The sequence below is a fragment of the Lissotriton helveticus genome, chromosome 4_1 (assembly GCF_964261635.1).
Source record: "Lissotriton helveticus chromosome 4_1, aLisHel1.1, whole genome shotgun sequence".
In the NCBI taxonomy this organism is placed as follows: domain Eukaryota; kingdom Metazoa; phylum Chordata; class Amphibia; order Caudata; family Salamandridae; genus Lissotriton; species Lissotriton helveticus.
Genome location: NC_136063.1, coordinates 799,566,135 through 800,142,850, shown reverse-complemented (window position 1 = coordinate 800,142,850; position 576,716 = coordinate 799,566,135). Strand labels below are relative to the sequence as shown.

The 576,716-nt window shown below is 48.0% G+C and overlaps 1 protein-coding gene across 2 annotated transcripts; it reads left to right on the top strand.

The window, feature by feature from the left end:
- Positions 1-143,778: 143,778 nt before the first annotated feature.
- Positions 143,779-478,001, top strand: THOC1 (THO complex subunit 1). Of its 2 annotated transcripts, none has more exons than XM_078687449.1 (21): positions 143,779-144,000; positions 164,491-164,564; positions 164,653-164,713; positions 185,921-185,987; positions 217,298-217,416; positions 235,550-235,598; positions 266,075-266,170; positions 270,622-270,704; positions 273,331-273,407; positions 292,166-292,274; positions 301,688-301,819; positions 333,774-333,874; positions 334,083-334,149; positions 334,523-334,573; positions 334,657-334,727; positions 350,569-350,664; positions 372,430-372,495; positions 389,505-389,588; positions 423,091-423,238; positions 455,787-455,862; positions 477,585-478,001. In XM_078687449.1, the coding sequence occupies exons 1-21, from the start codon at positions 143,953-143,955 to the stop codon at positions 477,878-477,880; spliced, it is 1,971 nt and encodes a 656-aa protein (XP_078543575.1). In that variant the 5' UTR covers positions 143,779-143,952; the 3' UTR covers positions 477,881-478,001. The 2 variants fall into 2 exon arrangements, with proteins under 2 accessions (XP_078543575.1, XP_078543574.1); XM_078687448.1 differs by having other exon boundaries at positions 143,781-144,000; positions 455,787-455,937.
- Positions 478,002-576,716: the final 98,715 nt, after the last annotated feature.

Sequence of the window (576,716 nt, the reverse complement as noted above, 5' to 3'; positions counted from 1 at the left end):
TGATCTTTGGACTGGGTAAGAGTGGTCTGCTTAATTCAGACACTCTGTTCATCACCACCCCCTTTTCTGAATCATTTTGTCCACCATAAGCGTGGAAGGGTATACTCAGACATGAGTCCCTTGCTCACTGCTCCATCAGGATTCAAGCAAGCCGGGCCGACGACGCCTGAAATGGCAGAAACCGGTCCCCGGAAGCTTGTCTCCTTTCTGGTGAAGAATTGGCTTGGTAGTTTGGTCTGCCCTGTTCCCATGATGCACTGGGCCAGGGACAGACTAATTTGCATATAGCCAGGTTCTGAGCTGGGATGGGGCAGTGAGCTAAATAACGGTGATGGATCAAGCCCTGATCTTTGGACTGGGTAAGAGTGGTCTGCTTAATTCAGACACTCTGTTCATCACCACCCCCTTTTCTGAATCATTTTGTCCACCATAAGCGTGGAAGGGTATACTCAGACATGAGTCCCTTGCTCACTGCTCCATCAGGATTCCAGCAAGCCGGGCCGACGACGCCTGAAATGGCAGAAACCGGTCCCCGGAAGCTTGTCTCCTTTCTGGTGAAGAATTGGCTTGGTAGTTTGGTCTGCCCTGTTCCCATGATGCACTGGGCCAGGGACAGACTAATTTGCATATAGCCAGGTTCTGAGCTGGGATGGGGCAGTGAGCTAAATAACGGTGATGGATCAAGCCCTGATCTTTGGACTGGGTAAGAGTGGTCTGCTTAATTCAGACACTCTGTTCATCACCACCCCCTTTTCTGAATCATTTTGTCCACCATAAGCGTGGAAGGGTATACTCAGACATGAGTCCCTTGCTCACTGCTCCATCAGGATTCAAGCAAGCCGGGCCGACGACGCCTGAAATGGCAGAAACCGGTCCCCGGAAGCTTGTCTCCTTTCTGGTGAAGAATTGGCTTGGTAGTTTGGTCTGCCCTGTTCCCATGATGCACTGGGCCAGGGACAGACTAATTTGCATATAGCCAGGTTCTGAGCTGGGATGGGGCAGTGAGCTAAATAACGGTGATGGATCAAGCCCTGATCTTTGGACTGGGTAAGAGTGGTCTGCTTAATTCAGACACTCTGTTCATCACCACCCCCTTTTCTGAATCATTTTGTCCACCATAAGCGTGGAAGGGTATACTCAGACATGAGTCCCTTGCTCACTGCTCCATCAGGATTCAAGCAAGCCGGGCCGACGACGCCTGAAATGGCAGAAACCAGTCCCCGGAAGCTTGTCTCCTTTCTGGTGAAGAATTGGCTTGGTAGTTTGGTCTGCCCTGTTCCCATGATGCACTGGGCCAGGGACAGACTAATTTGCATATACCCAGGTTCTGAGCTGGGATGGGGCAGTGAGCTAAATAACGGTGATGGATCAAGCCCTGATCTTTGGACTGGGTAAGAGTGGTCTGCTTAATTCAGACACTCTGTTCATCACCACCCCCTTTTCTGAATCATTTTGTCCACCATAAGCGTGGAAGGGTATACTCAGACATGAGTCCCTTGCTCACTGCTCCATCAGGATTCAAGCAAGCCGGGCCGACGACGCCTGAAATGGCAGAAACCGGTCCCCGGAAGCTTGTCTCCTTTCTGGTGAAGAATTGGCTTGGTAGTTTGGTCTGCCCTGTTCCCATGATGCACTGGGCCAGGGACAGACTAATTTGCATATAGCCAGGTTCTGAGCTGGGATGGGGCAGTGAGCTAAATAACGGTGATGGATCAAGCCCTGATCTTTGGACTGGGTAAGAGTGGTCTGCTTAATTCAGACACTCTGTTCATCACCACCCCCTTTTCTGAATCATTTTGTCCACCATAAGCGTGGAAGGGTATACTCAGACATGAGTCCCTTGCTCACTGCTCCATCAGGATTCAAGCAAGCCGGGCCGACGACGCCTGAAATGGCAGAAACCGGTCCCCGGAAGCTTGTCTCCTTTCTGGTGAAGAATTGGCTTGGTAGTTTGGTCTGCCCTGTTCCCATGATGCACTGGGCCAGGGACAGACTAATTTGCATATAGCCAGGTTCTGAGCTGGGATGGGGCAGTGAGCTAAATAACGGTGATGGATCAAGCCCTGATCTTTGGACTGGGTAAGAGTGGTCTGCTTAATTCAGACACTCTGTTCATCACCACCCCCTTTTCTGAATCATTTTGTCCACCATAAGCGTGGAAGGGTATACTCAGACATGAGTCCCTTGCTCACTGCTCCATCAGGATTCAAGCAAGCCGGGCCGACGACGCCTGAAATGGCAGAAACCGGTCCCCGGAAGCTTGTCTCCTTTCTGGTGAAGAATTGGCTTGGTAGTTTGGTCTGCCCTGTTCCCATGATGCACTGGGCCAGGGACAGACTAATTTGCATATAGCCAGGTTCTGAGCTGGGATGGGGCAGTGAGCTAAATAACGGTGATGGATCAAGCCCTGATCTTTGGACTGGGTAAGAGTGGTCTGCTTAATTCAGACACTCTGTTCATCACCACCCCCTTTTCTGAATCACTGAAACTTCAGGTCCCACTGCAGAGCCCGCATCCGCCACCGGGCGTGATGCGCCAGAAGGATGCAGGAGGCCATCAGCCCCAGAAGCCGCAGCGTCAACCTGACCGAGACTCGGGAGAACGGCGGAAAGATCGGTTTACCCTCCCGAACCCGCTGTTCGGGAGGGTAAACCCTAAACTGCGCCGAGTCTAGAACCGCTCCGATGAACAGGAGCTTCTGAGAAGGACACAGGTGTGACTTCGGCACATTGATAGAGAACCCCAGCAGGTGCAGGAGGTCGGCCGTAGTCTGGAGGTGGCTGACGACTGTCTGGGGCGAGCCCGCCTTCAACAACCAGTCGTCGAGGTAGGGGAAGACTGAAACCCCTATCCTGCGCAGATGAGCTGCGACCACCACCATCACTTTCGTGAACACCCGTGGGGCGCTGGTAAGGCCGAAGGGGAGCACGGTAAACTGAAAGTGCTCGTGGCCTACCGTGAACTGCAGGTAACGCCGGTGGGCCGGCAGGACGGGGATGTGAAAATAAGCGTCCTGCAAGTCCAACGCTACCATCCAGTCTCCCGGGTCCAGGGCAGCTAAGACCTGAGCCAGTGTCAGCATCTTGAACTTCTCCTTCTGGAGGAAGCCGTTGACGTTCCGTAGGTCCAAGATAGGGCGCAGGCACCCTTTGCCCTTCTTGTGTACCAGAAAGTAGTGGGAGTAACAACCACACCCTACTTCTGGCCCAGGAACGCGCTCGATGGCCCCCTTGGCCAAGAGGGCCATAACTTCCTCTTGTAGAAGCTTCAAGTGATCCCCCGACACGCGGTGGTACCGCGGTGGCATGGCTGGAGGGGACGCCTCGAAGGGGAGGGAGTAGCCCCTTCAGACGATTTGCAGCACCCACCTGTCCGATGTGACAGTGCGCCAGTGGAGGTGGTGATGGCGAACCCTGCCCCCCACTGGCGTCACATGGGCCTGAAAGCTCAGACTAGGAGGGTTTTAAGGCGGATGCTGCAGGGGGCCACGCCGTTGTCCCCGACCGCCACCACGGCGGTTTCCACGTCTGCCACAGCGCTGGATGGAAGTCTGCGGCCCATGGCTGGCAGGACGTGTGGGGGCGTCCCTTTCTTGGCCACGAAAGGGGTGAAAAGCAGCCGTTTGCTGGCGCGGGGCCGAGAGGCCCAAGGACTTGGCCGTAGCCCTGGAGTCTTTAAAGCGCTCAAGCGCATGGTCTGCCTTGTCGCCAAAGAGGCGACGGCCATCAAACGGCATGTCCATAAGAGTATTTTGGACATCAGCCAAAAAGTTGGCGGACCTCAACCAGGCGTGGTGACGAATCGTCACCGTCGTTGCCATCGCTCTGCCCAGTGAAATCCGTGGTATCCAGCCCACACCGGATGTAATACCTGCTGCATCTCGACCCTCCACAAGGGCTTGGGCGAGTTTAGTCCGGGCCCCCTCCGGACATTGTGGCAGCACGTCCGCGTCCCACAGAGAGTGGGTGTAACGGCCCAAGAGGAATGCGGTGTTGACTGATCGCAACCCCAAACTCAGGGAGGAGAATACCTTTTTTCCATATTGCTCATACCTCTTGGATTCCCGATCGGGGGGAGCCGTCGGGAATGCGGTCTGGGAGTTAGAGGCCTGGATGACCAGGCTCTCGGGTGAGGGGTGGGTGGACAGGAAGCAAGGGTCGCCCGGAGCCGGGCGGTGGTGCCTGGCCACGTTCCTATCTACAGGCTGACCTGTAGCGGGCTTGGACCAAGAGCCCAGAAGAACGTCTGACAAGGCCTCATTAAAAGGCAGCAGAGGCTCGGCCGAGCTTGCCTGCGGTTTAAGGACCTCAGTGACAAGGTTAGTCCTCACGGCCGCGACGGGGAGCTCAAGGCCCAAGGCCTTGGCATCCCGCGTCAGCACCACACTATAGGCAGCCCCCTCCTCCATAGCCATGGTAGGAATGAAGTGTCCAGACCACTGGCCTCCCCAAGCTCACCTGCCCAGTCCTGAGAAGACTGACACTCACGTGCCAGAGGGTCCTAGGACCCCTCCCAATCCTCCTCGTCACCCATCACCTGGTACTCAGGTTCAAAGGATGGGTCTGGGTCATAGAAGTAAAAGTCTCCCATCGGCGTCGAGAGCGTCGCCGAGCAGAGCCTCTCCAACGCCGGACCTGAATTGAGGGTAGGACCAGGGACGGTGTCGTCCTGGGACGGCGCCGGGGGCGACACCCTAGGGGCCGGCGCCGGCGAGGTCATGAGGCCGACCGGCGACGACCCGGATCCGGATCCGGCGGGGCCCTGCGGCATCGGGACCGAAGTCGCCGACGGCGTCAGGGCCAAAGCACCCGGCCCGCGTGGGGATCCAGTCGGGCCGCTTGGCCCGAAGGCACCGCGGAACCCGACGGAGGAGCGAGCGACCTCATGGCCATGAGGAAGGACTCGATCTCCTCCGGCGTCGCGTTCTGCCAAGGGACCGACGGGTATGGAGCAGGCCGCGACGTCTGCGGCTCCGGCGGAGCCGCAGGGGTGGTGTCGCCCAAACCCCCGGCTGCATCACGCGAGCGTCGGGGTGAGTCAGAAGAGCGATGGCGCCTGTTCGATTTCTTGTGCCTCTTACCTGAGGACTTCGAGCCCGAAAACTGATGACAACTCCCGGAACTGTGGTGACTCCGGCCCCGCGACCGGTCCTTCGACCTCCTTCCGGACAGGGACCTCGAGCGGCGCGGGGCTGACTGCCGGAGCTCGAGCCACTTGCGGGACCGCTCCCGTCTAGTTTTGGACGTCAGGGCCCGGCAGTCAGAGCAGGACTTGTCGTCTTGGTCGGGGCCAAGACAGTGATGGCACCGGCGATGAGGGTCGGTAACCGACATCAGTCGGCTGCAATCGACGCGGGGTTTGAACCCGGGCATCCCTACCGGCACCATCGGAGTCGAGAGACTTCGAAAGATGATCAAAAAGGATCGAAAAAGTTAGCCAAAAATTGACTAGGGTATAACTTTTTCCAGATCGGCGCTTGCTGGCGCGGAAAATAGAAGAAATTACGTCAGTGCGTGAGGGCGGCGTCTAAGTACTCCGGCGACGTCATCCCGGTGCCAACGACGCCGACGACGGACGCGAAGCCGCAGACGACGCCTACCGACACGCAAGGGTAACTGCTACGCAAAAGTTTCCGGATCCAGTCTGGCGCCTGGTAAGGAATCTAATACGAACCTGTTTCTTTCAGATTCTGCTAGTCGGGCCATTTGTAACCTCAAAAAAGCTTTGTACATCTGGCCCTAGGTTAGAAGATAACATCTTTGACTATGCCATAGGTACCAGGAGGTTGATCTCAGATTAATTTAGTGACTTTAAGGGTTCATCCAGACAAGGGTTGTGATTGTACCTTAAGGTGGGTAGTCACCCACCTCAAATAATAATTCAATTTCCTGCAGTTCCTTATTATTCTAAGGAAATCAAATACAATAAGTAACATAAGAATCTGCATAAGTACTTTTCACATCTGATATGAGTGGTGCAACATATTTGGTCAGTACGCTTCTCTTTTCTGACGGGACTCTGTGCTAATCTCGCTGTTTGTGCTGCTAGTTCCTATATCGTGGGTATGGCAGTCTAGATAGGGTAAGGATGCCCCTGTGCTGGATACACTAAATGCCTGTATGGCTCCTGCTATTACCTTTCAAGATAAGCAAATGAAGACTCAGCAGCTGCTTCAAGTCACTTTGAGAACATCTGTCTTCCATGCATATAACCTTGGTCCCGGAGTAGGCCAGGGTACAATAAGTAAAAGCTCTAACAGGGCTCCAGTAAATAAGTTGATTGGTAACTGCCTAGGGCTAAAAAAAGGATGTGATCTCTGATTATGTGTGGAATGGAAAGAGGCCTGGAATATCTAATACAAACAAACATCCAAGAGAGGGACTCTGACATCTGGGCATTCAAAGATACTACCGGCTATCATTTCTGTGTGTAATCTTTGAATGGTCCCTGCAAAAACCTCATTGGCCAGGCATTATATAGATTAAGGGCATCATTACGAGTGATCCAGAACATGGGTCTGATTTTTCTCACACTGCAATTATTGATCGGGTGAGGATTTCCCAGGCCATTTAAGCTGGACCCTGAGTGTCTGCTGAACAATGAGGAATATCCAGTGATTCAATAATTCCAGGGTGCAGTTCCCCTCTAATTCCTTATTTTGCCTCATTCTTTTGCATGGAAATGTTAGCTGCTTTCAGCAGCTGAAATCTGTGTGAAAGTAAAAAATGTATAATTTATTGGGGTCAGTAACTGCTGTTAACTGCTCCAACATCATAATTAAGAGCCCATTCATTATGTGGGTCTAAATCATAGTATTTAATGGAGTTTAGTGGACTTTTCTATGGTAACTTAATGTGAGTTTGCAGAGTATCCGTACACCAACCTCATTACCAGGACACGTCTTAAAATCTGGGATGCTGGTGCAGTAATAGAGGGTGCCCAGAGTTTTCCTCTCCATTTACTCACTTTACTCTGATTCTTGCTGTTGCATGGAAAATGTAGCAAAAACAAAGATGAGGCCGCAAGTGTTGATACACTCTGGTCAGCTTTCAAATGAACTGATTTGGGTAGCCACTTATAGGCTTTCAAAGCTAACTGATTTGGGTCAGCGATCTGACTGTCAACAAAATAGTGACACAGGAGAGTTGGACAAACACTCACATTTCTCCACCTGCCTACCTTTACACAGACATTCAAATTATTAGTAGCACGGTGATCCAACACTCCTGTGTGTCATATGACAACTTCTCAGTTTCTTCAAAATTTGAATACTTTTGGGTAGGTGCCAGATACATCTCCTAAGCAAAGTTTCTTGCATATTGACATTTATTACCTACTGGCGGTTGCTAGTAGGCAGTTATAGTTAGGACCTAGTTTCCATAGGAAAAGCGTTTATTGACTTGCATATAACTTTGGCACAGTTTGACTAATCTTCACGAAATTTTCCCAAAACAGTGACTTCCCTGCAACTTTGTGCATGGAAAGTTTCGGGGTGATCCATCAAGCGGGCCAAGAAAAAGGGAGGGCTCAAAAAAAGTGTGTTTCCCATGTTAATTCCTATTAAGATTTTAGACACGACTACAGACCGAATCACTGAACGGAATTACACCAAATTTGGTAGAAAGGTAGATCTTGACCCAGAAAGAGACCGTTTTGTAATTTGGTGTAAATCCGTACAGTAGTTTTTGACATATTGAAGGAACAACAAATTCGTATATCTGGGCAGAGCCTAAGCACAGATCTCATCGTGAGATCTGATTGGCTGTCAGCACTCCCAACAGGAAGTGCTGGCAGTCATATTGGGACCAATTTACATGATATCACCCTATTGAAATGCATTATAGTGAATGGCAGGTTTTGAGGGGTCACAAAAAGGTGAACGTACAAAGGGTGATAATTTTAGTTAAAAAATAAATCATTTGTTGAAGATACCATCCTAATTTAAGAAACTGCGGTGTGTTCTAAGGTGATCTCAATCAATCAATAGTTTATTCATGCATAGTTAGTTAAAACCATTATATGTACATAGAAGCATGTTAAAATAATACCATGACAATACAATATAGACACAACAACAGCATGGTTAACAAAAATAGCAAGTCAGTGCATGGTATCACATTTTACGTTGAACTATTGAAGCCTACACAGTAATAATTTAATACAATCAAATAGTATCACAATCTAGTAATACACAAAGTATGTAATTTAACTTTTTTAGTACATTAGCATACATGTTTAACACTCATAAACATTTAGAAAACACTCACAATCACTGGATGTAGTAATCAATGATGTCATTTGAGATGACATCAGTGATGTATTGAGTGATGTCACTGACCATGTCATGAGTGATATAATATGTGATGTCATAAGCAGAGCATTGCGGGCGTAAGTTAGAGTTAGCTCAGATAACTATAGTTGCAGAATGTTACTGCTTGTGTACGAGTGAAATCTGAGCCTAACTATAATGTTCCTGTAACCTTTTATATATGTATAAACTACGTGGTCGTCTTCCAAGACCGTTGTATGGCAGCACAAACTCCTTGAATATCATCATATCATCTGTGAGTTGTAAACTTTTTTCTTTATTATTCTGATCCATCACCTATCCATATGTTCCCAACAGGTAACAATAATTCTTTAAAGTGCAATAAAAACAGCAAATTGCATCAATCCCCAGGTTGAAGAATTTCAGCTACTACCTATATATATATGTGGTATTTTTAGACCAAGAATCTAATAAAAATCCAGTAGAGCACTGTACAGGGAAAATGCAAAAGCTACTGTAAACAAGTGATTGTAGAAATATCTAGGCTCCATTAGCGGATGGGGACTGATACCGCATCTCAATGTAATATTCATTAAAGAGGTGTCATTGGCTGTTTCCTAAATTGGAGCAGGGTTGGGTGTTTCTGATAGATATGGGAATGTAGATCCAGATAATGTGTGCATAAATGAAAGCCTGTTGCCTAGGTTTTCTTTATTTTATGCACTTCCTCTCCAGTCCGATGCTGCCTTGCTGTGGGTGCTAGAGCAAACCAGAAATGCTTGTTTTGAAGATTGTGCAGACTGGCATAAGAAGCCAGTGGAGTTCCACTGGGAGGGGGCATGATGTGTTCATATTTTTTAAAGGTCTTGATGAGGGGCAGTATGGAGCCAGGAAGGCTACAGAGCAGTCCATTGCCACCATCCAGAAGCTACAGTGGGGGAGTTTGAACAGCACTTCTGAAAGTCCTCTCTAGGGGGAGTGGTTTCAATTTTTTGCAGTAGAGAGAGCTGGTACCTTGGCATCTTGGCATCTTGGTATTCTTGGCAATGTTTATCTTGAGGTTGAAGTCGGTGTGTGGGGTCAATCTGAATGACTTGGCTTTAGGTTAAAGTTGGGGTACAAATCCGTCCAATTTTATGTGATTGAACCAGGTTTGGACTACTGTTGCTTGTCATTCTTGGAGAACAGCAGGAATTCTGTTTCCATAAGGTTCAGCTTAACATGGGTACTATATGGATGAGCTGAGGTGCAGGGCGTTTTTTGGGGGGTTGATTATGTTCCAGTCCAGAAAGGACCTGGCTTGGCAGTTTGGGATGGATGGTTCCTATTGGAGCAGGGTCAAGACTGATTTGCATATAGCTGGGTCTAATCCGAGGTGGCTTGGTAGGCAAAAGAACAATGAGTTGGAATGATACCCTCCCATCACATTCATGTGTTTGTGGAAAGGGATTACCCATTCTTCTGAGTGAAGATCTCTCGAATCAAGGGACGCCTATTGTGACCAGCCATTGCAGTGATCTCACTTCCTGTAGAAAAAAGGTGCTGGGGAATTCAATGATGTCACTTTCTGCACAGATGAATGCATGGAAAAGAATCACCCCTCCAGTTGGAGGTTTTTCCAAACATTTATTTCTATAGGATGATCTCACGGTTTGCTCGTTCACCCGCATCCAGTTCCATGCTCCCTGGAAATCCTAAGAGACAATCAGCTAAGTAAACATGCTAGTCTCGTGAAAAAACAACAAATAACTGTGGGTCTCAAATGAAACTATGTGTGTGAAAACTAGCCGTCTCTCTGCTACAAGAAGACAGACTACTGGACAGGAAACCACTGTGAAAAATGTCCATCAGTTACACGATACGTACCGCCCAGTACATCATTTGGTCTACTTCACAGTAGGTAGCCCAATGTCTATCTCCAAATATAGTTAAAGGAGACAAATGACTGGTGGATGTTGTTATTGTTGTAACTGTAAGCAGTGCATAAGTGATTTAGTGAAAAATAGTGAAAAAGTGTTCAGAGTAAAATTGGATAGGGCATGCAATGTAAACTTTATTCTGGAGCCATGCCCTTCCAAATATAAAACCAATAAGGTGCAATGTAGTCAGATGTTTCAAACAAATACCTTCTGACTGGGTTATCTGGTCGACATGTTTCTGCGGACTTACACGGTCAATGATAGTACCTGCCGCTTCCTCAGGACCCAAAGACTAAATTGCTACTGCTTATGTGTAAAAGAAATAAATGTGAAATGAAAATTAAATTATCAATAGGACATCCGTGAACAGTAATGCTAAAAGTCACTTGTTCACTTACAGTTTTCCTCCTTTGGTATAGAAGTCCATTAATAAATTCGCCAGGATATCCACACATAGATAAAAATAAACAAAATGCAATAACACAATCGTTAGTAAAGGTTATGATTTTAGACATTGCTATCATGTAAATATTCGCATAAAAGGTATATTGACCTAAGTATGCCCTCCAATGTTCATACATAACATAGGACTCACCTCAATTTATGAGGGGAAAGGCCTCGCCTCACCTGGCAAACAGCTCAGGGACATGAAGCACCGCTCTGCGTTGTAGAAAATATATTTTAGAGTTTAGGAAGAACACACGTGACTATTCAAAGGCGCACAACTCACTCTCAATAGAATGTATATTACTTGTTTTTATTTTATGTATCCAAAGTTGTGCCATTGCTCATTTGCTTAAGTTGCTATCATTACAAAGCGTTCCGTTAGCTGACCACATCGGCGCATTAGTCGAACAGGTCTATAAAGAGTAACACTCGTAACTTGATCTTTTAAATCAGTGCTTCCTCTCGTTTAGCAGACCTACCCTGTCTCATCCCGGACATGGTTACGCCCCGGTTACACAATCCGAGCGGCATATTTAGCACGACCGCCTTTCATGTACTTGTACCACGCTTGCATTTTTTAGGGGGGTAAAATAAGTATATCTTATCGCCACACACCCTTACCTGTCCGTCGGTACTTCTAACAGCCAGCCGTGCTGTTCGGGGAGGTACCGCGGATCAGGTCGGGTGCTTCCTTATTGTTTTGCATGCTGGCCCGATTGGTCCCCTGCGCTGTTATCGAACTACCCAGAAACCTGGGAAATGTAGTCTCTCCTCAGGACTAAATTGGTATACTTCACATACAAACTCTTCCAAAGACAACCATACCAGCACATCTTTGCCCACAAAGTACACTTCTACCAAATCTTTAGGATCCGGCGGTGGATTTTCAGATGTGGGTGCAGATACAGGAACTGCAGGAGATTGGCAAACTATTAGGGCCTCAATCTTCAGTCTCTCTAACTCAAGCACACAGGCTTTATTAACCCTTTATTCATTGTTCTCTGTGCACTTATCCTTAAGGAACACCTTCTCCGTCTCTGCCCATGCTAATTTGGCCACCTCAACCTCCATTGATGTCATCGGAAGGGAGGTCACATCTGGTCTTGACGGCGGTTGGGCACACAGCTTCATCAGTTTCTACTGACTGGCCTATATTTAAAGTACGATATAATGCAAAAATAATAGATTCCCGAAGGTCCAGACTCAGATTTAAATCACTCTTCTTCAATGCCAGGCGAATACCTAATTCTCACTGTCACAGGGACAACCTACCAACATCAAAGGTGAGATTGCAAGTGTTTTGCACGAATACGGACACTAGGTATTCAGTCTGCAGTGGGAAGTTATACTCTCTGAGAGCTCACTGGAGCAGTCAGAAGACCCTCTGTTTTACAGGCGAAACATTGACTTGATATCAACCACTTGTTCATCCATTGGAAGGACCTCCAATATTGTGGAATTAAGTGAATTTGCTTTCGCTTGCACACAATACCTATACCTATGTCCTGATGGATGAATACTTTTGAATCTTGTATATATTTCTTTGAGTGTTGTACATTGTACGTATTTTATCACTTTATCTCACTTGGTTACCTTTGCACTGCACAGTCACATTTAGCCCCTACATTATTTATTGAGATTGTCATATGAGGAGTTTTAAACATGATTAATCCAACCTTTAAATCAGAATTTGCATTGGTTCCTATATGTGCTGCAAAATACCCCATTTGTGGTACCTAAGAGATACTTCAAGGTGATAAAGGTGGAAATTCGGTCACTGCTATGGGATGGGGCCCAGCGAGGATCATCCTAACCAAGCTGACTAGGAATTTGTGGGATGGAAGCACAGCCCTGCCATAAATCCAGGAGTGTTATTGGGTAACCTAGCTGGTAGTGGTCAATGACTCGGCCTTCATTGCCCAGATTGAACTGGCATTACAAATGGACAGACGCGATGGGCTACAGGGGATACCCTGCGACGCTATATGGGGGAAAAATGGTGATTAAACTCCGGAAAGAGGTGTTGAGCTATCTAGGATGGAGGAAAAAACTCACGCAGATGGCCCCGCTGTAGGATGCAGCGATGTTGGGGGCCCTGGGAAGACTGCAGAGATTCAACAAATTGGACTTAACATGTACCTCCACAGTCGGGGACCTTTGGGTAGGGGGAGATGAGGTGCACCTGTTGGAGCTGATGCAAGATCATAACTTGGCAACCAAAGAGACCTACCGATCCCAGCAGGTCAGACATGCCCTACAAGCAATCATACCAAAAGGTGCCGAACTGGTGGAGTCCTCCCCTTTGGAAGACAGATTGTTGGAAGGCCCTATGCCCAAAAAAGCCATGTCCCTGACATATGTAAAGATCCAAAATCACTCACCTGACACCCTACACATGCGTAGGGGACAATGCGAGGTGGAAATATGGGAAATTGACAAAGTGGAGTGGGACGAGGCACTCAGGGCCCCGAGAGAGTGTGCGATAAATTCAGGGTTTTGACTGGTTTAGCCCCCAAATACTGTGTTGAATATTAGATTGCAAAGTGAACATTACCTGCGCCATCTTGTCCCACTTAGGCCCTTTTTGCGAGCGCGTAAATGGCAGCCATTTTAAGACTGTGGCCACTCTCGTAACATTGCCGATCGCCTGCACGTCTCCCCGACCTTGCGGTCATCCCCCGCGCGCTGGCAACCCCCAAGCACATGTTAGAGTCATAAAAAGATCCTCAGCGCGACCCAGCCCCGGAGCCACATCCCGTACTGAACCCACATACCTTTTCATCTCTTTCACGCAAATGGGTCCTTTGATAACCCCCCCATTCTCCCATGTCCGATTGTTCGAGCGGATCCCAGGCCATCAGCTAGCCCTGCGGATACAGTTTATTGCCCCCTACAGTAGAAACTCGCCTCTCTTCAAAGGGGGCTAAGATTAATCAATGTCTTCACATTACAAGATCCGATCGATCGCACATATTTCTGTTCCCAACGGAATGTCCAGCTGCGCGATAGCCATCACCTGCTGAGATTGGGGTGGGGACTTCTACTGTAGATACTTGTGGGAATGGGCCTGAAGCGGGGATTCCGAGGATGTCTTTCCGAACATCAAAGTATTGCCAAAAATGTGTTGTATGCAATAAAGCAATAAACCTGTGTATAAGAGGCCAGGCCACAGAGATGCGAGGAGAGCACCTCGAGACGATACCCTGTTTGTCCGATCTGACGTGTTCTACTCCGGAGAGAATTAAAACCTGTTTCCTGCTTTCCAATTTCCAGCGCCTGCCTCTTTATTTGATAATCATCGAATGGTTTAGAGGCGACTAACGCCAAGCAGTGTTAGAAAAGGTCATCCAAAGAAGCTGCTTTTCCACAATTGACGTCCCAAACGTGGGGCCCATCAACGACACGCGGATCCAACGGGAGAGGTCCTGACGACAAAGTGAACGACTGCAACGATCAGGAAGAGCTCACGCCCGATAGACCCTCGTCTGGCGGCTGATCATCCGAACTTCACTGGTTCCGAACAGACCTCTCTCGAGTGATCTACGGTCCTGACTGGGAACCCTCAAGAGTGCCGCGGCGATAACGGAGAATAGAGGACGATAGGGCGCTGGAAGTGGAAGACGAGAAACTGTCCAAACGGTCCGGGTAAGGTCGTGCAGCACGACTCTTTTTGTTTGATTGTTTGAAAATACTAGTTAAATTGTTTTGAATCGCTTAACCTCGGTTGTTAAACGAGATTGGTTCTTTTTGAGACATTCTCTGCCTACAAACGGTGAAGAATAGGAATATTCTCTCCCTTTGCAGATAGTGAAGGATAGGTAGCGCAGACTTTTTGTCCATATCGGTAAGGGCTGATAATACGCCGCGCCTATCTTCTCCCCACTGATTGTTTGGTTCTATTGGTTCTTTTGAGATATTCCCTGTTTGCAAATAACGAAGAATAGAAATATTCTGTCTAGTCTTTGCAAGTAGCGAAGGCTAGGTAGTGCGGACCTTTGTCCACCATTGTTTGAAATACTTTTTATTTGTTATACGTCATGCCTATCTTCTCCCCACTAATTGGTAGTTGGTTTAGCCCGGACCGTTTATTAGAGGTAGATCATCCAGCTCCACTGGAGGGCACCCCTAATAAGGACATGTTCACTAAATATGGACTAGTCGCTGTAGCCTATAGTAAGCTATGGCATAAAAATACCAAGAAAGATCGAGAAAGTCAGTGGCCACTGATAGGATCTTTTGATATAAAGAAAATAGAAGCACTAGAAACAGCCCTTCGTAAACATAAAAACAACCCCAACCATGCTCGATAGCCTCGGCATGTGGCGAAAAGAAGCAATACAACGTAAAAAGAGAGACGAAGCAAAAACAGAGAAAGAACTACGAAAAGCAGTCCACCTGGCTGGTCAAAAGCTAGAAGAGGAGATCAAGGAAAGAGAGAGAATAAAGAAAGAACGAGAGTCCGAAACATCGGGCCAATGCCCTGTTAGAACACCCTCTGTGCTCTACCCCGAGCTACCCTCAAAGCAAAAGGCAAACGATGATTTACTCTTAGGCCCCCAATCATCAATATGCCCCCTCCATGCGCCCCTTCCCATCCTATAGCACAGCAACAACAACCCCCGATCCATATTGAAGGTAATGCCAGGGCCTCGGTACCCATGGCCTCCACGCCGACCGAGCCTCTCGTACTGAATACCGCATCAACGGAAGCTTCAAACAAGCCTGAAACCATAGGAAAAGAGATTACGAGGGCGAACCGCTTGAACAGCCATGAACGAGTGGGTATTGACAAAATCGTAAAAACGCTAATAGAACGAAAAGAAGCAGAGGAATATATTTCGGACATGTGCAACTCATATACCAGCAGCCATAGACGACACTTTGTTGTACGTTTTTGCTACCATACCCTCACAGCCTATGAGGAGAGATACCAAAACAAGAGACCTGAACGCCTTACAGACTTGTACAGGAAGGTAGACATAGGAGATGAGAGCGAGTGTGATGTGACGGAACTCTTCTCGCATACGCTGGAAGTCTTCCGCCACCTCACTGAACAAGAACCGGTAACTAGGAACACAACTCCTGTAACGACCGAACCCCCAAGGGTGAAAGTTGACACCATGATGCCAATAAAGGAAGCCGCTCCCTACTGGGTCCCCCCACGAGGTCAGGGCACTAATGATGACATTAACCATCAAGACGCAAAGGGAAGGGTGGTTTATAACTGGGCATACCAACCCTGGGATCGACAAGACATCCTGACATTCCGAAAATCCTTACCGGACTTGCGGAAGAACCACACAGCCTTTTATACAGAATTAGGTACGGCCCTAGGTTCAACAATCATGACCTTAGCAGACATCGACTTATTTTTCGGGTTATGTCTACCAGCTGATGTGTGGAAGCAAATCCGGAAAGTCGACCACCTTGAGCTGTTCGGACATACCTGGGTACAACTCGATGGCATAGATAAACAGCGAGATCCCGGACAGAAACCCTTAAAGGCTATTTTAGAACTTCCAGACAAAATCGTTCAAAAATTAAAGACACTAATCCCTGAGAAAAAGGTAGGCTGGTCGATTGTAACGGCTTGCCGTCAGAAACCCCAAGAAGATGTCTCCGAATACTTTTCTCGATTCGAGACGGTGTTTTCTGACTATAGGCCCAGTACTATGAACATCAAAAGAACGAAAATGATAGAGCATCAGAGAAAAAGAAGAAAGACCTCAAAGAAAGGGTTATGATTGCACAGTTGCAGGGAGTGACTATAGGAAAAGAACCCTACAAAGGAAACTACCAACCGAATGCCCCTAGACACCCGCCTCCTAGAGATAATGCACCCACATCCTACGCTGGACGTAGTGATTTGAGTGAAAACCAGTGTGCGTTCTGTAAAGGACTCGGACATTGGAAATTCCAATGCCCGATTCTGCTAGAGATGATCAGAAACAAGGAAACGAGAGACTCAGTGAACGGGCCAAGAAATAGAGGACGTGGACGAGGGTACATGAACGACACTAGCGATGAAAAGCCCGGTAAAATGAACACATTTGACCGTCCTCGACAGAACCAGTGCCAACAGTCTGATTACGACAACGCGTATGACTTTGCATAGGACTGCCAAAGGCAAGGGAGGGATCCAGTCGAGCTCTATGTTGACCAGCAAGGCCCTTATGTCACCGCTAAGGTCCTAGGCACGAAGTCTCCATTTTTGGTAGACACAGGAGCAACACGTAGTGCTTTATCTAAATGACTGATTCCAAGGGCACCCTTGTCTGGCTCACATGTAACATCGATAGGTTTTGATGGAACGCCCTCCACTAATCCCTTGTCCACACCAATCCCTTTCGCCTTGGAAAACAACACCACTGACACAACATTTCTACTTTCCTCCAACACCCCTGATGCCATTATGGGTCTTGACCTGTTGAAACATTTCCGAGCCACCATCAGATGCTCCCCGGACGGAGTCCGAGTCATTTTATACGACAACCCCAATCTGCTCAGACCTTGTCCCACGCGACACATGTTCTCTGTGACTGACGCCAACATACATTTGCTCGACACCTTACCCCGTACTTATGGGCACAGACTGACTCAGACGTAGGACGGATGATGATCGATCCTGTGCATATAACTGTACGACAAGACGCTACACTCCCAAAACTCCCACAATATAGGATATCACCCGAAGGCGAAAAGGCATTGGTAGAGATCATTCAATCCTTAGTAGATGCAGGAGTGGTAGAAGAGGTGGTCAGCAACGTTTGTAACAGCCCTATCTTACCGATTATCAAGAAACAAGGAGAGAGAGATGAGAAAGCGTACCGCTTCATCATCGACCTGCAGGAGGTTAATAAAGTAGTTGTGCCACAATACCCCGTGGTCTCCGACATCACCACCATTCTGACCCTGATCCCGTCCACTGCCACCACTTTCACTGTCATTGATCTCAAAAACACCTTCTTCTCTATCCCTATCCACCCAGACAGCCGCTACCTTTTCGGATTTACCCTGAAATCCCGCTCGTACAGATTTTGTCGAGCACCCCAAGGCTACACTGAAAGTCCCAGCATCTATAGCCAGGCCCTCAAGAGACAGCTAGACACAGTCCAGTTGCCGGATGGAGTGGTGTTGATACAGTATGTAGATGACATCCTCCTGGCAGCCGACACCACTCCGCTTGCAGTCACAGCCACCATCCAGCTCCTATATTTCCTTGCAGAGAATAGTCACAAGGTCTCCAGGAAGAAATTACAGTTCTGCCAACCCCAGGTAACATACCTAGGCCACCTCTTGCCTAAAGAAGGGAGGAAACTTACGCCCGATAGAATTCAAACCATTTTGGAAACTCCCGTCCCCAAAACCCAGAAGCAAGTCTGCTCTCTGGTAGGCCTCACCTCATTCTGTCGACAGTGGTTGCCAAACTTCAGCCTCATTGTTAAACCATTACTTTCCCTCCTGGCCAAAGATGTCCCCTTCCCGCTCCCTTGGACCCCCAAATGCCAATCTTCCTTCAAAGAATTGCGAGATGCCCTTTGTTCAGCTCCCGTTCTAGGAACCCCAGACTATTCCAAGCCCTTTTCCCATTATACCCACGAAAGGGAGGGATGCGCTTTATCTGTCCTAACACAATCCATTGGCTTCAAACAACACCCTTGTGCCTACTTCTCTGCCACTCTTGACCCTGTAGCCAAAGCTTTGCCTGCCTGCCTTCGAGCCGTAGCTGCCGCTGCTGTCTCCATACGACAGAGTGAAGGAATTGTACTTTCTAATTCCCTCACAGTGCTAGTGCCCCATTCCATTGACACCCTTATGAACCAAACCAAAACTCAACATCTGACTAGCGCTCGACTGACTGGGTACGAACTGACTCTACTGGCACCCCACATAACTTTGAAACGATGCACCACTCTGAACCCGGCTACCTTGCTGCCCCTACCCGAAAAAGACCCCAAATGCCGCTCCTCTACATGATTGTGTAACCCTCACTGACGAACAGACTAGGAGCAGAGTAGACCTCCAAGACACTGCCTTCCCAGAACCTGATGGAGAACTTTGGGTAGATGGTTCTTGCATTAAACTCCCAGACGGCACCACCTCAGCCGCATATGCCGTCACCACAGCCCGAACTGTTGTTGAGACTGCTGTTATCACCCAGCGATCTGCACAAGCAGCAGAACTGATTGCCCTCACACGAGCATGCATCCTAGCAGCAGGGACGACAGCCAACATATATACGGACAGCCAGTATGCCTTCGGGGTCGTTCATCATTTTGGGCTCCTTTGGAAGGAGAGGGGATTCCTGACCTCACATGGCACACCAATCCTACACGGAGATCTAGTCTCTGCCCTGACCGAAGTAGTCCTCCTCCCCAAACAGCTAGCTGTAATCAAGTGCCAGGCACACAAGAAAGTGACGGACATTGTAGGACAAGGAAATGCACTAGCCGACATCACTGCCCGAACCACAGCTGAAAATAGGACGACAACCCGCATATACATAACCAGGTCTCAAGCAGAAAAATGGAAAGACGCTAGAGAGACTATAAAGGACATTCAAATGACTAGCACACCACAGGAACTGACTGAATGGGCACGGGTGGGACTAAAAGATGATGAAGGCTGCTGGCGGACGAAAGACACAAACAAATGGCTGTTACCCACTTCCTATCTGATCCCTATACTGACCATGGCACACTCCCCTGCACACATAGGATCTGCCATCATGACTGAGCTTGTTTCTAGAGGATGGCACCATGACAAAATAGCTAAGCATGGGCGGATTTTGCGAATTGGCAATCCGCGAACTTGCGTATTTACGGATTCGCAATCCGCAAAATCCGCGAACTCTCGCGAATTCTTTTTTTTTTTTGTGTTCACAAGGGTTTCTGCCAGTTCGCGAGGGTTGTGTACCAGTTCGCAATTGCGAACTTACTTGTCGGCTCGCAACGGCCGCGACTATGTTGTTTCTACATCTGGTTCATCATCACAGGTTCACAGCACCCTCTGTTTCACCACTGCCACCCTCTGATACACCCATGCCACCCTCTGGTACATCACTGCCACCCTCTGGTTGGTTTATCACTGTAGATTATGGGGGTGAAAAAAAGCAAGCACACCTGCCCTGCTTCAACTGACATGAATTAATTTGAGGTTGATTAATGTGTCACTGAATTTAAACTTCCAGTCTGGCTGGCACCTGCTTCCTTATCTGTAATTTGCTTTCTGTTGCAGTGCAATTTTTTTTCACAGGACCTTTGTGTCCTACTTGTAGCTATTCTCTGAGCCTGCTGTGAGGGTCAGAGCAGGGTCATAGAATAGTTGCAAGTAGGCGCCTGAACTCTGAAGTGGCCCCTCAGGAGGCACTACAGGGAAAGGTTACTAATGATAAGATTGAACTTTTGCACCTGCTGAGTGCTTTCAGTTTTGCAAAAATCCAAATATCCAGCAGCATCCACAAAAAGTAACCCTTCCAGGTCAAGATCCAAATCAAAGTGACCAGCACATGAAGAAAGCACTGGGAGGAGCCTGATGGACAGGAACAGGAAGTTGGAGACTGTGGGGCACATCCTTCCTCCCACCCCCCCCCCCAAATGGGCTCCTTGCAAAGAAGAAGTGCAGGCAAATGTCAACCTGAGGAGTTATTCTGATAAAAATCATAATTTTCAAGGTTTATGCTGCCCCTGCTGGTGGATTTCTTGTGCGAAATTGCAAATTTTGCAATCTCGCAATTGCGAGATTGTCGCTGCCCGCCGCATCTACGTGTTCGCAAGTGTTTACTCCTGCGAAATTGTATAGTATTCTAGTTGGCAAGTGCGACCAAGCAAAAAATCCGCTTCGCACGGATTTTACGAATTTTCGGCAAGTTCGCGAGAGTTCGCGGATTGCGAATTTGCCGAAAATCCGCGAGCGGAACGGATTTTACGCCCATGCTTAAAAATAGCAGACGCAGCGAAGTGCCTGGTTTAACAATGCCTGATATGCCTGCAACACAACCCAGGGAAAGGGACTGTAGTACCCCGGGGAGGGTTCCCTTCGAAGTCCTTCAAATGGAGTACATTCAGCTAGAAAGGTGCCATGGTCTGAAATACGTACTTGTCATTGTGTGTGCATTCAGCAAATGGGTGGAAGCCTACCCCACTCGAGACAACACCGCCATCACTACTGCCAAGGTGTTGTTGAAGGAATTTTTCCCACGCTACGGCCTTTGTCGAATTTTATGGAGCGACAACGGCCCCCACTTCGTAGCCGAAGTTATCCAACTCATATTGAAAGGGTTGGGTGTAAAACAAAAATTCCACGCGGTCTTCCACCCCCAATCTGCAGGCCTAGTGGAACGACATAACGCCACACTGAAACTCAAGCTAGCAAAAATAGTTGCCACCACAGGACTGAAATGGCCAGACGCCCTCCCACTGGCATTACTATTGATGCGCTCCACTCCTACCAAGCACCACCTAACCCCTTATGAGGTCGTTTTTGGCCGACCCATGAATATCTGGGCCGCACCGAAGCCAGCATCCATCCATGATGTCCCAGACATCCTAATGTCTGATTACCTGCATAACTTAACGAAAACACTAACTGTTGTTCACCAACAGGTGCAGCAAGCCATCCCAGACGCATCCAGGGGCCCCGGACACTACATCCAACCCGGCGAGTTCGTCTTAATCCGCAACTGTCAAAGGATGAAGAGTCTGGAACCCAGGTAGACGGGCCCCTGGCAAGTCTTGATCACCACCCGAACTGCACTCCGGGTGGGAGGAAAACGAAACTGGCTGCATGCACATCACTGCAAGAAAATATCACCGACCCTGACAACAAATGAAGACGTGGACACCCAAGAAGAGCTCCTGAGCAAAGACAGACCAGCCCTGAGTTGCTACCCTGACACAGAGACACTCGAATTGGCCAAGTTTCCCGATCCCACTGTGCCATCCAGGGAAGGGTACAACTTGCGACGAAAGGAGAAGGCCTTGGCAAAGCAGGCCACTAACTGAGTCAACTGTCTCAGAGCGGTAGCTAGCCTACAAAGGCTACCAGGAGAGACGCCAGACAAAGTGTGTGGTTCTGCCCGCTACCGGGCCCTCTTGAAGGTGATGGAAGCCCCCGGCATGAAGATGATGGAAGCAACAGAACGACCGAAGATCCACTGTAAAAGTCCCAAGATCGAAACGCTGCATAAAACAAAGACAATTGCCCTCTTCATTTCTTTTCTCTTCTGCCTCCTTCTCATGGCCACCTTCTGGATCATGGAAGAAAGTGTACCTGCCCATAAGACTTTGATACCCACTGTGCAACCCACCACCAAAAGAGAACACTGTCTCATTTCACTTTCACCCCAGCTCCGAGAAAGACGCAAGGAGTTCTGGAACAATTCCTTTGTACAATTGCTACACCAACACAACCTCGCTGCCAATGCCACCAACTGCTGGATCTGTGGACTGCTGCCACATGCAACTGAACATTCTATCCCCTTCATCCCCTCGCCTTTCTCCGTTCATGGGTCCTGCCTTGCCTGGCTGATACTCTTGCAAGAGAGTTACAAGGACAATGCAACTTCCGGCGAAACCATTTCACACTTCTATAATGGGTTCTGGCTGGGGAAAACCAGAAAAACTTCCACTCCCTTTTGCCCTCAGACCTCAAACACAACGCTTCAAATGGACATTCCGGAGAAAGAACTGCTCGAGATACAGGTATTCAACAATCCAGACAGACCCACTTTTTCATACCTACGCAAACGGACTGCTGCAACTCTGACTGTGGCCCTGTCTGTGGTAAATGTCTCCGGCCTTATTTGCATCGAGGGCCATGGGACAAAAATCGTGGGCCACTGCTCCTGCTCCATAAAAAGGACTTTGAATGCTGCTGACCCCCCTTCATTTGTAGCATCTCCCAACATGTATTTCGTCTGCGGCACTAAAGCCTACACCTGGCTCCCTAAAGGCTGGGGAGGCACTTGCTACATCTCCTTTGTCCTCCCCCCCACCTATGTGGCACCGGCAGCATACCACAGGCAGAAGCGCTCAATGGACACAGAACAAGCGGATTCCACCTCTTCGCAGTTCCTCGATGCTGCGAAGGGACTCATTCCTTTCTGGGGCCCGATGTCAAACAGTCGAGCCATCCGTCATCTAACCCAAGCAGTCGAAACAGCATTGAACATCACGGCCGGCATCCTTGCTAACAATACAGCCGAGCTGCAGGCGGTCCGCCTTGTGGCTTTGCAGAACCGCCTTGTGCTCGACGTGGTACTGGCGGATCGCAGAGGAGCATGCCGCATCATCGGTGCCAGCTGTTGCACCTTTGTCCCGGACTATTCACCTTCTGTCTACAAAGCAATAGAACACCTCCACAGACTATCTTCGGAAATCCACCAGGAACAAGACGGCTGGACACTCGGAGGCTGGTTCTGGACTACTTTGAAAGACTGGGGCTGGAAATTGTTGATAATAGTATTGGTGCCAGTTTTTGTATTATGTGGGTGTTGCCTGGGAATACAATGCATACCGCCCTTGTGCACTCTTTTTGCGAATACGATATGCCCTAAGACTTTGGACAATAAGTTTGAACACATGAAAGCATTGTACGAGACAGAGATCCACCACATAATGAACATTGACATAAACTAGCAAGATGTCGGGGTATGTTCAAAGAGCACACTGTTGAATATTAGATTGCGAAGTGAACATTACTGGCGCCATCTTGTCCCACTTAGGCCCTTTTTGCGAGCGCGTAAATGGCAGCCATTTTAAGACTGTGGCCACTCTCGTAACATTGCCGATCGCCTGCACGTCTCCCCGACCTTGCGATCATCCCCCCACGCGCTGGCAACCCCCAAGCACATGTTAGAGTCATAAAAACATCCTCAGCGCGACCCAGCCCCGGAGCCACATCCCGTACTGAACCCACATACCTTTTCATCTCTTTCACACAAACGGGTCCTTTGATAACCCCCACTTCCCTCAAGCCAGATTGTCCGAGCTGATCCCAGGCCATCAGCTAGCCCTGCGGATACAGTTTATTGCCCCCTACAGTAGAAACTCGCCTCTTTTCAAAGGGGGCTAAGATTAATCAATGTCTTCACACCACAAGATCTGATCGATCGCACATATTTCTGTTCCCAACGGAATGTTCAGCTGCGCGATAGCCATCACCTGCTGAGATTGGGGTGGGGACTTCTACTGTAGATACTTGTGGGAACGGGCCTGAAGCGGGTATTCCGAGGATGTCTTTCCGAACATCAAAGTATTGCCAAGAATGTGTTGTATGCAATAAAGCAATAAACCTGTGTATAAGAGGCCAGGCCACAGAGATGCGAGGAGAGCACCTCGAGACGGTACCCTGTTTGTCCGATCTGACGTGTTCTACTCCGGAGAGAATTAAAACCAGTTTCCTGCTTTCCAATTTCCAGCGCCTGCCTCTTTATTTGATAATCATCGAATGGTTTAGAGGCGACTAACGCCAAGCAGTGTTAGAAAAGGTCATCCAAAGAAGCTGCTTTTCCACAACTGTACTTCTCCTATTATTCTAGCTAGAACAACATTATAAAAAAATTGGAAGAGCCACAACCTGTGCATGAGGGGATGTGGGCAGGAAGGAACCTTTTTTCATATCCTGTAAGCCTACCCAGTGGTCCAGACATTATCAATACTCAGGGAATGTATGGAACATGCTGGGGAGGGGAAGTAGGCTTGACTAGAGAGGCAAAACGATGTCTTAAATGTATGGTAATGCATGGAGGCCCCAAGATATCAGAAAATATGGACAATTTTCAGTCTACATATAGCAATGAGAAATATCTTATCGGACACTGAAACCTGGAAAAGAGATGCGTATTGGTGCATGCTCACTGAAAAAACGTGATATATGAAAGTAGAGGCTGACCCAAAAAAATGGAAGAAAATCTGGCATGGATTGGGCGGACTGGTGTATAGCCATGGAGGATAATGAATCAGCACACTGTGTCAACACCTGAGCTCCCACCGTGGAAATGGGTTACTAATGCTGGGGGAGGATAGATATGGGAGGATGAGGTTTAGGGGGCTATGCAAGTTTGGTTATTGATCACCCCTTGATGTACGAGGCAATGAAAAGTTGCATTCATTGTTTTTAATAAAGAGAGGTTTAAAAAAATAAAAACAAAAAATAAAAACATTCTCGGGGACAATGTACTTTTTAAACCGCAATGCAGCAGGCATAATACGAGCCACAATCACACATCAGATCTGGGGAGCCACAAGCTTCAGGAGTAAGGGACAGTACAGTCATGGAACCTGCTGGGTGCAGTCAGTTTATCTTGCATCCAAGGTCAAAAACATGTGGGTATTTTTTATTTAATTTTTGTAACTTTATTTCTCATTTTGCAACAATAAAAACAAATTGTCTATGATACAGCATATAGGGTCATACCTTCGTTTTTAGGTGGAGGACCGTAGGCTGCGCTTGCGCAGTCTCCGGGAGGAGATTTAATGTTTTGGAGTATGGGGGCTTGAACCCGCCTCTCTCCTCCATTCTCCTCCATTGGCTGGTTTCCTAAACGGAGGCCTGCCATTGGAGGAGAAGGGGGTCACTCCAATAAAGCCCCGTCTCTTTAGTATTCGGGGGCGTGTTTTTTTGCGTTCTTTCGACTGTGTCGTCATCCGTCACTCAGAACGCCAAAAACACGCCCCCCGAATCCGAAATTTTCAGAGTTGCGGCCGCCATTTTACTGCTGCTCGGTAAAACCAGGAGAGCAGCGTGAGGTAACTATCACTTGTTTAACTGTCCGTTTGAGCTCACAACTGGCGAGGATCCAAGTGTCCGACCCGACCCGAACATCCCTGGATTCTGCCGCATATTTCCTGTTTGCTTGTCATGTTTGGACTGCGGTTTTATATTCCGTTTCACTTTTCCCCACAGAGTGCATTAATGTTGGACGTGTTGCTTTGCAGCTGTTCTGTTTACTCAAAGCGCATCTCTTAAACCGCACAAAGGATCGTGGGAGCCGCAGCCAAGGAGGTGTAAGAGAGGCAGGGCGGATGGGCTTCCTTCCATGGAGGAAGCACGGATGAGGCGTGTGCATTACAGGGTTATTCCCGTACAGGAAGCCGGTCAGGATGCGAGCAGGGGGTGTACACAGCTTTACTTTTTCAATGCAGGCAGAAGCGGTCTCTGAAAGAAAGCTGGCTGTGTGTTTGTTTACATTGGCAACACCTCTCTGACATTGGATGAGTCACATCAATAAAGTATTTTTGGCTCGCCTGCATGGTTTTAGCAGTGCGCGCGGCAAATTACGAGATAAAACCTGCAGTAAGTAAGGCGAGGGGGGGTCGGCCGTTCTCTCCCGCACGGTGGATAGTACTTCAGGGACTGTGTGCAAACTGTCCCTGCCTCGCAGGAAGCACGGAAGTGACTCCGTGTTCCCTACTGTTCCGCCCCTAGCTTTGCAGGAAGTACGCTAGAAGTGCTGGGGCTCCTCATCCAGCTGTGCAGGGAGTCCAGTGAGGAGCCCAGCCCAGCATTCGATTCCACAGCCATGCAGAAGACTGCAAACAAACAGAGGTTGCAGAGCGGAGAGCACAGTAGGGGACGCTAGGCATTGCCACCCCAAGTTCTGCATGGAAATCAGCGGGATCCATGACCCTGCATGAAACCCACAGAGCTGCCCCAATGCACTATGGGAGAGGAGAAGGGCTGTGAAGAATGCACCAGGCTCTGCTCACAGTTATTTTTACATATAGCGCGATCTCGATCCGAAAGTATTGGGGTGCTTTACGTTAACACCAGTTACGTTACTTATGACACATTCGTTTTTGGAAGGCAGGAGGGAGATGAAGTGATTTGCCTGGAATCACAGGGTGTTGAGCCGACGCCAAGACTCGAACCCAGTTCCCCGGTGCCAAAGTGGGCAGCTCTGGCCGCTACGCCGCATCCTCTCCACCTCACAGCGCTCCCCAGTCACACAATGACACTGGGACTTCGGCTATTCCTCTCCAGCCCTGCAGGGGGTGCAGGAGGTGCAACAGGGACTGCAGCTGCTCCTATGGTCCTTTGAGTAACAATAGCAGGGGCAGCCAACTGAGGTTGTGCCCCATGCTGAATGATGCGAAAGAGTCAATCTCTCCAGCGTCCTAGATTGGCACCCCACGTCATGAAGCACTTGCCAAGTGACGTCAGATCCGCGGCAGCGTACAAGGGAAAGCCTAGCTACGGGTAAACCATGACGATGCTGGCCTCGGTGCCGCAGCCCAGCCCTGCGTCCAGATAAGCAGCGGGCCGCAGTCACTTCTTCCAGCCCTGCAGGGCCATGTAAGGAACGCAGAGCTCTCTCCGTCGGGAACTTTCCACAGCCCTCTCTCTCTCTCTTGCTTGACTCCGATGCCACTGGCCGACTCCGAGGAAAGGAGGCTGCTGGACGCTCTTCCTGTGTTTGTGCCTCAGTCTCAGGCCTCCTGTCAGGCTCGTCTCTCTTCTGTTCCCGTAACTCTCTTCCCTTGTTGTGCTCTCATAAGCACATCCTTCTCCTCCCGTTGCCTTTCGTGCTCTTCCTTCGTGCAATGCCCTCGGTCTCCGCAGTGAGCAGCTCTTGCGTGTCCTGCTCCCGTTCACCAGTAGGTCATGATTCTCTTTTTCCACCCATCTCAAACTTCAGTGCCTTCTTTTCCCATTTGCCAGTCTCTAAACTTGAATTTTTCGCCCTGCCCTCGGGAGAGGCTGCTGGGGACACTGCCTCCCTGCTGGACGTGGCCTGGCAGACCTGAACCAGCACAGCCCCGGCCCGGCGTGGGGAGGGCAGCCCGGCGGACAGATGCGACCTCCCCATGATCGGCGCAGGGCACCGAGAAGGACTCAACACCAAGCATAGCAGGGACCGGAGCGACACGGAGATGCCCCAGAAGAAGCACAAGTGCCCCAACCCAGGCTGCGGCAAGGTGTACGGCAAATCCTCACACCTGAAAGCTCATCTGAGGATGCACACAGGTCAGTCCGGGCACAGCCCCCTGGATGTGCTTGCTTCCCTGCCCCCTCGCTGTGCTTGCTTCCCTGCCCCCTCGCTGTGTTTGCTTCCCTGGGTGTGTGTGGGGGCTCTGGGTGTGTGTGTGGGGCTCTGGGTGTGTGTGTGTGGGTCTCTGGGTGTGTATGTGGGGCTCTAGGTGTGTGTGTGTGGGGCCCTGGGTGTGTGTGGGGCTCTGTGTCTGGGGGGGGGGCTCTGTGTGTGTGGCTCTGTGTGGATAGCTTTTTTTTGTAGGTGGCTCTATGTGTGGATAGCTATTTTTGTAGGTGGCTCTATGTGTGGGTGGCTCTGTCCGTGTGAGGGTGGCTCTGTGTAGGTGGCTCTGTGTGAATGACTCTGTGTGGGTGGCTCTGTGTGAGTGGCTCTGTGTGTGTGGGTGGCTTTGTGTGGGTGGCTCTGTGTGGGTGTAAATGCAATAGGTCATGCATTTGCGAGCGATTAAGCTATTGGCATTGTAAATGACAATGCCATTTATTTAACGATTAAGCTATTGGCAATGTAAATGACAATGCCATTTATTTATGATTTAAAAAAAAAAAGTCATGAACAATGCCAATAGCTCTATCTTTAACCCCTTCAATGCTCATGACGAGCTCAGCTCGGCATGCAGCACAGTGCTCGTGTGCTTATGACGAGCTGAGCTCGTCATGACCACACCCGTTTTTATTGCTGTCCAGCACAGCAGGGGAAACTCTCAAGCAGCGATGAGGTTAATAATGCCGAGACCATTGCATTGTAAATGCTTGTTGTTGTTGATACTTGGTACAGGTGGCAGCTTTGGAGATAGACAATCACAATAGGGGTGCATAATCATCATTGTATATAACACAGTGAGGATTGGAACAAGCATGGCATAAACCAAATACATATAGGATGTACACTTCTAGCATTAATTCTTCCGGCCTCCATTATCAAGTTGGGGTATTTTCTGTTTAATGAGGATGCTGTCCATTTTTTTACATGTTTTTTCCTATAAAGATAGCAAACATATGTACAATATTCTTCACAATTACATTCAGTGCCAGTTCCCTTAGGATTACCCTTAGATGATCACGGCCATCTTTTTACTGTGAAATAGTTACTTAAAAATGGAGGCATGGCTGCTACGGACACAGAAACAACAGTAACGTTGGTGAGCTCCTTCTTTCCCTCAACCCCACTGTGTCTGCCCAATAGTGCCCTTGAGGTATTCAAGTTCATTCGGCTCATTTCCAGAGGCCGGAAGTCATCGTGGAGTTGCAAGTGCAGCTGAAGAAACTTGACAGCACAGGCCGAACCAAAATCTGTGGCGTGACTGACAAGATATTGCCCTCTACGTTCTCAGAGTGGTTACTGGGAAGGACTTCACGTGGACGCCTCCCAGAATGCAATGCGGGCAACCTTGCCTACCTGACACCTTACAATCGCAAATCCAAAACTCTTGCTTTTGTGGGACACCTTGTGTATTTCCCTCAAATAGAACCTGGAGACAAAGGAAGTAGGAAAGAATGAAACTGTGAGGGGAGGGAGGAACAACACTGTAGATGCAAAGCGTGCCCTTCCCCGCCTGGGGTTCTGCAACGCAGATGATAGCTGTTGCGTACAATCCACTGGCACAGCTGCCAGGCTTCATGGGGCAATGGGCTGGATTCTACTTTTCCTGACAGCTTTCTGCTTCTGTAGAGCATCTTAGATGCCGCTCATCACCCATTGCTGGACTTTCTCCCTAAAGAGCAGAGACAACAGCATCTCTAGCAAAATTCCAATATTCTCCACTCTCTGTCTGACTTGGCAAGGAGGCTGGCTGTCTAGGACCCGAGCACTGGAGCTCACGTACACTGGAGCTGCACTTCTGTTCTGGTCATGAGTATCCTGGCATAAAGTCACTAAGTTTGTAACAGGGGCTCGTCTTGTAGGTAGGATCCATATACTTCTTGGGTTATACAGATAAAGCCTACATTATTCCTCCGCCTTGAACCCTTGAAAAGGCATAAGGTGGATCCTGGATGAAATAGGGGAAGGAGCATGTGTATAATAATCTGGTTCCTTGAGAAAAAGACTGAGGGTAGGAATAGAATGCAGGCAAACAGGCAAAAAAGCTGGGATTCACGAAGAAAAGAGAGTTACAAACAAGAAACAGAGTGAGCGACAAGCGGCAAACAAACAAAGTTGTGACACACCGAGCTGTAGCAAGGAGCTCACTTTGAAGTCCAGAGTAAGGAATAACATGGATGGAATTTTCAGGAAGTAAAAGGTGTAATGTGACATTGGTTGTATCCATAAGAATTGGGGAGAAAAAAGGTAAGTTCTTCAAAGAAAGACCTTTCTTCTGAATTTAAAAGAATGCTAAACTGACAAAGGCTAACAGAGGGGGCTGAGACATTGGTGGCCTATGGAACCCTTCCTCCTTGTTGGCCACCGTCATTAGCATGAAACAACTGATAAGTTGGTGATTAAGCAAGTGACTACAAAGACGTCATCCTTTCTGAGATAATGTATTAACAACCAGCTGCTCCATGGTCGCAGAGCACAGAATTATGGAGAAGATGCTTCTACGCTGGTCTGATAATGGTTGAGTCTGGCGCGATGAGACACTGAAGTACATACCACAGTGAGAGGGAGTGGAGTTACTCCAGCAAAGGAATCTTGTAGAATGCCTAACTCCATGAGTGAGTGGGTCCTGCAACCGTGGTCAACCACAGAGCTCAAAATGGCTTGTTTGGATTTTCAATGTAACATTTTGTGCCCACTATTTATGCCTGGCTAACACTAAGGAAGGGTGAGTCCAGTGCCCTGATCTTTTTTTGAGTACTTATAGAGTTGAGGTTATAGGACAACTTCCCATGGAATGAAAAAGCCATACACTTTGATCTATAGAATCAGGAGGAAGAAGAGGTGGAGATGGTCAAATGAGAAGGACAAAGGCCACACAAAAGATATGGATCACACTCTGGTACTTACTACACACATCTATCTATGTGACAATGCTGGGGCACTGAAGCAGGAGGATGTGAATGGGGAACATTCTCGCACAGCAATGAGCGTTTTTCTCTATTCCCCCAGTTACAGAATTCTAGTGCACTTCAAGGGATGGAGGCTGAGGAATTTCCAGACTCCCATCAACACACAAAGTATCTAACTACACCCCTCTCTAACTGCACTTTACAGGCCAAAATATTTCCAATATGAATTCCTGTCCCCAAATAGTGAATGCACTTTAAACGCTTCACTCTCACCACAAAGCATACATGCAAAGCAAACAGACATCCTCCAGCCATGTTCCACATGGATGCAGTGAAGGACCTGCTGTGAGGAAGAGCAGTCAGACCTTGCACGAGTAGAGTACAGTAAACAACTCCCACTGAAGGCAACAGGCAAAGGTCCTGTCCCTTACACTATAACCACCTGCTGCCACCACTGCTCCTCCCTCTCAGCCCAGCAAGAAGACACTACTAATTCCTGAAAGAAGGGGTGAACTAACATGCTATATAACGAATCAGTATGTACACATAATTCATAGGATTTATACTGAATGTTGCGTTATTCTACTTTGTTTATAGAAATATCCCCTGGAAGAAGGCAGTTGATATGCCAAAATGCATTGGGAGAGCTAAAATGTTTGTTGGGAAAAACTGAAATGTTCATTCATGAACGAAAGTGAATAATTATGAACTTCACATCCATGTGACGAAAACATGAGGAAATAAAACGCCAATTTTCAAACTGAAATTATTGTTGCATGAATTTATTAAACCTTCCGTAGAGGAGGGTCATTTGGAGCCCGAGGGACATACCCCATATCCATGGGGGTGCAACCCAAAGAGTAATTTCTTAACACCTTGTATCAGAGAGTGATACCTCGGAGCACCATACAACCATAACAACTTCTATGAATCACGTAGTATGCCCCTATCAACCCATTGCTACTTCTACTACCCCTGTCATTCAGGTAAATCAATGTCTGCGCCACCTGCTGCACATGATTGGGACAAGAAGATGAAGTTCATTGACAGCATTGCAGTTCTGCGACTCCCCTGTGGACCACAATTCCCACTGCAGCTCTGCAATTCTGCCACACTTCAAAGCCAGAGGGGTCTCCGGCTATAGACCCTAAGCCAGCAGTGGGTGAGCTCACAGCTGAGCCATGCTCATGAATTTCCTTGCAGATGGGCCATGGTCTGAGCTTAATACTTTAATAATATTAATAGAAAAAGAATGACATAAATTAAGAAAAGCTCTCCCTCAAGGCCCTGAATGCCTTATTCATTCATCTTTATTTCCATGTGTATGACCATCAGTGCAGCTGTTCCATCTCTGCCAATATTTTTCCCGAGGTTGTCCTGTATCTGTTCCCCTTTTGGTAGAGTGATCCGAATCCCCCTGGAAAATCTCAACTGCAAATCTTTTGCTCCTTAGGGGCAATATTAGATTGTCCTAAGAAGCGTAACCCCCAATCAGTCACTCCAATTCTCAAGGGTTTAGCCCCAATGTCTCCGCTGCCGGTGGGAGAGCCCGGCGCTGCAGCGGGGGTGGCGCGCTGACGCCTTGAATGTCTACAGTAAGGAATTCAAGCGGCCCTGTTGCTGGTGGAGACGCTGGGAGGCTTCGGCGCGCTGTCGCCACTGCGGTCCCGACGGCCTGGGAATCGGACAGAGCGTCGGTGGACACGTGGCGAGGGCCTGGAGCAATCTAGCGGCGATTGGTTATTGTAGGCCACACGGAGGTCAGTGTGAGTGTCGCTACCGCCCGTGAGGCGCCCGTGCTACCGCCCAGAGGTGCACACGTCCGGTGCGACGAAGCGGCCTTGACAATGCCTAAGGATCCCCGCGCACTGACATCTGGCCGGATAGCGGTAGATCTGCGCAGACGCATGCATATCCCCACACGCAGTGCCTGCACGAGCCTGCCGATCTCTACTTCCTGGAGAGGCCCACAGTAGCGCGGCTGGAGACTCCTGCTGGACACTGACCGTGACTTTCCCAGTCTTAAGAGGCGGCGATTGCCGACACCACGAAATCAAGACTCCTGCGAGCGGGGCATTTAGCTGCGGCCCCAGGCATCAGCGAGCCCTGTTCTGGCGTCAGGTCATACCACCTACCTATCGGTCAGCCCTGCTGCACACGGAACATTAGCGTCTCTCGCACGCGCCGCCTACACAACGACTACCTCGCTGCTCATGTCTGGAGGCACCAGGACAAGACCGGGTGCTGGCGGCACGCTCACTAAGGGGAAGATGGAGAAGGCGACGAAATCGGCAGACTTGGACCAGACAGCATCCAAGCTGGACACCATGCTAGCAGCTATGGAGCGCCTGGAGGAGTCGGTACAGCTCACCCGCACCTCTCTTGAGACGAAGATAGATGGCGTCGCCATCGATCTTACGCACTTGCGAGCTGACCATAAAAAACTGGCGGAACGCACCTCCATCCTAGAGAACACTATGGAAGATATAACGCCCCGAGTCACGCAAGCAGACAAACAAATACAAGACCTTCTTACCAGAGTGGAGTTTTGGGAAGACCGTGCTGAGGATGCAGAAGGAAGGGCACGGAGGAACAACGTGCGACTAGTGGGTGTGCCGGAGCGCTGGGAGGGAAGGGATCCTGCAACTCATATGGAAACCTGGCTACGGAATCTTCTGCCACCTGGCACACTGTCGCCGCACTTCGGGGTAGAACGGGCGCACCGTGTGCCGACCAGACCACCCCCAGCGGGCTCTAACCCTCGACCAATGCTCCTTAGAATTCTGAATTATCGAGATCGAGATTCCGTTTTGAGGGAAGCCAGAAAACTACAAGACATCCGAATTGAGAACACCAAGATCAGGTTCTTCCCTGACTATACTATACAAGTCCAGCGCCAAAGACATTCATTCCTAGCGGTCAAGCGGCGGCTCCGTCAGCAGGGCTTGCAGTACTCCCTTCTTTTCCCTTCGCGCTTACGAGTGGTGGCGCAGGAGAAAACCCACTTCTTTGCCACGCCGGAGGAAGTTGAGTCCTGGCTGGATGCCGGGATGGCTGCGAACTCCCGGACAACGCAGTCATCATCGCCTCCGCCAAGAGTCAGGGGCTCCCGGCGCCGCCGCAGGAATAGGACGTCACCGACGCGGAGGCCACACATTGAGGCAGAGATGGGCCCACCAGCGGACCTTGTCCAAAGTGAGCAGCAAGATGCCCTCCGACTGGTGGCGGAGCTCAGTGGCTCCCCATTAACGGATGCGGAATTGGAGGCCAGCCCACGTGCGCAACTTAGCGACGATGAAAATATTTATGGACTACCGGACTCGCAAATGTACACGGAGCCCCCTGATGTCACCCCACAAACGGCTGATTTGCTCCATTGACTATGTACCTGCCTGTTTCTAAGTGCTCCTTTGATGGGGAGCGATTATTAGCGCCGCTGCTGGACTGGGCCTCTGAGGGACGTTCCAGTGTAGTGGAGGCCGGAGAACGACAGCAGGACTGGCAGACTTGGTTTCTCCTTTGACATGAGAGGTGAGGTGGGGGGTGCTACATTCTCCAGTAAGACCCGAACACTGAGAATTGTGCTCTATGGGATCTGGGTTCTAAATCAGTAACACCACACACATTTCCCTTGGCCGTCTTGCACTGCCTGAGTGATGGGACGCTCTTGAGGCGCAGGGAACTGCCGGGCCAGCGACGATTGCGCCAAGTGCACGGCAACCCCCCTGAATTTTGATGTTCATTGCCTCAATAGAGAGTTTGGACGATGGCATGTTTCGCTGTTGTCCTTTTGGTATTACATGTTTATTTCTTGTTTGGCCCCATGTATTGGGTGATTTGTTTTTTCCCTTTTCTTATTTTGTGCCAATCCAGATGGTGCTCGCTAATCTATTTCCTGCAACATTAAAAGTGTGGCCTGTGGGGGCGCTGCGATGGTTGCCTGAAGCGGAGGGGTGGGGGGGGGGAGATGAGGTGATCCTTCAACAACGTCATGTCTGGGACTAAGATTTGTACATGGAATGTGCGCGGCATGCACACGCCAGCGCATAGGTACCAGATCTACTCTTACCTTAGGCGACATTGCATCCAAATAGCTCTATTACAAGAGACACATCTGGCTGGTGCGGAAATACAGCGGCTGCATCGCAGGTGGCGGGGGCAGCTATTTGCGACTGGATACTCGGCATATGCCTGCGGGGCGCTAATTTGGGTGCGGCCAGGGACCCCATTTGCAATCACACACTCCGGGTGGACCCTGAAGGCAGATATGTGGTAATACAGGGTCAGTTGGATGGACAGCTGATTTTCCTTGCATCATTGTACGCCCCGAACACTGATCAGGGGAGTTTCTTTACACAACTGTCCACGGTACTGGCGCCCTGGCACGGCATCCCCCTGGTACTGGGAGGCGAATACAACTGTATCCTCGACATTGGCCCGGATTGCTCCTCCCACCCCCCCCACCCCCCGCTGGAGCGCCCATACATGGGGCCATGAGGGCGTTAAAGGTTTGGGCAGCGCAATGGGACCTACATGACGTTTGGCGGAGTCGTAATCCACAAGCTAAAGTATACTCTTATTACTCAGGTGCCCACACACTGCATGTTAGGTTAGATAGATACATGTTGTCGAGTGCTCTACTTCCACATGTTATGGACACCTACTACATTGGTCGCACCCACTCTGACCAGAACCCTCATATCCTAGATTTGGCTTGGGAACGTCCACACCCGCCAATACCCACCTGGAGGCTGCAACCTGACCTGTTGCTGGACGCCCCATTCCGTGGCTCACTGTCATCTTGCATTACACAGTACTTGGAGGACAACACATGTACAGCGTCTACCCCCCAAATTGAATGGGACGCTCTTAAAGTGGTCGCTAGGGGTCATTGTTTAGGCACACAGGCAGGTATTGATAGGTTTCATTTTCCGATGCCCCGCCCACTTACATTTACATTTATGAGTTAGCATAATGTGTCTAACTAATGATATATTCATTTATGCATTTACGTTTATACTCTCCATTTCATTATTCATTTATGCGTGTGATGTTGTTCAGTTTTCTTAGCTTAGCCTGTGTGCCACCATTTTGGGTTGCTTCTCTCTGCATGCGAGTCACACTCGCTCACTCCCCCTCCCGTAGGAATAGGAAAAACCCTGAACGCAGCAGTTCTTGTTTCTTAGCTAACTGTGATCGAAACTAATACAGAAACCCTAATCAATAATGTTCTCATGCGCTGGAGATGCTGAGGCTCGGCTCCGTGGCCTTGGGCAGAGATAACCAAATGTTGCTATTGCAGGTGCAGATGCCTCTTGTATGAGGCCATTGTTCGCCCTCTCTGGGGTCCAGTACTTTTCCAGTATGGGCGTGTTTTACTTTGCTGTACCATGTTATAATGTATTGCTGTGATTAGATGAGTCAGTCCTCTCGGCGCACTCTTAGGGGTGAGGTCGGACAGGGCCCTCTCATATGGGAGATTGTGGCCTAATAAAATACTTTGTTTATTCTTCTCCACTGTCCGGCTGACTTCTTACTTGGTGATTATAGGTGAGTGCGGTAAGTCACTCGGGTGGATTTGAGCCACGCTTATCAGATGGCCCCCGAACAGGGACCCCGCGATAAGGATCTTTCTCACCCGTAAGTGGGTAGCAGAAGGCCGGGGACCCTCTGGTCGGCACGGTGGGTCCGGGTACCCACTTGATGCCGAGCTTGGTTCTCGCAGCGCTGCCCCACCCTGCTGATCGGGAGAGGTCCCGGTTCATGATCCTGCGCCGGGGTCCAGAAGGCGGAACTTTGGAGCTGACCGTGTTGGTCCCAGCAGCCGGCGGTGGAGAAGGGTAGAGCTCGGTACCGCGTATAGAAGGTGAGTGGTCCGACTGTTGGTTGAGGAGCTGGGACGCTCCAAGAGACTGGTGTGTCTCCGAGACCGGCGTGTCTCTAGTGGTTGGAGGAGCCCGAGTGCTTCTGGGGCTAGTGTGCTCCGGGGAACTCAGAGTGCGAGTGGTGCTCTGACAGACTTGGCGGAGGTTGGGTGGACGTTTGTTTATGGTCATCCGACCAGATGGTACTGCGGTCGAGGCGTGGCTCATTGCGGATGGATTCTGGGACTCACCCGAACCCCTAGTGTGTGTGGTTCGCTGGGAGCGGGTCCCGGGTCTCCCGTGGTAAAGTGCGCAGCGATCTGTAGTGCCGCCCGGGTGGCGGATGTGTTCCCCAATCTCGGAACAGTGAGTGTACTGTTCGGTCTGTGGTAGGGTCCAGGTTCCCCAGGACTTGGTCAACGGGCCTTGTCCCATTTTGGTAACATGTGTTTGGCAGGGATTTGACGCATAGGAAGCGTGAATATATGTGTGTGTGTGTGGTCTAGGTGTTGGTGAGAGGGTGAGTGTGACATTTTGTGTTGGGGTGTGATTGAGTGGGTGAAGATGCCGTGTTTCAGTAAGCTACGGTGCCTCGGGTGCTGCTGCGGCGCCTCGAACACTAGATTGGCTGAGAGCCAACCTGCCCCAGTGGAGGGCTCTCCTAATTTCGAGGTGTATGTTAAACATGGATTGACTCCGATTTTGTTCAATACTTTGTTGCACAAGTATACCAAGGGTAATGTAGATTTGCAATGGCCGTTGACTGGTTCTTTTGATGTGGCAAAACTGGATTATCTGCAGGACAGATTGTTTGCTAAGCGTAGCCGTCAGAGTATGTTCGATTCCTTGAGGATGTGGCAAAAAGAAGTAAGGGAACGACAGATGAGAGAGGAGAAGGTGGCTCAGAAGAGAGCAGCGCAGACGATGGCACAAAAGGCGAGAGAACATACTAAGAAAGAGAATGAGAAACAGATTGAGCGCGCAGACAGACTTCATAGGTTACAGACGGATAAAATCTATGTAGTAAGAGAAGAAGAGCAAGATGAGATGGAGGACATTTTGAATGTTCGGCCCCCTCCCCCGTATGCTCCGCAATCATTGTACCCCGTGTTGACAGGTTCTACTTCCCCTGCGGCGGTTTCAGTTCCACAAACGGTTGTTCCTCCCTTGTCCGGCACCCCAACTTCCTCTGTTTCGGCCCCTACTTTGTTGAGAGATGTTGAACAAGCATTGTCTTCTGTCACTTCCTCCGTGACTGCGCCCTTGGTTTATCTCTTTGCGGCAAGCTCACCTGTCCCCTCTGTGATCTCCTATGCAATTCCCACTGTTTCTGCTAGCGCTACCCCCCAAGGTGAGTTGACGACCCCGACTCGAGGTGCTGGAAGTGAGCTATTTTCCCAAGTACGTAAATTGCTTACACGTTCTACTGTTGGGTTGGATGAAAAAAACGATAGTGGCTAATCAGGCTTGTCAGTGGGCTAGGAGTCCTATTTATACACTGGAAGACATCTGGTCCACAATGAAGGATTATGAGCCTCTGATGCAGCAGCATGCTTTATGGCATATGTCAATGGCGCTGATAGCGTTGTGGGAACAGGGTTATGGTGTAACGGCGCCCCAGGTTCTTTATGACATTAAGGACAGAGCGTATAGGGCTAATACTAGTATGAGGGATGTGTTACAGAGTGTGCAGAATTTGCTCGAATATAGAAATGAATTGCTGTCAGCAGGAGGGCCCTATTTTTCTGGAGTGCATCCAATGCGTGAAGTCCACCCTATTTTCCATCCTGAAGTGCCTGAAGTGACAGACCCATTAACTAATACTGTGACCAGAGCTCGTGTGGAGGCTCGTTTCCAGGAACAGTGGGTCTACACGCCTTGGAAACGGAGCGAGGTGTTGGCGCTGAAGGCGCAGTTGCCCGACTCTAGAAAAAACCCGACTGCTTATTATAAAGAATTGACGGAAGCAGCTTCCTCGACGGTTATGACTTTAGCTGACATAGAACTGTTCTTTGGATTACTGGTTCCGGTGGATGTGTGGAGACAGGTGAAGGATACCGATCATGCGGAGGAATTGGGAGGTACTTGGGAGGAATTTAAGGACTGGGACAAGGAACGGAAGCCGGGGAAAAACCAAAACCTGAGATCTTAGCATTACCGGGGCGAATAATAAAATTTATGCACTCTCTTATTCCTCCAAAGAAGATGGATTGGGATAAGTTGACTGCATGTAGACAAAAGAAGGACGAAGCGGTTTCGGATTTCTTCACTCGTTTCGAGGAAGCCTTTATGGATTTTAGTGGTCAGGATCTCTCTCAGGATGGGGGCTTGCGACTTTTCGTGAATAGGTTCGTAACTAACTTGTTACCAGAAATATCGGCTAGATTGCAGGCATCGGAGAGCACGTGGACGACGTCCACCCCCTCTAGTATTCTGAGTATGGCTCAGTATTATGAACATAGAGAGAACGAGAACAAAGACAGGCAGAAAAAGAAAGCCAAAGATTTGAAGACAAGGGTGCTGCTGCAGCAGGTGTCGAAGGGTCGGGGACGTGGAGCCCCACCTATGGTAGCGGGTCGAGGTGGAAGTAGTTATGGAAGAGGAGAGAAGAGAGAGCGTTTGGGGCCGAATCAGTGTGCGAACTGCAAAAAGGAGGGGCACTGGTGGAGAGATTGCCCGGAGCTTCAGTCCAATGCTGGACCAGGCAGAGGTAGAGGTCGTGATGAATTTCGTAGGGATGACAGACAGTTTGATGAAGGAAGGCGACCAGGGAGAAATTGCTTTGACGGAGAGAGGGATCGACAACATTTTCAAACTGAGGGAGGCCAGGACAGAAATACACAGTACTACCACGACACATATGCATTGGATGACATGACTGGCTTCTCCCATAACTAGGACAGCGTAGGACAGAGCATGGGACCAGTTTCTGTGGATGTTGATCAACGAGGACCCTACGTGACTGCGGATTTGTTGGGGTCTCCTCAGAAATTTTTGGTGGACACAGGTGCTATGAAAAGTTCTGTAGCACGTTCTCTGTCTCTGTTCTCTGTCTGGCAAGAATAATGTTTCCGTTGGGTTCTCAGGTACTCCGGTAATTAGCCCCATCTCTAAACCTCTTACACTTACGATTGGTCCTTTCACCGTTGACTCTCCTTTCCTTTTGACTTCCAATTGTGGCGAGAATTTACTGGGTTTGGATTTGTTGAAGAGACTGTATTCCACTATTTACTGTTCTCCGGATGGTGTGTGCATCACTTTGGGTCCTACTGTCGCGCGTGCGCAACAGTGCTTCTCAAAAGACAAGCCTCTTCCGGCTGGGTTTGAGGGGGTTCCCGGAGACTTTGTGGGCCAGTGGTGATACTGATGTGGGAAAGGTGGATATTGACCCCGTGTCCATCAAGGTTAAGGTGGGAGCCCGATTGCCCCAAATACCGCAGTATAAAATATCTAAGGATGGTGAGAAGGCTTTGCTACAAATAATACAGGATTTGATACGGTCGGATGTAGTGGAGGAGACGGCCTCTAACATTTGCAATAGCCCCATTCTCCTGATTCTTAAGAGACCCTCTGCTGATGCAGGTGATGGTGCACCTGATGTTTATCGTTTCGTGATTGATTTACGCCACATTAATAAGGTGGTTGAACCCCAATATCCGGTGGTCTCTGACATTACGACGATTTTGACGATGATCCCTCCCACCGCCAAATATTTCTCTGTTTTGGATTTGAAAAATGCTTTCTTTAGTATCCCGGTACACCCGGATAGCCGTCATCTTTTCGGATTCTCATTGGCTGGGCGCAGCTTCAGATTTTGTAGAATTCCCCAGGGCTACACAGAGAGCCCCAGCATTTATAGTCAGGCTTTGAAGGCTCAATTGGATGATTTGGAACTCCCCAAGGGCAATGTTTTATTGCAATATGTAGATGATCTTTTAATCGCATCTGACACCGAAGATGGGTGTCGAGATGCTACGGTTAAATTGTTGCACCATTTGGCTCGAAATGGACACAAAGTGTCCCTTCTTAAATTTCAATACTGTCGACAGGAGGTTACCTACTTAGGTCATCTCCTATCGAAGGAGGGGAGGAGGTTGACACCGGAGCGCATCAAGGCGATAACTAACATGGCTGTACCTAACACGCAGCGAGAGGTGCGTGCGTTTTTGGGCATAACCTCGTATTGTCGCCAGTGGATACTTAATTATGCCTTACTAACCAAACCCCTTCTGTATCTGACTACTAAGGAGGTGCGCGAACCCCTACCCTGGACTCCAGCATGCCAAGAAGCTTTTGAGTCACTATCAACTGCTTTGTGTTCTGCACCTGTTTTGGGAACTCCTGATTACCAGAAGCCGTTTGTGCTTTATGTACATGAGGCGGAAGGTTGTGCGTTGTCTGTCCTAACTCAATGTTTTGGAGGGAAACAGAGACCGTGTGCTTATTTTTCTGCTATGCTTGACAATGTGGCGAGAGCGTTGCCGACCTGTGTAAGGGCTACAGCGGCTGCTGCGGTCTCAATTAGACAATTGGCGGGGCTCGTGCTGGGTTCTGATCTCACAGTGATGGTACCGCATGCTGTGGACATTTTATTGAATAGAACGCAGACGCAGCATTTAACTAGTGCTCGTCTTACTGGTTATGAGATCACATTATTCGCATCCCATGTTACGATTAAAAGATGTGCCACTTTGAACCCGGCTACGTTGCTACCCATCCCTTCAGATGAAAAGGATGATGAAGTCCATGATTGTTTGTTTCGGACAGAGGAGACGGAGGGAAGGATAGATTTAACGGACACCCCCCCTAGATGATCCCGACGGGGAGCTGTATGTTGATGGTTCCTGTTTTAAACTTGCGGATGGTACCTCAACTGCAGCATACGCAGTCACAACATTGAAAACAGTGGTGGAGACTTCTAGGGTCCCGTACCACTCAGCCCAAGCTGCAGAAATAATAGCATTGATGCGAGCGTGTGAATTGAGTGAAGGACTGGACGTGAATATTTACACTGACAGCCAATACGCCTTCGGCGTGGCTCATAGTTATGGGCGACTGTGGGCAGAAAGAGGGTTTTTGACATCACACGGACAAAGTCCCCGGTTAAATGTCAAGCAACAAGAAAAGAGAGAAGTCTGAACTGGTCAAGCCCACGGCTACCAGAAACGTGGAGCAAAAAGATAAGCGAAATATTATTGATCACAGTCACTCTAGTTGAGGTGGATCACAGTCACTCTATTTGAGTAGGAAAGCCCTCACACACCGACCTAGTCAGTGTCATGCTTCATCATCGGGCCCCACCGAAGAGACCGAGTGTCTCTTCGGTGTGCTGCGACGCCAGAAAGACTGCGGAGCTGGTTGTGTGGGGAGGGTGTGTTGTGAAGATTCTCAAATTAAAAAGTGACTAACAGGGTATCAAAAAAAGTTTTAATAAGTGATCCCTAAGACACGTGTAAGTGGTATATGTGTCTGAATTTAATAGCCAAGGTTATTAGGATCTAGTTTAAATTCAGCTAAATACCACAAATTTATTAAAATCAGTCAACATGTTTCTGCCTTCAATGTGGTATGTATTCACCATGGCATTCTTCAGGACTATAACCCCGGCGGTATGGACACTCTAATAGTCCACCCTGACCTGGGGGCGTGAAAGTGAAAAGGAAAGGTGAAAAAAGTGCTTAAAATGGGAGAGCAATTTGCTCAATCCAAAAAACCCCAAAATTAGGGGTGTATCAGCACCTGTAGGAAAAGATATACAGACAAACATATAAAGACATACATACAATTAGTACAGCTATCTCAACAGCTAAGATGTTGATCAAGGAATATTTCTCACGCTACGGATTGCCCCGGGTGATCTGGAGTGACAACGGCACATCTTTTAATGCCGAATTGATGAAACAGATATGTAAGGGACTACAGATCTCACAGAAATTTCATGCAGCCCGACACCCCCAGGCTGCGGGTTTGGTAGAGAGGTTCAATGGGACTCTGAAGCTAAAGATGGCCAAGATACAAGAGAGTACAGGGTTACGTTGGCCAGACGCACTCCCCCTGGCTTTGTTTTCCACTAGAGTGACAGTCAATTCTAAGACAGGTGTCTCACCCCATGAGGTCATTTTCGGCCGTCCGGCCAACGTGTGGGGTGTTCCTAGACCTAACTGTTTCTCGGAAATAGAATACCCTTTGTTGATAGATTACCTGTATGCTTTGACTAAAGATCTTCGTTCTGTTCATCAGCAGGTAGCAGACACTATGAAGTCGCTGCCGGAGGGGAAAGGACACACTATACAACCCGGGGGCAGGGTTGTCGTCAAGAAGTACCAGCGGAAGTCCTGCTTGGATCCAAGGTGGTCGGAGCCGAGGCAAGTTCTCCTCACCACCCGAACCGCACTCCGGATCCAGGGCCGCAAGGCGTGGACACATGCATCCCACGTGAAACGTGTCCCACTGCCATATGACGAATGGGTGAGAAACGGCGTCGCTGATGACGAATGTGAAGTAGTTCCTCGGTACATACCCTTCTCGGATGCTTTGTTAAGGGGTGAGGAGCTGGATCAAAGAGAGAGGAGGCCGGCTCTGATTGCAAGTGGTGAGGCCTCATCTGATCACAGTGAGCAAACATCAGCGGATAAGTCCACTGCCATTGACCCCCCCATTCTGTTCACAGATCCAGAGGTGCGAGGGAGCACTCGTTATAATCTGCGGCCCAGGAAGGGAAAGAAGGAGAACTGAGCACTGGAAGAAGGGCTGAGATAGGGAATAGAAGAGAACAGTGCTGAAGAATAGTTAAGTGTTAGGGACGGACTGCTGGTAAGAGCCCTGGTGCACTGTCGAGACATTATCAGATGAGACATTAGGATTGCGCCTGGGCCCGGATTAAGTGCTCCTGAGTTGCAACAGCTGTGCGACTCTGTCGTGGGATTAGGGAACGAACAATAGAAGCCTGCCTGTGAGGCTTTAACGGACACAGGGAGAAGATCCCTTCTGAGGGAGAAGACTCCCCCCTGGCCGGCTTCGGTGTGACTGTGACTGTTTGATTACCTTTTTAGTTTAGCTTTGGACTTTTAGTTAGGGAACATGTACCCCTTTGGCCGTCCCATCCCTGAGGAGGAGCAGCCTTTTGCAGCTCCTCGTAGACCAGAACCCGACTCTCCATGGCTCGCTCTGTCACGAAAAGGAAAAATTGTGGCCATTGTGATACTCATCATTGTATTTCTAATAATTCTTGGAATACTCTTTTTCCTAGATGAAGCCTATCCTGGTCATATGTTTATCCCTACCCCTTCTGCCCTTCCCGAGCACCATATGGTTACTGTTGATTATGGTGAACAATGTTTGCGAAAAGGTTACCGTGATAATGTTTTTATCAAGACTTTACATCATGCCCATGCTGTGTATAATGTGACAGATTGTTGGGTTTGTGGGTTGCTACCTTCTGCTGCCTATAAAAAGGATAGATTGCTGGCACTCCCTTTAACTCCTGTGAATAGTTGTGTGGGATGGTACACTTTAATTGGCATGGTGAAATTCTTTCAACAACCAGATTTTCTAGATCCTCGATTACCTAGTAAGGGATCTACTTTGACAATGCGAGTACGTCCTATGCCCACCTCTTCTCTTGGACAATTGTTTACTGATGGACGTTTCGATCAGACATTTCTGGAAACATGCTCGAAGAAAGTGGGGCGATTCGTGACTCCTAATGACACTGACAAAGTCAGGGAGAGTTTTCTACAGTTGAACTCTTCTCTGGCTTATAGACACCCCCCCCCTGCGACAAATGGTAGTCATCATTCTTTGGTGCCCCTGGCAGTTGTTGGGCCCTCACCATTCTTCTGTATCATGTGGAGGGGCCCTGTAAAGGTTGGGAACAGTTCTTGCAATGTGACTGCCTCGATTTGCTTGCCCTTTAGTCCTTCTTTGGTCACTCCCCCCCAATATTTACTTTGTTTGTGGAGATAATGGATACCTGTGGTTGCCTGAGGGTTGGGGGGGGGGGTCTGCTATCTGGCTTATCTGCTTCCTCCTGTGTATGTAGCACCCTGTACACTCATCGTCGGTTCGCTATAATGCCGGGACAGCGTAAAAGGAGGGCACTCCAAGTTGAGGACGTAGATCAGAGTGATACTTCTTTGCAGCAATGGACAGATTTCTCTAAGGGTTTATTGCCATTCTGGGGTCCCATATTTAATAGTAGGGCTATTCGGAGACTGTCAAGGGTGATGGAGAAAGTAGTGAATACTGAGGCAGACATTGCAGCTAATATGTCCGTTGAGATGCAGGCTATGAGATTATTTACGATTCAGAATAGGATGGTGCTTGACCGCATTCTTGCTGATAGGGGTGGAGCCTGTCGCGTCATCGAGACGTCTTGCTGTGTGTACATTCCTGACTCGGCCCCCACTGTTAACTTAGCTGTACAGAAACTTCATAGATTAGCGACTGAACTTCATAAGGACACTGGTACTTGGTCACTACAGAAATGGCTGTGGGGTGTTTTCTCCTCTTGGGGCTGGAAGATTTTGATGGGCGTTGTAGGAGTAGTGGGGATATTGCTGACTTGTTGCTTATGTGTTTATTGCCTTCCCCCTTGTTGCTCCATGTGTGCCAGTAATTTGCAAAATACTAAAAGACCGACCCGCCAGTATCCTGTTTCTAATGACATGGAGCTCAATGATGTTCACTGGTTGATGCTTATTGATGCTTATGTTTTTGATTGATATGTTTCCCCCGTCACTAGCATGATGTGTAAAGACTTTATCTTTTAGCTAATAAAGGCTACGCCCATGTTAGCCACATAATGCTAAAAGGAGGGTCTGATTGGTTTCATTTTCCGATGCCCCGCCCACTTACATTTACATTTATGAGTTAGCATAATGTGTCTAACTAATGATGTATTCATTTATGCATTTACGTTGATACTCTCCATTTCATTATTCATTTATGCGTGTGATGTTGTTCAGTTTTCTTAGCTTAGCCTGTGTGCCACCATTTTGGGTTGCTTCTCTCTGCGTGCGAGTCACACTCGCTCACTCCCCCTCCCGTAGGAATAGGAAAAACCCTGAACGCAGCAGTTCTTGTTTCTTAGCTAACTGTGATCGAAACTAATAACAGAAACCCTAATCAGTAATGTTCTCATGCGCTGGAGATGCTGAGGCTCGGCTCCGTGGCCTTGGGCGGAGATAACCAAATGTTGCTATTGCAGGTGCAGATGCCTCTTGTATGAGGCCATTGTTCGCCCTCTCCGGGGTCCAGTACTTTTCCAGTATGGGCGTGTTTTACTTTGCTGTACCATGTTATAATGTATTGCAGTGATGAGATGAGTCAGTCCTCTCGGCGCACTCTTAGGGGTGAGGTCGGACAGGACCCTCTCATATGGGAGTTTGTGGCCTAATAAAATACTTTGTTTATTCTTCTCCACTGTCCGGCTGACTTCTTACTTGGTGATTATAGGTGAGTGCGGTAAGTCACTCGTGTGGATTTGAGCCACGCTTATCAGAATGCAGAGACAGATAGATAAGGAGCTGACGCGCATTGAGGCCGATCTACTTAGGAAGGAGCAGGAGGCGGAGGCGGTCGACGATGAGTCGCTGTCGGACACCCACGCAGAGCATACGCGCTTACTAGACAGTTTGAAATGTCTGAATTATGCAGCCCACTCAGCACGCACCCATCATCTTGGGGATAAACCAGGCAAATTACTGACGTTTCTGATCAAACAAGACGCTATGACAACGCCGGTGACCTCTATAACTACTGTGCAGGGTGCCACAGTATACCCTCAGCGCGACATACACGGGGCCTTTGTGGAGCATTACAAGGCTCTATACCGCACTCAGCTACAGGTTCCCATTGCCAACATAGCTGATTACCTCACCGAAGTTACCCTGCCCACGTTAACTGATGCGCAGCGAGACGAGTTGGGGATTCCGCTTACACCTGACGAGCTATGCGCGGTCATTTTCTCCCTTTCTAACGGTAAATCCCTGGGCCCAGACGGGCTACCAGCAGAGTTCTACAAGGCTTACTCTATAATCCTAATCCTGGAGCTCCTGCGGGTATATGCAGCGGCCATTGATGACTCTTCCCTCCCACCCATGCTCAATGAGGCTACTCTGATTTCTCTCCTGAAACCCGGTAGAGACGGCACGCACTTGGGCTCTTACCGCCCACTGGCCCTCTTAAATACGGATTACAAAATCCTAGCCTCGGCGCTGGCTCAACGCTTGGCTCCCCTGGTGCCGGATCTCGTCCATAGCGATCAGAAAGGCTTTGTTCCTACCCGTAGCACCTCATTCAATATCAGGCGCCTATTTAGAGTGCAGAGCTACTCCACGAAACAATGGCCTTATTTGGGATGTCTGATACTCGATTTAGAGAAAGCTTTTGACTCTGTGGAGTGGCCTTACCTCGTGGCAGTGCTGCAGAAATTTGACCTAGGTGACGACTATATTCAATTGGTGGAACTACTGTATCAGAAGCCCACTGTACGGGTTCGTACTGGTAAACTATTGTCTGATGCCATACGTGTTCGAAGGGGGACCAGACAGGGATGTCCCCTATCCCCCCTGCTCTTTTCCTTGATGATGGAGCCATTGGCGGCTAGACTACGGGAGTGTGGTGTGGATTGGGGTATCCCCTTAGCGGATGGTCTGCACATGGTGTCCCTGTACGCCCACGACCTACTGCTCTATGTCAGAGACCTAACCCACTTGCCGTCAGCTTTATCTGACATCTTCCGCACTTTTGAGTCAATGTCGGGGCTTAAGGTCAACTGGACCAAATCTGGAGTGTATGCCTTCAACGCGGATGTGCCCGAGTGTGCCGTCACAGTAAACGGCGTACATTTCATCTGGCACCCCGCGACGTTCCGTTATCTTGGAATATACATCTATAGAAATCTCACGGATGTGTTGGAGGGCAACCTAGTGCGGGCGATCTCTTCCCTACGAGCGCAAATGACCTTTTGGAGGTCCCTCCCCTTAAATGTGCCCAGCCGGATCACGTTAACAAAAATGATAGTGCTACCTAGGTTGTTGTACTATTATGCCAATCTCCCAGTCTACGTCCCCGTTAGCATTTTCCGTGAGCTGGAATCGATCATTAGAAATCTCATCTGGAACGTAGGGAGACCCCAAGTGGCGCTGAGGACGTTATATGCGTCCACAGAGGCAGGAGGCCTGGCAGTTCCCAACCAGGAACTCTACTACTGAGCTGCGCAATTGCAGTGGGTGGCCAGCTGGCTAAGTGGGAAAAACTTGGGAGATACCGCTACGGACACCGTGACCCTGACGCTGACGCAGATCCACACACTGTTTCACCGCTGACCAAAACTCCTTGTCTGATGCAGTTGCACTTAGCGGTAGCGCGCCAATGCTTTGTACGTAGCCTGAAGATCACTAATACGGTGATACCATATGCGCCGGTGCTCCCGCTGCTGGGCATGCCCAAAGAGCGGGAAGTGATCACAGAGACGGCGCTAGAGCATTGGGCGAGAGTAGGGGTGGATACTGTGGGAGATTTGTATGCGGAGGGATCGCTGGTCCCCTTTGGTACGCTAGCAGGTGACACGGGCCTCCCTGCAGGGCAATCCCTCCTACATGCTGCACTTGTATGCACACTGACGCGAGCCTGGGGAGACCTATCCGAGGAATTGCCGGTACACCTACTGGTACAGTACTTACATGTTATGGGGAATGGTTCCCATGTGGTACACTGGCTTGCACAGGCACTCCTCATGCATACGCAGTTCTCTTCTCAGACTCTGCGGGACAAGTGGACGGCAGATAGAGGACGAGCGTGGACGGATAAGGAGTGGGCAATGGTGATGGCTGGTGCCACGAATATCCCGCGCAATTCCCGCTTCAAGCTCATACAATTCTACATAATCCACCGCGCGTATTTGTCACCTGACAAGATAAACCATTATTTCAAACTCACAACATCTGCATGTCCACGATGCATGCTTGTAGCTGCAGACCTTTTACACATGGTATGGTCATGCCCCATGTTGCAAACATACTGGCACACAGTGACGGATACCCTGGCGGAGGGTGTCGGTGTGGGGTTGCAACACACATGGGAGGTATGCATATTAGGCATATATAAACGAACGAAACAGTTGAAGGTCCCTGCTAGATTCTGGGACCTAGGGCTTATTACGGCAAAAAGATGAATCACTAAGCGCTGGAAGTGCAGCGAACCCCCCCAGGCGACGCACTGGCATAGATCCTTTGATAACTGGGCAAGAGCGGAAAGTACGATCCTGCACAGGGAGGAGACAGCGGGATTGCAGAAATACCCCATAGCGCAGTCCTGGGATGACACTCTGAAGGCATTTCACCACGCATGCCAACGATGCAATATTCCACAGACATAACATGGCTGACCCTGCGGAAGGGTGAGAGGACACTGGCAGTGATTATCCACGGGAGGCCCCTCCATGACCCATGTTCGCCCACGCGCAGCCATTATCAGGGAATACCGCAGTGACATTTCTTCGAATCTGCTCCCGCTAGGCCATGGATGTGGTGCTAATACTGCACATACCGCTGACCCTTCCGCCTCCCATGCTGGCCCCATCCGCGCGGCGAACACATACTTTTTGGCTCCCACGCAGCACATACCCCACAAACGAAATATTGCACTGGTGAAGGCACATGGTTGGTTCTTTATTATTGACTCGCTTTTCCTTTCATATTTTTTTATCTTCCTTTTATAGTTTGGTGTTCCGTTGTTGCTTAAGTTGTGAAAAAGGCCCTAAAGATATGGATATCGAAATGCACATATGCTATTTCATGATTTCTCTTGATTGATGTTGATGCATATTACTAGTCAACCGTCTTATAATTGTTTATTGGTATAACTTACCGGAGACGTATGAGCGGGGCCCATCTTTTGATATGTTTTGGCCCAATGCTGCGGTGGATGGAAGACTCATTTATGTTGTTATATCGCCACTATTGACCGACTGTTTATACATGGTTACGTGATGCAATGTTATAATTTCATTACAGATGTTATGATGTGCATTATATGTAACATTCAAAAAAGCAATAAAAGATATTAAAACAAAAAAAAACATTACATTTCCACATGTCCTACTTTGAAATACTTTGCACCTTGCCCTGTGGGCTATAAGGCTTACATTGGGGTGAATTATAAACATTTAAAGCAAGGTTTTGACCTGTCAAAAAGGATTATTTTGGCAGTTCAAATTCCAGTGTTTACACTGCTACAGACAGGCTACACTGGTAGGCCTGTAGCCATGTTTGCACTGTCACTATAGTTTAAAAAAAATGTATCTTTATTGCATTTTTTAAACTTTTTCCAGAGTCATTGTGAACTGCATACATATATATGTTAGGGGACATTTCACTTCACACTACAAGATAATGATTTACATTTACACCGCATACATATGTCATATTGAATCCAATGTTGGTTCTATATATCAGGAGAAACACCACTGGCTCTATGTCGCATATCAATGTCCAAATTATTGCTTCTCTATGTCTTTCAGCATATCATGATGCTTATCTCGTCTGCTTCGGTATTATCCTTTACCCTTACGCCCTATGAGGGGTACGCGTTAATGTCTACTTCTGAACATGCAATTGGAGCCAAAGGAGAATGCAAAACAAGATATCATTTCTAAACAAACAAACTAACTAAATGCGCCATCATCAACTCACCACCCCTGGGTCAATGTGTGTACAGCATATGTGTTTCGTTCCCAGTGCCTCCCTTGCAGATTTGCTATTCCTTCCAGGCCATTAGAGACTCATCTTGACAGATAATTTGGCTTCTTCTGTGGCATTCCTTTCATTCTGTAGATGCGGGTTGTGCTCTAGTGTTAGTCTTCAATCTTATCCTGAATTCGGAGTATTATGTATCTGTATATCTGTATCCTCACCTCCCATATCATTTTCCTGTGAGGGATTGTTTCTTTCTTCCCTGTCCATATGTGTTAATTCCGTGAGTTTGGTGTCCCAGTACTGTGCTATTGGATATTTGCGTAGCCCAGCAATTTCCTCTCTGTGCAGTGATGTACTTTCTGCTTGTGCCTACACTAAAAGTGACTTTTTCCAACTGACAACAACAGTGGGGTCAGTGTGCTTCCATCTCTTGTTGCACTGTCACAATAGTGGATGGCACAATATGTGCTGCAGTTCACTAGTGACATTTAGCTTCCAGGACTCTGGGTACATTTTGCACCATATACTAGCGATTTATAGGCAAGTAAAATATACAAATTAAAGGTATGTGTCGTAAATGGTAAAAGGGAGCAGCTCGTAGACTTCATCAAGTAAAGACAGAACCTTTATTCTAAGACACAGCTGAGTGATCACTTCACCATCTGACAAGACCAACAACTGACATCTGTGGAACATTCAGTGTACACAACCTAGACTACTCGCAGGTATTCTGGAAGGGATGGGGAGTAGGGAACACAAAGAAAGGCTTCATGACAGCAAGGAACCATGTTGCGAGGAGTATGAGTGTACAACACATCTTCCTCCTTTACAGAGAAAAGAAAAGGCAAAAAAACCAAAAGGAAACTTCATGCAATATCAACAATAGTAATCATTTAAATAGGCAGGAGGTCTGTGAGACCTCAAACTCCTGGTTCCCAGTGGTAGAGGAGCGTTCTGAGAAACAAGAGTATTGTGAGGAACATTACCTAGATCGCAGCCATCGCCACCACCTACCCCCCTTAGACTGACAACCACAGGAAGGGCAATGACATCCTCCATTTCAAACAGCATGGAACCACTATTGCTCTGAGAAAGGTCAACGCCATGATCAACTACATCAAGAGAATGTGGAGATGTGTTTTTGTGATATAGAGTTACACGGCGAAGATTCCATTTCTCGCCATTCGTCAGAACAACATAATGAGGAAAAACGTCCTTGACGGTAAAAGGCTCCTTGAATTTGGTAAGGCCCTTAGACACCCTACCAGGCTTGACCTTGACTAAATCAGGGTGGCCCTGCCTGCTGTATTGGACGCAACGCTGGTGCCCTAGCTGAGATCCCTGACCGGTGGCCGACTTGGAGCTCCTGCGGGTGAGGTGCCCGAGACCCAGGAGTGCCCGGGGGCAGTAGCAGTGGTGCCGCAGTAAGATACGTGAGTGCCTCGGGCCCCCCGGGTGTGCGTACAAGGGGCTGCAGGGCCGCGGCGGCCGGCTGGTGTGGAGTCTAGACGGTGAAGTGAGGGGACCCCTGCTGTGTGAGACTTGAGGCCGGCCGGGAGGGGGTCTGGAGTAGTACCCTGAGGTCCCTTGAGGAGCCTGAACGCGGCCGGACACATAATACTTTGGACATGACCAGGGGCGGAGGGTGCAGTGGATCCGCCAAACAGGGGCCCATAGACAAATTCACTGGGCCGAGTGGAGGTGCCGGAGCTTCTGGAGGGGGCCAGGGCGCGGGGCCGGACAACGCAGCGCTTATGGCGGCAATAACCCAATCCAGGGACATGCTTGACGCCAAGATAGGAGCGGTTGGGGCTGATGTGACTTTGCTGCGCCAGGACCTTTGCAATGCCGTGACTCGCATCACGCAGGCAGAATCCAGACTCTCGTGTGTGGAAGACGATGTGGGGACCTTAAAGCAGAAAGTGGCCGCGATGGAGAAAATTCAGAGGGGCCTTGCGCTCCGGGTGGAGGATGCCGAAGGGCGGGCGCGCAGGAATAACCTCGTGGGATTTCCCGAAGGATGCGAGGAGGGGAATATGGAACACTTCTTGTCCCAGTGGCTGGTGGACTGGCTTCCCCCGGACGCACTGTCCCGGTGCTTTGTGATAGTGCGTGCCCATAGAGCCCTGACGCAAAAACCGCACGCCGGGGAGTGGCCCCGACCGGTGATTGCTAGGATTTTGAACTTCCATGACAGAGACACCATCTTACGTGAGGCAAGGGCAAAAGGCTCTATCATGTTCGAAAACCAGAAAATCATGATCTTTCCGGATTATACGAAGATGGTGCAGCAGCAACGACATTCGTTCATAGCGGCCAAGGCGAAACTGCGTGGCTTGAAGCTCCAATATTCTTTACTTTATCCGGCTCGCCTGCGGGTGATTTTCCAGTCATGGACACACTTATTCGATACCCCGGAGGAGGTCTTCAAGTGGACTGATGAGACGGTGAGGGTCCGGCCGCATGCTCAACCGGGTCTGAACCCGGGTTCCTCCAGGGGTTCCTCTCAGGAACGGGGCGACCAAAGTGTCCGGGGTAAGAGACACAGGAGATCTAGGTCGCGGAAGCGCTCCTCTTCTCGCAGCGAGGCACAAGACGGGGCGCCTGCAGACTCGGACCACTCCGGTAAGGAACATTGAAAGACATTGGAGTGCGAGGCGGCCTACTGATGTCGTGGACTCCGGCTGTGAGTGGTCGGTTGGTTATGCCCTGCTGCTCGGATGGATTGGGACCGAGTAACTGGACACTGTTCGCTCTACACATTGGTGACTGTGTGGGGCTGCGGGGTGGGGTTCGGGGAGCTTGTCTACAGGGGCTATTTGCCTCCTGAGTGGGTGGGTGTTGGAAGGGGGGTGGTTTCGTGGTTGAGTGGGTAGTTGGGATCCATTGGTATGGTTGGTCTTGGGCGCTCTGTTTTGGGCCAGAGGTCGCCCATGCCGCGACAGATACTTCTATGTTCTAGGAGGTATAGGGGGGGGGGGGGTTGGGGGACGGGAAGTTGAGGGGGGTGTTCTGGGGGGGTACAGGTGGGGGGGTGGAGGGAGGCTGGTGGGATGTGCTCGTGATTTCTAATGCCATGCTAGTACTAGTGTTGTGTATTCAGGCCTGCTGCTGGGTGCTCTTGCTTTGTGTTCCCTGGGATCATGGTTGACGCATTAACTCCAGGGACCCCAGGGGCGTCTATGCGCATATTGAGCTGCAATGTTAGGGGAATGTTGGATAAAATTAAGAGGGGTGCCGTCCTGCGGTGGGCGAAGAGCGATAGGGCAGATGTACTGCTACTACAAGAGATGCATATGATGGGGACGAAAGTACTTAGTCTGCAGCGATTTGGCTATCAGCAGGTTTTTCATGCTGGCTTTTCAAGGGGCTCCAGGGGGGTCGCCATCTTGGTCCATCGACGGTTGGCTTACGTTCATGAGAGGCAGTGGCTGGACCCGCAGGGGCGATATATCTTTGTGAAGGGGATGGTGGGTATGGAACCTGTTGTGTTTGGGAGTGGTCCCTAGCTGAGAGGCTGTTTGCGGTGTGGGCGGAAATCCCGGAATCCCTGGCAGTGATGGGAGGAGATTGGAATGATGTGCTGGATGTGAGTGTGGACCGCCGGAGGCTGCAGGAGACACTAACGGTTGCTACCCCCACCCGGTTGAGTGCGATGGTGGACGGGTTGGGCTGGGTTGATGCTTGGCGACACTTGCATGCTGCGGCCAGAGAGTATACCTATGTTTCAGCTGTGCATGGCTCCTTTTCGCGGCTGGATTGTGTGTTTGTGCCCCGTGCGTATTTGAGCAGAGTGCGAAGGGCGGATATCCTGCCTAGGGGGTTGTCCGACCATTCCCCGGTGGCCGTAGATATTGAATTGTACAAGAGGAGGCAGCCGTTTCGGTGGCGAATGTCCTCATGGCATCTCCAACAGGCCGATTATACACATCATATGAGGGGGGCGATAGCCCACTATTGGCAGGAGAATCTTGGCGCGGATGCGGATGTGACGGTCGTCTGGGAGGCCATGAATCCCACGTTGCGGGGAGTGGACATAGCGTGGTGTGCAGCGGCTCGTCGTCGACACAGGATGGCCATAGTTGCAGCAGCGGCGCGCGTGGAGGCCCTTGAGCGGCGGTGTCAGGGGGAAGGGGACGGCGGGGCGGTGCGGTTACTCCTACAGGCGCAACAGTCCTATGCGTCTGTACTAATGGATGAGGCCCGACAGGCATGGCTAGCCACGCGCAGTAGGATTTACCAATGGGGAGACAAGTCATGCACTATGCTCCATAGACTGTGTCAGAATACCCTGCAGCCGATTACACTGCCGGGACTCATAGATAGTGCTGGTGTTACGGTGACGGATCCGGTGGAGCTGGCAGCTAGCTTTGCGCGATATTATACGGAACAATATGCGCCGCAGGATTGCCTCCCGGTCAACGCGGTAGACAAGTTTATTGTTGACCTGCCCCCGAGGGCCGTCTCCGGCGAGCGTGCGGCATTGGACCTCCCCATTACAGTGGAGGAGCTGGGGGATGCGCTGGCACAGCTTAACACCGGAAAGGCACCCGGGCCGAGTGGCTTCCCATGCGAATTCTACAAGAAATTCCAGCTCCAATTGGGGACCCACTACAGGGCTGTGTTGGAGGCAGCGCGGGAGCTGGGTCGGTTGCCAGCAGACTGGCGACACGCAGAGGTGGTGGTGTTCCAGAAACCCGGTAGGCCGCCTACTCGACATGATTCGTATCGCCTCATATCGTTGCTTAACATTGAGGCTAAGCTACTGGCAAAGGTGTTGGCGAACCGGCTTCTCCCATACGTGGCTGATCTGGTTTATCCGGACCAGGCCGGCTTCATGCCGCATAGGGCGACGCGGCACAACATCAGACGGGCACAGACAGCTGTGGATGCGATGGGGGCCACGGGTGAATGGGCTGCCCTGCTCCTGGCAGATATAGATAGGGCGTTTGACTCCGTGAGCTGGGCCTACTTGTTTGCGCTTCTGCCCCGTCTTAACCTGGGTCCTGTGTTTATCTCATATGTTAAGCTGCTGTACACCGACATCACGGCGGCCGTGCGGGTCTCCAGGGCGGTTTCCGGGAGGTTTCCAATCGGTCGTGGGACCCGCCAGGGCTGCCCGCTGTCCCCGTACTTATTTGCGCTAGTTATGGAACCCCTGGCCTCCTGGGTGCGAATTGATGCGCAGCTACGGGGCTTCAGGTGGGACGGGGGACTCACCGACAGGATCGCACTGTATGCGGACGACGTCCTCTTCTTCCTTACGGACCTAGATAGATCGGGCCGGCGGGTATTGGAAATCATGCGCATATTCGGCGAGGCTTCGGGTTTGTACCTTAACCCGCGTAAGTCCACCTTGTGGGTGCTGGGAGATGGGGCGTACGCGGGTTCCTGGGCGTCGGTCTTACAGGTGGCGGTCGGAAGCTTGTTGTACCTCGGTGTGTTCCTGTCCGAGTCTGCGACGATCTCTTGGGAGAGCAATGTTGTACCAGTCTGGGAGAGAGTTCATTCGGACATTAGAACGTGGTCCCGGATGCCTCTTACTATATTCGGTAGGTCTGCAATTTTTAAAATGGTTGCGCTCCCATGCCTTTTGTATCAGCTGCAGAACCACCCACACCCTGTCGCACCCCAGTGGTTCCGGCCGGTTAATTCGGTATTGGGACGCTTCTTGTGGGCTGGGGGTGCTGCCAGGGTGGCGCTGCGTACATGTTTCCTGTCCACATACTGTGGTGGTCTTGCGACAGCAGACGTACTGTCATACTATCAAGCCTCCCACTTGTTAGTGCTGAATGAATGGTGGTATGGAGATAGAGGAGACCCGGCCTACGCCTTGGAGCGCTCGCTGATGGGGGTTCACACCTTGCATACGATCTTGTATTCGGCCGGACTACGGCGGCGGTTGCCCCGAGCCACGCAGGTGGTGTTTACGGTATGGCGACAGGCGCTGCGTCGCATGGGCTTGTGGGGCAGACTGACAGCGGAGACTCCTTTGTGGAATAACGGGCGACTCCCCGCATTAGCCTCGCTGCCGGGGTTCGGCGGATGGGATTCTATAGGGATCTCTTCGCTAGGAGATGTCGTATCCGGCGTAGTCCTCAAATCGTTCCAGGAGCTTAAAGACGAGTTCCATATGCCCAACACTCAATTTTTTAACCCCTTCGCTGCTAGGCCTTTTCCCCCTCCTGTGCTAAGGCTTTTTTTGGTGTTTTGGGGTAGTGCGCGCTTAGGCCCTTGTAACTTTTTGACCACATAAGGGATCCGCGCCAAATTTGCGTCCTTTTCTTCCAACATCATGGGGATTCTAAAGGCGCCCAGGGTTTGTGGATTCCCTTGGAGGGGTCCCAGAAATTAACCAAAATATAGTGTTTTTTTTGTTTTTTTCAGAAAAATGGGAAAAACGGGCTGCAAATGAAAGCCTCTGGCTTTTTCCCTGTATATGGTATCAAAAAAGGGTTTGTGGGGCTGAATTCTCCATTTTCTCAGCTTTTAGGGAATGACAGTGTTTTGTCAGAGAACCGAAATTTTTCACTCAGTTTTGGCATTTTTCTGGGACATAGCCTATTTTTGCTATTTTTAGAGCTTTCCACCTCCTTCCAGTTAATGGTAGAAATGAGTTTGAAAGCAATAATGGATCCTGGAAAGCTTTACATTTCCGAAAAATAGACAAAATTCTGAATTCAGAAAGGGGTCATTTGTCTAAATCCATGAAGGGTTCGTTATAGAAACTAACAGTTAGATATTGGAATATTTGAAAATTTGTTGAAAACAACGGCCTTTTGTCTCAACGTTTTCACCTATAACTTTCTCTAATTTTGACAGCTCTTGGAAAGCAATATACCGTTACATCCGTTAGACCTTCCTGGTTGTGGGGATATATGGGACTTGTAGTTTCACCAAGAACCCGACGAACCCAGATCCAAAAACTGAGCAGCAACTTGCAATGGTATTTTTTCATTTACTGGGTATAGTGCACTTTGTCTTGGAAAATGTACACATGGAATAATCTGCATGAAAGACACCTATGTATGTATGAATTGGGTACAAATTATAGAGTTCAGAAACAGTATATAATTGCACATTTTCAAAGTTGGGAATACTCATACTAGCATGAGAATTATTGGTCATTTTTCATAAAGTTTTTTTTTCTACACAATATCTTTCATTCAAAGGCAGAAATGCAAGAAAGCTCAATTGGTAATAACAGTTGATTTACAAATCTGAATTACCCCAAGTGTCCCGATAAAAACGGTACCTCACTTGTGTGGGTCGGCCTTGTGCCTGCGACAGGAAACGGCGCAAAATGCAACGTGGTCACACCTAAATTTTGCAGTTACAAATTGACCCTTTTTTGGCAAAGTGCCTACCTGTAGTTTTTGCACCCTAGTTCTCCCGGCACCTAGGGAAACCTAGCAAACCTATACATTTTTGAAAAGTAGACACCCAGGGGAATTCAGGATGGGATGACTCGACTGCCTACCACCAGGTTTTGTTACCCAGAATCCCTTGCAAAGCTCAGATTTTGACAAAAAAAACACATTTTCCTCACATTTCTGTGGTGGAAAGTTCTGGAATCTGCGTGGATCAACAAATTTCCACCCACCCAGCGTGCCCCCAGGTCTCCCGAAACAAATGGTACCTCACTTGTGTGGGTCGGCCTTGTGCCTACCACGGGAAACGGCACAAAATGCAACGTGGTCGCTCCTCAATTTCCCAGTGAAATCTTAAGCTCTTTGGACAAAGAGACTACCTTTTGTTTTTGAGCCGTAGCTCAACCAGCACCTAGGGAAACCTAGCAAACCTATACATTTTTGAAAACTAGACACCCAGGGCAATTCAGGATGGGGTGACTCGTCTGCCTACCCCCAGGTTTTGTTACCCAGAATCCCTTGCAAACATAAATATTTGACCAAAAAAACACATTTTCCTCACATTTCTGTGGTGGAAAGTTCTGGAATCTGCGTGGATCAACAAATTTCCACCCACCCAGCGTGCCCCTAGGTCTCCCGAAAAAAATGGTACCTCACTTGCGTGGGTAGGCATAGTGGCTGCGACATGAAACCGCGCAAAACGCAGCATGGTCGCATCTCAATTTCCCAGTGAAATTTAGCACGATTCGGACAAAAAGACTACCTTTTGTTTTTGCGCCGTAGCTCTGCCAGCACCTAGGGAAACCTAGCAACCCTATACATTTTTGAAAACTAGACAACCAGGGCAATTCAGGATGGGGTGACTCGTCTGCCTACCCCCAGGTTTTGTTACCCAGAATCCCTTTCAAACAAAAAAATTTGACCAAAAAAACACATTTTCCTCACATTTCTGTGGGGGAAAGTTCTGGAATCTGCGTGGATCAACAAATTTCCACCCACCCAGCGTGCCCCCAGGTCTCCCGAAAAAAATGGTACCCCACTTGCGTGGGTAGGCATAGTGGCTGCGACATGAAACAGCGCAAAACGCAGCATGGTCGCACCTCAATTTCCCAGTGAAATTTAGCACGATTCAGACAAAAAGACTACCTTTTGTTTTTGCGCCGTAGCTCTGCCAGCACCTAGGGAAACCTAGCAAACCTATACATTTCTGAAAACTAGACACCCAGGGCAATTCAGGATGGGGTGACTCGTCTGCCTACCCCCAGGTTTTGTTACCCAGAATCCCTTTCAAACAAAACAATTTAACCAAAAAAACACATTTTCCTCACATTTCTGTGGTGGAAAGTTCTGGAATCTGCGTGGATCAACAAATTTCCATCCACCCAGTGTGCCCCCAGGTCTCCCGAAAAAAATGGTACCTCACTTGCGTGGGTAGGCATAGTGGCTGCGACATGAAACAGCGCAAAACGCAGCATGGTCGCACCTCAATTTCCCAGTGAAATTTTGCACGATTCGGACAAAAAGACTACCTTTTGTTTTTGCGCCGTAGCTCTGCCAGCACCTAGGGAAACCTAGCAAACCTATACATTTCTGAAAGGTAGACACCCAGGGCAATTCAGGATGGGGTGACTCGTCTGCCTACCCCCAGGTTTTGTTACCCAGAATCCCTTTCAAACAAAAAAATTTGACCAAAAAAACACATTTTCCTCACATTTCTGTGGTGGAAAGTTCTGGAATCTGCGTGGATCAACAAATTTCCATCCACCCAGTGTGCCCCCAGGTCTCCCGAAAAAAATGGTACCTAACTTGCGTGGGTAGGCATAGTGGCTGCGACATGAAACAGCGCAAAACGCAGCATGGTCGCACCTCAATTTCCCAGTGAAATTTTGCACGATTCGGACAAAAAGACTACCTTTTGTTTTTGCGCCGTAGCTCTGCCAGCACCTAGGGAAACCTAGCAAACCTATACATTTCTGAAAACTACACACCCAGGGCAATTCAGGATGGGGTGACTCGTCTGCCTACCCCCAGGTTTTGTTACCCAGAATCCCTTTCAAACAAAAATATTTGACCAAAAAAACACATTTTCCTCACATTTCTGTGGTGGAAAGTTCTGGAATCTGCGTGGATCATCAAATTTCCATGCACCCAGTGTGCCCCCAGGTCTCCCGAAAAAAATGGTACCTCACTTGCGTGGGTAGGCATAGTGGCTGCGAAATGAAACAGCGCAAAACGCAGCATGGTCGCACCTCAATTTCCCAGTGAAATTTAGCACGATTCGGACAAAAAGACTACCTTTTGTTTTTGCGCCGTAGCTCTGCCAGCACCTAGGGAAACCTAGCAAACCTATACATTTCTGAAAACTAGACACCCAGGGCAATTCAGGATGGGGTGACTCGTCTGCCTACCCCCAGGTTTTGTTACCCAGAATCCCTTTCAAACAAAAAGATTTGACCAAAAAAACACATTTTCCTCACATTTCTGTGGTGGAAAGTTCTGGAATCTGCGTGGATCAACAAATTTCCATCCACCCAGTGTGCCCCCAGGTCTCCCGAAAAAAATGGTACCTCACTTGCGTGGGTAGGCATAGTGGCTGCGACATGAAACAGCGCAAAACGCAGCATGGTCGCACCTCAATTTCCCAGTGAAATTTTGCACGATTCGGACAAAAAGACAACCTTTTGTTTTTGCGCCGTAGCTCTGCCAGCACCTAGGGAAACCTAGCAAACCTATACATTTCTGAAAACTACACACCCAGGGCAATTCAGGATGGGGTGACTCGTCTGCCTACCCCCAGGTTTTGTTACCCAGAATCCCTTTCAAACAAAAATATTTGACCAAAAAAACACATTTTCCTCACATTTCTGTGGTGGAAAGTTCTGGAATCTGCGTGGATCATCAAATTTCCATGCACCCAGTGTGCCCCCAGGTCTCACGAAAAAAATGGTACCTCACTTGCGTGGGTAGGCATAGTGGCTGCGAAATGAAACAGCGCAAAACGCAGCATGGTCGCACCTCAATTTCCCAGTGAAATTTAGCACGATTCGGACAAAAAGACTACCTTTTGTTTTTACGCCGTAGCTCTGCCAGCACCTAGGGAAACCTAGCAAACCTATACATTTCTGAAAACTAGACACCCAGGGCAATTCAGGATGGGGTGACTCGTCTGCCTACCCCCAGGTTTTGTTACCCAGAATCCCTTTCAAACAAAAAAATTTGACCAAAAAAACACATTTTCCTCACATTTCTGTGGTGGAAAGTTCTGGAATCTGCGTGGATCAACAAATTTCCATCCATCCAGTGTGCCCCCAGGTCTCCCGAAAAAAATGGTACCTCACTTGCGTGGGTAGGCATAGTGGCTGCGACATGACACAGCGCAAAACGCAGCATGATCGCACCTCAATTTCCCAGTGAAATTTAGCACGATTCAGACAAAAAGACTACCTTTTGTTTTTGCGCCGTAGCTCTGCCAGCACCTAGGGAAACCTAGCAAACCTATACATTTCTGAAAACTAGACACCCAGGGCAATTCAGGATGGGGTGACTCGTCTGCCTACCCCTAGGTTTTGTTACCCAGAATCCCTTACAAACATAAAAATTTGACCAAAAAAACACATTTTCCTCACATTTCTGTGGTGGAAAGTTCTGGAATCTGCGTGGATCAACAAATTTCCACCCACCCAGCGTGCCCCCAGGTCTCCCAAAAAAAATGGTACCTCACTTGCGTGGGTAGGCATAGTGGCTGCGACATGAAACCGCGCAAAACGCAGCATGGTCGCACCTCAATTTCCCAGTGAAATTTAGCACGATTCGGACAAAAAGACTACCTTTTGTTTTTACGCCATAGCTCTGCCAGCACCTAGGGAAAACTAGCAAACCTATACATTTCTGAAAACTAGACACCCAGGGCAATTCAGGATGGGGTGACTCGTCTGCCTACCCCCAGGTTTTGTTACCCAGAATCCCTTACAAACATAAAAATTTGACCAAAAAAACACATTTTCCTCACATTTCTGTGGTGGAAAGTTCTGGAATCTGCGTGGATCAACAAATTTCCACCCACCCAGCGTGCCCCCAGGTCTCCCGAAAAAAATGGTACCTCACTTGCGTGGGTAGGCATAGTGGCTGCGACATGAAACAGCGCAAAACGCAGCATGGTCGCACCTCAATTTCCCAGTGAAATTTTGCACAATTCGGACAAAAAGACTACCTTTTGTTTTTGCGCCGTAGCTCTGCCAGCACCTAGGGAAAACTAGCAAACCTATACATTTCTGAAAACTAGACACCCAGGGCAATTCAGGATGGGGTGACTCGTCTGCCTACCCCCAGGTTTTGTTACCCAGAATCCCTTACAAACATAACAATGTGACCAAAAAAACACATTTTCCTCACATTTCTGTGGTGGAAAGTTCTGGAATCTGCGTGGATCAACAAATTTCCACCCACCCAGCGTGCCCCCAGGTCTCCCGAAAAAAATGGTACCTCACTTTCGTGGGTAGGCATAGAGGCTGCGACATGAAACAGCGCAAAACGCAGCATGGTCGCACCTCAATTTCCCAGTGAAATTTTGCACGATTCGGACAAAAAGACTACCTTTTGTTTTTGCGCCGTAGCTCTGCCAGCACCTAAGGAAACCTAGCAAACCTATACATTTTTGAAAACTAGACACCCAGGGCAATTCAGGATGGGGTGACTCGTCTGCCTACCCCCAGGTTTTGTTACCCAGAATCCCTTGAAAACATAAATATTTGACCAAAAAAACACATTTTCCTCACATTTCTGTGGTGGAAAGTTCTGGAATCTGCGTGGATCAACAAATTTCCACCCACCCAGCGTGCCCCCAGGTCTCCCGAAAAAAATGGTACCTCACTTGCGTGGGTAGGCATAGTGGCTGCGACATGAAACAGCGCAAAACGCAGCATGGTCGCACCTCAATTTCCCAGTGAAATTTTGCACGATTCGGACAAAAAGACTACCTTTTGTTTTTGCGCCGTAGCTCTGCCAGCACCTAAGGAAACCTAGCAAACCTATACATTTTTGAAAACTAGACACCCAGGGGAATTCAGGATGGGGTGACTCGTCTGCCTACCCCCAGGTTTTGTTACCCAGAATCCCTTGAAAACATAAATATTTGACCAAAAAAACACATTTTCCTCACATTTCTGTGGTGGAAAGTTCTGGAATCTGCGTGGATCAACAAATTTCCACTCACCCAGCGTGCCCCCAGGTCTCCCGAAAAAAACGGTACCTCACTTGCGTGGGTAGACATAGTGGCTGAAACAGGAAACGGTTCAAATCGTACGGTGGTGAATTTACATTACCTTATTGCAAAACTACCTTGATTTTGGGGGGGGGATCTGAATTTGTGGCCCGGGGCTCGGTGGTATTCTTTGCAAAGTAGCAAACCTAAACAGTTCTGAAAACTAGACACCCGGGGGAGTCCAGGGAGGTATGGCATGCATGGGTCCCCCAATGTTTTCCTACCCAGAACTCTCTGCAAACCTTAAAATTAGGTAAAAATTGCACTTTTCCAAACTTTTTGGCGTGGGATCGCCGTGCCGGCAAAAAAGTCGTACCACCCTGCGTTCCCCTTGTTCTCCCGAGTAAAAGGATACCTCACTTGTGTGGGTGCCCCAAAGCAGAACACCCCAAAAATGAATTTTGAAAAAAGTAGTTTTTACTCATATTTACGTTTTACAAATTAAGCACCCCAGCCTAAGTCACTTGCCTTTGGCCCACCCACACAAGTGAGGTATCATTTTACTCGGGAGAACAAGGGAAACGCTGGGTGGTAGGACATTTGTTCCGGCAGCGAGATCCCACCCAAAAAAGTATGGAAAAGTTGGTTTTTGGACCAAAATTTCAGGTTTGCAGGGGTTTCTGGGTAGGAAAACATTGGGGGACCCACGCATGCCATACCACCCTGGACTCCCCCGGGTGTCTAGTTCTCAGAACTGTTTGGGTTTGGTAGTTTCCAAAGATGCCTGCCAAGCCCCGGGCCAAAAGCTCAGGTGACCCCCTCAAAAAATAAGATTATTTGGCTAAAGGTAATGTTTTCGTCTCCACAGTATGAATTGGGCCTTTTCCTAAAGCAGCCGCTATGCCTACCCACGCAAGTGAGGTACCATTTTTATCGGGAGACCTTGGGGAACGCTGGGTGGGAGGTAATTTGTGTGAGCCCAGTGATGCCACGCTTTCCCACACTAAAACGTGTGGAAAAAAAAGATTTTTTCCAAGCAAAAAATGAGGTTTGCAAGGGATTCTGGGTAAAGGAACGTTGGAGGATCCACGCAAGCCATACCTCCTTGGAAGCCCCCGGGTGTCTACTTTTCAGAAATGTGTGGGTTTGGTAGGTTTCCCTAGATGGCTGTCTCGCACGGGGCCAAAAACCCGGGTAACCCCTCTTGCAAAAGCTGGTGGACATGAATTCTCCAGCTTTTGCAAGAGGGGTTACCTGGGTTTCTGGCCCCGTGCGAGACAGCCATCTAGGGAAACCTACCAAACCCACACATTTCTGAAAAGTAGACACCCGGGGGAGTCCAGGGAGGTATGGCATGCGTGGGTCCCCCAATGTTTTCCTACCCAGAACTCCTTGAAAACATAAAAATGTGACCAAAAAAACACATTTTCCTCACATTTCTGTGGTGGAAAGTTCTGGAATCTGCGTGGATCAACAAATTTCCACCCACCCAGCGTGCCCCCAGGTCTCCCGAAAAAAACGGTACCTCACTTGCGTGGGTAGACATAGTGGCTGCAACAGGAAACGGTTCAAATCGTACGGTGGTGAATTTACATTACCTTATTGCAAAACTACCTTGATTTTGGGGGGGGGGGGGATCTGAATTTGTGGCCCGGGGCTCGGTGGTATTCTTTGCAAAGTAGCAAACCCAAACAGTTCTGAAAACTAGACACCCGGGGGAGTCCAGGGAGGTATGGCATGCATGGGTCCCCCAATGTTTTCGTACCCAGAACTCTCTGCAAACCTTAAAATTAGGTAAAAATTGCACTTTTCCAAACTTTTTGGCGTGGGATCGCCGTGCCGGCAAAAAAGTCGTACCACCCTGCGTTCCCCTTGTTCTCCCGAGTAAAAGGATACCTCACTTGTGTGGGTGCCCCAAAGTAGAACACCCCAAAAATGAATTTTGAAAAAGGTAGTTTTTACTCATATTTACGTTTTACAAATTAAGCACCCCAGCCTAAGTCACTTGCCTTTGGCCCACCCACACAAGTGAGGTATCATTTTACTCGGGAGAACAAGGGAAACGCTGGGTGGTAGGACATTTGTTCCGGCAGCGAGATCCCACCCAAAAAAGTATGGAAAAGTTGGTTTTTGGACCAAAATTTCAGGTTTGCAGGGGTTTCTGGGTAGGAAAACATTGGGGGACCCACGCATGCCATACCACCCTGGACTCCCCCGGGTGTCTAGTTCTCAGAACTGTTTGGGTTTGGTAGTTTCCAAAGATGCCTGCCAAGCCCCGGGCCAAAAGCTCAGGTGACCCCCTCAAAAAATAAGATTATTTAGCTAAAGGTAATGTTTTTGTCTCCACAGTATGAATTGGGCCTTTTCCTAAAGCAGCCGCTATGCCTACCCACGCAAGTGAGGTACCATTTTTATCGAGAGACCTTGGGGAACGCTGGGTGGGAGGTAATTTGTGTGAGCCCAGTGATGCCACGCTTTCCCACACTAAAACGTGTGAAAAAAAATGATTATTTCCAAGCAAAAAATGAGGTTTGCAAGGGATTCTGGGTAAAGGAACGTTGGAGGATCCACGCAAGCCATACCTCCTTGGAAGCCCCCGGGTGTCTACTTTTCAGAAATGTGTGGGTTTGGTAGGTTTCCCTAGATGGCTGTCTCGCACGGGGCCAAAAACCCGGGTAACCCCTCTTGCAAAAGCTGGTGGACATGAATTCTCCAGCTTTTGCAAGAGGGGTTACCTGGGTTTCTGGCCCCGTGCGAGACAGCCATCTAGGGAAACCTACCAAACCCACACATTTCTGAAAAGTAGACACCCGGGGGAGTCCAGGGAGGTATGGCATGCGTGGGTCCCCCAATGTTTTCCTAGCCAGAACTCCTTGCAAACCTTAATTAGGTAAAAATAGCACTTTTACAAAAATTTTGCCGTGGGATCGCCGTGCCGGCAAAAATGTCCTACCACCCAGCGTTCCCCTTGTTCTCCCGAGTAAAAGGGTACCTCACCTTAACAGAGTTACTCAAAAGACAAACATTCAAGCACGGCTATCTATTCCTCAAAGACACACACATACAGGTTGGATTTGGCACGAGGGCGAGTGATGGTTCAGTATATAAAATTTTATTAACAAGATATTTCAAAAAAATGAAATGCTCTGTCAATAAATAAATGCATAAAAACCGAACCAGTGACTCGCAACTCGTGAGCTGTAAAGCCACGACAAGGCACCAACCGTTTTACAGGCCATTCACGCACCTTTCATACCTGATACAAACAAGACCACTGACACCATCTGGAATAAAAGCAACACATTACAACAATCACAATAAGGGACAAGGTACACCCTAATGCAGAAAGAGAAAAAAAACAATTATTACTGCACACCCATCTAATCCGCAAGCACACACACATACTGGTTGGATTTGGCACGAGGGTGAGTGATGATTCAGTACATACAATTGTATACGCAAGTAATTTCACAAAAATGAAATACACTGTGTATAATTGCAAGTATGATAAACTGAACCACTGACTCACAGCTCGTGAGCTGTAAAGCCACGTCAAGGCACCAACCTCTTTACAGGCCATTCATACACCTTTCGTACGTGTGACACATTCAAAACATTCACACCGCCAGCCGCGGACCCATCACATTTCAACACTCACACCAGCAAACAGCGCCATTCAAGGGCCCATCACTTTCACACGCCCACATTTCTGACACTGGAACTACACAAATTGATGGACTGCGTGGAGTGTCACTCAACAAGCAGTGTGTGCAGTGACCAACAGAAAGTAACTACTCACACACCGCCAGCCGAGCGCCAGTCCACCCACACCACCAGCCAAGCACCAGACCATGCACACCGCCAGCCAAACACTCAGCGCACACCACCAGCCAAGCGCCTCTCCACGCACACCGCCAGCCAAGCACCACTCCGTGCACAGACAGCTAAACACCGCTCCACGCACACCCTCCAGCCAAGTACCACTCCGCAAACACCACCAGCCAAGCGCCACTCCACACACACTGCCAGCCAAGCACCATTCCACACACACTGCCAGCCAAGCACCATTCCACACACACTGCCAGCCAAGCACCACTCCACACACACCGCCAGCCAAGCAGCACTCCACACACACCGCCAGCCAAGCACCACTCCACACACACCGCCAGCCAAGCACCACTCCACACACACCGCCAGCCAAGCACCACTCCACACACACCGCCAGCCAAGCACCAGTCCACACACACCGCCAGCCAAGCACCACTCCACACACACCATCAGCCAAACACCACTCCATGCACAGACAGCCAAGTACCACTCCACGAACACCACCAGCCAAGCGCCACTCCACACACACCGCCAGCAAAGCACCACTCCGTGCACAGACAGCCAAGCACCACTCCACACACACCGCCAGCCAAGCACCACTCCACACACACCGCCAGCCAAGCACCACTCCACACACACCGCCAGCCAAGCGCAACTCCACACACACCGCCAGCCAAGCACCAGCCGGCACACACCACAAACACATTTAGAATTCTTTTTTTGAAAATGACACTAAACAAATGGAAATACCTACAAATCAGGTAACACAAATTCTTAAAATAAAAACTTTGCACTAATGCCAATCCTTGAAACAAACTAAAAATGTTTTACAGAATGCAGACCAAGCAATTCACTTTACAGCTCAATCAAACTCCCAATAGTTCTTTTGCGTGTGGTACGATTTAAAACAAGCTGACATACACAATGCAGGCTTAGAAGGACAGTCAGGACAGTATATACGAGACTCCTTCCGCACGCCTCTTCGCCAACAGACTCTGCATCTTCTAGTCGGAAAGTCTCTAGCAGTAGTGGAAGGAATAGATTCAGGAAAGTGGCGATCTTGCAATCTAGCCACTTCCTCCACCACTCCAAATCTAGGAACACTTGCCTGCTGCACAAGTACAAGGCTGCCTATTATAGACTCCTGAAACTTAAGAAAAGTCATCTTCGTCCCAGGACAAGACTTCTGGTACACAACGAAAGCATTAAATGATGCCAAGTGGAACAGATGGATAGCCAACTTCTTGTACCAAACGTAAGCCTTTCGAAGAGCAGCATAAGGTTCCAACCTCTGATCTACTCTGTCAACACCACCCATGAACTTATTGTAAGCTAGAATGCACACAGGTTTGCGCACTTCAGCACCCTGACCCCAAACAGGCACAGGTACAGTACTTTCATCGTGGATAGTAGTCAGCATGGACACATCTCTCTTGTCTGAATACTTCACAGCTAAAAGCTCCCCACATCGCAATGCCGTAGACTGTCCCCGCACAAGCCTTTTGCAAACAAGTTCCTTTGGGAAACCTTTACGGTTACTGCGCATTGTGCCACAAGCAACAGTGCCCACTTTGGCCAACTCCTTGAACAACTGCACACCAGTGTAGAAGTTATCTACATATAAATGATGGCCTTTGTTAAATAATCCTCTACCTAGTTCCCACACAATTTTCTCAGTTACTCCAAAAGTAGAAGGACAACCAGGAGGGTTAATGCGGGACTCCTTACCAGTGTACACCCTGAAATTGTAGACATATCCAGTCTCACTGTCACACAGCATATACAGTTTGATTCCATAGCGTGACCTCTTACTAGGAATGTATTGCCTAAAAACCAAGCGGCCCTTGAACAACACCAAAGACTCATCCACTGCAATTTCTTTACCAGGGACAAAAATCTCAGAAAAACGATCAACAAAGTGATCAAGGACAGGCCGAATTTTAAACAAACGGTCACAATCAGGGTGATCGCGTGACAACGCTAAACTATTATCAGCAAAATGCATCATCCGAAGAAGAAGCGTATACCGATCACGACTTATGACTGCTGGAAATACAGCTGTTACCATCAAGGGACTAGTGGACCAATATGAAGTAATTGATGACTTCCTTATCAAGCCCATCAAAAAAGTTAATCCCAGAAACTTCTTCATCTCTTCAACATTGGTGGGAGTCCACCGGATTGCTCTACAATAGGGCTTAAGGCTGGCACTGTTGGCCCTCAAATATTGTTCTGCATATAAATTGGTTTGCTCAACAATCTTTTGCAAAAACACATCGTCAAAAAACAACTGAAAAAAATTAATTGGCAGAAAATTCTCTGTATTCACTCTACACCCAGGAACACCAGTGAACTCTGGCAATGCCGGCTGCACCAAGCCAGGGGGAACCCAGAGGCCATCCCTATCAACGGGGGGAGCAGCCACCCCAGCCTGCAGCACCGAAACATCTTGCTGCTGTTCTCCAACGGGAAGCCTAACAGCCACAGATACTTCTGGCTGCACAACACCAACAGAAGACGTAGCATCCCCAGAGGGCTCTTCCTGCACTACACCAACGGGAAGCCCAGCAGCCTGAGATGCTTCTTGCTGCACTACACCACCGGGAAACCCAGCAGGCCCAGATGCCTCTTGCCGCTCTACACCAATGGGAAGCCTAACAGCCCCAGATGCCTCTTGCTGCACTACACGAGCAGGAAGACGAAAAGCACCAGATGCCCCTTTGCGCACCACAGCAATGTGAAGCCTTTTGGGTGCAGGCTCCAGCCCACATGCCTCTTGCCGACGTAAAAAGAAAGGAAACCTTGCGGCCCTAGGCAGCAGCACAGGTACCTCTTGGCCCACTACCGGCAACACAATGTCCTCCTGTACCATAGGCCCTTCATCAGCACTAGAAGAAGAGTCATCATCCGATGATGATGATTCCATGCGAAGAGAAAACTCACTGCCTGAATCTTCTGCCACTTCCTGGGAGTCCGAATCGGACTCAGACTCTGAACCATGGTCCGAGGAAGACTCAAAAAGCAAACCAAGAACCTGCTGAGCAGTAATCCTGCGACTAGCCATTATCCTTACAAAGCAAGAAGACTGCACACACAAGTGAACAACAACCTACACTGTGCAAAGTAAGAAGTAAACAAGGTAAGGCTTTCACTAAAAGATAAATACAATCCAAAACAATTTCACTCTTACAAAATATAGCTACACTCACCAGCACCTACTCTGTTGAGACACAGCGAAAAGAAATGAAATCCCACTAGAAAGAAAAAAAGAAATGACATTAGAAAACAAAGTGCACATCAAACACTAATCCTGAAAAAAAAAACACAGAGCCACACAAACTGCTAGAAGTACAACCTTTTTCAAAAAGACAAACATCAAGGAGAAGTAGTACAAAATACATTCACTTACCAAGCACAAGCAACTACACAAGCTGCAAACAGACACGCAACCTACAACAATCCAAACAGCAAAAGCCTGGAACAAGACAAAAATAGAGAAGAAAAAAAAATTACTACCACATTTCACAAACAATATAACAATTAAAAAAACAACACACAAATTTGCCCCCCAAATTAAAATTCGGCCAGATGGGCCATCAATTAGGGCTTAGACCAAATGAGATTAGATGAGTTTTAACATCAAGACACTGGATAATTTTTTGAATTTTTGTAAAGTGCCTGACCACTTTGGTGCCAGTCAGTCTTTTGCTACTACCAGTACCCATATCACACAGGGGCAGTAAGGACATTCATACACCTTTTGTACGTGTGACACATACAAAACATTCACACCGCCAGCCGCCCATCACTTTCACACGCCCACATATCTGACATAGCAACTACAGAAAATGATGGACTGCGTAGAGTGTCACTCAACTAGCAGTGTGTGTAGTGACCAACAGAAAGTAACTACTCACACACCGCCAGCAGAGTTCCAGTCCACCCACACCACCATCCAAGCACCAGACCATGCACACCGCCAGCCAAACCCCACTCAGCGCACACCGACAGCCAAGTACCACTCCACGCACACCATCCAGCCAAGTACCACTCCCCACACACCGCCAGCCAAACACCACTCCCCACACACCGCCAGCCAAACACCACTCCACACACACCGCCAGCCAAGCAGCACTCCGTGCACAGACAGCAAAGTAGCACTCCAGCACACCACCAGCCAAGCGCCACTCCACACACACCGCCAGCCAAGCAGCACTCCGTGCACAGACAGCAAAGTAGCACTCCACGCACACCACCAGCCAAGCGCCACTCCACACACACCGCCAGCCAAGCAGCACTCCGTGCACAGACAGCAAAGTAGCACTCCACGCACGCCACCAGCCAAGCGCCACTCAACACACACCTCCAGCCAAGCAGCACTCCACGCACACCACCAGCCAAGCGCCACTCAACACACACCTCCAGCCAAGCAGCACTCCGTGCACAGACAGCAAAGTAGCACTCCACGCACACCACCAGCCAAGCGCCACTCCACACACACCGCCAGCCAAGCAGCACTCCGTGCACAGACAGCAAAGTAGCACTCCACGCACACCACCAGCCAAGCGCCACTCCACACACACCGCCAGCCAAGCAGCACTCCACACACACCGCCAGCCAAGCAGCACTCCGTGCAGACAGCAAAGTAGCACTCCACGCACACCACCAGCCAAGCGCCACTCCACACACACCGCCAGCCAAGCAGCACTCCGTGCACAGACAGCAAAGTAGCACTCCACGCACACCACCAGCCAAGCGCCACTCCACACACACCGCCAGCCAAGCAGCACTCCGTGCACAGACAGCAAAGTAGCACTCCACGCACACCACCAGCCAAGCGCCACTCCACACACACCGCCAGCCAAGCAGCACTCCGTGCACAGACAGCAAAGTAGCACTCCACGCACACTAACAGCCAAGCGCCACTCCACACACACCGCCAGCCAAGCACCACTCCGTGCACAGACAGCAAAGTAGCACTCCACGCACACCACCTGCCAGGCGCCACTCCACAAGCACCACCAGCCAAGCACCACTCACCGCCAGCCAAGCACCATCCAGCCAAGCGCCACTCCACACACACCGCCAGCCAAGCAGCACTCCGTGCACAGACAGCAAAGTAGCACTCCACGCACACCACCAGCCAAGCGCCACTCCACACACACCGCCAGCCAAGCAGCACTCCGTGCACAGACAGCAAAGTAGCACTCCACGCACACCACCAGCCAAGCGCCACTCCACACACACCGCCAGCCAAGCAGCACTCCGTGCACAGACAGCAAAGTAGCACTCCACGCACACCACCAGCCAAGCGCCACTCCACACACACCGCCAGCCAAGCAGCACTCCGTGCACAGACAGCAAAGTAGCACTCCACGCACACCACCAGCCAAGCGCCACTCCACACACACCGCCAGCCAAGCAGCACTCCGTGCACAGACAGCAAAGTAGCACTCCACGCACACTAACAGCCAAGCGCCACTCCACACACACCGCCAGCAAAGCACCACTCCGTGCACAGACAGCAAAGTAGCACTCCACGCACACCACCTGCCAAGCGCCACTCCACAAGCACCACCAGCCAAGCACCACTCACCGCCAGCCAAGCACCATCCAGCCAAGCGCCACTCCACACACACCGCCAGCCAAGCGCCACTCCACACACACCGCCAGCCAAGCAGCACTCCGTGCACAGACAGCAAAGTAGCACTCCACGCACACCACCAGCCAAGCGCCACTCCACACACACCGCCAGCCAAGCAGCACTCCGTGCACAGACAGCAAAGTAGCACTCCACGCACACCACCAGCCAAGCGCCACTCCACACACACCGCCAGCCAAGCAGCACTCCGTGCACAGACAGCAAAGTAGCACTCCACGCACAACACCAGCCAAGCGCCACTCCACACACACCACCAGCCAAGCAGCACTCCGTGCACAGACAGCAAAGTAGCACTCCACGCACACCACCAGCCAAGCGCCACTCCACACACACCACCAGCCAAGCAGCACTCCGTGCACAGACAGCAAAGTAGCACTCCACGCACACCACCAGCCAAGCGCCACTCCACACACACTGCCAGCCAAGCACCACTCCGTGCACAGACAGCCAAGTACCACTCTACACACACCACCAGCCAAGCGCCACTCCACACACACCGCCAGCCAAGCACCACTCTGTGCATAGATAGCCAAGTACCCCTCCACGCACACCGCCAGCCAAACACCACTCAGCGCACACCGACAGCCAAGTACCACTCCACACACACCGCCAGCCAAGCACCGCTCCACGCACACCATCCAGCCAAGTACCACTCCCCACACACACCACCAGCAAACATGCCCAAGGGGTCGCTTCCTAAAAACTTTGTGTTAGTGGGCATTTTCCGCCCCCCCTGGGGGCAAAACGGCAAAAAAAACAGGCCGATTTGCCCCCAGGGTGGACAGAAAAACAAAAACACAATCATGTCCACCTGGAAGCGACCCTTACCCAAGGGGTCGCTTCCCAAAACAAACACATTGCCCCAACAAAAATCCCTGGTTCTAGTGGGTAATTTCTGCCCCCCCTGGGGGCAAAACGGCAGAAAAACGGGCCGATTTCCCCCCAGGGGGGGCAGAAAAACGAAAACATACTCAGACCCCACCTGGAAGCGACCCTTGCCCAAGGGGTCGCTTCCTAAAAACTAAAATTACATCCCTGGTGTCTAGTGGGCATTTTCTGTCCCCCCTGGGGGCAAAACGGCAAAAAAAAACGGGCCGATTTGCCCCCAGGGGGGACAGAAAAACGTAAACAAAATCAATGGCCGCCATCTTTGTAGAAATCTATATCCCTGGTGCTAGTGGGGAATTTCTGCCCCCCCTGGGGGCAAAACGGCCGAAAAAACGGGCCGATTTCCCCCCAGGGGGGGCAGAAAAACGAAAACATATTGCCAGCCAGCCTGGAAGTGACCCTTGCCCAAGGGGTCACTTCCTAAAAACTAAAAGTATATCCCTGGTGTCTAGTGGGGGCATTTCCGCCGCACAATCGCGACGCTGTGCGCGATCGTGAGGCAGAAATGCCCTGCAAAGAGACATCAGGGGAAAGGAAAATCTCTTTCCTCTCCCCTGATGCCTCTTCGCTGCCCCCAAACCCCCGCCAGCCACGAGAAACCTACCTTACTCCTCGGCGCTCAGGAAGCAAATGGCTTCCCGAGCGCTGGGAATCCCTGATGATGTCAGCGCGCGCTGTGCGCGCTGACGTCATCAGGGATTACCATGGGGGGGGCGGGGGCGGCAGCGGAAGCTCTTCCACTGCCGCCCCCAGCAAAACAATGACGATCTGAGAGCCTCGGGGGGAGCGCCAGCGCTTCCCCCGAGGGTGGGGCTGATGACGAGCTGGCCTTGTCATCCGCGCAGGACAGGTAAGCGCGATGACGAGCCCAGCTCGTCATTAGCCCCGAAGGGGTTAAATACCTACAGCTCCCCCACGCGCTTGGACCCAGCTTGGTGGGTTTGGAGTCGCTGCCGGAGTTCAGCCCTCTGGAGGCAAAGGTTTTCATGGGAGACCTTGGAGACAAGAAGGTGTCCCGTATTTATCAAACCCTAGTCACCCATTGTTCCTCCTCCCTACTTAAGTTGAAGGAAGCCTGGGAACGGGACATTGGCCCATTGGATGAAGACGATTGGAGAGAGGCTTTGGAGTCCCCGCGTGGGACTGCAATCGCGGTGGTCCAATTCAAATATCTACATAGGGCCTACTATACGCTAGAGCGACTGTGGAAAGCGGGCTTGATTGGGTCCCCAGAGTGTTTGCGATGTGGAGCTGAGATGGGTACTCTGCTGCATACTGTGTGGTCTTGTGCTGGTCTGACCCGGTTCTGGCGGGGTGTATGGAGCTGTTTATCGGAGGTACTGGGATGGGATCTTCCCCAGACCCATCGTCTGGCCCTCCTCCATGTGCTGGAGGGTGTTGGGGGAAACATCTACAAGCGTCACCTGTTACTGCTGGGCCTTGTCGTGGCCAAGCGGGACTTGGCGCAGGCATGGAAGAGTGATCGAGCCCCCCCGCTGAGCGTTTGGAAGGCAGGGATGGATTATTACATGGGGTTAGAGCACCCGGTGTTTGAGGCAAGAGGGTGCCCCCGAAAACATTTCAAGATATGGAAGAGGTGGGCGGAATATAGGGGTTTGACCTTGGATCCTCCAGTGGAACCTGATGAAGAGGTGGTTTTGATAGATGGGCTCCAGGCCTGAGGAGACGCTAGTTTCCTTGCTCGATACAAACTGTTGCTGGAGGCTGGCTGTAATTACGTGCACTGGGTTAGGGAGGGATAAGGGGTGGGTAGAGGGATCGTTGGGTGGTCGTGGGTGGTGGTGGGGATGGGTGGGGTTGTTTCTGATTGGGTTTGTACTGTGCTCATACATGCTTTGATGTTTCGGCAGGGCTCTCCTGACTGTGGAGGACTGCATATATGCTTTACCTGATCAATAAAATAAAAATTTTGTTGTGAAAAAAAGGGAGACGTGTGAATTGGAATGTACCTTCTGTCATTATGAACGCTGTAAGGTGTTTTGAGCTACCATGCAATTTTATCTGGTGATATGTCCTCTTCAGATCTAATTTCGAGAAGAACTTCGCCCCCTTCAATGTAGACACTAATTCACCGATATTGGGCAAGGGAAAAGTGTCTGCAATCACACACTCATTTAGTGACCTCAAGTCCATGCAAAACCTGATTTTTCCAACACCCTTCTTGGTAATAACAACTGGAGATACCCAAGTGGACCCCTCAACCGGTTCAATCACCCCACCTTGAAGCATCTTGTCTATTAAAGACCTGACCTCATCCCTGCCTACTAAGGGGACTCTTCTGAGCTTGTGCTGGACAGGTAATGTGTTTTTTTCAATTGAATCTTATGAGCATACCCTTTTAATTCACCTAGTTCGTTCCTGAACACAGTGTTAACCTCTTGAAAAATATCATCCAAAGTGTGATCATCCACAACCATGACCTGAGAAGGAGCCCTGGGGTTGACAATAATATGGAGATCATATTGATGAATCCAACCTAAGATAGGAGGTCCATCAACTGTTACATAGATCTTACCCTTAGTAGACATGTTGGAGGAGGAAATATCTGCTTCAAAGTAATCTAAAAGGTCTATGGTGTCGCCTTGGTATCCTGCAGGGGATATGTCACTATGCTGTAAGGTTTTACTAACCCATACTTTATCTAGCATAGATCTGGGAATAAGGGTGTCCCTGAAACCTGTGTCCCCCATAAGGGACACTTGCTGACCATCAATAGGAAATAAAGCTTTTGGCCTATTGTCTCTCTTTTGATTTTCCATGGCAACATTGCCATTGTCAAGCACTAACAACCTCTCTTTCTCTTTTTTGGTTTCTGTATAGAATTCTTGAACAACTGCTACTTTGGGACAGTTTTTGGTTTTTCTCATTCTTGAGAAATGGCAGAGGCGACCACATTTCAAACACTCTTTGTTTGACGAGAAACAGAATTTTGACTCGGACGTGGGCCCATTGCCACCATATCTCGAACAAAACTTGCAGGTGTCCTTAGAAATGCGTTTTTACTGTTGAAGGGTCTATTCTTGTTCCTTACTAAGGCTACGGATTCGTCATCACCCAAATCATTCTCTTCCCCCAGAGTCTTTTCAGAAACTTCAGACACTTCTTGGTGTATGCTACTTTTCTGTAGGTCCTTCATGCAATTTTCAGCCTGTTCAATCACTTTTGCTAGGTCAATAGTAACTTTTAACGTGGGATTCTTTGCCGCCCGCTGTCTCTCATGTATTTTACGATTATTACATTGGACGATCAACTGGTCCCCAATTTAAAAATTGAGGTGATAACGCAGCAACAATGTGTTGTGTAGACATAACAATAAAACAATTGTGGGTAAATACACAATTAATTAAAACATTTGCATATGCAAAACAAACAGATTTCAATATTGTTGATACAATAATAATTCAACTTGCGGGTGTGAGCATCACTGTGTGACATGCACTTGTGGGAAATAACACAGTACCTGTGGGTTGAGTGTAGAGGGCTGGCAGTATCAGGTGTTGCAGCGCAGAGGCAATTGCTTAACTAGAGACAGGAAAAGAAAGAAATGCTCACGCTAATTATGACATGGCTGAGGGTGTGCGTGTCACGAGAAGTATTATAGGTGTGCGCATCACCGAAGCGTAAATGCGGTGGTTACTCCAGGTGACACGCTTGTTGGGAGCAGTGTTATGTGGAAGCTGTAATGAGTACACTGTTTTACAATCAAAATGGCCGATGGACGTAATTACGTTGTTGTGTAGCAATGCGCTGGCTAGCAGATGAAGAAACAGCACTTATAGATGGCCGCTCTGCGTTGCGTGATGGCGGGCGGTGAGGAGGCTGGCAGGCGGCTTGTTGACTTCTTAGCAACACAGCTTCTAGGCTTCCTAGCAATGAAGCTTCTTAGCAATGCGCTGTGTGCGTGAGGGCGGCGCAGACACAGGCAAACCAGCAACTATCTCATGGTTAGGAGCAGTGACGTCAGAGGTACTTGCGATTCGTTTTTTCTCTTTCCTCTGCCAAAATCGGGATCTTGACCACCGGAAGGTCGCAGTTAGGTGGACCGCTGTGGGTTCTTGGTCTGAAGTGTTCCCCAAGGCTGTGGAGGGGACAAGCTGGAAGGGGATGCAGGTCTAGAATGACGTCCCGAGCTCATCTTCTCTGGTCTGGTCAGCAATGCTCCGCAGGATCGTCGCCAAATTGTCGTAAATGGTGAAAGGTAGCAGCTCGTAGACTTCATCAGGTAAAGACAGTAGCTTTATTCTAAGATACAGCTCATTGAACACTTCACCAGCTGATCAGACCAACAACTGACATATGTGGAACATTCAGTGTACACAAGCTAGAATACTTGCAGGTATTCTGGAAGGGATGGGGAGTAGAGAACACAAAGAAAGGCTTCATGACAGCAAGGGACCATGTTGTGAGGAGTGTGAATGTACATCAGTATGCCAAATCAACTATGTTTTGAGTGGCAGCACACGCAGTTTACTCCTGGAAGCAGGTATAAAGTGAACAGAGTTATAAAGTCTGCAAAAATATAGGGTCTAGCAAAATGCGAAAAATACGAGGTGACCACACAGAAAAGCAAGATTTCCTACTCAGGCCCCCCTGGCCATAAGCTAGGGTAGACTATTCACTTCCTTGATGGACTTCCCTGCTCAGGCGATAGAAAGTGAACAACTTGCCACTTCTGCAGTGCCCCTCTGAACCTACTTGCCAACATCTGCCCTAGTAACTAACCCTGTACATGGAGAATAATTTCCTTCACCAACGTACTCCACCTGTGCAGTGGTAGCTAGTGACTTTTGAAAGTGATGAGCGTAAAGGTTGGGGGTAAGTGTTGTGCCTCGAGCGAGCCCGACTATCATAAGGGGAGTTTGTAGGGGGTTCTCACCACAGCAAAATGTTGAAAAAAGAATGTGCAAATGATGCATTTTAAAGCTAATTTATTAAAGCAAGAAGATTTATAAAGCAATTGTGAAAGTGCAGACTGGAAATATTTAAACACAAAAATTTCGCCATATGTTACAGAATTAAAATTGTTCAACTGTTACTGTAGTGTGCAAATTGTAGTGTGCAACAAGCAAAGTTTTGAATCATCTTACCTGCACATAGGGTTGTCTCTGCACGGCACCTGGTTGCTAAAGCTGAAAATATTCATAAAAAAACACCTTGAGGTTAGTGTACCACAGTATTTTATTAATCTCTGATTCTGACTTGTGAGAGGGAAGTATACAGGGCCGGCTGCTAGCCAAGTGGGGGCCCACAGCCAGGCCTTGGAGCTTGTTGTCAGCTGCTAATATAGCCCACCGAATAAACCATGACCCATGGGAGTAAGAAAGGTGTCTTGCCTGCTATGGGGGCACAAAACCAGTGCTCCCCAAGAGGGCCTCTGACTCCTTGGAGTGCACTGCCTAAGCAGCCCCTTTGAAAGCACTACTGTTTAGCCGTGAAGCTGCAGGGACAGAAGTGTAACTCGGTCCCTTGTAGTGCCAGCCCCCCCCCCCCCCCATTGCCCCCAACACTTCAAGGGTCCCCCCACACTCCATCTTGTGACATACCGTCGCAGGAAGGATTCTGCCATTGTTAAAAGGTTAACTTTCAGTCACTGCTTTCAACCTCTTGTCTTCAGGCAGGACAGGGAAGGCATGCTTCCCTCAATTGAATTTAGAGACAAAATGCCTCCAAAATCAGAAAATAATACAATAATACATGCAACAACTTCAATAATACAATTTAGTAAGCACAGTCCGGTGTTCAAACCACAGTCACTACTCCTGAATGGCAGGCGCAGGGAGTCCAGCGTCAGAGAGATTACAGAACTATTAAGTAGTATAAGGATAGAGGGAGTTTCACTGTCAAAAGACTGAATGACAGGGGATGGGATGGCCTGGTTGGGGGACACTGCAGTAGCTCTGCCTCTTTGGTGCAGGCGCCGATTGCTGCACACACAAGCCTCGCCTGACTCCCTTTTTGGTTGCGCATGTGTCGTCGGAGCCACCAACTGATGATGGTTCAGTCTTCAGTCACAGTTTGTATGTCAGCCTGTCAATGCACGCGGCCTCTGACATGGGCTGTCGTCCCGGTGAATGCTAGCTTTCTGTTGGAAAGTCTGTGGAAAAGATAATGCGTTTCTTTTGTTATGGCTAGTTGGCATGATTGTTGAAGGCTTGAAAGTCACCACCCATAAAAACGACACCATGTTCATTAGCGCAGTCACAGCTTTTCAAATAGGCCCAAACTTCTACTGAGAGTCGGAAGCCGTACAAGTAGTCTTCACAGGAATGGTCAGGCATACCAGGCTGTAGCCAATCCAGACGCTGCCCCTGCTGTTACAGCAGTGCCTGGATTGGCTAGGGCAAGGGTCCGCAATGCTCTTTACTGAGACTGGGGGATGTGTCACCCCGGGATCCAGAATATGCAGTGGGAAGACTCTGAACCGGCCTCTAGTGTGCATGTCAGGCTTCCCAGAGAGAACCAGACGTCCAACCCGACATGCACACTTGGGCCCCTCTGACGGTATCTCCTGTCTGTCCATAACATTGTTATGTATGTTATATATGTTATATTGTGATTTGTAATGCGCACAACTACTCTTGAGTATTCTGGCGTGAAGCAGTCTTGAACAGATGGCGAGAGAAAGTGAATTAATAGGCCTGTTTGAAAAGGTGGGTTTTGAGTAATTTTTTAAAACATCTTAGGTCCTGAGTGTGGCGCAGCGCTATCGGGAGGGCATTCCAAAGGATGACTGCTTTAACCGAAAGAGACTGGCCGCCCATCCTAGCTCGACGGAAATAGGGAATTGCCATCAGTCGCTGGGCAGCCGACCTAAGGGAACGTCGGGGAATGTAAAAGGCCACTCTCTTCTTGATGTAGGAGGGGCCGGAGTCATGTAAGGCTCTGTGTGTTAGGATCAGAGCCTTAAATTGTACCCTCTGGATCACCGGCAGCCAGTGGAGTGTGCACATTTGTGCTCTTATGCTGGTCTGTTTAGAGACGCCTAGAAGGAGTCTCGCCGCAGCGTTCTGAATAAGTTGTAGCTTGTTGACCAAGTATGCCGGAATGCCAAGAAAGAGTGCATTGGCATAGTCCAGACGGGACAAGATGAGTGCCCGGGCGACCATCTCCTTGGCCGGTTGCGGCAGCAGAGGGAGGAATCTGCCTAAGGATTTGAGGGTCCCGAAGCAGATGCCTGTGAGTCTTTTTATATGCTCTGTAAATCTAAGGTCTGCTCCAAACCAAATGCCTAGATTCTTGGCTGGGCCACCCTCCGATAGAGGACGGGGAAAATCGGGGGGCCACAGGGCTTCTGTGAACTGAGGGGGAAATTGGCCATAAAGTATGATTTCTGATTTCTCCTCGTTGCATTTTAATTTCGCCTGGGCAAGCCAGGTGAACACGGCGGCTAAGCATCTTTGCGCCGCTTCTGTACTGACGATCGGGTCATCCCAGGTGAACAGAAGCTGGGTGTCGTCGGCGTAGGCCATAATCTTGGCGCCCAATTTTTTGGCCAGGAAGATCAGTGGGGTCATATAGATGTTGAAAAGAAGCGGGCTCAACGTCAAGCCGTGCGGGACACCCGTCTGAACCTCTCTGGCCGCTGAGGAGTAGGGGGGCTTCCAGATTTGCTGGGAGCGAGAGGTCAAAAAGGATTCCAACCATGACCACACCGACCCGGAGAGGCCGATAGCGGATAGGCGCGTCAGGAGAAGCTGGTGAGGTACCGTGTCAAAGGCGGCAGAGAGATCTAATAGAATCAGCGCCGCTCTGCCGCCCTTATCCAGACATTCCCTGATTGCCTCCGTCACCTCCACCAGAGCAGTCTCCGTACTATAGGAGGATTCAAAGCCTGACTACGCTGGATGGAGGGCCCCTGAGTTTTCACCAAAGGCATTCAGTTGGCGAAAGGCCACCTTCTCACAGACTTTGGCCAGAGCTGGTAGCAGGGAGATTGGCCTATAGTTTGCCGTAACAAGTGGATCAGCCGATGGTTTTTTTAATAGTGGAAGGAGCTTAGCCTGCTTCCATTGTCTCGGCATCATCGCAGACTGCAGCGACCTATTAACAATCGCTGTGGCTTCCGTGCCTATAATATCAGCCACTCCGACCAGAACTCTGGCCGGGCAGGGATCTGAGGGAGATCCTGATTTTAGTGATTTAAGGATGGAGAGGATATCTGGCAGTTCTACCAGATCGAACTGGGAGAGACACTTGTTGTGGGGAGAACAGAGTGTCGGGTCAGGTAGGGGGTGTGAGGGGGTGGCAGACACAGCTAAGCCTTCCTCAATAAGTTTGATCTTATTGATGAAAAAGGACGAAAGCTCTTCACACCAACCTGTGGAGATGGGAATGGGCTTTAGTTCTGCTTGAGGTGACATAAAGCTTTGTACAATGGCAAAGATCTCTTTGCTGTTGTTATCCGCCTTCAGTATTCTGGACGCTTAGTACTCGCTTTTAGCATTCCTCACCGCAGTGTAATAGATTCTCTGCGAGGAGCGAAGCTTGGATTTAGCAAGCGGGCAGTATGCCGCCCTCCAAAGTCGTTCCAACTTCTTACATTTAAGCTTCAGATCTTTTAGCGAAGGTGAGTACCAGGGTTGCGAAGGCGACTCACGCTGATGGGCTCTGGACATGGGTTTGCACGTGGCTTCGACCCCATGGCTAACCCAAGCATTGAATTGGTCGATTTGCCCTTCCAAATCATCTGCTGGGGTTGCCTGTGAGTGAGACAGGGCCTCCACCAGCCCAGGAATGCTGATCTTGCGGGCTAGAGGCCCCGAAGGAAAAGGGGGTTGTCGGGACGGCTTACTCATGGCTCATGAAAAAGAGATCAGAGCATGGTCTTGGGCAAGGGAAAAGTGTCTGCAATCACACACTCATTTAGTGACCTCAAGTCCATGCAAAACCTGATTTTTCCAACACCCTTCTTGGTAATAACAACTGGAGATACCCAAGTGGACCCCTCAACCGGTTCAATCACCCCACCTTGAAGCATCTTGTCTATTAAAGACCTGACCTCATCCCTGCCTACTAAGGGGACTCTTCTGAGCTTGTGCTGGACAGGTAATGTGTTTTTTTCAATTGAATCTTATGAGCATACCCTTTTAATTCACCTAGTTCGTTCCTGAACACAGTGTTAACCTCTTGAAAAATATCATCCAAAGTGTGATCATCCACAACCATGACCTGAGAAGGAGCCCTGGGGTTGACAATAATATGGAGATCATATTGATGAATCCAACCTAAGATAGGAGGTCCATCAACTGTTACATAGATCTTACCCTTAGTAGACATGTTGGCGGAGGAAATATCTGCTTCAAAGTAATCTAAAAGGTCTATGGTGTCGCCTTGGTATCCTGCAGGGGATATGTCACTATGCTGTAAGGTTTTACTAACCCATACTTTATCTAGCATAGATCTGGGAATAAGGGTGTCCCTGAAACCTGTGTCCCCCATAAGGGACACTTGCTGACCATCAATAGGAAATAAAGCTTTTGGCCTATTGTCTCTCTTTTGATTTTCCATGGCAACATTGTCATTGTCAAGCACTAACAACCTCTCTTTCTCTTTTTTGGTTTCTGTATAGAATTCTTGAACAACTGCTACTTTGGGACAGTTTTTAGTTTTTCTCATTCTTGATAAATGGCAGAGGCGACCACATTTCAAACACTCTTTGTTTGACGAGAAACAGAATTTTGACTCGGACGTGGGCCCATTGCCACCATATCTCGAACAAAACTTGCAGGTGTCCTTAGAAATGCGTTTTTACTGTTGAAGGGTCTATTCTTGTTCCTTACTAAGGCTACGGATTCGTCATCACCCAAATCATTCTCTTCCCCCAGAGTCTTTTCAGAAACTTCAGACACTTCTTGGTGTATGCTACTTTTCTGTAGGTCCTTCATGCAATTTTCAGCCTGTTCAATCACTTTTGCTAGGTCAATAGTAACTTTTAACGTGGGATTCTTTGACGCCCGCTGTCTCTCATGTATTTTACGATTATTACATTGGACGATCAACTGGTCCCCAATTTAAAAATTGAGGTGATAACGCAGCAACAATGTGTTGTGTAGACATGACAATAAAACAATTGTGGGTAAATACACAATTAATTAAAACATTTGCATATGCAAAACAAACAGATTTCAATATTGTTGATACAATAATAATTCAACTTGCGGGTGTGAGCATCACTGTGTGACATGCACTTGTGGGAAATAACACAGTACCTGTGGGTTGAGTGTAGAGGGCTGGCAGTATCAGGTGTTGCAGCGCAGAGGCAATTGCTTAACTAGAGACAGGAAAAGAAAGAAATGCTCACGCTAATTATGACATGGCTGAGGGTGTGCGTGTCACGAGAAGTATTATAGGTGTGCGCATCACCGAAGCGTAAATACGGTGGTTACTCCAGGTGACACGCTTGTTGGGAGCAGTGTTATGTGGAAGCTGTAATGAGTACACTGTTTTACAATCAAAATGGCCGATGGACGTAATTACGTTGTTGTGTAGCAATGCGCTGGCTAGCAGATGAAGAAACAGCACTTATAGATGGCCGCTCTGCGTTGCGTGATGGCGGGTGGTGAGGAGGCTGGCAGGCGGCTTGTTGACTTCCTAGCAACACAGCTTCTAGGCTTCCTAGCAATGAAGCTTCTTAGCAATGCGCTGTGTGCGTGAGGGCGGCGCAGACACAGGCAAACCAGCAACTAACTCATGGTTAGGAGCAGTGACGTCAGAGGTACTTGCGATTCGTTTTTTCTCTTTCCTCTGCCAAAATCGGGATCTTGACCACCGGAAGGTCGCAGTTAGGTGGACCGCTGTGGGTTCTTGGTCTGAAGTGTTCCCCAAGGCTGTGGAGGGGACAAGCTGGAATGGGATGCAGGTCTAGAATGACGTCCCGAGCTCATCTTCTCTGGTCTGGTCAGCAATGCTCCGCAGGATCGTCGCCAAATTGTCGTAAATGGTGAAAGGTAGCAGCTCGTAGACTTCATCAGGTAAAGACAGTAGCTTTATTCTAAGATACAGCTCATTGAACACTTCACCAGCTGATCAGACCAACAACTGACATATGTGGAACATTCAGTGTACACAAGCTAGAATACTTGCAGGTATTCTGGAAGGGATGGGGAGTAGAGAACACAAAGAAAGGCTTCATGACAGCAAGGGACCATGTTGTGAGGAGTGTGAATGTACATCAGTATGCCAAATCAACTATGTTTTGAGTGGCAGCACACGCAGTTTACTCCTGGAAGCAGGTATAAAGTGAACAGAGTTATAAAGTCTGCAAAAATATAGGGTCTAGCAAAATGCGAAAAATACGAGGTGACCACACAGAAAAGCAAGATTTCCTACTCAGGCCCCCCTGGCCATAAGCTAGGGTAGACTATTCACTTCCTTGATGGACTTCCCTGCTCAGGCGATAGAAAGTGAACAACTTGCCACTTCTGCAGTGCCCCTCTGAACCTACTTGTACCCCGCTGCCAACATCTGCCCTAGTAACTAACCCTGTACATGGAGAATAATTTCCTTCACCAACGTACTCCACCTGTGCAGTGGTAGCTAGTGACTTTTGAAAGTGATGAGCGTAAAGGTTGGGGGTAAGTGTTGTGCCTCGAGCGAGCCCGACTATCATAAGGGGAGTTTGTAGGGGGTTCTCACCACAGCAAAATGTTGAAAAAAGAATGTGCAAATGATGCATTTTAAAGCTAATTTATTAAAGCAAGAAGATTTATAAAGCAATTGTGAAAGTGCAGACTGGAAATATTTAAACACAAAAATTTCGCCATATGTTACAGAATTAAAATTGTTCAACTGTTACTGTAGTGTGCAAATTGTAGTGTGCAACAAGCAAAGTTTTGAATCATCTTACCTGCACATAGGGTTGTCTCTGCACGGCACCTGGTTGCTAAAGCTGAAAATATTCATAAAAAAACACCTTGAGGTTAGTGTACCACAGTATTTTATTAATCTCTGATTCTGATTTGTGAGAGGGAAGTATGCAGGGCCGGCTGCTAGCCAAGTGGGGGCCCACAGCCAGGCCTTGGAGCTTGTTGTCAGCTGCTAATATAGCCCACCGAATAAACCATGACCCATGGGAGTAAGAAAGGTGTCTTGCCTGCTATGGGGGCACAAAACCAGTGCTCCCCAAGAGGCCCTTTGACTCCTTGGAGTGCACTGCCTAAGCAGCCCCTTTGAAAGCACTACTGTTTAGCCGTGAAACTGCAGGGACAGAAGTGTAACTCGGTCCCTTGTAGTGCCAGCCCCCCCCCCCCATTGCCCCCAACACTTCAAGGGTCCCCCCACACTCCATCTTGTGACATACCGTCGCAGGAAGGATTCTGCCATTGTTAAAAGGTTAACTTTCAGTCACTGCTTTCAACCTCTTGTCTTCAGACAGGACAGGGAAGGCATGCTTCCCTCAATTGAATTTAGAGACAAAATGCCTCCAAAATCAGAAAATAATACAATAATACATGCAACAACTTCAATAATACAATTTAGTAAGCACAGTCCGGTGTTCAAACCACAGTCACTACTCCTGAATGGCAGGCGCAGGGAGTCCAGCGTCAGAGAGATTACAGAACTATTAAGTAGTATAAGGATAGAGGGAGTTTCGCTGTCAAAAGACTGAATGACAGGGGATGGGATGGCCTGGTTGGGGGACACTGCAGTAGCTCTGCCTCTTTGGTGCAGGCGCCGATTGCTGCACACACAAGCCTCGCCTGACTCCCTTTTTGGTGGCGCACGTGTCGTCGGAGCCACCAACTGATGATGGTTCAGCCTTCAGTCACAGTTTGTATGTCAGCCTGTCAATGCACGCGGCCTCTGACATGGGCTGTCGTCCCGGTGAATGCTAGCTTTCTGTTGGAAAGTCTGTGGAAAAGATAATGCGTTTCTTTTGTTATGGCTAGTTGGCATGATTGTTGAAGGCTTGAAAGTCACCACCCATAAAAACGACACCATGTTCATTAGCGCAGTCACAGCTTTTCAAATAGGCCCAAACTTCTACTGAGAGTCGGAAGCCGTACAAGTAGTCTTCACAGGAATGGTCAGGCATACCAGGCTGTAGCCAATCCAGACGCTGCCCCTGCTGTTACAGCAGTGCCTGGATTGGCTAGGGCAAGGGTCCGCAATGCTCTTTACTGAGCCTGGGGGATGTGTCACCCCGGGCTCCAGAATATGCAGTGGGAAGACTCTGAACCGGCCTCTAGTGTGCATGTCAGGCTTCCCAGAGAGAACCAGACGTCCAACCCGACATGCACACTTGGGCCCTTCGGACGGTATCTCCTGTCTGTCCATAACATTGTTATGTATGTTATATATGTGATATTGTGATTTGTAATGCGCACAACTACTCTTGAGTATTCTGGCGTGAAGCAGTCTTGAACAGATGGCGAGAGAAAGTGAATTAATAGGCCTGTTTGAAAAGGTGGGTTTTGAGTAATTTTTTAAAACATCTCAGGTCCTGAGTGTGGCGCAGCGCTATCGGGAGGGCATTCCAAAGGATGACTGCTTTAACCGAAAGAGACTGGCCGCCCATCCTAGCTCGACGGAAATAGGGAATTGCCATCAGTCGCTGGGCAGCCGACCTAAGGGAACGTCGGGGAATGTAAAAGGCCACTCTCTTCTTGATGTAGGAGGGGCCGGAGTCATGTAAGGCTCTGTGTGTTAGGATCAGAGCCTTAAATTGTACCCTCTGGATCACCGGCAGCCAGTGGAGTGTGCACATTTGTGCTCTTATGCTGGTCTGTTTAGAGACGCCTAGAAGGAGTCTCGCCGCAGCGTTCTGAATAAGTTGTAGCTTGTTGACCAAGTATGCCGGAATGCCAAGAAAGAGTGCATTGGCATAGTCCAGACGGGACAAGATGAGTGCCCGGGCGACCATCTCCTTGGCCGGTTGCGGCAGCAGAGGGAGGAATCTGCCTAAGGATTTGAGGGTCCCGAAGCAGATGCCTGTGAGTCTTTTTATATGCTCTGTAAATCTAAGGTCTGCTCCAAACCAAATGCCTAGATTCTTGGCTGGGCCACCCTCCGATAGAGGACGGGGAAAATCGGGGGGCCACAGAGCTTCTGTGAACTGAGGGGGAAATTGGCCATAAAGTATGATTTCTGATTTCTCCTCGTTGCATTTTAATTTCGCCTGGGCAAGCCAGGTGAACACGGCGGCTAAGCATCTTTGCGCCACTTCTGTACTGACGATCGGGTCATCCCAGGTGAACAGAAGCTGGGTGTCGTCGGCGTAGGCCATAATCTTGGCGCCCAATTTTTTGGCCAGGAAGATCAGTGGGGTCATATAGATGTTGAAAAGAAGCGGGCTCAACGTCAAGCCGTGCGGGACACCCGTCTGAACCTCTCTGGCCGCTGAGGAGTAGGGGGGCTTCCAGATTTGCTGGGAGCGAGAGGTCAAAAAGGATTCCAACCATGACCACACCGACCCGGAGAGGCCGATAGCGGATAGGCGCGTCAGGAGAAGCTGGTGAGGTACCGTGTCAAAGGCGGCAGAGAGATCTAATAGAATCAGCGCCGCTCTGCCGCCCTTATCCAGACATTCCCTGATTGCCTCCGTCACCTCCACCAGAGCAGTCTCCGTACTATAGGAGGATTCAAAGCCTGACTACGCTGGATGGAGGGCCCCTGAGTTTTCACCAAAGGCATTCAGTTGGCGAAAGGCCACCTTCTCACAGACTTTGGCCAGAGCTGGTAGCAGGGAGATTGGCCTATAGTTTGCCGTAACAAGTGGATCAGCCGATGTTTTTTTTAATAGTGGAAGGAGCTTAGCCTGCTTCCATTGTCTCGGCATCATCGCAGACTGCAGCGACCTATTAACAATCGCTGTGGCTTCCGTGCCTATAATATCAGCCACTCCGGCCAGAACCGGGCAGGGATCTGAGGGAGATCCTGATTTTAGTGATTTAAGGATGGAGAGGATATCTGGCAGTTCTACCAGATCGAACTGGGAGAGACACTTGTTGTGGGGAGAACAGAGTGTCGGGTCAGGTAGGGGGTGTGAGGGGGGGGCAGACACAGCTAAGCCTTCCTCAATAAGTTTGATCTTATTGATGAAAAAGGACGAAAGCTCTTCACACCAACCTGTGGAGATGGGAATGGGCTTTAGTTCTGCTTGAGGTGACATAAAGCTTTGTACAATGGCAAAGATCTCTTTGCTGTTGTTATCCGCCTTCAGTATTCTGGACGCTTAGTACTCGCTTTTAGCATTCCTCACCGCAGTGTAATAGATTCTCTGCGAGGAGCGAAGCTTGGATTTAGCAAGCGGGCAGTATGCCGCCCTCCAAAGTCGTTCCAACTTCTTACATTTAAGCTTCAGATCTTTTAGCGAAGGTGAGTACCAGGGTTGCGAAGGCGACTCACGCTGATGGGCTCTGGACATGGGTTTGCACGTGGCTTCGACCCCATGGCTAACCCAAGCATTGAATTGGTCGATTTGCCCTTCCAAATCATCTGCTGGGGTTGCCTGTGAGTGAGACAGGGCCTCCACCAGCCCAGGAATGCTGATCTTGCGGGCTAGAGGCCCCGAAGGAAAAGGGGGTTGTCGGGACGGCTTACTCATGGCTCATGAAAAAGAGATCAGAGCATGGTCTGTCCAAGTCACCGGCTGGGGATCATCAACATCTAGTGGAAAGTTGGAGCATACCAGATCTAACATGTGGCCCTGTGTGTGAGTGGGTTTAGAGACCCACTGGGTCAGTTGGGTCAAACCCAAGAGATCCAGAAGGGCCAGAGTGTCAGGGGCCTCAGGGGAATCCAAATGGATATTAAAGTCTCTAAGGAGTAGAAATCTGGGAAAACGAAGAACTCGTTCCGCCAGGGATTCGCCTAAAGATTTTATAAATGACCCAATCTGCCCAGGAGGGCGGTAGATCAGAGTTCTCCCTAATGTAAAATGGGGCGTTAGGATAAAGGAGAAGTCAAATGCTTCCCCCTCCACTACGTTCGAAGATTTTTCACATACAAATGTCCATGCTTCCCTAAACACCACAGCAGTTCCTCTCCCTCTCCCCGAACTGCGGTCGGCACGAGCTAGGCGATAGCCTCGGGGGACGGCCAGCTCGACCACCGGTGCGCAGGACTCCCTAAGCCATGTTTCCGTGATAAACAGAATGTCCAGTTTGTTATCAGTTATAAGCTCGTAGATATTCACTGCGAGTTTCACCATAGAACGGGCATTAATCAGGGCTGCCTGCACAGTCGACACTTGCTGGACTGTCCGGTGGGCTCTGGTCTGGAGAGAGGGCAGATGAAAGTTACAGTCAGGGCATCCCCACACACTGTCAATGGTCAGATTGCAACATTTCTGACCTGTATGAGGGCCCTGATTCCAGGATAATAGATCTGCTTGGCTATAAGGGCGCTGGCTGGCATCTCCTGGTTCGGGACTGACAGTGTGACTGGCCCTCGGCCCGGTCCCGGCGCGGACGGGCGCAGACGGGCTTGCCTTAGACGCGCCTTCGGCGCGCCCGCGGTGCGCCCGCTGAGCGTCCTGCCCAGCATGGCCCTAAATAGTCGCGCCTGGCGACTGGAACGCTAACCTCACCGGAAGAAGGCTCCCGGAGGTGAGGCGCACTGAGGTCTTCCCTCCGCAACAATCGGCAAAGCCGTGGCGGACCGGGGAAGCCTCAGACAAAGTAAATATGCAAACACTCAAACAACAGTAGTTAAAAAGGTATTCCCATTTGCATTAAAAACCCAAATCGGTTTAAAACTAGGAGCATATGAGCATTGTGCAAAAGAGCAAAGGCAGCTTTGTATTAAAATTATTTTTAAATCAACGGTGTGCAAATTCAGCTTTACTCGCCAGCAGTGTATGACCGCAGAGTGCCCAGCCCAGCACGCCTCTAAATAGTCGCGCCTGGCGACGGGAACGCTAACCTTACCGGAAGAAGGCTTCCGGAAGTGAGGCGCACTGAGGTCTTCCCTCCGCAACAATCGGAAAAGCCGTGGCGGACCGGGGAAGCCTCAGACAAAGTAAATATGCAAACACTCAAACAACAGTAGTTAAAAAGGTATTCGCATTTGCATTAAAAACCCAAATCGGTTTAAAACTAGGAGCATATGAGCATTGTGCAAAAGAGAAAAGGCAGCTTTGTATTAAAATCATTTTTAAATCAACGGTGTGCAAATTCAGCTTTACTCGCCAGCAGTGTATGACCGGACGGTTAAGCCCCAACCCCTCAGGCCCGTACTGGATTCTCAAGGGACCTGCCCCTTCATGTTCAAAACTACAACGGCCCGTGGCAGAAATTCCTAAAATGTCCTAAATTATTTTGGACTTTACTTGGATTTAATAGGGGGCAACGCCCCCAACGCCCTAAGCGCCCCTGCACCTGTGAGGCGACCAACCCTAGCTTACTCACAGATGCATCCCAGTAGACAGATAGTACCACCATGGCCAAAAGGGTGATGTGTCCCATTCTGCCCACTAGATCAGACTTCTGTCCCAACCTCAGGACAAGCTCTGCCCAAAAGGCTAACAACCAAAAGCAGCCACTGTGACAGCTGTCAGTGTCAGGAATCAGGACCTTGGCTATCGACTGCCAGTTGGAGGCTCTATTCTGGGGGGCCTGGGAAGGACTCGATTCCAGTCGTGGGGCTAACAAGAAGTCCACCACATGCTTCTGAGGTCCATTTGGCCTGTTAGAATCATTTGTTGTTTGGTTTTCTACAAAGGACAGCTAGATCACCAGAGTGAAAATAGCTTTTTAGGCCTTGTCACTGTAGGGACACAGTAATATTAATTTTCTACATGTCTCACTTTTAAAACCATGTACAATGGTTTGGCGGAGTGGTTCAATAAGACACTGAACATCATAAATAGAACTCTGTCAAAGAACCTAAGGAGAAAGTGGTATGCCATGTGTTCACTTACCTCGAGGTTCCAAAGAAAGGGGTAGGATTCAGCCACTTCGAGTTACTATATGGACACCCTGATCGGGGGCCACTCATTTTCATCAGAGAAGGGTGGAAAGAAACCTCAGTGTCTCCACAGAAGGATGAAGTGGACAATGTGATTGGCCTACACTGGTGAAGGTAGAGGGCTATTGCAATTACTTGGAAATAAGTGACACAAGCATACCATATAAGTGGCAGCATACCTGTTTTTTGTTCAGTGGAATTAGTAATGTGAACAGGCCTTTTACCTGTGTCAATGGAGTGGGGCCTATTGGCCCACTCATGTAATGTTCTGCAGCTGTCTACTTAACTCAACCAAGACATGGCATCGCTGTTAGATATTCCAGTGGATTATGATTTTACTAGCGGCCTTAGACCAGTATCCAAGTTTACACCGCAGGGTCCTCAGTATGCTGCAATTGATTTATTTGTTAAAAAACCATGGAATATCTACATAGACTCGGGGACCAGGGTAGATTGAGGAGGAGAAATTATGGATGTAATGAGAACTTGGCCAAAGATGAACAATTGGCAATTACTAGCCTAAAAAATGACGAAAGTATAGTAATACGCAAAGCCGACAAAGGCGGTAATATTGTACTTATGAAAAGGGAGGATTATGGTAATGAGGTGAGGAGACAACTTGGTGACACGGGGTGTTACAGGAGATTGAGTTACAATCCAACCAAGGAAGCCGATAGGATTATAACTGAAAGGTCATTTACCTGGAAGGAACCAGGTTTATTGGATGAGCCGGAATATAAATATTTAAATGTTACGAATCCCACCTTTCCATTTATATATATTTTGTCCAAAATACATAAGTCTCTGCACAATCCACCAGGAAGACCCATTGCTTCCAGTATGGGGAGTCTAACTGAGCATATTTTAGAATTTGGGGATTTATTTTTAAAACTACTGGTTATTAATGTACCCTCTTATATAAGGGACACCTGAATGAAATCAAGGGAGCTTTAGCGAAAATAGCCCCCGGGAAAGCACGGGTTTAGATAAAATCCCGGGGGATCTTTTTCGCAATGAACCCTCTGTATGGGCTCCATATTTCTGGGTTCTATTCAATGCGATATTACAGGGTATGAAGATCCCTCAGAGTTGGGCAGGAGCGGAAATAATTCCGATCTATAAAAAAGGCTCCCCACTCCTGCCAAATAACTATAGGCCAATTAGCTTGATTGATATCTCACAAAAGTTTTTTGCGTGTGTAGTGCTCCTTATACTCCAATCCTGGATGGAGGAACAGAATATACTAACCTCCCTCCAGGCAGGGTTTAGGAAATGTCCACTATTGACCAAATACTTAGGCTCCAGATGTTACACTGGAAGACTGTGTCCTTGGAGGGTGGCAGCCTCTATTTAATATTTGTTGACCTCCGGTCAGCCTTCGATTTGGTCCCTAGGGAAAAACTGTGGACAGTCCTCTATGAGATGGGGGGCCCTGTATATCTAATTCATCTCATTAAGTTGTTATATGAGGAAAACTTTGCGCAAATCAGGTGCGGCAAGGACGGAAAGTTTACTGCACCGATACCAATCAAGCGCGGTGTGCGTCAGGGCTGTGTGCTTGCCCCCACTTTGTTCAGCCTCTATATTAATGGTTTGATAGATTTTTTGTTAACAGAAAAAGATCTTGATGCCCCTAAACTAGCCTCGCGTCCTATATCTGCAATGATGTTTACGGATGATACTTTATTAGTATCAAAATCTCCCATGGGGATCCAGAGGGTACTTGATAAATTTGAACTTTTCTGTAGCCAAGGAGGTCTGGAAATTAATCTACAGAAAAGTAAATTTATGGTGTTTAATAGCCCTAAGAGTACAAGATCTAACCCCACATTAAATGGTAAACCCCTCGAAAGAGTTACCTCATTCGATTATTTAGGGATAACAATTGCAGAAACAATGGATTGGGGGGCTCAAGTTTAAAAATCAACTCTTAAACTAGCACAATCTTCAGGAGGCATCATGAAGGTCTTCCGCAAATCCAGTCAGAAACTATTGAGCCAGGCTATCGAAATGTATAAAGTACAAGCTCGGGGAGGGGCACTATATGGTGCAGAACTTTGGGGGCATGCAAACCAAGAGAACCTTACCCAAGCAGAGAATAGTTTCCTTGGACAGCTAGTAAATCTCCCACGGAGTACTCCTCTTATCCCCTTACAATTAGATTTGGGTCTTATGGCGATGGCGGATATAACACATTTGAAACCTTTACTTTACTGGCCTCGCCTTGGGTTACCCCCGAACTTTTACCATACAGGGAGGAATTAATGGAAATATTGAATCTGCGAGGAGCTGCCAAACTCCCGTGGCCTGCCCATATTAAATACTGGCTAGTTCGTCTTGGTTTGGATGAGCTTTGGGACTACCCAGAGACCGCTTGTGTCACTCAGCCCAGAAATTTAATGAAGGCTCATTATGAGGAGTACAAATTATCCCAACTCCATAGTTGTCCCCGAAATGGTAGATTAACTATAGCTTTTCTAGAAATCAAAGATAGGTTTAGCTTCGAGATGGTTTTAGATTAAATCAAACCGGCAGGGGCTAAAAAGCTCTATCTCCAGTTCAGGTATGGAACCTCCCTCTTTGAGGTTTTATTTATAAATGGGGGATATGCAAAGCGCAAATTGTCCGGCATGTGATTGCACTGAAGAGACAATACCTCATCTTCTGTTTATCTTCCCCGGCTATCAAAAGGCAAGGAAACGATGGCTGGTGCAGATTTGCAGGAACCTAGGAACCAGATGCTGTTCTGAGGCTTTCAGGACACTGAAGTATGATACTAGTGCCCCGATAGTGTACTCAGTCACTGGGTTCCTATTTTCTATGTGGTGCACACGCCGGACATACTTGAAAGCGTCAAGTTAGGATCCACAGGGTCTTTTTTGGCAGATATGAATCAATCTATTATATTAATTAATTAGTATCTGGAAAACAACTACAGTACCTAATCCTGCCAGTTTCAAAATCAGGCCCTGATATTTATTAGAACAACTCAAGTTTGCTGTTGGCCCTCCAGCTATGTTTTAAGGAATTGGTGAATTTTTATTTTTAACTTATCTATTGCTGTAGACCCAACCTCTAGTATAGAGAGCTTTGAATCCTAGGTTACACTTATGTAGGATGATAGTGTATAGGTCACCCTTTTTTGCAAACCCGCTAGGTAAATGTTTTTAGGTAATTTATTTATTTATTAAGCAATTTGCACTTCCCGAGTATGGAGTATTAAAGGCTGCCATGAACTAACATTTGCCTTTTGCACTCTTCCATGATAAACTAGTTTGATGTGTATTCCTCTTTTTAGAATGTGTTGTATAGATATTCCTAAATGATCAAATGTGTTTATTATTCTCTCATTGTTGTAATTTTAAATGCATCCGCTTGTTTTGTGATTGTACTTTTGAGGTCATGTTGACCGAAATAAAGTCTTTTTTTATTTATTTATTTATTTTAGGAAATGTATTAAGCGCACAAATACCCAAGGGTGTCTCGGCGCTGAGTGTCCACTATACTTATCCATGAGTAGTTATTGATTGTACAGCCAGGTTATCTTGTACATGAGTAGTTATTGTTTAAACAACCATGTCTTTATCTGTTTACGAAAAGAAAGAAGGGAAGTACAGGTTTTGATGTAGCTAGGAAGACTGTTCCATAGTTTGGTAGTGGTCACTATAAAGGACCAGTCTCCCCAAGAAACCTTCTTAGTCCTGGGAACCTGCATAAGACCGGCAGTAGAAGATCGAAGAGATCTGACAGGGTTGTAGGGGCAGAGTGCATCCTGTAAAAAGGCAGGGCCTTGAGAGGGAATTCCCTTATACGCAATTGAAAGTGCTTTGAATTTAGTTCTCTTCTTCACAGGCAACCAATGAAGCTGTTCAATAGTGCCGGAGATGGAAGCATACTTGGGGGTGGCCGTGATCAATCTGGCCGCAGCATTGCGTAAAAGTAAGTTTAGTATCCAGCAAAACTCCCAGATTTCTTGCCTTGGTCACCGGGGGGGGAGGTGGGCCCAGGGCGGCAGGCCACCAGGTAGGTGACCAGGCTGGAGAGAGATTGCCGAACACCATCACCTCCGTTTTATCGGAGTTAAGCTTCAAGCAGTTTGTGGACATCCAGTCACTTATAGCTAACATTCCCTGATTCAAATTGGAAGCCACTTCATCTCCATTTTTGTTAATGGCTAAGACAATCTGGGTGTCATCAGCGTAGGATGTCACCGCCAGGTGATGGATTTTTATGATCCTCGCCAAGTCCGACACATAGATGTTAAATAGTGTCGGACTTAGCGAGGATCCCTGGGGGACACCACAGGGAAGAGTGAAAGGAGGTGAATTGAAACTACCGAAGGCGACTGAATGAACACGATCAGTGAGAAAAGAAGAAATAAGATCTTTAGCACCACCTGTGATTCCTGCCGCTGCGACACGGTCGATCAGAATAGAGTGATCGACCGTGTCAAAAGCAGCCGACAGGTCCAGCAGAATGAGCACTGCTGTTCCTCCGCCATCAAGTGTCATCCTGATTTCATCTGTAGCTTTAATGAGCGCGGTTTCCGTTCTGTGTCCCTTCCGGAAACCAAATTGTGAATTTTCTAGACAGTTGTTCTGATCTATGAAATCTGAGATTTGGGTGTTCATAATCTTTTCCACAATTTTTGCGGGGAAAGGGAGACAAGCTATAGGGCGGTAGTTAGTGACTACAGAAGGGTCTAAGGAACTCTTCTTAAATTGAATTGCTGAATAAGTTACAGGATGTGGTCTGGGAGGATGGTATGAGTTCTGTGACTCTTGATGTAGTAGGATTATATACCTGTATAGAGAATGAGGAAGGAGAGCAAGCATTGAATAATTTTTTAGGAAACAGGAGTGCAAGCCTTTTAGATCATTCAACAATGATTGCTGAAATGATTACTTTGATACTAAGGAATAACTTCTTCCTATTTGAAGCAGAATGGTTTCACCAAATAAGAGGTACGGCAATGGGTTCCAGGTGTGCTCCCTCTTATGCCAACCATTTCATGGGTTGGTTCAAGAGGGAGCATGCCTGGGGCAGGAGGGTAGCTAGGTAGATGGACTCCATTTTGTTTTAGGCCCATTTTATTGATGATGTTTTGGTTATATGGAGAGGGACAGATGGGGAGTTATCAGAGTAATTTGAATTTCTGAATAGCAATTATTTTAATGTTACTTTCACTTTGTGTCACAATAAATAAAATATTGCATTTTTGGATGTGGAACTGTTTATAGTTGAGAATAGAGTGCAAAGCGAGATATTCCGTAAAAAAAAAGCTATGAATTAATTCTATTTTAAGAGCTGATAGTTCACACCCACCTGCAGTTATAAAAGGCATCCCATGTGGAGAGATGCTACGGATAAGGTGTAACTGCAGTCAGGAGAAAGATTTTGAAACAGGACTAGAAGAATTACAGACTAGACTATTAGGAAGAGGATATTCGCGTGATTGTTTGGAGAAAGCAAAAAGAAGGGTGAAGTTGGTGAAAAGAGAGTCTACTTTAGTGCAGAAAGAGAGAAATCAAGCGAAGGAAAGAGTAGCTTTCATTTCAACATATAGTATGCATCAAAATCTAAAATATAAGATTTTGAATAAGAATTGGAATTTGTTAAAAGGTGTACCAGGACTATTGGATGTAATTTCAGATAAGCCTAAGGTCACTTACAGGAACTGTCCTACCATTGGTAGTTTAATCACTAGGAACTTTCTGGAACCTCCACGCGTACAGGGAGGAAACTGGCTCCCTGCTCCACCGAAAGGGTTTTTCACATGGGGCGCATGTAATATGTGCGACTTAAGTTTTAATCGCATTAAGGAATTTAGCTACAATACAAAGAAAAAATACCATATTTATGAATTCATTAATTGTAATAGTTACGGAGTAGTGTATGTAATTCAGTGTTAAAGTTTGAAGATCTACATAGGGAGAACAAAGCGCACCTTGAAACTTAAGATACAAGAACATAGGAGAGAATAGTTAATAAAGACGTAAGATCCCCTAAATATCAACATATTAGGGAGAATCATGAGGATAGAGAGAGGATCAAGTTTTATGGTATTCAAAGAATTGTTCCGAAAACAAGGGAGGTGATTGGGAGTTACAATTAACACAGCAAGAAGCCATATGGATCAGCAGATGTAGGTCGGTGACTCAGGGCTTAAACAGTGATAATGAATTACATCATTTCTTAAATTACTCATTTTCTGAGCCACTATCTATAAATTTGAGTCAGTGGAAATAGTAGTTGTCATTGTACTGTAGTAGATTGTTGACGTTAGTGCTCTATTAATATAACTACAACCCAAGGGATGAGCGCGGCTAGCAGGTAGCGTAAGCTAACCAATCAATTAAATTACAGGGCACAAACAGGATAGGAATTGGGCGTAATCACTTAGAAGAGGAAGTTGGAACATGGAGATGGATGTTGGGAGTACATTTAGAAAAAGGAGATTTGAGCATGAGATGAGCGCGTGGGCAGGTTGTAATATTACTTGATTATAAACAGGAATTGAATCACATAGAAAGAAGATGTTATTTGTGTAAGCTAACCAATAAAATAGCTTGGTTGTAAACAGGAAATGAATCGGGTGAAACTACGTGGAAAGAGGAAGTTGTTACATGGAGGTGGGTGTTAGCAGCAATTGATATGATTGGTTAAGAAAGGTGGTGGACCACAGAGGAACCCATATGAATAGTTAATATGGAGGCTTGAAAAGAAATTAATTTGATTGGTTGTGAGGACAAACATAGCTGGAATGTGATTGGTTAAGATTGGTGGCGGACCACAGAGGAAACCATATGAATAGTTAACATGGAGGCTTCAAAAGAAATGGATTTGATTGGTTGTGAGGACGAACATGGCTGGAATTTGATTGGTTAAGAACAGTAGCGGACCACAGAGGAAACCATATGAATAGTTAACATGGAGGCTTCAAAATAAACTAATTTGTTGGTTGTGAGGACAAACATGGCGGGATTTATCGGACCGGCTGCTCATGGGAATGACTTACAGAAGTAGAGAAGGTGGGAAAAATACATGCTGGGGGCCTGATTTTGGATAACGGAGGAAGGAAAAGAAGAAATATAGATTTGGAGTGAGGTTTAACTGATTATGGCCTAATCTACAGTGGGGATATGAGTTGATGGTGGATATTAATTGTGTTTATACTTAAGAATTCTGACTTTAGACAACTATGTTGGGTATACGTATGTAGGGTGGGGCAGAGGTAGCTCCCTGATTAGGACAATAATTAGGACAATAATGCATTAATTATGCCTATGTCAGCAGATTGTCATAACAGGATGACATTGGTGTAAATATATTTTACGCAGAATACAGCACTTGTGATTGTGAAGGAGAGGAATATTGAATAAGGAAGATCGTGAGGAATGAGCAAAACTGTTGATGTGAAACAATGTACGGTGTATCTATAAATATAAACTAAAATAAATTCCAGTTGGAGGGGGAGTTTAAATATAGACAGCGTTAATTGTAGGGGTAGTACCCTGATTGGGAAATAAGCATTATCTATGCTTTTTGCCAGTTGATTGGCACTAGAGTATAATATGGGTGTAAATATATTTTTATACAGAACACAGTATTCGTGAATGAGATAGTGTAAAAATCAGGACGTCAATTACAGATTGATCGTGAAGACTGCATAAGAAATTGGTTGCATGAAATAAAGGTATGATGTTTTTCTAAAAAATAGCAAGAGTTGAAGGGATCCATTTTACAATCAAAGTGGTAATTGCAGATGTTTGAACTTTCACAGAGGTTATTCATGGGAGCGCTTAAAAAAGATGCACGTTTGACTTGTGATATGAAGAATTGAACAAGGTACTTTTTTCAAAGATTATTTAAGCGTAATAGGACGGTGCATAAATAGGCTTTAAATTAAAAAAAACTGCACAGTCGGCCTCTGGGTAAATTTCGAAAATTTTGGGAGAATTTCTGACTCTTCCTTAATGAGCAGTTAACAAGAGAGTCTTTTGATAATTTTAAAGCTTTACTAATGAAGTATATTATTAATGAAAATTGGACTAATTGAAATCCCATCCTGTGTGTATGTTTGTTAGAATGGAGATAGGCAGGCATCTAAAAGTTTATGTAGTATTGTGGGTTTGATTTTTGTGAATAGTGCTTTTGTACCAGTATAATGTATAACATAATAATGAATCACATTGTATGTAATTGATTGGTGTATAAATTCTTTTTTTCAGCCCTGATGAAGTCCGGTTGACGACGAAAACGCGTAGGCTGAAAAGATTTGATGAAACTGTCTGAAAAGATTTGATGAAATTGAATGAATTACATTATATGATATTCTTTCTTTAATAAATTTGGAACACAAATTCTCTGGAACTGAAAAAATGGCCTGTGGACTGGACTTTCTTTGAGAAATTCAATAATTGATCCATAACATTGAAAGAAGGGGATGCGCTCCTTTCCTATTGGTATTAACTCAACCTAGGCCTGTATGGGATGCGTGTAATGCCAGACAGCATATGATACTTGCATGTGCGTACTGGGTTGCATACATGTGCCTGTGAACATGGATGCTTATTGGTTCCATTAAGCCATAGAGAAGCTGGAGAGGTGAGGAGTGCAACCCCTAGATCACTGTGTATTACTGACATTCCTGAGGGCTTGGGTGGGACATGCATACTGATGGAAGAGGAGCAGAGCAACCTCTGGGCACCTGAAAGGGCTCTTTGATTTCAGAAAGAGTTACGGGTCAATGGGGCCTGGGCTCATTGTCAAGGAGATTGTGGTACCTATAAGGTTGGCACTACCAGGGAATCTGATAAATCAATCAATCAATCAATAACATTTATAAAGCGCGCTGCTCACCCGCTAGGGTCCCAAGGCGCTGGGGGGGGCGGGGGGTACTGCTACTGCTCGAAGAGCCGGGTCTTGAGTTGGTTCCTGAAGGAGAGATGGTCCTGGATCAGCCATAGGTGGGTGGGGAAGGAGTTCCATGTCTTGGCCGCCAGGTAGGAGAAAGATCTTCCTCCGGTGGTGGTTCTGCGAATACGTGGGACGGTGGCGAGGGCGAGGCTGGCGGAACGGAGCCGGCGGGTGGGCGTGTAGAACGTGAGGCGGTTGTTGAGGTATTTCGGGCCCATGTCGTGAAGAGCCTTGTCTGCGTGGGTGAAGAGCCTGAACGCGATCCTCTTGCTGACGGGGAGCCAGTGCAGGTCTATCAGGTGGGCGGAGATGTGGCTGTGACGGGGATGTCTAGGATGAGTCATGCCGAAGCGTTCTGTATGCGTTGGAGTCTTTTTTGTGGTTTGGCGGTGGTTCCAGCGTAGAGGGCGTTCCCGTAGTCCAGTCGGCTGGTGACGAGGGCTTGGTTGACCGCCTTTCTGGTGTCGGTGGGGATCCACCGGAAGATCTTTCGGAGCATGCGCAGGGTGTTAAAACATGATGACGAGACGGCGTTGACTTGCTTGGTCATCGTGAGGGCGGAGTCCAGGATGAATCCCAGGTTGCGTGTGTGGTCCGTGGGAATGGGGGCGGTACCCAGCGCAGGGGGCCACCAGGAGTCGTCCTAGACGGAGGGGGATGGACCGAGGATGAGGACTTCTGTCTTGTCCGAGTTCAGCTTCAGACGGCTGAGCTTCATCCATTCCGCGACGTCTCTCATACCGTCCTGGAGGCTGGCTCTGGCGGTGGTGGGGTCGTTGGTGAGGGAGAGAATCAGCTGGGTGTCGTCAGCGTAGGAGATGATGTTTAGGTTGTGTTGGCGTGCAATGGCTGCGAGGGGGCTCATGTAGATGTTGAAGAGGGTGGGGCAGAGCGAGGAGCCTTGGGGAACACCGCAGATGATCTTGGTGGCCGCTGAGCGGAAGGGAGGGAGGCGGACTCTCTGATTTCTGCCGGAGAGGAAGGAGGTGATCCACTCCAGAGCTTTTCCTTGGATCCCGGCGTGGTGGAGGCGGGTTGTTAGGGTGCGATGGCAGACTGTGTCGAATGAGGCCGATAGGTCGAGGAGGATGAGGGCAGCAGTTTCCCCGTTGTCGAGTAGGGACCTGATGACGTCGGTGGCTGCGATGAGGGCGGTCTCAGTGCTGTGGTTGGCTCGGAAGCCGGACTGCGATGGGTCGAGGGTGCCGTTTGTCTCGAGGAAGGCGGTCAGTTGTTTGTTGACGGTCTTCTCGATGACCTTAGCGGGGAAAGGGAGGAGCGAGATGGGGCGGAAGTTCTTGAGGTCCGTGGGGTCTGCGGTGGGTTTCTTCAGGAGGGCGCTGATCTCTGCATGCTTCCAGCTTTCAGGAAAGGTGGCAGATGCGAAGGAGTTGTTAATGATGTTCCGGAGTTGGGGGGCGATGATGGAGTCGGCTTTGTTGAAGATGTGGTGAGGACATGGGTCGGCTGGGAAGCCGGTGTGGATGGTGTTCATTACGTGGGTGGTGTCTTCAGTGCTGACAGAGTTCCAGGCGTAGAGGATGGTGGTGGGGGGCGTTGGTTCGGTGGTTGGGTGCGCGGTCTGGATGCCGAAGCTGTTGTGTATGTCGGCGATCTTGTGGTGGAAGCGGGGCCGGACTGGGAACTGAAAGCAGCCCTGGCAAATTTTTCAAGACCAGCCCCCGGCTGGCGCATAGCGAGCGAGCGCACCGAGCGAGCCTGACACCTATTAGGGGGGTTTGGGGGGGTTCTCCCCCCAAGAAAATTTTGAAAAACGACAGACCAAAAGAGTGAATTTTTCATTACATATTCAATTGTATCAACTTTCAAAGCACAGTAAATAGTAGATGATGACCTTAAAGAGCACCAGGTTACCCACCCAGTCATATGTACCCATAGACATTCTTTCAGAGAAAACCAAAAATAGACACAAGTAGTGCATCAGAGAGAACAAAGTAAAAGTGAGACCAGCCCCCACATGGTGTGTAGCGAGCAAGCGCAGTGAGCAACCACTACTAGGGGGAGTTTGGTGGGTTGAACTTGTCCCCCCCCCAAAGAAAATTTGGAAGACAGAAAGGCCAAAACAAAGCATTTTTCAACACATTTTACATTACATACTAGATTGTATTCACTTTTAAAGCATAGTAAATCATTACCTAATTCAGCCTCGACTATATCGGGACACATAAAACTTAAAAGCATATGCCAAACTATTTAAATACTCTGCATACTGCACCCTGCCTTATGGAAAGGGCTTGCGCTAGTTTTGACATCCTGCTGACATATGTAGTAAAAGGGCATATTTTTAGGCCTGGCAAAAGGTTCCTTTTGCCAGGTCAAAATGGCAGTTTTACAACTGCACAGGCAGACTACAATGACAGGGCCTGGCCTTGACACATGTTTGAATAGGCCACTTAAGTAGGTGGCACAATAAGTGTTGCAGGCCCACTAACAGCATTTAATTTACAGTCCCTGGGTACACGTAGAACCACAATTTTAGGGACTTACAAGTAAATCAAATTTGCCAATTTGACCATGTTCAAAGGAAAGAGCGCAAGCACTTTAGCACTGGTTAGCGGTGGTAAAGTGCACTGAGCCCTAAAAGGCAACAAAAATGGATTTTGATGTAATAAAGCAGAATAAAAACTGCATTTAATTTGGAGAAATCTTAGGCCAACAAGGACTTATCCAACCATGTTTCAGCAGTCAGTATGAACAATAATATATCTAAAAAACACTTCACAAGGGAAGCCTGTGGAAGACTAGTTCTACAGCTCACCATCCTTGAAGAGCATCTCCCCATGAAGTCCCAGTATCATTTTGAATGTTTAACACAGGAGAGAGTTTATGGATGCATATTCTTTAAAGATAGTTTCAAGTATTCTGAATGTTATGTGAAGCTTAGCAGATCCGTATGCCCATTTACTTTGAGGAGTTAATAATGGGCATATCCCACTTCCATTGTATCAGCAGCAAATAGTTACAGACCCCACCAACCATTTAGATTAACTGTGAACGTGAAGCATAGGTTGTCCTCAAGGGCACGCCACTTATGTGACAATTCACTTGTGTGACAACTTGTAGGACCCTTTGTGAAAGGCATGTGCTTTACATGTGCATCGCATGTGCACAGCCTTTTGAATCTCAATAGAACCTGGAGGGGACTACGGAGAGTAATCGCACGGCCTATGCACACATTTGTGCCAAGCAAGGAAAATCCTCCATGTTCATTACACCATCAGTGAGCTCATTATCAGACGTGGAAAGGCCGCGCTGTGCTCATTCAGTTAGCACTGTGAGGTTTCGAGCTGGGGCCATGCAAAACCCCTACTAACCACAGACCATCAAACCAACCAATGGTAGAACAGGTCTGGTTGGCAAGAGGGGATTGCTTGTTTTACAGTCTAGGAAAAACCATGTCCTCAGTTGTGCTCCTTGTGAAGATAATGACTGTTTCCAAGGATATCAGAAAAAGCTGTGGGCTCGGTAGAAACGTGGACAGGCTTCCAACACCACAGGCACATCTGTGTTTCTTATTTAAGTCTGGCCTAGAGACAGCTTTAATTGACTCTGTGTTAAGATATGGAAGGAAAGAGGCACATCAAGGACAGGCAAGAATGCACTTGCACAGGGCAGTAGGCTGAGATGGCCTTGGGTAGCCACAAAGGTCATGTACAACTGTACAGTCAGCAAGCCACGATGCATACTAGTAAGTAGTGGGGTAAACCTCAAAACAGCTGGCATACTGCAGGTCGGAAGGAACTCATGCTATATTACAGGTATGATACAGTAGAGACTGCTTCTATTTGGAAGACATTATGCACAGGCAGTAAGTACCAAGTGAGGTAAATCTGGTGCATGCATGCATTGGGAAGAAAAAGGTATTCTACTAAATGCTGGGCAAGAAAAACACTTCACGGATAAATAAAACAGAATAAACCGTCCTAACAAGATACATTGATATTTTTAATTTGGAACACAATATGTGATAGATGGAAAGAGTAACTTTTCCAAATTGAGGGAAAGAGCCCAGAGAAAGCGGTTTTACACTTTTGCGAAACATGTTTTGGCTGTTGTCTTAAATGCCATGAACTTGTACAATGAGAATTTCATAGTATGAATTTGACATTTTTTAACAATTTCATTACCAATGTTCTGATTACCATGCGTTAGAAAGTATACATTTTATTTTCTGTTTGCATTTCAATAAATACACTGGAGGTGGCATCCAGAGTCTCAATGAGGAGCACCAGTTATAACAAGACCACCATCTCCCTCAACTGCAAGATTAACTCAGATATAATAGGATGTTCTGACTGCACTACTTTGGCTATTAAACACATTTCCTATATAGGAGATGCCCCTGGCTTCTTCACATTCACTCCTGTTCAAGTACTTTCAGCCAGATTCAATAATCTTTCATCTAGCTGTTTATCATGTTTTTTTTAAACGTGTTCTTCCCCAGAAAGAAGGGCATTCTCCCAGTTACCTTTCTTTCCCTTGCTACTCTTTTTCCTAATCCTGCCTTCTACACTTTTTACTCAGATGTCAAATTCTCCATTCTTAAACCTTTTTTGCCATTTGATTTTACTCTCTTTTACCCCTGCTCTCTTATCCTTTCAGTTCTTATCCTCCTTGTCTCTCCTTTTTTCTAAACCATGTTCTAAATATAATCTCCCCTCTCATTCCATTGTGTTCCGTTCTTTTCCCTACCATTTCTCCATGATCACCTAAGATTCTTTACTTAATTCCTATCCTGGTTAATGCTCTCTCATTCCTCCCTCCTTTACCCTTGTTCTTCCTTCCTTTCACCCTATTACTTGATTCCATTCCTTCTCTCACTTATTCTTCTTGTCTCCTCTTCCTTCTACTCTCTTTTCCAATTCCCATCCTTAATGACCCACTGTTGTAGGGTAGACTGCGGCACATATGCAGAACGTGCAAATGTTCACGGGCGTCAGCGTAAACGTAGCCATCACCCCTCCGAGGCCTAGGCCCTTGCACCTTAGGCCCCTTTTACTTTCCCAGGTTCAGTAATTCAGGAGGATGGGTCATAAAACGAGGAGTGCCACATCCGTGTGAAATGTGTTTCTAGTAAAGGGAATATCTACATGCTAATTCCAATAGTGTTGTTTAATTAGATGGAGGCAAAATGGAGGCGGTGATTAAAAACTTTGCTTTGCTGGGCCTGACAAACGTGTCCACTCTCTCACAATGGAAGAACTGAAGGCAGAATGCTGAAGCAAATTAATCATGTTTTTGCATTTAATCAGTCAGCTTTAATTCATCTATTTTGTAGATTTATATCTATTTTGGAGATTTTTTTAAATTTAATTTAGACCTATTTTGAAGATTTTTTTTAATGGTAATTTAGGTTTTCCCAGAACTGCCTAAAACAAAGTCCATAGATATTTAACCACATACAGTGCACTGTATTTTCACAGGCTCGTCTCCCCTCCCCGCCACCAACGCAATTTTTCTGCGGATGCAGGTGGAATCAAGAAGGAACACCCGCACATTAAATACAGATCACCTGTTCGCCGATTAGTATGTAAAATTTAGAGTAAAAATAAAGACAATGTGGTACTCTGCTTACATTGTTTCAGCAAAGTCAGCAGCATGACCCAAACCGGATAGTTCTCATTTTGTTTAATCTTAACTCTGACCTGCGAGCCTTTCAAAAAGCAGCGTCATTCATGTCTATCTCCACAAATTTACTTTCATCCCAATCTACTCTGGTAACAGTAAATCATGTGCAAATGAGCATCATTAGAGAGAAGTCACGAGGAACAGCAATTTTCAATGTTAGCGATGTCAAGTTCTGCTGGTACTGGAAGACGGGGATAATTCTATGTAACGGCGAGGCTGAAACCGTGAAGGACACGTACAGCGTTACCAGCTCCATACACGGACAACCCAACCTAAGGATATTACACCAGAATTAGGGGCACTTCAGGCGCTTCTGCCAACAGAACCATCAGGTCTGATAACCCTCCTTTTGCCAAAGCTCCAATCACTCACGTCACAACAATGCCCCAGCACAATGCACCCTTACTTCGACAGGAAAACAGAGCCAGCACGCGGTGTTTCAACATGAGAGCAGCCATGATAATTCAACTTCTGGGCCGCCCGCCCAGGTCGCAACAGCTAGTGTCACTGTGGCACCCACTGTCTGTTGAGACTCACAACAGCCAGTGCCACAGAACTTGCAACCGTGCCAGGCCCAGAAAGAAGAAAAAAAACCCTAAGGAGCAAGGGCCTAGGCCCCGGCATCCATCAATGATCAGGCCAGAAGCAGGAGGATTATTGCATTAAATTTCAACGACTGGACGGCATCTGGTCCAGTCGCAAATAGACTCACCTGCGGGCGACAGACAGGGGGAATAAAATTATGGGGTGCCGACTTTCCCGGTCCCTGGCCTGGCCTTTGAGATGCGTAAGATGCTGCATAGCGTACTTTCACCTTGGCCGCTGGATCTGCAGCAGTTGTTGTCATGACATCACATCTCTTAAAAGATGACGTGCACAAAGACTGCATTTTGGGACAGTGATATTTTAGAACCAAGGCACTATTTTCTGAGAGTATTTGCCAAACCAATTATGGAAAATTATATTGCAGTTTAAAGAAATCGAAGGCAGCCCACCCTACTATCACTTTCCAAGTTAAATGTCTAAACTTCGCTGAAACAGATGCGGAGCTCTGTGCTGTAGGATTCTGAAGACACACCTGCCAACCGAAAGTGAAAGTGACCAATTGTCAACTGCATGTAGTTTCATGTATTTCAGCTTCCTTTGATCCACTGGAGTTCATTTCCTAAGACTAGTGAAAAACAAGCTTTTCTTTCAGTATAAGGTGCCATGGCTTAAAGTTTAGTTGCTTGAGCTCTTCACACATTCAGAATCTGCCGAAAAACGCGTATTTGCCCCGCGGGGTGGGTGCTGAAACACAGCGAAGGTGTAAGATGGGCGGCGAATACCCTCTCTGCCAGACACACAGACAGACTGACATACATGAACAGCAAGCTTTATTTACCGTGGCGAGTGCAGAGTCCATGGCGAGAGAAAAGCAGCAGGTCCCCTCAGTGACAACTGTCGACTAACTGGGAATAGGTTGAGGGACGGTCATGCCCCCAGCCGCACATTTACTGCCTGTAAAACAGTTCCTCTGGCTTTTTAATCTGGTTGGTTCCTTCGGCATCTTACTTTCACTTTTTGAGAAGTCACGGGGTTCAGTCCGAGGCGCTATGCAAATCGTGAGTCTCCCGCCTGAATCGGTTCTATTGGCATGTATGTGACTATCGCTTTGACTTAGCATGACAAAGTCCACAATTTTGTAAATGTAAACTTGGACAAAGCGATTTGGGTTGTCTCCACTAACACGACTTTATTACCCCCCAAAGGAACTCTTCTTTACAACAATAAGGATCTAAATCCACGACTGCAGCTTGCATGCAGCTCCTCGATGCTGGTTTATAGCTCACTGGGCTATATTAAAAAGCTTGTGTGTGTGTACTGGAAGTTACAAACAGATCTGTATCAAAAGCAGTAGCCTACACACATACCTAATTTAACTCCAAATCTGCACAGGCATGTTAAACGATGGGATTTGCAACAGGCACTGTTAGAACCGGGAGTCTCTGGTTGGCAAAGGTAAGTACCTTGGCCCAAGTAGGGACCCCTAGCTCCGGTCAGGGCGACGGAATAACCCTCTGAGATAACCCCTGCTCACCCTCTAGGTAGCATGGCGCGAGCAGTCTAGGCTAAACTCGGAGACAATGTGGATAACATTTGCACTTAACGCAACAGCAATTCCCAATCCACCACAAACTGAGACCACACAGGTAAGTATATATAAAATATAACTTTATCTAGTTTCAGCATGTAAATGAAGCAGTTGCATGATAATCACTTCTTTAGAACAGATAGCACTTCTAACTTAAAGGTTGCACGTTAAACACTTCATTTAGAACAAGGTTGCACTTAATTCTTAGTAGGTCTTGTAAATAGGCAGTTCTCAGCATAAAAATAAAAATAGTCTCTAGTCTCTCAAATCAGCACTTAAAAGAATGTGGCCACTGATTTATACTGTGATGCTCCCAGCATGCGCAAAGAAAACAAGGCCCACGTGTACTTATATCCGTGGGCTTCATGCGCTGTGGCAACTCCCTCGCGAGGCCCAGGGACTCTTTTTCGTCCCCGGGGCAGCCTCGCGTCTTCCTGAGATACAGGCGCACCACTGCGCACCCGCCGTGCAGACTGCACGCGTCCCCGCCCCGGCCGGTCCCCTTTCCTCTCCCGCCCGCTCTCGACAATCCAACGAGCGGCGGGGGAGGCGGTGAAGCTCACCTGATGGAGGGACGGCGGGCCAGGGGTGCGGGACGCTTCCAGGTCCCTCGGCGGGGTCGGAGCTCTTCCCCGGTCCCGGCGGTGATTCTGGGCAATCCTTCGGCACCTCCCGCAGCTTCAGCGGAGGCAGCCAATCCGGTCGCGGCCCTCAGTCGAGCCCCTCTGAGCGCGAGGCCGCCAACCAATGGCAGCGCGGCCTCGCCGATGACGCTCCGCAGGCTCAGCCAATCACGGCACACCACAGCTGATGACGCTGCGCCGCGCGGGCCAATCCCGTCGCGGCGTTAGTGAGGGGGCTCGGCTCCCTCAGCCAATGGGGTCGCGGCGGCTTCGTTCTTCGCCGCGGCCGCTCCTGGTCACGAACAGCAACTTCCAGGGGTGATCCTGGCCCCGGGCTGCGACGGTGATTTGGCGGCAAAGGGTTTTAAAGGGCGCTGGTCAGAACTAGACCCCCCTCTCGACCTTGCCACCACCTGGGAGCAGATTTCACGAGGGGAGGCTCCACAAGCCTCCAACCCTCACGATTAATGTGCCGATGAGCACACCGATCTCCTCCTCACGCTCCGCAGTCCAGCACCACGCGTCTCGGGTCCCAACAGCACGATTTTGCAGCTGTTTCCTGGGATAGCTTTAGGAACCTTTAGCCCTGGGTTCCAAGCAGGAGGCCAGCTCTTCTCAGGCCCTTGGAGATTCAATTGTAGACACAGCACACAGCAGAGTCTTGGCAGTTTCAAGTAGGCAGGGTCACAGCACACAGCAAAGCCCCTTTTCTTCTCCTCAGCTTCCAGGTAGACAGTAGAACAGGTCAGCCCTTAGAGCACACAGCAAGGCAGTCTTCCTTTAGTTCCCTAGCTGTCCTCCTTCCAGCAGAGGTTCCTTCTTGGTTGCAGAATTTCAGAATCTGATTCTCTGCAGACAGGGGTCCTTTCCTTATACCCCCCAATGTCTTTGAAGTTCTTTGTGCATGGAGGCCCTGGGTCCAGTCTAAACCAGTTCTGGGGGTTGCGGAGCACTGAGGTGTCTCTGGCTTTCTTCTTCCTGTCAGCTTCAGGGCCAGTGGGGTCAGTTGACCACCAGGAGAGAGCTAATGTGGGGGAGGTAGGCAGGCACAGCCCAGCACTTATCTGGCATTCCTTCCTCCCTCCTCCCAAGCAGGCAGATGTGCCCTTTCATCCCCGGGATGGCTCCGACCCTCTCCGCTGGGGCTCTGCAGCCCCTTCCTGTCACATCCAGACCAGGCAGACATTCCACAAAACCCAGGCACACAGAAAGGTTTAGACAAGAGAATAGCCACTTTCTAAAAGGGCTATTCTCCAACCCAGGATTTAAAAACACCCTTCACTAAAAGATGTGTCATTAAATTCTGAGTCCAGGGATATCTTTCACTTATGTCCCATCTTGTTCCTATGGGGAGATAGGCTGGTATCACATGGGCCCAGCCCCCCTCCATGTTACACTATGGAGCAAGATAGCCTTACAGCAGTGAGCACACAAAATGGCTGTAGCCCACTACCAGAGCATAGTACCTGCACTAGCACATGCTCTACCTTATCCATACACTGCACCCTGCCCAGGGGGGTACCTAGAGCCTTCCATAGGGGTGACTGATGTGCACAGACAGGGAAGGGTTAGGCCTAGCCAGTGGGGACACTGGCCAGGCTGACATGGCAGTCACTGACTGCACACAGGCCCTGCGCTGGCAGGCCTGAGGTCACCTTTTAAAAGCTACTCATGTGGGTGGCGCAATCTGCGCTGCAGGCCCACTAGTAGCATTTGTCATCACCAGCCCTGGCACACACAGTGCCCTCTACTAGGGACTTCGTGGTGATACAAATATGCCAATTAGGTATACTCAATCAATATCACAATTTACAGAAGGAGCACTTACACTCTGACACTGATCAGCAGTGGCAGAGTGTCCAAAACATCTAAATCAGCAAAAACGAAATCCAGCACAGCATCAAAACACATGAGTCAGAGGCAAAAAGATGGGGGAAGAACCACGCCAAAAGGTGTCAGGTCTAACACGTGTCCCCTCCAGCTGAAAGTGGGGAGAACTACCCAACCTCTTGGGAGTCCTCATCACTAAGGCGGAAGAATCTGGACAGACCGTCAGCATTGGCGTGTTCTGTACCAGGGCGGTGCTCCACCGTAAAGTCCATCCCCTGTAGGGAAATGGACCACCTCAACAATTTTGGATTCTCACCCCTCATCTGCATTAGCCATCTGAGGGGCCTGTGGTCGGTCTGAACACGGAAGTGAGTCCCAAACAGGTAGGGCCTCAGCTTCTTCAGAGCCCAGACCACAGCGAAAGCTTCTCTTTCAATGGCACTCCATTTTTGTTCCCTGGGGATTAGCCTCCGGCTAATGAAAGCCACAGGTTGGTCTCCTCCCTCATCATTGATCTGTGAGAGCACTGCTCCCACGCCTTGCTCTGAAGCGTCAGTTTGCACAATGAACTCACTTGAAAAGTCAGGTGCCTTAAGCACCGGTGCTGTGCACATGGCAGTTTTGAGGGTGTCAAAAGCAGTTTGACAGGCCTCAGTCCAATTCACTTTCCTGGGCTGATTCCTAGATGTCAGCTCTGTCAAAGGGGCCACAATGGTGCCATAGCCTTTGACAAACCGTCTGTAATACCCGGTGAGACCTAGAAAGGCTCTCACCTCAGTCTGGGTCTTGGGGGGTTCCCAAGCCAGAATGGTATCAATTTTTGCCTGTAGGGGCGCCACCTTGCCGCTCCCCACCTGGTGTCCCAAGTACACCACAGATCCCTGCCCTATCTGGCATTTACTGGCCTTGATAGTGAAGCCTGCCTTCTGCAGAGCCTTCAACACTTCAGTGAGGTGTTGCAGGTGTTCCTCCCAAGTGGAGCTGAACACCGCAATGTCATCCAGGTAGGCTGCGCTGAATTGCTCCAGCCCTGCCAGTACCTGGTTGACCAATCTCTGAAATGTGGCGGGGGCATTTTTCAACCCAAAGGGCATGACACGAAACTGGAAGTGTCCTTCTGGCGTTGAAAATGCTGACCTCTCCTTTGCCCCGTCCGTTAAGGCAATCTGCCAGTACCCTGAAGTCAAATCAAAAGTACTCAGGTACTGGGCAGCTCCCAACCGATCCACCAGCTCATCAGCTCTGGGGATGGGGTGCGCGTCAGTCTTCGTGACCGCATTGAGCCCACGGTAGTCCACGCAGAACCGAAGTTCTGGGGGGCCACCGGGGGTAGCAGCTTTCTTAGGCACTAAGACCACTGGGCTAGCCCAGGGGCTGCTGGAGGGCTCAATAACCCCAAGCGCCAACATCTTGGAAACTTCTTCCTTGATGCTAGCTCTGACCTTGTCAGCCACCCTGTAAAACTTCTGTTTCACAGGCATGCTGTCTCCAGTGTCCACGTCGTGGACGCACCACTTGGTGACACCTGGGGTCAGGGAGAACAGTGGGGCGAACTGACCCAAGACTTGGCGACAGTCCTCCCGCTGTTCTGGGGTCAGGGTGGGGGAGAGGACCACACCATCCACTGACCCATCTTGCTCCTTGACTGCCAGGAGGTCAGGGAGAGGATCACTATCCTCCTCCCCTCCAACATCCGTAGCCATGAGCATAGTTACTTCAGTCCTCTCAAAGTGGGGTTTGAGACGGTTCACATGTAGCACTCTCAGGGGCTGCCTGGGAGTCTTCAGGTTAACCAAATAGGTAACCTCGCTCTTGCGCTCCACCACCTCATATGGGCCAGACCACTTGTCACGGAGCGCACAAGGCTCCACTGGCGCCATCACCCACACCTTCTGACCAGGTTGGAACTCAACCAGAGAAGTGTTCTGGTCATACCACCTCTTCATTTCCTCCTGGCTAGCCTCCAGGTTCTCTTGAGCGAGCTTCCTGAAGCGCTTGGTCTGGTTGCGAATGGCCAGCACATAGCTGAACACATCCTGAGGGGTTTTCCCACGGGATTTCTCCCACCCCTCTTTCACCAGAGCCAGAGGCCCTCTGACAGGGTGGCCATACAGCAACTCAAAGGGACTGAACCCTAAGGATTTCTGAGGCACCTCCCTGTAGGCAAACAACAGGCATGGCAACAAGACATCCCATTTCCGCCTCATGGGCTCCTCCAGGCCCATGATCATGCCCTTCAATGTGCGGTTGAATCTCTCAACCAAACCATTTCCTTGAGGGTGGTAAGGAGTGGTGAATTTGTATGTCACCCCACACTCACTCCACAGGGACTTCATATATTTAGAAATGAAGTTTGTCCCGCGGTCCGAAACGACCTCCTTCGGAAATCCCACCCGGGAAAAGATCCCCATCAGGGCACGGCCCACCACTGGGGCGGTGACTGTCCTGAGCGGAAGGGCTTCCGGGTACCGAGTGGCATGGTCCACCAAGACCAGGATAAACCTGTTGCCTAGGGCTGTCTTGGGATCCAGGGGCCCCACGATGTCAATGCCCACCCGCTCAAAAGGGGTGCTCACCACGGGAAAGGGTTGGAGGGGGGCCACGCGCCTCCCTCCACTCTTGCCACTGGCCTGACAAGTCTGGCAAGACTTACAAAAGGCAGAGACATGCGTCTTCATCTGGGGCCAGTAGAAATGGGTGACAAGCCTGTGATAGGTCTTGTCTTGCCCCAGATGTCCTGCGAGAGGCACGTCATGAGCCAGACCCAGTAGGAAGTTCCTGAAGCGCTCCGGTACCACCAGCACACGGGCTGCGCCGGGCTCAGCGAACTTAGGCTCACTATAAAGTAAGTCATCCTCCCAATAGATCAAATGCTCCTTGGACCCCAGGCCTGCGGCCTGGTCGGCAGCCTGCTGCCGCACACCAATGAGAGAAGGGCACTCCTTCTGAGCCTGGCAGAATTCCTCCCTGGAGGGACCACCCTCTTGCTGCCACTGGGACAGCTCAGGCAATTCCCCTAGTTCGGCCACCTGCTCCCCTGTAGGTTCCAGGGCATCCCCCTCTGGGTCTGCCTCCTCCTGGACCGTGGGAACAGTGGGGGCCGGTTTCCCGCGCCCTCTACCCCTTCCTCTCTTGGCAGGTCCCTGGGCCATTGTTCCAGGCTCCAGCTCTGTTAGACCGCCCTCTCTTGCTGTCATTGCACGGGTGGACACACAGATCCACGCAGGCAAACCCAACATTTCCAAGTGAGTCCTGTGCTCCACCTCTTTCCAGGGGGAGCTCTCCAGGTCATTACCTAATAGACAATTTACAGGCAAGGCATCACTTACAACAATCTCCAAAATACCGGAGACTCCTCCCCATTCAAATGGAACTTTGGCCAGCCTGCAGTAGCGCACTGAACTGTCAGCTGCCACCACAGGCCGGAGTACCTGGGGAACGATTTGCTCTTCAGACACCCACTGACACCTAACAGATGTCACGCTGGCCCCTGTGTCTCTCAGAGCCTCCACCACCTGTCCATTGATGGTCACCTTCTGCCCGTATTTCTTAGTGTTTTGGGGCAGCAAGGTTTCCTGGGCCATCTCTTGGTCTCCTAGAGAGACAAGGGTCATCAATGCTAACCCCTCCTCCCCACTAGAAATCAAATCCCCTCCCAAAGCTACACTGGCCAACGCCGGAGCTGGAGCTGGAGCACCCGTGGGTGCTGATTTCTTCTTTGGACAGCTTGGAGCAATGTGCCCCACCTCCCTACATGCATAGCAAGTGAGGGTCTTCTTGTCCTGCGGGCCCTTATGGGGCCAGGACTTCTTAGGCTTGGGGGGTTGAGACACCTTCTCTTGGGAACTACTTTGGGGCCCTTTAGAAGACTCCTTTTGATTACCCGTGTCCCCCCCACTCTTCTGCTGGGGACCCTGTCCACCTTTGGCTGGGGTACTTACCACCCCCTTGTGGACCCTGGTGCTAGTCCACCGGTCCGCCTCTTTAGCAAGCTCACTGGGATCAGTTAACTTACTATCCAAAAGATGCTGGCGCAGCTCTGGGACACACAAACTACTTAAGTGCTCCCTACTAATCAAGTGACACAACCCCACATAATCAGTAACTTTGCTGCCCTTCATCCAACCTTCCAGTGCACGCGTGTACATACTCACACACTCCACCCAAGTACTTGAATCAAGCTTCTTGAAGTTCCTAAACTTCTGGCGGTACTGTTCAGCAGTGAGCCCATACCTGAGGCACAAAGCCTCCTTCATGGCGGAGTAGGACAAAGCATCCTTTGCGTCTAAGGGTGCCAAAACATCCCTCCCAGAGGCCTCAAAATGCTTCCACAATCCTGCTCCCCAATTCTTCTTAGGCACCTCATTCATCTGTAAGGCAAGTTCATACGCTCTGAACCACGCATAAATATCCTCACCCCTCTGATAATTCTGTACCAGATCCTTTGGTATGTATACCTTACCCGCCTGTACTGGTTGTGCGCTGCCACCATTAGAACTGGACCCCCTCTCTTTATATTTGAAGTCCAACTCCTTCATGCTCCTCTCATGAGCCAATTGGAGCTTCTTTTCCTCCAAAGCGAGAGCATGCCTTCTCTCCTGTGCCGCTCTCTCCTCCGCCTCCTTCTCAACTTCTAGGCGCAGTCTCTTCTCGTCGGCTTCCGCTTTGAGCTTCAAAAGCTCAATCTCATGGGCCCTAGCTCTCTGATTCTCCTCCACCTCCTCTGGAGAAATAATCCTACTGGAGTGGGTGCTGCCGGCCCTAGACGCTGGCTTCGCCACTGGCAATTCACTGGGCAAAAACCCATTCTCCTGTGTGTCTCCCTCTCCAGTAGCCGCTTCCGGGGCACCATGTTTGGCCTCCCACCAGGCCCTCAGAGCTGTCCGTAGATCTTCCTTATTTGCGCCGCCCCTTACTGGGCATTCAAGCTGTCTGCAGAATTTTCTCAGTTGCTCCTTGTTATAGGTGAGCAACTCCTGGCTTTCAAATTCCACTTCCCCTTCTGCATTCATGCTTTGCGCGGTCTGAGACATGTTACCTCCTACCCCTTTTCAACTAAAAAGGTTTCACCAAAAAGAAAAAATCCTGCGCAACCTGTTCCGCTAAACTAGACTAGTGATGTACAAGAAATCACTGCCGGTCAAGTGCAATTATTAGTTCAAAATCCGCACCGCGAGCCACCAATGTTAGAACCGGGAGTCTCTGGTTGGCAAAGGTAAGTACCTTGGCCCAAGTAGGGACCCCTAGCTCCGGTCAGGGCGACGGAATAACCCTCTGAGATAACCCCTGCTCACCCTCTAGGTAGCATGGCGCGAGCAGTCTAGGCTAAACTCGGAGACAATGTGGATAACATTTGCACTTAACACAACAGCAATTCCCAATCCACCACAAACTGAGACCACACAGGTAAGTATATATAAAATATAACTTTATCTAGTTTCAGCATGTAAATGAAGCAGTTGCATGATAATCACTTCTTTAGAACAGATAGCACTTCTAACTTAAAGGTTGCACGTTAAACACTTCATTTAGAACAAGGTTGCACTTAATTCTTAGTAGGTCTTGTAAATAGGCAGTTCTCAGCATAAAAATAAAAATAGTCTCTAGTCTCTCAAATCAGCACTTAAAAGAATGTGGCCACTGATTTATACTGTGATGCTCCCAGCATGCGCAAAGAAAACAAGGCCCACGTGTACTTATATCCGTGGGCTTCATGCGCTGTGGCAACTCCCTCGCGAGGCCCAGGGACTCTTTTTCGTCCCCGGGGCAGCCTCGCGTCTTCCTGAGATACAGGCGCACCACTGCGCACCCGCCGTGCAGACTGCACGCGTCTCCGCCCCGGCCGGTCCCCTTTCCTCTCCCGCCCGCTCTCGACAATCCAACGAGCGGCGGGGGAGGCGGTGAAGCTCACCTGATGGAGGGACGGCGGGCCAGGGGTGCGGGACGCTTCCAGGTCCCTCGGCGGGGTCGGAGCTCTTCCCCGGTCCTGGCGGTGATTCTGGGCAATCCTTCGGCACCTCCCGCAGCTTCAGCGGAGGCAGCCAATCCGGTCGCGGCCCTCAGTCGAGCCCCTCTGAGCGCGAGGCCGCCAACCAATGGCAGCGCGGCCTCGCCGATGACGCTCCGCAGGCTCAGCCAATCACGGCACACCACAGCTGATGACGCTGCGCCGCGCGGGCCAATCCCGTCGCGGCGTTAGTGAGGGGGCTCGGCTCCCTCAGCCAATGGGGTCGCGGTGGCTTCGTTCTTCGCCGCGGCCGCTCCTGGTCACGAACAGCAACTTCCAGGGGTGATCCTGGCCCCGGGCTGCGACGGTGATTTGGCGGCAAAGGGTTTTAAAGGGCGCTGGTCAGAACTAGACCCCCCTCTCGACCTTGCCACCACCTGGGAGCAGATTTCACGAGGGGAGGCTCCACAAGCCTCCAACCCTCACGATTAATGTGCCGATGAGCACACCGATCTCCTCCTCACGCTCCGCAGTCCAGCACCACGCGTCTCGGGTCCCAACAGCACGATTTTGCAGCTGTTTCCTGGGATAGCTTTAGGAACCTTTAGCCCTGGGTTCCAAGCAGGAGGCCAGCTCTTCTCAGGCCCTTGGAGATTCAATTGTAGACACAGCACACAGCAGAGTCTTGGCAGTTTCAAGTAGGCAGGGTCACAGCACACAGCAAAGCCCCTTTTCTTCTCCTCAGCTTCCAGGTAGACAGTAGAACAGGTCAGCCCTTAGAGCACACAGCAAGACAGTCTTCCTTTAGTTCCCTAGCTGTCCTCCTTCCAGCAGAGGTTCCTTCTTGGTTGCAGAATTTCAGAATCTGATTCTCTGCAGACAGGGGTCCTTTCCTTATACCCCCCAATGTCTTTGAAGTTCTTTGTGCATGGAGGCCCTGGGTCCAGTCTAAACCAGTTCTGGGGGTTGCGGAGCACTGAGGTGTCTCTGGCTTTCTTCTTCCTGTCAGCTTCAGGGCCAGTGGGGTCAGTTGACCACCAGGAGAGAGCTAATGTGGGGGAGGTAGGCAGGCACAGCCCAGCACTTATCTGGCATTCCTTCCTCCCTCCTCCCAAGCAGGCAGATGTGCCCTTTCATCCCCGGGATGGCTCCGACCCTCTCCTCTGGGGCTCTGCAGCCCCTTCCTGTCACATCCAGACCAGGCAGACATTCCACAAACCCAGGCACACAGAAAGGTTTAGACAAGAGAATAGCCACTTTCTAAAAGGGCTATTCTCCAACCCAGGATTTAAAAACACCCTTCACTAAAAGATGTGTCATTAAATTCTGAGTCCAGGGATATCTTTCACTTATGTCCCATCTTGTTCCTATGGGGAGATAGGCTGGTATCACATGGGCCCAGCCCCCCTCCATGTTACTCTATGGAGCAAGATAGCCTTACAGCAGTGAGCACACAAAATGGCTGTAGCCCACTACCAGAGCATAGTACCTGCACTAGCACATGCTCTACCTTATCCATACACTGCACCCTGCCCAGGGGGGTACCTTGAGCCTTCCATAGGGGTGACTGATGTGCACAGACAGGGAAGGATTAGGCCTAGCCAGTGGGGACACTGGCCAGGCTGACATGGCAGTCACTGACTGCACACAGGCCCTGCGCTGGCAGGCCTGAGTCACCTTTTAAAAGCTACTCATGTGGGTGCGCTGCAGGCCCACTAGTAGCATTTGTCATCACCAGCCCTGGCACACACAGTGCCCTCTACTAGGGACTTCGTGGTGATACAAATATGCCAATTAGGTATACTCAATCAATATCACAATTTACAGAAGGAGCACTTACACTCTGACACTGATCAGCAGTGGCAGAGTGTCCAAAACATCTAAATCAGCAAAAACGAAATCCAGCACAGCATCAAAACACATGAGTCAGAGGCAAAAAGATGGGGGAAGAACCACGCCAAAAGGTGTCAGGTCTAACAGGCACCTTAGCCCACTGTGCTACTTTATGAATCAAACCTTTCACTGGACAAAACACAGAACTCTTCCAGAACTGTGTTAACCACTAAAGTTGTTTTACCACTAAAGTAATTCATTCAAAACTGCTGTTCAGACAATGATCTCTGCAGCAGGTGTCTAAACCCTGTAGAATATTTTAAAATGCAGCCACTTTGTGACCAATCAAGAACAGATTTACTGGACTATATGTCCTTGTTGCCAACTTCTATGCAGCTGATATTTAAAAAAAAATTATATGTAGTCTGTTAGACTTTACTTTTCAAATAGGCCCCTTATGACTACACTCCCTTCCCTCTTCCACATCTTCACCCACAATTTATGGGTTTCCGGAGAAAACAGTTTCCAATTCCTTGTATTTTTCGACCCTGATATTTTAGAAACAAAGCACCATTTTTCTGAGGCCATGTGTCAAACCAAAGTTAAGAATGTATATTTTGGTTTAAAGAAATCGAAGGCAGACCACTCTACTATCACTTTCCAAGTTAAATGCCTAAAGGTCGCTGAAAAAGGTGCGGAGCTCTGTGCTGTGTGATTCGGAAGACGCACCTGCCAACCGAAAGTGAAAGTGATCTGGTTGGTTGTCCAATGTCCACTGCAGTGTCACTTCTTGTGTTATATATCTGGGTGAATAGACAGAAGCAGCAAAATGCCAGTGGGGCAGCACACTATGCTATGTACAGATGTTTAACTTGTGCTTTAAGTCACACCCTTAATCACATCAGCCATGCCCCTATGAGAGACCCTGTAGTTATTTCATCCCACTTAAAACCCTGCTAAAATCCACAATATTCACCTAAGTTCTGAACCAGACACTATTCAGGGTCTCTGCCAGTGGATATAGGATTTGACCATTTTTCACCTCAGGTCGTCTACATAATTAGACAGCCTTGGGTTACATTGATTTTTAACGTTGGTATGTCAGGCACACACCGAATAAACTTTTGTTAAGTGCCTTTTTTCAAACCAATTTTAATGCACTCCTTCTTTGGTTTTTCTCACCCTTTCACTTTTTTCAACACTGCACACCCCAGTCCCATGTTTTTGGCCGCTCATTAACATCGAGTGGCATACCACACTGTCATTGCCATTATCCACTGAGGAACCCCCTTACCACCGGGTTGACCTTTGTATGTGGCACCGATTTTCTCAGACGGGTGGTACGGATAAAATCCCAAATGATGAAGGGCGGATCCGTATGGTGACTGATGGGTATTTCTCACACTCTGCTGAGAACTTCTGTGGCGTATCACTGTGGTTCCATGGCTGTGGTTGACCTGTTGTTACTTTTGGGCACATTCTTTGAGACCCTCTGATACTTTTGTTGTTTATAGATATAGGATTTGAGCCAGGCGCTACCAATGACTTCTGCTGTAAGTACTGGGACTATTAGCAACCTCTTTCTGCAGGCATAGCCTGAATCAGAATTCCAGACTGTGTACACTATTGGACGACAGGTGCATTCTGGGTAAGAACTGCGGACTGTCTAAGGCCTACAGCTGGCATTTATTTAATTTATTTATTTATAAAGTTTTATATAGCGCGAACAAGATCCCGAGGGATATCAGAGCACTTTAAAATATGATAGAAGGTAGGACATAAATGCAATATCCACATCAAGTAAGAAAGAAAGGGAAAAAAGGCACACAAATATTTGCAGATTATTCATACACATTTTCTCAGCTCTTGCTTTAGCAGTGCTACTCAATCAAGGACATCTGGCCCAGCAAGGCTAATGTTATCAAAGCAACGTAGGATCGCCATCACTGAACCAAAGCTCTGCAACTCGTCCTATTATAATCCAATTCTTTGATCAACTTGCCTTCAGAAAAAAAGCTAAAAACGCAGTTGTTCCATCTACACCTCCTTAAAAACTCTGCTTCATAAGCACGTTGATTCCATTCCCATCTAGACCCTTTTCCATCAGCTTCAGGACAAAGAAAAACCCTGATACTATACAGTTTCTTTTCTCACCACGCATGCTGCAGAACTGTAGGCTTTTGTGGTACCAAGAGTGCACAATACATTTGATGAAATAGTTTCTGGAAGGTCATCTTTCTTCACTGTTTGCACAAAATATCTACATGGCAGACTCACTACTGATTTTACACTGCTTTTGGCCACCTTCTACCACGAATATCACTCAGCGTCTCTTTACTGCTGTGGTCCAAAGTATGACCGCTCCAATGCTTTGGCTTAGTCCACCTACCTTCCAGAAGCATTCAAAGCGTGCCTCATCTTATTTTATCATGTCCAAATCCCAACGTTGCAAATACCTGTGTTTTGCAACCTTCATCTGGTTGCAACTAACAGACCATACAATATATTTAACAGCAAATTGGAGCCAACCATGTGACCTATGCATAGCTAGTGAGAACTAAGTTTTGTCCACTGAAGTACAACTGCTTGTATTCATGGATCAGATCAGACCTAAAACAAGTGGGTAATTCTTGCTACCTCAGATAGCCTGTGCACAAGATCTAATACTAGTATATTTTAAAATAAACAGCTACAGAAATGTATGCAGCTAAAAATAAACGTGGCTCAATAAAACATATTATTTGCAATATGTGTACTAATATATGTACATTCGGAATCAGAGACAGTCTTTTTCTAATGTAAATCGACTGGGCTAACTACCATTCTGTTTCACATCAATGGAAAAACATACACACAGAACTAGTATTAAAACGCTATGTGTGCAAAAGGCAGCTTCTAGAGCACGAGACATAAATCATTCTGGTGTCCTCTAGCCACACCGGAAATTGCACCTGTGCTGGAAGTTTAAAGAATTTCAATATTATACCACAAAATAAAAACAAATGTGTCCCGTAGTTTCATGTACTTCAATTGTCTGAGATGCCTACCTCGCCTCCTCGACCTCGCCTCAGAGATCCTTCACGCACACTTTTTAATGCGCAAGCCAAATGCACATGAGCTTCACCAGGCAGCAGGCGACCCTCCGGCCCCCTAACCACGCGCGCAGACTCGCAGGCGGTGACATCATCTCTCATCACGTGACCTATTTACCGAGCACCAGTATTTTATGCAGCCTAGAGAGAATCAGGAGAGAATCCTTGCGCTCAGGCGGCCTTGCTGGGGGCCGATGTGGCCGTGTCGGACCGACCGTGCAATGTAAAGTCAAACATAACATTGCATTAAGCACAACGAGGCCTGGTTGTGCTTAATGCAATGTTATGTTTGACTTTACATTGCACGGTCGGTCCGACACAGCCAAATCGGCCCCCAGCAGCAGAACCGGCCTCCTGTCTTAAAACCGGCCCCCAGCCCCATCCAGCCTACCGGGGGATTGCCCGGTGCCCGGAAATGCCAGTCCGGCCCTGGGTGGAAGAACGAGGCGAGTGAATCGCAGAGGTCTTGCGAGGGCGTGACGTCGTTGTTGCTGGCGCTGGGGTTGGAGAGCTCTTTGACGATGCTGAAGAGTTCCTTGCTGTTGTGGGTGTTGTTGTCCAGTCGTTCTCTGAATGCTGTCCTTTTGGTGGTGCGGATCAGCTGGTGGTGTTTGTGGATGGCGTTCTTGAGGGTTGTCATGTTTTCTGTTGACTGGTCATGGCGCCAGGCTTTCTCGAGGGTAAAGAGGAAGGCTTAGTCCTTTAACCTTTATGGGGCATGTTTCAATGGAGGTTGACAGCCAGGTGTGATCCCTGTTTACTCCCTTGGCCTGTGTTGTGGGTCACTCATAATTGGAGTCACTCCTGCTGTGGCAGACTGCCCTTTGGCAGAGGGTAATGCAGAGGAGAGAGCAGGTCAAAGGTGCTGACACCACTAACAGGAATTTCAAAGGCCAGACACTAAATCACATACATGTCTAGTTTTAGGCTGTAAAGATGGGAGCACGAGCCCATCCTTTGCCAAAATCCATCACCTCATCAAGAGAGGGTAGATTGCCAAGACTTCTTGCTGCAAGAATTAAGACTGCCAGTTTCCCTGCTGGGTGAGTGGCAAACACCCAGGTAGTCAAGACCAATAGCGTTCTTCCTGTCTGCCACATTCAGGGCCTCCTGTGAAGAAGAAACGCATAGAGTCTGCCTGTAAACACCTACATTCTGCCTGCCTACCAAGACCACAGAACCCTGAGAGGAGGAGAGCGCCTGGAGTCTGTCTTCCTGCCGAGAACAAAGAGCCCTGTAAGGAGAAGAGTATATGGAGGTAGCAAGACCCAGTGGGGATGCAGTTAAGTGCCTCCTAGTGAGTAAAGTGTGAGACACCTAGTCCTGTTGTGACTATTGTAGGCGTGTGGCCCATCTGCCTGATCCTGCTGAAACTAGGGGTGTGGCCCTGGCGTGTGAGCTCAGTAGTAATGGATTCCATGTGCCAGTTGAGGGCCACCATGAAGTTCAGACCGTCACTCATTTGCAGTCGATGACCCTGTGTGCCAGGAGTAGGCTACCATGAAGTGCAAGTTGTCAGCCATGGGAACGCTGTAGTTGGTGACCCCATGTGCCAGAAGGGGGCAACCGTGAAGTGTGAACCGTCGCCCATGGAAGTGCTGTAGTCTGTGACCCCATGTGCCAATGGGTGGGGCCACAGTGAAGTGTGGGCTGTTGCTGTAGAAGCGCTGTAGTCGGTGACCCATGTGCCTACGGGGGGCCACCATGAAGACAGGGTTGTTGCCCTGGTTTGTCGTGCCAAGAATGCTGTAGAGAACACTTGCCAATTGCTGCTGGAGCTTCAATAGGATATCCCACACCGATTTGGGCCGTCCTGGAACTGAGCATGCCAGACATATCATTGAGGAAAGACAGCAAGAGGTCACAGATCCTCAGAGAGGGGAAACCGGAGCTAGCAAAGGAGCGCCCTAGTCCTCCCAGGATGACTAGCTACCACCAGGTCTGGTAAGGCTGTTCCGTGCCATTGGGGCTGCTGAGGACTTGCACGAACCTAGCACCAAGGTGCTGCTGAACTCTTAAGGCAAAGCATTGACTTGGGGGGTGAATGGGGAATAACCACCCCTACTAAAAGTGACAGTGTGGCTTGGGGATCCCACCCCAGTTAGAGCTAGCACGCAGACCTTATGAGGGTTGTATGGATTATTTAGTGTGTCATACATGCTTTTTGTATTCTGGATGTTCCTCAAAAAGTAAGTCTTTTATAACGTTTTAGATAAAGAAAGCACACAAGTTCTAATACAATATACATAAAAAATCACTATGACCTGCCGCCAAAGCTACTATTATAGCTTTGGGGACCTGAAATAGTCCGAATTGTCACACTTGTAGACGTGTGGTGGTTAGTGGTTGTGTTGTTACTATCATTGGCAGCATATGTGGTGGAAGCTGCAGTGGCCTTGTGACAAGAGCCCTGGCATTATTTTTTTTTTACAAATTAAGCGCTGAGTTCAATCACATTATTATTTTTAAATAATGTGCACTTTAAGATGTTTAAGTAACTAATTATCTTCTATCATAAACAGAGATGTTATGAAAAAACAATGATAATTTAGCATTACTACTGATTTCCTTGCAGAATGTCCTAACAAACTTAACATTAGTGCAATTCCTAAACGAAATGTGTTACATGTCTGAAACTTTCAAAGTGCTTAACAGAATAAAGAAAATGTGTGTGCAAAAATGATTTTATTTGAATCATTTTCTAGAATTTACACGTTGCTACTTTTTGAAATTGCGGTAGTAGGTCACAATGAAAGTTGAACATTTCTGTGTAAACCATCACTGACAATTCAAAATGCATATATATATATATATATATATATATATATATATATATATATATATATATATATATAACGCTCCAAATCCTTCCAAACTCGCAAAAGAATAAAACAGCACTCGAGGGTGGAGAATTTCAACATGCTAGATTTTATTCAGCGGGGGGGTGCACACAGACGCGTTTCGGCGTTCTGCCTTCGTCAGTGTGTGTTGCACTGTGTTTACTCCCGACATTATTTTAAACATCATATGCTCACTCCCACATTCACTAAAGCATAGACTTAGAAAGGGGACTCGCACCATACATTGAATGGAGGCGGCCATCTAACAATGTTTGTTTTAGGTAACGCTGATTAGCATAAAACAGGAGATGAAATGCACGTTCAAGCCCACTAATGGGCAACAGCCATATTCTATGCATGGTATATGTCACATAATAATCCTAAATTGGACAAAAACATCCAGCCGTGGATCGGCTAATGTCCCCTTATAAGATAAGTAGTCAAATGCATTTGATCCAAATATGAGACTTCTATTTAAACAACATTTCAATAGGAGTTACTCATAACTAGAATGCGGGATTCCTGTAGTGAGATGCCTCACGTGTAGCAGCAGAAAGCACATTAGATAAATTGTAATCTGAAAAATCACATATCATTTTAAAGATCAATCTCTCAAAAAAGTATGATGAAAGTCAAAAAGGTACAGTGGAAAAATGAACTGCGAGAGTCTCTTTCAATACACCCATATATCGATCCAAATAGATATTCTTTAGTTCTAAAACTCAAATTATATTGTGAAATCATAGTAAGGAATTCTAAAACATATCAAATACTTTGGATCGTTTGGCATGGAAAGGTTTCTCACAAAATTATCATCATATGACATAGATCAAACAAATTTCTAGAGCTTATGTATACAGAGGTGTATAGTTAATCCATAAAGGATGATACTCAAATAGTTCTAAGTACAGTTATTTCAAATGAGCTGTCATCATGGATCCCTGTGCGCCTAATATTGTTTTCAGATCTTATGAGCTTATTTCCCCAGATGAAAGGCCATCTCCTCCCCACTATTCAGACCTTTAGGGTGTTTAGTTGTAAGGTCTATAATATATCTAGATTCAAGTCTCCTCAATCTACGTAGGCGGTCACCGCCACGTATATTGGGAGGTACAACACCTAGGCCAAAATATTGGAGCTTGCTCCGATCTCGGTTATGGGCCTCCGCAAAGTGGCGAGCCACTGGGTAAGCCTGGTCCACTTTGTCAATGGCTCTCATATGCTCGAGTATTCTGAGCTTGATCTCCTTAATCGTGCTCCCAATATAGCGTAAGCCACAGGGGCACTGTAGACAGTAGACGGCATATTGCGTACTGCAGGTAATAAATTTGTTGATATTCATTTTCTTGCCAGTATCGGTTATGATGTAGGAAAGAACCCGTTTACTTCCTGCGCACGCTTTGCAGCGGCCGCAGGGGTAAAAGCCTCTTTGCTCCCTTAGGGTGTTACTTTTTCGGGGCATTTTCTCAAAGTGGCTGGTCACCAACATGTCGCCTATTGATCTGGCCTTGCTAAAGGTTAGGAGTGGCTGGGTTGATAGATCTTCTTTAAGCACAGTGTCTGTTAGGAGAATATGCCAATTCTTCCTTAACATGGCTCTAAATGTTTCAGCTCCTGATGAGTAGGGAGTTATGACTCTAAATTTGCCCTTATTGTCACCTGGTGTTCCTCTGCGATTCCCGTGGTCAGGATTATTGGTCAGGAGGGTCTGTCTCTCTATTCTTCTGACTCTATTTAGGGTATTGTTCAATAATTTCTCACCATAACCCCTGACCCTGAACCGGGATATGCATTCCGAAGCAGCCGCTTCGAAATCAGATGTTTGTGAACAATTCCTACGAAGCCTCAACAATTCCCCGTAGGGGATACTGTTGATCAGTTGGGGAGGGTGGCTACTGCTGGCAAAGAGTGTTGAGTTGCCAGCAGTTTCTTTCCTGAAAAGGCTTGTGTGGAGGTGTCCTTCTTCTACATATATCTTGAGATCCAGATAGTCCGCTGCCACCGGACTTACTGTTCCCGAGAAATGGAGATTGATTTTGTTCCTATTCAGGACATTGATGTATTCATAAGCTGTTTCAGAATTGCCTTTCCACACCAGAAAAAGGTCATCGATGTACCGATGCCAACAGATGACCTTTCCTTCTTTCCCTCCTAGTGTGCAGCTCCTGGGTACCTGCTCCTCCCACCAGCCCACGAACAAGTTCGCGTAGCTGGGAGCAAAGCAGGTACCCATCGCCGTCCCAGACTTTTGAATGTATAGATGATCCTCAAACAGAAAAATGTTGTGGGTCAGGCAGAATTCTACGAATTCGAGAATCATTATGTTGTGTCTCGAAAAACGTAGTTGGCGTTGTTCTAATGCAAACTTCACAGCCTCTAATCCATGATGATGTTCAATATTTGTATAGAGACTAGTGATGTCTAATACCATCAATAAATATCCTTGTTCCCACACCAAGTTCTGTAATTTCATCAGAAAGTCTTTTGTGTCTCGCACATAAGAATCCAAAGTAGATACCAAAGGAAACAGAGTGTGATCCACAAAGCGAGACATATTTTCTGTGAGGCTCCCAATAGAGGAGATAATTGGGCGGCCAGGTGGACAGTCACGGTGTTTGTGCAATTTTGGGAGGTGGTAAAATGTAGGAGTCATAGGGCAGTTTGTACGTAAGAACAGGTGTTCATCTCTATTCAACATGTGGCGGTCATACCACTTAGCAATGAGTTTATCATAGTCTTTAATGCTTTGCTGGTAGACCTCGTTAGTACATTTGTTGTAAAATTTCTCGTCCGAGAGCTGCCTTAATGCTTCCTGTTTATAATATTCTCGTGTCATTAAAACCACATTCCCGCCCTTATCCGAGGGCTTCACAATTATATTCGTGTCTGTCATTAGAGTCTTCAGGGCTTGTCTTTGTGATTCCGTGATGTTATGATTTGGGTTCTGGTGGTTGGCTTTACGATACTTTAATAGATCATCGTTCATGGCTTCAGAAAACACATCTATGGCATCCCAAGGGGATTGAGGAACAAAGATGGACACTGGTTTGAATCCACTTGTGTCTCTTTCTTGTTCTATACCTTGCATTTCAGCTCTTTGGGCTATATCTAATTGCGCAAGGTCCTGTGTTCGTTCCAATTCTAGGTCACCCAGTATTTCTACTGAGCGTAAATCCCTGACGCTTAAAGCGTCTGTTGCTGTTATCCTAGATCCTTGGTTCTCCTTGTTCTGCAGGTGTGGTCGAGGTTTAAAATGTTTGTGTAATTTTAACTTGCGTGTGAAGCGGAACAAGTCTATTTTGGTCTGGGTGTATTCCAACTCATTGTTGGGGCAGAAAGTTAATCCGAGGCTTAGAACTTGCTCTTCCTCAGTCGTGAGTTCCCTGGTGGTTAAGTTGACCACCGTTAGGTTTATTTCTTCATTTCCGATGTTAGGGGTTTGGGGGGTGTTCGTGATGTTGTTAATTCCGATGGTGTTAATGGCAGATGACATTATTTCTTGTTGGTGCGATTCCGCTTCGACCAGCGGGATGGTCGCGCACCGCCTCTGCCTCTGCCTCTTGTTCCCCCCACCTGCCCTTCTGGTTCTCCTTCTTTTTCTGCTTCTTGGGTACTCGCATCCGGTGGTTTGTTTTTCCCGCCCCGGAGCCAGGAGCTTTTTATTACTTCGTACTCCTCCTGAAAAGGGGTCTTCTTACTTTTTTCTACTGCCTTGAATCCTCTGTTGACTCTGTGTTCTTCCAGGTCTGACTGATTTCCTTCTGATTCATTTTCAGTTATGTCAGATTCAGATGTTACTTCCCCCGTTTCATTTGTTGTCCCAGCACCTTCTTTTCTAATTTTCTGGAGGGCCTTGCGTGGAGCATCGAACTTTTTTGCATACGTGAGTACGCGTCCGGTATGGTAATCATTTGCGTCTCTCTCGTATTTCTCCTGTTTCCGGAGTCTTATTTTGGCTTCATATTTTACTAGCCTGGCTTTCATCTGTTCTTTCATCTGTCCGATTGTTATTATTAGGCTAGAATCCGTTTCGCTATCCAATTCATTATTGATTGATGCGATATCTGCCAACGCCCGTTCTCTATCGCTCCACGTATATTTTACAAGTATTTTCAGTGTACCTTCGCAATATTGAGCAGTGTGTTCGAACCAGTCTGTGAGCAGTTGTGGGTCTGGGTTCTCATAAGAGGGTACTGTATGGACCCTCAATCCTCGTGGCACCCTTTCTTCTTCAATGTAGTTGGTGAGACTCGTCGCCTCCCACCACTTACGGATCTCCCTTTCATGGAGACGCTCTAGTTTTGTCATAGTCATTAAAAGTGGATTACTAGGCATTTCCACTGTTGGCATGTCAGCTGTACCAGGCGTTCTTTCTAGCCTTTTAAACATGCCCTTTGCTGCTGCTTGTCGTTCTGCATCAGAAAACATGTCAGGTTTTGCACGTGTCCTGCACAGTGTTAAACTTCTACTGTGTCTATCCTGGACTCGTGCATGCAGGTGGTGCTGCCTCCCCCGCGATTCTCAGCGTGTTGAATGCTCCGCCCCTCTATCGCCTGGCCAAACAATTCCAATGCTTTCTGGCATACAGAAATCGGAGTATACGATTTCAAGCAATGTTTATGCTCACCGGAGACGTCTTCCTCGGGAGACACTTGGCAACTGCTTCGCGCACTCCTCCGTACTTCGTGCTCAGGCTCGAGTTCCCATATTTGATAAGGCGGTGCGCAGCCACGCACTTCAAAACGCTCCTTATTCCACGAAAGCGGCTGCTCACTCGTCGGCGGGTGCTGTCGGCGGTTCGTGGACACCGCCACACATAACGCTCCAAATCCTTCCAAACTCGCAGAAGAATAAAACAGCACTCGAGGGTGGAGAATTTCAACACGCTAGATTTTATTCAGCGGGGGGTGCACACAGACGCGTTTCGGCGTTCTGCCTTCGTCAGTGTGTGTTGCACTGCTGTTCGCTCACTCTAATAATTTAATTGAATAAATTATTAGAGTGAGCGAACAGCAAAGAATAAAGTTATAGATGCTAGTTCAGCGCAGCTCTTTTTAAATTTTCAAGGGTCAACCAAAACGTTATTACACATTTTGGGTTTGTTTTTGTTGCACACTGTTTGTACTCCCATTTTTGTTTTGGGTTGACAGGCGCTGATGATGAGAAGCGGGGACACAGGCGAGTACCAGTCTGTATTATTCCCCCCCCGGGTGTTTCTCCCGTGAGGCCCTGTCGACCCCCCCGTCCCCTTTTTTCACAGTTGGAGGGTGGAGTAGTTCGTTGTAGCCATCTGGGGTATTGTCCTACAAACACACACATAATCTGATTTTATATACGCATGATAGAACATTGATTGTGACTATGAGTAGCACAGCAGGCTCCAAGGGAATATGTGACCCGGGTTGCCTAGTTGAAATAATGAAAATAGTCGTCTAGGGATATTTATTCCTAAGAACTAGAGGAAATGCCATTATTGTTGATAGTGTTATGAGTGGGGGGCGGCCTATCCTTGTCGCAATTGTCCCTCTTTGGCTCCTGTGATGAATGCTTGCTGGGTGCACCCCAAATCATTCTCCTCCATCTTGTGAGTTGCAGCCTCCATGTGCCCCAGATTGCAGTGAGCAGAGTCCAGGAAGTGCATCTGTGCCTCTATCAATATATTTAATCTAAATATACTTACTTCCTTTATGTATCATATACTTTCAATGTACTTATGGATCAATATATTTATCACTTTCTTCTAATTTAGCATTTCCAATGCACTAGCCTATTTCTCAGCCTATACTTCGCTTAATATATCTTCTAGCCCAACCTTCTGACTTGTCTCAAACTTCTTTCTACTACTCCTTCTAATGCACTACCCTATCTCTCATCCTATACATCTATCAATATATCCTCTACATCCACTTTCTCATTTATCCCAAACCCCATACCACTACTATGATCGCCAAAATAACCCTTTCTAGACTCTCTCCTGCTCTACCCCTCCTTGCATCATCTGACACCTCTTTTCACTACATCGATCCCCTAAAACAAACCTTTCTAAACTCTCCCCTCTGACTCCTTCCCTCCAAAACTCCTTTTTACTCATCCAAAAGCCGCTTCCTACTGCTAAGACCTAAAAAAATAAAAAAATAATAATCCTTCACTCTTTTATCCCTCCTCTATCCTTTTCAATCAAAATTAACAGACTAACATGTTCACTTCTCGAATTCCATATTCAACTATATTAATATACTGCCCAAGTAACTGAATAACATATCTACTACTCAAATTACTTCATATTTATACTATACTAATTTTCAACACTAATCCTTTATGGGTTCCGGAGTGGCGTGCTACTCGCCAGAAAAGCGCTTCAACACCCATCAGGGGTAACAAGTGCTATATGAACGCAAATCTTTCTTCCCCTTTTATCCCTCCGCTATCCTTCTCACTCCAAGTAACAGACTAATATCCACCACTGAAATTACCTCATATTTCACCATATTAATTCACCACTAATCCTTTATAGGCTTCCTGAATAGCGTGCGTCAACAAGCGAGCGATAAATAAATACAAACCTTTGTCCTCCTCTATCCTTCTGCTATCATTCCAAATCCACATACCTGACTAACCTATCCACCACTTAAAATGTACTTGCATGTTTCAAGATACTAATTCAACACTAATCCTCTATGGGTCCCGGAGTAGCGTGATACCCGCCGAAAAAGCGCTTTGACGCCTCGTCAGGCGTAGTAAGCGCTATATAAATGCAATTACAATACAATACAATACAATACAATGTATATATATATATATATATTTTTTATGTGTGATTTATTTGTTATGCTTAAACTTAATTAGGAGTTTATTTTAATAGATATGAAATGTTGGATTTAAACATAATTGAGATGCATTTTCCCCTTAGGCTGCATTATTTCGTAGCTTTGTACAATGGACTGTGATACACTTCATAAATGTTGCTTTATTTGTTCTTATACATTCGACATTCCTTTGGATAACAAAGCTCTTTCTTATACTACTTTGTGTATGAATGGTGATAAATTAAACTTTCAACTATATTCATGGAGAGCAACAAAGTAAATAAGCTCATTGTTGACTAACCTGTGAGGATGGAATTTACAGTCTTTTTTTCATGATGTGCATGGAAAACTAGGCTGAAGTATCAATATGTACCTGAAAGACGTAAGGATGATCACATGACGATCTGACCATTGCAGACTGACCATTGATGGTATAATGACAAATATCAACTATAAAACTACATTATTCAGGAGGATCAGGAGGTGAGCTTATGCCTATGCTCAGGCGACCCCCATTTCACTTTCCTTGCCTGCTGGACTTGTTTTATGCCCTGTGCCTTTTACCCTTGCAGATGAACTAGCCTTGTTGGATGATTTGGAGCAGTTTGGTGAGAAACCAAATTTGGACTTTCCTGATTTATGCTCCATTCCCCTTGCCCTTTCCCATGGACGTTTCCGCTAGGGGGCTTTAATTTGATACCCTTACCCTTTGAGAATCAACCTCTTGCTTTGTTGGTGGCAGACATTGTTTTGTTTTCAAAACCCATCCTCTTTATGAAATCCTTTATTTAGGGATAGATTATTATAACTAGATGTGTGGTTTTATATTTTAAAATTATAGATTTATGACTGAGCTTATTAAAAGGTTACTTATATGCATTAATTTTGGATCGTTAATACTGTCACGGCTGCTGCTCCTCAGGGTCGGAACGATGCTCAAATGGGGTCCACCTCCAGACGTCCCTGCACTCTGACTATCAAATACATCCAGAGCACAAAGGCAGTCAGGCGAGGGAAAAGGTAGGGATAGGAACAGCAGGGATAGGGACCTGTAACAAAAGAGGGCACACGTTAGTCCACAAACTCACTACCTCCCTTGTTCTATCTCTATAATGCTTTTTTAACCCTCACCTGATAATGCTCAGGAGGCGACCCCTTCCCTCTGTTGAACTCCTTCTCTTGCTGAGGAAACGAAATAACAATTAGAGCCCTCCTATATAATCTGTACGTTATGTGCGCCATTCATCATGTCTCATAACCCACAGTCACTCACCAGGTGCCAAGAGAAGGATACCGAAAGGAATACTTGATCACAGTCTTGGTGGATCGATGTCTCTCCTTGTCCCCAATCAGATAATAAGGCAGTGAATCACTGTTCCAAATAAACAATAGAATAATCAAAAACAAATGTAGCCAACCGGCTCTTCCTGCATGAAAGGGACAGCAGTGCAATAACAAATGCAAGAATCAGGAGGGTGCAATCCAAGCGTCTCCTGTTCGATACTCTCAGCCGAGAGTACTTCAACTAGTCTTAGTGTAATGAGGAGGGTGCAATCCAAGCGTCTCCACGAAAACACCCAAATGAAGAACTGAAAAGTAGAAGAGCGCAGAGGGTGCAAACCAGCGTCTCACGCGTCTCCCCTTGAACACAGCACCAGCCGGTGACTGTAACACGGTTTCTGAACCGCGTTCTGTGAGAGACACGGAGGGGGCAATCCAGGCGTCTTCGGCGTCTCACCGTCCAAGATACTGTTTTACCGCAAGAAGACGGAGGGGGCAATCCAAGCGTATCACGCGCCTCGCGGGTAACACACAAGACAGCACCAGCCGGTAACTGTCAACAGATGTCGAATCCTAATACTCGACACAACTTGCTCCGCAGCCACAAAGCAAACGAACCACACTTCCCCAGCAGCTCCGCGGGGACAAGGCGTCCGCAAATTTCAGAGTCACAAGGACAAAATCACGAGCGCTGATTGCAGGCACCCATAGGTCTTTATGCCTTCCGAAATCCGTCCCACACCACGCTAGGCATTCATTCTGGGCGATGTAGTCTATCTTCTAGGCAAGCACCGTAGTCAGACCCTGACAGAACGCCCCCCTTCCCTGTGCCTCCTAGCGCCTGGCTTCCGCGGGTTGCGGATGTAGAACGAGCGGATCAAACGCGGGGCGTGAACATCCAGCCTAGGCTCCCACGAATCGTTTCACATGCGATGCCACAGTGGGATGATTCTGGACTTCTCCCGGGATGGTCAATGGCAGAGTGCTAGCATGAAAGCCTGTATTAGCCTTAAAAGGAGTTTCTCCTATCGAACTATGCCATGCGTTATTGTATGAAAGCTCTGCCAACCAGAGAAGAGAGACCCACGAGCGACTTGCTTCTTCCGAATAACACCTCAGATATTGTTTGAGTGTTTGATTAAGTCGCTCTGTCTGTCCGTCCGTCTGAGGATGAAAACTGGTGGAAAGAGCTTCTTCCACCCCCAATGCCTTGCACCACATGTGCCAAAACCTGGCCACAAACTGCGGTCCCCTGTCCGAGACAATCACCCGTGGGATGCCATGAATCCGTACCACTTGTGTTAATAGCAATGAGCAGTCTGACTGGCAGTAGGAAGGTTTTTGCATGGTATGAAGTGCCCCATTTTTGTCAGGCTGTCCACCACTACCATGATTGCATTGTACCCTTGGTCCATGGGTAAACCCACGATGAAATCCAGACTAACGGTATGCCAAGGACGGGATGGTGTGGGCAACGGCCTGAGCTTCCCACGACTCATGGAATGGTCCCCTTTTGCCCTCGCACAGGTGTCACAATGTCCTATCCACTCTTCTACGTCTTTTGTCATGGTTTCCCACCAAAACTGGCGCTTTACGAGATGGACGGTTTTCTTGATTCCAGGATGTCCCGCCAACACGTTCCCATGGCACCAATTGAATGCCTTAAGCCGCAGATCATGGGAGGGTAGAAACAGCTTTCCACCGTGCAAGGGTACTCCATGGTGGATGGTTCGGAGACTATTCTGGCTTGCCCATTTCTGCCACTGGACCTGGTTTCTGTCTTTCTGGACTTGTTCGATAAAACGATCAGCTGTTATCATGCACACCACCTTTTCAGGTGCGATAATCGCTCTTGTCTGTTCCTTTGCTGGCACCAGGTCTCCCCCTTGTCTGGAGAGAGAATCTGCTTTCTTGTTTTCTGATCCAGGACGGAAAATGACGATGAAATTGTACTCCGCAAAAAACAGCATCCACCTCATTTGCCGTTGGGATAGGTGGCGAGCAGTCTTCATAAACTGCAGGTTTCTATGGTCGGAATACACTGTTATAGGATGTTGTGATCCCCACAGGTTCTGTCTCCATTCCTGGAATGCTCTTTTTATGGCCAGCAGTTCCTTCTCGGATATTGTATAATTGGCCTCAGCAGCATTAAGTTTTCTGGACAGAAAGGCAACCGGGTGCAACTGACCTGTCTCCCTGTCTCTTTGTGATAAAACTGCCCCCACCGCTGAATCAGAGGTATCCGCCTCTACTATAAAGGGCAGGTCTAATTGAGGATGTTTCAAAATTGGGGCAGTAACAAATGCCTTCTTCAGTAACACAAAGGCCTCCATGGCTTCGGTAGTCCATTGGAAAGGAACCCCTTTTCTCAGTAGTTTAGTGATGGGAGAGGCCAACAAGGAGAACTGTGAGATGAATCGCCTATAATAATTGGCGAAGCCAAGGAAACACTGCACCTCTTTCACACTGGTTGGCACTGGCCACGCATGCACCGCATCAATCTTCCTCTCTGCCATGTGGAAACCTCTTGGTGTCAGTATAACCCCCAGAAATTCCACCTCATCCACACTGAACTCACATTTACTGAGTTTACAGTAGAGACGGTGTTCCAGCAACTTCTGTAAAACCAGGAGGACATGGCTGACGTGTTGTTTTTGTGAACCTGAATAGACCAGAATGTCATTGATGTATACGATGACAAACTGATCCAGATATTCTTTCAACACGTCGTTAAGAAAGTACTGGAATGCCGCCGGGGCATTACAAAGCCCGAACGGCATTACCAGATACTCAAAAAGGCCATATCGGGTCTTAAAAGCCGTCTTCCACTCATCACCACTGCGGATTCTGACCAGGTGGTAGGCACCACGGAGATCCAACCGCGTATAGATCACTGCCTCCCTCACCTGATCCAGAAGAACAGGGATGAGTGGAAGAGGGTACCGGTTCCGAATAGTCTGTTTGTTTAGCTGGCGATAGTCAATAAGGGTGCACAGCTCCCCGTTGGCCTTCGATGTAAAAAATAAAGGCGAAGCCGCTGGAGATCTGGAGGGTCTGATGAAACCTATAGCACTAAAGTGTGGAAAATATTCTTGCAGGTGTTTGGATTCGGGTTCGGACAAGGCGTACACCCTGCAAGACGGAACAACGGCACCTTCAACTAAGTCTATTCGGCAGTCGTACTCCCGATGTGGAGGGAGCACTTCGGCCTGGGTTTCGCTGAAAACCTCACTGTACTTGAGGTAAGCAGTAGGCAAGATAGTTGCTTTTTCCGCTGCAGTGGCTATGTGCATAATCTGTGTCAACGCTAAAGTGTGTGACGTAGACGTATTCATACAAATGCTCTGACACTCCTCTGAATGAAAACCTACGGTTTTCTCCCTCCAATCGATAGAAGGATTATGCTTTTCCAGCCATGGGATTCCTAATATTAACTCATATTGCAGAGCCTCAATAATGTTTAACACTATGCTCTCAACATGTTTAATGGTACTATTCTCCAATATCAGCATCATTTCTTCTTTACGCTCAATTATAGGGCCGGATTTTAAGGGAGTACCATCCACGGCCAGCACGGTTTCTGGGTTGGCGGTAGATACTCTTCCCAAACCCAAACGACGCACCAATCCCTCGTCCACGAAATTCCCAGTCGCCCCCGAATCTACCATACTCCACACTGCGTACTCTTTACCCTGGGTTTGTAACAACATGGACAAGGCGATGTGCATAACCGGGGTTTTGTTTTCAGTAGAAGCCAATGAGGTCAGCCTCCATTCCTTTGTTTCCGACCCTTTGTTTGATGAACCACTTTCGGCGTTTCTCTCAGGATCGACAGCGGTGAGAGCCACTTTCTTTCCAGAGAAAAAGGACTTAGGTCTTTTTGGTTTGAAGGGACATTCCTTGACATAATGTCCCTTCTTCCCACAATACATACAAAGCCCCTGTGTGCGGCGACTCTCTCTTTCTGCCCTGGTCAAAGGTGAACGGATGGCGCCGACATCCATCGGCTATGGGTTACTGTCACCGGTCCGTGTGCCAGGTGGCGTTACTTGCCCCACGGTTCCGGAAGGCCTATCATGTTTTCTGCGATCACCTCCCCACTCTCCCAAACGATGGTCTAAACGTAACGGGAGGTTAATCAGATCAGTACATGTTGTGGGTCAATCTGAGCTATCACATCTTTTAGCTCATCCGACAGTCCCTGGTAATACAACGCCATCCTTTTTTCTTCGGGCCATACAGTTTCGGCCACAAGTCGATTAAAAGTGGTCATATAAGACACAAGATCTTTCCTCCCTTGTCGGAGCTCCAATAACTCCCTGTCTGCGCTTAGTGTAGTTGCTCTCCGATCGAATACCCGTTCGAACTCTCTGCGAAAGGCAGTCCAGTCGTTCAATATAGGTTTGTCATTTCTGACGAAAGGAACAGACCAGTTCGCTGCATCCCCCGATAAATAGGAGATGGCGAATGCCACTCGGGACATGTTGTTGGGAAATGATGCTGGCCTGCACGAAAAATGGAGGGTAATTTGGGTCAAAAAGGCCTGAATCTTCTGTGGGTCACCCGAGTATCTTTCGGGACTAGCTAGGGGTATCGGTGGAGGAACGGTTACATGAATCGACCGACCTCCTGGCGCAGCATCAAAAGGATTAGCCTGTTGACGATCTAGTCTTTCCCTCAAGGCGGTGGTCTCTGCCTTAGGCGATGCTAGTTCTTGCTGTACCAACAGTAAGGCCTGAAGCACGTCATCCATAGAAGCCATATTTGAACTTCCTTCCGACCAGGAGGAGTATTAAACGTGGGCTCGTGATTCTGTCACGGCTGCTGCTCCTCAGGGTCGGAACGATGCTCAAATGGGGTCCACCTCCAGACGTCCCTGCACTCTGACTATCAAATACATCCAGAGCACAAAGGCAGTCAGGCGAGGGAAAAGGTAGGGATAGGAACAGCAGGGATAGGGACCTGTAACAAAAGAGGGCACACGTTAGTCCACAAACTCACTACCTCCCTTGTTCTATCTCTAAAATGCTTTTTTAACCTTCACCTGATAATGCTCAGGAGGCGACCCCTTCTCTCTGTTGAACTCCTTCTCTTGCTGAGGAAACGAAATAACAATTAGAGCCCTCCTACATAATCTGTACATTAGGTGCGCCATTCATCATGTCTCATAACCCACAGTCACTCACCAGGTGCCAAGAGAAGGATACCGAAAGGAATACTTGATCACAGTCTTGGTGGATCGATGTCTCTCCTTGTCCCCAATCAGATAATAAGGCAGTGAATCACTGTTCCAAATAAACGATAGAATAATCAAAAACAAATGTAGCCAACCGGCTCTTCCTGCATGAAAGGGAAAGCAGTGCAATAACAAATGCAAGAATCAGGAGGGTGCAATCCAAGCGTCTCCTGTTCGATACTCTCAGCCGAGAGTACTTCAACTAGTCTTAGTGTAATGAGGAGGGTGCAATCCAAGCGTCTCCACGAAAACACCCAAATGAAGAACTGAAAAGTAGAAGAGCGCGGAGGGTGCAAAGCAGCGTCTCACGCGTCTCCCCTTGAACACAGCACCAGCCGGTGACTGTAACACGGTTTCTGAACCGCGTTCTGTGAGAGACACGGAGGGGGCAATCCAGGCGTCTCCGGCGTCTCACCGTCCAAGATACTGTTTTACCGCAAGAACGCGGAGGGGGCAATCCAAGCGTCTCACGCGCCTCGCGGGTAACACACAAGACAGCACCAGCCGGTAACTGTCAACAGGCGTCGAATCCTAATACTCGACACAACTTGCTCCGCAGCCACAGAGAAAACGAACCACACTTCCCCAGCAGCTCCGCGGGGACAAGGCGTCCGCAAACTTCAGAGTCACAAGGACAAAATCACGAGCGCTGATTGCAGGCACCCATAGGTCTTTATGCCTTCCGAAATCCGTCCCACACCACGCTAGGCATTCTGGGCGATGTAGTCTATCTTCTAGGCAGGCACCGTAGTCAGACCCTGACAAATACAATAACCAAATTATCTAAAGTTTTCTGTGTCTTATTGCTTCTAATGATCTTTTTGCCAAAACTGCGCAGATTTTAAATGCATTAAAGAGGTATTCACAGCTTATTATCAGAACATCAGATTATTTTTGCTATTTTTCTGTGTAGAAATGTCAGAGCTCTTGGTTTGCATGATTCTTGTTATCCTAAACTTCTTTAGGAGGTTCGGTCTACCAATGGGAATACTTTATCTTTAAAGTATGGTTTTTAGAATAATTTTCTTGAACCTGGCCACCAATTTGTGAGTTGGCTACCAATTCAATTCAATTCAAATGTCTTTATTCGGTTATGAAGAAATAACCATAAAAGCCAATTCATTCAATTAATTGCTACTAAGAAACATAATGGTACATTTAAAAATATTAATAAAAACGCGATAGTACTTAAAATAATAAGGTCTCAGTGACATTTGAATTCATATTCACAGTTTACAATAGTAATGTTTTCCCTAAATTAAAAGCGTTTTTTAAAAACGCAGTAACTGATGCAATAACATATTCATTCTCTAGGTATTGTATTGCAAGAAATGCGAGATAACACTGTTTTAGCCCCAGTTTCTTTAAAACGGGGGATGATTCATCTCCTTCTTGGTGTATCATAGTACCTACAGAATAGCAAAATGTTAATAGTAGATTGCACAGAGATGTCATCACATGGGCACTTACACAAAACTCTTGCCCAATCGTTTACATCGGGGAAACCTAAATGTCTATGCAAAATATTTACCCTAAAACGTATCAACAAAAAATGATCCAAATAACCAACTATTAATAATAGGTATGGCTGTATCGTTGGTGACAACAGAGTTAACTGGTGGGCTTGTACCGTTTATTTCCTCAATTCAATGATCGCTCTACCTTCACCCAAAAGACTCATACAGCTGTCTTTCAAGGATTTTCTTGAGACACTGCACATTAAATATGGCTCAGTGAAATATTCCAGATGTCCTAACTTTAAAAGAAATGTTTTCACATATTCTAGCCATCTCACTTGTTTGGCACCATCCAACCACAGTACATTTGTTTAAAATATCCGATCATCTGATGTCCAGATTTTATGCCAAAGGAGGACCGGTTGGATCTTAATCGTGTCCTCCAAATATGGCATACCCAATTCCTGGTGGCAGATGTAATTTGAAGTACTATCGGGGAGGGAAAGAAGAAATCTAAAATCTATTTGCAGTGAATGTACCTCTGCATAGCCCCATATTGCCGCTCCATAGGTGGCTACTGCCACACATTTGGCCCTATAGATGTGTAATAGTTCCCCCGTAGGGCATCTGCCTAGTTTACGGCTAAAGTTTGATAATGCCATTAATGACTTAATCTTCACTGCTTCTGACCAAGAACCAGACCCGTCAAATACAATTCCTAAGTAAGAAAATATTTTTGTACACTCTATAGGCCTAGAATCAATAGTGATGGGTTTAATCCTCTTATTTGTCCCTGCCCCACAATTCATTGCGAAAGTTTTAGAGCAGTTAATCGAAAGCCCAAGCTGTGTCATAAAATTAGAGAACAAATTCACAACCCTTTGGAGTGCCAGAGGTGTAGGGCCATTAAAACTGCATCATCTGCATATAAGAGTGCAGGGATTGGACGCTTCGCTACCATCGGTAGATCCCTGCACTCCTTAACTGAAATAGTTTCCAGGTTATTTATATACAGAGTGAAGAGAAATGGGGCAAGAACACAGCCTTGCCTCACACCTTTCCTTACATTAAAGTGACTAGTGCATTCTCCACCCAGCCCATAGCGAATTTTAGGCTTTGCCCCTGAATAAAGCTGCTTAAAAAAAGTAATTTTTAAAACATCAACCCCCAGACTTGCTAAAATTAACCACAATTAATCATGTATGACACAGTCAAAAGCTGCCGTCATGTCAACAAAAATCATAAATAATCTTTCCTTTTTGGTCCTGGTATATTTATCCAGTATAATATGTAAGTTAAGACCCTGTTCTACGGTACTCAGGCCCTTACGGAACCAGTCTTGGAGATCGCTTATCACATTCTTTTCCTCCGCCCATGTCTGCAGTCTATCTAATAAAATCCGCCCAATAATCTTGACTGTTGGGTCCAGCAGTGAAATTGGGCAATAGCAGTCTCGGTTCGCCCTGTCTCCCTTTTCAAAAATTGGCACGATAATGCATTCGTACCATGTAGATAGAAAACCACGTGCACTACATGTGTTTAAACCCTGTGCTAAAAGTGGTCCTCATAAAACTACATTTGATTTAAAAAGATCTACAGGTATACCATCAGGCCATGTAGCCTTACCACCCAGGCTTGAGTTAATTGCTGCAATAACTTCGCTAAGTGTAAACTTTATTGGTTGCTCTCATTCAAGGGTCTCCATAATCAATAGTGCCTCGTGTTGGTCTATTGCGAAATTACTGTACAGCGTTGAATAATGCTGTATCCACTCAGGCTCAGTAATGGAAATCTTTATGGAGGCCTTATCCTTCTCAGCTAAAAAGGGCGCGTTCACCGCCTTCCAAAAGGCAGAAGAATCCCGTAACTCAGAGGCATCGCGCAAAGCGCGCCAAGCCTCCTCCTTTAATGCGATCTTTCTTGCATTTAAAGCTGATCTATAGTTTCTTCTTGCTTCTCTTAAATCTTCCCTATTTTTCACAGTCGTGTGAAGGGTATGTTTTAGCTTATTATACGCCTTTGTGCACTCAGTGTCGAACCATCCTTGTTTCTTAACTGGCTACCAATTAATAGTCCTCATTGGGTAGCTGACAGTTGGGCATCCTGATTTCTCACCCTTTCACTATGACAGAGAAAGATCCCTCCCAGCACCATAGCCTCCGAAGCGAAGTATTGAGTTAAGGTTATGTTTCTAAGTGTATTGGAATCCGCTGCAAACGTCCGTTAAGAAAAGCAAACAAGCATTTACAATGCAATAGGTTTCGCATTAGGAAAGTTTGAGCTATTGGTATTGTAAATGACAATTTTTTTATTTATGTGTTGGTTTTGAAAATAGCGAAATTAATAGCTTTGTCATTTACAATGCCAATAGTTTTGACTTTGGCAAATGTGACACCTATAGCATTTGTAATGCAATATGTGTTGTATTTACGTCTTAGATGTATTGATCCAGGAGGCGGCGACAGGCCTATGAGGTGGAGTGGTCGATTTGGGGCAGTGGGAGTGGCGTTCGGATGCAGTGTGGAGCGATGCTCGGTGATCTTGGGCAACGTGTTTGGATTCCTCGGAATAGCACGGACTGAGGAGGAGGGGGTGGGGGCTTTCTCCGGGTATGACACAAGGGAGCTCATGAAGGCAGACGTATCCAGAGAGAGGTGCGCGGGGGGCAAGGGGGCACTGGTTTGAGCAGCTGGACAAGAGGCAGACACAGGTCTGGTTACAGGGCAAGGGGGCGTTCTGCAAGTGGTGCGCACGCGGTAAAAGGAATGCAGCTGCAGAGTCCCGCAAGTGGTGCGCGCGAGACTGCAAGCCATGGGCGGAGTCCAGAGTGATTCCACGGGAATGCGCTAATGCTAATTATTAACAAGTATGAAAAATACTGAGCTTATATAGCGCCTGGTTACACTAGCCAGTGTGTCCCCGCGCTTCCAGTGGCCCAAGTACTCCCCAACCAAACTACTGACCCCAGTACAAACTAAACTCTAGGAAACAGCAAGGTTTTAAGCTCCCTCCGTAAGGCTGACTCCACAGGCTCCATACGGAGCCTGAGGGGAAGAGTATTCCATCTACACGCCGCCAGGTAGCGGAATGATCTGCCTCCCATTCTCGCCCTTCTGATCTTGGGGACCTGTAGCAGAGCAGCACCCTGCGACCTCAGTAGCCTAGTAGGCTCATACGGTGTTAGCAAGCTGTGCAAGAAGCTGGGTCCGTTCCCCTGAACAATTTTGTGACTGATACACAGGACCTTAAACTGGATCCGCTCTTTAATAGGCAGCCAGTGCAGTGCCCCCAGCGCCTGTTTGGCAGAGCTTCTCCTAGGGATCATCAATATCAGGCGTGCGGCAGCATTCTGTGTATACTGCAGTCTCTGGAGACACCTCGCACTTGCTCCCAGATAGAGGGCATTCTCATAGTCCAGCCTGGAGGTAACCAAGGCATGGACCAGGGCCCTCCTTGCTGGCACAGGGAGCATGTCGAGTGTTTTCCTCAGACTGCGAAGAATGCCAAAGCAGGTGCCTGCCACACGCCTAGCATGGTAGTCGAACGAGATTTTAGAGTCGATCCACATGCCAAGGTTTTTAACTTGATCCCTAGGAGCCGGCAGGGGCCCTAGGTCCTGCGGCCACCACGCAGAGGTCCAGACTGATGGGGATTAGCCCACTATGAGCACCTCCGTTTTATCCCCATTAAGTCTGAGGCAATTCTTGGCCATCAGGCTAGCCAAATCCTGCAGGCAAGCCGCAAACCTCCCTGCTGCATGCTCAGCCGGCTGCGTCAAAGCCACAACCTGCTGAGTATCGTCGGCGTAGGTTACAACCTCCACCCCATACTGTTCCGTGATAGATGCTACCGGGGCCACGTACAGGTTAAAAAGGGTGGGGCTGAGGCTTGAGCCCTGTGGGACCCCTTGATTCAGGTCAAAAACCTCTGACCTTCGGAAAAAAACAAACAAGCGAAGTGAAAAAAAAAGCGCACACAAATTCAAACAGCACGTGAATTGTTTAAATCAAAGACATTCAGAAAGGAAAGCGAGTTCAAAACAAGCATGTGGAAACAAGCATTGGCCGCGCGAACGTACAATAAAACAAGACGCAAGGCCGCATGACGTGCTCTGTGGAGGGGGAGGGGCTGTTAACTGAGAGGGGGAACAGGAGGTGAGCCTGCGAGTGGTGCGCGTGGTAAGTAAAACAAGTTGGATGGGGTGGGGGAGCAGGGGAGTGAGCATATGAGGTGCTGGCGAAGCGTCGCGCTTCAAGAGCCTGGTGGTGTGCGAGGCTATGGGTCTGTGGGGGAGGGGGGGCGGGGCCAAGCGCACGCTTGCGAAGCGTCACGCTTCAGTAGATCACATGAACTGCATGTAATCCGCGTGTTCAAAGAGTTTGTTTCAAGTACTATAGATCTCGGCATCTGCAATGCGCAAGCGCATTGGCAGAGCTCGAGACCTAAAAATAGCCTCGTACAGAGGGACTAGAGATTAATTACTTAACATTTGAATGCTGATTTTGCTTCCCAAAAATCTGGACATTTATTTAAAAAGTCAAAGCAGGACGTTGGTCACTCTATTCATAGGGCACATAGAGGTTTGACTGCCTGTCAAAGTCTAACGTCCAACATCATCCTTTCTCCAAGCGCATTTGCGTTTCAGTGTTGTTAGAGCTCAATGTAAACAGCCAAGAAAGAGAAGGCGGACTGGTGTGATATAAAGGTCCCTACTATCATTTCATGCGAACATCGTCGCTTTCTGCAAGTACAGAAACTTTATTACCCACATACAACAGAGGCTGTACGGCAACATTTAATTTGTCGTGTGTTATTCGTCCAAAATATAACTTATCAGTGTTATGTCGACTTTTGATATATTTTAAGATAAACTTGATATCTCCGATAAAGTACTAAGTATTTTTCAAATTAAATACAAATAATAAAGGATCGATTTAGAAAATAAGAAATCATATAATTTTAGTTAAGGAAACAATAATTTACACCCAAATCGCTTAAGATCTTCAAGCTAAGCTTGCTTATCCGAGAGGCCTTTTTCAGTCCAATATGGCTGCAATGTTTTTCTGCCGCGTTAGTACTTACGGTGCTGGAACGCGTGAAGCTCTTTTTTCTGGGGGTTGAGCAAAGGGAGGAGGCAAATCGTACAGTAGTTTGGTACTGAAACAGGAGAGCGACGAGACTGCAAGAAGTAAATCCGAACGTCATATCTGTGAGACTCGTGCTTTGGCAGCTGCGGTAACAAAACCTGAGCAGCATCTGCAGCGGAGGCACGGAGCGCGCGCCGCGATGTCGCCTCCGTTGTTCAGCTTGCCCGAGGCACGGACGCGCTTCACGGTAAGGCTGTTAACGTTTACAGGGACCTGGCGGAATACACTGAAACTGACGAGAAGTGTAATTGGCGGCAAGAAAGAGGGAGCATATACCTTGGGATTGCCTTGTAATAAGGTTTGCTGTAGGGAAGAGAAGGAATGCACTATATGTGGTGAAATGTTAACCTGTTTACCAAGAAATTCCGGAGTCTTATTGTATATGTGCCTACGTTTGTGGTCAAGAAAGCGAGAGATTATTCCAGTAGGGAAAGGCAGAAATAACACTTACTGTTTTGAAGGTATCTGATGTGTCAGTATGTTTTAATAAATTACTCTTCCTTAAAAAAAAAAACAATGCAGTGTCTTGCACATAATTGACTTTGCAACTTTGACGTTTCTTAAAGGGCTAGCTTTTACCATTAGTTACCACCTTCTCTTTCCAGCAACCCTGCCTCCCCGAAAAGTGGCAGTCCATAATAACCTTAGGTTTCTGGTGGTAGAAGAACAGTGTAATTTGATCATTGCAGACACCATTAAAAACGACTTTCATACTCCTTCAACAACCCGGAGATCCCTTCTAGACATTTCCAATATTTCTAAAAAGAATAGGCTTAACTCTCTAAACCGTGTAGAGCTGCCCTAATAATAGGCCCCTAGACCTGAAGTTTAGTAAAGGCATCCACATTGCTTTCGACATCATATGTTCACCCTGCAGTCATTCCTTTATTAAAATATTGCATTGTGGTGGCTTGGGGATGACTTCTTCCACTGGAATTTAAGTCGTTAGTTTAGATAATCCCAAACACTGCCAGATCAGTGATTTGTGTCCTGCGAATGGATGTCATCCAAATGATTTCTGTTTAAACTTAAAATTCGCGTTTCTGGGTCGCTATAATGATGATGATAGTCATTAATGTTTGTTAGCACATCCTCTTGACCATCCAAAGGCTCTTCTCTATTCCTCGTATTACCTGACCTGCTCTACACAATATTCTCAATTTTTTGTGGGGGAAAGCATTTTCCTACATTTATTTCGCATATTTTTTATGTATGCCAGTTGAGGGATCTTCCTACATTCCATAAAGATTGAACACAGTTTGGAAACTACAAGCTTTAAATACAGTGACCAGAGAGAAAGCATTTTTAAATAATTTGTATCTAGAGTAGCCGCTTAGTTTATCAGGAGATGCAGGACCGAGTGTCTAGTCGAGCATGGTGTATCCAATCAGATTTCCTCAACTTGAAATTGCTTCTTACATTGTACCGAATATTAATTTTGTCCATATTATTATAACTGAATGTACGCTCACGCCATTTATGAAGTAGTTCTGTGTGTAGTGGCGTTGAAAAATGTAGATTGAGGTGCATTGGTGTAAATGGTGAAGGAAAAGTCATAGATGTATATCTATTGCTAGATAGTACGACAAAGTCAAGACTGTGTACGCTGCGGAAACAAGGTAAGCCTTTACATATGTCTTTTCTTGTTGTAGCCAAATAACATCTCAGGGTGGTCATAACATCACTGCCTTGTCCTTATAAAACCATAATTTATTTGTTTCTATCTTGGGCCAATCGAACATTTAATGACTGCTCACAACTGACATGTAACTGTGTTTGTTAAAAAGTGGCAGCATAAGTCCCTCTGCTATTTAGTTGTAGTTAATTTCAATGGTACTCTAAGGAGGGAGACATTCCAAATTAAATGATTTGCTCCCTGTTGAAAGGGTTAAAAAATGATCGCCTCTACTTTTATCAAGAATGCTTGAAAAATATTAAACTCTTGGGAGAATATTCATCTTTACTGTGTCAGTTCCCTCTATCCATGATACAAAAAGAGAATACTACGTTCTTAGATCTCCTATTGTCTCTTCACGAAGCAGTGAGAAGTTTGCTGAATAAAAAAAAAAACAAGTTGCCAATTTAGTTGTGCAAGCTGTATTTACTGACGTGCTAGATGTAACATGTTTTATTGCTGGTTGCATAACACTGGCATTTAAGGTATAGTATTGTAATCGCCGTTCTCTTGACCATAAATGCCTTTACTTACCCTCTAAATGTCATGATTTCCCTTAATAGAGCTAGTCAGGCATTTAGTCTATGCAGATGAATTCATATTTTTGTTTCCAACTTCCTCAGCCTCCGAAGGTTAGCTAATGTAACTATAAATTTAACCTTGATGACCTCTTCATTTGTATCTGTGAATGGGCAATGATAATCAGAGAGAAGATGCTGTGCAAAAAGAGTTTATTCAAAGTCTCTTGGAGGCAATTGTTGAACACGGCTTGGTTTCCCTTCCGTCTTTCAGTCGGAGAAAGGGTGCAGCGCAGGACCTAGTCACTGTCCAAGCAGGTTGTTTTCCAGGGCATGAAAACAAAAATAAAACACGATTTAGGGTGTGCTATCAGGTTTACGCACGTTTTAATAGGGAGTGGAGTGAGGGATGAACATCCACACACACTACCGTCACCAGGTGGTTGTCGCTAGCGTTTGTGAGAATACGCTGCAAAGGCATGCCTGTTACGCAATTATCTCTCCCCTGCCCTGACTACTGGCTCCTTCGCCGCTGAGCTCCCTTTTCCAAACCACCCACGGATGCAGTCTCGTACCTCTGGTAGCCACACTCCTGGAGGAGCATGGCTGCTGTGCGGGTGGTACCGGATAGGGTCCGACTCCCTCCTTCTTTCATCCTGGGGCTGTCAACGACGCCCTCCATCCAACCCTCACGGGTGATTCGCCGTCGTGGTTTTGGGTGTCGCAGCTATTCCGGTTTATGCTCTATGTCCTCGGTCTCTTGATATTCCCAGGCTCTCTCTTCTTTCCACACATTTCCGGCTATAAAGTCCTCCTTCTCGACGTCCTCGTTTTCCATTGGAGCCTGTGACCGTGTCACATGGATCGGCCTGGACTCCCTGAAGTAGGGGAAGTTAAAGGGACCTTTACCGCCCTCCGATGAGTGTTCTAATGGCGACTGAAAACAAAGTACAGGAGATACATAGGGGGGGAATACGTCATCATTCTCCTCCTCGTCCCGGCCGGGTATATCGTGACAGTATCCCTACAGGAATACGCCTCTTTCCACACTTCACATTGAAACAAAGTTTCTATCTTTCAAATTTAGTGTACAAGTCCTGCAACTCCAGCTGGAAAGCTTGTGATACTTGCATATCTGCACGAAACAACTGCATATTCCAACATAACTCTATCCTGGACCCTAACACATATGGACAGGAGAAGGAGGGGGTGGAAAAGTAGAGATGCAATAGGGCGGGAGGAAGACAAAAAGCTAAGAAAGGGAAAGGTTTTAGGGCAATGATGAGAGGTCAAAGAAGAAAATGGCATGACCAAAAGCCAGCACGCTTGTTTCTCTGATATTAATGAACCGTAAATAAATAAAAAGACGTGAGGCATTTGGCAGAACAGGACCAAGTTGGTTTAATTAATTCTGCGGCCAAGAGAGCCTTGAGTTGCTTGAGTTTGCTCAGAATCTCTCAATGTACAAGGATTTTGGCCATCAATTTATATAATTCATGAGGTACAATAAAACTATTTTCTACATTTCAAAGAAGCATCTCGGTTGTAAATCAACTAATGCGGACATTTGATAAGGACACAAATACCTCTCGACCTCGGGGAGAGCTAGTGTGAGTCAGTGTGTATGTGCCAAGATGTCCGGCAGGCGGAGCTCGTGATCACTATGAGTGTTGTGCCTGCTATGTTCTGATTGGTTGAGTGTGCCTATCTACATCTAGTATCTTAACTTTGTGGTATTTCTGTGGAATGCAGGCCTTTGGCCACATGGGATTTATTGGGGCCAATTATCTTAGACTTGGGGGTGGTGCAACTATCCATCTGTGGAATCGATCAGGGGTTTCCCTGGGTGCGTGTTTGTCTTCAGTTTATGGGGGATCAACCTGTGACCTGTTACTCGATATGCATGGGCATGGGTCGCAGGACTGACCTGACTACATAGCCATGACTCTGGTTGATGGAGAGGTCACCTTGGGTGAATCCGACAGCAATGATGTGAGTTCATTGGAACGCCTAAAAATAATATAGCAGCCGCTGGTATCGTTTTTATCGACATTATCCTCATCATCCATACAATTGGAATTTTGTACATTGATATCGTTTGTACTGGCTTAACGAAATTGTTTGCTCTGGTCTGAACGTACACTGACAGAGGTCTCTTTAGCAACAACAATTTTATTGTATAAGTATGGATTGTTACATACACTGGTATCGCTGTTGCTGATGTTGGCGCTGCTGTGCAGGCACAAGTTACGGTATTCATTGACAGGCATTCTGCGGGTACAAGTGGTGGCATACGTTCACATTGCATTTACTGATATTGCAGTATACAACTGTGGATAAACAATAAATTGGGCTTAAATTTATTACCTTGGTTTTGTTCAGAGTAACATCTCACTCATTCGTTCCCTTTGTTTTTTCTCTAATTACCATATTTCATATTTATACCTCTGTTTAAATACTCCAACTGTGAACCTTATCAGTTGCTCATTGATGCAATGTACAGTACGTTTGTTAAAGAGTATACCTTTCTCTGTTAAAGCAAATGTCCTGAGCAGTGCAATACTGAGGCATGGCATAGTTGAGTATTGTTGACCCGCATAGTAACCTATTGATTACTATATGTTCAAATCTAGGGCAGGGCATGGGTAACTTCTGTGATGGACAGCTTTCTGAAGTGAAGGATTAAAATATGTGATCCTGAAAAGTCTTGATCCTTTTCTAATAAGATAAAGCATTCAAGAGACTCATGAATCATAGGAAAATGTAAGAATGTAATGGGTACCACCACACACACACACACTTGGACTATAAGGCTTTGAAGCATAGGTCTGACTAAAAGGTGTGATTTGCTTTGTCTGTCTTGCATTTCACTGAATGACCATGGCTCTTGTACCTTCAACAAGTCTGTCAATGGTCTTATGATTGATTCACTGGTGATGGCTGTTTGCAGCCGCTAGCCTTCTGTGCTTCCATCCAGCGCTTTAGCTTAGTTTGCTATGTCAGCGAGTGTTTTGATCTTTGAAGTCTGTCCAATGAACACACTTCAGAAAATAGCAGCTACCAGTAAATAGGTTCTTAGCATCTCCTTATTATTTATTTATTTGAAATGCATTCATACCATGTCTGATGGCATATCAAATTGCCTTTAACTAATGTATGCCTGAAAAAAGTACATTAGGTAGACGACAAAAACACAGAATCAAGCATATAGAAATGGTTTCATAGCCTTTCAAAACCATAACGGTGGGAAGTTTCCTACGATGGCCACGCAGAAAGTTCCACAACCTTGGGCCAAAATGTAACACCTCAGGTCTCTATTTTTTTGCATCTTGTTCTCTGTACCTGTGACAGGAGCAAGAACAAGGCGCTTTCTTGTTCAAAAGGACCTTCCCGGGGGAATGTTGTGACTTTGGCTCCATGGATACATTTGAAGGTAGTACAAACCTTTTTGACCTCTGTGATTTTAGTTCTTTTAGGTCTGGCCTTTTAGACCTCCTTAGGTGTTATGTTAAAAATATTTATGGCGTGCACGTACACCATATGGTTTCTTGGCGCTAAATATAAGCGGTAGCCTGCTGCTCCTTAGATCATTCATATGCTTGGGAGATCAACTACGTTTTTAATAGTCTCCTGAAATGAGAGTAACTTGTAGAGGATCTGATAATAAAGGGAAGTGAGTTCCAGAAATGATGGGCCAAGGCCGCAAATCGAGATCCACCTAGTCTCTTCCGTTTGAAGGTGGGGATAACCAAAAGGTTCTGATGGGATGACCTCCGGTTCCGGGTGGGGGCATACCTCTGGATAAGAGTGGAAACGAATTCCGGGCATGTGCTGTAAAGGATTTAAAAATGAGGCATGCAATCTTAAATTCTGCTTCCACATAAGAGGAGTGGCATGGTGCCATCTCGGCAGGTGATAAATTAGTCTAGCTGCCAGATTTTGCACCACTTGAAATCTTTTGGTTAAATAGCCAGGGAGGCGAAAGTAAATTGAGTTAGCATAGTCAATATCAATCATGCCATGCAATATGAGAAATGACAAAAGAAAGAACGACCTGAGTAACAGCTTCCGTAGTAAGGAATATGCTAATTTTCCTGATTTTCAGAAGTTGAAAAAAAGCAGGTAGAAACTTCCGTCCCAATATGGGTCTTTAAAGTCAGGTCGGTATCAATTGTGACACCAAGGCTCCTGGCCGATGAAGATGGAAGTGGTGGCACTCCCAGCTCCACCAGCCTGAACATTCGAGTTCCAAGGATTTCGAGAGCCACCGACTAGGATAAGTTCAGCTTTGCCTGGGTTTAATTTTAAGTGATTATTATTCATCCAGTTGCGTATATGTAGCATGGTTATCTGGAAATTCAAAATGGAGTTAGGGGTGTTGATGGTGAAAATAAATTGCAGATCATCAGCATAGGTGAAAGTACAAACCTTTCTTTCACCCAGAGACCGAATAAGTGGAAAGAGATAAAGATTAAACAAGTGTAGGGACCAGGATGAACCTTGCGGCACACCACTGGTTAATTTATCTCTAGGAGCCATGAATTGGGAAATGCGGACTGTGAGAAAGTGGCTCTATATATACTGGACCAAAGTAAGGTACAGTGTGCATGTACCGTATTTTCCGGCGTATAAGACGACCCGGCGTATAAGACGACCTCCTACTTTTCTTGATAAAATGTAGGTTTCGTGCTATACTCGCCGTATAAGACTACCCCCACTTCCAGCGCAGTCCTGCATAGCCATTTTGAGAATTTATTTTGGGCTTATTGGTGATTCTAGTCCTCCTCCGTGTGGGTGAGCAGTAAGGCTTTATCAGAGGACAGTGTTAAGCGTTTATTGTACACACTCAAAGACTGAACTCAAACCAATTGGTTGTATAAACAATATTGCTTTAGTTACAATATTTTTATTTAGAACCATATCAAAAACAGTCACTTGTAAACATAAGGCAGTTTGTCATCAAACATGTACGGTAAACATAAAACAGTGCAAGTGGATTAAACTTTTCATAACTCCAAGCCATTGTTACAGGATTTGCTGGCGTTCCCTTTAAAAGCCTTCAAAATCCTCCTCTTCGTCATCTGACATCATAAGTAAATCAATGAGATCTTGTGGTACATCTGTAAAGCAGTCATCGTATGGATCTGGTAATTCCGTATCAGATGGTGTGGTCTCGGCTTCGGCTTCCTCTTCATCTTGCCACAAGTAGTCGTCCTCCATACCGTCTAATGAATTTGATATGCCACACTTCTTGAAAGACTTTATGACTGTTTCTGCATAGATATCATTCCAGGCTTTTATGACAAACTTGCACAAAACCTCCAACTGTGGAGCACGCATGTTTCCTCCTTTTGTGAATGATTTTTCGCCGCTAACCATCCACTCATTCCACTGTTCTCGAATGCGATCTTTAAATGGCTTGTTTAGGCACACATCCAGTGGCTGTACCAACGATGTCAATCCTCCAGGAATAACTGCAGCATCTGTTTTTATTCTTGCCAGCCTTTGCTTGGTGCTGGGAGTTAAATGAGCCCTGAACATATCCCACACCAGTAGACTACGTTTTTGAAGAAGTCCACCTGGTCGCCTGCTCCATACATTATCAAGCCATAGCTTTACCCCTTCTTCATCCATCCAGCCTTTTTGATTCACCTGTACAAAACAACCAACAGGAAACTTGAGTTTCGGCATTGTTTTTCTTTTAAAAATAACCATTGGTCTCAGTTTGGCGCCATCAGCTGTGCATGCTAATACCACTGTAAAACTGGACTTCTCATGTCCTGTTTTTATTAAAATAGTTTTTTCACCTTTTGGATGGACAGTTTTGTTTGCAACCATCAAAATTCATTGGAGTTTCATCCATATTTCCGATACTTCTTAGCGCATAGCCATGTTTATTGCGCAGCTTAATAACGTAGCGATGGAAACTATGTATTTTTGCATCAAGATCTGCAGGTAATTTTTGTGCAATTTTCGTCTTTTGCCTCAATACCAGATTATGCCTTCCCAAGAATCTAGTACACCAGGATACAGTGGCCTTAAATCGGTTGCTGTGATCTGGGTTAGATTTGGCCCACTGAAGTGCAAACAAACGTATTTTATTTCGTGTCACTACATAACCGCTTTGGCGATGCTCATTCACCATGTCTGCTACATGTTTTTCGAGTTCTGGCCAATGTGGGGTGCCTCTTCTTAATGCACACTTACCCCTTGGCATACTCCTTAATGCTTTTTCATTTGCTTTCCAGTCCCGAACCATCTTTTCTGTTACTCCATATTGTCTTGCAGCAGCACAGTTATTATGTTCGATGGCAAAGTTTACAACTTTAAGTTTGTAACTGGCTTCATATTTCTTCCTTCTGTTTGCTGCTGCTGCAACCATGATGGGTTCTTGACTGTCAGCCATTTGCATACTCTACTGTATGTACTGGTGTTGTACTGTATGACCCAGTACAGATACTGGTGCTGTGCTGTACTGTCTTCACCACCACATGTATCTGCTCACCAGATTGACTGCCTTTCCTGTCTACAACAACCAGCCAATCACGGTACTGGTACCGGTATTTCCTGTGCACACTGCATACAAACTCTGCTTGGATTTGGAGGTTTGTAGTTCCTCTTGTGTCATAAAATGTATTGTTAGTGTCATCTTTACTATGTGCTCACACTACAGGCCCTATCCAAGCATCTCCTTTCATTAAACAGCCATGCAGAGCAGTGCATTTCAGGTACGGTATTATGCATGTGTATCAAAAGAAAGTGTGTAAGGATTCTTAAAAAGAAAAAAAATTGCCTAGGTGTGCGGTCAGATGGCCACATCCGATGTTGGTAATTTCATCCGTTTTTTAGAAAGAGAATTAATCTCGCAGATTCCTAACTTTCCACGGGACACAATATCAAATCGAGATTTGTTGCAGACAAATATTATACGTCTATATGCCAAGGTTGGCTGTCCCGCATTTTTCAGTTCCCCCAACGCCTGACTTTTACTAGCAGGACCAATTAAGGTTACACACTTGTTACACAAAAGTGATTAATTCTCTTTCCAAAAAACGGATGAAATTACCAACATCGGATGTGGCAATCTGACCGCACAACTAGGCAATTTTATTAGACCTACTCACGCTCCTACATTCTTCCTGTCCTGATGATGACCGCAAGTTTTCACTGCGGTTGAAACGCCGTCGACATATTGGTGGCACCAAAATGATAGAGGGTTCATAATTTGATGTATATATTGATACCCTACTATTTTTGAACTGAAATTGTGTTCGCCACATGTTTGGTTTTTATCTTGATGTACTGTATTTTTAATAACCAACATTTCACTCATGAGCGTATTATCTTGACCAATAACAAATAATAAAAAAGTTTTTTGATATTTTTCTAATTTATTTTTGGATTTGTAATTTTTCATTCTGTCATTTGAAAAATATTATTCGTTCCTTGGTTTCTTTCACTTTTTTTCACTTGTCTCCCCTTTTTTCCCCCTCCCCTTTTCCTTCATTTTTTCTGTGTCCTTTTTCCTTCTTTCTTTTGCAAAATAACACAATTCCGGTTTGAATTGAATTCTTTCTGTCAATGTGTTGAAATATGTATTCTTTCTCCTGAACTACTGTTTGGAACAATTGTTGCCACAGAGGCGGCACTTTGCTGGTGTTGGGGGATGCAGCCAAGGGGCCAAATGATTTGCACAGGGCAACGGCCCTAGGCGAAATTTCAAAAACTTCTCTTTTGTCTTTTTTTGTGAAGCTGGTCTGAAGATATGTTTGGGGCCCAAGTTTGCTGTAAGATTGTATAGTGAACCAGCCGTGTGCATGCTCAGCTAGGGTGACCAACCGTCCGTAAATCTCACGGACCGTCCGTCATTTTAGTATGATGTCTGTAAGGCGTCCGTAATTTGGAGATCTCAAATTACGGACATCATACTAAAATCGAAATTGGAAATTTCAGTAAGGAATACTGTTTCCCATGCGCGAGGCCCCGTGAGTTTAAAAGATTTCACTCTGGCCTCTCGCTCTTATCTTTTAATCTGTAGAGGCTGCCTGCAGCCGCCTCTCCCGGACCTTGTGCAGACTGTGGACTGGCCCATTGTGAATCTGAGACTGCAGCTGATTAGCACTTTAGAATGACAATGGGCCCTATTTGTAGTGACAGCATGTGGTGTGCCTTCTCCTGCATGGGACTAGTGCAAAGCTTCTGCTTATGTCTTGGCGCCATGCTGGAGAAAAATAAAATAACAAACAGCGTTTTCACTATAAATTTAAAAGACATATTTCAACATACACATTACAAAATACTATTTATTAATGTTTATTGTTACTAGCACAAATCTTGATTGCAGAAAGGGCCTGATGTCGCTTTAGAAAGCGCGCATAATGAAAAACTGTGAAGTGCACGATTGGCTCAACCTTATATAAACTTATTTTGACTTGTATTTATTTTGGTTGTCTATTTACTTATATATTATTGTGCCACCTCCTCTGATATGTCTGTAAAACTTATGTTTTGTCCTGAATTTTTACACTGACCGTTCTGAATTTGCACCCATGCCAGTTGGTAACCCTATGCTCAGCCAGGGAGGCTTTGTCCTGCAGGAGTGATTCTTTCCTGACAATGTTATTTACTGCTTTTTTTTTTAAGCCCGCCAGAGGCCCTGTGAGATCCCATAGTTGACGCAGCCCCAACCGTTTGATTGCGTCCTCCACGTAGAGCCTTGCGGGACAGTTTTCTTTAGTCTGCAGTTCCTTCCAGAGGAGAGCGTTGAGTGTTTTCGTTTCTCCCCTGCTTATTTTGTTCCAGCTTTTTAGGTATACTCCTTTGCGTTCCAGCTCTTCCTTTGAAAGCCCGCATTCAAGCCTCATCTGCGCAGGTGATGTGTACCCCGGCAAGCCAAAGATCATGCGCAGTGCTCTTGCTACCGTACCATCTACTGTTTCAGTGTCCCTCCCTCTCATCGCTTCACTGCCCTAAGTGATAGATTGGATCAATTTTGCCTGAATCACCTTTATTAGGGGGAGGTGGCTTGAGCCAGTGATCTTATTATTTAGCTTTCTTAGAGAGACCGCGGTCATTAATCCTCTTTTTTTTTTATGGCCTCGCATTGTGGCTTGAAGTGGCCCTTGGAATCTAAAATGACCCCCAAGTATCTATATTCGCTTACAACATCCAGCTGTCATGAGCCCATGAACCAATTATTCGTTATTCTCATTTTGCGAGAGCTGATGCACATAACTTTGGGTTTTTCTTGGTTGATACTGAGCTTGCTTGTTATAGAGTATCGTGATGTGATATACAGCAGCCGCTGCAGGCCTATCTGGGTCTGGCTGATGAGCACTAGGTCCTCCGCATAGAATAAATTGGACAGCTGGCTGCCCCCTAACTTGGGTGCATGCAAATTGCTTTCGTTCAGCAAGGTTGACAGTTCAGCCAGGTTGACAGTTCAGCCATGAAAAGATTAAATAGTGTTGGTGCAAGCACGCCTCTTTGTTTTACCCCTGTGCTTGTAGTGATCTTCCTGGATAGAAATTCTCCTGCACCTAGTTTGACGTGGACCCAGGTATCACTATGCAAGAGAATTAATTGGTTTAACGGCAGCGGAGGGATGTTCAACCCTTTACATTTTTGCCACAGGAGATTTCTGTTGACGTGGTCGAAGGCAGAGCTATAGTCATTATAGCCCAGATCTAGCATTTGTTTTGCTAGGAATGCAGAGTCAATCAAAAGCGATAGGGCTAGTATGTTAGTGGCCGTCCCCATGTTTTTACAAAAGCCGTTTTGATTATATGGGATTGCTGTGATATCTGCTGCCCACGATGTTAGCTCATAGGGCTATATTCCTCACGTATAAGAAGCTGATAAATAACTCACCAGACCCCCTGGGACCATTGAGAGAGGCTTGGGAGTCGGACGTTGGTCTCCTCGAGGATGATGACTGGGCAGAGGCCCTACAGAGCCCCAGAGACTATACACCAGAGCAGAGGGTGCCCACACAAGTGGGAAAAGATCTGGGGGGGCCTGGATGACCTACAGAGACCACGGACTAACTATATGAGGGGGGCCCATGGCCAGGGAGCATGTGGTTTCGTTTTTCTGCGATCACCTTGGGGCAACGGCGGACTAGTGGGTATGTGCACTGCGAACGCTGCTATGTTATTGTATGCGCTGAACCACCACTGTGTATACTGTACTGTTTTTATGGAAGCATATGTTTCATGGTTAATAAAAAGAATTACAATTTTTTTTTAAAAGCCTGTAGATAGGTATTGCATTACACATATTCTCTTAGATTATTGGAATGGCAAGAACTCTTGTGCAGTTACCTCTCTGACTAAATCCAGAGAGTAGAAGATTTACATTATGAGAATCTGTTATTTCCTCTTAGGAGGAGTTTTATATTGTTTTGCCAACTAACATGTTGTAAATATTGGGGCGTGGCTAGGCGTCCGGCAAGATGGCCACACTTTAGTGTAGCTCTGCCGGCTGCAAATCTTATCCTTTTACAATTCTCCTCCGACTGCGCCATCCACGGATCTATCTGGCGCAGGAGCCCCGCTGCCACCGGGAGCTATCTGGCGCTGGGCTTATCTTTGTGAAAAGTGCCTGGCTCCGCGAGCGGACGTCCCAGCAGAGCAGACCACGCTTTAATGGCGGCCGTGTGCATCGCGGATCGCGGAGCCGGAGCAGCTAGGAGACTACTTCATCCAGCCTGAGAAGCGTCGCGTTGCTGAGCGGCTCGGCGGCGCTGTGGTGTGCGGGTGTGAGGCACGTCGGTGCCTTGCTAGGCTTGCGGCGAGACCTCTCCTCGTCGCCGCCGCTGTGGTACCCCCCCTCTGAGACCAGCCTGGGAGCGGCAATCAGGCGAGGCCCCGGCTTTGGCGGCTGCGGTAGGCCGTGGACATTCCTGGCGAGGTGGGAGGCGGTAGCGGGAGGTTCCTCTTCTCCCCTCTGGCCGCTCCTATCTCTCGCTTGACATCAGGGTGGATACTGGGACTCAGCCTAACGATAGCGGTAAGGTGTGTGTGCCCCAGTCCCTTGTTGCTTGTACTGGGCAGTGCATGTGTGGCGAGATCGAACTTGGCAGCACTTTGAAGCAGATTTTGTCTCATAGCGGCGAAGTGGCACGCACTGAATCAAATGCCCCCCATCCCTTTTTCTCTGGTATCCTACACGTCTGGCACTGGGGCAGTTGACCTGTGACATTTATGTACTGTGCATGCTAAGCGCCTGATACACTGCTTGCGCCGCGCTGATAGAACATGTGGCGCATCAATGATAGTGTGGGGTGTTAGCATTTAGCGCTGTCTGTGGTTTTGCTAACATTGCCAGGCAGGCTAGGCACTCAGAACAATGCTGCTGGTGACACCATGGACACGACCAGACCTCGGCCATGGGAGCTCATATTCTACAGTGTATAGACTTACTCGCGGGGGGTGGACCAATCTGTTGTCCTTTCTTCTCTATAGCCAGTCACTATGGGGAAGCCTGACAGGTCCCAGCCCCGACTAACATTTGATCAACTCAAAGGTGCCAAATCATCGCAGAGCGCAATGTCTGACTCTGAATTGGATGCAACTACACCACCATCCACGTCGCTGGAGAAGTCTCTAGCGGCCACCAAGGCCAGCTTACAGGCCATAGACGGCAAGATGGAGGCGTTAAATGGGAGGATGGATCACTTCTCCTCCAAGCTTGACAAGCAGGCCGCGAGACTGGAGGAAGCGGAACAGCGCATTTCTGATGCGGAAGATGGGCTACAGCAGTTCACCTCTAAGACATCGGACATCTCCAAACTCCTGGCCGTAATACAGGCTAAGAACGAGGACATCGAAGCGCGCTCACGGCGCAATAATGTGCGCATCCTGGGCCTTCCCGAGCCCCCGAATGTTGGGCGACTTGAGGACAACGTGGAGACGCTCCTCCGGGAGGTTTGTGGGGCAGATAACCTGTCGGCCATGTTCGCTGTAGAGCGGGCACACCGATCCCTCGCGACGCGTCCTCCTCCTGGCGTCCCAGCGAGACCGATCATTGCAAGATTTCTAAACTTCAGGGATCGCGACACGCTTTTACGCATCACGCGTCAAAAAGTTACCATCAGCTATCAAGGGAATGTGCTCACGTTTTTTCCGGACTTCACAGCCACTGTTCAGGCGGCCAGGAAAGAATTCTTGGGGGTTATAAAGCTGCTGATGCAAGAGCATGTCCCATATGCCATGCTGTATCCAGCACGACTGCGCATTGGAGAAGCGGATACTGCGAAGATATTTACAAATCCCAAGTTGGCTCTGCCGTCGCAAAAACTCCCCAACGCATTTGTCAGATGTAGACGACTGAGGATCCCATTTGTGCTACTACTGTACTTGTGCTCTGTCTCTTCCTCTCCCCTATCTACTCCTGTTTTGCGCTCTCACACTTACAAATGTACCAACTGACAAACTGTGCTCACAACTGATTGATCTTCAGATGTTTATTATATACTGAACAAGGGGGTGGGAGGTTCTTTGTTCTCCTTTTTAAGGTGGTTAAAGCTGTGACTCGCTCCATGTTTCATAAGCCGCGCAGCGTTTGCCTGCTTTCTGGTAATACTTTCATTGCCTCCTAGTTCTAAGTCTATGCGCAGCTGATGTAGATTTTTCATGGACTGATAATGCACCCTGACGCTGGCATTGGGCTCTTGCCCCTCACTTACTGGTTTGCTGGGTTGGTTACAGGTTGGAGGTTAATGTGACTTTGCGGCCCCTCCCCACGAGATTGGGAGGCATAATGCGCCGCTGCGTCCCCTTTGGGTGTTCCCCACTTTTTGTGTTTCTTACTTTCACTTTGTTTTGGCACTACCCAGTGGGCTCAGAATTGGTTATTTGTCACTGGGTTGCTGTCTTGGTGTGTTGGGATCTGTAGGGATGGAACCTTTGGCAAATTGGGTCGGCTGAAGAGGGTGGGGGGGCGGGAGGGTAAGTTCAAATGTTTAATGCCGCAACTGCTATGATTGTTACATTGATGACGAGAGTGCTTCGTTAACATTATGCCACGTACTTATTTGCTGTGTTGCTTATTACTATTCTGAGTTCCATGGTCACAAATGTGTGGTAGTGTAATCAAATGTATATCCTGGAATGTCCGAGGTTTGAACCCGCCAAAAAAGTCAAGGCAGGTACTTGCATACCTAGACAGGCACAATGTAAACATTGCTCTGTTACAGGAGACTCATCTCAGTAAGCATTCCGAGGGTAAAATAGCTGGAAGATGGGCTGCATCGTTCTCATCCTACGCAAGAGGAGTGCTCATTCTTATCAAGTAGGGGGTGCCTTTTCTGGCCATCCACACCAAGGTAGACACTGAGGGCCGGTGGGCTGCGGTGCAGGGTAAGCTGGGTATGAGAGTAGTCACCATTGTAAACATGTACGGCCCTGTAATAGATGATGTCACACCCTTTCACCACATGCTAGATGTCCTGCGAACATGGCCTGAATCTGTTATATTATTGGGGGGGGGGGTTGATCTTAACACTCATTTCGACCCAGCACTCGACAAATCTGACCTGACTGGTGCCCGCATGGTTAAAGTGGCCCACTGCATTAGAGGGGCGATGGAGGAATTGGGTCTGGTGGACTCTTGGAGGCTGAGGCATGCGGGCGGGCCAGCTGGCATGCACATAGCGCCGGCATTTAATAGCTGGTCTCGCCTGGATTATTGGCTCCTTAGCGAAACTGCAGACGCATGGGTGACAAAGGTTGACATCCTCCCTCGGACTCTCTCCGATCACAACCCCTTTACACTCGAGCTCACGATGCCAGATACTCCATATCTGCCCTTGAGATGGCGATTCAGAGCGTCGTCGTTACTAGATCCGATGTTCGCAGACACCATAAGGGCCAATATCGTGCAATTTTTTAACTTAAACACAGGCTCAGTGAGCAGTCAGCCACGATCCGGGGGGTCTGTATTGGGACGACAGCAGGGATACTTAGAGACCTTCGGGGATGACTATCGACATTAGAGGGTCGACTGAGGGATTTGGAGGCCCAATACGATCAGGATCCCACTATGGACACACTAGCCCAGATCCGTGAGCTGACAGAGGAATACAACACTCTAGCGGAGACCGAAATCAAATATTTGTCCAAACGTCATATTGCACGTGCATGCGGGGAGGGTGGTAGACCGGGTAAGAATTTGGCAGATAGATTACAGCGCAGATCGGCGAACCCCCCTGTAGATCATATTGTAGACAGTACTGGCACTTCACACCACACACACGATGCAATTGTAGAACAGTTCAAGCAGTTTTATGCATTGCTATACTCCGCTGGAGGAAGCATAATGGAAGAGGTCATGGTGGACTACCTCAAGGACACGGCTATTGCGTGGCTATCTGATGGCCACAGGAAGTATCTTGAGGTGCCTATAGATGACAAGGATATTAGGGAGGCCATATTATCTCTGCCCAACAATAAGGCCCCAGGGTCTGACGGAATTCTACAAACATTACGTGGACATTCTCGTTCCTCATCTACTGAAAATGTATGCTGAGGCTCACGACACTGGCTATTTATTTATTTATAAACCTTCCCCCCACTATCCGTCAGGCCCTCATAATTACCCTGCTAAAGCGTGATAAGCCCCAAACGAGCTGCGATTCATACCGTCCTCGTTCACTAATAAATCTGGATGCAAAAATCCTTGCGAAAGTGTTGGCCACTCGATTGCAGCCCCTCATGCCCCTCTTAGTGCTCCCTGACCAGTCGGGTTTTATTCTTGAGCGCTCCACCTCCCTCAATCTCCGTACTTTATCTGCCATGCTTCATGTGTTAAATCCTAACCTACCTGCAGTTGCTGTGCTTCTTGACGCGGCAAAAGCATTCGATTCTGTAGAATGGCACTGCCTGTTCTTCATGCTTCACCGTATGGGCTTTCCCCCAGTATACATGCGATGGGTGCAAATTCTTTACACTGATGTTACTGCAAGAGTGCGAGTTGGTGTGGGTTACCTCTGATTCATTTCCTGTGGAGAGGGGTACTCGACAGGGTTCCCCTCTGTCCCCCCTCCTCTTTGCCCTCATCCTAGAACCATTAGCATGCATAATCAGACAGGGGCATAGAGCAGCTGCTCTGTCCTTTAACAACCGACCTGTAGTAATTTCTCTCTATGCAGATGATATGGTTGTCTATGTCCGTGAGCCCAATCTGTACCTTTCCCCGGTGATTCGAATACATCAAATTCTGCCTCTTCTCTGGCCTTCAAATTAACTGGGAAAAGTCCATCCTCATCCCCCTGACAAAGATCACCACTTCACCACAACTAGAATATCCGCTTCTGTGGTCGGCTGACCCAAGGAAATATCTTGGGGTATGGGTCCGTCGGGACCCGGAAGTGGTCTTTGGAGAAAACTATGGCCGGGCTTACACCACACTCACAGAACAGGTTGACAGATGGGTGGGAATGCCTTTTTCTCTCTCTGATCGCATAGCTCTAATTAAAATGATCGTCCTACCGAGATGTCTGTACTTATTCTGCAATGTCCCCATCCGATTAATGAAACACTTCTTTAAACAACTTCGATCTCTGCGGTTGCGACTAGAATGGGGGAACAAACAGCCCAGGCTTAGTTGGCATACCCTGACACAGACATTCGATAGGGGGGGTTTTCAGGCTCCAAACTTTTACATGTATTATTTGTGTAGTCAGGCACAATACGCCTATTTTTGGTTTAAACTGCATGATTTCTTGCTTCATGTGGCCGTGGAGGAAGGCGATGCACACTCAGTGCCGTTAAAGGGTATTCTCACCCATATCCAACGCCATACGCCCAAACACGAGATTAACACTATTGACGTTACAGTGAATGCCAGGCAAGACATTGGGAGAAAAACCAATAGCCTTCCTTTATATGCACCTGCTATGCCATTACATGGCCACGCCGCCCTATCGGTAGGGCAGGAACGTGGCCCTCTATTGACGCTCCGTGAAGTGGGTGTAACGCAAGTGGGGGACCTTTTATATAGATGGGAAATACGCCACTGCTGACGACTTCGCATTCGTACAACATCCCACGCCACTCTTTCATTTCACCTGTTTTCGCTTGCGTCAAGCGATAAAGACTCATTACACTACATTCCCTAATGAACCACAAGTGTCCCAGGCATTACAGATGGTGATAACCGCTCCTAATAGGAAGAAATTGATCACTAAGCTATACAAAGCCATTCAAAGGGACACACCAGCGGGCCCCGATAAGAGCCTGGCCCGCTGGAACTCGATTCTCTCCGATAACAGAGGCAATATGGGAACAAATATGCACACTGACGGGAAGACTGACGTCCAATAACAATCTTCGCATCGTACACGTTAAGTACATACATCAGTCTATTACTCCCCCCTAAAGTTGCACAAGCTAGGACTGCGCGACTCGGCCTGCTGCAAAAGATGTGGGTATCATGAGGCTGACTTTTTGCACTTAGCATGGCAGTGTGGGGTGGTATTCAGGTACTGGGAACAGGTCGCTGCACTATTGTACAAGATGACAGGTCAGGCTCTACCATGTACACCCTTAGAATGCCTACTTAACTACACCCCCCAATGTAACTCGTTAATGGGTCGTTTTGTGAGAGTGGCTTTGTTGTTAGTCAAAAGGCGTATATTATTCACGTGGGATAGTAAACTGAAACCAAATGTAAATTTGTGGTTCAAAGATATGGCTTATTGTCAGGAACAATTAGAATTGTATGCTGAAGAATTACCGTTAACGTGCAGGCCCAGAGATATTTGGACCCCCTTCAGGGAATACCTGTGGTCTCAAACGGAGCAAGCTTCGTACTGATTATGTACCTTGTAAATATCCTTATCTTATTGTGTAAACCTCTGCTTTTGATTATTCAGTTATTACCTCGACAGACTGGATTAATGTACGTGGCTTTATATTGAATAACTGATAATATCTGCTCTATCTGCGGCTAAAGTTTGTTATGTTTTACAAACTAGTTCTGTTCTCTTTAAAAAGAGGTCATTGCTTTGTACTGCTGCACTGTGAATATATTATGTGCTTTTGAGTAATGCTTCAATAAATAAAGTTAAAAAAATTGTAAATATTTCTAATTTTATGACCATACTTGATGGATATCTAATAGGAAAGCTTATGTTCAGCATAGTACACCTGAGGTGACCATGATGATAACCCGCTGATAACGGTTATAGGTCTGATTGGTTCATTAGGGAAAATTATGCAAATAGTCTGATCTGTTTATTATTAAAAATTGCAACAAAAGCAGGAGGCCCAACTCGTTTATTGTGAAAATCCTGTTTTAAAATCATTAGGCCTCTAATTATGGATTGATATTTCACTGTCAATGCTTGTACACAAGTGGAATTTCACAGATTCTGTAGTAAGCGAAGGTTTTTTGTGTTAGGTACTCCCTTTGACTCTTTGGAGGTGTGGCCCATTTTAGGAGGACCTGGCAGATGTAATTGTGTGCCAGGTAACTTTAATTGAAAAAAAAATGAATAAAGCTCTACATGAATATAGGGTCTTGGGCCAACCCTCTTTTGTCCATTCAAATGTCACACAGATTTTCTAAAAGCCACCCACCCAGCTATGATGGTACTCTGCATGGGTCATTGCGTTTGCACTTTAGCCATTGCCTCTTTTGCCCTGTGAGTAACGGCATTTTATCTCTTTTCATGGGCACATCAGCCTTACAATGAGTGCACTTTGGTGTTTGGGCTAGTGGATTTTAGTTTTCCATTATTTTCCTTCTTGTAGGTCCCATTTCAATCCCTTCCTCCTTGTCCTTTTTAACCTACATCTCCTCATATATTCTCCTGGCCTCTTGCTTGCCATTCATTTAATCTTCATTGTGCCCATGCTTTGTAGTCATTTGCTGACACTGGGCAGCAATCTTGGAATGGTATTGTCCATAGTGTATCATTGTTTTACTGCTGGAAGGTGGCAACTGTGTTTTGAAGCATGGATCAGTACAGCAGCGATGCACTAAACACTTTTAATATTTGAAGATGGCCACTAGGTGCAATGTTTCATGATCTGCCGCCTTGGAATGGTGTTCTGCACAGTGTGTCATTGTCTTTTTTTCCTCCAAGATGATCAGCATGCAGCTCCTAAATGCAGCTACTTTGTTGGAATTTCAAAGCCTCTGTACACTATGAACAATACCATAATAGTCAGCTGATGTATTTAATTTATTTTTTGTATTGTAAGCATTTGCCCACTAACTGTAGGTGGTGGTGTTTTCTTCCTTTTTTAAATTTTTTAAAAACTTTTTTAATTTTTTCAGTTGCTATTCTATATGCTTGTTGATTTTGTGACTCATCCCTGCCACTGACTCATTCGCAATAAAACGAACACACAGTTTGTGTATGTTGATTTATTGAGTGTCAAAACTCACCAGTGATTAAAGAGCCACATTAATTTATAAGCCAGATCTATTTACAATGCCAGTGCTCGTTTCTTAATCCATTTTCTTTTTGTTCCAGAATGCCACAAGGGATGCCATGATAGACCACAATGTCAAACATTTATTATACACGTTCAGCCAGGTTTCTGGAAGGTATGATGGAACATGTACTTGGGGAAAGAACAAATGTCTCGATCTGTTTATTGCATTTCTTTTAATCGGCAATATATTTTTTTTGCAGCGAGAATGAAAAGAAGAGCACCCTTGATCAAGCTTTTAGAGTGGTTTTGGAAGAAGAAATCGTAAGTACTTGGTCATAGAATACAATTATACTGAGTTTCATGAGATTGTTTTGCGTCAAATTACTTCATTCTGGACGATTTTGAGGGCAATGTATTTCAATTTGAGTAATGGTCACCTTAATATTTCTCATCATGTAATGCCCTGTGTTCTGCCTGTGCAGCATATGTTAGAATACAGCATGTTGATGCTCATGAAGGGGTTAATGTAACCAGCAGCATTGGAAGCAACTCCGTGTCACACATGACCCTTGTCAGTTTTTACAACAGAGATCAAATAAATGCTCATTAAAAAAACGACATGTTAGGCTGATGCCCTAGAAAAGGTTTTGTGAGGTAGCAGCCGAAAGTTGCATGTGATATGTGACATGTGATGCCGTAGTCAAGCTGTTTAACCGACCTGCCATCAAAGGTCCTTGTGAAATGTATAACTACTTGCCATGTGTTTTAATACTACATTTTCATAGGTGGCCTAAAAACGGATTCTTTTTTAAGGCACTTGAACTTTGTACAGTTGCCTTGAAGCTAGGTAATAGATTGGAGGGAAACACTTACAAGACTAGCATTGGCAATGCCAATACGTTTTACTTTTAATTCTCATAGGGATTGAAATTGCACACATTGTACAGATGTCAAGCTTATAGGCTCTGGCAAGGCTTGTTTGTCCTTCAGCACGGAGGAGAGAGAACAAAGGCTTCTAGAGATTTCAAAGGCTTGTAAATGAGGGCTTGCTTTCTTTTCTGTTGTATCCATTTCTCAGAATAAATGTTTTAGTGCTCACTGCCAATTACTGCTGGGCCACTCATTGGATGTTTATTGGAATGGCAAAGAGTACGTAGAATACCATTCCAAGATGTCCGCCATGTTGATAATCATTGAGCGGTATGACAGCATAGAGGAGTGAACACTAACAAAAGAATGAAAAGTACAGGCTACAGAAAATAAAGCAGTCTTTTGTCCTACACCATACTTTTTACATGCTTTTTTGGCATTCGTTTCCCAGTGCCACAGGGTTGCCCAGTAACTTATTTCAGATGTGAAATATCCCCTCTTGCATTTGAGTGTAGGTGAAATGAGTCCCCTAAACAGCCAATACACTTTATACGCATGTCTCCCCTCCTGTCTTCCCTTCCAGAGTTTAGCCCGTTGGAGGCTCAGGTGATGATGGGGAACTTAGGACGGGGGGGGGGGGGTTGTTCCGCATATACCGGTCCCTGGTAAACAATAGTCATCTCTCCCTAGATCGGCTCCGGGCTAGGTGGGAGGGTTTGCTGGGCCCCCTAGAGGAGGAGGATTGGAGGGATGCCCTCATGGCGCCCAAAACCCTGACCACATCCTCCAAGTTGCGCCTGGTCCAACTGAACTACCTACATGAGGCATACCCCGGCACGTCTATTTCAGGCCCGGTTGAAACCCTCCCCAGCATGCGCACGATGTGCCTTTGCCCCTGTCGAATTTTATCACATGGTATGGTGCTGTCCGGCGCTGGTGCCGTTTTGGAGGGGGGTGGAGATTGAGCTTACACAGGCCCTGGGGTGGGAGGTTCCCCATGATCCAATGCAAATGTTGTTGGGGGTGTTTGATGGCTTGGATGGCTCGAGGGCGGACAAGCGCCTTTTGGGGACAGCTGTAGCGGTGGCTAAGAGAGACATAGCAGCACATTGGTCCCAAGCCACGGCGCCTACTTTGCAGAGATGGAGGAGGGGAGTGGACTGGTGTGGGATCCAGGAAGAAGCACTATTCGAAGCCCGGGGATGTCCTGACCTATTCAGCACAGTGTGGGGTAAATGGTTTAATATGATGCCACCATGATGATCTGCCTTCCTTTTATTCCAAGTATCAATGTAATTAATGTATGGACTGCTGTGTTACACCCTGATGGACCGCCCCTCTCATTGTCGGCAGTCCGTCCTGCCATGTTCTTCCTATTGATTACTGAACTGCAACCAATGAATTCTTCCTGTTATAAATCCAATAAAGTTGATTATAAAAAAAAAACTGCCAATACAAAAGCGATGAGACTAGAACGCTAATGTTCAAGATGTGATTGACCATGTTTCAAGCCAATAGCTGAAGGTTGTGGTGCAGAAATCATCAATGGGCGAAGAAGGCTTTCCCATAGGCTCTTAAATTTAGTTTAAAATACTTTATTTACCATGAATGGTGCAATAAGAACGCCTCTCCAACTTAACAGGCATTGGCAAAGCTGCAGGTCTGGCTAGCATTATGAGTCTTAAGTAAGTTATTAAAGAAAAGAAAACCAAGATTGCTTCCTCTATATAGTGAATAAATGGCTAAAGAATTTAATGTGGGATAATTGGGTGTACTTTTGATTTTTTTTTTATGACAAATTGTATTATGTCAAGGGTCAAGTACAGTGCAGATCCTTAGCCCAGGAGACATCTGCCATATTAGACATCACAATTATTGTCATCGGGGAGAGGAGGTGGGGCTAGGGCCGTCGACCTCTAGTCTGGGGAACTGGGTTTGAGTCTCGGCAATGACTCTGAACATCCTGTGATTCTGGGCAAATCACTTAATCTCCATGTGCCTAACAAAAATGAATGTGTACTCATGTAATGCAACTGGTGCTATGAAACGTGCTCTGATACCCGATTCCGGTCAAGTTTGCGCTATATAAAACTCTGTAAAATAAAAAAAATTGACATGCAGTTTATACTTTATCATAAACATGGTTATGCAAAACATTACAACTTAAACATATTGAACACCCCCATTGCACTATTCCACTGTTACGTTTCAGATGCCACCACATCACCCACCCCACCAAATAAATTACAACACTACGTAATTGGTCCTTCACCCAAGAGGCCTGCTTAACAACCTTGATACAGATGCGTCTACCAGAGGTTCTGGATCCAAATAGAGGCCCCAATAGTCTGCCCATCTTTTCCAGCTCTTGGGGTGTTTTTCCTTGCATCCCCTGGCCTTGAATATTGGGATCTCCAATCCCATACAGAAGTCTAGCCCATTTTTCCATGCTGAGAGAGAAGGTGGGGCTGATGCCTTCCACAACCTTGCTCTATAAAAGTAAAGTCCACATTTGTAAAGCGCACATTTGTAAAGCGCACAATCACCCGTAAGGGTCTCTAGGCGCTGGGGGCCGTCGGGAAGATTAAGCGAGCTATTGCCCAGAGTCACATGGTGCTGGGCTAACCTGCCGCCTGAGCCGGGGATCGAACCGTGGTCCCCAGATTCCAACGTCAGTCGCCCTGGCCGCGGCGCCACACCTCTATCCCTCTTTGCCAAAGTCAGCCCCAGCAATAACAGGTGCCTCTTGTATATATTACCTCTTATACCCTCCATGATATGTAAAATTACTAACCTTGGGAAGGAGGGGAGCTCCCACCCCAACACCTCTGCAAGACAGGCCAGAACCCTTCGCCATAATCTTGCGAGTGCCGTACAATGCCAGTTTATATGCATTAGGGATCCCTCCACCCGACCACACCGCAGGCATATCAGGGATGACACCAAACCCACCCTTCACAACCTGAGCCTGGTATAAGAAACCCGGTGAAGGTATTTAAATTGGATGAGACGCAGCCGACTTGCTATCGCTGCTCCCCGAGGGCAGGCCAGTGCGTCCACCCAATCATCTCCGTCTATTGGGCCAAGATCGGTCACTTAAGCTTCCCTTAGTTTATCTAGCGTGTTAGGTCTGTTGGTCACCAGTGACTGATAGATATTTGAGATTTTATGGTCCTGCAGATCGCCCAGTACTTTTTAAATTTAACATAGTCCCTCTTGCTTTGCAATGCAAACACCCAGTAGGAGATGTAATAATACACCAAACAGTCAATAACTTGAGTGCAAGGGTAATATTCCTCGTGTGCAATCAAAGTCTACTCTATATATATTTTAAAGACTTGGTACGAATAAGTAATGCAGACAGCTGACCTGTCAACTGACCTGACCTTTTTCAGGATAAATGTCTCACTACATTATCAACTCACTATTGGAAAATTGTTGACCTATTGCTGTTCAGAATTTATTTTTTCCCTAAAAACTTTCTTTATAGCAAACCGCAAAGCTTAAAAATACAGTGTTCCCTATTTTACTAATTTATTGTCAGTGATACATTTTTTGTCTACCTTTCAAGAGAAGACATTTGTGTATTTTGGTACTAGAAGTATTTTTTTGTCTTGGTGATATTGCTGGTTCATCACCCTTTAGAATCTGTTTGGCATTGTTAAGACTCTTAAGGTCTAGCAAATAGTTCAATATAATGCATAGATGTACAATTGAGACCAGGTGTGTCAATGGCAGTAAGCTAAATCATGGGTATGATTAGGTTCCATTGTGTTAATTTAGCATCTTTACCAGTTACATCATCTTGGTATCATTATTTTTCAGTTCATTATTACTGAGGAATTTATTAGTTTTCCCCATCACTCCTTTTTATTATTTTTATTTCTCATTGGGGGTAAATGCCTGCTTTTGTTTCGGTTTCCCCTTATATGTTTCATTGAGGGGAAACTTCCCAGGACCTCCTAGCTTTCCATCAAATGTCCATTTCTCCTGCTGCCGCCGTCTTTTTAATTTTTTGTTGAACTTTACCTATTTGCAGTTCTCTTTTCCAGTTGGGATGCATTAGTTTCCCTGATCTCTGCTGCTATTTGTACTACAGAGTTTGTGTCCGTCAGCATTTTGGTATTTCCTGCTATCGTTTGGCTGGCTAAGGTAGCGGTTTCTGTCTGCACCAACACTTTGCTTGTGTACCTGTGCATAGTATTGTTAGGGTTCTAGGGCGGTTTGGGATTACTAGGCCTCAGTTGTAACAGTAAATGATATTTACCACTGTTATCCTGTGGCCTGCACTCCAACTGGGCCACCAAGTAAGCCCCTGTAGCACTCTGCTTTCACAGGTTAGTGAGATCAAGCTGTAGTTGCTTTCTCAAGTGTTCTTGAATAAGACATTCTGAATGCAGTAGGATGCAAACGGTTAAAAGCAGCTATGTCAAGTTGAACATTTCTTTTTTTTATATAAAAAAGGAAAAATATTTAATTACACCTTATAAAATCTACCCGGAGTTTGCAGCAGACTGAGCCGTGCCTCCTGAGTCAAGCGGATTGTAACCTTGCTGTGGTGGCGGAGCGGAGCGTCGGAAGTATCAGGGGGGGCTAACGAGATATTGAGCCCGATACTGAGCCCGCACCAACCTTGACCCCATCGCCGACGTCGAGAAGCTGCCTGGCCCCAAATTCTGTTGGCCGCCACTGCCGCCATTGCCTCCGCTGTTGCTGGTCCCGAGACACCCGAAGGAGGAGCAGTGCCGAGGAGCCTGGGCTCGCGAGGCACTCGAGGTTCATCACACCTGCGGATAACCGGGACAGCTGGCGGCCTTTGAAATTGTCATCGCCACCCCCTGCAGATCCGGAGCGGACCCACAGAGGTTTCCTGCACTGCCAAACGCCTGCTCCCCAAGCCAAGCCCGCCAAGGACTAATGAGGCAGCCTGCCGTTTTCCGGACCTTGATCGATCCGGTAGGTGCCGCGCCAAAGCAAAGCCCTCTGGTAGCCCCGGACCGCAGAGCGAGCTGTACTGGGGCAGGGGAGGCGGGGGCTGTCAGTGCGCGCTGCCAGCTGAGAGAGGCTACCAGAGGGATGAGGACTTAGGCAGTGAGTGCAGAGGAACGAATGTAATAAATGCAGAGGCTAGAGGCAAGAGTTGAAGAACTATAAAAGCCCTCATTATACATACCGCCAAGACAACCCACACTGTCGTTCACCACACTCCATAGTCCATTGCCAAATATCATCCGTCAGGAAGGAGACATAATGCTGGACAGTGAACACAGAGGGGGAAAACAATTGCGGTACAGAGCGTTGCACCCCTTGTAAAAAACGGAAAAGAAAAGGCTTTAAAGTGACACTGCACTAACCAGCTTCTATTAATCACTAACGCCAACTTGTCAGCAAGCAAGCCCCCAGTTGGAGTCAGAAACCACTAAACTATGGGCTTCAGAAAATTAAACCAAGCTGAGTGCAGACGGTCAGACCCACACAACTCTGCTATCAGCAAACGCAGCCCACACAGGTTACCGAACTTTGCCAAAGATTACTTGAAATCTCTGCACGGTGAGCAGAGTTGCAACAAAAAGTCATAACAAAGATGAGGTCTGGGAAAGTAAGGAAGGCGGCATCGGTCCCAAAACGAAAAGGGACCAGGCAACTGACATCGGCCATGGTTTCCCCCCCAGCCAGTGAAACTCTGGCAGTGGACGGAACACCACCAGAAGGGTACCGCAGTTCTTTTCAAAAGCCCATGATCAAGACTAAATCACAGGAAGGAAAGCAGTCGGATTTGTCAAATTATTTTTTAACTATACCTAAAAATTTTCAACAGCCTCCGCTTCAGGAGGTAACCAGGAGCGGAAAAACGCTTTGGGAGTGGAAACCAACTTCCCCTTTACAACAACAGCCGAACGCCCAGCCTTGGGAAGGCGAAAACAACAAGTCAGCTCAAGCCAGGGAGGTATTCACCTTCGGCGCTATACCAATCAAACCACTTGGAAGTCTTGGAAGTCTTGGAAGCTGGGGTGGTGCCAACCCAGAATCAAGTAAAGCCAATTGCCAACAGGACACATTCTTGGGTGAGGCTTTTGGCCCCCAACCGGCTCTTCTGGCGGCAGACACCAAGGGTGGCTTTCTGTCGCAAACCCCATCAACGAGTCCACTGACAATGCAGACTGGTCCCACAGCAAAAACCCAGAAACTATGCACTTTGGCAACTTCCAACGGAGAAGAAGATTCCGTTATTGTAATTGAAGATTTGTTGGACCCACATCGGAAGTTAACCTGTGCCCAAATCCACGCCCCAAGCTCCGTGCCAAGTAACAGCCCTGTTCAAACATCTCATCTAATCAGCACACCTACTGTTCAACCGACGGAGCCAAGCCTTTTGCCCACGGTCCTGCATTCATTCGTACCATATGAATTAATAATGCCTCCGTCCCAAAAGATTCCTAATAAAACTGCCCAAGTGACCAGCACTTAGCTGATCTGTCCTACTTTTTCAAAGACACTCAAAACCCCGTAAACGTCTCTCCCACTGTTTCAAACTCTAACCATGATGTCCACATAGCCACCAGTGTTTGGCCCCAACTTTTGCAGACATTCCAACAAACTGTCAACGCCCTACACTACCATTCAGACAAACTGGATGTACAGGTTGATCTCCTAAATACGCTAGCCGTATTTACAGCAGGGATAGACAATAAATTAGACCAATTGAACAATCTAATTATAGGTGCTCAAGCGTCAACAAAACTAATTCAGTCGGTATGCTGTTGCTCCCCAATAATTGATTCCTTATTTTTTTTTTTTTAAGTATATTTTTATTGCAGAAATACAGACAAAACATCGGGAGAATCGACCATCAGTCCATCCCCATACAAGGTACCACATGCTTTTTGGGTTTTACACAGCCCATCAGCCCACATCCCGGAGGCTGGGCGGCGCAAATGCAATGTGCAGCAAGGTCTCCTAGTGTATTACATAAGGACGCCTGGTCAACAATACAATCCTGTTTCCGCATTTTATGTCCCCTCAACAACAACTTCCCCCCCCCCCCCCCTAGATGCCCTCTAGAGGGCTCGTGCCTACCTTACGAACCACATTCGAGCTCAGCGGGTCTACAGATCATGATCTCGCCTGTACATCATCACGACGACCCACCCGGTGCTTAATCTGCGCCACCTGCAGTCCAACTCTAACAGGGCAGTTTACTAGCTCCTCAACCCCCCCCCCCCCCCTCCCCCTAACTGCTGCTGATGTGGGTGGTGAGGATGTGTGTTGGACAGAGTGGTAGGTCATCATTAATAAGTAAACGTTCGTGCTTCAAGTCTCCTGGAACTCAGTCTCCGAAAGTCTCTCCTCCATGCCATCTGTCAGATGATCACATAAGGCTTGCACAATTGTCTCCCAGGCCCTAGCTGCCTCCATGCCCTTCTCATTCCCCAATTTGGTGGCCTGCCGCATCCTCAGCACACTCTCGCATTTTGACCACTTCAGCAACTCATTCGTCCATCTCCCCACCCCCGGGCCTTCCTTGGATTTCCAGCGCCACGTGATCTCCCTCTGTGCCAACATAAGCCCCAAATCAATGAACTTGCTCGAGACTTTCGTCTTCGCTGTGTGGGGAAACCATAGTAACAGGCACGCCGCCATGTCAAAGTCCACTTCCCTATCCGTTACCGCGTTCAGAAGGGCGCCCACCTCAGACCAATACGTACCCAGCTTCGGGCAGCCCCACATCATGTGGTCCAGTTCAACCTCCAATGTTAAGCACCTCGGGCATGCCGCGTCTTGCACTTGAAAGTGCCGACGGAGCTTCCCCGGGGTCAGATATGCTCTGTGCAAAAGGAAGAAGTGGATTTGTTGGAACCTAGCATTCCTGCTACCCTTCCATGTCCGAGTCAGAATGTGGCCCCAATCTGCATCCGGGATAGACTTGCCGATACTGTCCTCCCATTTGGTTTTCAGCACCGTGAGCGGTTCCAGCCCATCGGTCGGCATCCGCGATTGGAGACAAGTCACCGCCTTGACCGTACCCGCGGCCATCATCACGTACTGACAGGCCTTTGTCGTAACCGGTTCCAGCAGTCCCACCCTCCAGTATTTCTGCATTGCGGCAGATATCGCCGCATGCAGGAGGTAGTCCCCGTCCGGGAGGCCAAATTGCTCTTGAAGCACCGCAAACGGGGCCAACACTCCCTCCACAAACAGATCACCCACAACATGTAGTCCCAACTCTTCCCAGTCCGCCAGCGGAGACCAATCTCCCCCATGCGGCAGCGCCGTCAGCATCCCTAGAGGGATCTCCGGGGCATACGGTCGCACCGCTCGTGCTCGCTTCAGGCTCCTATTCCAGCAGAGCCGGAGGGTTTTTTCCTCTAAGGTGAGCTCCCCCAGTGCTAATCTCTGTTGCAGAACAATATAGGAGAGGACGTGTCTCTGGATACCCATCCCTCGGAACCGATCCGGACCTCTAAACTCTCTAGCCACATTCTGTGTCAGAATCTGGAGCTGGGCTGCCAGGTAATATAGTTCAAAATCCTGCACTGCCATCCCCCCCTCCAGCTTGGGTCTAGTCATGGTATGCAACGCCACCCTGCGCCTGCCATGCCCCCAGAGGAACCCAATAATCATTGACCGCAGGTCCCGAAAGATCCGCTGCGGAATCCAAATAGGCAGGGTTCTGAAATAATACAGCAATCGGGGGAGCGCCACCATTTTTAACAGTGCCACTCGTCCCTGCACAGACAAAGGGAGAGATGACCAGAAGGACATGCAGCCGCGTAATCCCCTGATACACCGCCCTATATTACCCTCTAGTAAGCTCGCCGCATCATGATAGATCCGTACCCCCAGGTACGTAAAGCACCTGTCCGCCCATAGCACGTTCACTGCGAGAGGGGGGCGCTGAACACCCGCTTGCAGCGGGAAAACGCAGGTTTTATCCCAGTTCACTTTAAGTCCCGACAATTTGCCGAAGGAGGAGAGCAATCCCACGGCTCCACTCAAAGCCATCTCCGTGTCCTCCAAATACAGCAACAGGTCGTCAGCATACAACGAGATGTGATGAATACTTACGCCGCAGCGGACTCCCCTAAAGGCGTCCCCCGCCCTGGCCCGCGCCGCCAGCGGTTCCATCGCGAGAGCAAACAGAAGGGGAGAGAGCGAGCAGCCCTGCCTGGTCCCTCTGCGTACCGGATAAGCGGGCGATACGAGCGACCCCACTCTCACCCTAGCTGTGGCCAATGAATAGAGAACTTTCGTCCAGCGCGCGAACCCCTCACCGAGTCCGAACCTCTCTAGCACACTATCTAGGTAACACCACTCAAGGCTGTCAAAAGCCTTCTCAATATCCACCGACAAAACAGCCGACGTGCCGTCCGAGCCTAGGGCACCCTGCAGTATACGGATCAATCGACGTGTGTTAATGGCCGTGTTCCTAGTAGGAATGAACCCCGCTTGATCATCGTGCACTAACGCAGTCATGTGAGGGAGCAGTCTGGTGGCCAGGATGCGGCTCAAGATTTTATAGTCCACCGTCAGCATAGAGAGGGGTCTGTACGATGTCACCTCTAGCGCATCTCTACCCGGTTTCAAAAGCGGGACCACCAGCGCCTCCCTCATAGAAACGGGAAGGTGCCCCATCGTCATCGCCTCCGAGTACACTGCCAGCAATCTGGGCGCCAGTACATCCACGTATTTCGCATAAAACTCAATTGGCAAGCCATCCACTCCCGGCGCCTTGTTCCTAGCCATCTGCTTAATAGCCCCTCGGATCTCCGGTAAAGAGATCGGGCTGCCCAAATCCTTTGCTGGTCCCTCCTCTAGTACCGGGAGCTGCGTCGTGCGTAAATAATCACTAATGCTCGAAGGGCCCGCCTCCAACTGAGTATCGTAAAGGCCCGTATAATAAGACTGAAACCGCTGTAAAATGGCTGCTTGAGAATGGACCACCTCCCCTGTGTCGGTTCTGATGCACATAATAGGACCACTCCTCGGTGCCGGGTCAGCAAGCCTTGCCAGCAAAGTGCCCACTTTATCCCTCTCCGCATGAACTCTTGTGAGGTATAACTTATAATCATAACATCTCAGTCTCTCCGTTTCCCTCGCCACCACTTCCTTCGCTTCCAGCAATCGTCCCTGCAAATCCGGACGTTCAGGCCTACCCCGTTCAATCTCCCTCAGCACACATTCTGCTTTTTCCAAATCCGCCAGGACGGTCTTTCGTACATTCGAGAAGCTGCCCATGCACACACCTCGCACCACCACCTTCATTGCGTCCCACTCCATCGATCTCGTGGCGGTCGATCCCTCATTCTCATCAAAGTAGAGCGTTACACCCTGTCTAACCCTGTCCCCAAACACCACGTCCTCTAGAGTGTCCGGCCGCAGCTTCCAGGTCGGGATCTCAGACCTCGCCTTCTGCCATCTAACCGCCACCAGCAAGGGATTATGGTCAGAAATGGTCCTAGCAAGGTATTCAGTGTGTGTCACCATAGCTGCTACAGGGGCGCTACACAATATGGAATCTATTCTGACATGTAGAGCGTGCAGCGTCGAGTGGAAGGAATAATCCCTAACAGTAGGATGTTGCGTCCTCCACACATCCAGCAGACCCCATCGGTCCTGCCACTCCCTCCTACGTTCCGATAACTTACGCACCGGGGAGTCAGCCAACGGTGGATGTGACCTATCCCATACCACATCCGTGATTGAATTAAAGTCTCCCCCTAGTATAACGGGGCCCACCAGGAAGTGGGCCAGGGAGCCCGAGAGAACATCAAAATACCGGGCCTGATCAACATTAGGGGCATAAACACTACACAACACCACCTCAGAACCATACAGCCGCCCACCCACCGCCACAAATCGACCTCCAGGGTCCACCAACTGGTCCGTGACCTGGAATGGGATCCCCGCTCTGACCCATATCAGCACCCCCCTCGCAAACGCCGAATAAGAGGTTCCAAACACCTGGCCACGCCACCTTTTCTGCAATGCATCACATTCTAGTTTGGTCAAGTGAGTTTCCTGCAGCATGGCAATTTGAACCCCTCTTCTCACCAGATAGGCATGCACTTTGTACCTCTTCGACATTGTTCTGAGACCCCGAACATTCCATGTGAGACACTTTACATCAGGTAATGACCCCATCGCTGCCGTCTCTCCTCCACCCCAGCCATGTCAACCCACCCACCACATCATAGCAGCTGCACCCTCCCCCCCAAACACCCCAATAAACTTCCCCAACCCCACTCCCCAGGACAGGACCTAACAGCACTGCTCTAGCCCCCATCCAAACGCATAACATCACACACAATCTACTAACCCGTGGTAGTCCCCACAGGGAGCCTTAAGGGCAATAGGGGGGTACTCTAGCACCAACCCGCGACGGGCCAACCCTCACCCCAAGCCCATGATCCCATGAGAAAATTACAACAGAGTACCTGCTAAACGCCGACCAACAGGATAAACGTACAGCAGTGAAGAACCATCATCATACCCCCGTATTATTCATTAAACAGGCCATCCGCCGTTTGAGGCGTGACCGTCTGTCCTGCAGAGCTGTCAGCTTCCGAAAGTTCTCCACCTGATTTGCGCCCTCCACCGTCCGATTCCGAGCCCTCCTCCAACTCTCCCTGCTGCGAGCCTGTGATAGTTGCCGTGGCAGCCAGTGCACCCCTCCGCTCAGCCGCCAACAGGTCCTCTCTCATCGCCTGCTTGAGCCTGTCGCGCTTACGGATCCGTTGAGACTTCCGGATCTGGACCGGTCTCTTCTTCTCCTTCGCACCTTTGTGCTGCCGGTCAGTCCTCGCCCTGTACGATTCTAGCCACGACCAGGCCTCATCAGGGGATTGGAAAAAGTGGGTCGTTCCGTCCAGGATCACTCTCAGCCGGGCTGGGAAGAGTAACGAGTATTGAACACCTTCTTCCCTGAGCTCTTTCTTGACCGCAAGGAACGTTGCCCTGTTCCTCTGAACTTCCTGGGTATAGTCCGGGAAGATTGTGACTTGGCTATTATCCACCTGGAAGGGTCCTGCTGATCTTGCCCTCTGTATCAACAAGTCACGGTCCTTGAAATGCAAGAGCCTGGCCACCATCGGTCTGGGGGGACGACCCTGCAGGGGAGGACGAGACGGAACCCTATGCGCCCTTTCTATCGAAAAGAACGGAGATAAGCCTTCAGGAGCAACAGTGGACCTGAACCATTCCTCCAAATACAACACTGCATTGTCCCCTTCACTTTTTTCCGGCAGGCCCACCACCCGCACGTTGTTCCTCCGGTTGCGACTTTCGGAATCCTCCGCCCTTCTCTCCAGCGTCGCCAGTCGGGTCAAGACGTCTGACAGTTTATGCTCCGCAGTGACCACCGCCGGTTTGAGCTCCTGGAGGAGTAGTTCGTTGTCCTTTACTCTATCCGAGAGTTTGGCGTGATCCGCCCTCAATAGGCCCAATCCCGTGGCCACCTGCGCAATATCGTGATGTAGCGCCTCCTTGGTCGCTGTAATCGCTTCCAATATGTTGTCAAGGCGTGCATTCAACCTGCGTTCCTGCGCCGTGGCATCCGGGCATTCCTGGAGCGTGCCAACCATGTTCGGCTTTTCCACGTGGGCCTGATTCAACCCCGCCGCCGCCGCCGCACCACCGACCTCCGCCATCGTGGATACCACTCGGATCGTCGCGACAGCACGCGGATGCCGCCTGCGCAGTTCCAGTACCAACTCCCTTGGAATGGGCCCCCTTAAATGTCAGCACAGTGAGTGCCCCGGGAATGAACTGTCTCCTGAGGGCCAGAGACCGCCCGGTGTATGGACGATCCCTCAAGCAATCAAAAGTGGCCGGCTGCCACTCGCTCCTTTTGGGGGCCAACCTCTCCTTGGTAGTCAATAGTCCTCGCCGCAGCCCAACCCCCCTCGACCAAGCTCTCCTGGTTCCGGTATCCGCAGCAGGACCCCCAGCGCCCCGCAGCACGTGCGGGCGTCAAGCCTGAGAGGGGAAGGGGCTCACCATCCTTACACCTCCGTGATGCTCCCAGCCCAGGTCTGCGCCACTAGTCCCGCATGAGCCCCTGCTGGTCAGCACTATGGTCGCCGTCATCTCGCGCGCCTGGCCACTCCAATTATGACTGGCGGCACAATCACAATCCAGCCCCACATCAGCACCAGAGCTGCTCTCCAAACCGTCCAGGGGCCGCCACCACTGCCAGCTCTTCCTGGTTGCCGGGCAACTCACAGGGCCCTCTCGTCGATCAGTCGACCAGCCGCCAGTTCGGGGACCGGAGGGGCGGGGGGGGAATGGGGGGGGGGACCGTGGGTCCGTCCCGCAGTGCAGTTGTTCCCCCTTCTCCAAAGGCCCCCGCACCTGCCTTCCTGGACCGCGTTGGTCCCGCCGCCTCCGTCTCTCCTCACAGGGCGGGCCACATCCTGATGCAGCTGAGGTCAGCGGCGGGGGGAGGGGCCTCCCGGCCGTCCACCGCCGAGTAGTCGTGCTCACCCCTCTCCGCGGGTCACCCCAGCCGCCACTGCAGTAACGGGCTATCGACTCTCTGCCTCTCCCGGTCAGCAGCGCACCCGTCACCTCTGCTGGGAAGCGCCGTGGGCCACCACTCCTCCTCCCCCAGTGGGAGCCGCCGCCATCTTGGGGTCTCGGTCGCGATCCCCTGCGAGGACCGTCCTGGCGCTCTACCCCGCTCCGGAGCAACCGGTGCCGCCGCAAGGTACGCCTCGGGAAGACCCGCTCATATGGCAAGGGTCGCAGGCTCTCCGCCGGCGATTCAGCGAGGATCAACAGGATAAGTGCGGGACCCGAGACGGAGCTCCGGGCTCACGCCGCCATTCGAGTCGGCGCCTAAGCCACGCCCCCAATAATTGATTCCTTATCATCGCTCCCTGACTTCCTGGCCAGTGTTTTAAAGGAGGTAAGGATTTTGAGGGGCAGCAATCCAGGCACCTCACCGGAAGCTTCAACCCAAAAGTCACCACATAGGTCCCAGGATCAAGCTACTTACCAGCCAGACGTCAAAGGAGCCATCATGCAAACTGAGGGTACAGACCCCCGCTTAAACCAGGCAAGGGTCCAAGCAAACCCAGGTCACACACAATCCGACCAGATAGAAGCCGAGCAGGGAAAGATGGGGTCCCCACAAAGAGGCATCACTAGTTCGGTTAATTCCAAGAATGGCCTACTGGTCAGCCCTCAGTGTTTGGCCCTTTCCATCCAGGTCAAACAGCCAGGGTTTGGACCCCAGCTAAGCAAAAGAGAACGCAAACGACAACGTAAACAAAGAAATAAGGCCAAGGCACTATCAACTGCTGCCAACCCAGGATACTACCCATTATTCTTAACGGCATCAAGCAAAGGGGCTCTGAGTGTGACTGACGCCCCACCTTCACTGGGAAATCCTGCTGCGCTCAAGCCAAAAGAGGACCCAACAGCAATAAAGAACCAACTTACAATGGGGAGTCCCCAGGAAATAACTGATCCTCTAATGCGAGTAGCCAAAAAAGAGCCTGGCCCGGCTTCAGTAAATAAGGTCACGAGAAAAGATAAAAAAGGGACTTTAAGACCCAAAGAAATCGAAGTGCCCCCTAAAACAGGGTACGCTACACTTACGGTTCAGGGCGACGTCTCAATGCGGGGCCAGGAACTGACTAAAACGATCCATAACCAGAGATCAGATCATTTCATAAACCATTGCATGTCCCCAAAGACCAGGACCGACTTGATAGCCCCAGACAACAAGCACAATGAAGGACCGACATTCACTAAAAACACATGTCACCAGCAAATAGAGACTGCCAAGGTCACATCATACTCGTATATCATTTTAGCCCCTGAATATAAATCAAAGGGTCGTCACGACATCCTCAACAGAGCAAACATACTTAAACTGACTCCGGGGATCCCTGGACTTACGGGGTTAGTATCCAATGAAATTGAGGCCATCGAGTTCCTCCCACCAAGGGGAACACAACCATCGGAAGTAACTTTGGTGTCATTCAAGGAGGCAAAGTGGGCATCTACGTTTCTGAACAACAAAGCAACTTTAAGGGAATGGGGTATTCGAGTCTACCCATACTCCATGCCAGGCTATCCAATTACATTCCTCAATCATCTAACACCACCCCAAAAAACCGGGATGATAAGGCAGAATGGTCAAGAAAAAACCTACTCAATTCTAAAAAATGCCTCCGGGCCAGAAGAAGATAGTAATATTCAACTTAGAGATGCACCCACTATAAATATTGGCCAAAGGTGGGACTGGCTTCCAGCAATTTTATCAAGTAAAAGGCACGAATGACCATCTAATTCTACGATCATGTCCACCGGTACAAAAACACCAGCATACCCTCTACAGCTAGGAGCAGCACCCAACTTACTATCGGAACAAACTAACTCATTATGCTCTTGGAATATAAGTGGGTTACGTCAAAAAATTGAGGTCTCAGATACGCAATTCTTCTTGCAGAGTCACTCTGTAATAGCTCTACAGGAAACCTGGGCTTTACAGGGGTGCCCAGTGCTCGGGTTCACCGAGATATGGAATCCAGCAATAAGGGACAGTCGCTTTGGCCATTCGAAAGGCGGACTCGCAACTTACGTATCAAACTCTTTAAAAGCCCGAATCACACGATGGCCACTTAAGGAAGACTGGATCTTAGGGGTTAAGATTGAACCCTGGCGGAATCATCGCCCCCTCTTCCTCCTAAACGTTTACATCAACCCCAGCACACGCACAAAAAAGGATCATCTAATTCGGCTATCTGAGATCATGAATGATATAGTCACGGATCAACCTAATTCAGACTGTATAGTTACTGGGGACTTTAACATCTACCTATTTCAGGGGAACGCAGCAGATAACGACGGCCCCCCTTTATCCAAATTTCCGAGGCCACAATTCAAACTAAGCCGGTAATTCAATCTCAAAGTAATCTAGGCGACCTATGTGTGAGCCAATTCTACAGTGCAGGTTATCTTGTCATTAATGGCAGAACAGCCGGGGACACTCCACCAAAGTGGACTAGGACAAATGGCTCTAAGCAATCGCACCTGGATTACACGATTTGCACCGCACCTCTACTAAAATGTATTACTGACTTTAGAATACACCCAAGAACCGAAAGCGACCATAGGCCCCAGGTTACAGTCTTTAACGTAAACCCTGAGCATCATAAAAAGGCACCATCGACATCCCAGGGAACCCACATAGAGAACCTAAAGCGCCTAAAGTGGACAGATGAAATCAGCCCGAATATTCTTCAGGCAAGCTCGGACATAATAAGACTGGGCCGGGAGCAAGAGGTCAGCCCAACAGAATCATGGTCCATGTTATGCTCCCACTTGATTCACCTATTTCCTGCAAGGTACCAAGCTCAAAGGGTAACCTCGACGCACCAATTCACATTATCACAGACGACGAAGTCACTAAAGAAAGCGAGAAATAAGGCCCTGCAGGCACTGGCCAAATTCCCGGGAAACAGTAACTGTATATCCAATTATCAAATTTCGCAAAAATCACTCAAGCAAGCGACCAAAAAGGACAAACGGGCACATGAAAATCAATTCTGGAGTAAACTGGTGTGGGAAAGTAAGCAAAAAAACTCAAGGAAATTCTGGGCGCTTATTAACCACACTAGCTTAGGAAAAATGTGTACGGGATCGGCTAATATCCTTGAATCAGACTGGGCCAATTTCTTATTCGATCACTTTAAGTCTCCAGATTATCCAAGCACCATCGGAAAAGTCACCGTAACCGAGACTAGCCAAGGGCACGCTCCTACGCGGAGCATAACACTGGAAAGGGTCTCGAAATTATTGGCAAAAGCAAGATCGGACGGGGCGCCAGGCCCAAATGGCCTGCCACAGACTTTGTTTAACTCAGATATCTCCCTCTGGTCAGGAACTCTGGTCAATCTCTTCAATTATGCATTAAGAACAGCCACAATACCGGAGTCATGGCGGGGAGCCATAATACACCCCATTTATAAATCTGGATCTCATGCACATCCAAGCAATTATAGACTCATCGCCCTTTTGGACATAGAAGCAAAGCATTATGCAGGTCTTCTACTAGAGGACCTAAGGTTATGGGTAAAGAACAATAATTTATTACCAATGAACCAGACAGGATTTGTGGCAAACTCAGGAACCCGCACCAATTTGCTAGCAATATCAACCCTAGTCGATAGGGCAGTTGCAACCTCAAGATTAGTTCATTGCTGCTTTGTTGACTTCAAAGCAGCATTTGATAGAGTCCCCAGGGAGGCCCTATGGGCCAAACTAAAGATGTGGGGGATTCCAGAGACACTACTAGAGGGAATAATTCAGCTTCACACTAGGACGTGGGTGCGGGTGAAGTTGGGGACCGGCACACATCTCTCACGACCAATAATGACAACCAGAGGAGTGAAGCAGGGATGTGTGCTGGCCCCGCTTCTCTTCAACCTATTTGTAGCAGACCTGTCGGCGGCCCTAGACGATACCAATAATCACTCTCCAAAGGTGGGTGGCATGATTCTAAGTAATCTTTTATATGCCGATGACTTGGCTCTCTTCAGCCTAACCAGGGTAGGGTTACAAAGACTCCTCGACAAATTATTCGATTACACGATCAATAACCAACTCGAGGTTAACCTGAAGAAAACGCAAGTAGTCACATTTGGCAAGAAACGATACACAGGGGGCGGTTGGTCATTCAACAATGTCAGCCTAGAAAATGGCCAGTCCTATAAATACTTAGGCGTCCACCTGGACTCAAAATGTGGTTACAAAAAACAGCGTGGAGAGATCGGAGCCAAAGCAGTGACCCTAATGGTATCACTGGGCAAACTTGCAAAGGATCTTTCTGGCCCAACCCTAGCTCCCCTGTTGGAGGTAATGAGAGCAAAGGTTGGCCCCACTTTATCCTATGGCATTGAGATTTTTTGTGGTAAAATGAACACAACCTTGAACCAACAGACAACCAAAATTTACAAAAGGGTGCTCCGGCTGCCAAAGACAGCTTCTGCAGCACAGATTAGGTTGGAGATGGGGCTGATTAATTATGAGGCCTCAGCCACCGGGGCATACCTTAATTTGTGTCACAAGCTAAGACAAGCTGAGCCAGGAACTTTAGAATCCTTAGTCTGGCAAGAAATCAGCCAGATTAATCCGGGGGGGTTGTACGGACTACTTTTCACAGACGCCATTAAGCAAATGTCAGCAAGCGATTTGTGGGCCTTAAACCCTGGCCAGGCAGCTTTTAAAAAAGCTATAAAAAAATGTGTGCGAATGACTTCTTGTCTTACTGATAAAGCACTTTTTCTGAAACGCAGCCATGCTTGGGCAATGATAAATTCCTACAGACACCCAGCCCCAGTCAGTTATTTGGCCAGCACATACCCCCTATATTTGAAACGTGGCTTCATAGCCATCAGACTGGGTGACTGGCGTTTCTTGCAGGACTTACCATCATGGCGACGCACATCGGAAGATCTCTCCTGTAGAGGGTGTGGGAAAACAGCGGAAACCATGTTGCACGTAAGTTGTCTTTGCCCAGCTCTTAATACAGAACGTAGGTCCGAACTAAAATCAGAGTGGAACAGGCTGGGGATTCGGACCTGCAGGCAAGCCATCAAGGCCGCTATAAACCCGGAAAACACTGTGCTAAACATAAAATTTACAAAATTTGTTCAGCAAGCATATCACACCTTTTAACTCAAGGAGACCATGTTAAAGTGCTTAATTTTTAATTTTTCTCTCATTGAAATGAACAATAACTGACATTATTTTTAGCAAAGTTGATATAATCTGGTTACCGAATGTAAGCTGGAGCCCTGCTTCAATTTTTGTGATTTTAAAAATATACTATGAGACAAAATCCGTTTTTTTTTATAAGACTATATTGGATTGTGTTTTTATACCTATACTGTGTTATTTCTTAGAAGTTTTTATTTTAATTTTTGGCTAGGTTGTGAATTTGTAAATTCTTTTAAAGATATGTTTTATATCTAAATAAAGATGATTATTATTACCCATCTTTAATGGTCACCACATATCCAGTCCACATTTTCTTGTGCTGTGGGCACCGGACAACGAAGTCTAACTCAATAACTGGAGTCCAAAGTACATTATCCACTGGACTAATCATTTTGGTCAGTGACAGGCAAGGTGCCTGTATACCCCTGATTTGCCTGATAGTGATGTTCAAGGTCTCTGTGGTTTCGAGGCACATGTGGGTAAGGTGATTCCCACAACTGACTTGAAACGGGCCAGCATCCAGTTGGCAACTGGACTGGTACTGTTGTTCCGTCCTTCGGTTCAGATTGCTTTATCCCTGGAACCACTTGGACTATAAATATAATTACAGCTGAGCTCTGCTCGGTGGTGTTTCGGACATTCTTCCCCATAATCACAGTCCAGTATCTCCCAGAGTCAGACAGATCTTCCTCTCTATTTAAATCCGCAGCCGCTCCATAGTTTTGCCCTAACTCTGGGGGAAAATACCAAACCACAAGCTCCTGGATTGTGTTGTTTTCTACATTGGCTTGAAGGATGTCCTTGCATGGGGGAAGAAATGTTGAACACTATACTGACCGATGGGCCAAATCTTCATCCTTCTCTGATGGCAAGACTTAGTCAATTAGGTCATCTCAAATTTTAGTGTCTCATCCATTTCTGGTAGGAGAATTATGGCTGAGGTGTGATCAGTTTGTGCATAGGTCCTGTTTACCCTAAGTGTGGTTTGAGCTGCCTAAGGTAGTTACGTGAAATGGCTCCAAACAAAAAGCCTGTACTCTACAGAAAAGCTGATCTCTCGTATAAAATGGGGGCAGGAGCTAGGTTTCCTAAAGGCAGGGGTATTGTGGCCATTTCAAAGGAGTAGCACCCCCTACCTACAGAGACAAAGGGTTTCAGTGGTTTGAGGGGGTCAAATAATACATACATGCTGGGTACCAGATCCTTGATGGACCCTGGGCAGCCTTACACAAAGCAGTCTATAATTTTGAGGCACTATTGCATGTGGAATCCATTCACTCATCTAGGTTTACATTGTAAACTGCTCACCCTCGCACACGTCTTGTTTTACTTGCACATGTCCTAGACATGTTGGAGGGAAAGGACCCCGGTTATGGAGGATTATGCAGACTTTACGAAGAGGGAGCTGGTTGGACTTACCTCTCTGATAGTGCAGGTAAAAAGGCCACTGCCAGTCTATGCATAAACTGGGTTGAGAGAATTATAGTCCTCCTAAAGAGTGGTGTTCTTGGGATGCCGTCATAGTCCAGCTTTGATGTCTCGTCAGGTTATCCAGGAGAACCCTTTTTGTGCAAAGATGATTGTCTTAATGGCTAGGGGAAAACACACAATACTCTTCAGGAATATAAAAGGCAGGACAGTAAAGTTTTCAAAATTCATGCACAGGACTTTCATCCCAGCAGACACCATCTACGCGCAGGTAGAGGTGCTTGTGTTCCCCTTATTGCTGTGCATGTTAATCCCATTCTAATTTTCAAATATCTTTTTGTGGGATTAAAGTGTAAAATCTAAAGTGTAAAATCTAAAGTCTGTTTCTTTTTTTAGCTTCTGTTAAGTATGGGACGTAAATATGACATGTCCCCTGATGGCACTGCTACGATAGCTTGATACGTTTTTTGTAATCTCTGTTCCCTTTCTATTTTTCCACAGATAAACCAGGCATCCTGCAAGAATGTCTTGGCCATTATTTCCCTTGCTATTAATGGTGTCACAGAAGGTTGGTGAAGTATTTTTGTTGCAGTAGTCAAACTCCCTCCCACCCCCAACACGTTTTTCCTTTTATTTGATGCAACTTTGAAGTGCACTGGGTTCCTGCTAACCAGGTCGCCAGTGTTCGTTCTCCAAAACAAGTCAACTGATCACTTGATCCCCAAGTGACCAGGCCTTTAGCACCTCTGTAAGTCCCTAGTAAGTAATAACTCTTGCACCTAGGGCATAGGTACTAGAGAGGGTCCCTATGAGCTGCAGCATATCTTGTGCCGCTATAAGGAACACAGCACCAAACTCATACAGACTGCCACTGCAGGCTGCATGACAAGGTGATCTAAAAAGTGAAAGCACAACATGGCACATACTTGTACCATTTCCCCTAACACTGCATGTCATTTAGAAATCATCCCTGCAGCAGGCCTTACAGCCCTAAGGCAATGTGCATTAAATTACATGTAAGAACATATCTGCTTGAGCAGTTATGCCCCTGTGCTGGCCAGTTCGATTAATGACAGTACAAGTGAACATGCAAGCCATCTTAAAGTATTTACTCAGCACTTGTCAAATGAGTTTCCCAGCTACTTATTGGCTTCTCTGAAACTTATAGTGTTTGGTATCAAACACCTCTCATTAATAAGCCCACAGTGGGTTGGATTTATTACTACATGCACCCAGAGGGTATCTTGGAGATACCCCCTGAAACCTACCAGTCTTCTGGTGTTCTGGCTGACTGGTCCTGTCCAGCCTGCCACCACAGACTAGTTTCTGACCCCCGGAAGTGATAGCCCTCGCTCTCAGAAGGTCAGGAACAATGCCTGCTCTGCAGAGAGATGTTATAACCTCCTCCACCAGGAAGGCTGGTAAATCAGCATGTCAAGGCAGGAGGCTTCAAAGGCCTCTGCCACCTTTGGTATGCGACCCAATGCTTCCCTAGGCAGAGGGCACATCTTACACCACGACAGGCTGGAAAATTAGCTATGCAGGAGGCGAGTTGCACTGCCAGGCTGGACACACCTCTAGGGTGACTAAGCCTGACATGAACATGAATATAAAAATTCCATGGTCTTTTGTTTGGTGGAAATAGGATTTCTGGGACATGGTAATGCCCACTCCCCAATGGAAGTGGTCATCTAGGGGGTGTAGTAACCCCAGGGGTAGTAGCCCATTGTCTACTACCCATCATTCTGCTTAACACCCCTAAATTGAGTATTTAGGGGACCCCCTGATTCTAGGGCCTCAGATTTACTATGGACCAAAAGAAGAAGTGGACAAAAACGAAGACTGCTCACCTCAGAACGGAAGAGCACAACTGACTGGCACCAACCCTGCCAGCCTGCTGCCCCGACCCTCATATAAGAAACTGATCTGTCCAGATCTCAAGAAACCTAGAGGGCTGCCAGTTGCAAATGGATCCCCCTTGGATTAGAAGAGCTATTCCCTGCAGCCACAGGCACCAGAGAAGGAAGACCCTGTACACCGACCTGCACCTATTGGGACTACAGACGCAGCCGCCACCCAGGAAGAGGTAAACGTGCTTCTATAGGTCAGATCCACCCTGCCTCCAAGTGTGGGGATACCATGACTGACTGGAACTACACATCACCAATACCTGGGCTACGGGACCCCTGGCAGCAGTCCAGTCCAGACACCAACTCCGGGGTAAACCGTCCTAGATGTCTAGGGAATTCAGGGACAGTAAAACCCACCTCAAAAGTGGCCCCGCTGTTCTGGTAGCCCCTCTGCAGCAGAACCAAAGACGAGTAGTGAGTCTGAGACCAAAGCCTCAAAGCACCTATGCACCCGGATCTCCAGAGCCCAAGTCCAAGGGAGGCGACTATGCCAGTGGGGTCCCCAGGCCCACAAGAGCTAAGCCCATCCTTTGGTTTTCCCAGATTAGACTTCCAGTTGCCACCTGCAGCCTTTTGCTGCAGGCCCCTTCCAAATGCGAGAAACTCCAGCAACGGATCCAACACCAAAAGACTACGCTGCAACCGAGGCGCACAGCACAAGGAGATGTGGATCAAAGGTGTCCCCACCTGTCCGAACATCTCAAGGGATGTGCCCCCCTCCTGTGGGGTCCCCCAGTCCCTGCTTCCAGCTCCTTTCCAACCGGACCGTTCTCCATTAAAGTGAATGGGACACCTTATGCTGTGGCACACCTCTTCATCTGAGCGCCGCAGAGCCTCCCAAGGTGACCTGTTGGTGTGGCCTTTGAACTTGCCCTATACTTAGGGAACTATTCTGCAGAACGTAAGCTAAGTCGCTGTCAAGTGCCCGAATGCAGCACATGAGGATAACATTACAGCTCTCAAAATCTGCCCTATCAACTTTTGAAAACCCTAAAATTCATAACTCGAAAAGTACTTACCTGATTCCGATGATCTTGGTATCTAAATTCGCATGAAAGTATGTACTTTTTATAAATTGGTGTAGGGTTTTTGAGTGTGTATCTTATTTACTGCCTTTGTGTATGCAATAAATGCTTGGCACTACCCTCCGATATGCCTAAATGCTCGCCTACACTACCACAAAAGAGCCATTTGGGGTGTCATTTGTACCTCTGTATTTGCCTGCACTCTTTACACAGTGACCTCTTTTTGGTCCTCAGTGTAATGAACCAGCTTCCTACACCGGGCACCCGCGTCAGAGTCCTACCAGAGGACTTTTATGATCAGGGACCCTACGAGGTCACTAAGGACCCAGCTACTGCTTTTGGTACATCCTGACTTATTGTTTCCCCTCCCACGATTTCACGACAGGTGGAATGAGGGAGCAGGTGATTACACAGAGCTGGAGATAAGGACTCTACTTTCACGTAGAGCTGTAATCAACTGAAACATTAGTGTTGCAAAGCCTGTAGCTGATCACATTGCGTGGACCCTGCAGAAGGACAATTTCTCTGCAACAGAACATCATCAAACAAAATTGGAGGTTGCCAAATTTATTCCATGGGCATTCAATGAAAAAGGAAGCCATCAACATGATGTTGATGAGGCGCATCATGAGGAGTCGAGGGAAAGGCAATTTAACAGGGTGTCTACAGATTTTTGTGACGTGTCTGTCCCTCCCGGTCTGAGAATCCCCTGTGCTTCGTATTGTGGCACAAGCCAGACAGACTGGGGACTTGCATTTAAGAGCAACATAATTCACTGTTCAGGATCGTTCAACAATAATCCTTTGGAAAAGACTGGACTTTTGTCACATTACAGGTACACTCCAAGGAATGGAAGGAAGCATCCCATGAAATTGAAGGGCAACTTAATTCCACCTTCTTCCCAAAGACGTGGAGGAAGATATTGATGCTTCGGGGTTAAAACCGAAGTATTGTAGCCGAGATAATGGACTGTTACCATTCAAGCTGCAGGCCCAAACGCTCACTCCTGAATTTCAGGCTGAGGAAGGGTGACCATCGTACATGCCGCCCACCAAATTGTGAACCACTTTGGAACTAGTATTTGTACACCAGAGACTCCATAAATGAGATGGATGTTTAGTTTCACATGAACAAAACTTATTTTCCCAAGTTAAGTAAGGACCAAATGAAGTACTAGAAGCTGTACTGCAAATAGAACAGGTTTCAAGGGCGCTTTGGAAGCTGAAAGTAGTGAAGCCTCGGGTCCAGAAGGATTCACAGCACCCTATTGTAAGCATGTGGGCTGATCTTAGCCCATAACCTATTAGCCCTCCTCCCTTTCTTCTCACATAGTTGCTCAGTCACCAACTCTGATTGAGGAGTTAATATCTGTAATTTCAAAACTGGACAAGGACCTAGAGTTGTGTAGGTCTTTTTGCTGGATTTCACTCCTCAGTGTCAACAAGAAGGTATTCATGAGCGTCTTGAATGCTGAACTGAATGATCTCATGGCTCAGATTATTCACCCCGATCAGTCAAGGTTGACTAAAACAAGAATTTGGAGAGAAAAAAAATCAAAAGATTCTTCATGTTGTGGACAGTTTAATGCGGTATTGATCAGGCTTAGCACCAACAGGAATCAGTAGATCAACAGGTTTTTTTTTGGTGTCTTCGGATTGCCAAAGGATTAGTGGACCACATAAAAAACATTGCATTTTTGCAGACTATTCTTAAAGTGAGGGACTATTCTAATGAGGTTTTGCCAAAATGTTCCCATTTTTTAAATGTGACCAAGGTAGGGAGGTGCCATCTCTTTAATGCGTTTTGCTACTATGACGTAGCCACTGGTAGTGGAAATCATGCAGAATATCAAGATTAGCAGTTTTGGCATAGGGCTGGATCAATTCAGACTAGTTGTGTATTAAGATGATGTCCTGTGGCATATCTCTAATCTTCTAATTCCCTTCTGTTGCTTATGGTGTAACTAGACAGATAAAGACAATGCCGGACTTCAAAATAAGTCTAGACATTCCCGCTAATACAGACTTCGCAGATCGAACTATCTCCTACCATTCATAGACTCATCCAGCTAGAAAGTTCCAGCTAACTACCATACCACCCCTTGCTCATGAGATATTTGGGTTACTCTGGAGACTACATTTTCTTGGTTGAGTAGAATCTCGGCTGTCACAATAACTCTACGTCCAAGGCTGTTGTTTGTTTTCCATGTTATCCACTTGGCAGTTACCCATGTTTGTAAAAAACCTTTGCAAGGGATGGTGGATGATTTCATTTGCAAGGGGAAGCCTGTTAGGATCTCAAACCTGCAATTCTCAATACACCCCAAAAAGGGGGCTAGGAGTACCAGATGTGGTCTGCCATTCCTAGGAAGTGCAGTGTTTTTGTTTACTGTACCATAGCTAACTTCCCCCTGTTAAGTGTTGTCGCCGAAGACACAGAGACCTAAAGGGGTAACCAGAGTCCTCCCATCATGCTGGGATCAAGGGAACTTGGCAAAAGGGCTCACCACTTTCTTTTTCCCTTTAATAAAATTAGAGGCAGTCCTGACTTTATCCCTGCCCAGCAAGATAGAGGATTTGAAGGCTTAAATATGAGGAAGTGCTAAAAGGCTGGCTTTTCCCTTGAGGAGACCTTTTCAGGTACAGTCAGCTCAAGTACTGGGTAATATAACTGTCCATTAAACCTTCTTCTACATGGTGACTCACCAATTTTTAGAAATGGCTCCAAAAGCAACAAGCCTATTTACTCATTCCTGACCTCCACTAATTACTGCTTGACATTATCACATCCCTAAAGAGACCTTTTCATGTTGCTTTGAAGCGATGATTTCAAATAGAAATGACAGACAAAGGGTGGGGGGCAGAGGGGCGGTGGTGGAGATTGTTACCCTAAGTGGGGTTTGCAAGATGGCTACGAGCATAACTGTTGTGAAATCTGCTTACCAACTCCTCCGCTGGTATTGCACACTTGCTAGATTCCACAAATAGGTAATTGGAAAATAAGACTGATGTTGGCAGGGTTTGGAGGTGAAGGCACACTCGTGAGCATCCTGGAAATGTCCTAAGCTTACAGAGTAGTGGGGCAAGGTGGCGTGTCAGGTCCCCAAGAGCAGAGAGGGCAGCACCAGGCCAGAGATATTGTTTGAGGCCAGCACCACATTTTATCTTCACAAAATATCGAGATGTTGCCATTGCCACTGCCACTTACCTGTTTACAGTGACTGTGTCTCTTCAGCAGAAGGATAAGAGTTATTGGCGTCCTCATGGGTTACGTCTCCTGTGGGACCAGGATGTCATATTGCATGTTACACATCCTAGTCATGCTCAGTTGATCAGTGGCTTCAGTCTGAACATTCTTAGGGCAATATGAGGCCACTATGAAATGATTGTATGTATGTATGTATGTATGTATGTATTGGTATTCTTATATAGCGCAATGGCTGTCACCCAACGGGTATCCTGGCGCTTGGACTTGAGATGACGAATCACAATGTGCAGACAGTTGCGGAACTAAACAAAGGTTCTAACCATTTCTAGGAAACAAGAAAGTTTTTAAAGCTTTCTTAAAGAGTATAAAATCTTCTGTGCGGCGCAAGTCAAATGGTATCGAGTTCCATAGTTTTGCCGCAGTAAATCTAAAAGAGCGGCAACCTAGGCGGGACCTAAGGATCTTAGGAACTAACACCATGTATGCTGAAGCCGAGCGGAGGGGTCTAGTAGGTACATACCAAGCAAAAAGCTTCTGCAAAGAGGAGGCACCATGCCCATGAAGGGCTTTGTGTACCAAACAAAGGGCCTTGAACTCAATCCTCTGAGGGATTGGAAGCCAATGGAGCTCCCTAAGTGCTTGTGAAGAAGAGGCAAGCCTGCTCCTAGAAAGAGCAAGCTTGGCCGCCAGGTTTTGCACGCGTTGCAGTTTTGCCACCAGGGTTTTTGGAGCCCCCAGAAGTAGTGAGTTACAGTAGTCCAACCTACTTAGTATAATACTTCTCACTACTTCTGGCCTGGACTGTGCCGGCAGCATCGGTAGTATTTTCCGCAGCATTCGCAAAAGACCCATACAGGTGGCAACTGTTTTATTTACCGACCCATCCAACTGCATACTGGAGTCGAACATCACCCCCAAATTTCTGACTGCTTGAGCCGACGTGCCTGCTTCCTGAAAAGTGGACGGCCAGAAATTCGACGGCAAAGGCCTAGGGGAGGGGTCCGAAGAGCAGTGCAGCACCTCCGTTTTAGAACCGTTAAACTGCAAAGAATTCCGGCTCAGCCAGGCCGCCGTAGAAGCCATGCACTGGTGGAAAGTTTCTCGCGACACTGCCTCCTTGCCCTCAAACGCAAAGTCCAGTTGCGTGTCGTCCGCATAGTTAGTGACTGCTATGCCATAAGATTTTATCAACTGAATCGGGACGGAGGTAGAGGTTGAAAAGGATCGGGCTGATGGCCGATCCCTGCGGCACGCCCTGCCCCACCTTTCGGATGTTATATTTGAAGGGCGGTAAGGCGACCATTTGATTTTTTTTTTTTTTTTGTAAAACAATTTTTATTGCAGAGGTAATGCGAGTTATACAATATACATGCCAATGAGTTCTCGGGGTCGTACCCAGTAACAGTACATCCAGTCACTATATACACAGCCTCAAAACCCACATCCCGGAGGTTGGGTGGCGTATAAGCATGTATCATATTGCATTAGTTCACAAGTACATGTACTCTCAGTGAGTTATCACTCTCCGCTTTTACTAGTTCAATTCCTTCTGTATCCCCTCGTTCAACTGCGGTGTATAAACCCTCTTCAATAATTGAGTTAGTTTAACTTTTTTTTCTCCCCCCCCCCCCCCCCCCCTCCCGTCCCCCTGGTGTCTGAGCCTACGTGTTATGGTTGTGAAATTGGTGAGTTGGTGGTGTCAGGATTGCGAAAACAATGGTTAGGTGCGTGTGTCCGGCAGTTGTGCGGTGTCTAACACCTCCTCCCCCGGGGCCTCCATTCGTTCTATGTCCTCCTCTTCGTCACCCGTTCCTACACTGTCCCTAAGCGCCTGGACTAGGGTCTCCCACGCTAGCGCCGTTTCCTGAGCTTTCTCGTCTGCTTTACGCCTAGCCAGCTGGTACCTAAGTGTGCTCTCTGCCGCTGCCCACTTCAGAAATTCGTTCAACCATTTTTGATGCGTCGGTGCCATCTTAGATTTCCAACCCCTGGTGAGCTCCCTCTTAGCGATGAGGAGTCCCATATCTATAAATTTACTCGACAGTTTGGTTTTGCGCGTGTGGGGGAACCAATGTAGAAGGACGACCGCGCTGTCATAGTGCAGGACTCTATCTGTGACCTCATTCAGGGTGTCCCCGACCCCTATCCAGTACTCATGTAGCTGTGGACAGTCCCTGAGCATGTGCAGTAAATCAGCACCCACCAGCGTGCATCTGGGGCATGCTGCATCCACTGCGCCAAAGTATTGCGCTATTTTCTTCGGGGTGAGGTAGGCCCTATGAAGGATGTAAAGATGTATTAATTGGAAACGGGCATTTCTGGCGCTGTTCCTAGTTCGCCGAAGGAGCTGGGACCATGTCGTGTCAGGGATTTCCTTTTGTAGATCAGTCTCCCATTGTGTTTTGAGGCGCGTTAGTGGCGGTATGTTTTCCGTGCTCATTCTGGAGTAGAGACATGTAACCGCTTTGACCGTTCCTGCTGTCATCATCGTGTATTGGCACGCCAGTGACGTTGCAGGTTCAATCAGTCCCTCCCCCCAATGCGCCCGAATAGCCCTTACTACTGCCGCATGCAGTAAATAGTCTCCTCTTGGGAGATCGTATTGTTCCTGCAGAGTCAGGAATGCCGACAGCACCCCGTCGGTGTGTAGGTCACCCACCATCTGAAGTCCCGCCTCTTCCCATAATTGGAGGTTCGACCAATCCCCTCCATGTGGAAGCGCCGTCAACATCCCTAATGGTATCTCTGGCGCATATGGGTGGCCAGGACCGGTACGCTTTTGCATGCGATTCCAGCACAGCCGTAGCGTCCTCTCTTCTTGGGTCAGCACATTGAGTGTTAATTTCTGCTGTAGGGCTATATATGCCAGCACATGGCGGGGGGTGCCCGCTTCTCTGTCTTGGTCAGGACCCCGGTACACTCTTGCCACCTCCTGCGTGAAGAATTGCAGTTGCGCAGCCAAATAATAGAGTTCGAAGTCTGGGACCGCAAGCCCGCCCTGATCCTTCGGGCGCATGAGAGTCGTCAATGCGATTCGCCGCCTGCCTTCTCCCCATAAGAAGGATACTATGCTAGATTTTAGGCGCCTGAACACTTCTCCCGGTATCCAGACAGGGAGGGTCCTGAAAAAGTACAACAATCGTGGCAGGGCGATCATTTTGAGGAGGGACACTCGTCCCGTCATGGATAGGGGAGGGTAGCCCAGAAGGACATGTTGCCCTTCAACGCTCGAATACATCATCCGACGTTCCCGTCCAACAAGGTGGCGGGATCGTGGTAGATGTAAACCCCAAGATAATGCAGGCAATCCGGCTCCCAGCGCACGGTAGTGTTGGTCATCGGACACTTCTCTCCTCTCCGGAGCGGAAAGAGGCAAGTTTTCGCCCAATTCACTTTCAGGCCAGAGAGTGCCCCGAATCTCAGTAGTAGATCCTCCGCGCCCTCAACCGCCTCCTCGGCATTATCTAAGAATAGCAGGAGATCATCTGCATATAGCGATATATGGTGGTAGGTCCCCCGCGCTTCAATATCGCGGTACGCATCACCTCTTCTAGCCAGCATTGCAAATGGCTCCATGGCCAGAGCAAATAACAAAGGAGAAAGCGCACATCCCTGTCTCGTCCCCCTGTTCACCTCGTAGCGATCCGATATTAAAGCACCCACTCTCACCCTTGCACCTGCCAGAGCATAAAGCACTTTGGTCCATTTTATATATTCGCCCCCCAGACCGAAACCCCGCATCACCGCATAGAGGTATCCCCATTCCAGGCTATCGAACGCCTTTTCAATGTCGACTGATAACACCATAGGGGCCCTTGCGGTCTGCGGAGGGTCCGCTATTAGTCTGAGCAAGCGCCGAATGTTGTGGGATGTGTTTCTAGTAGGGATGAAGCCCGATTGGTCTCCATGAATCAGACCCTTCATATGGGCTACCAGTCTCTCGGCTAGGATCGTGCTTAAGATTTTGTAATCCGTCGTCAACATTGACAACGGCCGGTATGATGCTGGGTCATTGCTATCTCTACGCGGTTTTAGCAACGGGATCATGATCGCCTCGCGCATCGAGTGGGGCAACTCTCCCCTCTGTTTGGCTTCATTATATACCGTTGTAAGTCTTGGGGCTAGTAAATCCAAATACTTTGCGTAGAACTCAATAGGCAGCCCATCCATCCCCGGCGTTTTGTTACGCGCCATTCTCTTCATGGCTCCCCTGATTTCGGCGAGGTCAACCGGGCCTCCGATTGTCTTAGCGTGTTCCGGGTCCAGCCGAGGCAGCTGGATCTCCGCTAACAAAGCCTCCGTCGTCTCGGGTCGGGCCTCCAAGCCCCTCCTGTATAAGTTACCGTAATAGTTTTGGAAGCACCTCACTATGTCCGGTTGGGTGGTATACACTTCCCCGTCCACCCCTGTTAGGGATAGTATCGGGGTATAACCCCTATTGGGGTTGGCCAGCCAGGCAAGGAGTGTCCCCGTTTTGTCCCCTTCGGCGAGAGCCTTAGTCAAGTAGGATTTGTAATCATAACTGCGTAGGCGCTCCACTTCAACAGCTACCGCCTCTCGTGCTGCACAAACCCTACCCTGTAAGTCGGGGTTGCCGGGTCGCGATTTCTCAGCGTCCCGCAGTGTCCGTTCAGCCCGGTCCAAGTCCTCCACTAATGTTCGCCGTACACCTGCAAATTTCCCTATACAGTGTCCCCTTACCACTACCTTGAAGGCGTTCCATTCGGTGGCTCTGGAGGAGGTGGCCTCCTCGTTCTCTGCAAAGTATTGGGTGATTCTGAGTTCTAAGTTCGTTTTGAATGGTGGGTCATCTAGCGTGTCTGGCTGGAGCCGCCACGTCGGGATCGGTGTAGTCCCATTCATCCAGGCTAGTGTGAGTAGTAGGGGATTATGATCTGAAATCGTGCGTGTTAAATATTCCGTACGGGCAACCATCGGTAACACTTGTCGGGAGACAAGGAATACGTCTATACGGATATGGAGGTCGTGCATGCTGGAATAGAAGGAATAGTTCCTCTCAGCAGGGTGTTGTATGCGCCACACATCAGTTAAGTTCCACTGCTCCTGCCATTGCAATCTATGCTTCGCCAGTCTGTGCACTGGGGAAACGTGTAGTGGCGGGTGTGATCTATCCAAGGCCGTGTCCTCAATAGAGCTGAAGTCTCCCCCCATCAATAGAGGGCCAGCGAAGTAGGTAGCCAAGCGCTTGGATAGTTTAGTGAAGTAAGCCGCTTGCTCAGTGTTCGGTGCATAAACGCCGCAGAGTGCTATATTACGGCCCCTGAGTAATCCCTCAACAGCTACAAATCGCCCCTCTGGGTCTACAGTGTGTTTAGTGACTTGGAAGGGGACCCCAGCCCGAATCCAGACCAGTACCCCCCTGGCAAACGCTGAGTATGTGGTGCAGTACAGTTGACCCCTCCACCTCCTCTGCAGTGCAGCCCCTTCTTTTTTAGTTAGATGAGTCTCCTGCAGGAAGGCAATGTGACCCCCCCTGCGGACCAGGTAAGAATGAACTTTGTGCCTCTTAGTCATTGAGTTCAAACCCCGCACATTCCAACACACATTTTAACGATCCCATACTATCCATTATCTCGACATTGTCGGCTGATAGCCCTGTCCAACAGCGGCCAGACACCAGTAAAGACCCCATCGTTCCCCAACCGTTCCGTCACCCTCCCCCATCGCCCCCTGACCCCCCCGCGCAGCCCCTCTCCCCCTTCCCCCACCCTTGTCCTGAGTTACCCCAACTTCTCTAGACATCCTCCCCCCCTAGAACAGGACCTAACTACAAAGAGTTACCCCCGTCCAAACAATTGAGCAAGGTGCTCTCAAAACTGTCTACTCCGCAGTCTTTACTGCGGTGGCCTTAGGGGCCTCTGGGCACGTGAACTAGCTTCCTCGTTGGAATTCGCCCCCCATTACCCCCCCGCCCCTCAATATGCATCCAAACTCACGATTGTCCAGTCTGACGTCCGCCTGCTCCAGCGGTTGGGTACGCCATTTCAGTCCGGCTGTTGTTGCCAGATCCCCCAGGTTCGAGAGTTAGCTGCCGAATACTTCTTCCGCTGTCTGTGGCGTCACTGTTGGGCCCCTTGTGCTGTTCACCTCTGACAGTTCAGTTTCCGACCCCGTTCTTTTGTCCTCCGAGATCGATCCTTCTCCCCGCTGTGGCGGTTCCCCGCCCGAGACCTCCTTTACCGCTTGTAGCGCCGCCTTCCGCTCCACTTCCGTCTGTGATTCCGTCGGCCTTTGTCGGTGTTGGCCACGTTTCCGGAGTCGCTTGGATCTTCGTACTGAGCCCTGTTGGAATTCCTCCGCAGCCCTGTAGCGGGCCCCATCCGTTCCAGCTTTGTAAGAGTCCCACCAGGCCCAAGCATCCGCCGACGATGTAAAGAACAGTGCCTTCCCATCCAAAGAGACTCGGAGCCTTGCCGGGAACAACAGCGAGTACTGCAATCCCTCCGTTCGTAGCTCCTTTTTAATGGACAGGAACGAAGCTCGTTGTTTTTGAGTTTCGAAGGTGTAGTCCGGGAACAACGTGACTTTGCTATTATCAATCTGGAATGGTCCCGTGTCCTTCGCTCGTTGCAGAAGCCAGTCTCTGTCCCTGTAGTGGAGCACTTTAATCACCACCGGTCGTGGGGGCAGCCCCGGTTTCGGGGGCCGGGCAGGTACACGCTCCAACGTGAAAAATGGGGACAGACCCTCCGGTGCCACCACTGTCCGCAGCCAATTGTCCACATAACCCAGGATGTCCGTCCCCTCCTTTTTTTCCGGAAGGCCCACCAGTCGTACATTGTTTCGCCGGCTTCGGTTTTCCGCATCCTCTGCCCTCCTTTCCAGCGTCTGAATGCGGTCCAGGGCGTCCGTAAGTTTGCCTTCCAAAGCCTTCTGTCCCGGCACTATGTCTTTCAGGGTGGTTTCCGCTTCTTTGACCCTGTCGGCTAGCTTCCCATGGTCCGCTCTCAGTAGCCCCAGGCCCGTCGACACCTGAGCAATGTCTTGTTGCAGAGCGTTCCTCGTAGCTGCTATAGCTTCTAGGATTTTGTCTTGCATCGTTAGCAACTCCGATTGGGGTTGTTGCATGGTGTCTGGAGCCTCAGTGGCCAGTCCTCCCTCACCTTTCGGCCCTTTCGGTTTCCCCATGCCTCCTCTGGGCGAGCCGCCGGTCTTTCTTGGACGGGTCGTGATAGGCAGTCCACTCAGCAGGACGTTTGGTCGCTTATCCCAGTGAGAGCTGGCACCTGCCCGGTAGCCGCGGCCAGTGGTCTGCTCGGTCGGGGATCACTCACCGGTAGTGGTTGCCGTTTCCCAGGGGTCCCGCCGTTGTGCCCTCGCTCGCTCCCCTTCACAACCTGGGGGAGGGCGACCGTGGTTGTCCTGCACTGCAATGCGGTTCCGGTATGTCCCGGTGGTCGCAGCCGGCCAGGCTCGGTTCCCGCCCTGTACCCCGGTGCCGGTCGTCCGGGTACCTCCTCACACCGTTGCCCGTCGTGCTAGGAGTCGGTGTAACGGGCTTCCGCGCCAGCAGTCACCTGCGTCCGTCGGGACGGACCCCCTAGTGGGGGGAATGAGTGGACGTCCCGGTAATGAAACAGCCAGTCCTCGCCGCTATTCACCACTCAGGTCGCTCACCAGATCGGCCCAAGGTCGCCAGCCAGGCGCCACTTCCCTCTCGTCTGGGAAGTCTCGCAGCCCCCTGCCGGTCACAGAGCCGCCAAAGGCGTCGAGGTTCACATCCACTGGCACGTCTCACTGCAGGAGTACTGTTCCGTTAACCAGTGCGGCGCCGAGTACCTCTCCGGGCGGGCGTAGGGCGCTGATCACCACCACTGGCGCCCCCGGGAGTAATACAATGGGTGGGTCACTGGAGCGGGCGGGTCTGGTCAGAGGATCAGGGGCGAGGGGCCCAGTTCAGCAGTGCCTTGAAGGAGCCAGTCGGGGCCCCCCCCCAGGGTCTATGAGGCGAGGCAGCTGGCACCCCGGATAGGCCCCCTGCGCCGCTCTCCGCTGTTAATCTCCCCTCTCCAGGGCCCCCATCTGCCCACCGTCGCCGCTGCTCCCGGACCTCAGCCGGCTCGCGGTGATAATCCGCCTGTGTCCCGCGCCCGGCAGCACCCCCGCTGTCCGCTCAAGGGGCTCCGCTCGCCGTTCACCAGCAGGCGCCGATGCTCCAATGTCAGAGGGGGTCGCGGGCCCAGGTGCCGGGGCGTCGGTTCTCTTGTTCCCCGGGTCCTCAATCACCACCGCCTCTGGGCTCTCAATGCAGGCGTCAGGCAAATATCCCCCGAAGTCCCGGTGCGGGGAAGGCACTCCTCCCGTGGGGGGGGGCCGGCCGCGCCGGAGCAGCAGCCGCGGCTCCTCGCGTTGTGCAGGCGCGCCCGCTCACTCCTGGAACAGCAGGCCTCGGTGAAGCCGGGGCCTCGATTACAGCCTCCCGGGCAGGGAGAAGTCGCCTCAGGGCCGGGTGAGTCCGGAACTCAGTCCTCCCATGGCCTCTCCTGGGTCTTAGAGGGCCGCCGGGTTCCGCCGCTAGTTGCTCTCCCCCGATCACTCCCGGGCCTCACCTCCGCTCCCTCATGCGGGCTCCGGGGTCGCACTGCAGGTCTCAGCGCTTCGGTGATTCTGATATCGCCGCCATCTTGCGTCGTAGGTCCGCGGGACGTTTTTCGGGCAGCACTTCTCCCTTGGTGCTGAAAGCGGCTCTCCCGCAGCACCGGAGCAGGTGGCAGGATATCGCCGGGGTCACCCTCGGTTCTCCCGGGGTTCCCGGGCGTTAGTCAGGAGTATTTGGCGGATTACGGGCGGTGGGCTCGGGAGCCACGTTAGGCAGCCACCATCCTCGTTGGCCGCTAGCCACGCCCTCAAGGCGACCATTTGATGACGATTATCCAGATAAGAGACCAGCCAATCCAGCTCTAATCCCGCTACCCCAATTGCCTCCAGTCTCCTGATCAGGATCGTGTGGCTGACCGTGTCGAACGCGGCCGACATGTCGAGCAGTACCAGAAATGCCGCTCGACCTTGGTCGGCCCGCGTCCGCAGGTCATCTAGCACTGTCACCAACGCGGACTCCGTCCCGTGGGCAGGTCGAAAGCCAAACTGGGCCACGTCCAGACATACGTTGCTCTCCATGAAACTGGAGAGATGTTTAGTCACCAGTTTCTCCAAGATTTTAATTGGAAATGGGAGCAGCGAAATAGGTCTGAAGTTTGCTGGACAAGTGGGATCCAGAGAGTCTTTTTTTAAGAGAGGAGATATTACTGCCATCTTCCAGCAATCCGGGACCTGCGCCAACTCAAGGGACTGGCAACAGGTGGAAAAAAGCGGCGAGAAGAGTTCTTCGCGAAAAAGTTTCCAGTATTTCGGTGGAAGAGGATCGAGCGGTGAACCCGAAGAAACTCCCTCTGCCAGAGCGCAGAAATCTTCGAAGGACGGGAGAGGGAAGATGTTTAGTTGCGCCGAACTTGCACTTGTCCCAGAATCAACCAGAGGAGTGGTATGGTCCATAGTATTGGGCAAGGTGTCTTGTGATAAGGCAAGTTTGCTCAAGATCGTTGTGATCTTATCCTCGAAGGACGACGACAAGGCATCACACAAGGCTTGGCTGGGGGGAATGTCTCTGACAGTACTGGCTGGAGAGGCCAGAGCTTTCACGATTTTAAATAGAGTCTGAGACTTATTCTCTGCCGCTAGGAGTGATTCCTCTAGAAAAGTAGCCTTGGCCTGTTTGATCTCGGCTTTATAAATTGCCAAAGTTTGTCTAAAAAAGACTTTGTCAGCCTCAAGGTATTGCCTTCTCCACTTTCGCTCACCCCGTTTACAGCGGTATTTGAGCTGGTGGAGTTTTTCTGTAAACCATGGCATTACCTGTTTGGTTCTTTTTCTGGTTGTTCGGACGGGAGCCAACGAATTCAAAGACGTTAAAATTCTATGGCTGAGAGTATCATAGCTATCCGCCACGTTGTCACTCAGCCTAAAGCCTTCTGGAAGCAAGGTGGGGCGTGGAGAGAGCTTCAATAGCTTCGTCCATTGTCTGCCCTCCTTAGTGGCTCCTAATTTGCTAATATTCAAAGCAAGATTGGGTGAAGAAAGATGTACCGGTGCGTGGTCCGTCCAGCACTGAGGGAGAATACTTTGAATAGCCACTTGATCCGCATCCGCGAAAATGAGATCAAGGGCATGGCCCTTTTCGTGTGTCTGGGATAGTACCAACTGCTGTAACTGGATGTTGCTATTAGCCTGAACCAACTCTTTAAAAGCAGAGTTGGTTGGGCCATCTGGCCATAGATTGAAATCGCCTAGCACTATCATCCTTGTGTGCGAGTTGGCAAACTCATAGATAACATCAATGAGTTCCGTCACAGCTGACAAAGCCCTAGCTGGAGGTCTATAGCACAATAGGCCTGAGTGAAGTGTACCCCCCTGGTCGTTGATAGCGAAGCCCATAAGTTCGCAACCTAGAATGGACTTAGTATCAAGCATAGAGAGATCTAAAGTCTCTCTGAAGATCACCCCCACTCCTCCTCCTCTTGACCCAACCCGCGGATTATGGCGGATCTTAAAGCCTGGAGGACACGCTAGTCCCAGCTCCACCAGACATTGAATAGAAGTCCAGGTCTCCGTCATGAATAGTACATCTAACTTCAGAGAGTCGATGAGCAGCGTGATTTCCTCAGCATGTTTGCAGAGAGATCTAACATTTAGAAGGCCACATGACAAAAAGTCCGTCCTTCTGCTGCTAGCATGCAACTGATAACAAGGATCGTTATCGATAATCGGTCTAACAGAAAGAGATATCCCGCCGGCGCCCATCGCGTCCGAGGCGCGAACGGGCGCAAACGGGCTTACCTCTGGCGCACCTCCGGCGCGCACCCGCTGCGCGTCATCGCTGCGCTCCGACCTTCTGTCCATTAGTTATAGCCCTACACGTGGGAGGAGTGTGAGGGGAGGAACTAGTCCCCAAGCAAAAGATGGCGCCCGTAAATCGGCTGCCACGAATGCCCTCTCCAAGATGGCGCCGCGAAGCACCCAGTATCGGTCCCTAGCTGCCCTGATTCCTGCAAATGCAGGGTGAGCCCAGCTTTTAAAGTGCAGGTAAGAGCTAACGCTGTACTAAAAGTACAAAGTACACGGCGCGAAAATAATAAGCGGCGCAAATACTATTAAGGAAAATTACCAAATTAACGAAAATTAGTTTAAAACACAGCAACAGCCAGCGCGCTGAGTACACTATAAAAGAAATCCCCTTCTTATAATACCCCTTCGCACCTATGTAAGCCTTTTCAGAAACCCTGGTGCTGTTTTCTCTGCCACTAGCTCTGCTGTGGTTTGCTCCTGGTCTTCCTTTTTGCGGGATCCTTTTTTCCCACCGGGTGACTTCTTTTGAATGGTTATTTTTATGTGACTATTTCTTCACTGCATGCATGGTGGTATTCCCAAGCCTTCCATTTGTCACATGAGACTGGCCCATCTGTCAGCTTACCATATTTTGTTAGGCTTACGCCATCAGTAAGTCTACAAGTCATAATTGCTGTGCCAGTCTTTAGACTAGCTTCACCTATCAAGCAAGATAGTCGGATTTGTGTCTTTCCCCGTGCTGCACAGCTTGCCAAGGATTCCTCTGACTGTTCATTGTTCTTGGTCTGGCATTCCTTACTGGTCTTTATTGAATCTACTGGCAAATCTTATAATCTGGTCCGATTTACAGAGCTTGCATCTGTTAGTCCTGACAGTACTTGATCATATATAGGGTGTTTCCTTACCAAGAAGTCTGGATTTGAGTCGCCTGTGGTATGATAGGTATTCTCATCCTTCTCTAGAGTGGACCAGCATGTAGATGAGGCATTGGTAACTGGCAAACTGACAGTGGTAGCTAATTTGATTTTTACTGTATCTCTCAAGGTAACTTTTTTCACTGCCATGCCAAGAATAAAAAATAAAAAATGACCACCACAATGCCCTCCTGAATTGTGTAACAGACAAGTGGAGCTGTGAGCTGGAGCCATTTCATCACACAGAAACATGTCTTTGAAGTTTGACCCAGATGCCATCCGGGCCATATCTAAGTGCAAGGCAAAGGTTCATGAACGGGATTCTTTAGGCTAGATGAAACTAGTGTAGGCTTATCAGAGACCTGATTGGGTTTCCAAAAATTATGCACCAGTCAGACTGCCATGTTTTGGACTCCTTGTATTTTGTGAATAGTGCAAGCAGGCCTGGCTAAATAGCATGCAGTGTAGTCCACTCTTGAGAGAGTCCCAGCACTCCCCACCAGTACCCTCAGATGTGGGAGAAGGGGGGGGGGGATTTTTAAAGGTAAAATTTGCATGACACTCTTCATCTGAAAATAACCTAAGGACACTACTGCTGCTTTATCATGACCCATGGCCTATGTTTATGTCCTGATATTAACCTTAAAGACTAGACATTGGGAATCGTGCATCCCTGCAAGCCAAAGAAAGAGAGGGGGGGGGGGTGTTGCAAAGTTAGCTATAATCCTGGATCAGCACGTACCCTTGAAGGCGTTGAGCAACAGAAATTGATTTTTCATCAAGTCCTATATATTCGATAAACAAGTATGTAGAATGCCTGAAACAGGTATGTGGGAGATCATGCAAGCCTTCATACACAGCGTGTGGCACCTCCTGGCTTTTAAACAATGGTGATGGTTGGTACCCCGGCCAATAACTTTGCCTCTTTGAACCCCATCCCGTGCTACCTCCTTGACTGAGTATCGAGAACGTATTACTTATGTGCCCTCACTACCTTATGCCAGTAGGTATTCTATCATAGAAGATGAATAATTTAATCGCACAGACCAGTAGTAGTGTTGAACAATTTGCACGTGTTTGTCATATTGAACGGGCACCTAGTTAAACGCTAAATGGATTATGGTTAGGGGAGGAGCTAATAATGCCGGAGTTGCCCTAAGGAAGGGGGTGGGAAAGTGGTCACTAGAGTTGGTGGGGTTCTTTTTGGGACGGAAGTGTCTGCGTTCTTCCCCAAAAGGTTATGTGCATTGGACATCTTCCTTTTTAACTACTACTCCTCCATCACTTTTCCAGAGCAAGGCAAATGCGTTCCTCCAAGATCTGTGAGAATTGCAAATTGGTTGCAGAAAAACACCAGATGTGTCCCGGAAGATATAATGCACACCAGTGTAAAGTTATGATTTGGGCCAATGATGAATACCTATGAACTCACAGGGAGTTCTTTCAATGCTCACGAGCTGCAGAGAACATATCTGTGCTTGTATCTTCATTTTTTTTTTTTTTTGCCAAACTGCGTACGTATGATAATACATTGACTGAACATAATACAAGACCGGCCTCTCCCACAACTATCAGTATGAGAGTCTTGCCTTCTGAGCCCTCTATCCTTTGCCCCTACTTGTATGGGTCCCAACTCTGAGTCTTGCAGCCTTTCTTGAACTACCTATAAATCTTCATTGGCTGTGTCACAGCCCAGGACTCCTTTTGAGCCAATCTTCATTTTACCACCACGTCCCCTTATGCACAAGGGCCCTATCAAAATAAATGTAGGCAGCAAATGTAGGCTTGGCACACTCAAACCTCCGAGCCAGTAAAGGATGGCACACAATTTGTTTAACAGAGAAATGTTTTAGAGATGGCTCGTTCACCATCTTTAACAGACTTTCTTACAGCTTTTGAAATGATAAAAATGGAGAATGAAAGAGATAGGTTGAGGTACCACAGATTATCTCTTGAGAATTGTCCTGCTTGTAAATTCTTAACATTTTCTTTTGAGCATTGTCCAGGATGACTTGCCTACTTAGTTTAGGTCTGTAGTAGCACAGCAAGCAAAAAGAGAGGAATTGGAATGTGGTCTCATGTAATTGCCAGTGGTTGAGATTCATTTAAGTAATCGAAGTACTTTAGCGGTATCTCTTTGGTTTTATTGTGATAGTACCCAGTCCCTCGTCTTACCCAAAGAAATGTGCAACCTTTTGCCAAGAGCTGGGATTACTTTTATCAATGTATGAAGGATAGCTCACTGTGCCTAATTGGGGCAAACAACAAAGCCTCTGTTCTGTAGTGGGGATTACCTGATTCTGGTCCCTTTGACAGGCCTACATTCCATGTTTCACTACCAGCCATTCCACTGCATTAACCGAGCCTAGGGCTTTTAGTCATCTCAGGCCCAATCTTCAGATTAGTGCTGTGATCCTGAATGTCCACTCTCAGCTATCCGTACTGTGAAAAGCGCTCTTCATTTGAGTGTAACTAATGTGATGGCAAGGTGTAGTGTCTGAACCTATGAAGACGTGAGACTAGCTTTGCAAACACTTCAAAGTTCCCAGTCCATAATTCACAAGGCATACCGGAGAGAAATCTTTCCCTTCTAATCTAGCAGACCTCTACATCCTAGCAGGAACCTAAATCAACATTCTATTACCTGATACACCAGTGAGCCATGAGCGGACAAGTCTGAATCTAGGAGAATGTGACTGTTCAAATAGCTTGGAGAAGTGTCCACAGGGTTTAAGTCCAAAATGCACAAGGTGTACCAGAACTAAAGCCTTTCATAAAGATCTGGCACACTTTTTCATCCCAACAGGACCCATTATTGCCTGATACGCCAATGCACCAACAGTGGGCACAATTAAGTGTGTGATCAGTGAGTGCTCAATTTCACAGACTCTGCAGTGCCATGTACCCAAACTCTGCTACTAAATCAAACAATATGAGCTTCGAGCGACTCGTTAAAAAGCACAGCTTTTCAAGTTGTGCCGAAAAGCCACTGCATCTAGGGGAGTGACAACTATGTTGGGTAGGGTTTGATTCCTTGCGTTACCAGGATTAACATTTTTCACACCTTCCTTTCCTCAACATAGACTCTGCTGCTCAACTGGGCATTCTGATGTGTCCTGTAATTGATGTACAGTGCTACACAAAACTAAAACATATATAAAAAAATGCTTAAGTAATCAAAGAGATAGGGAGGAGGAATGAGTGTCCATTTGCTTCCCCTGGGTACGTATTGAAGTTATCAAATGCAAAAACTGGATTTTCGCAGAGTTTTTAAGCAAAAAAAGGATTTTCGCAAAAAATGGACACTTGTAACAAATCTAAACCATTGGATAGATAATTTGTGGTATTCTCAAAAACGCAATGTGTAAGATGCTATTGCGGTGTATATTTTTCGTCCGCCCCTACATTGCAGTTGTGGCAGTTATCATCGAATACCACAAAGTGTAAGGTGCCTGCCTCATCCAGAGGCTCCTCTGGTCTAGGTTCGCAGTATCCAGAGATCCGTAAGTGAGGTAAAACAAAAAAAGTGGAAACCCCAACAAAAAGATTGGATTCTATTAAAAATAGATCCACTCCAAAAACTTTAATGGTGGTGAGGATCTACAGAATGTAAAAAGGTGGGTACTTTTACTAGATCGAGTAACTAGATCTAGAAGTGTAATTTTTATAATATTAAAAGAGGTGTCGACATGTTTCAGCCCCCTATGGCTCAACGGAGTCTGTAGGGCTTTCGTCAGGACTAAACAAACAAACAAAACACAGGTAGTTACTTACACCATTTGTGTAGTTACTGCGATGGCTTACTGGTTCAATTTAATCAGTTGCCAAACGTTCTCTTTTAACCTGCAGAAGAGAGACACAAAATAGGGATATACAATACATATAATAATGTATGGGTTTACGGAGGCACCAGAGCAAATTTTAGTCTCTAGAGGAATTTGCGATTTTATGTAAAACTTTTACTGTGGTGGAGTTAGAAAACAGGGAGGCGGAGGACTGAGTAGCTGATAGAACAAATAGTCTTATGAGGTGTGGTCGTTATGACATTGTATAGTAATCTACTCGGTGGTTGTATGGTATGAATACCGCTCTCAAGGTGTTTAAGGAGAGCGTGTGCCGATAAGACTCCTATCTCAATGGTTTTCATGGACAGGGCGCTATCATTTTGCATATACAGCGTGGAACATTTTGTCGCTAGAGCCATGTGCTATTTAAATAAATACACAGTGCAATGACTACCTCGTTAAACTCGGAGGAAGTATTAGCCCAATGCCCCGAGCGGGGCTAAACCTTTCAGGAGTGGCTCGCAGTATAGCCTGATAGAACCATGTAGGTAACGGCGGGTATTACTAACGAGCAGCGTTCTTACCTCGTGTAAATTTACCAGAGGCTCCGTCAGGGGGTATTGGCCAAATGTTACCACAGAGCTAGAAAGGGGCAAGAAATACAGTTGAATCACTCGCCTTACCTCAAATTAGTGGAGGGAGAAACAAAACATGTATTGCTGCCGCCATTACCCGCGAGGAAGGAGACTGCCACCGCTTGTGCTGACTCTGCCCCTGGACGCTGGGTGGACGTCACAGTGCGTCTTTTAAAGGGGAACTATCAACATATATGCTGACACGCCCGTGGACTCTGGGTAGACGTCACAGTGTGTTGTTTAAAGGGGAACGAGTGTTTTGACGCTGTACTTTGAGAGAAACTGTGTATGTGTATACCTGGCTCATATGTCTCAATAAAGTTTCTCAATGTTTTATAAAATGTACTAAAGAGAAACTGTGTATGTGTATAGCCGGCTCATATGTCTCAATGGAGTTTCTCAATGTTTTGCAAACTGGTGCCATGGTGGATTATCATTAAGCCCCCCGATATGGGTTCTCAAACGATTTACCCATCTCTGCTCCTTTTCATACAGCTTTTTTTCAGCGATGTGAGTTTTTTCAGTGAGCATCTCAATAACAGTCCAATGTATTTCGTCACATGTGTGTCCTGACTCAAGGTAATGGGCACAGAGTTTGGTAGTTATTTTTCTAAGTCTGATATTGCTCCTGTGTTCGCCAATGCGAATTTTCACTTTTCGGCAGGTCATCCCGATATAAATTTTGTTGCACGGGCACTTGACCATATAAATTACATAGGTGGAATTGCAATTTGTATGCTGTTTCTGGGTCCAAAAGACGCACTGTGACGTCCACCCAGCGTCCAGGGGCAGAGTCAGCACAAGCGGTGGCAGTCTCCTTCCTCGCGGGTAATGGCGGCAGCAATACATGTTTTGTTTCTCCCTCCACTAATTTGAGGTAAGGCGAGTGATTCAACTGTATTTCTTGCCCCTTTCTAGCTCTGTGGTAACATTTGGCCAATACCCCCTGACGGAGCCTCTGGTAAATTTACACGAGGTAAGAACGCTGCTCGTTAGTAATACCCGCCATTACCTACATGGTTCTATCAGGCTATACTGCGAGCCACTCCTGAAAGGTTTAGCCCCGCTCGGGGCATTGGGCTAATACTTCCTCCGAGTTTAACGAGGTAGTCATTGCACTGTGTATTTATTTAAATAGCACATGGCTCTAGCGACAAAATGTTCCACGCTGTATATACAAAATGATAGCGCCCTGTCCATGAAAACCATTGAGATAGGAGTCTTATCGGCACACGCTCTCCTTAAACACCTTGAGAGCGGTATTCATACCATACAACCACCGAGTAGATTACTATACAATGTCATAACGACCACACCTCATAAGACTATTTGTTCTATCAGCTACTCAGTCCTCCGCCTCCCTGTTTTCTAACTCCACCACAGTAAAAGTTGTACATAAAATCGCAAATTCCTCTAGAGACTAAAATTTGCTCTGGTGCCTCCGTAAACCCATACATTATTATATGTATTGTATATCCCTATTTTGTGTCTCTCTTCTGCGGGTTAAAAGAGAACGTTTGGCAACTGATTAAATTGAACCAGTAAGCCATCGCAGTAACTACACAAATGGTGTAAGTAACTACCTGTGTTTTGTTTGTTTGTTTAGTCCTGACGAAAGCCCTACAGACTCCGTTGAGCCATAGGGGGCTGAAACATGTCGACACCTCTTTTAATATTATAAAAATTACACTTCTAGATCTAGTTACTCGATCTAGTAAAAGTACCCACCTTTTCTACATTCTGTAGATCCTCACCACCATTAAAGTTTTTGGAGTGGATCTATTTTTAATAGAATCCAATCTTTTTGTTGGGGTTTCCACTTTTTTTGTTTTACCTCACTTACGGATCTCTGGATACTGCGAACCTAGACCAGAGGAGCCTCTGGATGAGGCAGGCACCTTACACTTTGTGGTATTCGATGATAACTGCCACAACTGCAATGTAGGGGCGGACGAAAAATATACACCGCAATAGCATCTTACACATTGCGTTTTTGAGAATACCACAAATTATCTATCCAATGGTTTAGATTTGTTACAAGTGTCCATTTTTTGCGAAAATCCTTTTTTTGCTTAAAAACTCTGCGAAAATCCAGTTTTTGCATTTGATAACTTCAATATATAAAGAAAATACCATCACTTTTTTACAGCTTTATTGGAGTAAGCTACAAAATGATTGAGTCAATATTTTATCTTTCGTTTGGCAGTTGGACACTTGTATAAGCGGAAGCACGGTTATACCTAAAGGATCATTTTTGTTAACCCATCAATGACAGTTCTACTGTTTGCCTCAATATGATCTCTTCAGTGTCATTAGCGAGTTTTTTTTTCTTTTTTCTCTTTTTTTTTGGTTGTAAGACTTTATTAGTAGTTGCCAAATGTACATTGCAATCATTTTACAACCCGGAGGCCAGCTGTTTCACACATGTTAGTTCACCTTCGTTGTTACACAGCTCTTCAGCCGACAACCTTCCGGTCCGGCAGCAATTTTTCGACAATTTACGTAAGGCATTTCGATGAGTTGTAAATAATCTGAATCGTCCTACTTTTATTTATATCTTAACACAACTTTAGACTCAGTAAAGATTAGTTATCTGTTTATATCGGTATCAATGTATATTCAGTATCCCACGCTAGTGGGTGTCCCCGGGCGTCTATCCTTTCCCCTCTTGTCCCTTGTTCCTACAGTTAATCAGTCACGTTCGTATCCCAGACCCCTTCCCGACCCTTTTCGACGACCTCCAAGTGTATCATTCATTCATCCATCGCCTCCTCATCCCCTGAACTATCAATATCTTCTTCACGAAGAGGTTCGCACAAGTCCCCCCGATAACTGTTCCAGGGCTGCCAGATCTTATTCCATTTTCGAGGGTTGGCTCTCATTTTGTATACTGCTCGCTTAATCACCATAAGTCTGTCCATAGTCCTGCACCACTGTGGTAGAGTCGGCGTTTCTGCCACTCCCCATTTCTGCGCTATATCCCGTTTGGCAACCATTACCCCCACTGTTACCCATTGCTGCCCCTGACGCGTCAGATCATTCTGTCCACACACATTCAGCAGGCATACACGCGGGTCTGGTGTTAGTGATATCTCTAGAGTTTGGGAAATGGTGCGCATGATATGTCGCCAGTAGTCAGCAATAATTGGGCATTCCCAAAGTGTGTGTAGTAATGTCCCCTCTCCTCCACAGCCTATTAGGCAGTTCGGGTGCTCCGCTCTGCGTATTTTGTGCAGGGTAGTTCTGGTGTAGTAAACCCTGTGCAATATCTTAAACTGCACCAATCGAAATCGGGCCGAAACGCCTGCTTCCCTCTGGGATGCCAGTGCGGCGTTCCAATCTGTCTCATCCATAGCACCCAGCTCAGCCTCCCATTTCTCCTTTAGTCTAATCAGAGGGTCCGGAAGGTTATTCAGTAGTTTTCGGTATGTGAGGGACGTAGCACCCGTTTGTATAAAGTCAGTGAGCAGACGGTCTTCCAGCGGTGAAGATTCTGGGATCTTCGACCCTGGCTCAATGGCTACCATCAATGCATGTCGTATTTGTATGTATCTGTAGGTTTCATTGGGGCCCAGCTCATACTGCTGTTGTAGGTGTGAGAAAGGGACCATTCCATTGCCAGTCCATAAGTCTCCCACCGGGGAGATTCCTATGTTATCCCATTGAGTAAATCCCTTACTAAATCTCAAACATCCTAGCAGTTTAGTGTCCCATAAAGGTGTAAGTTTTGTTATAACACCTCTCCATTTGAGTCTTGTCTGTGCCCTGTGCCATAGCATCGCAGTGTGTTTGGTTGGGCCTATTAGCTTCGCCGTGAGACCCTGGTTATACAACTGGGCTAACAGGCTGTTTGTACCTAGTTGCGCTCTGTCTGCTAGATAAGCCGGGTCATCTTGTTGGGCGTGGATCCACTGGTTTATCACCTTAAGTTGCGACGCCCAATAATACAGTTGTATATTCGGCAGGGCTATCCCGCCGTCGTACCAACTTCGATTGAGTTTTATATGCGCTACCCTGGCTGGGCGTTCTCCCCATAACAGACCCGTCACCACCGTCGTCACCTTCTGGAAGTAAGAGGGTGGTACCAAAATTGGAGTATTCTCTAATACATAAATGAGACGTGGTAACGCCATCATTTTAAACAGTGCCGCTCGCCCCAGCAGCATCAGGGGGAGGGCTGTCCAATGTCTCACATCTGCTTTTAAACGAGTGAGTGGCGGTAGCAAGTTCTGCTCGTAAAACACCGCAGCGTCTCGAGTGACATAGACTCCCAGATATTTAAAGAGGTGTCTGCTATCGTCAAGGGTCAGTCGCTAGGAAGGTTCGGAGCAGGACCCTTCAGTACATAGATGACCGATTTAGTCCAGTTGATCGTATAGCCTGAGTTTATTCCTTGTGTATCACATAGTGCCAACAGCACCGGGATGCCAGTCTCCGGGTCAGACAGATAGAGTAACATGTCATCAGCATAGAGGGAAACTCGATCTTCCCAATTGCCTCCCCAGTGCACTCCTCTCAATTACGGGGTAGTCCTAATGACAGTGGTTCTAGGACCAAGGCGAACAGTAGGGGGGAGAGCGGGCAGCCTTGTCGTGCCCCCCTAGCTAGTGGGATCTCTCGGGAGATGTGGCCATTTGCAGTTACGGGCGCAACAGGATTCGTGTACAGAAGTCTTATCCAGGAAATAAACTTAGGGCCGAAGCCCATATGGGCTAACACTGCGAAGATATACTGCCACTCCACCATGTCAAACGCCATTCTGGCATCTAATGATAGTATGGCCGCCGGTCCTGTCAACAAGTGGGCTCGCGCCAGTGCTCCGTGCACACGTCGAAGGTTCAATGTCGTGCTTCTATGTGGCATGAAGCCCGATTGATCTGGATGAATCAGGTGTGAGAGGTGGGGCATCAGTCTGATAGCCAGTGTTTTTGCTAAAATTTTTGCTTCAGCATTAAGAAGAGAAATCGGACGGTATGATGCACACTCAGTGGGTAGTTTACCCGGTTTCGGAATGGCCACAATGGTCGCCATCCGTTGATCCAGGGGCAAGGTTCCCTTAACTTGACTCTCCACAAACATGGCCAGCAAGGGTTTGCTCAGTACGTCTGTCATTGTCTGAAACCATTCAATTGGGATCCCGTTGGGGCCCAGCGCCTTACCTGTGTGAAGCGCATTGATCGCCATCTGTATCTCTTCTACCGATAGGTCCGCCTCTAACTCGTCCACGGCATCCTGTGGCAGGGTCGTGATTTGCACAGTTTGGAGCCCCAGCATTGCCGCTTCCGCCGTGACTTCCACTTCCAGGGTATATACCTCTTGGAAGTGGTCGGCTAAGACTTCTATTATTTGCGAGGGGCGCGAGTGTAGCATCCCCTCCGAGTCCCTCAACTGTAATATGTTACTGCAGTCTTCCTTTTTTTTTATCTAGCCAGGCCAGTAATTTACTGGCTTTGTCCCCTATATATCGTATACCCTGTGCGCTGTCGCCTCTATGTTCTCAACTGTCCGTCTTCTAAGGTGGTCATCATGTAATTGCTGGCAGAGGCGAAGCGTGTGAAGTGTATCGTCCGTTGGGCTCGCCATATGGGCCGCGTTAGCTGTTTCTAGTTTTAGCTCTAAGTCCAGCAGTTCCCTTTTCTGCATGCGCCTGTGTCCCGCTATTGTCGTAATCGCCTGTCCTCTCAACACCGTTTTATAGGCCTCCCATAGGGTCGTGGGGGATGGTACAGAATCTGCATTTTCTGTAAAGTAATATCGGGTCGTCTTTTTCAATTCCTTGCGGATGTGCGGTACCTTAAGATACCCTGGGTGAATTGGGTAGACTCATTTGCGGGCTCTTACAGAGCACGACAAGCTCAGCGTCAGAGGAGAATGGTCCGAGATACCCCTGGGCCTAATCTTCATGTCATTTATTGTAATGTGGCCCTCTCCTAGTGTAAGGAAGTAGTCAATACGGGATAGGCTGTTATGGGTTAAGGAATAGTAGGTGTACTGTTGGCCTTCAGGGTTAAGACGTCGCCATATGTCCATTAGCCCCTGTGCCTCCATGAATTCACCGAAGCGGGACGGTCCAGGAGTCTGAGTCCAGACCGGAAATCTATCCTGTATATTATGAGCCACTGCATTAAAGTCCCCCCCCACCACAAGGTCTCCCTCCGGGAGTTCTAACAGGAATTTCCCCAAGTCAGGAAGGGCAGTTGCATGCAGCGCCGGTGGAATGTATACAGACATTATGTTAAGTGATTTTCCTTCCCATTGTCCACAAGCTGCTGCAAAGCGGCCGTGATCATCAGTTTTGGTGGTCTGTAGTATGAACCGGGATGCCTTCCTCATTAAAATGCCCGTCCCACGGGATCCCGAAGTGAAGTCTGAATTTACTATCATGCGGTAACCTCGTCTGTCTAGTGCCCTGCTGGCCGTGCCCACTAGGTGCGTTTCCTGAAGAAGGATCAGATCATGATTTATTCTTCTGATACCCTGCAAAACCAACCCCCTCTTTATCTTGTCTCCCAGTCCCCGCACATTCCAGGACATCAATTGCAGTGGAGTTACCATCCCCGAGTGAGGGTCCCCGTCTAGGTTATCAGTCTGTGTATCCTGTGCCATGGTTTGCCTGTAAAGACGGACATGTTTGCAGTATGTGGTGGCGTCGTTGCGCCCGGCCTATACCCATCTGCGTGGTTGCTATTACTTGCCTGTAGTGACGGGCATGCCTGCACTTGGACTGGTGCCGTTGTGCCCGGCGTGTACCCATCAGTACGTCGGTATCTGTGTTTCTTACCCAATCTTTAAGAGTCAAACAATTCAAACAATTAAACACTCCCATTCCCCCCCCTCCCTCCCCCCTGCTACACGGACTTCGAACTGCCCGCCACCCCAACTGGGCTACATCTGGGTTATCGAAAAACTATGTCTTGTTGTCCGCTACCACCCGCAGTTTAGCTGTGAACAACATAGAGTACGGGATCTCTCTTGCCCTTAGTTCTTTTTTGACATCCAAAAACGTCCTCCGTCGGCGGGCCACTTCCGCTGTATAGTCTGGGAAGAAGGCCAGAGTGGAGTTCTGGATCTTCACTGCAGGGGATAACCCTTGCCGCCTGCACTCCGTCCCTGTCTCGGAAGTTGAATAGTCTCGCCAGAATGGGCCTTGGAGCTGCTCCTGTCTTCGGCCGTCCTCCCGGCACCCTATGCGCCCTTTCAACCGAGAAGAAGGTCGACAGACCTTTAGGCTGGAGTTTCGTCTTGATTAAGTCTTCTACGAAAAGATCAGTTGCTCTGGTACCTTCAGATTCCGGAACCCCAAGGATTCTTATGTTGTTCCTCCTAGAGCGCCCTTCTTGGTCGTCCAGCTTCTCTTTCAGTATTTTATTTTCAGTCGTTAATCTCTCCATCGCCGTTTGTAGTTCCGACACATCCTCCACCAACGATTTAGTGACCAGTTCCAGCGATCCCACCTTCTCAGACATTTTATGAAGATCTGCTCTGATGAGTTATCTCGGTAGAGATTGAGCCCACCGTGGTTTGTACCTGTGTTAGCGCCCGCATCACATCGTCCAATGTCGCTTTTTTCACCCCTGCTCCGTCTGTCGTCTTCGTAGCATTTAATCTTCCGTCTGTTGAGGGAGAGGCACTCTTGTCGCAGGCGTATCGTTCGATACGTGTTTGTGTCGTGCCACCTTTGGAGCCTCTGCCCGCCATGGTGTCTGTTATTACCGTGCCATTCACCAGTACCGGTTTGGTTTACGCGAGGGATGACAGAGAGGGGGGTCCGTTGTGCTTCTTAATTAGTCGTCACTCAGGCTCATTCGCCACACTCCTGTGTTCCCACAGGCCGTGCCTTGGTCGATGCTGGCGTTGCACGTGTCTCACTCAAGTCCCTTATGGCACCTCAGGGTAGGTGTTTATGCTCAGGTGACTGTTCCTTCTGGTTTGGCACCTATTGCTAAGTAGTAACGCCCCCTCCCTGATTGGTATGTCTTAGGGCAGAGGTGCTCTTGCTGATGGCCCCACTCGGCACTATCTCTATCAGGATTGCGTCTCCTAACCGTAGTGAATGGCGCTCCGCTGTCTTCTCAGGGTAGCGGCGTAGCTCGATGTTGTGGCGGTCCCTTTCAATTGCCGGCGCTGTGCGCTCCGCAGTGCCACCGATTGCACCAGCCTACTGGGTCCACGCTGTTGCTGACCAGGCTAGTGGGAAGGACCCCCTGCACTTCATGCTGGTCACCACTGTCCCCAAGTTCGCGCCCGTTGTCCAAGCCGCGGAAGCCGCGAGACTCCGTCCGCCACTCTAACAGTACCAGGGGGGGAGGGAGGGGGTGGATCCCGTTTATGTCCGTTCGCCGCCTTCACGGTCTCTGGTCTCATTCAGCCCCCCTCATAAGCCGGCACTCGATTTTCCGGCGGCGGTACGCTCCCTTCTGAGGCCGCCTCACTGTGTAGTGTTGGCGGCGTCTATCTCGGCCGTCCCACCGCTAGTGTCTCGCCGCCTGTCGTTTCATTCCTCCATCCCGCTCAGTGTCGCCACAATTATGCGCGCTGGTGCATAAGTACCACAATCTCGCTGATCGGCGTTCTCTCCACTTTCCGGTCCCCGGGCACTTCCGGCTCTTCCTTGCCGGCCTGGGGGCACTTCCGGCCGGCTCCTCCGGCTACTGGAGTCCCTGGCCTCCGGTCAGCGCTCGGCCGCTGGAACACTCGGCTGTAGCTCTGCAGTCCGGTCTCGGATTTGTACCGGAGTTCCTGCCGCCAGTACCGCCCGGTCCTAGGCCTCTGGTCCCTCCTTCAGAGAATGGAATTGGCCACGGATCAATGTACGGATTTCAGGAGAGGCCGCCTCTCTCTCGGAGCTAGTCTTCTAGGCTGCCGCCATGCTCGGCTGCTAGCCACGCCCCCCCTCCATTAGCGAGTTTTTGATGTGGAACTTTAAAGTGTATTCTGTAGAAATTTGCTGGTCTTTCTCAATAAGATGGGTTAATTGGCGTTTAGAAAAGCAAAGATTTCATGATCATCTTTTACGAGGAGAGTTGCAAGTAGGATTCATTTGGGAAACAAAATAAGAGTTTGTGTTGCATAAAAGCTCTATTGTGCTGCCTGTCTTGTTTGTCCTTCAAAGACAATGGCTAACAATTGCTATACACATGACTAGTGTGTTTAGCCAAGGGTCTCCAACCTTTTCTGTACTGAGAGCTACTTATGTTCAATTAAACGCATTGCGAGCTACTAATATTATTTTTTTGTATAAATTCAATTTTGTTATATGTATATTAACTAAACCAAGCAAAAGCTTTCTAATTTAATAATCTGGGCTGCACACAGGTGAGTTACTCTGAGGTACTTGGAGAGCCACATAAGCTCACAAGCTACTGGTTTGAGACCCATTTAATGCTGTTTTTTTCTCACTGGTGGTCTTCATTTAGAAAACCCGATTCTTTTTTTTTTTTTGTGTTAGTCATGATTTCTTTTGGGGAGATGTTGTAATCCTGAAACTGTATCAGAACGTTTATACGTTTATTAATGGCATTAAATCTGCTCTCTCCAAGGTATTGTCACAGCTTCTACCCCTTTCGTCCTCCTCGGAGATGTTCTGGATTGTCTGCCTCTTGATCAGTGTGATAAAATCTTCACATTTGTGGAGAGGAACGTCAGCACATGGAAATCGGTAAGCATTAGAACTTAAAGATTTTTCAATAGAAAACATTTGTATTTATTATGATGTCTGGCAGATGGCTGTCAATTTGTAGTGGATACTTTCTCTACATGATCGTCTTTTGAAATATCTCAAAATATTGTTCCAGGGAGCACCACTTATTTGACTAGTTATTGTACAGGCAGTGACAAAATCAAATGGATAGGTTTTACCCCAGTGCCTCTCCTTTAATTTTGTCTGCCACATGTTCTGTGGCTCACTAAAGGCAATGTACAGACATTTACCAAGTAATTGCCAGAAGCATTTATATATTTGGATTGTGTTTTAAAAAAATATGTTTTGTCTTGTTAGCACTTGAATACTTGACATGGACTTCTTATTTCAGTAAACTCTCACAAATGCTAAATGTGATGTTGAACCAACGTGATTATCACAACTATGAGACCCGTTGCAGTGATAAAGCACAGATTATCTGAAAGAGAATAAACAGTCCACACATGGTCGTGGTATACAAAGAAAGAGCAAATGTATTGCCCTAGCTGCAGTTGGAAACACACACAGGGAGGAATTGCCAGTGTTTCAGCTCACTGGGTGTTAGTCACACTTTTTATACATGAGATTGTGCATTGCGATGCTTTGAAAAGGCTGAGTAACCGTCTACGTCTTGCTGCAAGGCCACTCTTTATCAGAAACTTAAAAGCACTAATTCCACAATTCAACGTCTTGGCAGAGCATCCATTGCTTACAACAAATTATTTTTCGTTGTCTTCAGGTACAAAACCTCCATCATTCATTCCACAGATTAGGCAGCTTTCTCTGTGCCCACTCCCTACATTCTTTAGTCAAAGACTGTCTGATGTCTGAAACCAGTGCCCACCACATTGCAAGTATGTCTGGAAAGTCCAGCTTCACCTGCTGGTTAACAGAAGCACGAAATTCAGTCATGGCAAAATAATAGTCTCTCAGATATGCCCCTACAATATCTAAGTCTATTCTAAATATTGTAAGTGCCAGTGAAGCCATAGAGAGTACATGGGCTGGAAACTCGACAACTCGAGTTCCACGGCACCATGATGGCTTCACTGAACCAAGGAGTGTTTGCTACTAAAACAACTCATCTTAATAAACCTACACTAATGCCAGTGTGGAATTTATTAAAATAAGTACCTAGAGGGGACCCCAGAGATGCCCCCTGAAAACCTACCAACGCTGGTGTGGTGTCTAACTGGCTTTAAGCAGCCTTCTACCACCAGACATGTTTCTGGACCCATGGGTCGAGAGCCCCTGCTCTCTGAGGCCAGAAACAAAGCTCATCCTAGGCGGAGGTGTCGCACCCCCAGGATGAGCACAGTGCTTGAGAGGGAAGCTTCAAAGGCCTGCTTCCTTTGTAATGCAACCCTTCCTCTTCTTCTAGCAGCAGATGGCCGCACCTGGTTCAAACCACCCACTTTTGGTGTGAAACCAGACTGGGAAACCATGATAGAGTAGGAGGTGTGCCCCACCCTCGCCAACTCCACACCTCAGGTGCTGGAGGCGAAGTTAGCACATTTTTCACTGCCCACCATCTTGGAGATGGTGGGACTTGTCCAATCAGGGCTAGGGCTATGCCCCCCCAGCCCTCCTCACCCCAGGAGTGTGGCATTATAGTGGGTGGAGACACCACAGGCAAGGAACCCATTGGTCCCCACCTGCTACTCCCTCAATGCAATTAGGTGGCTCCACTGGACCCTGAAATTAGATTTCTGACCACGTTAAAAGAGCCGGACACTACAGTGTTACACCAGCAGACAAAACTGTAGAAACCAACTAACTTGGCCCCGGCCCTACCAGCCTATCTGCAGCCCTTGACGATCCAGGGTTGAAAGAAGACCCATTCTGTAGCCCAGCGACCTCCAAAGCCTTGGGAGGACTGCCTGCCTCTGATAAAGATCACGATCTCCAGAGAACATTGGACCTGTGCAAGAAGAAATCAACTTTAAGAGAAAAAGAACTCTGTCCTGAGAAACCGCCACAGGACTCACCTTTGCACTTGGCATCCACGGACCAAGTCCAAGTGGCCACCGGTCCTGCGAAGATTCCCCAGTGATTCTGAGTCCGAGTCCACCCAGAGCTGACCCCTGCCGGGCTCCACCTCTATGACTGCAGCCTCAATCCGAAGCCCCTCCCCCTTTCGCACCTCTCCCGACCGCAACCTGCCAAAGTACATCCCTCCCTCAAAGCCCCTGGGTAGCTTGACCAATGGTGTCCCAATGTCCCGTAACATCACTACTTCCCTGGGCTGCTGTGGGTTTTATGCGTCTGGACTCCTGGCCTGAGCCTGCAGCCTTTCTTCAAAACCGATCTCCCCCATTGAGCTGCATTGGGTGCCCAATGCTGTGTTGGCACTCTGCACCCGGACGCCCCTGTGCCGCTGAGAGTGTAATTTGGTGCTGCCTTGTGCGCCCTACTGTGTTTACCATAACTCCCGGAGACTGGGTTACCAAACCGTGTTACCCAGCTGTGAGCAGCAACTCTTCGATTACCCCTTTTCTCCATTGGATAACTTTGGACAGATTCCAAATTTGAACCCTGCACCCAGCTGCCCCTGTGCCGCTGGCGGTGCATATTTGCTAATTACCTAAATCTTGCCTGGTGCTGATTCTTCATCCTGAAAACCAAGATTGTAAGTGGTACACTTACCTGCAAAACTGCATTCTTGTTTTCTTCCCATAGGTTAACATTGCTGAACTGAAAAATTGGTCATTGTGTCCACTTTTTAAAGTTAAAAGTAATTCTTGTGAAAAACAGACTTAGCTTAGACTGTGAATCTTGGTCTTAAAATACAACTAAAAACAAGCTTAGTTTTATAAAATTGGTGTGGATATCCTTTTTGAGTCATGTGTAATTTATTAGTCACTGTGTGCATAACAAATGTCTTGCAGTCCTCTTGTGTTAGGCCAAAGGCTGCACGAACATACTACCACAAGTAGATCACTTTGGGTTTACAATGAGCCCTGTAAACTTCTGTGGGAAACTCAGGACTCTTTGTATGATATAACCATCTAGTGGTATGTTGTAAGAAAGTGGCTCTACATATACTGGACCAAACTAAGGTACAGTGTGTATAGAGTCCCCAGTCCCCAGAGGTATGACGGAGGTTAAAGTTAGATATACCCTTAATCTCTAAAGTGGTAGCTTGGTTGAGCAGTAAGGCAGTATCAGGGGACAGGGTAAAGCATTTGTTGTACCCACTCAGTCAGCAAAAGGTTTCACACACTCAAGAACTGAACTCTAGGCCAATTGTTTTTATATGAAAAGATAGTTGTTTTATTTTAGAACCAACAGGTATCAAAATATACTTTTCTCAATATGAGTAACATTAGGTAATTACTTTGCAGAAAGGCAATAGACTTTGTAAGTATAATAGCTACAGTGGTTGCAATAGGCAACACAATTTAACATTGAGCTCAATGGGGGTTTCTACATAAATGCAGTTGATTACTTTAAGGATTACTTTTCTAACCACAGGACTGGATCCTGGATTCAGTCCCGGGGCCTAAGCTGTTAACAGTTGAGTAAAAGCGTTTTGGTTTCAGTTGTGATTTTTAAAGAATATAAATGTATTTTCAAAGTTGACACTGAAACTTTTCAGTGAAAAACAAGCAATGTTATCGTATGGAAGGAAATTCAGATCAATGGTAAAGTAGGTTCTCGTTACTTTTGTAATCCAGTGCTGGACTTCTAGGTTCAGCACGGGGACCACTACCTAAGACAGGTAAGCAAGTACAGTTTGGTACTTTGTATGATTTTTAAGGAATATTTGTAGTTTGCAAAAATCAACACTTTGAAGATATTTCACAGAAAATCAGTCAATGGTTTCCAATGGAAGGTAATTGGTAAGTACAGTTAGGATTACTTTTGCGGTTCAGTACTGGGCTAAAAGGTACAGTACTGACTTCTCCCCTGATCACTGGTGAGTAATTTGAAATTCGTTATTTGGCTGATTTTAGATGAATATTTTAATGTTTCAAAACTCCACACTTAGAAGAAATGTCAGTGAATACCAGTCAATGTTAACCTATGGAAGGAAAATTAGTTATCGGCTTTTAGGTAAGTACTCGACTGGTAGAGTTAAGCTTCTGGGCATAGACTCGGGGGTCTCCCAGGGTCGGAAAGGTTCAGTAGTTACACCCTCAGCGGCGCAGGGGCAGCCGGGTGCAGAGAGAGTTGGCCCAATGTAATCCAATGGAGGGTAGGGGGCCTTTGGTTGGTGGCTGCAAGCAAGCAGGCCACGTGGCTGTGGGAGCTGAGCTCCTGGTCACTTACTCAGGGCAAGTGGGGAAGTAGAGTAGGGTAGTAGTTTCACTTCCAGTGGCACTCGGGCGGCTGGGTGCAGGGTGCTTTTGAGCCGTCGGGCGCTCAATGTTATCCAATAGGAAAGTTAGAAAGTGAACAAAGGCTGCAGGCTCGGGGACGGAGATTCTTCAGGTGCGACCACCACTTCGAGAGGTAAGTTGGGATCTTGGAGAAGAAGTAGGTACCTCAAAGGAGGGCACAGGGGGCCACAGGGCGCCGGGTGCAGGGGTGTCTTTTGGGGTTGGGAAATCTTACCCTCAGCTGGTCGCGGTTGGAGGGGTACCTGGTTCTGAGGCTGCAGGCGCCGTCTGGTTCGTCGAGGAGGGTCTTTAGGCACTGGACCTCGGGTCCCAGTCGCCGGGGGGACGTCCTCGTGGTCTTAGGTCACTCAGGCACTGGCAGGGCTTGGTGGGTGCAGAGTGGGCTGGATTTGCGGTTCCTGGCTGGCACCAGGGGTATTGCTGTTGGAGCAGAACCACTGCTCGTGGGAGTCCCAGTCTTTTGAAAGGTTCAAGACAGGCAGGTCCTCCGGGGTTGTCGAGGTTGCTGTCCGCAGGAGTCGCTGGAGTTTCACAGGAGCAGGTTCAAGGATCAACAGGCCTGTAGGGATCTGAGGCAAAGTCCGTGGGCGTCGTCCTTTTGTTAGCAGCTGTGCGGCAGGTCTTCTTGTTTCTTGGTCTTCTTGTTGTTGCAATCGGGATCTGAGGAAGGAAGGTTCAGGGTGCCCTTAAATACTAAATTTAGGGGCGTTACTGGTAGGGCAAGGGCAGGGATCAATGGGTCCCTGCCCTGGGGTGGGTACACCCCCTAGTCTGCTCCTATCCTGTGGGAGGGGGCAGGAACCTAGCTGTGATTGGGCAGGGCTCCCCATCTTCAAGATGGCCAGAGCCCGGAGTCGTGCTTAACCTCACCTCTCCCATCTGAGGGGTGGGGTTGGCATAGACTGGCACACCCCCTTTCCTCACTTAGGGTTTCCCGCCGTTCTTCCCGCCAGAGTGGGGGTCAGAACCGGTGGCGGCCAGTTGCTGAGTACAGCAAGTGGCCTGGAGAAGCTCACAAAGGCAGTATGCCTTTGAAGCTTCCCCTGCCTATCCTGGGGGAGGAGGCCTGGCACTTCGTCCCAGGATGTGCATTGTTTCAGGCCCCCGAGAGCGGCAGGCTATCGACCCAGGGGTCCAGAAACATGTCTGGTGGTGGCAGCCTCGGCAGCCACACAGTCAGGACACTGTGAGTTGGTTAAGCTTCAGGGGGCATCTCTAAGATGCCCTCTGTTGTCATTTTACATTAAATCCCACACTGGCATCAGTGCGGGTTTAATGTGCTGAGAAGTTTGATATCAAACTTCTCAGTCTTCAGTGAATCCATCATGGTGATGTGGAGTTCGTAATGATGACCTCCCAGCACCATATACTCTTAATGGCAGCACTGCACTTACAGTGCCCAGGAATGGCCCAGGATACTGTAGGGGCACAGGGCGTATGCACCTGTACCCACACCACTGGCATAGGACACCCAGCTAGAGGGGTGACTGATGGATGCCAGGGCAGTGAGCTTGTGGCCATGGCACACATGAATGTGTGCCATGTCGTCTCTCCGTTTAGTTCTCTACTTAGACACCCAGCCTGCAAAGGCAGTGTGTGGGTGTCCGGGTACAGGGCCCCTAAGGGTGGCACAATAAGTGCTGCAGCCCTTAGGGGTCTTCTCTGGTCACCATGCTCTGGGTACCTAGGGTACCATTTACTAGGGGTGGTGGCCGGAGATGCCAATTGGGTTTTAGTTTCAACACAGTTTTAGGGAAGGAACACAGGCCCTGGGCACTTGGTTGGCAGGAGCCTAGGGCACACACAGTCGGAGCACATGAGCAATTCAGCAAAAGTGGGGGCATACCCATGCAAGAAAGATGGCACTTTCTCACATACGTCAAATATAGAGCCAGCTTCCTACACATACTTTCATTGCATATTTTTCCAATGTTCTTGTTAACTCAAAGCATGATCTTACAGTTCACGATGTCATCTCAACGGATGCATGGCTGTGCAATGTTACTTTCACTGGTTAAAGAAACTTATCTGGCGGCCTGTATCATATTTATGTTTAGTTTTCCTTCTTGTTTACTCTTCAAACAGTATGCAAGTCACAGACCATTACACTTGAAGCTTAGCACACCACCAGTCCATAACCTCATTTCAAAAAGGTGGCCCATTGTCTTTCACTGAGCACATTGCACACTTTGCTGTCAATATAGATGTGAAGATGTATCCAACTTCTTTCCCTTTCCTATTATTTATTTCCAAGGCAGTTATCTCCTCACAAAGTTCCGCAGTAAGTGTCCTCTTATACCATCTGATATGAAAACATAAATCCTCACAGGGTATTTCAAGAGGTGAAACCATTCCTAATATCTGATCTTCATAGCCATTATACATGTTGGAACGCGACATTTCAAAGGAAAATAAATACAGGGTGGTCTTCAATCAACCTCAAGTCTTTATCATTCACTGCAACCTAACAGTACCTTGGTCACTATTACTTGTTTCTGGGAAAGCCCTGTAAAGGTAACTTACTCCTCCATCAGATGCAGGGTATCTCAATATGTGTTATTCCACCAATGGTAACCTTTACCCGAAGATGCCTAATTATACACACAAGGTCCTATGTAAACAAATCCACATTGGCCTTGTATTTTTTTGAAATATAGTAGCCTCTCAAACATGACTTCTAACCACAGATTCCTCACTTTTTTAAAATTCCCCAGGTGTAAGACTGGATTCATAAACTTTTCAGTAGTACCTCTGTGCATAGGTAGGTGACGCCATGCGGCTCCATACTGACTCCGTTCAGCTCTAGAAATGAAGTGTGGGCCTACATAGGCTCCATTCCGGTGCGCTGATGTCAGCTCCTTTCTTTCCGTGCCACTTGATGCAGACTTGGAGCATCTGCTCATCTCTTGGAGACCAGTTTGCCTCATAAAAAAATTGACAATACCGAGTGCAAGGTATAGGAAACTGGGTTTTTGTAGCAGTAGTCCCTTCCCCCTCGCCTGGTATTTGCTGCAACTTTGACTGCATGACACTGGGGACCTGGTTAGTAGGAACCCAGTGCGGTTTTCTTCCCCCAAAACAAGGTAATTGGGCAATGTATCCATAATTGACCAGACCTTTAGCACCTCTGTAAGTCCCTAGTAAGTGGTACCTCTGGTAAGTAGGGCATAGGTACCTAAGAGCTCCAGCTTATCTTGTGCCATCCTAAGGGACCAAGCACCAAAATCATGCCGACTGCCACTGCAGTTTGCATGACCAGGTGCTCTAAAAAGTAAAAATACGACATGGCACATACCCTGTGTGTCATGTCCCCTAATACTGCATACAATATTTGTAAGTCACCCCTACAGCAGGCCTTCTAACCCTAAGGCAGTACTCGGCACTGGTCAAAACGAGTTTCCCAGCTACATAATGGTTTCACTGAAACCTACAAACCCACACTGATTCCAGTGATGGGTTTATTAATACATGCACTCAGAGGGTACCTTAGAGTTACCCCCTGAAAACCTACTGGCCTCAAGTGTTTTAGCTGACTGGTCCTGCCTAACCTGCAACCTCAGATATGATCCTGACCCCCTGGAGTGGAGAGCCCTCACTCTTGGTGGTCAGAAACAATGCCAAAAATGTCAGGAGGTGTTATCACCTCCTCCCAGCAGGATGACTAGTAATCAGCATATCAAGGCAGGAGTGTTCAAAGGCCTCAACTACCTTTGATATGCGACCTTGACTTTCCCTAGACTTTGCCTATTTGACACCAAGATAGGCGTGTTCACAGTCAGGCTTGTACCACTCCAAAGATGGGCTACCTGAAGTGCACAAGACTAGGAAAATTCCACAATCTTGGTTTTTGATGGAGTTAGGTCCTCTGAGTCAGGTTTATGCACACTACCCACAAGAAGTGGCCATATAGATGGTGTAGTTGCCATAAAGATAGGTAGCCTATTGGCTACTACCTGACACTCCCTGTAACGCCTCTAAATACAGTATTTAGATGGCTCCCGTGATGCCAGGACTTCAGATACGATGGACAGTGAAGGAGTAGACAGAAGATTACTGACACTAGAACAGAAGAGCAACGGCTGACTTGGCACCAACCCTACCAGCCTGCCTGCTGCACCGTACTCTTTTGGAGAAACAGACTCATCCTGCCGCTGTGCAGACTCCAAGAACCCAAGGGGCTGCCAGTGCTTCGTAAATCACTAGAGAACTCCCTTGGGTAGAGGAGCTACTCCACTGCAGCCGCAGGCAACAAAGCAGCAAGATCCTGTTCACCATCCTGGCGCTTACTCTGACTACTGATGCAGCAGCCACTCAGGAAGAGGGTGCCGTGCTTGCTCAGGTCATATCTGTCCTTCCTCCAAGTGTGGGGCCATCCGGACCGACTTGTGCTGCACAGCACCAATACTCAGAGTACCAGACCCCTTGCATCAACCAAGTCCTATTGTGTCTAGCCCAGACACCAACGCCGTGAGAAACCCGCCTGCATGTCTAGGGACATCAGGGACCATAAGACCCACATCAAGTGTGGTCCAGTTGTCCCGTTTGCCTCTTTTCTGCAGAACCAAGGCAAAGACTGAGCCTCCGACTGCCACCACCCGACACCTCAAAGCACTTATGCACCTGCGTCCCACAGTCCGAAGTTGGTGACGGTGCCAATGGGGCCCTGCGGCCCCAACACATCGAGACCCTGCACCGCGCAAGGACCAACAGCATGGCAGTCAAACGGCAGGAGGCGTCCAGGCAAAATTTAGCGGAGCCTAAGAGGCAGATCACTGGGTCAGCTTGGAGTGGTGAAGAGGTGATTTCGGAGATAATTGCACAAACCTCCCGCCAATATGCCGAGACTCTGGGGAACAACCAGGCAAGATGAGCAAAATCAGCCTTCAGGCGCGGAGCAGCGCAAGCATCTGTCACTTGCCACAAGGCCTAATCTGTGGAGTTGGGCAGGGGTGCGATACAGCCTGTGTATGTATTTGAAGTGTATCAGATGCAAGCGGTAGTTGGGGGAAAGGCGTTTGATCTGAGTGCAACAGTACAGCCAATCCGCTTGAGAGATCTCGATTCCTAGGCCCTCGCCCCATGTAGTGTGCGCCCAGCTGCGCTCACCCATGGGTTTGCCTAGGCTGGACTCCCTGTCGCCATCTGCAGCCTCTTTGGGCAGGCCTGAAGCATAAGCACACCACTGCACCAGAGCCCTACAGCTGGAGGAGAAGTGGACCAACGATGCCCCTACGTGCCTGAGCCTCTCATGGACAAACCCCTCCCCCACTCATGAGTTCACCTAGACTGGCTCCCAGTCCAAGCTTGCAGCCTCTTTCTGACCAGACTGTTCCCCATTGTAGTTAACGGGGCATCCAAATGCTGAAATACACCTCTGCACCAGGCCGCCCCAGTGCCACCCGAGGTGACCTGTTGGTGTGGCCTTGGACCTTGCCCCATACTCACCTTAAGTCTAGGAGAAGAGTCCTGTAACTTGCTGATGAGTGCCCAAATGCCGTATATTCCCCCGCCCCACCCCTCAGGATAACATTAACGCTTCAGAAAGTGCAAACATTTGAAACCTGTAAAAGTTAATAACTCGAAAAGTACTTACCTGATTCCGATGATCTTGGTATCTAAATTCATATGAAAATGTGAGTTCTTTTTATAAATTGGTTTCAGATTTCTTTGAGGGTTTCTCACTTACTGCCTTTGTGTGTGCAATAAATGCTTTGCCCTACACTCTCATATGCCTCTGCTCACCCACACTACCACAAAAGAGAGCATTTGGGATATCATTTGTGCCTCTGTACATCAATTGAGGATTTGCTTGGGCCATTACACAGTGTACCTCGTTTTGGTCCACTATATAAAGAACCAGCTTCTTACACAAGGGAAATGTCTCCAAAACAGGTTTTAAATTCTGTAAGGACTGTTGCAAACAAATGTTGTGACCTCCTTGCCAGGTTTTTCTGTGATACCTGGGTTTGAACCACTACTCTATGGATTGCAGTGACTGTGCGTTGATGAACCCGAAAGCCATACGAGACCACAAGGCAAAACTCTGTCGCCACACATTGACAGACTCCACAAGACTGGTCCAAGTCGAAGGGTCGGTCCTGGTCTCGTTAACAGACCAGAAGTCGCAGGAGTAATCACGCTCCAAGTCTTCGGGTAAGTCTAGAGGGGATAAAAACCACCCCCCAAAAAAGTGAGACTCCTTCCTTTCAGATCACTCACATATGCCTGAGAAGGGGTGAGGGTGTCACCATGCCTTTCGTTCTTGTTCCCAAAGTCTATTGACATCAGAGTCTATCTCACAACTTGTCCCAGTACAACTTAGTTTCCGGGTCACCTTCAACACCAAAGCGGATGGAAAAACAGGGCTACTTCACTTTCTCTCGGCTTGTGTCCCTTGGCTTATCTGTCCCTTTGCCAGCTGTATCTGCCCTACTGGTTCTTTTGTGGCTTTGGCTGCGGTACCCCCATACCATCATCCAATTTAGCCTTAGCAGGGTGCACATCAATTCGGCAGCCACGGTGCCCACTGCCCCACGAAGTCAGGGTAAGTAAGCTGCTTCATCCACTGCTGCCTCCTCCCACTAGCCCACCTGCCAAACGCCTTTAGATTGCCCTCAGTGGAGCACAGCTATCCAGTTTAAGGCAGGATCCGATAATACTTGCTGGATTTTGGCAGACCATTACGTCTGACAGGAGAGTCCAACAGATAATCTGGAAGCGGTGCATCTTACCTTTCATTGCCTCTCTGCCACACCTTCCACCTTTCCTAGAGCGACTGACCGAGCACCTTCTGTCCATACTTCAGTCGGAGAGAGTGTGCCAGAAGTAAGTTGTGGTTGTTATTCCCCCTACTTTCTGGTGCTGAAGGGCGGAGGACTTCACTCTGTTTTAGAGCTGTGCCATCTCAGCGCCTTCCTCTTATAGAAGAAATTCAGGGTCAAACTTGCCCAGGTCTTGGCTGCCTTTTGACCCTGGAGGGTAGCTTTGGACCTGCAGGATGCCCTTTTCCATATACCTGTCCTGCAGGCTCATTGGCACTACCTGTGGTTCATGGTGGGACAAGACAATATTCAGTTTGCTGTGGTCCCCCACAGGTGTCCCGAATATGGTCGTGGTGGTAGCAGGTTAGGGATTTCAGTTCCCCCACAACCCCCTCTCCTCCTCCAGCCCCCCTTGCCCCTCAATGACTGGCTAGGCAGGCTCGCCCCAGGCATTTGTCACCCACCGCCAGACTATGGCAATCCTTCAGTCATCTTTGACGTTCACTATCCACGTGCCGAAGTCATACATTACTCCTCAGAGGCTCCCCTTCATTTGAGCCATTCTGGGCATGGTTCAGCTTTCCCCAAAAATGAGAGTCCAGGACATTGATGCTATGATTCTGATCTTTCAGCCGGTTTCCTGGGTAACCGTGAGGTCAACTCTGACATTACTCTGACTCATTGCAACCTGGCATTCTGCTGGTCAAGCATGCCAGGTGATGTATGTGGGCCCTGCAATTAGATCTGAAGTTTCAGTGGGCCCAACATTTAGGGGACCTCTCCAAGCACATCCAGATCTTGGAGGATCTGCGAGAGATCTGCACTGGTGGTTACTGGACTATGATTGGGGCATCTGCAGGCCCCCTTTCCCTTCCACACCCAGAGTTTACCGCAGTGATAGATGCGTCCCTTCTGGGTTGGGGCGATCAGCTGGGAAGGATGGAAATCTCTGGTCTCTGCTGGAGACCAGGCTTCATATGAACCTCCTGAAGCTGAGGGCCAGCGACTTGGTTTTGAAGGCCCTCCTTCTGTCCCTCAAAGGGAGTCTGTTGCAGGTGCTCACAGATCATATGGTATTTCAACAAGCATGGCAGTGTGGGGTACTGGACTCTGTGCCAGGAGGCGGTACATGTCTGGAAATAGCTGGACCATCATGGGATCTTTTTAGTGGTGAGCCACCTGGCAGGATCCTTAAATGCTTGGGCAGACAAGCTTAGCCGGCGCCGCTTAATGGATGACGAGTGGTAGTTACGTTCTCTTCTGCAAATGGAGTGAACCTTGGCTCAATCTATTCGCCGTCGTTAAGAATGTGTAGTGTCAATGGTTTAGCACATAGGAGTTTACAAGGCACCTCTCCTTAGGGAGTGTGTTCGGCCTGGAGTGGAACTCTGGACTCCTTGTACGCCTTCCTGCTGATACCACCCCTGCTCTGAGTTCTGAAGATTAGGAACAACCAGGCCCAAGTCATCTTAGTGTCCGTGGATTGGGCCTGGGGGAGTATGGTATAGAGAACTCTGGGGCTTTAGAATCTGTCTTCCGATCAGGTTGTTTTTACATAGATCATACTAAAGCACACAGGGTGGATCAGCTGCTCAATGTTGGGTTCACTGGGGGGCAAAAAAAGCAAGTGTGTGCCGTAGAGGACCATCTCCCATTTGATTGTACTCTGCATCAAGATCTGCTCTGCACTGGCCAAAAATCAGCCTCCAGGAGGTCTGCTACCCTATTCTATCATGGCCAAAGCTACTACCACTGTGTTGGGCATGCAGAGTTCCTGTCCTGGACATCTGCCAGGCGGCTAAGTGGATGCAACTCCATATGTTCATAGAGCACTACTGTCTGGAGAGCCAGGTTTACCGAGGGGGGCATGTCCTCTGCTCTTACCTACACAACATTTTTGGTTTAAACCAATTCACAGACCTACCCCATAATATATGGTGTTCTGGTATCGGCTCAAAAGTTGAGGAATCTGCAGCTAGAAGTCTAGGCGCAGAGTGGTCGAGATGTTCCAGGCCCTAGATGTCCGCTTCCAGGCCCTAGATGTCCGCTTCCAGGCCCTAGATGTCCGCTGCCAGGCCCTAGATGTCTGCTGCCAGGCCCGTCTTGACCAGCTTAATTTCCTATGGCCAGGCAATAGATATAGTATTGATTGTGCCTCGAATGTTGGCTTTTGGCTCATCCCAATGCATATGAGCCAAGATATTGGGTGCATGTTGGACTCTAAATAGTTCTCTTTCCTGATGTCCTCAACATCTACAGGGTTGTGTAGGAGCTGCGGGGGAAGGCGCCAATGCGGGCAGGGCCGAGTTGTCTTCCCCATTCAAAACCAATTCACTTCTAAGTGTGCTGATCTGAGATTGAGCTGTTCCCAAAGTCTATTGACATAAGAGTCTATCTCACAACTTGTCCCAGTACAACTTAGTTTCCGGGTCACCTTCAACACCAAAGCGGATGGAAAAACAGGGCTACTTCACTGTCTCTCGGCTTATCTGTCACTTGGCTTATCTGTCCCTTTGCCAGCTGTGTCTGCCCTACTGGTTCTTTTGTGGCTTTGGCAGAGGTACCCCCATACCATCATCCAATTTAGCTCGGGTGTTGTTGAGGTCTTGCAGTAGGGAATGGATGAGAAAGAAATATTCTATAAGAGAATATGACTGGTGAACGTAGAAGAAGAACGAAAAATCCTGGGTGTCTGGGTGATGGTATCGTCATGCGTCGACCAAGCCCATGTCTGTAGTATCACGCTTGAGGGCTGCAGATATTGCATCAGTTCCTTGGAAGGAGGGGGCACTGCGTTCAAGTTCAGGGTCCCAAACCAGGTTGAAGTCCCTCCACCATCGTCCCACCTGTCCTGTGACAAATTGTCTTTGAGCAGGTTCCTGAGATAAGCATCTTGGACTTGGTTGGGAGTGTATATGTTTAAGAGAGTGAGGGGTCATGAACCTCGTTAAATAGTTAGCTTCAAGAAACTACCCCCCCAATCCCAGACCACCTGCAGGACCTTATATTAAGGAGCCCTTGCAAAAATCGCAACCTCAGCTGTCTTAGTGCTAGCGTAGGCCGAGTGATCAACGGAGTATGTGGGATATGCCATGAGTGTCTTGCCGTAGGAGATGGGTTTCTTGTAAGACAATAAATTCAGCATTCTATTGGATAAGATAATGCTATACCTTTTTCCTCTGGTTTGGCACATTGAGTCCCCGCACATTGAGGGTGAGAAGTATAGCACCAGGGACAGTGACCATGGGGGAAGACTATGAGATTTGTCAGAGTGGCGAATGTGAAGAGAGGCATGGTATAGGCCAGTGAAAGCGAGCAGGGGAGAGTGGCAACCATGTGGTAACCCATTGTCTTTGTGGAGAGGAGGCGATCGGGTGGAAATGGTAGGCTGGTGGAGGTCATTTACATCAAGAGAGGGAAGCACATGGTGTGAGCAGCAAAAGGGGTACAGAGGAAAGGGAGAAGGGTGATTCCACCTGACAACCTAGAAAAAGAAAAATGCATATTAATATGAATAATAAGAAATTGCCAACGGGGCTTAAACAGTTGACCCACTTCTTGGCAGAGTCAGTGCACAACTACGCCGGCTATACAAGGAAAGTCTCTCCCCAAAGTTCTGGGTCAATGGGACGGCTCCGTGGTGATTGAAGACTATAGGCTATCCAGACCCCCACGGCCTACGACTTTCAGGGCCAGGGGTTCTTTCAGTGATTGGATGGTCTACTCAAGTTCCACAGCACCATGATGCTTCACTCAATACAGGAGCGTTTGGTACCAAAAAACTCCTCTCAGTAAATCTACACTGATGCCAGTGTGGGATTTATTATACCATGTACCCATAGGGCACCTCAGAGGTGCCCCCTGAATCCCTACCAACCCTTGTGTGGCTTCTGACCAGCTATAGGCAGCCAACCACTAGACATTATTCTGAACCCCTGGGTAGAGCGCCCCTTGCTCTCTGGGGCACGGAACAATGCATATCCTGGGCAGAGGTGTCATGCCTCCTCCCTCATGATGGGCCAGTGCACGAACAGGGAAGCTTCAAAGGCCTGCTGCCTTTTTAATGCGACCCCCAGCCTGTGCCCACCTTTGCCAACCCCACCCCTACTGTGGCTGAAGTGAGGTGAACCACCACAACTTTTAGTCTCCACCATCCTGAAGATGGGGGTACCCCTTCAATCAAGACTAGGTCTATGCCCCATCCCACAGGAGGGTGGCATAATAGAGGGTGTCGTCACCCCAGGTAAGGTGCCCATTGTCCCTACCTGCTGCTCCCCTAAAATGCCTCCGAATTTTAGTATTCAGGTGGCTCCCCCCGACCTGGCACTCAGATCTGCGACAACCTAAGAAGAAAGAAGACGACTGCCTTAGCCCCAGCCCCACCGGGCTGTCTCCAGCTTCTGCAAATCTGCGACCGGTCTTGCAGCCAGCGACCTCTGAAACCCCTAGGAGGACTGCTGCCTTAGAAAAAGACTCCACTCCCATGGACAATGGACCTGTCCAAAAGAAACTTACTCCAAAGACTCCGGATCCAGGTGGACCTGCGTCTCCTGCCCACTCTGCACCCTATGCCCACGGCCCGAGTCTGAGTGGCTCACGTGTAGTGAAGCTACCCAGCGATCCTGACCTCATGTCCAGCATTGGCTGACCTCTCCTGTCCTCCACAACAGCGCCTGCAGTGTGAATCCAGAGGCTCCCTGCGACCGGCTCCTGTAAGAATACTCCCACCTCCAAAGGCACCCGAAGCCCCTGTGACTTGGTGAGCTAAACGGACGGTTCCCCTGTAACCCCCTACATCCCAACTTACCTCTGCTGGCATTGGTCTTCCTCTTGCAACCTCCGGTGCCACACCTGCAGCCTCTTTGCAGTCAGAAGAATCCTCATTGGGCACCTGACGTCAAATTTGCACCCTGCACCCGGCCACCACTTTGCCGCTGGTGGTGTATGTTTGGTGCTGCTCTGTGGTCCCCCCCGTGCTTAACCAGACCCCCAAAGCTTGGCTCCTGCAACCGATCTACTTACCTGCAAGCAGTGCGGCTCCAAGCACCCCCTGTCTCCATTGGAAAGCATTGGGTTGAACTCCGACTTTGACCTCAGCACCTGGCCACCCCTGTGGCGCTGGTGGTACAGTTCTGGTCCTTACCTGACCCCTGGCCTTATCTGAATTTTGGTTCCATAGACTGGGATTGTAAGTTTAATACATACCTGTTTAACTGCAATATTGTTTTCCCCCATAGGATAACATTGAACTGGGTGAAAAAGATTTTTCAAAGTGAAAAGTATTTTTTATTAAAAACATACTTACCTTACACCGAAGACCTGGGTCTTCAAATAAAGTACAAACAAAGTTTAATTTTATAAAATTGGTCTGGATCTCCTTTTTGAGTCGTGGGTCCACTATTGATCACTGTTGTGCAATAAATGTCTCTGTGTTTGGCCTAAAGCAGCTTGCCCACACTACCACTAATAGAGCACTTTGGGCTTTACATTGAGCTCTGCACACTTTTGGGGAACCCCTGGACTCACTGCACTGTTTTTCCACCCAGTGATATTATATACAGAGCCCGCTTCCTACACTCCCTAGACCAGGCGCCTCTTCTTAGTGTTGGCTGCTAGGTCTGCCTCCGGTTGGGGCTGCCGCTCAGTGTAGCCCCGGCTCCCCTTCGCAATCCAAGACCCCTGGGGCAGAAGACATCGTCCTCTTAAGAGTCCTGCATCCCTGTGCTGTAGGCCACCCAGATTTCTGCTTCAGCAACTGTGGTCAGGATCCAGCCCCTCGCGCCCCATGTGGATCAGGCTGATGAGCCCTGGGGCTCCAAGGCAAGATGGCAGCGGCATGGCCTCTGCTCGAACCCCCAGTAGCAGCAGCGCGCACTGTGTCAAGACTGATCCCCCAGGGAACCAGCACAATCCCTACAGGATATGAGGATACTAAGGCTTCTAGCCTGCCAAGGAGGGTGAGCTGTTTCGCCCTGATGCAGCGGCTTGCTCTAGATAGGCCTTGGGGTCCGGAGCTCAGGTAAAGTGCGCCTTTTGCCATGCTCGGTCAGGCCACGCCCCTGGATGCCTTTTTTTGTTAGTGCTTGTGGTTGAACTTAGTCAACATTGGAGCATTTTCCTGACTAGTAAGCGGTTTAAAGGCTTTGTTAAGCTTCATTTACACCTGATGTATATTTTGCATTGTAGATTTCTGGTTAAAGAAGGTATTCGCTTAAGTCTACTTTCCTAGTATACGGTCTAAGGATCTTTTGGACTGCCGTTAGGATTTTGTCTAGATTGTGACAAAGCTTAGTGCCTTATCAAAAGTGATCCATTTCTTTCATGCTGTTGAATGCAAGGACGTAGTCAGCGCTGATTCCCGCGGGAGCAGCGTCCCTTCAATGCACTCGAAGAGAACAAAGTTCTTTTGATTACTTTAATAAAGATTGCTTAAAATTGTTTTCGTGCGTGCTCTTTTTATTCTTTTTCAATTATGTAAGTTCCACATTATTAATTCATAATGTAATCTTTCTTTTCGCCCTTTTCGCCCAATGCGTTTCGGGCATTCGCCCTTCATCAGGGGACTAGATTCTGTTTCTAGAACGTAGAATACTTTCAATGGCGTGTGAAAGTCATGACTACCATCGAGGGTTCTTGACAATGTTACGTGTGATCCTCTCCGTGATATAATATAATGACGTTGTTTGTGCTCCGGCTATGACTAATTGTATTTCTTTGTCTTTCTTTTTTGTTTGTTACATTTTCATTAGTTTTAGGATGTGAAATATTCGAATGTAATGCATTTCTTTTGATTTTGTAATGGTTTTTATGAACTATTCTATACAACAATTTATTCTGATTTTTCTCTGCTGATCCACTTTAGTTCTTTCTTCAAATTCCTACTAAACCACTTCAATCCATTTAATTAAATGTTATTGCTCTTGGCTTATAGGCTCTGCTCATTGGTAAATAGAAAGCGTCATGGAATGGCAGCATCACCATCATTTTTTCTGTCCTTTATTTTTTCAGAATACCTTCTACTCAGCTGGAAAAAACTACTTGTTGAGAATGTGCAATGGTAAGTGTCATTGTTGCCTCCTCACCTCCCCACTCCAGTCTTTTCTCACAGCCTTAGCAATACACCCCACTATGGGATGGATTTGGAATTAATTGTTAGCTGAACGGCTGGGCAAACTAATTTGAGTTGTTGCTACCTATAAACCATTACAGAGGATTAATTAACTAAAGCGTTCACTCATTTAATATCCTTCTTGGTGGCCAGATTACTTTCCAGTATAATTGCTTCCTGTAGAGTTTGTTTTTAGGTCTAGGATTTTACAGCCCACTTGTCAAAAACGCATATTACACACAATGTGTAGAGTTGGCTTTGGTCTGCGCCTTTCAGCCATTTTCCTGCCTTCAAACAGCCTCCTTCAGCCATTGACTTCAGCTTCGACAGTTATGCTTTTGCTGAGCCCAGTGGAATATTCTCCTCTCACAAAGTGCTAAAGCAGTCCGCTCTTGCTGGCTCCTTCCTGTGTACCCTGCTGTAATGCAGTGATTCATAACCTGCGGACGCCTGAGAGTCTGCGATGCCTACTCAGGGAGTCTGCAACTGTTTAGAAAATGTAATATTCAGTTTACATGAGTACATGTGTATAACAATGCCAATTTGAATGTTTTATAATCCTATGAAAAGGTCGAGGAATTTGAAACTGACAGCTGAAAATTGTTAGTATCCTTTTCTTAATTTGTGGGACCAGTGTAAATGCAGCAAACTGAATCTAGTATGGACAGTTTGCTACCTCATTTGAAGAAGCACTGAAATATACTGGCAAAAAGAGAGCATACACTAGGAGCAAAGAAGGCTGATAGACTGTAGTTAGAGTATATCGCTTTGTCTTTTAAAAATTACACTAAGGGGTAGATGTATTAAGCATTTTAAGAATTGCATGCAATTTGATTTGGTGTTTGCGACCATTAAAATGCTTTTTTCTTTTTTTTTTATTAATCCCACTTTAGGATTTGGAAAAAGGTTTTCAGGCTCCTAAAATAGTGTTCTGATGGGAACCAATTTGCTATTGTGAATGTAAAAAAAGTTTAAGAAGAGAATTAGTTCCCCAGCACAAGTGGTCCCCACAGCCTCTACCAAGTTAAAATATGACTCCCATCTTTGTTTTAGAAATTTAGCATTGATTTTTTTTTAAAGCTGCAGTTCTTGCTTATATTTTATAGGTTCTTGGAGAAGACTATTTTCCTTTCTGCATGTCTAATTTTCTTGGAATCGCAGAAAGACCAAAGTGCATATTTTAATAAAATCTACAGCAAATTGGAGTGCCTTTCTAGGAAAGAAACGTGTACGGAGGATTGCACCCTCATTCTTTTTAATCGTTTGGAACAATATCAATGAAGATCAGAAATCACTTAGGCTAGGAACTCTTAACTTCTAATGCCAACTGTATGCCTATGAAAACTGTAAAAGTACATAAAATGCTACAGAAATCTCTCTTATTCTTGCTGTTGAAGCTATGGCAATGGAAGTTACTTTAAATTAATGTTTCCTTGGGATCAGTGTGATAGCCCCTTATCTAATTTAGAAAATTAAGTTCCTTAGAATGACTCTGTGGGTCTGAGCCGATGCTAGTATATCCTGATCTACGGAGGTGACTCCCAACTGAAGTCCCCTTAGAAGAGGGCCCGTTTGCACCACATAAGTTGCACTGTATATTTTCCACCCATGGAGCAAGTCTAGACTGAGGTATACTTTTAAATCTGTGTGTGGTTTACTTGCTGCTCAGGAGTGTGTGAAGAATGTCAGGTTAGTGGTGAATTGGCAGGCCTGTATGTAAGATTGCTAGTATTCTAATAGCAAAATGATTTAAACCTGCATTGAGGCGCATTTGAAGATCTCACTTTGATGCTCTGGCACTGGAAAAGTGGAGGATTGTGCTGCTCAGGATTGCCATGACCTGTGTGGGAGACATGATATGTGGAGTACTGTAGTAATTTTCCGCACTCTGTAGTAATGTCAGGGTGCACAGTCCAGGGTGAGCTGCTTTGACAGACAAATGTGTAGAACCAGTACAGCCATATCCGGGGTGATGTACTTATCCAGGGTGCTGTGTTTCAGAGGTAAGGTGCATTAACAGAGCATTGTGTAGAATCCTTGCTTGGCAGCATTGGGGTGGTATGCAGAAGGAATAAGGTGCTTAAGAAGAGAGGACTAGAGGCATTGCATGTTTGTCCCAGTGCTGCAACCTGATGGGAGCTATAGGTCACATTAATGTGAGCTTCTTAGCACTGTAGTTTCTCCGTATTTAATACAATTTCTTTTGTAAGCCGTAAAAAGATGAATTATAGGCAACTGTTCCAGCAATCAAGCATGGTTGAAGGTTGTTCACAACACCTTCAGCTGACACTTAACTCTCAGCTGTCTTGCAGGTACAGTGTCAGAGGTGTGTTCTAAATGTGAAGGGTTGCTGTAGAACAAGACAATTGTGCTGTGGCATAATTGTGTGTTTCACATAACATTTATAAGTGGAAGTGAACTCTAGTGCTAGAAGGACACCATACCAGCACTCAGTGATGGTCAGATGCTCTACAGCCATATAAAGTGTCATAATTGCTGACCAGGAGCGGCTTTGGAATAAGTACTTCTGGAAAAGACAGCATGCTCCTTTTCGGAGTTCATCAAGCATAAGCTTTGAGATACAGAGTGGATAGAAAGTAGGAGCACACAAACGTGGCGGCTCCTCCTCTCCAGTAGTGAGTGAGCTCAGTTGCTGTTTCATAGTGGTGGAAGAGGGAGTTTTTGTTGTGACCACAGGTGGTTCGCTTCAGGGTTGGGTTAGTGGCTGCAAATTACTATTGCCAGGTGTTGTGCTGCTTGTGGCAGTTTGCAAGTGGCAGCTTTTGGAGGGTTCATTTTTGGTCAAATTGCATTTCTATAGTAAATATATTTGGAGTGCAAAGATTTATGTTGGACGGTTGTTTCGCTTTTGGTGTAGCAAACTTCTCTTCACAGTGTGTTCGGAATGCATTCTTGTAGTGTTTCACAATGAATTTAAATCTTATTTTCCTTTATCTCACTATGACTAATGCTGTTTGAATGGTCTGTAGGATTTGTTTTGCACCCAGTCTGCCTGCTGACATTTGCCCACTGGCTTTTGGCCCAGTGATCCCCTGCAACTGATTATTTCTCTACTGCCCAATATCTATATGTTCAAGGCATATGAGCTGTAGATCATATTCTTTTGTATAGATCACCATCTAGTGTTGGGTCTGGATGTTTGCATTTTGTTTTTCTCCGAAGAAGTCTTTCCAGTCACGAGGTAGGTGACTCATCCTTTCGGTGATAGTGCGCATGGGTATCGACTCCATTGTTAGATTGTTTTTTTCCGCCATCGGGTTCGGATGTGAACTGTTGCGCTCCGGTTGGGCAACGTTTCTTCGGGCCCCCTCCGACACGCAATCCACTACCCTTGATGGTATTGTTTATCGATCGTGTTTCCCATTCTTTGCTAATCGTTTGCTCTCGAAAACCTTCATTCGGAACATTCTTGGAAGGCCGTCTGGCCTACCCGCGCTGGGATCGGTAACTGCTGATGGAACGGACTCCATTCAAGTTATGCCCAGGGTGTCGTGCTAAGTTCCTGCGCACTGACTTGCATGAAGTGTGCAACCTTTGTCTATCCCCGGGACACGACGAGAAAGTCTGCGACGCGTGTCGGTCGTTTCGGTCGAAGAAAACCTTTGTGATCGTCGTGCTAGACGTCACGAAATGTACCAACAAAGCCGGTCTGCGCTGGACCTCCTTGGAGAAGAGTCCGAACATGAACGAATTACAAGCGCAGGAAGCCAAAATGGAGGAGGAGCAAGTCTCAATATCCATATCCGACTCTGATGCCAAAGACATGTTACCTGGACAACAGATGCTGAGTACAGAGACTTCGTTCCCATACCATCTCATTTAAAATGCCACCGTTACGTAAACCTAAATCTTCGGAGCTGAAGACTTCGGGGACCGAAACTTTCGACGCCAAAAACGGCATCTAAAGAAAGAATGGCAAATAAAGAGCCTCGGATTGAAAATCCACCAGATCCGAAACAGAAGGAAATCGTAATTCATCCCGAAACTGTTCATATTCATGCCAAACTTCCTGAAAAGAGGAAAATGGGCTTACAAAGAACTACCACATTCTTTAAAGAAGAAAAATGTGGCTACTAACCCTTCACCTCCTTATATTACACCTTCTTCACCCCTAAACCAACATCACCTGACCCACAGGATACAGGGGATGGGGATATAAATGACTATGCACCACAGGATACTGATCCATGGGATAATTATAATGTCCCTCAAGATAATGACCCTGACTTGCATCCATTCTGGCCTTCGCCTCCAGATGATAACATTGGGTACGTTGAGCTCCATAATAGGGCTGCACGATATCATGGAGTAGAGCTTCTTAAGGAGAGTTTAGAGAAGGATTTTTTGTAGGAGACACTGAGTTCATCTCAAAGGGCTACTCAAACATTACCAATATTAAAGGCGATGCTCAAACAAACCGAGTATATCTTTAAAGAACCTGTAAGAGCTAGGATCATCACTCCCAGTGTAGAGAAAAAATACAAAGCTGCACCTAATGACCCTGTGTATATCAAAGTAGGTGCTGCTACTGCTCGAATAGCCAGGTCTTAAGTAGTCTAAAGGTTAGTAGGTCCTGGGTCTGCTGTAGGAAGATGGGGAGGGTGTTCAATGTCTTGGCGGCGAGGTGGGAGAACGATCTGCCGACGGAGGTCGGTCTTCGGATGCGGGGGACGGTGGCGAGGACGAGGTCGTTGGAGCGGAGCTGGCGGTTGGGGGTGTAGAAGGTGAGTCGTCTGTTGAGGTATACTGGTCCGGTGTTTTGGAGTGCCTTGTGTGCGTGGGTGAGGAGATTGAAGGGGATCCTCTTGTTGACGGGAAGCCAGTGCAGGTCTCTCAGGTGGGTTCTGATGTGGCTGCGGCGAGGAATGCCGAGGATTAGGTGTGCAGTGGCGTTCTGAATGCGTTGTAGTCGTTTCAGGAGTTTGGCCAAGGCTCCTGCGTAGAGGGCGTTTCCATAGTCCAAGCTGCTGCTGACGAGGGCCTGGGTGACCCTTCTTCTTGCTTCGGTGGGGATTCACCTGTAGATCCTGCGGAGGGTATTGAAGCAGGAGGATGAGACCTCGTTGACCTGCTTTGTCATGGAGAGAGTGGAGTTGAGGATGAACCCTAGGTTGGGTGCGTGGTGGTGGGTGTGGGTGCTGTTCCTAGTGCAGTCAGCCACCAGGAGTCGTCCCAGTCCGAGTTGTTGGAGCCGAGGATGATGACTTCTGTCTTGTCCGAGTTTAGCTTCAGACAGCTGTTTTTCATCCACTCGGCGACTGCTTTCATTCCTTTGTGGTGGTTGGTTTTGGCGGTGAGGGGGTCCTTGGTGAGGGAGAGGATCAACACTGTGTCATTGGCGTAAGAGATGATGTTGAGGTCGTGCAGTCTGGCGATGTGGGCGAGCGGTGCCATGTAGATGGTGAACAGTGTCGGGCTGAGCCTTGGGGTACGCCGCAGATGAACTTAGTGGCTTCGGAGCGGAAAGGGGGGAGGCGGACACTCTGGGTTCTGCTTGAGCGGAAGGAGATGGTCCAGTCCAGAGTCTTGTCTCGGATCCCAACGTCATGGAGGTGTGTGCGTAGGGTGCGGTCGCAGACTGCGTCAAAGGCAGCTGACCGGTCCAGGAGGATGAGGGCCGCGGTTTCGCCGTTGTCCAACAGGACCCTGATGTCATCGGTGGCGGCGATGAGGGCAGTTTCGGTGCTATGGTTGCTGCGGAACCTGGACTGGGACAGGTCCAGGATGCTGTTCTCCTCGAGGTAGCGGGTCAGTTGTCTGACGGACTTCTCGATGACCTTCGCCAGGAATGGGAGAAGGGAGATGGGTCGGAAGTTCTTGAGGTCCTTCGGGTCGGACTTGGGTTTTTTGAGTAAGGCGTTGATCTCTGCATGCTTCCAGCTCTCCGGGAAGGTCGCTGTTTTGAAGGAGATGTTGATAGCTTTCCGGAAATGGGGTGTGATGGTGGTGCTGGCTCTGTTGAAGATGTGGTATGGGCATGGGTCTGATGGAGAGCCGGAGTGTATGGTCATTATTTTGATGGTGTTGTTTATGTTGGTCCAGAAGAGCAGGGGATCAGTGCGGATGGTGGCACAGGTGTGAACTGCAATTTCACACATGGAAAATTGCTTTCCAAGTGGCTATTACATCACTCAGAAGAGTGGGTGAACTTCAGGAATTAACTATAGAAGAACCTTCTTTATAAATGCATCAAAACAAAGTAGTTCTACGGACCAATCCTAATTTCCTTCCTAAAGTAATTTCTGCTTTTCATATCAATCAATCAGTTGAGTTGCCTGTGTTCTTCTCTCATCCAGATTCAGTAGCAGAACGTGCACTGCACACATTAGATGTGAAAAGTGAATTGCTTTATTACGTTGAAAGGACTAAACCTTTCCGTAACACAAATCAGCTGTTTGTTGCCTTTGCTCCACCACACAAGGGCAATCCTATATCAAAATCAGGTATTGCAAAGTGGATAGTCAAGTGCATTCAAATATGCTATGCAAGGGGGGCGCTAGAGGGCGCACTGCGGTATGGCTGGCTAGCGAGTCAGCTCCGCCGGGCGGTCGCGCTTCTACCGACTTCTGACCCCCTAAAACCCCACCAACACAAGCGCTGAGCAAGGATTTGTGCGTCGGAATGTGGGGCTGACCTCTCCTGACACGGTGACTCGGCCTGCGCTGCGAGAAACAGACGATACAGCTAAAAAACCGGAGCCCTCGCGGACGCCGCTCAAAATGGCCGCTCCTGAGGCTCAGGGACCCGGAGCGATTGCCAGCACCTAGCGTGCCTGGACTGAAGCTGACACTCGGCGCGGCTTGGTATATGGCTGTCTGACAACACCTGGGGCTCGGCGGGGCACCCGCAGGTCCCCAGAACTTAGCGCAACTCCAAATCGGCGTGCGTTCCACTGTGGGCAAGATGGCGGCGCCCGTGGAACGCACAACACTGGCGGCGGCAACGGTCGATCAGGCCGGTCGGAGCCCCTCGAAGACCAGCGGTGCCACTCGCACATGAGGGAGAGAAGAAGCATTTGAATCCTCGTCAGCAGTAGGCGCCTGTGGAGCGCTCGGCCAGCGAGGCCCCCACACGAGGACACGCAGTGAGTACCGAGCACGCCTCAGCTGCCGGCAGGAGATATATGCAACGTGCAGAGGCACCTAACTTTCACAAGCGCTATCTCTAGCCCCCACGAGAGTCATGAGGCTGACTGCGCATTGCCCAGGAGGTGAGGGGTATGCATGGAGCATGCACATATGAGGAACGGACCCCATAACTCTGCCACGCACGTCAGGTCTGCACACCTGCTCTGAGGGGAGGCCCCCCAACGCATTGCAGCCACTATAATAGCGCCGTTTGGAGCCCTGAGAAGACGGCCCTGCACGAAGACGATCGGCCATATTTCCAAAGCACGTGGCTGGCTAATGACTGCACGTAAAGCTCGGTGGGGGGCTGCAGCGAAAACACACCGCGTCAACTCCACGGCCGGTGGGACAACGGCTAGCAGCCCCAGATTGTCATCGGCACAAACTACGCCAAAGCAGCAGATTGACATGGGGAAACCAGACAGACAACAAACTAAGCTCCAATTTGAAGCGCGGAAGCAAGATAAAATGGCCACGACAGACCCAGAGGCGGAAGGGGGCCAGGAACAATCGGGCGCCACGGGCATGGAATCAGTGCTAAGGGCGATTCAGAAGAGCCTGCAGGAAATGAATGGAAAACTGGACAACGTGGTGCAAAGAGTGGACAACATGACGGCGAAAATTGAACAGCACGACGGGCGTATAACGGAAGCCGAACAACGAATCTCGCAAGTGGAGGATGATCATCAGGCCATGTCCAGGTCCTGCGGAGGCCTGGAAAAGACAGTGGAAAGCTTGCGCGCCAAGGTGGAGGACCAGGAAGCCAGGTCCAGGCGCAACAACGTCCGGATTTCGGGCTTGCCGGAATCCACAAACACAGGGAAGATGGAGACTTATATAGAATCGTTGGTGAAAGAGGTATTTGGTTCTGAGAAACTGTCTTCCGTGTTCCTGGTCGAACGGGCGCACCGTTCACTTGCGCCTGTGCCAAAACCTGGTGCCGCCCCACGCATGGTCATAGCCCGCTTACTCAACTACCGAGACCGCAACACGATACTTAGGTTGGCCAGAGAAATGGGTAAGGTCACTCATCAAGGTAACACGCTGGAGTTCTATCCAGATCATACCATGGCGGTGCAACTGGCTCGGAAGGAATTCGCTCCAGTTAAAAAGAAGCTGAGAGAACTCGGACAAGAATATGCAATGTTATACCCGGCGAAACTCAAAATCTTCACTGGCGGGAAACCGGTCATACTACCAACAGTACAGGCGGCGCAGGAATACGTTCGGCAACAACTGAAACGGCGCAAGCAGCAAGATCGAAGTGCGGACACGAGCGATGTGGAATGACTGACCCAAACTGTGGACGCACGGAACTGAATTTCGGTGCCCATCTGTGCGGCGCAGGCGATGGACACTGCATTCGTGGGCGAATGTTCACACACACCTAGGCATTTGTGACTGTAGCGGATGGTGACCTGGCGTGGCACTTACGAACTCACTGTAAGTATGGACCTTGATGGAGATGTGCCGCGGCAGAGTCAACATGACTGTGAGTATCAATGGAATAGAGGGCATAGGGGTTTCTTGTTATTTGCTACTCAGCTATGAAGATTGCGTGGTCACGGCCTAGTGCCTGCCACCCTGGCAAAAAGTATGGCTTACATAGCTCAACTGACAGAAGGCACATTGTCCATACCATGGTTCAGTCTAGTGGCTACGCAGATGTAACTAATAGTGGGGAAATTGGCGAACTGACATCATACCACTTTGGCGGCCCTGCTTATGCTGGAGGAGGTGAGGGGTTGGGGGAACTAGAGCACGTGTATTACATTACAGCGTGGACTTGCGACCGTCCACGTCCACTATGTGGATGGTGACGTGTGAACCTGGTGATTACCCCCGAGTGGGTGTACCCCGCTAAGAATTTGACATTACAGTTAAAGGTTGTTAAGGGATGGCTTTGGCAAAGTTCGGGGGCTAAAGTGGGTGGGGGGAGGGTGGGAATTTCTGAATATTTCAAACTGCAATTTCTGTGTCTGAGACGCATGGCGAACTCCTTAGTTGTGTATTATGATGTGAGAGATGTCTATGTACAGAGCATACCAACATCGATGCCGGTCACTGTAAAATGTTTACGTCAGTACGCACTGAACAGACAGAGTTATAAATGTAAGGTATACACCATTGATATCCAAGTTCACACCCATGACAGGTACTAACACGCTCAAATTTCTAACGTGGAATGTAAGGGGGCTAGGCGACCCGAAAAAGATCAGGCGACTCTTTGCTTACTTTGACAGGGTACAAGTTAGCATTGTGTTTTTACAGGAAACGCACTTAGCGCGAGACAGTACTTCCACACTAGGCGCTAAATGGGCTGAGTCTGTCACCAACTCGAACTTCTCGTCATACTCTAGAGGGGTGAGCATATTGATCAGAAAGGGAACGGGTTTTGAGATCACGAGCATACACAGGGACTCAGAAGGGAGGACCGTCATAATAGCTGGAGTGGTAAGGCGGCAGAAGATACTATTAGTAAACACATATGGGCCTAATGTGGATGACCCGGAATTTTTCAGACAGGTGTGGCACACTATCGTCGACATGCAGACAACTCACGTAATTTGGGGTGGGGATTTCAATGTCACCCTACAGGATACTCTGGATAGGGCAACACATACGCTGGAACAGCACGGCAAAGCGCGGTTGATGCTGCGAGACACCATGGAAGACCTAAACATGGTAGATTTATGGAGGACACGCAACCCAGTAACGACTATAGCGACACATATAAATGCAGCAAACAATAGTTGGTCTAGGCTAGACTACTGGCTGGGCACGCAGGAGATACTTTCATGGGTTAGGGACATAACTCACCTACCGCGAACACTTTCGGATCATGGTCCAGTACTATTAGACATCGCTATACCATACTATGACCCACCACCTTTCACTTGGCGTTTCAACGCGGCTGCACTGCAAGACCCCATATATGTTGAAACCATACACAAGGCTATAGTAGATTACTTCGATCTCAACGCCCCAACTACTGAAGACCCTGGTCTGCTATGGGAGGCCTTTAAGGCCACGATACGGGGGATCTGTATCAGCACCACCTCAGGCATCCTCAAAGATATCAGACGGCAACTGCACACACGAGAACAGGCTACACAAACCTTGGAACAAACGTACACCCAGACGGGCGACGCTGCTGTTCTGGGGGAAATTAAAGCGCTACTAACTGAATACGATGAGTTCGCGACGGACGAACTGAAGTATGTGTCAAAGCGTGCGACAGCGAGGAGGTATGGGGAAGGAGGTAGGCCTGGTAGGGAATTGGCCGCAAAAATATGCGCGGGTAGAGCCCCACAAAACATAACGTCCATTAGCACGGACACAGGGGAGGTGATCACGGACACCAAGGGGATATTAACTGAATTTATGAATACTTACGAGGCACTTTACACAGCGCGTCCATCACCGACACAGGGTGATTTACTACACTACATGGAAGATATAGAGCTGGCATGGCTAGCTGACGGGCACAGGAAATATCTAGAACGCCCGGTAACAGTGGAAGAAGTGGCTGATACCATTCGGAGATTACCAAATAACAAAGCACCTGGGCCGGACGGCTTTGCCACGGAATTCTATAAAAAATACGCTGATACACTTGCACCATACTTGGTGCGGCTGTACGGGGCGGCGCATGAAGCTCAGACGCTACCAGCGTCCATGAGAGAAGCACTGCTCGTGGCGTTGTTGAAACCGGGTAAAGAGGTAGATAAATGCGACTCATATCGCCCTCTTTCATTATTGAATGTGGACACTAAAATCATAGCTAGTTTGCTAGCGGACAGGTTGAAACCCCTTATGCCTTTGCTGATCAGGCCAGACCAATCTGGTTTTATCCCCGACAGAGCGACTACACATAACACTCGTACATTGTTCGCATTGGCCCATTATTTAACACCGGAAACGAAGGCGGTGGCTGTGTTACTGGACGCAGCTAAAGCATTTGACACAATCGGCTGGCCCTTTATCCAAGCAGTACTGGTGCGTATGGGGTTTCCGCAGATTTTTCTGGGTTGGATAACGATGTTATATTCAAACTTGACAGCACGCATCAGAGTGAACAGGTACATATCAGAACCCATTCCAATATGCAGAGGTACTCGACAGGGGTGCCCGCTCTCGCCGATGCTATTCGCGTTGGTGCTGGAGCCGCTGGCATGTAAGATCCGGCAGCATCACCACTATTCAGCGATACAAATGCCCTCCAGACCCATACATATCTCACTGTACGCAGACGACATGGTGCTGTATGTTAAGAATCCTGAACAACACCTTAATCCACTCCTGAGAAAATTCATTAGGTTTGGCCTACAATCCGGGTTGCAGATTAACTGGGATAAATCCCTAGTTCTGTCCCTAACGGACAGCACCTGCCCGACCAAACTAGACTATCCTTTAAAATGGCAAGAGGAACCTACGAAATATTTAGGTGTATGGTTCCACAGAGACCCGGAATTGGTGGTAAGGACGAACTACGGGCGGACCATATCGTCACTAGAGGACAAGGTTAAGAGATGGAACAGACTTCCCCTATCGTTGGCAGACAGGGCGGCCATTGTAAAAATGGTGCTTCTACCGAAGTTCCTGTACTTGTTTAATAATATCTCAATCAAACCGCCCGCAGCCGTATTCCGTAATATTAACACACTGGTCCTTAATTTGTTGTGGGCGGGGAAACAAGCGAGGATGGAATTACGTACCATGACGCTGCCATATACTAAGGGGGGCTTCAGGGTGCCGGACTTTTATTTATATTACTTATGCGCGCAAGCGCAATACGCGCATTACTGGTTCCACGAGGTGCCCTTCTTGACACATGTGGCCGTAGAGGCGGGTGACACTGACCCTATCCCACTAGCCAACATATTGACACATAAACGCACTAACCTACATGAACGTGACATAAATCCAGTTAATACCACGGCTGAGGCATGGCGGCTGATAGGCAAGGCAACGCACAGCTTACCACTGTATGCACCGACACTTCCTCTGGCACATCACCCAGCTCTTTCGGTAACGCAGGAGCGGGTCGGCATGGATCTGTTCAAGCGGGCGGGACTAGACACTCTTGGGGACCTATACGATGGCGGGGTCTTCCTAACACTGGACAAGCTAAACTACATCACAAACCCGACTCCATTGTTCAGTTTCAACTACTATAGACTACAAAGAGCGCTTAGGGAACACTACCCGACACATCCGGAGGAACCTCCCACACTCGCGCCCCTACAACTACTCCTAACTACACCGACAGCGTCTCATCTAGTATCCAAACTGTATGCAACTGTACAAGAGGCGGTGGGGGCGAATACACACAAGGCTAGGGACAGATGGAGCGCTGGACTAGCAGAACCTCTCACTGACTTGGAATGGGATTCCTCCTGTGCGCTCACTGGTATGTTGACCCCTAGCGGGAACTTGAAAATAATACACTACAAGTATTTGCATCAGGTATACCACACGCCTCAGAGATTACATAAATATGGTTTGCGAGATGATTCACAATGTTGTAGGTGTAAGCAAGATGATGCGGACTTCATGCATCTAGCGTGGCACTGCCGCAAAGTGGCGGGGTTTTGGGAATGCGTCATGCAGGTCCTGAATGAGATGCTGGGGACCTCTATGCTGTGTGATGCGAAAATCTGTTTGTTGGGCATTATCCCGCAACTTAGAGCATTGAAACGCAAATTTTGTGCTATAGCGCTTTTACTGGCTAAGAGAAGGGTGTCTATGCACTGGAATGGCAGAAGGGCCCCTGAGGTGAAGCACTGGATGAGAGATATGGTGTATTGTCGAGACACACTCGCAACGTATGAAGAAGAGCTGCCAGGTGGCTCTAGGCCCAAGGATTATTGGGGGTACTTGCGGGTGTATTTACTGGCACATGATGGTTCTGGATCGGAGACGGAGATAGAGGGACCTACAGATACGACACTGACAACTCAGAGTGAACAAGTTTCGTAATAATGGCACTGAGGAGGGAGGATGCTGTGACACAGAAGGATTATAGCAGAAGGTGAACTAAAAGTTGGGGACTACATTGTTTAGTTTGTTTCAGTTACGGTACAAGATAAGAAAATAACTTTGAAAATGTAAGATTACTGATTTATAAGTGAGCGAATACAGCACTGATATACATGTGGGTGCTATCAGACATTACGCCGCCGGTCCGTTGGATGTCGGCTGATGGGCCGTGTAACACTAATGCCAATGATTTTGATTTTTGAGTGCGGGTAGCCGGCCATTTATGGATGTAGGCATATGCACTGTATATGTTTACCCTTTTTTTTTTTTTCTGTTTGTAAGCAACATGAAGTGCATCAATCCTCTTACCTCAATAAACAAATAACAAAAAAAAAGAAAAAAAAAAGAAAAAAAAAAATATGCTATGCAAAGGCTAAACGAACATTACCAGTTCCCCCTAGAGCACACTCTACACGCAAACTGGGGACTTCTATGGCATTCCGAGGAAATATACCCATATATGATGTATGCAAAGCTGCAACATGGTCTACATCTCACACATTGACAAAACATTATTATGTGGATGTATTGGCAGAACAGCAAGCTAAAGTAAGCCAAGCAGTTTTACGTATACTATTTCAGATTACTGCAACAGCTACAGGTTAGCCACCTCTTTGGGTGATAACTGCTATATAGTCTTTGCAAAAGCATATGATCTACAGCTCATATGCTTCGAACGGAAAATGCTACTTACCCAGTATGCATATGTTCTTGGCATATAGAGCTGTAGAGTCATATCCGCTCACTCGTCTCCCTGGGTACATATACCTGTTGCAGTAACATCTTACTTAGATACATACATTCATGGTCATCTCCTTCTTACTACTCATCGAAAGGAGGAGTCACCTACCTCGTGACTGGAAAGACTTCTTTGAAGAAAAACAAAGTGCTAACATCCGGGCCCAACACTAGACGGCGTTCTATGCAACATATGTTCTATGACTCTACAGCTCTATATGCCAAGAACTGATGCATACTGGGTAAGTAGCATTTTCCTTTTTTGGCAAGAGAGAATGATTTTTATTAGGTTGAGCCTCCCAGACAGTGGAAGCTGTTTGGTTGAAAAAGACCTAATATGGGCTTACCAACAACTTAAACCTTACCGCCCACCCATTGCTTACCATTGGTTGGCTTTCTTGTCTTTCTAATTTGCTTTCTTGTTGTTTGATGGGTTTCCTTTTCCATCTTGTGTCTGTCGCTCCTCTGGGGCATAGTCTCTTCACCATCCTCTTGACTGGCTGACTTCTGTCCTTCCATTGCTCACTTTTAGGGAGCTACTTTTTCTCTAAGCACTCCATGAGTGTATGTGTTTATTTTTTTTTCTCTCTCTCTCTCTCTCTCTCTCTCTCTCTCTCTCTCTCTCTCTCTCTCTCTCTCTCTCTCTCTCTCTCTCTCTCTCTCTCTCTCTCTCTCTCTCTCTCTCTCTCTCTCTCTCTCTCTCTCTCTCTCTCTCTCTCTCTCTCTCTCTCTCTCTCTCTCTCTCTCTCTCTCTCTCTCTCTCTCTCTCTCTCTCTCTCTCTCTCTCTCTCTCTCTCTCTCTCTCTCTCTCTCTCTCTCTCTCTCTCTCTCTCTCTCTCTCTCTCTCTCTCTCTCTCTCTCTCTCTCTCTCTCTCTCTCTCTCTCTCTCTCTCTCTCTCTCTCTCTCTCTCTCTCTCTCTCTGTGCTGCAGTCCTGAATTTTAGAGTCTGAGGAAATGTATTACATGGCTTTTTATATATCACTTTTCCAAACTGTTTTTTGGGAAAGAGGCAGTAGTTTGCACTCGCATGTTTAAAAATATTTCTATGTTTGGTAAACCTGGTTTGATGTGCAACATTTCTTTTCGCGACATCCTGGTGTTTTGAAGTCAAGTTTGAAATAGCCCAGCTGATGCAAATTTGAATGCCTGAGCGAGTTCTTCATCATAATTTTGCATCTGCTGATGCGCTGATGATTTTTTTTTCTTTTCAGTCTAATGCAGCCCAGAAATGCATTTTTAATTCACTTTAAGGTTCTACTTTCCAAAGCTGAGGCATTCAAAATGTAAGCAGTTCAAAATAGGTAGTGCTGCCAGTCTGACATTAATGAGCTGAATAACAGCCTCCTCTTAGCAGAGTGGAACAGCTTGGACGTAGAAAAGTCTTTCAGCAAGAAGCGCGCGTAGTAGAAAAGGAGCACTCCTCTACACCCTACCAGGCTTCTCCAACCAGTAGCTCGTGAGCTACTGGTAGCTCTCCAACTACATGTAGGTATCTCTTCTGTGTGCATCCCAGCCTACCACATTAGAAGCTTTTGCTTAGTTGAAGAATTATATTCGTATCAAAATTGTAAAGTGTGTAATTGAGATGAGAATGTGTCTATTTTTATTTTACATTACTGCTAGCAACCATGATGAACTGAGGTGATCACTACTGGTCATCTTGCATTTGGTGGCCACAAGTGTAATGTTTTCTAATGTGGTCACAATTACAGTTCTAACAATATTATTTGCTCAGGCGGATTTTCATTGAACATGAGTAGCTCTTATTACAGAAAAGGTTGGAAACCCTGCTCTAAACTCAATAGAGCTCACACACAAAACAGCATGTGTGTGCGGTGGGTAGGTTTTAATAGGCAAAGCTTGTTTTCCACTGCACTTCCCAAAGGATTTATTTTTCCAAATTTTAACCATTTACGTATGAATCGTGATGTTTTGTTACAACATACAAAATGGCATTGCTAACATGACTTACATCGGGTCCTCCAACCTTTCAGTAACAAGAGCTACTTATGTTCAATGAAAATCATCCTGAGCTACTGATATTATTAGTGTTGCAATAGGAACCACCCTATGCAGGATTAGTAAGTGATCACCTCAGTACATTAAGCAGGCTTGCCAGCAGTAATGTAAAAAATACTTTATCAGTTTCAAATGCCTCAGCATTATTATTTTATACCAATGGTATCTGCAATGTCCCTAGTACTAAGGTTATATTAGTACTGTTTGCCCAACGCCACATCACTCAAATATCAACTTTAAATAGGTTTGAAAATTGAGCTATTATTCTCTGAAGAATACACATTTTTATTTCAAATACACAACCTCAATTTTGGTATACATATATTAAAGCATACGGCCACATATGCTATTGCACCTTACAACATGGCTAGGTAAAAAACATCTGCATTTTTACAATGCAATAGGTCTTGCATTTGTTAAAGTTAGAGATGTTGGTGTTGAAAATGACAATGTTTTACTTTTGCTTTTTATACCATTGGTAATAGTGCTATTCAAATACAATAATTCCATTGCAAAAAAAAAAAGTGAAAAACATTGTTATTTTCAACCACCACATCTCTTACTTTAACAAATACGAGACCTATTCATTGCAAATGCTTGTTGTGTTTACAGTGTGTTTTGCTATTTGAAACCAACATCTAGCCCATTTGCTTCCTTACACCCAAATTCCTGCCTCTACTTTGCTCCCTCACCCGGCTCCTAGGCAGGAGGATTCTTTAGTATGCTGATGGTGCTGCTGGTCTTCTTCCTCCGAAATTGTTCCAAGTGCTGCTCCAAAGGCCACTCGGATAGCAGGAAGGCATTGGGGCATCTGATGCCTCAGGTGATAACATGTTCTGCCTTTAGTGTGTTAGAGTTAAAATTGACAAGACCTGCACGATTATCCAGTCTTGTGTCTTCCTTTGACTCTTGACCCATTATTCTGAGTTTCTAAAAGAGAGAGAGTGGAGATGGGAATATGATTAGGGCAGCGAGAATGTGCACCATCCTCCTTAGCATAGCACACAAGCCTGTTCTATCTAGTACCACTTCAGTCTTCCACACTGAAATGAACTCGGAACACCTTCTCGGCAATGCTGTTTTTCCACCGCTTGGCTGATGCTGTATTCTCCCTCCACACATGCACACTTCACAGTGAAACCAAGCCATCACAAAGCATATTTGGCCAGGAAAAACATACTCCTTTTGGTTGGATTTGTAAATGTTTTTGCCTATTGTTTTGAAAGCTTTCATAGAAAATATAATAGTAAAGTGCAGAGGCCAGATATGGGTCTTATGACCTTGATTCCAATCTATGGCATGCATTTGATTCTATTTAGGGCTAAAGATGGGAGAACCAAATGTTTTTAAATTGGGAAGAGTGTTGCTCCTGAAGTTTAAAACAGTTCAGTATGATTATTACAGCAAATCTATTGTGGTATGTATATCTGAAAGAGACATGTTAGTGATAGATTCCTTACCTTAGAATATCCCCAGGCGTCAGACTGGATCCGGAATTTTTTTACTTTAGCAGTACCCCTGCGCGTCAGTAGATGGCGTCATGCGGCTCCGCCTCTGTCACTGGCATCGTAAGCGCCGCAATGATGTCATGGAGACTACTTAGGCGCCACCCATGCGCGCTGACGTCAGTTCTTTCTTCTTCCGTGCCAGCAAGCGCAGATCCGGATAGAGCACGTACCTCAGTCACTTTTTGACTGCTTATTTTGAGATTTTTGTCTCGCCGCTTGTGTCTCCTGGTGCACGTAGGGATGCATGAATTTAAGTCCTGCGGGGCCTGCCGCCGTAATATGTCGGTGGTGGATCCCCACGATGTTTGCCTCTACTGCCTGGAGACTGACCACGACCCCCGGGCCTCCCGGGACTGTCGAGCCATGGCCCCGAAGGCCTTGAGGGAGTGGCGTCGGAAGTTGCTGGAGCTCCGGCATTCTTCACACCGCCGCTCCGGGTCTCGGGCCGTTCCCGGGACCGCTCGCGGGACTGAAGTCGTCGCTCTTCGTGCTCCAAGTCTTCGCCCTCTGGTTTCGGTAAGCTACACCATAAAAAGAAGTCGAAGAAGCGTGTTCGCCCTCCGACGTCCCTGCCGCTCCTCGGATGTGGACGAGGGGGACAGGGGTTCTGCCCCCGCGGCTCCTCTGGGGCCCAGGGAGTTCCGCTGTCTACCCGCCTTACCCTTGTCCGTCGGTGACTCCCGAACAGGTGCAAGAGTTTCTTGCTGCAATGGACCACCTTTTTAGGCCTCGGGCTCCCGGCGGATCCAGCTTTGGAGCCACAGGATCCTACGCCGCTGGCATCGTACGCCGCTGGCTCCGTACGCCGCTGGCTTCGGTGCCACGAGGTCCAGCGCTGACGCCTCCGGCCCCAGCGCCGCCCTCTGCGCCGCAGTGAGTGCCATTCATTCCACCCTTGCCCCGGTTCCAGGACCATTTTGTTCCTACTTGGGACCCGAATTAGGAGGCCATTTCCGACGCCGTTTATCCCTTCTCTGGCTCCGGTTCTGCCGCCGCGACCGGCCCCACCTGCACTGGAAGCGGAGGAGGATTAGGAGGGGTCAGAGGACCCTCTTGCCCTGCAGTGTGACTCAGAGCAGGATTGGGTGGACGACAGGAGGATGCAGGCAACCTCGATGTCTCTTCTGACCCGGGGTTTGCCTCTTCCCCCGCCTACGATGGAGGAAGGGGCTTCCTACACAATGGTGCTCCGTCGGGCTGTTAAGAACCCAACCACTCATGGTTTTCGTTCCGTCCGTGGCCAGGGCAGAGGCACCCAGGCACGTTTTCAACAAGCCTGGGCAGAAACAACCTCAGCGCGCCGTGGTCGCGGCTTCAACAGGGGCGGTTCTGAGAATCAGCGTGCGAGTCAGTCCACCTCCACCCCTACTGCTTCTACCTCCAAACCTTCCTAATCCGAGCTTCGCGGAGCACCCCACACCGGTGGGTGGCAGGATCTGCCACCACCTCCCCCACTGGCGCGACATTACGTCTGACAAGTGGGTGCTGCAGATCATCCACGGGGGCTACTCCCTTCCCTTTCAGTCCTCCCACCGGCCATGCCACCTCGGTTCCACAGCATGTCGGGGGTCATTTGGTTCTTCTCCATAAGGAAGTCACGGCCCTCTTGGCGAAGGGGGCAATCGAGTACGTTCCCGGGCGGGAAGTCGGTAGTGGTTGTTCCCACTACTTTCTGGTCCCCAAGAAGGACAAGGGGGGCCTGCACCCCATCTTGGACCTCCGGAACGCCAATCGCTTTCTTCTCCGGAAGGAGAAATTCAAAATGCTGACTCTGGCCCTGGCTGCCCTCGACCCTGGAGACTCGATGGTAGTGTTGGACTTGCAGGACGCATATTTTCACATTCCCGTCCTGCCGGTCCACCGGCGTTACCTGCGGTTCACAGTAGGCCTGGAGCATTTTCAGTTCACCGTGTTCACCTTCGGCCTTGCCAGTGCCCCTCGGGTGTTAACGAAAGTGTTGGCGGTGATTGCAGCTCACCAGCGCTAGGTTAGGGGTGTCAGTCTTCCCCTACCTTGACGACTGGTTGTTGAAGGCGGGCTCGCCCCAGGCAGTCGTCACCCACCTTCAGACTACGGCCAACCTCCTGCATTTGCTGGGGTTCTCCATCAATGTGACTAAGTCGCACCTGAGTCCCTCTCAGAAGCTCCCCTTTATCGGAGCGTTTCTGGATTCGATGCAGTTTCGGGTTTATCCTCCCGAGCAGCGAGTGCGGGATATTCAGGCTATGATTCCTATCTTTCGGCCTCATTCTAGTTACATCCGTACTGAAGATAGTCACATGTTGCTGCCTTAGTTGTGGTTGTTTGATCTCAAATATCAAGGAGAGGAGAATTTGGGATAAAAGAACTTTGTTGAATGCACTGCATAAAAGAGAAAGGGTGCTTGTCTCTACTTCTTTAGTGAAAACATCTTGCTGTGGTCATAAGGAGAACAGACGTCTTTGTAAAAATTTACACCCCTGATGTCTAAGGGCACATGTTTTGGTATAACTGAAGGGCTAGTGTTCTTGAGGTGAAGCATATTAAACAGAAGCCCCAAGATGCTAAGTGCACCTTTGCTCCCTTATTTGTAATGCTATTCACATTTGTGAGATCTCATTCCAGAATTACTTCAATGCATGTGATCTCTGTTACTAGCCACCAGGGGTACGCTCACTGTGACAATAACTCTGCTCCTAAATCTAGAATCGCCTTGGATGCTGTAGTCCTCTGGCATAATTGAGTCTTCCTGGTGCCCAAAAACTGCCCGTCTCCCCATTCCATCAGGCCTGTCTGTTACAGAGAAATGGTTGGTCTGACTTTTGTTGGCCAATAATGTAATCAAGAAAACCCTAGCAGCAGATTCAAAATAATGTGGCTTCCAACTACTATCCAAAGAGTAAGCTTGCCTCAAGTTAATGACTATTCTAGACCTTGATTAAAAAGGATTGTTTCCAGACAAACTCCCTGCTGCTTATTCCTTCCTCTCTATCTCCGCCCCCCTACTGCTTCCCTTTTTTGGATCCTTTTACTCCATACTTACCCCCCAAACCCCATTTCCTCGTTCTCCTCATCCCATGGGGATAAAAAAAACTCTAAACGTGTCTGCCTTTTTGAAATAATGTGTGAAATTGTTCATCATAGACATTAATTGTAAACATTTATGCTATTTTTTTTAAATTTCTTTTTAATAAACAGTTCGACCAATTTACAATAATAGGATTAAATGAGGCTGGCACCTCCAATAAAGAGGTAAATCACTCCAGCAAAATAGGTAACCCATGTTACATACAACAGATCAGGGGATTTCAGGAGCCTCCATTTCACCAGGACTACTTGGTGGGGGACAGATGTCGCCTCTATACCAGTTCCACGCTCCCCAGATCCTACTCCATTTCCCGGGGCATTCCCTTGCTACAAAGACCGACTTTTCTTTGAACATGCACCAGTCTAGGTCTTCTTTCCACTTCCCCACCCGGGGAGGCTTAATGGCTCCCGACCATTGTGCAATGTTCCGCTTCGCTATCATAAAAGCAAGTGTCGCCCACTGCGTAGTGTATGCGTTGAGATCTGTGGGTTCCCAAACATTCAATAAACACCTGCGAGCCTCCGGTCGCAGATTTACCCCAATACAGACCTCAATTCTTCATGAATATCTGCCCAATACTGTTGTATCTGTCGACAGTTCCAAATTATGTGCATGAATGTCACGACTTCCCCGCAACCCCGTCTACACTGGGCACTCTCCGCCTGTCCCATGCCCACCAGGCCTGGACCTGTGACATAGACTCTTTGCAGAATTTTGAGCTGTACTAGCCACAGCCTGGCCGGAATGGCCACCACCCTTGGGGAGGAGAGCGCCACCCACCAATCCTCATCATCTAACTCCAGCCCTTCGCCAGTCCACTTCCCCCTCAACCCCTGTAACGGGTCTTCCATATTATTCACTAGCTTTTAATAAATTAGAGAGATGTTTTTTTCTGGTAGATGCCCGTCAAGCACCCTGTCTTCGATGGGGGAGGCTTCCGGGAGCGACGTGCCCTCTGGCTCCTGGGTTGACGTGCGTGTCGGATTTGTAGGTAGCGAAAAAGTTCGGTGTCAGCTAATGTGTATTGTGCTTGCAGTTCCGCGAATGAATATATCTTGCCCTCTCCCCAGATGTCCTTGATCCTGGAAATCCCAATGATGTCCCATTTATCGAACCCCTTAGTTTTCCAGAGGCTGCCTAATTTCTCAGAATTCCACACCGGTGTAGCAAGCGTCAATTTGTGCTCCCACTGCAGGTGTCTGGTCACTGCGTGCCACACATGCACCGCATGTGCCATGGGGCCAGTCGGAGGGAATCTGCGTGGCATTGCATACAGCGCTCTAATGTAATCCGCCCCTGGGAGCATCCATCTATCCATTGCGTATCCGGGAACATTCGGTCGCCCATAGACCCCGTGATTGATCGCTGCCAACTGAGATGTCCAATAATACTTCCTTACGTCTGGCAAACTAATCTCCCCCCCCATCATACCAATTAAGCGTAAGTTTGGCGAACGCGATACGCGGCCTCCCGTCCCACAGTAGCTGTCTCATGAGACCCTCAATGTCCTTGAAGTAGGAAGCAGGCACAGGGTCCATCGTGTTTTGACGTGCACAGAGAAAGCATGGGAGCGCCATCATCTTGATCAGGACTGCCCTTCCCAACATCGATGGAGGGAGAGCTCTCTAGTGCGCAACATCACTCCTGATCCTTTGCAAAGGTGGAACCAGATTCCTCGCATAACGAAGCACAGGATCAAAGGTTATGTATATTCCAAGATAACGGAACCTGTCCGTAGCCACTCGAAACGGGAAACCCCGGGGAATCGCTGGCGAGTCCCTGCTCACAACAAATACGACTGACTTAAACCAGTTCAAAGTGAAACTCGAGTATCTCCCATAAATCGCCAGTATATCCAAGAAGCAGATCAACGATCCCCTGGGGTTCGTTGGGTACAATAGAACATCGTCCGCATACAATGACACCTTATCCTCCCAGCCCGGAGCCCACCTCATACCCCGGATAGACTGGTCCTGCCATATCCAAGCGGCCAACGGCTCCACTGCCAAGGCGAACAGAAGTGGGGACAGTGGGCACCCTTGCCGGGTTCCCCTACGAAGGGAGAAATCGGGGGATTTGCGGTTGTTAAACACCACCCGGGCTATCGAATCAGAGAACAAAAGACTAATCCACCCACAGTATTCTTCCCCGAAGCCCAGCTTGGATAAGACTGCGAATAAGTATGGCCACTCAACCATGTCGAAGGCCATCGTAGCATCTAAAGACACTATTACTCCTGGTTCCAATATTGTGGAAGCTCTCCACAGCACCCCATGAAGTCGCCGCAGGTTAAGGGCTGTATTTCGGTGAGGCATAAATCCCGACTGGTCGGGGTGAATCAGTGAGGCAATCACTTTGACCAGTCTTGTTGCCAGCAGCTTGGCAAAGACCTTAGGCTCCACGTTTCACAATGATATCGGCCGATATCAAGCGCAGCCTGTCTTGGGCTTACCCTCTTTGTGAATCACAACTATAATCGCCACCTGTTGGTCATATGGCAGCCGCCCCTTCTCCCTGCTTTCCAACAACATAGACCGGAAATGGGTGGCCAACTTTTTGGAATTTAGTTTGTATAGCTCGATAGGAATCCCTTTTGGCCCCGTGGCTTTGCCGGAGTTGACACCCCGGATCGCCTGCGCCACCTCATCAATGGTGATGGGGGAATCCAAATATACTCTATTTTCATCCGAGAGGGTGGGGAGTTGTATATCCCTTAGCATCACCGCATTTTCCATCTCCGTATATTTGGCCGCTGCGGTGTAGACTGAGCGATAATGGCCCGCGAAAGTGTCGGCTATGGTCTGTGGGTCCGTGACCGGACCCGAATCCGGCCCTTCTATTTCAGGTACCACTCGGGACACCCACTCCAGCCAAGCTACCAACTGTCCCGCCTTATCCCCAAGTTAATAAAGTCTGCCCTGAACCTCCCTACTCTGGGCCATTGCCTGATCTCTCGCAACACTAAGAAACTCGTCCTGCTTTAACCGAACCAAATGGAGCCCCTCCGGGGTATTGCCCCCTAGCCAATTCCTCCTCCGCCTTCAATACTTCTTCCTCCGCTTTCTTGAGCTCAGCCACTCTCTCCTTCTTCTTCCCTGCTATAGCGGACAACGCCTCTCCCCGGATCACCGACTTATAGGCTTCTCACACCGTCTGCGCCGACTCCACCGAGCCTACATTTTCTTGAAAATAGTGATCGGTGACCCTAGCCAACTTGCCGCGCGTCTGGGGGTCCTTAAGATACCATGGGTTGATAGGAGTCACCCCAACTACTTTTAGTAATTCGATTCTATTTGAATCCACACAGGGGAGTGATCAGAAATCCCTCGCCCCAAATGGCGGATGTGAAATGAAATGAAATGAAGTAAATCTTATAACGCGCTACTAAGCCCAAAGGAATCAAGGCGCCTACCATAAATGAAATCAAAATGACCAGATAACCAGCACTACGGGTACGCCTTTGAGAATAGCCACGTTTTAAGAGCTTTCCGAAACTTCAGGACCGACAGTTGGGATTTAATTTCTAGGGAAGGCTGTTCCAAAGCTTGGCGGCTACCGTTGAAAACGCCCTCCCACCCCATTTACTTCTTCGAACACGAGGCACCACCAACAAGATCTTAGTTGATGAACGGAGGTATGTGCCCGGTGCATAAGGAAGCAACAATTTCCTCACACCACCAGCCCCCTTGCCAGCAAGTGCCCCATAAGTCAAGCAAAGAGTCTTGAAGGCGATCCTGGATTCAATAGGAAGCCAGTGCAGGCTTTTCCTAGCAGCCGTGGCGGAGGAACGTCTGGGAGTGTAGTGTAGTTCCTATTATCCCAATAGGCTCTGCGCATTGGAATAATACCTCCAATAGTATAGACCTAGACCAGACGTTAACTAGGTCTTCTACTGTCGATATTAGACTTAAAGTTTTAGGTTTGCCAGCTAGCTCAGAGTTCACTAGAAACTTTCTCGAATAGACAAGGAGGAATTGAACCTCCCTGGATAGACAAGAAGGGATTTAGTTTCTGACAACCATAGAACATGACAACTTTGCTCTCCCCTAATCAAGAGTGTATCTCTAGAGTCGTGTGAAAACAAAAGACAACTTATTTTACTCAGTCAGTACGTGCATTCTTAGTTTCACCAGATTGTAGAGAAAAGGAAGAGACGGGCGTGTTCAATAAAAGATGTTATTTATTGATCAGTCTCTTTTCTCGTACAAGAGAAATGAATCGATATTATTGCAATACTTATGGTTAAGTAAAGTGCATACAATAAAAGCAGAAGTATAAAATAATACTGTAAAAACATTTATATGGTTTCTAAGCCATATAGTGGTTTAAAATGGATAAAATAGATACATACATATAAACATTTGACTAATCGTACTCAACTGGTGCTTCTAACCACGCCTACCCCAGTGTACCTGACCTAAGCCTAATACGTGGGCGGGGATAGAAAGTAGCAGTCTAAGTTAAGTTTGTTTTTGCCAAGTGACTGATTCAAGAATTCTCTGCAAGGGGTTATTCAGTTCCGTACCTGAGGTCTAGGATGGTTGAGGGATAGTATCTCTCGTCTGAGGTCTCGATATTCCAAGCTGCCTGCGAGGGCTGCTCGGAAGCGCCGGAGCTGGATTTCTCGGCAGGAGAAAGCAGCGTCTCGTTCTCAGCGCGTCAGGAAGGCAGGGCAGCGCCGGGGGCTTCGCTCTCTGCTGGGCTTCGGCAAGTCTCGCTGCTCCGATCTCGTCACCACCGCGTGTGTTTGCTTAAGGCAATATCGGTAATATTTATACCTGTAAGGTGCCGAGATTGACGTAAGGATGGACATAGATACGTCAATAAGGATGTCATACGAGCTGGTCGTTAGCGCATTCTTTTACTGAAGTTCTCGGTGAAATCAAAACAATGGCCGCAGGGTTTTTCCCAGGTTGTCATAGGTTTGATTTGTTTTGAGAACTCCGTATGCCTTATCAGGGGCTGGAGGAATATTGCTTGCCTAATTAGATGGCAAGCGTTATGACCTAATCAGATAACGCGCTCCTGTGCCGTGGTCTGGCGTAATCAGATAACTGTTTCTGCATCATGGGATGGCTGCTAGTTAACTCGTTAACCAGAATAGGGTCAGGAATAGGGGGATCGATACAGAACCTATAGGAATACATCACAGGAGCATCCAGTACAAATTTGGCCGCCGCATTCTGGGCAGTCTGAAGGCGCTGCACCAGACCTTTATTAACGCCGGCGTACAGAGCGTTGCAATAATCAAGCCGCGACGCGACTAGTGCAACAACAACCTGCTTGCGAGCCTGAGGGGACAAATAATGTTTGATTTTCCGAAGAATTTTAATAATGCCCCAGCAGGTAGCGACTGTCCTATTGACCTGCAGTGCCATTGAGAGAGCTGGATCGATCATCACTCCCAGATTCCTCGCAGAATCTGTTGGTGTGGGGCAAACTCCCAACGAGGGGGGCCACCATTTGGCCGTCCAGATGTTAGTGTTTCCGCCGAAGACCAGAATCTCTGTCTTCTCCCCATTCAATTTTAGTGAATTGTAAATCATCCACTTAGAAACCGCATCCATGCAGTTTCTAAAATTATGAATGGGAGCGTTCACCGAGTGAGAGAGGGACACCAGGATCTGAGTATCATCAGCGTAGGAGACTACCTCCATCACAAACGATCTCACCAGCCTGGCAAGTGGAGCCACATAGATGTTGAACAAGTTCGGACTTAATGCCGACCCTTGTGGAACCCCACATTGCACAGGTGTGGGTGGAGATAGATATTCTCCCATCTTGACCCTCTGCTCCCTCTGATCCAGGAAAGAGGCCAGTAAACTCAAGGCCGCACCCTCTACCCCTATCTCCCTCAGGCGAGATGTAAGAACCGAGGGAGACAGGGTATCGAAGGCGGTTGTCAGGTCTAATAAGATCAGCAGGGAGGTATGGCCCTGATCGACCTCAGTGCGGATGTTATTAAGCACTATCGTAAGGGCTGACTCCGTGCTATGGCCTCTCTTGAAACCGTGTTGGGACTGATCTAGAAGTCCAAAAACGCCGCCAAATGCTGGTTAAGATGGGTCTCCAGCATCTTTGCTGGTGCTGGGAGTAAAGAGATGGGGCGAAAGTTTTTAAGTACCTCAGGCTCTAATGTAGGCTTCTTAAGGAGGGGCTTAACCACCGCACTCTTCCACTGGGAGGGGAAAATGCCATCCTTCATTGCCCTGTTCATAATGTCCAAAAGCGGAGGCAGCAGGGTATCTCTACAGTCCTTGAGAACTTTGAGAGGACAGGGGTCTAAGGGAGACCCTGACCTCATCTTGCTTAAAAGCAAGTCAAGTTCCTGCAGGGAGAGCGATGGAAACACAGACAGACTCACTGTAGTAGTCGGGGCATCAACTTCAGAAGGAGAGTGGGCTGGACTGGGAGAGGGGGGCATTAGGGCCTTTTGTAATTCAAGGGCCGAATAAATATCCGCTATTTTCGTGTGAAAAAATCCTGCGATTTTATCACAGAGGTCTTGTGAGCACACTATGGGATCAGGCATCTGTAGCGTGCATAGTGAATCAACTATCTTAAAGAGTTCTCTCGGGGAGGTCAGAGTGGTCGTTAGATGGGCGAAGTATTCTTGCTTCACCTTGATAACCTCCGCCTTATACTCCCTAAGGAAAGATTTGTGCTTTTGCCTCTCTTGGGGGTTCCAGCTCACCCGCCATAGCCTTTCCTGCTTCCTACACCCCTGCCTTAAGAGCCTTAAAGGCTCGGAAAACAACGGGGCTGATGGTCTTTTTCGGGCAGAATATCGAAAAGTTACAGGGGCTAGCACATCTACAGCTGCCGTAATAGCATTCGTTAGCTCGAAGGCAGCTATATTAACATCTTTGGCTGAATCAATAGCGGATTTCTGAATTACAGGGGCAAGGGAAGAGTTAGTAACCCTCCTAAAGTTTCTTCTAGGTTCCATTTTACTAGGACCAGTCAGCTTGAAGTTCCTAGGAAGAACCTGAAGTTCCAGCGGAACGGCCAGATGGTCGGACCAGACCAGAGGAATAGGTGGGTCCGTTTTTAACCTAGGGATGTCGCGAATCACGTGGGACTGCGCTCCCGAGACTAGGATATAGTGTATTCTAGACATGCTGTGGTGGGCTCCCGATACATGCGTGTACTGCGTTTTCCCGGGCTTATGTTGCCACCACCCGTCCACCAGCCCCAAAGTGTCAACGAATTCAGGAAGCCATCTCAGAGCCGGCCGAAGTGCCTGTGGAGGGTGCCGATCCTCCTCCCAGACATAAGTGAGTTAAAGTCACCTCCCCACACCAGAATGCCCACTGGAAGCGCGAGAAATATCGCACTAAGATCTTTGAAAGTATCCCCTGTGAAGTGCCATGCATCTATTTCCTACTAAATGCGTCTCCTGTAAAAGGATCCCATCGGGGGTATGTCTCCTCATAAATTGACTGACCATGCCCCGCTTCAGTTTATCTCCCAGACCTTTCACGTTCCAGCTAAGCACCTTCTGATTAAGTGACATCCCGCCCCCGCAAAAGAGTGTCCAGCCCTGCAACGTTATTCCACCTGGTTGAAAAGAACAAACATCCAAATAATATAGAACATAACTCAAAAAACCAGTGAACCCTTACCCCCCTCCCCCCACCCTTCACCCCTGCACAAGGCGTTCGCCCATCCCCAACTAGCAGAGTGCCTGTCGGCCTACACACAACAACTATGCCTACTATGCTACTAAAGGTAGTAAAGTGGAGAGAGTTCGGCCTTCCCGCCTCTGCCCCCCAACCCCTTCCAAAACAACTGTTGCCCCTCCGAGCCCCCAAGTCCCATAACAAATCTAGGCTCTCGGAAAGCCAGGTGGCAGCCCGGGGGCGTCACTGTCTCCGATTCCTGACAAGATTAAGACGATCCAGAAGAACAAATGCCGGCCTTATTCCTGCTCCGCAATTGCCTGTTCATCTGACCGGTCCCGGGTCCTTGAGCCATCAGGAGGAAGACTGTCAATCCAATCAGCCACAGTATCTGGGTTGTCGAAAAACCAGGCCCTCCCATTGGCCTCCACACTCAATCGTGACGGGAACATCATGGCATACTTCAACCCCCTGCCCCTCAGTTTCTTCTTGACTGCTAGAAAGTTCCGTCGCTGCTTCTGTACCGCCTTCGTGAAATCTGGGAAAAAGGAGAGAGCAGCATTCTCATAGTGTACGGCCGGCCTGGGCTGGAGATGCTTAAGGACAAGGTCCTCCACAAACAAATCAGGGGTCGGGCCTTCCGACTTCACAGGCACCCCCAGGATACAGACGTTGTTTCGCCTGGCCCTTTCTTCGTATTCGTCCAGCTTGCGTTCCGCCAGTTCATGTAAGGATTTGAGCTCGTGCATGTCGTGCTGCAGCTGTGCCACGTCATCCACCAGACTGGCCGTCTTGATATCCAGCGACTTGACCTTCTCATTAACCTTGGTGAGGTCCGCTCTCATGAGATTGACTTCAATGGACACTGTATCTAGCTTAGTGTCCATCGTCACCATTTGCTGTCCCAAGGAGGATTTGACACGTCTATGGCTGCCATAACATCATGCAGTGTGATTTCCACCCCCGGGTCCGAGGGGCCCCCGGCGGACATAGCGGAGGACCCTGAGCCAGACGGCGAACCCTTCGGCAACGTGTAGTGGTCCAGCTTATTCGATTGTACTGGTTTCAGGCCTCTCGAACCCCTGGAGGAATGCCTCTCTCCATCCTGCTTGGACGCCATCACACGCGCACCTCCCCACCCGCTCTGACGTCCAAACCAAAGAATCAATGCAGGAAACCCCTCACCCCGGGCTCTTCGGCGCATCCGTCCCTTCGCCAGGGCCATCAAGCGTGTATCCTGCCAGGGGGGGCCCCCCAGTCGACCACTGCTCCAACCCAGGCCGGCCGTAACTGGCTCCGACTCACTCTTTGCTGGCGGCTTCCCCCACCAGGACCCTCTTCACTTCTCTGTGCCAGACGTCACCACCACTCCCCAGGTCGCACTTCGAATGGGGAACACACTCTCCTCGGTCTGCCCTTGGCGTCCGAGTCCGCTCACCCCAGTGGTTCTTGAAACCAGTGCTTCAAGCTCAACAGGGGCAATATACACCGGGCCACAACACTCAGGCCGCCCCCTCCGCTACTCCAGGCTCCCCTCTGCAGGCGGACGATACAAAATCCCACAAGGGGGAGGAGCCAACACAACCCGACCCCCAACTCACCCCCAATCGCGGCAAAGATGTCTCGCTGCCGCCCCTGCTGATTGCCGGAGGTCCGCGAGCCCCGAGACTCCCCTAGCACCTTCACTCGCTGTGCGGAGAGGGGTGGGTCCTTCTCATCCGTAAACACCCCCTGGTCATGTCGATGCTCTTCTGCAGCAGCCGCTGCTTTCAATTCTCCCGTGTTGAGGGATCTGACCGGCAGCTTCCGTTGCGGGTCCCCGTTGTTGTCGCACTCGGGAGCGGCCGCTGTACGGACTCTAGTCCCCGGCTCCTTCTAGGCCAACATCAGCTGCGGGCGTATCTCCGGTTCCCCATCTCGTTGGAACTCTAGAATTGGCCCTAGCCGCTCCGCCTGACCTCCGGTGGCAAATGCAGGGCTCGGAGGGCAGGATTATGTGCAGGATGTTGGGGCCGGCGGACGGGCTCGGCAGAGCCGAGAGCTCACACGGCCATCTTCTTCAGGCGCGTAGCTCCTCCCCCCATTTATGCTATGTTAATGCACACTTTAAGATCTTCAATTAGCAAAAATATAAATGATACTGCAAGCCTTAGATTATCTGATCTGAATACACTTCTGTTTTTAGATGTTGGTACAAATCTCTATTAATCTTGGTGGTTGTGCAAGGGGCCTGTTACATAATGACTATTTTAATTTAATTATTGTTTCTTTATTATTCAGATCTTCTAAGGAGGCTATCCAAATCACAAAACACTGTATTCTGTGGAAGAATCCAGCTATTCTTGGCCCGATTATTTCCTTTGTCAGAAAAATCAGGTGAGATTTCTTTTGTTGCCCATGTATATTTCTTCTTTGTTGGCTGGATGCCGCTACTGCATGTTTGGCTGTAAATCCTGTAATCGTGTGAGATTGGTTGAACTCCCTATTGGTATGTGGAGCAAGTAGTGTCATGTGTACAGCAGACTGATGTTGTAAGTGCTGAAAGTATATCTGAAGCAAAATGAGAGAATAACTTAAAACATAATGGAGGCTTACAATTGAAAATCTTACCATTGGCTCATATGCCTTTTGTAGATTTAGTGGTGGTCTTAAATCTGAATTGTATCTACTTGTTTTGGTATTATTTGTTATAAAGTGCAACAAATGCAGAAAAGCTTCTGCACGCTGAAGAACAAGAACCAAAAAAGACAAGAGGATGACCTTAGACAAAGTTGCACTAACATACTGAAAAAGTTTTAGACCAGAGGAGAGGTGAACATTCTTAAGTGAGCTGCAACAGAATTCTATATCAAAGTGTGTGAGCCAGCAATCTTCCACTAATACATCTTCACCTATGCTTGTGAACATTAAATATCAATATGTTATTTTATTTTTGTAGAAAAGGGAGCATGTGGGAGTGTAGGGGCAGAAATGAGCCAAGAGCCAAGCGTTCATGCTCAGAAATAGCAGGATGGCCTGGTTTAAAGAATCTACTGCTGCAAATACTTTGTATGAAGTGTAGGTCCTATTCAGATTCCAGTTTTTCATTCTACAGTTTGACACCTTCATATTGCATGCTATCTCAAAAGCATCCTGCTGTCTGATTCCTAAAGCACTGTGTGAAAAATTGACCTTTGCTTACAACTTTTGATTTTCCCACTCTTATTTCTTTCAAAGGATCATCACCTGCCTTCCATCTTCTGCATGCCTCCTCTATCAGAGTATTACATGCTCTTAAGTCTCCTTTCCATCTGATTTTATCTCTATTATTGTATTTCTGTAAACTGCCCACTCCCAATTTCGTAGATCGCAACCTTTTTGTTATTTTTAAACCACCTCCCTGCTACCTAGCGATACCTAATCTAGGCTATCTATTCATTCCACTGACCATTTGCTTTAACTCCCATAGCTTCCACTAACGAACACACCTTCCTCCAGCTAATTTTTTCAAATATTTTTTGTTTTTTAAAGGTAAGTTGCTGCATCATGTATTTGTTACCAAAAAAGGGTAAACCCAATTAGTGTCACTGGGACCTGGGTATAGAACAATATAATAAGGAAAGGACCCCTTTCGTTATTGTATCGCATCATGTAAGTAGGCAGAGACATGCAACATCTCTTTTTGATTCGGTATTCAGAACTTTCACCATGCAAGACTACATATTTTATATCTGAGGGCATCAGTATAGTGAATTAGAACAAATAGTAAGAAACCTTTTAAAAATAAGAGAGAAATAATTTTTCAGAGGTGTGTCCTCATTCAGTCCGAAGTGATCAAGGACCAATCTTGTGTCTTCCTTTCGGAGGACCCTTTCTAATGTGTATATGTATTATGATCATTGTAAAAATGCCATAGTACTATTAGTCTCTGCCATTCATAGGCCCACAAATGGGGTTCAACAGCAGCGACAAGTGAAAAATTCAATGTATCATAACAGTACTTACTTACTCCTGTAGAGTGGGAGTCTACTAGCTCGGGGTGGCATGCTGACCTCTTTGTTGGTATTCATTAGGGATAAGACCACTTTATTCCATTGCTGGGCTATTAGCTGTTTCCTCAACCCTTTATTTTCTTCTCTGTGTAGTGCAGCACTGAATGCTTCTGACCAATAAAACTGCCCTCTACTTTGCTAGTAGAGGTGGAGGGGACCTGGGAGCTTGTTTTGATAAAACAATAGCTCTCTTAGCTAATAGTGAAACTAAAGATGTTAAACATGGATTTATTCGTTTTAGGATGTGTAAGTAGCCTTAATATACACCCTTTGAAATAAAATAGGTCAGTGTCTGTGGTATATTAAGCACTTGTTGACACACCACCAGAAGTGCTCAGTTTCAGGGCGTTCCGATATCATGTGTCTGAAATTCTCTTGTGAATCATGACAATGTAGGTACTAAGTAGACCGTGTACCTGATCCTGTGTGAGGTCAGGAAGGCCCTCTATAGCATATCATATGTATTCAAACCCTGTGTTGTGGGATATCTTATCTGAATTGTATGTGGCCTTCTGCCATTCTTTATTGTTAAATGACTTTACAATATCAGATTCCTGTTTGTCCTTAAATAAACAAAGTTTACACATGTGTGTTCCTCTAAAGCTTTGTAAAGCTAGCTAATTGATGTTTTCCCATTCCCATTGTATAGAGCATTTGTGTCAGGTCATATGTTTCCTGCTTATCTTGATACATTTTCCAATGAACTTTATTAGCTTTAATTTCTTCAATGCATTAAGCACATCCACTATATAGCATGCTTTACACCTCCGGCATCTGGAACTTGGCCAATTCGTCCTCTTTGAATAAATCTCCCACCACCATGATTCACATTTCATCCCAAGGTATTGGGTCTTTTGCAGAGAACCAACCTGTATGTGTGGGGATACCCCATAAGAGGCATCTTTGACACATAGGATCTCTCTTCGCGCCTAAGGTATATATTTTTCTAAAGGCAACCTGTGCCATCGAGTTAGATCTTTGAGCGCCAGAGCATTTGAGAACTCAATTTTGTTTAAAACCCCTGTTTCGGGTCAGATGGTGTTCTGGCTGCCTGTGAGCTGCTAATTGTAATTGAGATGCTAAGTAATAGAGATCAAAAACTGGAGCACCCAGTACTCCTCTTTCTATCTGCAGCTTTAGTTCGAATCATACCACCATGCAACAATCGTAGATCCAGGTCCCTCAGTTTGAATTTTTCGTATGATCAAAGAGAGGTTAACAAAATAATAAAGTAAGTGTGGGACATGACCATTTTTGCTAACACTATTCGGCTGTTGTCAAAGGTAATGATGTCCAAAATGGTACTTGCAACCAAAAGGATCATATTGCTTGGCCTAAATTATCATCAATCAAAATGTATACCTCTGTTATTATTTTTACCCATAGAAAGCGGAACCTGTCCTTCTCCAAGTTTATTTCTCCTCTGTCCAGATCTACTCTGTGGTGTGGCAGTCAACTGGAACAAAAACAGGACTTTAACCATTTTACACCCTTCCTCCCTTCACCTGCGGATATTTAGAGAACTTAGTAATGTTACCCTATTTATAAAGCGCATGCCTGCCCCAGCAAAGGGGTGTCCCAGCGCTAGTGTCTGTGGTATTAGATGTAGGTTTGCTTGGACATCTCTAATTATGTAGCCACTATTCCTTTTAAGGCTGCATGGTTGAATCTGGGCCTGTGCTGCGATCTCTAGTTCAAGACAGGTGACTAAAGAAGAATCCAGGCCTTTATTTTCAGAAAAGATTGCAACAGTGTGATAGACTCTGGAGTCTCTTCTTGCTCAAGTTGTTTGCACTTACTTCTCAACTAACTCATTAGTGGTTTTCAGTGTACACGACTAATCAAGGTCTACAGTGCATTTTTCGTAGGAATAAATTGCTCGAAGTGCTAAAATGGAGGATTTTGAGTGGCTGAGAGAATCTTGTGCTTTGCTGTTCTTTAGTTCCAAGCCTTCATGTCTGATAGTTTTATCAAATTTTGAGAATCTGTGCTCTCATAGCTTAGGAGTTTTCTTTTCCCCTGGAGGCCACTTTGGTGATGGCTATCTTTGCTGTCTTTTAATCGGGAACTTCCACTTCAGTTTCTTCATCTCTGGGGGCTGTTGTCCTTAAGCAAGTTGCATTGCTTCCACTGACTGCTGCCCTCACTAAACAATCAGCTTTGCGACAATATAATATTCAGGTACTTTCTTTGTTGGGCACCATGCTTCGTAAACGTGTGGTATAGTAATGGCAGTATGAGGTGGTCATTAAGGCCTTTTTCTCCTACCCTCACCCAGTCCCTCTTGCCTCATGCTACACCTTCCTACCCAGCAAGCCAGCTCTGTCTAAGGTTAGCTATCCATAATACAGGCCCAACAATTAACGAAGTATGAGCATTTTGGGGAAGTTCTTTTATATTCAGAAGACCTCTCCTTCGTTACTTGATCCTTCTTTTAGAACTCTCCTACCTCCAACTGCTTTGAGGTGCTGTCAGGGTTACACAACCAACATATCATTAAGTAATATTAAGGTCAAACTCTGCAACATTTCTCAACAGAGAGCAAGAAATATCACCCTCCTAGAAAGAAGCATATATCTCTGCTATAATATCATAGTTTATGGCAAATAGGACTGCTTGCTGTTGAGCAAAATGCGCAGTTTCATGCACATCGTTCCATCTGAGCAGTTAACTTGCCAGCAGGATGTGGCCTAATTCCGTGTGTGAGTTGTGAGGAAGAATGTTTTGAACTTGTATTCTTTTTCAAAAGTATACCCTTCTCTTCCCAATAAGAATTTGTCTTTTCCGCTTTCACAGGTCTGAATTTGCAAAGTCAGTTTAATCTGGAAAATGTGACTGTGTATAACACCAATGAACAAGAGAGCACACTAGGACAGAAGGTGAGTCACAGCAGAAGTTCATCTTTTTGATGGAAGGTGGGTCTTATCTGCACAAAGGCTTGCAGGAATATTGAGCTCTGGTGTTTTTATTAGGTATATTTCTTTACCCAGTAACTTTTGGCATTATTGTTTTGCGATGAAAGGGACACTTTAAAATCAGTATTACAAACATAATGGGTGTAACTGTCTGTATATATCTAAATGTGCTAGTGGCATACAACACTACAAAAGACTATAAAATGTTGATGATTTGTATACGACACCTGGGAAACTGAAAACTATGTAGGTGGAAAGGGATGTGAAGTGATTGAGATGCTGCAGCTCAACTCATAATGAACTACATATCATGGCTCTTCATGAGATGGAGTTTATTTATTTGTCAGTTTGAGTTAATTAAATTCATTGACAATGCATGCAATACATTAAAAAACGTAACAAAGATAAAAAGCATTACAAAACAAGATCAAAAATGTTTGCATTCAATGTGTGGCGTTAATTCCTCAGTTTTAGATAAAGACTAGCTGCTTGGCCAAACAAGTAGGCAAACAAACAGGGTGACTAATGCAGGTGTTAATATAAAAAGTGCAGATCAATCTTGGTGCTGGGCTATTTTGATCTTTATCTGAGACCGCAAACACAGCCATATGGTTAGTATCTGTTTTGCAGATCCTTGATTCTTCCCAAAAATGCCTAATCCCTAGGGTTAAGCAAAATGGTTTGTTCCACTTTAGGCTGAGCTGTTTGTAGCAAGGACAAAAAAAGTACATGCTAAACATTTTTATAACTGGTGGCCTATACAGTGCACATACCAAAATCTGACCAGCTACTCGTAAAGGATGCCAGCGGAAGCGTGCCTAGCCTTAATTGTACAACAATTTTCTGGAGAGTGGAGTTAGAAGATAGTCTTAAAATTCCTTCAATTTATACTCAACTTGTATATTTAAAAGAGCTTAAGCTCACCAGCAAAGATTAATTCAATCTTTTGTACTGGGTGCAGTGCCAAAAACTCTTTTTCACTACAGACGCATTAGAGTGGTTAGAGGCTACATTTGCCCAAAATTCTCCCAAGCTGACCAATGTCTCTTTGCTATGCCTTAACCACAGGATCTTAAATGCTTGTGGTCTGCTAATTACATCGCACAGCCCTGCTCCAAAACGGTTTAGTTCTTTAGTAGACTAATGTCTGGCCCAATATTAAGTTGGTTTCAATCTGGCCTACTCGCTTATTGGTTGCAGGGTTAGGTCTAAATGCAAGGGTAAAAGAGGGGTGCTTTGTGGCAGCCTTAACATAAATTTTATAAAAGTATTCTCTGCAGATACAAGGTCTTGCAACTCCACTGTGGTCCCATAATTCTGCTCCATAGAATACTATGTTATGGGCCTGTGCTCTATAATTCTCCAGTGTGGGGGAAATTGGATATCTCATAAACACCCTGAAGAATTTAACTATGGCACACACCCTGTGTTTTAGCTATGCTCTTTACAATTTGCTCACACCATTTTTCAGAGTCTGACAATCTAATGCCTAAGTAATCAAAGTCTTCAATTATTTCCAGGACATTGGCACCCAGAGTTATTTTGCACCTATGTAACCTCTTGGATTCAAATACCATTCATTTGATTTTCTGAGCATTTATCACTAAGCCTTTTTTGCTACAAAATAAGCCAAATTTCTCAATCAACATCCGAAGACCTTTCTGCATTCTGGAAATCAATAGAAAACACACTTGATGCTGAAATACAACCCCGACGAACCTCTTTTGATTATTTTTTGTTTGATTTCTACTTATTTCACTGTGAGTTCGCCATTAACTGAGCTTGAGTTATTTTTGGAAATAGTCACTGGGGGATGATCATAAGTGTTAATACATTCCGGCTTCTCCGTGACTGCATTTATCTTTGTGAGCTGGTATGGGTAACTACAGGGCATGAACAAGCAAGGCAGACCAGTGTTGACGTGAGCTTCTGATATTCTTATATCACTCACAAGTATTCTCTTGTAGGCATCTTTTCCTCCATTTAGATACAATATCCAAATTGTATGAGCTGGAAGATAATGGACCACTAGATTTAGGCATGTACTACAATAGTCTGGAATATTTTACCATCAGTTCTTTGAGCACAGTCAACAGATGATGACTGATTTGTTGTCGTTTTCTGCCCTGTTGATTGTCAACAGGACACCCTTTTTTAAGGTGCTTGATTACTTTGGGCCCTGGACATCACAGGACAGCTAGCGTGACTAGATAGTGTGAAATGCACCCTGGAGAAGTTGCTATGGAAGACTTATGCTGTTAGTGACAGAGTTATGTTAACCATAATACTGATTTGCCTAGTGTGATCTGATGTCATAAGTGATCCCACATGATCCTCTCAAGCCTTAAAACTGAAATTAATACAAACTATATTGAAAAGTGCATAGTAATGCATATGTATGACGGGCAAGACGATAACTTCCATGAGAAGCAAATCTATGGTTTTTGGATCATCCAGGGCTCTTAACTGCCGCTCACATCCCAGTTTTCAACACTGGTGAAAGACATGGCTGTCAAATTCACTGCAAATCTTCACAGAAGTGTTGTAAATGCAGTAGTTTGTAATAATTAAAAATGTTATGACTTTCTAGCATCAAGAGTATAGAGAGGATGGACTGGAAATAGAGGAAGGTGAAATGGGAGATGATGATGCCCCTCCTACTAGTAGGTGAGTTGAATGTAGACTGCAGACCTTTATCTATTTGATTTGAGGATTTCATTTTATTTGTACCATATCACCTATGTTTATTGTGTTTAACCAGCCATTTGGTTAGTAGAACTAGAGTTTCCATTTCCAAAAACGCCCTAAAATTTGGAATGAATGGGCTCATCAATAAGGAATCGTACTGGACCCCTGCTCCCATGTATGAAATCTAGATGTTAAAATTTGCATCTTTGGGAATTACAAATGTGCATAATAAGGTATGGGAGGGGAGACTCCTGTGTGTATTGGGATTGTGTTGCTATTGTCCTAATGTAACATTGATTGATAGTGATATGTTTACTTTTTAGATCTCGCCTAGGCAGCGCATGCGCTGCCTCTGCGAGACATGCTGTATCCACTCTGTGGGCTTACAACCCTCCAACTGCTTTTGATTTGTTTCTTCGCTTGTCTTTTCCAAAAGCTTGCTTTTTATGTTGGTAATCTGTGGTTTTTTGCTCCCCCTCCCTTGTATCATGCTCCCTCCCACGGAGCAGAGGCCTATTACTTGTATCCTTTCACTTTTGTCTATTTCCGTTCATGTATGCACATTGTGTTTTTCGTTACTTGAAGCCCTTGTTTTGGAAAGGTTCCCTTTTGTTTCTGTGTAGTGTTGATGCTCCTAATGCCATTTCTGTAAACAGCCATGTAAATCTGGACATCCCTTCTGTAATATCGCATATGGACTTCCATAATATTTCAGTATACATTTTAGAAAAACGTTTTTAATGTGAACACATTGTTTGATGCATTTGTTCATCCACTGGGAGCTGTGTATGTTGAACCTCCTCCTGCTGAGACTCTAACCCAGTACTCCAGCTTCAGATTCAGCCGCTTCGGTCATTACCCTACATCCTTTACGTTTGTCCCTGCACTCCATATGAGTGTATGTGTTTAAAGTCAGTCTCCTCTTCTTTTATTTTAGACTTTAATATAGCGTGAACTCGACCTGAAGGTATTAGAACGCTTTACATGAGGAGTTAATTGCATTACACAAGGACACCTTCTTGTTTTTGTATGGAGAAATAAAGTGATTTGCCCAGAATCACAGGATGTTGTCTGGATCCGGAAACTTTTCAGCAGTACTACTGCACACCAGTAGGTGGCACTGTGCAGCTCCTCAGCCCCTATTCTGTTCTCTGGGAATTAAATGCCAAGCCTATATAGGTGCCACCCCGTGCACTGCCTTTAATTATTTTCTTTCCGTGCCTCCTGATGAAAATCCTGAGCTTCCTCTAATTTCTCAGAACCTGTTTACCTCTATTTCCTCAGAGTCAATACAGTGTGCAAAGGATTTTTTCCTCTAAAATGACATTGCCTGGCTTAACAGCAGGGTCTTGGTCTCAGCCATGCACTGACTTTAATTCCTTTCTTTCCGTGCCTCCTGATGCGGATCTTGAGCTTCCTCTCATCTCTAGGAGCCTCTTTACCTCGATATTTCTTCAGAGTTCATACAGTGTGCGAGGGATGTCTCCCTCTAAAACAACATGGCATGGCTCCCCAGCAGGGGCGCGCTCTCTGCCCTAGTGCTCACCTCCCCAAGGTTAACAGTTTGCCCAAGATTAACAGGCCGGCCAATCGGCTAACAGCCCCCCAATAGCAGTTTAGCATGAAAAACTACTTTAGCATGCCCTTAGTGGAGCACTTCCAACACAATGGGAAGCAGGATCTGACTATTCTTACCATGTTGTCTGGTCAGATCATCAGACAGGTAGATCTTGCAAATTGTTCAGAAGGACTTCCCCCTTCCTTTCCTCGTGCCACACATTCTACTATCTCCCCAATGTTTTGACAGTGTACCATCTTTCTGTTTTGCGGCAGGAAGTGCAGGCCAAATGAGTCCATTGAGATGATCCTTGCGCCAGAAGTAGGTCATGATTGTTAATCTTGCTACTTCTAGGTGCCAAAAAAGGACGGAGGCCTCATGCCTATTCTAGTGCTGCGCTCTCTCAATGCCTTCCTCCAGCCTACACTTGCCCTATGGACCCACTGCTGTTACTAGCGGTTTGTGGTGGGAGCATATAATTTTCAGTTTGCTATGCTCTCTTTTGGCCTCATCAGTGCCTCTCAGTTTTTACGAAAGATAAGGGGGTGGTGTAGCACATCTTCAGAGGTTAGGGGTGCATGTCTTTCCCCTATCTCGACGACTGACTGTTGAAGGTGGGCTCACCCCAGGCTGTTATCAACCACCTCCAGACTGTGACAAACCTTCTGTCTTCTTGGCGCTCACGATCAACATGCCGAAGTCACACCGACTCCTTCTCGGAGGCTCCCCTTCATCTTAGCCATCCTGGTCACTGTTCGGGGTTTTGCTTTTCTCCGGGTAAAGAGGCTCCAGGACATTCAGGCTATGATCTCGATATTTCAACCTCAGTTCTGGATTTCAGTGTGGTTGACTCTGAGGCCCCTGGAACTGACAGCCTCCTGCATACTACTGGTCAAGCACACCAGGTGGCATATGCATGCTCTGCGGAGGTATATGAAGTCCCAGTGGGCCCAACATCAAGTGGGTGTCTCCGACCATGTTTAGATTTCAGAGAAGACTGTAAAGGATCTGCAGTGGTGGTTGCTGGGTTGCAATTAGGCTAGCAGCAGAACCATCTATCTTCTCTAGCCATTCCCCACCCAGAGCAGACAATGGTGACCAATGCATTGCTGACCGTGGTGACCAATGCATTGCTTCTGGGCTAGGTGAGAAAATATGTTTCCTAGGCAATTGTTAGATAATAATAGTGCTCCATGGAGAACTCAACAAAGAACAAGAACCAATGTCTAGAAAATACAGTATATTTTATTTTAAGTTATATACCTGTTACAGAGTTATAAACAATGTCACATCAAGTCGAATCCACTTAAATCAAACAATACATAAAAATCTTCATAAAAAGGCTTAAGTTAAAAATACACAATACAGTAGTAATTATCGACGCACGTTTCGGCGCAACAAACGCCTTCTTCAGGAAATTACCATACCTGGAATAAAATAAACATATTATAGACAAAATAAAGTTATTTTTGTAAAAGACATGGAACATTTCCTAACCTTATTACAGTTCATATATTCTAAAAAGAGAGATTAATAAAAACATAGTCCTGTTTTTTTTTTAATTTAAATCTTTTTATTGAATTCAAATAACAAGAAACATAAAAAGAAAACAAAAGCAAGGCAATACAATACAAATGCGTCACTTCGTTGCCGGGGGGGAGGGTACATACGCAAATCAAATATCAGAATTATACGATGATATTGGGGGGGGGGAGGAGACCAGAAGCAAACAAAATATCTAAGTTCTTGCGGAGGAAACATCAGGTTGGGAGGAAGACAAGTCAGTATTCAATTCCGAACGGGGGGGGAGTACATATATCACCACGGTACGTGTTCCATTGAGTCCAAATTTTCCCCCATGTGCGGGGCGTGCCACGGGAGACATAAACAGTCTTTTCTCTGAACATACACCAGTCCATGTTTTGTTGCCACAACCGAACTATCGGTGGGCTCTGCGCGCCCCATAACTGGGCAATGTCTCTCTTGGCAATCATGTTACCCAAGGTCACCCATCGAAGCTGCACCTGGTCATAATCATTCGGCTCCCAGACATTCAACAGACACCTCCACGCTTCAGGCATTGATTGCACACCCGTGACCTCACTCATAACTGCATGCACGCAAGGACATTCCCAAATAATATGTAGAAAAGTGCCTACCATACCACAGCCACGCCTGCACAATCCATCCGCCGAGAATCCCATGCGCACCAAACGAGGACCTGTCACATATACCCTATGAAGAATTTTGAGCTGGACAAACCGGAGGCGCGCCGGGATAGCCACCTCCTTCGGGGAAGAGATCGCAGCCTGCCAGTCTTCGTCATCGAGCTCTAGACCATCACTAGTCCATAACTCTCGAAGGCTATCCAGTAGGTCAATCCTGGTATTAATTAATTTTTTATATATGAGCGAGATCGTGCTATCAGGGACGTGCCCATCCAGTATCCGATCTTCAAGCGGGGACGCCTCCGGAATATCCGAACCCAAGGGAAAAACGGACAGGACCGCATGTCGGACTTGCGCATACCGAAAGGATTCTCTATCATTCAGGTCGTACTCCACTTTCAGCTCCTCAAACGTCTTGACTCTACCCTTGATCCACACATCATCGACCCTGCTGATACCGATCACGTCCCATCTATCAAAACCTTTCGACTTCCAGAGGGAGCCTAGTCTTTCCGACGCATAAAGCGGAGTGGCACGGGTCGGCTTGCCAGCCCATCCCGTGGCCGCTGTAGCGCGATGCCACACCTGTACTGCTGTTTTAGTGGGGCCCGTAAGAGATCCGCCGGCGGATTTCGCGTACAAAGCCATGTTGTAATCTCCACTGGGTAGCAGCTATTTATCCATCTCAAAAGCCGGGTTCGGCTAGTGAGCGTAAGTACCGTGGTTAATGGCCCCCAGCTGAGAGGCCCAGTAGTAGCGACGGATGTCCGGGAGCGCGATGCCCCCATCATACCAGGGGAGCGTCAGTTACGAGAACGGCCCCCCCATATCAATTGTCGCTGTAGACTTTCAATCTCCCGAAAGTAACCGGCTGGTACAATGTCAAGTGTGTTCTGAAGCGCATAAAGAAATCGGGGGAGCGACATCATCTTAAACAGCGCCGCTCGTCCCAGAGGAGAGAGAGGGAGTCTACCCCACGCAATCACATCAGCACGGAGGCACTGGAGAGGGAGCAGCAAATTGCGTTCATAACGAAGCACGGGGTCCAAGGTGATAAAGATTCCCAGGTACTTGAATCCCTCCAGCATCACCGAGATAGGACAGCCACGGGGCAGGAGAGGAGTCTCGCCGGAGAGGACATAGATACAAGACTTCGACCAGTTGATGACAAGACCGGAGTTTTTACGGAAAGAAGTCAAAACGTCAAAGGACGATCAACGACTTCCGAGGCGACGTAAGGTACAAGAGTATATCGTCTGCATACAGGGATATACGATCTTCAAACTCCGAAGTCCACCTAATGCCTTTCAAAGATGGCTCCCACCTCAGCCAGGCCGCAAGCGGCTCCAAAGCAAGGGCAAACAAGAGTGGGGACAAGGGGCAGCCCTGGCGCGTTCCTCTACCGAGAGCAAAGGAGGTCGAAACACGCCCGTTCACCACCACTTGGGCTAAAGGGTCAGTGTAGAGCAATTTCACCCAGTTAATAAAAGTGGGTCCGAAACCGAATTTAGAAAGAACCGCCCAAAGATATGGCCACTCCTGCGTATCAAACGCCATGGTGGCGTCCAAAGACGCCAAGATGGCCGGTTCACGCAAGGTCTCCGCTCGCGCAAGGACTCCATGCAGGCGCCGGAGGTTAAGTGCCGTGTTACGGTGTGGTATAAATCCTGACTGGTCCGGGTGGACCAGGTCGCCTGACAGATACCAAACGATTGGCGAGCACTTTGGCCAGGATCTTCGGTTCAGCATTAATCAGAGATATGGGCCTGAAGGACTCACAGCGGTCACGTGGCTTACCTTCCTTATGAATAACCACTACGGAAGCCAATCTCTGGTCAGGAGGAAGGGAACCCGTCTCCAGTGATTCCAAAAATATCGACCTTAGATGCGGTGCTATCACATCCGGACGGAGCTTGTAAAGCTCAATGGGGAGCCCATTAGGGCCCAAAGCCTTTCCAGAGCGAACCGAGCGGATGGCAGTCGCGATTTTATCGACCGTAGGCGGAGCCTCCAGAAGATCCCTTTCAGGGTCGGACAAGCATGGCAGCGAAATATCGCGTAGAAGCCGGTGGGAGTCATGTTCAGGTCTATCGGACACATGGGAGTACACTACCCGAAAATAATCAGCGAAACAATCAACAATAGCAGCAGGGTCAGTGATACTCACGTCATTCACATCAACAATAACAGGGACAACTCGACTCGCACTTTCCCTCCTATCCAACCAAGCAAGCAATTTCCCAGCCTTATCCCCCACATCATACAAACGTCCCTGCTGTTCCCGACCCATCTCTTTCGCAGCGTCAGTCACCAGCGCTCTATATTAAAGTTGTTTCAGACCCAAAAGGTGCAGCCTCTCCGGGGAGACCTCGGACTCCAACTCCCCCTCAAGAACAGTGATTTCATTTTCAAGACGTACCACCTCCTCCCGCCTACATCTCTTAACGTTGCCAATCAAGGAGAGGGCCTGGCCCCGAATAACAGTTTTGTACGCTTCCCACAATGAGACCGAGGAGGACACAGAACCCACATTTTTGGCAAAGTATTGGTCAATCGCTTTAATTAGTTCCATTCTGACCTCGGGATCACGGAGATACCATGGGTTTATCGGGGCCACCCTACCCTCCGACCCCAAGTGCGCGTCCACAACCAACCATAGTGGGGAATGATCCGAAATGCCCCTAGCAAGATGTTTCACCTCTCTTATGAGAGTTGCCTGGGAGGAGGGCATCAACACGTAGTCCAGTCTCGAAAGACTGCCATGGGCCCTAGAGTGGAAGGTATATTGCAATTGCCCAGGGTGAAGCAGGCGCCAACAGTCGGCAAGCCCCAGAGCCTCCAGGAAGTCCCCCAACCAGGATTGAGACTTCGCGATTTCACGGGGAGGGTAACGATCAAACATCCCAGATACTACAGAGTTCAAATCCCCTCCCACCACAAGCAGACCCTCGGGGACTCCCAAGAGCACTCTTCCCAGGTCAGCAAAGGTAGTAGTCTGGAGGCCTGGCGGTACATAAACGGAGAGTAGGGTAACAACCCTCCCCTCCCAGCGCCCCACAATGGCGGCGTATCGTCCCTTATCATCCAGGATAATATCGTCAACGGCAAGAGGGAGGGAGTTCCGAACCAGAATGCCCACCCCCCTGGAGCCAGAAGTGAAACCTGAGTGCGCTATGAGACGATAGCCACGCCTATTCATTGCGTGGCACGTATTACCAAGCAAGTGCGTCTGCTGAAGCAAAACCACATCAGGGGACAGACGTCGCAGCAGTTGCAAAACTACATCCCGCTTGATCCTGTCTCCCAACCCATTAACGTTCCAACACAGTAATCTTAATCCCCTACCCCATCCCAGAGGCCACCCCCATCCCCCCCACACCAGACGCGACACTGTAAAACTGAAGATCATCGATACTATGCCTTGATAAAAACAAAGAAACAGAAACCGCAACCCCCCAAGACATCATACCCCCCACCCCGCACCCCTGCGTAAGACTCAAAAGCCACCCCAACTTGCAGTGTGCCTGTCGCCCTAACATATAACTATTCTACGAAAAGAACCCCAGAGGAGGAAGACTCACCCAACCCCCACCCACACCCCAATCAGACAACACGTTAGCAAGCAATAGTGGCATAGCACCGAATCACAGCCGAAAGTCATTACGTTGGTCCGGGAGCTGATTTCACCCCCTATTCCTGCTCCACCGGGCCGCCCTCTGCTCCACCGGAGTGTCCAGAATGATCAGATTGGTCCCGTCCCGGGGGCAGCGTGTCCAGCCAGTCACTAGCCACCCCGGGATGATCAAAGAAAAATGTTCGGTCATTGTAAACCACACGTGGCCGGGAAAAGCATAGCATATTTCATGTCTCTGTCCCTCAGTCTCTTTTTCACCCCCTGGAATCCAAGTCGCTGCTTCTGAACCTGCTGGGTGAAGTCCGGGTAGAAACTGACTGTGGTGTTCTCATAAGTCGTAGGACCCGATATGCGTGAGGCTTGCAGGATCACATCCCTGTCCCGAAAGTTAAAGATCCGAGCAATGATGGGACGCGGAGTAGCTCCCAGCTTAGGCGGGCCACCCGGGATCCTGTGTGCACGTTCTACTGCAAAAAACTTGCTGAGACCCTTGGGCGCTAAATGATTCAGGACCAAGTCCTCCACCAGCAGGTCCACCGATGATGGTTCCATCGTCTCCGGGACACCAACCAGACGGACGTTGTTTCGTCGAGCCCGGCCCTCAAAATCGTCCAAGCGTCGAGTGAGGTAGTCACGGGCGGATCGCAGGTTACCGACCTCTGCCTGTAAGTCGGAGACGTCGGTAACAAGACTAGATGTTTTTAGATCGAGGGATTTGACCTTCTCATTAGTCTTCGCAAGATCAGCCCTGATCAGGGTAACATCAATTGCGACCGTGTCCAACTTGTGGGTCAGGGCTTCATACTGTTGACCCAGTGTTGCCTTCATCCCGGCAATGGCGCCCATGACGTCCCTCAACGACAGCTCTTCACCCATCGGGGAGTCTTCTCCAAAATTGAGTCGAGCCACCCGGAGAGCCCTTAGCGAGGGTATATCTGTCCATAACGTTAGATTGCACAGGACCCCCTCGAGTTGCCGGTCTGGTCTTGCGTTTTTCTCCCTCAGGCTTGGTGACCATCTTAGGTCGTGCGTCCCGGAGGATATTCTGAGACCTAGTAAGAATGGCTACACTCGATGCGCCCGCAGCAATTTTGAGAATAAGACGAGGATCAACCACCAGGTAAGGAGTAGTGAAAGTCCGGATCACCAGTCGATGATGCGTGGTTAAACAGGAAGCAAGAAACCAGGGCGATCAAGGCAAAGTCGAAGCATGAGAATCAAAACTTGAAAGTAGAAGACCGGTCAAGGGAGATTCGCATGAGCCGTTGTTATTCAATTACTGTCCGGCTGGCAGAGAAACCAAGCCCGGGGCAGTGCCATGGAGCAGGCCGGCAATGTTCAAAAGTCCACATCTTCGGCTCCCGGGGTTCAAATCGAAGTCTGAAAACAGATAGACGATCAGCGGGGCCGTGCCAATAAGAACCCGTCCTCTAAGTCAGGGTAGGGTACAGGATAATCGGTGGAGGTGGCGAAGGTCCGGGAGCTCTAAGCTCACGCGACCATCTTGGGTGCGCGCTAAGCTCCTCCTCCCCATAGTCCTGTTTTTGAGAGCAACGCCATCACTTTTTATGTAGCCAGCGCAAATGCACATTACATTAAATGCCTGTCTCTTTTGAGTAAATCATTGCATCACCACGAGAGGGGAATTAAGAAAGGCACCAAAAATATATATAATTGGTGCTTTTCATCGGTGTCTTGCTTAGTAGATAACATGCATTTCTAAACCAAGGTGAGGGGAAAGGTTCTAACAGAAATACGGAAACCAGTTTCAAAAATGGAAACTGGGTCGTATTTAAAAAGTATTACCGATAGTTATTTAGCAAAGATGTCAGAATCAACTTACTTAAAATTAGAAGATACTGCAGGGCTTAGATAACTCTGATATATGATTTGAAGGTATTGAATTCTCAGTACCTAAGATTCTGAAAGGCACACAGTTACATTATTTTAGGATGGCGTTTAGATAAATGTCGCACATATTTAGGCACCTACAGTAGCTCTTATGTTGTCTGTTAAACTTACTTGAAAGACTATTCTATAGTGATAATCCTTTCTTGTGGTATCGTCGGAATACACGATAAATCAAAATTAATAGGGTCTTAGATAATGACCTTGTGGTTTCTTTAGAGAAAATAGAGTAAATTATTACATTTTACATTTATAGTAAAAAAGGTTGGAATTCGTTATTCAACCCTGAATGGCATTTAAAGTTCCTATTTTTTTTAATTCGCACATTTGAATACTATGACTATGGGGAATTGTCTACTGAAAACCACCTTCCAAACGGATAAGAGCAAACATTCGGCTAGTTAAAGACCCTATATGTAGCTAGCGTTATACTAAAAGATCAAAATATATATTGTTTTAGCTGCCGTATATGTTTGTGAAACTAACCCGATGACCGCCCGGGTAGCTAGAAATATTTTATTGTGAGCTGTTGTTAGCTATTGGTATACATAAAAAAGGCAAACAAACCCGTCTATTCTACAATTCTCCTTTTTACGTAAACCTCAAAGTGTCTGGATTAATTTACCTTTAAATGTATATGTAAACATGCATCTCGGAACCACAGCGGATAATTTGGATGATTTGGTTACATCACATCGTGATGTGCCTGAGGTAAAGTTGATAGTTGCAATAAAAAGGCCGGTACCGATGGATAATTCGGTCACCACGCAAGCCAAGATAATGTTGCTTTAACGACAATGTAAAGAGAAAAAACAAAAAGCCTCGGTTACTAATAATAAGTAGCTAGAGCTAATATGAAGCAATATGTGAGGAACGATTAAGATTTATGCAGCGAGCAGCTTAAAATACCTGTATTCTAATATGTATTCCCGAGTAGCTCCGATCGGCAAACTCCCAGCGTCTGATGTCACATACGGAAGTGGTTCATTAACCGACTCCCGGTCACATCGGTTATATATAGTCTGCTTTCTCTATCTATTGGCTGACTGCATACTGATCCAATAAAGGTGTCACATACGGCAGTCAATTACGGAAGTAGTTCATTTATCTGCTTCTGGGCTAGGGCAGCCACATTAGAGAGTTGGAGGTCAGAGGCTTGTTCTCTGTATGAGTCCCGGATGCATATCCTCCTTCTGCAGCAGAGAGCCATTCACATAGCTTCAAAGCCTTCCTTTCATCATAGGGGCAGGGGGGTTCAGGTGCTCTCGGACAACACCACCGCCATGTGGTACTGCAACAAACAGGGCGGGGTGGTCACAGACCTTGTGCCAGGAGGCCCTGCTCCTCTTGAAGTGGTTGGAGCTCTACGGAATTTTCCTGGTAGTAAACCACCTGGAAGGATCATTGAATGCCAAGCAGGCAGACCAGGCCATTGGCGCATCACAGATCCAGAGTGACAGTTACACCAGAAGGTGGTGCAAGGTCTGTTCCAGGAATGGGAAGGACCTTGGCTTGATCATTTTGTCACTGCTGAGAATGCACAATTTCAACATTTCTACACGTTGGAGTTTCCAAGGCGTCTCTCACTCAGAGATGTCCACCTCGACTGGAACTCTGGACTACTGTGTGCCCTTCCACTGAAAACACTTCTGCCCTGAGTTCTCAAGAAGATCAGGATCGACTGGACCCAAATCATCCTAATGGCCTCAAATTGGGGCACAAAGAGTATGGTATCCAGAGCTCCTGGTCTTGGGCATCTGACCTCTGATCAGCATACCCTCTCGAGGACCTACTGTCGCAGCAACAAGGCAGGGTTCTGCACCCAGGCCTTCGCAATCTCCACCTCCATTCATAGAGATTGATCTGTGACAGCTGAAAACCTTCAACCTTCCTCCAGCCAGGTGTCCCTTGATTAAAACTATACACATGCCATTGCGACAAATTTGTGGCTTGTGCTGTTGTCATCAGATTGACCCTCTTCAGGCTGAGCTCTTGGATGTGTTATTGTTTCTTTTTTACTTTACTCCTGCAAGGCTTTGCCCTGGGCACAATTAAAGGGTACCTTTTGGCCCTTTCTGCAGTTACGGGATCATCCCTCTTTAATCAAATGCCCTGTAGTTATGTGGTTTTTGAAAGGGTTACAACACGTGTTTCCTCTTTCTTCCTCTGTCATGACTCCATGGGACTTTAACTTAGTCCTTACCTTTTTAAGTGCTTTTCATTTGAGTCACTTCACAGCTGTTTCTTGTGGCTTCTCATTCTCAAGACGGTCTTCCTCGTCACCATAACATTGGCGCGGCGTGTGATTCAGCATCCAGCTTTGTGTCCACAAACCATACACCACAATCTTCCCAGACAAACTGGTTCTGCGGACTGGGGTATCCTTTGTGCCAAAAGTTGTGACGTTTTTCCACATTGGTCAAACTATCACCTTGCCTGCTTTCTATGCTCCTTCTCCACCCCCCTAAGTAGGATGGGAGACTCCATTGCTTGGACCGCAGGATCATGCTGAGCTTCAACATAGATTGTACTAAAGACCACTGGATGGACAATCAACTCTGTGCGATTCTCTGGAGCGAAGCAAGGCAGTGCAGGAGAAAATTCTCTCCCCCTGGATCATTCTCTGCATTATCTGCTACGCACTGGCTTAAATGTAACTTCCGGAAGGGTTGTGTGCACATTCTATCAGTGCTAAAGCTGCTTCCACTGCACTGACGTGTGAAGTCCATTTCGTAGACATTTGCCAGGTGGCTACCTGGGCTTCTCTCCTTACATTCAGGAAACACTATTGCGTGGATAGACTAGTTTGCCAAGAGGGCAACTTTGCCCTCACACTCCTTCTGGACTTTCTGGCTTGAGTCCATCCACAGATCCATCTACTAATTGGTACTGCTTTGGTATCTTTTGAAAAGGTGAGAAATCTACGACTAGAAGTCCCGATCAGAAGAACAAGTCACTTACCTTCGGTACCACTGTAAGAAAGTGGCTCTATATATACTGGCCACGCGGCAGTGGGAGCTGAGCTCCTGGTCACTTACTCGGGACAAGTGGGGAAGTAGAGTAGGTTAGTAGGTGCACTTCCAGCGGCTGGTTGCAGGGTGCTTTTGAGCCGTCGGAAGCTCAATGTTATCCAATGGGAAAGTTACATAGTGAACAAAGGCTGCAGGCTCGGGGACGGAGATTCTTCAGGTGAGACCACCACTTCGAGAGGTAAGTTGGGATCTTGGAGAAGAGGTAAGTACCCCAAAGGAGGGCACAGGGGGCTGTGGGGCGCCGGGTGCAGGGGTGTCTTTGGGTGTCGGGAAATCTTACCCTTGGCTGGTCGCGGTTGGAGGGGTCCCTGGTACTGAGGCTGCAGGCGTCGTCGAGGAGAGTCTTTGGGCACTGGACTTCGGATCCCAGTCGCCGAGGTGACGTCCTCGTGGCTTGGATCATTCGGGCATGGGCCGGGCTCGGCGGGTGCAGAGTGGGATGGATTTGCGGTTCCTGGCTGGCACCAGGGGTATGGTTGTTGGAGCAGAGCCTCTGCTCATGGGAGTCCCAGTCTTCGAGAGGGTCAAGGCAGGCCGGTCTTCCGGGTTTTCCAATGTTGCTGTCCGCAGTAGTCGCAGGGATTTAGCAGGGCAGGTTCCAGGGTCGACAGGCTGGTAGGGCTGGGGCCAAGTCAGTTGGTGTCGTCCAGTTGTTAGCAGCTGCAAGGCGGGTCTTCTTGTTTTCTTATCGGGAAGGTTCAGGGTGCCCCTAAATATTAAGTTTAGGGGCGTTACAGGTAAGGCATGGGTAGGGACCAATAGGTCCCTGTCCTGGGTTGGGTACACCCCTTATCTGCTACTCTCCTGTGGGAGGGTGGCAGGAGGCCAGCTGTGATTGGGCAGGGCTCCCCATCTTCAAGATGGCCGGAGACCGGTGTCATGCTTCACCTCGCCTCTCCCACCTGAGGGGTGGGGTTTGCACAGGCTGGCACACCCCCCTTCCTGACGTAGGGTTTCCCAACAATCTTCCCGCCAGACTGGGGGTCAGAACTGGTGGGGGCGAGTTGCTGAGTACAGCAAGTGGTCTGGAGAAGCTCACAAAGGCGGCAGGCCTTTGAAGCTTCCCCCTGCCCATCCTGGGGCAGGAGACCTAGCACCTCGCCCAGGATGTGCATTGTTGCAAGCCCAGGACAGCGGGGGGGCTCTCCACCCAGGGGTCCAGCAACATGTCTGCTGTGTGGCAGCCTAGGCAGCATCTCAGACCAGACGTGGATTGTAGGTTAGGTTTTCAGGGGGCATCTCTAAGGCATCTCTGGTGCATTTTACATTAAATCCCCCACTAGCATCAGTGCGGGTTTAATGTGCTGAAAGGTTTGATGTCAAACTTGTCAGTCTTCAGTGTAGCCATTATGGTGCTGTGGAGTTCGTAATGACAACCTCCCAGCACCATATACTCTTAATGGCATCACTGCACTTACAGTGCCCAGGAATGGTCCTGGGTACTGTAGGGGCACAGGGCTCATGCACCTGTGCCCACACCACTGGCATAGGGCACCCAGCTATAGGGGTGGCTGATGTATGCCAGGGCAGTGGGTTTTGTGTGCATGGCACACAGGGATGTGTGCCATATTGACTCTTTGTTTAGTTCTGCACTTAGACACTCAGCCTGCAAAGGCAGTGTGTGGGTGTCAGGGTACAGGGCCCCTAAGGGTGGTACAATAAGTGCTGCAGCCCTTAGGGGTCTTCTCTGGTCACCATGCCCTGGGTACCTAGGGTACCATTTACTAGGGGCTGACAGGTGGCCAGAGATGCCAATTGGGTTTTAGTTTCAACACAGTTTTAGGGAAGGACCACAGGCCCTGGGCACCTGGTTGGCAGGAGCCCACGGCACACTCAGTCAAAGCACATCAGCAGTTCACCAACAAGTGGGGGCATACCAATGCAAGAAAGATGGCACTTTCTCACAACCGCTCTTTCTGGTAGAGACTCTATCAAGCCACATATACCTCAACAAACCTCATATCCTCCCTATTCTATGATTGGACTCTATACATTATTAAGATCCCATGGCTAGGAATATGCACACTAGTCTGTCAATTTGCTTTTAGGGCTCAGCATCTGAAAGCACAGTCAGTCCTAAAAGCAACTGACGTCGGCGTGCTGGAGTGGCACCTATATATATTCTCGGTGCCCCATTTCTGGAGCATAATGGCATCCGTGGAGCCGTACTACACCACCTAGCAGCGCACAGAGGTGCTCCTGAAAAGTTCTCGGATCCAGTCTGATGCCTAGGGAACATTCAAAAGGTAAGGAATCTGTGGCTATGGAGTCTCGGCCAGAAAGAGCTTTACCAAAGGTAAGTATAATTATTCATTGTGTTTACATCTGAAAACTCTACTCGTAAGAAAGTAGGAAATAATTTTGCTGTTGTATGCGGATTTTTATTCTATTGTGCAGGTAGTAAAAACCAGCACACTAACTACTGGACTGTCCTAAAGTACTAAAAGATACCCTTTCCTTTCACCAACTGGGAAGAATCTATGATTGGTCTGTGGTACCCACAAAATTAATTTCCTAGAAGGAGCAGCGAGATAATCCTAGAGTTCAGAAACTGATCACTTCCTAAAGAAATTGACTTTCATGCTCACTTGCAGCTGAGTTGTGATGAAATACTGAGAACACTCCTTCAAGTCTCTAAGTTGGATGCTACAAATCTTGAGAATGCGAATGAAAGAAAGAAGCGGTGTTCATGAGAATGAATGCTTTCATGTAATCAATTGAAACACAGGATAGAAATTCTATAGTGTGCATACTGTAAAGTGACGTATATCAAGTTTACTCTTTTAATCAAACCATCTTCTTGAGCCCTTATCTTAATATACTGAGGCATAGTATCCTATTTAAAACAATGAAAATTCTCAATGTACAAAACATCAGAAAAATTAAGTACAGTTTATAATATGATCACTTTCAAATGTGTAAAACGCTAGCCATTATCCTGAAGACAGTAATGAATGAAAGAACTAGATCTGGAAGAGAATTCAAAATGGGAATATCACGTTATAGCTGGCGGCTACCATCCAACAAGGAACTGATCGAGCTAGAATAATTTGTTGTATCAAATCAGTTTTTCTAAATTGTAGTGCAATATTCTCATGTGGTTTATTCACTTTAATTTGTTGAGTAAGGAAGTGCCCTTTTTGTATGGTCCTCCACCAATGTTTTTGAACTGATGCTGCTGTTTTTTTTTTACTCTGAGCGTGCTCTGAAGCCAACTAACCAGACCTCAGTGCCTGTGCCCTTACTCTTAAACTCATACTGCAAATTGGCTTCTACACAGTTGGCTGAGCTTGCTTACCTGTAAGTCCATAGTAAATGGTACCCAGGGAATTTAAGTTAGTGGGTCCTCCCTGGGATTGCTGCACTGGGTGGGACACCAGTAAAATAAGACTCCTAGCCTGCCATTTGCTAGCTGGAAGAGCATTTTAACTGCTGGAATGACTTTACCATTTAAAGCAATGGCAAAGCCTGACTTTCCCAGGTATCTGTGTAAGTCACTTCTATGGCTGGCCGAGCATGTCCTAGGACAGGGTGCAACATATCGCGAAGGCAGAATATTTATTTTACATGTTCTGATAGTAAAATCGGTAAACTGTTATTTTTACTATTGAAAAGATTGCCACCCAATTGGCAAGTGCAGAGTTAAACGCTGACCCCTCAGCTGTGCTAACTCTAGAATAGTGTGACCAAATTGGGTCATCCAAGGTATCAAACAACTCATTACATTAAGCCAGACTTGAGTCTCTTGCTGAAATTAGTGTAACAAGTTGTGCTCATACTGGTTACAGATGGGATCATGTAGACAAGACCGGTTTCTGCCCTCTTGGGTTGACTTACTGGTGACTCCCAGGAAAGGATACAATAGGGGTGTGCTTAGGGACGGAAGTGTCACCTCCCTACTGCAGGAAGCCACACAGGTGTTAGCCAAAAGCCGAGCTTCAACGGAGAAGCCGCCTTTGATAGGCAAATGGATAACACTTTGGAGGGGGGTTGTTCCATTGTTCAGACAGGCTGGCACTTGGAACAGGAGCGGTGAAACTCGCTTTCCAGGGGCATGTAGCCCTCTTAATAGCCACACCTCTGGGTTGGGCTAGGGAGCTCCATATGCTGGGAGTGGGGTCCTGCCATATTAAAAGTGAGCAGAATGGTGCCCCCTGGGATGCCCCGTTGCCACACTTTGCAGGAAATGGTCATCAGGGGAGGGAACCTGGTAGCCAGTTGGTTACCAACTACATCCTTCCTCGAGGGAATTTTCTGAGCATAGGTAGGGCATGCCTCGCCCCCCCCCCCCCCCAAACTCGGACTGGAAGAGGACCAAAGTGGAATTGCCCTCCCCTACACAGTGGAAGCAGCAAAGAGGCTGCATCGGCGTGGACTGCGCCTGGTGGCTAGCAAATGGAGAGGGAACATGCCTGTTGTGTCCTGCTTGAGGAGAAGTCATCTCCAGAGCCCAGCCAAAGCCAAGAGACACCAAGGGTCAGTGAGCTAGCCTCCTGTTCACAGCACAGGGACTCACCAGCTGAGAAGCCTGCTGGGGTAAGTTGGTAGCCCAAAGTCTTCAACCTGTTTCTAACCTCTGCTGTGCAGCATCAAGAATCAGGACCAGATTCTCAAAGTTGCACCCAAGTTTGCTGAACCCGGTAGTATTGTTGGAGTGCATCCGGGAGCCCCAGAGGCAGAGTTACCAATCCAGCAAGGATTGGTCCGTGACCACAATACTGGACAACCAGTAGTCCAGTGGCAACTGAACTTCTGCCAGCACTAAGAGGACTTAGTGGGACTTTGACCCTGTGCCCAGGAGCCCCTCACCCCATTCGTGGACTGAGGGGGGAGTAGTCACTGCAAAACCTCCCATCTACTGCATTGCATCCACATCATCCTTCGAGTATCTTCAGCATTCTTCATCCCTTGCATCAGGACCACTTCCATAGGAAAGTCCTGCAAAGGATAAAAGTGCCTGGAACTGACAGAAGACTGCTTCACCTGCTGAGGTAACTGTTTCTGAGGACCTTGCTGGTCCCCCTGACTGACTCCCTACTGGAATTGGTCGCCTAAAGTGACTCTAGATGACCACATTCCAACTGGCCAAAATGTTTTGGCGAAAAAGCTTCTAAGTGTCAAATTTGTTGAATTTGGCAATGCTTGTTAGCGGTTGAGTGAAATAACCTGATTTACTATACCGGTTAAATTCTATTTCTCCTGAACTTTTCTGTGGATCTTTTTCATTGTGGTGTCTAAAAAAGGGAAACATCCTTTACATCGCAACTTTTACCACGCAGTGCCTTTACGACGCAACTTTTACAACGCAAACCATTACAACGCATTGCGCTGGGGGGCGCTCTAGGATAGGGAATAGGTTTAATTTACTATCCAACACCTTCCCTACTATCCACGGGGACTGGAGTTGGAATAGTAAATTAAGCTATTCACTATCCAGCGCCCCAAAGCACTATGCGCTGTAAAGGCATGCGTTGTAAAAACAGCGTTGTAAAGGCATGCGTGGTAAAAGCATGCGTTGTAATGTCATACATCCTCTAAAAATACATAAAAGTACAGTCTATTTTTATAAAGTGCTGTCAGAATTCTTAGGCGTCTTAATTTCTTCTTAAATTGATTTGGTGCTGTGTAAATGCTTATTAATTGTTCCTTTGTGTAAGCTTTGCTGCTCAAAGCCACAGCCACCCAGAATTGAGCTGAATGTTTGACATACGAAATATTAGGGTCCTAAATGGGTCTGTAAGTGTATTACACGGTGAGGTCACACAACCACACCATATAATGCACCCCATTTCTTCACAATGTGCATAAGCTGGACAGCTGAAATATATCAAACCTAAGCGAATGTGAAAAATGGATTTCCGATAGGTCTTGTATAACCTGCAATATTTCAACTTAAAGAGTGGTAACATGCACTTTTCTTCCTCAGTTACAAAAAAAGAACCATTTAACAGCAATGTGGTTCAGATCAGGTGTGTTTGAACTAAAAGTTAGTATCTCCCATAGTGGTTTCTTGACTGCATGATTATTATATATTGAAATAATGTGTTTCTTGTTGGCTACAAGCTTCCAAAAACGACTGCAATTGTAATAAATTGGTTGTACAATTTTTGACTCTGAACTGTAATATATCTCTGCAGTTTGCAACCAATCTACTTTTCTAATTTTCCTTTGTCAATGTTCTAGGTGTTTTTATAGCTTCTAGACTCTAATTGTATATACTGGCATGAATTCAAGTTCACTATTTACTCTTGCCATTTGTGAAAGTCATAACTTACCAGTGGACTGTCGCAAGAATACCCACTAGTTTAAGTTTCCGCATGATTAGACACAACTTTTCAACACATTGTAATGGGTGTGGCATAGCACTGTTAGAGAACTAAACTTCTGTATAAATATCTATTTTATTTGGTTTATGATTGATTTCCTTATTTCCTTAGCTCTATTCCAATAGATTACAACCTGTACCGAAAATTCTGGTCACTCCAAGATTTTTTCAGAAATCCTGTGCAGTGTTACGACAAAAACTCTTGGAAAGTGTTCCTCAAGGTAAGCGCGCATTGCATAACAGAATGGTATTTAAATGTATTTCTGTTTTAGGTTAAGATGATGGAAGTTAGATAGTTGTGTGCACCTCTGCTTCTGCAGTCAAGCCAGTTAGGCTCTGCACTCCCTCTTCGTTTGCTATCGCTTGTCCATGATTAGCCTCCGGTTTGGACTGAATTATAGATTCCCATCCTGTGAAATCCTTCTTGGCTGTTTGTTTCCAGCGGTGCACTTTCCCCGGGTCGAAACGCCGTCGACGCACTTTGGAAATGAACCAAATAATCCAGTGTCTTTGATTGAAATAGTCACTTTGACAATTGTATAAATTGTTCTCTTGGTCGTTTACCTTCCCCTTTTCCTTGTGAATACCCCTTGTAGAAACCTTGTATAAATTTCACCTTATGTCACTTCTGTTTAGGTTCTCACACTACACTTGGGACACCCTTGCACTTCTTTGACAAATACTATGTGTATAAACTATATGATTGATTGATTTTCTGTCGCTGACAATAATACTAAAAGAAACGTTTAATGAATCCAACTCTGCTGTCTTGAGCTCTGTTTTTCCCTCTGACACCCCTCCTTAATCCCTCAAATGTGTGATCGCTATTATGCTAGGTACTAATTCATAATTGTACATTGAATGCACCACTGGAACCGCTGTTTCCTATATAAAGTAGCACAGTAGCAGGCAGGGTCACAGCAAGCTGAGCAGTGGATATCGATGTCCTCGTCATCCCTGGACCTACTAATTAGAGGCAGCACTAGCAGTGACACGATCTGCTGTGCTTGAGCAGCCACCTGTTCCGCAATAAACCCAGTGGTAACGCACTGATTAATATACGCAAAAAAAAAAACTTTAATTTGATGCACATTTTATTCTTGCACTCGGTATAGGTAGGAAAGTCAAATCCATGTAATCTTCCTCTTCTTTAGGAATGACAACAAGAAAAAGTGGAGTTCACAATAGCAGGGAATGTGTACAGGCTGGAGACAGGGGTGCCAGCAGCAGTATTCTAGATCAGAGAGAGAGCAAGGAGAAAGAGGAGAAAGAAACAACAAGAGAGGAGAGAGATAAAAAAGAGCGAAGTAGAAGAAAAGGAGGAGAGCAAATCGGAGACCAAGAGAAAGCAGACATGATGTACAGAAGAGAGCAATAAGAAAATATAGAATGTAAGGATGTAGAGGACAGGACAGATAGAAAAAGCGGAGAAATTATAAAACTGAGACACAGCTAATCACTGCTAGTAGAGCCAAGATCGAAAGGAGAGAGAGCAGAACATGGATAACAGTGAAGAGTAAAAAGGGCAGGGGTAGAATGAATAAAGGGCAAATCAGACATACAGGAAATAAGGTAAAGCACCAGGTGTGACAAAGACGATAAAAAACGATTGGAAAGGTGAGAGGATAGACTCTTAGAGCAAAGACTTCGAGAACTGACAACAAAGCAAGGTTAGAAGATGAGACTGAGGCAGTGCAGTGCGAGTGTTGTAAGTGGGGCTCACCGGAGGTAGAAGTGGGCTGTGGCCTCCTTGGCAACATTTTCGGCACCAGCACCTCTTCTTTTTAAATTTTTTTTTGTTACAAATTAAGCACTGAATTGCGCCACAGTGGGCGAGGCAAACAAGGTTCTGAGAACTAATAAAACGAATCCAGGGGAATATTCACAAATTGTCAAACAGGTTGTCTATGCAAGAAGGAAGGGTGCTTCTCCGAGAACCAGAGTCTTTAAGCCGGGCAGCAAAGCTTCTGAAGACTTACAATTTGGACATTTAAAATACCAGAGAATACAATGGCTGTCCTAAGAGAAGCTAGGAAACCATCAACTAGAAAGGGCTATATAGCTAAATGGAAAAGATGTTCACTTTGGTGTCTTAAAGAAGGTTTATTAAAAAGGAACACAAGGGATAAGACAGTGTTAAAGTATCTAACACATTTTCTATAATGTAAATTCACTTATGCCTCCCTAAATGTTTATTTAGCTGCAATATTGGCTTACACAAGAGGCCACTTTGGGAGAGGTTTCTTTACAGCACCAGTTATTAAGCGGTTTCTAGAAGGATAAAAGAGAATAGCACCTCCAGAAAAAGGCACCAGTACCCACATGGAACTTAAATACTGTGCTTGTAACTGTTTTGAACCTTTACACAGGCTACATTGCAAATGATCACACTAAAAACTGCTTTTCTAGTAGCCATCACCTCACTACACAGTTAGTGAATTACAAGCACTCGCCATACAAGAACCTTTTTTCCAAGTACACAAGAACAGGATTGTCATGAGAACCGACCCACAGTTTATGCCAAAGGTTATATTACAGTTCCACATTAATCAAAGTATACAGATACCAAGTTTCTTTCTGAAGCCAAGGACTCATGCAGAAAGGACATTAAACACTCTAGATTCAAGACGTGCAGTAATTTACTACGTCAAGAGGACCAAGGCGGGCAGAAAGACGAAACCGCTCTCTGTCATTAACAGATTGTTCTTTGTAACTGACCTTCCTAGAAAACTCAGTTGCAAGATGGATAGCTTAAACCATTCAGCTTTGCCATAAGAATGCAGGAGAGACATCACAAAAGACTCCTCGTGCACATTCAACAAGAAAGAAAGGAGCAACTATTACTTTCCTAGCAAATACTCCATTGCAAGACATTTGTATGTCAGCTACTTGGCCATCAGTGCACACGTTCACAAGACACTACTGTGTAGATATTCAGATGAACAAGGAAACTCAAGTAGGACAAAGGATCTTACAATATCTGTTTTCAAATCAATGCTTATCTTCAACCCAACCACAGGTGTAGTAACAAACTGCTACAAAATCAATGCACACCATGTGGATCCAGAAAAGATTCATGCTACAAAACGTATAGTTTCTTACCATCAGTGCAGTTTTGCAGCTTGAAGAATTTTCTGGATTCACTAGCGAACCCACCTACCTCCTCCAAGAAGATGAAAGGAGGGAACAGAAAAACAAGAGTCTGAAGATGGCAACCAAAGGTAGGCACTTCCGGAGGAAGCACGACTATGTCACAAGGGGACATCATATGGAGATCCGTCGATGCCCACCAATAACAAAAAGAGTAGAACGACAAAAGTTTATAAGGAGAATTTCGGACCCAACCACTTGATGGTGGAATAATACACATCATGTGAATACTGAAAATTCTTAAAGCTGCAAAACTACACCGACAGGTAAGAATCTATGTGGCATGCTTACAAGGAACCTGTCGAATCGCAGTGGTATGCCAAAATTGCTAACGCCACACTCCAGCAATTTCAAGACGCAGGGATGCGCCATAGTTAACAAAATCCAGCACACCCCTGCTTTTCTCCTAGCATTGTTGCTACATTTAGCTGCCTAATGCCAATGCAGACACCCTTGAACACAGTGCAAGGGTGCCTGTGTTGCAGGGAATCGTTGTTCATGTGCAGGAAGGTGTTCCTTCCTGCACATAAACAATAAATAATGGAGATTTGTAACTCCTATGTGTGCTGCAGAATGCAGCCCATATAGAAGTTTCAAAACATAATTTTTGAATGCATTGAAGCCTAAACCCAATTGGCATCTCTTGCCACAGGTCAGCCCCTGGTAAATGGTACCACGGGTACCCAGGGCACTGTAACCGGAGAAGGCCTCTAAGGGCTGCAGCACTTATTGTGCCACCCTTAGAGGTCCTGTACCTTCACACTCACATACTGCCTTTGCAGGCTGCGTGTTTTGGTGCAGAACAAAGTGGAGAGTCAACATGGCACACATCCCTGTGTGCCATGCCTACAACCCACTGCCCTGACATAGATCAGTCACCCCTCTAGCTGAGTGCACTATACCAGTGGTGATGGTACAGGTGCATGAGCCCTGTACCCCTACAGTGTCTAAGTCCATTCTTAGACATTGTAAGTGCAGTGCTGCCATTAAGAGTATATGGTGCTGGGAGTTTGTCATTACAAACTCCACAGCACCATAATGGCTACACTGAAAACTGAGAAGTTTGGGATTAAACTTCTCAGCACATTAAACCCACACTGATGCCAGTGTGGGATTTAATGAAAAATGCACACAGAGGGCATCTTTTTTTTTTTTTATAACCTTTATTGTACAGAAAGCGCTCACAGATACGGGCCTACAACCCATCGGGCCGGCCACCACAATAAAGGAAACATAACAGGCAATACAGAAGCTCCCACAGGACATCACAGCAATCCATACGAGAAGCAAAGGCAAAAAGCCACCGAGCAACCACCACGTACAGGATGAGAGAAGGTTGATTTTATAATAGAAGAAAGGGTGTCTCAGAATAAGGGCAATCCGTAAAGTCCAGATGGCCGTGGTGGGCCGCGAACAAGCAGAAGTATCGAACACAGGAAAATTTAAAAAGAACAGGTACATTTTGGCAAAGGCAGAACGTGAGTCCCACAGTAATAGGCAATTGCAACCGCTGCCCCGCGCCTTCCCACCACTACGAAAACACACAATAATACACAAAACTAAAATTAGGCCTGCAAAACAAAGAGCCCTCTGCCACAACAACCCAGGGGAGGGAAAAAAAAAAGGGGGGAGAGGGGAAAAAACGGGGGGGGGAAAGGACATAGGAAAAAAGGGGGGAGAAGTAAGAACGCAGCATCACTGCACGCGCCCCCCGGCTAACGAAGCACTCAAGAATAGACCAGCACATGGAACCAGTGGTAACAGGAGGAATGAATGCGTAGTAAACCGTGACGGCAGGAATACCAGAAGGCCCATGCTAGCAAAAACACCCCTTGGGGCCACATGCCGACACCGCGTCTCGAAAAAGGGGATACATAAGAGCCATAGAACCAAAAAAAGATGAGGGGAAAACACAACATGACAGGACCCCCACCCCGCACATCCCACCCTGCACCCCTGCAGAAGGCTATGGCCTACCCCCCGGCAGCGTGCCTGTCGCCCTAATCAGAACCCGAAATATAGAAGAGATAAAAGTAAGAAAGAACCACAAAGACAAAAAGAAGAAGGGAAAACAGGGAAAGAACAACGGGAGAGGAGCCATATAATCAAAACCCCATCCGCTCCCACCCTCCCGTCCGAAAATACTCAGAGCCCACGGGAAGACAATAAGCACAAGGATAAACTCCAGGAACATGAAGGAGAATCGAACATAGTCATACAATTACAAACGGATCATCCGACCATACCGCAAGATAACAGTCCACCGAGGCAAGTTCATCTCAACCCTGTCCTTGTTTATCCCAAGCTGTAGTCGTCCAACGCACAAGGAACCAGATCATGTGGAACAGGAGGTGAATAACAGGGAGTCCAATCGGCAATCCACACAAGTCATATCGATTGCGACCCGGATGAGCAGGAAAGGACGGCAACCACCTCAGGCAATGCAGGCACAGTTCCGACGACCATATGAGGGAAGCCGATCCGGCGGAGCAATCACAGGATCTTCGTTCGGCCATTCGAGGCAAAAAAGGAAAGGGAGATCCAACAAGGCCGGTCCGGACGGGACCCGGCCGGCGGACCCCCTGCACAGGGGGGAGCACAGGATGAAGGAGGGCAGCGGACATCCGTACATCCACACCAACGGCAGCCGCCGGGCCCACGACCTCCAGGAAAGTTCCAGCAGCACACAACAGAGATGAAGCCGCACACACCGGGGGGGGCCCAGCAGGCCCGGCAAAATGATCCTCCTCCAGGTCAATGATAGGCGCGGCCATGGGAGCACTCCAGGAGCGCAAGGCGGCGAGGATGTCGCCAAGCGTAGGCTCACCTTTACGGTATTCAGCAAACGTGCCATGCGGCGGACCAGCGTCGCCAGTCTCGGCCAGGCCGAGAGACATGGGGTCGGCCGCCATCTTAGAAGCCCGGCGGGGCCGCGGCAGACTCCGACCCCCGTCCGGACACCAGCGGGGCAAACAGGATACAGCCGACCACCAGCAGAGGCACCATCAGAGCAGGAAGGGGGGCCACCAGAAGAAGGCGGGTCGCCGGCTCCCCACACGCCACCGGCTCCGTTCTCCGAGTCCGGGCGGAGGGACTCAAAATGGCCGGACCGGAGAACAAAGGGGAGACGAGCCACATACACGGTCAACCCCGTCCATGGAAGGCAGCGCCCCAACACCAGGCCGCAGGACCGCCGGATCAGGCCCGGATAGCCGTAATCGGTCTAATTGCACATCGGCCTCTCCGACCGAACACACACCGCCACCAAGGGCCGGCCACAGCGCTCCGTCCCGCCCGGGCGCCGCCAAGGAGTGTCAGGCCCGCTCGCTCCGGAGGCCCCGAAGCAGACAAGGGTGAAGCTCAGGATCCGCGGCACCCAGGAACAAACGGATCAAACGGTAAGAGCCTGTGAAATGTCGTAGTTCCATAGTCTATCAAAGAGTACTTCCCGGGGCAGGATAAAATACAGGATAGACGTTCCAAACAGGAAAGCGAACGGAGCCGAGCTAAAACGCGGCCATCTCGGACGCGAGCTTGGCTCCTCCCCCACAGAGGGCATCTTAGAGATGCCCCTGAAAACTTACCTACCACTAGTGTCCAGGCAGAGTGGCTGCTTTCAGCTGCCACCACCAGACATGTTTCTGGACCCCTGGGTCGAGAGCCTGCTGCTCTCGGGGGCCTGAAACAATCCACATCCTGGGACGAGGTGCCAAGCCTCCTTCCCCAGGATGGGCAGGGTCCACGAAGGCGAAGCTTCAAAGGCTTGCCTCCTTTGTGAGCTTCCCCAGGCCCCTTGCTGCTTTCAGCAACTGGTCCCCACTATTTCTGGCCCCCACTCTGGATGGGGGAACCGGCGAGAAAAACAAGTGAGGAAGAGAGGTGTGCCCACCTCTTCCAACTCCACCCCTCAGGTGGGTGAGACGAGGTGAAGCACAACTGTCCCCGCCATCTTGCAGATGGGGGGACTCAGCCGACCATGGAAAGGCTTATGCCCCCCTCCCACTGGAGGGTGGCATAATAGGGGCTGTGCCCACCCCAGGGAAGGGACCCATTGGTCCCAACCTTTTACCTACCTGTAACACCCCTAAAATTAATATTATGGGGCACCCCTGAACCTTGCTTCCTCAGACCAGAAGAAACTACAAGAAAAAAGGACTGAACAGCTGTGCCGAAGCTAACGAGGAAGAAGCCCACTGACTTGGTTGGCCCCAGCCCTACCGGCCTGTCTCCACCGTGAACCTGCTCCTGCGAAATCCCGGTGTGTCCTGCAGCCAGCAACCTAGAAAACCCCGGAGAACCTGCCTGCCTTCAACCACAAAGACTGTGTCTCCCATGAACATCGGATTTGTTCATCTCCAACCTCTGGCTCCGGCCTGACATCGCTAATCCGCACCACTCTGCACCTGCCGTCCACTGCCCGAGCTAAAGTGGGCAAACACCACAAGGAGGTCTCCCCTTCGATCCTGACCTGAGATCCGGTGACCCCTGACCTGCCTCAAGCCTCCAGTCGACGCCTGCAGTCTAAATCCAGAAGGTCCCCCCAACCGCGACCAGGAGCTGGTAAGAAGATCCGACACTAAAAGGCACCCTTGCACTCGACGCCCCATGGCCTTGGGTGGCCAAACCTACGGTGCCTAACCAACTCCCAACATCCCAACTTACCATTCGAACTGGTGGTCGCACCCAGAAGACCTTTGTCCCCGAGCCTGCAGTGCCGTTGCAAACTGGAGGTTCCCCATTGCAAACAGGGCGCCCAACGTTGAAACAGCACCCTGTACCCGGCTGCCATAGTACCGCTGAGGGTGCACCTTTGGGGCTACTTTGTTTCCCCATTTGCCCTGAGCTAAAGTTCAGGAGCTTTGCTCCCACAACCAAATGGCCTGCTCGTCAGCAGCCACCAACCGGAGGCCCCCTATCCACCATTGGATAACATTTGGCCTCAGCACTCTGCACCCGGCCGCCCTAGTGCCGCTGAGGGTGTAACAAGAGTGCATCCCTGATGTTTGCTTCCTTTTCCCGTTTCTTGTTTATCCACTGTTGTCGTAGTAAGGTCATGTTTATGCATAAGCCGGGTGATGGGTTGATCCACCCCCAATATTGCTAATGCCAGCAAGCTTAGCGCGTGGACAGTCATGGACTTCAATTGGGGCGGCTGCCCCGGCAATATGCGCCTGTGCTAGTAATGTGCGGTTATCTTTTTCACCTATCACGCCCGTGACATAGCATTCCTTATTTGTATGTTATGATGTCGCTGGCTGTGTATCTACCATGCCCAATTACTGAGATGACACTGTTGAAATGTCTAATGCACTGTGAACCTTTGTTTGAAATGCCAATAAACAGATTTGACAAAACAAAAACAAAAAAAAGTGCATCCCTGACCCTGGGGGACCTCTGAGTCTACCCCCAGAACCTCAACTCCCACTACTGAATACTTCCCTTAAAACCGATAACACTACTTGCCTCCATAGGATAACATTGACTGTTTTTCTTGGAAAAGTTTATAAATGTGGAGTTTGAAAACCTAAAGAAATTCTTTAAAATTGTACTAACTAATAAAAACGATTTTACTTACCCGTTTACAGGAAATGTCCCAGTGTAGTATCCAGGTGTACTAAACTGTGTAAAAAAAGTAGTCTCAAAAGAAACTTACCGGTAATTTTCCTCAAAATCCTATTTAAAGTATATGTACTGTATTCTGAAAAGCATTGCATTATCAGTAACACTACTGTAAACAAATCGAAGTACATTTACAATTGCAATTCAAACTGTGTTACAATCTGTATATTTATTGCAAAGTATTTATCCCTCACCTGTGCCAGGCTTGCTTGGTTCTAGGAAATAAAATGACTAAAAGAATATTTTTATACAAAACACCAAATGCTTAACACTGTCCTCTGATACTGCTCGACCACACAACCACAATAGAGAGTAAGGTGCTATCTAACTTTACCTCTGCCTACCTTTGGAGTTCCACTGGACTCTGTGCACACTATACCTTACTTTGGTATAGTATATACAGAGCCAGCTTCCATCAAACACTAATGGTGGTTTGCTGTTTCAATGTGTGCTGCATAATACAGCACACATAGAAACAGCAAACACAAGGAGAAATTATTCATTTATCCTTGCTGCGCCCGTTTAAGACCAGGTTTTACTTGGTCTTATTTTTGGCGCAGCCCCATATTTTTGCCCCCCTTGTAAATAGGGGGCAGCATAAAAAAGCAATGGCTATTGCAGTGAAATCGCCACAGCAACACCCATTGCCCGCCTCTTTGCCGCAGCGGACTGCTGCAGTAAGGGGCATATTTACTAGATGGCGTTAAGCCACATTAAGTGGCTTAACACCACCTTGTAAATGTGGAGCAGGGCATTGCGCCACAGGAACGTCAATTAAAGTGATGTTCCTGTGGCACAGAGCCCTTGTAAATATGCCCCCTTTCGTTATACCATTTGAGTACAACTTTTCTATTTTTTGTTTCAGTATTCAGAAGAGGTATTAGCTGTTTTCAAAAGCTACAAGTTGGATGATACGCAGGCCTCCAGGAAGAAGTTGGAAGAGCTAAGAGCAGGAGGGGACCACGTCTACTTCGCAAAATTCCTGACCAGTGAAAAGGTAGTGCTTCAGTACCTGCAAAAGAAAGGTCCATCTCACTTCTATGCTGTTGTGAAAATATTATACTACTTGATTAGTAGTGCTTTAGAACCTGAGAGGCATGCTCTAAACCTTCAAATTAAAAGTATGAATAAAAAGTAGGTTAAGAAGACTGTTGTTGCACAGGTCAGGGATAGATTGCAGTTTTCGACTCTAAAAAAAATGTGATGTTATGGAGTCCAAATGCAGACATTAGTTTGAAGGTAATTCTGTGAACGGTGAATGGAGGCTGAATTAGCTCTTGTATCTGTAGGAAGCTGGGTTTCTGTTGCAGTAACCACCCCCCCCCCACGCACACACACTTTTTGCCAGACTACTGATGCACTTTCGCTTGATGTACCCTGGCTCCCTGCCAATCAGGTTCCCAGGGCATGTGTTCTTTACCAAAACTGTACCATTGTATCCCCCAATTGGCATCTCTTTGCCCACATGTAAGTCCCTTGTACTTGGGTACCAAAGGCACTGTGACCAGGGAAGGCCTCGAAGGGCTGCAGCCCATATTGTGCCACCCTTAGAGGTCCTGTACCGGGAAAACACATACTGCCATTGCAGGCTGCATGTTTTGGTGCAGAGAAAAGTGGAGTCGAATTGGCACACATTCCTATGTGCCATGCCTGCAATCCACTGCCTATGGTATAGCGAAGACACCCATCTAGCTTGATGCATTATACCACTGGTGAGGGTACAGTTGCATGAACACTGTACCCCTACAGTGTCTAAGTCCATTCTTAGACATTGTAAGTGCAATAAAGCCATAAAGAGTATATGGTCTGGGAGTTTGTCATTATGAACTCCACAGCACCATAATGGCTTTACTGAATTCTGGGAGGTTTGGTAGCAAACTTCTCAGCATAATAAACCCCCTGAAAAACGACCAGCTTCTGGTGGATTATCTGACTGGTAAACACCAGCCTGCCACCATGAGACATGTTTCTGGACCCCTGGGGTGGGAGCCTTTGCTCCCTGAGCCCAGAAACAAAGCCTTTCCTGGTCGGAGGTATTCACACCTCCCCCAGGTCAAGAAGAGCCATCTGTGATGGGGGAGCTTCAAAGACCTTGCTGCCTTTGTAACACGACCCCCAGCCTCTTCTGCTATCAGGAGCAGGCCCTCTTTCTGTCTCCCCTCCTTTTCGGCAGGAAGAAAGGCTGGGAAAATTAGAACAGCCCAGAAGGTGTGCCCACCTCTGCCAACCCCACCCCTCAGGGCCGTGCACCCTGGAGAAGAGGACCCGGGGTGCACCTAAATCCCCCCCCCCCTCCCAAGTCCTCCAACTTACCTGCCCAGCTGTTGGTTCCTCCCGGAAGGCTTCCTGGACCGAGCATGCTGCCAAAATCCAACAAGCATTGGCATAGCCAATAGGTCTCGCCTTTGGGACCTTATAAGTGTTTAGCCATGCAACAGTTGATGTTGTTGCATCAAGGATATTGTGCTGCATAACTAAATACTTATAAGGTCCCAAAAGCGAGACCTATTGTCTATGCCAATGCTTGTTAATATTTGCCCCGGCCTCGAGACCCTTACCTGCTGCCCGGGACCAACGAGCCTGAATCTCTGCCAGACCCGCTCTCTTTTCTGGTGCCCCCGCTCACCCCCCGCCGCCGCACGCTTCCATCAATATGTACGGCCGCCGAGTGGGGGACAGCTTCTGAGCCCACGACAAACTCCAAGCCCCACAAGACCTTGCACCCGGAAGATCGCGCCAGGAGGCGCACAAATAGCCGCGTCGCTTTCGGTGGAGCATGACGCTTTGCCCCGGCCTCGAGACCCTTACCTGCTGCCTGGGACCAACGAGCCTGAATCTCTGCCGGACCCGCTCTCTTTTCTGGTGCCCCCGCTCATCCCCCGCCGCCGCACGTTTCCATCAATATGTGCGGCCGCCGAGTGGGGGAGAGCTTCTGAGCCCACGACAAACTCCAAGCCCCACAAGACCTTGCGCCCGGAAGACGCAGCCCGGAAGTTCGCGCCAGGATGCGCACAAATAGCCGCGTCACTTCGCGCGTCACGGCAGCGTGCGGGCTAAGCCCGGGACAAGGGCGGGCCGTCTGTGGCCGTCCTGGGCAGGACGAGACAGGGCAGGGCCCATTCCCTAACATCCGCCAAACAAGAACTACCATTGGCTTAAAACTGTAAGAAGAACTCGTTGCACTCTTGTGGACTGGGGGTGTTCCTGCTAAAGGTCAGGGCCCAGCTGCTAGGTCTACTGTATTTAGTAAAGTAGCCTGTCTATAGGTTTCATGGGGAAACATAAAACTATGGAGGGGGGCAGTGGTGCTGGCAACCCCCCGAAACACCGTAAAGGAAGGAAAGCAACGAAGGGGGCTAGCCACGCCGCTGCAAATTGTGTAATTGATCGCATAAATAATCTTGTGGATGACTGCAGGGAGATCCTTGTGGCTGACCAAGGCTATACTTGCGGTAATGTCGCAAGTGATAATGGGGCGTAATTTTAAAATCAGTAAATGACCCTGCAGAACGCCCAATTATTCCAGATATGTTTAGGGCAAAAAGAAAACCTAAGGAGGGCATTGTCAATCATATCGGGGGCTGTCCGATTACATCTAACGAGGCTCCCAGTAACGAGGGCCAGAATATCCACCTCGATCCAGAGAGTGAGAATCTGCCATCGCCCCCTGCCCCCCAGGTACTTCTTGGTAATAGGTTTGCAGTCCTGGCCGACATTCACAGCGAGCTCTCTGCCCCTCTAACTTCCAACATCAGTAGGGATAAAGCAATGTTTGTGGAAGTTAATACTCTAACTAATCTTGTTATTCTCTTGCGGGACGAAATGGAGTCATTGAAGTCATTAACCCCTTCCATGCTCATGACGGAACGGTTCCGTCATGAGCGTCGGTTGAGCTGTGCTCATGACGGAACCGTTCCGTCATGGTTCCATAAGCCCAATGGAACGTTCAGCACAGCGCAGGAATCTGCGCCGCGCTGAAGCGGTTAATTCAAAAATTTAACTACTATGGTCAATGATAAGCACGAGGGAGTAAAAAAGACCCTCCCTAACGTGACCCCAATAGCACGAAATGTCTTCCCTATAAAATCAAGCGAAGTAAGCAAGGTACACCAAACCCAGACCACGGATAAGCATAATGACTTATCCACGGCGCATGCTACTGTATCCAGATCTGCCCGTCCACCCCCGAAAGGTAGAAATGAAGGGCCAATCACACAAAGCTCTAGAGGAGCGGGGAGGGGACCCGAGTTACAACAGAAATTTGATTGTGTAGCAGGAGGGCAAAAAATAGTATTGGGGTAGCTGTGAGTGCGAAAGTTGCAGAGGCCAACGCACCAGGGAACAAAGGGAATACTGTTGCTAGTAAAGCCCATCCCCAAAAGAATAAAATATACATGACTAATGTCCCCAAACTTGAAAAAGCGAGATCTGGTGATAGTGAGCACCCAGATTCCCTAACTAACAAAGCCATTCACTGGCTGCGCCACGTTAGAGGCTGACGCTCGGTGATCAGGGACGATATTCTGGTAGCAAAAAGGATAAGTTCCCCTAATTATAAATGCAACTCTATTGAGTTAACTCTGAAATCTGCATCCCTTGCTGATAATCTCTTTGCATTGGAGTTTAGAACTAGCGCCCCGGCTCAATAGCAGATCCAGCTAAGGAAATCGTGCCCCCAAATTCTGGTGCCCACTCCTAACATCATGGGTAGAGTAAGTGAGAGAAATTGCTCTGGGCTGGATATTAACGATTGACATGCACTAGACTCATTGATAGTAAACGGGGGAAATCTGGTGGTCTTGAATGGTGAGAAACCCATGGATGTAACAGAGATAGTTGGTAGGGAACTGTTGGGTGCTGCCCACTCCTTGAACTCCAATCTAAGGGTAGGTACGAGGAGTGGGATGAGTTCTATAATAAACACGAACCTAGGTACCTCTTGTGAACTAGATCCAGGGCAGCTTACTACTACCCCTGTAATCACTCCCTTAAGACCAACTGACAGCACTAGGGATGGTGTGAGCAAGCTAGTCTCATGGAACATTGCTGGGATGCGTTTTAGACAGGAATCCCAGGATTGGTTAAGTTTTGTAAACAGTTTTGATATGTGTATCTTCCAGGAGACGTGGCTGTTTGAACCATCTTTTGCCCAGGGATATCTAAATTATTCTGTTCCAGCATCAAAGGGCGCCATGGGGCGACCTATGGTTGGCTTAACCATTTGGGTCCGACAGAGCCTTTCGCTCATTGTCAAGGTGGTAGATTAGATATCCAACTTATTAGAGTGGATTTGGGCCCCCTGGGACAGCTTGACATCTACAATGTTTATGCCAGGGGTAACAGGGGTGGGAGGTCAGAGGTTTTAGTGGCTTTGGGTTCCCTCCTTGAAACCCACTCCCAGGATAATAATATTGTGATAGCTGGTGATTTAAACCGAACCTTCAAACCCCTGGCTATCTATGATGATTTTGCTGGGGATGAAGAGGACGGGCAATGGGGGGTCCCCAAATTAGATCTGAAACCTGTTTCTCGCTGGTCGGAGGATGTTATATGTTTAAATGCTATATGCTATGAAAGGGGTCTAAGGGCACTAAATGGGAGGACCATGAGCGACAAGGCAGGGGTAAGCACTTTCGATAATGGGCGTCATAGGAGCAGAATTGATTAGGTTTTATACTTGGGTATGACTTGGGCAGGAAGGTTGTTGTAGATTTAGGTAGATTTTGGTAGATTTGTAGATTTGGCCATGCTTCGTCCAATCTTATACTGGCGGAGGCTCTGGACTACACCTGAGCTTTTTCATTATGCTGAGGGGTTCCAAGATATTATTAAAGCGGACGTGTTCCACAAAATTGGTTGGCTGAAATCACTTAGTGTAACACTGGGTGAACTTGGTCTTCGGACGCATTGGGAAAACCCAGTGGGAACTACTTTCCCAACCAAAAAAGTCCTAAAAGAAATCTACTGGGAGAAGGTGGCCGCTCGGTACTGGAGTAGTACTAATGCAGCGTCTATGGCTGGAGGATTCTTAGAAGCAAAGTTGATCCCCAGTCTTGAACCATACTGGGACGCTATAACCAGACCAAGGGACAGGAAGCTCCTTTTTCAACTTAGAGCAGGTGCCCTTCCCCTTAGATCTCTGACAGGCAGGTGGGGAGGCCCATTTATCAATAACTGTCCAGCTTGTGGAGCCCCCAAGGAAACAATTGGCCATTTTTTATTTGCCTGCACGACCTACGCAGACCCCAGACGCATCTGGTTAACACCAATGTGCAAGAACTTGGGTACCACTAGCAGTGTTGTAGCTCTAAGAATCATACGCACTAGCACTTTTCTGCCTCTAGTAATAGCTACAGCTAAATATCTTGGCTGTTCATGGACTATTAGACAGAGGTTTCTAGGCACTTGATTGTCTTTTTTATTGTATTACCAGTCAGTCTGCATTTTTTATACTTGCAATTTTTATCTGTAAATTTTATCTGTAAATTTTTATCCTGTAATGATATTTATGTTTTAAACTATTTCTCTGTAAATCAAGTCCTATTTTTAACTGAAATGCTTTCTAAAAACGATTTTATATCGGAGACTGTATGTGCTTTTATGAGCGAACCTCGAATAAAGCAATATTTGACTTGACTTGATTAGTCCTGCCACAGTTGGACCTAAGGAACCCAGACAGAAACACAATTTAGGATAAGTGAAGCTAACAGAATATAACTTGACTTTATTTATAGCTTGGTCGACCAGCTCTTAGAAAAACATTCTGCAATTGTCATTGTTTTTTTTTTACAAATTAAGCACTGTGGACAGAATAGCAGAATGATTGAACCCACTGGGTCTTGACCTAATATCTCAGTCTTTAAATCCTTCTTAAAGGGACAGTTGAGGTTTACTCCAGATATGGACGCTCCCAATGCAATTGGTAAATCCTGGGAATCACTAGACATTCTCTCGAAGATAGAGGTGTGGCTGAGCACTGTTAATGCTGCACTGTTAATACTGTCAAAGCTGAGTTATTGACTATCGAGCCCACATCTCCCTCTCTGTGAATTTCCTGGTATTGCAAGGCCCCAAGTCACAAATGTAGTGTGATTTGCAGCGCCGGGCTCGGTTTGGTTCTGCAGTGTCAATAATGTGCAACTCTGAGCCTTTCAGTTGTTTGGCACGCCAAAAGCCAGCACTCTGTTACAGTCCTCTGCGGCCATCTTAAATGCCCACCTCCGCTCATACAGCATTGCGTATCAGCGCTCTGAATACGAATAAACATTGAGTATGCTTAAAAAGAAATAAATTCACACGCCCATTCCGAGAGTGACACGGACATGGCAAATGCATACACAAACCCAGCATGTATTTACCAGTGAGAATTACTTATTCAGGCGGTCATGTGCAGTTTTTAGATGCTTTCCAATGTCTCTGTGAGAATCTGAAAACATGGTGCACAATGCCATACTCTAATGGGTGCTGCCCTCCCGCTTTTTACTTAACTCTAATAAGTATGTGGCAAATGCCAGAACGTAACAGCTGGCTGTATGAGCGCGTGAGGAAAGAATTACACACCTATGTTTTTACGCTACGGCCTGCTGCAGTATAGAGAGGCGGGGGGTGTGGAGGCCGGCAGAGTGACGCGATCTGTGGTGGGGGGGAGGGAATTGAAGCGTTAAGAGAGGCACGCAAGGCTTAATGAGCCTTGACAGAAACCCACATGGTGGCTGAGCACGTGCACGCAAGCTTGAGGCCAGGAAAAGCCTTTGATTGCACTTTCAAAAGCCACTCACTAAATTTCTCGCTGGGCAGCACATGCGCTGGCTCAGCAAGACCTAACAACTCTCATTGAAAACAGCAGGGCACCTGCTGCCAAATCAGCACTCTGCACCTGGCCGCCCGTGTGCCGCTGTGGATGCACCTTGTGTGCTGACTCTGATCCCCCTTTGCCATGAACTAAACCCTAGGAGCTTTGCTCCCACAGCCAATTGGCCTGCCCGTTTGCAGCCACCAACCAGAGGCCCCCATTGGATAACATTGCCCCTCAGTACTCTGCACCCGTCTGCCGATGAGGGTGCTTTTTGAGTGCATCCTCGAGCCTGGAGAGAACCCTGGTTCTAACCCCAGAAACTCAACACCAAAAACCGTTTACTTACCTGCAAACCGATAGCCGAATTTTTCTCCATAGGATTGCATTGACCGTTTTCCTCTGAAAAACTTCCACGTGTTGAGGGTGTTTTTGTATGAAAACATAATAAATTGTGTTTTTGTAAAAACTGATTTTATCACCTTTTATCTAGTAAATATCCCACTGTGGTATCTAGGCATATCACACTGGGCAGAAACAATAACTTAAAATTCATCTGAAAAATATCTTTCAAAGTAATCTCAATAGTAACTGAAAAGTAATTCCAAGTGTTTTATTAACAAGTGACTTACCTGTAACCAATCCAATTGTATTCATCTTCATTCAAATGGTATGTAACTGCATTATTCTTGTAAAGTTGTATTACACTTACCTGTACCAGGCCTGGCTTGGTAATATACAACTAAATAATATGTCCGAGGCATGTGTGCTTAGCTCGCCATCTAGTGTTGGGTCCGGATGTTTGCACTTTGTTTTTCTTTGAAGAAGTCTTTCCAGTCATGAGGTAGGTGACTCCTTCTTTTGGTGAAAGTGCGCATGGGCATCGACTCCATCGTTAGATTGTTTTTTTCTGCCATCGGGTTCGGATGTGTATTGCTGCGCTCCGGTTCGGCACCGTTTCTCAGACCCCTTCGACGTGCAATCCACTACCCTCAACGGTATTGTTATCGATCGCGGTTCCCCAACCGTCGCGTATCGTCTCACCTCGAATAACTTTGATTGGAAAACTCGTAGCGGGCTGTCGGGCCTACCCACGCCGACCGCGCCAGCAGTCGATGGAACGGACTCCCTTCAAGTTCTGCCCCGGTTGTCGGGCTAAATTTCAACGCACCAACTTGCACGAACTGTGCAACATCTAACTGTCCCCGGAACACGGCGAGAGACTGCGAGGCGTGCTGATCGTTTTGATCGAAAAAGACTTCCTAATAGTGGGGCTCAACGTCATGAGAACCAATACCAGAGCGGCTCCGCAGTGGACATCTTTGCCGAAGATTCCGACACAGAACATCAAGCTCAAGGAGCCGAGGAGGAAGCACATATCTCCTTTCGACTCCGACATGGAAGAAGAGGAGTAGGTTACTCTGGGTTAATGTACCGTGAGTAAAGATACCCCTTTGCCCTCCTCAACAACCAAAGACAAAGGTTCCAATCCCTCCTCTGCCTTCGGGCCAAGGTTGGCACCGACAAAAAGTTTCTGACATCCTGCCCTCAGGCACGGCTCTGAAACCCAAAGAAAAGCCTTCCGGCTCGGGCTCGAGCCGGCCCGACTCCGATGCCGAACCAACACATTCGGCTCCAAAAGGCTTGGAGACAAAAACCGGCAACGGAAGATAAAGACACTCAGTCTAAAGAGCCCCAACCCGATGCCACGCCTTCGGATCTAAAGCAGAAAAAAATAGTGATCAACCCTGATACAGGACATATCCAATGCCACTCTTCCAAACAAGCATTTACAATGCAATGGTCTCGGCATTATTAAAGGTAGAGCTATTGGCATTGCTCATGACTTTTTTTTTTTAATCCTATATAAATGGCATTGTCATTTACATTGCCAATAGCTTAATCATTAAATAAATGGCATTGTCATTTACAATGCCAATAGCTTAATTGCTCGCAAATGCATGACCTATTGCATTTACACCCACACAGAGCCACACACACAAAGCCACCCACACACACATACAGAGTGACCCACACAGAGACACACACACACCCACACCCACACAGCCCCCCCCCCCACACACAGAGCCCCCCCCCCACACACACACACAGAGCCACTACTCACTGCAACCAAAAAATTAAGAAAATTGAAGTGAGAGCAGAGAGAGTGCCTCACGGTCGAATCACCCGAGGGGGTTCCCGGTTAGCAATCACCGGTATACCCACTTCTCATCATTGGTCACTCTCTGTGTGAAGAAAAAGGAAAGTACACAAAGACATTCAAATGTGCACGCGTGAGAATAGTGACATATAGACCAACAGTGAACAAGTACCAACACTTATTGTGCAACTACATTTAGTAATACCATGACCCCATAAAAGGTGAACCACAAGAATTGGTTCAGAAAAAAGATAAAATTTGTGTGGGGTTTGCTAGCTGTCTATCTTTATTCTAATGCTGCAAAGCCTCCCAATTAAAAAATGGTTAATTGTATACCATCATTGTTTATTTAGAGCCGACATGTTTCGTTGCTCCAATTTCAACAACTTCATTAGGGCAAATGATGGGGTTCTCTATTCTCAATCTTCACGCCTTATCAATTTAAAGGACCTTATGATCGCCCGGACATCACGTACCAGCGATCATGCAACGGACCCTGTGTCAAGTGATCACGTGTCCACCCAGGGCTCGGATTGTGTCGAGCCACTGATGCCGCGTCCCTCCGGCGCTTCCGACGATCCACACACAGAGCCAAACAGACAGACCCCCACACACACACAGACCCCCACACACACACAGACCCCCACACACACACAGACCCCCACACACACACAGACCCCCCCCCACACACAGACCCCCACACACACACAGACCCCCACACACACAGAGACCCCCACACACACACAGACCCCCACACACACACACAAACCCCCCCACACACACAGACCCCCCCCACACACACAGACCCCCCCCACACACACAGACCCCCCCCACACACACAGAGCCCCCCCACACACAGAGCCCCCCCACACACAGAGCCCCCCCACACACAGAGCCCCCCCACACACAGAGCCCCCCCACACACAGAGCCCCCCCACACACAGAGCCCCCCCACACACAGAGCCCCCCCACACACAGAGCCCCCCACACACACACACAGAGCCCCACACACACACACAGAGCCCCACACACACAGAGCCCCCCACACACACACAGAGCCCCCCCCACACACACAGAGCCCCCCACACACACACAGAGCCCCCCCACACACACATAGCCCCCCCACACGCACACAGAGCCCCCCCACACGCACACAGAGCCCCCCCACACGCACACAGAGCCCCCACACACGCACACAGAGCCCCCACACACGCACAGAGCCCCCACACACGCACAGAGCCCCCACACACGCACAGAGCCCCCACACACGCACAGAGCCCCCACACACAGAGCCCCCACACACAGAGCCCCCACACACAGAGCCCCCCACACACGCACAGAGCCCCCACACACGCACAGAGCCCCCACACACGCACAGAGCCCCCCACACACGCACAGAGCCCCCCACACACGCACAGCCCCCACACACACACGCAGAGCCCCCCCCACACACACGCAGAGCCCCCCCACACACACACACAGAGCCCCCCCACACACACACACAGAGCCCCCCCACACACACACACAGAGCCCCCCCCACACACACACAGAGCCCCCCACACACACAGAGCCCCCCACACACACAGAGCCCCCCCCCACACACACAGAGCCCCCCCCCCCACACACAGAGCCCCCCCCCCCACACACAGAGCCCCACAAGCTTGTACAGGTATAACTAGTTTCAGGTTTTTTTTCTTCTAGGAAACAGTCTAAATATGTATCTGTGGATGAGTATGTTGTGGCACTAAAAAGTGATAACATGCTCCTTCTACTCTGCCAATTGTAACAAGGGTTCTCCATCCAGTTCTAAGTCCATGCTTCAGATTTTATTTTTTTAGCAATGTTATTTTGTTCCTGCAGTAAAAGGACTAGTTGTCAGTCCACTCTTCTCTACCCCACAATCTGCTCAACAATAGCAAAGAGTAAGAATACGAGCTCTCACACCTTCCAAAGTGGCGTGCTGTACAGAACTGTAAAACAGATGGTGAAAAATACCGCGCCACGAACAATATAAAAGCACGGTATGTGCCGGTGTATCAGGGCGTGCGCGCCAGGGTGAGAGGTTCGGGAGGCAAGCCTGGAGTTTGCTTATGTGCTAGGGGACGGGGTAAGATGGTGCAGTCAGGGTAAGAAGCGCTGCGCGCCACGCCTGGGAATTTGCCTATGTGCTAGGGGTATAAGAGGGTACACGCCAGGGTGACGAGTGCAGTGCACCACGCCACGGGAGATTTTGTATGTGTTTATCGAGAGGCCGAAACCTAAAAAGAGCATCCTGCGCATGCGTTTACTGATACGCATGCGCACAAACGAGGGGGGAGACCAGCCAGATGGGGAGATTGAAACGACGGTACACCGCAAAGGTCCGAAGTTTTCGGAATCGGGGGCGTGTTTTTTGCTGAGTGACGGATGACATCACAGATAGAAAGAACGCAAAAAACACGCCCCCGAATCCAAAAAAGACGGGGCTTGAACCGAGTGATGCCCCTCTGCTCCAATGGCTGGCCTCCGTTTAGGAAGCCAGCCAATGGAGAAGAGGGGCGGGTTCAAGCCCCCTAACTAAAAAACATAAAATCTTCGGCTCCGCCCACTGCGTGCTACGCAGTGCGACGGTCCTCGACCTAAATAAAACAGAAAATACACCAGCAGGAGGACTACCATATTCCTCTCAAAAGGAAAAGTGTGGGTTCTAACATTTCTCCCCCTTAAATTCCACCTACTTCCCCACTGATCCCAATTTGCTTATTACACCATCAAATTCACCATCATTACCACTTTCACCTGACCAAAGGATGAAGGATTCTACTGATGTAGGTGTGTGTGTCTCAGGCGCTACACATGGAGTACACTATTTAGTTTTCTCAAAATCAATCAGTGTGGTGCTCTTGAAAGCGAGAGAACACCCAACCTTCCACGTTTATCAATCAAAAAGATTGAAAAAATATTTTAACCAGATTCAAGGCACGCAACAATACATTCAAAGCTTATATTAAGCAGTTATTTCATAATAAAGAAAAATGCTGGGATTCTTGCTCCTCTGTGTTCTTAAATTCTTTTTAGCCACACACCAGCTCGTTTTGTCGCAGACGAGGGATTTACCCCTTGCAACTTCCTCAGGGCTAAAACATAACAAAAATACCTTTGTTGTAATTGTACATACAGTATATATTCATCATATACGTGCATGTGCGGCACCCAGTGGAAAGGCAATATAGACAATATTATACCTAATTTTGTGACAGCCTAAATAGTCACCAAGCCATTTTAGTATTGTTCGGATTTCTTATTAAGATTTATAAGTCCATAGTCACATTTAATTATTCAAGTTATTTACAATTAATCGTGACTGTAACTTGTCTACACATCCTACCAGTGACTTTTCATTGATTTATACTTAATATCCCTTGACAACAATACATGCCGATAATGTTTGTGATACAAAAAACAAACATAATACCTGCTAAATTCCAATGATTGCTCAAGGGCTCCTAATAGGTCAAAGGGAACAGAGACATACGCACCTATCAATAACAAAAACTGAGAATTTCCGAGCAACAATTCCAATAATCTTATTCATAAATCAAATCTTTAACACATACCTCCTAAAATCCTAGTACGATTTTGAAGGATTCAGTTGCCGATTTCTTATGCAGTCCACAAATGTTAAAATATTCTCATTCCACAAATGGGGTATCTAAAGTAATAAAAAATCGCGTCCACTATCGATTTGCGTAGGCCACAGTAACTCGCGACATAAAGCACCATATCACAGTAAAAGCAAAGTGACACACTCACCCTATGGTCGAAATCTCCAAAGTGTACCCCAGATTACTCCACTCGGGCTACAATACGAGAATATAGAAAGACTTATTCTGTTTCCAAATCCCTTTCAGTATCTGCAGGAATCATAATCAAAAGAAAAAGTAGATCCCCATTAATATACCGCAAATCCAATATATTTAAAGTTACTACTATAAGATTAGTCGTAATGATCCTTCTCTTACCGGAGACTTGTATATTAGCGTTTTTTTCGTGTGCGCGTCCATTAGCCCGGATACAGGCACTAAACAGACTGGCCGTGTCCTCCATAGCTGAACATTTCCAACTTGAACATAAATTAGGGACTCACAGGCCTAATTCCTCATTAACGGTCGTCACCATCTTAGAATGGCGATGGATAAATTGCTGTTCCTGGTGGCCATTGAAAACGGAATAGGGTAATAATCCTAGACACATTTTTGTATCAATAAATTATTAAACTTGCGGACCCAGCGTCAGATTCTAATTACGGGGAAATTACATCGCAAATTACATATCACTAGGACATCCGGTTATTTAAATTTGCAATCGCGCCTATGTAAAACGCCAATTACTATTCTTAATAAACAAAATGCGATATTTGCTAATATTGGTGTCACATTTAATTAATTGTAACAATAAAGCGGGCAAGTTGCATTATATCAGCGTGAAAGCCATACCTCTACACGGTTGATTAAAAAGCAAGATTTTCGATCCTTTCCAGCCTAATTGCCACTGAATCTGTTATCATGAGCAGTACTTACATGCACTATTGTTGGGAGAATTAATAGACCCTTAGGTTTCCACACAAGGCGGCATCTTACTTAATAATGGTGTTAAAGTCTGGTAAATATATTGCCGGTTATATTGTGTATATAGTTATGAACAAAGTGATTCCCAATGTCATTAATGTTATGTTATGGCATTTATTGAATGCACTGTTACCCCTAGGTGTCCTGGCGCTATGTGAAACTTCCTGAGGAATGAAAACCCGAGTCAATCTAGTCCACAAACAACCAAGTTTTAAGGCTTTTTGAAAAGCCAAAAAGTTTGACACCTCTCAGATAGAGAGGAAGCTGATTCCAGGCTCTAGCTGCATTAACTACAAAGCTTTTGCCACCCCATGTGGCTTTTTTTATTTTTACAAACGGCACATAAACCAATTTGGCATCAGATGAACGTAATTGTCTATTTGGAGTATACTAGTACAGTCGCTCTTTTAGATATGCCGGTCCTTCTCCGTAAAGTGCCTTATGAACATGACACACAGCCTTGAACCGGGTACGCTTCCTAACTGGCAGCCAGTGCAACTTCTATAACTCTTTCGCTATTGAGGCGTATTTTGGGATGCCCACACCAGTCTGGCAGCGGCATTCTGCAGGAGCTGCAACCGCTGCAATAATCCTTCCTGGATGTTAAAATAAAGACTATTGCAGTAGTCTAGCCTCGACCTGGTGAGGGAGGTGATAACTGTTTTTCGGCATTTTGTAGGTAAATATGACAGAATTTTCTTGCAGGACCTGAGCACAAAGTACGTGGCCGAGTGCACTGCGTTTATCTGGTCTTTAAAATTGAGCTTCTGGTACACCCATACACCTAGGTTTTTAACCTTCCTGTTTGGGGCAGGAAGTGGGCCCAGGGTGTCTGGCCACCATTCTGGTGTCCACAAATTAGGGTAATTGCCGAAGCATAACACCTCCGTCTTGCTAGAGTTTAATTTAAGGCAGTTTTGGGCCATCAAAGACCCTACGGCGTTCATACACTCTTTAAAACGGCGAGCCGTGCCTTTTGCCTCAGATGGAAGAAGAGACACCACAATTTGCATATCATCCGCATATGTTGTCAAACTAAAACCAAATGATCGAATAAGGGGCGCCAGTGAAGTAACATATATATTAAATAATGTCAGAGTCAGTCAGTAGCAGCTTTATTCGATTTAAATTTCAAATCATAAAAGCATAAGTCATAAAACATACATTACAGTAACACAAAATATCTACAAGTTAAAATATGAGCCCAACCTTTGGGTGCGATTTCCTTTATGATTACATTCATTTTACAGGATTAGCATTAGAGACAATACCATTACAACTAGTTGTCCCTTAATTAAGGCAATTAATAACAAGCAAAGTGAATTTATTGAAAAACTTTCCATATGTAGGTCAAAGATAGCTATTATACAATGTTTCAAATCGGTTGGAAGTGGAGATGTTGCAGCCCCTCAATGCGCAGACACTTCTGCCCATCGGGTGGTTACACTTTGCGTTTGGTCTTGATGAGCAAAGGTATGACGTACTGGGGTAAAATTCATGTAGATCCCAGGTGGATATAGGGCCATCTCCTTTTTGGGGCTGCCAAGTTTGAAGATATGGGACAACGTGTTTGTTCCTGAATTTTACTAGTACCAGGTCGCCGACAATATCTTTTGGAAGGGATCCTAGCCAGCCCACCCTTCTAACACTCATAATTCCTCCATCCAAGTTAGGGGGCAGGGGTCTATTTTTTGTTAGCCAAAATGTAACCTTGTTTTTAGGTCCTGATGTCTTTTGACTTTCCCGCATATGAGTGCTGGCACTCCCGAGAGAATGCACACAAACGGAGCGGCCTCCGGTGGTAGGTGTATGTGATTTAAATATTCTTGGCATGTTGCCATAGTTAGCAACTGTCCCCTTATGGAATGTAGGTTCTTTGCTCAACCCTACTCTTGCGGCAGTGCACTGTGCTAGTGTAGAGTTAGTGGATACTCTAGGAATGTTTGGAGCTGACGTGGGTGAGGCTACTGGTTGGATTTGGACATTACTTTGTGCAGATGATTTAAGCACTTCTATGGCAGCGAGAGACTGAGGTTGGTTAGATCTTGCAATGTTTTTTATGAGTATCAAGTTGGCCTTGATCACCTCCTCTATTCCCGTAAGCCTATCCCCTAGATTGTTCATTCTTTCTATCACGGGGATATTATAGATTTGACCAGGTGTTCGATCTGGGCCAATAGGGTTGCCTGGGTAGAAGGTGCAGAAGAGTTTAATTTTGCGGCAACCTCTAGGGCTGGGGGGGAGGTGATGACGGCCAATGGGGGGCTTGAGCACAATTTCAGTTGTTTTGCCTGACTTCCCTGGTGTTTAACCCCATTTCGCTTTCTTTTAACGGAGGGAACCTGAGGGAGCACTATGTTTTGGGTGATAACTTTTGCAGATAGTAAGTGGGGGGTACCTATCAGACTATCATTTGGGTGGAATGGTGTACTAGTCTGGGGACTTGTACTTACTGTAGAACAGTTAAGGGCGCAGGTTTGCTTAGTTTTCGGTTCCAGTAGGGCATACTTTGTTTTACATAAACTGTTTAATTCCTCCAGCAGAGATAGGTTTTGTACTATGTCGGCTGCCTGTGAGGGAGATTGCTTGTTGGGTGTACTATCTATGGGCGGGGATCGTTCTGGCCTCTCTGTTTCACTGGGAATGGGCAATGTTGTCCTATTTAGGTAGTGGTCGAGTGTCCCATTGAACGAACCCCTCTGGAGGATGGCATGTTTGGTAACCCCCTTACGAATCATAGTGCGACTTGTTTAAAAGTAGTTAACGCCAAAACAGCAGCAAGATCTAGTAATTTCAAAGTTCACAAAATAATATCCATTGGGGAGGTCCGTGAGTGAGCATAAATATAATATCCAGGTCTCTTTACCTCCTCTTGTTGAGATGCCAAGGGGGGTGGCCCGTCCTGTCCTCCTCGGGCCTCTGAAGGCCACAGAGGGCCCGCCCTTTGCCCGGGCTTCGCCCGGCGCTGTCCGTGCGCGTCCGCGACGCGGAGGAAGCTGCCACAGTATAAGCGCCTCCGGGCGCGCAAAACCAGGAAGTGGGCGGTGCTGGTCAGTGTCGCAAAGCTTGCTGGGAGCTGTAGTTTCCTCCTCCCCCCCCCACAGCGGCCGTGCGGGATGACAAGCAACGGCGGCGGGAGGAACAAGCAGCGTCAGGGCCCCAGAAGCGAGTGAAGGGAGGTAGGTCTGCCTCGGCCCCAGTTGTGTCAGCGAAGGTCCCCTGCGGGACCCCACATGGTAATGCAAACGGGTCAGATACAAATTCTCCCGCTACACCTATGATACATCTAGATAGAGCGGATGTCCCATTGCAAAACAACTTATTAGTTGTAATCCAAATGGCAGGATGACAACAGCCGGAATAAGGCTGTCGCAGTTCACACGGGCGCTGTGGGACGTAACAGCAACACGGCTGGGCAAGAAAACACAGTGGGACGTGTCTGTATTAGCCATTAATTATTCGTTACCTCGATATAGACGGAGGGGCTTGATTCCATCTTAATCTAGTACCCTGATGAAGTCCTGCACAAGTACGAAACGCATCGGCTGTTCGTTGTGTTGAATGCTGTGTTTTATCCACGTAATTATGGTCTGTGTTCTGCCTTTGAGGGGACTTCTACCTCCGTACGTGCTTCCACCTCTGCCCTAATCCTGTGCTTTCTGAAGAAAGTCAGGCGAGTCCAATGATAAATCATTGTGATTGTTCTGGGTAGGGTCTAGCGAGTCAGTAGTCCTGTCCGCTGACCATGTGCCTTTACTCTCCACTTGGCTTCCTCTTTAGGAGGACCTTCTACCCTAGCAATAGAGCAAGGAATTCCATCTGAACCTCTACAATCTTCACCTTCATTAGTGGAATAGTTTTGAAGAAATATTTTACTTTCTGCGGAAATTATGGGTGTAATGTACCTACAATTTTAACACTATTAGTACAATTTAGACGTATCTTATTAGCCATCAACATCATGCATTGGAGAGTCTCTGGCCACACCATTGTCTAACTTAAAAATCTAGAACCAGGAAAAAAAGGGAGAGGAAAATATAGACAAAGGCTAATTCTAATGGCTACTTCTTACCGTAGATCACTCGCATTGTGCATACCCCAGGAACCAGAAGATTTTCATAGCGTTCCCTCGCACATGGGTATGTTGCGTCTTTCGACTCTGCTTCGGGTCTGTCCCCCTCTGGAAGTGACAGTACCTCTACATAGTCGCCACCTCTGTATGCTGATTTTCCCACTTTCTGATGCAAATCTGGAGCTTGCTCCCCCAAATTCTGTGGTGCCTGACACAAATTCTTGTCAAAAAAGATTCCAGTATTCAAGGGACATATCTCCTCCCAAAAAACGACTGGTTTCAAACTATCTAAGGATTTCCACAAACAGATGATGGTGATGGACCTCTACGAGGTCTGTCTCTGGTGTCTGGGCTCCAAACGCGACCAATACCCGAAGATGAACCTGAAGACCATCCATGACCACTAAGCCAAACTTTATATCACAGAGCACTGTGAGAAGTCCAAGAATTCCCGGTCTCGGTCAAAGTCCAGAGTGTGGGCGTGCTCCCGGTCCAACGGCCGATCTAGGAAACGGTTAACCTTGATCAAGGTCTTCATGTAAGTCAAAAGTCGAAGAAGAATAAGAAGTTGAAGCAAAGCTCTCCTTCGTCCCACTGCTCCCACCATGAGAAGCAATGCAACGCCACAGATACCTCTAGGCTGCAAACTCAGTCTCTGTCCTCTGCGCAGATTCTTACCGTTGTTCCCATGCGCCCTGTTTTCCTGGGTTCAGTGGCGACTGTGCAACAACCCTATCAATTCAAGGAGGCAATGGACAAGATTTTAGGTATCCAACTGGGTGCCTCTGGCGCTTCTTCTGCCCCAAGGATCAGATGTGGCCTCCAGTTGGTCTGTTACTGGGGGACTCATCCGCAACTGTGCCCCTCGACCTTACCCTAAGTTCAACCACTACATTGAGCATGACGTTGAATCCTACACCTCTCACGGCATCAAAACCTAGCTGCATCGGTGTCGCACCAACTTCGAATTCTTTGTCACTCCAATGCCGTAACCTACTGCCATGAATATGATGATGATGACCTTAGTAAATTTATAGAAAGAGAAGAACCTATTCTTTGACTTGCAGGATACCAGTGGGATGGATTTGTCCCCTGACCTTCACTCACCTTTGTCAGCTGTGGCTACTAAAGACTCTTCCTCTCTTACCACTGTCATTAGATGAACAGCTGAGGTACTAGACCTTACGCTACCTAGCACTGAAGTCGAAACAAATTGTCTCACTGAGGTGCTCCATCCAGGACAGACTGCACAGACGCCTCTGCTTCCTTTTAACAAGTCCCTCACAAACAAGTTGGTGGGCACCTGGGCCAAACCAGGATTTGGCCCTCCAGTGAACAAGCAGATTGCAAGGCAGCACAGGTCTGCCCTGGGGCTCCCTTCCTTCCTCCTCCAACATCCATCCCCAGAATACCTGAGGGTAGAGGCCTCCACTAGCAGATTGAACCCCAAAGCATTTCCAGCCACCCCACCAAACAGTTTCAAAACACATATAGAAGTTTGCCAACAGAATGTTCTCCTTTGGCCGGCATGCCCTTAGGTCAGTGAACACAATTTACATCCTGCATAGATATACTAATGCTTTGTGGGACATGGTGGCAGGGATATTGCCAGCCGTCCCAGATGACTTTCGGTCCAACTTGCAGCTCCTTATCCAAAACAGCCAGGTCTCAGCGAAGTGCACAGTAAGATTGGCTTTGGACACTACCAACTGCTTGAGTAAGGCAGTGGGGAACAGTGTGGTGCTTCTGTGCCATGCTTGGATTCACTCCACCGGTTCTTGGAACGATCTCCAAAAGTCACTCATGGACATGCTATTTGATAGCATATGTCTCTTCCGGTGACAAGGTGGACTCAGTCCTGGAGCAATTGAAAGATAGTAAGGTTACAGCATACTCTGGGTTTGGCCTGTAGGTAAGGCAGTTCCCCCAGCTATTTCACTTCTTTGGAGGCCTCAGAAGAGGGTACCAGCAGAGGCAGCTTTCATCCTTCCCTCCACAACAGGCCTCCCACTCCTTTAGAGGCAGATGTTTTCAATAGGTCTAAACACTGGCAAACATTTGGGGTAGCATTCCAGTCTATCATACTTTTGCCCATCAGGTCGCTTCAGTTTGGACACAGCCATTCGCAAATCAGTTTGGACAATGATCTAATAGGAACAGTCCAGCCTGAACTGCCAAGCCAGGTCCTCCCTGAACCGGAACACAAGCGACCCAAGGACGCTTGCGCCCTGATTGGGGCTTTTCAGTCTGGTGTAGCTTGGTTCCAATGGCACAGTGAGGATGGCATCTGCATCTGGGCATACCATTGGCCACTTAGGGTGCTACATAAAAACACTCAAAAGATGATGCGAGGATGCTTGTGTTCCGGTTCAGAGTGGGCCTTGCTTGGCAGGTCGGGCTGCACTATTCTATTCGGCCAAGGTCAAGACTGATTTGAATATGGCTGGGTCTAATCTGAGGTGGCATGGTGGGCAAGAGAACAGTGGGTTGGAATGTTGCTAGTGGTTAGACTTAATGCAAGCATCCTTCAACTGATTTCTTTCTCGCTGTAATGTGGCTGTGGGCGGCTGCCTCTCCTGTTTCAAACCTCCTGGTCACAGCTGTGAAGTGATGTTGGTTCCCTGGGGGGGCAGCAGCTGTGATATTTCTGCAAGATAGTTGTAGACCTTGCTAACATCCACAAACTCTACTCACTATGCCCTCTACTGCTGGTCTGCAGTCCAATTGTCTATATTCTCTTTATTATTTGCAGATAATTGCGACATCCCCGTAGTCTGGGATGTCAGACGCTGGTCCTGCTGTGTTTGCTGTAACTTCGACCCCAGTGGTTCTGCCAGTGAGCCCCAGACAGTACTTCATGTCAGCAGAGAGAATCACTGAGCAACCTTCCAACTCCCTGCCCAGTCTCCTTCTCTCCCTTTTGTTGTTTTTAGCATGCTACAATGGGACCTCAATCGGGTCTTGGTCTTTTGATGTGTCTACATTTTGAGCCAAACCGCATTTTGAGCATCCCTATAGCTGCACTCTGCAATTTCCGACTTAACAAACTGTGTTTCTGATTGATAATCTTCTAAATGCGGATTCCTCACCTTGTGAATACCCCCAGGTGCCAGATTTGACCAGATTTTTCTCAGTATTGCTCCTGCAATCTGGCTAGGGGCGTTGTGCTGCTCTGTTTTAATTTTGTCCCACCCTGGAAGTGACGTCAGGCCACATATACTTGCCACCGCTGCATGCTGACGTCAGTTCCCTTCTTTGTGCACCTTTGAATGAAGATCCGAAGCTCGCTCACTCAACGTTTTCTAGTGTTTGACCAATGTTTCTTTAAAAATGTCCTACAAGGGAATATGTCTCCTCTGAAGACTACAAAATTTAAACCTTTTAGAGACGATTACAAGCGGATGTCTGTGACACCCTCCAAGAGGTATGTAAAAAGTAAAAGTAAAGTCCACATTTGTAAAGCGCACAATCACCCGTAAGGGTCTCTAGGCGCTGGGGGGCCGTCGGGAAGATTAAGCGAGCTATTGCCCAGAGTCACATGGTGCTGGGCTGACCTGCCGCCGGAGCCGGGGATCGAACCGTGGTCCCCAGATTCCAGCGTCAGTCGCCCTGGCCGCGGCGCCTATGTCTCTGGTGGCAAGGATTTTCCCGGGGGAAGTATGATTAAACAACTACCACTTCAACAGCAAATGCCTAAACCACGAAGGCTAAACCACGACCAAAGCCAAACCACTACGTGTTTAACAACGATTCACTAAACCACGAAAATTAATGAATTTCCATGTTACCCGAATCTACCACTATGTTCAAATCAATGCAAGATTGAAACATGAAAAAAATGTATTTAAACAAAACACCAATTCTTATTTAAACTATTTATAGTGAAGAAACTTTAAATGTATAATCCAATCATTTTATTAAAATACAGACGAACTTACAAAGAGACAGTAATGTTCGGCAAAAAACTATAACATATTCCATCTTTTTTCTCACAGAAAATAAAATTATTAAAAAACGGATTCCAGAACAAATTTTTCATTTTTAAAAAGAATTGACTCGTATAAAACATATAATTAACGTCCAACCACCCTTTTGTGACTATTTCAGCTGTGAAAACCAGAGCGGAACAGTCGCATGGAGCACAATTCAAAATTGCATCATTGAAAAACAAACCTACAGGGCCATCTACTGGCATAACAATTTACATTTATATAAAGTATTTTAACGACAGCATAATTAAAATAAGGAAATGTATAAATCAATTTAAAAAAAATTATTTGAAACTTTTTTAATTATTGACACTTACCTCTGGTTTTGGAGGTCGTGGTTCAGGTACAGTGGTTGTTAGGGATTCGTTATTAAGGTTGTTTCCCGCCTCTCGGTGCTGGTCCTGGTTTCTTCTACCTAGCAACTGATTTCACAATTCATCCCGATGCAATTCAGGTCCATCAGTGACTCCACAACGAGTAAAGGCTTTCAAAGAAGCACTGTTGCATGTCTTAGGTACGCTTTTGGCCCCAATGATTGGAGGAGGCTTCTCATTGAACTACTATCGGTGGATCCATCCTCAACGTCAGGCTTGTTGTGGTAGGCCGATACTTCACATGGTTTCCTGGGTCGTCTACCAATTTGTTTGAGGAGAGTGATTATTCCTTATTTAGTGACAACAGAAGCCTTTGTGAGGGTTACATTGACCAGGTTTATATTATCTGCGGAAAGGAAATAATTTCGTCTTGCAAGGCCCAGTGCAAGGTTTAGGCTGTATCTTAAGTGTTTACTGCTTATCAGACAACCACACAATGACTTTGCTTCACATGCATAGAATGTAATTTTTGGGAATGCAGAGGCTGTTGGGTGGTTGAGACCAGGAATGAGAAACAATGAGGGTTCTGGTTTGGTCATGACTACCACATGGATATTTGTGATGTTTAACTGGAAGAATAGTAAAAGATTCTCACATTGCTTCTATAATGAGATGGAATTGTTCTTGGTGCTTTTTTTTATTCAGAAAGACCTTGAGAAGTTCCTCCGTTTGTTTGAAAGCCTAATAGATCCATTTAGCAAGGAGAGGCTTCTGGCCCCAAATATGTTTATAAACTAGTCCTATAGAAGTTTGCACACTATTCTCAATATGAGGTATTACTGCAATGTGCAAAAGTTGTTTTTAAAGCTGATTAGATTTGAAAGTATGGGGCATCATTTGATTGCTAGTCACTGACTTGATCCTGCTCCCAGACATCCACTTTTCTTCAGTTCTATTTTTTTAAAGTGCTATGTTTATTTGTCGGTGCTTGTATGCAAATACCTTCTGACGTGAAATAAAACCACTAAAAACCTAGAAAGATAAGACCACATATCCTAACATGGCACTGGTGTAATGGCCCCAGTATAACGTGTCTTGGTTTGCTTGTTAGGCTTTTCGTTGCCAAAGGCCTCACATGTATTCATGTAAAGTGTAACAATGATGCTTTATTCTTTAACAGTGTATTTATAGCTCATATGGTACCTACTCATGAAGTGTGACATTTAGAGAGAAGCAAAGTGGCTTTGGATAAATTTGCAGTGTAATACATTTGCTTTGATTCCCAGCTTACATCACAGATTATGGAGTTAACTTTTCCCCAAATAAGGTTGAAAAATATATTAGAAAGCTTGTTTGAAAGCCTCTCGAGGAGAGAGGAACTTCAGGCATTCTATAGAGCGAATTTATAACCGTTTGTCCCATGGTTGCGTTTTCTCGTATATCATCTCATTCTTTTGAAAACAGCAACAGAGCAGACCGAAACTAGTCTGGCAAAGGACAGGCTGTAGACTGAAAAAGCAATGAGTAAGTTTGCATACACATCACCTAGAAAGCTCTAATTTTATGATATCTGATAGGGCGTCTAGCCGCAGATTCATTAACTTACAATATCCCCAGGCATCGGACTGGACCCGGAAAATCTAGCGCAGCAGCACCTCTGCACGCCGGGGGGGGGGGGGGGGGGGGGCGGCACCGCACGGTGCCGCCCTGTCATCCATGGACGTGAAGTCAGCGGAGCCATATATGCCCCAACCCGGCGCGTCAATAGCAGTTTTCTTCTTTTCCGCGTCACGACGCAGATCCTGGAAACCAGCAATTCCTGGCCTAGTTTTGGGCCTTCTCGGCACCGCTGATGTCATACTGGAACAGTGTGCAATCCGGGTTCAAAGCCTGTGAGTCCTGTGCGCGTCAGATGTCTGGCACTGACCAGCACCTTATTTACATGTGGTGCCTTTGTGTGCATCACGATTCCAAAGAATGCGGCGAATGACAACAGATGAAGCCGAAGTTCCTACGGGAATTCCATATGAAGCTGTTGGCCGCACGGCTGTCCGGCCCAGCCTCTTCTCGTCGCCGCTCTCCCTCTCCAGAGGGGGCTCGTTCCCAAGGCCGCTCCCGCGACCTCGCCCTGAAAAAGGTAAGTGAAGCCACAAGCGTCCACTGAGGTCCAACTCTCGTAGGCTTGCCGCTGGCGCCCATTCATCTCGTAAGGGGTCCGCTAAGGGCGCCCGGGGTCACCTCCTCCATACCCTCCTTTTCCAGGAGTTGGAGAGACGCGTGTCCAAATGGAGGCCTACTCCCGGGCTCTTGAGGCCTACTTAGAGTCCCCCTCTCTCCCTGCGCTTCTTCGGGCACCACAGAGGCGGAGGATACTCAGGCCGGGCTCTCATCGGCGGATCCTTCCCCTACCCGGGCTGTGTGCACCGACTCTGGAGCTGAGGCGACGACGTTGGGCTGTGGCCCAGACCGTCCTGGTCGCTCTAGCACACACCGCCAGTCAACGCATAGCCCTGTACGGCTTCCTTAGCGGACGGCAGAGGCGGCAACGCCGAGCTCGGTGCCAGGCTCCTCGTCGGACCCGAAGCCGGGTTCGACGTCCAAACCCACACCTGGCTCTAAACCTGATCCCACATCTAGGGAAACTCATGATCCGTAGGTAGCGCCCCCAGTGGAGGCCGTCGACGTCCAGCTGACTCCGACACGGCGCCCACCGACGCCGCTGTCGACACATCCATCGCCTCCGGTGTCCATACGTTCATCGACACCGGCATCCATGCCTGAGGTTGACCTCCCTCCGGATTCCTCGCTTCTGACTCAGTAGTGTCAAGCAACACCAGTATCTGCTGCAGCCCTTACGGAAGCTGCTGCTTCCCCTGGTCGGGGGCCACTGGTGCAGGTCCCTAGTGTGGCATGGCCTTCGTGTCGTTCCCCGGCCCCGCTCTTTATGGCGACTGGGAGGATTAGTCTCCAACCCTCTCCTACAGACGGCCTCTTGTCCCCTCCTAGGGTGACTACTGAGCTAGGAGCCACCTATGCGGTGCTATCAACAGGGCAGCTGCTATCCTCTGCTTTTAGCCTCCTGTGGTACCCCTCATGCCCAATCCCTTAATGGATCTGCTTCAACTCGAACCCGTTACCGTGGAGCCCTTGCTACCCCTTGGGGGATGCTTCATTAGAAGTCCTGCATGGCACATGGGCACGGCCCTCTTCCGGAGCCCCGGTTGATCGGGCCATTGCTAGTAGGCACCGTCCTGCCTTGGGGGATCCACTTTGCCTGTCCCTCCACCCTACTGCTCAGGGCCTGGTAATTCAGGCGGCTTTTGGGTTTCAAGACTCCTCCACTCTGCCATTGTTTCCTCCCACCTGGGAATCCCGGTGGCTGGATGCATGTGGAAGACCGCTTTTTGCTTCTTCTAGCACGGCCGTCTGCGCTTTAAACACTACATGCGTGTTTGCACGTGCGTCCTCCGCACTCTGGATACCCCCATGCCTGGATGCGTGACAGTCACTTCCCTGATAATATACGGGAGAGCCTCCAAGACATGCCATTTAACGGAATAGACCTTTTTGGGTCCCATGAGGACTCTGCGATCCCCAGGCAGGGCTACTATAATTCCGCTGTGCCAGTGACTGACTTTTTTTCCTGGTTGCGGGTCTTCCTTTACGGACCAGTTTTTATCAGAGGCAGGTTGGTGTCTCTGTATTGTCTGTATAGCCGTATGGCTAGGTTGTTTTTGTTTTCAGTCCTCTGACTGTCTGTTTTGCCAAGAGGAACCCCATTCTTACCAAGGGATGACCCTTGCCCTATGTGGGGTATTGGCTGGTGGCAGGTGTCTGCAGTTGCACTTGTACGCTCTTGTGGAGTTTTCATTGTGAGTATCCCCCTGGGACTCATGTACCCCCCTTTATTGCGTTCCGCAGGGTCGCATCGCTCTAGTGTCAGGTGTTTCGACTCCTGGTCTAGGTCAATGCTGTGTGGTATCTACCTCGCATGGCCTGGCATCCTGCTTTTTGTCATATGGACCGTCTTTTGGCGCCACCCCCTTCTGGGTTGTTCTCGCCAGTAGGGAGTTGCTCTGGGCCTCTCTGTTGTATGTTGTTATGGCCTTTTGGCTTATTCCCCAGCAGTTTTCTCCACATCCCCGCTGCTTCCGAGCAGGGATTTCTACGTTCTGCTGGCCTTCATAGTGTGGCGGACTCGTGGAGTCTGTTCTCCTTGAACTCTGTTCTTCCGAGCGTCTAGGACCCGTGAATTGGTTCGGAGTACTCCCTTGTTAGGCTCGTTTTTTCTTCTAATTGTCCTGCGAGGGGACTGTTCTCTCTTCTGGTCTACGCTGCTTATAACCTGGACTAGTTCCACTTTCTGTATAAATGCAGGTACTTTTGAACGTACCTTAGTCCCTGGGTTTGGCCGGGTTTTGGAATCCCCTTGAGACTGTTTCTGCGCCATGTTCGTTCTAATGGCGTGTGCAGGCTTTCCTGCCTTGGTATTGGCCCTGTCCTCTTACATCACCAGATCTTCTCTGGAGTTAGTAGCCGTTGCTTTCTTGCTATTGTGCGCATCTCAGCTGGTCCTGCTGTCTTGCTTCCTGGTGTTCTTTCTGGCCGCATATGAGCGTCCTTCTGGCTGTGTAAGGGCATCCTTTCAATGCTCTCACACATGTCTGGCTGGCGAGGGTCTCCGAAGTACTCTTCCTCTGTGGTACATGTGTGGGGGGGTCTGCGTTCTCTCCACCATACCACTTACCAGTCTTTTGGATTGGCTTGTCGACTGCCGCATCCTGCGGTTCTTTCACGCCATAGGTTCAGTACTACTTCCTGCGAGGTGCTGAACTCCTTTTTTCAAGACAATTTCTTTACTAGGTGTGTTTTTGTTCCATGTCTGCCTGTACTGGGCAGGGATCGGTATCCTGCTGCCTTCGTATCTTTACAGGAGCAGGTTCAACAGTGTTTTACGCTTGTTTAGCTGGGGCTAGCTCTGGCTTCTTGTCGACACCTTGGATCCCGTGGATCCTCCATTTCTCTTGCTAGTCTTCTTTCATAGTCTGCATTTTTCAGTCAGGCACAAGCTTTCTGGCTTGGTGTTTTCCTTCTCTCATCCCCTCTACATATGGGGGTTTTCCTGCTATTCTGGATGGGCTGTGGTGCCCTAGCCTCCCCTTGATTCCCGCTCTCTTCAGGACATAAGGGTCTGGTGGTTGGCTGCATGTCATTTCTGTCCCCACTGTGTTCGTCCTTTGGTTGACTACACTCTTTTGGTCATGTTATTGACGGCTAGGTTCTCTCTGAACCTTAGTGGGGTTCATTCGCACTCCCGCCGCCTCTATGGGTATGGTTTTGGTATCTATTCTAAGTTAAGGAATCTGCGGCTAGACGTCTCTATCAGTTGAACAAGTTACTTGCCTTCGGTAGCGATGTGTCTGGTAGAGACAGTCTAGCCACAGATTCCTTAACGCCCGCCCATCCTTCCCGTCCTGCGACAACGTTTTCAGGTTGGGCTTCTTGCCTTCGCCTCCCTTTGGGTGGCTTTATTCCCCTGCGGGGTGACGTCTTCTCTTCTCTCTGACTCACGATGCTACATTCTGTTTCATGGCTCTGCTCTACTCATTCTTGTGATTGGAAGGTATGCCCGTATGCCATGTGTCCTTTACAACCTTTACCCTGGGTTGTCTGATGTGAGTCTAATTCTCCTACCCTCCCCCCTTCCTTCCCTTCTATCTTCAACCGCTTGAGGTCTCTTCCCTCCCCCTGCACTCAAGCGGTTGCAGTCTCTGACAGTGGTGCATTCGGTAGGTCCCTTATTGGATCTGACATCTCCCTTTGGTGGCGCCTTATGGTAGTTTGTCCTTACTCCTGGGTTCCGGACTGGTTGTCCTTCACTGTCATATATTGTGGTTGCAGCCTTTCTGCTTTTATGGTTCTCCAAGGGGCTATGGCTCTATGGCAAGTCTTGTGCCTCTGGTCGCACAGGCTCACACAGGCCACAGGTTCGACTCCTGCCTATGCTCTGCATCTTCTTCTGCCTTCGGGGGAGGTTTTGGCCTTAACGATCTCGGGGGTCCCTCCTAGAGTTGTGCTCTGTTCTTTTCCCTCCCTCAGGTTACAGTATACAGTGCCTGGCACTGTCTTTCAATGGTGATATTTTTCAGCATACCTTGTTTTTTCTTTTTCTGCACACTGTTCCCATATTTTCATAGGTTTTGGTGGTGGCTTCACGTTCTGACGTGGAAAAGTCTTCTGACGAAAACGGACATTGGCGCGACGGGGTCGGGCATATACGGCTCCGCTGACGTCACGTCCATGGACGACGTCAAGGCGGAGCCGTACGGCGCCTCCCCCCGGCGCGCAGAGGTGCTGCTGCACAAGATTTTCCGGGTCCAGTCTGACGCCTGAGGATATTCTAAGTTAAGGAATCTGCGGTTAGACTATGTCTCTACCAGATACATGGTTACTGGAGGTAAGTAACGTGTTCAATGTCCTCCATCTTGTGAGTTGCAGCCTTCCTGTGACCCAGATTGTAGTGAGCAGAGTCCAGGAAGTGGTACAGAGACAGACTAGTGCTGTCTCTTCCCCAGAATAAAAGTTATTCAAAAAACGATTTTCCCTTTCTGTGATTACTGTCTTTGCCTGTGGTAGTTACAGTTTAAAATTGTAGTTTTAACCTGTCTGTGATTGCATATTTTATCACCTGTTTTGTGTTTTAAACTTGTGGTTTTCCCTGCCCATGATTTCTTCCATTTAAGTGTAGTTTATCCCTCTCATTCCTTTTGACAATTCAGTTTTCCCTCCAAATTTCGCCTCTTCTCTGTGCTAAGACCTGTATGTTAAAACAGTGCACCCCCAGCCGCCATTTTGTGTTCAAAAGCCAGTGAAACCAGCCCCCCTCCCCCCAGCAACAGGGATATTCTACATCAGAGGGTGCTTCTGTGAACTGTTTAAACTGTGTTTACTAGGGACTGTGCACTTCGTTTTTTGGCCTTGAGAGGGAGTAAAGTTTAATTCAACCAGTATTGTTAGATTTCAAGTGAGTGAGGCCTTTACCTGCAGAAGTCCAAAGTGTGGATTGAGCCTGTCTGTCTCCTAGGAGATTCTAAACAGGAGAAGCAGCTTCCAACTCCCTGGCCAGCAAACATTGTCTGAGGTCACCAGGACCTTATATGGTCTGCTAGTGGTTGGTACATGTGTACACTGAGTGGTGGTTGTATCTGGTGTTTCTATTGGATTAGGGTTAGTGTCTTCATTGGTTGGGTATTTGAGGGTTCTGATTGGTTTCTGGGTCTGTGATTCAATCAATGTAGGGTTGGGACTAGTGCTAGGGTTAGACCTTTAATTGTAAGTAGCGATTAGGGCTTCTGGTGTGATTGGTTGCTGGACTAGTTGTGGTACTCAAAGTAGGGTTAGGCTTTCTATTGGAAATAGGGACTAGGGCTTCCTGTACCATTAGTTGCTTGGACTTGGGTTGGGACTACTGGTAGGGCTAGGGCCTCTATTAGATGTAGAGATCAGGGTTTTTTAACTGATTGGGTGCTTGGACTAGGGCTAAGATTGGCTGTAAGGTCCTTGTCCCCTATTGGTTCTAGATTTTAGGGCTACTTTTTTGATTGGATAGTGTTGGGGCTAGGGTTCCGATTGGCTGAAGGTGTCACCTGGTTACTAGGGCTATAAAGGCCAGGGTTAGGGCGTCTCAGCCCAGGCGTCGAGGCTAAGGGCAGAGAGGACAAGGGCTGCTGCCTGTTAAGGGCGGAGAGGACAAGGGCTGCTGCCTGTTTGAGCCTTTTAAGGGCGGAGAGGACAGGGCCGCTGCCTGTTTGAGCCTGTCCAAGATTGACCATGGCCATGGCCAGAAATGCTGTCCATTTTTCCCACTTAGCAATACCCAGCCCACACCATCCACATCCACAAACTTAAGGTACTTATGGATCTATATATTTATCACTTTCTTCTAATTTAGCATTTCCAATACACTACCCTATTTTTCAGCCTATACATCTATCAATACATCCTCTACACCCACTCATTTATCCCAAACCCCATACCACTACTATGATCCCCAAAATAACCCTTTCTTGACTCTCTCCTACTCTACCCCTCCTGGTATCATCTGACACCTCTTTCTACTATACCTATCCCACAAAACAAACCTTTCTAAACTCTTCCCTCTGACTCCTCCCCTCCAAAACTCCTTTTTACTCATCCAAAAGCCTCATGCTAAGACCTAAAAACAAAAAATCCACTCTTTTATCCCTCCACTATCCTTTTCAATCAAAATTATCAGGCAACATGTTCACTTCTCAAATTCCATATTCAACTATACTAATTCACCACTAATCCTTTATGGGTTCTGACTGGCATGCTGCAACACCCCATCAGGGGTAACAAGTGCTATATAAATGCAAACCTTTCTTCCCCTTTTATCCTTCCGCTATCCTTCTCACTCCAAATAAGTGACTAATATCCACCACTGAGATTACTTTCATATTTCACCATACTAAATCACCACCAATCCTTTATGGGCTTCCGGAGTAGCGTGCTTCAACACCCCATCAGGGGTAACAAGCGCTATATAAATACAAACCTTTTTTCCTCCTCCATCCTTCTGCTATCATTCCAAATAACTGACTAACCTACCCACCACTTAAAATGTACTTGCATGTTTCACTATACTAATTCAACACTAATCCTCTATGGGTCCCGGAGTAGCGTGCTACTCACCAAAAAAGTGCTTTGACGCATCGTCAGGGGTAGTAAGCGCTATATAAATGCAATTGCAATACAATACAATTAGCTAGGAGTTTTACAGAACAGATTGCCTCAAAGAATTAGTGTAGGAAGCTGGCTCTGTATATACCATACCAAACTAAGGTATAGTGTGTACAGAGTCCAGTGGCTCCCCAAAGGCTTACAGAGGTATAAATAGATAATACCTTACTCTATTTGTGGTAGCGTGGGCGAGCAGTAAAGCTTTATCAGAGGATAGTGTTAAGCATTTATTGAACACACTCAGGCAAGAAATGATGTCACACACTCAAAGACTGAACTCTGATCAATTTGTTTTGTATAAAAGGAAAATGCTACTTACCACAGTAAAAATATTTCTTTGTTCTATTTTTATTTATGGAGCCAAGCAGGACTTGGTACAGGTAAAAACAGATTTTCAAGACAGATTGTTAAAAAGCAAGCTGGATAAATAAGGACTTTTCTTACAGACTCGTAAAAATGTGCAAATACAGTTGTAATTACTTTCTGGTTTACTTTTGATTACTTTTCAGGATTACTTTTTCTACTCGGTGTGATATGCCTAGATATCACACTGGTACATTTTCTGGATAAAAGGTAAGTAAGTCAGTTTTTCTCAAAACACAGTTTCTTAGGTTTTCATACAATTCTCAACTACACACACAATGTTTTCCACAGAAAAACAGTCAGTACAGTCCTGTGGGAGGAAATCAGGTTATCAGTGTAAAGGGGAGTAATCAGTCTTGGGAGTTGGGTATCTAGGGTTGGAACCAGGGTTCCTACGCCCACTACCACCCTTGATGCCTGGCCCTCTAGGCTGCTCACGGGACACCTTTCGATGTAACTGCGAGTACGGAGATGCCAGTGTGGTGTAAGCGAGTCAAGGCTTAACCAAGTTCTGCGGTGCAGCGTCCAGCAGTATTCTGCAAAGTAGTGAGGAGCCCATCTTCTTATCCTTGATGCATATAAACATTGGTAAGGTTTTGGTACAGTTGTAACACTGTCCTGGATCCTTTAGGTGGCGAGGTCTTGCCACCTGAACCGATTTGTGTTATGGGAGATGAGCAGTAGCCGATGAATGCAAAGGCTTACTGTGAACTTCTAAGCTTCTCACTGCTACTTATATTTGTTTTGATCAATACTATTCACAGAACTGAAGCGTACAGGAAAACCTATCCATGCTTAAGCAGATGGAAAGTCTTACATTAATTGTGTTTTAGTTAACAGGACTATATTTCTTGATGAGTCTGATAAATTCTACATTTCCTTTTTCTCTGCAGCTAATGGATTTACAGCTGAGTGATAGTAACTTTCGTCGCCACATTCTGCTGCAGTATCTCATCTTATTCCAGTATCTTAAGGGCCAAGTCAAATTCAAAAGGTGAGCCTTGAATGTGTGCGAGATTCAATACAGAAGCCAGTGAGTAAGCTGAAGTATTGCAGATTGGTCGGATTGAGATCTGGTACGCTCCAGGGATGTTATAAGCAGGTCACTGGGGTCTATTAGTAATTTCATTTACCTAGAATAAATGTTGTGTTCCACTGTAAATTGTGTAGAGACGTTTTGTAATGCTTTCTTTTTTTTTTAGTTCTACCTTTGTCCTCCAGGACGAGCAGTCACTCTGGATTGAGGAAACTACAAAATTACTTCATCAGGTTGGTAAACGCTCTCTGTATAATAGTCACACTAGAAACTCTATATGTTAATTAGTTGATAAATGCCACAGTAAAGTAAGCATTTTTTCCGTGGATTAACTGCTTCTGCATGGAAACATATGATAACTGTTGGTGATGTTAATATGCCTCTCTTAGGTCTTCTCTTCCCATGTTTGAAAATGCAAAGGCTAATTTCCATCTTGAGAAACTCTAAATGTTAGCAAAGTAAGAGCTCTGAAAAGGCGATCTGATGTTACTGGGAATATTTCCTGAAACAGTGTGCATCCCAGAAATACCAGCCTACATGTTAGTGATTATATCAGGTTCATATTAGGCTTTTACTATTCTTTCATCATTCTTTTTCTCAATACAGCTTATTGCGGAAACTCCTCCGGCTGGAGACAAATTTTTAAAAATGATACAGGTGAGTGTTGTAGTTTATATATTTTTTGTCACACTGCATGGTACCAGTTCAAACTTAATAATATTCACCTATTCTTTTAACAGCATATACTTAGCACTGAAGAGAATTGGAATTCCTGGAAAAATGAAGGTTGTCCAGGCTTTGTGAAAGAAAGGTAGGAAGCCATACTACAGTAGTGGATATGTTTTATGATACCTGTTAAATGTGATGAATTTAGGAGGCAGTTGGACATTGTTGGAGTAGGAATGTTTCCTCATTAATGTACAGGCATATGCCTCTGCATTGAGTGATCTGAAATATGAGAAACTGTATTCTGACTTATTTTTGGACTAGCGAGCATGCTAATCCAGCATGTGCACTGAGACCGAAGACTGCCGATAATAAAGTCAAAGCCCAGAATCTGTTCTGTGACCTATAGTGGGACACAAAGCGTGTCTACGGTAATAAACTGGATTGTTGACATACAGCGTTAGTTGCAGCATACCAATATTTGAAGATTCATAGTATTAAGTAGATTTTTTTCAATTTCAGCTGGAATGCGGCCTCCTTGCACTACTGATGTAAAGTGTGGGTGGGGGAGTGTGTATGTTTGGAGGTGTGTGTGTATAGTACATGTATCCTCATCTGGTTTTTGGGATGTCTGGTAGCAAGACTCCATGTGCTATGTGATTTTGACTAATGAGAACAAACAGTGGAATCTATTTTGGATGTCTCTTGGTTTAGTATGGCACAAGAGGGATGGTGGATACAGGTTCCCCAGACAGTGGAATTACACTGTCTGCATTCCAGTGTCCGGGGACTCAGACACTGAAGTGAGGAATGACGGACACAGCTATATTTAGAAATTGTACACGGTCCTTTTTTGCAAGAGATTGGTGATTAGTCCTTCCAGAGCACTGCCATTTGGTGAATGGTAGAGGAAAAGGGAGTGAGTCAAGAGATTCTATTACTAAGCGTGAGAATGTTTCTAGGCAGTGCCTGCTCTTTTGTATGTTCTTAATTGCTACTTAAGGAAGGCTGATGGCAGCCAAGGGCCGAATCTTCAAACTTCATTTTTCCTATGTTTTGGTTACTCCTGCTTGGAGCCTGCTTAATCATTACCTGCTGTGAGATACACCACCTTGCATAGAAGTTGTGTTTACCTCCTAAAACTGATTCCCACATCTTCAACAGTCTTTTGACATTCCCTGTCTGGAAATTGGATATAAAGGTGGATCCTGAACACTTAACATGTGTTCTACACTAAAATTGAGCTTTAATATTTTAATAAAACTTTTTAAAAGAAAGTGTGAAGTTTTTGTGCGCTTCTTTTATATAAGAGCTTACCAGCAGCCCACTAGAAATATAACTGTATTCATGAGATTCTCTGGAAATATGCATTATCGCAAGGTTGTGGGATATGCATGAGTCACAGCATGTCTGTTCCTTCCTATAAAGCTGGTAAGTTGGTACAAACCTCCTCTTGCCTGAAGGCCCCGAATAATCTACTGGTCCTTGTTCAGAAGAAAATGTGTAAAAGCCTATCAAGTGCTACGGGCGTAGCCCTGCCTCCTCTGCTGTAGTGGCCTACTGTGTGACTGTGATGGGTGCATCACAACCGCAGCAATGCTGAGCAGTTCTCTGTAAAGTAACACATAGTAATACTAGGTTGTATTGAAACGACTGGGAGACTGTCTTGCCCTGGCACTACATTCTGAAATCCAGGACGAGTGCCACCACAAACTCTTCAGCAGAATACAATTTGAACTGACCTACGGGTTCCCTGTATTGGCTGATCGCCTTCATAACCGAATAGTGTAGTCTATGTGAGTTTTCAAAGCTGCAGGTCCATAGATCAGCACTGCACAGTATCGACAAAATTGAGAAAGCACCCAAAGGGTTGAGAATATCCACAGCATTTAGAGTACTCATTTATTTGAGAGTTTCCTTGTTGCAAAAGTCTCTCCTAGATGTTGAATGAGTTTCCCCTTTAAGTTGAGCAAAGTTCCCACAACACCAGAAAATGGGGACCACTGCCCACAAAGGATGTGTCTAAATTGAACTGGAGGTATCTCGTACCATTTGCTGTGCACGTAGTTTCTTGGATGTGGTTCAAGAGCTGAGCATCTTTAGGGGGCAGGACCACTATACCTTCGCTCACTCCAATGTTGCATTAGAGGGACTGGCTAGGGCTCAGTCTGTGGAAAGAGGGACCCAACCTCTCAGCACTCTTGGTTGAGCAGTTTACTAGATGACTGCATTCATTCGGAACTTCGGAATTGAGTCTTCATTATTCTTAGCAGTAAACAACGAGATCTATTTGAAACTTTACATAAAGGTTTGCCATGTGTTTGGAGGCCCTTATAGGAATTTTTCTAATGTTGAGAATCTGAAAAGCCTCTTACTCAGTGGTCAATTGGACCATCTGAGTGGAACGGGGCAGTGGGAGACGAAGCAAAGACAACCCATATTCTGGTACTCCAGATGGGGTGGAAGAATATCTGTCAGAAGGGATGTGATTCTCGGGGAGCCTATGGTCTGTTGTCAAAGAACTATTGTGGACACTACTAGTGCTTGTAGTGGGCTTTAGGTCAGCTCATTGCTTACTATGACTTGCTTCTTAATCAATGACTTTCCTTCCTCTTTTTGTGCTGGTCTCTTCCTGAGAGCATAGCTTTTTACCATCCTTTGGATCAGATGACTGGTATCCTTCCACTTTGTACATTCAGGGAACAAATCATTTGGTCTAGTTTTTGCTAAGGCCTTTTGGTTTTACTAAAATTATATGTACAATATATTTGTCTTACAGGGGCTTTCAGCCAGCCCTCTTCATCTGTTGGTCTGTTATTGTGTCATTCACATTTTGTTCCGCTTTGTGTAGCATACAGAGTAGTGCTGTGGGTTACTCCACTTCAGCTATTGGCTAACCTCATAGTGAGCGACATCGTGTTAGAGGCATGTGAGCTGTAGATCATATGCTTTGCATACTCCTGCCATCTGGTGTTGGGTCTCGATGTAGTCAAGTTGTTTTTCTTTGAAGAAGTCTTTCCAGTTACGAGGTAGGTCACTCCTCCTTTCGGTGATAGTGCGCATGGGCATCAACTCCATTGTTAGATTGTTTTTTCCGCAATCGGGTTCGGAAGTAAATTGCTGTGCTCCGGTACGACACTGTTTCTCGGGTTCGTCTCGGTGATCAATCCACTTACCCTCGAAGGTATTGTTTTCGATCGCGTATTTCCCTTATCCACGCATCGTATTTAATACAAAAAACAATTTTGGACTGGGAAGCTCGTAGAAAGCCGTTGGGCCTACCCGCGTCGTTCCGCCTTGCGGTCGAAGAAATGGACTCCATTCAAATTCTGCCCTCGGTGCCATGTGAAGTTCACGCACACCGACTTGCTCAAAGTGTGCAACCTGTGCTTATCTCCGGAGCACAACAAACAAGGCTGCGAGTCAGAACATCGGCTCCATTCTGGACCTCTTCAGAGAAGATTCCGAACAAGAAACCGGCTATGTCATAGGGGCCGAGGAAGAACGTGAGGACCTTGTCTCTGTCTCATAGTATTGCTCCGATGGGGACGAAGATATTCCGCAAGGTCAGCCTATCGTGAGTACCGATCCTCCCTTGCCCCAAAGTCGAACTCGACCGAAGAAAAAGGCTCCGGTTCCACATCTGCCTTTGTGAAAAGGTTTCCAATGCCCTGTCTTCGGGCTGGGCATCAAAACATATGTCAAAGCCTTCCGGGTCGTGTCGTCAACACTCAGGCACCGAGCCGAAACCTTAGGGCTCGAAGCCAAAACCCGCCTGGGGCCCACCTCCTTCGTAGCCAAAATAGTCTTCGGAACCGAAATCTTCAGCCCCCAAGACACCCGCACCAAAAACTTTGGTACCTAAAGATGCTCCAATACCATTGCAGGCACCCTGCTTCGATGTTACACCTCCAACACTGGACCCGAAACAAAAGGAACTATACATCAATCTAAAAACTTGACATATTGCGACCAAATTGCCACTTAAACGCAAATGTGACTCCGAGGAAACCTATCCCATTCCTTTAAAGAAGAAACGTGGGTACTAATCCTTCTCCTCCTCCATCACCTCCTTCCCTGGAAACACAACACTTGTTAATACCACACCTGATGATCGGGATGACGAAGATGGGGACAATGATCCTGCATACCCCTGGAAGGATTACAACACAGATTCTCCCACAGGTAAGAATCCTGATCTTTACACTACTAAGCCTTCTCCACCAGATGACAACATAGGCTATATAAAACTATTAAGCAGAGCTGCTGATTATCACAGGGTTCAATTACATAAAGCATCTCTATAGGATATTTTCCTTTTTGAAACCCCTAGAAGTTCCCAAAGATCCACTCACACACTCCCCATGCTCAAAGGTATGCTAAGACATATGGATGGCATATTTAAGGATCCTGTCCATTCAAGTATTCTCACCCTCCGGATAGACAAAAAGTATAAATTTGCAACATCAGATCCAGTTTACATCAAGGGCCAGTTATCCTTAGATTCCTTAGTAGTTTCTAATGCCCATAAACAGGCCAATTCTCAAACATCAGGAGATACACCACCTCCGGACAAGGAATCTAAGTTGATAGACGCCTCTGGGAAAAGAGTAGCCTCCCAAGCTGCAAATTTCTGGTGAATTTCTAACACCCAAGCCCTTTTAGCCAGGTACAAAAGGGCGCATTGAGACGAAATGGAGAAATTGCTCCAATTTCTTCCTGATAAGCACACGTGCAAAGCTCAAGACCTAGTGCAAGAGGAAAAGATAATCTCTAACAATTCCATTAGGTGCGCCATAGATGCGGCTGACACTGCGTCTTGAGACGTCAACACCAGCGTGCTACTAAGAAGGCATGCATGGTTACGAATTTCTGGGTTTAAAACCACATGTTCAAGCTTCTATTCTTATTACACTGCTTGACAAACAACACCTCTTTGTTCCTGTTGTACACAGGTCCTTAGAAAAGATGAAAATGGACACAGACGTGGCAAAATCTATGGGAGCCCTACAGTCCCCTTCTGGCCGGGGTTTCTTTTGGCGTGCCTTCTGTTGTGGGGAGGTCCAGGAATACCTCCTCAGACACTGCCTCTACACTGTACAGGGACAACAATCAGCCCTCTGCTGGCAAGAGGGCTGATTGTTCTCCCCCCCCCCCCCATTATTTAACACCTGTCGGGGGCATCTTTCACAATTCCTACCCGTCTGGCAATCAATAACTACAGACAAATGGGCGCTAGGAATTATCCATTCTGTTTATTGACTGGAGCTTACCAACAATCCTCCAAACATTCCTCCACGTTCACACCAAATGTCACCAGACCATTTACACCTCCCCAAACAAGAGGTTCAATCTCTCCTTTTGAAGGGATCCATAGTGCCCGTACCACTACAATATCAGGGGACGGGTGTATACTACCTGTACTTTCTCATACCCAAAACGGACGGTTCTCTCAGACCTATTTTAGACCTCGGAGAATTAAACCTTTACATACAACCAGACCACTTTCCCATAGTGACGCTTCAACAAGTGCTCCCACTGTTACAACAGGACGACTTTGTCTACTCTAGACTTAAAGGATGCTTTTTCCCACATTCCAATACATCCCGCTCATCACAAATTTCTCAGATGTGTGGTAACGTGGCAACGTAACAGACCCGCCCAACTCCTGTCCCTAAGCGCCCTTGGCATAAGCTAGACTCGGGCTGTTTCTCTGCATGGCTGTCTAGCCATAGGCCCCAGTTGCCGCCAGATATGGAGGCAGCAAACTCCTGCTTCAATGAGTGGGTAACGCTGGGCCTGGAAAGTTGTATCCTGGCTATGCTGGGAGGTAAATCCCGCAGACCATCGAACCCTTGGTTTAGCGACTCACTAGTCACAGCCAAAAAGGGCTGCAAGCAGTTGAAACATACTTGGATGCGCTCCTATGACCAAGTGGCTAAAAGTGAATATCGAGCCGCCATTAAACAGTATCACAAGCTTATTCAGCGAGCTCGAGCAGAGTTTGTGGCCAATAGAATCCTGGCCAGTACCAACCCCGCCAAGACTATCTTCTCTGTGCTGAAGAGTATGAAGAGCGGAGGCACTACGGGGACTTCATTGATCTCCCCTGATCAGCAGTGCAACGAGTTGGCCTTGTACTTTGTGAACAAAGTAGATAAGATTTACCTGGGTTTGCCAACCCCGATCTTTCCCCCGGTGGTGGGGGCTCTGGGGCCTCGTGTTCCATGTGGTTAAATATCCTGTCTTCTTTTCCTCCGTTGTCGCAGATGGAGTTCGAGGCACTCTGTCCTAAGATCAAATCGGGTTCGCCAGCAGATCTGCTGACTCCTGCTCACTTCCGCCAGTTCCACACTCTCCTCTCTCCGCTGAATTTCAACCTGGTCAATCTTTCTTTGGCCTCAGCGTCCGTACCTAGGGCCTGGAAACATGCTACGGTCATTCCACTGCTAAAAAAAGTCCATGGACCCCGTGGAGCCAGCCAATTACCGCCCGATTTCCCAATTGCTGTTTTTGGCAAAGGTGACAGAATCGTATGTGAATTCCATCCTCTCCAAGTTTTCCGAGCAGAATGCCATTTTTGATCCATCTCAGCATGATTTCCGTGCCCCCCATAGTACTGAGTCTGCTTTGCTGGTAGTTACGGAGGCCATTCCGGCAAACTTGAATGCCGGAGACTCAGCGGCCTTGGTCCTTCTGGACCTAAGTGCCGCTTTCGACACCGTCTCCCATGCGATACTCTTAAGACGCCTGCAGGAAATAGGCATTAGGGACGCGGACCTGAAGTGGCTCCGGTCTTTTCTGGAGGGGAGGTCCTTTCAAGTTCACGTGCCTCCTTTCCATTCCCAAGAGCTTGCCTTGCACCAGGGTGTAATGCAGAGTTCAGTGTTGAGCCCCCTACTGTTTAACATCTATGTCCAGCCTTTGGCTGTGCTGGTGAATGGAAGGGGCCTGTCACTGGTATCGTATGCCGACGACACCCAGTTGGTGATTGCATTTTCCAAAAAAAGGTGCACCAATCTGATCAAGTTCAAAGAGGACCTCTCTACGGTTGCGGACTGGATGGCGGTGAACTGTTTGCAGCTCAACGCCAGCAAGTCTGAAATCCTGCTGTTTGGGAAGGATCGGGGTTGTGGTCCGAGCGTTGTTGGCCGGACCGCCTGAAACCTGCCCCCTTGCCCAATGAGACAGTGAAAAACCTAGGCATTTGGTTTGATAGCGGCCTGGCATTTGACGACCCAATCCAAGGTAGTGGCTGGGGCTTGTTTTGGGCTTCTGCGTGGCCTGAAGCCACTGTTGGGTTTTTTCCCTCCAAAAGTTGGCCAAATTATTCTTCAGTCTACAATTTTGTCTAGACTGGATTATGGTAACTGCCTATACTTGGGTGCGAATAAGGCCAGTGTTATGCGTCTTCAAAGGGCACAGAATGCAGCCGCCCGCATGCTGGTGGCCCTCCCTAACTCTTGCTCTGTTTCCCATGTACTTCGGAAACTCCACTGGTTGCCGGTGGAGAAGCGCATTCAATTTAAGGCGCTTTGTTTGGCGCATAAGATCTTGTCGCTTCAGGCACCCGTGGGGTTGGCGGGGCTGCTAGAGTTCTACGTGCCACAGCGTCCTTTGTGATCCGCCGCCTCAGCTCTGGTTTGTACCCCGCGTGTCCTGAAAGCCAGAGTGGGTGGCCGCTTCTTCCGCAGTCTGGCTGCGCAACTTTGGAACTCGCTTCCTGTTTCCATCAGAGTGATCCAGAACCACCTTGCGTTTCGGAAGGCCATAAAGACCTGGCTTTTTCCGGCTTAACCCCTCTGCTCTCTGGTTCTTGTCTTGGAGTCTGCGGTCTGCGCTGGGATGCCCCGTCGCTGGGGCAGCTATGCGCATCTTAAATCCGACAAATAAATAATAAATAAACCTGACTCATCCTGCAGCTGTGCATCTTACAAAAGCCTCAAAAGGCTGCCAGCACTTCACCAACTCGTCAGTATCTCTGTTGAAGTGGCAGTGCCACTTGCCTGCAGACACCAACCACAACGTCTGGTTCACCGAACTGATGACCACCGAGTCCACCAATGCAGTAGCAGTCCAGGAGGAGGTCACCGTGCTCCGGGAGGTCAGATTAGTCTCCCCGCCAAGTCTGGAGACGCCAGGACCCCCAGGAGCTGCCCTGCATCAATATCCAGGGTACTGGACTTCTTGCAGCAGCCAAGACTTGTTTAGTGCCGCCGAGGCCGACCTACCAACAAGGGATGTCCGCTTACTGACGCCAGCAGCGAGAAAAGCCCTGCTGTCTTGTTTTGTCTCCATCTCCAAGTCGACCCCGAAAGTGAGAACCCCCTTCACACAAGCGACCTGCTGGACAAAACATCTCTGCACCCTTGCCCCACAGCCAGAGTTCAAGCCTACAGACGGTGGGTACACCCTTGCTCCAGAGACCCTCAAGAACTGAGCCCCCCTTATAGGTTCAGACGGATTTATCCCCAAGTCCGCATTTGCAGCATTTTTGTGCTTACATGTTTCTTCATGGACTACAGCGGTAGTGTTCCAGGCTACCCTTGCGACCAGCATCTCTGCACCCGGACACACCAGGGGAGGTAACCCAAAACTGCTGGTGGTTCTAAGGACCTTGCCCATAGTTACCTTAAGTCCAAAAGAACTAGCCTGTAAATTGTTTGCAAGTGACCCTATGCAATGAATGTTTCTCCCATAGGATAACATTATCACGTTCAAGGCTTGGCTGTCCAATATGACAGCTGTTTTTCTCAGTGTTTTGAAAATTGCTAACTTGAATATTACATAACTAATCTTGTGTATCTGAAAGAAACAAGTTGTGATAGATTCCTTACATTAGAATTACCCCCAGGCATCAGACAGGATCCGGAAAGTTTTCATCAGCAGTACCCCTTCACGTCAGTAGGCGTCGTCGTGCTGCTCCACGTGCGTCTTTGGCACCAGGATGACGTCGCTGGAGCTACTTAGACGTGCCCACGCGTGCTGACGTCAGTTCTTTCTTTTTCCGTGCCAGCAAGCGCAGATCCGGGAAGAGCTAGTACCCCCAGTCACTTTTTGACTGAGTTTTTAGAGGCCTTTTGTCTCATCTTTCGAGTTGATCGACTCCTGGTGTCATAGGGATGCCCAGCTTCAAGAACTGTGGGGACTGTCACTGCATGATATCGGTGACGGACCCACGCCGCATGTGTCTTTACTGCCAGGTGCGCGACCGCGACCACGACCCCAACTCGTGCCCCGACTGCCAGGCCATGGTGCCAAAAACTTTGCGGGAGCGGTCCCGAAATTTGCTGGAAGTCTGGCGGTCGGCTTCGTGCAGCTCGGTCAGGGTCCCGAGGGAGGTCGTGGAGCCGTCGCCATCATTCTTCTGGATCTAAGTCTTCGCACTCGAGGTCAGGTAAGTCGAAGCATTCCAAAAAGAAGTCGAAGAAGCATTGCCGCTCTTCGACTTCCCCTCGCCTGTCGCGGCTGAGGGTGCAAGAGTTTCTTCCTGCCATGGCCCGACTCTTTGGGCCGTCTGGCCCTGCCGGCGTACCTACGGGCCCCGCGGACCCGACTGGGGGTCCTGCTTTGCAATCACCGGCGGCTCCGGCACTACAGGACCCCCCTGGGATCTTTGATCTGACCCCGGTCGACGCTGGTTGACCTTATAACACCTCCACCAGCGCCAACCTCCCTGGCACCACCACCGGCGTCGCCCGCTCCTCGGGACAACGTCGTCCCCAGGTTTAGCACTGAACCGGACACGGTGCCGGATCGACGCCGATTCAGACACCGATGGGGCCCTTTTTGCCCTATGTCCATCTTCCGTATTTTCAGCCTGTTCCACAGACTTCGAAGGAAGGGGAGGACTGGGAGGGGTCTTAGGACCCTCTGGCACAGGAGTGTGCTTATGTCCCGGACTGGGCAGAGGATTTGGGGGATGCCAGCGGTCTTAACAGCTCACCTGACCTTGGCATGCTGTCTCCTCCTACCGTGGCTAGGGAGGAGGAAGCCAGTTACGCAGTGGTGTTGGGTAAGGCAGCCGAGGCCCTTCACCTCGTATTGCATAATGTAGCCGTCAGGACTAACCTCCTGACAGAGGTGCTCCAGCTGGCGGCAACCTCTTCGGAGCCCTTGCTGCCCTTTAATGAAGCGCTGTCTGACGTTAGCGGCGCTACGAGCAAATACCCGCTTATCAGGTTGGAAGCAGGATTACCAACTCCTAACCACAAGCCACCGGTTGGACGACCCGACTTAATCTAACCCTCATAATTGATAGGGTTATGGCTCATAATCAGGCAATGTAATTTTTAGTCCTGATGATGATCCTTGATTATGTACAGGATCGAAACGCCTTCGACAATTTATGTCGTTTCACGCTAGTTTTCCATTGTGCTTACTACATGTGGGCAGCTTGACCAAACCATAATTTATTACCAGCGCCCACACAACCTTAGAATTGCCTGCCAATTCCCCTTTATGTAAATTTTTGGTTAGCTGTTTGTGTTATATGTACTTGATACAGGATTGTATCCCACTGTACAATTGTTCACCGTATTTTGCCAAATCTTTTGCATTGATTAAATCATTGTCCGGCTGGACAAGTTTTCTCTTATAGCACATTGCTGTCTACAAATCATTAATTGCCTTGTATGTATTTTGCTTGAGTTAAGGACCCCTGTTACTTAATAAATAAATAAATAAATATATATATATATATATATATGTGTATGTATATATATATATATATATATATATATATATATATAATATGTCTCCTCCTACCGTGGCTAGGGAGGAGGAAGTTAGTTACGCAGTGGTGTTGGGTAGGGCAGCCGAGGTCCTTCACCTCGTATTGCATACTGTAGCCGTCAGGACTAACCTCCTGACAGAAGTGCTCCAGACGGCGGCAACCTCTTCGGAGCCCTTGCTGCCCTTTAATGAAGCGCTGTCTGACATTCTTTTGGGCACCTGGTCCAGGCCCAACACGGTGGCTCTTGTGGATAGGAACGTGGCCCGACACCACCATCGCCCGGCTCCAGGTGACCCCATCTTTCTCTCCCAACACCCCACCCCTGAGAGCTTGGTTGTCCAAGTCTCTACTTTCCAGAGCGCGTTCCATTCCGCCCCTCCGGATAGGAATCCAAGAAGCTGGAGCAGCTTGGCAAGAAGCGGTTTTCATCTGCCAGCTTAGGGCTGCGGTCAGTGAACACTGCATGCATCTTGGGCCATTATTCCCTCTCTCTGTGGGACACAGTTGCGCAAGTTCTGCCTAGCTGTCCGGAGGAGGCCCGGACAGTCCTCTCCCAAGCTATTGCGACTGGGAGAAACACAGCTAAGTTCACCATACGTTGTGGGCTAGACACCACCGACTCGCTGGGCAGATCGATTTCCACGAAGGTGGTGCTTCGGCGCCACGCCTGGCTGAGAACCACTGGCTTCTCGGGGGATGTCCAGAACACTCTGATGGACATGCCCTTTGATGGCATTCGCCATTTTGACACTAAAGCGGACGGTTTGATGGAGGCCTTTAGGGACTCTCGTGCTACAGCCAAGTCCATGGGCCTGTCGGCCACTCGGTCTCCTCCGCCTTCTGCTTTTCGCTCCTTTCGTGGCCACGGAAGGGGTGCCGCACCACGTTCGCAGACCCACAGGCCACTGCAACAGCAACACCAGCGTGGCCGCGGACATGGGAACCGTCGAGGCTGTTCAGTGGGCCAGCGGGCGGGTCAGTTCACCTCCACCAGCGCAGCATCTACTGCAAGCCTTCCTAGTCTGATATTTCAGGCCCATCAAACACCAGTGGTCGGCAGAATCCGCCATCTACCCCACTGGCGCAACATCACCTCGGACAAGTGGGTGCTGCAAATTGTCTGAAGGGGCTACTCCCTCCCCTTCAAGACCACCTCTCGAGCCATGCCATCTCAGTACCACTGCATGTCGGGGATCACTTGGCACTTCTCCAGCAGGAAGTTGCGGCCCTCGTGGCCAAGGGGGCCATCGAGAGCATTCCGACGCCAGAAGTAGGTTGTGGTTGCTACTCCCACTACTTTATGGTTCCAAAGAAGGACAAGGGCCTGCATTCAATCGCTTCCTCTGGAAGGAGAAGTTGAAGATGCTCACACTTACCGGCACCCCTCGGGTGTTCACGAAGATGATGGTGGTGGTCACAGCTCATCTGCGCAGATTGGGTGTTTCAGTCTTCCCCTATCTCGACGACTGGTTGTTGAAGGCGGGCTCGCCCCAGGAAGTAGTCTCCCGCCTCCAGACTACGGCCAACCTCCTGCATTTGCTGGGGTTTTCCATCAATGTGCCGAAGTCGCACCTGATTCCCTCACAGAAGCTCCTCTTCATCGGAGCGGTTCTGGACTCGGCGCAGTTTCGGGTTTATCCTCTCGAACAGCGAGTCCTGGATATTCAGGCTAGGATTTCGATCTTTCAGGCTCTATCCTGGGTTTCGGTCAGGATGACCCTCAGGCTACTGGGTCTGATGGCCTCCTGCATCCTGCTAGTGGATTATGCCAGATGGCATATGCGGGCTCTGCAATGGGTGAGACCTGAAGTTCCAGTGGGCACAGCATCAGGGCAATCTGTCCGATCACATCCCGATCTCAGATGGCACTGTACGACAATTGCAGTGGTGGCTCACGAATCGCGATTGGGTCCATGGCATATCCCTCTCCCTTCCCTGACCGGAACACATAGTTGTGACGGACACGTCCCTTCTGGGATGGGGCAGCCACATGGGAGAGGTGGAGATCAGAGGCCTCTGGTCTCCGGCAGAGTCCTGGCTCCATATCAACCTTCTGGAGCTTCGGGCGATCCGACTTGCACTGAAGGCATTCCTTCCATCTGTCGTGGGGAGAGTAGTGCAGGTGTTCACAGACAACACCACCGCCATGTGGTATTGCAACAAACAGGGCGGGGTGGGGTCGTGGACCCTATGTCAGGAGGGTATGCGCCTCTGGACATAGCTGGAACATCTGGGTATATCCATGGTGGTTCAACACCTGTCCGGTTCTCTGAACACCAGGGCGGACGTACTCATAATCGTCGGTGCATAATGGATCATGAATGGCATCTGCATTTGTACGTGGCGCAAGGTTTCTTTCGGCAGTGAGGAGAGCCTTTGTTGGATCTATTCGCCACCGAAGAGAACGCGCAATGTTATAAATTCTGCGTGTTGGAATTTCCAAGGCGTCACTCATTAGGCGCCGCTTTTTGCCGTGAATGGAGTTGCAGTTTGTTGTATGCCTTTCTGCCTTCTAACCTGATTACTGAAGATCAAGCGCAACTTGGCCCAAGTCATTATTGTGGCTCTGGACTGGGCTCGAAGAGTATGGTATCCCGAGCTACTCAGCATGGCGTTCGATCCCCCGATTCGACTGCCTCTTCGGGAGGATCTTCTGTCGCAGCAGCAGGGGAGGGTTCTCCACCAGAACCTGTCCAGCCTCCCCCTCCTTGCGTGGAGATCGAGCGGCGGCAGTTGACCTCCTTTGATCTGCCTCCCAAAATCTTTAATGTTATCTTGGCAGTCAGGCGTCCCTCCACTAAACGGTGTACGCCTGCAGGTGGAATAAATTTGTGGCATGGTGCACAGCAAAGGCTGTGGATCCCCTTTCTGCCCCTCTTTCATAGGTCCTTCTATTTCTCATCTCTTTGGTCCAGCAGGGCTCTGCTCTGGGCACTATCAAGGGCTATCTCTCGGCCATTTCAACCTTTATACGGTTTCCAGATCAGCCTTCCCTTTTCAAGTCCCCGGTTGTAAATAGATTCTTCAAAGGCATTACTCATCTTTTCCCTCGTGTTCCTTTTGTGATGTCTCAGTGGGACTTGAACCTAGTTCTAACTTATGTGATGTGTGCTCCTTTTGAGCCGCTTCACAACTGCACTCTTCCCCTTCTCACTTTAACTTTTCACTGCTTTCCTGGTTGCCGTCACCTCTGCCAGAAGAGTGAGTGAGCTCCAGGCTCTTTCTTTGAAACCCCCTTTTCACTCTGTCCATCCGGACAAAGTTGTTCTCAGGACTTGTTCCTCTTTTCTGCCAAAGGTTGTCACTGCCTTTCACATCGGGCAGACCATCACTTTGCCCACCTTCTTTCCACCTCCGCTTCCCTCTAAAGAGGAAAAGAGGCTCCACCGTCTGGACCCAAAATGTGCTCCCTCATTCTACCTTAACCTCACACAACAGTTCCGGGTGGATGACCAGCTCTTTGTTGGCTACGTTGGCGCCAAGAAAGGTCGGGCCGTGCACAAACGGACCATCTCTCGGTGGGTCGTTCTGTGCATCAAGGCTTGTTATTCTTTGGCTAAAAAGGAGCCTCTGGTGGGGCTACGCCCCTATTATACCAGGGCGACAGCAGCTACTACTGCCTTGGGACGGGGAGTTCCCTTGCAGGACTTCTGTCAGGCAGCTACGTGCGCCTCGCTGCACACATTTACCAAGCATTACTGCCTGGACAGCCAAGTCCGTAGCGACGGCTTCTTTAGCCGTGCTGTGCTCCAGGACTTTCTGGTGTGATCTTGGTTCGCAGACCCACCTTCGGGGTTGGTATTGCTGGGGTATCTATTTTAAGGTAAGGAATCTATCACTAAGTGTTTCTTTCAGATGCACAAGTTACTTGCTTTCGGTAACGATATATCTGTAAGAAACATTAGTAGTGATAGATTCCTTATCGCCCTACCCATCCTCCCCTTTCTGCAAACTGATTTCTAGGGTTAAGGACATCCCTTTCAGGGTCCTAGTTTCATGGCACCAGTGGTCAGTTTCTTGCATGGCTCTGCGTTCCTGGCGCGGAAAGTCTTGTACCGAACTGACGTCCGTGTGTGTTGACGCGTCTAAGTAGCTCCAGCGACGTTATCCCGTCGCCAACGACACACGTGGAGCCGCACGATGATGCCTACCGACGCGCAGGGGTACTGCTGACGAAAACTTTCTGGATCCAGTCTGATGCCTGGGGATAATTCTAAGGTAAGGAATCTATGACTACTAATGTTCCCTACAGATATATCGTTACAGAAGGTAAGTAACTTGTGCATCTAGGTGTCTAAATATAAAAATTATATTTTTCTAAATTGGTGTCGGATTTCCTTATTGAGTGTGTTTAATTTATTGACGTTGTGCAACAAATGCCTAAGACACCCCACTGATAAGCCTAAGGCTGCTCGACCACACTGCCGCAAATAGAGCACCTTGGGATTGTTAGAGCAAGACCCTGTCCGCTAGTACGGGATACCTGGACTCTGCACAGTGCACCTCATTTAGGTACACTATAAAGAGAGCCAGCTTCCTACACTAAGGGCTATGTGTTCCTCACAATATTGATGTAGAGACAGATCAGCAATGTAAGAGATCACTTGGAATTTATGTTCAATTCACATTGCTGGAAATACTCAATGTCTAGATTTGTTGCTGCTGGACTAGTTTGAGTGCATGGACATTGGACTGTTATTCCTTATGGATTGTAAGGAGTTTCTTTATTGTGGCTGCTGGGTATCTTTCTGACTCTGTTGTCTGTTATACATTTTTCTTTTAGAGCAGACTTTTCAAACTTTAGTTTTCAGAGTAATTTTTATTAACAAACTTTATGAACTGTGTATTTTCATATATTTTACTTGTATTATTTTGAAGTTTATAGCACCTTAAAGAAAGGTATTGAATGCCATTCTTTGTGCACTTGTGCTTTATAGATTTATTTTGTACTACAATATGGCATTTAGTTTTTGGACGTTTGTTTTATGCACGCTGATGATAATGTATTTTCTTCTCCTTACTTGTCCACTGTGTGGGCCTAATATTTTCAGTTCTCTTAGCGAACTCTGCGTGCTTTAGGAATTGAAATGTAATCACAAGTAGGCAAAATAATGTTGCAAACACTTCTGTAGTTCTTAATCTATGAGACAAATGTGTTTTAAGTGTGCATTAAAAATCACATGCTAGAAGAGAATTTAAAGGGTAACTGTTTTGTAGTTAAACTTTTTTTTAAATTTGTTTATTTTATAAGACCGCCAGACTCAAAGCTGACGAAACATTTGAGAAAGCGACCTGCTCCTGAAGATTTTCTTGGAAAAGGACCAAATAAGAAAATTCTAATGGGAAAGTAAGTTTGTTTTCTGTACATCATCAGGACTTTAAAAAACATCCCCTAGTATTGTGGTAACTTTGAAACGATGATTGATTCAGAGATTCAAATGACAAGTGGCACTTTTCCTAAAACTTGACTGGCCTTTTCATCAGAGGAGGTTACTGGACCCAGCTGCTTTAGCAGTTAAGAGCAAGATCTACACGCATTAGTGGCTTGTATAACATTTGACAGCTCATCCTTTCCTCCCTAGAACTTTATCCACCTGGGGCTGCATTACATAAGGTGCCCCGATAGTGCTAGCCCACTTAAAGCACCAACGCTATCAACAGAGGGTGTTCCCTCATTTGCATAGGAGTGTGCCCTATGCACATGAGGGCATTCCTTTGACTCTGCGCCCCCGCCATATTACAGATGCGAGCGCAGAGTCAAAGTAGCCCTCAGACGGTGCATTGACAGTGCGCCATTTAAAAGGTGGCGCTCTGTCAGTGCGCCTCGGGACAGCAGTCTTCTGCAGGTGGTAAAGGGGATGCCATAGACACCCCCCCCCCACCAGATATCCCCTTGCAGGCGGGTACAGTACCTGACTGCACCCATGTGCAAGAGGATCTCTAATCCCTTTTCAAAGTGCAGGTGGGTGCCGCCTGCACTGTGAAAACACGGAGCAGCTGCTCGGTGTTTTCACATGAATGCGCTGCCCTGCTGCGTAAGTTCGCGGCTGCCCCCAGTGCAGCGCATTCACCATAATGCAGCGCATTGGCATTGTTTGCGCCTAGTGCACCTTTTCAATGGTGCGCGGGGCGCAAACAAAGTCAATATGTAATGCGGCCCCTGAAGGGATTATCCAGTTTCCTCTTCTAGAGAGCTTACCCAGTGTGTATAGTTTTTTTTCCTTTACTTTGATTTCTGACAAAACTGTTCTTCTGTTGACCTTTTTGAGATCCCTTCATCTTGTGGAAGGCAGGATATAAGAGGTATACTACATCGAGAACTTAGTTACTGCCTAAAAGGGGTTACTGCCTAAAAGGGTTTTTTGAAGAATATCCCAAATCAGCAAGGTAAAATGCGTTCTTTTCTCACTTCCTAAATTTAGCTTTTTCAATTAATGTCCTCATTGCTCATCAATCTTGGAACACTAAATATCTGCTGCAGTAGATAGCCTAGGTTTTAAGTTAGGTTTTAAGTTAGGCACAGTTCCTCAGGACTTTTTCACCTGTAAATAGAAGTTCGAGGCATATGAGCTGCAGATTGTACACTTTTGCATAGATCACCATCTGGTGTTGGGCTCGGATGTTTGCATATTGTTTTTGTCTTCGAATAAGTCTTGTAGTCACTAGGTTGGTGACTCCTTCGGTCGACAAGTGTGCATGGGCTTCGGCTCCATCATTGGATTTTTTACCGCCATCTGGTTCAGATGTGACTTGCTGCACTCCCGGTCGGTGTCGTTGTCATCATTTCCCATCATGGCAAACAATCTAAGGATGGAGTCGATGCCCATGCGCACTATCGCCCAAGGGAGGAGTCACCTATCTTGTGACTACGAAGACTTTTTCCAAGACAACAACAACGTGCAAGTATCTGAGCCCAACACCAGATGGCAATCTAATGCTAAGTGTGAGAATCTGCAGCTCTACATGCCAAGAACAGATGCATACTGGTAAGTAGCATTTTCCTTCAGCTTGATAGAGACAAAGTGGTACTGCTTATCAATCCTAATTTTCTGCCAAAAGTTGTCTCACAGTTTCACTTAAATCAATCTATTGAATTGTCGTATCCTTCCAAGGGCTGATTTAGTAGCAGAAACTGCTTTACACACACTTTTTTTTCTTTTTTTGTTGAAAATTTTATGCAAGGACATACAGCAATGGACAATCACATATTCAGAAAAAAGAAAAGAGCATATCACTGCTAACATAGACAGCATCTAACAATGTCTAAATCCAGTCAGTTATAAACGCCCATATTTTTGCACCCAGAGCTCTTCTTTTGACCCCCTTAAGTCTATACCTAGCTGATTCAATATTATACATAAATAATAGTCTTTCCCTCCAACTAGAAAAAAGATTTACACACACTTGATGTAAAAAGAGCTCTCATACTATATTGACAGAACTCAATCATTCAGGAAAACGCAACAACTCTTTGTTGCATTCTCAAAACCACATAAAGGGTGGGCTATATCTGAAGGAACCATTTCACATTGGATTGTAAAATGCAACCAAACTTGTAACGCCAAGGCAAAAATAACTTTACCTTATCCCTCCAAAAAGCTCATTCTACTTGAAAAAAGGGCGCCACTATGGTCTTTTTAGGCACTTTACCCTTAAGTGACATATAATATAAGACAGCTACGTGGAATACACTGCATACATTTACAAAACATTACTGTGTAGATGTTATAGCCCTCAACAGGCCAATGTGGCTCAAGCGGTCCTAAGAACATTATTTCAAGCAATTGCAACCCACACAGGTTAGCCAGAGCTTTGGGAGGAAAACTGCTTTACATTCAATGCTAAACATGTGTGTCTACTGCTACACATGCCATCAAACGGAAAATGTTACTTATCCAGTAGGTCTATGTTTGTGGCATGTAGGGCTGTATATTCACATGCAATATTCAGGACCAGGACCAGGACCAGGCCAAGCGGGCCACGGTCAGAACCATCAGAAAAATGTAAACCACAACCAGTAATTTTGCAGCGTGAATCTTTCTGGATTCACCATGCTGTGCATTATTCCGCGGTCTTGTGGTTGGGTCCGGATTCGTAGTCTTTTCTTTGTTTTTTTTGTTGGTTTTTTTTTTTCGTAGCCCAGGTGGGCGTCGGCATCACACCTCCTTGGGTGCATTTCCGGTGACGTCGGCATGCTTCCTGCGGAAGCTCCCACTCTTGGGCGCCATCTTCAGATTCTTTTTTTCCGCGGTCGGGTCTGGATCGTTCCCGTTTGGGCTCCAGACATTTTTGGAGAAAGGAGAAAGGAAAATACAGAAATCACAAAGGAAAGTCATCTGAAGACTCCAGGGGACTTCATCGACGAGGAGTCAGCACAGGAAAAGGCGAATTCATGGAGATCCTCGACGAACACGCGACCAGGGAGGCCCTGAGCGCTCGATGATGGACAACACGACGTTCAAGTTCTGCCGTAACTGCCACCACAAGTACGCGCAGAAGGACCAGCACCCGGTATGCAACCTTTGTCTACCGGTGAATCACGAAAGCGAGGACTGCAACGCCTGCTCCGCCTTCACCCCGAAGACCCTTCGTGTGAGAGAGAGACAGAGGGTAGCGCACGCCACCCTGCAGGGGAAGGCCCCGACTCCGTCCCTCTACGATCTGGGGATGTCTTCCGAGGAAGAGGACAACGCTGCCGCCGAAGACAACAGCTACACGGTCGTAGAGACCGATTACACGAAGACTTCTGATAAGGTAGGAGACTCTCCGGCCCCCAAGAACCCGAGAGACTCTGAGTCTCGAAAAAACGAGGGCAAGGCCTCGAAAGCGCCGACGCCGAAGCACCAGGCGTCCGCGAGTACTCACAGGTCCAGCGGATCCTCTGAGAAGGAGTCCCCGGCGCCGAGAGCTGTTGAACAGCAGAAGTCGTCGAAAATCGTCCCCGAAAAGGATCGATCGACGCCGAGGGACAAGGACCCTAAACTACCGACGCCGACCAGAGAGCCAAAATCCGGTTCGACGTCGACGTCGAAAACTTCAGCACCGAAAGGCACGGCGCCGAGCCAACCAACGAAAAGAGCGGCCGAACCATCCGACGCGGAACACGCGGCCGAGATGGAGAAAAAGAGAAGGCGCCTCGAAGCCGAAAAGGAAAACATCGTGCAGCGGAAGAAAGAATTCGACGCAAAGATGAAAGCTTTCACGATCCCTCACAAGACCAAGCCACCGGTGGTGGAGGTGGTCGAGGAGGAAGACTAGGTCACCGAAGAACAAGACCTGGACGTCGAGGTGCTCGACGACCAGGAAGAGTACGAGAATCCCTACGATAGTTACAACTATGGGGAGGAAGAGGACAGCAGGACGGACGCAGAGTCGGCCCCCTCTGACTTACAGGAGGTGGATTACCTGGATGTCGAGACCGACAGCCCGGAGGAGGCGGTCGACAAGTATCCCTCGAGGCCCTCGCCGCCGGACGACATCGGGGCCTACAACTCGGTGATAAGGTCTGCCGCAGCGGCATTCAAGCTCAAGCTCGACGAAGAGAAGCGGAAAGCAGACTTCCTTCTAGAGACATTGCTCCCAACACAAACAAAGAGCCAGTACCTGCCAATGCTCGACAGCGTCTTGGCCCAGGGGAAGGAAGCATTCAGGGAGCCCGCAACATGCAAGGCAGTAACTCCCAGAACAGAGAAAAAATACAAACATTCCTCAAAAGACCCACCCTACATCAGGGGATGGTCTCCGCAGACTCCATTATCACGGCCACAGCAAGGAAGAGGGCTAACGTACCCACTACCTCTGGAACACCACCGGATAAGGAGAGTAAAAGGATGGATCTGGTGGGCAGAAGGATCGAACGGAATGCCGCGACCCACTGGCGCATGGCTAACTCCAACGATAAACAGACACATGTACCAGATCATGGAGGAGCTGGGGCAGTTGGTGAAGGACCTGCCCCAGGATGCCAGGCAGAAGGCCGAAAAACTGGTTGAAGAAGGGAAGAACGCAGCAAATTCTTGCCTTAAGACAGCCCTGGATGGAGCAGACACCTCCAGCAGGCTCATGATGATGGGTGTCACTGAAAGAAGACACGTATGGCTAAGGATCTCAGGTTTCAAGCCAGAGGTGCAACACAGCATTCTGAACACACCGTTCAACGGCGACACGCTTTTCGGAACAACAGTTGATGAGAAGCTCAGCCAACTGAAGAAGGATAACGAAACAGCAAGGTCCATGGGAGCATTGCAGTTCAGAGGCAACAAAAGGGAGGCCTGGCGGGAGAGGTGGAAACCAGCCAAGTACATCACACCAGGCTTTCCAACAAACGCACCAGACAGACTCGCAGGCCCAGCAGGGTCAGCAGAAGCAGTCCTGGCAATACCAACAAAGAGGCCAGTCCTTTCGAGGGAGAGGAAATGGACGTGGCCAGAATAGAAGAGGGGGACAGCAGCCCGCATCTAAGCGACTTCAAAAAACTCTGTGTGCCCACCCACAGAAAAGATCCCAGGGGGCAGCACGTACAGAGGGATCAAGACAAGCTAGACATCTACGACCACATAACACCAGTGGGAGGAAGGTTAAGATTTTACCTCCAGGAATGGAGAAAAATCACATCAGACAAATGGATCCTCAACATCATCCAATTCGGTTACTGCATAGAGTTGGAGGGGAGGCCAATAAGCAGAAAACCAAAGAGAAAACAACTAGCAAGCAAACAGCTAGAGTGTCTTCTGGAAGAGGCAAAGGAACTCCTGCGGAAGCAGGCCATAGAACGGGTACCCTTCAAGGAAAGAAACAGAGGAATATACTCAACGTACTTCCTGGTGCCAAAGGTAGACGAGACAATGAGACCCATTCTGGACCTAAGGTTCCTGAACAAATTCATAAGAACGCAAAAATTCAAAATGACCTCCCTGCAAGAGGTGCTCCCGCAATTGCAGATCGGGGACTTCATGGTCACAATAGACCTCAAAGACGCCTACCTGCACATCCCAATGAACAGAAAGCACAAGCATATGCTCCGGTTCACCATCGGAGAAAGCCACTACCAGTTCACGACACTAGCCTTCGGGCTAAAATCAGCACCAAGGGTCTTCACAAAGTGCCTCGCGGCAGTCGCAGCGCACCTACGAAGGCAAGGAATACACGTATACCCTTACCTGGACGACTGGCTGGTGAAAGCAAATTCATACCAGAAATGCAAGCAGAACGCACATACAGTGACGAGCACGCTCATAAGCCTGGGGTTCTCCATCCTTTGGAAGAAATTATCAATGGAGCCGGAACAAGTGAAGATCTTCCTGGGAGCACAGATCAACACCTTACAGGGCAAGGTGTTCCCCAGCGAGAAGAGGGCGAGGGCGCTGGTGAAGGAAACTCGCCTCTACCGGAAGGGACAAGCTCGGACAGTGAGGACTGCGAGCAAGATCATGGGGATGATGGCATCATGCATCCACCTGGTACCCAATGTACGTCTCCACATGAGACCCATTCAAGAATGGCCACAGGAGCAATGGTCACAAGCTACAGGCAGTTGGGAGGATCTAGTGGTTGTGACGCACGCAGTGCAGAAGGAGATGCCCTGATGGACCATGGAGAACATAACAAGGGGAAAGCCTCTAACACCCCCAACGCCAACAGTGACCATCACCACAGACGCATCCCTGAAGGGATTGGGCGCTCACATGGAGGAGCTCAAGGTGAGGGGACTGTGGACGCCAACAGATGCGACAAGGCACATCAATTACCTAGAATTGAAGACAATCTTCCTTGCACAGAAAGCTTTCCAAACAAGACTGTACAAAAACAAGGTGCTGCTACAGACCGACAACACCACCGCGATGTTCTACATCAACAAGCAGGGGGGCACACAGTCAGCCCCGCTCTCAACGCTGGCGCAGGAGATATGGAGATGGGCCATCCCTCTCAAAATAGACCTGCTAGCCATACACCTACCAGGGAAGGACAACATACAGGCAGATTGGCTCAGCAGACCGACATCGGCATCCCACGAGTGGGAGCTCAGTGCTCAGGAGACAAAGTGGCTGTTCGACAGATGGGGAACACCATCAGTGGACCTGTTTGCCACACGCCGGAATGCAAAATGCCAAAACTTCGCATCCAGACAGCCCGAGGAGGGGTCACTGGGGAATGCCCTATGGATAGATTGGTCCGGGACATTTGCTTACGCCTTTCCCCCGATACCACTGATGCACAGAGTGCTGAGCAAGTGCAGAGCGAGCAACATGACCCTGATACTGGTAGCGCCACAGTGGGCCAGACAGACATGGTACTCGCAGATCATGGAGATGACACAGTGTGCACCCCACAGAGTCGGCAGGAGGAAAGACCTACTCTCCATGCAGAACGGAGAGGTGCTACACCCAGAGCCAGAGAGCCTGAGCCTAGTAGCGTGGCTCCTGAGGACATAGAGTTTGCACATTTGAGATTACCAGAAAGCACCCTGAGGGTCCTTCGGAAGGCACGAAGGCCCAGCACTCGGAAGTGCTACGTTGCGAAATGGAAAAGATTCACAATATGGTGCAGGAAAGAAAGACTTCACAATAAAATGAAGAAGGACTCCACAGTGCTAAAGTACCTGACACACTTGCTGGAAAAGAACCTTAGCTCATCCTCGTTAAGAGTTCACTTGGTAGCGATAGTCGCCTACACAAGGGGAGAAACGTGCAGGAGTTTCTTCACATCACAGGTGGTGAAAAGATACCTAGAAGGAGCGAAAAGGATCGCACCACCCAAGCGGGTGCCGCCACCTGCATGGAACTTAAACATAGTCCTAACGGAACTCATGAAGGAACCCTTTGAACCACTTCACAAGGCCTCCCTAAAGATGCTAACTATGAAAACAGCTTTCCTGGTTGCAATAACGTCATTACGAAGAGTAAGCGAACTTCAGGCGCTAACGCTACAAGAACCCTACATACAAATACACAATGATAGGGTTGTGATGAGGACTGACCCACACTTCATGCCGAAGGTGGTATCCAAATTCCACATGAACCAGTCTATACAGATACCGAGTTTTTCCCAAAAAACAACTACTAGCGCAGAGCGGGCTCTGCACACCCTGGACGCCAGAAAGGCAGTCATGCACTACATTGAGAGGACGAAGGGACACAGGAAATCAAAACAGTTCTTCGTGTCATTCGCCAACAGTTTCATGGGAAAGGCTGTAACCAAAAAGACTATTGTACGGTGGATCGCACAGACAATTCAACTCTGCCACAAGCGTGCAGGGCAAGAGCTAGCAGAGGGGACACGTGCGCACTCCACTAGGAAAAAGGGTGCTACAATAGCCTTCCTGGCTAACACACCCATAGAGGACATATGCCTGGCGGCAACATGGGCTTCGGTGCACACGTTCACGAAGCACTACTGTGTGGATATACAGATGAACAAGGAAGCACAAGTCGGACAAAAGGTGCTTCAGCACATATTCAATAACCAACGCTCATCTTCCACCCAGCCGCCACAGAGATGAGAAACTGCTACAAAATCTATGCACAGCATAGTGAATCCACAAAGATTCACGCTGCAAAACGAATAGTTTTCTTACCTGTCGGTGTAGTTTTGCAGCTTGAAGATCTTTCTGGATTCACTAGCGAACCCACCCACCTCCGCCAGAAATATGAGGCTGGAGAGAGAAGAGGTGGTTAAAAGAGAAAGGACTTTAAGAGTACAAAACGGTAAAATATCACCTAAATAGAACATTGCCATTACTTCGGAAACGAAAGAAACACGGAAAAAAAGAACCCGGAGATGGCGCTCAAGAGTGGGAGCTTCCACAGGAAGCATGCCGACGTCACCGGAAATGCACCCAAGGAGGTGTGACGCCGGCGCCCACCTGGGCTACGAAAAAAAAAAAGAAAAAGAAAAGACTACGAATCCGGACCCAACCACAAGACCGCGGAATAATGCACAGCATAGTGAATCCAGAAAGATCTTCAAGCTGCAAAACTACACCGACAGGTAAGAAAACTATTTGTTACTGGTACCATAATGACCTAAGCATTATCACATTAGCATTAAACATAAACCCACATTAGGCCCAAACCTCATCAGCATAAACACATTACGCAATGGGTCTCACCAGCATAAACACCTTATGCAATAACCTCATAAGCATAAACACCTTAAGCAGATAGGCACTCCCCCAAACATCATAACATGACATTAGGCATAAACACATTAGGCCCAAACCTCATTAGCATAAACTCACATTAGGGGTATACTCGCAGTAGGAAATAACCTCACCAGCATAAACACATTATACACATATTCTCATTCCCAAACGCATTTAGAGGTATGAATCACAATAGAGCATCACATTTCCTACATCACATAAATCACTGACCCCCCCCCTGGCCAACTGGTCTTCTCTAGAGCTCAAATGCCTTGCATCCAGAATGTCAGGGCTGCTGCCAATGCAGCATAGCTTGCACGTGCGCAATTGCGCTGGGGCAGAGGACTGCATCTCACTCCTCTCTCTCCAAACATGCCCCCAAAGAACTGTGGCCTAAACGTAGCAGCTGCCCACTAATTGCTCGCCAGCTGTGCAGAGAGCTGTAGTACTGGCACTCACTGTGCCCTCTGGAGCCCCCACTGGGACTTTCTGCAACACATGTGGCCAACGTCACAGCTGCCTGGTGAGCCCCACTTGGGGACTCTGTAAATAAAACTTTGCTCCACGTTGCAGCTGCCCGCTACGGCGGCACAGCAGAGGACACAAAAATGAGCACTGGCACTACGGTGCCTTTAGAGAGACCACAGGGGGGGGGGCACCAACCATGTGCCCTGACGCACCCCCCAACAACTAGTCCACCACTGAGCTCCACTCACCGGGCTCTCTGCTCCGGCGAAGTCTCCGCTCTCTCTGCAGCGCGGTGCAGCCCTCGGTTCTTCCACCAGTCCCTCTCCTGGGACTGGGACTTCTGCAAGGAGCCTGCAAGGCTCTGGACGTGCTCGTGGCACACCGGCAAGGGACCATGGCGGACCCCTATTCCCGGGATGTAAGAAAGTGGCTCTGTATATGCTGCACCAAAGTAAGGTTCAGTGTGCACAGATTCCACAGTCCCCAGAGGTATGGCAGAGGCTAAAGTTAGATATAACCTTACTCCCTAAAGTGGTAGCTTGGTCGCGCAGTAAGGCAGTATCGGAGGACAGTATAAAGCATTTGTTGTACACACTCAGTCAGCAAATGGTCTCACACACTCAAGAACTGAACTGTAGGCCAATGGTTTTGTGTATAAAATATATAGTTGTTTTATTTTAGAGCCACAATAGGTATCATAAATACTTTCTCCGCATGAAATGTTTCAATTGAATACTTTCAAATAGCAATAGTCTTTTAAATGCAATAGATACAGTTGTTGCAATATGCAACACAAGTTAAACACAAAATAACATTGAGCTCAATGGGAAGTGTTAAGTGAATGCAATAAAATCTCTTTACGAATGTTTTTCTTACTCTGGGCTGGATCCGGGATTCAGCTCTCGTGTTCGAGGCATATGGGCTGCAGATGGTACATTTATGAATAGATCGCCATCTGGTGTTGGGCTCGGATGATTGCACTTGTTTTTCTCTTGGAGAAGTCTTTTGTCGTCACGAGACCAATGACTCCTCCTTTGGGTGCTAGTGCGCATGGGCATCGGCTCCATCCTTAGATTGTTTTTTTCTGCCATCGGGTTCGGATGAGGATCGAAGCGCTCCGGATCGACTTCGACAAAGAAGTTACATTTCGGCGCGTATTCCCTTTCCAATTCGACGGTATTGTTATCGAGCGCGAGTACATTTCCATTTCGACGTGCGTCGACGTCAACAACAAGATTTCCAACTTCTACGTCGACTAGACCGTGAGGCCCATCTCGACGTAGTTCAGCCCGGAGTCCATGGAAAGGACTCCATTCAAAAAATGTCCAACGTGGGGTGCGAAGTTCCCATACAAGGACCTACACGAGGTGTGCAACCTCTGCTTATCCCCTGAACACGAATCCAGGGACTGTGAAGCCTGCGCGGCATTCTCCTCCAAGTCGACGATTAGAAACAGTCGAGCCCGAAGACACGAGGCGTCGAGAATGCAGTCAAAGCCAATCCCGAAGCTGTTCGAGGCCCAGCACCCCGAAGAGGAAGAAGAAGATGAGGACGAGTCGGGGTCGGAAGGGGACGAGTCTGACGTCGAAGAAATCGACGTTCATCAAACAGTGAGTGACGACGTCCCTTTACCAAAAAACCGACCCCCGATCGGTGTCGACCCCGCCTTCAAGCCCGGTCAGACAACCGAAAAAAGTTTCTGGCGCCCCGCCTTCGGGCTCGGCAACGAAACCGAAACACTCGGCCTCCCACCATGTTGGATCCGAGAAACGGCCCACCTCGACATCGACACCGAAGCTCCATACAAAGGAAAGCTCGAAGTCGAAACATTCCATGTCGAAACCGAAACATGCTTCGACGTCGAAGACTTCCTCGACACCGAAAATATCGGATTCGAATAAACTCTCGGTGCCGAAAACACAAATTGACAGTCAGAAGCAAAAGCACCTTTCGGAACCAAAAACTTCGGTACCGACACAGGAGCATCAAACAGATCCCAAACAAAAGACTTTGTTTATTGATCCACAAACTGGCAAGGTAGTGACAAAACTACCTAAAAAGAGGAAGAATGAACAGTTGGACGACAAAACTCCTCCTCCTAAAAAGAGAACAATGGGGACAAATACAACTCCTCCCCTTTCTCCACAGCCTAGAGACACACCCTCTTCTCCTCTTCCTCACACTCTGCCAGCTATTCCTTTTACACCACGCCCATCTACACCTCTAACAGATGTAGAAAGTGACATAGGAGAGGGGGAACATCCTAGGGATGATGAAGACACTGTTCCAGAGGATGCAGACCCATGGGAAGATTATAATGTAGTGTCAGATAATGATAACGACCCTGAACTGTATCCTCAAAACCTTCACCACCTGATGATAATACAGGTTTTGCACAGTTAATTAATAGGGCAGCAAAATACCACAAGGTAGAATTACATGCAGAACCTCAAATAGAGGACTTCCTTTTAGAAACACTACCTGCTGCACAAAGAACATCAGGAACACTACCAATGCTTAAGGGTCTCCTCAATCACACATCAGAAATATTCAAAGACCCGGTGAGGGCTAGGGTATTAAACCCAAGAATTGATAAAAAATATAAGGCAGCCCCAAAGGACCCAATATTTATCAAGGGACAAATACCTCTGGACTCGCTAGTGGTCACAAACGCTCGTAAGAGAGCAAACTCATTAACTACAGGAGAAGCTCCTCCTCCTGACAAGGAATCTAAGTTAATAGATGCCTCTGGCAAAAGAGTAGCATCCCAAGCGGCAAACAGCTGGCGCATAGCTAATATGCAAGCGCTACTTGCACGTTATGACAGAGCTCATTATGATGAGTTAGAAAAACTCATTTCGCATCTCCCTAAAGAACATCAAAAGAAGGCAGATCAGCTCATACAAGAAGGGAAGATAATAACTAATACTTCCATTAAGTGCGCCTTAGACGCAGCAGACACTGCAGCAAGATCCATAAACACAAGCATCATGCTAAGAAGACATGCATGGCTCAGAGTCACAGGGTTCAAACAAGAGGTACAAACATCCTTATTGAACCAGCCTTTTGATTAGAAAACACTTTTCGGCTCAGGGACAGATGAGGCCTTAGAAAAGATGAAAAAAGACACAAACGGCTAAATCAATGGGAGCATTGCAACAGCCAACTCAAAGAGGTTCCTTTCGTAGGTCCACCTATAGAGGCGGATCCAAGAATACAGGTACAAGCCAGCAATCAACCTCTTTTACACCAACATCACCCAGAGGTAATTCTAGAGGCAGTTACAGAGGTAACAACAACAAGGGTAGAGGTTGCGGAAACAACAACAACCGCAACTCTCCAACCCCAAAACAGTGACTTCATACAGCTCCCCCCAGACCATATAACACCGGTCGGGGGACGCCTATCACAGTTCCTACCTGTCTGGGAAAACATCACATCAGACAGGTGGGTGAGACAAATTATCCTACATGGTTATTGCCTGGAACTCACAGCTACCCCACCAAACACCCCCCCCCCAAACAGCGTCCAATGAGTCAAGATCACCTAACACTGTTAAAACAGGAAGTACTATCACTACTAGAAAAGCATGCCATAGATAAGGTTCCACAACACCAACAAGGAACAGGAGTATACTCTCTATACTTCCTAATTCCCAAAAAAGACGGGTCTCTAAGGCCAATACTAGACCTCAGACCTCTCAATGCATACATAAATTCGGAACATTTCCACATGGTCACGCTCCAACAAGTACTTCCTTTACTGAAGAAAGGGGACTTTCTTTCTACACTGGATCTAAAAGACGCTTGCATTCGTATCCCAATTCACAAAGCCCACAGGAAATACCTCAGGTTTGTTGTAGAAGGACAACATTATCAATTCAAAGTCCTTCCATTTGGGGTCACCACAGCGCCAAGAGTGTTCACAAAATGCCTAGCAGTGGTTGCAGCTCACCTAAGAAGACAACAAATACATGTCTTCCCTTACTTGGACGACCGGCTAATAAAGGCCAAGTCACAAGAAGAATGTCTTCAAAACACACAAAAGACAATTCAGTTGCTGCACCCTCTAGGGTTTACGGTGAACTACACAAAATCCCACCTGCAACCAAACAAGGTTCAACAATATCTAGGGGCTACTATAGACACAGAGAAAGCCAAAGTATACCCCAATCCAGTCAGGAATCAAACAATGCTTACATTGATTCAAAGATTTCAACCACAACACTCACTAACCGCGCGAGTGTTCATGCAGCTATATGGGATGATGTCATCCTGCATACTGCTAATACCATATGCCAGACTACAAATGCGTCCGCTGCAAGAATGCTTAGCAACACAGTAGAATCAGGCTCAAGGACAGATTACAGATCTGGTGTTGGTAGACGACCGCACACACCGCTCTCTGAAGTGGTGGAACACAACAAACCTTTCCAAAGGGCGGTCGTTCCTAGAACCAATTCCACAAGTGATACTAACAGCGGATGCATCGCTCACCGGATGGGGAGCGCATATGGAGAAATATACAGTACAGGGAAGATGGAGTGTGCAGGAAAAAAGACTGCACATCAATCATCTAGAATTACTAGCAGTGTTTCTAGCATTAAAAGCCTTTCAAATGCACATTCTCAACAAAGCAGTCCTGATCAGAACAGACAACATGACAGCAATGTATTATATTCAAAAACAAGGGGGGACGCACTCTCTCCAACTATCCAGACTAGCGCAGGAAATTTGGAGATGGGCCATTCCTCAAAACATCTAGCTATTAGCCGAACACCTACCAGGAGTTCAAAATCAGATAGCAGACATCTTAAGCAGGCAGTCAGAACAAATACACGAATGGGAACTGCACGACCAAATACTGCAGCCATTCTTCCAAAATGGGGACAACCAGAGATAGATCTCTTTGCCACTCATCAGAACGCAAAATGCCAAAGCTTCGCATCCAGGTACCCACACCACCTGTTGCAGGGCAATGCGTTATGGATAAATTGGTTCAACAAATTTGCATACGCTTTTCCCCCTCTCCCACTAATTTCATTAGTGGTTCGAAAACTGCAACAACACTCAATGACCATGATACAAGTAGCACCCACGTGGGCACGACAGCCGTGGTTCACCACGCTCCTGCAACTCTCACAGGTGCCACACCAAAAACTAAGAATTTTACCCATGCACCTTACACAGAACCATGGAGAAATAATGCACCCAGATCCCAAACAACTAAACCTAGCGATCTGGCTCCTGAGATCTTAGAATTTGGATACTTGGATCTACCACCAAACTGTATGGAGATCATTAAGCAGGAAGACTTCCCACCACCAGAGCATGCTATGCAGCAAAGTGGAAAAGGCTTGCTGTATACTGTACCAGTAACAACATCAACAAAAAATATTATTTGCTACTTATTACACTTACAGCAATGTAACCTTGCTTACACATCTATTAGAGTACACCTGGCAGCTATAGCAGCGTACCTACAAAACAGGCAACACCTATCCCTGTTTAGAGTGCCAGCAATCAAAGCCTTCATGGAAGGCCTCAAAGAGTCATTCCACCAAGATTGCCACCTTCCCCGGTCTGGAATCTCAACATAGTACTCACCAGACTAATGGGACCACCTTTCGAACCTATGCATAGGTGTGAAATACAATTCCTTACATGGAAGGTGGCCTTCCTTATAGCCATTACCTCCCTCAGGAGAGTGAGTGAATTACAGGCACTGACAACACAAGAACCATTCCTACAGTTACACCAGAATAAAGTGGTTCCTAGAACAAACCCAAAGTTCTTGCCTAAAGTAATTTCAGCTTTTCACATCAATCAACCAGTGGAACTACCAGTCTTTTTCCCAAAACCACAGACGGTAGCAGAAAGGGCCCTACATACATTAGATGTCAAAAAGGCAATATTGTACTACATAGAAAACACAAAATTTTAGGAAAACTAAACAACTATTTGTAGCGTTTTCCCAAACACATAAAGGCAATCCTATCTCTAAAGCAGGCATTGCCAGATGGATTGTAAAATGTATACAAATATGTTATATAAAAGCAAAGAGAACATTAACTGTTCCTCCTAGAGCTCATTCTACACGTAAACTAGGGGCATCTATGGCATTCTTAGGAAACATTCCCCTAGATGACATATGCAAAGCAGCAACTTGGTCTACACCACATACCTTCACAAAACACTACTGTGTTGATGTGCAGGCAACACAACAAGCCAGAGTGGGCCAAGCTGTATTAAAAACTTTATTTCAAACGGTTGCAACAGACACGGGTGCCCACCGCTAGGGAGGTAACTGCTGTATAATCTATTCATAAATGTACCATCTGCAGCCCATATGCCTCGAACGGAATATGCTACTTACCAGTATGCATCTGTTCTTGGCATAGAGGGCTGCAGAGTGATACATGCCCTCCCTGCCTCCCCGGAAACCTGAGTCTGTTCCAACATTATCTTATTTAGATACACTTACATGGGCATCTCTTTCTGTATTCTATTACACTACTCCATCTAACCCTACTATGGCAAAACAATCTAAGGATGGAGCCAATGCCCATGCGCACTAGCACCCAAAGGAGGAGTCATTGGTCTCGTGACGACAAAAGACTTCTCCAAGAGAAAAACAAGTGCAATCATCCGAGCCCAACACCAGATGGCGATCTATTCATAAATGTACCCCTCTGCAGCCCTCTATGCCAAGAACAGATGCATACTGGTAAGTAGCATATTCCTTTTGTTACACAGGTGATTCTTAAGGAATATTTGTACGTTTTGTAAAATCGACACTTAGAAGAAATTCTGGCAAAAACCAGGCAATGTATTCCTATGGGGGAAAATAGGGTCAACAGTAAATCACGGTTATACTTACTTTTCAGGTTCAGTGCTGGGCTCAACGATACAGCACTGGGATCTCTCTTGATCACAGGTGAGTAATTTAGTTTTTGATGTTCTGACGATTTTTAAGGAATATTTCAAGACTGCAAAACTCGACAGAAGAAATTTCAAGTGAGAACCAGCCACGGTTACCCTATGGAGAAAATCAAGTTATCTGTCTTTGGGTGAGTACTCGACTGTCAGAGTTAAGGTTCTGGAGCAAGACATTAAAGTACAGTTATTGCACTCTAAGCGGCACAGGGGCAGCCGGGTGCGGAGAGAGCAGGCCCAATGTTATCCTATGTAGGATAGGGGGCCTTCGGTTTGTGGCTGCAAGCAGGCAGGCCACGTAGGCTGTGGGAGCTGAGCTCCTGGTCACTTACACAGGGCAAGTGGAGCAGTAGTATAGAATAGGTGCTGCACTCCCAGTGGCACTCAGGCGGCTGGGTGCAGGGTGCTTTTGGGCCTTCGGGCACACAGTGTTATTCAATGGGAAAGCTGGAAGTTGAACAAAGGTTGCAGGCTCGGGGATGGAGATTCTTCAGGTGCGACCACCACTTTGAGAGGTAAGTTGGGATGTTGGAGGATAGGCAGACACCCAGGAGTTGGGCACAGGGTGCCGTGGGGCGCCGGGTGCAGGGGTGTCTTTTGACGTCGGGGAAATCTTACCCTCAGCTGGTCGTGGTTGAAGGGGTCCCTTGTTGTGAGGCTGCAGGCGTCGTCGGGAGCGTCGAGGAGGGTCCCTGGGCACTGAATTCGTGATCACAATCGCCGGGGGGGACATCCTCGTGGTCTTTGTTCACTCAGGCACAGGCCCGTCTTGGCGGGTGCAGAGTGTGCTGGATTTGCGGTTCCTGGCTGGCACCAGGGGTTGTTGCTGTTTGAGCAGAACCGCTGCTCATGGGAGTCCCAGTCTTTAGATGAGCAAGGCAGGCAGGTCCTCTGGGGTTTTCGAGGTTGCTGTCTGCAGGAGACGACAGGGTTTTAGCAGGAGCAGGTTCAAGGATCAAAAGGCAGGTAGGGCTGGGATCAAGTCAGTTGGCGTTGTCCTTTTGTTAGCAGCTACACCGCAGGTATTCTTTCTTCTTGTTCTTCTTCTTGTTTCAAAATCGGGGTCTGAGGAAGGAAGGTTCAGGGTGCCCCTAAATACGAAATTTAGGGGTGTTACAGGTAGGGCAAGGGGAGGGACCAATGGGTCCCTGTCCTGGGGGGAGTACACCCACTATCCTGCTCCTCACCTGCAGGAACCTATCTCTGATTGGGTAGGGCTTCCCATCCTCAAGATGGCAGGAGCCCGAAGTTATGCTTCACCTCTCCTCTCCAACCTGAGGGACGGCGTTGGCAGAGGCGGCATGCCTTTGAAGCTTCCCCTGCCCATCCTGGTGAAGGAGGCTTGGAACCTCGTCCCAGGATGTGCATTGCTTCAGGCCTCCGAGAGCGGCAAGCTCTCGACCCAGGGGTCCAGAAACATGTCTGGTGGTGGCAGCCTCAGTAGCCACGCAGTCAGGACACTGGGAGTTGGTTAGGTTTCAGGGGGCATCTCTAAGATGCCCTCTGTAGTGCATTTTACATTAAATCCCACACTGGCATCAGTGTGGGTTTATGCCAGTTTATGCCAGTTTAGTGGGTTTAATGTGCTGAGAAGTTTGATACCAAACTTCTCAGTCTTCAGTGTAGCCATTATGGTGCAGTGGAGTTCGTAATGACAGCCTCCCAGCACCATATACTCTTAATGGCATCACTGCCCAGGAATGGCCCTGGGTATTGTAGGGGCACAGGGCTCATGCACCTGTGCCCACACCACTGGCATAGTGCACCCAGCTGGAGGGGTGACTGAGGTATGCCAAGGCAGTGTGTTTGTGGGCATGGCACACAGGGATGTGTAGAAAAGGGCAGGGGTTACGCACTCTGCTTTTGTAGGTAGTGAGTCGGTTTGTGGTGTGCACCAGAGATATCACTCCCCGACAGAAGTGTGGTAATCACAAACAGTCTGCGACACTTGTGGTAAGTGCCGACTCTCTGCGCACAACCAATGAGAACAAAAGATGTTCTTAAGGAATTGTAGTTAAACTTCAAAGAATGTTGGTTTCCATCGTTGTTTATTTCATGTTGTATTCACAGAAAATTGTTCAAATCATTAAACAATTTGTTTAGATGTCTTCAAATATTCAAAGCATATATATCAACACTGTTGAGAATTCACCCAATGCATTTCGGACTAGATAGAGTCCTTCATCAGGGGTAATCTGAAAGTAATGTAAACAAAAAAATATATGTACGATCTGTCTGAGTGTCACATGGCACATAAAACTGTCCATTCGATTCAGAATAGTAGCGAACAAGCTGTAAAGTTGTGAAAGTAGTAAAGTATAGCAAATAGGATAAAGAGACAAGTGAAAGTCTCAAAGCGGGTGCCAGTAAAACCATCAAACCAACGATGTACGTGAACGTGAGTGAACACTGTTAAAATAATCAAATGCATTGATGTTGGGGTCATGGGGAAGTCTCGAATATAGGGTGCTCTCCCAGAGTCTTCTAAGATTGGTGACGACGAACCAGAAAATAAACAGAAATTAAGTAAGGAACGTGAACATGCCAGGACAAGTGAAAAAGACCGTGGTTACTGTTAATCGAAACTGTTAACAAGAAAAGTGATTATCGTTATCAAAACAATGTGCAAGAGGTGAACAAGATCGTGCGACGTGAGTTGCTAGTGTAATTAGTCATGCAACTAAGTGCAGTCGATACTGTTGGATGACGAATAAACTTACTTAGAAGGTTGACGCTAACAGCATGTAAACGCTGTTCCACCATCAGTGACACCGATGTGTTTGTGAAGAAAAGGAAAGGGGCGGGTGAACGCGAGATGAAGAGGGTCGAAATAAAAATAGGACTAGATTAATCGCGGCCATCTTGTAGAGGGGCGATACAAGGAAGAGGGGTTGATCACAGAAGACATGCAAGCATACAAGTTATATCGATTGGGTGGAAGTTAAACTAGACATAAAAAGTACATAAGCAAAAAAAATGTGAAATGATAATCAATTCAGTCAATAGATCTAGGAGCAAGTTAGTTACAGATAACATAAAAATTCCATGCGGTCATTCAAACCCAATGGCTTGGATGATTGTAAAAATGTTATCCAATGGTTTTCTCTTTGCAAAAGAAAGTTGTTGTTGTCTGTCATCACGCTTGGGCACCACTTCGACAGCAGCAAACGGTAATTGGCTGATGTTGTGTCTAGTCCGAAATGCATTGGGTGAATTCTCAACAGTGTTGATATATATGCTTTGAATATTTGAAGACATCTAAACAAATTGTTTAATGATTTGAACAATTTTCTGTGAATACAACATGAACTAAACAACGATGGAAACCAACATTCTTTGAAGTTTAACTACAATTCCTTAAGAACATCTTTTGTTCTCATTGGTTGTGCTCAGAGAGTCGGCACTTACCACAAGTGTCGCAGACACAGGGATGTGTGCCATGTTTACGCCCTGTTAAGTCAATGTGTGTGTGTGTGTGTCTGTGTGTGTCTGTCTGTCTCAGTCAGTCAGTGTACAGGGCCCCTAAGAGTGGCACAATAAGTGCTGCAGCCCTTAGGGGTCTTCTCTGGTCACAGTGCCCTGGGTACCATTTACCAGGGGCTTACCTGTATCCACAGATAGGTTTCAATACAATTTTAGGTAAGGAACACAGGCCCTGGGTACCTGATTGGCAGGAGCCCAGGGCACACTCAAAGTACATCAGCAATTCAGCAAAAAGTGCGGGCATACCATGCAAGAAAGAAGGCACTTTCTCACCCGGGGCCTCTCCTCACTTTGGCCGCGCTCTTACTCGTGGGGCGGGGGCGGGCACCGACAAATGCCTCGGGCCCCCTCCGCCTTCATCACCACAGGCTGCAGGCTACGGACTTATGCGTCGCCTTCTCCCGGCCGGGGGAAGGCAGAAATGACGTCCGCGAGGTCCTGCCCACAGGCTGTGAACTCTTCTCGGGCAATACGGGGTAGGCACCCGTTTTAGGCACAGACAGTGGCGGGGTGGGCACCGACATGTATAATAATCATGAAGCGGAGTGGGCTCCCGCTAAATCGGCCAAATACGGGGTGGTCTCCCGCCTTTCTCTCCTTCATTAAGTGAAGCCCCACGCTGGGATTCCTACTGAGACGATTGCAGCATAGCGCTGCAGAGCCCTCGTGCTCCTCTTCTCCAAAATCAAGCGCTCACAAGGCGCTAGATGCAGACAAAGATCCAGCAGTAAGAAGAATAAGTCCAGCAAAAGTTCCTTTAGGGATCATGGGGTAATGCAGGGCCCAGGGAACCAAGCCCTCATGGCAGTTCCCCTGGGCCCCAGCAGCCGCACGCCACAGCAGGATCAGCACACCAGAACTGAACACCATTATGGGGTCACAGCCCCTACTTTTATACACCCTTTCTCTTTGTCTAAAGTGCAGGGCATGGGGGAACCAGATGCAACTGGTTCTGGGGGGATTTGGAACACTTTGTTTTACAAGCTCCTCTTCCCCTTTGTCGGGTGGGGGCTCATTATCAGACACTCCACAGGAGGGCAGAGCCAACATTCACTAGGGAAGAGACCATCCTATTCAGAGTCAAGGGATTACCCCTCCCTCTACTCTTACTCCAGGTGTCCCATTCAGCCTAGCGCTGACTCACCCTGCCCCTCCTGGAGCCACCCACACCTCTCAGCCCCTGTCACTCACAATCCAGACATGCAGTTCACATCAGGCAGGCAGACACATAGCACACAGTAATGCCAACTACTAGAAGTGGCATTTCTCCACCAGTCACCATAAATCTGTGCACACCATTGCACAGCATTTATTCTCACGAGTTCATACATGCTAAACTCGACCCTATATCCTCTCATACCGGGAATTACCAAGGACACACTTATCCCCAATGCATTCCTATGAGAGGGCAGGCCAATCTCACCACAGATACACAGAGAGTGCACGCCCTTTACACTGGACCACAGTGCTAAAGTGCCCAGAGGCCTAAAACCACTGACATGTCAGAGCTTAAGGCAAAAAGTTCAGGGGTGAACCGGCCAAAATGGGCCAAGTCCAACACTAAGCATGTGAATCTACAGCACTACATGCCACAAACAGATGCTTACTGGGTAAGTAATATTTTCTTTATGAGCAGTCGGCTGTTAAGAGAATCATTACAGGAACATATTGTACTCACAACCCACTAACCCTTTGTTATGATGCCTGTCAATACCTCCCTAAAACTCTTATGTTTTTAATCAAAATAGAATAAAACATGCTTTCTAAACTGTATACTATGTTTTATGTAAAGAATGTATTCAATTTTCTAAAACGTGAACTATTAAACAATAACATTTCAATAACATGTGCAAAATATCGATCATACCATGTTCCAATTTCAAAATTACCCAAGGTCTACAAGCAAACCGAACATACAGTATTTATATAGGACTGTAGATACATTTTGTAGAAATCTAACAAATTCAATTGTGATTGTAAAACCTTATCCTTTTTTGTTGGGGATTTACTAGATTATTCAAATGAATGAATTTTTCCTAATTGTGTATTGCTAGTGACATGTTACACGTATTTTCTTTGTTTGTAGTGAAGAGTTAACTAGGCTTTGGAATCTTTGTCCTGATAACATGGAGGCCTGTAAACTGGAAACCAGGTGAGTTGCATATAGTACTCTTTGATAAAAAATGTAGTTTAAAATGCTCAGCAGTGTTGAATGGGGGCATGGCCGGGCACGCATGGAGACTGGTGTGTGAACACCGAACTCCGGCGCCCAAGGCCCACGACAAAAGCATCCTGTGGCCCAAGAGGCCCCCTCAGATGCTAGTGTATCGGGGTGAAGCTCAGGGGCCCCAATGGCACAGCCGCAGTGACTGCTGGAGAGAGCTACACAGCTGAAACGACAGTACCTGACTAGCGGAGCGGCGCACTAAGATGGCGGAGGCCACACTGTCTCCGCACTGCAATGGCTGCCGGTGAGCAGCAAAACTGCTCCCATGATCCACCGGAGGCCCAAGGGAGACCCTGGATTGCGGGACAAAGAGATTCCCCTCACCACCACTGACAGGTAATGACAGAGGTGAGGCTCAGAGCTCCGCTCATCGGAAGAAACAAAGGGAGAGTCCACGTCGCATCTGTCCAAAGTCATGCCTTGAAGGGAAAGTAGGTACTAAGGAAGTGCCTGGAGGAGAGAGACTGGAGAGCCCACAATGGCGTAATTGGACACCTAGTCAGAGCCCCAGAGGACAAATGAGATGAGGGCCCCTATTCTGATGGATACATCTGCCTGTGGATTCCTCACCTTTTGAATATCCCCAGCACCAGCATTCCGCTGAAACTTTTTTCCTAGCTCTCCTCGCCGACAAGGTTGTCACAATACCACGGCTCTGCTCGCGACGTCACCGGAGCCATAAGAGAGCCTTGTCGGTGTGATGACGTCAGTTCCCTTTTTTCTGCGCCGTCGAAGCATAACTGTTTTCTGAGACTCTCCATACTGTTTTCGAGTTACTTTGTAATTTCTCCAGGTTTTTCTGTAGCTGTACAATGGCGATATCGAGAAAGTCGGGATTCAAGCCCTGTAGAGAGTGCGGGGGCCATATCTCCATCACTGACCCCCCATGAGGACTGTTTGTGGTGTTTGTCATCGGACCACGACGTGGAGGGCTGCTCATGCTGTCTCAAGATGAACCTGAAGGCCTTGAAAGTGCGTGAGGCCAAACTCTTCATGGCTAAAGCAAGGAAGGAAAAGAGTGGTCGAAAAAGGTCCAAATCGAAGTTGAAGTCTTCGACCTTGCATGCTTTAAAGTTTAGGAAGCCTAAAAAGAAGAGGAGGCATGGCTCTCGGCATCTTTCGTTGAAGGGAAAGGCTTCAAGGTCACCTTCTCCGGCACCTCGACGTTGTGAAAAGGACTTTGTGTCTCCTTCGCCTTCGCCATTTCCTTAGGCGACTCCTATTCATTTACCTTCACCTAAAGGTACCCCGGCGCAGTTGCTGACTCCGAGGGGCTCTCCAGCTTCGGAAGGCTTACAGGCTCAGGACGAACCTTCTCCTGTGCATGAGACTGTACCTGTGGATCCGGCTGTTCCGTCACCAGCTGTACCTCTTGTGGATCCTGACTCTGCTCCGTATCCTCCATTTCCTGGACCAGGGTCCGATCAATCGCATTTTTTAATTGCTATGTATGGCGTGTTTGCCAGGGCAGCCTTCCCCTCCGGAGCACTTTCGGGTCCCGTGGTTCTGCTTGCCTTCAATTTGTGCGTGCCTCAACAATATGCCCAGGCACACTTTGTGCCTTTTATGCTGATGGCACCGTATTGGCAGTTTCCGACGCCGTGTACTCAGTCCCCGGCGCCATCTGGTGGCCCTTCCTCTCAACTTTGTACGGCGCCGATTCCTGTATTGGACCCTTTATCGACGCCGGCTCTGGAGCTGTTGGCGCCAGCGACGCCTGCTTTCAAGAAGAGGCACAGAGGCTGTTGGAAGAAGAACAGCTTCGTAGAGAGGATATTCAAGAAGGCGAAATCGAGAAGTTTGTTGACGAATTCGAGGGTCTTCAAGAGGCTAGTTGCATGGACACCTCCCCGCAGTGGGAGCTTTCTTCCTCAAGAGCCTCACCATCTCACGTGGCTCCCTATTATACAGTTATTAGAAAGGCGGCAGAGCTTTTGTACTTGCAGTTGCCTTCAGTGGAGTACAAACCAAATTTACTCTCAGAGTTTTACATTCCCCATCTTCTATAATTGAACCGTTGTTGCCTTTTTTTTTTTTTTTTGAGAACCTTTATTGTCACTTCAGGTAAATACAAGTATGGGCCTACAACCATGCCGGCCGCTAGTCAAGTCGTAAGTACAGCAAATCAATGTAGAAAATACAGCAGCCCGAAAATCAGGGTCTAATAAGTGTCCAGGATATAACTTGTATGCAAGCGTACTATGCAAGATTCAGGATGTGAAAAGGTTAATTTTACAATAAAGAAAAACTCAGAATCAATGCCATACAGTCAGACATGGTCCTACAAAAGTAAGCACCAAGCAGGAAATCCGCAGATAGTGCAAATACGTTTGAAGTATTGGGGGCAAGGCACACGAGTCAGGATAAATGTAAAAACAAACACGTTACGTAGCAAAGCTGCACCCGACCCCTCAAGACGAAACATACTGTAGGAAACATAAAAAACGACGACACCAAAAAGGAAGAAAGACAAAGGGCCATAGAAACAAAAAAAGGACAAATTAACAAACCCCATCCCCCTACCCCCCACCCTGCACCCCTGCAGAAGGCTACGGCCTATCCCCCCCCAGCAGCGTGCCTGTCGCCCTAAATAAGAGACCCGAAAGATAGAAAAAGAAGAAAAAGAGGAAAAATGTGGGGAAGGGCCATCAATCTGGCCACCCGCCCCCCCCCCCCACCACCGCGCACAGTAAACATCCTAAAAGCAAAATCAGAATAGCCATGGAAAACATGAATCGCCGATAGCACAATCAATAACATCCCCGCTGAGTGTCCCCCAGATCACAGTCAGCCAACAATAAGTTCCACTATGTCCTAGACGGCCTCACCCCTGGCCTTTCTTATCAGTAGCACCAACATACGGCCACTTATCAATCGGCATACAGAGCAGCGTGGAGGGTCCAAGTGATCCGGGCGGATCGGGCAGCGTTGTTATTCCATGGGACTTCAGCCACCCAAACCCAGCCGAGTATGTAGGGCGGAAATCCGTCTGTGCCAGTATCGACCCCGAAAACATCCTCCAGTCCGGACACAGTCTCACCAGCCAGGGAAAGAGAATCACACCATCCAGTAAGTGCTGAAACACCGCCTGGGCAGCCCAGGCCATACATCGACGTTGTTTCCCCAGCTGCCGAATAGATAAGTGCCCCGACGAGTCACTCACATGTACAACAGATCTGTCAAAAGCGATCTCATGAACCGGGTCTTCCAGCGACTCCACAAACATAGGGGTAGCCGGAGCACTCATCACTGACGCAGAGGCTGGCACATCGGCGCTTCCTTGAGCTCGAACTATGCCCGTGTGGAAAGGTGGGGCAACAATGGCGGCCATCCTTCTTCCCAGATCCCGGGCGTCCCGGATCAGGGTCGTATGCAGGGTTGTTAGCGCAGCCAGTATATCTCTGGACGTGGGCTCTGTCTCGTGGCGCCAGACCCCAGGACTCTCCCGCACAGCAGCTTCCCTGCCTGGATGTGGTCTGCGCAAGAGGGCGCCGTCCGCCATCTTAGCTGATCCGACCTCGTCCTTCTCCACCTCACCTCGGGACCGGGCCCCACACCAGGGCGCAACAGGAGTCACCACGAGGACCCCGAAAGTCAAGGCAGGCTCTTCAGCGGAGGGTCACCAAAAGGCTAAACAAAATCTCTGCCGCTCTCTGGGAGCCGCCCGCCGATTCCGGGAGAAGTCATTAGTCATGCCCGGTCACAACACTGGAAAGGGGGCCAAGTATCGTGCACTCTCCTCGACCCTGCTTCACCGCACATCCCACAAGGCACTCCCCTAGATGGACTGGGTCTGCACTGTCGCCAGCGGCCCATCAGATCTCCGTTGCCCTCCGGCTGACTCCTCACCCCCACCAGAGGCCGCTGTTGTCGCAGTCGCGGCCGGCTACTCTCCTCACTCGACACCCCGGTCCCAGCTCCGTGAAGGCCGCAAAACAGTCGGGGACATTTCCACGGGTCTGCCGCACGGAAAAGCCTCAGGAGCAAACGGTCAGTGAAAGTTGTCCTTCGCCTACTTAAATATGCCATTACGGCTCAGGATAGTTGCCAGGATGTATGCGCGGGGTGAGAAGGCTCACGGAGCCGAGCGTCTATGCAGCCATCTCGGTCGCCAGCTTGGCTCCTCCCGTTGTTGCCTTTTAATGAGGCTTTAACTGAGCCTATTCTTGAAGTGCGGCGTAAACCTCGATCTGCTCCTGCTCTTTCGAGGTCCGTGGCAAGGAGATACAGAAGTGCTCCAGGAGACCCTGCCTTCCTTTCGGCTCATCCGTCCCCTGAAAGCTTAGTGGTGCAAGCGTCATGTTCTAAACGGTCTACAGGCGCATTTCCTCAGGCTCCTGCCGACAGGGACTTGGAGCAATCGGCCAAGAAAGTATTTTCTTCCTCTAGCATGGCAATAAAGTCCACCAATGCTACCTGTTTGCTGGGGAGATATATATTCATGCACTGATGGATTCTGCTAAACAATTAGCACCCAAGCTGCCTGAGGAGGAACTTGGTAATTTTAAGGAGGTTCTGACGGACGCACAGGCTGCAGCTCGTCAAGTTATTCAGTCTGGTCTGGACACAGCTGATTCGGTGGCCAGGGTAATGAGCTCCTCCATCGTTACCAAGAGACAGGCTTGGCTCAGATCCTCGGGGTTTTCTCCAGATGTGCAGGCTATCCTCCTCGATCTTCCTTTTGATGGATCAAAGCTGTTTGGGGAGAAGGCTGTTTCTGCACTTCACAGATTCAAGGACAGCAAGGTCAGGGCAAAGTCCTTAGGTTTGCAAACTCAGTCAAGGGGGTTTGGATATAGAAGGTATTGAGGATTTGGAAGGTTTCCTTTCGTAGCCTGCGACAGCCTCAGCAACAAAACCCTCTTTACAAATCCTACAGAGGGAAAAACAGGGGTCGCACGCGAGGGTCAACCAGTCAATTCTCCTCCTCCTACGTCCCCTACTCCCCCTGGTAATGCAGGAAAGCAGCCCTAGATCTCCCATCCTGGAGCATGCAACTCCTTTGGGGGGTCGACTGTCCTATTTTCTACTGGATTGGAAATCTGTCACTACGGACTGTGAGAAGTTGGCCTGGTATATGATGTTCGCTATTCTAGTGAACACCTTGCACCAGTCCAAAACAACCCTTATGGTGATGGTTGTAAGTCCACCTTATAGACCAGCTATCCTAGTGGTAGCGTGGACAGAACAGTCTTAGGCTAAAAGACTCTTGAGGGCGTGTAAAGCCAGCTGTTTTACCATATGTAACCCCTTGAATGTCAAATGAAAGGACACCACACAGGATATATATAAAATATATATGTATTTATTCACTAACACACTCCTCTGAACTCTTTATGAGATCAGGCAAAAGCACATAACAAGTTACTTAATCAGAATACTTTAAGTTGCACAATTTACAGTTAGGCCCTAGGGGCAAAGCAAACCATATATTAAGAAAGTGGTATAAGTACCACGTCACGAGAAAAGGAAAGGCCTAGGGCCTAGAGAATCGCTGGGGCTACACTGTCTGAACCTTAGGTTAGGAGTAGGAGGCCCACAGGCGGCGCGTGCAGTGTCGTTACACACACGCGAGAGTCAATGGGAACTTAGAGTTTAGAAAAAGAAGGATTCAGGACATTCCGGTCTAGCTAGAAGGAAACAACTAAAAACCTAGACACTTGGATAGTCAATATCCATGGGAGCACCAAAGTACTCGCGTTACCTCACCCACAGGAAGCGGGTGCATAGGTGTGAAGATGTGTCGGGTTTCGCCGTTGAAGTCTATGGAGCCTGTGAAGAAAGATGCTGCAGGCGACCAGGAGGAAGATGTCCGGGTGGATCCAAGGGTGGATCGAGGATGAAGACCTGAAAGCAGAGGGGACAGAGTCTGGGTCACTAGCCAGTGACCGGGTGGAACCAGGAAGGAACCAGACGACATCGAGGAGCAATCAGGTGCTGTCTTGAAGCTTGTCTCTTCAGCCACGCGGACCAGGAGGCGTCGAGGACGACCAGATGCTGGAGAGGAGCTGTCCCACGAAGGTTCTCGCAGATGGAGGGGGCGACTGCCGCATTGGAGTCAACAAACCTTGGCAAAGGCAACCCACGCAGGATTCAAAGAAGGCTTCTGATACAGACCAGCAAGGTCTGAGGTGCCTCACCTTTGCAGGGAGGCAAGGGCCAGTCTGGAGCAACCAGACCAGCGAGTTGGTTCAAAAGGATTGTCGTCACAGAGGCTACTAGCCAACAGGCGAGCAACCGGACAACGGGTCGAGCAGAACACAAGCAGAAGAGCCCCACGCAGAACTCGTGGAGTGTGGAGGGCTTATCTTCGGTGCAGGTGGAGCTCGGATTCGGGGTTTCTCAGTCCCCAGTGCACAGCTTGAAGGATGCCTCAGGAGCTGCACAGTTAGCAAGTTGCAGGCTTTTCAAGATGTCCGGTCCCACGTGTCTCATCGCCTCCACGGATCTCAGCTATGCTACAGATGTGAAGAGAGGGTCAGAGAGGTCTGGGTCTTGTCAGGCTCTGTGCTCGGGTTCCGGCGGGAACGTCGACAGAGCAAGCCGTTGATTTGCTGGATGGTGCCTGGTTGCCCAGGGTGGTCACTCCTTGGCCACAAAGGAGATTCTTCAGTCTTCAGCTGAACATCGAAGGTCCAGAGTTTCGTTTCAAGTTTCAGTTCAGGATCAAATCTAAAGTCCTAGGACACAGCTCCTACCTTTATACAGCTAAAAGGGGCTGGATTAGTTCCTAGGTCCCTCCTATGGGTGGGACCAGGAAGGGGGGGGTTACACCACCTTTCCTTTGTCCAGTTTCGCGCCAGAGCTGGAGTGCCCCAGCAACCGGTTTGAACTGGGGTATGCATGGAGCACCTAGTGTGCCCCATGCAGTTTCTCAATCTATTCAGCCCTCCCTGTCCCAATACACAAAGTCCTGTCTGGGGTGGTGCTTGCACCTCTCCAGGCAGGAAACCTATTGTCCAAACCTCCGTGACTGGAAGGACTCCCAGCAGCAGGAGGTCAGACTTGTGTCTGTGGCAGTAGCATCCATTTTGTGACGCTGGGGCTCTGGTTAACTTTAACCGGGATAATCAGCACAACATGTCTTCTCCCTCTAGAAGGGTGGAATGCTACCCCCGTCGCCAGAATTGGCGAGGGGGTAGTATTCCAAAGCGTATGACACCTTACACGACATGTTTAGATAAAGCCAAACCAAAGTTAGCATTCAACTGCGAGGATTATAATGCACTTAAGAGTATATGGTATGGCGATATCATAGAACAGCTATAAGGACATGGTTCCGAAAGCTGCAGACAGGCTCAGCTCATGCTAGAGCACCATCTCACACATAACCAAGCACTCTGCCTCCAGGATTGTTAAGGCCTGCCATAGGAGTGACTTATAGGTTACTGTGTGTCTATATATAAGGGTAGATCTACGAATACTATACCTAAGCAAGGGGTGATTACACGACCTTGCCCCAGCTGAGTGATCAGCCAGTTGTGTCAGTTTGAGTGGCCAGCCAGGAGTGGCATAATACATGCTGCAGCCCCTGGTAGGCCTTGGGTGCACCTATGCCATGGGTACCTATCGTACACTATATACAGGGACTCACAAAGGTAACCCAATATCCAATTTGGTATGTACCTACAGTACATGGAGTCCATTTTACAGAGAGAGCAGATAGCCTGGGGTCCTGAATAGCAGGATCCCAGGCCAACTAAGTCGAAAACCAGCTAAACACTAGGCAAAAAGTTGGGGGTAACCATAGTCGGGTATCCACCTTCCTACACGGACCTTTGGGTTTTGAATCTTGTAGAGAATGGGTACGCCCTTACCTTCCGGGAATTGCCTCCTTCTTACCCTCCATGCCAAGGATTCTTTTCGGAGGATCATTTACTCCCTTTCCAGAAGGAGGTCCTTGCCTTATTGCACAAAGGTGCGATAAAGGTAGTCCCGGAGCAAGAAAGGGGTCAGGGATGCTACTCCCGGTATTTCCTGATGCCCAAAAAGGATGGCAGGTTACGACGGATCCTGGACCTCCGGGTCTTGAATTTTTACCTCAAACAGGAGAAATTCAAGATGCTGACCTTTGCTCAGGTTCTTCAGGCACCAAGGAGCAAGACGACTGGATGGTATCTGTCGATTTGCAGGATGCATATTTTCACATCCCCATAGAGGAAGTATCTTAGTCTCACGGTAAGCTCGCAGCACTACCAGTTTGTGATCCTTTTGTTTGGTCTTACTACTGCACCTCGAGTCTTTACAAAGATGATGGGTGGCAGTGGTGGCAGCTCATCTCAGGAGGTCGAGATTCCAGTTTTCCACTATCTGGACAACTGGCTGCTCAAAGCGGAGTCGCCGTAGATGGTGCTTCATCATCTGCGAGTAACAGCTCAGCTATTGTTCAACTTGGGTTTTTCAATAAATGTGCCCAAATCTCACCTGGTCCCCTCTCAGCGCAACCTGTTCATAGGGGCAGTACTGGATACTACTGTGTGTCGAGCTTTTCCACCTCCACAGAGGATTCTCGACGTTCTGGAAATGATCCCTTTGTTTCACAATGGAGCGGTTGTTCCAGTCTTGAAGGTCCTTCGCCTGCTCGGTCTGTTCGCTTCCTGCATTCTGTTGGTCAACCATGCACGCTGACACATGAGCACACTTCAGTGGTGCCTCCGCATGCAGTAGTTTCAACACAACGGGGATCTCGGGGAGATGGTCAGGATCTCCAGAGACACTGCAGCGGAACTGACTTGGTGGAGCGTGGAAGGCAACCTGTCACAAGAAAAGCCATTTAATCTTCCTCCATTGGTGGCCACGGTGATAACGGATGCCTCCACCCTAGGGTGGGGTGCTCATCTGGAGGATTTGGCGATCAAGGGTCTTTGGTCTCCATAGGAAAGATTGCTTCATATCAATCCTTTAGAATTGCGGGCGATACGTTTGGCACTCAAGGCCTTTCTTCCCTTCCTTTGCGGTCAGTACGTTCAGGTCCTGACGGACAAAACTACTGTGATGTGGTCCACAACAAGCAGGGAGGAGTAGGGTTGTATCGTCTCTGCAGAGAGGCTCTACGACTCTGGTCCTGGGCCCAGGACCACCAGATTTGTGTGATAGCAAATCATCTTGCCGGGGTGCTGAACGTGCTTGCAGATTCTCTCAGTCGGCAGTTCTCGGACTATCAAGAGCGGATGCTTCATCCGGAGGTTGTTCATCACATCTTTCAGATCTGGAGAACTCCTCGGGTGGACCGGTTTGCCACTCTCGAGAATGCACACTGCCTGTCATTCTGCAGTCTCCAGTTTCCGATACAGGGAGCGATGGTTGACATTTTTCAGTTAGATTGGGGCTCAGAGCCTCTGTACGTGTTTCTTCCCCATACCCTTGATTCCTCTGGTTCTGAGGAAGATTCGACCCGGATTGGCCAAGAAGGGTGTGGTACACAGATTTACTTCACCTCTCATCGCACCCTCCGCTCCGTCTCCCTCTGAGGGTAGACCTCCTCTCGCAGGGGCAGGTTTTACACCCCCACCTCCAGAGCCTGCACATCCATGCCTGGAGAATGAACGGTGCAACCTGAATTCTTTCTCTCTCCCGCCAGATGTAGTGGATGTTATTTTATCGTCCACGGGACACTCCACCAAGTGTGTTTACTCCTCCAGGTTGTCTAGATTTGTCGAATGGTGTAGAGAGAAATCCATTAAAGGCCCACTTGTCAGTTTTAGCTGTTCTTGGCACAGCAGGGTTGTGCTGTGGCCATTGTTAAGGGCTATTTGTCGGCCTTGTCAGCGTTTCTTTGTTTGCCGGATCAGCCGTCTTTGTTTAAATCTCCCATTGTTTTAAGATTTATTAAGGGCCTTACCAATAGGTTTCCGCCTACTCCCTTTATTATGCCTCAATGGGATTTAAATCTTGTTCTCACTTTCTTGTTGGCTCCAAGTTTGAACCTTTGCATAGTTGTCCTTTGAGACTCCTGTCTTTCAAAACGGTCTGTTCGAGGCATATGAGCTGCAAATCACACACTATGCATAGATAGCCATCTGGTGATGGGCTCCGATATTTGCAGTTTGTTATTGTTTTGGAAAAGTCTTTGGAAGTCACGAGATAGGTGACTCCTCCTTTGGACAATAGTGCTAGTGCGCATGGGCATCGACTCCATCTTCAGATTGTTTTCTGCCATCGGGCTCGGATGTGTTCCGCGCGTTCCAGTTTGGTATCGTTACCGAGTTAACTTTCGACGCGCAATCCTTACCCAATTCTTCGGTATTGTCTCGATCGTGTTTCCCTTTCGACATGCTTCTCCACAAACTTTTACTGCGGTTCCAGTCGTCGAAGCAGACCTTCGGGCCTTGCTGCTTCATCAGGCCTTTGTGGCTCATGGAAAGGACTCCCTTCAAAAAATGTTCTCAATGTGGAGCCAAGTTTCCACACGCTGATCTGCATGAGGTGTGTAACCTCTGCCTTTTACCTGAACACAAGGCCAAAGACTGTCCAGCTTGTGCCTCTTTCCGCTCCAAGAAAACCATCAGAGATCGTCAAACGCGAATAAGTATGGCTCGATCATCTACATCGATACCGGACGACATCTTCCAGGAAGGCATCGATGAGCAGGAGCAAATGGATGAAGGCACCTTCATCGCCTCCGACGCCGAGCACTCCGACGTTGAAGATATCACCCCGGGGCAATGGGTCGTAAGTACTGACGTCGACCCTTAAAATATCTTCGGTTTGTAGTGGAATGGACGCACTATCAATTCAAAGTTCTCCCATTCTGAGTTACCACACCACCCAGAGTATTCACAAATGTCTAGCAGTGGTAGCAGCCCATTTAAGAAGATAACACATTCATGTGTTCCCATACTTGGACGACTGCGGCTTCTGGGGCTGATGGTGATGGGTGACGAGGAGGATTGGGAGGGGTCCGAGGACACTCTGGCACGTGAGTGTCAGTTTTCTCAGGACTGGGCAGGTGAGCTTGGGGAGGCCAGTGGTCTGGACACTTCGCCCAGCACTGGTTTTGTCTCCCCTCCTACCATGGCTACGGAGTAGGGGGCTGCCTATAGTGTGGTGCTGACGCGGGCTGCCAAGGCCTTGGGCCTTGAGCTCCCCGTCGCGGCCGTGAGGACTAACCTCCTCACTGAGGTCCTTAAACCGCAGTCAAGCTCGGCCGAGCCCCTGCTGCCTTTTAATGAGGCCTTGTCAGACGTTCTTCTGGGCACTTGGTCCAAGCCCGCTACAGGTCCGCCTGTAGATAGGAACGTCCTGTAGATAGGAACGTGGCCAGGCGCCACCGCCCGGCTCCGGGCGACCCTTGCTTCCTGTCCACCCACCCCACCCCCGAGAGCTTGGTCATCCAGGCCTCTAACTCCCAGACCGCATTCCCTGCGGCTCCCCCGATCGGGAATCCAAGAGGTATGAGCAATACGGGAAAAAGGTATTCTCCTCCCTGATTTAGGGTTGCTGTCAGTCAACACCGCATGCCTCTTGGGCCGTTACACCCACTCTCTGTGGGACACGGTCGCGGACAGGCTGCCACAATGTCTGGAGGGGGCCCGGACTAAACTCCCCCAAGCCCTTGCGGAGGGTCGAGATGCGGCACGGTATTCCATCCGGTGTGGGCTGGATACCACTGACTCACTGGGCAGAGCGATGGCGACGACGCCTGGTTGAGGTCCGCCAACTTTTCGGCTGATGTCCAAAATGCCCTTATGGACATGTCGTTTGGCGACAAGGCAGACCATGCGCTTGAGCGCTTTAAGGACTCCAGGGCTACGGCCAAGTCCTTGGGCCTCTCGGCCCGCGCCAGCCAACGGCTGCCTTTTGCGGCCAAGGAAGGGGCGCTCCCACACATCCTGCCAGCCACGGGCCGCAGACTACCATCCAGCGCGGTGGCGGACATGGAAACCGCCGTGGCCAGTCCACACCTACCCCTGCAGCACCCGCCTCAAAACCCTCCTAGTCCGAGCTTTCAGGCCCATGTGACGCCAGTGGGGGGCAGGGTTCACCATCACCACCTCCACAGGCGCACTGTCACATCGGAAGGTGGGTGCTGCAAATCGTCCGAAGGGGCTACTCCCTCCCCTTCGAGGCGTCCCCTCCAGCCATACCACCGCATGTCGGGGGATCACTTGAAACTTCTACAAGAGGAAGTTACGGCCCTCTTAGCCAAGGGGGTCATCAAGCGCGTTCCTGGGCCAGAAGTAGGGTGTGGTTGTTACTCCCACTACTTTCTGTTACCCAAGAAATCTTGGACCTGCGGAACGTCAACGGCTTCCTCCGGAAGGAGAAGTTCAAGATGCTGACACTGGCTCAGGTCTTAGCTGCCCTGGACCCGAGCACTTTCAGTTTACCGTGCTCCCCTTCGGCCTTACCAGTGCCCCACGAGTGTTCACGAAAGTGATGGCGGTGGTCGCAGCTCATCTGCGCAGGTTAGGGGTTTCAGTCTTCCTCTACCTCGATGACTAGTTGTTGAAGGCGGGCTCGCCCCAGACAGTCTTCAGCCACCTCCAGACTGCGGCCGACCTCCTGCACCTGCTGGGGTTCTACATCAGTGAGCCGAAGTCACACCTGTGTCCCTCTCAGAAGCTCCTCTTCATCGGAGAGGTTCTAGACTCGGTGCAGTTTTGGGTTTATCCTCCCGAACAGCGGGTTCGGGATATTCAGGCTCTGATTCCGATCTTTCAGCCGTTAGCCCGAGTCTCGGTCAGGTTGACGCTGCGGTTTCTGGGGCTGATGGCCTCCTGCATCCTTCTGGTGCATCACGCCCGGTGGCGGATGCGGGCTCTGCAGTGGGACCTGAAGTTTCAGTGGGCCCAGCATCAGGGCAACTTGTCCGACCATGTCTTGATCTCGGAGGGCCACATGGGAGAGGCGGAGATCAGAGGCCTCTGGTCTCCGGCTGAGTCCCGGCTCCACATCAACCTTCTGAAGCTGCGGGTGATCCGGCTTGCACTGAAGGCATTCCTCCCCTCTGTCCGGGGGAGTGTAGGGCAGGTGTTCACGGACAACACCACCGCCATGTGGTACTGCAACGAACAGGGCGGGGTGGGGTCGTGGACCCTATGCCAGGAGGCTCTGCGCCTCTGCAGTGGCTGGAACATCAGGGCGTGACCCTGGTGGTTCAACACCTGGCAGGTTCCCTGAACGCCAGGGCGGACTAACTCAGCCATCTGTGCATGATGGATCACGAATGGCGTCTGAACTCTGACGTGGCGCAAGGCCTCTTTCAGCAGTGGGGAGAACCTTGGTTAGATCTATTCGACACAGAAGAGAACGCGCAATGTCATCAGTTCTACGCGTTGGAATTTCCAAGGCGGCACTCTGTCGGGGGCGCTTTTCATCGCGAGTGGAGCTGCGGTCTGTTGTACGCCTTTCCGCCTATACCACTTCTGCCCACAGTGCTGAAGAAGATCAGGCGGGACCGGGCGGCCCAAGTTATCCTTGTGGCTCCGGACTGGGCACGAAGATATTGGTATCCAGGGCTACTCGGCATGTCTGTTGATCCCCCGATTCGTCTGCCTCTTCAGGAGGACCTTCTGTCGCAGCAGCAGGGGATGGTCCTCCACCTGAACCTGTCCAGTCTCCACCTCCATGCTTGGAGATTAAGCGGCGACAGTTAAGGCCATTTGACTTGCCTCCTGAAGTTTGTAATGTGATTCTGGCAGCCAGGCGTCCCTCGACAAAGTCTGTATACACCTGCAGGTAGAACAGATTTGTGGCATGGTGCACAGCAAAGGCTGTGGATTCACTCTCTGCCCCCCTTTCTGAGGTTCTCCTCTTCCTTCTTACGCTTGCCCAGCAGGGCTCTGCTCTGGGCATTATCAAGGGCTACCTTTCTGCCCTTTCCGCTTTCTTGAGGCTACCTGATCAGCCTTCTTTGTTCAAGTCCCCGATTGTTAATAGATTCTTGAAGGGCATCACTCATATGTTACCCCCTGTTCCTTTCGTGATGCCCCAGTGAGACTTGAACCTGGTTCTGACTTACCTGATGAGCGCTCCTTTTGAGCCGCTTCATAACTGTCCTCTCCGTCTTCTTACACTTAAGACTGCTTTCCTGGTTGCCATCACCTCTGCCAGGAGAGTGAGTGAGCTCCAGGCTCTTTCCTCTAAACCTCCTTTCCTTTTTGTCCATCCGGACAAGGTTATGTTGCGGACAAGACCCTCTTTCCCGCCCAAGGTAGTCACAGCCTTCCACATCGGGCAGTCCATCACCTTGCCCACCATCTTTCCGCCTCCACACCCCTCTAAAGAGGAAGAGCGGCTCCACCGTCTGGACCCAAAACGTGCGCTGTCATACTATCTGGATCGCACAGTGTAGATACCTACATACCTACACTGTACTTTTTCCCTGACCTAGGGGTTATCATTATCAGTATTGCAGGGAACCCTTGTTTTTTACAAGTATACTATCTGGATCGCACATGCCAGTTCCGGGTGGATGACCAACTCTTTGTTGGTTACTGTTGGTTATGTGGGCGCTAAGAAGGGGTGGCCGGTGCCCAAACGGACCATCTCTTGGTGGGTCGTGTTGTGCATCAAGGCATGCTACTCTTTGGCTAAGAGGAGCCTCCTGTTGGGCTAAGGGCCCAATCCACTCGGGCCACGGCGGCTACTACTGCCCTGGGCGGGTGAGTCCCCTTGCAGGAGATCTGTCAGGCAGCTACGTGGGCCTCGCTGCACACGTTCGCAAGACACTAATGCCTAGACAGCCAAGTCCGGAGGGATGGCTTCTTTGACCGTTCCGTCCTCCAGGACTTTCTGGTGTGATTATTGGTTCGCAGACCGACCACCGGGGTTGGTATTGCTGGGGTATCTATTCTAAGGTAAGGAATCTAATACTAACCTGTTTCTTTCAGATGCACAAGTTACTTACCTTCGGCAACGATCTATCTGTAAGAAACAGTAGTTAGTATTAAATTCCTTACTGCCCCACCCATCCTCCCCGTTCTGCGAACCGATATCTAGTGTTAAGGTCAGGGCCCTAGTTTCATGGCACCAGTGTTGGTTTTTATCATGGCTCTGCGTTTCTGGCGCAGAAAAGCTGTGTATAAGAACTGACGTCAGCGCGCGAGGGCGGCGTCGAAGTACTCTGGCGACCTCATCCCGGCGACGGACGCGGAGCCGCAGACGACGCCTACCGACGCGCAAGGGTACTGCTACGCTAAACTTTCCGGATCCAGTCTGACGCCTGGGGATATTCTAAGGTAAGGAATCTAATACTAACTACTGTTTCTTACAGATATATCGTTACCGAAGGTAAGTAACTTGTGCACCAAGCACCACTGCCTGGACAGTCCGCTCCGCAGAGATGGGCATTTTGCCGATTCTGTCCTGCAGGACTTCCTAGTATACGTTATTGGTCCGCAACCCACTGCCGTGATGGTATGGCTTCGGTATTTGATTCAAAGGTAAGGAAACTACAGATAGAAGTCTCTATCAGATGAACATGTTACTTACCTTCGGTAACGCATTATCTGGTAGAGACTATCTAGCTGCTGATTCCTTACAGCCCCACGCATGCCTCACCGCTTCGCGGACTAATGTTGTAGGGCTAGGGGTTCTTCCCCTTTTCAGGGCCCTAGTTTTGCACATTGTTACAGCAAACAAATGATGGACGGAATGCTGACAATGCAAACATTCTCCCCCACTCAAAAGGTCTGGGTTAAATCCATTGTTCTTTTGCTCACTACGCCACCCCAGTTTGGACCCAGCCATATGCAAATCAGTCTTGACCCTGTGCCCCATGGGAACAGTCCAGACCGAACTCCCTGGACCGGAAACAAGCATCCTGGGACCGGTTTCAGGGTATGTCACCCTTCAGCCAGGCTAGCTTGAATCCAGTGGCACAGTGAGCACTAGTTTTGCACATGACTGTATCAGGTACTTCGTGGCTCTGCGCTTCTGGTGTGGAAAAAAAGAAAATGACTGATGTCTGCGCACCTGTGTAGTGCCCATATAGGTACCACAACATCATAACTGATGCTGCCGATGACATCACGCAGAGCCGAATGGAGCGACCCGATGGCGCGCGCAAGGGATATTGCTCAGCAAAAGTTTACGGATCCAACCTCGGAAATTCAAAGGTAAGGAATCTACAGCTAGATAGTCTCTACCAAATAATACATTACCAAAGGTAAGTAACTTGTTCGTTTCAAATGTTGAACAAGTATTGTCCACTGTTTCTCAGAAACAGATATTGTCCTTTGTTTCTGTCTCTGCATGCATTTCGTGCCTTGTTCATCACATACATTTATTATGTCCTTTTGCGGTCTAGTTTAAGAGTTTAAGACTTTATCCACCAGCCAGGCCAACTTTGATTCCGATATGACTTACCTTTTATAAATATTATATGAATGATCAATAGTAAATGGAGTTCTTATGGGAGCACTTATACTGTAAAATATCCTCATGGATGATCTTTAGTTGATAGGATGGAAGATAGATGTTTTATAAGTCCATGTTTTGTATAACACTGATATTGCATTGCAGGATAAAATGGAGATCTGATGTCCAGTTCACAAAGAAACTGAAATATATTTACTTCTCGTCTTAGATTTGCACTTTTACATCAAAGAAATAAAACTTGGGCCATAACAACTGAGATGTACCTAGCTTCCAGCTGTATATTCTGCCTTTGGTACACTTTGCAGATTGTCCAGTAGTGGTAATTCTGCTAGTTTAAGCGACTGCAAAAGCAATAGGAAAAAGTATTTTCCCAGCGTTTCCCCACAAGGAAAATGTTTCTTCTTTGCTAAGCCCCTAATACTACATTCCCACAAAAGGTAGCCCTGATCTCTGTGCCACATGCTGGTGGTTTCCATTTTAGTTTGTAATTCAGAGACCTCCTGAGTGAGAATTGGGTTTGTTGCAGGATAACAATAAGAGGTGTAATTTGTCAAGTATTTGTTTAGCATAATGAACTAACCATTACTAATATGAAAATTATTTTTTTTCAGAGAATTTATGCCTGCATTAGAAGAATTTTTTGAGGAAGCTATTGAACAGGCTGATCCTGAAAGTATGGTTGAATCTGAGTACAAGTAAGAATGCTATTTATTTTGTTATTTTAAAATAGATTTGCCATAGAGGTGGTCATAGCATTATTCCTCTTAAAGTACACTTTATTGTTAGAAAATACCTGCACAGTTATCTTAATTATTGTATCTTTAACAGCAGCACTGTAGTATGTAACCTTCAATCTAGCAGCAGATTCCTTACCTTAAAATTATCCCCAGGCGTCAGACTGATTCTAGAAACTTTTCTACAGCAGTACCTCCTGCAGCTACTATATAAAAATCTGGTTGTGAGGGTGAGAACGGGAAGCCTGATGTCCCAACCCATATCTGTGAAAAGAGACACTAGGTAAGGTTGTCCCTTCTCCCCTCTTCTTTTTCTCCTGGCAGTGGAGCCTCTGGCATTGGCGATGAGAACATCTGCAACCTCCTGGAGGATCCATCTGGGAAATGAACTACACACAATCTCCCTATACGCTGATGATTTACTACTTTACATAAAGAATGTTGGAGCGGTGCCGGATACCATAACTAATAAGCTCAATCGCTTTGCACATCTTTTGGGACTGCGAATTAATTGGCATAAGACTTGCTTGTTCTCATTTGACACAGGACGGCTTTCCAAGTGCGGCGCGGCCTCGAGAGTAAATACCAGCTGGTTGGCAGAGAGGCGGTGTACGAGCCGTATCTTCTTTTGCGGGCGAGATCCCCGGGGGCAGCAGTGCGGCACGTAGCGGTCCTGTACGACACGTACAGGACGGCTCTCCAAGAGCGGCACGGCCCCGGGAGGCAGAGACACGGTGCGTACTCGGGGCACTTCAGGAATCACTTAGGAGTTTAGGAGGCACATTCAGCGACGGCGTCTCAGCGGCACGAGTGTAGGCAGCCCAGCAGCTCGCTTTGAAAGGGGAGGAGAGAGCCCAATGGTCCTGGGGCTCAGTTCAGGGGCCAGCTCACTTCCAGGCCCTTGGAGATCGCTTTGAGCACAAGTTCTTTTTAGAAAATAGCAAGTCTTTTAAAAGGAGCAAGTCTTTGCAAGGTTTCTCCCTCTCCTTTGGCAGCAAGGCAACCACTGCAGGCCAGTCCCCCAGGATAGGGACCGTCTTCTTCCTTCAGCGCTCCTGGTTCCTCCTCCTCAGGCAGAGAGTTTCTTCTTGGTTCACAAGCAGGATCTAATGTTTAGGAGCAGGGCTCCTACTTTAATATACGCAAAATCCTTTGTTCTTGCAGGCCAGGGGGCCTGAGCCTGGTTCAACCCAGTTTTGGAGCACTTTGTTTTCGAGACTTTGCTGCTTCTTTCAGGGTGCAGGGCAGAGACATCAGACGCTCCGCCGGAGGTGGAGCCAGCATTGTGGTGGCAGAGCACAGCCCTATTCAGAGTCAAGGGCCACACCTCCCACCCATCCTGGTGTAATCTCTATTCACCACCTGGCAGCCCAGACTGTCTCCTGGAATTCCCCTGCCCTGTCACTCTCAGAAATCAGACAGCAGATACACATCCTAGCAGAGGTGGGCTGGAATAGTTAGGCAAGCAAAGGCTAACTTTCTAAAAGTAGCGTTTGCAAAAAACAGGATATTAAAATACACTTTACCAAAAGAAGTATTTTATTATTCTGAGTTAAGGCATACTAAACTTGACTTCCCACCATGCTCTCTGAGTCTGTTAAGATTATATAGTGTAATATTTTCAGCAGCCCATTCTGTCCTATGGAGAGCAGGTAGGCTTACAATAGTGAAAAACGAAAATGGCTGTAATTCACTATTAGGACATGCCACACACATCAGGGCTTGTCCTACCTTATGCTTACAATGCACCCTGCCCCTGGGCCTACCATAGGAGTGACTAATATGAAGTTAAGGGAAGGTTTAGGGACTGGCAAGTAGGTGCACTTGCGCAGTCAGCATGAGAGTACCAGACTGCACGCAGGTTCTGCAATGGCAGACCTTAGACACATTTTTCTAGGCCGCTTCTATGGGTGGCACAACCAGTGCTGCAAGCCCACCAGCAGCATTTGTATTCACAAGCCCTGGCACTCCTGGTGCACTTTACTGGGGACTGATAGTAAAACCAAATAAGCCAATCATGGAAACCAATCAATGTATACCTTTTTAGGTCGAGCTCTCTCGACCTATTGCTATTGAGTTGCCTCTGAAGGGAGACAGATCTGTGCACACGCATGGATTTCGCACCGTGGGCGCGCACGCCCAGCTCCCCGGAGCCGTGCACATCTCTTGCTCCAACTGTGCACAGCCAGTCAGCCTTTCAATCGCGCGCGTACACACATGCGCACACATGCACACACATGCACACACATGCGCACACATGCACACACATGCACACACATGCACACACGCACGCACACACATGCACACACGCGCGCACACACACACACGCACACACACGCACACGCACACGCACACACACGCACACGCACACACACACGCACACACGCACACGCACACACACCCCTCCCCCGTACTTACCTGACGATAGTTAGATCTCACCTATTCAGGACTGCAATGGAAGTCCAAAGTGCAATCCCTGAGTGTAGCTTCTCGTTTTTTGTAGCCCCATGCATCCAGAGTAGACTCCCTCTCGTCTCAGCTTCTTACTGGTTTTGGTCGAGCTAGCGCTGGCGATTCCTGTTGGGGTGGGGTGTAAAAAAAAAAGGCGTCAGGAGCTGGCCGCGCGCCGACAAGCGCTGTGAGCGCGTACGGCGCAGCGTCAGCTTCCCTCGCGTTAGCAGATGACCTGTGCACGAGCCAGCCGACAAACGCTGTGAACGCATGCGGCGGCGTGGGCTTGTTAAAAAGTGGTATAAAACTGAAGCACACTGCCCATCTGATCGAGCTCCGAGTTTGAAAGTCCAGCTGCGTGGTGGCCAGGCTCCTTACAGCTCCCTTCTTCCTCTTTGAAACCGAAGTCCCGGAGGCGGCTAAAGCGAGCGAACGGCCGCCGCACATTCCGCGCGTTCCCCTGCCGTGACGTCACGGGGTTTGTTGTGCGCGCTAGGGCCCGGGACACAAAGTATTGCTTGCGCTTCCTGTGGACAGCGCTGTGCAGCAGAGCTTGGAGTCTCTCCTGGTGCTTCCGAGGACTGGACATTTAAACCCGGCAGAAGGCTTTCTCCGCCGCAAGAGCAGGGTTTGTTTAGGAGGTGGAATGTGAGGGGAGCTTCATTCAAACAGGTAAGCCCCGCTTTATTTGCACCAGTGGCCTCTTTTTCAGTGTGGTATCTATGACGCTGTGCTTGTTGTTTGAGAAACACCCTGCGCTGCCGGGTCTGTAGGGTCCACCTGTCTCTTTGTTTGGGAGTCAGACTAGTGTCCCCTCGCTGGGCAGATCTGTGAACTGCTCCTGCAGCAGGGGATATACATCTACCCTTTCTGACTGGTTATTTATGGCCCTTCCTTTTAGTTTGTACACAGCTCTGCAGACATGGATATCGATGCGCGGAAGCAGTAAGCGTGCAACCATTACAGGGCACGTCACTGCTTAAAATCATGAGTTATATAAACTGCAAAATATTGCCCGGCGGCTGCAACAATCCTTAAATACTGCGTGGGTGGCGTACTCTGCTGCACTCCCATACCCATTGTTCAGTTTGAGTGTAACAAATGGTCACACATTTATTTGCAGAGGATAACACCATGCGGGCAAGTGAGGAGACACTGGTTATAAAAGCCAGCTCTCCCCACCATTTGTCTTGAGCTGTGTTTTTTTAATTAGCATCCTGCACTCTGTTTGCCCCCCTCCCACTCCTCTCAAGTGTGTGTACACGCTTTGCGGTATTCAGGACTGTTTGCTTTACAGCGCTGACATGCGCCCACAAGCTACTTCATGACGCTAGCTATTAGAATGTCGTACAATAAGCAGATGTAGCTTCTAGAAGTTTTAAGTTTTTTTAATTATAGCCTTTCCTTTTAGTTTGTACACGGCTTTGCTCTGCAGACTTGGAGATCGATGTGCGGAAGCAGTACATGTGCAGCCATTACAGGGCACGTCACTGCTTAAAATTACGAGTTATATAAACTGCTAAATATTGCAGCTGCAACAATCCTTAAATACTGTGTGGGCGGCGTGCGCAGCTGCACCCCCAACAACCATTGTTCAGTTTGAGTGTAACAAATGGACACACATTTATTTGCAGAGGATAACACGATGCGGGCAAGTGAGGAGACACTGGTTATAAAAGCCAGCTCTCCAAAGTACACAACAGGCAGTGTACTCACTGGACTCTTATCTCTTTCACCAACTGTATACTACCAACCAATGGCAAATCGGCCTTGTGAAGTTGCCAGACTGGGCCACTAATGTTACTGCTATTTTGCCACCAAATAAACACTACCCCAGCTACCTGCAATGAAACGTTTGCAATTTACGTGTTTAGAATGCAGACATTTGGCTCGTTAAGAGCTACACAGGAAACTATTGTAATGTAGCAGGGGGCGGGAGACGGGGGGGGGGGGGGGGGGGTCCCGTGAAGCCTGGTCTCCACTGAGGGCATTCAATGATGGCATGCCGCGTTCATTGAGCTCTGTCTAAGCCCCTGCTGGGACATTTGCGGCTCCTTGCTTTTATCCACCCAGGTTGTCAATTTTATCAGCTTTAAAGGGATTAAAAGCCCCTTCCGCATGTGAAAATAACTGGCGCCGAGCTCTCGCGTTTCGCAGCTATTTCCAACAAACTGCTAATTCAGTCTGACTATTTTATTGACATTTTGGCCATGTTTAGCTCAATATTAAACAAAGACTAGAATGCAGAGGAGAACAACGGGCTGGTTTATCTACTCACAGATTTACCTGGCAGCATTGGGAGCGGTGTTGAAGCATCTTTAATTTTGGCGTGAAAAGAAAATTCTTAGCGGTTAAAAAGATAAAGGCAAAAAGAAGACAGCGCAGACCAGGTGAGATCAAAATGGAGCAAATTAACCGCCTGCTAGGTGACCTTCATGCAGTCTTGTCTTTTTCGACCATCCACCCCGCAGTAAGCATGCTGTGACTTGTGTAGCTACTTTTTCTCCATTATAAACATGGCTTAACCCAGCATGCTCAGTGATACTAGTTTCCATTTCGCCTGCCTCCATTCCCCCTGCTCCTCCATTCCCCCTGCTCCTCCACTCCTTCTGCCTCTCCACACCTCCCTCCACACCCACCTCTTCCTCCACCTCCACTGTCCCCCTCTCTCCCGCCACTCCCCCTCTCTCCCTCCACCTCCACCCCTCCCCTCTCTCTCTTCACCTCCACTGTGCCCCTCTCTCCACCCCCCTCTCGCCACCTCCACTCCCCCTCGCTCTCTCAACCACCACTCCCACCTCTCTCCACCTCTCTCCACCTCTCTCCACCTCCACTCCACCTCCATCCCTCCACCTCCACTCCCCCTCCCCCTACATCTCCACTCCCCCTCTCTCCCTCCAACCCCCTCCCTCCAGCTCATTCCCCCTCCCTGCACCTCCACTCCCCCCTCCCTGCACCTCTACTTCTGCCTCTCTGCACCTCTACTTCTGCCTCTCTGCACCTCTACTCCCCTCTCTCTCCAATCCCACCCTCCACCTCTACTCCCTCCACTCCCCTTTCCCTTCTCTCCACCTCCACTCCCCTCTACACCTCCGCTCCCACCACAACCTCCACTCCCACCTCCACCTCCACTCCCTTCTCCCTCCCTATACCTCCTCTCCTTTTCCGTCTACTTCCACTCCCACCTCCACTCCCTCTACCCTCATCCACCTCCCTCCCCTCCCTCCAGCTCATTCCCCCTCCCTGCACCTCCACTCCCCCCTCCCTGCACCTCTACTTCTGCCTCTCTGCACCTCTACTTCTGCCTCTCTGCACCTCTACTCCCCTCTCTCTCCAATCCCAACCTCCACCTCTACTCCCTCCACCTCCAATCCCCCTCTCCACCTCCACTCCCACCACCACCTCCACTCCCCCTTCTTCCCTGCACCTTTACTCCCACCTCCACCTCCACTCCCTCCTCCCTCCCTGTACCTCCTCACCCCCTCTCTCCTCTTCCGCTCCAACCTCACTTCACCTCCACTCTCCCACCACCTCTACTCTCCCACCACCTCCACTCTCCCACCACCTCCACTCTCCCACCACCTCCACTCTCCCACCTCCACTCCCTCCACCTCCCTCACTCACTCCCTCCCTCCACCTCCACCTCCTCTCCCCTCTACCCCCACCCCCTCCCTCCCTGCACCTCCACTCACCTCCTCCCTCCCTTCCTTGCATAAGCAAAAGAACTAGAACACATTTTTGGTGTTAATTGTGTTTTTTATTAGGATACTTCAGTTGTATATATTGTTTTCTAGGTAATATATAATCAATCAGTCATTTCTAAAGCGCACTACATACCCATGAGGGTCTCAAGGCGCTGGGGGGGGGGGGCGCTACTGATCAAACAGCCAGGTCTTGAGTATCCTCCTGAAGGTCAGCAGGTCTTAGGTCTGTCGAAGGCTCAGTGGGAGGGTGTTCCATGTCTTGGCGGCGAGGTGGGAGAAGGATCTCCTGCCGGCGGTTGTTCTTCGGATGCGCGGGACGGTGGCGAGTAAGAGGTCGGCGGAGCATAGCTGACGGTTCGGGATGTGGAAGGAGAGCCGTCTGTTGAGGTAGGCTGGGCCGGTCTTGTGGAGTGCCTTGTGTGCGTGGATGAGGAGCTTGAAGGATATACTCTTGTTGACAGGGAGCCAGTGCAGGTTTCTCAGGTGGGGGGTGATGTAACCGTGGCGTGGTACATAGAGGATCAGTCGTGTCGATGCGTTTTGGATGTGTTGTAGTCGTTTGATGAGCTTGGTCGGTATATAAGGTGACACGTGGTTATAACAATTTTTTAATTATAACTTATGTCTTTTAAACATGCTGCACAACATTCACAATGCTCTGCAACACATATTTAAAATGTTACCAAAGCCAATAGCTTTCGCTAAACTCTTATAAGGCCCCAAAGGCGAGACCTATTGGCTATGTCAATGCTTGTTTATAGGGAGCACTTGCACTGTGGCACTGATTGGCAGTGGCACAGTGCCCTGAGCAGCTCACACCAGCAAAACATATGAGGCACATCAGCAAAAAGTGGAAGGGAGTCTCACGCCAAGGTGCCAGGTCTAACAGGGAACATCCTTACCCCTATTGTTACACTGTTTTTTAATTCCACCCATTGGAGATACCCATTAATATAATATTCCCCATATGAGATGGTTTTAATGCACTTTTGATATTATTTTTGCTCTCTGCCCCTCACTCATACACAACATTGGAGTGAAAACACCTCTCTCCTCTCCTGAGGGAAGGTTGTAGCCCACACAGCGCACCGTGCGTGCACTGTGTGCTAGAGGGAACCCAATGATGAAGCATGTCATCCAAGTGGTGAGTGAGGTTTCTCGTCTTTAACAAGCAAATGCTCATTTTCCCTAGCTTTTTTTAGTTTGGTTTGTGAACACCCATATTCACATTCTAGTTAATAAACCATTAGGTTATCTTTTGTGAGTACTATATAGTGGAGTGGTACCGTGGATAGTGGTAATTCCTCCAATAGAGAACTTGTTGTGAGATAATACCGGACTAGGCAATGGCATACCCGTGATCAAGGTCTCCGCAAGACCAAAATGCTTAGGGGCCATCGTGACCTGCTTTTTCACAATAAAATAAAATTAATTCCACATACCCATGAGTGCGACCCATGTTTACAGTAGTAAACATGTTGAATGGATATATATATATATATATATATATATATATATATATATATATATATATATATATATATATATATATATATATATATATATATATATATATATATATATATATATATATATAGAGACAGAGAGACAGAGAGACAGACAGAGAGAGACAGAGAGAGACAGAGAGAGACAGAGAGAGACAGAGAGAGACAGAGAGAGACAGAGAGAGAGAGACAGAGAGAGAGAGATATATAAATATATATATATATTTCGAGGCATATGAGCTGCAGATTGCACACTGTGCATAGATGGCCACCTAGTGTTGGGCCCGGATGTTTGCAGTTTGTTTTTCCTGTAGAGAGTCTTTGGAAGTCACGGGATAGGTGACACTGCGCATGGGCATCGGCTCCATCCCCAGATTGTTTTTTTCCGCCACCGGGTTCGGATGTGGTTCCAGCGCTCCGTGTTAGAACCGATTAACCGTCGACGCGCAATCTTCATCGGCATCAAGAAAATACTCTACAAGGCGTTTTCCAGTCGACATAACTCTTCGACTCCAAGGACGCCCATTCCGGTTGTCGAATACGGCCTTCGGACCCAACTAGGCCTCGACTCCAGCTAATGGAAATGACGCCATTTAAAATGTGTCCTCAATGTGGGTCGGAGTTTCCCCACACTGACCGCCACGAGGTCTGTAACCTCTGCCTCTCTCCGGAGCACGAGGCCAAGGACTGTTCTGCCCGCTCCAATAAGACTATCGGGGACCGGAGAGCCAGACGAACAATGGCTCAAAGATCTTCGGCTCCGGTTCCGGACGACATTTTCCAAGAAGGCGTCGACGTCCCAAAAGAACACGACGTCGACAGCGAATCGGAGGCAGAAGATTAAGATGTCAAGGACCTGACTCCAGCGCAGCGGGTCGTAAGTAAGATCGTCGACCCCCACACTTCCTCGACACCCACAAAAAAGGCTACGGTCACACCCCCGCCCTCTGGCTCGGGTACATACCGAGACAATACGTCGACGGCCCCACCTTCGGGCTCAGCCAAGAAGTCGATAAGGCCTTCGGGAGACTCTGGCTCGAGTCGACCCCCGCTCGGTGCCGGCACACAATTACCGGCACCGAAAAAAACATCTACTACCGCACCGAAGCCATCGGCGCCGAAACACCCAGTTCCCTCGGCACCCAAGCCAACTTCGGAGCAACCGAAAGCTTCTGTCACCAAAAAACCCCCGGAGCCGAAGCACCCATCGCAACCGAAAAAAGTGTTGGACTCGAAAAAACACCCAGAACCGAAAAAGCCTTAGGATCCGAAAAAGACACAGGCTTCCCCCTTGAAAGATAAAAGGTCAAAAGAAGCTGTACCGGCGCCGAAACGTCCTTCCACGCTGACAGGCCAAACTCCTGAAAAAGACTTGTTTGCTCCAGATCCAAAGCAAAAGACTCTTGTTAAAGACCCAAAGACTGGTCGATTTACACTATCAAAGAAACGACCACCAGAGGCGCCTGCACCAGCTCCAGCCCCAAAGAGGAAAAAGGACATGGCTACCTCGCCTATGCATGTACCTCACCCAGCTCCTGCACCCACTCCTCCACCCCATATTTCACCATCTCTCTCCCCTGTACCATCTAGCACACATGGGGATAATGGGATGATGAATCAGACACAGGGGCTTATCCTCAAGAGCCAGTTGATCCCCCAGACTCGCCTGACCCATGGGTAGATTACAATACACCGGACGTCCCACACGTCCCACAAGACTATATATACACCCGTCTAGGCCTTCACCACCCGAAGACACCATGGGGTTCAACCAGTTACTAATCAGAGCAGCACAATACCATGGGGTAGACATGCACTCAGATGCAGTAGAGGAAGTCTTCCTCCTGGACACATTTGACACTGCACAACGATCTTCAACAATTTTGCCAATGCTCAAAGGGGTGGTTAAACATGCCCCTGAGGTTTTTAAAGACCCTGTCAGGACTAGAGTCATACACCAAAGAGTGGAAAAAGTACAAAGCTGCACCATCTGACCCAGCATATATAAAGGGACCAGTTCCCCTAGAATCTCTAGTCGTATCCAACGCACGAAAGAGGGCTAACTCTCAGACATCAGGAGAAGCTCACCCACCTGACAAGAAGTCTAAACTCCTTGATGCGTCCGGGAAAAGAACAGCCTTACAAGCAGCAAACATGTGGCCCATTGCTAACACGCAAGCTTTACTAGCCAGATACGACAGAGCACACTATGATGAGCTCGAGGACATAATGCAACATCTCCCTGATCAATTTAAGGATAGAGCTAGTGAGCTAATTCAAGAAGGCAAAATTATTACTAACACGTCTATCCGCTGCGCACTAGATGCAGCAGACACAGCCTCAAGAGTAGTCAATACTAGCGTCCTGCTGCACAGGCATGCTTTGCTGTGTATATCAGGCTTTAAGCCAGAAGTCCAAAGTGCCATACTCAATAGGCCATTCGATGAGCAATACTTATTTGGCCCTGAGGTAGATGTCTCACTCTAAAAAAATGAAGAAAGACACGGACACAGCAAAGTCTATGGGAGCACTGCAGTCGCAGTCCCCCAGACGTTCTTTTCGTCGCTCCACATATAGAGGTGCGAGCAGAGGGTACTCATCAGATACACCATCCACAGGTTATAAAAGCCCCACTCAGTCTACCTACGGTAAGGGCTATCAAAGGGGAGGTTACCGCGGTAACAACAACAAAGGCAGAGGCAAGAATAACAACTCCCGCTCTGCCTCCACCCCTACCCAATGACTCCCCTCCCCCCGCCCCATTCCACTCCTGTCGGGGGAAGGATACAGCAACACCTGTCAGCCTGGGAGGACATCACATCAGACAGGTGGGTGCTTCAAATAATTCAGTCCGGTTACTGTCTAGAACGAACATCTACCCCCCCAAACATACCACCCAAACATCGTCCAATGTCACAAGATCATTTAACTCTGCTCAAACAAGAAGTACTTTCTCTACTGCAGAAAAATGCAATAGAGATAGTTCCAAAACATCAACGGAACAAGGGAGTATATTCCCTGTACTTTTTTATTCCAAAAAAGGATGGATCTCTGAGATCCATTCTAGACCTCAGACCTCTCAACCCTTACATACAATCAGATCACTTCCATATGGTCACACTTCAGCAAGTCCTCCCACTCCTGTTACAGGCCAACTTTCTGGTCACACTAGATCTCAAAGACACCTACTTTCAAATTCCAATTCATCAGGCGCACAAAAAGTATCTAAGATTTGTGCTGGAAGGACAGCACTACCAGTTCAAAGGTACTCCCATTCGGAGTAACCACAGCGCCAAGAGTGTTCACCAAATGTCTAGCAGTGGTGGCAGCAAACCTAAGAAGACAGCACATACACGTCTTCCCATATTTAGACGACCCACTCATAAAGGCACAGTCATACAACCAATGTGTACAACACGCTCACAATACAATACTGTTACTTCACAACTTAGGCTTCACAGTAAATTACACCAAGTCACATCTGCTACCGTCTTACACACAACAGTACCTAGGAGCTACAATCAATACTCAACTAGCACAAGCTTATCCCTCTCCAGCAAGGATAACAAGTGTGCAAACGCTCCTAACAAAGTTCAAATCACAACACTCGCTTCCAGCTCGAGTGTTTATGCAACTCATAGGGATGATGGCATCTTGCATATTCATAGTACCTCACACAAGACTGCAAATGCGTCCGCTTCAAGAATGTCTAGCAGGTCAATGGAACCAGGCTCAGGGTCAGTTAACAGACCTAGTGTTGGTAGACAGTCGGACTCATCGCTCTCTGCAATGGTGGAACACAAAAAACCTATCAAAGGGCCCACTGTTCCTAGAGCCAGTTCCACAAATTACACTAACAGCAGACGCATCGCTCTCCTGCTGGGGAGCCCACTTACTGCATCACACCAGGCAGGGAAAGTGGACACCAATGCAAAAACTACTCCACATCAACCATCTAGAGCTATTAGCTGTGTTTCTTGCTCTAAAAGCATTCCAAAGACAAGTGGTAAACAAGACTGTTTTAGTCCACACAGGCAATATGACAGCCGTGTATTACGTAAACAAACAGGTAGGGACACACTCTCTGCTGCTCTCTCAACTAGCTCGGCAGATATGGAGGTGGGCTATACCTCAGAACATCTTTCTAATAGCCCAACACGTGCCGGGGGTTCAGAACACCATGGCAGATCTGTTAAGTCGGCAGACCCAGCAGATGCACGAATGGGAACTTCATCCACAAGTTCTTCATCTGTTCTCTCAGATGTGGGGTCAACCTCAGATAGACCTCTTCGCCACCCACGACAACGCAAAATGCCCACACTTCGCCGCCAGATACCCACACCCATTACCCAAAGGCAATGCGATATGGATGAACTGGTCAGGACTATTTGCATACGCTTTTCCTCCTCTACCAATGATTCCTTTACTAGTATGCAAGATGCAGAAACACTCGCTAACGCTTATACTAGTAGCTCCAACGTGGCCCAGACAACCGTGGTACACTACACTGCTACAGCTATCTGTCGTACCACACCAAAAACTAAACCTATCTCCACATCTTTTAACCCAGAACCATGGAGAGATCAGGCACCCGGCCCCAGCTCAGCTCAACCTTGCGATCTGGCTCCTGAAGTCATAGAGTTTGGCTATCTTAAACTCCCTCAAGAATGTATGAATATTATCAAGGAGGCAAGGTGTCCCACCACCAGAGCATGTTATGCTGCTAAGTGGAAACGCTTTGCGATATACTGCCACACCAACAAATTAAATCCATTGGATGTATCCATTCAACACATTATAGGCTACTTACTACATCTTCAAAAGTGTAATTTAGCCTACACATCTATCAGGTTGCACCTAGCTGCCATTGCAGCTTACTTACAATACAGACAGCACCTGTCTCTCTTCAGAGTGCCAGCCATTAAAGCTTTTATGGAGGGTCTCAAAAGAATAATACCTCCAAGAATGCCACCTTCACCAGTGTGGAACTTAAACATAGTACTCACACGCCGCATGGGACCTCCATTTAAACCCTTACTTAAATGCGAATTGCAATTTCTCACATGGAAAGTGGCTTTCCTAGTAGCCATTACTTCCTTAAGAAGAGTAAGTGAAATGCAAGCATTTACCATCCAGGAACCTTTTCTGCAAATGCATCACAATAAGGTGGTTCTTCGTACAAACCCTAAATTCCTACCAAAGGTAATTTCACCGTTCCATCTAAACCAATTTGTGGAACTGCCAGTTTTCTTCTCGCAGCCACAAACAGTCGCAGAAAGAGCTCTGCACACCTTAGATGTCAAAAGAGCATTACTATACTATATAGAGAGAACACAAAGCTTCAGGAAAACAAAACAGCTTTGTGTATCCTTTTCACCACCACATAAAGGCAACCCAATATCAAAAACGGGTATTGCCAGGTGGATCGTTAAGTTTATCCAAATATGTTGTCAGAAAGCTAAGCGTACACTGACAATTCCTCCAAGAGCCTATTCAACAAGAAAATAGGGGCTTCCATGGCATTCCTTGGGAACATTCCCTTAGAAGACATCTGCAAAGCAGCTACATGGCTTACACCGCACACCTTCACAAAACACTATTGTGTAGATGTGCAAACAAAACAACAAGCTACTGTAGGCCAAGCTGTACTTAAAACACTATTTCAAACGACTGCAACAGATACAGGTGGTCACCGCTAGTGTGGGTACTGCTATATAATCTATGCACAGTGTGCAATCTGCAGCTCATATGCCTCGAACGGAAAATGCTACTTACCAGTATACATCTGTTCTTGGCATGTAGAGCTGCAGAGTTGCACACGCCCACCCGCCTCCCCGGCTACTTTTATCTGTTCCAGTGTTATTGACATTAGATACAAACACACATGGTCATCACTATCTCTTAGCTCCATCACTTCCCTAATGGCGAAAAACTGGAGATGGAGCCGATGCCCATGCACAGTATCACCCAAGGGATGAGTCACCTATCCCGTGACTTCCAAAGACTCTGTACAAGAAAAACAAACTGCAAACATCCGGGCCGAACACTAGGTGGCCATCTATGCACAGTGTGCAACTCTGCAGCTCTACATGCCAAGAACAGATGCATACTGCTAAGTAGCATTTTATATATATATATATATATATATATATATATATATATATATATATATATATATATATATATATATATATATATATATATATATATATATATATATATATATATATATATATATATATATATATATATATATATATATATATATATATATATATATATATTCTCCCTCTCCCTGGGGTGGGCTAGGGGGATGCATGTGTTCGAGGCATGTGGGCTGCTAAATTCATATCTAGTGCATAGATCGCCGCCTAGTGTTGGGTCCGGATGATTGCACATTGTTGTCCTGGAAGAGTCTTCGAAGTATCACGAGATAGGTGGCTCCTCCCCTGGACTACAGTGCGCATGGGCATCGGCTCCATCCCCAGATTGTTTTTTTCCGCCATTGGGTTCGGATGTGGTTCTCGACGTCTCCGTGTCGGAACCGATAAACTTTGTTCTTAAGGCCAAAAGGCCTTCGTTACCAGCGTCGGTATTGTTTGCGCACGGTCTCGAGCGTCGTCCGACTCTCTGAGCCGGAAATCTACGGAGTATAGTTACTCTTCGCACTTCGAGGCCCTCTCGTCGCAGCAAGACACGACGACCTTAACATGGAGCGAAGCCCGTTTAAGTTCTGCCCCGTCTGTGGATCCAAATATCCACACATCGATGTGCATCCGGTCTGTAATAAATGCCTGTCACCGGACCACAACGAAGACGACTGCATGGCCTGCTCAAAATTCAGGTCGAAGAAGACGCTCAAGCATCGGCGCGCGGCGCGCCTCGAGGCCCAGCGAGCGACACCGGCACCCGACAACATATTCGACGACCCTGCGGAGGAAGGCGGTAGCCATCACCTCCAAATTTCGCCACCGTCGACGGAGGTCCAGTCCGATCCCGAGGAACAGGTCGAAGGACAGGACCAGGACATTGAATACGTCGAGGAGGTAGGGGACGACGAAGAAGTTTTTGGGGCCGCGGAAGATAGCTCAGAGGAAGAGCTATGCCCCGACGTCTATATTACACAGGCTCAGGTCACGGGATCGCCACTCGGCCTTACCCACGACCCTGCACCGCTATCCCCGGCCCCGCATTCTAGCCCGGCCACGGACACTCAAGCGGAGCCGCCATCCAACGTATCGAAACCGAAACCGAAGACAACACCCAAGATGGCCGACGTCCAGGCAAACTCTAAACCGAAACCAGCGGATTCGACAACACCTAAAATGGCCGACGTCCAGCAGAAAACGAAACTGAAACTAACGGACTCGACAACATCTAAGATGGCCGACGTCCCACAAAAAATATCAAAGCCTGCTCCTTCATCGACTCCGTCCACCTCCGCTCCACAGAAGTCGAAGAAGGTTATCGAGCCAACAGCGCCGCAGAAGGTGCACAAGGACTCCTCCTCCAAGAAGGCCGTCCGTCAAGAGTCGGCCTCTGTTGCTCCGGCACGGACGTCGAAGTCTGTTCACACGCCTTCAGACGCTCCTACGGCGCCGTCAACTAAACGCCCTGTCGAACATAAATCGACTACAGGCCACGACCCAAAGGCCGCAGCCACTACGCATCGGCACAAAGATGTCGGAAATGCAGCATCGGCATCGGCGCCAAAGCCTACAACGGAGCCGCGCCACGTTGCAGCTGAAGAATCGTCGACGCAAATACCGTCGACACCAAGGGACTCCGACGCCACCGGACACCGAACGTCGGCTTCGACACCCTCCGCCTCCTTCACTAAACAAGTCACCGACTCCCTGAAACGGATTCGAGACAAGACTTTGTCGGCGGCTCCCACGCCATCGGCTCCGAAAGAGGTTGACACTCCTCAAAAGTCATCAACCAAGCTTATTTACACTCTTCCACCAAAGGTGCCACCAAAGGCATTTGCACCTAAATCGGTGCCAAAGACTTCGGCTCCTTCGACGCTTCAAGCCTCGGAACAAGACTCTGAGCATTACATCAATGCCCAAACAGGGAAACTGACCCTTTTACAAAAGGAAGATCACTTCCCAACCACTGGAATCCTATGTTATTCCACTGAAGAAAAAGAAGCCAGCACAGGACATTCCTGCCCTTATTGAGCCTATCCTACCACCACCCAGAAGAAGTCCATCACCTTCCCCAAACCAATCAGGGGGAGAGGATGATGAGGAAGACGACCAATACAATTTCCCAGTGGACAATGACCCTGATGTTCAGCAGGACACATATGACGACACTGGGGACCAAGGTAGCCAGCAGGTGGTACAAGATCCACAAGGTTTTGGGCCACGTACATCTCCAACGGAGGATTCTGCAGCATTTAATGCTTTAATCGAACGGGCAGCGGGAAATCATAATGTGGACATGCATGCTGACCCGGTGGAGGAAGATTTCCTGTTTGACACTTTCTCTGTCTCAGAAAGAACAGTAAAAATTCTTCCTATGCTCAAAGGTGTCCTTAAACATGCCCCAGAGATCTTTAAGGAACCAACCAGGGCAAGAGTGGTGAACCCACGTATCGAGAAAAAATACAGGCCAGCACCTGGAGATCCTGCATATATTAGAGGACAGTTGCCTCTAGACTCGTTGGTGGTCGCCAATGCCCGCAAAAGGGCAAACTCCCAAACTACGGGTGAAGCTCCTCCCCCTGACAAGGAGTCGAAAGTGCTTGAGGCATCTGGCAAAAGGATGGCTGCGCAGGCTGCCAATGTATGGCGTATAGCGAACACACAGGCACTGTTGGCGCGTTATGATAGGGCGCATTACGACACCCTAGAACAGCTCCTTCAACATCTACCTGATGAGTATAAAGAAGCAGCAGAAATGCTCATACAAGAGGGAAAGCTTATATCAAACGCTGCAATAAAATGTGCACTTGATGTGGCTGACACAGCGGCTAGGGGAATTAACACTAGCGTCATGCTGAGGCGACAAGCTTGGCTTCGTATATCTGGATTTAAGCCTGACATCCAAACTACTATCCTCAACCAGCCCGTCAATCCTGACAGACTGTTTGGCCCAGATGTAGACACCACACTTGAAAAGATTAAGAAAGACAACGAGACTGCTAAGTCCATGGGGGCACTTCAGTCACAACAGTTCAGGGGCGGCACTTTTCGTCGCTCAGGAGCACGTGGTGTTACCAGAGGACACTTGGGTCAACAATCACAATTTTCAAAGGGAACTGCACAATCCTCCTACCCCAAGCAGGGTAGAGGAGGATACAGAGGTAACAGTGCCAAGGGCAGGGGCAGAGGAAACAACAACTCACGTTCCTCTTCCTCCAATAAACAGTGACTCTCTGTCACTGCCCCCCGACCATCCAACACCTGTCGGGGGGGAGACTCCAGCAGTTCCTGCCAGTCTGGACATCCATCACTACAGACAGGTGGGTGCGAAAACTTATCCAATACGGTTACTGTTTGGAGTTAACGTCCACTCCTCCCAACATTCCCCCAAGGCACCGTCCTATGTCGGCAGAGCACTTGCACTTATTGCAGCAGGAAGTCTTGGTGATGCTGCAAAAAGGTGCAATCGAGCTCGTACCAGTGGAAGAGGAAGGCACAGGAGTCTATTCCCTGTACTTCCTCATCCCAAAAAAGGACGGATCCCTCAGACCTATTCTGGATCTACGCCCCCTCAACATGTACATACTGTCAGAACATTTTCACATGCTGACACTGCAACAAATTCTACCCCTGCTAAATCAAGGGGACTTCCTAGCAACCTTAGACCTCAAGGATGCTTATTTCCACATCCCACTCCACCCATCCCACAGACGGTACCTCCGGTTCACCATTCAAAACAGGCACTATCAGTTCAAAGTCCTACCCTTCGGGGTAACTACTGCCCCCAGAGTGTTTACAAAGTGTCTGGCGACAGTGGCGGCGCACCTCAGAAGGCAGAACATACACGTCTACCCGTACCTAGACGACTGGCTTGTTCAAGCAAAGTCGGAACAACAGTGCGCCGCGGACATGTCCCACACTATTCAACTCCTGCACAGTCTGGGGTTCTCGCTCAACTACCCAAAGTCGCACCTTCAACCAGCCCATGTGCGGCAGTATCTGGGCGCGACAATAAACACCCTGACTGCTATGGCTCAGCCAAACCCAGCCAGGATCAACAGCATTCAGTCACTGATCCAGAGGTTCAGACCGCAACACTCCCTGCCAGCGAGAGTGTTCATGCAGTTGATAGGCATGATGGCCTCCTGCATTTTCATAGTCCCGCACGCGAGGTTGCACATGCGTCCTCTCCAAGAATGCTTGGCGAATCAGTGGACACAGGCTCGGGGACAACTGACGGACCTAGTGTTGGTGACCGGTCGGGCATACAACTCTCTGCATTGGTGGAATCCACACAACCTTTGCAAGGGACGACCGTTCCAAGAGCCTGTGCCACAGATTATCCTGACAACGGACGCATCTCTCCAAGGGTGGGGAGCTCATGTGCTCCACTACACGGTGCAGGGACTGTGGTCCACACAACAACAGAAGTTGCACATCAGCTACCTGGAATTGATGGCAATCTTCATGGCGATGAAGTCCTTCAAGGTACATTTGTGCAACAAAGTCGTGTTGATCCGGACGGACAACATGACAGCCATGTACTACATCCAAAAACAGGGAGGTACTCACTCACCACAGCTGTCTCATCTGGCTCAGAGCATGTGGAAGTGGGCCATTCAGAGGAACATTTTCCTCATGGCGGAACACCTCCCCGGCAAGGACAATCAGATGGCGGATCTGCTCAGCAGATACAGCCATCAAATGCACGAGTGGGAGATACATCCATCAGTACTCCACCCGTACTTCCAGCAGTGGGGTCATCCAGAGATAGACCTGTTTGCCACAAGGGAAAACGCAAAATGCCAAAGCTTTGCCGCCAGGTTCCCTCACCCGGAATCGCAGGGGAATGCGATATGGATGAACTGGTCAGGCAAATTTGCGTACGCTTTTCCCCCAGCGCCTCTCATTCCGCTGGTGGCAAAAAAGCTAAAGCAACACTCGGTGACTCTCATCCTGGTTGCTCCAACATGGGCACGCCAACCATGGTACACCACGTTTCTGGAACTTTCCGTGGTACCGCATCAAAGGCTGCATCTCACACCCAGCCTCTTGACGCAGAACCATGGCGACATTCAGCATCCAGATCCGCAACAGCTCAATCTGGCGATCTGGCTCCTGAGGTCTTGGAATTTGGCTACCTCAACCTGCCTCCTGAATGCATGGCCATCATCCGGGAGGCACGGAAGCCCACGACCAGAGCTTGCTATGCTGCAAAATGGAAGCGATTTGTCATTTACTGTACAGACAACAATATCAACCCGCTAGATGCATCCATTCCTAACATCATCTGCTATTTGTTACATCTTTACAAATGCAATCTAGCGTACGCTTCCATTCGGATCCATCTATCCGCCATAGCGGCTTATCTCCAGAATAGGCAGCACCTCTCTGTTTTCAGGGTGCCTGCCATTAAAGCCTTCCTAGAGGGGCTGAAACGAGTCATTCCTCCTAGAACTCCACCAGCTCCTGTGTGGAACCTCAATGTGGTCCTCACTAGGCTGATGGGCCCACCTTTCGAGCCACTGCACTCATGCGACCTTCAGTTTCTAACGTGGAAGGTGGCTTTTCTCGTTGCTATCACGTCGCTCAGATGTGTTAGTGAGCTGCAAGCGCTCACTGTCCAAGAGCCATTCATCCAAATACATTCTAACAGGGTGGTGCTCCGCACTAACCCCAAATTCCTTCCAAAGGTGGTGTCACAGTTTCATATCAACCAAACTATTGACCTGCCTGCATTTTTCCAAAACCCACAAACGGTAGCAGAAAGAATGCTTCATACATTAGACGTTAGGAGGGCGCTAATGTACTACATTGACAGAACACAACCCTTTAGGAAGACACAACAACTTTTTGTTGCCTTCTCCGCACAACACAAAGGCAACCCCATTTCCAAAGCAGGAATAGCCAGATGGATTGTTAAATGCATTCAAATCTGTTATCAAAGTGCTAAACGCACTTTAACAATACCCCCAAGAGCGCACTCCACACGCAAATTGGGGGCCTCCATGGCTGTCCTGGGGAACATTCCTTTAGAAGACATTTGTAGAGCAGCCACATGGTCTACACCACACACATTTACCAAGCATTACTGCGTAGATGTGCATTCCAAACAGCAAGCAGCTGTGGGACAGGCTGTTCTCAAGACACTTTTTCAAGCTTCTGCAGCTGGCACGGGCAACCGCCCTTAATGGAGGGACTGCTGTGTATTCTATGCACTAGATATGAATTTAGCAGCCCACATGCCTCGAACTGAATATGCTACTTACCAGTATGCATCTGTTCTTGGCATGTAGGGCTGCTAACATTCATATCGCCCGCCCTCCTCCCCGGTGCCCGTAGCGGCTGCAGACACTCTCTTGCATTCATCATTAGCATGGACATCCTTTACACTATTTCACTCCATCTCTGCCACAATGGCTAAAAACAATCTGGGGATGGAGCCGATGCCCATGCGCACTGTAGTCCAGGGGAGGAGCCACCTATCTCGTGATACTTCGAAGACTCTTCCAGGACAACAATGTGCAATCATCCCGACCCAACACTAGGCGGCGATCTATGCACTAGATATGAATGTTAGCAGCCCTACATGCCAAGAACAGATGCATACTGGTAAGTAGCATATTCATTATTTTTTGGGAAGGGAGCACGTGGCTTTACTCCCCAAACCGTTTTCGGCCCCAAAGTATTTTGTAAGACGAGTGGGGTGTGACCTCCACCCATCTTGAGCCTCTTTCCTGCATCCCCAGGGGGCCCAATTTAATTAATTATGGGATGGGTCGTGCCACACCCCTCCTGAGCCGTTTACGAACACGGGAACCCCATAATGTATTTATTAAGTGTAGGGGACACCATCGCCCAGGGCTGCTAGTTTAAAAAGGGGGGGGTCACAACCCTCTCCCAGAGCCATTGATGGCCCTGGTGGACACATTCCTCCCTAGGGGCCGGCTCTTATGCGATGTCCCGAGGACACGCCCTGGCGCAAGCAGGGAATTTTGCTCCCGCCTGGCGTGAGCATTTTTAACACTCCTGGCAAACTAGAGCAACCACAAAGTCTACTCCCAGCAGGTGGGCGCTTTAAAAATCAAGAAATTGCTCCCGCCCGAAGGGAGCAGTATAAATAGCTTCTCCCTGTTGGTGGGAGCAGTGCCGGCTCACTCAACATGCAGTGAGCTGGCTGGGATCGCGGGTCCTGGGGCTTTCCACAGAGCAAGCCCCATGTGTATGTTTGGTGTCCACCTTGAACTAATGCGGGCCCTGGAGGATGGGGTTCCCAGGGCCATAATATTCTCTGGGATGGGTGCAGGGTGTCTAGGCTCTGTTATCAACCCCCTGCCGCATACAACCGAAGGCCCTTCGCAGCATGGGGTTGGCTGCCTTTGGTAGAGGGTGTTGGCCACAGGCCAAGTCGTGTGGGGTTGGCTGCATGCAGGGGCTTGGCTGCAGGGCAGACCCATAGCCAACCACACAACCCCTTTGGCCGTGCTCAGCGGGAGGTTGGTTTTGCATTTGATAAAAAATTATTACTTTGTGTTTTAAAAAAATAACCCTAGAAGTTTACTGAAAAAAAAGGTGAAATTTTTAGTAACAACGTAACTTATCTGAGAGACTACTAGCTGCAGATTCCTTAACGTAGAATTATCCCCAGGCATGAGACTGGACCCGGAAAACTTTCTTGCCCAGCATCTCTGCGCACCGGGGGTGAGGCGACTACGCCCCGACGCAGGCGTGACGTCAGCGGGGTCACATAAGCCCCACCCTGGCTCCTTCTTTTCCACGTGCAGCGTGGACCCGAATCTTGCAGGTGCGATCCTCTTATTGTTGGGTTTGGTGTGGCTTGCGTTACGCCCCGGTATGTCCTTCTCCTGGATCGCTGTGTCGCTAGTCTGGCCTGGCCTGCTGTCTGCGGCATTGTGTTGTACCGGTTTTTGCACTGCTGTCCGCCCTGGTCCTCTGACTAGCTTTGGGTTCTGATGGACGGCTTGGGCCGTCCCCCGTCCTTCCTTTCTTTCTCCACTTAATTCGTGGCTCACTGTGCGCTGGCCCCGCCCTTGGGGCGTGCTCTGGGCCTTCCTGGCCTTTACCTTCGGTTGGCATCTAGCTTGTCCTGGGTGCACAGTCCGTGGGGTTGTCCGCTGCTGGCTGTATATGCCAGTACTGGCCTATTGTTCTACTACACCATTGTGTCTTTCTTCTTCCGTCTGAATTTCTAGAGATGCGGTCCTCCTGCCTTGTCAGCTGCTTGAGGCTGGGGTGTGTTTGGCTCTTTCAGCCTCTGTGTAGGGGCTTCTTCTGGTGGGCCCTACCTCCGGTTCTACCTCTCCTCCCTAGCGGTTGAGGTATGATTTGTGTTCCTTGAGGCCTTGGCGAGCACTGTCTGCCCCTGTGGGGTGTTGGGCAGTTCTCCCTTGGTGGGGCTTAGGATATCCTGGCCTTCCCTTCTTGTCCCTGTGGCATGCCCCATGTTGGGACCCTGTGTCTCTCCTCGTGGGGAGGCTCTCTCGCAGGCCCTCCTCCCTTTGGGGTATGGCTAGGGTATCTATTCTACGTTAAGGAATCTGCGGCTAGTAGTCTCTAGCAGATGTACAAGTTACTTAGGATTCTAGCCGCAGACTCCTTCACGACTCACCCTTCCTACCCGTTCTGCGAGGACCCTCTGCTTGTGTTTCTGGGGTCGCCTACCTCTGGGTGACTTGTCATTGTGGGTGTCCTCTTCATGTTCTTCTGCTCAGGCATCCCTCCAGCTGTGTTTTCTCCTGCGCGAGGGCCTACTTTTGCTCTTCCTTTCTGTTGTTAGCGTTTCTGATCCCCACCTGCTCCTCTCGTTGGAGGTTCTTTATCTGTCCTTGGCATCCTCCTCCTTTCAGGAGTGTGAGAAGTTGGCCTGATGTGCAGTGCTCACTATTCTAGTGATCACTATATATCAGTCCAAACAACCCTTATTGATGATTGGTTGTAAGTCAACCTTATAGACCAGCTATCCTAGTAGCATGGATACGAGCAGTCTAAGGCTAAGACTCTAGAGGGCGTGTTAAGCCAGCTGTTTTACCATCACATTACCCCTTGAACACCCAGTGAAAGGACACCACACAAGTTGTTATGAAAATAAACAGTGTATTTATTAGAATCACAACAACCCTGTACTCTTTATGAGGACAGGGTGCTAAGCACACAACAAAACTCTTACGAAAATACTTAAGTTAGCACGTTATACACAAATGCCCGAGGGGCACGAAAAACCATATACTTTAAAAGTGGAATGCGAATTACTAGCAGGTAAGTAACAGTTCTAATAGGCTTTGGAATCGCTAGGACTTGACTAGGGAATCGTTAGATTACTACTAGGAGACCTAGGGGACTCGGGTGCAGAGTGTGCACTCTCACGCGGGATGCGGGACAAAGTCTATGGAGGCTAGTAAAGGCAAAGTTAGTGTTCACGGGCGAACCCGACCTGGTAGGAAGAAAACGACAGTGGATCCTGACCCTAGGATAGTGAGGCTATGCTGGGACACCGAAGTGCCGAAGTTACCTAGCCCAGGGGCTGCAGCTGCATAGGTCTGAAAAGACGTCGGGGATCTCGTTGCCGGACCAGGAGCCTGGAAGGAAGAAGTTGCTGGCAGGCGACCAGTGAAGAAAAGTTCGATGGATCCAAGCCTGGATCAAGGAAGAAGAAAACCTGAAAGCAGAGGGGACCAAGTTCTTGAATCACTAGCCAGTGATTAAGTGGGCACCAGGATGGCACCGGGCGAAGTCACTGCAGTCAGGTGAGTGGGCGCTGCTGGGCTCTGCAGTCTCTCGGACCAGGAGGCGTTGTCGGCGACCAGGATGGAGGTGCGAGCTGTCCCACGAAGGTTCTTGCTGTCGACGTCGCTGGACCCAGGATTGGGCAACAAGTCTTGGCAAATGCAAGGCCCACGCGGTGGACCTAAAATGACGTCTTGGGTGGACCAGGAGGGTCCAGGGTACTTCTCCGATGGAGGGAAGCAAGGGCCAGTCTGGAGCAACCAGACCAGCAGCAGAAATGTCGTCGGGCGTCGTCAGGAAGGCCACAAGCCAGCGGGCTAGTAGCCAAACAACGCGGTGAGCAGTAAAAAGCAGAAGGGCCCCACGCAGATCGTGGAGATGCTGGGGGGCTGCTCTTCGGTGCTGGAGCTGCTCAGGGTGGGGGCTTCTCGGACCCCAAAGCACTCACCAGGAATTCACTCGGCGGGCTTGCTGGAAAGAAGTCGTGCAGTCTTGCAGATGGCCGGTCCCTTGAGGTCTCGTCGCACCCACGGTTCTCAGCTGGGCTGTAGAGGTCAGAGGTGCCAGGGAAGCCGGTTCTCGTCGAGCTGGGCAGTCGGATTCCGGAGGAAGGACTTGCAGCAGACCGCAGTGTTCTTAGATGGTGCCTGCGGATGCAGGGTGACTACTCCTTAGTCACAAGGGAGAAATCTTAGGAAGAAGTCTTGAGTTCCTTTCGCAGAAAGTAGTTTCAGGATTCAAAGATGATCTGATTTGGAAGGGGGCCAGTCTCTACCTTTATCCTGTAAAAAGGGGCTGGCACGCGACTAAGTCCTGCCCTATGGGTGGGACTAGGAGGGGGGTGGTTACACCCACTTCCTTGGCGGGCTTTTCCCCAGCACAGGGTCTGGAGTGACCCTGGAACTGGTTCCAGCCAGCCTATGCACAGTGAGCACCGGGGTGCCACGTGCAGTCACCTTCCTCTAAAGCCCTGCCTACCTACAATACACAAAACCCTGTCTGGGACGGTGCTGGCACCGCCCCTGGCAGGAAACCCTTTGTCCTTATCTCCTGCTCTGGGAGGACTCCCAGCAGCAGGAGGGCAGACTTGTGTCTCGGTGGCAGCATCCATTTTGTGGATGCTAAGGCTCTGTCTGACTTTTAACCGGGTTATAGGTTACATGCATGTCGTGTCCCTCTAGAAGGGTGGAATGCTAACCCCGTCGCCAGAATTGGCGAGGGGTTAGTATTCCAATTCGTATGACACCTTACTCGACATGTTTTGATAAAGCGATACCAGAGTTGGCATATAACCGCGAGGATTATAATGCACTTAAGAGAATATGGTATGCGATATCATGGAAACGGCTAAGGGATGGATCCCGAAAGCCGCAGACAGGCTCAGCTCATGCCAGAGCACCATCTCACACGATTCCAAGCACTCTGCCTTCAGGATTGTTAAGGCCTGCCATAGGAGTGACTGATAGGAGATCTGTGTGTCCATTTTTAGGGTTAGATATAGGTATACTATATCTAAAGCAAAGGGTGATTACACCACCTTGCCCCAGCTGTCAAGCAGCCAGTTGTGTCAGATTTGGATGGCCAGCCAGGGGTGGCATAATACATGCTGCAGCCCCTGGTAGGCCCTGGGTACACCTATGCCCTGGGTACCTAAGGTACACTGTACAGGGACTGATAAGGTGACTCAGTATCCAATTTAGATATGTACCTAAGGTACATGGAATCCATTTTACAGAGAGAGCAGTAGGCCTGGGGTCCTGAATAGCAGGGCCCCAGGTCAACTAAGTCAGAAAACCAGCAAAACACCAGGCAAAAAGTTGGGGCAACCATAGTCAGGGATCTACCTTCCTACAAGGAGGTATAGCCATTCTTGGCAGTGTAGTCTGGGGTTGGATGGCTGCTGCTCCTCTCTTCCGGGCTGGGGCCCTTACCCTTGTGGTTGTAGATGCGGACTCTCTCTCTCTCCTTTTTCTGTCACGGCGCTTTCACATGCTTGTGCCTCCAGGAATGGCTCTCAACTTGGCTTGCAAGGTGGCTCCACGGAGTGGCGCTTTGCGTGTTTCTTGCTATGGCTCCACTGCCATGACTTTTTGGTGCCTTTCTGCTGCCTGGTGATTTTACCTTGGATTGCACAAGTTGTGTCTCTCGGTGGTGCTCTGCTTCTTTCGTGGAGTCTTGGCGCCATCTGGTGGTGTTTTTCGCTTTTTGTTTCTCTCCGTGTCTCTCTGGTTCTTTCGCACGCTGTTCCCATGCTCTCTTCAGTTTTGTTGTGATGGCTCCACGTTGTGGCGCGGAAAAGTTCTCCGAAGCAAACTGACGTCAGTGCGCCAGGGTGGGGCTTATGTGACCTTGCTGACGTCACCCCCGCGGAGGACGTCGAGGCGAAGTTGCGTGGGCAAGAAAGTTTTCCGGGACCAGTCTCACGCCTGGGGATAATTCTACGTCAAGGAATCTGCGGCTAGAATCATCTCTGCCAGATGTTGTTTCCGAAGGTGAGTAACTTGGACTTTAATATCTAAAAAACACAGAAATTCACCAGTTATAGTTAGTTATCTCAAATAACTATAACTTGTGCCCTAAGGTAACTATAACTGCACCCTCGTCATGCATTGCTAATTACTCCACATATTACATCACTAATGACATCTTCCATGTCATCATTGATAATATCCCTGCAACATTTGCAATGAAATTATTGATGAGAAAACTGTGCCTGACGGGGTATGAGCAATAAAGTAATGGTTCGAGGCATGTGGGCTGCTAAATTCATATCTATAGCATAGATCGCCGCCTAGTGTTGGGTCCGGATGATTGCACATTGTTGTCCTGGAAGAGTCTTCGAAGTATCACGAGATAGGTGGCTCCTCCCCTGGACTACAGTGCGCATGGTCATCGACTCCATCCCCAGATTGTTTTTTTCCCCCATTGGGTTCGGATGTGATTTCGACGTCTCCTGTTCGGAATCGTGATAGAAGTTTTTAAAGGCCAAAAGGCCTTCTTGGCACCGTCGGTATTGTTCGCGTTCGGTCCCGTATATCTTCCAGCTCGTGGAGTCGGATATCCGGGGGGTCATGTGACTCTTCGGTGATCGGGGCCTGGTTGACGCAGCAAGACTTCGACGGCATGGAACGGAGTCCGTTTAAGAAATGTCCCGTGTGTGGATCCAAGTACCCACACATTGACGTCCATCCTGTGTGCAACAAGTGCCTGTCGCCGGACCACGACGAGGCCAACTGTATGGCCTGTTCCAGATTTCGATCGAAGAAGATGATCAAGCTTCGGCGCGTGGCGCGGCTAGAGGCCCAGCGATCGGCTCCGGCACCGGTGGACATCTTTGACGACCCAGAGGCAGACGAGCAAGTGCGTCACCTGCAGATTTCACCGACACCGGTGGAGGTCGAGTCTGACTACGGAGCGGACGACCACAGTCAAGACATTGAGGAAATCGTCGAGAAGGTAGGGGACGACGAAGAAGCATATGGGGCCATGGAAGATAGCTCGGAGGAAGAGCTATGCCCCGTTCGTACTCTTACAAAGGCTCAGGTCACGGGATCGCCACACGGCCTTACCCAAGACCTTGCACCTCAATCCACGGCCCCGCCTTCCGGCCCGGCTACGGAGACCTCCGCGGAGCCGCCATTATTGAAATCGAAATCGAAACCGAAACTGAAACCCTCGGTATCGATGAAAACAAAGATGGCCGAAACGCCATCGAAACCGAAGACGTCTGCTCCGCCATCGACGCCGTCGTCTTCGGGGGCCTCCAAGCCGATGAAAGCTGTCGACCAGGCAAAGGTGCCGAAGGTGCCGAAGGTGGTCAAGGAGACAAGCTCAAAGAAGGCCGTCGAGCCGGTGTCAACCAAGGCGGACAAGCCGACATCCAAGAAGGCTGTCGAGCCTACATCGGGAAAGTCTGTCGCGCCGAAGACCAAGGGGCCCGTCGAGGCAAAGTCAGTGAAGGGCGCAGAGCCAAGGTCTGGGGTCGTGACACCTAAAGGAAAACCTGTCGATCCGAAGCCGTCGGCATCGACGTCTGCGGCCGTGGACAGTGATCGAAGCGCACCGGTCAAGGGTGCTCCTGCGCCTCGACCAGACAAACACAAGTCATCCACGCTTGGGTCTTCCCCTAGGGGCGGACCAAGGACATCGGTCGGGTCGACAAAACCGTCCGCTTCCTTTACGAAGCAGGTCTCGGACTCCCTCAAGCGCCTTAAGGACAAGGCTTTGGCATCGGAACCGAAGACTCCTTCCGCACCGAAGCCGGCGGACCCACCGAAAACCACCTCGGCACCGATCCTCTACACGTTACCGCCAAAGGTGGCGCCGAAGGCCTTTGCACCGTGGTCGGTGCCCAAGGACACTGTGTCGAAGTCGACTCACCCGGCTGGGACTTTGGGTCATCGACATCCTTTAGTTGAACGGTCGGAGCATTTCATCGATGCCGACACCGGGACACTCACGCTATACAAGAGGAAAATAACTTCACAGCCTTTAGAGTCGTTTACAATTCCTCTGAAACGAAAGAAGCCTTCACCAGAAACACCAGTACTGGTTGAGCAGATTCTTCCACAGCCTAGGAGGAGTGCAACACCTTCGCCCACATACTCTGATGGGGATGAAGGGGAGCAGGATGAGGAGTACAATTTTCCTGCACATACAGAGCCTGATGAGCAGCAGGACTCATGGATGGACACAGGTGATCAAGGGGACCAGCAGACGGTCCAGGATCCTCAGGTTTATAACGTCAAGCCGTCTCCCACTGAAGATTCTGCGGCATTTAATGCCTTGATTGAAAGGGCAGCTACAAACCATAAAGTGAAAATGCATGCTGACCCCGTGGAGGTGGACTTCCTTTTTGACACTTTCTCTACTGCTGAAAAAACTGTCAAGACTCTCCCAATGTTGAAAGGGGTCCTTAAGCATGCGGGAGACATTTTCAAGGAACCCACGAGATCAAGGGTTGTCAACCCAAGAATTGGGAAGAAATACAGACCGGCACCTGGCGACCCGACCTACATAAGGGGCCAGTTGCCTTTGGACTCTTTGGTGGTCTCTAATGCCCGCAAGAGGGCAAACTCCCAAACCACGGGTGAAGCTCCTCCCCCAGACAAAGAGTCAAAAGTGCTGGAGGCATCTGGGAAGAGGGTAGCAGCTCAGGCGGCCAACATCTGGCGCATCTCAAACACGCAGACTCTGTTGGCCAGATACGAAAGGGCACACTATGACACCCTAGAGCAGCTGTTACAACACCTTCTAGACCAGTTTAAAGAGGGAGCTGAAATGCTTATCCAGGAGGGGAAGCTCATCTCCAACGCTGCTATAAAGTGTGCGCTGGATGTTGCGGACACAGCAGCGAGAGCAATCAACACTAGTGTAATGTTGAGGCGTCAGGCATGGCTCCGCATCTCGGGATTCAAGCCAGAGATACAGACTACTATCCTCAACCAGCCCGTTAATCCAGACAGGTTATTTGGTCCAGAGGTGGACACCACCCTGGAGAAGATCAAAAAAGATACAGAGACTGCCAAGTCCATGGGAGCTCTCCAGTCACAACAATTTAGAGGGAACACTTTTCGTCGCTCAGGCAATCGAGGTGTTAGCAGAGGGCACATGTCGCAGCAGACGCCATTCAATAAAAGTGGTGCGCAATCCTCCTACAGCAAGCAGGGCAGAGGTGGATACAGAGGAAACAATGCCAAGGGTCGAGGCAGAGGCAACAACAGTTCCCGTTCCTCTGCCACCAACAAACAGTGACTCCCTGTCACTGCCCCCCGACCATCCAACGCCTGTCGGGGGGGAGACTCCAACAGTTCCTGCCAGTCTGGAAGTCCATCACCACAGACAGGTGGGTCAGGAAACTTATCCAGTTCGGCTATTGTTTGGAGCTGACATCCACTCCACCAAACATACCCCCAAAACACCGTCCTATGTCAGCAGAGCACTTGCACTTATTGCAGCAGGAGGTTCTGGTGATGCTGCAAAAAGGCGCAATAGAGCTCGTGCCAGTGGAGGAAGAAGGCACAGGGGTTTATTCCCTGTACTTCTTAATCCCAAAGAAGGACGGCTCACTGAGACCGATTCTAGACCTACGCCCTTTGAACCAGTACATTCTTTCAGAACACTTCCACATGTTGACACTGCAGCAGGTTCTTCCCTTGTTACAACGGGGAGACTTCCTCGCAACCTTGGACCTCAAGGATGCTTACTTTCACATACCACTCCACCCATCCCACAGAAAGTACCTCCGGTTCACCATCCAAAACCGGCATTACCAGTTCAAGGTACTCCCCTTCGGAGTGACCACTGCTCCCAGAGTGTTCACGAAATGTCTGGCGACAGTGGCGGCGCACCTCCGGAGACAGAGTATACATGTCTACCCTTATCTGGACGACTGGCTCGTTCAGGCAAAGTCAGCCCAGCAGTGCGCTGCAGATATGTCCCACACCATTCACCTCCTTCACAGTCTAGGATTTTCACTGAACTACCCGAAGTCGCACCTTCAGCCGGCCCATGTGCGGCAGTATTTGGGCGCGACGATAAATACTCTGGCTGCCACAGCTCAGCCAAACCCAGCAAGGATCGACAACATCCAGTCGCTGATCCAGAGGTTCAGACTGCAACACTCACTCCCAGCGAGAGTGTTCATGCAGTTGATAGGCATGATGGCCTCCTGCATCTTCATAGTCCCGCACGCCAGGTTGCATATGCGTCTGGTCCAAGAATGCTTAGCGCATCAGTGGACTCAGGCTCAAGCACAGTTGAACGACCTAGTGTTGGTGACGGGTCGGGCATACAGCTCTCTGCATTGGTGGAATCCACACAACCTTTGCAAGGGCCGACCGTTCCAAGAGCCTGTGCCACAGATTACACTGACGACGGACGCATCTCTCCAGGGATGGGGGGCTCATGTGCTCCACTACACAGTGCAGGGACTATGGACGACGCAACAAAAGAAGATGCACATCAACTGCTTGGAACTGATGGCAATCTTCATGGCTCTCAAGTCCTTCAAAGTACATCTGTGCAACAAAGTCGTGTTGATCCGGACGGACAACATGACAGCCATGTACTACATTCAAAAGCAGGGAGGTACGCACTCTCCACAGTTGTCTCATCTGGCTCAGAGCATGTGGAAGTGGGCCATTCAGAGGAACATCTTCCTCATGGCGGAACACCTCCCGGGCACGGACAATCAGATGGCGGATCTGCTCAGCAGGTACAGCCACCAGATGCACGAGTGGAAGTTACATCCATCAGTTCTCTGCCCGTACTTCCAGCAGTGGGGTTATCCAGAGATAGACCTGTTTGCCACGGAGGAAAACGCAAAATGCCAAAGCTTTGCCGGCAGGTTCCCTCACCCACTATCGCGGGGCAATGCGATATGGATGAACTGGTCAGGCAAATTTGCGTACGCTTTTCCCCCAGCGCCTCTCATTCCGCTGGTGGCAAGAAAGCTAAAGCAACACTCGCTGACGCTCATCCTGGTTGCTCCAACGTGGGCGCGACAACCATGGTACACCACGTGACTCGAACTCTCCGTGGTACCGCATCAAAGACTGCACCTCACACCCCGGCTCTTGACGCAGAACCGTGGCGACATTCAGCATCCAGATCCGCAGCAGCTCAATCTGGCGATCTGGCTCCTGAGGTCTTAGAGTTTGGCTACCTTGATTTGCCCCCTGAATGCATGGACATCATCCGGGAGGCAAGAAAGCCCACTACCAGAGTTTGCTATGCAGCGAAATGGAAGCGGTTTGTCATCTACTGTACAGAGCACGCTATCAACCCGCTCGATGCGTCCATTCCTAATATCATCTGCTATTTGTTGCATCTTTACAAATGCAATCTAGCATACGCTTCCATTCGGATACACTTATCCGCCATAGCGGCTTATCTCCAAAACAGGCAGCATCTCTCTGTCTTCAGGGTGCCTGCCATTAAAGCATTCCTGGAAGGGCTGAAGCGGGTCATCCCTTCCAGGACCCCGCCAGCTCCTGTGTGGAACCTCAATGTGGTACTCACCAGATTGATGGGTCCCCCGTTTGAACCTCTGCATTCATGTGAGATTCAGTTCCTAACATGGAAAGTGGCTTTTCTCATTGCCATCACGTCTCCAAGACGTGTTAGTGAGCTACAGGCGCTCACAATTCAAGAGCCATTTATACAAATTCATTCAAACAGGGTGGTGCTGCGCACTAACCCCAAGTTTCTTACGAAGGTGGTGTCGCAGTTTCATGTCAATCAAACCATCGAACTGCCCCCATTCTTTCCAAACCCAGAAACGGTAGCAGAAAGAATGCTCCATACGCTTGATGTCAAAAGAGCGCTAATGTACTATATTGACAGAACACAACCTTTTAGAAAGACACAGCAACTCTTTGTTGCCTTCGCAGCCCAGCATAAAGGCAACCCCATTTCCAAAGCAGGAATAGCCAGGTGGATCGTTAAGTGTATTCAGATTTGCTATCGGAAGGCTAAGCGCACTTTAACGGTCCCCCCCAAGGCACACTCCACACGCAAGTTGGGGGCCTCCATGGCATTCCTAGGTAACATTCCTTTGGAAGACATTTGTAGGGCAGCCACATGGTCTACACCACATACGTTTACCAAACATTACTGTGTAGATGTGCATTCCAAACAGCAGGCAGCTGTAGGACAGGCTGTTCTTAAAACACTTATTCAGACTTCTGCAGCTGGCACGGGCAGCCGCCGTTAATGGAGGGACTGCTATGTATTCTATGCTATAGATATGAATTTAGCAGCCCACATGCCTCAAACTGAATATGCTACTTACCAGTATGCATCTGTTCTTGGCATGTAGGGCTGCTAACATTCATATCGCCCGCCCTCCTCCCCGGCGCCCGTAGCGGCTGCAGACTTTTCTTGCATTTAATCTCTTGCATGGCCATCGCTTACACTGTTAAACTCCTTCTTTGCCACAATGGCTAAAAACAATCTGGGGATGGAGTCGATGCCCATGCGCACTGTAGTCCAGGGGAAGAGCCACCTATCTCGTGATACTTCGAAGACTCTTCCAGGACAACAATGTGCAATCATCAGGACCCAATACTAGGCGGCGATCTATGCTATAGATATGAATGTTAGCAGCCCTACATGCCAAGAACAGATGCATACTGGTAAGTAGCATATTCATTACAAATGAGTGAACAAACTGAAAAATGTTGGCCACATAGTAAGTAGCTCAAGTAGATTGTCAGGCTATTTTATTCTTACAATTACATTTCACATTCTGGAAAGTTATGTTAATTACATTTAAATTGATATATTTAATTAATTCAATATTTAATTCACTGAGTGAATGTGCTGTAACATTTTGTTAGTTCTGTTAGTACATATTTTAGATTATTTTACATTTCATATATTAAAATTTTTTAGATTTTTTTTCCAAAGAATAATACAATTTAATATTTTTTTGTCGTTTCTCATCCATAGATCCCCACCACAGTGCGGCGATCTCCACATTTGTGTGTGAAGTTACTAGTAGTATCTTTGCTCTTACGAATCCGGTTTTAAGAGTGCCCAACAAATTGCTTTCGGGGGTGAGGGGTGGAGGGATTCAAGTCCACACCTAGGTGTGACTCTTCACTAATGGTGTTAAGTTACACTTCAGTGTAGTAGTAAATATACACAAGTGAATATGCATGTGCATGTTTCCCTTTGTGAATAGGCCCATAATGTTTAAACAGCCTAGGAACTTATTAGGTTGTCTAAAAATAAAGCACCATGTTTTCTTCAAATCGTTTGATTGCTTTGGCAGAATGTACAGCAGAGTTCAGAGACGCATGGTTTTCATGGTTGCCTATTCAGACTACTTTTAAAAAAAGTTAGAACTAGCTGCCTTTTCAGTTAATGGGCAAATTATAAATACACAAATTTTGTTTTAAAGGGTGGTGAAAAACTCAAATTATGGATGGAGAGCATTAAGATTATTGGCCCGCCGAAGTCCCCATTTCTTCCAGCCGACCAACCAGCAGTTTAAGAGCTTACCAGACTATCTAGAAAATATGGTCATAAAATTGGCCAAGGAGTTACCAGTAAGTATGGTTTTCTTTGTGTTTGTTTGACCTATCAAATGTCTTGCGCATATTGTAGGCCTAAAAACTGTCATTGATGGAGACACTCCTTGATGAGGACATCTATATGTATTCATCCAATTTCCTGTGTATTACTAGTCTAGTAGTCACACAGCAATGCTTGTATGTTAGGTGGGTAATACAAGTTTTTAAATGCATGAAAGGTCCTGGCACGGTTTGCTAGTGTTGGATTTATGTAAGGTAAGTGATGAAAGAAAGGTTACTTACTTGTAGTCCTAGTTCTGCATCATAGGAATCTTTATTGAACTCCTAAACACTTGAATGATCTCACGCTCTCTGCGCAGAACCAGAGTACTGTAGCATAGATATGATGCGCAAAGAGTATAACGAAGGGTGCCAAGAATCCATTTCTCCATAAGATGAAGCAGCACTCTGAAAGAGTCTATTAGATGTTATTCTGGACAACTAAATGGGTTCATCCTCATTTTAAAACGACAACATATTAAGTGTAAAAACAGCTTACAAATGTGTAAAGGTTAAGAAATAATGTAACTTGATAGACTTCTTTTGTAAATAGAGTGAAAGGAGTCCTCTCTATTTTAATTTTTTTATGGAAAAGTCAAGAATGTCAAACGTTCCAAAGCCCAACTCCATGGAAGGGGTTGTTTATGACTTCAGTGATAATTCTTACGATGCAGAACTTCGACTATGTAGGAAGCTGGCTCTTTATATAGTGGACCAAAACGAGGTACACTGTGTAAAGAGTCCAAGCAAACCCCAGTTGGTTTACTGAGGCACAAATAATATCCCAAAAGCTCTCTTTTGTGGTAGTGTGGGCGAGCTGTTAGGCATATCAGAGGGTAGTGCTAAGAATTTGTTGTACTCACAGAGGCAATAAATGAGACACACAATAAAGAATAAATCTGAGACCAATTTAGAAAAATAAGTCATATTTGTATATACATTTTGATACCAAGAACTTCGTTATCAAATAAGTCTTTTTTTTTTTAAATATTGAAAGTTGTAAGTAAGTAAAATAGTCACTTAAATGCACCTTTATGCACAGTGCTTTCCTATAGAGGGAAAAGGCATAGATAGCTTAGAGGTGTTTGCGGTCAGTTTCTGGGGACATCCTTTGGGAGTTAGAGTTATAGGGGGCTGAGGTCCAAAGTACCACCAGCGTGTTTGATTACCTGCCGTGGGGCGTCCTGTTGCCGAGGTGCTGGTTGGATTGGTAGCTGTGCGTGCTACACTGGTAAGAAAGGGGCCACCTGGAAACAGGCTGCAGAGGAGTTCTTTGAGACAAGTCTATGTGCTCCCAGTGGGGGACTCTGATCACAAGGGTCCTGTGAAAAAGGGAACACAGTCGGTACTCAGACTGGGGGACTCAGTACATAGTGAAAGACTGGGTTCTGTGCGTCCTAGGGCCTTGTGGCCTTCAGTCTCACCGGTTGGGGGTGCAAAAATCAGAACAACTGGGCCACTTTGGAAGTGAGTCTCTGCAGTGCTGACGTCCCTCGACGGCTGCCCTGTGTCATTGGAGTCTAGACTGGACTCTGTCTGGTTGAAAGGAGTCTGGTACCCCGAGTATTGGTTCTGTGCGACTTCAGTTGGTCCTGGCGTCCTCTTACTTGGTGGGGAAATGGATCTGACCTTCAGGAAAACAGGTACTTGTGGGGTGGTGGGCTGCAGAATTAGACTGGCCTGTGAGCGGTAAGTCACTGAATCGGACTTTGCTTTTCGGTGCCTGTGGAATGCAGGGGAGTAGCTTCTCTACTCTAATGGAGATTGCTGGTAATTTGCGAAGGGCTGGCATTCTCCCAGCGTTCTTGCAAGCTGGTCAGCTGCAGGACAAGTCTCTGGTCGATATTGTCAAGACTTGGTGCAGTCAGGCAGGGTTTAGTGCCAAAAGTCCACAGTCCATCTGTTCTTGCTTTTCTTGCACCTCTTCTTTGTCCTTTCTTCTTGATTTTCCGAATCTAAGTTCTTGGTGTCAGGGGTGCCGTCTAAATACTCAATTTAGGGGTGTTAAGGGGAGTGACAGGTAGTAGCCAATGGACTACTTACCTTTAGTGTGTCTACACACTTCTGTGACCACTTCCAGTGGGAAGTGGGCATAGCCCTGACCCGAAAGCCTAAATCTGCCAAAACTAAGATGGTGGAATTCTAAACGTCATGTTCACTTCAGGTAAGCCCACCTTAGGGGTGGCACTAGCCTGAGAGGAGCATTTCCCCTGTCTAGGGAAGTATTGGGTTGCATATCAAAGGCAGCAAAGGCCTTTAGAGCCTCCAGCCTTGATATGCTGATTACTTAGCCATCCTGCTTGGTGGAGGTGACAGCACCTCCGACCAGAGCAGTCATTGTTCTCCAGTATTAGGGGTGTCTTTCATAGATTCACATGCCTGAATCATTCCCCGTCGTCGGAGTGGGAGTCCCACGGTACATACAAAAGCAATAATATGCTATAAATACATAGTAAATACCAATAAAAACAAACCAGGAAGTAAAGTAGCCAAAGCTACAGTAGAAAAAACTTCCACACATATGACTATCCTAGTCATTTTGTATAGTCCAAAATACAGCCAATCAGGCGCCCGCACCCACCAGAAGGTTCTCCCCAGAGGCTCAGGCTCTCAGATTTTCTACCGCACGTCGTGTAAAGGGAGTCTCCCTGAGCTCTGCTCAGTTTTCTTCTCTTTCTTCCTTTTGGATCTTTTCTTCAAGGATGTCTTCAAAGAAATCTCTGTTTAGAGCCTGTGATTCTTGTGGTAAGCTCCGGCTTTTTAAAGAGGACCCCCACAAAAAAATGTATTTATTGCCTGTACCCAGATCACCAAGTCAAGGACTGTAAGATCTGCAGAACTTTTCCTCAGAAGACTCTCAGAGATAGAGAGTGTCGGTTGCTTTTGTGGCTACAAAAGCTTAAGGATTCTGATAATCCTGTCTCTGAGGTTGGCAGTATTGCCTCTGGTTCCACTTCAGCGTCTAGAAAGAGGCCTGCGTCTGAGGTATTGCCATCTCCTGGAGCTAAGGTTGCTAAAAAACATCAACCTTTTAAGGGATCTGACAAGCCTTCCACTTCTAAGGCTATCCCCACAGGCAAGGACATGGAGGGTTCTTCTGCACCTCAAAAACGGTCCACCTAAAGATTGCCTCAGACAGTTGTCAAAGTTTCACCGCAGGCTGTTTCTTTATCGTCGACGACGCAATCTACTGTCTCATCGACGAAGACCTCCGTCGACGCTGCATCTACGTCGACAGTGACATTCTCATCTCCCAAGCCCCAGATGATCATGTCGACGGCAGCCTCTTCACCAACTATGGTCTATGTATCTGTTAGACCTCTCTCGTCGACGACGGCCATCGTTGACGCCTCGTTGTCGACTCCTCTGAAGGCTCTACCGTCGACGAAGAAGAAGACACCGTCGACGGGCTCGTCGGCGAGCTCCGCTCCGTCGACGAAGTTACCACCGTCGACGAAGGCATCGACCAAGATGGTACCCTCGCCGACGATCCTACCGTCGACGAAGCCCAATCTGTCGACGACTGCCATCCCATCGACAAAGCCTGTCCCGTCGACGGTATAGACATGTCTATACCGTCGACGAAGCTCGTTCTGTCGACAAAGCCTGTACCGTCGACGAAGAAGACACCGTCGACGGGCTCGTCGGCGAGCTCCTCTCCGTCGACGAAGTTACCACCTTCGACGAAGGCATCGACCAAGATGGTACCGTCGACGACGATCCTACCGTCGACGAAGCCCAATCCGTCGACGACTGCCATCCCATCGACGAAGCCTGTCCCGCCGACGATGTCTATACCGTCGACGATGTCTATACCGTCGACGAAGCCTGTACCGTCGACGAAGCTCGTACCGTCGACTAAGCTCGTACCGTCGACTAAGCTCGTTCCGTCGACGAAGCCTGTACCGTCGACGAAGCTCGTCCCGTCGACGAAGCTCGTCCCGTCGACGAAGCTCGTCCCGTCGACGAAGCTCGTTCCGTCGACGAAGCCCGTTCCGTCGACGAAGCCCGTTCCGTCGACGAAGCCCGTTCCGTCGACGAAGCCCATTCAGTCGACGAAGCCTATTTCGTCGTCGTCTATGCCGTCGACGACGGAACCATTGACGTCTGCTCCATCGGCAACGGCGGACACATCGTCGACGCCGCAATTGTCATCTTGCACTGCGTTGCAGGTCTGGTCACCGTCTACGGTGTTCTTGACACCAAAGCAGTCTTTAGTTCAAAGGCGTGAACCAGCTCTCCAGCTCTCACCCCTACATATTTCACCTCAGACGTCGCCGTCGCAGGTTCCTGACCAGCTTTTAGACTGACAGTGAGGATGAAGTGGTTCAAAGGACATTCGGAGCAGCCACTAGTCCTTCTGAGGTAAATATAAAGTTTCAAGAAGAGGAACAGGAGGATATACAATCACCTGTACGAATGGCGTCCCCTGTAAGCAGTGTCCCTGTCTCGCAGGTGCCAATTGCTTTACTTACCAACCTACAGTATATGTTGGATGATTATCATAGAAGGTTTCCGCCATCTGAATCTACAGGCTCAGTGCCTGTTACTCCGGCTACTGAAGCGCCTTTACCAGTTTTTCAACCAGCAAATCCTTCTTCACCTACTCCGCTCAATCAGCCTGCGGATCCTCAGTCTTCGGATGAAGATGATCAAAGAGAAGGAGAGGTACAGGATGAGTCGGAGTGGGATGAATACCAGGTGCAAACTCCTTCTCCTTCACCTCCAGACTGTCTCAATTTCACCGCCGGTGGACGTGGGCAGCTTCCACCTTTTGATGGAGCGTGCAACTAAACGCTTCCATATTGATATGGAACATATGGAACAAGACTGTTTTCTATATGACTTTAAAGATCAGCCCAGAAAACAGATCAAGTCTATACCCATCATTGACTTTATTTGGCAGGAGGGAATAAAGGTCATGGCAACCCCAGCATCCATTCCTCTGGTCCTGCCACAAATGGAAAAAAGTACAGGGCACCGGACAAATCACCTGCGTGTCTCATTGGACAGCCGAAGCTTGACTCTGTAATTGTCCAAGCAGCCCAAAAGAGGGCTAGAAACCCTTCCTTTCCTGTTACAGCCCCGCCGGACAGAGATGGCAAACGCCTAGATTCTATTGGGAAGCGTGTCTCCACCATGGCGGCTACGACTGTTCGAGCGGCTAATTCATTGGCCATCTTAGGAAGATATGACCGACAGATGTGGTCGGACATCGCACCGTTCATTGACCTCCTTCCTGAGCCTTCCAAGGCTGAGGCGCTGAAAATCCTACAAGAAGGCCTAAGAATCTCAGAAGAGATTATTGATTCAGTAGTTGATGTAGCCTCAACTGGCTTTCGACAACTAGTGGGCGCTGCGATTCTCCGTAGGCAGGGGTGGCTACGTTCTACTTCCTTCAGACAAGAGGTCCAGAATAGGGTATTGGACATGCCATATGTGAATATCTGTATGGCCCCCAAGTGGAGGAAGCCTTGCAGACGATTAAAAAGGATACGTGAAAGGAAGTGAATCTCCACCACTTTGTAAAGGCTTCCTTTATTTTCCGTCCAGACGACAGCTCTCCCGGCAGCAACTGCTGTCCCAGGAGTTCTACTCAGAACACAGCAACAAGCGCTCTCGTGGAGACATCATTAAAGCCACAGTAACATCCCAACACATCCCCCTTCCCTCAATTGATTACACTAAGCAAAATGAATGATCACACTAAACCCACCCCCTCCCTAAATAAAATTAAATACATGTTATAATTAATGATTCAACAGAACAAATGCATGACTAAATTACAAGGTATGACTAATAACGTTCAGTATGTGACAAAATCACGAAATTTTCCAGGAACGAATTTGCACCTGGTGGAACAATGTTTAGTAATTGTGCCATTAGATTCAGCATTTGGTTTAGAACAACGTTTAGTAATTGTGCCATTAGATTCAGCATTTGGTTTAGCAACAGGCAAAACATTTGGACTGGCACTAGAAGACATTGAACCTGAGTCAGGGGTGGATACGTTATTAGACTTTAGACCAAATTTGCTCTTTACAAACTCCACCTTATGTCTAGGAACAATGGAGACACGAGATTTGTTCCAAATCTTTCCATTCTCTAGAATGACCACATGATTCTTAACTTCCTTGACTAGAACAGAAGGAGAAAAACGAGCCAAACCTTTACGCAAAAGTACAGGTTTCCTGATCCTCACCCAGTCCCCCGGCTGTACTGGGGACGACCTAAAGCTACTTTGAGCATAATTAGCTTGAGTACATGCCCTGACATCTGCTACCCTGCCTAACTTGACTACATCAACATCTTTCCTTGACATCCAATCCCTGTTCAATTCCGAACCTGCCACTCTACCTCTGAGCAAAGTAAAAGGTGAGACACCCGTGCTGGAATTGGGAGTAACTCTTAATGCCCACAACATGTCAGAAATTACTTTTCTCCAATTCAAACCATTGACGCTGGCTAGTTGTAACTGATCCTTGATTACACGGTTCAACCGTTCTACCAATCCATTACTCGAAGGATGATACAAAGAGGTAAGAATGTGCTTAATTCCATGAGACTTGAAAAAACTGTCCATTTCACTCGACACCAACTGAGTGCCATTATCAGACACCAATTCTTCAGGCCAACCTTCTCGCAAAAAAATGTCATTGAAAAAATTAATAACAGTAGCTGAATTCGTGCACTCAACAAATTTAACCTCCGGCCACTTTGACATGTAATCAATTAAAACCAAAGCATACTTCGGAGTTGCCCCAAGATTGTAAAATGGACCAGCCACATCAAATGCCAAGGCAATTCCTGAACTTGTATAGGAGTCACCGGAGAAGGACATGTGACTTGGGACTTGTCACTAAGAACACAAGCACTACAATCACGAACACAGTGTTCAATCGCCTTGTCTACTCCAGGCCACCAAAAGTCTTCACGTACTCTTCTCTTCATCGCACGAATGCCCAAGTGACCAACATGAGCCAAATCCAAAACTTTTTTGCAAAGAGAATTCGGAACCACCAATAAACCACCCCTACGTAAGACACCATCAATTAAAGATAGCTCATCACAAATTCTCCTGAACGGTACTAACTCTGAAGGCAAGGATTTGTCATCGGGCCAACCATTAACCAAGTAATCTATTACACAACACAAATTCTTATCTTCAGATACAGCCAACTTCCAATTAGTCTCTGACAGCGTAATTCCAGCCTCAGATAAGGAACTTACCGCACATACCATTTCTAAATCATCACCACCGTGCTCCAAATCATCATGAGGAAGAGGCAACCTAGATAAATAATCAGCCACATTGTTCCTTATGCCAGGGACGTATTCTAGATGATAATCAAATTCACTAAGCCTGTATTGCCACTTGGCAATGCGAGGAGAAGCCCTCCCGCCACCTTTAGTAGTGAAAAGGTCAACAAGAGGCTTGTGGTCAGTCTTGAGTACAATGTGATTTCCCCAAAGAAAATTCCTGAAATGCTGTACACCCCACCATAAAGCCAAGGCTTCTTTTTCGATGGTTGAATATGTGCTCTCCGCTCCACGAAGAGTTCTGGAGGCGAAAGCAATAACCTCTACATTACCATCCAATCTTTTCTGTGACAACACTGCCCCAAGACCCACATTACTGGCATCGGTAATTACAATACATTGGTCATTGATGTTGAAAAGTTTGAGGGGACGTGCTTGTACAATTGCATTTTTAAGTAATGTAAAATCGTTAGCACATTCTCGTGACCAATCATACTTGACATTTTTCTTTAGTAAATTCCTTAAAGACACAGTTCTATCAGAAAAATTACGAACAAATTTGGCGTAATATTCAACTAGCCCCAGAAAAGAACGTAATTGATCTTTGTTAGATGGTTCTGGTGCATTTTGAATGGCGTCTAACAATTTCATTTTGGGTTCCACTCCTTTAGCCGAGATGTGGTGACCCAAATAATCCACACTATCCTTGAAAAACTTGCATTTGTCTTTTTTTAATGTCAAACCAAATTTTCTTAAAATCCCTAAAACTGTTCTTACCCTACTATTATGTTCATCCTCCGACTTCCCATAAATGAGAATGTCATCCTGAAAGAAGGCGACTCCCGCAGTCTCTTTAAAAAGGTTACCCATAAGGCGTTGAAAAACTGCGGAAGCCGACGCCAGACCGAATGGCATTCTCAAATAACGGAATGCACCCTCCGGAGTCACAAAAGACGTAAGGTGTCTTGAATCCTTGCTCAACATAACTTGGTGATACGCTGAAAAGATATCCAGAGTGGTAAAATACTTGGCGCCTTCCAATGTTGATAACATTTCATTAATATTCGGTAAGGGTTGCCTATCAACCCAAATGCAAGCATTCAGATCACGCAAATCCACACACATCCTAAGGGACTTATCAGCCTTTCGTGCTAAAACTACAGGCGACAACCATTCTGACGCCTCTATTGGTTCAATCACACCCAAAAGACGCAATCTCTCCAGTTCGATCTTCAATTCATTTCGCATACTAAGTGGCACTTTACGAACCTTATGTGCTACCGCTTTAGCTCCCTCCTTCAAAATAATTTGGTGCTGAAAACCCTTGAGTTTCCCCAATTTGTCGCAAAAAACTTCCGGAAACTCATGCACCCATTCGCTATCAGAAGAAACACTCAGGGAATGTATAGGCTCAATATCGGGCAAAGAGGCATAGTATTGCTTAGCCTCGCGTCTAGACAAAACCATCTCTTTATGGTTAGGATCAAGGATCATATTAAGCTCACCCTGTTCGTGCCAACCTAGTAAATTGCTACCGTCTTTGACAACATAAATCATGGAAGACGTAACATCACTCTTGAACTCAAGCTCACCCCTAAATTTTCCTAATACTTCCACCCTCTTGCCTCCATAAGCAAACATTTTAATAAAAGATTGAGACAACAAGACATTTCCTATCATGTCTAGATCTTTAACATTTACTATGGAAAAAGGTGAACCAGAATCCGCTAGAAACTTGATACACACACCATTCACACTAATGGAACAGATTGGAGATTTTCTCCTCCGTGCTTCATCAATTGATGCTATTTCCACAATACCATCTGCATCCATTGGAGAAGAAGATAACATTAATAATTCATATCGTTCATCAATGCTCTTCACCATGTGTGAAGATCCTTTCTGTACACTAGTGGCCTTGCACAAACGTGCCAGATGACCTTTCTTGCCACATTTGAAACAAGATTGATTGATTGCAAAGCAGAATTTAAAGTTTCCTAAATGAGATTTACTACCACAGCGATAACAAGATAATCCTTGTACGTCATTCCTCGTCTTGTTGGAAGGAGGTGGAGAACGAAAGGCATTAGGACTCGATGTCCTGCGTTCTGAAGTCTTGACTGCAGTTTTGGTGGTAATGGCATTGACGTCAGAAGATTCTGTTGGTGTTGGAACTGTAACAGAAGATGCAGGAGTACTCATTTCCTTTAAGCAGAATTGGGAATGTTCGACAGATTTGGCTAAAGTCAAAGCAGTCTCTAAATCGGGGTCACCAGAAGACAAAAGTTTTTCACGCACTTTCCTGTCATTGGTGCGTTCAATTAGCTGATCCCTGATTATTTCATCCCTAAATTCCCTGTAGTTGCAATTGACTGCTAGGATCCTTAAAGCAGCAACGAAATCGTCGATGGATTCTCCCGGCATTTGCGCACGTTGCAAAAACTTATGACGTTCCAAGACAGTATTCCGTTTGGGACTAAATCTTTTGTCTAGCGTTTTGACCAGAGAAGCATATTCGTCCAAATCTGCGCGTCGCCATTATCACTTGAGATTGACACTCTCACTTCTTCAAGAGGTAAGGTTTCAAGAATGGACCTACCTTCAGGCCCCAAATTGTATACTAGTAGTGCCTTCTTCTTTTTCGACGTGAAGATGTCACCATCAATGGCTTCAATATAAGCGTCAAAGGTAGATTTCCATTGTTTCCAGGGCATAGGAGGGGGCCCGGGAGACTGTAAAAAGGGAGGTGGTGAGGCTACTTTTTCCATTGCGTGGGGAGCTGCTGCCACAAAACCTCACTTATGAATTATACAGATTTTTTTTTTTTTTTTTTTTTAAATTGTCTTGTAAAGTCTTGGCATATTTTAATATGTAAGATTATTAAAACACTTTTGAAAAAAAAAATGTTGTAGTGTATTTCCTTCTCTTGTATGTTTATATTTTCCTTATTGCTTCATTGAAAATAAGAGTTTCACAAAGACTGATGAAAAATTGTGTATCACAATGCACTTGGAGCTGTAGTATTGAGTGGCGTCATAGTGCGCTGTGAATTACAGTGCAAGCGCACGTCATAGAGGTGTTCAGAGTCTGATATGAAAGAATGTAGAAGCGCGAATGCTGATGCGCTCAAACGAATGCCAGAGCTCGAGATTGCACGGCTCGCGCTTAAGCGTTCGAGTCCGTTTCTATGAGATTAAAAGTCGCGCTGGCAACAATGTTGCAAGGAAGATCAAAATTAAACTTTTATGAAAGGATAATGATCGCGCTTGTGTTTGAAAGGTTCAGGACGTCTTGAAATATGCGCGGAAGTCTTTAGAGAAGGTAATCAAAACTCACGGTCAGGATTTCACGTCTTGCCGCTTTTCTTTCAGGATTGCACGTCTTGCCGCTTTTCTTTTAACACGACGTGCGGTTGCTCCGCTGTGAAAGGCAACCTCTTGGGAAAGATGAAGCTGGACCCGCGTCGCCAGTGAAAGGAAGTGAATCTCTACCACTTTGTAAAGGCTTCCTTTATTTTCCGTCCAGACGACAGCTCTCCCGGCAGCAACTGCTGTCCCAGGAGTTCTACTCAGAACACAGCAACAAGCGCTCTCGTGGAGACATCATTAAAGCCACAGTAACATCCCAACATACGGAAACAGCGAAATCCTTGGGCAGCCTTCAATTCCGCAAGCCGCCCTTTCGAGGAGCGAGAGAACAGGGATCGTCCTCCAACAGAGGTGGATACAACCAGCAATCCTCCTACAGACGAGGCAATCGGTGCTTTCACACCCAGCGCTACCAATCTTATGGCCAGAGAAAGTCTACTTATACCCAGAATAGGGGAAAGACAAATTACCGTGGAAAGGATAAACGCCAATGAGACTTTTCACCTGCCACCACCACAGCCCCACTCTCGAGAAACAATTGGACGAATATCAAAATTTTACTCCAATTGGCTGTCGATAACGTCAGACAAATGGGTCCTGGAGATCGTGGCCAGGGGCCATGCCCTAGAATTCGAGAAATTTCCTCAATGTCCCACCGAAAGGACCACCTCCAGCTCACCTGAAGGAGCTGTTAGCCCAAATCAAATTGATGATTCAAAAAGGAGCTGTGAGAAGTTGGCCTGATGTGCAGTGCTCACTATTCTAGTGATCACTATATATCAGTCCAAACAACCCTTATTGATGATTGGTTGTAAGTCAACCTTATAGACCAGCTATCCTAGTAGCATGGATACGAGCAGTCTAAGGCTAAGACTCTAGAGGGCGTGTTAAGCCAGCTGTTTTACCATCACATTACCCCTTGAACACCCAGTGAAAGGACACCACACAAGTTGTTATGAAAATAAACAGTGTATTTATTTATAACAAGATTACCCTGGCTCTTTATGAGACAGGGAGCTAAGCACACAACAAAACTCTTATAAAAATACTTTAAGTCGCACAATTTACACAAATGCCCGAGGGGCACGAAAAACCATATACTCTAAAAGTGGAATGCGAATTACTAGCAGGTAAATAACAATTCTCAGAGGCTTTAGAAACGCTAGGCCTACAATACTAAACACTCAGGTTAGGAGCAGGAGGCCTAGGGACACCACGTGCAGAGTGGGAACTCTCACGCGTAAGGCGGGAAAAAGCCTATGGAAGCTAGAACTCACAAAGTTACTGTTCTCGGGCGAACCCGACTAGGTAGGTCGAAAACGACAGTGGATCTGGACCCTTGGATAGTGAGGCTATGCTGGGGCACCGAAATGCCGAAGTTACCTAGCCCAGGGGCTGCGGCTGCATAGGTCTGAAAAGACGTCGGGATTCCTCGTTGACGAACCAGGAGCCTGAAGAAGAAGTTGCTGGCAGGCGGCCAGTGAAGAAAAGTTCGAAGAGATCCAAGCCTGGATCAGGGAAGAAGAAACCTGAAAGCAGAGGGGACCAAGTTCTTGAATCACTAGCCAGTGATTAAGTGGGCACCAGGATGGCACCGGGCGAAGTCACCGCAGTCAGGTGAGTGGGCGCTGCTGGGCTCTGTAGTCTCACGGACCAGGAGGCGTTGTCGGCGACCAGGATGGAGGTACGAGCTGTCCCACGATGGATGATGCTCTCGACGTCCCTGGACCCAGGATTGGGGCAACAAGTCTTGGCAAATTCAAGCCCACGCGGTCGACCTAAAATGGCGTCTGTAGTGGACCAGGAGGGTCCGGGGTGCTCCTCTTTTGGAAGGGAGCAAGGGCCAGTCTGGAGCAACCAGACCAGCAGCAGTGATGTCGTCGGGCGTCGTCAGGAAGGCCACAAGCCAGCGGGCTAGTAGCCAAACAACGCGGTGAGCAGCAAAAAGCAGAAGGGCCCCACGCAGATCATGGAGATGCTGGGAGGCTGGACTTCGGTGCTGGAGCTGCTCAGGGTCGGGGCTTCTCGGTCCCCAAAGCACTCACCAGAGGATCCCTCGGCGGTCGTGCTGGAAAGAAGTCGTGCAGTCTTGAAGATGGCCGGTCCCTCGAGGTCTCGTCGCACCCACGGTTCTCAGCTTGGCTGTAGAGGTGGGTAGAGGTCAGAGGTGCCAGGGAAGCCGGTTCTCGTCGAGCTGGGCAGTCGGATTCCGGAGGAAGGACTTGCAGCAGACCGCAGTGTTCTTAAGATGGTGCCTGCGGATGCAGGGTGACTACTCCTTAGCCACAAGGGAGAATCTTGAAGAAGAAATCTTGATGTCCTTTCGTAGAAAGTCGTGTCTTGATTCCAAAGATGATCTAATTTGGAAGGGGGCCTGCTCCTACCTTTATCTGGGAAAAGGGGGCTGGCACGCGACTAAGTCCTGCCCTATGGGTGGGACCAGGAGGGGGGTGGTTACACCCCTCTCCTTTGGCGGGCTTTCCCCAGGCCAGGGGCTGGAGTGCCCCTGGAACTGGTTTCAGGCGGCCTATGCACAGTGAGCACCGGGGTGCCACTTGCAGTCACCTTCCTCTGTAGCCCTGCCTACCTGGAATACACAAAACCCTGTCTGGGACGGTGCTGGCACCGCCCCTGGCAGGAAACCCTTTGTCCTTGCCTCCTGCTCTGGGAGGACTCCCAGCAGCAGGAGGGCAGACTTGTGTCTCGGTGGCAGCATCCATTTTGTGGATGCTAAGGCTCTGTCTGACTTTAACCGGGGTTACAGGTTACATACATGTCGTGTCCCTCTAGAAGGGTGGAATGCTAACCCCGTCGCCAGAATTGGCGAGGGGTTAGTATTCCAATTCGTATGACACCTTACTCGACATGTTTTGATCAAGCGATACCAGAGTTGGCATATAACCGCGAGGATTATAATGCACTTAAGAGTATATGGTATGCGATATCATGGAAACGGCTAAGGGATGGATCCCGAAAGCCGCAGACAGGCTCAGCTCATGCCAGAGCACCATCTCACACGATTCCCAGCACTCTGCCTTCAGGATTGTTAAGGCCTGCCATAGGAGTGACTGATAGGAGATCTGTGTGTCCATTTTAGGGTTAGATATAGGTATACTATATCTAAAGCAAAGGGTGAGTACACCACCTTGCCCCAGCTGTCGTGCAGCCAGTTGTGTCAGTTTAGTTAGTCAGCCCAGGGGTGGCATAATACATGCTTCAGCCCCTGGGAGACTTCTGGGTACACCTCAGCCCTGGGTACAGGGACTTGGAGAGGGCCCAGTGCCAATTCAGTACCTGAGTACAATTTGGATAGAGAGAACAGCTAGGCTGTGGGTCTGATTAGCAGGCCCACAGCCAGGGAAAGTCTTAAACCAGTGCAGCAAAAAGCAAAAATCTGGGTGATCATAGGATTGCAGACCCTACTCTCCTACATGACCCCCCCCCCCCCAAACTTTGGGACAATAAACTAACCTTGACCAGGTGAGCCTTCTTGCTCTAAGTGGAAATACCTGGAGAGCCCATCAGCATTGCTGTGATCAGTACCAGGTCTATGCTCCACTGTAAAATCCATCCCCTGTAGGGAAATGGACCACCTAAGCAGTTTGGGGTTTTCACCCTTCATCTGATTTAGCCACAAGAGGGGCTTATGGTCGGTCTGAATGGTGAAGTGAGTGCCAAACAAGTAGGCCCTCAGCTTCTTCAGGGCCCAAACCACAGCAAAGGCCTCCCTCTCAATAGCTGACCAATGTTTCTCTCTGGGGGTCAGCCTCCTACTAATGAAAGCAATAGGCTGATCATTACCATCAAAATTCAGCTGAGACAGAACAGCTCCCACACCCAACTCAGAAGCATCTGTTTGGACAATGAATGGCTTGGAGTAATCTGGACTCTTGAGGATAGGTGCTGTGCACATGGCCTGCTTTAGGTCATTGAATGCTTTCTGACAGCTTGCTGTCCACTGAACTTTCTTTGGCATCTTTTTGCTTGTCAGGTCATTAAGAGGGGTCACTATGGACCCATAATTTCTGACAAACTTCCTATAGTACCCAGTCAGGCCCAAGAAAGCTCGAACCTGAGTCTGGGTGATTGGAGGAGTCCAGTCCTTGATGGCCTGTATCTTACTCTCCAGTGGCTGAACCTGGCCTCCACCTACAAGGTGGCCCAGGTATACAACCTGTGTCTGCCCTATCTGGCACTTAGTGGCCTTGATAGTGAGGCCTGCCTTTTGCAGGGCCTCTAACACTTTCCTCAGGTGGACCAGGTGATCCTCCCAGGTGGAGCTAAAGACAGCAATATCGTCAAGATATGCTGCACAGAAGTCATCCAGCCCAGTGAGGACTTGATTCACCAACCTTTGGAAGGTGGCAGGTGGATTTTTCAACCCAAAGGGCATTACCACAAATTGATAATGCCCACCAGGGGTAGAAAATGCTGTCTTGGGTTTGGCCTCCTCAGCTAACCTGATTTGCCAATACCCAGCTGTCAAATCAAATGTACTTAAGAAGTTGACAGAAGCCAATTTATCTATAAGTTCATCTGCTCTTGGTATTGGGTGGGCATCAGTCTTAGTGACTGCATTGAGGCCTCTGTAGTCTACGCAAAACCTCATCTCTTTCTTACCACCCTGGGTGTGAGGCTTTGGCACTAGAACTACTGGGCTAGCCCAAGGGCTATCTGAGGGCTCAATGACTCCCAGCTCCAACATTTTCTGCACTTCTGTTTTGATGCAGTCTCTAACATGATCAGGCTGTCTGTAGATCTTACTCTTGACAGGCAGACTGTCTCCAGTGTCAACATCATGGGTACACCAATCAGTTTGGCTGGGTGTCAGAGAGAACATATGTCTGAAGGATTGCAGAACTTGCCTGCAATCCTGTTGCTGATGTTCAGTGAGGCTGCCACAAAAGACAACACCATCTACTGATCCATCATCAGGATTCTGAGTGAGCAGGTCTGGGAGAGGGTCACTCTCTTCCTCCTGTCCCTCATCTGTGGCCATGAGCAAGCTCATGTCCTTCCTGTCAACATATGCCTTGAGCCTGTTCACATGGATCACTCTGAGAGGGCTCCTGGGAGTTCCAAGGTCCACCAAGTAGGTAACCTCTCCCTTTTGCTCAATGATGGTGTGGGGCCCCGACCATTTGTCTTTCAGAGCTGCTGGGGCCACTGGCTCCAGCACCCACACCTTCTGTCCTGGCTGGTACACAGTCAGAACAGCCTTTTGGTCATGCCAAGCTTTTTGGAGTTCTTGGCTGGCCTCAAGGTTTTTAGATGCCTTTTCCATATACTCAGCCATCCTGGAGCGGAGACCAAGTACATAGTCCACTATGTTGGTTGCAGGCTTCTTGAGAGGTCTCTCCCATCCTTCCTTCACCAAACACAGGGGTCCTCTTACAGGATGCCCATACAGAAGCTCAAAAGGGCTGTAGCCAACCCCCTTCTGTGGGACCTCTCTGTAAGCAAACAAGAGGCAGGGGATCAGGACATCCCATCTTCTCCTAAGAGTTTCAGGTAGCCCATGAATCATCCCTTTGAGGGTCCTGTTGAATCTCTCAACAAGCCCATTGCATTGTGGGTGGTAGGGTGTGGTGAACTTGTAGTTCACACCACACTCCTTCCACATTGCAGTCAGATATCCTGACATGAAGTTTGTACCTCTGTCAGAAACAACCTCCTTAGGGAAGCCCACTCTGGAGAACACTCCAACTAGGGCCCTTGCCACTACAGGTGCTGTAGTGGTCCTAAGTGGAATAGCTTCAGGATACCTGGTGGCATGGTCAACCACCACCAGTATAAACTTGTGCCCTGATGCTGTCTGGGGTTCCATTGGACCAACAATGTCAATCCCCACCCTTTCAAAGGGGACCCCCACCACAGGTAGTGGTATGAGGGGGGCCTTTGTTGTGCCACCTGACTTACCACTGGCTTGGCAAGTGACACAGGAGCGACAAAACTCCTTGGTATTCTCATTCATGTGGGGCCAGTGAAAGTGTGAGACAAGCCTGTCCCACGTCTTTGTCTGACCTAGATGACCTGCAAGGGGAATCTCATGGGCCAAGGTGAGAAGGAAACCTCTCAGAGACAAGGGGATGACCAGCCTCCTGGTTGCACCAGGCTTGGGGTCTCTTGACTCAGAGTACAGGAGTCCATCTTCCCAGTATACCCTGTGGGCACCTGTGGCATTCCCTGCAGCCTCAGCAGCAGCCTGCTGTCTGAGGGGTTCAAGGGAAGGGCAGTCTAACTGTGCCTTCCCCAGGTCTGCTCTGGAGGGTCCACCTGAGCCCAGAAACTCAACTTGATCAAGTTCAAGCTCTTTAGGCTCAGTTTCCCTCAGCTCTCTCAGATCAGCCTCCTCAGAGACCTGATCCTCAACCTGGGGCAAGGGGGAAGGCAAAGCCTTACCCTTACTGCTCTTCTTCTTGGAAGGTGTCTGGTCCATTCTTTCAGGATCCAGCACCTGTTCAGTGGGGCATCTTCTGGCCTGTGACCTAGTCACAGCAAGCACATGTGCTGGCAAGCCTAACATCTCCATGTGAGTCCTCTGCTCCACTTCTGACCATAGTGATGACTCCAAATCATTGCCCAACAAACAATCAACTGGGAGGTCTGAACTGACTACAACTTTCTTTTGTCCCTTCACTCCACCCCAGGAGAAAGCCACAATCGCCATACTATGACTGGTAGTGACGTTGCTGGCATTGGTCACCAGGAAATCTGTACCTGGCATGATCTGTCCAGGGTCCACAAAGTTAGGTGTCACCATGGTGCCACTGGCACAAGTGTCCCTATAGGCCTGAGCCATCTTGCCATTAATCAAAGGTGTCTGCCTGTATTTGCCCAAAGTATTGGGACTTATATCAGGGGATATATCCATATCCCCTGTACAGACAAGGACAGCCTGAGTGAGTGTGCCAACTAAGTTGTCAGACCCCTCAGTTCCCAAGGTTAACCCAACTAATGCCTTGGGAGGTACACTACCACTACTGACTGTACTAGGGGGTGCAGTTGCCTTAGGGGCTGTAGTGGCAGGAGTTTGTCCTCCTCTTTTGGTGCACTCACTAAACCAGTGAGACTTACTTTTGCAGTACTGGCACCACCTCTTTGACTGGCCTTCTTGAGTCTTCTTCTTCTGGGAAGCCTGACCCCCACCCTCTTTGGTTTGTTGGGGACCTGGTGAAGACTTCTGGTCATTTTGTTCACTCTTAGCATTACCCTTTTGGTCTGCTTTCTTCTGACCACCCTGGTTCTGGTTCTGGTTCTGCTTGATCCTTGTTCTGACCCATTTGTCTGCCTTCTTTCCCAATTCTTGGGGCGAGGTCAGATCTGAATCAACAAGGTGCTGGTGCAACAACTGGTTCTGACAATTATTTAAAATTTGTTCTCTAATCATGAGATTGTACAACCCTGTGTAATCAGTAACCTTGCTACCCAGCAACCAGCCCTCCAAAGCCTTAGTGGCACAATCCACAAAGTCAGACCAGTCCTGAGACTGAGTTTTCTGGGTGTCTCTGAACAGCAACCTGTACTGCTCAGTGGTTAAACCAAACCCATCAATCAGTGCATTTTTCAGGACCTGGTAATCATTAGCATCCTCCACTCTTGTAGTGAGGAGCTTATCTCTACCTTTACCATCAAAGGAGAGCAACAGTATAGCTGCCCACTGACTCCGGGGAATGCACTGCACAGTGCAGGCCCTCTCCAGAGCAGCCATCCATTTCTGGATGTCATCCCCTTGCTTAAAGGGGGGCACTATCTTAGTCAGGTGTTTAGTATCTAAACCCTTCTCTCTATCTCTTGGGAGATTGCTGCCACCAGTGGGAGCTAACCCACTCATCTGCTGCTCTCTAGCCAAGGCAAGCTTCTCTTTGGCCAGGGCAATTTCTTCCCTTTCAATCCTCAGAGTAGCCTGTCTCATCCTAGCTTCATGCTCCATTCTCTGAGGGGAAGTCAATCTCCTCTGGGGAGAGTTCCTTCTCCTCTGAGAAGAGGCATTAGAGTGCAGAGATCTATTGGAGTCCCTAGAAAGAGATCTATCTCTCCTAACTCCAAGGTTAGGCCTACTTAGGGTCAGGACTGGGGGTCCCCCAGATCCTAGCCCAAGCAAGTCTAAGTTGGCCCTAGTTAGCCTTCTGACTACCTCAAGACCTTTGTCTACCTCATCCCCAGAGAGTTCCTCAGGATCCTCCTCCCCAACTGCATTTACAGTGTTGTGGAGGTCTGGATCACCAAGGTGCCCCTCTAAGGCTGGCATATTCCCCTCTCCCTGAGATGCTCTACTAACATCATAGGTCTCTAAGAGATCCAACAGGAAGGGAGTGGTGGGGTTAGCCCCCTGTTTCAATTTCCTGGAGGTACACAAGTGTCTCAACTCCTGGAAACTGAGAGCTGCATATCTTGAGCTGACCTGTGGAGGGTCAATCACCACAAGAGGGGTCCCTGAGGACTCTCCCTGGGTAGACATGCTTTTCTAGTGAGGTGTAAGTGGTGCACTTACCTACACTATATGTTTACCTACTGATCCCTTGCTAGAGTTGTAGTTTTAGGGTGTGCTAGGCCCTAGGAGCTACAACAGCTGGTTCAGTAGAACTCAGAGTATTCTAAGCTAAGTTATATGTACCTTTAGTACTTATGTGATCTTTCACAAGATATTCTTAGGATATGTGTGGTAAAACAACAGCAAGCTCAAATCCCAACCGCTGCTCACCAATGTGAGAAGTTGGCCTGATGTGCAGTGCTCAGTATTCTAGTGATCACTATATATCAGTCCAAACAACCCTTATTGATGATTGGTTGTAAGTCAACCTTATAGACCAGCTATCCTAGTAGCATGGATACGAGCAGTCTAAGGCTAAGACTCTAGAGGGCGTGTTAAGCCAGCTGTTTTACCGTCACATTACCCCTTGAACACCCAGTGAAAGGACACCACACAAGTGTTATGAAAATAAACAATGTATTTATTAGAATCACAACAACCCTGTACTCTTTATGAGGACAGGGTGCTAGGCACACAACAAAACTCTTACGAAAATACTTAAGTTAGCACGGTATACACAAATGCCCGAGGGGCACGAAAAACCATATACTCTAAAAGTGGAATGCGAATTACTAGCAGGTAAATAACAATTCTCAGAGGCTTTAGAAACGCTAGGCCTACAATACTAAACACTCAGGTTAGGAGCAGGAGGCCTAGGGACACCACGTGCAGAGTGGGAACTCTCACGCGTAAGGCGGGAAAAAGCCTATGGAAGCTAGAACTCACAAAGTTACTGTTCTCGGGCGAACCCGACTAGGTAGGTCGAAAACGACAGTGGATCTGGACCCTTGGATAGTGAGGCTATGCTGGGGCACCGAAATGCCGAAGTTACCTAGCCCAGGGGCTGCGGCTGCATAGGTCTGAAAAGACGTCGGGATTCCTCGTTGACGAACCAGGAGCCTGAAGAAGAAGTTGCTGGCAGGCGGCCAATGAAGAAAAGTTCGAAGAGATCCAAGCCTGGATCAGGGAAGAAGAAACCTGAAAGCAGAGGGGACCAAGTTCTTGAATCACTAGCCAGTGATTAAGTGGGCACCAGGATGGCACCGGGCGAAGTCACCGCAGTCAGGTGAGTGGGCGCTGCTGGGCTCTGTAGTCTCACGGACCAGGAGGCGTTGTCGGCGACCAGGATGGAGGTACGAGCTGTCCCACGATGGATGATGCTCTCGACGTCGCTGGACCCAGGATTGGGGCAACAAGTCTTGGCAAATTCAAGCCCACGCGGTGGACCTAAAATGGCGTCTGTAGTGGACCAGGAGGGTCCGGGGTGCTCCTCTTTTGGAAGGGAGCAAGGGCCAGTCTGGAGCAACCAGACCAGCAGCAGTGATGTTGTCGGGCGTCGTCAGGAAGGCCACAAGCCAGCGGGCTAGTAGCCAAACAACGCGGTGAGCAGCAAAAAGCAGAAGGGCCCCACGCAGATCGTGGAGATGCTGGGAGGCTGGACTTCGGTGCTGGAGCTGCTCAGGGTCGGGGCTTCTCGGTCCCCAAAGCACTCACCAGAGGATCCCTCGGCGGTCGTGCTGGAAAGAAGTCGTGCAGTCTTGAAGATGGCCGGTCCCTTGAGGTCTCGTCGCACCCACGGTTCTCAGCTTGGCTGTAGAGGTGGGTAGAGGTCAGAGGTGCCAGGGAAGCCGGTTCTCGTCGAGCTGGGCAGTCGGATTCCGGAGGAAGGACTTGCAGCAGACCGCAGTGTTCTTAAGATGGTGCCTGCGGATGCAGGGTGACTACTCCTTAGCCACAAGGGAGAATCTTGAAGAAGAAATCTTGATGTCCTTTCGTAGAAAGTCGTGTCTTGATTCCAAAGATGATCTAATTTGGAAGGGGGCCTGCTCCTACCTTTATCTGGGAAAAGGGGGCTGGCACGCGACTAAGTCCTGCCCTATGGGTGGGACCAGGAGGGGGGTGGTTACACCCCTCTCCTTTGGCGGGCTTTCCCCAGGCCAGGGGCTGGAGTGCCCCTGGAACTGGTTTCAGCCGGCCTATGCACAGTGAGCACCGGGGTGCCACTTGCAGTCACCTTCCTCTGTAGCCCTGCCTACCTGGAATACACAAAACCCTGTCTGGGACGGTGCTGGCACCGCCCCTGGCAGGAAACCCTTTGTCCTTGCCTCCTGCTCTGGGAGGACTCCCAGCAGCAGGAGGGCAGACTTGTGTCTCGGTGGCAGCATCCTTTTTGTGGATGCTAAGGCTCTGTCTGACTTTAACCGGGGTTACAGGTTACATACATGTCGTGTCCCTCTAGAAGGGTGGAATGCTAACCCCGTCGCCAGAATTGGCGAGGGGTTAGTATTCCAATTCGTATGACACCTTACTCGACATGTTTTGATCAAGCGATACCAGAGTTGGCATATAACCGCGAGGATTATAATGCACTTAAGAGTATATGGTATGCGATATCATGGAAACGGCTAAGGGATGGATCCCGAAAGCCGCAGACAGGCTCAGCTCATGCCAGAGCACCATCTCACACGATTCCCAGCACTCTGCCTTCAGGATTGTTAAGGCCTGCCATAGGAGTGACTGATAGGAGATCTGTGTGTCCATTTTAGGGTTAGATATAGGTATACTATATCTAAAGCAAAGGGTGAGTACACCACCTTGCCCCAGCTGTCGTGCAGCCAGTTGTGTCAGTTTAGTTAGTCAGCCCAGGGGTGGCATAATACATGCTTCAGCCCCTGGGAGACTTCTGGGTACACCTCAGCCCTGGGTACAGGGACTTGGAGAGGGCCCAGTGCCAATTCAGTACCTGAGTACAATTTGGATAGAGAGAACAGCTAGGCTGTGGGTCTGATTAGCAGGCCCACAGCCAGGGAAAGTCGTAAACCAGTGCAGCAAAAAGCAAAAATCTGGGTGATCATAGGATTGCAGACCCTACTCTCCTACAGGAGCGATCGAGAGCGTACCTCAGAAGATGAGGGGAATGGGATTTTACTCCAGATTTTTCCTAATAAAGAAGAAAAACAGAGAGTGGCGCCCGATCCTAGATCTTCGCGCTCTAAACAAGTATTTAAAGAAGTTAACATTCAGGATGTTATCGCTTCAGGAAATATTACATCTTTTGGCAGCGGGAGATTACATGGTCACCTTAGATCTCCAAGATGCATATTTCCATATCCCCATTCTACCTCGCCACAGGAAATTCCTGCGCTTCAGGGTGGCTGGCAGGGATTACCAATTCAAAGTCCTACCTTTCGGACTACGGTCAGCGCCAAGAGTATTTACGAAAGTTTTGGCCCCGGTGGCGGCGCACCTCCGGCTGGAGGGAATTCAAATTTTCCCATATTTAGACTGCCTTATAAAGGCCAGTTCTCGCGAGGTTGCACATTATCATCTACAACAGTGTCTACACCTGTTTCAGTCTCTGGGTCTGTCCGTCAACCTCGACAAATCCCAAATGAAACCTTCTCAAAGACGAGCTTTCTTAGGAGCAACATTGGACACCCAAAAGCTCCAAGCCTTTGTCTCGGAGGAAAGGCAAATGAAGATAAAACACATGGCGCAGAATCTGCTATCAAGAAGATTAGTTTCAGTTCGACTGTACAAGTCTTTTCTGGGGATGATATCTTCTTGCATCCTATTAATACCAAACTGCCGCCTCAGGATGAGACCGCTTCAGGAAGAACTGAGCCTACAGTGGCTACAGGTCTCCGGCACCTTCGAAGATCTCTCAGGATCACACCGCTTATGCGGAATTCTCTCCTCTGGTGGACACAAAAGCGACATCTCCAGCAGGGGTGCGCATTCCTTCAAGAGGCACCAAGCCTTACCATCACTACAGATGCGTCTCTCGAGGGCTGGGGAGCGCATCTTCAAGGCCTCACAATCAGCGGCAAGTGGACTGCTCTACAAAGGCGGGGGTACATCAACCATCTGGCACTGAGAGACATTTTTCTTGCACTCAAGGCGTTTTATGCAATCATTCAGGATGCCAATGTGTTGGTGAGAACAGACAACACAACAAGCATGCACTACGTCAACAAGCAGGGAGGAACACGATCACTTCTCCTGTCCCAAGAAGCACAAGACCTATGGGCATGGGCTTTAAAGCACAACATAAATCTTCAAGCAGTGCATGTTCCGGGAACCAGGAACGTCCTGGCAGACGCACTCAGCAGGTCGACGGTCTCCACTCACTAGTGGGAACTGCATCAGCAGACAGTGGAGCGCATCTTTCACCTGTGGGGTTGACCAGACCTAGACCTATTTGCGACAAAGACCAACAGCAAATGTCAATTCTTCGCAAGCTGGCATCCCCACAAGGACTCTCAGGGGAATGCGTTTTCGATAGATTGGTCTGACATATGCGTACGCTTTTCCACCAATTCCACAAGTCCCCAAGGTCCTGCGGAAAATGAAGAGGGAACCATGCCGACTGATTCTAATTGCTCCCAGATGGCCACGCCAGTATTGGTTTACAGAGCTCTTTCTTCTGTCGGAGTGCGAACCGATTCAGCTGAATCCAATCCCGAACCTACTCAGCATTCAGAACGGACAGGTTTACCATCCGGATCCAACATCATTGAGATTAGCGGCCTGGCGCCTGAGTACCGTGAGTTCGCCCACCTAAACATCCCGGAAGACTGCAAAGAGGTTCTGGCCAAGGCAAGGGCGCCCGCTACCAAAAAGACATACAGTCTTAAATGGAAGCGTTTTTGCATCTGGTGTCGCTCAACCGGGGTTCACACTTTTTCAGCGAAGCTGGAGGAGATTCTGCCTTTCTTCCTGAAATTAGCAAGATCAGGCCTGTCTCACGCAACCTTGAATGTCTTTCTGGCTGCGATCTCAAGGTATCGACAGGATGGGACCAATTCCCTTTATTCTGCGAGGATTATACAACAATTCTTTAAGGGCCTCTTTAGAATGTTCCCTCCAGTACGCCGTCCACCTCCGGCGTGGCATCTAAATGTGGTCCTGGCACAACTCATGGATCACCCATTCGAACCCATCCACAAGGCAGACCTAAAATATCTCTCGTGGAAGGTATCATTGCTGCTGGCTTTAACATCCTCCAGGAGAGTCAGTGATATCCAGGCTTTCACTGTTCACCATCCTGTCCTGTCCTGCCGTTTACAAGTGACTCTGTAATGCTCCGCACTAATCCGAAGTATATCCCCAAGGTACCTTCGGATTTTCACCTCAACGAACCGATAATTCTAAAGTCATTCTTTCCTAACCCGCAAACACTGGCGGAAAGAGCGTTGCATACGCTGGACGTCAAAAGGTGTCTTAAAATTTATCTGCAGAGAACATCCGCTTTGTGCAGTTCTGACCAACTATTCATCACCTACCGTTCAATTCGTAAGGGGCAGGCAGTTTCTAAACAGACTATTGCAAGATGGATATCTTCTGCCATTGCCTTTTGACATGCACAAGCAGGACGACCGTTGCAAGCAGCTCCTAGAGCGCACTCTACAAGAGCAATGTCGTCATCTACGGCTTTATTTGCTTGAGTTCCCCTTCAGCAGATCTGCAGGGCGGCTACTTGGGCCAGTCGCCATACATTTACCAGACATTATTGTCTGGAGGCAACCAGCGAAGCTGATACTTCTGTGGGTCGAGCAGTTCTACGGAATCTTTTCAACTAAGGTGAGCCTCTGTTTCCCACCTCCTTTCACTGCTGTCAGACGCTTCCTATGTTCTATTTGTTACACATGCTTGCATGATTGCACTCTGCTATGCTTAAAATGATGTGTATTTTCAGTCTGCACTGTTATATGCCTTATATGCTGACAAGCTTGACTACAATTGGCGTCTGCCTAGCACAGATGTGTACTGCTAGCTACTCTGATTCAGGCATGTGAATCTATAAAAGACACCCCTAATACTGGAGAAGAACAATAGTTACTTACCTGTAATCTGTGGTTCTCCAGTATTGGTGTCTTTCTTTTTTTATTTTTTTTTTATTTAAAAGTTTTTATATTTACCAACATTAATCCGCAAATGTTACAGCACATTTGTTAACAACTGACATACATATCATATTACAACTTGAAAATCCGACATCACAGGATATTAAAAAAAAAAGAAAAAATATCTATCCCTGATACATCTCTATATTAGTTAACTGCCCTCCCCATTCTGGTTTTCCATACTTCTATAGGTTGCCAGATCTTCACTCCTAGTATTCTTGCTCTCCGCCCCTTCCTACCATATATTGCACGTTCCAAGTTATAGGTGGAGAGTAACCTAGCTAGCCAGCTTTGAAAGGTTGGCGGAGGTCTATCCAACCAGGCTTTAGCTATGCAGATCCGTAATACTGCCATGGCGACAAACATGAACTCTATGGTGATGTCCCTCTCCCTCCATCGTCAGCCCAAGCAGTATCAAATTTGGAGACATTGCTACTGGAATCCCTAATGTGCCGCCTATAAATGACTTAATTGCCGTTATTAATGAGTAGAGTTGTGGACATTCCGCAAACATATGGACTATATCCGCATTAACTGAGTCGCAACGCGGGCAGGTTATTCCCGAAGTGCCCCCCATTGTGCTATTCTAGCAGGGGTATAATAAAGTGAAAACAGCGTTTTGTAGTGTTGTGCCTGAAGCGTGGCTGAGCATAACACTGTGCAGCCCAAGTCTATTGAATCCTGGAAGTTCTCTTGCGTTGAACCTATTTTCTCCCCCCATTTTGCGGCATACTTTCCCCTGTCATCTTCTTTCAATGTATACAGTTCTGCATACAGCTGCCGAATCGTGCAGTGCTGGCCACGCTCTACGTACTCCATTATTTTGCACTGCCCAAATCCCAATGTGCCACCCTGCTTGTTCATAAAATAGCTTCTCAGCTGCAGGTACTTAAAGAAACTCCTTCCGTCTAATTTATACTTTGTTTGTAACTCCTGAAACAAAATAATGCCTCCCTGATCACAGAAATCCCCTATTTTCCTTATGCCCTTTTCCTCCCATTCTCTCATAACTAGATCCCTGAATATATCCCCCGGTAGTGAGAGATTTGTATACAGTCGGGTGTACCTGTTGTATCTCCCCAATCCTAGTTTTTTGGACACTGCTGTCCACACCTTGTAGGCTGCTTTCAAAGTCTTGAACCTCGTGTGCTTAAAATAACTGAAATCAACTGTGTTTATAAAGGCATTCTTCGCATCCCCCCCATCAGTGCAGTATATACATTTGTGAAATTAATTCCAGTGCCCCCTTGATCTTGACCCCCTCCCCCATCATACCCTGGAAGTACTGCAGGGCTGCTGCCCAGTAATACAGTCTAAAATCTGGAGCGCCCCAGCCCACCTTTCTCTCTCGGTAGTGTGATGTGTCGATACGCTCTCCTCATTTTCCCATGCGCCCAGATAAATCTGAGGATTAATTCCAATTTGGTAAACCAAGTGTGTTCAAAGAAAAGCGGGATGGCCCTAAAAATGTAGAGAAATTTGGGGAAGGTAATCATCTTTATAGCATTTATTCTACCCATTAAAGTCAAGTGCAAATTGTGTATTCTTTCGGTATTTTTCTTCACTTTTGTTATTAAGGGATCCATGTTCAATTCAACCAGCTTATCCAAATCGTAGTAATTTTAATCCCTAAATAAGTTGCCTCTGATACTATCCTATTGTCCTGATATACTGTGCTATTATTCTGTACAATCTGTGTCTTCCCCTTATTTATTGAATACCCCGAAATCCTACCAAATATCATTTCCTCCTGCTCAATTTCCATGATGGCCCTCCCTGGGTCTGGTGTAATGATTGCCACGTCGTCTGCATAAGCAAACACTTTGAATTCCCTAGTGTGCAGCTTAACCGGGGCGATATTGTTATTGCCTGCAAACCTCCGTAAAATAGGGTCTAAATATAAAGCAAATAATAGGGGCGAAGCGGGGCAGCCCTGCCGGGTTCCTCGCCCTAGCCTTACCATTTCCGTATATCCTTTATTGATCCGGATCCTTGCCGTGGGTCCCGTATACAAGGCCTGGATTGCTTTAATAAACCCCTGGCCAATCCCAGACCAGGCCATCACCCTCCACAGATAGTTCCAGGAAACCCTGTCGAAGGCCTTCTCTGCGTCGAGAAAAATAGCCGCGGCAGGGTCTCCCGCAACTCCCGCGGCATCAATTATGGTGATCATTTGGCGTGTATGTTGAGTAGTTTCCTTCCCTGGGATAAACCCATGCTGTGTATCACTCACCAAGCTCTCAATAACCCTGCTCAGCCTTTGTGTCAGTGATTTGGAAAAAATTTTAGTGTCCGCGTTCATGAGCGTGATTGGTCTATAGGACCCTGGTTCTAGTGGAGGCTTATCTTTTTTGAGTATAACTATAATATCTGCCCCCTCCCAGGAGGGGGGAACTGATAACCCCTGCTGTGCCTGCCCAAGGGTCCTATACATATCTTCCCCCAGCACATTCCAGAAAGTCCTATAGAATTCTGCCGGGATTTGGTCCGGACCAGTGGCTTTACCCGAGGGGAGTTTCTTTATAGCTTCCTGAATTTCTAGTAATGTTAATGGTTGGTCTAGCTCCTCCTTCCCCTCCTCTGTTAATTCTACATGTGGTGTCTCGGACAGGTATTCCATAATCTCGGCATCCGTGTTGGGGGGGCCCTGATTGTATAAAGCCTCATAAAAATTCCTAAAGGTCTCTCTGATCTCTTCCACCTTGTTTATGACCACACCTGTCCCATTCTTGATTTCTTTTATCTCGCCCATAGCCGAGCTTTGCCTTGCTCTGATTGCCAGCAAATGCCCAATCCTCTCACTGTACTCTCAGCATTTTTCTTTATTGGCAAGATACCTGCAGACGGCCTTCCTCGCAATGTTCTCGGTGGCTTCTGTCTTAGTTACTTCCATCTTTAATAAGATTTCCTCTAACGGATCTTGCTTTACTATAGCCTCAATAAGAAGTTCTTCTAGATCTGCCAGTTCTTTGATCTTTTCCTCTACCTTACTCCTTTCCTGCCTGTCTATATACAATGTATAGCTCAGAGTTTCCCCCCTCACTGTAGCTTTGAACGCATCCCAAGTTATGCCCGATGAAGCTGTTCCCCTATTTATCTTCCAAAATACAGCAATCCACCTTTGCATATGCTCGAGATAGCCTTCCTCTCTAAGAAGCCCTCTCTCAAAGGTCCATGTGCTCTCCTTCCTGCTTTTATTCTTGTGAGCTAGTAATAGAATGAGTGGGTTATGGTCTGATACTATTCTTGGAGTCCTTTCCAGCTGGCTGTCGCTTACTAATGAACTAGAAACGAAGAAATAATCTAACTTGGCCACCGTCCTATGAGGTGCAGAGTAGTATGTGCTCCCTGTTCCCGGTAGATTCTTCTGAGCCCATAGGTCTACTAATGCATTATTCCTTACTAAGTTAACAATAGCCAGGGAAGTCTTCTTTTTCCTCCCCCTCTATGGGCTCCCACCCGTTAGACCTATTCCATCCATGCCGTTTATATTAAAGTCCCCACAGCAAATTATAGGTTCGGGCCAAATCGCCAGCTCTGTATCTAGAAATTGGAAGATATCTGGTTCATCGTCCGTGGAGCCGTACACAGAGACAAGTGTGCATCTCCCCGCCTCTGTTTCCCCCTCCACCATCGTCCCCATTGATCCTCTTTTTTCCTCAGGACCCTAACCCACCCTTTTTTTTGCTAATATGGCTACCCCTCTTGTTTTGGTGCCTTGTTTCGTATATGCAAGTACCTCAAATCCTAGCTGGTTCAGTATTTGGCTATTATTCCCTTCCACATGAGTCTCCTGAAGGCAGATTATGTCTAATGTAATCGTTCTCAACATGGCAGCCACTTTCATCCTTTTACCTCCCTCATTCAAGCCGCAAATATTTATCGAGGCTATTCTTACTATCATACAAGTTTCCTTGTGATTTCCAGCTTTTTTACGCCTATCTTCCTGTGTGTCTTAGTCACCCCAAAAAAAGTGTCTCTGTGTCCTATTGTCTTTGTGCTGTATTGTACTTTCCGCAATCCCCCATCCCCCCCCACAACCCCTCCTCCCCCTGTGGGACCCTCCCCCCCTTTTACAGGCAAGTAGGTCAAGCATGACCTATAAATAAATAAATAAATGACCTATATGTGGCTGTAGTGGATTATAGTGTCGCTACCCTCTGCTGCCTTGACCAAATTCATGTTTGCTGTGTTACCCCTAAGGCGCCTTTCATAGATTCACATGCAACCCGCCCACCTCCCCTCAGAGGCTTTTAGGCTATATTGGTTTACCTTCACTCCTTGCGAGAAAATCTGAGAGCCTGAGCCTCTGGGGAGAACCTTCTGGTGGGTGCTGGCGCCTGATTGGCTGTATTTTTGACTATCCAAAATGACTAGGATAGGCATAGGTGTGGAAGTTTTTTCTACTGTAGCTTTGGCTACTTTACTTCCTGGTTTGTTTTTATTGGTATTTACTATGTATTTATAGCATATTATTGCTTTTTTATGTACCGTGGGACTCCCACTCCGACGACGGGGAATGATTCAGGCATGTGAATCTATGAAAGACACCAATACTGGAGAACCACAGATTACAGGTAAGTAACTATTGTTCTTTCTGCCATCAGAGAGCACAGGCTCCTCACTGCAGGAGTTCAGAAACCGGTCTGTGGTGGCAGGCTGGTCTGCACCAGCCAGCTAGTACAGTGGTAGTCAGTAGGTTTTCAGGGGCACCTCTAAGGTGTCCTCTGGTTGCATGTATTAATACATCCATCACTGGAATCAGTGTGGGCTGGTTTCAGTGAAGCTGGGAAACTCCTAAACACCAGTGTCCAGCACATGTACTCGAAATGGCTTCCCTGATCACTTATCAACCTAGACATGAGAGGAACATGTCTGCTCATGCAGATATTTCCACACATGTAGTATAGGGCACCCTGCCTTAGGGCTGCAAGGCCTGCTGTAGGGGTGACTTACCAATACTGCATGCAGTGCCTGCAGGCATGGCAAACAAGAGCTGTACCCTGTCTGTCTTCACTTTTCTCTACATCATGGCATGCAGCCTGCAATGGCAGTTTGAATGTGGGTGCTGACGGCTCTCTTAGGGTGACACAATATTTGCTGATGTCCTTAGATATCCTCATTAGCCTTCTTGCCCTAGGTACCAGGGGTACTATTTACTAAGGACTTACAAGGGGTCATTAAGGTATTGCCAACTGGGGGAACAATTGTACAGTTTTAGGGAAAGAGATCTTGCACTTGTGATATGGATAGTAGGAACCTAGTGCACTTCTGTCGAAATTGTATCAGATACAAGTCAAAGATTTGGGGTGACCATGTCGAAAAGGGGCACTTTCTTACAGAGTACAAGAAACTAACCTTTTTTTCTGTATCTTAGGATCTCCATTCTTTATTATAATCTCTTGACTAGAGTAGCAAGCTTTAATAGTAGAACAGCAGTTCGTGGGCACAAGAGAAGAATAAAATATTGTAATAAGTAATCTTTTAGCAAGTGTCTCATATATATATATATATATATATATATATACACACACACAAATGTTAAAGTGCTGGGGCATGGGTGCAGAGCTAGTAGGCAAATACCACCCACCCACCCTCCTTAGGCACCCTCAGCGACAAGGTAGACTGTGCACTGTTGGGGGCTGCTGATTGCCCCACGGTCCCTACTGGCTCCCTGCCTGCAGTGGGAGCAGGCATTGCTCCCTGCGGGCCAATTCAGTTTTTTCATCTGTTTTCCAGCCCGCATGACAGCGGGCAGGGAAACCGATAAAAAGCCAGCTCCCTTCAGGTCGGAGCAGTTTTCCCACTCCTGCCTGCTGGGAACGTACTTACTGTTTGATCTTGCTTGGCAAGAGCTGTCAAAGCTCCCACCAAGTGAAAGCACACCACTATTCCGAGGGTTGACACCTCAGGACATAGGGAGCCAGCCCTGAGGGGTGGATATCCCCAGGGCCATCAATGGCTCCAGGAAGGGGGCCTGCTTATATTTGCAATGATTGCCCGGGGAGGTGGTGGTCATCCCCACCATCAACAGGCCTAGAGGGTCAGGGTATTCCTACCGTTCCCCCTTCTCTTTAAACCTTTTTTTGGGACTTGGCTGAGTCTTAGTCTCAAAATGGTTGCCAACACTTCCTGGTTGAAGTGTTGGCAGCCAATCCGATCTCAGCGTAAGATCTGTCTGATCTGGGGGAGGATTCGTGTCCCTAGTTGTCTATATTTCTTTTTTCTTAAATCCAAAACTACTTAAGGGATCTACACCAAATTACAGAAAAGGCTTTTTCTGGACCAAGAGCTAGCTATCTGCCAAATTTGATGTAATTCTGTTCTGTGGTTTGGGCTGTAGTTGTTTTCAAGATCCCTATGGGAAATTGCAAGGGGAAAACACATTTTGGGCCCCCCACACCCCCATTTTTATTCCCCCCACCCCACTTGACTAATCACTCCGAAAATTTCCACACAGCAGCTGAACTCAGGTGCGTACTAGTTTTGAAAATGTCATGAAGATTCATCAAACGGTGTCAAAGATCTTAGAAAAACAAAAAATGTATTTTCCTGTGGAAACTAGAACCAAACTGTAACTACCTACGGCCGAAAGATACCTTTAGGGAGTCTACCGCACTATTCAGCCCTCTCCTGTTAACACACACTTTCAAACTCCATTCAGTATTAGCTAATGTTTCTATTTCTGACTGTTTCATGACATGAAACTGATCAGGACGCACAGCTTACGTGCAGGAGGGTATGTGGCTTTCTTAGCAGTGGATACCAATTATAGTCTTTATTCAACTCTTTGAAAACCAATACCTAAACATTTTAAATCAAGGAATATGAGTACTGGGGGCATGATAAAGGTGCAAATATTTTATGTTTATACTGGATGCAGATAGATTTCCTAATATTTTACCTTTGTTATTTCGCTGCCCTTTTGAGTTCTGCAAAGCTATTGCAGCACCGAGATGGGCCTTTTTATGAAAATTCAGCTGCTCTATTAAGGCTTACGTAAGCAAATAAGAACCAAAAGATGGACTATCTCATTAGATGTTCTGAAACAATTACTTATAAATAAGGGTCAAGCACGCTAGAAATATCTTAGGTGTGCAGTTTTTATCCTGAAGCTAAATACCAAAGTAGGAAGGACAGGAGATCAGATTATTCCAACATGTAGCTGGTGGCCCATAGACTTATAACTACAATAAATTGCCAGGCATCACAGATGGGAGACAATGGTGTTTTAAGTTTATTTCTAGATCAAGGTTGCGTTAGTTTTTAATTAACATTGTATCTAAAGCGGCCCCAAGACCTGTAGACTATATGTATGCTTGTTGTAGATCTGTATAGGGGCAATGGTGGCTCTTGTTTTTTCAAAGCCAGGTTGTAAATAAAACATTGCTTTCACACCGTGGATCGTCACATGCAGTACAGAAATGCTACTAACTTTGAAATGTTTCACATTTTAGCCTCCTTCTGAAGAAATAAAGACTGGCGAGGATGATGAGGAAGATAATGATGCTTTATTGAAGGAGAACAATGAAAGTAAGACAGCATGTTCTGATTTTTTCATACTTGGGGCGCGATTTGGAAGAGAATATTCCCATAGTCAACGAATTGGTGAGAACTTGAGAAAATCGGGCACATCCAATCTTGCATGCAGTAGGTTGCATTTGCTACTTATGTTGTGTTCATTAGTGGCTTCTTAAGCATTTTACGGTTTAGGGCCTTCACGTAGGCATGGTCAGAAACCGCAAGAAGCTCCTTTTTGTGTGTCTTTTTGTTGCTGGCTCTTTGTCTTGTCTTTTCTTTTTGTGTGCTCCATCTCCCGGCTTGTGGTGCTCATTGTTCTTGTAACTTTGTGTTGCATCTAACACTGACCGACTTTCACTTTACCAAAATTACACATCGGTTTTTTGACTGCATCCTACATTCTGCATTATCAGGCTGGTACTCTGATCCCTTGAGTTTCAACCAGTCTTCCCAGAAACGTGATGTCAGAAATACCTAACCACTTTTGTTGTTGTTAAAGCTAACACTTTCTCAACTCTGGAACTCCTTCGGTGATGTGGTTTTATAAAACGTACAAAATCCCATACAAAATGGATTTTTTTAAATTTACCTTTGACTGAGGACTTGAAAGTATACACTTAGTAGCTGAGGAATATCACATGGAGAAACACATCTGGCCTTCAGCTGTATTTTACCTGCCTGTAAACAACAGATCTTAGTCTAATATCTCATCACTAACATCTGCTAATATCATTTGTTCACCCCAGAATACCAACAGCTGCACATAGTGAATGAGACATTAAGCTGCAAAAATTGACATTTTGTTATGTATAATCTATGAATTTAACAATAGCTCATAAAGTAATCCATAATCTGTCATGCATCCAGCTTAACTAGTAATATGCATCCCATTAATTTTAAAGAAGCAGGTCTAGAAATGCCTAACACTTTAACATGTATAGCTCCTTGAAAAAGAAATCACTCTGGAATTGTTTGCTTCCATGTTTTTCTAGTCTTTTAGTATGATGTATGGTTTACAACACATTTTGAGTTGTGTGAGGGTAGGTTTTCTGCAGAGGCAGCTTCATATTATGATCTTCATTCTGTGGACCTTTAAATATTCTTCTCTGTCGTACCCATTATTATTCAGAAGCATTGTAGGGATGATGATGATAACCATGGTACTTCTTAGGTAATACTAGATTTAGGTGTGCTATATTAGATGCCATCTTTGAGGGAGAGGGGTCACAAGAACAGCATCGGTTTGTGGCTTTGGGCAAAAGGTTACTTTGTTTCTGTCTTCCAGTAAATCGAAGAAGCTTTTTTTCATGAGACATTGTCTACAGACTTGAAAATTATCCTGTAAGATCATCCCACTGGTTTCAGATATTGTCCTGCTCTAGATTGCGTTCTGAGTTCTCCAGCATTGAGGACTCCCATTACTGCTTTCCAGTACCCAGTTACGTTGAGTGTTAACAGTACTTCCTTGAAACCCCTCAAATGTTCTAGCCTGGAATAAACTGGTATTTTATTGGCTTAGGCACCAGCCACTATCTATGGAAAATGCCTCTCTTGATCACAGGAATGGACTGAGAAGAGAAATGTTAAAATGCACCTGAGATTTCAAAAACAGGTGTGAAATTTGGAGAATATTCTTACTTTTTGCCATTTTTGGCCGGAGTTTCCAGAGTTGGAATTTAAAACTTTGCATAATCACTTTCTTGTCCAGTTTACTGTAATATACACTGAGTTTCATGGCATTTTTAAAAATGTCTAGAACAATGCGAATTATTCCCAACTTTACTGTTATTTAGGATGAGAGGAGTGCTAGAACACTGTATAGGTATATTTTTCAAATGTGTCCAATACATTGAGATAGATGCATTTTTCCATCCCAAATTCAAAGTAGACCAATAACTGCTGTGGAATTGGTGGAGGAGCAGGTCAAGTAACCCACCATTGATCAGACCTGTGTAAATGCTTTTCAAACACAACACGTCTTTTTCACCACACCTTTCGCATCAATCTGAGTATGGCAATTTATGGAGTTTGCAATGTTTTATAGGAACTCTTTGGCCGCAAGGGAGAGTTCGCTAAGGATCTAGCCTTTCCATGTACAGAATAGTAGTTAGTTTGGAAAATGAGAGAGCATTTTGCACAGGCTTGTTGTTTTTCAGGATGAGATGCTTGACTATGAAGCAGGAGCACAGAATGTAGTGTCATCAGGTCAGGTAATTGGCAATCTTGATTAGTCTCCAGATAGTTGTAAGTAGAATAGGCTGAAGGGTTTTAGGAATTGTGCTGTAGCCCATGCTGCAACTTCTTCATTTTGGAGCCAGGGCCATAGGTGTGGGATCTGGCAGTGGAATTTGGAAAGTTGTCTGGATCTAATGCCCTTGAGTTTGTGGTGGCAGTTTCTGCCAAGACTAGGAGACCTAAGGTTGGATATGAATAAAGCTCAACCCTCAGTATTGCCAAGTGGCAGTATACGCTTCAAGAATTCCTGTATACACTAGAGTATATCTCTAGTGGAAAAAATGGTGTGGCTGATTGCCTATCTAGGCTACCTATGTCAGAGAAGGCTGTACAAGGGGAACATACTGATGATCTAGAAATGGGTGCTACGAGTTCGGTAGCCACTACCACGGAGGGGGTACTGTTCGAGGAGTGGAGGCAAGTCTTACTGGATGATATTGGAGTGCAGGCTGTTATAAATAGTGTAGCTCTAGTGACCCCAAAGGTCATTTGGCTGACCTATTCACAACACAGGGCAACAAAGGCTGAAGAAACCTGCTGTGTCAAGTTGGTAGCCCAAATTTTCAAGCCGCCGTTTCTTGACACCATACAGCACCAGAAACCAGGATCGGACACTCATAGTTGCACCGAGTTTGCTGAACCTCGGAGAGCCGTAGGATTGTAGCTTGATCGCCCAGAAGGCAAGTTATCACCCAGGAAAGGATTTGACTGTGGCCGCCGTACCGGGCAACTGGCATCCTGCTGGCGACTGGACTTCTTCCAGAACCGAGAGCACTTTGAGGAACGTTGACCCTGTGGCCAGGATCACCTCACCCCTCTTTGTGGACTGAGGAGTAGCAGGACACTTTGCAGAGAGAAGAAAATCAATGTAGGGACCAAAGCCAGGAAATTCTGGCCTTCACAGATTGGGAAGAGACACACCAAGTACCTCTATGCCTGGAAAAGGCATTACACCAAGGTAATGGAGAAGAATTGGGGAGAGTGATGTAGCCTTACGGCTAGAGCGGTCGACCTCGAAGCTGGGGAACCGGGTTCGAGTCTCGGCAGTGACACTCAACATCCAGTGATTCTGGGCAAATCACTTAATCTCCTGTGTCTAACAGAAATATGAATGTGTCCATGTGTAACAAAACTGGTGCTTATGTAAAGCGCTCTGATACCCGATATCTTCGGGTCGAGTTTGTGCTATATAAAACTTATTTTTAAAAATGATAACGTGGAGGAGGATGCCAACAGCGTCAGAGAAGGAGCATGGGGAGCCTACCCCCGTACGCAAGGGCGGCTTCCAGAGCAGGCTCCATCACCAGCCAGAGGTCACCCCAGAAGGACAGGGCAGCCTTGGACCTGGAAGAGAAAGAGGAAGCCTAAGCCCTGGCTGAGAGAAGATTGGCCCTTAAAGAGAGGAGGGCCGGGCCTAGAGCCCAGAGAAGATAATGGCAGCAGAAGTGTAATTAGAGGATCTGATCAGGGTGCCCAGGATATCAGACTGTCCAAAGGGATTGTCCCTAGTTATGTTCAAGGAGATGACCTAGATAAGTGGCTGGCCTCATATGAGAGAGGTCTCGGGATGAGGAAGGTGGGTACACAACGCTGGGGAACAGTGCTTTGGGAGTTAGCACCCGTAGTTAGTATGGTCAGATTGCTCATACTTTAAGATGAGATAGCTGAGCTCTGACCACACATGAAGGCAGCACGTGTAGAACTCTTTAATTTTACCCCTGAGGAATGTATACAGAACCTCAAGACAACACAGAAGGGGCAGCACAGACCTGGATTGACTTTGTTCATACTTCAGTTAAGGTACTAGATGGTAGGATTTAAGGCAGCAAAGTAGACATGTTTGAAGGGCTCTACAATGTATTTGTCAAGGAGCACATTTTAACAAATTAAGTGGTATCTAAGTTGTCTAGCCCCAGGGAACTGGGCAAGATAGCTGATGAGTGAGTTCAGACTAGGGTCCCCAAGAAGTCCCTGAGGTGAACAAAGGAAAAGTAGTCGGTCCTCCTTTCATGGGAAAGAGGGTGAGATCTGTATGAAAAGGATAGCACCAAAAGTCACTAAAAGATGCCAAAGGAGGGAACAAGCCACATCCCATTCCAAGGGGAAAGCAGTTTGACCCCCTCAAAGGCCGGGGTGTGTTTTAACTGCAATTTTCCAGGACACAAGAGGGGAGATTCAGTGTGCACTAAGAAGGCACCCACCGGTAACCAGTCCAAAGGGTTGGCTAGTGTAGGAATGGGGAGGGAGAATGCCCCTAGAGATCTCAAAGGGTACACAGAGATCACTTTAGTGTCCGTAGGTGGGGAGAACATTGAACCTTTGGCTTACTGACCCCAAGTATGGAGAAATACTAACAGTATCAAAATATCAGTGAGGTCGAGGTAAAGGTTATGAGAGATACAGGTGCCACTGTAACCATGATGATGGTCAAACTGGGTTCCTCAGACCAGATCCTACCAAAGGAAGTGCACAAGATTGTAAATGCTGACAATGTCATACCCCATGGCTGGGGTTGACTTTTTGTGGGGAGGTGTTACTGGCCCAGAGAAGATAGCAGTGTCCCCTACCATCCCAGTAGAGTGCCTGTTGGGCGATGATCTGGAAACCTCTGCTTGGGTAGAGGTGAAAAGAAGAACTCATGCTTCAATGCTGGTTCTTCCCAGTTTGTTTTACAGCCAGAGCAAGGAGCGTCATGGGGTCTTGGAGCCTGAAACAATGGCCCAGACCCCTACAGCCAAGAGAAGGGGCAGGAAGCCTGGTAACTCCCATTTCAAATAGTCCACAGGGCCAGAAGGAGCCTAGCCCTCAGGGAGAGGGCCTGGCACCTGAAGAGGACACTGCTGCCCTAAGAGACTTGGAAGAGCTCCAAGAAGCAGGAGGACCTTCCAGAGAGGACCTTACAGAAGAAAAAGACATTCCCACTATAGAGGACCTGCAACAGTTAGCAGTCGGTCAGTAGCAAGGTGATACCAGTGGTACCAATAAGGTATACTAAAAGGAGGGCCTTCTGTAAAGCGAGGCAAGGGATAACAAACCAGGGGCAACAAGAAGATTTGTGGTCCCTGTTAGAATTGGGGGTCTCTGGTTGGCGCATGTATGCACTTGTGACAAGCAGGGATCCTCTCCTCTAAGTCAGGGCGAAGGATGACCCCTTAGAATTACCCTTGCTCACCCTCTAGGTGCGTGGCGTGAGCAGCCAAGGCTATTCTTCAGGCGTTATTCAGTTAAGCATTTGTAATAACACACACAGTAAAATGTACCAATCCCCCCACAAATGGACACAAGGCTGTGAATATATAAAAATACGTTCTCTTTATGTAAAAAAATATATATATCAGTACAGACTTATCACAAGACCAAATATAACGTTGTTTTCAGATTAGGCCACAGATTGTAAATAGGCAAGCTTTTAGTTTCAAGTTCGAATGTGGATTTCCTTGTAAAATCACTTCTTTATAGTTCTTTCAGTTAGTTATTTTCAAAGCACCTCCTTGCACCAGTTCGGGGGACCTTAGACGCGCCCTGGGCCTCTGGTGCGCTTCGCAGCGCTTCCCTCGCTCTCCTGGCGGAAACTGACCCGGACCCTACCGCGGCTCACGCATCGGGCGTGAGGACGCCTGCGTCACGTACGGCTCTTCCCAGCGGCTCGGGGATAGAGCTAGCCGCGAGCTGGGCTCGGCGGTGCGACTTGCAGTGCGGTCAGGTAGGAAGGCGGGGAACTGGGAGGCCGGGTGCGCTAGGCTGCACACTCACTCGTACTCACGGTTCCACAGAGGCGGGTGCGGCCGGTGCAAAGAAGGGGAAATAACAACGTTGCGGGCCCCTAGCCCGATACCACAGCTTTGGGGACTGTTGCGGTCCCTTGGTGAGAGTCGGCACGGGTCAGTGCGACTCTGATGATTGGGGGCGCTTCTGGATCATGACGTCAGCGGGCGTGTGCAATCAGGCAGGCGCGGCCCGCGACCCTTTGCACGGCGGTGCGGGTGTCTCCTCAGCGTGGGCGGCGCGGCCTGACGAGTCTCTGAGGTAGCGAAGCGGGGTCACAGGGCACGGCCCGTGCAGCTGTCGACCCGGCATGGATCGCGATCGTCAGAGGAATTCCGGCGGGAGAGGTGAGAGCGTTTCAATGCGCTCCAGTAGCAGACAAGGGGCAGAGGAACAGGAAGCCTAGCCCGGGGGCAGAGAGCAACTCCGATCGGAGCGAGGCTCTCACGGGGACAAAGACAGGCAAGCTCCCGAGTGCCACAGCCCTAGGAGGGGCGATGAGGGGCGCAGTCTGGTTCCGGCGGGATGCACACACGGCTCAAATGTCAGGGCGAGCAAAAGCACCAAGAACCCACTAGTCCTGGGGTTCAGATCAGGGGGCAAGCTCCAACAAGCCCTTGGAGAATGTTTCAAGCACAAGTCAGCAAAGTCTTTTTAGCAAAGTCTTCTCCTCTCCTTCCTCAGCAAGGCAAGCAGCAGGCCAGTCCTTCCAGCGTCTTCTTCTCCTTCTATTCGGGCAGAGGTTCTTTGTGGGAAACAGGATTCTGATTTTCAAGGAGCAGGGCTCCTACTGTTATACAACATTTCTTTTGTCTTCTCAGGCCAGGGGGGCCTTTGCATAACTACTTTCAGTCTGAGTACTTGTTGGGTGTACTTCTGGCTTCTGCTTTCAGTGTGAGGGCAGGCACATCAGACGCTCCACAGGGAGGCGGAGCCAGCATTGTGTGGACAGGGGCAGCCAGGAGTACCTTGATGACAGTGCTTCGCCCTTCCTGGGCCAGGTGCAGGCTGAGTCATCAGTCGCTCCCCAGGGGGGCGGAGCCAGCATTGTGGTGGCAGAGCACAGCCTGATTAAGAGTCCAGGGGCACTCCTACCTCCCACTAAGGTGTAATCCTTGCATTCACCACCTGTCATCCCCAGCCCTGTCACTCACACAACCCAGACAGTCAGATACACATACTGCAGAGGCGGGCTGAAATGGTTAGGCAAGCAAAGGCTAACTTTCTAAAAGTAGCATTTGCAAACACAGGATATTAAAATAAACTTTACTAAAAGAAGTATTTTATTATTCTGAGTTCAGGCATACTAAACATTATTTTCTACCATGTTCCCTGAGCCTGCTGGGATTATAGAGTGTAATAATTCCAGCAGCCCATCTGGCCTAAAGGGAACAGGTAGCCTTACATTAGTGAAAAACGAATTTGGCAGTAATTCACTATTAGGACATGCCACACTCATCAGAGCATGTCCTACCTTACACTTACAATGCACCCTGCCCTTGGGCCTACCATAGGGGTGACTAATATGAAGTTACGGGAAGGTTTAGGGGCTGGCAAGTGTGTGCACTTGCCCAGCCAGCATGACAGTACCAGACTGCACGCAGGTTCTGCAATGGCAGACCCTAGACACATTTTAAGGCTGCTTCTGTGGGTGGCGCAACCAGCGCTGCAGGCCCACTAGCAGTATTGGCATTCACAAGCCCTGGCGCTCCTGGTGCACTTTACTGGGGACTGACAGTAAATCCAATGAACCAATCAGGAATATCAATCACAGTTACACTTTTCATAGGGAGCACTTGCACTGCAGCACGGGTTGGCCGTGGCGCAGTGCCCTGAGCAGCGGACACCAGCAAAAACATCTGAGGCACATCAGCAATAAGTGGAAGGGAAACTCACGCCAAGGTGCCAGGTCTAACACGTGTCCCCTCCAGCTGAAATGTGGGGGGAACTACCCTTCCCCAGGGAGTTCCTCATCACTAAGGCGGAAAAACCTGGACAGACCGTCAGCATTGGCGTGATCTGTGCCAGGGCGATGTTCCACCGTGAAGTCCATACCCTGTAGGGAGATGGACCACCTCAACAGTTTTGGGTTCTCACCCCTCATTTGCATCAACCATCTGAGGGGCCTGTGGTCTGTCTGAACCCGGAAGTGAGACCCAAACAAGTAGGGTCTTAGCTTCTTCAGCGCCCAGACCACAGCAGATGCTTCTCGCTCTATTGCACTCCACCTACGTTCCCGTAGAAGTAACCTCCTACTGATGAAGGCTACAGGTTGGTCCCAGCCCTCCTCAGTCATCTGTGAGAGAACAGCCCCTACACCATGCTCTGAAGCGTCTGTTTGCACTAGAAATTCCTTGGAGAAATCGGGGGCCAAGAGCACGGGCGCCGTGCACATGGCAGTTTTCAGGATGTCAAAAGCCTTCTGACAGGTGTCAGTCCAAATCACATTCCTGGGCTGCTTCTTCGAAGTCAGCTCTGTCAAGGGGGCCACAATAGTGCCATAGCCCTTGACAAACCTCCTGTAGTACCCAGTGAGCCCCAGGAAGGCTCTCACTGCACTCTGGGTCTTGGGGGGGCTCCCAAGCCAGGATGGTCTCAATTTTGGGTTGCAAGGGTGCCACCTTGCCACTCCCCACTTGGTGTCCCAAATACACCACTGAACCCTGCCCAATCTGGCACTTGCTTGCCTTGATTGTGAGGACTGCATTGCGCAGCGCCATCAACACTTCCCAGAGGTGTCGCAGGTGTTCTGGCCAGGTACCACTGAACACTGCGATGTCATCCAGGTAGGCGGCACTGAACTCATCCAGCCCAACCAACACCTGGTTGACCAACCTCTGAAAGGTGGCAGGGGCATTCTTCATTCCAAATGGCATAACCCGGAACTGGAAATGCCCATCTGGTGTAGAGAATTCTGACCTCTCTTTTGCCCCATCGGTCAAGGCGATCTGCCAGTACCCAGACGTTAAATCAAACGTGCTGAGGAACCGGGCAGCCCCTAGCCGATCAATGAGCTCATCAGCTCTGGGGATAGGGTGCGCGTCAGTCTTGGTGACTGAATTGAGCCCTCTGTAGTCCACACAGAACCGGAGTTCAGGTGTGGCTCCCGGCGCAGCAGCCTTTGGGACCAAGACCACGGGGCTGGACCAAGGACTGCTGGAGGACTCAACCACCCTAAGAGCAAGCATCTTGGAGACCTCCTCCTTGATGCAGGCCCGGACCCTGTCAGTTACTCGGTAGGCCTTATGCCTCACAGGTAAGCTGTCTCCTGTGTCCACATCATGGACGCACCAATCTGTGACACCAGGAACCAGGGAGAACAGATCTGGAAACTGCCCCAGCAATTGGCGGCAGTCTTCCTGTTGCTCAGGCGTCAGGGTGGGTGAGAGGTTAACTCCATCCACTGACCCATCTTTCTCAGAGGCTACTAAGAGGTCAGGAAGGAGCTCAGACTCCTCCTCCATTCCATCATCAGTTGCCAACAACATGCCCCCTTCGGACCTCTCCAAGTGGGGCTTAAGGCGGTTAACATGTAGGACCCTCAAAGGGTTCCTGGGAGACTGCATGTCCACCAAGTAGGTTACCGGACTCTTGCGCTCCACAACCTCAAATGGACCTGTCCACTTATCCTGAAGTGCACAAGGCTCCACTGGGGCCAAGGCCCACACCTTTTGCCCAGGCTGAAGCTCTATCAGAGTGGCATTCTGGTCGTACCACCGCTTCATTTCTTCCTGGCTGGCTTCCAGATTTGCCTCAGCAAGTTGTCTGAAGCGCCTGGTCTGGTTTCGGAAGGCCAGCATGTAACTGTATACGTTCTGGGGAGGTTTCCTGGGAGATTGCTCCCAGCCTTCCTTTACCAAACTCAGAGGTCCTCTCACTGGGTGACCATACATCAGTTCAAAGGGGCTGAACCGTAGGGACTTCTGTGGCACCTCACGGTAGGCAAAGAGAAGGCATGGCAAGAGGACGTCCCACTTACGCCTCATTGGACCTTCCAGGCCCATGATCATGCCTTTCAGGGTTCGGTTGAATCTCTCAACCAACCCATTTCCTTGGGGATGGTAAGGGGTGGTGAACTTGTAGGTTATACCACACTCTTGCCAAAGGGACTTCATATACTTGGATATGAAATTGGTCCCCCTGTCACTCACCACCTTTAGAGGGAATCCCACTCGTGAGAAAATTCCCATCAGTGCACGTCCCACCACGGGGGCCGTCACTGTCCTCAGAGGGATGGCTTCAGGGTACCGGGTGGCATGGTCCACCAAGACCAGGATGAACCTGTTGCCCATGGCTGTCTTGGGGTCCAGAGGCCCAACAATGTCAATACCCACTCGCTGGAATGGCGTACCGACCACTGGGAAGGGTTGCAGAGGAGCCTTGTGCCTCCCTCTGCTCTTACCACTTGCCTGGCAGGTCTGACAGGACCTACAATGAGCGTCTGAGCTCTTGTGCATTTGGGGCCAATAGAAGTGGGTGACAAGCCTGTCAAAGGTCTTGTCCATCCCCAAATGTCCTGCTAACGGCACATCGTGAGCCAACCCCAGTAGAAAGGCTCTGAACTTCTGGGGTACCACCAGCACACGGGCTGACCCAGGTTCAGCAGCCTTAGGCTCTGAATACAGGAGGTCATTCTCCTAGTACACATAATGTGTCTTGGCCTGAACACCATTGGCCTGGTCTGCAGCCTGCTGCCGCATACCCACGAGAGAAGGGCATTCTTTCTGCTCCCTGCAGAATTCTTCCCTGGAGGGGCCTCCTTCTTGCTGCCAATGGGTCAGCTCAGGCAGGTCCCCCAGTTCAGCAATCTGTTCCGCAGTAGGCTCCAGGGCATCCCCCTCAAGGTCTGCTTCCTCCTGGACCGTGGGCACTTCAGGGGCCGGTTTCCCACGCCCCCTGCGCCTTCTCCCTAAGGGCGGTTCCTGGGCCTCTCCTTCAGGCCCCAGGACCTCTTGAGCACCCCTACTGGCTGCCATTGACCGGGTGGTCATGCACGCCCAGTCGGGCAGACCCACCATCCTCAGGTGAGTCGTCTTCTCCACCTTTTCCCAAGGGGAGTCTTCCAAGTAATTCCCAAGCAAACAGTCTACAGGCATGGCTTTCCTCACACAGACCTGCAGAGTACCAGAGACCCTCCCCCCCCACTCGAAGGGAACTTGAGCCATCGGACACTGACTCTCTGAATTATCAGCATTGATAACCCTACAGTAGGCATGGGGTACAACCTGCTCTTGAGACACCAGGTGCTGCCTCACTGCAGTCACACTGGCTCCTGTATCTCCAAGAGCCTCAGCTTTCTTACCATTGATGGTCACCACCTGCCCATATTTCTTAGTGTTAGAGGGCAGGTAGTTCTCAGGGACCATCTCACTGTCTCCTAGCGAGACTAGGGTCATCTGGACAGGATCTCCACCCCCTGGGACCACTACTTCTTCTCCCAAATTAACACTAGTTACTTGCCGGGGTGGAGCACCAGTGAGTGCCGGTTTACCAAACAGGCGACACTTGGGGTCACTGGCAATGTTCCCCGGGTCACCACATCTGAAACAATTGAAGGGCCCCTTTGGAACAGGTCTACCTGTCGGGGCCCCGTTCTGCTTTGGGGGTGGGGGAGGCTGAGAACCTTTCTGCTGGTTCCCTTGGGGATTACTTTGGGGGCCTTTAGGGAACCCTTTATGTTTACACCCTGTCCCCCCCACTCTTCTGCTGGGGACCCTGCCCACCTTTGGCGGAGTCTCCCACCGGACCCTTGTGGACCCTGGTGCTGAGCCAGCGGTCCGCCTCCTCAGCAAGCTTCCTATGGTTAGTCAGCTTGCTATCAATCAGGTGCTGGCGTAGCTCAGGAAAACAATTACCGGACAAGTGCTCCCATGCAATTTAAATCAAAGAGACCTTGAAAATCATTCACCTGATTACCCTTCACCCATCCATCCAGTGCTCTGCAAAAGAAAGTTACATACTCCACATACGTACTCCCAGGAAGCTTAGTACAACCCCTGAACCTCTGTCTATACATTTCAGGGGTAAGCCCATATCTGGTCATTAAGGCCTCCTTCATGCGGGGGTAGGAACTTTGTTCTTCAAGGGGCAAATCTAGGAGGGTGTTCCGCCCTTCGCTAAGGAACCTTCCCCACAACCCCGCTCCCCAATCCTTGTCAGGGACCCGGTGGGAGGACATGGCTACTTCATAAGCCCTAAACCACTGTCCTATGTCATCCCCCCTAAAGAACTCCTTAACTCCTTCAACAACCAACCAACGCACACCAGGACCGAACAACCACCCCCCACCACCACCCTCCACGCCTGGACCCCGATCAGCACCGAAGACACCATCCGCACGATGAACTCCATCCACTCCGGATCACCGACCGACCCCTGCCCTCACCACGTCTTCAACAAGGCCGACGCTGTCATCGCACCCCACCTGCGAGACATCATCAACACATCCTTCGACACCACCATCTTCCCGGAGAGCTGGAAACACGCCGAACTCAGCGCTCTACTCAAGAAACCAACAGCGGACCCCACCGACCTCAAGAATTACCGACCCATCTCGCTCCTCCCGTTTCCAGCCAAGGTCATCGAGAAGACCGTCAACAAGCAGATGGCCGCCTTCCTCGAGACGAACGGATCCCTCGACCCCTCACAGTCCGGCTTCCGTGCCAATCACAGCACCGAGACCGCCCTCATCGCCGCCACCGATGACATCCGAGCCCTGATGGACAAGGGAGAAACAGCGGCCCTCATCCTCCTAGACCTCTCCGCGGCTTTCGACACGGTCTGCCACCGCACCCTAGTACAGCGTCTCAACAACGCCGGAATCCAGGGGAAGGCACTGGAATGGATCATCTCCTTCCTCGACGGAAGAACACAGAGAGTCCGCCTACCACCGTACAAGTCAGAGGCCTCCGAAGTCATCTGCGGCGTCCCCCAAGGATCATCTCTGAGCCCCACCCTCTTCAACGTCTACATGAGCCCCCTCGCGGCCATCGTACGCAAACACAACCTCAGCATAATCTCCTACGCCGACGATACCCAGCTGATCCTCTCCCTGACCAAAGACCCCGCCGCCGCCAGAGCCAACCTGCACGAAGGGATGAAAGAGGTAGCCGAGTGGATGACGACCAGCCGCCTGAAACTGAACTCGGACAAGACGGAGGTCCTCATCCTGGGCTCCTCGCCCTCCGCCTGGGACAACTCCTGGTGGCCCCCCGCCCTAGGCACCGCACCCAAACCGACAGACCACGCGCGCAACCTGGGCTTCATCCTGGACGCCTCCCTCTCCATGACCAGGCAAGTCAACAACGTCTCCTCGGCGTGCTTCAACATCCTACGCATGCTACGGAAGATCTTCTGGTGGATCCCCACCGAGACCAGGAAGACCGTCACCCAGGCCCTAGTCACCAGCCGACTGGACTACGGCAACGCCCTCTACGCCGGTACCACCGCCAAGCTCCAGAAGAGACTCCAGCGGATCCAGAACGCCTCAGCCAGACTCATCCTCGACATCCCACGAACCAGCCACATCTCCGGACACCTGAGAGACCTTCACTGGCTCCCCGTCAACAAAAGAATCACCTTCCGCCTCCTCACCCACGCACACAAAGCCCTACACGACCAAGGCCCGAGCTACCTCAACAGCCGAGTCAACTTCTACGCTCCCAAACGCCACCTCCGATCAGCCAACCACGCCCTCGCCGCCGTCCCCCGCATCCGAAGAGCGACTACAGGAGGAAGGTCCTTCTCCTACCTGGCCGCCAAGACCTGGAACTCCCTCCCGACCGACCTGCGCCTGACCCAAGACCACCTCTCCTTCAGGAAGAAGCTGAAGACCTGGCTGTTCGAGCAGTAGCGGCACCCCCCCCCCCCCCCCCAGCGCCTTGAGACCCTACGGGTAGGTAGCGCGCTTTATAAGTGTCAATGATTGATTGATTGAACTACATCTTTGGGTATGTACACCCTGGACTCTACCTGCACTGGCGTTGTGCTGCCACCAGAAGGAGTTGCTCCCAAACCTCTCAGCTCCAACTCCTTCAATCTCAGGTCATGCTCCATTTGGCGTTGCTTCGCCTCCATGACCAATCTTTGCTTGTCCATCTCCATTTGCCCAGCTAATCTTGCCATCTCCATTGCATGTGCCCTGTCTGCTGCCCTGTCCGCCAGCTCCTCTGGTGACAGGCCTCTGCTGGGCTCCACAATGCCATCTGGTGGCATGATTTCCACCGCATTCTGTGGTTCTCTAGACTCTTTCCAGGCTCTCAGGGCCTTGATGTATTGGCCTTTCTTTTTGCACCCTGTGTGTGCAACTCTGAACTTTACACAGAAGCCTCTCAATTGCTCTACTTTGTAGCCTTCCAGTCCTCCGTGTTCCCAATCTACATCTTCAATTCCAGAGATCTCAGAGGGTGCTCTCCCAGCAGGGAGTGAGCCAGGCATGGCTTCAACAATGGCAGATGTCTCAACAAAATTATAAAAATGGAAATCTGTGGCTGCGTTATTGGTCTGCTCTCACTATGTGGTGATCAGTAATTCACTGTATGTCAACTACAAATGCAAATTCGCAAATCCTCACCGCTGCGTCCAATGTTAGAATTGGGGGTCTCTGGTTGGCGCAAGTATGCACTTGTGACAAGCAGGGACCCTCTCCTCTAAGTCAGGGCGAAGGATGACCCCTTAGAATTACCCTTGCTCACCCTCTAGGTGCGTGGCGTGAGCAGCCAAGGCTATTCTTCAGGCGTTATTCAGTTAAGCATTTGTAATAACACACACAGTAAAATGTACCAATCCCCCCACAAATGGACACAAGGCTGTGAATATATAAAAATACGTTCTCTTTATGTAAAAATATATATATATCAGTACAGACTTATCACAAGACCAAATATAACGTTGTTTTCAGATTAGGCCACAGATTGTAAATAGGCAAGCTTTTAGTTTCAAGTTCAAATGTGGATTTCCTTGTAAAATCACTTCTTTATAGTTCTTTCAGTTACAGTTATTTTCAAAGCACCTCCTTGCACCAGTTCGGGGGACCTTAGATGCGCCCTGGGCCTCTGGTGCGCTTTGAAGCGCTTCCCTCGCTCTCCTGGCGGAAACTGACCCGGACCCTACCGCGGCTCACGCATCGGGCGTGAGGACGCCTGCGTCACGTACGGCTCTTCCCAGCGGCTCGGGGATAGAGCTAGACGCGAGCCGGGCTCGGCGGTGCGACTTGGAGTGCGGTCAGGTAGGGAGGCGGGGAACTGGGAGGCCAGGTGCGCTAGGCTACACACTCACTCGTACTCACGGTTCCACAGAGGCGGGTGCGGCCGGTGCGAAGAAGGGGAAATAACAACTTTGCGGGCCCCTAGCCCGATACCACAGCTTTGGGGGACTGTTGCGGTCCCTTGGTGAGAGTCGGCACGGGTCAGCGCGACTCTGATGATTGGGGGCGCTTCTGGATCCTGACGTCAGCGGGCGTGTGCAACCAGGCAGGCGCGGCCCGCAACCCTTTGCACAGCGGTGCGGGGGTCTCCTCAGCGGGGGCGGCGCGGCCTGACGAGTCTCTGAGGTAGCGAAGCGGGGTCACAGGGCATGGCCCGTGCAGCTGTCGTCCCGGCGTGGATCGCGATCGTCAGAGGAATTCCGGCGGGAGGGGTGAGAGTGTTTCAACGCGCTCCAGTAGCAGGCAAGGGGCAGAGGAGCAGGAAGCCTAGCCCGGGGGCAGAGAGCAACTCCGATTGGAGCGAGGCTCTCACGGGGACAAAGGCAGGCAAGCTCCCGAGTGCCACAGCCCTAGGAGGGGCGATGAGGGGCGCAGTCTGGTTCCGGCGGGATGCACACACGGCTCAAATGTCAGGACGAGCAAAGCACCAAGAACCCACTAGTCCTCGGGTTCAGATCAGGGGGCAAGCTCCAACAAGCCCTTGGAGAATGTTTAAAGCACAAGTCAGCAAAGTCTTTTTAGCAAAGTCTTCTCCTCTCCTTCCTCAGCAAGGCAAACAGCAGGCCAGTCCTTCCAGCGTCTTCTTCTCCTTCTATTCGGGCAGATGTTCTTTGTGGGAAACAGGATTCTGATTTACAAGGAGCAGGGCTCCTACTTTTATACAGCATTTCTTTTGTCTTCTCAGGCCAGGGGGGCCTTTGCATAACTACTTTCAGTCTCTGAGTACTTGTTGGGTGTACTTCTGGCTTCTGCTTTCAGTGTGAGGGCAGGCACATCAGACGCTCCACAGGGAGGCGGAGCCAGCATTGTGTGGACAGGGGCAGCCAGGAGTACCTTGATGACAGTGCTTCGCCCTTCCTGGGCCAGGTGCAGGCTGAGTCATCAGTCGCTCCCCAGGGGGGCGGAGCCAGCATTGTGGTGGCAGAGCACAGCCTGATTAAGAGTCCAGAGGCACTCCTACCTCCCACTACGGTGTAATCCTTGCATTCACCACCTGTCATCCCCCAGCCCTGTCACTCACACAACTCAGACAGTCAGATACACATACTGCAGAGGCGGGCTGAAATGGTTAGGCAAGCAAAGGCTAACTTTCTAAAAGTAGCATTTGCAAACACAGGATATTAAAATAAACTTTACTAAAAGAAGTATTTTATTATTCTGAGTTCAGGCATACTAAACATTATTTTCTACCATGTTCCCTGAGCCTGCTGGGATTATAGAGTGTAATAATTCCAGCAGCCCATCTGGCCTAAAGGGAACAGGTAGCCTTACAATAGTGAAAAACGAATTTGGCAGTAATTCACTATTAGGACATGAGAGCATGTCCTACCTTACACTTACAATGCACCCTGCCCTTAGGCCTACCATAGGGGTGACTAATATGAAGTTAAGGGAAGGTTTAGGGGCTGGCAAGTGTGTGCACTTGCCCAGCCAGCATGACAGTACCAGACTGCACGCAGGTTCTGCAATGGCAGACCCTAGACACATTTTAAGGCTGCTTCTGTGGGTAGCGCAACCAGCGCTGCAGGCCCACTAGCAGTATTGGCATTCACAAGCCCTGGCGCTCCTGGTGCACTTTACTGGGGACTGACAGTAAATCCAATGAACCAATCAGGAATTTCAATCACAGTTACACTTTTCATAGGGAGCACTTGCACTGCGGCACGGGTTGGCCGTGGCGCAGTGCCCTGAGCAGCGGACACCAGCAAAAACATTTGAGGCACATCAGCAAAAAGTGGAAGGAAAACTCACGCCAAGGTGCCAGGTCTAACAGTCCCCCAGCAGTACAGAGAATTCTTCTTTAACCTGGCCATGGATATCCCCTTCGCTGGACATTTGGGGCTGACCAAGAACTGGGTAAGGCTGGTTAATCTTTTCTACTGGCCCCAGATGTCTGAGAAGGTCAAGGAGTTGTATCGCTCCTGTGTCACCTGCCAGTTCAGTGGCAAGGCTGGGGGAAAGTCACCGGCTCCCCTGATACCACTTACAGTGGTGGAGACTCCCTTTGAGAGGGTCAGGATATTGACATTGTTGGTCCCTTAGATCCTCAGGGAACAGATGTATCCTGGTGGTAGTGGGCCATTCCACCAGGTACCCAGATGGTATTCCCCTTAGGACAGTCACTACCCCCTGCAGTGGCTAGAGCCTTACATGGAATCTTCACCAGGTTTGAGTTCTCGTATAGATCGAGGCACACATTTCATGCCTGCCTATCAGAAAGCCATGGTGGATGAGTATGGTGTGACTTATAAGTTTACCATTCCCAAGGAAATGGTCTGGTTGAACGGTTCCACAAGACCCTGAAAGGCATGATCATGGGGTTGCCTGAGAAACTCTAGAAGAGATGGGATGTCCTTCTCCCCTGCCTGTTATTCGTCTTCCGGGGGCCCCCCCCAAAGGAGTTGGCTTTAATCCCTTTTAGTTACTCTTTCTGCACCCTGTAAGTGGCCAACTAAGCTTGGTTACAGAGGGTTTGGAGAGACCCCTTCAAGGAATCAAAGCAGGACTATAATGGACAATGTACTTGGCCCTCGTCCAGGGTGGCTGAGTACATGACGACAAATAAGAATTTGGAGGCCAACGAGGAGCCTGTGAAAAACTGGTATGACTAGAAGTTCCCAATGGGTGAGTACCAGCCAGAACAGTTGTGGGTTTTGAAGCCAGTGGAACCTAGGGCATTAGAGGACAAGTGGACTGGGCCACACCCCATCACAGTGAAAAAGGGGGTGGTCACCTACTTGGTGGACTGGGTGACCCCAGGAACCCTCACTGGGTCATCCAAGTGAACAGGCTCAAGTTACACCATGACACGGCAGCCTTACCATATTGATGGTGACAGATGGAGGAGCGGAAGAAAAGAGTGAACCTCTCCCTGACGTCTTATCTTCTAATTCCCAGGATGGAAGTGTGGAAGGAGTAGTGTTATCCACCTTGACAGAACAGTAACAAAAAGACTGACATCAGTTAGTGAGGCAACTTTCTGGGTTGTTCTCTTTGCCCCTAGGTCTAACGACATGGTGTACCCATGAAATGGACACCCGTGACCATATACATGCCAACAGCGAAATATACAGGTTGTCTGACGAGGTCAAGAACAGTATGAAATCTGAGGATGCTAAAATGGTGGAGTTGGGGTGAATGAGTCCTCCAGTAGTTAATGGGCCAGCCCAGTGGTACTGGTGCTCAATCCAATCCCAAAGTGAGATGAGATTGCATATGGACTACAAGGACCTCATTGCAGTCACTGACACTTATGCCCACCCTGTACCAAGAGCTGGTGAGCTCATTGATAAGTTTGGGGCAGCCAAAAATCTGAGTACCTTTGAGCTGACATCAGATTATTGGCAGATAGCCCTCACCCCTGGAGCCAAGGAGAGGTCTGCTTTTTCTGCACCTGAAGACCACTTTCAGTTCAGAGTGACACCCTTTGGGTTGAAGAACGCACGTGCCACCTTCCAGAGGGTGCTTCATAGATTACTTTTAGGTCTGAAGAGTTTCGATGCAGCTTATCTTGATGACATAGCTATATTATCTCCATCTGGTAAGATTACTTGGTCGAACTCAAGGAAATGTGTCGGGCCCTGCAGCAGGCAGGCCTGACTTTTAAGGCAAGTAGGTGCACGATAGGAAAGGGCTCTGTTATGTACTTGGGCCACAAAGTTGGTGGAGGCCATGTACAACATCTTCAGACCGAAATCCATACAGTTCTGGCATGGGAAGCTCCTAAGGCCAGACCCAAGTCAAAGTCTTTCTTGGCCTGACTGAATACTGCAGGAAATGTGTTATCATCATCGACCTTATTATTGATCACTAGGATCATCAAAGTACATCACAATACAGCACATAAAACATTTAAAACTTTAGAGTAGTAAGTATTAAAAAAGCACCATCAGATGTCAAAATAGAATATCAACGAGGTAAAATTGAAGCAATACTGTTTACAAAACATCAAAGGGTCAGAGTTCAATGTCCAGTCCATATTTGCCAAATCCCAGCAGAAATTCCATTATTCACCCCTGAATTGGAAACTTCTGTCCTGGTGATTTCTCACTTCTCATCCTGTGTTATCCATCGTGTAGTAAATGGCTGCAGATATGAAATTGTATTTGGCTCGCATCTTTGTATGCCTTCTGGTAGGCAAAGTGTTTAGCTTTATTCTTAACGGTGTCAATTTATTTTCTTAAGCTGGCATTTAAGTCTGGCTTAAACTTGTGTGATTATTTTGTTTCCCTGTGTATTAATAAAAATGTCAGCTACTTTATAAATAACATTGGCTTAATGTTCCAATGAATGAGATCAGACTAAAAAGAGTGTCTACTACGCTTCAACATAAGTTTTTACATGGTGTAACACCACGCCAAAAAACTAATTTGAAACGCCAACATACCTTTTGCTCTGAGAGAAAACTGGGGGAATGGAAGGGGAGCGCATACACATGTGATCACCACAGCATCAACAGCATTAGCAAAGTTGTAAATCAATGTGCCCTGGCCTTAGTGTGTAATAATTTTCTTGTCATTCGGTTCCAGCAGCTGTGTCTTAAACACTCAGGGAATAATTAGTAAGACTATCCATCTTGGCACTTGCTTTTTTCTTTTCACTAAATACAGACTTGCTCAGTCTGCAACAGCCATAGAAAACGTACAAATCTGCCTCCTTTTAATCCTCATGGCCGCCATTAGTTTAGCTAGATATCACAAAGTTGCCTCCGTTTCACAAGAGTTTTTTTTGGTTTGTTGAAGTTGTTTCCAGTGCAGGGTCCTAGCCTGCCATAGATGAGGGAACATTTGTATTTGACCACCTCTCGCTCCTGGCCATGTGCTGGCACCTTCTCTGACCTCAGTGATCACTATATTTTATTGGACTTCTCTGCTTGTGCACGCCTACTTCTACGAATTCTACCAATATCATTTTTTTACATCCTGTTTAGGCCTATTTCGTGTTTGTCACTCTATAAAGCATATGTTTACACTTAGCCAGTGAAATGTTCCTATCTGTTAAGTGGAGGCAGACCATTGTGTTTGAGTAAAGCTCCAGAGTATTAACCTCAGTTATACAACATGCCAGTCTTGAGGTGGGCGTGAAGGGATGAACAGACGGACGGTTATTCTGGACAGAATGATTTTCTCCTGAAGTGGGATGAATTTGTTGGTTAAAGGTCTTTTGTCTATTTTGCTACCCTGGGGGGGGGGGTACAATTGCGTTACCTGACTGAGAACAAAACACCTATTGAACTTTAGTAAAAACAGTAGTGCTTCAAGCTTAATGGCTGACCAAATGAATACAAGTGAGTCTGCTGCATGTGGCAGAACCTCTTCAAAAACAGTTGTGGAGGAGATAGACAGCAGCATGGAGTGTTCACTTCTGGATGCTGCTACAAGAGACTGCCCAGGTTTGAGCACAGCCCTTTCACAGACTACCACGTATTGCTGAGGGGCTCGCAATCCCCCTTATGCCTAGCTTGCAAGAAAATTCGGGTCTGGAAATACATAGCAGAAGTTCAGTAATGTGCTTGCAGTGTCCATTCCACCCCAAATTGATGTTTTCCAGTTATATTATGCTCTGGCTGAAGGGTCTGGAGATCAAGGTTCTGAGGTGACAGAAGGTGGTGCCTCGAGTGCTAAGGTGATAAAAAAAAAACTCTACCTCGAACGAAGCAGTTACTGTTGGTAAAACAGTATTCCATGTTATTTACCTTCGAAACAAGTTAGAAAGACACTTGGGAGCCTATGGGAGCCTGAACACTGAGTACCGCCTGTCAGTTTTCTAATGCACTATCTCCGTTCCTTATCCGGGCTTTTGTCTCAAATTTCATACCCATTGTGGTCTGTTTTTTTGTGTGAAATAGTAAACTAAAATATGTTTGTTCTTGAGCCATTTCATAGATGTAGTGGTGCATGTGTGTGTATGTGTGAAGACATAATGTAAAAGTTCCTGGACTTCCTGACACAAGATGGCCTTATCTGCAACATGAAGTAGATTCAGAAGTACTGCATCTCCCTTTTATTCTTCCTTGTAATTACTTATGAGTTTGAGATGTTTTATGTAGTTGAGAGAAATTGCTCCTATCAAGATTTTAGGATAACGTTTTAAATGCCTCTTTTCACTCAGTGTGTGAAAAATCTACAACCAAGGCATTCTTGATTTGCAGAACAATACCAGATGTTGGCTTTTAGATTTGTGCCATGATTTCCAGGTGGTTTTGCATTGTTACCCTAACTAACACAATTCTTCATGTAATTTGCCATTATAAAGCGACCACTTTAAATTATTTACTACTCATGAAGCGAAATCTTATTATTCCTTTCAGGTCCTGAACTGGCATTACAGAAACCGATGACTGGTGACATGATCGAGTCGTTTTCTAGTAGGCTTGGTCACGATTGGAAAACTCTTGCCCCTTACCTGCAGTTGAAAGAAGCTGATATTCAGGAGATCGAGAGCGACAGCGAGGATGTCAAAATGAGAGCAAAGCTGTTGCTGGTCAGCTGGTTGGATCGTGAGGGACTGCTGGCAACACCTGAGAACTTGATTGCTGCCTTGAATGGTGCTCAGCTGAGTGACCTTGCAGAATATCTGTCAAGCAACACAGAAGGCAATAGCTGACTCTTAGTTTGAAAACATTTTTATTTTAAGAAGAATACATCAATTGTAGTTTCAGACCCAGCACAATCGAAGAGGACGAATTATGTTGCGCTGTCAAGAAAATAAAAACATTTTGTATATATTAATGTGCAGTTCATTTCAGCTGTCACAAGTCCTACCACTCAAAGGTTTTTCAAATAATTAACAGCTGGATACAAATATATATATATATGCAGAAGAGAAATATGTTGCTTTGTAATAGTAAATGATATTTTTTAGGCAAGCACTGCACCATCTCTTCTCCATACTGGTACAGGTGAGGAGTATCATCTGCACCATGTTGTAAACTAGAAATTATACACTTTTAAGTCCTAAAGAAAATTACCTTGCAGGCAACCAATCTCTGGTATCACTAACCTTCAAGATTTTCAGTTATTGCTGTCTTGGTATTGTTTTTCCAAACAGAAAGGAATGTGTTTGGCACTGTACATGATCTCATGTGTTAAAGTGCAACAAAGTAAGTGTGTGATACCATGGGTGCTAGGTACAGAACTAAATAGCCAACCAGACGTTCAGGATGTGAAGTCTTAGTTCGACAGGAGTAGCCAAAAGTTTATGTTGGCACTTTGAGGAAACTTTAATGAGCCATAGTGGATATACCTGGTGTAGCAGAACGTAAGACTTGCTCAGGCTACATGGGCCCGAAACATGAAAACAAAGAAACACTTGTCTCTGGCACGTCCAATATTTTGATAAAACATGTATCCCCCCCCCCAATAAAGTTGTAGTAGAAGTTAATTCATAGTAGGCAAAAGGGATGGATTGATAAGATATTGTCCAAATTGGCTTTTTTTTCTTTACTTTTTCATATTTTTGTTGTTTGTCCTCATAGCCATCACATGTCTGATACTGAGCACCCTTGCCATCTGAACCCTAATTTTGCCAAATGATCTTGGGGTATACCATCTGCCGCCCTCAGAAGGTTGGCTTTTCATGGCTTAATCATTGGATCCATTGAATTTCATTCTTGTATTGTTTATGCCTCAGTTTGCCAGCATGGAAACTAAACCATAGGTCCCATGGTTTGTTTTTTAACTCCCGAAAGAGACTACATCCCAACCGTATATTCTGTCCAAAGACTTAGCCAGCTCTACACCGTGGTAGGGAACGACTTTACCCAATTTATACATATTTCCCTTCTTGCAAGTAAAATCTAAAAGAGACACGTTAGTGATAGATTCCTTACCTTAGAATATCCCCAGGCGTCAGACTGGATCCGGAAAGTTTTTCGTAAGCAGTACCCCTGTGCGTCGGTAGGTGGCGTCGTGCGGCTCCGCGTCCGTCGCTGGCGTCGTAAGTACTGAGATGACATCATGGAGACTACTTAGGCGCCACCCACACGCCCTGACGTCAGTTCTTTCTTTTTCCGTGCCAGCAAGCGCAGATCTGGTTAGCGCACGTACCCTAGTCACATTTTGGCGAATTTTTTATTTTTTTTTGTCTCTACTTCTTTTGAGTCCTCGACTCCTGGTGCCACTTAGGGATGCCTGGACTTAAATACTGCTGGGCCTGTCGCCGTATGATGTCGGTGGCCGACCCCCATGGCATTAGTATCTAGTGTTTGGAGCGCGACCATTACTCCCGGTCATGTTCTGACTGTCTGGCAATGGCTCCGAAGGCTTTGCGGGAGCGGTCCCAAAAGCTGCTGGAAGCCCAGCAGTCGTCTCCGCGTCGTTCGAGGTCCAGGGGTCGCTCGAGGGGATCCGAACACAGAGTCTTCACCATCACTCCTCAGGGTTCATGTCTTCGCCCTCGGAATCGGGTAAGCGAAGTCACAAGAAGTCGAAGAAGCATGATCGATCTCCAACATCCCTTCGTCGGTCTCTGGATGCGAACGAGGGGGTCAGGGGTTTGCCCCCTGCGTCTCCTTTGGAGCCTTGGAGTCCCGCGGCCTACCCACCTTATCCGGGTCTGTCGGTGACTCCGGCTCAGGTGCAAGAGTTTCTTGCTGCCATGGACCGCCTTTTCAGGCCTAGGGCTCCCGCCGGCGCGCCTTCGGGCCCCGCGGTCCCTTTTGAGGGCCCTTGACTGCCACTGACGCCGTCAGCTCTGGCCTCTGCACCGCAAGGTCCTCTGCCGGCGGCTCTGGCCCTGGCACCCCAAGGTGCTCCGCAGACGGCTCCGGCCCGGCGCCCCCTGCGGCTCTGTTCCCGGCGCCGCCATGGGTTCCGTTCGTCCTACCTCCGCCCTTGCCCGACTTTCCAGGCAATTTTGCTCCGGCTTGGGACCCTAATTGGGACATGGAAGTGGATCGGCCCCGTTGGAGCACTTGTTTTCCCCTGTGCCTCCCCCACCGCTGCCGCCTGTACCACAGGGCGTGGAGGAGGGGGATGACTGGGAGCAGTCGGAAGACCCTCTTGCACGGCAGTGCGAGTCTGAAAATGAATGGGTAGAGGACACAGGCAGCCTTGACCTTTCCTCCCAGCCGGGATTTAGGTCTCCTCCGACAATCATGGGCGCCATGTATACTATGGTGCTCCGTAGAGCAGCTGAGGCCCTTGACCTTGACCTTCCTACTTTCACCCACAAGACCAACCTCCTTACTGAGGTGCTTCAGCCGGCGGCAAGTTCTATGGAACCTCTGCTCCCGTTTAATGAGGCCTTGACGTATGTTCTGATGGGCACCTGGTCTAGGCAAGCCACAGGGGTTCCTGTGGATAAGGACGTGGCCAGGCGGCATCGCCCGGCACCGGGTGACCCTGCTTATCTGACCAATCATCCGACTCCGTAGAGCCTGGTCATCCAGGCTTCACTTCCCAAAGTGAGTTCCCGCCGGATAAGGAATCAAAAAAGCTGGAGCAGTTTGGCAAGAGGTTATTTTTCTCTGCCAGCTTGGGGCTGGGGTCATTCAACACCGCATGCCTGTTGGGCCGCTACTCTCACGCTGTGTGAGACACGGTGGCACAGACACTGCCCCAGTGCCCGGAAGAGGTTCTGGCTGTACTTTCCCAGGCTGTTGCGGAGGGAAAAGATGCTGCAAAGTTCGCCATTCGGCGTGGCCTGGACACTGTGGACTCCTTAGGGAGAGCGATCTCCAAAACAGTGGCAATGCGTTACAATGCCTGGCTGCGGTCCACTGGGTTTTCGGGGGATGTCCAGAGTTCCCTCATGGACATGCCTTTTGATGGTACTCGCCCGTTTGGCGAAAAGACGGACAGTGCGCTGGAGTGTTTCAAGGACTCCCGGGCTACGGCCAAGTCCTTGGGTCTCTCCACCACGCGCCCAGCCACGTCTACCTTGCGTGGCCACAGAAGGGGTGCCCCTGCCTGCTCATTCAGTCAGAAGCCTGCGCAGAACCAAACTCCGCATGGGTGTGGAGGCCACCGTGGCGACACAGGGGGCCAGCGAGTGGGTCAGTCCCCCTCTGCTCCTGCAGCATCCGCCTCAAGCCCTCCTAGTTCGAGCTTTGGGGTGCACCCCACGCCAGTGGGCGACAGGATTTGGCATCACCTTCCCCACTGGCACTCTGTCACTTCCGACAAGTGGGTGCTGCAACTTGTCCGGAGGGGTTACTCCCTCCCTTTCGAGTCTACCCCCCCAGCCATTTCACCTCAGTTCCACCGCATGTCGGGGATCATTTTGCGCTTCTCCAACAGGAAGTTATGGCCCTCTTGGCCAAGGGGGCAATCAAGCACGTTCCTGGGCCAGTTCTCTTCAAGGGGATCCTCATCAATAGTCCTAAGCACTAGAATATTCCCGCCCGTGCGCGGGACCCCGGAAACACAATCATATATATGCCCCACATATATGTATCTATCTATATATATATATATATATATATATATATATATATATATATATATATATATATATATATATATATATATATATATATATATATATATATATATATATATATATATATATATATATATATATATACATATACATATACATACATACATTACCTACTGGCGGTCGCCAGTAGGTATATATAGTTAGGATTTTTTCCCTATGGGATTTTGGAAAATTCTATGTCTAATAACTTTGGCGTTTGTAGACGGAATTGGCTGAAATTTTCAGGAAAATGGAACATTTTGTTTCTGAGCAGCCCTTGAAAATTTGGGGGGGTTCGTCAAGGGGGGGCCGAGAAAAAAGGGGGGTCCCAAAACGTGTTTTTAACATTGAGTTTTCCATAGGGCGGTTGGCCTCACTTTTAGCCCGAACGGCTGAATGGATTTGCATGAAACTTGGCAAAATTGTAGGGACTGGTAGCCCGATGTGCCTTTTGTAGGTCTCAATATATGTGCTACAGTGGATTTTGAGAAATTAACGTTCAAAAAAAGATATATATCTAGAGCCGCGCCTGGAGCGCTCCTCCGTACGCGTACCGGGGAGCGCTCCAGGCGCGCAACGCGACTTGCGCACGGCAAGCTGATTGGTTCTCGGGTGTCTGTAAACATTCGAAACAGTCCGCAGCGGCCGCCATCTTGTGTCTCGGTAGGATTGAGACACAAGAGGTGGCAAAAATCAAAGGGGGAAATGAGCAAGAGGGGGCAGGGTACACACCCCCTGACCCCCTAGGTTTCATGTGGGGGCCATAAAAGGCTCCCGCGGGTGAAAATTTTTTTTAAAAAAAAAACGATTTTCGCGGGGGTGAGCGCTCGGTACGCGCACCGGGGAGCGTACGGGGGAGCGTACCATGGAGATTAAAAATGACACTTTTAAAAAAATAAAGCTTCTTTTTAAAAATTGGAGGTAGTTCTGAAAAGAACTTTTTTTTTGATTTTGTTGTTTTATATATTTTTTTTTGTTTTTGTTGTTTTATATTTTTTTAGACTTTTTAAAAACAATTTTATATTTTTTTTGGATTTTTTTCAAGGGAAAAAACAAAAACAAGGATTGCAAAACTGCTCAACAGGAGCAAAAAAATTTGAAAATTTAGGGACTGGCAGAGCAGCGGTGTTGCTGCTTCTTTAGGGCAATCAGTTCAACACTCTGCTCCCCATAGCAGAGCAGTTCGTCACACTCTGTGCACGAAAATTTGATGCCCGCAAACACCGGCTGAATGTTAGGGACCATTCTTCCACGGGGTGGTCCCGAAGGTGTTGCTCCACCAGTGGAGGTGCTGCCGCCATCTGTGGGTGCATTCCGTGCCAGCTCTCTGACACTCTCCCTGGCAAAGTTGTTAGGGTGTCTTCTTTTAACATGCCGGATCAAATTAGCATTCCCAAAACTATATTTTTTCAGAGGATTGCCTCTGGATAAACTACTCCCACATATTTTGCATGTTACTTTGGGAGCGTTGACTTTTTTCTGTCCTTCTGGGATTTCGTAAAATTTCCAGATGAAATGGGTTTTTTTCTTTTGCTGAGGAGGGTCCTCATCTAAAAATCCCTCTGAATCACTGCTGGATGACTCTCTTGCAGCCATTGCTGGAGATCAGAAAAGTAGGAGATAGAGTAGACACAACAGCTCTTGCTCTCTCCAAGTACAAAGCAATAGTGAGAGAAATGGGTGGGTTTCACACAATTTGGAAAAAAAAAAGTTCTGAACCAATGAAAAGTGTTATTTTAAAGTCACATGGTTTGACGCGCTTACGCTACGCGCCCCGGGGCGCGTCCCGGGCGTGTATCGTAAGCGCATCGGGGCGCTTACGTTGCGCGATCGTATGCGCTTCCGGGTGCGCTTACGCGGTGCGTCATAAGACGTATCTCGCGGCTATGCGATACGTGTCTTATGACGCAAGGCGTGGCGGCTACGCGATACGTCACAATGTTGTTTTCGTTCTCGGCAATAGCGCTTCCGGGACGCGCATTAGTACGCGCCCTGGGGCGCGCCGCAAGATTGCGCTTACCCGTGCGTTCACCTGTCCGCGCCCCGGGAGCGCACTAAAAATAATATTAAAAAAAAAATAAAAAAATTATAAAATATAAAATTAGATTTAAAATGTATTATTTTTATAAAGATTTGCTATTAAAAAACCTATGAAATTCACTGAAAAAACCATAGGTTATAGACCATATATAGTTAGGAATTAGCATTTACAAAACCTTGAAAATTCACTGAAAAAACCATAGGTTATAGACCATATATAGTTAGGAATTAGCATTTAAAAAACCTTATTTTACTCACACAAAACCATTGAAATTCCATATATAGTTAGTTGTACTAACTATATATCGCGCACCCGCAATCCACTGCTGATGATGTCACATATTACATCATTCATGACATGGTCAGTGACATCACTGATGACATCTCAAATGACATCACTTATGACATCACTGATGACAACATCCAGTGACTGTATGTTTCTGTAAAGTTAAAATATGTCTTATATATTGAAGAATGAGTGGATGTATAAGTGTCTGGATGATGAATTTAGTAGGTGCATGACTGACTGTATGAGTGAGTGGTTAAATGTGTCTCACTGAGCGCATGGGTTAGTGACTAAACTGTCTTAATTTGTGCATCATTATGTCTGTTGTTCTGTAAACTGCTGCATGTGTTGATCATTAGCTATATGAGTAACTATATGGGTTATTGATTGGTTGCCCAAGCATTTGTATTGGAGACTGAGAGTGTGTGTGGGTGGCTGGGAGGTGTATGACTCTGTGCATAGATGTATGGGTTCAAAAGTGCATGTGGAAACAGCTGTATGGGCGGTTTACTGTGTGCATGAGTGTATTGGTGAGTGAATGGATATCTCAGTGCTACATGTCAAAGTAAGTACATATGTAAAACACAGTACATGTGGTAGTTGACATATATAAATAACTGTGCATAAGAGCCAGTGAATGTGTGAGTGGCTGTATGGATTATTGTGAACTTGTATCAGGGATTGTATAACAGAGTAAATATGTGTTATTATATGTTTCAATAAGTAAGGTGTGTTTAACGATATAGTTGAGCAAATGGAGGTGTGATTGATTCTTTGCAAGACTGATTAGGTGTGTGAGTAACTCCATGGATGAGTGACAGTCTGTGAGTGTCTGTTTACACTGAGTGTATCTACGGTTATATTAGAGTCTGAAGAGGTTCATCGTATCATCACATGAATGATGTCATGAGTAATGTCAAATGAGATGTCATCAGTGATGTCATCAGTGATGTCATCAGTGATGTCACTGACCATGTCATGAATGATGTAATATGTGACATCATCAGCAGTGGATTGCGGGTGCGCGATATATAGTTAGTACAACTAACTATATATGGAATTTCAATGGTTTTGTGTGAGTAAAATAAGGTTTTTTAAATGCTAATTCCTAACTATATATGGTCTATAACCTATGGTTTTTTCAGTGAATTTTCAAGGTTTTGTAAATGCTAATTCCTAACTATATATGGTCTATAACCTATGGTTTTTTCAGTGAATATATATATATATATATATATATATATATATATATAATAAAAAAGCAAATGCAGCCTTACACACACTAGAGCTGAATAATGCTGTAAGGACTCCCCATTATATCATAAATGAATACATTATAAACAGGGAGAAACAACAGCAGAGCTTGTTTTAAAACTGTTTTAATGCTTAGCAATCAGCAGAAACTCTCAGATAGGACTGAAAGCATATACATCTCCCAGGCTGCATTGCAGAAACAGAGCCTAAAAAGGCTGAAAAGCTAACTCATAGCAATAGAGATAAACTGGCACCGTGCCTTTAAAGCAGTCATGAGCCCCAGCTTCCCATCATGCCTCAGGGGTGACAGTTAGGTCAGTTGTGCTTTCCGGCTCCTTCAGAAAGGATCCTGGTTAGACAGCTCCACTTTTTTCTGATGTAGTCAGAAATAAGCTTCACTTTTTTTTTAATTTCTTTACTTACTTCAACGTCTTTCATCTCTTGAAGTAAGTTTCTGTTTTTTTTTTACCGTTTTTGGGCACTATTTCCACTCAGAATGCCTTCTCTTTTTGACCCCTGCCCTTGTGGAAAAAAGGCGGCCAGGTCAGACTCTCATGAGGTCTGTATTCTTTGTTTGCCTAAGGAGCATGACCCTAAGGCTTGTCCTCATTGCCAGAACCTGTCCAAAAGAACTTTAAAGGACAGAGAAAGGATTTGTCTTTATGGGCTGGCAGAAAAGACTGCCAGAGGCAGCTCACCGGCTAAGAAGGGCTCCAAGAGGGCAAGATCTACTTCCAGGAGCAAGGTCCCTCGCCCTCCTACTTCAGCGTCGGGCTCGGTGCTGAAAAATTTACCACCGGTGGGTCATTTATCCAAGAAAAGGCCATCGACGGCGGGTTCGCCGTCGAGAAGACATCGACATTCAGGTACGTCGTCTACATCAAAGAATCGAGATCCTCTGCCGTCGTCAACCTAGCGACGATCGGCGTAGAGGAGCAGAAGCCCTCCGCCATCGTCAACTCGGCGGCGATCGGCGTCCAGGAGTGTCAGCCCTCCGCCGTCATCAACTCGGCGACGATTGGCGTAGAGGAGTAGAAGTCCCCCGCTGTCGTCTGCTCGACGTTCAGCGTCGAGGGCAGGTACCCATCCGTCGTCGTCAGTCCTTCGACGATCGTCATTGTCAACTCGGTGTCTATCGGGAATCCTCCGCCGTCGTCTGGACGACGATCGGCATCAAGGATTCGCAGCCCTCCGGCGTCGTCTTGGTGACTATCGCGTCGAGGAAGAAGAGCCCTCCACCGTCAACACGGCGACGATCGCCGTAGGGGAGCAGAGGCCCTTCATCTTCACGATGTTCAGCGTCGAGCAGAACCCCTCCGCCGTCGTCGGCTCATCGATGTTCGACGTCGAGTCGAAGGGATGTTCAGGCGTCGTCTGCAAAGCACTCGACGTTGAGGAACAGGGACACGGCGTCTAGACCGGGTTCAACAACAGACCGGAGATCGACGTCGAGAAGGAGGTCCAGGTTGGCGTCGAGAGGCGCACGCCCAACGTCAAGACCCGCTTCTGTGAGGTCTGGAGGAGGATCAGTGGTTCTGATAACAGAATCAGGGTCACGCCATTCTTCCTCTCATTCATCTAGACATCCTTCAGCAAGATCTGCCTCTCCAGAAAGGCGTTCAAGCAGATCAAGTCATGGGTCTCCTTCACAGTACAGGGAAGCTTCTCCTGCTGTGCACATGTCTCCAAGATGGCTCCTTCCCCTGCATCACTGGAGTAAGGATTCAGGAGCAACGCAGCGGATGCAGGAGTACGCCAGTCCTCTTCATAGGTCACCCGTACAGAGACTGGTTCAGGAAGTGGACAGATCTCATTCGCCCAGGCATGAGGAGCAAAGGGGGAGATCATTGGAGCGCAGACATAGTTCCCATCGTAAAAGAAGATGGTCGCCTACGTGGTCTTCTTCTTCAACTCGATCCTCGAAGAGGGACTATTCTCCCACCCTATCGGACAGCCCTCTGTCTAGAGTGACTCTGATAGATGACATCAACACCTACCATGATGTGCTTCAGAGAGGGGCTCAGAAGCTAAACATCGATGTCAACACCTCAGGTGGCAACAACGGTCCTCTTTGAGACTCTGCATCAGAGAGCAGCCTCTCGTCCATTAATTCCCCTGGTTCCTGGACTTCTGGAACCCGTAATGGACATTTTCCTGACTCCAGCTGCAATTAAAGCTGCTCCGGCTAGGATTCAGAAGAAGTAGAAGCCTGCCTCCACAGACCCTGTGTTCTTGAAGACAGACCCGCCTGCGGATTCTGTTATTATCGCGGCAGCGAGGAAAACTCATGCTGTAGCTGCTTCTTCATCGGTCCCACCCAATAAAGAAAGTTGGTCCCAGGACTCTTGGGGACGTAAAGTGTGCGGGTCTGCAGCGTCGTCACTGAAAGTCTCCAATGCAGCATTCTTATTAGGTCGCTATGACAGGGCCTTGTAGGACTCCTTGGACCGCTTCAAAGAGAAGTTGCCAAAAGAGGATCAAAAGGACTTTGAGGAGGTCACCACGGAAGGGTCGCTTGTTGCCAACCAAGTGCTCAGCACGGCTGCAGATGGTGCTACATTATTCATATGCCCATGGGATTTGCGCCAGGAGATCCTCCTGGTTGAGGCTGACAGCCCTCAAGCCGGATGCTCAGCAGAGAATCCTGAATCATCCATTTTCCGGCTCCTCCCTGTTTGGCACCCATACAGAGGAGGAAATGGGCAGGATGAAAGCAGAGCTCGATACCCTCAAAGCCGTCAGCTTGGAAAAGAAGGAGTTCAAGCGTAAGGGATACCAGCAGAGGGCTCAAACCCCTCAATGGTCCAAGGGCAAAAGCCAAGGCAAGATGCAGTATCAAGGCCGTAAATCAAACAGAGGTAGAGATGGTCACCAGCAGCAGCCCTCAAACACGGCCAGATCGGCAGGGAAGCAATGAGTGGGAGCTTCTTCTAGGGCCGTTGCCCACTCCAGTGGAAGGAAGTGCTTCACATCATCAGGCAGAGTGGTGCAGCATCGCAAAAGATCGTTGGGTGCTCAGTATACTGCGCAATGGATACGCACTACGTTTTCGTGTGCTTCCAAAGGACATTCCTCCAAAAAGATCTCGTCCTCACCAGTTAAAGTTGCTCCGGCAGGAAGTGATAACGCTTCTACGAAAAAACGCTATAGAAGAGGTTCCTTCCGCGCAGCGAGGGAAGGGAGTTTCTTCCAGGTACTTTCTTGTGCCCAAAAGAGATCAGGAGCACAAGTTCAGACCTATCCTGGACCTTCGCTTGCTGAACAGAGTCATCGTGAAGGAGATGTTTTGCATGTTGACCCTTCATCTAATATGTCCACATCTGCAAGCAGGAGATTGGATGTGTTCGGTGGACCTCCAAGATGCGTACTTCTATATTCCTATTACTCCACGTCATCGCAAGTATCTGCGGTTTGTAGTCGGCGACAAACACTATCAGTACAAGGTCTTACCCTTCGGACTGAAATCTGCCCCACGAGTCTTTATCAAGTGCATGGCAGTGGTGGCCGCCGCCCTACACAGAAGCGGTCTGTTCGTCTACCCTTACTTAGACGATTGGCTCCTCAAAGGGCCATCTCCTCAAAAAGTTAGGAACAATTTCCAGGTTTGTCTATGTCTACTACACAGACTGGGTCTTCGTGTCAACATGGAGAAGTCTGTACAACAGCCCACTCAGACGATCCATTATTTGGGATAGACTCTGGATTCAAACAAAGGAAGAGCGTTTCCTTCGGAGGAGAGACTTTCTTCAATTCAGCAGAAGTGCAAGGCTCTGCTTCAGACAGATCGCCCAGCAGTCCGACAAGTGGCATCTCTGCTGGGATCAATGACCTACTGCATATTTCTCATCCCCAACGCCAGGGTGAGAATAAGACTATTGCAACAAGATCTAGAAGACAAGTGGGACCAAGCAACGGGTCACTGGGAGGATCGGATTCTGCTCTCCCAAGCAGCAAAATCATCCATCATTTGGTGGACTCGGCCACAGAATCTGTTGGTGGGAGTCCCTTTCCATCAACCAGTTCCAGTGCAATCGCTGATAACTGATGCATCTCTACAAGGATGGGGGCACACATGGGGTGACTTCAAATACAGGCCCAGTGGTCCACGAAAGAACAGTCCTACCACATAAACATGTTGGAGCTACGAGCAGTCCATCTTGCTCTGAAAGCTTTCTTGCCATCGATCACGTCCAACCCAGTCCTGATCCAAACAGACAACACGACCACCATGTATTATCTAAACAAGCAGGGTGGTAAGCGCTCTCGCCCTCCCTCCCTGGAGGCTCAAGCGATCTGGCACTTGCTTCTGGCTCTGAACATCTCCATAGTGGCAGTGCACCTTTCGGGAGAGCAGAACGTCCAAGCAGACGCTCTGTCGGCACTTCGAAGATCAACCAGACTGGGTGCTGCACGACGAGGTGGTGTCAAATATTTTCCAACAGTGGGGTCGTCAATCAATAGATTTGTTTGCAGACGAAATAAACAAAAAATGCCAAGCCTTCGCATCCAGATTCCACCGTCCAGGGACAAGAGGGAATGCACTTTTGATGGATTGGTCAGAGATATTTGCTTACGCCTTTCCTCCTCTGTCTCTGATCCCGAAGGTGGTGTCCAAGCTCATCAGATCCAACATGAAGATGATTCTGATAGCTCCATACTGGCCATGTCAGCTGTGGTACCCGGACCTTCTGCAGTTGTCGGTGCTACCCCACAGGAGACTGCCTTACAGAGCGGACCTGCTGACCAAGGTGGACGGGAGGATTCTCCATCCCAGCCTTCCCTCCCTGAACTTGGCAGCATGGCTCCTGAGGTCCTACAATACGGACACTTGAATCTGCCGCAGGACTGCATGCATATTCTGAAAGAGGCTAAGAGGCCTTCCACAAGAGCGTTGTACACTTTTAAGTGGTAGAGATTCTGCATATGGTGTGTTGAAAATCATTTTTACCCTACGAAGGGGCAGGAAGAAGTCATTCTTCCTTACCTTCTGTATTTAGCTAAAGCGGGTTTGAAATATGCCTTAATCAGGGTTCATTTGACAGCCATTACGGCATACAGAAAATCACCCAACCAACCTTCTTTTTTCCAATGCAGGTGGTTAAGGATTTCCTAAAGGGGTTGAAGAAAGTGTATCCCCCAGTTCGAACACCTTCTCCTCCCTGGGAATTGAATCTGGTGCTGTTTAGATTAATGGGTCCTCCTTTTGAGACCATTCATGAAGCCACATTGCAGCACCTGATGTGGAAGGCCGCATTTCTGGTAGCGATAACAGCGGGCAGAGTAAGTGAAATCCAAGCGCTGTGTGCAAAAGAACCATATACTGTGTTTCAGCACAACAGGGTAGTGTTAAGGGCTCACCCTGCTTTTTTTACCAAAGGTTATATCTGATTTCCATATTAATCCGTCAATTTCCCTACTGTCTTTTTTTTCCAAATCCTGCAACTTCTGCGGAGAGGTCGCTACACTCCTTGGACCTCAAAAGAGTGCTTAAATTCTGTTTGGAGGGTACCAAGGGCATAAGGAAATCGGATCAATTGTTTCTGAATTATGGTGCCATGAGAAAAGGTTTCCCAGCCGCTAAGAGATCCATTTCAAGATGGGTAGTGTCCTGTATAAAATTGGCCTACCAGTTGGCACATAAACCCCTTTTGTTGTCTCCTAAAGCACACTCCACTAGGGGACAAGCGGCCACAGTAGCATGATGCTCCAATGTCAGAAATTTGCAAGGCAGTAACCTGGAGATCGGTTCACACTTTCACAAGGCATTATTGTCTAGAATCCGATTCCAGGGCTGATACTCAAGTGGGCCAGGCCTCCTTGAGGAATCTATTCGGATAGTCTTGTATCTATCCAGGCTTAGTTATCTGAGCTGGTTGGTTAATTTACCGTTATGTTTCCTTTGCCCGCAGAGGGATGAGGTGAGGCTCGCTATTCTATTCTAGTGCTTATGACTATTGATGAGGTTCAGGTTTTGGCTACCCTGGAGCCTGGATGGTAGCGTTGGACTTGCAGGAGGCATATTTTCACATCCCCGTCCTGCCGGCACTCGGCGTTACCTGCGGTTCACGGTAGGCCAGGAGCATTTTCAGTTTGCAGTGCTCCCCTTCGGGCCTTACCAGCGCTCCTCAGGTGTTCATTAAAGTGATGGCGGTGGTCGCAGCTCATCTGCACATGTCAGGGGTGTCAGTCTTCCCCTACCTCGACGACTGGTTGTTGAAGGTGCGCTCGCCCCAGACAGTCGTCACCCACCTTCAGACTACGGCTGACCTCCTGCATTTGCTAGGGTTCTCCATCAACGTGCCGAAGTCGCACCTGAGTCCCTCTCAGAAGCCCCCCTTCATCGGAGCGGTTCTGGATTCGACGCAGTTTCAGGTTTATACTCCTGAGCAGCAAGTCTGAGATATTCAGGCTCTGATTCCGATCTTTTGGCCTCTATCCCGGGTTTCAGTCAGGATGACCCTCCGGCTCCTTGGCCTGATGGCCTCCTGCATCCTGCTAGTGCAACATGCCAGATGGCATATGTGGGCTCTGCAGTGGGACCTGAAGTACCAGTGGGCGCAGCATCACGTAAACCTGTCTGATCATGTCCAGATCTCGGAGGGCACTGGACGACAAATGCAGTGGTGGCTCACGAATTGAGATTGGGTCAATGGCAGATCCCTCTCCCTTCCCCAACCGGAGCACACAGTGGTGACGAATGCGTCCCTTCTGGGATGGGGAGGCCACTTGGGAGCGGCGGAGAGCAGAGGTCTCTGGTCTCCGGCGGAGTCCCGGCTCCATATCAACCTTTTGGAGCTTCGGGCGATCCGACTTGCACTGAAGGCATTCCTTCCCTCTGTCCGGGGAAGTGTAGTGCAGGTGTTCGCGGACAACACCACCGCCATATGGTATTGCAACAGGGTGGGGTGGGGTCCTGGATCATATGTCAGGAGGCTCTGCGCCTCTGGACATGGCTGGAACATCAAGGCAGTACCTTGGTGGTTCAACACCTGGCAGCTTCTCTGAATGCCAGGGTGGGCAAACTCAGCCGTTGGTGCTTGATGGATCACGAATGGCGTCTGAACTCGGACGTGGCGCAAGGTCTCTTTCTGCAGTGGGGAGAGCCTTGGTTAGATATATTCACCACCGAAGAGAATGCGCAATGTCATCAGTTCTGCGTGTTGGCACTCGCTCGGCAACGCTTTTCGTTGATAGTGGAGTTGCGGTCTGTTGTACAACCTTTCCACCTATACCACTTCTTCCCAGAGTGCTGAAGAAGATTCGGCACGACCGGGCCCAAGTCATCCTTATGGCTCTAGATTGGGTACGAAGATACTGGTATCCCGAGCTACTCAGCATGGCGATCGATCCCCCAATCCGACTGCCTCTTCGGGAGGATCTTCTGTCGCTGCAGCAGGGGACGGTCCTCCACCCAAACCTGTCCAGCCTCCACCTCCATGCGTGGTGATTGAGCGGCGACTGTTGACAGCTTTCAATCTTCCTTCCGAAGTCTGTGATGTCATTCTGGCAGCCAGGCGTCCCTCCACTAAGACGGTATACACCTGCTGGTGGAACAAATTTGTGGCATGGCGCACAGCAAGAGCTGTGGATCCCCTCTCTGCCCCTCTTTCTGAGGTCATTCTGTTCCTTCTATCTTTGGCCCAGCAGGGCTCTGCTCTGGGCAATATCAAAGGTTATCTTTCGGCCATCTCCGCCTTTCTACGGCTTCCAGATCAACCTTCTCTTTTTAAGTCCCCAGTTAACCGTTTCCTGAAAGGCATTACGCACACATTTCCTCCCGTGCCGTTCAAAATGCCTCAATGTGACTTAAACCTTGTCTTGACATATCAGAATGTGCGCTCCCTTCCAGCCCCTTCATAACTGTCCTTTGCGTCTTATAACTCTCAAGACGGCTTTCCTGGTAGCTATCACCTCGGCCGGAAGAGTGAGTGAGCTCCAGGCTCTTTCTTCCAAACCTCCTTTCCTTTCTGTTCATCCGGACAAGGTGGTTTTAAGGACCCGTCCTTCTTTCTTGCCAAAGGTTGTCACGCCCTTCCACATCAGGCAGACCATCACTTTGCCCACCTTCTTTCCTCCTCCGCAACCTTCAAAAGACCCAAAACATGCACTCGCGTTCTATCTGAAACGCACACAACAGTTCCCAGTGGATGACCAACTCTTTGTTAGCTACATGGGCGCCAAAAAAGGTCGGGCCGTGCACAAACAAACAGTCTGTCGGTGGATTGTTCTGTGCATAAAAGCATGTTACTAGTTGGCCAAGAAGGAGCCTCCTGTGGGGCTGCGTGCCTATTCTACCAGGGCAACGGCAGCTACTACTGCTTTGGGACGCGGCGTTCCCTTGCAGGACATTAGTCAGGTAGCTACGTGGGCTTCGGTGCACACGTTTACCAAGCATTACTGCCTCGACAGTCAAGTCCGGAGAGATGGCTTCTTCGGCCGTTCTGTTCTCCATGACTTTCTGGTGTAATCTTGTTCGCAGACCCATCACCTGGGTTGGTATTGCTGAGGTATCTATTCTAAGGTAAGGAATCTATCACTAACGTGTCTCTTTCAGATGCACAAGTTACTACTTGTGAAACGACAAATGTGTAAGAGACATTAGTTAGTGATAGATTCCTTGCCGCCCTACCCATCCTCCCCGTTCTGCGAACTGATTTATAGGGTAAAGGTCATCCCTTTCAGGGCCCTATTTTTATGGCACCAGTGGTCAGTTACTTGCATGGCTCTGCGTTCCTGGTGCGGAAAGTCGTTTACAGAACTGACGTCAGCGTGCATGGGTGGCGCCTAAGTAGTCTCCGTGACGTCCTCTTGGCTCTTACAACGCCAGCGACGGATGTAGAGAGGCACAACGCCACCTAACGTGCAGGGGTACTGCTGATGAAAAACTTTCCAGATCCAGTCTGACGCCTGGGTATATTCTAAGGTAAGGAATCTATCACTAACTAATGTCTCTTACAGATCTATCGTTACACAAGTAGTAACTTGTGCATTAAGTAGAAGAGAAGCCGCCTCTGGTATAATCAAGTTCAGCTGTATAGGGACACCAAAGAGGATCAGGTCAAGGCTTACCTTGATTCTTGCTCCTAGTAATTCTGACACTTTAACTTATGCCATGTCAGTATCTTTCAAGCCTCAGCTAAGTGATCAACATTTATATAGTTTGCAGCATCCTCGCCACATCTTTTGCAGCATACTCCCATCTGATTTGTTGAATTTTGCCCATTTGTTCGAAGTGAGGGAGATTCTGTGGAGAGTATACAAATAGGTCTTAAAGAGTAGCAGATTGAACTGTGAAATAAAGAAGAGTAAAAGTTACCTGCGATAAATTTAGCTGATCTGGTGACTGTAAGTGTTCTTCCCATGGATGTGTCTGCGTTCTCAAATGCTATTGTGTGTGTGCCAATTAGCTTCCAATACCAGGTTGAAATCTTCTACAAATTTTTTAGCTACTGCGAGTTCTGTATCCAGTATTCGTATTTCCACCTTTCCCCTGCACTCCACTAATTTAATGCACTTGAACATTTATAGTGAACCATTGGAGGCCGCAGTAAAATCCTCTGTAGAAATTAGACTCTGCATCCTTTGTATCTCGTCCCAAGCCACCCCTCCCCCCCCGCACCCCCTCCCTTCCCAGGATTTTAATGCTGCCTTATTTACTGGGAGACTAAGTTTGTCCTCCAGGAACTCTGTGGTGTCTGGAGAACCTCATATGGGAGAATGGCTATTCTCCAAGCAGAGTGATATGAGAATTAAGATTTCATTAAAGACACAGAGGCTAACATTATGCATTAAACCTTTAATTGCCACTTCAGCAGCACCTTTAAAGAAGTACAACACATCAAAACACTAGAACTAGAACACAGTAGTACCTAAATATGCCTGTCCTGAACACTCTTCCCCTTTTCATTCGTGAACATCCTCTTCCTTCTTCTCTCTCTTCTTATTCAATTCACCATGTTCTCCAAATTCATCTTCACTAATCTGTTGAGATTAGAGAAACAAACCATCAACATCATTCTGCCCGCATTAAAACTGCTTCCAAACATGAAGCAAAACGTAATCAGTATACCACCTTATTATTATATCAACTAAAACAAAAACTCTTAAACAAAAATTATTAACTCTCCAATACTTAAATTCCCTAGAGCGAGGAGGGAGGGATAATGTTAGCCTCCGTGTCTTTAACCCCTTCGACGCTCATGATGAGCTGGGCTCGTCATGCAGTAGCCTCCTGCTACGCTGATGACGAGCCCAGCTCGTCATGTAAAGTGGTATCTGCTGATTCCCAGCACAGGAGAAAAATCCCCATAGCGTTCAAGGTGTTAATCAAATCTTGATTCTCATAGCACTCTGTTTGCAGAATCGCCGTTTCATTTCAAGATCGGAGGCTACCATTATGCATTTTGAAAGAGTTTCATAATCACATAAGACACATGCTTAATTGATCTAAAATAATGTTTAGCAAAAACTCCTACATTAGACCAAACTGCTGCTTTCAAAATCTCCAATCTGCCGCTGCACAAATACATCTTACTCGCTCTAGCACCTCTCACAAAATGTGCCATGTAATATTCCACATCTACCCCACTCTCTCTCATAACGTTCTTGACTCATCTAGCAATGGTCACTAAACTTACCTCTCCATAATGTTCCACATATGATATCGACAGCTGATTCTCTCCATCTTTCCTAAATTCCAACATCCTATTCTCATACTCACGCATACAATCCACAACACACAACTTCTTCTCCTTATATTTCGGATAGGAAATTGTCTCAGACATCGTCTTGGTACTTTTCCTTATCTCAAAAAACACCCCATCATGTGCCAAAATCCTGTTATTTACCTCCAAAGCTCGTAAATCTGAAACTCTTCTGCATGAAACCAAGCCAACTCCCCTGAAAGTCTTTTAATTTCCAAATGCCTATTTTTTGGCTTCATAATAGCTCATACACAACGTATGCACGTATCTCAAAGAGCCAAAGTGAGGCACGCTGGATCATGACCTTAGATGCAGTGAAACAGGGCCTCAATTTGGCCCATGAGATGCAGTATTTTTTAGCAACATGATGTGTTTTCTGTTAAATGTTGAATATCATTAGAAATCTGAAACTGTAGTGTTTGAAAATACTCTCACTTTGAGATACGTGCATATGTTGTGTATAAGCTATTATGAACATACTCTCTTCTGTTTACAAGATGGGCCCGGATTACAAGAATTGTACTGTTACATTAGGTCACTTGGAGATGAAAACAACATGTCATCTTAAGATAATAAGAGTATGACTTTTAAATAAGAATGCAATGACATTTGATATCTCTTTTTGGTGGGTATCATAATGATTGTCTTTATGTATTAACCTCCAATTTAGAGGTAAAGATGTGGAACTTGAGGCATATGTATTGACCAAGGAACCATCAGCACTTATGTGAAGTTGCTACTATAATATAATTTTATATATATAGAACTTTGGCTACTAATCTCTCCTTTGGATGCTTCTGGCCGATGTTCCAATAGACGAGTTAATATCTCGCTTTAGGGATGCACTTATGGACATAATTCGACATATTAAATCGGAAATAATACTCAAGATCTCGGGAATAAATTAGAATTTATATAGGTGTAAATACCTATTTTATGTTGTTAAAAAACATTTTGGGGACTTATGTGTTCCTGGATATGTGTAGAATAAAGTTTAAGGGCTAAACGAAAAAACAGGTGAAGTAACTTCACTTAGGTTAGGTGGTGAAGTCTGCGGCGGCCATATTAAGTAAGGTTTGTTTATCGGATTTATTTCATTGAAAGTACGAAATTCACGAAATGCATAACTTATTGTCGTAGAGGAATTTGCTGATGATACGGGTCTATGTCATCGCAATGTAGCTGGTTGCTACGTTCCTGGTCGATGTTGTGGTTTCGAGGAATATAGAGCATATATAAACATGCCCGTGATTCAAAATGCCACTTACTACGAATGCCAGTTGAATGCGGTGAGGAGTACTCTCCGATCATCGGTAAGTTTACTCATGATTATGGGGGCATCAACTACTGTTTTGTTAATTGTAATGATAGGGGTTGTGAGCGAATTTGCTTTTTCACAGGGAGCCACCAGTGGGCTAAATATTATGTTGTAGAATCGGGAACGTAATAATAAGTTGAATACATGATACTGTGGGTGGCTGACCCTTAAAGTGGAATTATTGCCAACTACATGGTTAGATACATGGATAATGTGAGTTTTCGAGCACCTGGATATGGAAGTGGTAATGTTAGGATAACGCGGGTGGTTTTTTAAAGGTAGAATTATCATAAGCAACATAATGTTTGTTTCCGAGCGCATAAGAAAATGGAGCCTTACACATTACAGTTTTGATTCACAGGATATCTGATTACAGATCGTCTGAACTTCCAATCTTTACTTTGGTTTCTACATTGAATATTAACCTGCAAGATTTGTGTTTAATTCGTACTTTACCCAAAGGGGTTTGTGCATCCCATATAGTTGGTGACAGTGGGTTACTATTTTACAGTTGAATAGAAGTTGGATATAGCGAGATTCCTCCTGTACTTTGGAGTAGCTGTGATTATTGGATTGGATTAACTTACTGATAGGTGAGCTGTCTTTGGAACACCGGCTTGGTGCCTTTCACTGGAGTGGATTTTGTAAACATTTATTCTTTTGTATTAAAAATGTTTTAGTTATAGATGTTGCACGGTGATTTGGTAAATATGATCTGTAACTAACATAAGAATGTAGACCCTTCGTGAAACCATTTAACTATTGTAACCAAATGTAACATGATGTGTCACTAGAAAGGATTATTTTTCATCCACTAGTCACTATGTGATTATGGTGTTTTCACATGGGTGATGTGGTGGTGGTTTTGAGCTTTATACATGTGTGACATAGCATGATTTTTAATTGTAGCCCTGAAGAAGTCAGAGATGCAGAGGCATCGTCACTGACGAAATACTTGTTGGCTTTTGGCTTTGGATGATTTGAAGATCTCCACATTTGTCTATCAAGAAAATTTTATCTGACTTGAAGAATAAAATCATCAAAAGAGAAGATTGACTGGACTTCTTTATACTCGTGGTGGAGTTGTGCTCAGGTCATTCTTGTTTCAATTTTGAGTTTGGACTGGTTTACTGGTTCATCTTCTTGGGGATACAAGTAGCTGTCCCTGTCCTCGGAGGCACACTGTGACTGGTAATTGACGGAAACTTGGGGCGTATTAATTGTATCTTGTGCGCAAGAAAGCTTTGCCGCTTTCTGTTTTTCTGTTCATCGACTGTTTGTGCAAGGTTGTTGGTATATAAGGTAATATCGCCTGCAGGTGGTAGGTAGGTGGCATTGTTTGGCTCGGAGTAGCGTCTGCGCCCAAAGTGACGTACATGGTGCCTATATAGGCGCCACTCAGTGATATGATGTCAGTTCTTTTCTTTCTGTGCCAGTCAGCGCAGATCCGGAGAGAGCTACCACCAGTCATTTTTTTTAATGGACTCTTTTTCAACTTCTTGTCTTAAGTTTTTTCAAGATTTTTTCTTCTGGTATGGCAGGTATGTCAGCTAGGAAACCCAGCTTCAAGCCCTGCACAACCTGTCACCGACAGATGTCAGTGATGGACCTGCATCTTTTGTTGCCTCTGGTACCCCAAGCGCGACCACTACGTGAAGACCTGCGTCGAATGCCACACTATGCACTCCAAGGCCTCTAGAGAGGTTCCCCTCAAGCTTCTTGCCGCTCGATGTGTGATGCTATGACGGTCGCAGTCGAGAGAAAGGTCCCAGGATCGGTCGCAGAGCCCTAGATCCTTGTAGCAACCTAAGTCCTCTTCTGGTAAGTCCCACAAAAAAGAGCGAGAAGACGAAGAGGTCTTCAACTTTGCCGTGTACACCAAAGTCTTCCAACAAGAAGAAGGCGCTTTGTCATTCAAGACCTGGCTCTTTAGTAGAGCCTGCACCAGGGTCTGCTCCGCACCTCCCAGAGTTTCCTGTAGCGAACCCCGCCCAACTTTGCTTAATAGATCAGGACATGCACCTCAAATTTGACAAGTGTGCCTTCGGATCCCATGGGTGCGGGAGGGGGTCCTACAGGTTCGGGAGAGGACCCTACTGGTTCCCCAGCTGCGGTTTCACTGCCGGCTCTAGTCAGTCCCCTTGGATCCACTGATAAAACCAGACCGGCGCCTGTCGTACCACCTCAACCTTCCCAATGTCAACTGTCCCAGTACCATCAGCCCCATTCTTGTCCTCGACATGGAACCAGAGGGGCATCGTCCGACGCGGACTCCAGTGCCGACTAGAGCCAGGCCGGAGTCTGAACCCTATTCCTATTGCCTAAGACTAGGGGGAAGATTGAAAGGTGCCACTGGACCCTGAAGAATACCAGCCCCTAGACCCTAACCTGGACTGTTGTGAATAACTGGTGGATGCTAGTGGACGGGGCAATTTCCCAGGTACTGGCAGTCTCTCATACTCTGGCTATGCAGGAGAGTGCTCCTATGAACAGGACAGTTGCCCACTCCCATCACCCCGCCCCAGGGGACCTCAGTTTCCTCACACAACACCCTACCCAGGAGAGCCTGGTTGTCTAAGCCTCCACTCACCGTGTAAATCCTGGTGTATTCCCTACCACCCCACCAAATAGGGAATCCAAGAGACTGGATGCTGTAGGGAAGAAAATGTTTTCTTCTACCTGTCTGCCACTGCGGCCTATGAACACCTCATACTATTTGAGCTGTTACTCCCATGCATTGTAGGATTCGGTTGAGCAAGTGCTGCCCATGGTCAGTAGGAGGCCCAGGCCATACTCTCCCAAGCTTTGGCAGACAGGAAGGATGCAGCCAAGTTCACAATTCAATCTTGGCTTGACGCAACCAACTCGCTAGGCAAAGCAGTTTCTTCGTCAGTGGCCTTATGGCGCCATGCCTGGCTGAGGACGACTGGCTTTTCAAGAGATGTCCTAGCTTTGCTTATGGACATGCCCTTTGTTGGCTCCTGTCTTTCCGGAGACTAGGCTGACTCAGCATTGGAGAAGGGCTACGGTAAGGACCTTGGGCATTTCCATTGCCCCCACTATACTCAGTCTGCTTTTCACAGCCTCTGAAAGGGCTTCCAGGTGCATTTTTACCCGCCCAACCACTATACCGCACAAGCTTCCCAGCCTATGTTTGGTGGAGGACGTGGTACCCACAGACCATGTTGGTCAGGCAGCCAGAGGTCAGTCCAGTCCACCGCCCCTCTGGCAGCCGCAGCCTCTAGACCTCTTTATTTTGCCCTCCAACCATCGTTGGCTACCAGTGGGGGACAGGATACTCCATCACCTGCATGACTGGACGTCAATGACATTAGACCGCTGGGTTCTGCAGATTGTCCGAAGGGGCTTCTCCCTCCTCTTACTGACTACCCATCCACCCATGTCACCCACTTATTACAGACTGACTGAGGACCATCTCTCCTTACTCCGCCAAGAAGTGGCGGGTCTCTTGGCCAAGGGAGCCATAGAGAGTGTGTCAATGCCAGAAGTAGGTTGTGGTTGTTATTCCTGCTACTTTCTGGTGCTCAAAAAAGACAGTCTTTCTTTCATCCTACACTCTGTTTCATCCCCAAGAAGGAGAAATTCAAAATGCTCATACTTGCTCAAGTCCAGTTTGCCTTGAACCCAGGAGACTGGCTGGTAGCATTGGACTTGCAGGACGCATATTTTCACATCCCATCCTGCCTACCCACAGACGTTACCTGCTGTTCACCATAGGGCACGAGCACTTTCAGGGTGCCGGGCTCCCTGGGGTTGCTTGTGTTCCAGTTCAGGGAGGGCCTGGCTTGACGGTTCAGGCTGCTCCGTTTCTACTGGAGCAGGGTCAAAACTGATTTGTATATAGCTGGGTCCAAACTGAGGTGGCATGGTGTGCAAAATGACAATGAATTTGGGCGCGGCTAGAGTAATTACTAGTGGCTGAGATTAAATCAAGCCTTTCATCTATCACTTTCCTGTATACTTCAATGTGAGTAGGGTCATCCGAAGTCTCACCACTTTATTCCATTTGCAATTTATGAATGACTTCTATCGCTTCTCTCTTTGCAGACTAACAGTCTGCCACTCCTTTCCCCCATACTCAGTGTGCTAATTTGCTTGCCTGCCACTTTTGTGTCTGGTCTATTCTCCAGTCTATTCCTAAAACATTCTGCCACTCCCTATGTTGTCGGTTGATCTTCTGTCACTCCTCATCCAGTGTTGATTGTAGCCGAGCCCTCTGTAATAACCCAGTTCCCACCTCATGCTTTCTATTTTCCTTTCTCGTTCTTTGTTTCATTCTCACTCCCTGTTTACATATGATGCCTCGTATATATGCCTTCTATGCCTTCCAGACAATACTCAAGTTAGCCATCTCATGATATTAAGTTCAAGGTATTTCATGCTTTTAACTGTCAACTCTTGTATTACGTTGGGATTAGTTAGTGAAGTTCTATTAACTGGCCATCTAGTGTTTGCCCTTAAGAAATGCAATTGCATTGTTAAAAGCACTATTGAGTGGTCTAAGCAGTGTGCAGGCATATGTGTGCTGTTTTTTTTACCTTGTCCACTATTGTGTTGTCTATTAGGAAGAAGTTTAGCCTTGAGTGGTGTCCATCATTTTTACTGTAGTAGGTGTGACCGCTCCACGTGAAAATGCTTTTCCACCATACATTGCAGAGACTTAGATCCTGCATCAAGGTCCTCCTCTCTCTCCTTACTTTCAGAATGCTTATCCTTTTACCCCATCTAAGTCTCAATCCTACATCGTATTGAAGTCACCACCAATCCGACTTGGGGAGGGTAAGTTTAATACATTTGTTGCTATGTTACTAATAAAGGACGGTTTAGCATTATTTCAACCATAGTAGGCCGCGCATGTAAATGTTATAGAACCACATCTGACCTGATTCTCCCAATAAGGCCACAGAGGTCTGTACTAAAATCAATGAGTTCAATGCCTTTGCTCTTCATAATTATTAATGCCAACCCGCTTGGTGCTACATGCTTGTTCAGCGCACTCCCCCAACGTAATTCACTGAACAATGCCTTATATTCTTAGGGTGTTGTGTTTCTTGAAGTGTCAGTAACTGAGCTTCACTCTCTGAAAGATACTGACAAATTAACCTTTTCTTTCTCTTTATGCGTAGGCCATTGACATGCCATGTGAGTACTTTGATTTCTTTTGCCATGCCCCTTCATCCTATTTTCATCATTTTCCTCCTTTCCCACACCCTCCTATTTAAACTTTTGGCAAGCCTAAAGATAGTCTGATGCTGATGACTAATGAGGATTACTTTAGTTTGTTTTCCCCCGAATATGCTACCCACAGTGTGACACTCCCTGGGGACCCTTCCTCCCCACCCATCCTCTTCAGATCTCTGCCCCTGGGGGGAAAATCTGATAAGTCGAGGAAGGGTCGGCACTCTGTGTGGAAGAGCCTGTGGCATGGGACGTCTCTGCGCCTCCCAGAGTTTCCGGGAGCCTGAATGACCCCTGCCCAGTTATGTAAATTTTATGAGGTCATGCACCTCTTATTTGGGTGGCCCACCCCCACAGGAACACCTTCAAGCCCCACAAACTCAGGAGGGATACTTCTGTTCTCCTGTCCGTGGATTCGCCCCCGGCACCAGTTGGGCACTTTGCATCCGGAGTGGCACCAGTCGAGCCACCTCGACACCCATTGCAGCGCCATTCCAATCATCATAATCTGACGTGGAGCCAGAAAGACGTCGTCCGATTCCTGTGCCGACGGGGGCAGAGTTTCCATGACAGACCTATTTCTTTATTCGTATGAGAGGCCTGAATTGGGGGATGAATGGGAGAGGTCTGCAGACCCTAATGGATACCAGTTAGAAGAGACAGAGGTCAACTGGTAGAGGGATCTGGCTGATGCCAGTGGGCTGGAAACCTCCCCAGGCACTGGCCTTGTCTCTCCCCCTACTGTGACTATGGAGAAGGGTGCCTTATTCGCAGTGGATATGTGGAGAGCAGCTGAGGTCCTGGACGTTATGCTGCCTTCAGTGGCAGTCAAGACAATGGCCTTGACGGAGGTGCTCCAGCTCGGAGTTGCCCCCATAGAACCATTACTCATCTTCACTGAAGCTCTTACTTATGTCCTACTCAGGGCCTGGTCCAAGCCCTGCACAGGGGCTCCTGTGCATAGGACAATGGCCTGCTGCCATTAATCTGCCCCGGGAACCCCAGTTTTCAGTAGTAGTGGCTGGAGAGGGACTGCCCTCTTCAGTCAGATCTCTCCCTCACATAACAATTGTGCATAGTAGGGTATAGGGGAAGCAACAGACCCCTCCTCAGACTTCTCTCAGATGACAGCTGTGCATAGAAAGGTGTGAGGATAGACTGGCTTCTCCTTTCAGGCCTCTCTCTTAGATGACAAGTGTGCATAGTAGGGTGTGGGGAGGGACTGGCCTCTGCTTTCAGACCACTTGCTCATATGATGGGTGTGAGTAGTGGAGCGTGAGGATGGACTGGCCTTTCCTTTCAGACCCTTCTCTCATATGACAGGTGTGTGTAGTAGGGTGTGAGGAGGGCTGGCCTCTCATTTCAGACCTCTCTTAGATGACGGATGTACAGGATTGTGTGTGGAAGGACTGGCTGCTCCTTTCATACCACTTTCTCAGATGTCGGGTGTGTGTAGTAGTGTGTGATGATGGACAAGCCTCTCCTTTCAGACCTCTCAGATTATGGGTGTGCGTAGTAATATGCATTCCTACTAGTAGAGTGTATTGAGAACTCATCTGCTCCTTTTTAGGTTTTGCCTGGCGAAAAGATGCGCTCTGCGCATCTTTTTCGCGCAGGCGAAATCCTGATGAGTTCTGTAGTGTGGCTTTGGGTCGGCCCTCGTCATTCATTGGCTGGCTCCATAAATGGAGCCTAGCCATTGGACGAGGGGCCTGTACGTCAATGCCGGACCAGATTCGGGGGCGTTCCCGCGTTTCTTTGGCTTTTGCCGACGTCCCGCGACGCCGGGAACGCCCCCGATTCTGTTCCGGCATTGCCGGCACCTCCCTTGCTCCCCCTCCCGCTTGTTTCCTGGTGCCCGCCTTCGTGCTCCGGCCGGCCGTCGTCAGCGTCTCTCCTCCCCCTTTCCCGCCCCCTCCCGCTTGTTTTGGTGCCCGTCTTCTGCTCCGGCCGGCGTCAGCTCTCTCCTCCCCCTTTCCCGCCCCCTCCCGCTTCTCTCTGATGCCCGCCTTCCGGTGAGACACTGTGATGAATGCCACTGAAAGCCCTGGATGGACTGGGCTGGGTCCGGGTCAGTCTGCTCGGTAGTGGGCTGACTAAAGCGTGAACGCTTGAAAACAGCTTGAAACATTGAAAGAACATATTTGAACCAGCCTTTGACAATAAATTATGACGTAATGCAGCTAACACAAATGTAACGTGTGAAACTGCAGACTGTTATGTTCAGCCAGAGTGGAGCTTCAGAGTGGAGCTTCAGAGTGCAGAGTGGAGCTTCAGAGTGGAGCTTCAGAGTGCAGAGTGGAGCTTCAGAGTGCAGAGTGGAGCTTCAGAGTGCAGAGTGGAGCTTCAGAGTGGAGCTTCAGAGTGCAGAGTGGAGCTTCAGAGTGGAGCTTCAGAGTGCAGAGTGGAGCTTCAGAGTGGAGCTTCAGAGTGCAGAGTGGAGCTTCAGAGTGCAGAGTGGAGCTTCAGAGTGCAGAGTGGAGCTTCAGAGTGCAGAGTGGAGCTTCAGAGTGGAGCTTCAGAGTGCAGCTTCAGAGTGCAGAGTGGAGCTTCAGAGTGGAGCTTCAGAGTGCAGAGTGGAGCTTCAGAGTGGAGCTTCAGAGTGCAGAGTGGAGCTTCAGAGTGGAGCTTCAGAGTGCAGAGTGGAGCTTCAGAGTGGAGCTTCAGAGTGCAGAGTGGAGCTTCAGAGTGGAGCTTCAGAGTGCAGAGTGGAGCTTCAGAGTGGAGCTTCAGAGTGCAGAGTGGAGCTTCAGAGTGGAGCTTCAGAGTGCAGAGTGGAGCTTCAGAGTGCAGAGTGGAGCTTCAGAGTGCAGAGTGGAGCTTCAGAGTGGAGCTTCAGAGTGGAGCTTCAGAGTGGAGCTTCAGAGTGGCGCTTCAGAGTGGCGCTTCAGAGTGGCGCTTCAGAGTGGCGCTTCAGAGTGGCGCTTCAGAGTGGCGCTTCAGAGTGGCGCTTCAGAGTGGAGCTTCAGAGTGGAGCTTCAGAGTGGAGCTTCAGAGTGGAGCTTCAGAGTGGAGCTTCAGAGTGGAGCTTCAGAGTGGAGCTTCAGAGTGGAGCTTCAGAGTGGAGCTGCAGATTCAGAGTGGAGCTGCAGATTCAGAGTGGAGCTGCAGATTCAGAGTGGAGCTGCAGATTCAGAGTGGAGCTGCAGATTCAGAGTGGAGCTGCAGATTCGAGCTGCAGAGTGGAGCTTCAGAGTGGAGCTTCAGAGTGGAGCTTCAGAGTGCAGAGTGGAGCTTCAGAGTGGAGCTTCAAAGTGCAGAGTGGAGCTTCAGAGTGGAGCTTCAGAGTGCAGAGTGGAGCTTCAGAGTGGAGCTTCAGAGTGCAGAGTGGAGCTTCAGAGTGGAGCTTCAGAGTGGAGCTTCAGAGTGCAGAGTGGAGCTTCAGAGTGGAGCTTCAGAGTGCAGAGTGGAGCTTCAGAGTGGAGCTTCAGAGTGCAGAGTGCAGCTTCAGAGTGGAGCTTCAGAGTGCAGAGTGCAGCTTCAGAGTGGAGCTTCAGAGTGCAGAGTGGAGCTTCAGAGTGGAGCTTCAGAGTGCAGAGTGGAGCTTCAGAGTGGAGCTTCAGAGTGCAGAGTGGAGCTTCAGAGTGCAGAGTGGAGCTTCAGAGTGGAGCTTCAGAGTGCAGAGTGGAGCTTCAGAGTGGAGCTTCAGAGTGCAGAGTGGAGCTTCAGAGTGCAGAGTGGAGCTTCAGAGTGGAGCTTCAGAGTGGAGCTTCAGAGTGGAGCTTCAGAGTGGAGCTTCAGAGTGGAGCTTCAGAGTGGAGCTTCAGAGTGGAGCTTCAGAGTGCAGAGTGGAGCTGCAGATTCAGAGTGGAGCTGCAGATTCAGAGTGGAGCTGCAGATTCAGAGTGGAGCTGCAGATTCAGAGTGGAGCTGCAGATTCAGAGTGGAGCTGCAGATTCAGAGTGGAGCTGCAGAGTGGAGCTGCAGAGTGGAGCTGCAGAGTGGAGCTGCAGAGTGGCGCTTCAGAGTGGCGCTTCAGAGTGGCGCTTCAGAGTGGCGCTTCAGAGTGGCGCTTCAGAGTGGCGCTTCAGAGTGGAGCTTCAGAGTGGAGCTTCAGAGTGGAGCTTCAGAGTGGAGCTTCAGAGTGGAGCTTCAGAGTGGAGCTTCAGAGTGCAGAGTGGAGCTTCAGAGTGGAGCTTCAGAGTGCAGAGTGGAGCTTCAGAGTGCAGAGTGGAGCTTCAGAGTGCAGAGTGGAGCTTCAGAGTGCAGAGTGGAGCTTCAGAGTGCAGCTTCAGAGTGCAGAGTGGAGCTTCAGAGTGCAGCTTCAGAGTGCAGAGTGGAGCTTCAGAGTGGAGCTTCAGAGTGCAGAGTGGAGCTTCAGATTCAGAGTGGAGCTGCAGATTCAGAGTGGAGCTGCAGATTCAGAGTGGAGCTGCAGATTCAGAGTGGAGCTGCAGATTCAGAGTGGAGCTTCAGAGTGGAGCTTCAGAGTGGCGCTTCAGAGTGGCGCTTCAGAGTGGCGCTTCAGAGTGGCGCTTCAGAGTGGCGCTTCAGAGTGGAGCTTCAGAGTGGAGCTTCAGAGTGGAGCTTCAGAGTGCAGAGTGGAGCTTCAGAGTGGAGCTTCAGAGTGCAGAGTGCAGAGTGGAGCTTCAGAGTGCAGAGTGGAGCTTCAGAGTGGAGCTTCAGAGTGGAGCTTCAGAGTGCAGAGTGGAGCTTCAGAGTGGAGCTTCAGAGTGCAGAGTGGAGCTTCAGAGTGGAGCTTCAGAGTGCAGAGTGGAGCTTCAGAGTGCAGAGTGGAGCTTCAGAGTGCAGAGTAGAGCTTCAGAGTGCAGAGTGGAGCTTCAGAGTGCAGAGTGGAGCTTCAGAGTGCAGCTTCAGAGTGCAGAGTGGAGCTTCAGAGTGCAGCTTCAGAGTGGAGCTTCAGAGTGGAGCTTCAGAGTGCAGAGTGGAGCTTCAGAGTGGAGCTTCAGAGTGCAGAGTGGAGCTTCAGAGTGGAGCTTCAGAGTGCAGAGTGGAGCTTCAGAGTGGAGCTTCAGAGTGCAGAGTGGAGCTTCAGAGTGGAGCTTCAGAGTGCAGAGTGGAGCTTCAGAGTGCAGCTTCAGAGTGCAGAGTGGAGCTTCAGAGTGCAGCTTCAGAGTGCAGAGTGGAGCTTCAGAGTGCAGCTTCAGAGTGCAGAGTGGAGCTTCAGAGTGCAGCTTCAGAGTGCAGAGTGGAGCTTCAGAGTGCAGCTTCAGAGTGCAGAGTGGAGCTTCAGAGTGGAGCTTCAGAGTGCAGAGTGGAGCTTCAGAGTGGAGCTTCAGAGTGCAGAGTGGAGCTTCAGAGTGGAGCTTCAGAGTGCAGAGTGGAGCTTCAGAGTGGAGCTTCAGAGTGCAGAGTGGAGCTTCAGAGTGGAGCTTCAGAGTGCAGAGTGGAGCTTCATAGTGCAGAGTGGAGCTTCAGAGTGCAGAGTGGAGCTTCAGAGTGGAGCTTCAGAGTGCAGAGTGGAGCTTCATAGTGCAGAGTGGAGCTTCAGAGTGGAGCTTCAGAGTGCAGAGTGGAGCATCAGAGTGCAGAGTGGAGCTTCAGAGTGCAGAGTGGAGCTTCAGAGTGCAGAGTGGAGCTTCAGAGTGCAGAGTGGAGCTTCAGCGTGCAGAGTGGAGCTTCAGCGTGCAGAGTGGAGCTTCAGAGTGCAGAGTGGAGCTTCAGAGTGGAGCTTCAGAGTGGAGCTTCAGAGTGGAGCTTCAGAGTGCAGAGTGGAGCTTCAGAGTGCAGCTTCAGAGTGCAGAGTGGAGCTTCAGAGTGCAGCTTCAGAGTGCAGAGTGGAGCTTCAGAGTGCAGCTTCAGAGTGCAGAGTGGAGCTTCAGAGTGGAGCTTCAGAGTGCAGAGTGGAGCTTCAGAGTGGAGCTTCAGAGTGCAGAGTGGAGCTTCAGAGTGCAGAGTGGAGCTTCAGAGTGGAGCTTCAGAGTGCAGAGTGGAGCTTCAGAGTGCAGAGTGGAGCTTCAGAGTGCAGAGTGGAGCTTCAGAGTGCAGAGTGGAGCTTCAGAGTGCAGAGTGGAGCTTCAGAGTGCAGAGTGGAGCTTCAGAGTGCAGAGTGGAGCTTCAGAGTGCAGAGTGGAGCTTCAGAGTGCAGAGTGGAGCTTCAGAGTGCAGAGTGGAGCTTCAGAGTGGAGCTTCAGAGTGGAGCTTCAGAGTGGAGCTTCAGAGTGGAGCTTCAGAGTGGAGCTTCAGAGTGGAGCTTCAGAGTGGAGCTTCAGAGTGGAGCGTGGAGCTTCAGAGTGGAGCTTCAGAGTGCAGAGTGGAGCTTCAGAGTGGAGCTTCAGAGTGCAGAGTGGAGCTTCAGAGTGGAGCTTCAGAGTGCAGAGTGGAGCTTCAGAGTGGAGCTTCAGAGTGCAGAGTGGAGCTTCAGAGTGGAGCTTCAGAGTGCAGAGTGGCGCTTCAGAGTGGCGCTTCAGAGTGGCGCTTCAGAGTGGCGCTTCAGAGTGGAGCTTCAGAGTGGAGCTTCAGAGTGGAGCTTCAGAGTGGAGCTTCAGAGTGCAGAGTGGAGCTTCAGAGTGGAGCTTCAGAGTGGAGCTTCAGAGTGCAGAGTGGAGCTTCAGAGTGGAGCTTCAGAGTGGAGCTTCAGAGTGGAGCTTCAGAGTGCAGAGTGGAGCTTCAGAGTGGAGCTTCAGAGTGCAGAGTGGAGCTTCAGAGTGGAGCTTCAGAGTGCAGAGTGGAGCTTCAGAGTGGAGCTTCAGAGTGCAGAGTGGAGCTTTAGAGTGGAGCTTCAGAGTGCAGAGTGGAGCTTCAGAGTGCAGAGTGGAGCTTCAGAGTGCAGAGTGGAGCTTCAGAGTGCAGAGTGGAGCTTCAGAGTGGAGCTTCAGAGTGCAGAGTGGAGCTTCAGAGTGCAGAGTGGAGCTTCAGAGTGCAGCTTCAGAGTGGAGCTTCAGAGTGGAGCTTCAGAGTGCAGAGTGGAGCTTCAGAGTGGAGCTTCAGAGTGCAGAGTGGAGCTTCAGAGTGGAGCTTCAGAGTGCAGAGTGGAGCTTCAGAGTGGAGCTTCAGAGTGCAGAGTGGAGCTTCAGAGTGGAGCTTCAGAGTGCAGAGTGGAGCTTCAGAGTGCAGAGTGGAGCTTCAGAGTGCAGAGTGGAGCTTCAGAGTGCAGCTTCAGAGTGCAGAGTGGAGCTTCAGAGTGCAGCTTCAGAGTGCAGAGTGGAGCTTCAGAGTGCAGCTTCAGAGTGCAGAGTGGAGCTTCAGAGTGCAGCTTCAGAGTGCAGAGTGGAGCTTCAGAGTGCAGCTTCAGAGTGCAGAGTGGAGCTTCAGAGTGCAGAGTGGAGCTTCAGAGTGGAGCTTCAGAGTGGAGCTTCAGAGTGGAGCTTCAGAGTGCAGAGTGGAGCTTCAGAGTGGAGCTTCAGAGTGCAGAGTGGAGCTTCAGAGTGGAGCTTCAGAGTGCAGAGTGGAGCTTCAGAGTGCAGAGTGGAGCTTCAGAGTGCAGAGTGGAGCTTCAGAGTGCAGAGTGGAGCTTCAGAGTGCAGAGTGGAGCTTCAGAGTGGAGCTTCAGAGTGGAGCTTCAGAGTGGAGCTTCAGAGTGGAGCTTCAGAGTGGAGCTTCAGAGTGGAGCTTCAGAGTGCAGCTTCAGAGTGCAGAGTGGAGCTTCAGAGTGCAGCTTCAGAGTGCAGAGTGGAGCTTCAGAGTGCAGCTTCAGAGTGCAGAGTGGAGCTTCAGAGTGGAGCTTCAGAGTGCAGAGTGGAGCTTCAGAGTGGAGCTTCAGAGTGCAGAGTGGAGCTTCAGAGTGGCGCTTCAGAGTGCAGAGTGGAGCTTCAGAGTGGCGCTTCAGAGTGCAGAGTGGAGCTTCAGAGTGGAGCTTCAGAGTGCAGAGTGGAGCTTCAGAGTGGAGCTTCAGAGTGCAGAGTGGAGCTTCAGAGTGCAGAGTGGAGCTTCAGAGTGCAGAGTGGAGCTTCAGAGTGCAGCTTCAGAGTGCAGAGTGGAGCTTCAGAGTGGAGCTTCAGAGTGCAGAGTGGAGCTTCAGAGTGCAGAGTGGAGCTTCAGAGTGCAGAGTGGAGCTTCAGAGTGCAGAGTGGAGCTTCAGAGTGCAGCTTCAGAGTGGAGCTTCAGAGTGGAGCTTCAGAGTGGAGCTTCAGAGTGGAGCTTCAGAGTGGAGCTTCAGAGTGCAGAGTGGAGCTTCAGAGTGGAGCTTCAGAGTGCAGAGTGGAGCTTCAGAGTGGAGCTTCAGAGTGCAGAGTGGAGCTTCAGAGTGGAGCTTCAGAGTGCAGAGTGGAGCTTCAGAGTGCAGAGTGGAGCTTCAGAGTGCAGCTTCAGAGTGCAGAGTGGAGCTTCAGAGTGGAGCTTCAGAGTGCAGAGTGGAGCTGCAGATTCAGAGTGGAGCTGCAGATTCAGAGTGGAGCTGCAGATTCAGAGTGGAGCTGCAGATTCAGAGTGGAGCTGCAGAGTGGAGCTGCAGAGTGGCGCTGCAGAGTGGCGCTGCAGAGTGGCGCTGCAGAGTGGCGCTGCAGAGTGGCGCTGCAGAGTGGCGCTGCAGAGTGGCGCTTCAGAGTGGCGCTTCAGAGTGGCGCTTCAGAGTGGCGCTTCAGAGTGGCGCTTCAGAGTGGCGCTTCAGAGTGGCGCTTCAGAGTGGCGCTTCAGAGTGGCGCTTCAGAGTGGCGCTTCAGAGTGCAGAGTGGAGCTTCAGAGTGGAGCTTCAGAGTGCAGAGTGGAGCTTCAGAGTGGAGCTTCAGAGTGCAGAGTGGAGCTTCAGAGTGGAGCTTCAGAGTGCAGAGTGGAGCTTCAGAGTGGAGCTTCAGAGTGCAGAGTGGAGCTTCAGAGTGGAGCTTCAGAGTGCAGAGTGGAGCTTCAGAGTGGAGCTTCAGAGTGCAGAGTGGAGCTTCAGAGTGGAGCTTCAGAGTGCAGAGTGGAGCTTCAGAGTGGAGCTTCAGAGTGCAGAGTGGAGCTTCAGAGTGGAGCTTCAGAGTGGAGCTTCAGAGTGCAGAGTGGAGCTTCAGAGTGGAGCTTCAGAGTGCAGAGTGGAGCTTCAGAGTGGAGCTTCAGAGTGCAGAGTGGAGCTTCAGAGTGGAGCTTCAGAGTGCAGAGTGGAGCTTCAGAGTGGAGCTTCAGAGTGGAGCTTCAGAGTGCAGAGTGGAGCTTCAGAGTGCAGAGTGGAGCTTCAGAGTGCAGCTTCAGAGTGCAGAGTGGAGCTTCAGAGTGCAGCTTCAGAGTGGAGCTTCAGAGTGGAGCTTCAGAGTGGAGCTTCAGAGTGGAGCTTCAGAGTGGAGCTTCAGAGTGCAGAGTGGAGCTTCAGAGTGGAGCTTCAGAGTGCAGAGTGGAGCTTCAGAGTGGAGCTTCAGAGTGCAGAGTGGAGCTTCAGAGTGGAGCTTCAGAGTGCAGAGTGGAGCTTCAGAGTGCAGAGTGGAGCTTCAGAGTGCAGCTTCAGAGTGCAGAGTGGAGCTTCAGAGTGCAGCTTCAGAGTGCAGAGTGGAGCTTCAGAGTGCAGCTTCAGAGTGCAGAGTGGAGCTTCAGAGTGCAGCTTCAGAGTGCAGAGTGGAGCTTCAGAGTGCAGCTTCAGAGTGCAGAGTGGAGCTTCAGAGTGGAGCTTCAGAGTGCAGAGTGGAGCTTCAGAGTGGAGCTTCAGAGTGCAGAGTGGAGCTTCAGAGTGGAGCTTCAGAGTGCAGAGTGGAGCTTCAGAGTGGAGCTTCAGAGTGCAGAGTGGAGCTTCAGAGTGGAGCTTCAGAGTGCAGAGTGGAGCTTCAGAGTGGAGCTTCAGAGTGCAGAGTGGAGCTTCAGAGTGCAGAGTGGAGCTTCAGAGTGCAGAGTGGAGCTTCAGAGTGCAGAGTGGAGCTTCAGAGTGGAGCTTCAGAGTGGAGCTTCAGAGTGGAGCTTCAGAGTGGAGCTTCAGAGTGGAGCTTCAGAGTGGAGCTTCAGAGTGGAGCTTCAGAGTGGAGCTTCAGAGTGGAGCTTCAGAGTGGAGAGTGGAGCTTCAGAGTGGAGCTTCAGAGTGGAGCTTCAGAGTGGAGCTTCAGAGTGGAGCTTCAGAGTGGAGCTTCAGAGTGCAGAGTGGAGCTTCAGAGTGCAGAGTGGAGCTTCAGAGTGGAGCTTCAGAGTGCAGAGTGGAGCTTCAGAGTGCAGAGTGGAGCTTCAGAGTGCAGAGTGGAGCTTCAGAGTGCAGAGTGGAGCTTCAGAGTGCAGAGTGGAGCTTCAGAGTGCAGAGTGGAGCTTCAGAGTGCAGAGTGGAGCTTCAGAGTGCAGAGTGGAGCTTCAGAGTGCAGAGTGGAGCTTCAGAGTGCAGAGTGGAGCTTCAGAGTGGAGCTTCAGAGTGGAGCTTCAGAGTGGAGCTTCAGATTCAGAGTGGAGCTTCAGAGTGGAGCTTCAGAGTGGAGCTTCAGAGTGGAGCTTCAGAGTGGAGCTTCAGAGTGGAGCTTCAGAGTGGAGCTTCAGAGTGGCGCTTCAGAGTGGCGCTTCAGAGTGGCGCTTCAGAGTGGCGCTTCAGAGTGGGCTTCAGAGTGCAGAGTGGAGCTTCAGAGTGCAGAGTGGAGCTTCAGAGTGCAGAGTGGAGCTTCAGAGTGGAGCTTCAGAGTGCAGAGTGGAGCTTCAGAGTGGAGCTTCAGAGTGCAGAGTGGAGCTTCAGAGTGGAGCTTCAGAGTGCAGAGTGGAGCTTCAGAGTGGAGCTTCAGAGTGCAGAGTGGAGCTTCAGAGTGGAGCTTCAGAGTGCAGAGTGGAGCTTCAGAGTGCAGAGTGGAGCTTCAGAGTGCAGAGTGGAGCTTCAGAGTGCAGAGTGGAGCTTCAGAGTGGAGCTTCAGAGTGGAGCTTCAGAGTGGAGCTTCAGAGTGGAGCTTCAGAGTGGAGCTTCAGAGTGGAGCTTCAGAGTGCAGAGTGGAGCTGCAGATTCAGAGTGGAGCTGCAGATTCAGAGTGGAGCTGCAGAGTGGAGCTGCAGAGTGGCGCTTCAGAGTGGAGCTTCAGAGTGCAGAGTGGAGCTTCAGAGTGGAGCTTCAGAGTGCAGAGTGGAGCTTCAGAGTGGAGCTTCAGAGTGCAGAGTGGAGCTTCAGAGTGGAGCTTCAGAGTGCAGAGTGGAGCTTCAGAGTGGAGCTTCAGAGTGCAGAGTGGAGATTCAGAGTGGAGCTTCAGAGTGCAGAGTGGAGCTTCAGAGTGGAGCTTCAGAGTGCAGAGTGGAGCTTCAGAGTGGAGCTTCAGAGTGGAGCTTCAGAGTGGAGCTTCAGAGTGGAGCTTCAGAGTGGAGCTTCAGAGTGGAGCTTCAGAGTGCAGAGTGGAGCTGCAGAGTGGAGCTTCAGAGTGCAGAGTGGAGCTTCAGAGTGGAGCTTCAGAGTGCAGAGTGGAGCTTCAGAGTGCAGAGTGGAGCTTCAGAGTGGAGCTTCAGAGTGGAGCTTCAGAGTGGAGCTTCAGAGTGGAGCTTCAGAGTGGAGCTTCAGAGTGGAGCTTCAGAGTGGAGCTTCAGAGTGGAGCTTCAGAGTGGAGCTTCAGAGTGGAGCTTCAGAGTGGAGCTTCAGAGTGGAGCTTCAGAGTGGAGCTTCAGAGTGGAGCTTCAGAGTGGAGCTTCAGAGTGGAGCTTCAGAGTGCAGAGTGGAGCTGCAGAGTGGAGCTTCAGAGTGCAGAGTGGAGCTTCAGAGTGCAGATTCAGAGTGCAGAGTGGAGCTTCAGAGTGCAGAGTGGAGCTTCAGAGTGGAGCTTCAGAGTGGAGCTTCAGAGTGGAGCTTCAGAGTGGAGCTTCAGAGTGGAGCTTCAGAGTGGAGCTTCAGAGTGCAGAGTGGAGCTTCAGAGTGGAGCTTCAGAGTGGAGCTTCAGAGTGGAGCTTCAGAGTGGAGCTTCAGAGTGCAGAGTGGAGCTTCAGAGTGGAGCTTCAGAGTGGAGCTTCAGAGTGCAGAGTGGAGCTTCAGAGTGGAGCTTCAGAGTGGAGCTTCAGAGTGGAGCTTCAGAGTGGAGCTTCAGAGTGGAGCTTCAGAGTGGAGCTTCAGAGTGGAGCTTCAGAGTGGAACTTCAGAGTGGAGCTTCAGAGTGGAGCTTCAGAGTGTCAAGAGCAATGCCAATAGCTCTAACTTTAACAAAGGCAAAACCATTGCATTGTAAATGCTTGTTTACGATACCGCAAGAGTCCTGTGAGATCGTAAAAATTAGCGAAAACAAACATTTATTTTCTTACCAGTGGCTAACCCTTAGACACCTCCTCTCTAAATCCAGGTGACAGCATACCTTTCTGCTTCCCCTTTATGTATTTTTTTTACTTAATTTCTATAAAACCTCCAATTTTTGACAGTAAACAGAAAATGGCACCATTTCATTTCTAAAATTTTAACAGCCAGCCAATCCGAGCGTTCACACTCGTGGTAGCCTCTCGTTCCAGCGAGAGCTTGATGGCTCACAGGAAAAATGCGCCTCACCACCACTCACCGGCCTCCATTTCCATTTTTTGGACGCCCGCGGAACTGTCCCTTGCCAAAATATACAATTAGTTTATATCTCAAAAACAACTGAAGGGATTCATCACAAAAAGGAGGATATGTGTTCCAAAATTTTGCTTCCTGCCAACTTAGGTGTAATTGCGTCTGGGACCCCCCTTTTTTCTCAGTCCCCTCTTGACGAATCACCCTGAAAATTTCCAGGAAGGAGCTGAGGTGAATTAACTTGTTTTTCGGAAAGGTTTGTCAAACCAATAAAATAATAGCAAACCAAAACATTTTCTGTCTGTGGAAAAGCGACCCAATTCTAACTACCTAGTGGCGACTGCCACTAGGAGATAAATAGATTCAATCAATCAATCAATCAATCAGAACATTTGTATAGCGCACTACTCACCCGGAGGGTCTCAAGGCGCTGGGGTGGGGGGTCCGCTACTGCTCGAACAGCCAGGTCTTGAGCTGCTTCCTGAAGGCGAGGTGGTCCTGGGTCAGGCGGAGGTGGGTCGGGAGGGAGTTCCAAGTCTTGGCGGCCAGGTAGGAGAAGGCCCTTCCTCCTGTGGTGGCTCTTCGGATGCGGGGGACGGCGGCGAGGGCGTGGCTGGTCGATCGAAGCTGGCGCGTGGGAGCGTAGAAGTTGAGGCGGCTGTTGAGGTATCCTGGTCCTTGGTTGTGTAGGGCTTTGTGTGCGTGGGTGAGGAGCCGGAAGGTGATTCTCTTGTTGACCGGGAGCCAGTGCAGGTCTCTCAGGTGTCCGGAGATGTGGCTGCGGCGGGGGATGTCCAGGATGAGTCGTGCTGAGGTGTTCTGGATCCGCTGGAGTCTCTTCTGGAGTTTGGCGGTGGTGCCGGCGTAGAGGGAGTTGCCGTAGTCCAGCCGGCTGGTGACGAGGGCCTGGGTGACCGTCTTCCTGGTTTCGGTGGGGATCCATCGGAAGATCTTGCGTAGCATTCGCAGGATGTTGAAGCACGACGAGGAGACGGCGTTGACTTGTCTGGTCATGGAGAGGGAGGAGTCCAGGATGAAGCCCAGGTTGCGTGCGTGGTCAGTTGGTTTGGGTGCGCTGCCCAGGGCGGGGGGCCACCAGGAGTCGTCCCAGGCAGAGGGTGAGGATCCCAGGATGAGGACTTCCGTCTTGTCCGAGTTCAGTTTCAGGCGGCTGTTCAACATCCATTTGGCTACGTCTGTCATCCCTTCGTGCAGGTTGGCTCTGGCGGTGGCGGGGTCGTTGGTGAGGGAGAGAATCAGCTGGGTGTCGTCTGCGTAGGAGATGATGTTCAGGTTGTGATGGCGTGCGATGGCTGCGAGGGGGCTCATGTAGACGTTGAAGAGAGTTGGGCTGAGCGAGGAACCTTGAGGGACGCCGCAGATGACTTCGGTGGCTTCCGATCTGAACGGGGGGAGGCGGACTCTCTGTGTCCTTCCGGCGAGGAAGGAGGTGATCCACTCCAGTGCCTTCTCCTGGATTCCGACGTTGCTGAGGCGCTGTACTAGGGTGCGGTGGCAGACAGTGTCGAAGGCCGCGGAGAGGTCCAGGAGGAATGGGGCCGCTGTTCCTCCGTTGTCGAGCAGGGCTCGGATGTCATCTGTAGCTGCGATCAGGGCGGTCTCGGTGCTGTGGTTGGCCCGGAAGCCAGACTGCGAGAGGTCGAGGGAGCCGATCGTCTCGAGGAAGGCGGCCAGTTGCTTGTTGACGGTCTTCTCGATGACTTTGGCTGGAAACGGGAGCAGCGAGATGGGGCGGTAGTTCTTGAGGTCGGTAGGGTCTGCTGATGGTTTCTTGAGTAGAGCGCTGAGTTCGGCGTGCTTCCAGCTCTCCGGGAAGGAGGCGCTGTCGAAGGAGGTGTTGATGATGTCCCGCAGGTGGGGTGCGATGACAGCGTCGGCCTTGTTGAAGACGTGGTGAGGGCAGGGGTCTGTTGGAGATCCGGAGTGGATGGAGTTCATCGTGCGGATGGTGTCTTCGGTGCTGATCGGGGTCCAGGCGCGGAGGGTGGCGGTGGGGGGCGGTGGTTCGGTCGTGGCGTGCGTTGGTTGAGTGCTGAAGCTGTTGTGTATGTCCGCGATCTTGTTGTGGAAGTAGGAGGCGAGGGAGTTGCAGAGGTCTTGCGAAGGGGTGATGTCGTTGTTTCCGGCGTTGGGGTTGGAGAGCTCTTTCACGATGTTGAAGAGTTCCTTGCAGTTGTGTGCGTTGTTGTCCAGTCGTTCCTTGAATGCGGTTTTCTTGGTGGCGCGGATCAGCTGGTGGTGTTTTCGGGTGGCGAGCTTGAGGGCAGTCATGTTGTCCGGTGTTGGGTCTCTGCGCCAGGTTTTCTCGAGTGCTCTGCAGTTCTTCTTGGAGCTCTTGAGTTCGTCGTTAAACCATGGGGCTTTCTTGCTGCCGGGTCTGCTCGGCTGGGTCTTCAGAGGGGCGAGGTCGTCTGCGCAGTCGCTGATCCATTTCGTGAGGTTGGTGGCCGCTTGGCTGGGGTTCGTTGTGCTGGTGGGAGGGTTCTTGCTCAGGGAAGTAGTGAGCTGGTCTGCAGTGATCTTGTTCCAGCTTCTGCGGGGAGCCTGTTGCTGGAGATGGTGGAGTGTGGTCCTTCTGTAGCTGAAGTGGACACAGCTGTGGTCCGTCCATTGGAGTCCCGTGGCGTGGCTGAAGGCGATGTCCTTGCTGGAAGAGAAGATCGGGTCGAGTGTGTGTCCGGCGTAGTGGGTGGGGGTGGTCGCCAGTTGCTTGAGTCCGAGGTTGGCGAGGTTGTCCAGCAGGGTGGTGGTGGTGTTGCGGTCGTTGTTGTTCTCCAGGTGGAAGTTGAGGTCTCCGAGGAGGATGTAGTCGGTTGAGGGGAGGGCGAGCGGGCTGACAAAGTCGGCGATGTCCTCGCTGAATTGTGCGCGTTGTCCCGGGGGTCTGTAGATGAGGGTGCCTCTGAGGGTGGTCTTGGGGTTGACGTGGATCTGGAAGTGCAGGTGTTCGGCGGGTGCGAGGTTGTCGTCGGTGTTGGTCGTGATGCGGATGGAGTTCCTGTGGATGATGGCGATGCCTCCTCCTGTCTGGTTGACGCGGTCCCTCCGGATGATCTTGTAGCCGCCCGGGATGGCGATGGCGATGTCGGGCGCTGAGGAGGCGTTCATCCAGGTTTCCGTGAGGAAGGCGACGTCTGGGTCTGTGGTGTCGAGCAGGTTCCAAAGCTCGACGGCGTGTCTGTGGACGGAGCGGGTGTTGAGCAGGATGCACTTCAGGTGGGTGCTGCTGGAGTTCGGCTTGGTGGGTGCTGGTGTAGCGTGGGTCCGGTTGCAGGTGAACTTGCAGGAGTGGCAGCTGAAGGGTCCGTGGGTGCGTCTCGGTGTGGCTCGGTAGCAGCGCGGGGTTCGGCCGGTGTTGAGAGCGTTGAGTTCGGTGGAGTCGTAGGTTCGTCTGGTCGGCTTCCGGCGGTGGGGGCCAGGGGTCCTGGCACTGGGAGCGGTCCAGGCGCGGACGGGCGCAGACGGGCTTACCTTTGGCGCACCTTCGGTGCTCAATCGGTGCTCCCGCTGCGCGCGTCCGCTGCGCGGTCGCTCAGGGGGCGTCATAAGAAGGGGGACGGGAGGGCGGGTCTGCTGGGCTGGGCGAGCGTCCGGGCCAATGGGCCGGTGGTGGGCGGGGCCGCAGGGGCCAGCGGCGGGAAAAGTGGCGAGCGGCCGGCTCCGCTGTGGCTGGGCCGCTCGGGGGTGCTGGGGGGGCGGCGGTGGCGGCAGGCAGGCGGCAGGCAGGCAGGCAGGAGGCTGGCAAGGAGGCTGGCTAGCAGGGCAGCAGGCGAGTGAGGGGGTGACCCGGCCTCGAGAGGCACAGTGGTTCACTAAAAAACAAAGGTTACAGTGGCAGTATAGTTATAGGCTAGGATTTTACTAATACAAAACTATATAAATTGAGCAGGTATGGTTACCGGAGCTGACTATAACTTACGCCCCTGAAAAGCACTGCTTATAACCTCACATATTGCATCACTCATGACATGGTCCGTGACATCTCAAACGACATCACTGATGACATTATCCAATGAACCACTCACACCCCATACAACTTCTCATACACCTACTCACACAACCACTCACTTAATCATTCACAGACTCATACAAGTACTCATGCATCCACTTACTCATCTATAGACCCACTCACACAACTAATCACTCACCCATACAGCTACTCGTACAACTATTCACTCACCCATGCAGCCACTCACACAACCACACACCCATACAGCTACTGCACACCACTTGTTCCTTTATACAGCCTCACACACCTATACAGCCTCAACACAGTTACTTACTCATACAACCAATCATACTCACACAACCACTTACATACCCATTCATAATGAGGCCCTGACCCTGACAGTCCATTGGCTCACCGCCAACCAGCTTAAACTCAACACAAATAAAACTGAATTTCTTCTAATCTCCCCACCCAAAATCAATCCAGATATCCAGGAATGGATCATGACCATCGCGGCACTAAACTGCTCTCCTACCATTGTTGACGCTGCGAAATCCCTTGGAATAACCCTTGACGGCAGCCTGAACATGTGTAGCCATATAAACTCGATGGACAAAACATCCAGATTCCACCTGAGTTACCTAAGAAACCTAAAACCCTTCCTCGATGTTTCTGACCTTAAAACGGCAATCCAGGCACTAGTCATTTCCAGACTACAAAATGGATGCTCTACTCTCGCAGGGCTACCTAAGAACTCTCTGGCTCCATTGAAAGCCTGCCTCAACTCCGCCACCAGACTCCTAACTGGCTCAAAGAAATCCAACCACATCTCTCCCCACCTCAAAGTTCTGAACTGGCTTCCCCTAGAGGACAGAATCCAACTTAAATTGGCCTGCATTACTCACAAAGCTCTTTACTCCAATTCCCCTGCATTTCTCGCCCAAAACCTTGTGATATCCTGAGGAGTCAGAAACTCCCGATCTACCAAAGACCTGTTGCTGCAACAGCATGCTTCCGGAAGAAAAAAACCTACAATCGGGCCTTCTCTGGGGCCGCTCCAAGATTTTGGAACTCTCTCCCACCCGCCATCAGAAGACTTCCGTCCTTGGCACACTTTAAAAAGAAGACCAAAGCCTTCTAACCTTCTTAATGGGCAAATACCTCGTCTAATGATTACATTACAATCACCTCAGAAGCATGTGCCACCCTCCTCCGCGGCAATATCCACGGCTTCTACAGATGATACCTATTCCTGCACTCCTGAGCATCCCACCCAAGAGTTGAGACTGCGTGCCTTCTTTTATTATGTATCTACCTGTTTTAATTTTGATCCCACATGTAGCTGGGACCTTAGACAGCGTTCGTTTTCTTATATAATGTATCCCCTATTTTACCCAATTGGTCCCTCCCTTCCTAACGCTTTGTATTCCACCCTTAATCCTGTAAAGCGCTCGGATACCCTCACGGATCTGGTTCGCGCTCTATGAAACTATAAAATAAATAAAACACACACACACATATATATATATATATATATATATATATATATATATATATATATATATATATATATATTGTAGTTCACAAAGCACAGTGAAAACTGGGCCGATGCACTCCACTCAGGTAGCACGTCAATAACTCGAACAGTCGGGTGTACTCGTAAAGTTGATATTTATTTTACATCGGTTCCAAACACAGATACATGGAACAGCCCAACGCGTTTCAGCGAACCAGTCGCCTTGATCACGGGTAGTTGAGTAATGTTCTTAAACATGTATAAATAAAGTTTCAAAAAACACAAAGTGCACGTGATTGCCTCAGTGAAAACATAAACAAAGGACAAAAAGTCAAATTACGATGGCCATCTTATAGTGGTGTTTGGGCATATCAAAACATTGTAAAACACATATAGAAGAAACTATCAACTATACTGTGTTTGCTAATCACAGAGATATAATATTTCAAATATATTAAGTGATTGCACCCTATTCCATGCAGGACCTGAAATTCATGAGAGACAATATCAATATAGATTGGAAATTAGTACATGAAATTAATGCATTAATACATGAATTAGTCGGGTTGCTCACAGTGTTCAAAATTAAAATCCATTGTAAGATTAGTTTGTCCATTGAAATGCCCAACATTTGGAACCAATTTACATAGCGCCAGTGCGTAGAATATTTGTAGATCAATTAAATTCCAAGTGGATTAAGGTAACAAAGCAAATCATCAACTCTAAGTTTGTAGATTTAGGGAAAGGAGAAAAAACACGTAAGTAAACCAGAAGAAGTAAAGGAGAGAACATCCAGTTACCCCAGTGGGAAGGTATCACGGCCAATGTCCAAATTAACAAAGCTTTAAGAATGTCTCTCAGCAATCAAACTCCTCCGCAGCCCTCTGCAGGAAAAGGGGAAAAGACAGCAAATTTTGCCTGTCAATGCTAATATCCTTTTTTAACATCTATACTGATGACTTAGAATGACTTTCTAACAGTGCCCTATTAATTCCCAAAATGAATTAAACATGTGAAAAACAATAAACCAATTAATTGATGATTAAAAACAAGTTCTTGCAGGAGACTCAAGTGAGTAGATTTACATTATATACAAAAGACACACTGCAGTAAAGAAATATATACAGACACTGAAAATATCCTACATGGTCATACATTGTCTACGTGTCACCCAGATGCCATATCATTTCCTCTTCGGAATTGAGGCCGCCAGGGATCGAGGTATCTAAATTGATGATATACCTGTTTTCCAACTGTCTCAATTTACGGATTTTGTCCCCTCCCCTTGGCATTGGTGGTAGTTTGTCAATGACAACAAAAAATCTGAGGAGATCACGATTACTTTTGTGATACTCCTCAAAATGAAGAGCCACAGTTGAAGTCTGATCTTTATTCTGGATAGCCCTCCATATGTTGAAGGACCCGTATTTTGGCCGGGAACATTGTACTCCCAACGTATTTTTTAGGACAAGGGCATACCAGAATGTATACACAATATTCAGAGAGACATGTCAGATGTTTTCCAATGTTCTTTTCTTTCTCCTCTACTGGGAAGAATACCTTTTTCACGGTAGTGCTATATTTGCACGCTTTACATTTCATACATGTAAAGAAACCTTGGATGTTACTGGTTTTGGATCTTATCGTGCTAATTTCATTATGACTCACTTTGGTTCTTATTGAGTCTGCCCTCCGGTATGTCATACTGGGATTGTCACCCAAAACGTCAGTCAAAGCTGATTCTGTCTTGAGCATTTTCCAATGTCTGATAAGACTTTTCTGAACTTTCCATGATTTAGAATGGTAAGTTGATATAAACCTGATGATTTCTTTATCCTGTCCTTTATCTTTTCTTTCAGGGTTCAATAGAGATTCATGGCTGATCTTATTAGCCTTCTGAAATGCTTCTTCAATGACTCTAGGATGGTAACCTCTCTCTTTGAATCTTTCCTTCATACAATTGCACTCTATGGCAAAATCATGATCCTGACTACAGTTCCTCCGAGCCCGAAGGAACTCGCCGTATGGTATACTGCGGATCAGTGCTTTAGGGTGTCCGCTATCTGCATGAAGCAGAGTATTCCCGGCTGTCTCTTTACGGAAAGGTTTTGTCGTCAAGTTTTTGTTAGACACCTCGACGGATAAATCTAGAAAAATAGCTTAAAAAAAAATAAATATATATATATATATTACCTACTGGCGGTCGCCAGTAGGTAGTTATAGTTAGGACCTAGTTTCCATAGGAAATCTGCAACATTCTATTGGGATAATTTCTCCAGGAAATGGCCAGCTCCGCTTCGCTCCTTCCCTGAAAGTTTGGGGGGGAATTCGTCAAGCGGGGGCCGAGATAAAAGGGGGGTCCCAAAACGTGTTTTCCCCATGTTATTTCCATAGGGCGGTTGGACTCACTTTTAGCCCGAACGGCTGAATGGATTTCCACCAAACTTGGCAAAATTGTAGGGACTGGTAGCCCGATGTGCCTTTGCTATGTCTCAAGATATGTGCTCGAGTGGATTTTGAGTAATATAGGTTCAAAAAAATATATAAATCTATAAGCGCGCCCCGGTACTGTAGCCATTTCTCAATGAATAGAAACAGGTCTTCCTCACTCAAAGAACAAAGTGAGAATGAGGAAAAAAGGTGGGGGCTTTCATCATTTGGAAAACAAAAATGTTCTGAACCAATGAAAAGTGTTATTTTCAGGTCACATGACCCGACGCGCTTACGCTACGCGCCCGGGGGCACGCATCGGGGCGGGCGGGCTCGGGGGCGCTTACGTCGTGCGTCATAAGACGCATCACGCGGCTACGCGATACGTCACGATGATGTTTTCGTTCGCGGAAATAGCGCTAACGGGACGCTCACCGGTACGCGCCCCGGGGCGCACCGCAAGACTGCGCTTACCGGTGCGCACACCGGGAGCGCTCTAGGCCAAAAAAGAAAAAAAATAAATAAACATGAACAATATACATAAAAAAATAGTATTACATAAATATACAATATAGGATTCATTATAAAAACATTATATTTCATAGCTATAGAAATTAGCTATTAAAAAAACTATGAAATTCACTGAAAAAACCATAGGTTTCACACCAGTTATAGTTAGGAATTAGCATTTAAAAAACCTATTAAATTCACTGAAAAAACCATAGGTTTGACACCAGTTATAGTTAGCTGGAAATTTTACTGACACAAAACCATTGAAATTCCCACGTTATAGTTAGTTGGACTCACTATAACTCGCGCGCCCGCAATGCACTGCTGATGATGCACATATTACATCATTCATGACATGGTTAGTGACATCACTGATGACATCTCAAATGACATCACTGATGACATCTCAAATGCCATCCCTGATGACATCACTGATGACATCATCCATGTGATAATACAATACACCTCCTCACACTCTAATCTAACACATGATACACCTAGTGTTAAATACAAACTACCATTCCTGAAACCATTGACACAGTAAAACCACTTACCACATACGCACTCACTGATTTCTAGGTCTACACACACATCTACTCATTCACCCATACAATCTTTCATACATACAGTCATTCATCAATACAAGACCAACATATGCACTCATACACCTATACAGAGACTCACACACTGCCACTCATCCATGGAGTTACTCATACACCTAGTCAGTCATGTAAAGAATCAATCACACTCCCATTTCCACAACTATACAGTTATACACACAAAACCTTGCTTATTTAGACATAGACTAACACATACTTACTGTCTTTTACAATCACTGATACAAGTACATATTGATAGATACAGTCACTTATGCAATCACAGGCTGTTATATATAGTCATTTATATATGACAACTCTCACATGCAGCAGCTTACAAAACAACAAACATAATGATATACACATTCAGACAGTTTAGTCACTAACCCATGCATTCACTTAGACACATTTAATCACTCACTCATACAGTCAGTCACGCACCTACTAAATCCTTCATCCAGACACTCATACATACACTCACTCTTCAATATGTAAAACATATTTTAACTTTACAGAAACACACAGACACTGGATGAAGTCATCAGTGATGTCATCAGTGATGTCAATTGAGATGTCATCTGTGATGTCATCTGTGATGTCATCCGTGATGTCAATTGAGATGTCATCAGTGATGTCATCAGTGATGTCAATTGAGATGTCATCAGTGATGTCACTAACCATGTCATGAATTATGTAATATGTGACATCATCAGCAGTGCATTGCGGGCGCGCGAATTATAGTGAGTCCAACTAACTATAACGTGGGAATTTCAATGGTTTTGTGTCAGTAAAATTTCCAGCTAACTATATCTGGTGTCAAACCTATGGTTTTTTCAGTGAATTTAATAGGTTTTTTAAATGCTAATTCCTAACTATAACTGGTGTGAAACCTATGGTTTTTTCAGTGAATATATATATATACATATATATACACACATATATTCACTGGAAAAAACAATGGTTACAGATACGTTCTAGTTAAGCTCAGATTTCCCTCGCACAAGACCAGTGAAATTCAGCAGTGACAGTTCCCAGAGCTAACTATAAGTTACGCCCATGCAATGCACTGCTTATGACTTCACATATTACATCACTCATGACATGGTCAGTGACATCAACCATAAGTCACACGACTGCGCCACATCCTGCAGTATGGTTTTGGAACCATGCACACCATTCGTGATTGTCCTCACTATAACTCTCGCTGAAGGTTTACCTCTCCCAGCAAAGACATAGTGACTATTGGGTTACGTGCATTACAAGAAGTGGTCACTGCAGGACTCTCTGGATGGGTATCTTGACAAGCTGGCATGGTCGACACAGTGAGAAATCTTTCACTGTACCACACCCTAATGAAGAAGGCTAGTGCTTGCTGGTGTGCATGCTTGTGCTTCAGACAGTCGACCCATCTCTTTGAGTCGGAAACTTATTATGTCACAAGTGGAAACTTGTTCTCACCACCAAACTAGTTTGGTTTAGCGCCTGCCGACAAAGGGTTGTGAAGGCATAGTAATGGGATGATCCATTCCTTTCAGTGTTAGATGATGTGGTCTTCAAAGATAAATGTTTAGCTCCCTTCTGTGCTGAAGAAAGTGTCTGAGCTGTGGCTGGAGGGTGACCAATTATCTAACATTACTCTGGGTTCTGTGTCATTTGTAGGTGTCTTGTTTTTGTTTCCGCTCTGTCTTGGGAGTTTATCCATTGCATTCTGTGTGCCATGTTGCTTAGTGCCCTTTCATTTCTGGTGCTTTGCAGATTTTATAGTTTCTTGTTGCTCAATTTCTGATATTTGTTTCCCTCATCTTTATTTCTTGATTTTTGCTCACAGGGAAGTGTCACTCATAGCCGATGAATATCACTCATAATTACACTGAAATTATTAAAATATCACACATAGCAATCTAAAATCTTGGCAGCTGTGCCCAGGGATCCCATTCCCTGAGGCTAGTCCTTTGTGAAATGGTGAAGCGGGGCCACGCTACCCCCCCTCCCCTGGCTGATTACGGCCTTAGGGACCCCATCCCCCGGGGCCCGATCTACATGTTATAGGGGAAGAGGGCTGCCCCCCTCCCGAGCTGTATTGGATGTGCTGCTCTCCAGTAAAATGGAAGGGGAGGTGGCGGCTCTTAGGGATGTGGAGGGTCCAACAGGCCCCCCTATTTATCAGTTAACAAACCTCTTGGATGTGGTGGTTCCTGGGTCATTTATAAGCCCCAGGAAACCCCAGCCTTGGGTCTGATTCCTGATTCATTTTTTTTAGAACAATTTTCGCAGGAGTCAAGGATCCAGCTTGATTCCAGCCAAAACGTTTTTTTTATGCTTTTTTGGTCCTGCGAGGGTTCCTGTGGGACCACCCACCCACCTGCACCGAGTGGCCTTTGGGGTGGTCCGAAAACGTGTTTTTACCATGTTAATTCCTATAGGAGCTTTGAACACCACTACAGCCGGAACCGCTGGACGGAACTACACCAAATTTGACAGGAACGTAGATTTTGACTCGTCGATCACCCTTTATCTGGTGTAAATACATTTTGTAGTTGTTGAGTAGTTTAAGGAAATCCAAATAAGGATATCTGCGATCCCAGCTAATTTGCGATGATTTCACGATTAATCGCAAAGGTGCGCACCAAGAGGAATGCTGTGATTGGCTGGCCGCAACTTTAGCAGAGAGTTGCAGCCGCCATTTTACCTCATTGCAACAGTCCCCGGTGCTGAAACCAAATGGCAGAAAGTGGCATAAAGGTTCAGGTTGTATGTAACCTGACCTCATAAGATGTATATAGGGGTGTTCGAGGAATCCCTTATGAGTATATTATGTAAAAAAACAATATTTTTCCCCTACTCGAGATATTCGCAAATTTGAAACTACAGTCAGCACGGCCCCTCATGTAAAGTTGCAGCGAATATACGTCCCAACGAATTGGCAAATATCACTAACATTTAAAAATATATATTTACTTGTTTACTCGGTCTCATGTAGGTGTTCACACACCCACTTACTCTAAGACTTACCCACCCACTCTCAGACCCACTGAAACACTCATGCGTCCACTCAGAGACTCACGCACCCACTCAGACTCACGCACCCACTCAGAGACCCACTTAGACTTATGCACCCACTCATACCCAAGCACTCACAGACCCACTCAGACAATCATGCAGCCACTAACTCACCCAGTGAAATGCTCAAGCACCCACTCACAGATCCACTCAGACATTTATGTGCCCACTCACCCGCTCAGAAGCTTATTTACCCACTCACAGACCCACTCGGAGTATGATGCACCCATTCATAGATCCACTCAGACACTTATGCACCCACTCTCACCCACTCAAAAGCTCATGCACCCACTCATAGAATCATGCACTCACTCAGATCCACTCACTCATGTACCCACTCACAGACCCATACAGCCACTCACACACACACATACACACACACACACCTACCCATACATCCACTCACACACACACTGTCAAAGGTTACAGTTAGGAAATAGAATGTTCGAGGCATATGAGCTGCAGATACTACACTTCACATTAGATCGCCACCTGGTGTTGGGCTCGGATGATTGCATGTTGTTGTCGTCTTGGAAGAAGTCTTTGTAGTCACAAGATAGGTGACTCCTCCCTTGGACGATAGTGCGCATGGGCATCGGCTCCATCCTTAGATTGTTTTTTTCTGCCACTGGGTTCGGATGAAAGTTTTCCGCTCCGGATAGAAATAGACTTTTCAAGCAAAAGACTTACTTAAAACGTATCAAACTACTTTCGATATCGACTAACATAGTTTCAACTCCATCAGCTCGATTCCGGTCGTCGACGCTGGCTGTTGGGCCTATCCACGATGTGAGGCCTACACCTCATGGAAAGGACGCTGTTGTAGAGATGCCCCGGGTGTGGAGCAAAGTTTCCACACAGTGACCACCACGAGGTCTGCAACCTGTGCTTATCGCCAGAACACGACGAATCCAGCTGTACAGCCTGCGCGTTCTTTCGATCCAAGAAAACCATCCGAGATCGGAGGGCCCGTCGACACGACATGCAGAGATCAGCTCCGGAACCGGTGGATATCTTCGAAGAGGAGGTTCCGCTTGTTCCCGAAGAAGATTCGGATGATCTCCAAATCGTATCCGAGGCAGATGACTCAGTTGACTCCATCCCATCGGGTCAGCGCGTGAGTACTACTGCCCCTGCACCACATACAGCACCCAGATCGAAGGCAAAGCTCAACACTCCGCCTCCGGGGCCCAGTCGCAATGAAAAACCACTTCCACAGCCCCACCATCGAGCCCGGCTCCGAAGAAAGTCATTAAGCCTTCCGGTAGCTCGGTACCGAGCAAGCCGCACGTGTCGATCCCACCAGCTCCCTCGGCACCAAAACCGAAAGAAGTCTCAGCTCCGAAACCGTCGACTTCTAAAGACAAAAGTATGAAGCCAGTGTCCGACGCCTCGAAGCCGATGAGACCAGCTTCCACTCCGAAACCATCGTCTTCGGTACCAAAATTGACAAGGCCTGATTCCGACGCGTCCAAGCCCTCGAACCAGGTTACCACACCAAAAACAACACCTTCGGTGTCGAAAACTATGCCAAAGGACATTGTAACACCTCCTAAGGCTAAAGACAGACAGCAACCTCGTCCGGAACCGAAGAAATTGGCGCCGACATAGGTTCCACAAGGTCGAAGACCTTTTTCAACCAGATCCTCTGCAAAAGAAGATCTACATTGACCCAAAGACAGGGCATGTATCTACTACATCACACAAGAAGAGGAAGGCAGATGCAACACCCACACCTGTAGTTCCTGCCAAGAAGAAGGACTCTGCCACATCTCCTATGCACCCTTCTTCTCCTATACTTCCTTCTCCTTCATCCCCTGTTCCTCTTAACAATTCACCACAGAGATCTCCTCCACATTCTCCTCTTTTATCTCCACACTCACCTCAAAATGATGATGAGTATAGTTTAGGAAGAGGGATAGACACAGATTAGTATTTCCCCTTAAGATGATAGAGACTGGGAGTACCCAAACCCACAGGATGTGCCAGATATTCCTGACCCACAGTCATACCCATCAAAACCTTCTCCCCCAGAAGATAACATTGGTTTTGGTCACCTGTTCAACAGAGCTGCCATTTTCCATGGGGTCACTATGCTTTCTGATGAGGCAGAGGAAGATTTTCTGTTAGACACATTCGAACAATCGCAAACGTCTGTTCAAATTCTTCCCATGAGTAAAGGGGTCATCAAACATGCTCCAGAGACATTTAAAGACCCTGTGCGTACTAGGATCCTAAACCCTAGAATTGAGAAAAAATATAGGCCTGCACCTGCAGATCCAGCCTACATTAAAGGACAACTACCATTAGATTCACTAGTTGTGTTAAATGCTAGGAAAAGGGCAAACTCACAAACTTCAGGTGAGGCACCCCCACTTGACAAAGAATCCAAGGTAATAGATGCTTCAGGCAAAAGAATAGCTGCGCAAGCTACCAACATATGGCGCATAGCTAACACATAAGACCTCCTTTCCCGATATGATAGGGCTCATTATGAATAGTTAGAGAAACTACTAGAACATCTATCTGACCAATATAAAATACAGGCACGCGACCTTATACAAGAAGGCAAGCTAATTTCTAATGCCTCAATCAAGTGCGCACTAGATGTAGCAGACACTGCATCTAGAGCTGTAAATACTAGTGTCGTACTTAGGAGACATGCGTGGCTACGCATTTCAGGATTTAAACAGGAAGTGCACACTACCATTTTACATCAACCATTTAATCAAAACCAATTGTTTGGACCAGAAGTAGACACAGCACTTGAAAAGATGAAGAAGGATACAGACACTGCCAAATCCATGGGGGCTTTACAGTCCACACAAGCTAAAAGTTCTTTTTGTCGCTCCTTCTACAGAGGAGGCTCCAAACAGACAGGAGCAGACAATACAACATCCTTCAAATCTAACACACAAACATCCTCTAACAAGGGATATTTTAGAGGAGGATATAGAGGGAATAACAACAAAGGAAGAGGTCGGGGTAACAACAATAATCAAACCTCTTCCACCACAAAACAGTGACTTCCCTCTGCTCCCCAACAGCATTCCACTCCTGTGGGGGGCAGACTTAACGCAATTCCTGCATGTCTGGAACTCCATCACAACAGACAAGTGGGTAAGACAGATTATCCAGTATGGCTTCTGCCTAGAACTTACAGCAACCCCTCCACACATACCACCCAGGCAGCGTCCAATGTCTACAGAACACCTCACTCTGCTCAAACAAAAAGTTCTGTCACTTCTACAGAAGGACGCAATACAAATAATTCCTTTACAAGACCAAGGAACAGGGGTTTACTGGCTGTATTTTCTAATTCTCAAAAAGGACGGGACACTAAGATCAATTCTCGACCTCAGACCCCTCAATCATTACATACAGTCAGATCATTTTCATATGATCACTTTACAACAAGTGCTCCCACTGCTGCAACAAGGCGATTTCCTTACAACACTAGATTTAAAGGACGCCTACTTCCACATTCCTATACATCCTGCTCACAGAATGTATTTAAGGTTTGTACTGGAAGGGCAACATTACCAGTTCAAAGTCCTTCCATTCGGGGTGACAACGGCACCACGGGTATTCACAAAGTGCCTAGCAGTAGTAGCAGCACATATCAGGAGACAACAAATACATGTCTTCCCTTATCTAGACGATTGTCTCATAAAGGCCAAGTCATTTAATCAGTGTGTCCAACACACACATCAGACAATTCAAACATTGCACGACTTAGGGTTCACAGTCAACTACACCAAGTCGCACCTGCAACCCTCTCATATACATCTGTATCTGGGGGCTACAATAAACACGTCTACAGCTCTAGCGTATCCCAGTCCAGCAAGGATACAGAGCATTCAAGCCTTAGTCACAGACTTTCAACACCAACAATCTCTGCAAGCCAGAGTGTTCATGAGACTAATAGGCATGATGGCATCTTGCATTTTCATAGTGCCATATGCAAGACTGCAAATGTGTCCGTTACAGGAATGTCTAGCACAACAGTGGAACCAGGCTCAAGGTCAACTAACGGGCCTGGTGTTTGTGGACAGCCGCACACATCGCTCTCTGCCGTGGTGGAACACCAAAAACTTAACAAAAGGGCGGCCGTTCCTCAAACCTGTTCCATAACTAGTGCTCACAACAGACTCATCTCTCACAGGATAGGGAGCCCATCTCCTACATCATACAACTCAAGGACAATGGAACAGTCAACAAAGATTGTTGCATATCAACCATCTAGAGATGCTAGCAATATTCTTAGCACTCAAAACATTCCAAGTACTAGAACAGAACAAAGCTGTCTTAATCCGGACGGACAACATGACAGCCATGTATTATATACAAAAACAGGGGGGGGACACTCTCTACAACTGTCCCAACTCGCACAGAACATTTGGAGATGGGCCATTCCACAAAACATATATCTGTTGGCAGAGCACCTTCCAGGAGTTCACAATCAGATAGCAGATCTGTTGAGTCGGCAGACACAACAAATTCACGAATGGGAACTACATCCACAAGTTCTTCAACCATTCTTCCACAAGTGGGGTCATCCAGACATAGATCTGTTTGCCACACACAAAAACGCAAAATGCCCAACCTTCGCCACCAGGTTTCCACACCCGCTGTCCAAGGGCAATGCGATATGGATGAACTGGTCAGGCAGATTTGCGTATGCTTTTCTGCCAATACCACTAATACCATTAGTAGTACGCAAGCTCAGACAACAGTCTCTCAAATTAATCCTGGTAGCTCCCACATGGGCACGCCAACCGTGGTTCACCACACTGCTAGAACTCTCTAGTTCCACACCAAAAGTTACGACTTACTCCATCCCTGCTAACGCAGAACCATGGAGACATCCGACATCCAGACCCAAATCAACTGAATTTGGCGATCTGGCTCCTGAAGTCTTAGAGTTTGGTTATCTTAACCTACCACCAGACTGTATGAACATCATTACAGAGGCCAGGAGACCTACTACCAGAGCTTGTTATGCTGCTAAATGGAAGAGATTTGCCATTTATTGCAACAATAACCAAATTGATCCCCTGGATGCTTCCATCCAGAATATCATTTGCTACCTCTAACATTTACAAAGATGTAACTTGGCATATTCATCCATACGCCTGCACCTTGCAGCAATTGCAGCATATTTACAAAATAGACAACATCTGTCTCTTTTTTGAGTACCTGCTATTAAAGCATTTATGGAAGGATTGAAAAGAATCATCCCTCCCAGGTTTCCACCTTCTCCAGTGTGGAACCTCAACGTTATTACAAGACTCATGGGACCCCCTTTTGAACCTTTACATAAATGTGAACTGCAATTCCTCACGTGGATGCTATTACCTCTCTCAGAAGAGTAAGTGAGATACAAGCTTTCACAATACAAGAAACATTTTTACAACTACATTGTAACAAAGTGGTTTTAAGAACTAATCCAAAATTTCTTCCAAAAGTCATTACTCCTTTTCATTTAAACCAATCTGTAGAGTTACCTGTGTTTTTCCAAAACCCTAACTCTGTAGCAGAGAGAGCTCTTCATACACTAGATGTTAAAATAACTCTTCTATATTATATTGATAGAACCAAATCTTTTCGTAAAACAAAGCAATTGTTTGTATCTTTCTCTCCACCACATAAAGGCACCCCATCTCTAAAGCTGGGATTGCAAGGTGAATTGTAAAATGTATACAAATATGTTATCAAAAAGCAAAACGTACATTAACAGTTCCTCCTAGAGCGCACTCCACACGCAAACTAGGAGCCACTATGGCTTTCTTAGGTAACATCCCCCTAGAAGACATCTGCAAAGCAGCAACATGGTCTACAACACACACTTTCACTAAGCACTACTGTGTTGATGTGCAAGCCAAGCAGCAAGCTGCAGTAGGCCAGGCTGTACTTAAAATTCTCTTTCAAACTACTGCAACAGATACAGGTGACCACCGCTAGGGGAGACACTGCTGCACAATCGATGCTAAGTGTAGTATCTGCAGCTCATATGCCTCAAACGGAAAATGCTACTTACCAGTATGCATCTGTTCTTGGCATGTAGAGCTGCAGATCACTACACGCCCTCCCGCCTCCCCGGGACTTGTATCTGTTCCAGTTTTATCTTACTTAGATGCACACGCATGGACATCCTTTTTCTTTACTTCTACTAACTCCATCATTTCGAAAAACAATCTAAGGATGGAGCCGATGCCCATGCGCACTATCATCCAAGGGAGGAGTCACCTATCTTGTGACTACAAAGACTTCTTCCAAGATGACCACAACATGGAATCATCCGAGCCCAACACCAGGTGGTGATCTAATGCTAAGTGGAGTGATCTGCAGCTCTACATGCCAAGAACAGATGCATACTGGTAAGTAGCATTTTCCTTTTTTAAACTTAGAAATTCACTGAAAAAAACAAATTTTACAGGGACGTTATAGTTAGGAAATGGAATTGAAAAGATTTAGAAATTCACTGAAAGAAACAAAGGTTACAGGGACATTATCGTTAGGCTCACGTTTAACCCGTACAAACCCAGTGAAATTCAGCAGTTAGTTACCTGAGCGAACTATAACGTACGCCCCAAAATGTACTGCGTATGATGTCTCATTATTCATGACATGGTCCATAACATCACTGAAGACATCTCAAATTACAGCACTGATTACATCATCCCATGAGTGTTTTGTAAACGCTTCTGAGACCTAAAGATATAGACTAAGCTACAGCATAAGTTAAATTACTATGCTTTCTGTACTAGTAATTAGTCAAACTATTTCTAACATGTCTTCTGTATGGCTGTGTGACTGTCTGTATCAGTGTATGAGTGGATGTATGGTTGTGTAAGTGGGTGTGTGAGTGGCTGTATGGCTGTATAACTGTATATGTGAGTATCTGTATGGGCTTTTAGTCCCCCCACTTGCAATATTCACAAATTCTCTTCAACTGTGCGAGTGGCTGTCTTGGAGAGTGAGTGGGTCTGTGAGTGGCCGATTATTGTGTGCATAGCTGTATGGGTGACTTAGTGGCTGTGTGAGTGGCTGTATGGGTGAGGGGGGCGGGCATGTGAGTGGCTGTATGGGTTAGTGATTAGCTGTTTGAGTGTGTGTGTATAAGTAAGTGAGTGGGTCTGAGTGCCTGTATTGGAGAGTGATTGTGAGTGGTTGTTAGTGAGTGGGTGTGTGAGTGATTGTATGGAAGTGTGAATGAGTATGTAAGTGGTTGTGTGGATGAGTGAGCAAGTGCATAAGTGTCTATGGGTGAGTGTGAGGGTATAGGAGTGGCTGTATGAGTGAGTGGATGGGTTTGTAAGTGGGTATATGGGTGAGTAAGTTGGTGTGTGAGTGGGTATGTGACTGGCTGTATGTGTGAGAGTGGGTATGTGGCTGGCTGAGTGAGTGAGTATGAGAGAGGCACTATGGGAGAGTATGTGGTTGTCTTAGTGACTGTTTAGGTGACTGAGTATGTGGTAGTATATCTATGAGTAATTGAGTGAGTGTGTGAGTATTTGGGAGGGACTGGTTGTGTGAGCACCTGTATGAGTGAGTGAGTGGATATGATAGAACTGATGGACCCACAAGTGGGCACTTGGTACAATCATTGCTCTTGCTAGTAAATAGGCAAGTGAATAGAAGACACAGATCTGCACCTGATGACCCACCTTTTCTCTTTCAGAATCTGATGTGTTCCACACTTCCAAGAGTAGACAAAACCATAACTCATTCCCTACTACAACTCCTTAAGGGGAATTAGAAAGCTTGGGGAAATTTGGAAAGAGGATATTTTCCTTGGACAGTCTTGCCATTCATTCCGTTAATGCCAGCTGCCTCTTGGGACGATACAATCATGGGATATGGTCAGCGAGGTCTCTGATGAACACGGCCCTAACCTTGCATAGAAAATTCAAAATTGTCAGGACACAGCGAGGTAAGTCATTCGCTCTGGGCTGGACTCCATTGACTGCTTGTGCAGAGCAGTCAGTACCAGTGTAGTGCTTCGGCCCCACTGGTGGATGAAATCCACAGGCTTCTCAGTTGATGCTTAGATATCTCTAATAGACCTGCCATTTGATGGCACCTATCTCTTCAGTGATGAAGCAGAGTCGGCACTTGAGCGCTTCGAGGCCAGCAGCACCACAGCGAGTTCCCTCGAACTTTCTGCACCCATGCAGCAGTATCCCCAACAGTTTTGCTCCTTTCAAGGCTTTGTAAGGGGCATGGATAAAAAAAATGCCAAGACCCACCTCCACAGCAACAGACGCCCCAGTCCTATTGAGGTCAGCCAACAACATCCGTAGCCTCATAGGCAGCACACTGCTTTGTTCCCACCCCTCCTGCTACCGCTACCAAACCACTTTAGCTTTCCCTCAGTGGCTCGTTGCCATCAAGTTGATGGCAGGATAAGTTATTACCTCCAAGGGTGGGAGAGCATTACATCTGACAGATCGGTGCTTCAGATAGTCCATCAAGGATATTTCCTACCATTCTTCTACAATCCGCTGCAGACCCCACCTACATCAGGGCAGCTGACCGAGGACCATTGGTACATTTTGCGGCAGGTGTTCTAGGCTCGTTTGTACAACAGAGCCATATAGAGGCTCCCAGCATCCGAAATACGGACTGCATGTTACTCCCATTAGTTTCTGATGTCGAAGAAGAATGGAAACCTTTGTCCTTTTGCCAATCTTCGCCCTCTCAGCAACTTCTTGAAAAAAGATAATGTAAGGATGCTCAAATTGGCCCAAGTTCCATCTGTCCTGGATCCAGAAGGCTGAATGGTAGAGCTGGACCTGCAGGGCACCTATTTTCCTATTCCAGTTCCACAGGCATTACCTGCAGTTCAAGGTGGGCCAGGAGCATTTCAATTTTCTGTGTTCCCATTTGGCCTTTCCAGTGCTCCTTGGGTGTTCACAAAATGATGGAAGTTGTTGCAGCTCATCTTGATGAGATGTTGGGGGATACGAGTCTTCCCGTTCATCGGCAACTGGCTGTTACAGGCAGGCAAGCCACAGTCTGTTATAGACCACCTCCAGACGATGGCAAACCACCTAACATCTTGGGTGTGACTTCAGCCCATTGCTCACGCACTACAGACTCTTTCACAGAAGTTCCTGTTCATTGGAACCATCCTGGATACAGTGCAGTTTCAAGCCTTTCCTCTGGTTAAATGATTTGGACTTTGATCCTGATATTTCTTTCTCAGTCCTGGGTCTCAGTGTGAATGGCTCTAAGACTTCTGCATTTTGCTTATTAACCATACCAGATGGCACATACAGGCTCTGCAGTGGGTCCTGAAGCCTCAGTGGGTTCAGCACCAAGGGAACATAGTAGATTCCAACATGTTATGGTTGAGGATGCAAAAGGCCTGTGGTGGTGGCATGTTGACCAAACTTGGACCGGCAGCAGACCCCTCTCCCTACCCCACCCAGAGCCGATGGTGGTGACAGTCTTGTTGATGTCAGGTTAGGAATATCATCGGGGAGAGGTGGAGATCCAAGAAGTCCAGTCTCTGGGCATAGACCGGCCTCCATATCAGTCTGTGGGACATTTGCTTGCTGTTGAAGGCCTTCCTACGATCCGTCAAAAGGAAGTTGGTAAAGGTCCTCATAGGCAACAGGGCATCTCCAAGCAGTGGAGAGAACCCCGGCTGATCTATTTGCCACCTTGAGAATTCACAATATTACCACTTTTGCATTCTGGAATTCCCAAAAAGCCTCTCCTCTGTAACTCATTCCACCAAGAGTGAAACTGAGGGTTTTGGTTTGGCTTCCCGCCTCTGCTTCTCCTGTCTGAAGTTCGAAAGAAGATCAGGACCAGCCAAGCAGGGGCAGGGGCTGCAAAATGACAATGGGGAGGGCGGGGAAATGGGGAAATCTGATAGAAACATCTAGCCGCAGATTCCTTAACTTAGAATATCCCCAGGCGTCAGACTGGATCTGGAAAAGTTTTGCAGCAGCACCTCTGCGTGCTGGGGGACGGCCCCACACGATCCCGCCCTGACGTCGTCTCTTGTCAAGGCTGGGAAGTCTGGACCACTATCTCCATGTGTGGGGGAGCTTTTCTAAGTGGTTGCGAGTTGCGCATACAGTCCTCCTTGCTTCCGCTTATTGGAGTGATTTCTCAAATTGACATATGCTCCCTTTTTGGTGTTCACCGCTGTTCGTGTCTTCTGACGTGTTGAACTTGGATTCTGAGACTCTTTCCACAATACGTTAACTTGGTGTTTTTGGCCTCTTACATCGGATATGCCCTTTTTCCAAATTATCACCTGCTCTTGTTAATGATACGCCTGCGGGGCAGTTCTTCTGGTGGCAGTGGTCATTGGCTACTGCCTGTAAGTCTATATTGTGGGTTGTTTCTCCCTTTGGTTTCATACTGCCTGGTTGGGCACTCTTATGCTTTCATGTGTAGGTCACTTTCAGGTCTCTATGGCCGTTTACCGGATGCATGTTCTACCGGCTTCAGCGGTTCAGAATTAATGCTAATTGGTCCTAATTTCCCTTGTTTGGGGTTGGGTGTGCACTTGGTGTGTTTCTTGTCCCACCAGCTATTCCCAAAGCATTGCTTAGGTTCTAGCTTTTGCCCTTGGACTTTTTGACAACGGCTCCTTCGACTTCTTTCTATAGGCTAGTCTATTTGGCTCCAGTTGCATCTCTTTAAGTTCATTTCAAGCTTGGGTCGGTGTACTCCTCGTGCGCCATTAGGCGGAGAGTGGTCTTACTTCCTCTCTCTTTCTTTACTCTGGTATAGGGCTCATGCCGTTCTACCTATCATTTTTTATACGGGTATGGTATAGCGCCATTCTGGCATTTTTTAGGAGATCTTTTATCCTGTTATTTCTGCTCTTTCGAGCTGATTGGGTTGCTGTTTGGCTGTTCCGCCACAGCTTCCCCCCCCCCCCCCCCCCCACCCCCTTATCCATCACTCGGTTGCCGGATCGGATGCTTGGCGCTTTCTGTTGTTCTGTCGCAGACCCAACTCCCTTTTGGGGTATGGCTATGGTATCTATTCTAAGTTAAGGAATCTCCGGCTAGATGTCTCTATCAAATGTACGAGTTACTTACCTTCTATCTAGTAGAGGCGGTTTCTTGCCGCAGATTCCTTAACGCCCACCCGGCCTCCCCGTTCTGCGAGGACCTTGCCGAGTGGTGTTCTCCACTGCCCTATTTCAGTTGCTATTGCTTTTTCTCTCATGGGTGCTCACATTGTTGTGCCCCTTTGAGAATTGCCATATACAGCTAACTCCCTCTAAAGGGCTTCTTTCCTTTGATTTACCTTCACAAGGAGATTCATTTTCTTCTCTTGTTGCCTTCCCTTCCTCCCGCCTTCTCTATTGACTCAGGGTTCTGGTCTCCTCTATAGTCGTCTTCTTTGGGGATCTGTGGAGCTCTGTTTCACACTTCCATTGCTGTAGCGGAAGTGCCAGTATTTTCATACCTTCCTGTAGTGGATGGTTGTTCTTCTATGCTCCGTTCTTGCTGGACGGCACGGTTCTACATGGTAATGGCAGTCTATTTCTGTCTGTTGAGATATTCTTCCCTTGTTGCACTTGGGGACTGGTCTTCGCTCCCTTGCGGGGCTCTTTCTCACAGCTTTTTCACTTATATGTAGGCAGTGTCTATTTCTGTCTTTTAAAATGGTGTCTTGCACCATCCTCCTTCTTGATTCACGGATTTTCATCCCTCGCACACTGTTCCCATACTTTCACAGTTTTTGTTGGTGGCTCCGCGTTGTGCAGCGGAAAACTTTCTCCGAAGAAAACTGACGTCAGTGCGCCGGGAGGGACTTGTATGACCTCGATGATGTCACGTACTTGGACGATGTCAGGACTGGGTCGTGTGGCGGCGTTCCCTGGCGCACAGAGGTGCTGCTGCAAAAAAATTACATATCCAGTCTGACGCCTGGGAACATTCTAAGTTAAGGAATCTGCAGCTAGACAACGTCTCTACCAGATACATCATTACCGAAGGTAAGTAACTCGTACTTTAGGGGAAATATAATAAAAACACATCTGTTACCACCAACAGTTGCCTCTGTACTTTCCCAGTGACTGCTGGTAGAGCATCGACTCCCACCCAATCCATACGCTGCTCTCATGCCACACCTTGCACGAGAGCAGTGCCAGGATTGGTCTGAGTGGCCTGGTCTGTCGCATCGAAACTGCTTGGGAGCCTGCGGCTTTTCTCCAACCCGGCTGTGCAATACAGCAGGGTTTGAGAAATAGAAGTGCATATGCCTGTTTGGCCGCCACTCCTTCCTGCTATTGCCTGACCCCGCACCGCCCTACACACGTTTGACTCAGCCAGAGCCAGTCACAGAAAAATAAAATGATATTGTTCTATTATTTTTATTTTTCTGTGACTGACTCTGACCAGTGGGGCAACGCTCCTCCGCCATTACGGAGCAGACACCCCTGAGAACAAGTCATCACAGTAGTTCCAGATTGTAGCAGGAGTGTGTGGTACGTGGAACTTCTATGCAGGGCTTTTTTAAGAGGGTAGTGCTAATCATTTGTTGTACTCACAGAGGCAATAAATGACACACGCATTCAAAGAATGATTCCGGGACCACATTAGAAAAATAACACTTCTTTTTATATATGTTGTAAAACCAAGGACTTTGTTCAAAAGTAAGTGCTGTTTGTGTGAGAAATATTTACAGGTAAGTAAACTTTTCAAAGTTGTGCGCCTTTACGCACAATGCAATTCAATGGGAAGAAACGACATGTATGCATAAAGATAAGTAAAGTTTGTTTCAGGGATTCCCCTTCTGGGTTTCAGATTGTAGTGGGCAAAGGTCCGAAGTGCTACCAGTAGTTATTCGGAAACTGCCCAGTTTTAGCCAGGAGCAGGGTTCTGGTGAGGTTGGTAGCTGTGGGCTCTACTGAGAAAAGGGCCATCTGGAAACAGGCTGCAATGGGAGACTTGGGGTGAAGTCTGAGAGCTCCCAAATTGGAGCTTGGGCTGCGCGGGTCCTTGGAGCAAGGGGTCACAGCCGGTTGTTCGGTGCCCAGGCGGGGTGGCTCAGGTGCTGAGTGGATAGGTCGGCTGGACTGGTTGCGTAAAGGTGATCCTCGCGGTTTGGACAAACAGCTGGTAGGAGCAAAATCAGGACAGCAGGGCCACTCACTAAGTGTCTCTCAGTGATGCTGATGTCCCTTAATGGCTGCTTGGTCATGGTGCAGTAAGAATCCAGATTGGACTTTCGCTGTTGGTGTTTAGTGCAGGGCGTCCGGTACCTCGGGTATTAGTGCTGCATGGCCCCAGTTGGTCCTGGTGTCTTCACACTCAGCGGGGAGACAGATCTGGCCCTCCAGAGCACAGGTACCTCTTTCTGGTTGTTTGCGGCATTGGTCGGGCCGGGGAGCTGCAAGACGGTGGACTGGACTCTACTCTTCGGTGCCTGCAGATTGCAGGGGAGTTGCTCCTCTACTCCAAAAGAGAATATAGGCGTTTTTTGAAGTGCTGGCAGATATAAAGCATGCACTCCGTCACAATTCTTGAGAGAGTTGCGAGCAGGCAGGGTTTCGTGCCAGAATAATTTAAATTTTTTTTAAACATACTTTATTGATTTTCTCTATGCACAAAGCTTCGTACAATTCTCGATACCTAAGGTTGTCAATTAACCCTGCGGGGTTAAGGCATAAGTAAGCTTCCCCATGCGAACACTTACAAACAGAATAAATTCCACAAGCTAATGTGACAGTGTATATGCTAGTATGCACTCAGTGCAATGTATCATATTCAGGCAGATATACTGCAACTACAGTTAAACCGCTGAACTACCCCGGCCCTCCCACTCCCCCCTGGCTCACCCCAAAGTTGGCCCGTGCGGGCCCAGAATACAACTCTGATGGAATGGTATCTTTATGCTAAGTCATGCGGTCCTCCATGAGCAGCCTTGCCCCTGGTAGGGAACAGGGCGCCAGGTACAATTTCGAATTTAGAGTGGGTTAGCGCCTTATCGTGTGTTATGGAATCAGTGGTTTTAAAAGTTTTCAGCATTAAGTCCCACTCCATGGTGATAGGTATTTTCCGTAAACACTTGTATTCTTCCCTATGAATAACTGCACTCTCCGCTCTTCCCCATCTTATCAACTCTTCCTGCCAACTATGCACTGTTGGGGGAAAGGCCGATTTCCACCTCATAGTAATGGAACGCTTCACGATAAGTAGGGCTGAGTCTTCAAATCTCTGCTGTATTTTGTGTCTTAGGGTTATGGCGTAACCCCAGTATGCACAGCTCTGCTGTGTCCCAGTTAGGGATCCCTGTCACTGTCTCTAGTATGCTTGCAAACTTGGCCCAAAAGATGGCCAGGCACAGACTTGCCCATGTAATGTGTAGGAGGGCAGTGTTGTATACATGACATCTTGGGCAGTGTTCCTGTGCCGCCGGCTCTATCTGGTTTAATCGGTGTGGTTTGAGGTAGGCTCTATGGAGTATCATATACTGTTTGAACCTAAATGTAACATTATTATGCACCTTCTTGGGGTATTCCAGGAGAAAGACCCATTCCTTGCAAGATCTCTAGCCCACCTTTCTCTAAGCGCCATGAGAGGGAGCGCTGCATGCGAGCAAACACCTCTGTAAAGCCATCTAATCAGGTGGTGACCCTCACTCATCAAGTACAAAGTATGGACCTGCTCATGAGCAGGAGGCTCCACGCTATCTGGTGCCCAGTGTTTCTTAACATAGTTATAGTTGTGGGTAAGATAAGAAGGGATCATGGGACTCCCTGCTCCCAAGCAAAATTCTCATAGTCTACCAGCATGCCATCCATAGACAGCGTTCCTACTGTGGACATAGCCTCCCATTCCCAGTTATGGATGCTCCGCCTGGTTAACAACTCTGTAGGTGTGGGGATCCCTAGCAATGGCGTATTAGGAGCATAGAGGAGTCGCTGGCTTGTTTATTGTAATGCTCTTTTCCAGTAGGTTAGGGCTATTCGAAGTAACAGGGGGGCTCTAGGTGGGATCTTACCTTGGGGTAGTAGTAGGGAAATGGAGAGTGCCTCGGGCCATGGATTGTGGTGTATATCCCAGCTCGTGTAGGCTACGCCCTGCCAGCCAGTACGCGAGCCATTGCAGTTGGCTTGCAAAACCATATGCGCTAAAGTCCGGCACCCACATGCCCTCGCTGTTTGTTTAAACTGCCTAAATATGCACAGTGAAACAATGAAGATTTTGGATCCTACATCTACCCAGCCCGGATCTCAACAACAGGGAAAACAGAAAAAGTTGGCTGGACAGGAAGAATTCTCAAAGAAATTCTACAGCCACGCAGTCAATACGTACCACGTGACCACTGGATTATTATTCCAAACACATTTATTTTATCGTTTTTTTTAAGTTTCTTAAAGTTTAAATATGCACAGGGCAGGCTCCAGGTTGTCTTTTAGGCCGCGGATATAAAGGATAAGGTTGTCCGCGTATGCTGATAATACATGTTTAGTGTTATCAACGCAAATATCTGCATGTTGTATACGTGCTTCTTGCAGCACCTCCGCTTTAGCAGAATCGGTGACAGTTTCCTGTTCTAATTTATTCAGCTTATTTTCTATTTCTTTAAGGTCTTTGTGAATCCTTTGTCGGACCCCTACAGTTGCACTGATAGCTGTACCCCTCACCAGCCTTAATTGCTTCCCATTCTTGTAGTGTCCTGCCTGATACATAGAGACACGGACACACGGTGTGCTTGGGAGCTTCTTTATTATCGGTCCTTCCTCGTCTGGGTACATCGGCTAACTGCCGTCCTTGGTCCCTAACCCCCTCCCTTTCCGCCCGCCCTTGTCCTTCCTCGGGCCAGTCCTAGTGCCCTATGTGTGTGTCCATCATTACATCTCCCCCTCTGTAAACAAAAATAGAAAAACACAGCAATCTATCTACACCCTTTGCTTTCACGTCGCTGACTATCGCCGCTTACAGTTCTTCAATGAGGCGAGACTGTTTTCTCGTGGTCCGTCTGGGGCGCGACTGATGACCAGGTATGTCTCGCTCATGTTCATCAGCAATCTCCATCAGTACTTGACTGCGGTTGGGTGGTGTCTCTGGTTCCCTTTTCTCAGCTCGCGATTCAGTCAGTAGTTTTTTGACATTAGGGCTGCACTTCTTAAAGTGCGTCACATTCCTGGTGACTCGTCTTCCGTCGGTTTCCGCAGTGATCATGGTTCCTTTTTGTTGCACCACTTTCAACGGAGTCTCATGATATTTGCAGTCAGTCTTTCGGTGCTGCTCTTGCCGCGCCAGCACCCAGTCTCCTTCTCGAATTTCAGCGTGAGAGGCATGTCGACGTTCATCCACATAGCCCTTCATTTTTTCTTTCTTCAGCTTGTCTATGGCAGCGATCTCCTCACGGTCAGAATCGGGATACTGTTCACTCGCTGGGATGCTCATCATTGGTAATCTAGTGCGCACTGATCGGCCTAGCATGAGGGTGGCAGGACATTTGCCCGTGGTGGAGTGGGGCGTGTTTCGGTAGGCTCGTAGTACCTCGTTGAGTGCTGTCTGGATGTTCTTTCGAGTGAGCCTGCTGAATGGCTTTCTTGACCGTGGCCATGAATCGTTCAATCATTCCGTTCGCCTGAGGCCATAGTGGTGTGATCTTCTGGTGTTTGAAGTTTAGGTGTTGAGCAAATTCGGCGAAGTCGTGGCTGTTGAATGGGGGCCCATTGTCAGATTTCACCACGTGAGGAATGCCCCATGCAGCAAATACTTCCTCTAGAATTGGTATGGCGCTGGAGGCTTTTGTGGATGTGCATAACTGTGCAATGGGGAATCTGGAATATTCGTCCATGATGACCAGCACATATTGGCCCGACTTGAAGGGCCCAAAGAAATCAATGGCAACGTGTTGCCAGACATTCTCCGGCAGTGGAGACATTTGCAGCGGTGCAGGGGGATCTGGACGGCTCACTAGCTGACATTGTGGGCAATCCTTCAGTGTTGTTTCCACCATTAGATCCAGTGTTGGAAACCAGACTCTCTCGCGGAGTGCTCTTTTCGTGGCTACTATGCCCGGTGTCCTTCATGTGCTAGATTTATTACCCCTTGTCTTAGTTGTCGTGGGATCACAATTTGAGTGTCTCTTAGGATGAGCCCGTTTGTCGCTATTGACAGTTCTCCGTGGACGTGTTTGAACGCTGCCATCTCTTGGTCGTTTTGTCCATTTGTTTGTGAATGTCGCCACCTATTGGTTTGTATCCGGCGTTTCACTTCTTGTAGGGTGACGTCGGACTGTGTCGCCTCACAGATGGCTTCCAGCGGAACTGCAGGCGGTCTAGCCTGATCTACCACGAAGTGGATGTATTCGTCCGCAATCGATTGTTCCGATTTGCTGGTCCTGGTGGGGTGTCTGGACATGTAGTCGGCCGGGTTTGCGGCTTTCCCTGGCTTGTGTATAATGGTGTAGGTGTATTCTTGTAGCCTGAGGCCCCATCTCTCTATTCGTGGCGGCATTTTTGCTCGAGGGTTTCTGAAAATTGTAATCAGCGCTTGATGATCAGTGACCAGAGTGAAGTGTTTTCCGAAGATGAATATGTGGAAATGTTCACAAGCCCATATGACAGCTAAGCTTTCCTTTTCTGGCTGGGAGTATGCTCTCTCCGTGTCTGTTAGACTCCTACTGGCATATGCTACAATGTGCCGTTGGTCCTCATCTCTGTCGTATTGTGCTAGGATGGCCCCTAGCCCTACGGGGCTGGCATCCACTCTTATTTCTGTCTTCTTTTTTGGATTGAAGTAAGACATGTTTTAGCCAACTCCACAGCTTCCTTGATCTCTCTGAACGCCCGTTCACATTGGGTGGACCACTGAAACGGCTGCCCTTGTTTGGTGAGCGTTTTCAGGGGGTGACTTATTGTGGCGTAGTCTGGTATGTATCTGGAGCAGTAGCTAGCCATGCCCAGGAATGAGCGTACGTCACCAACGTCATCTGGGCTTGGTGTGTCATTTAGCGCTGCTGCCTTTTCGGGGTCAGGTTTCATGCCATTTCCAGAGAAGACGTGGCCAAAAAATGTCAGCGTTGGCTTATGAAATTCACACTTGTCCTGATTGAGTGTGAGGTTGGCTTCCGTCAGTGCATGACAGACCCGATCTAGTGCCCTGTCATGTTCTTGAGTGGTTGCTCCATAGACCAGGATGTCATCAATATAGTTCAGTACATGGGGAACATGATGAATTGTTCTCCTGATTGCTTCTTGAAAGATTTCTGCTGCTGAGGACACCCCAAAACTTAGTCTTTTGTACCTGAATAGCCCTAGATGTGTTGAGAATGTCGTGATATATCGGGACCGCTCATGCAACTCTAATTGGTGATATCCTTTGTTAAGGTCCAATTTTGAAAATATTTTGGCTCCGTTGAGTGACGTGATCATGTCACTGATGTGAGGGCCTGGGTGCCTCTCCGTCTCTATCGCTGTGTTAGGTGCTCTCATGTCTACACATAGACGGGCGTGGTTTGTCTCTCCTTTCTTTGGAACCACTACAACCGGGGAGACGCATGGGGTTGGCCCATCAGTCCTCTCTATGATGTCAGCCTCGAGTAAGTCTTGGAGCTCTTTCTCCACGGCTTCCTGCAGATGAAACGGGATTTTTCGATGGTGTTGCGCCACTGGTGTGATTTGCTCGTTGATGTGTAGTCTGATTTGGCAGTTTTTCATCTTCCCGAGACCTTGGAAGAGCTTGGGGAACTTCTTAATGATGTCTGAAGAGTCTGGTTTGTCATCCACTTTGTACAGTATGTCTACCAACTTTAGTCGTTCTGCGGTGGGCAGGCTTAGTAGGCAGTCTGCCTCAGGCCCCTCGATGACGTGGATGTAGGCTTGTATCGTGCGATCTTGATAGGATAGATCGGTCGCGAACTTCCCAAGACAGGGGAGTGGCTTCTTTGACATCCACGTATATACTCGCACATGGGCGTTGACCAATTTGGGAGGTGGCCTCATTCTTTGATATTCCGCCACAGGTAGGTATTTTAGTGACGACCCACTGTCCAGCACAAACTTGGTGTGATGAGAACCAATTCTGATGTCTAGCCGTGGATACTCTTTTAGGCGATCAGGATGCGGAACGGGTCGGAGAGGCAACAATGACACAGCCCACTGCTATATTTTCTTTTTAACAGCTTTGAGCTTAGATTGTGTAACAATTGTACACCGCATTCAACATTCATTTACATGGCCCATTTTGCTTTTCTCCACAGCAGTACGGTCATCCTTTTCTATGCATGCAATTCTCCACATTACATCGGTGTGCCCCGATAGTCCATACATTACATCTGACCCGTCTTTAATATTCTGTTATTTCCGGACACGCCCACATCATGTGTAAAAACCCAACTTGCAGTTGCCTCGCCTCGAAGGGGCTCGGACGACACCTCTGAGCATATCTTAGCATGTTCTTTGTGGTCAGATAGGCCTCAGTAGGCAATTGAAGAGTATATATGTAATTCAAGCATTGAGGGACACTGTGAGGGGAAACTAGGGTTCTAGCCCACTCGCTATCATTGAGCACCTCGAAATTTGTCTCCCATTTATCTTTAAGGATGGCTGAGGATATGCCTGTGTGCTCTGTGACTGCTTTATAAAACCAACTAATTAAGCAACTGACGTCACCCATGGTGTATGTCAAGTGTACAAACCTGCCAATCTGTGATCCGCCAGACTTTAGGCACAGCTATTCTTAGCTTTTTTTAATGTATGTTTTATTGCCACATATGTGGAATAATCAATACTTCGCAGTTCCTCAATCATGGTAGCTTGCTTAAGCGGGTCGACACCGTCAACATTTTGCCTAGCCACTGCTTCCATTTCGATCAGGGATCTTCCCCCGGGTCAGTAGCTGTAGTTCCAATATTCCATGTCTCACCACTATCGCACAGATAGAACGCACCTGACAATGACCTTAAAACGTCCCCCTCTCCAAGTGGGGAGGAGGCGAATGTTTTACCCATATATTCTGGGGAGTATATTGATGCCTATAGGGATGAACATCATACTATGCAGTCTAGTCGCAGATGTAGGTCATAAGGTGGTCAATAAATTGAGTGCTATGTAGTCTCAGGATTCATGCGGCGCCAAGAATCTACCAGGGGTCAATTTGCTTGCCATTGTTTAATTCCTTTGCATTTTGGGCATTTGAATCGTATGGAGTGGTGGTTGTGATCTATCCAGTTCAATATCTAATATACTTTTTTAAATTGCCACCTAAAAGCAGCAGGTATGCCCAGCGGCTTCTGAAGCCAGCAGAGGCTGCCGGAGCGCGATCGCGAAGGTCTCCTTTCTCTTACGGGGGATAAGCGGCAGTGACGGCGCAGGCAAACCGGACACCTCAGCTGCTCTTCAGACACGCTTCCGGGTGAGAAGTGGAAGCGCTGCCGGACAGAAACTGACGGGGGCAGAGGCAGAGGCTGCTTGCTGCGGAGGGGAGTGCAGACTAACGAATCCTGCAGAGGACAGAGTGGAAACGCTGATTACCTGGTAAACTAACCATTATTATTTATTTGTGTATTTTATAGAGCGCACAGCTGCCCCAACGGGGCGTCCCGGCGCTGAGAACTTTGAAAGCGGAAACCATCTGGAACCCATGAGCAAGTGAGGTTCTGAAAATCTGGATTCGTATAAAAGTTCTGGACTCGAGAAATAAAACTTCGTCGAAATATGACGAATTTGGTATCAAAAGACCGAGAATGACTAGTACATCATGTACATGAATTTTCGGTGTGTTCGAGTGACGATTTCACCTTGAAATCGTCATTTACATTCTGAGCCCTTGGCTCCCATTTACATGTTGCCCTCTACATAGGCCTTAATCCAGTTGAATTTGATTCCACAAGGACACATACTCCTTAATCGACTTCTCCCTGACCTCAGTACAAGTAAGAACCATTGCCCCAGGCCGAACTCGTTAGGTCAGTTCCCTCCCAGTGGCCGAGCAAGATAGCATCTAGGCTCAACCAGCCATAAAACCATTTCAGCGCGCACACCTGCCATATCTCGCTCACATCTTTTCTCCACTCCTTTTCTTCACTTGCTTTATGATGGGGAGGTGACCGTTTTTATTGGGGGTCCAGCGATTTCTGATGAAATGTTGGGCCTTGCCGGATGATTTGTTATGGGCAGCACGACGTGAAATATGTACATGTCATCATGACTCTGCTTTTCTTTTTGTAACCAGTAACTATAAATGACATACCACGAATTCGAAGAATGTTTGCCCAAGGCCGAATATCATGTATAAAGAGAGAAGCCTGACTTCGTGAAAGTGTGCAGTCTCCTGAGAATATACCCGTATTGTACTTCTAGGACCCTGTTACCTTGGTTGCAGCCAATAAACTAATCTTTGACTTCACCTAGAAGACTCTGAGTTTCTGTAGGTCTGAATCAGGAAGAACCCGAGGTCTCTGGGTGTTGATTCCCTGACACCGCTGGGTTACCGGTTCTGTGCCGGTTCTTAAAAACCCAGTACCTCAGTTGGCGCCCAACGTTTGGGGCGATTCCAGTGGTACCAGTCAGCCTGAAGATCGTCAGGAGCTTCGTGTGGAAATTCCGGAGGAGGGCCCACCACCTCATCGACCCCTGCATGTCGACGTGGTCCGAAGGTCTTTGCTGCGAGGTTCCCCCGCTTCCCGACGGCTACAAGGACTGCTGCCCTGGCTGTCGCCCTGATGTTGGACCCTTGAAGTTTTTGGTAGAGCGAAACACTGAGACGAGTCTTCTGGTGACGCCATCGATATTTTCAGTTAAGTATAAGTGGAGCGTCTCCCAGTCCTTAGTTGGACTTACTTTGTGGTATCTTTGGGATACAAAAGGTTTTGTATTGGTACTTGCAAGCACCATAACCGAAGGACTCGTGTATTCACGAGAAATATCGTAATCGATAATCCTTTGAAGTTTTGGAACTAGACTAGAGAGCGAGGATGCCTAGTCTTAGACTTGGGAATTTATTTTGTCTTGGTAGTAATAATAGGGACTCCCGATTGGAGGACTTAAGTCCGGTTCCTCCAGTTGGAACTCCGACTTATGAGCTATATGTAAAACATGGGGTAGGCCCCATCACTTACAACGAAGTATGGATTAAATACACTAGGAAAGATGGTGTTTTAAAATGGCCCCAATATGGTAGCTTTGATTCTGAAATCTTAGACAACCTTGAAGTTAAACTCTTTAAAAAGAAAGCCCGGCCGGCGATGTCTGACTCTTTCCGCTTATGGCGCAAAGAAGCCAAATAAAAAGAAATTAAATTAGCTAAGAAAAATAAGAGAGAAGGGGGACTTTCAGTAATGCAAGCTGCTGTGCAGTTTAAAGATAATGAAGAAGAGCAGATGAATGAGCAGTTGCACAGGCAACGTAAAATGGCAATAGATAAGTGTTATCCAGTTTTGCCGTCTCTTCAGCAAGAGGCAGCAAAAGAACGTGAAAAAGACCCATTAATGTCACATTTGCTAAATTCACCCCCCCCCCTATGCGCAGAATGCCACAGCACCCCCGCAACCTTTAGTTGCACAAGCTGCGCCTCCTGCTCTTCCACAGCACCCACCAGCTGTTCTTCAGCTGGCTCCTACTTCTTCGGTGCAGCCTCCTCCAGGCCCACCGACCACTTCTGTTTCACCTGTGTTTTCTACGATTTTGCCTACTGTACTTTTTACATCTCCTAATACTCCCTCTACGATTCTGCCTAGTACCACCTCTATTTTCCCTGATACCTCTTCTGCCATCTCTACCCCCGCCTTATCTCACCCTGTTTTTTCCATCTGTTTGTCCTTCAGTTTCACCTTCCATTCGGCAGAAAATGGCCAGCACTGTTACTAATCTTCTTTTACCTCTTTTCGGGTCGCCTGCTACGACCCCTAACATAGGAAGAAGACAGTTGCGAAGTCAACTGCCTGATTATCAAGAGAGAGATTCCCTGAATAGTTTAGCTCGGAAATGGGTTATGGACACTGCAAAATATGATGTACAGTCTGTCATGGAAGTCTTCCATCAATGGGAAGCAGCGACACAGAGATATGTTTTCGAACAGATGTGTGTCTTTCTTGGCGAGGATTTGGAAGACAATCATCAAGAATGCATCCCACAAGAAATGTGTCGTGTACGGTTTAAGTTCGGAGAGGGTATGATTGTAGGTCCAGATGTGGAAAAGGCATCTGAAATGTTATTATCATATCGGAGTAAGGGAAACAGTTCTGGGTCACCATCTGAATGTAATACATCCAGTAGGAAAAAGGCACGACAATACCCTATGAGAGAAGTTCCCCCACAGTGGAGAGAGGGTGACGCAACTGCTGTCCCACCTGTTTTGCCACACTTCCAGCGTGTATGGGTACATGTCCCATGGAAGCCAGCTGAAGTTTTAGCACTCAAACAAACATTACCAGATCCGCGTAAAAATCCTGCAGGGTACTATAAAGAGTTGTCACAAACTGCTGGGTCATGTATAATGAATTTAGCCGATATCGATATGCTATTTGGGAATGTTGTTCCACAGCCTTTATGTGGTAAAATTCGTCATGTAGATCATGACCAGGAATTAGGTGACACGTGGGCTAATATTACTGCTGCAGATGCCCGCCAAGTTGGTGGTGCCAAACCCGAACCTTTGATAGCAGAACTACCTGGTAGAATAGTAGATTACATGAAAACGATAATGCCTGCAATACGCGTAAATTGGGATAAGTTGTCTGCATGCAAGCAAAAGAAAGAAGAAACTGTTTCAGATTTCTTCACCAGATTTGAAGAAACATTCATTGACCACAGCGGTCAAGATATGACCACAGAAGGTGGTCAGAGATTGTTTGTCGATAAATTCGTGCACAATCTGCTTCCAGAATTGTGTAGAAAATTAAAAGATTCAGAAAGTTCGTGGGCAGTCTCATCTTCGGCCCAGATATTAGCTACTGCACAGTACTACGAGAATAGAGACAAAGATGAGAAAGATAAAGTAGAAAAGAAAACTAGAGAACTCAAAACGAAGGCTTTGCCACAGCAAGCCTATCCGCCACGTGGTGGTAATCAACATAATAATGGCCAGAATCACTACCAGAATACTTTTCAGCAGCCTCAACAATATCAGAGAAACTTGCAAAGATTCGATTACACTCAACCCCGTGTAGGTCCTAACCAGTGTTTATATTGCAAACAGGAGGGTCATTACAAGTATAACTGTCCTGCCCTATCACAACATGCAAATGGAATTTCTGGTGTAAGAGGTCGTGGCAGTCAGCAAGCGCCTAGAGGTAGAGGGCGTGGAAACGCCCCACAGGACACACGTCCCCTTCCACCACAAAACTCTATGAACAGGTTTGATCAGCAAAATAATGTATCTGACAGGACAGCTCAATACTACGTTGATGAGTATTACACAGAAAATGAGCAGTGGGAGAATGAGGATTGCTAGGACAGCCATAGACAAAGAGAGGGAGTTGTTTCAGTTCCAGTAGATCAGAGTGGACCTTACGTTGAGGTGATTACATCAGGTGTGTCAGAACCTTTTCTGTTGGATACTGGTGCTACAAAGAGTTCTATTATGCACTCCAAACTCCCTGGCGCACCTTTGTCTGGCGAAATGAACGTTTCTGTAGGTTTTTCTGGCGCCCCAGTTAGAAATCCAATTTCTGACCCTTTATCTCTTTCTGTTGGTCCTTGTGAATTCGAAGCACCCCTTATTCTGACAACAGGTTGTGGTGAAAATTTGCTAGGATTAGATTTGCTAAAAAGATTATATGCGACTCTGTACTGTTCTCCTTCAGGAGTACAACTTACTTTAGGTAAGAAAGTGGTTTCTCCCATTTATTTGTCGAGAGATGCACTTCCAGCAGAATTGTCGATTCTCCCAGATATTCTTTGGGCTACTGGTCCGAATGATGTAGGTCTTTTAGAAATTCCACCATATGTTGTAACATTGAAGTCGAATGTTAAAATGCCACGAATGCCCCAATACAGAATATCTAATGAGGGTGAAAAAGCTTTGCTAGCGATCGTTTACGAATTGATTGAAAAGGATGTGATTGAGGAAACGAGGCAATGTTTGCAATAGTCCTGTTCTGCCTGTTTTAAAACGAACTGACCCTTCTCAGCCACCTGTGTACAGATTCGTGATTGATCTTCGAGAAGTAAATAAGATAGTCGTGCCACAATTCCCAGTTGTGCCCGACATTACCACATTATTGACTATGATTCCAGCTTCTGCTTCATGGTTTTCAGTGATTGACCTAAAGAATGCTTTCTTCAGCATCCCAATTGCTGAGGAGAGCACGGATATTTTTTCCTTTAGTTTAGGAGGTCGAAGCTTCCGCTTTAAACGCGCTCCTCAAGGCTACTGTGAAAGCCCCTCAATATACAGTCAGGCTCTGAAAAATCAGCTTGACACGATTGTTTTGCCAAAAGGTGCCACTCTTGTACAGTATGTGGACGATTTGCTCATTGCTGCAGATAATGAGAAAATTTGTAAAAAGGCCACGTTGACATTGTTGCGTCATCTGTGTGATCTGCATCAGAAGGTGTCACTTTCCAAGCTTCAATATTGCCGACAAGAAGTGACCTACTTAGGTCATCTCTTATCGAAGGAGGGAAGGAAACTGACCCCAGAAAGAATTCAGGCAATAGCGAAATTGAGTGTGCCAAGAACACAGAGAGAAGTATGTGCTTTCTTGGGCATTACATCGTACTGTAGACAGTGGATTCCAAATTTTTCGTTATTGGCCAAACCCTTGGTGGCATTAACGTGTAAAAATACACCCAATCCCATTCCTTGGTCTGAAGAGTGTCAGAAAAGCTTTTTCGAATTACGGCTCCTGTGTTAGGTACCCCCAACTACAGTAAGCCTTTCACATTGTATGTCCACGAGAAGGAAGGCTGTGCATTGTCTGTGCTGACTCAGTTATTCAGAGATAGACAGCGGCCATGCGCCTATTTTTCGTCAACTTTGGATCCGGTAGCTCGAGCATTGCCAAGTTGTTTAAGGGCCACAGCAGCAGCAGCTGTTTCCATTCGACAGTCTGCTGGTCTAGTAATGAATAATACACTAATCGTGATGGTCCCGCATGCAGTAGACACATTGCTAAATAGGACCAAGACACAGCACTTAACGAGTGCTCGACTGTCCAGTTACGAATTGACGCTACTAGCGAGCCATGTGCACATAAAAAGGTGCAGTACCTTGAACCTAGCCACATTGTTACCAATTGCAGAGGAGTCAGATGCTTCAGAACAGCACAATTGTTTTCTCACAACAGAGGAAGAGACAAAAGGGAGAGTGGATTTGTTCGACACTCCTCTTGCTGAATGTGATGGTACATTATGGGTAGATGGTTCATGCTTTAAGCTCCCAAATGGGAACGTGACTACAGCATATGCTGTCACAACTTTGCACACAGTCGTTGAAACTGCGCGAATACCACATGGTTCAGCTCAAGCCGCAGAACTCGTTGCACTTACGAGAGCATGTGTATTGTCTAGAGGAATGAGAGTGACTGTCTACACTGACAGTCAGTATGCGTTTGGAGTGGCTCACAGTTTTGGACGATTGTGGAGAGAACGTGGGTTCCTGACTTCGCATGGAACTAAGATTCAGCATGGTCAGTTGGTGAATGAGCTTCTTGAATCACTGACGTTGCCCCTGCAAATAGCGATCGTGAAATGTAGTGCTCACAAGAAAGTGACTGATGATGTTGGTCGTGGAAATGCATTTGCTGATGAAACCGCTAAGGAAACTGCAAAGAATGTGATAAGCCGAATGTATGTTGCAAGCCCTGGAAAATGGACTGGTGAGGTTGGAATATGTGAGGACACGATAGAAAGTGTGAAGTCCATCCAAGCTGAGGCCACGGAGAAAGAGTTAAGCACGTGGAGAGAAAGTAAAGGGAGAATGGATGCAAATGGTTGTTGGATTGAATTGACAGAGCATCAGAGATGGTTGTTACCCGATGCATATGTGCCTGCAGTGGTTACAATGGCTCATGGGATGGCTCATATCAGCGTGAAAGGGATTTGCAAGTTGTTGGCCCCAGTGTGGAAGAATTTAGGGATTCCCAAGTGTGCAGAGAATGTTGTCAAGAATTGCATGGTATGTCTGAAGCACAATCCTGGGAACCCCAACTCCAGCTGTTCATTTTGCACCTCCTACGTATCCGTTCGAGGTTTTGCAGCTAGATTTCATACACATGGAGAGGTGCAACAACTTAAAATACGTGCTCGTGGTTGTTTGTGCCTTCTCAAGATGGGTAGAAGCCTATCCCCTAAAAGACAATACTGCCTTGTCCACAGCGAAAGCCCTTGTAAAAGAGTACTTCCCCAGGTTCGGAATGCCTAGAATGGTCTGGTCTGACAACGGAAGTGAATTTGTGGGTCGTGTGATGAAAAGAGTGTGTGAAGGACTAGGCATTAGGCAGAAGTTCCACGCTGCAAATCACCCCCAATCAGCTGGATTAGTGGAATGTTACAATGGCACGCTTAAACTTAAATTGGCCAAAATCCAAGCGAGCACAGGTCTTAAATGGCCTGACGCTCTACCCTTAGCACTCCTATCCACCAGAATGACTGTGCATTCGCGAGTGAAACTCAGCCCTTATGAAATAGTCTTTGGCCGGCCAGCCAACATATGGGGAGTGCCTAGGCCCACGAAATTCAGCGAGCTGCAACACCCTATTTTGCTTGATTACTTGTATGAATTGACGGCTAAATTGCGTGTTTTATATCAACAGGTCCACAACACCTTGCCTCCGGTCTCTGAGACTCCGGGTCACTCCATTGACCCCGGTTCATGGGTTCTCGTCCGCAACTTTCAAAGAACAAGAAACGACCAGCCCAGATGATCCGGGCCTCACCTCGTCCTCCTGTCTACAAGGTCGGCTGTTAGGGTGGAGGGGAAGGCCAATTGGGTCCACGGGATCCATTGTAAGAAGATACCCTTTCCTCTGCCACATGACCAATGGGTCCAGAAAGGAGGCACTGACTCAGAGCGCACAACTGATGAACGTGTAAAAGAAACTAACCCTGATTGTGAAAGCGAGAACATTCTTCAAGAAACTGTGCCACCACCAGAACAATTGAACTCTGTGGAGCCTGAACTACTATTTCTGGACCAGACAGTACCCGGGAAAAGACGCTACAATTTGCGACCAAGAAAAACAGACTAATCAAAAGCGATTCCTTTTTATGATCTGAGAAAAACCTATGGACTAATAAAAGTGTCTTTTTCCCCAAATCCTATTTTTGAAAGTGCAGATCTCCCATCTAGGTAACTTGCTTATTTTTGTTTTTCGAACCGCCATCCGGGTTCCGCTGCTAGGGTCGCGGTTGATTAAAGACTTTTGGGTGCAGCTGACGACGTTAGGTCGGTAGTTCTGGTTGGTCCAAGGGAGTTGCCCTAGACTGACGGAAGCATCCTTTAGCAGAGGCAACCTACCACCGCGGGCAGCACCTTAGAGAGGATGGAGTTTCCTGATGTGGAGAGGCCTGCCAAACAAATGAACTTTAAGCAGAGACTTTTTAACACGATGACGAAGAAAAGTTTTATAATAGTGTGTATTTTTATGCTATCCAGCGTAATGGTCTTTTTGATAAGCTATGTTTTATTCTCTTTTCATGTGACATTTGCGCCCACTACATCACCCATACCTCCTCCTACTGTTTCCTCTCATTCTTTCCACCCTCTGCCTGACCACGAATCAAATAGGAGATTAGAGTTCATTAATAACTCCTTCGTTCAGTTATTACACCAACACCAACTTGTAATGAACACAACTAACTGTTGGGTGTGTGGTCTCATGCCCCACACCACGGATAAAGGTATCCCCTATTTGGTCCTGCCATTTAGTCACAATGGTTCAGTCTGTGCATATAGGACAATGTTCATATATGCACGAGAAATCCAACCCCTACGTTCTGTAAAAGACAACCTCAAGACTAGCGCCCTAGTCAAAGGTATAGTTGACATGATCAAGGAAGTAACTTCTTACGAAGATACCCCGGATGATGAGATACTTGCATATGTAGGTTGGACCGTGACCGGATATGGCACTACATTAAGTGAGAAACAGCAAGCCAAGAGATCGTCCCCTATCTGGATCGTACCCCATCAAGGTCACCTGTGTCTGCAAGGTATTGGCAAGAATCCCAGAGCTCAGCTAGGGAAGAGTATCTGTACAGAAACGTATGTTTTTGTATCTCAGACTTCCCCTGCGTTTTTAGCCGCTAAGGGTACTTATTTCATCTGCCATGATAGAGCCTATACATGGTTGCCCCCTGACTTCTCGGGCTCATGTTTTGTTTCATTCCTGTTACCTCCCACCTACACAGCGGCGGCGGATTACCATCGGACAAGGGTAGTTAGAGGTGTTTTGAGTAAAGAAGACACTGCAGGTCAAGAATTTGGTGACTTTGCAATGGGTTTTCTGCCGTTCTGGGGAGCCATGGCTAACAGCAGGAACATAAGGCAATTGACAAGGGTAGTTGAATCCACCGTGACTGAAACTGCTGGTGCCCTTAGTAACCTGACTGCTGAGCTCCAGTCGGATCAACTTATGACCCTTCAGAACCGGGTCGCTTTGGATGTAATACTTGCGGACCGAGGTGGAGTATGCAAATTGATCCAGTCTAGTTGTTGCATTTTCATCCCAGATAATGCTCCAACCGTGTACAGGGCCATCTCCAAATTACATAAGATTTCTGAATCTATCCATGTGGATAAAGGAGATTGGTCGTTAATGGGATGGTTCTGGGAACTGATATCTGCCTGGGGATGGAAAATTCTGATGGTCGTTGGAATGGTCTTAGCCATTCTTTTCCTGTTCTGTCTATGCATACAGTGTGCTCCTGCAATATGTGGCCTCTGTGTTACATCATGTGTCAGGAAGCCTGTGTCGAGAGATGAACTAAGTACTAGAATGATGTTACAGCAACATCTCAATGACTTTCGGAATACAGATCTGGACTTGGACTAGCATGAAAATAGATTAATTGCCTATGTAAGGGCAAAAGGAGGGTTTGAGGTTCTGAAAATCTGGATTCGTATAAAAGTTCTGGACTCGAGAAATAAAACTTCGTCGAAATATGGCGAATTTGGTATCAAAAGACCAAGAATGACGAGTACATCATGTACATGAATTTTCGGTGTGTTCGAGTGACGATTTCACCTTGATATCGTCATTTACATTCTGAGCCCTTGGCTCCCATTTACATGTTGCCCTCTACATAGGCCTTAATCCAGTTGAATTTGATTCCACAAGGACACATACTCCTTAATCGACTTCTCCCTGACCTCAGTACAAGTTAGAACCATTGCCCCAGGCCGAACTCGTTAGGTCAGTTCCCTTCCAGTGGCCGAGCAAGATAGCATCTAGGCTCAACCAGCCATAAAAACATTTCAGCGCGCACACCTGCCATATCTCGCTCACATCTTTTCTCCACTCCTTTTCTTCACTTGCTTTATGATGGGGAGGTGACCGTTTTTATTGGGGGTCCAGCGATATCTGATGAAATGTTGGGCCTTGCCGGATGATTTGTTATGGGCAGCACGACGTGAAATATGTACATGTCATCATGACTCTGCTTTTCTTTTTGTAACCAGTAACTATAAATGACATACCACGAATTCGAAGAATGTTTGCCCAAGGCCGAATATCATGTATAAAGAGAGAAGCCTGACTTCGTGAAAGTGTGCAGTCTCCTGAGAATATACCCGTATTGTACTTCTAGGACCCTGTTACCTTGGTTGCAGCCAATAAACTAATCTTTGACTTCACCTAGAAGACTCTGAGTTTCTGTAGGTCTGAATCAGGAAGAACCCGAGGTCTCTGGGTGTTGATTCCCTGACACCGCTGGGTTACCGGTTCTGTGCCGGTTCTTAAAAACCCAGTACCTCACAAGGTACAGGGGGGGATGGTGGTGAGGGTGTTTCTTCTCTAGATTTACTTGCTGGATGCAGGGGGAAAAAGCAAACGAGGGGTAATATCAGAGAAGGGGAAAGGGAGCCGGAGTTTGAAACCATTATAATCACTCCTACTACATCTGCAGCAGAAACGAAATCCCCACAAACAGATTTATGGGCTAAAGGTAGAGGACACACCCTATGAGGAGTAGAAAACGGAGTAGGGAATAGTACATGATCAGCTACTGCCTAAGGAATAGGCAGTTTTCCAAGCCAACCCTACCTCTTCCTGATTAAACAATCTGTTATACCAAAGAACACAAGAAAAAAGCAAACCCCTAAAGCACAGCTGAATAAGGGCAGAATTGCAAAGGGAAAAGATCAAACAGAGCAGAAAGTTAAAGTAACCCCCTCCCTTAGATCCTTCTTTAAAGTACAGCAGCAAGTCCAGACAGGGGGTAATCAACCTAATCATCCTAACCCACAAGACAAAGCCAATCCTCTGGACACAAACACAGAACTAAACACGGGTTTTATCACAACCTCCGCAATCCCAGAATTAACCCCTGGGGCAAAAGAAGATCTGTGCAATAGAGAACCTATTCTCAATAGAGAACCTCGGAAAATGAGCCAAGAAACAATAAGCCCCACAGGCCCGCAATTGGAGGCATCAGGAGGCACCGACGTGCTATACCCGGCTGACTCATTAGCAGCAGACCCCCCCTCCATGCTAGAACAAACAGGGAAGCTCATGGAAAAGTTCATGGACAAAATGTTAGGGGAAATGAGAGAAATGTTCTCAGTCTCAGAGGCAAATCAAAGTAAGATACAGGAGGTGTGTGAGACTCTGGACCATAAGTTGAACACTCTTGGAAAAAGAGTGACTGCAGTCGAATCAGTAGTAGAAGACCTCAGTAAGAAAGTTGATATAAACCAGGAAGAAACAAGGAAACTCAGAGATAAAGAAAAAAGCATAAATGAGAAGCTCGAATCGCTAGAAAACCAAGCGAGAAGGAATAATCTGAGGGTCTTCAATGTTCCTGAGAACCTGGAGGGAACGGACATTAAAAAGTTCATTATTTCTCTTCTTTAAGAACATTTCTCATGGGCCAAAGAAGTCAACCTTACTGACCACATACAGAAGGTACATCATGACCCTTTCAGGAAAAACAAAGAAAGGAAGTCACCGAGGATAATCCTGATAAATTTTAAATCTTACACACTGAAAGAAAGACTGCTAAGCGAAGGTCTAAAATGTGGCACCCTGAAAAAGGACAATTGGTCTTTTAGGATTCGCTCAGACATATCCAAAGCAACTCAGGACAGACAGTGGGAGCTAGGGCAACATATGCAAGAACTAAAAACCCTTGGCGCCACTGTCCAGATGAAATTTCCTGCTGCATTGAGGATTATGTGGAGAAACAAAATGCACAACATCAGGGATCCCGGAGAAGTAGAAATTTTCATAGGACAAATAAAAGATCAACTGCGGTCTGAAACAGAAACTCAAGCAAGGTGAAATCACAAATTTTAGGCGAAGCAACGAGCTCAAACGGGGCGAATAATACCGCCCAAAAAGAAGGGAGGCTTCCTCAGGGTGGGAAACAATGAACCTCACGAGAAAACACAAATACCTTACAAAAAGAGAGCACGGGTGGGGAGCAAAATAGGGAAAAAAACAGAAAAAATGTCCTCAGAAACTATTGTAAAAGGAATGTTCGGGATTCGTAAACGTGAAATAAGTAAAGATACTCCTAATAGAAATGGCAACAATCTCTAAACAACTCAGAGTTCTCTCTTGGAATGTCAATGGACTTAGAACACCCAGTAGAAGGAGAAGGATCCTTGAATACCTGAAGGAAGTAGACAGCGAGATAATCATATTACAGGAGACGCACCTCCTAAGTGCAGAATGGGACCAAATTATGAAAAACCTCAGCTCGGTTGACGCCTATGTCTGTACCAACCAAGACTGCAACATCAAAGGCATAATAATAATCCTTAAAAAAACACTCAAAGCCAAATTGAACACAAGGTAGCTGACAACAAAGGAAGATGGGCCATAATCAAAGTTAGGATACATGATAACTCGTTCACATTAGCAGGCTATTATGGTCCAAACGTAGACCCAATTCCTCTGCAAAAACTATACACAGAATTATTATCAACAACCGCACCAATAATCCTAGAGGGTGATTATAACATTCTGATAGACCCAAGCCGGGATAGATGTCCCCCAGGAAAACAAACAAACCTACCCAAAATGAGGGAGTGGCTATATAACTATAAAAATGACCTAGGATTGGTGGACATGTGGAAAGAAAAAGGCGACAAAAAATATCCCTATACCTTCCATAACAAAAAGCTTGATCACAGATCAAGAATTGACTATTTTTTGATAAATACGAGCCTACGAGGTAATGTCAGGAGTATAGATCATTTACCAGAACATTTGTCCGACCACTCGGCAGTCCAACTAACCCTACAAATAACGAAAAACAACATACAACCTAGATGGACGGTTGACCGAATAATACTATTAGATCCCCAGGCAGTAGAAGAACTAGGGAGAACAACAACCAACTTCTTTGAGGAGAATAAATTTGGCACATCAAAACAAAACACCTGGGACACTTATAAAGCGGTCATTAGGGGAAAGTTATTAAGTATGGGAACCTATAGATCTAGACGCACAAAATTAGAAGTCGGAGGTATGGAAAATGATATTAAAGCGCTTGATCTTCAATTAATGGCGGATATTACTCCAGATAATAAAGAAACATTAGAGAAGGAAAGGTCACAATTAAAGGAGAAACTAATCAACCTTCTGGAAAATAAAGTGAGGAAAAGATGGGAAGCCAGCAAATTATCAAACCACGAATATGGAGAAGGTTGCGGAAAAATGCTGGCTTGGAAAACAAAGAAAGACCTAACTAGAAACAAAATAATCTGCATTCAACAAAACAATCAAAATGAACCATGCACCGAGGACTCTATAATAATGCAGGAATTCATGAACTTCTTTTCCCACTTATACAAGGAGGACACAAATCCCACAGAGGAACAGATCCGGAACTACCTAGACCTCATACCACTTCCCCTACTAACGGAACTGGAAAAAGAGGAACTAAACGCTGAAATCACATTTGATGAAGTAAGAACAATTATAAAAGGTCTGAAAAAAGGGTAAGCAGCAGGCCCAGATGCCTTACCAAACGAACTCTACATGATTCTGAGAGAGCCCTTGGCCCCGCCGCTAACAGAACTGCTAAACCTAATCTACAAAAAACAGGATAAAATTCCCGACTCTTGGAACGACGCGACCATTAGCATAATCTTAAAACCAGGAAAAAAAACAGCATCATGTGAGTCGTACAGACCCATTTCATTACTTAACTGTGATTATAAAATCTATATGCAGGTCATGGCGAAGAGACTAGCCTCGATAATGACAAAACTGATTAACCCGGATCAAAAAGGATTTATAAAAGGAAGACAACTACAAGAAATCACTCATGAGCTTTTTGCTGCAATAGACATAGCCATCTCCGAAAAAGTCCCACTAACCATAATCACTTTCGATGCTGCCAAAGCATTTAACAGGGTCAAGTGGACATTCCTGAACAAAATCATTAGTAAATACAATCTAGGGGAGAATTTTGGCCACATGGTGGCAGAGATATACAAAAAACCAAGGGCAAAGATAATTGTCAACGGGGCCTTACCAGTAACATTGATATACAAAGAGGGACAAGGCAAGGGTGCCCGTTATCACCCCTACTTTTCAATTTATATATTGAAGCCCTAGCAAGCTCCCTGAGAAACCACAGCTCAATAATCCCCTTTAAACATCAGGAATGGTCCAAAAAGGTGGCACTGTATGCCGATGACCTGATGATTTTCACGAATGACTATCAGAGTTCTTCCGATGCAATAGAGTCCACAATAGCGAAATTTGGCAGAGTATCAGGGTACCTGATAAATCAAGAAAAAACTGAGGCTATGAGCTGGAATACACATCACAACACTCCATATTCTAAAGATAAAATACTTGGGTATTACACTGGTGAAGGATTTAGAAAAGATTCCTCAGCTAAACCTCAATAGAATCGCCAGTGAAACTAGGAAACTACTCAAAGTATGGGACGGGCTTCATCTTAGTTTCCTAGGAAGATCAAACATAATAAAAATGTCCATTGTCCCCAAATTTACCTACCTCTTTAACACCATTCCATTGGAATTCAAGAGAGACGCCTTAAAGAAAATGCAAGGAGAAATCACAAGCTTCATATGGTCATCCAAAGGAACAAGAATCGCATCGAAAAAACTAAGGAGAGGAAAACATGAGGGGGGAATTGCCAGCCCTGATCTTCTTGAATACTGTAAGGCTTTTCAATTTAAAAATATGAGACCTCTTCTTAAGAATTACCAATTTTACCCAGATTTCCTGCAAAATATGACAGGCAAAATAGACCACTTCCTGTATAAATTTGGACATCCAAAGTTTTTCAAAAAGGTAAAACTAAAGATCCTAATCAATGCAGCAAAACTATGGTATCAAGTCAGAAGTACTCTAAATATACCATATTATAGCTCACGGGCCCCCATCTGGAACTCTCCAGGCACACCAGACTGCTTAAAAGACTCTTTGGCTCTACCCCTGAAAATAGCAGGTTTTGAAAAATGGGGCCAGCTGATGACAGAAAACTGCATAATTCCCTGCAACCAAGTGGTCGCAAATACAAACTCATCAGTGTCCAAACCAACTGGTAAGCTGGGCGAAATCGCTTACAGAGAAAAAAAAAAGGGAAATGAGGACATAGAGAAAGAAATGCTGAAAACCACCCCAATAAAAAAAGAAATATCTAGGTGGTACTGGGCTCTAATCACAGCAGGAGAGGAAGATTTATTAATCCCAGAGGCAGTTTGGAGGAAAGATCTACCAGACGTAGACCTACAAAATATCTGGATAAAATCATTGGGAAAGTGCTGGGCTTCCATAAAACCAGCTGCCTTGAAGAGAAATCACCTGTTTACTATACATAGGGCATATTGGACCCCTAAAAGATTATCAAAATTCAAAGGAGCCAGCATAAAGACCTGCCCAAAATGCGGCCTGGAAAGGGCAAACGATCTACATATGTTTAAAGAATGCCCCATCCTCGACTCTTTCTGGCAAGAAGTCGGTAAGACGATAACACTAGTACTGGGAAAACAACTAGAAGTAAGTACAACTCTTATTATCTTTGGGATTAACTCCAATATTGATCGGGGTAAGTTAACAAAAAAACAGGAAAACTTACTGTTTGTACTGATACTTCTAGCCAGGCGATAAATCTGTATAAACTGGGTTAAACCAATATCACCACTGCATGGGGACTGGCTAAATTCAGTAATAAAAACCAATAGAAGCGATAGACAAGGGAAAACGAGTAAAAAGTATAATTTTTGGGAAATCTGGGAAAAATGTTTTACAAGCTGAATAACGTAACGTGAGATTGTGGCCCTGAAATACAAAGTCCTATGATTAAAGCGGAGACATTCATTAAGACGGGAATAACACCCGCCTAGTAGCCAGGAGGGCTAGCTCACCCCACAAAAAACGGAATTATTGATTATGATAAAGGTCACAGGAGATCCCAAACCAAAAAAAACAACCGGTAATGGGAAACTCCCCTACCCAGGTTGGCCAAAAAAGGGGCTGTGAAGGCATAAAAGTTTTTGAAGGAATGGGCTCCCGACATAAACCTTATACATACAATCGCATAATGAGGACTAAAAAAAAAATTAAAAAAAGATCTGGACACAATCGGACAGATTCCCCTGATGTTGCGCCCACTGGAACTTCAGGTCCCGCTGCAGAACCCGCATATGCCGCCTGGCATGATCAACCAGCAGGATGCAGGAGGCCAGGAAGCCATGAGGCCCAGCAGCCTCAGGGTCATTCTGACCGAAACCCGGGATAGGGGCTGAAAGATCGGTGTTCGGGAGGATAGCCCTGAAACCGCATCATGTCCAGACCGGCTCTGATGAAGAGGATCTTCTGAGAGGGAAGCACGTGTGACTTCGGCACATTGATGGAGAACCTCAGCGAATTCAAGAGGTCGGCTGTAGTCTGGAGGTGGGAGACGACTGCCTGGGGAAGCCTGCCTTCAACAACCAGCTGTCGAGATAGGAGAAGACTGAAACCCCTGATCTGCGGAGATGAGCTGTAACCACCTCCATCACTTTCGTGAACACCTGAGGGGCGCTGGTAAGTCCAAAGGGGAGCACGTTCAACTGAAAATGCTTGTGGCCTACCGTGAACCACACGGAACACCGGTGAGCCGGCAGTACGGGGATGTGAAAATAAGCGACCTGCAAGTCCAATGCTACCATTCAGTCTTTTGCGTCGAGGGCAAACAAGACCTGAGCAAGCGTCAACATCTTGAACTTCTCCTTCTGGAGGAAGCGGTTGAGGTTCCTAGCATCCAAGATAGGACGCAGGCCCTTGTCCTTCTTGGGGGCAAGCAAGTAGTGGGAATAACAACCACGACCTACTTCTGGGACAGGATCGTGCTCGATGGCTCCCTTGGCCAAGAAAGCCGTAATTTACTGCTGGGGAAGGGCCTGATGATCCTCTGCCAAGTGGTGGTATTGATGTGGCATGGCTGGAGGGGTATCCACAGGAGCCCCCGTGTTGGGCCTGGACCAGGTGCCCAAAAGGACGTCGGTAAGGGCCTCATTAAATGGAAGCAGAGGCTCCGAAGAGCTCGCAGCCGGCTGAAGAACCTCTGACAGCAGGTTAGTCCTGACTGCCACTGTAGGGAGTTTGAGGTTGAGAGCCTCGGCTGCCCTACGTAACACCACTGCATATGATGCTCCCTCCTCTGCAGCCACGGTAGGAGGAGACAACATGCCAAGGTCAGGGGAGGTGTCTAGACCACTGGCATGCCCCAGTTCCTCTCTCCAGTCCTGTTCACTATCCAACTGGTCAGTCAGAGGGTCACCTGACCCTCCCAGTCCTCCTACTCCTCCTCTGTATGCCAATCTGGTCAAAAAGGGACCCCAGGAGTGAACAGGGGCACAAAAACCCCTCTCAGCGCCGGATACAGCGCCGGCCGATGCCGGTCCAGATCCGGGTCCACATCAGGATGGAGGCCGGGGTCGGCGCCAGCTGGGGGACAACCGGCGTTGAATGCAGTACCGGTGCCGGAGGAAGCGGCGCCGGTGGAGGCGTAATCAGGTTAACCTTCGGGCCCTGTGGACTCGGTTGGGGGGCCTAGGCCTTCTTGGCCGTCTGCTCCGGCGCCACAGGAGCCGACGGCAGAGAAGTTCTAGGCCCACTAACTGAGTCCGCGGGGCCCGGAGGCGTGCCGGCGGGTTCAGGCCACCCAAAGATGACATACATCGCCTTGTAGAACGGACGAAGCTGGGTGGGAGTCGCTCCGGGTCCCGGGAAAGGGAGTGAAACTCTGAGTTGACTCTTTGGGCTCCGCATGCGGAGTCGCAGGAGAAGAACCACCCGCATCCCTCGTCGGGTCAGCTGACCGACGAGGAAAATTTGAAGAGCGACGATGCTTCTTCAACTTCTTCTTGTGCTTCGACTTACCTGACCCCAAGTGCGAAGACTTGGACAAATGTTGATGGTTCCGTGACCAGTCCCTCGACCTCCATCTCGACTGGGACCTCAAACGGCTCAGAGCTGCCTGCCGACGCTCAAGAAACTTTCGGGACCGCTCCCACAAATCCTTCGGCACCATGGACCAGCAGTCGGAGCTCAACTTGGAGTCGTGGTTGCGCTCCAGGCAAAAGAGGCACATGCAGCGCGGTAAGGATCGGTAACCGACATCAATCTGGAACAGGATCCGCACGCCTTGAAGCCAGGCATCCTTACATGCACCAGAAGTCGTTGACTCTAAAGACGTCGACAAAAAGTTGCTCAAAAAGTTCAGTCAAAAAATGACAGGAGGTACCGCTCTCTCAGGATCTGTGCTGGCTGGGGCCAAAAAAGAAAGAACTGATGTCAGCGCGCGAGGACGGTGTCTAAGTAGCTACTGCGATGTCATCCCGGCGTCACAATGCCAACGACGAACGCGGAGCTGACCGATGCCACCTTCCAACGCATAGAGACACTGCTGACGAAAAACTTTCCGGATCCAGTCTGACGCCTTGGGGTAATTTTAAGGTAAGGAATCTATAACAAACGTGTTTCTTCCATATAGGCCAGGTAACAAACCTATAGTTAGAGTAAGGGAGCATGTGACCTAACTTTCCCTAATAACATGCTGGTGGCAGCCCCTCTTACAATGTGGATATTTTCGGTCCTCATTCTTGCCCATCCCACACAGAAATGTAAATTTATTGTACATCGATATTCCACCATCTACTTCCTACTGACCCACTCCTCCCTACCCAAAGACAATGAATGAAGGATCATATGCCCAAAAAACAACTTAGAACGGGTGGAAAGCTCATTACCTTTTTGCAATTGTACTGGGGAGAGCCAGGAGGCTTACACATACTAATCTAATGTGTGTACACAAGGTCCATGCCCTTAACTAAGTTATAGGTGCCTGTTTGGCCACGACAAGTAAATTCCTTTTAAGGGATGGGCTGGCTCATTTTCTAATCCCCCACTTCTGTTTCCAAGGGATGCCTGGAGAATCTGTTGTATTTTATACATTCTGTTAGCTCGTACTTTCCAACAATCAATGTATGATATTCAAAGAAAGAGTAAGTAAGTACATTTTATTGTGTGTGGTTAATTAAAACCTTTACAATTTTAATACAAAAAAGTATTCGAAATAGCATTGACTAAAAATACATTGACGTTCTGTGATGTCCTTTTTCTTTAAAAAACAAATTTACATTGTCAATGTTCTAAGTCTTTAGTTGCACTTCAGGCCTTTGGTATTATACCATTGCTCGCCATTTTTTCAGTTTTCGATATTAAGAGGCTCGCCTTCTGAAGAAATCTGGTGGCCCTACAAGCTGTCTGCAGGTGTTGACTGTTCAGTGCTAACATGACAGCAGGCCGACATGTTCTGATTTGAAGAGAACGAAATATGTCAAATAGATAGTAGCGTCTCCGGTTGGTCAGGGATGAGCAGATGCACAATATATGGATCAAGTCTGCAAAGTGATGTCGGCCATGTTTGCTTCCATGCAGGGATCTGATCTTTTGAAATGTAAGTTCCCAGCCGTATTCGTAGAAGCATTTGTTGGACGGATGCAGTTATGTGGTTGACTAGGTATGGTTGCGGGGCACATCTCTCGTATGTGGCCAGTACCATCCAGCCATGTTTTTTCTTTGCTAGTGCGTCTTTATCTGCAATCCAGGAATTGTGTTTTGCCGCACCATTGGCTACTTTTTTGAAGGCCGCGAAGGTGTAATTGGTGTTCCATGCCTCTTGCATGTTGAGCTTTGCCAATGCTTCTTCGAGTGCTGTTTTCCATGCATTTTTTGGTTTTGGTTGCTTATTTATTTCAATCCAACAGAGACCCATCAACGTGTCCTCTTGTGCTGCTCTTAATTTCCAGCACATTTTTAGTGTGGCCGCTTGTCTGACTGGGTGCTGATTTAATAACCCAAATTCAAGGCGTACTTGCGCTTGTGAAACGAAGTTCGGAATCTGAAAGATTGATTTAAACAGCTCTGACTGTTGTAAATTCAGGAAGTTTGCATCTTTGCCTCTGAATAGATCGGAACCGTACGTAAGTAATGGTAGAAACTTTGCCGCGATCACCTTCACCAGGTGTAAATTGGATGGACATTTCAATTTTGTTTTTAATAAATTTAAAGCAAACCGTAGTTTGTTGGACTGAGCTATTCTGTGCAGTGAATGATCTTTTAGTGTCCACCTTGAGTCGACCACTACTGCTGGATACTTGTAAGAGAGGCTTTGCTCTATAAGGTTGCCTGCAATATGCCACTTGAAAGATTGCCGCCCTGTCCGTGATGCAAAACAGACGATCTTCGTTTTATTGTAATTGAATAGCAACCCATGAGCACTGATGTATTCGTGCAACCTTGTGATGGAACGTTGTAGCCCCAAAGGGGTCTGGCTGCAGAGTACGATATCATCTGCATACTGCATGCTCCTTATTTTGAGGTTGGCTAACTTGGGGGGTCACTTTTTATCTCCGAAATACACTTGTCGAGGTCCGCGGTGAAGATGTTAAAGAGGGTAGGGGCCAATACACATCCCTGCTTGAGGCCGATGGGGGTGTGGATTTTCGCTGTTGTTCTGTCACCATTGCCTAGTTTTATCTTGACCCAGGTGGATGTGTATAGATTTATGATGGCCCGCAACAACTTTGATGGTATACCCCAGTTAGCCATCTTCTGCAATAGGATCTCCCTTGGGACAGTGTCGAACGCCGCTTTTAGATCTACAAAGCAGGTGTACAATTTTGTTGACTTTTCCTTGGCTCTGTCCACAAGAAGATTTAGTGCGAGCAGGTTGCATGACGTATTAGTTCCAGGCCTGAACCCCGTCTGGGTGATTGGAAGAATCTTATTTGAGCTGATCGAGTCTTCCAATGCTCTCAGGAGATTTGATGCGTATGTTTTGGCCTCTACATCGATGAGAGCGATCAGCCTGTGGTTCGCTGGGTCTGACCGAACTCCTGCTTTAAAGATTGGATGCAGAATGCTCCCTCTCCATGATAGAGGTATGCTTCCTGTTTGAAAGGCGTTGTTATACAAAGGGGTGAGATATTCGGCCCAGAACGGTTGATTATGTTTGAAGAGCCCGTTTGGCAAACCGTTTGGGCCTGTCGCACCTTTTGTCCTCAATTTTTTTAAGATCATCTGTACTTGAAATGACGTGATCCAGTTTTCACCAAAGTTTTGGTCTGCTTCTTCCTTTTCATTTTGTTGGTAGGTAGGATGATCTAAATTCCTTGCTTGAAGCTTGATCCTTTGGCTTCGCTCTAAATGCTGGACCCAATCTTCTTGTAGTATGTTTGCATTCAGGACGTGAGCTGCTCCGTTTGCAACTTTATTGATTTCTGCCCAAAATTTCCTGTTGGTATTGGATTTGCTGGATTCTAATAGCAGTTGCCAGATTTCTGTATGGTATTTTAGTTTTTCCAACTAAACGTCTTTTTTGTATTTTTGCCTTAGGTTATGGATTTTGTGCTTAGTGTCTTCGCCCTTCATCATTTCTTTTGCTTGTAACTTTCTGATTTCATGGTTTAAAATCCTTTTTTTGGACCCTATTGATCCCAGGGGCGCCTGGTGGACTTTGCTTGTTTTACTTTTGTGAATATGAGTTTGATGACCAAATCTGTCAGTTAGGCTAGTGATCATCTTTTCCCAATTGCCCTGATATGCTGATGGGCTTGTCCCTGTGACTTCTTCCTGCACCTTTTTCACGTGTGTCATGATTTCTTCAATGTTCTTTCCATTCCATATTAATCGCTTGAGATTGTAAGGGCTCGAGGTTTCAATCAAGTCTTTGCATGCTGGGGCCCTTGTGTGTTGATGGCTAAGCTCAATTGATTGCAGGCTGTGATCACTCTCCAATTTGTGGATTATTTTGTAGGTGACGATTGTTTGAAAAACCTCCAGGTCCGCTATGGTATAGTCTAGGACTGCTTGGGCCTGTTTGACGATTCTGGTCGGAGCTGCTGGCTGATCTTGCGGAAAGCGGCCATTCAAAGTGATCATTCCGATGTCAGCGAACATTTGACCACACTGCTGGCCGTGCTTGTCCTTTTTCCGATGGTTTGTTAGCGTTGGGGGAATGGTTTTGCCATTCAGTTTGTTATGTTGGATATCTTGAGCGTGGTCCCTTTGTAATGTTCAGATCGCCTGACACGACCTGTCCCGCCTGTGGATAAGTGGTTTGCATAGATTTGATGAGTGCTTTCAGGGTCAGGATTTTCTCTGTTTTCTTCCTGGCTTCTGGGTGTATGTAGACGTTACAGATGACCAGTGACCGAGACTCTGGGGCCCCCTGCGATCCTGGGCTGGGGTCAGGCGGTAGCTTGATTTTAATGCACTGGATCCATGTTTGTCCCGTGTCAATTGTAACGTAGGACCAAGGAATACTAGTGGTCAAATAGATCGATAGGTCTCCAGCCGCCCTGCCTGATATGCCTCTTTTAATTGCATTTTGTTGGATTTCTTTGAAGCCATTTATGTGGTTGGACGTTGTTGACCAGGTCTCTTGGAACAATATGATGTCGAATTGTTTAAGAAATGCTGATAGTTCTGCGTCGTTTGTTTTGCCCCCCAGTCCGTTGATATTCCATGAACATACTTTCAAATTCGGTGTTCATGCTTCATTCGTCATGTTGTCCGCAGGATTTGGCGTTGAGGGTAGAACTTTCCGGGTTTCGATGGATCCTCCTGACGAGCCTTGATGAATAATACGTAGGTTGGTCCAACCTCCCTTGATGCTGTCCATGCGACCAACTGCCCCTCGAAGTATTCCACTGTCAGGCTGTGATCTTACCTCTGCCAACATTGATAACGTGCCCGGGTATCTTTCAATTTCTACTGGTCTTATTTCAATTCCCCATTTTGCAAACTCTTCTCTGTGGTGCCAAAATTCTTGGGCTTTCATGGGATCCTTCCATGTTACCACTGTCATCTCTCTCCCATTTGTGTTTGGGATTGGTTTGAATTCGATGCTTTCTATGTGATTTGTGTTGAAATGTCTCAGAGTTTCAATCGAGCTATTAAGTTTTAAAATGGCGCTCCGATTGAGGATATCGTGCTTACCCCTGGAACTATAGTGCGGAATAATTTTGTGTGTTAATGCGCCTGCTGGGTAGATTGAATCTGTTTCTACTGTTTGGTCCACGTGCCTGATTTGAGTGTTTTTTTGTGATGATTTACTAGGTATCCCTGGTTTGAAGAGATGGGCTGGGCTGCTGGCTCAGTATCGAAAGCGGGTTGATGAGGTCTGGGACGTTCTGGGCCTTGTGTGGAGACTCTTTGCTGCTGCTCGATGGCCAAAGGATTTTCTTTTTGTGCCTTTTTCATTTTTGAAAAGTAGTACGAAATGTTTTTTTGTTCTGCTTGAGTCTTCTGCACGGGTACACAAACCGCAGGTTGCGTTTTTGTGTTATATTTTGTTGGGTTATGGACACTTTGACTGCTGGGATGTTCTATTGGTGTCGCTGCCTGAGACTGGGTTGGTATTCGGGGGTCCAGCCAAATTACACCTTGCTTTTCCTGGTCCTTTTTGCTTGGCTCTTTGCCCTTCGGTCCTTTGAACGTAGTTACTGTGGTCAGGTTTGTTTTTTCACTTCTGGCCGTTGAGGGCTCTTGGTCCTTGTACCTGTTAGGCAATGCTGTTACTTTTTTGCCTTGATGCTTGGTTTGTCTGGCTTTCCTCAATCTCTTACGTTCTCGTTTTGTTAAAGGATAAGTTTGATTTTCTTGCCCTTTGGTTAGTGGCCCAAAATCTTCTTTTCCTTGATTCACAGATTCATCAGTGCCTTTATTTTGGAATGGCATGTTTTCGAAGGTTGCTGTCTGGACATTTGCCGGGTGAATTGTTGGACAGCCTTTTGTTGGGTCCTCGATAGTATACTCACTAGTTGTTTCACAGGCGGTTGTTCTTATCGAATATTCGAGAACGTTTACTGTACCGGGGATTTCAATGGTTTTGTGCTGCTCATTTGTTTTGTTTTTTACTTCTAACAAAATGTCTGTAGTACTTTGAGTTGGTTCATTGTTTCTGAGCACTGGCATTCGTGATACATTGTTTGCGGGTCTTTCTGTACCCTTTCAATGAGGGAGTTTAGCTCTAGTATCTTTCTGTCTATGCCCACCACGTGGGATGCCAAAATTTGTAAAAGATCAATCTGTAACTCCAATTTTTCAGAATGTTGTAGTAATGCTGAAGAAATGGTTGACATGATGCTTATGAATGGCGGCCACAAGGGAGCCTGTGCTGGAGGAAAAGAGTCTGTTTGATTGCTGCTGATTTGGGGACTAGACCAGGTTTTGTCCCCTGGTTTGTGCCGAACAGAATTTTGAGAGTCTACACCCTGAGATGTACCTGGAGTGGGTGTTTGTTTTACCCTTTTTTCCCAGGCCTCGGGGTCTTTTAGTGGAGTTTCTTTGGATTGCGATAAGGTAGTGTGATGCGAGAGAAGTGGCCCTGACGGGACGCTTGATGGTTGACCATTTGCCTCGTGGCAAATTGTTGGACTGCTTGCACTTGGGCGGTTGGGTGCTACCTGTATTTCCGAATCTATTGGAGATTTTGGTGTTATGACTTCCTTTGGTGAATCCTCAGTGCTTAATGGGCGATTCGGTGCGCTCGATCTTTCCAATTTTGCGTAAACGTTGGCTATCGTCTGTTCACCTTGTTGCCATTCCGCTAATTCTTTGTCTGTAGTTTCCTTGTCCAGTTTGACCGTGTTGTCCATTCTTAGGGCTAATGAATCGCTGGCCCCAGAGTCTGGCACCGCGATGCCAAAGTATGAGCCCAGACTTGATGCGCGGTGCTTCTCTGGCGCGTTTGGCGTTGTTACCTCTGGAGCCTCCGGGGGTTCTGACCACAACTCTTTTTGGGCGTTGATGTTGTTTGCTCCTACCCTTGTATTTATTTGCGCTTTCACTGTTAGTTTATTGAACATTGGTTTGGGGGGTTTCCAGGGGGCTTTGACTGGTCTCTCGTGAGGCATTGTTCTGAGGTTGCAATGCTTTAGATGGCGAGCCCACTGACTGGGACTTTCTTTTGTTGCTGATGGTAGTCTTAGTTTTCTGTACTTGCAGCGCCAATGATGGAGATAAAATTAGAAAGTCTGTGATCTTGGAGTTTTTAAGTCCTGGAAAGGTCTGTTGCGTCTTAACTGAAGAGACGCTGGCATTTGGGTCTTGTACCTCGGCTAGGTCTTCGTCAGAGGGATCATTTGGTCCTTCCCTCATATTTCTGCCGTGTTGTTGATTTCTTTTTTTTGGTTTGTTTATGGGGTCTGTTCTATCTCTCCCTGATCTCATGGTGGGGGGAGTGCGGTTGTTTGGTGGGCCTGCACCCGTCCCTTTGCTCCTTTCCGCCACACGGCCCCCGTCCCCCACCTTTGCTGTGGCTGTGGCTGTGGCGTAAGGGTCTCAGTTAAGAGTTGTGGGTAGTATAGAGCCCAATGAGCTAGGGGGCGTGAGAGCCGTGCGCTCTCTTGTGGCTCGAGTTGCTCTTGTTGCTCCTATTGCTCCTATTTCTCTCTCAATGCTAGGGGTGGCTTGGAGGTCCACAGAGCTGTGCTCCAACGGCCTTCTCACCGTCACTTGAATACCTGTGAGGATTTTTTTTTTTTAGTTCTTAGGGACACCCGGACCTCTGGGGCCCCTCTGATGGACCCCCCGATGATCCGCTTGATGGTCTGCCTCGAACTGGGATGATCCTGCTGGGAGCCTGCCAATCGACCGATGCCCTGGTTCTGAAATCCCTGCGCAATGATACCACGAGTGCTCTGCCCTTCACCCATGGCTCGCCGAGTCTTTATTCTTTGCCCAAATGACCTGCAGGGCCGATGGGCTCCCTGGCTCCCGGAGCCCCCTGCCTGAAGTTGAATCCGGAGTCTCCCTCCGTGCGGCTTGACTCCGCTTGGCTTGGCTCTCCACTCCGCTCCGCTCCAGGTGGCCTGCTTGCTCTCTCGCCCCTTGCCCCTTGCGATGGGGTGTAGCTTTAATCCCCCGCACTGCTTTGCCTGGAGGCAGGAGAGAGGGGAGCGAGCAGACTACGGACTGCGAGCGGGGGAGGCGGGGGAGGTGATGTAGATGCCGGGGAGGGGGCAAGGAAGCGCAGGGGGACCACCAACCTGCTCGACCGTGTACCCATCTCCGCTCGGCTGCTTGATCCCGGTTCCTCCCCGTACCGACGGCTCGCTCGCTGCTCCACTCGTTGCTCCGGTACGCTCCAACTCCTACTGCTACGTGGATTGCTGCTAACGCGGCTCCTCCTCCTCACACATGCGCTGCAGCCGAAGAGCACCGTTCGTCATCAAAGAATAAAATTACTATTCAAAAAATCTTTTTTTGCAAGTCAGATAGGTGGGAAATATCGAGTAGGAGGATAAAGAAAGACTTCGGTCATAACTAGCCAATACATGTGTAATTCTGGTGTTGAGTTCACCCTGAGCAAGTCTTCAGCAGTCTGTGGTATTACAACGGTGAGGTCTTCTGTACCTCTACCCAATGAATGTCAAGTTGTCTTATCATCGAAGCCCTCTTGGTCCAAATCTTTCATATTGGATGCTTTCTCCAGGCTGCCGTGTGAAGCTACAGCAGCAAGCTGGCAAAGGGGCTGTTGACTAAAGTGTTTCAACTCCAGGAGTGTTGTTCCTTCACCGTTGTGGGGGCTGAGGTTGCTGCTGTTGGTGGGTATGCTTCTCACCCGCTGCTCCATATCACCCTGCCTGATACCGTGATGCTTGCACCTCATTAAAAAAAATTGGACTTCTGGCTTTAACATTATCTCTAGTTTGTCTGGGAATAAAAGTGTGTATTTCAAGCCCATGTTACAAAGTTTATGCCTTAATCCCAGAAAAGAATCATGGCTGCTGTACCACCTGTATATAATATGGGAACACCATTACTTTGCTGTTCTCCACTTTAAAATGTTCCACTTTTCTGGCTGCTGTCAAAATTGTCTTTGCCCTGGTAGTTTGATAGTTTTGCCATGACTGATCTGTGGTGGTAGTTGCTGTACCGGGACACGGTAGGCTCATTCAAATGTGAAGACAGGTGCAAGTACTTGGGGCGGAGGCTTATATCATACAACTGCCCCCTTTCCAGGTACTGGACTAGATTGGTACCTTTTGTGCTCTTGGGTAGGCCAACAATATGGATGTTCCTGCATCTTATTCACTCCTCAGCATCTGCCGCCCTCCCCACTGACTTCTTCAGTGAGGTCCTTGACATGCTTATGTAATTCAGTTGTTGTGTGTTGAATCTCCCGAAGTGTGGTTTCATTCTGATGGACTCTTTCCGCCAATTTTCATTGGTCTGCTCAGAGGAGCAACCACGTCCACCTGCTACTGAGCCCACTTGGGCTTTCAAAGTCCTTCTGGTCTTGTTGGGCATTTTTCTCTCCACCAATGGGGTCTTCTGCAATATGGCCAGGCTGCTCCATCCATACTTTATCCATGCAAGAGGATTTTTCTGTTCATCCTGGATTTTCCTATTATCTAAGAAGGAAGGATTCCTAGGAGGGATACTTTCAGGAGGGCCAGGAGTGACTTCTAAGCTCTGTACCGCACTGTTTGTGGAGAGTGTCTGTCATTAGACATTTGGTTGCAATCATCTCAACTGAGGTGAACATAGCTGCTCCAAAGATATTAAATTACAAGCCTGCCTTGCCAATATGACTTAGTCCTTGTTGATCATTTTGGATTATGAAGGAGGCATGAGCAGCCAGTTTATACCCTCCACAGGAGGGTCGCTTAACACAATCAGTGAGATTTTAATTGTTCTGCAAAAGGTAGGGTGTTCCACTCCACCCCACCTCCCCAGGCTGTAACTGACTCCCACTGGAGATACACTGCCCCCTCGAGGGCACAAGATAATGGTGCTCGCTGTACTGGGGTCAGCCCATGCTGTATTGGAGCTCCCTGCTAGGCAACAAGAGCAGCGGTAGTTTCACTTAGTTACCCGAAAAGAAATTCACAAGATGGCCCAACTCCCCTGGGTGTCTTGCATGTGTTTTATGATCTGATTGTTATATTCCATATAGGTACCCCAATATAGGCTTGGGTAACATCCCAACCTTTCACCTGTATTCATCTCTACCCTAAAACATAACGGGCTGCTAGGACTACCCTTTTACCTAGTTACGGTACTTCTTACAGAACGTGGGGTTTTCCCTGACCAAATAGCCTCATGCATTATACATGAGGATCCTTGGTTTCTTGGAATCTTAGCAGGGCTACCATCTCCTGCAAAATAGCTATGTACAAGGTTCATTCCCAACATCATCCTTAGTCAGAGAGTGGCACAGCAAGGTAGAACCCCTAGGGATACCTTCGGGTATATAAACATCACATCTTGCTGAGATAGTGCGAGGAGATCAGGACTTTCATGCTGACACACTGACGCGAGACGCTGAAGCCCCTGCATGCAGATACGCCAGCTCACAGTGGTCTGACATCCCTTGTGGGGTGTCCAATACGAAACCAGGACGGGGTCCCACAGTTTCTCACTTCAGGTAATGAGGGTTGACTCTATCCTAGAGGGATTCTTGGCTTAACACCTGCATACATGCTAGGTACACTCATGTACATCTAGTTAGGGTTGCATCATAGGAGTACACATTTTATTATCATGTATTTTATGTACTTACCTGTATTCATGGTTATAGCAAAATGGGAGAACTCTAGCAGCCTTTTAGTTTCCTAGTACTTCTAATCATCTATATCTGTTACTGTCTAACGATTGTTTCAGCACACCTATTTTAAACTAGAATAACGACTGTTCAATAAATACTTATTCAATACATCCCTACTGTCGACCGATAGAGAGATTGTAGTAACACCTGGGAGTTGTCTGCTGCACTGGTTCCCCCACACAGCCAAGAATAAGGTGACAAGTAAATTTTTGGATCTGGGGCTGGTTTTGTCTAAAAGGGATATCATCAGGCACTGAAAAGCGAGAGGGGGGCCCTAACATAACCAGATGGCAAAAATAATTGGTTAAATGGGCAGAATCTGAGGGGGCAGTCAGATTGCAAATAGCAAAAAGTTCGGGGAGTGAGAAAACACTGGAAACAGCCAGGGCATGGGTAGCATTGGTGAAGCTCCTAAAGCACCCGGATGAGTAGAGGGACGACAGCCTAATGGTGGAGGCCCCTGACAATGCAGATTGAATCCCTCACCCTAAATCCAGCTGCTTACCAAATATTAACACAAGCACACTGGTTCAATTGCTCCCCAACTGACAGCCCAGCGATACAAATCCACTATGGCAGACGGCAGAGCAAAGCATAGAACAACATTGGTGTAAAAAGATACGAGGTTGATTACACGTGACACGCCTTGGGGGGTGA

Excerpts from the sequence above, each read along its gene's own strand:
- THOC1 (XM_078687448.1), top strand. The coding sequence starts at position 143,953 with ATGTCGCCTCCGTTGTTCAGCTTGCCCGAGGCACGGACGCGCTTCACG. Across the intron at positions 266,171-270,621 it reads TCCTTTGTCAGAAAAATCAG|GTCTGAATTTGCAAAGTCAG; the intron begins GTGAGATTTCTT and ends CCGCTTTCACAG. Across the intron at positions 333,875-334,082 it reads GGCCAAGTCAAATTCAAAAG|TTCTACCTTTGTCCTCCAGG; the intron begins GTGAGCCTTGAA and ends TTTTTTTTTTAG.